This window comes from Nycticebus coucang, chromosome 5 (assembly GCF_027406575.1).
Source record: "Nycticebus coucang isolate mNycCou1 chromosome 5, mNycCou1.pri, whole genome shotgun sequence".
In the NCBI taxonomy this organism is placed as follows: Eukaryota; Metazoa; Chordata; class Mammalia; order Primates; family Lorisidae; genus Nycticebus; species Nycticebus coucang.
In genome coordinates this window covers 122,149,959-122,671,693 of record NC_069784.1, presented here as the reverse complement: position 1 = coordinate 122,671,693, position 521,735 = coordinate 122,149,959, and the positions used below count along the sequence as shown (strand labels likewise).

Here is a 521,735-nt window from a genome sequence, read left to right as displayed (position 1 = left end):
CTTTCCACTCAGCACAGTTTGTGTTCTGTGAGACTACTTCAGCCTTATTACCACTGTAAGTAATATAGATAACAATCAGACAGTAAGGTCATTGTATTTCTATATGCAAATACACCAATTCAAAAATCAGCAGTGTTAATGTTAGAACTGCAAGAGAGACTGGCAAACTTGCGCTTTGTATATAAATACATTGATATCTTCAGATGTCTTTGTTTATTCCTGGATTGGAACTTCCAGAGAACTCTCCTGAATGCAAGTAGAAGACTAAGTAGTGAGAAAATATTATTTAATACCAAATATTATCAGAGTAATCAAATGCACAGGCATAAGCATATACAGAGACTCGGGTAAAAATAACACAACTCTGAGTAGCCAACCCCATAGACAAGTTAGTTCCATCTTAAGCAAGTGCTATCCCTGAAGCCATTGGGAATGGCTGCACAATGCCAAGCCCATTAGAGAAGAAAGATTTGTATCCCCTCTATATTTTACGGACAGAAAATCCCAGGCCAAGAGCAGCAAAATGGGAAAAGTTGTGGGGCCACTTATTAATAGTATCTGGACTAAAGACATCACAGCCGAGAGTGCCAGTTTAAGCCAAATAGATCACTACTCTGTTTAGAGCCTGCTTTCTAAACATTAATTAAGTTACGATTAAAGAAGGGGTTATCAGAATGAAATGAGATAATCATAGAAAGATTGGACAAGTATAAATTGCCTATTAATCCCTAGTCTAATAATCGCTCTCCTTGATTATATTAAGAATGCAGCATGCATAAATGGAATTTCTCTTCTTTCTGGAGCTAAAGCTCTGGCCAGGCTACGATTACGTGTATAATAGGCAAGTGTGTTCCTCTATAAAATAATTCTTAAGAAACCTTAAGATTATATTTATATGTGCCAATACAAAAAGGACAATGGATCCTACAGCTGTTTTTCTTTCTTTAAACCTTTTCCTTATAACCATGGTTATTGTCACTCTAGAATGAATAAAAATAATAGCTGTGATTTACTGACTGCCTACTACATGCCAGGTTCAGGGTGGGGTGCTAACTGCTGTACGGGCAAACTTCAGTTTAATACTGACTATTGTTAGTTGAGCAATCACGGGTCAGTTATTTAACTTCCATTTCCTTTATTTGTGAAAAGGGAAGAAAAATACCTTAAATCTACTCGACACATCCTAAGCACTCAAAAATTGGAAGCTAATGTTATTATTTCACAGGTAAAGAAATTGACATGCAGAGATGAAACCAGACTAGCTTGACACAAAACAGCTGGCAGGTGGCAGAGAAAGACTCGCCAATCCACAGCCTGTCTCCTCTCCAGTACTCCAGGCTGACTGTCCTTACCATGACCTTCCAGACGACTGTGTTGGGCCCAAGTTTAAGGAACTCTAAACCCTACCGCAGTTTAACAACTCTCAAAGACTGAGAAATAGGATTTATATTTTGTTAGAGCCACCCAGAACAGAAACACTCTCTGATCTACACTTCCTATTTGGGGAAGAGCTATCTGGCTTCAGGAAGCAGTAGCTTCTGCTCTGTAGGGAAGTGGTTAGAAATACCCACTTCCCCATGTCAGCAGGAACAAAACAGGCAGGGGGCCCTCTACTCAGGAATCTGCCTACATGGGGAAGGGAGCTTTGGCAACTACCTCTCCCTCCACCACTGAAAGTCCTAGATGATTGGAACTGGGTCAGGGTGGGTGGGAGGTGACAGGTGGGAAAGTGAGAGGGGCATTTCTGTTTCTTAAATCCCTAACTCCAGGCAGCTTCAGACACTTGATTCCACAGCCACCTGGAATCATCTAGATGGTGCTGCTCAGCCACCTCTTTACAATTGGGTCAATTATAAAGTTACCTGGAATTTAACCAACCAAATGAGAAAGTGTGAATTCTAAACGTTCTGCATAAGGTTGAACTTCACTCTCATTTCAAGTTCTATTCTTTTCATGTTTCCATGGAAATTAATATTCTTCTCCTTTGTTCCCACAGAGCTTTACTTGTTCATTTTTTAAAATTCCTATAATTTCTGCCTTTTTTTTTCATTCCCTATGCCCTGGCCCTTGGTTAAATTAAATTAGTAACTGGTCGGGCAGGATTCAAACCTCTGCAATCTAGCACTAGATCCATGCTCTTTCTAACCCCCATTATTCTGCCTGTGACACACTCGAGGATCACAACCCAGCCCAAAGTCCAAAGCACACAGGGAGTGGAGCCAGAATGTGAACTTGAGCAGTTTGGCTGCAAAGTGCAGGATGCTGAGCTCTCTGCTGTGGTAACAGAGAGTTCACACACATTTACTATACAGCATTGAAAAGAGTATGTAACAAAACTTAGATTCTGTTTTGTCCCCTAATATTTAGTCTTGACACTTGTTATGGGGATTTAGATCCTGCAGATATAAAACCAGCTGGCCCATCTCATTATTCTGGGTAAACTTTAACATACAATTTTAATGATCTTTGAAAAAAAATTCTGAATAGAGAATCATTACAAATAGAAGATAAGGAGCAGGGTGGTGACTCAGGCCTGTAATCCTAGCACTCTAGGAGGCTGAGGCAGGTGGATTGCTTGAGCTTCTGAGTTTCAGACCAGCCTGCACAGTAGTGAGACCCCCATCTCTATTAAAAATAGAAAAACTAACCGGGCATGGTGGTACATTCCTATAGTCTCAGCTACAAGGGAGAATGAGGCAAGAGGATGGCTCCTTGCTGTGAGCTATGCTGCCACAGCACTCCACCCAGGGAGCCAGAGTGGGACTGTGTCTCAAATATAAAGAAATTTTAAAGTATTTTAAAGAAAGATAAGAAAATAAGATATGAGTTGAAAAACAACTTCCATTTTGACAAGCTATTTAAAGAAGCAATAGCTTTCTTGTCTGCCACAAAACAAACAGTATGAAAACTAACCTGTCTTTGGACACTATTGTAATTATCCAGGCATCAGGTGGGGTGACACTGTTCCAGGTGCCCTCTCTGAACAGAATCCCACCCACCCCACACCCACACCCACCCCTTAGCCACCAGAGGAAGCTGCCTCACCCCACCCTATGTTACACCCTTGCCATGAGAGCTACCTGTGTGACATGGAGGGTGATATAATAGGGGCAACTCTAAAAGGTGATTCCCTGTCCAGAACTTCCCTTACAATCAGTGAAGTCCTCTGGTATAATGAGACATTATAGTTTGACTTCTCCTTCTGCACCATCCTGTTTCCCTGTCTGGGAGGGCCAGAGTCCGGTTCCCAGAACTAGTTTAGAAGAGTTAGTACTCGGGATGATCAAAAGCAGACTATAAAATGGGATTTGGGAAGACTTTCACCTCCAAACAAGATGAAGTAACATGGACTGGATTGACCTTCTTGAATGAAATAACTAATAAACTGAATGAAATAAGTGAAGATAATGAGGAGTGGATAATGAAAAGCAGTCATTCCAGAGAGGTGGAAAACAAGAAAAGGGAGCCTTTGAATTGTTCCACCTTACTGCTAGTCTTGGCACAGCCAGGGGGGAAGCCAGGAAGATCCTGATGGTGTCTCTGGGAGATATTTGCAGGGACAGAGCTGAGGTCCAGGGAGGCTGGGCAGCTAGAGATCCAAGCACAGTGCCGGGGAGGAGAAGCGATCCCATGTAGAACCTGGGCAGGATGGCGCTGCACAGACATCTCTGAGCAGGCCCTCAGCATCCATCCACGTGCTGACCTCCCCGTAGGCACATTATCTGAGGCCAGGGAAAGAACCACCTGCGATGATTAGAAGGTGCAACCTTCCAAAGAAGGGCTGGGAATGAGCCTGATTAAAAAATACTCATAATTCACAGAATATGGGTAGAATATTCAGATGAGTTTTGCCCCAGGGAGTTTTGAACAATTGACTCTAAACTAAATGCTCCATTGGTCCCAACTAATAGACCTTAAAAGCAGGACCTAAATTTCTCAAACTGGTCCAAATAACATAACAGCATCACAGAAACAAATGTTAAGAATATCTGTAGGAATACACAAATATCCAACACCTAACAAGGTGAACTTCACAGCTACTGGCATCCAATAAAAATTACCAGGTATAAAAAGAAGGAAAATATATTCCATTAAAAGGAGGAAAGTAAATCAATGAACTAAAAATTACTCAGAAAAAAAAATGTGGATGGTAGAATTTATACACAGGACATTAAGGCATTTATTATAACTGAACTCCATATGTTTAAGAAGCTAGAAGAAAGACTGAATACATTAAATTCATCTTAGGAACCTCTAAAAATGCAAAGTACAATCTCCGTATTGAAAAATACACTTTATGGGCTTAATGGGAGTATAGATATTGCAGAAGAATGATTAGTCAATTTGAAGACACGACAGTAGAAAGTATCCAAAGTGAAACACAGGGGAAAAAAGACTGTTGGATAAGTGAGTAAAGCATGAGGATACTGTAGAACAACTTCAAATTGTCTCTATAAAGTAGTTGGAATCACTGTGTGGGCAGGTAAGGAGTGGAGCACTGAATACAGAAAAAATCATATTAAAAATAATGGTTGAAAAATTTCCAAATTTCATAGACCCCAGAAACTCAACAAGCCCAAGCCCAACAAACATGATAAGTTATACCCAGGGACATCATAATCAAATTGACTAAAAAACAGTTAAAGAGAACATCTCAAATTGGGTCAACTTTGGAGCCAACTGATATTGCAGCGTAACTGTTAAACTTGGACCTGTGGTAAATTAGGACAGGACATTAGTGTAAGACAATACATCAACAGGTACAATATCTTAGGCCTATGAGAGACTCCAGGAAATAGTAATTATAAGGACTAAGAAACTGGATGGCTGTTGTCATCTTAATAATATAAAATATGGGCTCAGTGCCCATAACACAGTGGTTATGACACCAGCCACATACACTGAGGCTGGCAGGTTGGAATCCAGCCCAGCCAGCTAAGCGACAATGAAAACTGCAACAGAAAAATAGCTGGGCATTGGGACAGGTGCCTGTAGTCCCAGCTACTTGGGAGGTTGAGGCAAGAGAATTGCTTAAGCCCAAGAGTTTGAGGTTGCTGTGAGCTGTGACGCCAGAGCACTCTACCGAGAGGGACAAACACTGTCACAAAAAAAAAAAAAAAAAATATATATATATATATAATATGTTTACAATAACCATTTTACTGTCCTTCTTTATTAACTCTAACCTTCTGTGTCATTTCTGGATAATTTTTCATTTTTTATTTATTTTTCCTCCTAATTGGATATGTTTTCTTCATTTGCTACATTTCTCTTAGCTCCAGTACATTGTGAATTTTACCTTGTCTGTTACTGGCAACATCCATTATGAATACTAAATTACTTTTGACTTTAATTTAATAGTGTTTATCTGGAGGTTTAGTTTATCTGGAGATTTAATTTTATGCATTGTGTATTTCTAAAAAGATGGCTAAGATTTTGTTTCTTTTCTTGAAGAACTCATAGTCTTGTGGGTGACGAACACCAAGAAACTAGAATCGGTATTTACAAAACAGTGCAGGGAATTCTACCTGTCAGTCAAGACCGATCCCAACTGAGGACACCCATATGGTCAGATAGCACGTTAAGACTGGGCAGAAGGCTCGAGCTGAGGTAGAGATCTATGGGCACAAGCACAAGACAGATGCAGGGTAGGAGTGTGGAAGTGACGAGTCAGATCTGTATCATGGAGCAGCTCGGGGTGACTTACTGCAGGAAGTTCTGTACAGTGAGAGTTCCGGATGGTGAGAGGGGCCTATCAAGAGGGAAAATGCAGGTGGGGGAACACTAGGATCAAATGCCCCATTTTCTCACTTGTGCAAAGAAGTGTCACCAAATGAAATTAAAAGATTCTGTATGGGCAGTGTAGTGTGAGTTTATTTGCATGTAGACTTGAGATTCAACCTAGCTCCATCACATACTAGATGTAGGATGCCAGGCAAGCTCCTTAGGCTCTCTGAACATCATTTTACACATCTAAAAAATGGCTATAAGCTTCATGCCTTGTCTGATGATTGTGAGGATTGATTGAGATGCACATGTTAAACAGAAACAAAGGGACACAAAACTTGGCCCAGCCATTCTCCTGTAGGCATTATAACTCAGTCTACACGAAGGCGCTAAAATAACATGGCAAAACTGAAACTGCAAAGGAGAGACAAATAGAAATTTGTTTTGTGATGATCTGTAAGTATTTCAAAGAATTCTTAAAACTTCAAGGAAGATTAAAAAATTAATTTGAAAAAAAAAAAAAAAAATTAATTTGAAGTATAATTTTAGAACATGAAAATTTTAAAAACAAAGTGTCATGATTATAATAAGATATACTCTTCTCTCCAAAAATGCTTCACTTTGCATACTTTGTAAAGAATTTGAAGCCATTCCCTTTTTTTTACTTAATTGCTGGTAATTCTTTACATTTATGAAGCTTATTTAGTTTTATTCACATGTATATCTTGTTATCTTGCATATACTATTTATACAAAATATTTAACATTTAAAAATATATTCCAGTTTTTAAAAATACAAAGTTAATCAGGAGTGTAGAGGCAGAGAAAAGTTTAAAATATTGTTTTATTATAATAGGTTTAACTTTGGAAATATAGAAGTATGAAGACAAGTAAAAATCTCTAATTTTAGAAATAATCACTGATAACATTTTTATGTATAAAGGCTTCTCATAAGTTATTTTATAAAATCAAGATTATATTATTTGACTTTCTGCATTAAGCTCTGCTGCTAATATATTTTTTTAAGAGACAGGGTCTCACTATGTTCCCCAGACTGGTCTTGAACTTCTGACCTCAAATGATCCTGCCAGCCTTCCAGGAAGGTGGGACTACAGGCGCACATTATGACGTCCAGCTTTATATTGCTAACATTTACCTAGGTCATTAAATGATTGTCTAAATCATGAATTTTAATAGGTATGTAGTATCCCATCGCAAGAGTGTACTAACCTTCGCCCTCTTGTTGAGTTTTGAGGTTATTTACTATATTTAGCTAACATGAATGGCAGGCTGGTGAAATACAACACAGGCCATATTAACCACAACGGGAAACTGGAGGCCTGGACTCTGGTCCCAGTTGTAAGTAGTTTTGTATAAGGCATTTCACTTCTCCAGCTTCCAGTTTTCCTCACTTAGAAAATTGTCTGGTGAGGTCAGTGAAGTTCCCGATCTTTGTTAGCACTAACATATAGGCACCAGCACTTCCAGGATTAGAGAACTCTTTGGCTGGGAAGTCTTGAGTAGGGCACTGCAGCAGGGAACTCTGAACAACTAGAAAGAACCATAAGGACTCAAGTATGCTTGGTTGTCTGTTTGCAGAATTACAACAGCAAGAAGTGAGCAGTGGCAGAGGGCTGGGAAAAGAAATGGAAAGACATCAAAGTACCTCTGATTCTGCCAGCCCTCTCCCCTCTGAGAGCTAAGAAGGATTGACAGCCAATCTGGTCATCCCTCTGGACTCCAGGCATGTGTTGATCATTCAGAGGATGAGGCTTAGGAGTGTGACTGGGCATTTTACACTGTTTGCATTTGTGCATATTTTCTCATATGGATTGAGATGCATATGTTAAACAAAAACAAAGGACACAAAACTTAGCACAGCCATTCTCCAAGACAAACCATTGGTTATTCATAACCAAGTTTGTTTTCCTTTTTTAATTGTTGGGGATTCCTTGAGGGTACAAAGATCCAGGTTACATTAATTGCATAACCATGTTTTAAATGAAAACACAGTTTTAAAATGCACATTAATTTAAAGGCACTGATACAAAGTAACACTTTCTTTATCAAGAAGACAATCTAAAAAGAAAATAGGGCTAAAGTTAAAGGCTGGAAGAGGAAGAAAAACATGAGATAAGGAAAGTTCCCTCTAGTAAACAAATGTATCCATTCTTTCAATTACCTGGTATTTACTGACTATCTGCCATGTCCAAAGTGTGGTTCCAGAGAATAGAGAGTTGTAGGAAATTTACAAAACAGACAAAGCCCTAGCCCTTGTGAACTTGCATTCTAGTAGAGGAAGACAGATAATAGTATATAAAATATATAACATGTTTCCACCGTATTTCAGATGGTGAAAACTACGACCAAGAAAAAAGAAGTAGGGTAAAGGAAATAAAAAAAGAAGGGGAAACTGTGGAGTAAATTGCTATTTTACCTCACAGGCCCAGAAATGGCCACTCTGATAATGTGATATTTGAAGAAAGAACTAAGTGTTTAGGAAAGCAGGTCACCTGGATCTCTGGGTATAAGAGCCTTCTAGGCAAGGCCAGTAGCAAGGGGAACTTTTGAGGTAAGAGGGTATATGGTGTTTTCTGTACCTGCACAAGTAAAACAAACGGAGCGAGGAGAAAAGTAGTATAAGATGAATTTGAGGGGTGGCAGGGTGGCAGACCCTGTGGGCCCCTGTCAGGAACATGGCATTTATTCTGAGTCAGATGAAAGCAAGCAGAGGGCTCGGGTGAAAAAGTGACATGATCTGACTTAGACTTTAAAATGATCTTTTTGGATGCTTTGTAAAAAATAGAAATAGGTGGGTGTTCAAGGTGAGGGGGGCAGAAGCTAGAGAATTCAAGTTTAAATGCTACTGTAGTAATTCAGAGAACAATAATGTTGGCTACTTGTCCACACTCAGGTAAAAGTATAGGAGAGTGAGAACTGTTCTGACTCTCAGTTTATTGTGAAGCCATAGCTAATTGGATTTGCTAATAGATTTGTGTAGGATGTCCCAGTTTGTACCTGCTGACTGGGCATCCCATTTAGTTTTCAGTCTCAGATGGTGTATGATATCAAAGAGGAATCACAGTGACAGCAACGATTTTGGTCTGAAAACCAAAGAGAGAGAATGGACTTGTCATCCCCTGAAATGAGAAAGAATTTGAGAGCATTGGCTTTGTGAAGAGCTTAGATTTGAACACACTAGTGTTGCAATGCCTGTTAAAAACTTAAGCAGAGATCTCATGGAGGTATTTGGATATAAGAGTCTGGAGGTCAGGGAATTAGATAGATCTGGGCTGAGGATAAAATCTGGAGATCATCATCATAAATTGAATTCCTTAAATAACTTCACTCATCCCATAAAAATATATTTTTAATTTTGTAAGATATTTTAAAAACTCAAGGAAGTCATAAAATGATTAATAAGAATTTATGCTCATTTCTTTGTGCAACTCACTCTGATTGTTATTTTTATATCAATCCATGTTGTGTAGATGAAATTCCACATTAGAGCAATGTCTTTTATTGCTTTCAATAATTACTCTAGCTTATTAAAATCATTGCTCTACTATTCTCCCTCTACCCAGAGCAACTGTCAAGTTAGATGAAACTTGTGCTAGAAAGGAGGATGGGTTCACAAGCAAATATTGGAGTTTAATTTATAATGTCATTTAACCTTGGACCTCATTATAGAGAAAGAGAAAAGAAAACAGAAGTTCAAAAGGTGAAGTGACTTGCCCAAAGTTACACAATGAATGTATTTAACAATTACTTAATAAAACAAATGCATGTATTTTTCTAGTACTGTGTTCCGGGTGATGTTCTAAAGGTTCAAGATAAAGCAGATAACAATAGACCTTGACATGCAATTTGCAATACCCCTAAAAGGGGCACCTAGAAAACAAATATGCAAAAGAAAATATGACTTATAATTGGTAAGTCACAAAGAAGAATCAATCAAGATAAAGTTAGGGTGGTAAGTGATTTATTGCATAAATTGGGACCTTTTCTTGAGTAAAAGGACTGAAAACTAAATGGGATTCCAGGTCAGCAGGCATAGACTGGGACATTCTAGACAAACTTTGAGGTGTGGTCACCCAGGTAAGTTGGATGGGAGGAAGCATGCTTTGAGGGGATGCATTGGGTATATTTCATATAAAATGATCAGAAATAAGATGATATAGTGACTCCTGAGGACAGATCTGAAGACAGTGAAGGAAGGAGACATGTATGTTTGGATTAGACCCTTACCGACAAAGGAAACAACGGTGACCACTTTGGAAGGAGGCATTTGGAGAAATAGCAGGAATGTCAGTGTAGTTGCCAAAGAGGGAGCAAGGGGTAGGAGATGAGGAAGGATCACTTGGGATCCTTTAGGCTATTAAAACGATTTTGGTGTTTATTATAAGTAATAGAAGAAACCATTTCTTGGTTATGAAACAAGGAGTAACATTATCTAATTTTTGTTTGAATAAAAATCTGGTTGCATGTTGATAATAGATTAAGGTGAGGATGCAGAAATAAAAGCCAAACCACTTACAATACCAGCAGAAGAAAACAAAACAGGAAAACCTTAGTAATAAATCTAACAATATAGGTACAAGGCTTTTACCCAACAACTTTATTTCTAATTCTATTTAATAAAATTAAAGTAGACCTAAAAATAAATAGAATATGTCATATCCATAGATTAAAGGACTCAATATTGTAAAAATGGTTTTCCCCAAATTCTATAGACTTAATGCATTTATTTATATTTACTTAATGCAATTCTAATTGAAATTCAAGTAGGTAATTTTTTTTGGTAGAAATTGACAATCTGATATTAATATTCATATAGAAATGCAAATCACGTGGAGTTTTTAAAGAACATTTAAAATGAAACAAATTTGAAATATTTGTATAATTTGAAGAATTACTTTAAAGCTATAATAATTCCAGGTGAAACAGAAAGTAAATCAATTCATCAACATAGAAAATCCAGAAATATATATACACAATAAAATAATATATACAATAAGACATGATAAAATCATTTTTATAAAGGAACCAATGAAATTTAAGTGTTATTATTATAGTGTTCTTCCATATATAACACCAGAAGAACTGGGCATCAGCATGAAAAAATGTAAATTAACCAGTACCTCACTTCATATTTGCATATTTTGAATCAGACAAAAGCTTGATAACTAGGATCTATAGAGAACTCAAATTAATCCACATGAAAAAAGCCAACAATCCCATATATCGATGGGCAAGAGACAAGAATAGAACCTTCTCTAAAGACGGCAGACGAATGGCTAACAAACATATGAAAAAATGTTCATCATCCCTGTATGTTAGAGAAATGCAAATCAAAACCACCCTGAGATATCATCTAACCCCAGCGAGAATGGCCCACATCACAAAATCTCAAAACTGCAGATGCTGGCGTGGATGTGGAGAGAAGGGAACACTTTTACACTGCTGGTGGGACTGCAAACTAGTACAACCTTTCTGGAAGGAAGTATGGAGAAACCTCAAAGCACTCAAGCTAGACCTCCCATTTGATCCTGCAATCCCAGTACTGGGCATCTACCCAGAAGGAAAGAAATCCTTTTATCATAAGGACACTTGTACTAGACTATTTATTGCAGCTCAATTTACAATCGCCAAAATGTGGAAACAGCCTAAATGCCCACCAACCCAGGAATGGGTTAACAAGCTGTGGTATATGTATACCATGGAATACTATTCAGCTATTAAAAGAAATGGAGACTTTACATCCTTCGTATTAACCTGGATGGAAGTGGAAGACATTATTCTTAGTAAAGCATCACAAGAATGGAGAAGCGTGAATCCTATGTACTCAATTTTGATCTGAGGACAATTAATGACAATTAAGGTTATGGGAGGGAGGAAAAGCAGAGAGAGGGAAGGAGGGAGTGGGGCGGGGCCTTGGTGCATGCCACACCTTCTGGGGGCAAGACATGATTGCAAGAGGGACTTTACCTACCAAATGCAATCAGTGTAACCTGGCTTATTGTACCCTCAATGAATCCCCAACAATAAAAAAAAAAAAAAAAATTATCAAAAAAAGAAAAGAAATTCTCAGAAAGAACTCAGTTTGTTACAAGATATGTCAATAATTATCTTTAGTTTAAAATAAGTTATTCATAAACTCAAAAATATAATCATTATCAGATACAATTCTTTTATATTCAGTGCAGATTAAGCAGTCCCTTATCAAAAATGAACAGTTTGATGAGAATATTTCATATTGTATATGAAACCAGCACATTGTACCCCTTGATTGCACTAATGTACACAGCTATGATTTAACAATAAAAAAATTAAAAAATTAAAAAAATAAAGTAAAATACTTGGGACCAAAAAAAAAAAAAATTAACTCAAAATGGATTGTAGATCTAAACATAAAAATTCAGTCTAAAAGGCTCCCAGAAGAAACCACACATAGGAGAATATTTTTGCAAAGTTGGGATATTCAAATATTTCTCAGAACACAAAAATCACTAACATAATACAACATTTGATCAGCTAAATGGCACTAAAATTAAAAGCTGCTTTTCAAAAATAGTCATTAAAAATGACAGGGCAAATCTCAATGATTAGATCATTGCAATATATTTACATGACAAAGGATTTATATTTAGCATATGTAAGGAGTTTCTAAAATTCAGTAATAAAAAACAACAACCTATTGAAACTTGGCACAAAAATTTGGACATTCACAAAATAAAATATAGGAATGGCTTATAAGCAAATCTGTTAGCACAGTAGAAGTGAAAACCCAGTGAGATACACAAGTACTACAATGCTAAAATTAAACTAGCAATAATATGCTGAATTATCCACATCAACCTAGATAAAGAGAGAACTGCATTTCCCAGAATTTCTCTATTTTAGATTTGGACGAAAGAGGGACTTGTATAAGATTTAAAGCATGTAAGGTAAATAGTGGTCATTATAGATGCTTGCCTGTGGCCCCATAAAGGTGGTAACTACACAGTGTAACAACTTCCCGTAGACGTCTTCCTGAACATCCTTGTGTTAGCCTGTGGTGGCTAGATATGCTTGGTCTCTCTGATTTCCCTGAAGGCCCTGACTTGTCTACCTGCACCAGTAGTTCAGGTAAACTTATTGGTAACTCTGATCCTCCAATATCCCTCCCATTTATTCCATCTACTCCCACTTTTATGTAAGATCTAATTCCTACAATAAACTGCTTATTTCAACAACCATGAGTAAGCTCTGCTTCCCTGACTAAGCCTTGATTATGATTACTGGCACCTATATCAACATCTGAATCTGATTAGATATCTAGATCTTCGACTTCGAGTTTGATGGCATAATTGATAAGAAACTTTCTGGGGTTCTGTAATGAAGGTAATTATATTTTTCATGTGAAAATAATAAAACAATTTGTAATCATAGAGAAGATGTCAAAAAGGCCTCAGATTCTTCCTATATCTGTAGCAATCCTGCTTCCTAGTGTGTTTTTTCACCTCCTCCCATTAAAAGTGAAATCTGTTTCTCCACCTCCTAAATATACTCTTACCTATGTGACTTTCTTGGGTTACTGGGACGTTAGCAAACATGACCTGAGAGATTTGAAAACGGAAAGGGTCTTGGTGCTCAACTTCTCTTGCTGATTGTGTAACCTAGTTACCTTATGGAGGAGTCTTGCTGGCTTCTAAAACACACAAGGCGGAGTCATGCCCATCATCTTGGTTAACAAAGAGGTAACCATCGAATATACGAGAGAGGCTATCCTTGGCCATCCAGCTCCAATGAACTGGTTCAGGTCACTGTTATTTTATAGTAAAGATTTATTACACAACAAAAACTACCAAATAGAAATATCAAATGTTAGCGATGATGCCTGGAAACTGCAACTTTCAATCATCAATAATGGGAAACAACTCTGGAAAACTGGCAATTTCTTATAAAGTTAAGCACACACCTACCTTAAGATCCAGAAATTTCAGTCTCAGGTGTTTACCTAAGATGAATGATAACTATGGTCACACATAATGCTGCATGAGAAAGTTCAAAACAGCTTTATTCATGATAGCAAAACTTGGAGATGACCCAAATGTCCATAAATAGGAGAATAAAGAATAAGTTATAAGAACAAACTCTAGCTTCAATGAATGAAGCAAGATAATGCTCGCTCTGTGCATTAGTCAGTTCTCCAGAGAAATAGAATCAATAGGCTATACACATATAGAAGAGGAGTTCTATTATGAGAATTTGCTCTTGGGGTTATGGAGACCTAGAAAGCCCATGATATGCCATCTGCAAGCTCAAAAACCAGGAAAGCTGGTGATGAAATGTAGTCTGAGTACAAAGGCATGAAAACCAGGGAACCAGTACTGTAACTCTTAGTCTGAAGCTGAAGGACTAAGAACTGGTTGAGAACATACTGAGGACACAGCAGGAAGACGGCTGTCAACAAGTCAGGAAGAAGGCCCTCGCCAGAACCCGACAAGGTCCAAACCTTGGTCTTGGACTTCCCAGCCTCCATAACCATGAGAAATAAACATCTGTTGTGTAAGTCCCCCAGTCTATATATGGTGTTGTCTTGAGCTGACTAGTATACTCACCAAAATTCTTGTCAATTCTGGGAAAAATATTTTCTGTCTTTGTTGTCTTCAATGTTTATCTAATGACATAACAGTTTTATGACAAATGATTTCATGGTCATACTCAGATTGTAAGAAATCCATATTTTGTGCTTTCTTTCTTGGTGGTTATTTACTTATTTCCGTAGGGCAAAGCTTTAAAAGTACAACTTTATCAACCATATTTGTTCCTTCATGATAGGCTTTTTTTCCCCATTTACTTACATGAAATTAAAGTCAGAACTCCCAGAATTTCTTTCAGATGACAAAGCAAGATCTCTCTACCTCTAGGTCATGTTTCTCTTTCCAATTATTGGCTACATCCTACACAGACAGTTCTATGTGAACCTGAATGACCTCTTTCATTATTTATTCTCAATTTCTAGCTCTGTATGGTAAAATTATAACTGTGTGGGAAGCAATTTCTGTTAAGAATCTGTTAAAGTCATACAAGTAATTTGCCCATAGCAACAGAAAGAAGCCACATGTAATAGTTGCAGTTTAATACTAAACTCTGCAAATTGCTCAAAAATAGCTCTTTTTTTGGTAATGATGATTAATTAAGCCTGAGAGCAGGTATATTCCTATATGAGCAGACTTTATGGTTCACATACTGTGAAAATCCGTTTCATTTCCTGCTTGAAGAAGATGCCTTCAGAATATTTTTAAAAGTGGATGTAGATTGTTGCCCTTAAATTAACGTTTATTCCTAATATTTTTCTAAATTCCCCTTTCACATTGTTGCTTAAGAAATATTTGATTACACATGATGGGCCTGGAAATGGACCAATGAACAATATTTTTTAGGATGACAAAATCATTTCTTCATTTTCATCTGCGTTTCAGTGACCCTGGCTCTTTATCAATAGTGGTGTTTTCTCTGGAAATGATCAAATGGTGTTGTGATAAATATCATGTGAGAAATATGTGCACTTTCAGGCCTGTTAGCTTGGTTACTTCTTTACCAGTTTCCTGCAAACTAATTACATCCTCTGTAAGTAATCACGGATTATTAATATGATTACATTAGTGAATAATTAAGAATTTTTTTAGTCTTAATGCAGTTTCCCGTTTCACATGTAGTATCTTCTATTCTAAATTGATTAAACATCTCTTGTATGTTTAGAACTGGAAGTTTTAAAATCTCTTTTAGGGCAGCGCCTGTGGCTCAGTTGGTAAGGCGCCAGTCCCATATACCGAGGGTGGCCGGTTCAAACCCGGCCCCAGCCAAACTGCAACCAAAAAATAGCCAGGCGTTGTAGCGGATGCCTGTAGTCCCAGCTACTCAGGAGGCTGAGGCAAGAGAATCGCTTAAGCCCAGGAGTTGGAGGTTGCTGTGAGCTGTGTGAGGCCACGGCACTCTACCGAGGGCCTGTCTCTACAAAAAAAAAACTCTTTTACATCACACGGTTTATCTTTGACTACAGAGAAGTGATTAAAATGACTCACTATATTTCTGCTTCTGGACAGTAAATATACTTGACTCAGCACATAATGAGTTTTTAAACATGAAAGTAAAGACCATTAACAAAATGCTAAACCTCTCACAGTGTCCAACATATTTGTTTTATTGTCATTGATAATTTCATGTCACTTTTCTTAAAAGTTATCAATTCTCTAAATATATCTTTGGCCTTTTCACTGTGTTGATTTCTGTGTGAGACCCAGAAATCTCCCTGCTAGCAAGTAAAACAGAACCCTTACTCAACTACTGTACTGTCAAACTCATTGTTCTTGTTCAAATGCCTGAAATACAAGACTTAAGAATACTACTTAATATTATCAACTATTTTTAAAAGTTTTTCACAGCAGGAAAAAGAAACCTGTTTTACAGTAATGTTTTCTAAATGAATTTTGACTATAATTTTTAACTTCAGAAAAATATAAAAATTCTCTTCTTTAACTACTCAGAATAGTTGGAAGTCCATAGCAATGCTTTGGGATTATCCTTTTAATCTGAGTTTCCATAGACTCAAAACTAGACAATTGTCTTGTTAAAACCTTCTAGTTGAGTTTTTTGCTTTGAATTGTAGGGAATAAATGTGTTTTGAATATTTTATTTTTCTCATAATTTAGCTTCTTTACTATGTCTAGTTTGAGGATTATCAAAGATGTTGCTTTATACAATTTTGGAGTTTTTGTCACTTTGATCCCTAAAGGAATAAAATTAGTGTTCTCATTTTGATTTATGCAAGATGTGAAAATTTCCCCAAAGGGATATTTTTTTGAAGGACCCTTGTTCTAAATGGAATTAAACAACTAAAATTTAAATGCAGCTCTTAAAGGATAATTGATTAATGTTATGAATACTAATTCACTAAAAAATTCTACAAGTATTAGGAGTCTAAGTTTGAGAAATGCCTTGTACTAACAGCAGCGCGATATTCTTCAGTTCAGATAAATCATCAGACAAAATCGGCTTTCTTTGGCATCAGGTTTATCTAACTCTAAGAAAGACTACAGACAGACCACAACACAGACTTCTTACAAAGGCGTTGCAAGGGCCTTATAATTCTCAGGTACGTTTTGGTTTTCACTACCTCAGTCACTCTGTACTCACCAGCTGGTAAGAGAGGAGGCTGAGTGAGTGAGCACCACCACTTGTCTCGGAAAGCCCTTCCGTCTGGATTCCCACCTGGTCCAGCAGCCCCTCTGATGTCCTTTACTAGAGCCCATTCGTTAAGGTGGCTGCTTTGCAACGCTGTGAAGACTGTTGACAAATAGGTGTAGCTGCTAAGTTTAGAGCACCATCCCCAGTCTGGTTCTGATTTATCTTACATACAGTGTGGGCGCACTCCTAAATAATTTCCTGAGTTTGTGTTTCAAGCAGAATTTGACCACGGGTCAAATTATCTTTTTAAAATTTTTATATATTTGTACTTTTTATTTTTTTTTGAGATAGATTCTCACTCTGTGGACCTGGGTAAAGTGCTGTGGTGTCATCATAGCTGACAACAACGTTAAACTCTTAGGCTCAAGCGGTCCTCCTGCCTCAGACTCCTGTGTACCTGGGACGACAGGTGCCAGCCACAACACCCAGATAGTTTTTCTAATTTTAGTAGAGATGAGGTCTCAGTCTTGCTCAGGCTGATGTGGAACTCTTGAGCTCAAGCAATCCATCTGCTTCAGCCTCCCAGGGGGCTAAAATTAACAGGTGTGAGTTACCGCACCCGGCACAAGGGTCAAATTTGAAGGTAAAAAGAAATAAAATTTGTCTAATGGAGTCATCCAAGACCCTCTCTACCCACTCAAGGTGCTTATATTAGAGAAGAAATTTTAGCCAACTCCCACGAGGTCCTTAGCTGCAATTATTTACTCTGTTTACAGCCCCCATGTTGTAAATAAAATACCCAATATGTCGTGTGATTAACTCTGCTGTAATGTTTGTTTTAGGAGTCACTATAATATGTGGTGGCTCATTTCTAAAGCAGAATTAGTGTCTTAGTCCACTAAGAAAACAGAACAGAATAAAGTCAAGTTCATGATTAATCTTGGTTTGAAAAGAACAAGGCGGCTTTAAAATGCATTTATAAATATATCATTTAGTAGAGGTTGTAAGACAGACTCTTTCATTACATGTAGTTCCAAAAATGTCAGTCCTAGATATAGCCATTTGGAAGCTTGTCCAACTCGTTAATGAAAGAGAAAGTATTAGTTTTCCCTTCTTTATCTAATTATTTAATATACTGCATGCTGTTAAAGGAAAAGAAAAACTTTAGTCATATTCTCTCATTGCAAGTCCACAATTTGGGTGTTGATATTTCAGTAGCAATTCATGCCAATGCATGGTCACAGCTGTGAGTGAGAATTACCACGTCAGACCATGTCTGGCACCCACAAGTCAGGGTAGCCATAAATAACTGTGCATTGAAGGAGCTGGCTCCAGGAGCGGACTTCCTGCATTTGTGATCCATCATCTAGTTTGTTTCATCCTAGAGCTATCTTAAAATATACATGGAGTGGATTCTTCTTTGAAGACCTTCATTAAGTTGTGAAATGCCTTAAAAGTGTGCAAGAGACTGAAGTATTTATTTCATGTTTCCTTTATATATTATATTTATAGTTCACTAAAAATGTGTGGTGAGAAAGCATTGAAATAAATATTTTTAATATATAAATAGATGAAAAATATCACAACCAAATATTTTACAAGTAGCATTGATTTAGCAATAAATCTTCCTCTTATACTGAGATGTGTCTTTAAACACATCTTATACTGAGATGTGTTTGAACAGGAGCTGATTTCCAATTAGCAGTGACCATCACTTGAGAACATGGTAAACAGGCTTAGCACTGTATGTACCTGAGGACATATAAGTATCCTGTCTGCAAGTTTCTCTTTTAACCATAATCCTGTTATGCACAGTGATCAGCTACTGCACCTGTTATACATCATTAGCAACATGAAATTTATCATGAAATCACCATCTTATTAATTAGGATTCTATAGAAATAGGCTTAGGGAGTACCAAGGAAACACTAGTGTTTTTAAAGGTGTTATGCTATAAAAATTAGTTTCTTCTCCACCTATTAAAATTATTCTGAGTCACCAGCATGAGAATAGGACATTATTTTACAGCACGAATGTTTTATAAGAGGATTTGGGGGGAAGATTATCTAAAAGCTTGTAATCAATAAAATAGAGAAACCATAGAATTTGATCTTTAACCACAAATGACAAATGAAACAGTATGTTGAAATGAAATTGAAGTCAGATTCAACCAACATAACTGTATTACTTCATTTAAAGCAATCGTTGCATTTCTTTAAAAGTTGTGTAGGCTTAAATCACAATTTAACAGCACGACTGATGCTATATACTAAAGAAAGACTCAAAAGCAAAGTTTTTATGAAGGGAGAGAAACGGCAGCTTTAAATTTAGTGGGGCTAAAAAAGTCAGCAAGATAATCATACGATTAAAAGATAACATTAGATATTATCTTCGAGTGAATATAATCATAATTTTTATTTAAGTTGTTATGTGTAAACACTTAAATCTCTAGGACAGGTTTGGTAGTAGGAAGTAGATGGAAAGAAAATGGATTTGGTCTGGGAAATGCTGATGGACTTCTGGAACAGTACCAGGTTGTGTTCAAGTGTTTTAATAGGAAAAAGTAGATTGAATTACTAATATGTGAATAGTACCAGCAGTATTTTATCTGTAACTCTAGCCTTTATCACCCATGTTCCTACCTCCTCCTCCTTCCATGTATGTATACACACTATAGTCTGATGAATTATAAGAATCATACCTTTATATGTTCATCTTTCAAAACAAAATTCTATATAAAAGAAACTGGGTCAGAAGCTGTGAGGGAAGCCCAGGTGGGATGATTACTTGACACTAGGAGTTGGAGACCAGCCTGAGCAATACAGTGAGACCCTGTCCCTAAAAACAGAAAAATTAACTGAGTGTGGTGGCAGGCGCCTGTAGAATTGCTTGAGCCCAGGGTTTCCAGTTGCAGTGAGCTATGGTGATGCCACTGTACTCTTAACCAGGGAAGCTGAGCAAGACCCTGTCTCAATACAGATATAAATAAATAAATAAGAAATAGGTAGTTCATATAATTTTATAAGCACATAAAACCTGTTCTTTAAATCATATAGTTATCTATTCTTAGTGGGGGTAGAGTATTAGATTATTATGATTTGTTATTAGCACACAATGGAATATTATACTCATTTAAAATTCACTTTAAAGAACATTCATTAACTTGGTGAAAGCTCACGCTAAAATTTAAATGGAAAAATATTACAATGCTGTAAATGTTACATGACTGTTTCATTAGAAATTATTAATTTTAGTTTGTTAAATCTATATATAGTCATAGATATATAGATATTAATCTTGCTATTACTTTATGAAGAACACACACTAAAGGTAATAGTTATTAACTATGACTAATGATCATTAATGAGGATTATTTTAATTTTTTCTTACTATTTTTCTGTATTTATTTTCTTTTTTATATTGAGGAATAATAGATTTACATAGTTTCGGGGTATACATGAATTTCCAATTTAATACGTTCATAGAATTTGTAAAGATCAAATTAGTGTACTTAAGAAATCCATCCCCTTAATTTGTTTTCTTTATGCTAGAGTCATTTGAATTTTTTCTCTTTTAGATATTTTGAAATGTACAATAGATTATTGTAAACTATAGTCACCCTACCTATCTATCTACCACTAGGTCTTACCTCTTCTATAAAACCATACATTTGCACCTACTAATTAACTTCTATTCCTGCCCTTCCTGGCCTGGCCCTTTTCAAACACTGACTAGAGTGACAAAAACAAAAATTTCACCACACTCTTGTGTAGATCGACATTTTTACTCTTACCTGGGTAATTCCAGCTACTGATCTTAAAAAACTTAATTAAATACATAGACATATGAATGGTATGAAAAGAACAAAATCATTGGTGATATTATTAAATATAGTAAAAATACAAGTCAAACTATTCTATAGAGTATTGTATTCTCAGTGAGAATTTGCCTTTTCGTTTCAATATAGTGTAACACAGTGAACAGTACCAAAGAAATTGTTTTTAACACCCATAAGGCATTGCCATAAAACATAAACTTTATCTAAAAAGGTAAAGTCAGTCTTGACTAACATCGCTAACACCAGCCCTCTTCTGAAGCAGTTACAATCAGGGATTTGGTATTGATCTTCCTAGATGGCTCACAAAGCCTTTACCTGCTTAATATGTGCTTTCACATGGATGTTACTATCCTGCTGCAAAGTGTTCCTAGTATGGAAATACAATTATCCACTTTATTTTTCCCTACAGAGGAGCATTTAGATTGTTTCCTTTTTAGTGGTGGTTGTGGCATCAAGTATATACAAGCAGTCTGGGGAGAACAGACATCTTTCTTGTTCATACAAGCAAACATTTAGGGTTGACAGTAAGCGCAAATACAAATTAAAAATAAGAAGCTCAATTCCCCTGGTGAAAATAAGGGAACAGATTCTCCAAGATGCCTTTTTCCTTTTTCTGAGATTCTCTACAGTAGAGAAGCTTCTAAGTTCTTTCTCTGTCTCTTCGAAATGTGTGCAAATCTTTGTAAGTTAAAATAGCCTTTCAACAGCTTTCTCAAAGACCCGGGAGCCATCTCTTTGAAGAGAAAACATCAAGGAAGCCAGCAGGCCTGTCTCGGTTTCTGTTGGAGGGTAGTAACCTACCTTAGTCACATACCTTGCACCAATGCACATCAAGATGTAAAGATGTAAGAAAATGGTTTTTCAGGTGAAGTCAATCAGCTAATACATATGGTCATCCCAAGGACCAGGGAAGTTAAGGTGAACTAAGTGTAAGAAATGGTCCTATCATTTGATTGTGGATGAGTTATTATCTTGAGAACATATATGTAAGGTATTGAATCTACTTGGCTGCATTAAAGACTATGATTTTTTTCTGTCTTTGCAGTCTTTTACAGGATTCTCTGTAGTGTGTATCATATTCGGGCTTAATACTTATTAGGTAATAAAACCGTTTCCTTTCCCTTCTCTTTATGGAAACGTGTTCTGGGTTGGGACGAGCTTTTGTTTTTAATTATACTTCCTCAACAATAACAGTTCCACTTTTTGGCAAGACTAGCTAGTATTTATTAAAATAAATTTAGTCTAATAGCAGATTATGAATACCCATTTTCCAGGATGTTCACCAACCTCAGGGATGTGATCAATCCTATATGTTTTTTTGTGTGAATCATGATAACACCTTGCTTATTGTTTTTAATGATTCCTATTTACTAAGACTTGCCTCTTCTTTATAACACTGGTTTTACATCCTTTTCCTATTTTCACTCAGAGTAAGGTATTTTTTATCCTGCTTATTGACTCTTAACCTAATTAAAAGCCTTTAAATATTTTGTCTGTGGCTTATTATAATTTTGCTTCTGTAATCTTGCTATACAAGGTATGTGGATGCAATCAAATGTATCTATTTCTCTTTAACTTTCATCACCTGAGAATTTAAAAGCATTTTTAAAATCCCAACATCAATTTTTTCAATCTATGCTAATTTCTTGTATTTTTTTTATCTTGTTTTTACATTTAATTTCCATATTGTATCATTTTGGAAGCAGTGCAATGTAATTATGACTTTATATTCCAAATAGCTAGCCAATTCTAGCAGTACTTAAGAGATTAGTCTAGCCTATCAGAACCCTTAAACCTACTTTCTTCAGTGGACAGAAGCGAATTTATACTGCTTTTCCATTCAGACTTTTTAATGATAATTTATAAATGGAAATGGAAGTGCTATATTTTAAGTGTTCATGTTTTGAGAAATACCATAGATTTCAAACTAAATAATACTTTAACTATTATCACTTACTTTAGGAAGTTTTCAAAAAGAACACCAGCTTTTTATAAAACCAGATTTCTAAGCCCCATCCCTAGATTTTTCATTGTCTGATGCTAGAAATTTACACTGAGCAACTTAGATGGTTAAAACACGTATTTCAGGAAACCAAATGATACCTGGAAAAGTCACAGCTTATAGTAACAATCACTTTTTTAAACATTGGGTTGCTGATACACACACACACAACCTCTATTGGAACATAAATTTCATGATAACTACAACTCAAGAAAAAATGCGACACTCATCTTTAAATTGATGAAGCAGTCTAGTTTTTGCCAGTGTCTCTCAGCTAGTGTTTGTGTATGTGTCTTTGTGTAATTGATTTTTCAAAGTGAATAAAAAAGGCCTAGTATTTTCTTCTTTAGCCATTTATGTAGGTTACCCTAAATTCAAATTTTATTTTCAAGTTACAAAAAAATGGCGGCAAGACTTTTGGAGTAATGCAAAACAGTTACTCAGTTTTGCTTCTAAATCGTAGGAAATAATAAATGACATAAACTATCCCACGTTGACAAAGAATCCTGAATGTTTCCAAAAAAAACATTTTTTAAGGTACTATTGTAAAGATGGCCAAAGAAGCTACACTATTCCTGATTTTGAATCCATTGTTAAAAGCAATTAAAATATGATGAGTTTCTTGTAAAAGTCAATATAAAAAAATTCTAAGTAGACTTTAGATTCTTGTTAACTGCTTAGGATAAGTTGTATTATTTCTAATAATTGGGGTTTGGTACCATTTCATACTTATATTATTGAACTCTAAGATTTAAAAAAGATTAAAAAGTTATACTTTGTACCTAGAGTAGAAATAGTGATACAGCATGACATATATATCTTAGAAAGTAAGATTTAATTCAACATTTTTTTAAATGAAAAGGGGTTATATTAAGTCATAATTATTAGTTAAATCAGGGTTTTCTGTTCTGTCACCTCAGAAAATCTGGTTCTATATAGAATACCTATCTAAAAAGATCGAGGAGTATTTTTTACTTAAATATCTGACATATATTTGTGATTTCTAGGGAAGACTTAGGTTTAATTAGAAGAGAGCTATGTTTTATGGCCCATGGCAACTATTATTTGTAGAACACAGCAAAGCAAATGCACTTCTATGCTAGCTTTTTTTTTTTCTATTTTCAATAAATGCTTGGATGTTTCCCAGCCAAGTTCACTTAAGTTATAAGACAAATTTGGCCAATATCTCGTTTTGCATTAGCTTTGGAATGTAATGCAAAAATCTCAACATTTCTTTGGAAGAAATTATGTTGGGCCTTTCTTAAGCCAATAAATTGACAGAGTACGATGAAGTCCCTTAAAAACAGTAGGCAATAAATATTCAAGTGCAGTTTCCAAAGCAATCTATGTAACCTAAAACATTTGTACCCCCTTAATATTTTGAAATGAAAAAAAAAAAGTTTAAAAAAATAGAAGGCAACAGTGAACAGTTTTTGATGGCAGAAAAATATACCCCATATTAATTCAATACTAATTCAAAAATTAGTGAATTCATACTAATTCAAAAATAAAACTTCAAAACATCTGTTCTGTTTCTTAATTGGGTTAAATGGTAATACAGATACACAAATAATTGTGACTCTGCTTTAAGTTTCTCAAATATTATATACTTTAAATGTCCAAAACCCTCTAAGACCATACACGACCTAGTGTTTTGCACAATTCATACGGTAGAAACTCGGTTGTAATTGCATGTGAGTTGACATCCATTCTCTCCTTCACCATTACTATTGGAGACTGAAAAGACTAGCTCCAGTTAGAAAGAATTAGACCAGTGATATCAATTAGACCCTCAGTTACAAACAAAAACACCCAGGAAGAAGAAGAGAGGAAGAACTAGGGAGAAGGCGGAAAACACGCTGCTAATCTATTCTGTTTCCAGGGCGTAACAACCAGATCCAGAAGGAGACGTCCGTAGTACAGGTGTGGCGTGGTTACGTTTTGAGTAATTTAATGTTTAAGACATGTCACATCAGCTACAACTGGTCAAGTTACATTTAAGGATAACAGTTTTATATGAAGTACACAAGTTTTTAATAGAAAATTGCTGGAGAAACTTCAAGGGGTTGTGGCTGACAGGGTGTAAAAACCTCTCTCAAAGGGGAGGATGGAACACAAAGGCAAAATATGGACTTTGACTGACCGAGAGACTGTAGGTAAGGTTTTATTACCACCTAGCCTTTACACTGAAAGCTACAACTTGGAAGGAAGTCTTACAAAATCCTGAGGAACTGTCACTTAAAAAGATGTTTAAAAAGGATGTAAACATTATCCTCAATATATGGCAACAACAACAAAAGCCTATCGGTCATCTGTTAAGCTGTGGTGCTACTCGCAGGGACGCAGTCTCAGATGTTCCATTTTCAAACTCATGTAGGCACTGCACGGTGGAGCTGCATTTTGAAGGGCTGCCTGTGGGAAGACCCACAGCCGGCCTCTCTGCAACTCATTCTCAGGAACTCGCTGGGAACCCAGGCAGGCGCAGAGACGCAGGAGACAGCTCAGCAACACTGGGATTTGCTCTCTGCTTTCAAGGTCTCTTGATCTAGTTTAATTTTGCCCTCATCGTTTTCTTCACTAGGAAAGCTTTGGTGGTTTGCAAGAATATTCTCCACTAGAAACCGGGCGGCTTCATCTATGTTAATGTTGTCCTGTAATGCGGAAATAAAGAATGGGATTAATTCTTAAAATAAAGCAGCAGGAGTATTAACGGGATCTAGGAAACTTTGTCAGAGAGGGCATCATAAATACACCAGCTACTATCTTCTTCTCGAATACTAAAGTGTTTGACCACTAAGAGCTCCTGAGTGTGATGTTCACTAAGGAGCCCCTCCAGAATCATTAGCTGTCACAGCATTTGCGTAACTGAATTATGAGTTGTCATTAAATACACAATAGGTGACAAATGGCAAAAACTGCTTATTTTTTAAAATATTTAACTTTTCACTTTTTAATAATTTGAGGTTTACAAAAACATTGCAAAAATAGTAAAATTTCTGGGGCAGTGCCTATGGCTCAAAGGAGTAGGGCTCCAGCCCCATAGGCCAGAGGTAGTGGGTTCAAACCCAGCCCCGGCCAAAAACTGCAAAAAAAAAAAAAAAAGTAAAATTTCCTGTTTACCATGTACCTATATTTCTCAAATATTAACATCTTAGATAAAAAAATCAGGAAATTATGTGATAGTATTGCTTCAGTATTAATCTCTCAACCTTATTCAAATTTCATCATTTACCTCAATGCCCTACTTCTGATCCTAGATCATAAGCTGCATTTTGTCGTCACGTCTCCCTGGTCTTACAGTTCCGCAGTTTCCTTGCCTTTCATGACTTTGACACACGCAGCAATGGCCAGTGAACATCCTTCAGTCTAGGTCCATTTGGACTTGTCATTACATCAAGTGATGCATTTTTGGCAATAACCAAACACTAGTGACATGTCCCTCTGCTTGTATCAGAAAGCACCCTGTTGCAAGCTGGGTCTGGTTTTCCACCAAAGAGTTACTATTTTTCCCTTTGTACTTAACAACAGTAAGTGCAAATATGTAAATATCTTGTTTCTCACCATACGTTTCCTCACTAATGTTAGCATTGATTAATCCTTCCCTAAAACAATCATTACTGTGGTGTTTAACAGTCAATTCTTGTTGCCAGTCATTCCTTCTACTTTTATTAGTTGGAATTCTACACTTAGGGAGAAATTCATTTCCCTCTCATTTATTTATTCATATTCACATGTCCTCATTTTAGTCTATGAGTTAAACCCATTAGAATAATTATTGACTTTGTAGCCCAAATTGTCTTCGATCTTTGGAGCTCCTGGAGTAGGCTCCTGTGTCGTGACACGTCTGTCATTGTGTGAGTGCTCCCTTAGATTCTGGCACCACAAAATGTCTCAGCACATCTTTATTCTCCTTGTCCCATCGGCCCTGGAATCAGTCATTTCTCCAGGAATTCACGTCCTTTTAAATGGAGAACAATATTTAAAAACCAAATTCTGAGGACTAGCTAAATTCATTGGCTCTGGGGTCTCGCTGCCGGAAGACAGAGCTAGTGAGCATGTGCCTGTATGTTCACGTCTGTAGCTACTGCTTCACGTGTTACACATGCACATACGCATATCTGAGTGTATATGACACACGTCAATACATACAAGTTATTCACATAAAAATCTTAATATTAATTAAGTTCATGCTGATATCTCCAACCCTATCCAATCTCAGGAGGTTCATTGTAGCCTTCTTCCTCCCTTATTAGGATTACTTTTATGAGAACATGAGCCACTTGGAGGAGCCGTGCTATGTAGAAAGGCATCTTTCACAGCGTCCACACAAGCTTTTTCTTACTTCCACTCCCAAGATAAGTATTAAATTTAATTCAAGTATTGACCTTCTGCAAGTTCCAAGTATCATTCGGTCCTCACCGACCCCATTATATCAAATACTTGTAAAATTCTCCACTGAACTTAGGATAAATTAAGAACAACAGTTCCCATATGTTAGTGCAAGTAGTCACAACGTTTCATATTAGAAATCCGTTACTTGCCAGAAAGGTACAATGATAAAATTCATGAATTTAAAATTATTTTGCCTATGTCTGTCCTTCAGAAATTCAGACCACTAGAATTTAAGAAAAAATGAAATTTTAAGTTAGCTGAATATTATTCTCTTGGAACATGCTTTCTTTAGTTATTACTAAGGAAATTCTGCAGAAGCTACTTCTGTTCTGTTTGTGGGGAAGCACAGAACATTCCTCTTAACCAGTGTTTTCCTTCTCATTCCATCTCTGTGCATAACTTTGTCTATACATATAACAAAACTGATGACTTATACAGTCTCAAGCTACAAGTCACAGGACATGATCATTTATGAAGGTTACATCTAGATTCGGAGGGGGAAGTTTTGGATTTATTACTTAAAAGATTAATTCAAATAAAACCTGCAGGGGCATTTCATCTGTAATACATAGTACACAAAATTCCCTCCACCAAAATGCATGTTTGCATTAACGTTTTCATTTACTGCTCCCCCCTCACACTACCCCCTAAACCCAACAAAGCTAGGAAGTAAAGCAAATTCCCCAACAGGCATTCGGAGCAGAGAGAGGGGAGTGTCTGTCCAGAGCAAGGCCTTCTCTAAAAGAAGCCCTCCCTCCTGGGATTCCCTCCTTTGTGTTAGGTTAAGAGCTTGCACAGCACCTCTGGACTTTGTCTATCTTCTACCACTACTTTTTATTTATGAACAAAATTTTAAGATGCTGTTTTATTTAAATTAACAGCCCCAAGCCTAAGGAACATATGCTTCTACCTCCAGTAGACATTTTTCCCAATGACTCCGTCACTGCACAATATATTTGGGCTGCATTTTGTGCAGTCTCTCATTGCTTTGCTTTCATCATTTCAACCATCACTGGTGTAAAATAATCTTTTACTTTACTAGAAGGCAATCTTCCAGTAAAGCTAAAATTGATCTGGTAGTAAATCTCCAGAATGTCCTAGGCGACTTACCAATGATACAATGATGCACACACATATATACATACAAATGCATGTGTACATATATATATATGTGTGTGTGTATATATATAAGAAATCCAACAAGCACATATTAAAAGCTGGAACTGTGTTAAGATTATACCACATTTATGGCCCAGTATTTGTAATCACAGAATTTCTAAACATTTCATCCTCTTACATAAGGATGATTTTTTCGACCCTCCTGTGTGAAGTTCCAACACATATAATTCCTTCAATATTTTGTACTTATAATTTTCACCTTTGCATTCCTGTATATCTAGACTAAGATTTTTGAACGCCACCTTGGTGGGGATTTTTTCCTTCAAAAAATATTTATCTAGCTTCCCATAATGGATGAAAGAAAAGAAATCCCACTCTACTATTCATGAAACAACATACCACAAATGTTGGTATTTCCCTCTTGTTCAAATTCTTCCATACAGCGTTAATTTAAAACTCCTCAAACATCATCTGCATAAATCTTTTCTCTGACCTTTTCAATGCTTTCATTGGTCCTACATGTGACACACCTCTTCACCAGGGGCATCTGTCTGAATTTCATTAAGCCTTTGGCAAAAATAAAAAATGCTTGTGCTTGACAATACCCCCTTCTACTCCAGTTGTGTGAGAAGCACCTCGGTTAAAAACCCAAACTCTCAGAAAATGCCATTTGCTATTTGTTCTAAATAATCACTCATTTTTACTGTAATGTGAATTCTGCCTTTTATTCCCTTCCCCATTAGCAATTTTGAAAAGTCTTACTGCAGACTGAAAGAAGCTAAAATATATCTCTGCAAGGCTTTGCATTTGCAAGGCTTCCAAACACTACTCACATAAATCCATCTAAATACTTCATAGTTACAGCTCAGATTTATGAACTCAATAGCAGAGCAGATAAGCAAAGCAGATCTCACCTTTGCAGAGGTTTCAAACCATCCAGCAAAGCCATGTTCATTGCAGAATTGGTCCATCTGGGAAGGACTCTGGCCACCATCCCTTTTTTGGTCGCATTTGTTAGCTAAGAGGACAGCAGGAATAGGGCTTCCATTTGGGAGATGAACTTTACTATCCAGATCATTCTTCCATTTTAAGACTGCCTCAAATGTGGAACCTCTTGATATATCAAAGACTACAAAAGCACCAACAGCTTCCTTGTAGTATACTCGGGTCATGTTGCCAAACCGCTCTTGCCCTAGATGTAAATATAAGAGATTAAAAACTCATAATTCAGGCACAATCTATATTTAGGTATAACCCCTTTGATCCTAAGAATAATACTATGAACAAATATCTTCCATTCCATAGCAGCATAAACTGATGGGATTAAGGATATCCATAGAGAACCATGACCCACAAACCAGAAGTGGCTGATAATCTGGTCTGCGTGCACAATTAACTAGCTTTATGTTCTGTGCACGCACATGCACCATACACATGGATATGGTAGTATTTCAAGCTATAAGTTCTGTTATTTGCTCCACTTCTGCCTTTGACTTAACAGAAGAGAGGCTCTAAAGGAAAAACAAGTAAACGTAGGAGTCAAGGAAGAAGAGACAGGAATAGAAGAGCTAAAGCTTGCAGGAAGAAGATAAGCACAGAGGAACATGCTAGTCAAAATGATTAGGACTGAACGAGAGATAAAGCGGCTCACGTTCTCAACTCATCTCTCTTCACATCTCCTACCTTTACCCACTGTTGACTCAACATGCAAGTTTGCTCCCTTCTAAGAAGCAGGCAGTGAAAATCTACCCCGTCAGAACAAGTGGTTGTGTTATCATAAGAAGAATCAATTGCAGAGTTCCTTAAATATCATTGTACTTTTAAATAATTTAACTTATGTTAAACACTTTGGGGAAAATCTACTGCTTCGTGTATTATATAGGACACTTTGCAAAGCATTTTCTTCCTGTCTGCTGTCATAGTAATCTTTGATATAAGAAGGGCCTTTATCTCCATCTGACAGATGACAAAAAGAACAGCTAAAGAGATACTTGGCATGATTATAGCGGCAGTGACTGAAGAAGATAGGACTAGCCTCCTGGCTCTTCTGACTCCCACACACTTATGGGAATATGATGCCAGCCATTCTGAACTATCTCTCAGTTGCTTGGCTTCTAATGCTTAGACTTGTGGGTTGTCAAATTACTGACTAGAGTGTGAAAGAAAAATGACTGACAGGGATTCTACTACAAAACTCTTAGAAGTGATCAAGGAATACAGCAGTGTCTTAGGTTACAAAATCAACATTCATAAATCGGTAGCCTTTATACATACCAACAATAGTCAAGCTGAAAAAACAGTTAAGGACTCTATTCCATTCACAGTAGTGCCAAAGAAGATGAAATATTTGGGAGTTTATCTAAGAAAGGATGTGAAAGATCTCTATAAAGAGAACTATGAAACTCTAAGAAAAGAAATAGCTGAAAATGTTAACAAATGGAAAAATATACCAAGCTCATGGCTGGGAAGAATCAACATTGTTAAAATGTCCATATCACCCAAAGCAATATACAATTTAAATGCAATCCCTATTAAAGCTCCACTGTCATACTTTAAAGATCTTGAAAAAATAATACTTCATTTTATATGGAATCAGAAAAAACCTTGAATAGCCAAGACATTACTCAGAAATAAAAACAAAGCAGGAGGAATCACGCTACCAGACCTCAGACTATACTATAAATCGATAGTGATCAAAACAGCATGGCACTGGCACAAAAACAGAGAAGTAGATGTATGGAACAGAACAGAGAACCAAGAGATGAACCCAGCTACTTACCATTATTTCATCTTTGACAAGCCAATTAAAAACATTCATTGGGGAAAAGATTCCCTATTTAACAAATGGTGCTGGGTGAACTGGCTGGCGGTCTGTAAAGACTGAAACTGGACCCACACCTTTCACCATTAACTAAGATAGACTCTCACTGGATTAAAGATTTAAACTTAAGACATGAAACTATAAAAATACTAGAAGAGAGTGCAGGGAAAACTCTTGAAGAAATCGGTCTGGGCAAGTATTTCATTTTATGAGGAGGACCCCCGGGGCAATTGAAGCAGCTTCAAAAATATACTACTGGGACCTGATCAAACTAAAAAGCTTCTGCACAGACAAGAACACAGTAAGTAAAGCAAGCAGACAGCCTTCAGAATGGGAGAAGATGTTTGCAGGTTATGTCTCCAACAAAGGTTTAATAACCAGAATCCACAGAGAACTCAAACGTATAAGCAAGAAAAGAACAAGTGATCCCATCGCAGGCTGGGCAAGGGACTTGAAGAGAAACTTCTCTGAAGAAGACAGGTGCACAGCCTACAGATATATGAAAAAATGCTCATCATCCTTAATCATCAGAGAAATGTAAATCAAAACTACTTTGAGATATCATCTAACTCCAGTAAGATTAGCCCATATCACAAAATCCCAAGACCAGAGATGTTGGCGTGGATGTGGAGAAGAGGGAACACTTCTACACTGCTGGTGGGAATGCAAATTAATACATTCCTTCTGGAAAGATGTTTGGAGAACACTTAGAGATCTAAAAATAGATCTGCCATTCAATCCTATAATTCCTCTACTAGGTATATACCCAGAAGATCAAAAATCACATTATAACAAAGATATTTGTACCAGAATGTTTATTGCAGCCCAATTCATAATTGCTAAGTCATGGAAAAAGCCCAAGTGCCCATCGATCCACGAATGGATTAATAAATTGTGGTATATGTACACCATGGAATATTATGCAGCCTTAAAGAAAGATGGAGACTTTACCTCTTTCATGTTTACATGGATGGAGCTGGAATATATTCTTCTTAGTAAAGTATCTCAAGAATGGAAGAAAAAGTACCCAATGTACTCAGCCCTACTATGAAACTAATTTATGGCTTTCATATGAAAGCTATAACCCAGTTATAACCTAAGAATATGGGGAAGAGGTAGAGAGAAGGGAGGGAGGGGGGGAGCATGGACGGAGGGAGGGTAATTGGTGGGATTACACCTGCGGTGCATCTTACAAGGGTCCATGTGAAACTTCATAAATGTAGAATATAAATATCTTAACACAGTAACTAAGAAAATGCCAGGAAGGCTAATATTAACCAGTGTGATGAAAATATGTCAAATGGTCTATAAAACCAATGTATGGTGCCCCATGATCGCATTAATGTACACAGCTATGATTTAATAAAGACTGGCAATCAATGCCATGCAGAGTTTTAACAGAGATACGACAGCCTACAAAACCTAAACCATTTGCTGCCAGACCTTTTAGAAAAAAATGTTACTGATTTCTACTATCTAGGAAGCTAGGAATACTCTATATCTTGAATTGGAAGTGGCATGTAAAAATTCATGAAGATATTTATTAAGGTCCGTGCATGTAAGTTATACTTCAAGTTCAAAAAAACTACAGAATGCCAGAGAAGCTCTGCATACATGTTGGCTAGGTTTATTAAGTTCTCGGAAATGTTATTGCATGATGAAAGCATGACTGTGCTTTTTAAAGATGGCACCAATTAAACATGGCAAAACCTTAAACTATTAGCTAATTATATGCTGTACTTTGGTGAAAATGGTTTTGCAAAGGAAAACAAACTTGATGAAAATTCGGCTACACTAGGGAATGAAAATACTAAGTACCCAAGGTTCAAGCAAGCCCAGGCAAGAGGCTTCTTCTACTGAAATATGCCACCTGGCCAACAGCTCTTTAGGGACCCCCCCCCCCCGGCTCTACACTGACATTCTAGCTTGCTGTGTTATAACTTTAATGGTATACTGATTTTCAATATATTCTGCAATCCTTGAATCCAGACAGCAAATTAGAATCAAATGTAAATGATCCAGCATCAAAAGGTCAAGACCTCACATTTAGGAAAATAGCTTATATTCTAAAAGTATAGTTAAATATGCTTCCTATTTTAATGAGTTTATGGTCTCTTTTTAAAAAATTCTGAACTACGGCTTGGATCCCATAGCACAGTTGTTATGAAGCCAGCCACATACACTGAGGCTGGTGGGTTCAAACCCTGCCTGGGCCTGCTAAACAAAAATGACAACTGCAACAAAAAAAATAGCTGGGCATTGTGGCAGGTGCCTGTAGTCCCAGCTACTTGGGAGGCTGAGGCAAGAGAATCTCTTAAGCTCAAGAGTTGGTGGCTGCTTTAAGCCATGATGCCACAGCACTCTACTGAGGGTGACATAGTGAGATGCCGTCTCAATAAAAAAATTCTGAACTAATCCATTAGTGTTTCAGAGATATTCTCCAATAGGCAAAGCAAGTAAAAAACACAAACTTCTAAAGCACATGAAGTTTAATCATGGAGTAGAAAAAGATTATGTTCTTGCTGAGGCAAGAGAATCTCTTAAGCTCAATCCATTAGTGTTACAGAGATATTCTCCAATAGGCAAAGCAAGTAAAAAACACAAACTTCTAAAGCACATGAAGTTTATGGAGTAGAAAAAAATTATGTTTCAAATAATATTTTTAAAACCTAGTATGTTATAACCTAGATTTAACTGTATTTCCAAAGGTTTACAATGCATAGATACACCAAGCTCTTCTGGTTGTTAAACTTAACTTTCTATTGCTACCCTAGTAAGAGATGTCCCATATCTTTGCCATGGTTTCACCCTGGGTCATTTTAACCGCTCCTTTACTGTTCTCTAACACAACGAACTCCAGAGGAAAACATAATACAGTAAAATGTCTGTCAGTTGACGACGCAAGGGACTGTAACAAACTGGTCAACATAGGAACTTCCATTGAGTACCTGCGGTGTAAGTCCAGTCTATAAAAATTAGGTGAACTTAAGAAGGTGGTTAATATAGGGAAGTGGTCGACTATGTAGGTTCTGCCATGTCTATGATGATCCTATTCTTCTGTACTTCTAAATGCACAGAGGGTTACACTTTTCTGCCCCTCTACGGAATAGCCATGGGACTAGTCTTGGCCAATAAAATGTGAACAGAAATGTTGCTCCTAAGCAGAATCACTTACCTGCTGGTGTCCTTGTCCTGACACAGCAAAGCTGAACCCTGACTTTGAGATGATGTTTCATGAGATGGTGGACTCTGTTAGCCCAGATCTTCAGGAGACTCCAACAAGAAACCACCCTCACACCCATTGCCACCACCCCAACTCCTGCACCCCTTTATGAAATCTAGCAAAAGTAAGAAGTAATGATTTTAAGCCACTAAGAGTTTTATTGTTGTTTGGCACCCCAACATAACCTAGACTTCCTGACTGGTACAACTCCCAAATGCTTTCTTAGCTCTTATTTACTTTTCTTATTTCCTTTCAGATCTCATTTCTTCTAAAAAGTTTATTAGGCTCCTTCTATGTAATGTACAGGCATTGTGCTAGACACTGTTGAAAATAATGAAACAATGAGTATGATTTCCTCTCACAGGAGCTCACAGTCTAGTTGAAGAAATGGGCAACGTGACACCACCCAGTACCAGGTGTAATCAGAGACACCCTGAGCATATCGCGGGACCGAACAAGGAGACACCGCTCACTGAGGTACAGAAGCATAAGCAAACCTTGTTAGTCTTCTTTAAGGTATACTGTCAAGAGATACCGTTCCAATGCTTATTTGTGGTGAAACTCTAGTATCTTCCTACGTTATCTTTATTCCTTCATGCCCTCACTTTTAACTTTCACGCTGGGATGCAGCACCATAATAGCACGTGTGCAGGGAGGCTGTGCTCACCATCATCATCGACATGGCTTCATGTCTAACTTCTAAGATGCCAACTTCCCAACTGTGTTCTGAGTCATCCCCTTTAGAACGCTGCATTCTATTGCTTTCCCTTTCATAACATCATAGGAGTCTGCTCTTCATAGTTTTTAAAAAGGGGTAAGCATCAAACACATGGGAAAGACTTTGACATTCCAATTTTCATTGGATTGAAATTCTATAGAATATTTTATCTTTTTAGACAAAATATACAAACAAGACTTTGTGATGTTGCCAAACATTTTAAGTTCAGTCCATAAGGTCTTTATCATTCTTGGATTCTACTTTCCACAAAAACATAAATAAAATGCAGGCAATTCTTGCCATACTGAATGTTCTGGGTTGTGTCTCATGACAGAAGAGGACTGAGTAGAGGAAGAAAAGTCTGTAATTATTAAATACAAAATCAAGTTGCATAAGTTTTGCTTCATTGGGAAGGGGGTGTGTAGAGTTAAAGTTGGTAGCAGTATGAAAATTCATCAGGAATTGGGAGATCTTCCTCTTAATAGGTGTGTAGAGCTAGTTCAGACAAGTTCAGGGAAAACTCTGGGCAATGCTGTCTTCTTTGACCACTGCTGTAATTAGTCATTACCTACTATATCTGAGAGGCACCCTAAATACTCTAGTCCAAATTCTTATTTTATAGATGAGAAAATAAAATCCCAGGGAGATGAAATTACTTAAACTTCCTAGGTTGACTTCCTAATGGGTTGTCAAATCTGTTAGCCAGATATTAGTATTTGCTAGAGTTTAAATTTCCTTATGTGTCTCTGCATTTCCAAATAAATCCCTGAAAGTACCGACAGCCTAAGAATGACTTTCCCTAAGGATAGCGCAGTCGTCCTACAAATGTCATACCCCATTCTTGATGCCATCTTGTGCTTTGTAATAGCAGCCAAGGTAAGATCTACTGAGTGAATCGTCATCATGATACAAGGAACGGGCTTCGTCATCCGTATTAATATTGCCATATTGCCAGAATATCCCAAATGACTATAAAAAAGTTTCCTTTCTCTAGAATAGGGAATCTTTATTATAACTTGATATTCCAGCAATTAGAAGGGAGAAAAAGAAAACAGTGCTAGTCATACAGACTACACACAATCTTGTATACACCCAAATGAATGGCCCTTAAAGTACGTACTCATGTTGGCAAACGATTAAAATGCTTATCTTAGTATTTCTGAGTACCCAACACTAATCATGTTGAAAAGGAGTTGAAACAACAAAATTAGCATGTTTCCAAGAATATGTATTCACATTAAGGAAAAACCACAAATTAGTTTGCCCTCTATCTTTATATCTGATGCAGATTTCAAAAGGAAAATAATTTCCCTTCAGATTTGAAAAAGGAAGTATTAAATTTCGAACTGTTATCAGAAACACAAGCCAAGGATACTTTCGCTTATGACTTTATCACTGGTTTTGTTCTGTTTTTTAAGGTTTGAATCCATATTGTATATTTATGCTCCAATTTGATAAGTAGTCTAAATGTGTCTTTTAAAGTTAGTTGAAATTCAAACCAGAAATTTCACAACTGAGACCAAATCAAAACAATAGGAAAAAAAATGGTGGTTAGTTTTCCACGTATAAATGCTTATCTTTTTCCCACCTGCTGAAAATCACCAAGCTACATATTCTTAGTTCAAGGTATTTTGATGATTTAGTTTCTACTCAGTATGTGTAAAGTCTTTAAAGAAAACTCCTTAAATCTCATTGTGCAATTCAGAGAGAAAATGCTTCTGGCAAGCTAAGTTAGTCCTTGGTCCTAAGATGATAATTATCCACTAAAATTTTTATAACTTGATACAGATAATAATGCGATACCATGATGAATCCTAGGTTTTACACCTAAGAGACTACAGTATGTAAGCACATAGGCTTTGCTATTTTTAGGATATCAAGACAATGAGTCATCTACTTTATCAAGCCATTCTAAACTTGCCCAAGCATTTTGCTGTAACATACCATAATTATAGGCACAGTTAGAAGTAAAGCAATTTCTTACCTTAAAGAACCACCATAACACTAACCAATAAAGCAGTTTAACTAAAAACAGACTGCACTACTCCTCCCACTAGCTTGTATGATTTTATAAAAAAACAAGTGGCTGTATTAACTCAGATAAAGCTATATGGCATCAAAGCAGTACCATATGAGTTTGAATTTGACATACACCGAATTTCAGTTTCATACTGCATGATTAGAAGATAAAAGGAGTCACTTGACTTTACACAGTTCTCGTTTGTTTAGTTTTCCTTTCTGTCATATGTGAGATGGGAGTGAGACAGTATAACACAGTAGTTAAATCTCTGGAGTCAGAAACACGCCAAGTCAGGCTTTAACTCTGCAGAGCATAAGCACAAACAACTTAGGCAAATCCATTCACCTTTCTGAAACTCAGTTTACTCATCTTTAAATTAGGACTAATTCCTGCTTCTCATGATTATTAAGTACAAATGAGAATGAAAGTAAAGAGGATGAAGGTGGCTAGAAAACAGCCTTTAACAAATGCTAAGTGTTATTACAGGAAGGTCAATAACCAAACGTTTCCAACTTTAGGATTCTATGCTTTTATCTGGAGATGTGCTTCAACTTAGAGAAGTATTGTAGGTAAAGATACGCAAAATTGCTATTTAAATCACATACAAAGCATCATTTTTGTTCATTTGCCACCTTTTGTGACTGAGATTAAATAACAGTTTGTCAACAGAAATAACAAAACTGAAGGAAGAAAAATGCCTAAAAGAAAGGAAAATAAACTGCTGTTGAGATAGCAACAGTATTACCAAGCAGTCTTCAAAATTACCCTTTCCCATGCATGTGCCAATTTGGATTGGACTTAACTCTTCTCACTAATTTGAAACAGCTGGGCTTTTGCTTTTGTGACATTGTGGTTAATGCCTAAGATCTGTCTTATACAACTATTATATTCACATCCTCTGTGGTGACTGTAAAAGGAGCAGCTAACTTAAATCGATTTAAGTTAGGAAGTCAAATCCAAGTGTCTTATAGATCTGTGTCCAGAGTCGAAAGTCTTAAAAGTGTGAGATACTGAGCTTTTTCCCTTTCTACTAATTTATTCACCAAGAGAAAAAAAAAAAACCCTGTCTCTGTCTTGTAAATTACTTTTGTATTCATATACCATGCTGAAGAAGAGGCTCCGGACACGTGGAGCCTCTGATGCTGTGGAAGGTGTGGGAGAGTGGGGCGAGCGAGTGGGAGGTGTGTCTAAGTGCAGAAAGCTCTCGGAGCATAGAAGCTGAGCAGGTGGACAGGGTGCTACCAAGCTGAGGACTGAAGATGAATTTCAACTTTAGTGTAAGTCAGAATCTCCACCCACGGTGTGTGTATTTCCAACCCCTTCCTCTAGTAATTCTGATTTGGTGCAGCTATGGACGATTGCTAGTGGCCAATGCCACCAATATTTCTTTACAGAATTTTATTGGGGGAGTCACTATGCCCAGATTAAGACAAAAGCGCCAGCATGTGCCTCTGCCCTTGAAGCTGGACATATCCATTTGATTGAACCACAAAGACCAATAATACAGCCTAGGGATAGCTGGGTGGTGAATTGTCAGCCTCAGTCCATGAAGACTTTGGGGTGCAGCTCGCCAGCCTTGGACTTCACAAGTGCAGACAATGCCAAATCTACTGGTTCTATTGATGCTGAAGAATTAGCCTTTTAAGCACCTCAAGTGATTGGGATGGAGGTGGTGCTAAAAAAAAACTTGACATATTTAGCTTAATATCAAAAAGCAATAAAACCACTACAGAAGATGCTTAAGGAAAATACCTGGATAAAAGTGAGGGAAGGAGAAGGAAAGAAGAGAGCAGGAGCTTGTTGGATACAAAGACTGTTAGATCCTTAAACAAAATCCTACCATCCATTCATCTTCATGGGGTTCTAACTCTCTCCAAAGAACAGTGAAGGACTACAAGTTTCTAGCCTACTTAATCACAAAAAGTACAAAAACCTTTTGAAAACATAATTGAACAGAATTCTAAAGCAACGTTCCTTCATCTTTGTCTCAACCTCCAGAAGTCTCCGCACATTTCTATGTACGCTTTTCACCATCCAAGAGAACATCTCAATGACTTAAACTTGTCCACTTAGCCCACTCTCTATTACTTACATGTTGATTAAGTGTGAAATCCTATTTTAAGGATACACTATTTCTGAGCTATAAATCTGAAACCTTCAAATTTTTCTAACTTGGAAGAGCACATTCTCTCATCTCTCAAACTCTTTTAGTGAGTGCCTAGGAATATGTATAAAGTCTGCCTTTCATTTTTTGTATTTTGTGGTTCTTTGATATCCTATGGCCTTGCCGGCTTGGGAAGGAACTGCCTCTCCCAGGGCTAGCTATTTCTAGAGATAGTCGAGAACCTGCCTCAGTGAGCACCTCTGACATGCAAGCCCACCAATCCTGAGTCCATATCCTGCTGTCTGCCTCTTGGCTTAGGCTCCTGCAGTCTGGGATACTATCCTCCCTGCCCCAAATCACCACCAGGGTCATTAGTGGACAACTAGAGACCACGCCTACTGCCTAAAGCCCTCTGAAGTAATTCCAGCTAGCCAATCCTAACCTTGCTCAGCCTGCCTACCCATTCCTTCTTGTGTAAACAATAAAGTCTCTAATCCATAAAGCCCTTGCTCCTGTCTCCTGACCAGCCCTGGGGCTTTTCCCTTCAGTATGGTGGGGTGTGGTGTGTCCCTACTCTCGGGAACTTGGAGTAACAAAACTCTCTTTTCAATGACAATCATCTCCTGATCTGCTGGCCTCAGCTTACGGGAATAAAAACACAATCCTGGGTATGTTTTCCAATGGTGTGAGAATCAATGAAACTTCCATATTAAAAGCTTAAGAAATTTGGAAGGTCAAGATAACAATATACATGACTCATTTAGGGATAACCCAAACATTTGGAAAGTTAAAAAAGAATTGTGCTGTTCTGATACCAGCAAATAAAAAACTAGCTATGTTATTAAAAGCTTTCTGTTTTCCTATGTGAGACATGAAACCTGCCTCCATGCAGTGCCATTGGTTACCTGTGTTTTCTTGGTCAAGTTACTACCCCTGTCTCTGCCCTTAGATTATAGGATCTCTAAAAGCCTGTAATTCATTCTCAATCCAAAAGGTAGAGTGGTCCAGCAACTGGCTGGGAACAAAGGCAGGTTTCAGAACTTCTTATCTGTCGGTGCTGGACTATCTCTACCACTAACCTGAGCATCTTTCAGCTTGTGTGGGCTAATTCAACAACTAAGGATGGTAACACCAGGGAAAAGCGACAGACATATCATTATCAGAGGAATTTCCATATACAGTAATAAAAATTTGCTGTTGCACTGACCAAATGCCCAGGAGCAATTGTGAATGCACCGTCCAGACTGTGGCACCCAAGGGAGACTGTGAAAGATTTAAAGATGTAAAATGGTACAGTTAGCTTTGTTTGTGATTCAGCATGGCGACTGAGCTTGAATAAGGCTGGGGATGGCCAGAGAAAAGTCTTCTGCATGAGTTTGTGATCAGCCACCAATAAAACAGTAGGAAACTTACTGCAGTATTCTGTGTTTAAGACAGAGACCACAAATAACTATGCAGATTAATTCCTCAAAGCACCGCTTCTTCATATTTAGAATAAACTTAAGTATTACTAACGTCTGACTAATAGATACTTCCCCCCCACCCAGTGGTAAGATAGGATTTTTATTAAAAGTTAGAAATGAATACAGAAAAAATAAAAAAAAAACAACACAGCTTCTGGAAGGGGGAAATAACTCAATACTTTTAATGTCAGCTAAGTATCAGAGGTAATATTCCAGATTCTTGCTCATAAAAGACTATAGAAGAGTTAAGAAAAAAGACAAGACGAGATTACCAGTTTAATAATTGGCAAAATACAAGATAGAACAAGGAATTTGGGTTACACATTCTTCTTTAGGATGGGAAACAAAACAATGAAAAATGGATTTAGTTATAGCCTAAACAACTGATAATATATTCCAAGCATGCATTTGAAGCTTGGGTAAATATTATTTTCATAAGCTTCAGAATAGACTGTTTCCAGTTTGTCCTTTAGAATAAAAGGGTGTTATTCAGATTTTTATAAAGAAATTTTGATCCTAAAAGGCAAATCAATCACTTCAGTGAATACATGAAGACTAATGTGTATTAGAATGAAATGGACAGACTTTCAAAAGATTTAACCTAGACCAGTCATTGACCTTGCCTGGAAAATTCTGTAGTTGCTAATAAGCAATAAGCTTATGATAAATACTAAGCACTAAAGGAAAATCAGAAGCATCTCTTGCCATATCTTAATTTAGATGCTAATTTATTAGGCTTTTCAAAATCTTATCAAAGACTTTAGTAGTTTAGTCTATTTCAGTGTTTTAGATGAGCAGCAATCTCAAAGCAGGTATGAATTAAGAGACAGTAATTCTCTTATACAAAATTGCATTAAACTTTATGTGTATTTTAAATCTGCTAAATCTGCTTAGTTACATTTACAGAAAACATTGAATAACTCTAGCCCATCACACTTGACAACATCTTCTAGGATAGAGAATATTGACGTAATTTTACTGCCTTGCTCACCACTGAAGCAAAACAAATAAATAAATAAAATCTAAGTAGTAATAATATCACCACATCTTAAGTTAGTCATAGGAAATGGCCAGCTCCACCAACTGTTTTGAAATCAAGGATTATTTCTATTCTTTGAGGATTAAATGTAATCCAACTTTGTTACTACATAAGGTAAGCATGTCTAGCCATGGGAGAATTTTTGGAAGCGGCTTTCAGTTTGTTTTTATTACATCATTACTACTTAATTCAAATGGTATGAGCCAGGATTTGCGAGTAGCTCAAATATTCGAACCACACAGAATGATGTACCTCCCCAAACCTTAGGCTAAAACTAAGCTATTTTTGTCTCTCAATTTCTTTGTATTAAGATTTCATCTCTGAAAAACTTTCCTTGTAAGGTAAGCCTCAAAATTTCTAATTACCTCAGTTAAGTTTACCTCTAGCTTTGTTAATTGCTGGCATGTACTTGCTGAATGGTGTAATAGCAATTGCTACACTACCTGACACCCAGAAATCCCTTTTGGAGATGTTAAAATTCTGCTTTCCTTCCTAGCAAAGCTCAAACTTTGGATTTTGTCAAAAGTGCAAGGATCTCAGCCCAGGATCTCAGCGAGACAGAGGTCTATCAGTCTGATAAAGATCGGCAATGTCCCCTTCCTGCCTACTGAGGCCTGTTAAAAGAAAGATGTCAAGAGATGACACCCAGGAAGAAAAGCCCAGCTTTTTTTCCCCTCACGTCTCCAAATATAAGCATTTTAATTTGAAGGTTAAAACACAATTGTGCCATAAAAATCTAGTTAGTCATACTCATTCACCTGCAGTGGCACCCATCTGTAATTTTATAGCTAAAATACTATTACTATTTTACATAAAGAATAAGGCAAAGTCAACCACCCTTGTAAGCAGGGCCTTCAAATCGCCTTTGTAGAAATCCTGAGCTACAATGAAGATTCCCGAGGGTTCACTGTCACATGGTAAGGCAACCTTTAGAATCCATGGCTTTGTCAAGTTGTAATACTGTTCCTTAGTGTGCAACAGCAGGAAGTGTTTCGTAAAAAGCCTCTGGCTTCAAAAGATGACTTTCAAACGAACTTTTGGGTTTTAGTAACCAAAAAAAAAAGTTGAGCCCAAAGCTGATTATCGGCTTTCTCTGAGGCACTGATATACATAAATTTATTCTCATATCTGTGATAGAGAAATTTGCTGTCAAATCAGTGAGTTATAGGTCACAATTTTTCAACATTTTCTCATATAACAAGCTATAAATGAAAAGGAATACTTAGCAGATAGATGTGTGTCCCCCACACCTCCCACCTTCTGCCTCTAGCCAGGTATATATGGGTTTCAGTGTAGGGTCAGTAGGATGAAAAATGTTACCCCAAGTGCCTTCCAACCCTGAACAAGTTCCCCCTGGATACTCTACTGCAGATGCAGCTTCTGAATACCTACAGTGATCAAGCAGGGTAACTTTGGGACTCTTTGCATAAGGAAACTTTACAAAAGTTAACATCTTTTTAAATGCGCACATCCTGCCCATCAGAGAGTTCAAAGGCTCATAAACTAGAGCAAGAAGCGTGCTCCCTTAGAAGGACCGATTCTCTGCTCCAAACGACAAGTGAAAGCAGATGCCAGAGGAACAATGGATTTGGGGTGGGTTGAGGGGCGGGGGCAAGGATAGAGCCAGGTGTTGGTTTAGGGAGGGAGGAAGCAGAGTGGAAAGTTTACAGAAAAGCTTTCCTAAATCTTCGCCTGGTGACCCGAGGACAAGTTATCGATGGAATGGAGTTTACCGCCCAAAGGCGGGTCTCGCAGCCAAAGGCAGGTGATAAAAATGAACTGGAAAGAAACCTGGCTTTTGGTCTTGGTTGAGTCTCTAACCAGGAGCGCAAGTTTAGGGAAGTCATCCAGACACTCTGGCCTTGTGTAAGGGCTCAGTGAGAGCAGCCATCCCAAGTCCTCCCCGTGTGTTACAAACTTGTCAGTTCTCAGAGTTCAGACTCCTGGAAAAGGCCCCAGGGCTTCCTCCCCTCCCGTCAGGAGAGAGCGAGCGTCCGTCCACATCTTGCCGTTTGGTTTGGCCTCTGTCCCCCCAAACCCACACGGGCAGGCAGTTCAGGCAGAGGAGGGAAGGAAGAAAGGGGACAGAGTGGGCCCATGGCCCAGGCGGCCGCGCTTACCCGCGATGTCCCACAGCTGCAGGCGCACCAGCGTCCTGCTGTCCCAGTTGAGGACCTTGAGGGCGAAGTCCACCCCGATGGTGGCCCGGTAGTGCTGCGAGAAGAGCTGGTGGACGTAGCGCTTAATGATGCTGGTCTTGCCCACCCCGAGCTCCCCGATGACCAGCACCTTGAAGAGGTGCTCGCGAGTCTCGGGGGCTGCGGGCGCGGCCGCCCCCCGGACCGGGTCCCCGCCTCCCCCGCCGGCCATGGGCGCCGCGGCTCTGGGGCGCGCTCGGCCTCCGCGCCGGCCCCTGCCCCGCCGCGCCCCCCGGCGGCCGCCCAAACTCTCCCGAGGCGGCCCGCGCGCCGCCGCCCGACGGGTCACAGGACCCGGAACCCGCCGGCGCTCGCTGCCTGCGCGGGGGGCGGGGAGAGCAGGGCGGGGCGGGGCCGGCCGGGAGGACCGCGCGAGGCCGCTCCGCCAGCCGCCGCCGCCGCGGGGCCGCCCGCCCGCCCGCCCTCCTCTCCCGGGCGTCCTGTGCAGGCCGGCCGGCGGCGCGGAGGGAGGCCCGGCCGCCCCCTGGAGGACTCCAGAGGCTCCTCTGTGGCTTGAAGGCGGCCCCGGCCCGGCCCGGGGTCGGGCGTGGCGTGCGGGGTGAAACCTGCTGGCCTGGGAACCAGCCTCCGCCGCTCGGCCCCGAGGGAGATGGACACCTGGTGGCCTCTCCTTTGATCTCCAGAAGCCCACGTCAGATGTGGAAGGGAGAGGCAGGATGACTCTGAACTTAACAATGCGCAGAGAAAGCTAGATCTGTTTTCAACTGTTTGAGGAACCTCCATACTGTTTTCCATAGTGACTGTTCCAATTTACAGTCCCGCTAATGGTGTGCGGGCGTCCCTTCCCCCAAACTCCTGCCGAGATTTCTCATCGCTTGTCCTTTTGAAAATACCATCCTAACAGGTGTTATCTCATAGTTTCATTCACATTTCCCTGATGATCAGTAATACTAAGCACCTTTCCTTGTTGGCCATTCCTATGTCCTCTTTAGGAAAACGTCCGTTCAGATCCTTAGCCCACTTCTCAATCGGGCATTTTGGAGTTTTGTTTGTTTTATTTGTTGATATGTGTGAACTATTTATATACAGGGAGTCCCTAAAGTCGCCATACACAGGGAAAAATGGGATATTGTAGTTAAACATATATTTACAAAACATGATAAAATTTTACGAAATATTTGCAAAATATTCTCCACGCGTTAGCCACTTAAGGAATATTTTCTAAAAATGTTCTGTCAAAATTTGTAATTAATATTTTGTACATAAAGGTACATTTAGCTACAATTTCCCATTTTCCCTGTGTATGGTGACTTTGGGACACCCTGTATTTTGGATCTCAATCCCTTATCAGATATATGGTTCACAAATATTTTTTCCCCAATCTGTAGGTTGCTTTTTCATTTTGTTGATCGTTTCCTTTGTTGTGCAGGAACTTTTTAGTTTGATGAAATTCCGTTTGTTTTTGACCCATTGCCTGGGCTTTTGGTGTGGCAATCAAAAAAATCATTGCTAAGACCAGTATCAAGATATGACCCAACTATCCCTATTCAGTGTATATACACAAAGGCAGTGAATTCAGGAGCTCATAGAAGTATCTGCATTCTCAAGTTAATTGCATAATTATTCACAAAAGCTAAAATACGGAAACAACCTAAGTATCTGTAGAAGAATGGGTAAAGAAATTGTCTCTCACACATGTATATTATTCAGCCCTAAAATAGAGATCCTGCCATTTAGAATATGGATGAACTTGGAGGACACTATTTTGAATGAAACAAGCCAAAATACGGAAAGACAAATACTGAATGTCTTACTTCTATGTGGGATTTCAAAAAGAATTAAAAAACAAAAAGCCAAATACATAGAAACGGCGGTTGCTGAAAGATGCAGCCTGTTGCCTTAATATTTAGAAGCACCTGGAGCTGTTAGCCTCTGGTAGCTTCCTTAAATAAACTACTGTAGCTGCTTGCTTTGCCACCCTCACTCGAATTGACAATCATTGAAAAGTGTTTTTTGGAGGTGGAGGCGTTTTAAAATTTAGAAGTCAAGGTGGGAGTAAAACCTTTCCTAGAATAGCTATTGAATTATCATGGTGGTGTCTCTAAGGAAGTATGCTCGAACAGCATGTGCTTTTTATGTTCACCCAATTAGTGAGCCCTTCCAAACCCAGCGTGGGGAAAGAGGAAGTCCTCCAATGCTTGCTGTAAGTGCAGTATTTTGTTCTATAGGTGCATAATACTATAGATTTTTATTGGTCCCTTCTCCAGTCGTCCTGGATTTCCATTGACTTGTGGAATTGTGGTGCTAAAAATCATACACTGGTTAGTAATTTAAAATTAGAAATGGTCACTGAAAGAGGCAGAATAAAGGGCTGGATTAATGGTTCTCACACTAAAAGCAGGATAATGGTTTAAATTAATGGTTACAAACTTGAGTGTTAAGGTTTGTTAAAATAGCTTGCAAAGCCAGAACCAGAGGGGCTCTGATTCAGATAAGGGGAGAAGCAAATAATTTTTATTTCTAACAAGTTCCTAGATAATGCTGATGCTGTGAGTCTATGATAGGAGCACAGTAGCTTGGGTCAGAACTCACTTCCTGAACTTAAAAGTTTACATGCATACAATGTGCCACATTTTCTTATCCATTCAGCCTCCAAAGACGTGTAGGTTGTCTTTGGCTTTTGTGAATTGTGCTATCATCAAAACTGGGTGCTGATACATCTTTGAGATTCTGATTTCAATCACTCTGGATAAAAACGCCAAAGTAGAATCAATGGATCATACAGCTCTCCCTTCCTTCCTTCCTTCCTTCCTTCCTTCCTTTTTTCTTTCTTTTTCTCTGCCTCTCTCTCTCTCCCCCTCCCTCCCTTCTTTCCTCCCTCTCTCTCTCTTCCTTTCCCTCTTACTCTGTTGCCCTGGGTAGAGTGCTGTGCCATCATAGTTCACAGCAACTTCCAATTCTTGGGCTCAAGCGATCCTCTTGCCTCAGTTTTTCTATTTTTAGTGGAAATGGAGGTCTCGCTTTTGCGCAGGCTGGTCTCAAACTCATGAGCTCAACCCACCTGCCTTGGCCGAGGGCTAGTATTACAGGCATGAGCCACCGTGCAGGGCCAGTAGCTCTATTTTTAATCTTTTGAGGAAGCTCTATACTATTTTCTATGTGGCTGCACCATTTTGCGTTCCAACAGTGTATGAGAGTTTCAGTTTCTCTAAATCTTCACCTGTGGGGAAACTGAGCCTGATCTTTACCTTAGGCTCGCTTTCTGCTTGAGAGACCTAGAGAATCATGAGAACGGCATGTGAGTTGTGTACATGTAGGGGATCCTGGCCTCCAGGAGAGAATGTAGGTGTGAGGCGTGGCACTACCAGGCCTAATGTTTATGGTAAAGATTCTCTAGATTCCAAAGGTCTCTTCATGCTAGAGGCAGAGGTCTTGCTCAGAGGTCTGAGATTTTGCAAAGCCAAACTGGAGACATTCTGTCTGATACTTTCCATGTTCTCCCTTTTTAGTGCTGAATAAGTAACATTTAACTACTTCTGATAAGTAACTTTTAACTACTTTTTCCTTCTTCATGATAATAAATATGACCTGAAGTTAGCTTAGCAGGGCTCCTCCCAGAGTTCTTCAGTGCCCCAACACAGACTTTGTGTCAAGCCTCTTCATTCCTTGAACTAAGACTCCCCTATCTGGTGACCCCAAACCCTTTCATTCACCAGGACTTGTTGTCTTTTTTCAAATTAGTAGCTATCCCCATACAATGGAATATTGTTCTGCCTTAAAAAATAAGGAAATCCCACAATATGCAACAACATGGATAAACCTTGAAGACATTGTGCTAAAAGAAATAAGCTGGTTACAGAGGAAAAATACTACATGATTCCATTTACATAAAGCATCTAAAATAGTCAAACTCATAAAATCACAAAGTGGAATGGTGGTTTCCAGGGTTTGGAGTGAGGGAGAAATGGGAAATGGGTGGGTGTAAGTTTTAAGCTCTACAGGATGAAAGAGTTCTAGGGATCTGCACAGCCTATAGTTAACAATACCATATTGCACACTGAAAAATGCATTAAGAAGGTAGATTTTATGTTGTGTTCTTACAACAATTAACTAATTTTTCACTTCAAATAAGTTATGTAAAATCCTATAAAAGTTCTAATTCAGTATATTGGGAGTGGGTCTTGAAATGCAGAATTTCTAGCAAGATCCTTGGTGCTGCCGATGCTTTTGGGGGACCACACTTTAGTTAGGAAAGATTCAGGTTAGAATTCATTTCTACGTCTGCAGTGTATCTGACTCATCCAGGGAGCTAACTATCTAATTAGGCCAGAACTTATGTTTTGAGAAATAAGCTGGTTACAGAGGAAAAATACTAAATACAAAAAAATACTTTTTTGTTTGTTTTAGATTTTTGTTTTTGTGTCTTAGATTAGTTGTTGCTACAATAATACTGTCTAAAAAGGCTCTCTTGAGCTTAGTATCATAGAATAACAAGCATTTATTTCTTTGCTCACCAGTCTGCGCTTGGCTGGAGCTCTGAACGTCTTGGCTGGGGTCAACTGGACTTGGCTAATCAAGGACATTTTCTCTGTGTATTTCTCATCTTTCTTGGACCAGTGGCTTCTTGAATGGCAGATGTCCAATAAAGCAAACAAACTCATATACCTCTTAAGACTTGGATTTGGAACCAACACTCTGCCCTTTCTCCCCACAGGTATGAAGTAGGAAAATATCCTCCACCTAGTGGTGAAAAGCAATAAATATTTTCTGAATAATTTATTGCATTTATATTACATTTCTGTTTTCTCCTCCTCCTTTTCTTCTTCTTCTTCTTTTGTTTTTTCCCTAAATGATTTCCCACTGATTTTTCTTTTTTGCCCATTCATATTGTTTATTTCTAAGAACCTTTCTCTGTTCTTTGTGCTTTTTTCTTACAGCTTATTTTAATTTAAACAAGGAAATATTTTCTCATCTCCAACTAAGCCAAATTTTTCTCTTTCTCTTCTCTTTTTCAAGTTTTTAATTCTGATCTTCAGATTTTCCTTTTTCCTGTATGTTTATCCTCCTTATAACTCTGCCTTATACATAGAAGTTTACCCTCATGTGTTTTGGCTATAAACCATTTATCAGGTATATAGTTTGCTAATATTTTATTCCATTCCGTAGGCTACATTTTGACTTTGTTCATTGTTTCCCATGATGTGCAGAAGCTTTTTAGCTTTATGTACTTCCACTTGTCTATTTTGGTTTTGTCACCTGTGCTTTTGGTGTCAAATCTAAGAAATCATTGCCAAGACAGAGGTCAAGAAATTTCTCCTGTACTTTTTTTCAAGGAGTTACATAGTTTCAGGTATTACCCACCTATAGTTAATGATCTTGTTTTGTACACTTAAAACAAATTGTAAAAGAGTGGCACTCGTGTTAAATGTTCCTACAAAAAGAAAAATAAAACAAAATTATACATACGCAAAATAACACAAGGAAATTATCAGATGTGATGGATATATTTAGTACATTGATGGTGGTAATGGCATCACGGGTGAGGGGGTGTACGTATATACCCAAACTCATCAAAATGTATACATTAAATATGTGCAATTTTTATGTATCAGTTATAATTCAATAAACCTAAAAAAAAAAGAAAGAAAAGAAAAGAAAACTCATCAGCGGCTCCACGCAAAACTTAGTCTGAACTAAACTTTGTAAGATGATACTTATTGTTCCTCAGCAACCCCACTGCCACTCATACTGTCTCAATCAATCATGACTGAAATTTGTTCTGTTTTCCTAAGATGTCATCCTTATGTCTTTCCTCTTGGCATTTGCGTGGAAGTCTGCCTTCCTGCTTCTTTCCTTCATCAGTCTCCTAATAACCTGTGCTCTTACTTCAAATATCACCTTTTTCCACTCCCCCAAGCTTCAGCTGGAAGCCCATCTTTTCCTCTCCAACAGCATCTGCCTTCTGCTGGCCATGTGGGCAGCACTGTGTTATGTACATTTAACCCTCTATGCCCCGATACATTGTGAAGACCAGGCAGGGACGCAGTGTTTTTCACTGTAGCATAAACACTCAGTATCTTTGTGTTAGGCATTTATTACATATTTGCTTAGTGAATTTAGAATGACCATTAGACTCTCTTCCAAAACTTGGCTTTAGCTGCTGACCAACTTTGTGATCTTTGAGTAGAAAAAGAGGCCAGGATTTAGAGGAAGTGGTCTGAGGCCAATCTCTGGCTCTGCTACTTCTCATGTGATCTCAGGTCACAACCTCTTCGATCTCCATTTTCTCAGCTTCCACTGAAGTTAAAATACATGCCCTTCTCTCTGCACAAAGTGCTGTCTTGAAAATATTCACAAACATGTGGTATATTTTACAAATACACAAAATAGGCTAAAAATAAATCTTACTTTAAGAAGCTATTGAGTACCTAGTACTGTGCTTCCTCCCAAGTTCATTGATGGGTACGTGTGTTTTCTCAATACCTCCTGTTTAAATTATCAACCTCTCGGTCTTCTCAACTGCCTATAGTAATGTAATATGACTAAGAAAAAAGCAGAAAAGTGCCCCGATTAGTAACATTATTTTAAGTAATTAAATATCTATTCAATGTTTTACATGTATCCGGCAATTAAATTTTGTAATGTTTCTCCATAGGTCATGTCTTCTTCTTTAACCATCCTAATTTTGATTCCATGTTTATTTTATATTATCTGCAACTTGCAACAGTTAATGTAGAATGGCTTGGCAAAATATAACTGAAATTCTAGCCAGTTTGGGCAATTCTGTAGATTGCCTCTGTGTCCTCAGTGTGTAGGATAACCCAACATTGACAAAAATACAAAGCCAAACACAGCTCATCCTCTCTCTCACTCTACGAGATTGCATCTGGAATTGCGTGCTCCTGTGGAGGCCCCATGATTTGTGGAGAAGGCAGGAGGCATTTTTTTAAACCATTTCTTCCCAGAACTAGTTGACAAAATATTCCAGAAAATGTACAAAAATCAATTTCACAGTTTATTCTTCCCTTGAATTGAATATACTCTCTGGATCCACCAAAGCCCATTTTTGAATCAATGTATCTGCTTTTAAAAAAAAAAAAAATCTGCAATATGATTTTCATGTCTCAACTAGTCATTAGAATGTTTATTAAATTACCTGGAAAGTTTTAAAGGAAATAGAAAATGCGAGAGAAAATAATTTTCTCACTGAATAATTCAAGAACATAATTTGAGAAGATGTGGCTATTTAGACATCTTAGATTATCATGTCTTCATGGTTTTATGGACGCTTTTATGTAGAACCTTATGACTTCAAAGGCACATTTCAACACAGAGTATAGTCATTTTCTTGAACTTTTAATTTTATGTTTCAAATGTAGTTTCAACTGTTAGTTTGTACAATGTGTAGCCCCTTTAAGAACAGAAGCTGCAGCTGGGTGTGGCTCAGGCCTCTAATCCCAGCATTTTGGGAGACCAACCTGGGAGGATTACTTGAGACTAAGAGTTCAAGATCAGCCTGAGCAACACAGGAAGACCCAGTCTGCTCATGAGGCAAAAGGATACTCTGTAAGTCTCAGTAAGCTATGAGGACACCACTGCACTCGAGTCCAGACAAAAGAGTGAAACCCTATCTTCCTGGTTTTAAAAGAAAAAAAATAATGGCAGCTGCTTGTCTAGTTAATGTATTACATGCATGTATAACAATACAAGGAAATTAGGTGCAGGAACTAGTTCATAGTCGCTGTAAATGATATTAGTTCACCTTATTTGAACACTTGCTCTGTGGCAGATATTATTTTAAGCCCTATGCATGTATTAACACATTTTACTGAACAGCTCAGTAATATGGGCACTGTATTATCCATAATTTATGGATAGAGGAATGATTGCCCACAGATGGGAGGTGGTGAGTCTCAGATACAAACCCAGACATCTGGCCCAGAGTCCCTGCTCGTCACCATTCTGCCCTCAGTAGTCAGTAGCTTAAAAAGGGTAAATAGATGAATTTTTCTTTATTATCCACGTATGACTATTTGTGAATTGGAACTGTCTGGCCTCAAGAGGGCAAGCTTTGCAAAGTCAACCTTGCTCAACAGTGACAACCAATGTCCTAGAACACATAATTAATCTACCTGGGAGTTTCCTGGTAACAAAAGACCAGGCTGTGTCCCCAGTACAATGTGCTGTGGCCAGCATAGCATTTGGGGTCAGTGAGATCACGGGAATCTCAGGATTTGCTGCACATGACTTAAATGTGTGTGAGTGTTTGGCGTATTATATATCACAAAATGCCTTAGTCAAAATTTCTGAATTCTGGCCCTCTGAAAACAAAACCACGAGGCCAGACCCAACATACTGGTCATAATTTGACAGAGATTCTCTTAAAAGCAAAAACTTAGCCAATAATTTCTTTCTCCTTTCTCCTACTAGTTAGGCATTAAGATATTTTTTAAGTATTTGTTCTATCCTAGGAATCGTTCAACAAGCATAAAGTGCTTGGTATGATCAAAATTATTCTTCTTTTTAGATAGTGCAGTAATCAGGTGGGTCTTGAAGCAACCCTCACATTTCAGTGGCTTAACCTAGAAAAGGTTTTTGGGTCGTGTAAAGTTCAGTGGATTTGAGCCTGTCTCCAGGCAGCTGCCTACCACACGATGCTCTGGAATCCAGATGGTGCTTTATCTGGTGTCACCATCTCCACTGCTGATCCTGTTGTCACTGAGCCAGGCAAAAAGAGGACAGCACAGGTTCACTAGCCACTGAACATGTTAGCCCAGAAGTAACACATGTCACTTCTGTTCACAGGCATTGGTTAGAACTAGTCACAAAGACCCGTCTACAGGTTCAGGGGATGGGGAAGTGCAGGTTCATCAAGGGCCTGGAGGAAGAGGAAACCAGAGAACCCACCATGTGTAGACTGCTGTTTCCAAAGGGCTAAACAGGAAGGAAGAAAACACGTTTACATCATGAAAGGTAGGGAGTTATTTCAATAGTCTAAGCAAATTAATATGATGGCCCCTATTTACGTATAAAAAAGCTAAAAGTTAGACAGTTGTGTAGTGGCAAACATAATGAGGAAAGTGTTTTACCTGTCACGTATTTTTAAGTTAGAATGAAGGTTTCTCAACCTCAGCACTATTGACATTGAGCTGGGTAGTTCTTTCTTGCTCACTGCTTTTCTGAGCATTGCACCATATATAGCAGTATTGCTGGCCCCTTCCAACTACATGCCAGTAGCCCCCCAGGTGTGACCAGCAAACACGCCTCCATTGTCACCAAATATCTCCTGGGGGGAGGGAATCACCCTAGGTTTAGAACCACTAGTTGGAACTATCCCCACATCATTTTCAGCAGCAAACCTAGAGTTAACACAGTAACATGCGTGCATGTACACTTTATAAAAAATAAGGCAGTTTACACAGCTTCCTCTAATGAAAATCATTTGAAGAGGAAGATATTATTGTAGTCAATGTATAAGGACACTTCTGAAAAAGATTAAATGCTTCATTCATTTCACAAGACAACTAAATGGCAGGAAGACAACTCAGTCTTTATCCTCTCACTCGAGATTCATACATTTACTCACCAAGTGCGTACTGAATCCTTCTATGAGACAAGTGCTTCTACCCTGTTTCCCCGAAAATAAGACATCTTCTGAAAATAAGACCTACTTACAGGAAAGATAAGACGTCCCCTAAAAATAAGACCTAGCGCATCTTTGGGAGTACACCTTAAAATATGACACTGTCTTATTTTCGGGGAAACAGGGTAGTTATAGAGCCTACAAAGACAGAAGATCCAGTTTCTGCTCTTAGGAGATTCAGTCTGTTGGATAAAAGACACAAACTAATTGGAGATAATTAAGAGAAGTGCTCTTATAAAAGGTTTTACAGTGCTTCAGAGCGAGGGACTTCACCCACAGGACTTCCAGCAAAGTGACCCCACAACACAGAGGAAGGAATGATAGGAAACAGTGGAGCAGAGTAATGAATTTTATTTCTGAGTCACCATAGAAGAAATGAACTGAAATAGAGGGGACTACCGGGAAGATGAAGAGGGAAGAGAAAAATGATTTTCTGAACAGTGAGAAGGAAGAATTGGGAAAAAGGTAGGTAAGCCCTAACCATGCACTCAGGTGCTTCCAAAGAGTTGGGGACACAAAAACACCCCTCACTTAATGGGCATTCTATAACCTTCTATAATGTTGATTCCAACGAATCTCATCAAACTGAATGGAAAAGTCCTGCTACAGAAGATAAGATCATTCAATATATATTTTTAAAAAGCTCAACTGGATGTATCTAAAGCATAAAAATCATGAATGATTAAGAATAGGATTGAAGAAGGTCATCTTTCATATAAATGATAAGCAGTGTAATTTCCTAAAATGTACTCTCCCCAGAAGCTCAACGTGCAGTTCCTTTGTTCAATTTTTTTTTTGCAGTTTTTGGCCGGGGCTGGGTTTGAACCCACCATCTCTGGTATATGGGGCTGGCGCCCTACTCCTTTAAGCCACAGGTGCCACCCCCCTTGTTCAATTTTTTAACTGTGATCACTTGCGACTCACTTGTTTTGCCTTTTGATTAGACTAAATCTTTATATTTAAATACTTCCATTACCTTTCAGTTTTCTAAATAGTAGAGATTCTTTAGCTTAAGCATGATTCTGTCTCCATGTATAATTTAATAACTTGGCTAATTAAATGACTGCAAGCTATATATAAAGAGCAAAGAGGACACTTAAACTCCCTCTTGTGATATAGGAGATTGTTTGGGGCAAAACATGTTTTAACTTCCTTTGGATATTGGAGAAGGTGCAAAGAACATTCTCTCAAACACAAGCATCCTGGCCCTCGGTGCTTTTTACTGTCTGGTACCCATCTGCTCACTTCTCTCTTAGCCTTCACTCATGCTGTTCCCTCCATCACCACCCTTCGCAACCAGCAGATAGAGACTCTTCCCTTTTCCTTTTCCTTTCCCTGTCCCGTCTCATTACTCCAGGCTCACTCTGCCCTCTAGGCACATCTCCCCCTCACCCAGTCTGAAATCCTCCTCCCCTGCTGTTACCTGATCAGACCCTAAGGCACTGCCCCCATCCAACCTTTCCTTATCTGAGGCATCAGAATGAACCCCCGGGGTCTGTTCATCCCTGTGGGCTGGTATCTCATTCCCTGTGTTGACGGGGGCAAGTATTCCTCACTCTGACTCCAGTTCTCCACTTACCCCCAGTAAACTAAGATACACTGTGGGAGGGGCGACATCTGCTGACTCAATCTGACTAATCTTGCAAGAGTAAAATTTTAGAAACTCAACATACAGCAAATCTATGGGTAGGAGAAATAGTGTAAACGGAGGTGGAGAATCTGGGGAAAGAGGTGAGGGGACAACGTTTCCATTTCTTCGTGACTTGGGTAGGGAGGAGGGAGAGGTGTGTACTCAGAAGGGACAGCTTCCTTTGGGTGGCATCTCCCAGAGATTCCCTCTTGGGTGCCCAGGATGTCCAGAGGAGAGGGACTTCCCTGCATTCAGAGGAGAGGAGCCTTGGGCTGAGGGAAAGAAGGGGCTAGACAGGTAACTGATGTGAGGGTTAGGAAGCCGCTGAACAGGGGATATTGGGAGCAGTGAAAGTAGCCTGCACAGGGGGGTCAAGGAGCACTGAGAACTTTGGCCCAAGCAGGCCTTAATGTCTGCAAGGTTCATCATAATGTCTGGTTAGGAGCACAGTGCAGGGTGTAAGGCTCAGCTCTGCCTCGCCTGACTGTGCTGTGCTAGGTAATTAACTTCACACTGAGCCTCTTTACATCTATGCCTTTGAGCAATTGCACAATGCTTGGCACTGATGAGCCTTCAATAGATGGCGATCTCTTCCTGTCTCTTGCAATAGCAGGAAGCAGATGGCTGTGACGTCACACTAGGGCAACTTGCATAGTGGACAAATGCACAGACTTTGAGTTGGATAAACCTAGAGCGAATCTGGTTTGACTTGGACGTTGCCTAAATCCAGGTAACTTTTATGATCTGCAGTTTTCTCACCTTCAAAAGAGGTTTGATAAAATATATCTCAGAAGAGTTTCATAAAGATTACAGTATTGAATTAATAGCTCTTATCTTAAGTCCTGGCTTAAGTCCAGTGAATTCTAGCCAAGGTTATTGGCAATTATGTAGGCTTTTTGTCCTTGACTGAACTTTCTCAGGCTGAATGTCAAGGACACAGTTTAGTTCCATAAAACTATATTACATTCTTATAGGTAAGGCCCTTGCCTAGACACTGAGATGTTTTAAAGCACAATAAGATAGAATGTCTGTCTTCAAACTGTTCAGTCTGATGAGATGAGCAGTTATGTACATATTCATAGTAAAGTGGTCCAGTTGCAAAGGAAGGTGGGATTAATGCTCATTGGACAATCCACAAGTTCCCAAAAAGAATGAGTGTCATTTCAAAAGGAGAGAATTTGGAGGAAGGTCCTTTGACAGGTGGAATGCTTGTGCAGAAACGCTGCATGCAAAAATGTTTAGTGTTTTTGGAGAATAATTAATTTGGTATGTGTGGGTATGTAGATGTGTGTGGTGTTTCGGGGGTTGGAGTTTCTGTCAACGGTAACATACTGGATTATTATTTTTGTTTTCTCCTTCTTTAGTTATAAGAACTATTTTTCATTTAATTTGACATTTCATACAACCCCTTGTCGTGCCTTTGAACAAGGTAAGCTTCAGTTGAATGAATTAAATTGAAGATGCTTTCTCATTAGATTTTAATTTCCCAAATAGCCTAAGGTCTGTTGCCTTCTTTGCATGATAAGTTTATATGATAGCACCATCCCACATATTATGCTTAGGCGGCCTGCTGCCAAAATTTCAGAAGTTATAATGGCGTACGTTTTAACATTTTCATTGCAATTTATTTGGCTTTAGATAATTTATCCTCTATACTAGATTCAGTAAAACTATGCAACAGCTTAGCAAACTCCCAAGTTTTTGATTGTGGCTGATAAGTATGAGGTTTCTCTCTGTTAAGGAATAGTATTAAAAGAAGTTTCTTCTGCCTTTTTGAGTATAAGGATCAGGAAATGGAGTCTGGAGGAGAGACCATTGCACCAGCAAAGGAGGCAGCTGCTCCAGAGATGCACAAGGGCTAAAAGCGGCGGGAGGGGAAGACGGGCAGCCAGTGTCCCCACCAGATGAGCACGGCAGCTGATTCTGTTCTGACTTGTGTCAGGAGGAGGGCCAGATGATGCTGTTTGCTCTACGTGTTGCACAAGAAGCACTTTGCAATTAGGGGTATTGCTGGAGGGACTCAATCCTCAAATGTACTTGAAGTTCATTTTGTTTAAGTGGTAAGTAAGTCAAATAGAATGATGAGATTCAAAGGATTATTGTTTCAATATTTACTTTGTAATATTCATGAACTATTGTATCATCAGCTGATGCTGGCTTTTTATCTAGCTTTCTCAGACCATTCGGATTTTTCCTTGTTACCAGACCAGTCCCTTGCCCACACTCCCTTTTTGTTACCACTTTTTTTTTCTCCTATTGACAGAAAAAACAAAGATCTTAAAATAATTTTCTCTATCAGTTCTCCCACTTATTCTTCTCTGTTTCTCTGTTGTGAAGGGAACAACAACCTTCCCATGGTCAAGTCCAGATCTCACCTGCCACCACACTTGCACAGAGGGAGGAAGCCTCCTGAATGACAGATCCCTTCTCTTCCTCCTGGGCCAGCCCTCTCGGGCTCTCCTCCTCCTGCTTTGGTTGCTCTTTCTTTTTTGAAGCTCCATCATCCTGGCTGCCATGATATGTTCATATTCCTCAGGGTGCCACATAATCTTCTTTATCTACATTACTCCTTAGGTGGAATCAGCCCGTTTCACATATTAGTCTTAGACTCCCAAATGTTCACCCCAACCCTAATCTGCAGAGCTGTAGATTCTTCGGCGTCAGACCTGTAGAGACTAAACTCTAGACTTTCATGTCCACCCACCTCTTGACCTGGGCCAAAACCAGATGCTCCATCCCCACCTCTGAACTTGTTCCTCCTCGATTTGCACCATCTCAACCAGAGTCATCTCTACTATTATGTTGTGCAGGCCAAAAATCTTAGAGCCATCACTCACTTCTTCTTTCTTTCCCCAGCCATTACCTTCACTCGATGCTGTAAAAATATTTATTAAGAACCCACTATGTGTCTGGAACTGTCCTGGCAGCTGAAGATACAGAAGAGAATACAGCAGATCAAAGCCCTGCTCTCAAGTTCTGGTAACTTTAAACAAATCCACAACACACCACCACTGCCACCCCCTAGACAAATCTGCCTTCATCTCCCTGAATTATTGCTCTCTCCTTCCACCCTCATCTCTCATATTCTCTTCTCTCCCCACTAGCCAGAGTGATCACTTTAAAGCATAAATCAGAGCATATCTATACTAACTCATAACCCTCCAGAGGCTCCTCATCTTAGAGCACATCCAAAATCCTTACCAGAGCCCACAAGGCTTTCTACGACCTCTATCCTGCTGTTGCTGTGATATTCCTTCTATCACCTTCCCTTCTCTGACTCTGCTCAGTCACACTGGCCTTCTTTCTGGTCCCTCAACCCTCTAAGCAGTTCTCAACATGTGACCTTGGCCTTTGCTGCTGGGCATGTTCCCATGGACATTGACTGCCAGTCTTCCCTTCGTGAGAAGACCTTCCCTGACCCTGAACAGAAAATAGTTTTCCTTCCATCATTACCTTCTATTCCCCTTATTAGGTATCTGTATGCACAGTCTGGATGTCCCTCTGCGTAGAACCTGTGTCTTTGAGAGCAAGGACTTTGTTCTGCTCACTGCTGTCTCTCCATGTCCCGACAAAAATTACAGATTCAACAAATATTAATTATGTTATTGTCATTCTTGGAATTTATGGATTGGTAATGTATATGTGTGTTGATATGAAGTCCCTTCTGATAAAAGAGTTGACATTGTGTGTCAGCTAAGTCTAGATAAGGGTGTCATTTATGGCTCAGAAGCAATTCCACCTCACTGTGACCTCCTTAAATTTCTGTTCTATTCACGTTAGTTTTGAATTCTCAAGTCTAACAATTAAGTATCCCGCCTCTTTGTTATGACTAGTTTACGATATCTGCTAACCTATTAAATAGAAGGTCTGCTGTAAATTTGCAGTAACAAAGCCCCTTGGAGGCGGTGCAGGAAATTAGCACCCAGTGGCTGATGTCTATGCCAGATTCATCACCTTGTTTTAGGTATATGGATAAACCACGACAGTGGGTGAGCTGTCTGCAAGGGAACTAAATGAATGTGTTTGATCCTTAGGTAGTGAGCTATGTAGGACACCAGTTCAAACTATCATGTTGGAAAATCATGGCTTTTTTATTTCATATGTAAATAGTCTCAGAAAAAAATAAAATCTTAGATGCAATAAAAGTAATAATGTAAAGAAAAGACAGAGTATCCATGCAATGAAAGCTATGGTTACTCAGCTTATCCCCAACCCAAGCTGCAGCCATGAGAGACGTTTTTGTTCATTCTGTGGCTTCTTTCATATCCCCAAACTTTCCCATGTACGTTCACCTGCTCGGTCTGTCCTCACCCCAGAGCCTGTACCCGGCAAGTTCTGTCTATAAGATCCAGTGCAAATACACACATCACCAGCTTGGTAGACTCTTCTGTGAATTCTTTAATAGCTCTGGTTACTTTTCCTCCCTGGCTACCACATTCATTTGTAGATGTGTCTACTACAGAGTCTTACTGCATTAATCTGCAGGCAGCTTTTGACCTCACCTCTGTTGCCTTCTTAAGGATAAGAGATCCTTTCATTATTATTGTACCATCCATGTCTTAAGTGAAGTGTCCTCTCATAACTTTGTCTATTTGAAAATATATTTTTTATTGAAATTAATAAAACAGCCTTAAGTATTATGTCATCCATGAAGTGTATGTTAAACTTCCAAAGATCCTAGGCTCTCATATAATGCAAATTTGTTCATATGAAACTAGGCACACCAGAGTAACCTCTTTTCCTATCGCAAATACACAGACTAGTATAACATAACAGTTTTCAAAATGTCAGTGCTCCTTAAGCACATTGCTTACAAAAGAATAAATAATATAACGTGTTTTCATTCCTTTTTCTGCTGAAGATCTCAACACCATTTTGGCATCAGTTTAATCATCCACGCATCATTCTCCATTAAGTAGAAAGGAAATGACTGTTCCCATTCTGGGTTCCATCTTATGTTGAATTTATAGATGAGAGACTAAAGCACAGACCTGAAGGGTGACTTGTTAAGTTATTGTCACACTATAGCATAGAATGTGTTCCTTAGATCAGCCCCTGCGGGCATTTTTGATCTCTCACCCTCTCTGATTCTCCTCTTTCAAATCTCAGCTGCAAATGTTTTTTTGCATCTCCCATACCACTGCTCAGAACATTACTCATTATTTGTCTTAGGCGTCAGATTATTTTTAGTAGCTCAATCAGCAGTTTAGGGATACAGCTAGAGCACACGCTATAAATCACACAATAACCCTAAGCACGCGAGGCTCCCTACCTCTGACAATGTAGCCAAGAGGCAGGTGAGAATGAGGCAATCAAATCTCACCACCATGCATGACATATGTCCCAGGAGAGCTTCTGTATCTTCTGTTTTAATGGATCCTGAATGTGGCTTCTTATAAGAGTATTCTGGAATACAAGTAAAGTAACTCAGAGACAGAAAATCAAATTTTATAAGTTCTCACTTTTAAGACAAGCTAAACAGTGGATACACATGGACATACTGAGTGGAATAACAGGCAATGGCGATTCCAAGAGGCAGAAGGCTGGGGGTAGGGATGAAAAGTCACCTGTTGGGCCCATTGTGCACTATACCAACGCTCCGACTTCACCACTACATAATATATTAAGAAAATGGCACTTGTATCCCCTAAATCTGTTAAAATCTAAATGAAGTGGACGAGGTAGAAGGAGACTGAAGAGTGTTCTGATCTAGGTGCTTTGTCTCTTTGTTTCTACAGGGGGTTGGCTACTCCTCGCGAGCCATCTCTCCAGAATAGAAAAGTCTTTGGTACAGAGGGTTTTCTCACGCAACTCTCTCCCCGATACATGTGGAGGCGGCAGGAACGGTGGATTTGCCTTCTGCACAGCAGCTTGTCAGAGGGAGTGTCACAGAGCCAGTGAAATATTCTTGTTCTTGCTGCTCTTTCTTTTTAAATAGAAGCATTTCCTTTGGCAACCTATTATAACCTACTCGAGGGATTTCCCCTGAATCTTCTATTTAAGAAAATGGATACCAGGTGGAGCAGAGGCGATGCGAGGGTGATGGGGAAGGCCGAGGGGATGATGCTGACTTTCTTAGGGACCATGAACTCGTGATCTACCCCTAGAGCATGGAGAGCCCCAGCATTCTGACACCTAGTGGCTACTGTGGTGTCTGCTGGGAAGAAGGCAATTGCATGGACGGTGAAATCTCAGTGTCACTCCCGGAGTTTTTATATGGCTTGATACCAGCATGACAGTGTATAAACACACACTCTCCCCCTTGCTCTGTAAAAATACACACACACACCCCCCACATATGTACATGTACTCTCTAAAACAGGGATTTCTGTGCAGAATCTCCTACCTTTGATGGTGAGTCTTTTGGTGAAGGGCAAGATGCAAGCTTTCTTGAGTACTTTTCTTTTCCCTGTTGAAGACACACTTCTGATAGTTGAGTCTTGCTGAGAGGAAGGCCCTTTATGCCCATCATTTCATTATGCCCAAAATTTCTGCAGCAACCATTCCAGTCAATATAGAGTAAGGTTTATCTTTTTCTCACCCCATTCATATTGCTTGGGCCACAGAAATAACAGAGTGTCATTCAACCCCATGTCAGATTTGAAAGTAGAATCACTACAATATCATAGAAACTAGGGAGGGTTTTAAATAAAAGGCAATAAAGTGTTGAACTGCTCATTCCATAGCATATATTTATGGCCATAAAACAAAGTTTAATAAAAATTTTATTTTCTAGTGTTTTCTAATCATTAAAAGTGATCAAAACTCTAGCTTTTCAGTTTTATAGGTGAGCTGAAGGAAAGTATATAATGTTTAAAATACATTGACAATTACTGCCCCTTATTAATGACCTAATTAAGGTGTAGCTAGCATCTTGATGAGCCCCTTACCATTTTTAGCATGATTTTTTCCACTAATTAATAGATTGAATCATTGATTTCTCCTCCTCCTTTCTTTTTTTCTCTATAGATCTCTTGGTACACAAACAATAAGATGACATTATCATTCCTCTTGCTAATTATTTCAATAGAAAATGGAAAAATGTGTTTCATTAAGAAAGAATATTGATAACTTTCTTGCCACATGTTAAATATTGAGGCAAAATAATGTCCAGACAAGTCACTATGCCTGTGGAACTGGTGAAAGATAAGATTGGGGAATGATTCTTTCCAAATATAACACAAAAATTAGCATAGTATTTCATAATAAACATTATCTCAAATTATGGGCATATTTGCATAGGTATGCACAGGCACACATGTTCCAAAGATATAGGTAATTCTAAGTCTTCTTTTCATTGGGATTTAAGATGTACATTTTTATAGAAAGTAATTATTATTATTAATTTTTTTGAGACAGCATCTCACTATGTCACCCTCGGTAGAATGCCATGGCCTCACAGCTCACAGCAACCTCAAACTCTTGGTGGGCTTAAGCGATTCTCTTGCCTCAGCCTCCCAAGTATCTGGGACTACAAGCACCTGACACAACGCCTGGCTATTTTTTTTTTTTTTGTCATTGTCATCAGTGTTTAGCAGGCCCAGGCTGGGTTCAAACCCTCCAGCTGCAGTGTATGTGATTGGTACCCTAACCACTTAGCTACCGACGCCAAGCCAGAATGCAATTATTATTTTGTCCATTAATTTTATTTTTACCTGTACCGTCTAGTAATGCCTATGTCCTTTTAGCTATCTCTAGCATTGTTTTCATATCAGTATTTGCCACTTTAATTAAGTGTGAAGAAATTCCTCCTGTATAAGCATTTATCAAGTGCCTCATCCATGCCAGCTACACTGCTTCTCAAATGAAAAATGATTTAAGAAACTGGGAATGCCCAGCCTATAAGAGACCAGACTGATGCACATGTGGCTCTATAACATTGTGCACATATTTGAAAAATTGGCTGTGGATAAGATTCATTTTACACAGTGTAGCTCCAGAGGTAATAATATCCGCTTTTATTCAGCAGAAAATTACTGAGAGCCTTCTGTGTGCCACTGCCATGGATCCTGGAGACATCACAGTGCATAAGACATTTCTCTACTCTCCAGAAGTGAACTGTCTATTGAAACTCAAATAGGTCAAAGTCTCAGGAAGACAGTTTCAGTTCAACACAAAGACAGACTCCCTAACAGTTAGAGCTGTCCAGAAATATCACAAGGTGTCTTGCGAGCTTTCATCACCAAGTTTGAGTATGTTACTCCAGTCTGGGTCTAATAGAGACAGAGTCCAGAGCAAATGCTAAGTAGCGGTTTAATACTAGACTTGGGTAAATGAAAAAAGTATCATCAGACTGCTGGCCTCAGGCCATGGGCAGTAGTAGAGGAGTGATTCTCTGGGAGCAACATAAGGGGAAACTAGAAGCTAAATCGAAGCAATGAAGCTAGAAGTGAGCCAGAGGAAGCTTCTGGTCAGTTCAGGAAGAGCATGGTGAAAGTCATGGGCAAACATGGCTACCTTTGATGCCTATGGGAGCTGTCTTTTTAGTATGAGCTAAAAGAACCTGCAAAGTCTCTGCTTGGCAGAAGACTGAGCAAATGTTAAAGTTTACAGTATGGCCATATTTAGCAAATAAAGATACAGGGCAGCCAGTTAAATTTGAATTTCAGATAAACAACAAATACTCTTTTTTCCTGTAGGTGTGTCCCAAATACTGCATCGGGCATATGTATACTATCATTTTTTTTTCATTGTTTAACTGAAATTCATAATTAATTGGACAAATTCTATTTTATGTGGTAACTCTAACCAAAGAAGGATGAGCCAAGATGCTACAATTTGGATTCATTCATAGGACCAAGTCAAAGTTATTCAACAGTGAAAGTAATATGTGCTAGATACTGAACTCGACATTGGGAATATAAGTGTGAACAAGGCAGCCATGGCCTTTCTGCTCTGTGATGTTACTGTCTAGTGTTTTGGAGAAAAAGCCCTTTCTGTAACTACTGTGATAGAGAAATCACAGTGTTATGGGATACCTAGTAACTAACACATTCCAGAGGAACCAAGAAATCCGCTAAGATGTGACTTTAGCTCTTTTCAAAAAAAGCATTATTGAGGAAAAATGGTACACAAAAAATACATGTATTTAATGTGTACAATGTGATGAGTTTGGACATATGCAAACACCTGTGATCTCATCATCACACACCAGTTAATGCCTCCCAAAGTTCCCACATGGCCCTTTGTTTTTGTTTTTGATTCTGGTGTTTTTGATTCTTTGTTTTTGAACACTTGACATGAGATCTTCCCTCTTAACAAATTTTAAAGTGCACCATTTCTTAACTGTAGGCACTATGCTGAACACCGGATCTCTAGAATTTGTTTATCTAGCATCACTAAAACTTTATACTCACTTTATACTCGCCAATTTTTAATATCTGAAGCATTTTTAGGAATTAAGACCAGGGTAAGCATTACCGGCAGACGAAACAGCAAATGAGTGAGATTGAATATGGACAATTCAAAAGATGCAAATAGCTCACTGAAGTTTTAGTTTAATTTGCAATTTGGGGAACTAAAGATGTTTCTGGAGCAGACACTAAGTTATGAAGGGTCTTGCAAGCAGGACACGTAGCTGCTTTCCTAAGGGAAACAGGAATCTCTGGATGGCTTAGCAGGCCAGGTGTAAAGCTGCTCATGTGATTTAATTTGCCTCAAAGAGATGTAAGTAGAACTAGATAAATTCTGGAAATATTTAGGAAGTTGGATGAAGAGGATGAGTTATTTTTTGAATGTGTGTGGTAAGAGACAATACAGAATCAAAGATAGTCCCGAGGCTTCCAGCCTGTGTATCCAGGAAGTTGATGATGATAATACCAGATGCCAGGGAACAGTGAGGCAAATATTCTCATTCTGAGTAAAAATCAATTGGATTTTGAAGACTCTAACAAGAGAAGAAGTCTTACATGCAACTGGAATTACTGGCCTACAGCTTAGAGTTATGCCCTGGAGATACGGACTCAGGAACTATCAACTCATAGAGGAAGGGAACGGCAAGAGAACTTGGAAAAATGAGACAGACAGATCCTGGGAGACGTTGAAATTATAGTGGAGACAAGACATGTGAGTTTAGAGAGTTAATCTGTTTTGTGGCAATAGACACATCTTCATCTACCTGAGACCTCAGATGTGCCATTCCTAAATGGAAGGATACAATATAATACAGGATGTCCCAAAAGTCACCCCTAAAGATAGCATACACAGGGAAAATGGGAAATTGTAGCTAAATGTCCCTTTATTTACAAAATAATTATTACAACATTTTAGAAAGAGGTGGCCAATACATAGAGAATGAATATTAAATATTTTGGACGACTTCTGGCCTACTCTGTAGGATCCTTGCGAAGATTCCATGAAGTAACACAGTACCTGACAGGCAGTAAGTACTCAATAAATTTATCATCATCTGGGCATGGCCATTGTACCTTCCCACATACTGTGTATGCAAAGTTCAATTTATTTTGCACAGCTGTCATTCTTCACATTTCATATTTTGATTGAACCTTTTTGAAACAATGCCAAACCATCCCAGTGCCTAACACAGTGCTCTGTATATAATAGGCACAAGGAACATTCAAGAATGAATAAACTTACTATGACCAAATTATATCATTAATTATTAAGATTATTTTAAATAAAAAGATGCAAACTGATTTTTTAAAAATTTACATGCAATTCGAGGAGCTTGCAGACTCTCCAAAGCTCATGCATGACTCCATCTCTGCAGCGTTATCTCAAAGAAGGGGACATCCAGATTGTCTACACATTGGTGTCTCTTGGAGTTTGGAGCTTTAAGCTTGAATCTATTCCAGCTTTGCAGGCTGTAGCTAAGACTTCGGGTTCTTACATTTAAGACAGATGTAGGTCCTTGTGTAGTCCATGGACATATATATTGAATCAGAACAGGCAAGGTGTGGAAAGGTTCTGCCCTTTATTTTCCCACTGCCCTACTTGGTAACTAGGCAAAGGACATACATTTGATCTTTCAGCACCATTTGGGATATATCCTCAGCCTCTTTGGTGGCCAATGGCAGTCAACTATTCAACCATGAGTATCTATCAGCTTTTCTTCTTCCATTTTTTTCTCTCGTCCCAGGTTTCTTTTTCTCCTTCCCTCCCTTTTCCCCCCAGAACCCTTTGTTTATTTCTTTTAACTAAACACAATATGAAAGAGAAATCTAATTTTGATTTTCTCTTATCATTAACCAATACATTTTATAATCCTTACCTGAAATTTTAAGTCATTACACCTTTATATCTTTCACTTTGATCACCCAAAGTGATCCCCAAAAGAATATTCCAACGTTCAGGCAGACTTGAGTTAACTTTAATTTTTCTCCAATGGTTAAAGTCATTTTAATATTAGAAAATACTCATTTAAAAAAAAATCCTCATTTTAGTTTCACACCTGCCTTTTCCCCTAAATTCTTCCAAAATCTTCCATTGAATTCTCTTTAAAAACAATTCACTCTGAAAGTTCTAACTTGTGCTGTATGTTCTGGGGTTTGTTTTTAATTTTAAAATTTTTATATTTGAAAGTACTTTTGGTTTTGCCACTCCAAATTAAAATGAGTTTTCTGGGGATGATTTATTTTAATGATAACCAGAGTTCTTATTTTTTCTTTTTTAAGGTAAAATCCCTCAGCATTCTCTGATTTTATGAGTCTGTTTTGGAAGTTGATGACTGCTGTCTCATAGCTCTTTCCAGATTGTATTTTTCATCTATCAATAAAACCAATAACTTTCTGGCATATGGTAAGGGATGACCTTGAGGTTTTTTTAATAGAAGAAGTGCAATCTCTATTTATAAAATTATATTAACACGTCTGCATATTTTTAAGCCTGTTGACTTTGCTTCTGTCATCAGAAGCCATGATCAGGGAATAATAAAGACTGTCATTTTACACTGTGTGTACACAAATCTCTAGTAGTGTGCATCAAGCCATCTGCTCTGCCAGGAGATTTTTCATTTTCTATGTATATCTTAACTGTGAAAAGGGGGTAAAAGGTAATGTCATGCTGCCCACTTCCTGTGCTATGATTTTCATTATCTTGAATTATGAAGAGATTACTGCTCATGAACTAGGTGCAAAATTCCGGCATTAGATTGGCCTTTTCACTTCTGCCATTCAAACCATCTTTTTCAAAAGATCTTTGATCTTTTTCAAATGTTAGATAATCTCTTCTGATTGAAAGTGAGTACCCAGCTTTATTGTCTAGTTTCCCTTTGTCCATCACATTTTTCTTCCTCTCCTCTCCTAATCCTGATTATTAATCAGCACTAAATAGTGGTGCAAAATTGCAATCACTAACCTTTGTACAGAAAGATCATATTCATTCTTCATAACATCAACATTCTTTGATGGTAAAAGGTAAAATTTTACTTTTCTCAAATTCTTGGAGTAGTTCTGTTTACAACTGAATCACTTTCTGAAGTTCCTTCTTACTTTTCTAACATTGCAGAGAGAAAGAGCTATGTCAGGAACTGTACAGCACCCTATAGTGCTAACCTGCTAACCCACTTCACTCGCGTGTGCTGAAACTGGGGTCCAAAGGTGATTCGTAGGATTGCCTTCTCAGTATTAGGGCATAATCCAAAAGATGTATCCTTCTGTTACCAGCCTTTGAAGACAATCACACATCTACTATTCAGATAACGGAACAAGAAGTTATATTATTTCAAATACTGAATATCAGAAAACTTGATTTATATAGGAACCCATGTATTCCATACAAAGTAGTTTTTTAAAGCATGAAACAAAGTTTATTGAGGAAGGTAAAGATAGGGGTAGAAACCAAGAGCAAGACATAGGTTTATAAAGCAAGATACGTTTCCTGAAGACAGTGATGAGCCCCCACAGTCATGGCAAAGAAAAGCTCTGTATGAAGCGGATTTATCAATGTTGGTGTCTTTCAGAATTCATGGACAAGGAGATTCTAGAAGTTTCCAAACTCTGGGATCCTCCAACACTTATAATAAAGATGAGAGGACAACATTTGGGATGTGATGCCAGGGGTCACTAGAGACTGGGGAGCCTGGGAGCCCACCAGTTTCTCTTTCTCCCCCACTTCCTGCATCTGTCAAAGAACCTTCTCTGGGGTGGACAATAGCATAATTAACGCAGTTGTGTGACTAGTCTGAATATTTAACTTGCCTAGGATCATTCAAATCATTCTGTAATCTGCAGGAATCATCAAGAATGTCCTTTGGAAAGCACTGGACTTTCCCTGTTAATCCACTGACCACTCGCACCACTGTGCAACTGCGTAAAGGAAAACCCAATAAACACAATGAAGGCCAAGGAGTGTGGGATTTTTGAGTTAAGGTTTTTCTGTTGATGCTCTTTCGACTTTAGATGATCTAGAAATTTCTTGACATATAAACTAATGACCTGCTTGTAGATATGCACTTCCTGGAAAATGTGGCACTGCCCTTTATTAAAAAGTTTTTGGGAGATATTCCTACCGTTTTTTTTTGAACCTGTTTTGATTAAATCATAGGCTGAAGAGGATAAATAGAATCTTTTCTGTCTTCTCACTACTCCATTTATAATGATAATGAACAGAAGGAAACTTATATGCTAGATGCTTTATAGACATTTCCTTTAGTCCTTACACCAACCACATCTAGTAGCCCTTATAAGGACATAATACACTTAGGGCCATTCGCTAAAACCCCACAAGCTAGCAAAGGTCCCCTATATTTCCCACCTTTGAAACTCTTATTCCATGTCTTGTCTCTTTATCTCTCACCACTTCTAACTTTACTTGTCTTTGGTCAATAGCCACCAGTTTCATAGGTCTTAAAGGACCCTGCCCCTGGGGTGGGACTCTGGCAAGATTCCTTAGGGACAAAGACCAATACAAGTTTCTGAGCGGTCACAGCCTGAGAATACATGAAACAATAGAATAGCACTGCATCTTGTCATTGATTTATGTGAGTACACGATGTAGCTAAATGTGGCTTTTTTGACACACATCCATTCTCCTCATTTGAGAGATAAGGACAGAGTTAGCAAACATACAACAGAGTGCCAGGCGTAAACTAGTGCCCAGATTGCTTTACATATCAGAAACAATGATCAGGAGGCTCATTTTTTTCTTTTCTCTATAGGGATTCAAGATTTCTGAAACTATAAACTATGATAGACCCATGGGCAACCAAACCCTGGTCTCCCCCTTGTAAATTCCAGCTTTCACAATACAAATACCCAAATCTTTACCTTCTTCCTAGATGGAGATGAATTCCCATGCATTTTATTTCGTGCTTTCTTCTACCTATGAATTATGATTAAAAACTCTATGTTAACCATGAACCTATTTCTTCCTATCACATGAAGGAGACTACAAAAGCCTTTTCTTTCTCACAATTCATTGTTTTAAGAACTATTGTCATGAGTACCAAGAGGAAAAATACACTGGGAAGAATCTTTTAATGTTTTCCAAAACACATTGTAAAAAGAAATATTTTATTGTTAAAAATTATGTCTGAAAGTTAGAATTCTAAAACTTAAAATTATAATACTTTTGAAGATAAATAATATTCATGCTATTGAAAAGTTTTATAAATGTGTGCCATTTCATTGCACATACTTATTTTATTTTATTTTTTTGAGACAGAGCCTCAAGCTGTCATTCTGAGTAGAGTGCTGTGACATCACAGCTCACAGCAACCTCCAACTCCTGGGCTCAAGCTATTCTTCTGCCTCCACCTCCCAAGTAGCTGGGCCTACAGGAACCCACCACAATGCCTGGCTATTTTTTGGTTGCAGCCATCATTGTTGCTTGGCGGGCCCAGGCTGGATTCCAACCCACCAGCTCAGGTGTATGTGGCTGGCGCCTTAGCCGCTTCAGCCATAGGCGCTGAGCCCACATACTTATTTTGTAATAAATCTTTAGATGGTTTATTGAAACAAAGTCATATTTTATAAAGGACAACATTCATATTTTATTATCAAAGGGGTAGATAAAGTAGTACTCTAGGATTCTCCTAAAATATTTTAGAATTATACTCTTCAGACTCATTGCCTTAAAGCTATTGCTGATGACAGAAATAATTTACACCTTCATTCAGAATTAACCTAACCAGATGAATTGTACTTATTTCTTACAGAGAATAAGTAGGCTGATCATAGAAAATACAGATTTGCAGAGAGAGGACAGCAGGAGAGACGAGGAGAATGCTGATAGGGCTTAAAAGTTCAGCAAGAGCAGCAATACAAGTGTCCAAGAAAATCTAAAGACTTCCTAGAAATATTTGGGAATTTTTAAGGAGGGTGTGGGAGTCTTCACAGAAATTGGAATGGAGTAGGAAGCAATTTTATTGAGAATTAAAGGAAAAGATTACCCCATAATGATGATGAAGGATGTGAGGAGATTCTAAACACTCAAGGTTTAAACAAGTTTAACACTGGCATTAGAAAATAATAAATTCCTTTTTCTGTGATGCCAATTTCTTTCCCTCAATAAATATCATCTTTTAAGGATGACGTCTGAAACACAGCAGTTCTTGAGAGGAGCATATCCTATTCAGGCTCACACTATAAGGTGAGGCTTTGCTAGTCTGCACATTCAGGACATCTGAACCTCCAAGGAAAGTAGATAACAACATTGAAGGGGTCATTTACTCTGAGATTTATGATGACAAAGACAAGGAAGTCATTTGAGAATAAACATATCCAAGTGTGACAACTAAATGAAGGTCCCTAAATACTGCATTTATTTTAAAAGACATACATATATACATTTGGATATATACATATGGAAATTGTATTTGGATATATATTTGAATGTATAGTAACATTTATATAGATATCTTGTATATGTGTGTAGTATGTGTGTATTGATTGAAAAAGAATGTAAGATCTGTAAAAAGAAGCCCTTCAGTATCAATTTGGAGCTTCTGCTGTGGTGAAAGTAAATAAGCCTCCCGGTTTCTTTTTAGTTCTTTTTCTTTCATCATTTATATGTTTAGGAGAGTCCCCACTCTTCAAAATTATTTCACTTCAGTAAATAAGTTAGTGATATTTCTTTGTGGTTTTAATTTGAATTTCCATGATCACTAATTAAGTTGAATACTTTTTATTTATATATTTATTTATTTTTATTTATTTATTTATTTTCAGTTTTGGCTGGGGCTGTGCTTGAACCCACCACCCCCAGTATATGGGACTGGCGCCCTACTCCTTAAGCCACAGGCACTGCCCAAATACTTTTTTTTAATGTTTATTGGCCAAATGGACAACCTCCTTTGTGCAATGCCTGCTCAAACCTTTTGCCATCTTTTTTTTTTTTTTTTTTGCAGTTTTTGGCCGGGGCTGGGTTTGAACCCACCACCTCCAGGATATGGGGCTGGCGCCCCACCCCTTTGAGCCACAGGCGCCGCCCTTTTGCCATCTTTTTCAAATTGAACTGTTTGGTTTTTATAATTGCTTATAGATGCCAGACACAAGTTCTTCCTTAGTTATACGTACAGCATTACCTTAAAAGTCCTTTGATGCTATTAATCAGCATTAATTTTGTTAGTGTTTACATGTTATATTTTATTGCCCTTTTATTTTTAAGCTTCATATGTCCTTACATTTATATTGTGCATTTTATCCATTCTAAAAAGTTTTTTTTGCTTTTTTTCCAGCGTCAGTGATAACTACTTATTTCCTCATTCTATTATAATTAGAATATAAAGGAGTTTTGTTTAAAATAATAAAAAAGTGCTTTCTGATTAATGTTGGTTCTCAAACTGTCACTCACACCCTTACAGCAGTAAGTTTTTATTAATTTGGGGCACCATAAAAAATATTTCCTCTAAAATATACATATTCTAGGTAAGTAAGCAAGTGCTTATTTAAATAGCAGTGAAGATGTCAATGTTTATAATTATTGAATCCCATTTCAATAAATAGCATCTTTTAATCAATTTAAATGAAGCAAAACCAAATACCTAAAATAAATATCCATAAATGATTCAAAACTTCCAAAAAATAATCCATGAAGCAAGATTTTTTAGTGTGTGATTTCCCAAACTGTTGACTGGATACATAGTCTTGTTGCAAGTAGTCAGAATATGCTAACTAACCTACATATCATAATTTACAAACTATATACATGACCAACACACTCTTGGTTCCTATTATGATATATATGCTATACATTTATACTCAATTATTATCACTATGTATTTTCTCAGTCAACCAATACAATACTTATGAGTATTATACTATTATCATGGAGGGATCTGTAATATTTTTAATCTCTGAGCAGGTTCTTATCATTGAAAGATTCAGGAGATTGTTGATATTTTAAAGATGTTCTTTTACCTCCCTGGACCCAAGCTTGTTCAACTGTGAATAAACATTTTAATATCTGCCATGTAGAAGTTTAGTGAAACGTTCAGGGATTCAAAAAATGTCAATGTTCTTGTCTGCCTTTCTCATATGTATCAAAAGCATAGTTTTATTTTGGAAGAGAAATTATCAAGTTAAAAATCAAGTTTATTGTATATTTCAAGGGTACATGTCAAATCTACTAAGTATAGAAAATAAATGTCTTAACACAATAATTAAGTAAATGAGATAAAACCCTATATTAACTAATTTGATCTAAGCATTCCAAATTGTATATAAAATCAGCATGTTGTACCCCATAAATACATTAATGTATACGTGATCTATATATATATGACTTAATAAAAAAATGAAAGAAAACAAGTTTATTGATTCTCAATTTGCTCACAATTCTTATTTCTTTTCTTTTTTTTTTTTTGTAGAGACAGAGTCTCACTGTACCACCCTCTGGTAGAGTGCCGTGGCCTCACACAGCTCACAGCAACCTCTAACTCCTGGGCTTACGCGATTCTCTTGCCTCAGCCTCCCGAGCAGCTGGGACTACAGGCGCCCGCCACAATGCCCGGCTATTTTTTGTTGCAGTTTGGCAGGGGCTGGGTTTGAACCCGCCACCCTCGGCATATGGGGCCGGCGCCCTACTCACTGAGCCACAGGCGCCGCCACAATTCTTATTTCTTTTAAAAAATTAGTGTAGGTAGAATTCATTTAAAAAATCAGTCTTCTTAGCAGAAATTGCTGTTGGATAGAAGGATCAGAATGACAGAATCATAGTTGAGTAGCATAACTGACAGTTGTAATGCTAAGTCTAAACATTAAAAGAGGACATTGAAATAAGTTAATTTATGCTACTAAAAAACATTATCAGCCAAAATTAAGCGTCTCAGTGTTTGACACATATTAGTCTCTAATTTCTTGAATCCTTCCTTACAACAAACTTTTCTACTGGAAGTGTATCCTAGCCTGATTTCCATTTTACAGATGAGTGAAACTTAGATAGGAGGGTGCTAAGAAATTTGCCCATGGTTACAGAGCAAGTATGTGGTGAAGCTGGTTTTAACTACATGTGCACTTGCTAAGGAAATCTTGGCCAAATCTTATATGAAAGACTATCTTTTAATTGACTTAGATGTATTGTAGACAGTTACATGATCTGGGTTGTAAGGGCAGGAGATGAGAGCTCTCCCTTCCCCTCTCTCACCCCAAGAAAGCATGCCTGCTCCTTCCCTGTCCACTGCGAGCTTTGGGATTTTCCTCTTCATCTCCTTCATAATGAGTAGCTTCCTATAATTTCTTCCCAGCCCTACTGTTCTGTGAAATGTCCCCATTTCCAGAGACACCAACTGCAGGGGAGGCTAAACATTTCTGCCTTTTCTGATAAAAATCAAACAACCTTAGAAATCTCTCTTATGAAATAATTATTTTAGGACAGCAGAGGGACATTCTCTAGATGTGTAAAGAGAAATGAAACTCCTCAGGTGCACTTCCCAGCATCATTCTCTGAAGTAAGAAATGGTATCTATGACAGAGCTCTGGAATTCGGAGCTAATGGCATTGCTAATTCCCTTGGAGAATGACAGTGGCACAGCCTGGTCTGTGAAAAACAAGTTTACAGCATTAAGACTGATATAGCCTAGAACTTTGCTGTTTTCCTCAAGGCCTATTTAGCTGATGTGTCATGAAGGGGAATACGCAGGAGAGTATTTGATTCATATGATCCTTAATGAACTATCTTGAGAGCACATACCTCTCTTGAGAAAATTTCTGCTACGTGGAGCTAAATTTTACTACTCTTGTGAACATTGATTAAACATGCCTACTCAGTAACCATGTGTATACAACATTTTCCTGAATAAATTGATGACTGGGCATAAACATATATTTACACAGGCAGAGAATTTCAGAAGCGATTAGACTCTGAAGCCATGGCTGCTAATGAAGAGAAGCCTTTGAGATGGGCTCATCCAGAGAGTTGTCTTTATTGATTAATAATTGCTCATCTATCAATTTTACTTTGCATTGGTGTTACTTAACATTAAAAACCCCTATCCAGTCTGTGGGGGCAGTCAATACCTTTTGTTACTGTTTGGAAAATGGTACAGCGGCACCATCTAACTACATTTGGAATAACTGTTACTGATGTATATATGGCTCACTTTAACTTTTTATATTGCAATATAATTAAGAAAAATTTCTCATTATATATGTTTTTCCCCTTATTTTTTCCCTTTATTTTTCAACATAAAAGGGAGAGAGGGGGCCAGAAAGGACAGAGAAAGCTGGAGCGAGTGGTAGGGATTTATAGGTCCCATCTGTTATTTCCTCCTTTTGATATCTGTAATTCAATGCAGAAGGATGATGCAGTTCACATCCCTTTTGCTAAATGTGCATTATACTTTCAGAGAATTTTAGATTTTTTTCAGGACTCTGCAACTCTGACATGAATTTTAATGTGCAAAGGTCATGATGTAGAGAAAGATGAGGTTCAAGAAGAGACTAGAGGATATGAATTATATTACTAAAATATAAAAGCTAATGGCAAGGGGAACATATGACTGTTGCTATCAGCTGTGGAAATGAAATATGAATGAGTCAGCAAGAGGCTAGGATTCTAGTTATGTGGGAGGAAGAAAAATGGGGGGTTTGAAGGCATGAGATAAGTAAGCCCTTGATATTGACTATTCCATCCTGCCAGAGGCTGGGCTGGTGGGCTGATCTAGCTTGTAATGAGACCCAGTCACTTTCTTCACAAAAAGAATGTGCGGGTTCTTCTCCTGGCAGTACAGTGTTCATACTTAGAAATCGCTACCCAAACCAAATCAGTTTATTCTTATTTTTCTCCAAACAGAACCACAACTCTTTCAGTTTTTTATTCAACAAATGGTAAGAGAAACAGGAGGAATTCGCTATTTTCCTTCGGGAGTTTATTCAGTAGAAAAGATATCAAGCAACCCAGCTACGGAGAAGAGGGTATATAATCTGTTACTATTACCCTGAGTGAGAAAAAAATACCATGATGCCAAAAACATGCCTGGCATTTATCTAGTCCTCTGCTGTGCATAGGAGAGGTATTGTCTGTAAATTTCTTTAGGTCTCAATTTTTCAGAGCCTGTTGGGTTTGTGGTCCTGCTTTAATACTTCTACAACGCTGGAAGGTTGCCTATTGCTTCTTGAAATTCAAGAGAAACAGTATATTTATATTTCTTAGAAATAGGATGCTTTAGATTCATCTCTAAAGTGCATGGATAATAAAGAGTACATTGGGGGAATGTAAAGAGGAGTTTGAATGGTATGCATGGTACAGTCAAGGAAAAATAATGCTGTGTCAGTTTTCACCCCAGAAAGATCAATAGGTGATTAAGGTTTATTCTTAGCTCCTTATAAAACACATAATTCATTTAGTTACTCTAGTGCTTAACACTCTAATGTTGGCACCAGAGAATAAAATTCCCTCTTTAAGCTTAAAATTAAGGAACTAGAAGCATATCTCAATTCTCATTAAAATAAAACCTGAATAGAATTGCTGGTGGCTCTAGTTAAAAGAGCAGACTCTTGGGCCTGGCCTCCTAAATAACCAATGACAGAAGCTATATATAAAGGAGGAGGTGACAAAATCTAACACTACATTGGTCTCATGAATCTGTTCATTTGTTCACTCAGCAAATGTTTATTAAGCACTTTCTAAAATCTAGATATTTTTAGGCATGGGATTTAATGATTAAATCAATGGTTCCTGCTCCGTAGAACCTCAGAGAGCCTTGATAAGGGAGATCAAATTAGTGCTGTAAGTGACAAAATGAAAATGCCCACCAGACCAAGCTGGACTAGAGCAGTAGAGGAGAAAAGAAAAAATGTCACCTTCATGGAGGAAGATGCCTGGTGTCCTATAAAAACATTGAATTTTCAGAAAATCAAAGGCAGAGAGGCAGAGACCATCACCATGAATCAGAAGAAACATGGGAATTGAGAAGAGGGAACACATTTATTTTCTTCCTCTGTTGGAAACAGAGGATGTTACTTTCAGAGACTGCTCCCTGCCTCCCTCCCCAAACACACACACACACACACACACTTCCTCTATGTAATTTTGACAGAGCTACAGTTCAAGTGAGCCTGTTACAGCAAAGGGTCCAACTTCTGATTACCTATCCCCCTCATGATGAGTTTCAGTGGACTAGGACTCAGTCACAGCAAGGAATGTGATAAAAACCAAGTAACAATCAAAAGATTAAACCACAGCAGAATGATCAACAAAGGCAAGACTTTCTTCTTTTACGAAGATATTCAATAATACATGATAAGCAGATGGAGTGAGATAAGGGAACAAATTCAGGCAATTCTGTTAACATTTTTTTCCTTCTTTCCCTCTTCCCCCCCCTCACTTATTTCCTTGCTTCTTCTTTTGACATTGGACAGGACCACTAATGGAGGCTGGTTCAAGGAGGTGGTCAGAGTTGGGAAATGAGAGAAGCCTGATTAACTGGGACATTTGCTCCATAAGAGAGTTGAGCAAATAAGCAAATTATGTTAAAGATGGTGAGATTGGGCTTCTCACTGATGAAGAAGTGAATACGAGTATAGAACAAAGGAAAATGTGAGTGAACATAAACCCTGTAGTGGAAAATGCAATAAGAGACTTAACAGAAGATGTAAATAAAAGCACCAATCAAGCAGTGAGATTCCAGTGTCAATGATCACACTTACAACCCAGACCTCAATTTCCAGATACCACTCTCCACTACAAAAATCCAAGAGAGAAATGGCTTATCCAGGGCCGAGTATAAACCCAAAGGGCTCCTACTATCCAAATCTGGAAAATTGGGAGCATCAAAATAATCATACAATTGTATCTGTATAAATACATACATGGATATAAGAGAAACTATTTTTACAGCTGAACATATAAAAATAAATAGGGAAAAGTTGATAGAACTTTCAAATCACCATCTACTACTCATTATACCAATAATTAATTTAATTTTGCTAAATCTTAGTAGATGAAAGGAATGGGAATTTTGAACACCCCAAATTTTCTCCACACAATCTACTTATTAATTCCAAAGTAATGTTACAGAATAGAATCCTGGAAGATTCAATAATGGAGCAAATTGGCACCTGATAAAATGTAATGAGAAGAACAACCTCACTTCTATGATATTCTTGATAAAATATGCATAATATGGGACCCTTTATAGAGAGAAACCCACATGGAGAAAGATGACAAAAAGAATGTCCTGCAATTTCAGAAGTGTCAAGGTCATGAAAGTCAAGTAGAAATTGCTCCAGACTGGAAGAAACCAGAGAGATACAACAACGTTTAATCCTGGCCTGGAAACACTTTTTGTAAAGGACATGATTAGGACAATGTCAAAACTTGAAAGGGATCTCTGGGTAGAGTTATTGGTATCCTTTGATAGTAATCTTGCCATTTTTCATGTCTAAAATTATTTCAAATTTTCAAAAGGAATCCATTTGGAAAAACAAGGCATTTCTCCCCCAGTTTGCTGTTATCTCTAGTTACTTCCTTATATACCAAAAGAGACAGCTGCGTAGCATAGTAACATGAATCTTGCTCTGCGTGCTTAGTTGTACGCCATTCCAAATCATCACAGAAATTGACTGATAGCATGTTTCTCTTTTGATTCTTCTGTAACCTTCCTTAGGATTCTTCAAGGATACAACAATGAAAAGTTAGAGTATTTTAGTTATTTATGGTTATGCAGCACAGTCAAAAACTCTCTATTGAATGTCCCTTTCTGCTTTTGCCCCAGAAAGAATAGTTTTCACATATAGGAAGCATTTAGGGCTCTTCATCCAAGGTTCTCATTTCTCCCAGTTCTCTGGTGGGGTTGCCCATCAAGACAAATTGGCTAATAATAATTGGCAGCATTAGCCTCTGCAGCAGCCGTGTCCAGCAGCCTTTTTCTATGACATCTACAGGACTCTCCTCTTTCTGGTTTTCAGATCCAAACTCAAAACAAAATAAAAAATTTCTAACGTTTTGAAGGGTGAACTTACTGGGGCTCAGTAGCACATACATGGTGACTAAAATTTCCCTAGTAAAGTTTAAATAAAATATATGTAACAGACATTACTTCAGTAGGCAAAAGTATAAATCTAAATGAAAAGACGTATTGCTAAGTCTTATTTTTCAAATACTTGTAACCAAGATACTATGGATTGAATGTGTCCCCAAATCTCATGTGTTGGAAACTTAATCTCCCAATTAATGTGTTGATAGTATTTGAAGGTGGGGTCTTTGGGAGGTAATTAAAATTAGTTAAGGTCTTCAGGATGAGACCCCCATGATCAGACTAGTAGTTTTTTAAGAAGAGGAACGAAGGCCTGAGCTATCGTGCTTTTGCCCTCTTACCACGTGACACCTTCTGCCATGTTATGACATAGCACGAAGGTCCTCACCAGATGTCAGAACCACGCTATTGGGCTTCACAGCCTCTGGAACATGAGCTAAATAAATTTCCTATTTTTATAAATTCATCTTCTGTTAGAGCAACAGAAAATGGACTAAGATACATGATAAAATCTGTGCAGACTGGTTTGTTAAGAATTAAAGAACGTCTATAAAGAACTGTTTAGATTTGAGATATAATGGCCAGTAGAGTAATAACCACATAAAGACCTAAAAACAAATAAACAAGGCCTGTAATATTCTTCAAGGTAAAAGAAAACTAAAAGTATGTTAGAAAGCAATGCAAAAGAAAACAAATAGATCAAAATCTTATCCTGAATCGAACCTCAGTTTCAATTCTCTTGATAGGTATGGCTCAAATAGAATTCTTACACAGCATTGATATTACCAGGTAAGGTGAGGGGAGAACTTTAATATATTCCGCCTTTTCTGCCCCTGTGTTCCTCAAACATTTTTCTTTTTCTTAAAAGAACGAAGCAAAATAAAAATGTAAAAACTACCTGTGTCTTCTTTCTTAGAAAAGCCAGTTCAGATATATTATTTACAGAATGGGTGCACTCAATACCTTTTGAAAAATTGGCCATAACTATGTTTTGGTGTTAAGGGGTAATCTTTGCCTGATTCATTTAGATGACTTTTCTCAGTGTTGAGAAGCATAGCCAGAGGAGATTGTACTTTTACCTTAATTAAAAAATAGCTGTGAACTGAAGAATCCATTTAGCCATGCAGAACTAAGCAGAAAGACTACAATGTGTTTCTCTCCAGCTGAATAACAAGTTGAAAATGAGCACAAAACATTTCTGGGCCTGAGGAAACCAAGGATCATCTTATGGAGTATTGTATTAGGATTATGTTTCACAGATATTATTTATGATGTCAAGTGCCTCACTCTCACAAGACCCAGAAAATTCACACATTCACTTGAATACTTTGTAGTCTGTGTGCCTCAGCAAACAATCTCAAGTTTTGCCTAATGCAGATCCTTTTCTTAAAAGTTGAGGTCACTTGAAACTAAGAAGAGTTAGCGAATTTTGAGTTATGAATTCTGGATCTTACACTAGCCCATGTGACTGTAAACAAAGCACACAAAAGTTTTTGAAATCCTATTATGATCATCTGTATATAGGATGCAAGGATAAAGTGAAGTTATAACAATTAAGGTAATTCTGTAGTTTCATGGAGACAGAGGTAGATTGTCTCTCTGTCTCTCTCTCTCCCCCCGCCCCCACTGAGGTTATGTCTTGCATGTTGGCCTGGTACCCTAGATAACAAGCCATTCTTCTGATAACAGAATCCAAATGCAGATGGACTGCTTAGAGAGAGAGAGGCAGCTTCTTCCCACCCATTGTTTTTAAGGCTCTGTAAGATCGCCTGTGATGTATACTGAAAGGGGGTTGCCCCAGAGGAAGAGCAAATGACTTGTTAGATATGTCTCAGCTATTCACCTTCCAAATACTAAGAGCTTATCAGTAAGTAAAATTTCTAAGACAATGGAAGAGAACAAATCACCTATAATTCTAGCACTCTGTGAGGTCAGGTGGGTGGATGGCCTGAGCTCAGCAGTTCAAGACCAGCCTGAGCAAGAGTGAAATGAATCTCTAAAAATGGCTTGCAAGACCCTGTAGTCCCAGGTACTCGGGAGGCTGAGACAAGTGGATTACTTGAGCTCAAGGTTTGAGGTTGCTGTGAGCTATGACACCATAGCACTCTACTGATGCAAACGAAGTAAGACTCTCTCAAAAAACAAAAAACCCACAAACAGAAAACCATGTACATACCATCTTTATCAGCATTTCATAACGCAAAGACAATTTTAATACTATGGAATTTTCAAAAACCAAAATGAAAACAAAAAGAAAAGCAAAAACTAACAACAGCAACAACCTTAAAACCAAAGGTTTGGAATAGAAATTTTTTCTTTGAAGGAAATAAAATTAACACTATGGTAAATTTATTGTACTGCCTATATTTTATTTATTTTGCTACATACTAATAGAAACCTTGTGAAATTGAATGTGTCTGTGGTAGACATTTAGAGCTCATTATTCTAGGAGACCTTTCAATTAAAAGCTTGTTCACTGATGGAAATTCATGTCAGTAGAGTCTCAATTTAGAATTTTTTATCTTTTTTTCTTTGCCCACTAAAGTCAGCAAAGGGCATGGATGGACATTTTTCAAAAGAAGATATACACATGATCAAAAAAATCATTTTGGGGGGAAAAATAATTTTGGGGGAAAAATGTTTAACATCACTAATCATCAGAGAAATGCAAATTAAAACCAAAATGAGATAATCTTACACCAGTCAGAATGACTATTAAAAAGTCCAAAAATAAAACAGATGCTGGTGAGGATCCAGAGAAAAGGAAATGCTTACATACTGTTGGTGGGGATGTAAACTAGTACAATTTCTATGGAAAATGGTGTGGAAATACGTCATGAGTCTCTTCACTTGGGGTTGTTGAAGCATTATACACAATAGCAAAGATATGGAATCAATGTAAATGTCCATGAATGGGCCATTGCATAAAGAAGATGTGGTACGCACGCACGCACACACACACACACACAGAGGAATACTATCTGCCCTTTAAAAAGAATTATATCATGTCTTTTGTAGCAATATGGATGGAACTGGAGGTCATGATTTTGAGTGAAACAACTCAGAAACAGAAAGTCAAACACCACATGTTCTCACAATTGGTAGCTAAATAATGTCTACAATGGATGTAACATGTGGAATAATAGATATTAGACTGAGAAGGTAGAAGGGTGGCAGGGAAAAGAGTGATGAGAAATTATCAATCATTCAGATGATCTATACACTAAAAGCTCAAACTTCACCATTATGCAATATATTCATGCAATAAAATATCATTTGTATCCCTCAAATTTGCACAGTAAAATGGCTTTTTATCTAGCCCATATAAAGAATTTCTTATCTTATTATCTGATCTTCGTGTGTGCCATTCGTCATCAATACTGACATGCTTGTCTATATACTCAAATTAAACTTTTCTCTTATAGCCGGGTGTTGTGGCAGGCGCCTGTAGTCCCAGCTACTCGGGAGGCTGAGGCAAGAGAATCGCTTAAGCCCAGAGTTGGAGGTTGCTGTGAGCTGTGTGATGCCACGGCACTCCACCAAGGGCCATAAAGTGAAACTCTGTCTCTACAAAAAAAAAACAAAAAACAAAACTTTTCTCTTAAATTGCCAAAAAAAAAAATTGTGGTACTCAATGTATACTGACAACAAAAAATGAATACAAGTCACATGCAAACACCTCTTGTAATTGCAAAATTCAAATATGATTATTATAATTATATAATAGTATATATATTTCATATATATATATAAAGAATGGTACATGATAAAATTTAGGCATTGGGATAATACTTGATGGTAATTAATAAAAGTAGCTTTGCTGCCCTCTTTTTCTTTTTAAGCCATGTAAATATTCAATAATACACAACTTTCTACTAGGGAACACTCTGAAATTATTCAAGCTGAACACTTTTTAAAGAGAAATCCTACTTTCTAATGTAGGACAAATCTAACCAATCATGTGTCCAGTTTCACATCATTGTAATTTAATGTCATGACTAGGATGTGATTGTTTTTATTTTTTCTCCAACTTCAATGTGCCTCAAAGGTTTATCTGCATTGACGCTTATCTAGACAGAGGATTTATTAACATAAAAACTACTTTGGAATGATTGAATCAAATTTAAAACTTAACCACTAATTGGAAAGAAAACATGGATTGTCAAATTCAAAGTATTTCCAAAATAAAATCAACTTAAAAATCAACACAATAATATCAATTTAAATCCCAGTTGGATATTTTATTTAAAAATGTAATAAACTATACTAGCTCATAAAATTAATAGACATTATGATGAGATAGTTTTATGTCAGGGAGCTAGTAAAGAATCCCCTAGCAAAAGCATGTTTTCTCATTGCTACAAATAATATTTTGAAAAGCATTATGGGAAAAAAAAAAAAGAAAAGCATTATGGAATTAAACAAGAATTTTTATGATGAAAAATACTGCTAAGGCAAAATGAATTCTATACAGAGCCAAATTCATTTCCCTACACACTGCCCTCATCACATTTGATTTTAGTGGCAAACTCAGAAACTGAACTCTGGAACAATACATTCACTACAATAAAAGAATATGATGGAATCTGTTGTTTGATAGTGTATCTACATTTCAAATAGCTATATTGACTGCTGCTTCTAATCTGTCATAAACGTATCTTTAACCTCATTTGTTTCCCTGGGCTTCAGTTTCTCTTTTCAATTTCCTGTTTACCCTACCATCATCTTAAAATCAGTATGACTAATGTTGTACTTTTTATCTTCCATCCAGATTGGCTTATTCGCCCAATGTGCTTTCTAAAGAATCTATCAGCCATTCAATTAACTCCAATGTGGTATCTTGCCATTTAAGAACTTCCACCTTATGAACAACCTACTGTTACTTCATTAGAGAGATTGTGTTCCATTCACTGTTGCTATTATTTTGTTTTGTTCTTTATTGCTATCACCTTTAAGAATCTATAGACTTTTTTCCTACAGAAAGATCCCCATATATCTATAAATTCAATATTCTTTACACCATTTTAGGAAGTTCAAGCATATCTAATACCCCACAAATAAACCTCTAGGAGCCATATTTTCCTGGTTAAGCATCTCTTTGTTTTTCCTATTAATGTAGGCCATTTGGTGTTTGCTGCTTATTTATTGTATTTTCCTGACCTTGAGCTCTGATTTTACTGACCTCTTCGTCAGCAAGCCCCCTCCCCCACATACACACATTCTTCAAAGTCGATCTCAAGTTCCACATCTCTATATATACTTGTTGAGATTTTGACTATCCAGCATTCATTCTTCTTATGCCAATAATATAATCCTTATTTTGGTTGAAATATTCCTTTTTCAGGTAGTCCACACCACACCCATTTCAGGAGCAATACCTGGTTGACTTAAATCAACAAGGAATTAAAATGTTCTTTTGGCCACAGAGATTGGTTGAAGAACAGGTATATGACTGAGCTGCTAGCAGATATTTGCTGGCAGTTTCTCAGAAAGTAGCTTTATTTCTCTTTAGGTTTTTTTGAGATATTCTCCTCCTAAATAAATAAATAACACAATCTTTCTGCAGCTGTTACTGTCATCTTATAACTAACTGCAAGTAAAGCAAATTAGGCTTACGCAGCTAACGGGAGCACTTAGGAGAAACTAGGTCTTGAATGGTATTGTTGAACCACTAAACAATAAATGACCTACCCCTTTTAGGATTTTATATTTATGTTAGTCAAAAAAAATTTACCATTATTAGAGCTAATTTGAATCAGATTTTCTGTGGCTTGCAACCTGACTATTCTTAAAGTATATACCTCTCAAATAGTCCTTTTTATTATTTTTTTTTTTTGCAGTTTTTGATGGGGTCTGGGTTTGAACCTGCCACCTCTGGCATATGGGGCCAGCACCCTACTCCTTTGAGCCACAGGCACCACCCTCAAATAGTCTTTTTTTTTTTCTTTTTAGTGCACCATGCAATTCGTTGGTTCAATTACCATGTCACTTATTCTAACCTATGTCATAATGGTATATGTGTCTTGTGTCCTATCAGATCAGAATTTTAGAGCTTACAGAACAGTATATAAAGCATATTTTAAATATCCATGTGATCTTGAACAGGATCTTGTTTATCCATTTTTTTTTTTTGTATATGAAATTTTAACTTCAACACTAGGCTGCAGATACAGTATCTGTTCCCATCTTGTAGATCCAGATGCCAAGCCCATCCCAGTGTACCCTAGGGGTAGACCCACTCACCTACTTACTCAGAAACAAAAACAGCCAGCCTGAGGACTATAGCTAGGAGCCTGCTTAAGAACCCCATCAGTTGGCCTGGCAAGGATCTCTGGATGGGCTGATTAGTGAAGGGTTTTCCCTGATGAGGTCAACTTGTAAAGAGTGTAAGGGTTGTCTGCCTCCTCAAATATAAAGGTGGAGACACTGACACAAGACCTCAAGAATTACGATAATCTGAGAAACTTGTCACCACCAAAGGTGGAGACGGAAACACTGACGCAGTGTCAGCACCAGTAACTGATCTTAAAGAAATGGAGATCTGTGAACTGCCTAACAAAGAATTCTAAATATACCTTAAAGAAATTAAGTAACAAACAAGAGAATACAGGTAGATATATAAACAAAAAGCAGAAAAACGATGCATGAAAGAAATTGGAAGTTCAACAACAAGAGAACCAAACAAAAATTCCAGAGCTCAAAAAAAAAAAAATATTGAACTTAAAAATTTCATATAAAGCTTAACCAACAGATACAACCAAATGGAAGAAAAAAAATTACTCAGTCATAGAAACAAAAAGGAAAATAAAAAAGAGTGATGAAACCCTATGGGACTTACAGGACATCACTGAGAAAACCAATATATGCCTTATGGTAGTCTCTAAATGAACAGAGAAAGAGAAAATAGCAGAAAGCTTATTTAAAGACATAATGACAGAAAAACATCCCAAATCTGGAGAGAGATGAACATCCTAGACATATGAAGCTCAAAGAACTTCAAATAGATTAAATATAAAGGAATCTTCACTGAGACACAGTATAATCAAATTCTCAAAAGTCTAGACAAAGAGAGTATTTTGAAAGCGGCAAGATAAAAGCAACACATCACATACAAAGGGACTCCCATAGACTGTAAGTAGATTTCTCAGTAGAAACTTTGTAGTCCAAGAAAGAGTGGTATAATATATAGTGTTACAGAAAGAACTGTAGTCCCAAAATTCATATACTGAATTCCTAGTCCCTAATATGACTACATTTGGCGATAGGACCTTTAGGGAGTAATTAAGGTTAAGTAAGATTATAAGGGTGGAGTCCTGATCATCTATAACTTATATTCTTCTTACAAAGAGGAAGATGTTTCACCTGTACCCATTCTAAGATGCACCGTAGGTGTGGCCCCACCCATTACCCTCCCTCCACCCTAACCTACGCCCTCCCTTCCCCTTACTAAAGGCAGAATACAAATGTCTACATACAATAACTAAGAAAATGCATGAAGGCTATGTTGAACAGTTTGATGAGAATATTTCAGATTGTATATGAAACCAACACATTGTACCCCTTGATTGCACTAATGTACACAGCTATGATTTAACAATAAAAAAAAAAGAAAAAAACAAAGAGGAAGATGTACCAGAGATCTCCCTCTCTTTCTCCATGCACACACAAACACAGGAAAAATCTGTCCACATGAGAACATAATTAGAAGGTGGCCATTTACAACCCAGGAAACCATACTTTATGTCACCTTGATCTTGGTGATCTATCTTGATCCTCTACTTGATCTATCTAAACTTAAAAATCATAAGAAAATAAATATCTGTTGTTTAAGCCATCTAGTCTGTGGTACTTAGTCTTTAGAAGACTAAGATAGATAGATAGATAGATAGATGATAGATAGATAGATGATAGATAGATAGATAGATAGATAGATAGAAAGAAAGAATATGGTGATAGATAGATAGGATAGAGGCAGGCATCATGTTCTACTCAGACTTTGCTTTTAAAGTTCAAAGAAAGGCTATCATGATGCACAACTCCACAGGACATTATTCACATAAAACACAATGTAAATTATGGACCCTGGAGCTATGTGATGCTGCAATACTGGGTCATGGGAGGAGTTACTGAGAAATAAAAGTTTGAATTGAGACTAGAAGTTCAAATATTCATGAAAGATAAGAGAAGAAAGCTATTCTATGTAGGAGGTATAGAAGACACACTTTGTGAAAAGTTATAAGCAAATGAAAACAAAATAAAACACAAACCTTGGGGTAACATAAAATTTTCTCTTATCCTCATCTTTGTACTGGGTTGGTTTCCAGTATTGTCATTTTTTACTCTATTATCTACCATTTTATCATGTTACTTTTTATTCCCACTAGCACTTTATACTCACTGTTGGAATATTGCCTAGCTGATCAATCACTCCTATCCATCCCCACTTCTGATACATATTTAAAGAATGTAATAGGTTTAGTTGGATATTTTTTAAAGTACACACTCCAACAATTAGGGTAATTATTCCTGACTTTTAAGTAGACTAACCAAAGTGAAAATAAGTTTACAAGATCTGTTGTGCCCAGATCACGAAGTCCCCAAAGACCACCAGGGAGCTGATTCCAATGCAAAAGCAAAAGAGCCTTTATTGTTACAAGCTCGAGCCTGGGCTCCCGGGAGCTCTGCTGCAACGGATCCAAGCCAGGAGCCCCAAGCTCTGAAGCAGGAGATTTTTATAATGCAGCACAGCAAATGGGGTGTATACAACTTGAACAAAAGAACTGCTTCTGGATTGGCTGTCACTGGGCCTGCCATATGGCCTGATCCAGAGGGTGGTTCCTGATTGGGGGCCGGTGACTCATGATTTCAGGGAAATGCCTGCTTTTACAGGAAAGTGAAACTTTTGAAACAAAATGGTGGAGAAAACGAAACTTAACTTCCAAAATGGCTCAGTCTGGTTCTCACAGATCTTAACTGTCAAGTTGGGTTTAAGCAGAAGAGGGTTTAAATATCTGATTTTTAAAAATAATTAAATTTAGTGGTAGATTATTTTGATTTAGCTAGATGAACACAATTATATATTCTTTTGATTTCTCTTTGAAGAAATATTCCCCTACTGTATTTAAGCTATTGTCTCTCTCTCAGTGTAAAACCTACACTTCCATTCTCTACATTCTGTATTGTTTTTCTGGGGGCAAGGACTTCACAAACCTTATTTTGCTTTTATAGCTGGGTCCAGGTTACGTTCCAATAATAGGGAGTACTAGAAGAGCAATGGAAGGCTACAGGAGAAAGGACAGACACTCCTCTTCCTCTTTGCTTCCCACCTGGCTGCTTATGGTTCCTGTGAGCACTGCCTACCTATCCTCAATTCTTCACTCTGTACAAGAAGTCCCTTCCTGGAGCATCAGGTGAAAGCAATTCAAAGTTTTACCCATTTTCCCCATGCCAGCATTACAGTGCCTACTGAGAGACACCAACACCAGTCAGCTAGACCTGCCCCACAGAGGCTGTACTAGCCCCATAGGCTTTCTCCCCTAAGTTTCCAAATTTTAATAATTCCACCCTCTGTCTCTTGTGTCCTGAGCATTATGGGTGGTAGCTGCTTTCTCCATTTGCTCTTTGCTACCTCAGAGTTCTTGACTACCCTTTCAGTTATCAAGTTAATAACTTTTTACCTACTTCACATTTATTTACATTAAATTCTCACTATTCAAATAATTAGTGTATGAATCATAACTGAACCAAAGAAATAGAACATCTATGCCTCTATGTTCATATATAGATATTCACATATACATGTGTATATATACGTGTGTGTATAAAATTTTGCTTAAATGACACAGGAGTTGGCCATATGTCCCTGAAGTCCACAGGATAGCCATCAGGATTTGGAGACTGGGATGTTCAGGAAGAGGTTGAAGTTTCTGTCCACAGATAGGATTTCTTCTTCATCAGGGAAGTCTTAGCTCTGTTCTTAAATTCTTTCATTTTATTAAATTAGGCCCAGATTATTCAGGATAATCTCCTATATGTAAAATCATATCTATATCTATAAAATACCTTCACAGTAACACATAGATTAACATTTGATAAGTCAGGGCAGTGTCTCTTTACTGGACTCTGACTTTTACAGACCTTCTCCTTTATGTAGGTTGCTGGATTTTTCTTTCTTTTTTCTTTCTTTTTTTGTAGAAGAAATGATAGACAAGAAGAAAGGATGGGGGAATTATTTTTACTAATTCTTCTAGGAGATTACAAATCAGACCACTTTAAAATGAAGGCTTCAGCTCTTTGTCTTTAATTATTCTAAAGGTTATATATTACATATATATTCATATATATATGAAGTGTGCTTCTATTTATGCCACTGGATTTTTATATATGATATTATTATCTATAAATAATGAAAAATACAACAAAGTTTTATTGAATGGCAATAATATATTTTTGTTAAAACAGGGCATAAAATAACAAATTCTTGATTGATAGGCATTCATGAACTTGAATCACATTTACCTTCATCTATTTGAATGTTTGCATCAAATGCCTTCATATAACAATTATTGTAAAATTTATCCTATTCTCATGTTGTTTCTATCTTAGGAAGAACTCTTGGTGAATTCTCTGACCTTAAGTTACCTTGACTGTTTGTCTTCCGAGTTAACTGTGAAGTTCAAGTGGGGTAGTGTATAGAAAGATGCTTGTGCACACTGTGAGGCATTCCTTTTGCTTACCATTAACTAGAATTTCAAAAAGAGAAGCACATAGAAGTTCTGTCTTTCTCATCTCTAATATTTTAGTTCATTTTTCTCTTTCCATTTTGAAAAGCTTTTTGGATTTATTTGTTGAACTTACTATTCCAATAAAAATCATTTTGGAAATTGCTTCTTTGGAAGCCAGTTATAGAAAGATTTATGATTTTGATTTTCTAGATTCATTGTTCAGAATCATAGACATGAACTGGAGAGATTGTTTAGCCTCTATAAGTACTTAGTGTTTCTAAGCAGCTTTTATAGAGCTGGAAAGCCAAGGTTAGACCTATGAGACTGAAGGGAAATCTAACCTTCACTTCATCCCATCCATACTTTACTAATTCTCTCAAAGAAATGCTCTTGGATCCTGACTTTTTTCCATCTGGTCCTCATGCTGATTGACTGCATGGGCTATAGCCTTGAGAATAATTTTGTGCCTGCTGAGAATAGAGTGTCAAAGAATGTGAACGTGAGTCTTTTAATATTTCTTTCTAAATAAATGATTCCTTTCTATTCTAGGGATTGTTTCTGAAATGTTTCAAAAGCTGACAACCCCCCCCCCCACTACCAAAGGTATCCAGGAAGGGCTTCGTAACTTATTCCTTCCTGCAGCAGTCACTATTAGTGTTTTGCATGGTATGAGCCTTGTTCAGAACATTGGCCTTGGGTTTCTGAAGTTATGTCTCATTTCCTGGGCTTGGGAGGGTTTTTTCCCTCCACGGAGGGTTGTCCATTTGGCAGTGGCTGACTAGAATAGAATCAGGACCAGCACCCCACCTGGAGGTGGGGGAAAACTCTGCAGTGTAATCCCTACTCCATAGCTCCCTTGGGAACCAGGCTGAGTCTGGGACTTTGCTGGAAATCTCACCCTGGCTTCGCTCTCTCTCGTTTCCTGTTCTGTTTCCTCAGTTCATACCAGTTTTCTTTGGTAACATGTCCTTAATACATTACTTGCACATAAAGCTTTGACCCAGGATTTGATTCTAGGGAACTCAATTTAAGGCACCTTCTATACCTAAATTTTATTCTAATTTGTTTAAGTCCTTTAGAGGCAATCAAGGATTAAATCAAATCTAAATGCTGTGAGGGAAGATGATAAGGAGAGGAAACCCAGATTTAATTACTGGCTCTGGCAGTGTCAGTTTAGCAAGTGGGTCATTCATCACTTATTTTAGTGAAGAACACAGAAATTCAACTCAACCAGACTTAAAAAATAAAATAAAACAAAATAATATAAATGGATATTGCTTGTTTATAGAACCTCAAATCTAGGAGTAGCTCTGACTTCAGGCATAACTGATATGGAATATAAAGGAATTTGTTTAATTCCTTTGGTCTTCTCCCTGTATTGTGGCAAGATGTCAACACGAGCTCCAGTTTTCTCCTCACCTGTTCTCCTCCAAGTATCAGTCCTGGAATGCACTCTGATTGGCCCAGTTTAGGTTATATGCCTGCCTTTGAACCAGTGAAATTTTCTGACTGGCCAAGTGGGACAGATTTTCTTCCTTGGAGCCAAGGCAGAAGAAGTCAGCCTCAATTTAGCTAGATTGACAGAGAGTGGGAAAGAAGGGATGGGTTCCTTGAAGCAAAATTGAGGTATAAAAAGAAAGGTGAATGGATACTGAGCTGGAAAAAATTTACTAGTTCATACAGTGAGCTTGAATGAGATAATTAACATTTATGACCTGCTCTATCCTTACTACCAATTGGAGATACAGCATCTATCACATAAGGTTGTTGTGATGATTAAATGACATAGAGCTCTCAGCACATTGCCTGACATATAATAGTGGTTCAATAAATGATAGTTATTAGTATACCATTGGTGCAGTTATGTGTGGGCATCTCAAGGTCCCTTCTGTCTAAAGCATTTTATTATTCTATTTTAGGTTTTAATGAAATCTGATGTGAGGGAATAAACTAAGACAGAAGCCATATCCTCAGGACATGTGCCTGGAATGGCAAAGCCTTCTAGGAGCTAGTCAAAAAATGCTAAAACTTATCACAGAAGGACATTCTAACGTGTAACTCTATTATGAATATAGATGTGATTATTTTGCCATAAAAATCAAGAATCTTATTCTTTGTTCGGATGGGGATTTCTGGGAAGGGGAAATGTTTAGAGAGCTATAAAATATTAAGTGTTTATATTTCTTTTCTACTTCACACACTGCCTATTAATTTGCTAAGTAAGTGGTAGGAAAAATGCAAGATGTATAGAATTTTTTCCCTGATTTTTCTGTGGGTGGGTATAACAAGAAGCATCATCATCTGTGGCCCTGAGTAGAAAAAATTAAATTTCCTTTTCTTTGCTTGATGGTGAGGCTGTTTTATTATCCACACAGCCATGTGTCAGCTGAGAGCAAAACAAATTTTCTCACAATGATTATTTCTGGTTGAATGTCAAGGTGTCATTTAATCAATTTTCCTGATTTAATGTAAATATATTCAAACTAGAAAGTGCAAATTGCCTTTACAGTTAAACTGTTGGCCTTCTTTCTTGAAAATATTCTTAATACTGACAATCAAAATAATTTGCAATGGTTCTTATTGCCTTGGAAGAAAGCAGCAGAGAAGCGAAAGGTAAGTGAGAATATTAGCTTTATCTTTATCATTTTGGCTTCAAAGCTGTGGAAGTTCATTCTGAAAGTCATTTTGTATCTACTGTATTTTGATAATACAAACCCTTACTTTTAATTTAGTGTTGTATCCTTTTCAACTTGAGAAAAATATATTTTCTCCTCTGAAAATATTTGCCATTAGTGTCACTGGGTAATACTGTTTCATTTACTTTGAAAGAAAAAAAAAGATCATATTCTCAGATATATCATATATCAGATATATCCATATGGTTATATGTTTATTGACACATGGAATAATTATTTTTTATTTTAAAATACTAAGGAAGTGCAAATATTTTTGTTACATGGATAGCTTTTGTAATGCTTGAATCAGGGCTATGAGTGTGCCTATCACCCGAATAGTGTTCATTGTATCTGTTAAGCCGATTTTTGCTCTTCCCTCCCAGTTCTTCTCTGCTTGACTTCCAATGACTTTTCTTTCCCTCTGTGCCCACCTGTGCCCATCGGTTAGTTCCAACATACTAATAACTACTCTCTTGATAGAGAGTACATGCAGTGTTTGTTTTTTTATTCTTAAGATATTTCATTTAGAGTCATGGTCTCCAATTCCATCCCAATTGCTCCCAAAGACATTAATTCATCCCTTCTTATGGCTAAGTAGTACTCCATGGTATACATATCTCAGATTTTATTAATCCATGAATTGATGGGTGCTTGGATTGTTCATAAAATACTTCTGAAAGCATAACAGGCCCTGATAAAGTTGATTAGCTTCAGGGAGCACTGTAACTCTGAACTCAGGTTTTACTGTGCACCTTTCATTACTGTTAAAATATCTCTACATGAAAGTAGAGACAGGAGTAGTATAGTAATCCACCATAAACTCATCATCCATATTCAATACTTACCAGAATTTCCCGCACTTGCTTCCTCTTTGGTTTCTTTTAACAGTTTTACTTTTTAAGTATTTTAATGCACCTTCTAAACAATATATCATTTTATCAAACAGTACTTCAGTGTACATCTCTGAAACTATATGAATATTTGTACAACCACAACATCATTATCACCCTAGCACAACTACAATAGACTGAATGTGTAATCCCTTCTCCCAAACTTTATACGCTGAAGTGTTTATCTCAATGTGATGATATTTGGAGGTAAGACCTTTGCAAGGTGATTAGGTCACAGAGGTCATGAGTGAACTTAGTGCGCTTGTAAGAGGAGGCCGGGCAGCTACCTGGCTGTGCTTCCACTAAGCAAGGATACCAGGATGTCTGTAAACCAGGAAGTGAACCCTCACCAGACACTGGATTTGCCAGAACCTTAATCTTGGATTTCTCAGCCTCCAAAACTGTTTTGAAATAAATACTTGTTTAAGCCACCCAGTCTATGATACATTGCTAAAGCAACCCAAACTGACTCAGACAACAATTGAAAATAACTTTTGATATCATGATATATCTTGTCCATTTAAAATTTCTTAAATTATCCAAAAATAGTCTTTTAAAAGATTTATATATTTCCTTTCATTGTAATGTTATTACATTAAGTGATTCTTATCATGAAGGCATTTTAATCTAGAACAATATCCTTCACCTTTTCATTTTTTTGCCCTTACCCTATTGAAGAAACTAAGTCAGTTTCCTGTAGAATATTTCACAATGTGGATTTATGTGTTTGCTTCCTCATTATTTTTTTTCATTTATCTTTCTATCCCCACATAATTCCTGAAAACTGACTAAGTTTTGATCAGACTTAAGCATACTAGTTTGTTTATGCAAAAACTAAATGGCATTGTAAGAATGTATTTCAGCAAAAGATTTTATCGATTTATTAAAGGTCCATCCCTGATCCAGGTTCTGTCGGAGGCATGCTCAGATGCCTAGCATTTGCAAAATGCCACATAATATTTCCTTCTCTTGCAGGAAGCTGCTTGTGAATGAGCACCAGGAAGAAGTTTGGTACGACCAGCTAAAGAGCTGGCCTTTGACATAGGGGGAATTTAAAGTTGTGAAAGTCCCTTGTTCAATAAGTATCAAACTTGGGTAGTTGGACTCTAGAAGTCAAATACCTAGAAAACAACAGAAATAACAAGGCTTAACATTTATTCACTCATTTGTAGCATGGCTGCTCTTTTGCTTTGCAAGTCTTAATATTTTTAATTGATGACAATTTTCTAAACAAATTGGTGGAAAAGCACACTATAAAAATTTTTATTTACTTGTATGTTTACTTCTTTAGCAACAACCTTGAACACCATTTGGTGTCAAGCACAACTTGCTCTGGACATTGGAAGAGAGACAAACGATCAAAACTCTACAATCAAAAACATTCGATTAAAAATATTTGGCATTTAACATGTGCATATACAATATACAAAGCCTGAAGAAGGCTTTGTTATGACACAGAGTTGTATTGCATAGATCATCTGTCCTCCTGATGTCTTATTTTAGGAATTGGGACAAATATATCCATGTCATTCTGAAACAAACTGTGGTAGACCAGGACAGAAGAGATGCTACTGATGTAAAGGGGTGACCAAGATTGTTTCTAACTACAGGCTCTGAGCCTTTCATTTCATTAAATCCTCATTTGGCAGCAATACAGGCTAAAAGTAACTGGGTTGAGATGTGCTTTGTTCATATGTCTTAAAAAGATGGATTTGGGAAGTGTTAAAATGGTATCTATCATGAAGTCCAGAGTCGTGAGCATGTTGTCTGCTCAAGAACGGTTTGTTTTAGAGTGGGTGCTATCATTGACTGGCTAAATACACTCAACAGATAAGCGATACATTCCTATTTGCTGTATGTTTGTTTTGTTTTTCTATTACATGCAGATTTTCCTACTTCTAATCCCCTCATATTCTTGAACAAGGTTCACTGACAGCTTGCTGATGAGGGGTCCTGTGGGAAGCAGGTCCATGTCAGGTCGAAGATGTTACTGAAAACCCATCATCAGGCAATCATTGCTCTGGTCCTGCACAGCCAGCTACCCAGGGACTAGTCATTAGTGAATAAAGAACGTGCAGGCTACCAAAGAAAGACAGATTCAAGTCCCAGATTTCTACTTTTTGTCTAATTTAGTACATCTGGGCTTCCGAAGCGAGTCTTCTTTTGCTATCCTGACATAATTAGGCAAAGCCAGAGACAAGCACAGCTCACAGTATCCCCATTTTATTCTCCTTATTGGGCACTATTTCACACTGAATTTGAGCAATTGCCCTGTGGACCCCTGACGTGGAGCATCATGTGATAGAAACAGTCTTAAATAAACCAAGAGGGAAGTGTTTAAGACATGGCTCAGCTATATTTACTAGCTATACAGCCATGACAAGTTGCTCAACTTTTCTGACAGTCACTTTGAGTACAAAACTAGGGTTGGAATATTTTAAGGGGCTATTGTTAGCATCACATGTGATCACACATGAAAGGAAAAGATCTCTGAAAGCTACACCAATAAGGAATCACAGTCCATCTTCTTGGTAATATGTTTGGATAACCTTGTTTTATTTTTCCTAAATAGAGGTTTTACTGTTTGATTCTGTGTCAAAAAACATTAACCTACTAAGAGTTAAAATAAAATAGACATAGCCCCTTCTCTTTAGCTGATTATAGTGTAAGGTATAAATCCAGATGATGTGTCATGAAGCTGTATGCTGAGTAGTCACCATGAGGAGGATTCATCTAAGAAGGGAGGAGGGTAAGTGAGTTCAGGACACCAGTTTGTCTTAACCCCTTTCAAATAAGGGAGCGATCAATTATCAAGTTAGAGTTCAAGATCTGAATTAAGCAACTTTGAGGGAAGAATAAGTGTATGAATTGGGTGGAAAGGAAAAGTAGAATTTGGCTACTGTAGAAGAGGATAAAGAGAAGAGCAGAGGGTAAGTGTTTGAAGGGGAGGGGAGAGAGAAAGAGTGTGGAGGAGAAAAGGAGGAGGGATGCAGAGAGCGGAGAGAGAAAGAAAGGCTGGCCCAGGACTTAGGAAGATATTGGTAACCTCTTGATCTGAACCACGTTCTCAATCTTAGCTGCACTTTGGAATCACCCACAAAACTCTAAAAGTACTGACATGTGGGTCTCACTCCAAGACATTCGGATTCAATGGGTCTGGGGTGGATTTCTCATTTGCAGCCAAGGGATAGAGCTGACGACCCAGAGCAAAGTCTTTGTAACTTTAATGTTAACTTGAAAAAATCCAGGTCTGGGGGGAGATCGATATTCTATACCCGAACAAGATCCCAGATTCTAAGAGTCTCCTGAAGAGCTGATCAGAGACCTTCTAGAAGGGGATATAAGGTAATTGATAAAGTGACAAAATAACGATGATGACGTTGACTGTGGCTAACAACTAACCAGTCCCAAATATGTTCCAGGGACTATGCTGAGGGCTTCCAAGGTTAACTTATTAAAATCTTGTGAACAACCACTTAAGGCTTGGTATTCTTATTAACCCTTTCACAAAAAAGAAAACCAAGGCTTTAAAAATTGGGCATCTTACCTAAGTTTAGGAATCTGATATATGTATTTGAATTCTGGAAGCTTGATACTAAGCCTACACTAAGATTCTATTATCCTGGTTCTGAATGACTCTGTTACCTTAATTTTAAATGTGTCTCAGGAGATACAATTTGAAAGGAAAAAGCACCTCTGGAAGCATCTATAATACTGACACAGATATAAATAAAATTAAACCCAGGCCTGGCTCTGGCTTAGGTCTATGGAAATGGCATGAAAATTGTTGCAGGAAAAACATCAGCTCTTTGTTCCAGATAAGGCCAGTCACAGACTTTGTCAAGGTTCAGAGCTATGGGTTCAGCCTTGCCTGCTCATTAAATCACTTGGGAAAATTTTTAAAGTTCTGATGTCTGGGTCACACCCCAAACCAGATAAGTCAGACTCCTGGGAATTGGATGCAGATATTATATTAGCATTTTTACAGCTTGCCAGTAATTCCAAATCTCAGCTAATGTTGTCAGTCCCTGGGTTTGGAGTGGGGAGTCCATGGAGGAAACTGATGCCACTGAGGGTGAGTCCAAACGTCACATTTCCTGGACAGCCTACACTAGTAGCCAGAGGCATTTTCCTCTTTCTCTGAGCTGCTCTGTTTTCTATCTCTGCCTCACTCTCTAGAACACTGAAAATATTCCACCTTTAAAATAGATAGTTATGCCTCTAGTTTTTTGTAGTCAACTCTTTTTGTAGCCTCTAGTTTTGGAGGTTATAGGGCAGTATAATATAAAGCAGTGTGTGTGCGTGTGTTTTTCTTTTGAGACTGAGTCTCACTTTGTTATCCAGGCTAGAGTGCTGTGGCATCGGCCTGGCTCACCATGAGCTAAGTCTCTGAGTAGCTGGGACTACAGACATGGACCACAACACCTGGCTATTTTTTTCTATTTTTTAGTAGAGACGGGGTCTTGCTCTTACTCAGGCTGGTCTCGAACTGCTGACCTCAAGCAATCCTCCTGCCTTGGCCTCCCAGGGTGGTAGAATTAGCAGTGTGAGCACCACACCAGCCCACAAAGCAGTATTAATAAAGGATTTTCTCCAACCAGTGTTCCTGGGAAAAGTTCACGGCAGCAAATGTTTCCATGTTCTCATCAGTTGAGGTAACATTGGGCACACGTTCCTCTCTTAGTTCCAGAGAGTTTTGCATTTAAAAGCGCCGAGATGCTCCATAATAAGGAAACGTTTTTAACTTTGTCTCACTGATGGTTTCCAAAAATTATTGGAACAAAAAACATCCTTTTAATTCTGTGTTTTATACATAAAAGTTTTGGAGGAAATTCTAGTGTGGAAAAGAGAATGGTTTTATGACATGAGCTCTGGCTACAAACCTTAAAGAAAAAGTAGTAAACTTCCTAGGGTTGTTGTGAAGGAGCAAATTAAATGAGATTGCAAATATGACAAGTAATATAAATTAAAGGCATCATTTATGTAATGGGTCTATTGTAGTTCCTGATGCTAGCGGGTTTCTTTCTGCTTCATCTTTGTGGCGTCAACAGTACCGAGTACAGATCTTACATTAAACACCCACAGCCACATACACACGTACCCGCCCCAACAGTTATGATGCTAGCTTTGTTTCTTCTTTCTAGACAGAAAGAAAATTCTATAATTCATATGTGGATGGCAGGAGCACTAAATGTTTCTTAAATTGACCATCTTCTCTGCATTTCTTCCATTACTAATGATTAGAGAATTAGAAAAATATACCATAGACAATTTTGCTTTGAAATTCAGCATTTGCTGTTCATTAATTGATTGGCATTTACTGGGCAATTAACATATGCAAAGCCCTCTGGGAGATACAAAAATTGATAAGACACTATCTAATAATGGATTCACTATAGCATCTCATTGAACAGTTCTCTCCTGTCTGGACACCAGAGAGGCTGACAGTGAAGCAGACGTGGCCAGGAGCTGTCCTGTCCTCTGAGCAGAAGGAAGGGCCTATTTTGCACTGGGATGGGTCACTCCCACCTTTGCACTCCTGGGCATTTCACATACATGTCTACTTTTTGAAACAGCTTTGGACTCATAGAACACAGCACAATGCCTGACCCTCAATGGGTATTTTATAACTGGCTACTTAATAAAGCAAATATGAGATTCTTCAAAATAAGACAAGAACCCCAGAGATTCTGAGGGACTAAAGATTAAGAGAAAATGGATCCACGTCTCCATGGAGAGGGACATATACATAATGAACCCAGTGCGCTTGCTGCTGCTGAGAACACGCAGAGTTCATCTCAGACATGAACTCTCACCTTCCTACCCTGCCTCATTTGGTATTAAGCATATATCAGAGGACACTGCTTCTGGTTCAAATATGGAAAATAATGAAGGGGAGGGGAAGGGAGCTCTGCATTTCCTTAGGAGTTGCTGTTATTTAATGTTTAATGTGGATTTTCCATGGTGGCTTCTATGGGAGCTACTGGGCTGTGGAAGCTATCTGCTTGTTATACAAAATGTGAGCCAGGATTAAAAACAGGAGCATAAATTCCTAAAAAAAGAAAAAAAAAAAACCAGACTTTTCTACCACTTTTAAGGATATTATTTTTTGGTCCAATGTCTCTATTTCTATTATTGGGACAATTATCCTCAAACCTGGCTGCACAGTAGAAACTCCTTGAAAATTTTCCAAAAGATATGACTATGTGGGGTATGTAGCTCAATTCCCAGGGATTATATTAGTGAATTAACTGGGCTCAGGTATCAGGTTGATTTTTAAGGTCTGTGGGTGCTTCTAAAGTGCAGCCCAGGTAAAGAATCATGGTCTTGAAGCAATGTTTTTCAATCCTTTTTTATCTCACAGGCACACTTGAACCTATGATTAAACTTCTACGTTAAATTATGTTGATCAAAAAAAAAAAGTGAAACTAAGAATGTACATAATGGGCTTTGAACTTCTTTCAAAAATAATTTAATTCATGATTGTTAAAATTTTTCATGAAACATTGGTTGAAAATCACAGCCTTAAGAGTAAGTCATCTAAATATTTTGCATTCATTATTGTTAACTGATTTATCAAAACACTGGCATCTTAAAAAACCTCTATGATAAACTTGTTGACTGTTTCCAACAATGAGAGTTTCTCCTACAAGAAGAAAGGTAGTTACAAACCTAATTAGATTGTGAAGCTCCTGTCCTAGGCCCTAACTCCCACCAATGAACTAGTAAGTATGTTAAATATTGTGGATATTTGCACTATATAGGTCTCAGAAAAGAAAAGAATCCCAGTTCTGCCTTTGGCCAGATGATATACAGTGGTGACAAAACAAAGTAGCTATTAATCTTTTTATGTAAAATCTTTGAAAGAAACAACTGTCTGAGCAGTTATATGGTCAAATTGGGCAGTGGTATAGGCAGGAAATATCATTTTTATTTTTAAATATGAAAGACAGTGGTATTTGCTGAGAAATTAAAATTACCACTATAACAGGTTTTATTTTCACTATTTATTATTTATTTTTATTTTTTGAGGCATAGACTTACTCTGTTGCCTTGGGTAGAGTGCTGTGGCATCATAGCTCACAGCAACCTCAAACTCTTGGACTCAACAGATCCTCTCACTTCAGGCTGCCAACCTAGATAGAGTGCCATGATGTCATTGCTCACAATAAGCTCAAATTCTTGGACTCAAGGAATTATCTTGCCTCATCCCCATTATATCTGGGACTACAGGTACCTGCCACAACACCTGGCTAATTTTTTTTCTATTTTTGGTAGAGATAGGGTCTTCATTTTGCTCAGGCTGGTCTAGAACTTTTGAACTCAGGCAATCCACCTGCCTTGGATTCCCAGAGTGCTAAGATTATTTATAAGCTATTTATAGGCATGAGCCACTACTCCTCCCCTGTTAGTTTTTCTATTTTTAGTAGGACCGAGTTTCCTGAGCTCAGAGGATCCTCCCGCCTCTGCTTCCCAAAGTGCTAGGATTACAGGTATGAGCCACTGAGCCAGGTCTATTTTCACTATTTTAAGCACTCCTATGATTTGGGATTTCCAAATCATAGATTTTCTCTTCTTTCCTTTAATGTTGGCAATGGGGGAAAAGATTGTTTGTAATATTCAGCTGTGGTTCAAGGCTCTTTCTAGACCATAACTTAAGAATAATCAACTTGAATATACTATTTTTAAGATTTTAAATATACATAGATGGTGTTTCTTAAGCTTTGGAAATCATTTGGAGATAGAATTAAAACCTGTCACATATTTATGTTAGTTTTAAAGAAGAGAAATATAGATAACATTTGTTTTTATGTGAAAGTGCTTCATATATTATGTATAATACTCTAGGGTGTCATTACTTTAACACGCATAAGAGCTAGAGATAAACAAAATTTGTCATTGAGTTTTACCTGCATATGCCAATAGAAGTGGTCAACAGAAAGATGGTTGGTCACTGGGAAAGCTAAATCTGTCATGAGTGACTCTTTTCCCTTTAACTTAGCCTTTCTCTTTAAGGCAAATTTAGAATGGTCAACTAGGAAACTGGGTAATAGTTACAGTCTAGGGTTTCAGACATCAGATCTAGAGATTCAAAAATCAAGGAGAAGCAAATAGAATCAATAGCCTTTTTGAAGGTAAGACAGGCTAAAAGCTGTACAAAATTAGACCATGGTTGATGGCCCTAAGAGCTCAGGCACATCCTGCTCCTGATCTCTTCCGGGAATGTCCCAGGTACTGTTGGCCCACTCTGCTTCAGACTGGTGCTCTGCTCAGCTGACCATAAGCAGGGGCTCTGGCCCTCTTGGTCTATAGGGCTTCTCCTTCCCACTGGCCTATGAGGACATCCTTGTCCCTGTTCACGGCTTATTCTAAATTATATATGTGAGGGTGGGGAGTCCAGTAGGAGGCAGCAAGGTAAGTGGATGGGCTGGGAGACTTGCTGGTTCCCTAGAGATCTGTTCTTACTGTTAAGCCACAGTCCCCTCCACCACTGAGAGCACCATGTTCTGATGGGTTTAATCACTGCGCCTGCCCCACCCAGCCCTTCTCCACAGATTCTATTCACATTTCTCAAGACCTGTTTTTTTCTCTTTCACGCCATCGGTTGCTTCTCCCCATCCCCTGGGTTCCACCTGGTTAGACCCACCTGTGTCTTTCAGGCACGGTGCTATACATTTGAGCTTCAGTTAGAAACCGGGAATGAATTATTTTCCAAAGGGTCCCTTGAATTCTGTGGGGTGGGGAACTTTGCCTAACTCCACAGACAGGTGATTCCTCAGATCGGATCAAGTGGAAACTCCTGTGATAGGTCATAATGCTAAAAAAAAAAAAAAAAAAAAGCAAGCAGACTTATCAGTGGAAGATGATTCTAACTCTATTGAAACAAAACTTATGTGACAGCCACTAAAGTAAAAAATAAAAATATCTGGTATTTGGATAATGTGGCTATAGATTTTTTTTTTAATTCTCAAATTTCTATGATGGATTTTATTACCTTTTTATCAGGAAACTGACATAGTTTAAGAAACCATGGCAAAGAAATAATTCGGAGGCTAACACTTATTTAAAGCAAAATTTCGCTTTAATTGTCTGTTTACTGTTTCTTCAGTCATCTCTCTGAGTGATCCCGGAACTGTCTGCTCTCACTGGAAGCACTGGACTATGCTTTCGCTTTGCCTTCTACAACTCTTTGTTTCCGCGCTTCTGTCTGTACCGGTATCCCTGTGTATGCACGTATCCCCCCTCCCCCTCTCCCCCCCCTCCCTCCCTGCCCTTTTTCCTCTTTCTCTCTATGATCATAGCTGTAGCAGATACCCTGGGCTCTCTTACCACATCTCCTTGGCACTCACTTTCCTCTTATAGGCCACATTAAAGTGTTCGAGGCCAGAATCTGCACCTTCTCTCCTGAGGGCTTTCTCTAGAAACAGAAGCCTGCACCTGGGACGCCCTGGGAGTGGCCAGGAGAGGACAGGCACCTCCCTCACCAGCAGGCTTCAGTCACAGTTGACGGGAATTGGGTGATCAGGGCCCTAAATCCCTCACCCCATGAGGAGTGGGGATAATGTGAGGCAAGTTCTCCTGGGATTTCTGGAGTTTCTGCTTCCCGCGGTGGTAACCTACCTGCACGGTAATGTCCCCTTTCTGGTGGCATACTGTTCGCTGCCTCTCGTTTGGCTCCAGGAATTGCTTCTCCAATACACGACGTCCACGCAAATCTCCCTCTCTGGGTCTCTTTCTGGAGAAACCCGACTGAAGAAAATATTCACATTCATATCCACTTCCTACAGTTCATATAAAAATGGCTGAAGGGTGATAGTCGGCTCTGAGCTAAGTGTGAAGTAAGTGTGGTAGGACAGCTGACAAAGTGAACAGAACCTTGGGCAGCAATTCTAGAATCGTGGTTAAAGAGAGTCCACGTGTCTGGATGGCACTGTGTCTAGCTCTAGGTGCAACATTTTATAAAGGATATGCAAAAATTGAAATATGACCCTGGCTTGAGGAGTTTAAGTACATCATGGCAAAGATAACAATTAAAGGAAGTTGAGAGCTACTGACTTGCAGAACGAACCATGGAGGAGTGACATGATCACTGTATTCAAGTTGCTGAAGGGAAGTCATGTGCACGGTGGACTAAATTTGCTCAGTGTTTTTCCAGAAGGCAGACTCTTGTGAAAAGTTAGAGAAAGGCAAATTTCAGCTCTGGAAAATGAAAAGCTTTCTAACAAATAGAGCTTTCCCTTATCAAATGGAAGAGCCTAGTTCCTGGAAATATTTAAGCACAGGGGAAAATTCACCTACATCAGACTATCCCTTAAAATGAACCCAGGTCACACACATAATCCTCTGTGGTTCTCTTAAAAACCTCATTGCGGCTTTTGGAATTTCACCAGGCTGCCTCCCTGTCGCCTTCCTTGCTGGTTTTTCCTTCTGGTCTCCCTGGGTCTTGTGATACCTTCATTCTGGATTCGTGCCTGCGTGCTGGGCTCTGGCCGGCCTCAGGGATTAACGATGTGGCTTTGAGCTTGTTCTCCTGGAATCCGGGCCTCCTCCCCTGGCAAGGCAACTGCTGGCAATGGCCCTGTGCCCAAGCCCCACCCCAGTGAGGGCTGAGTTCTCACCTTCTAGGAAGAGCAACAAGACACAGGGCAGTGGAGGTCTAAATGGGATGAGAGCTTATTTGAAATGATTTCTAAGTTTGCCTCCAATTCCAAAGGTTCTATCGTCCTTTTCCTTCTCAGTTTTTATTATCCTCACTCTTAAACTTTGTTTCTCATATTTATTGACTTATTAGTCTTCCTTTCCAAGCTACCCAGAGAAAATCAAGCCAGTTTTCTGCTTACAGTATTACTAATTCTTCTCTTTAAGTAAACTCTTGTTTGCCTCATGCTGTCCCAATCCCTGGTAACTGGGCTCGAATTTCACACCCATGAAGACATAGATTTCTGTCTGAAGGAACCTCACTTTCTGCTTCCCCCTGGGGTATTTACGTCATCCTCACTTAAAGTGCCCCCTGCCTCTGCTGTTGATGTCTTACCATAGTTCTGCTGCAGGGGGCGCTGTCTCCCACACCCAGCACAGCCTTGCCAGACCTCTGGCTGGGCTCAATGGACAGTGAGTACCGCCTCTCTCCCTGCAGGAAAGGGAGACCTGCCGCCCAATGGGTTCTTTCAGATGCTACGAGGAGAGCTTGTTTTTCATGATTAAAGCATGTGTTGCTCCAGCTGACAGAGTTAGGGTTAGTAGGTGGAAGTAGGATGCTCTGGCCCCAGTAATGATCTTGGAATAAATCTTTAGGGAATTGAGTTGGGAAAACTACAGGGAGTTATAACATTCATTTACTGTTATTACATTCTCAGTAAAGCTTTACTGAGTATCTGGTTTGCCCTGAGGGCTCAGAAGTCAGGAAGAAAAATTGATCCTCAGCAAAAAGGAACGAAATCCTACACATTCCCCTGGGCTCTGGAGAGGAACATGAATCCACAGGCTCTATACTGGCTGAAAATTAAAAGTGGAGCCCAGCTTGGCCGGTTCCTAGCTGAGAGACTTTGGGAAAGTTATTTCAGTTCTCTAAAGTTTCTATGTGCAGACTAAATGACAAAGAATGCTAAGAACCTTGCGCAGTGGCTGGACCAGAGGAGGTTCACAAACACATTACTCCGGTCTCTTTCATTCCATCCCAGGGCATTCTCCGTAGAAATCATGGGGCAGCTATTCATGCATCGTTTGTAGCTTCTGAACTTCTCATCCCAGAAGAGTCCAAAGCTTCTGGACTCTTCCCAAGTGGAGGTCCTTGTGACCTATCTGATAATTGGATATGTCTATAGACAAACCATCTTAAACATTTTCCTTTTTCTTCTTTATTACTTTTCTTCATTTATCTTTTTCTTCCTGTTTTTGTCTCTCATTCTCCCTACTAGGACTACTCCTCCCGAGACACCAGCTCTCATTTCATGATTTCTAATTCTATTTGCTGGGACCTGAAGAATCCCCTGGTGTTCCAGCCTCTTTTTCTGGTTAGTTCTGCAGTATCAGCCTTCCTGTGTGGGGCTTGTTCCTACCATCAAATGCAGGGATGGGCTTCACACCACCATATTCTCTTTTTGAATGATACTTGGGAAATGTCTTAGTTTGTATGAATCTCATGGCAGAGAAAGTGAATAACAGAGACCCTCTTATTTTAGAGACCAGTGACATCTCCATTGAAATGTAGAGGAACAGAACTTGGGGTGAGCAGAAGGACATCAACAAGGTAAGAAACTAGATCTCCCTACAGAGTGAATCAAGGACAGAAAAGCCTTGTGGGAGCTTGTCAAAGCTCATATACGCTACCAAACACATGAGTGACAATATCTGCTGGGGGCATTAGAAATTTTAAGTTTGGATTTTTATGTAAAGCTTCCATGCCTTAAGTTACCACATTCTTCATGATCAACTTATATTCTACTTTGTCACCAACCTGATCTGTAGATTTGGGGTGGTGGTCTCCAACTTTTACCTAGAAGATGTGTTCTGTGCACATTCAAACCATTGGGATAATTTCTAATACTGGTCTATTATTGTAACTCATACATAGCAAAGAGAAGGAACATAAACATTTAATAAATATAAAATATTTATTATACAGCATTATCAAGATTATTGGACAAAAGGCAGTAATGAGCAAAGGGAAACACTTTTACAAGAAGCTGAACAACTTGTATAAGCACATACATGAAGGTGAAGAGTTTTTGCCCTTTTGGTATAGGGTATGTGTGTGTGTGCATCTTCAATTTTGAGCAACTATGATAGAAGAACTAATATTCTTATTATTTAGAGAAACTTGTAATCATAATAGTAGGCATTCAGAGTAATAATGTGATCCATGTTGGATGTGTTCACTGAACGTCTTAGACCAAAGCCTCAGAACAGAATGACACCTTGCATTTAAATGGAAGTTGTTTTCCTCATCTATTCTAAGTTTAAAAAAATCTGAATGCACAAGTCCTGTCATATTAAAGACTTGTGTTAGTGGCATTAAGATAAAAAATGTTTCACTAATAACAGTTAGGATGCTTTCCCTTGCAAGTTTTCCAATTAGTAGCAATCTACCTATTAACATTGGGACCATTCATTTTCCTCATTCTGCTTCATTACAATGAAAACATGGAACAAAAGTCCACATTTGAGTCATGAAGTCTTTTCACTAAAGGTGTTTTAGGATAATTTTTTTAAAGGAAAGGCAGTTCATTCTTGATATGGAACTAACTAAACTTGGCAGTTAAATATGGTGAAACATAAGAAACTCAAGCCTCCAACATTGGAGTTGATGTTAAGTTCTGAACAAATGATGTAGTGGATATTTAAAGATTCTAAGATGATTTTTGGCTGAGAAATCAGCAGCTTCAACATGGAGGAAGCATATTAAAATGTGACTGAACATAAGGCATAAACAAAGATATTTAAGGGGGTAGGATTCATTCCACAAATACAAAAATAAATCAAAACAGCAAGAAAAATCCTTTTATTGCATGTAAAAAGGGAGGGTAAAGATGGAATAAGTGAATTCTGTGTCCATGGCTATTACACAACAGCAAATAGTAAAAATATAAAGAAAAGTTATGATAGCCAAAGTAAAAGTACATGAAAATAAAAATAAGGTGAAATGTGAGTGATAAATAAATATATGAAAAATTATGAATGACTTAAATGTTACTATATGCTAAGAACACACAGAGCTTAAATAGATGTGGGAATTCTTTAAAAAAAAAAAATCTAAACCTAGAATAATAACTGGCTTTTAAACCTTATGTTTTAACAATGTTGTCTTCAAGCTTACAAAATATACCTTTTACTGTCAGGCTCAGGTTTTGTGAACTTTTAACATAATAAGTTTTCAAACCATATCTAAGCTGCCTCTGAAAAACATTGGACCACAGTATTCAAACCTTCCAAGAGCTTCTGTGGATATTGGTGTCAATGATATATGAAATATTGGAACATAAAAAATATCTATCTCCAAAAGACATTCTTCTAGTTGCATTTAGATTGACATTATGTTACACAGATTTTATAATCACACATATACAAGGACAAAGGAACACATCCACTCACTAGTTAGAGGGACTTCAGTGACAATAGGAAGTAATTATTTGTCATTTAACTAGTAATAGTTGCTAGGAATACACCATTAGGTTCAAAGATGGATTTGTTTCCATAGTACACAGGAGAAACAATGGCACCACATTGTACATAGACTGTGTCTTAGAAGTTCAACTGCTAAGTATCGTTTGCTACAGTAAATGGAAGGTAACAATTCTGCCACATGGTTTTGTTCGCTTTTAACTGAAGGGCAATGGAGAGCCCATTTGGCACAAACACGAGTTAATCCACAAACGGTTTTCGCCACTCTGAAGACAATCTCTTGTTCTGGCTATTTTCCAAAATTACCAATAAGAGTACGGAATATGGGAAGCCCATCGTGCTGATTTTGCTCAAAGTCACAAGCTTACATGTCGTTTTGTTTCTCCCGTAGCGCTCTCCATGAAGCACTTTTTGGTGACATCCATCTGGGCTGTCCCTTTTTGCTGTTCTTCCTGTTTTCAAGGAGTTCACGCACCTTTCTCCCAGTGGCCTGGCAAGGCTGACACTGCGTGGGGTGCCAGGTCCTTAGACTAGTGAGGACTAGGAGTCTGTCGCCCAGCAGGGAGAAGGGCTTCTGAGCAGTGAGCTGCGTCCCCTCCCCTGTCCACTGGGCGCTCCCATGGCCTGTGCCCATCCCTGCCCAACCCCTTCTGTCTGGCTCTCTCGGGCCACTGCGAATGCCACCAAGTGAACTCATGATTCAACTGGCACACCTACCCGGGTTGTCTGTTCTCAAGTGTGGCCAAATGCGTGTGGGCATTGATAGCTGTGCACAATTGTGCAGAAGAGGAGATTGTTTTTGTTGATTTCATTTATTATTTGTATTTGTTTGTTTTATTTTTTGCTATAAAAGTTACATACATATGGGCTTGTGCTTTGTCAGAATTCCCTTTCTTCCCAGAGAAGGTTTCTGAGTAACTCAAGAATCAGAATCCAGGCCTGCATCCCTTTTGCTGGGGGTCTTTCCCTGTCGCCTCACTTAGGCGGCGGCGGCAGCGTCCTCCCGGCTCCCGACCTGGCCCTCCTCGCCCGCTTCTCCGCCCAGCCTCTCGCACACCCCCGGAGGTTTGGGTGCTCCCTGGCTCCTCTCCTTCCCCAAGGGGACCCCTCCCCCCTACAGGGTGGAAGAGCTTTGCTTGTAGTCCCGCAGAATGACCGAGGCGTAGGACACGTCGGGAGGGGTGCAGAGCACCGACTCGGACACGGGGGAGCTGGGCACCGAGCTGCCCGAGGCCACCGAGTCTCGGAAGGGCGACGGCGGCGTCAGGGCGGGCGAATCCTCCGGCGTCAGTTTGCCGGCCGCCTGCGCGTCCTCCTCGTCCTCGTCCAGCTCGTCCTCCTCGGTGTTCCCCTCCCGCTCGTGCTCGGACACGTACTGCTGCAGGAGCTTAAACCGCTCGCTGTCGTCCTCGTCCTCGGCGGGCGGGGACACCAGCTCCTCCCCGAAGGTGCTCAGCTGCAGCGGCAGCATCTGCAGGCGCTGGGACGGCGGCGGGTACAGGGGCCGCAGCGTGTTCCCGGGCCCCCCGGGGCCTGCCAGCACGGCGTGGAAATCCGGGATCGCGGTGGCAAAGTTGCTGACCGCTCCGTGCAGCTGCTCCATCAGGGACTTCTGCGGCTGCGGGGGCTGCTGCTGCGGCTGCTGCGGGAGGGGAGGGGGCAGGCCCTGGGGGAGCACCGGCTCGGCCAGGAACAGGGGCGTCTCCTCCGCCGGCAGGTGCGGCGGCAGGGGCGGGGTGGTCGCCGCGGGGGGCACGCGCCGGTGCACCACCGTGGAAGGGCTGCCGGGAGGGCTGAAGCGCACCGGCTGGGCGTCCTCCTCCTCCACGTTGTAAAGGGCCTTGGTGCTGGTATCTGAAAAGGTCAGGCTCTTGCCCGAGCCTTGGTAACTTTTAGTGAGGGGCTTGATGACGGCCGTTTGGTTGCAGGCCGTCTCATTAGCCTTCACGTGCACAGACAGGCGGTGCCACATGTGCTGTCCCTTGGGCACCTGTCTTCCACCTGGTTCAGACCATGACACAGACTTGCCATTAGAACTATGAATAAAATAGAGATGGGTTTATTTGCAGATAGACTGTGCACACAGGAAGAGTACATATAAAGCACGTGCACACCCAGCTCAGGGTCATTTAACTGCCTCCCCAGCCCCTTTTCTGAGCCACATCCCCAACCTCCTCTGATTATAACCCAAACACCGAAGGCTGCTGACTCCGGGGCTGCAGCCAGTGAGTCCACCCTGAGCCAGGGAAGGAGATACCGATGCCGGGAAAAGTTGCTGGGGAGAAAAGCCAGTCTGTTGCAGATACAGGTATTTTCCTTTAGGTCTAAGATTTCATAAAGTTTGTGTTTCTCTCTCTCTCTCTCTCGTACACACACACCCTCCAAAAGCTTCGCAAACTCATGGAGGGAAATTTGTTTTAAAAGAAATCTTAGTTACACACGGACAACACAACAAAATGACTATAGTCCCTGCGATAAATTAAGACCTAAATATAAAGCTACTGTCATCGTCCTTAAGATTATAAGATAGATCTCCATTGCCCATTCTGACATGCAAGTATTTTGCGTTGCCAGGGTGACATGATGGTACACATTGTTCCTGTATGGAAGAGAAAAAAAAAAAAAGCAGATGACAGAAAAACCCGGCTGCCGGACCCATGGTCGATTTCCATGCTTCATAACTTCTGATTTTCTTTTATTTCAAAACATTATTTCTGACACATTCACTGGAGCACAATTCCTATAAAGGCCCTGGTTTGAAGCAGAGAGTTCGGGATTTTCACCCTAGGAACACTAAAGTAGGTGTGTGTGAAAAGAGGCAGAACAGCGGGGAAACACAACAAATACAAATGCCTATACAAATACAAATACAAATGCCACCCTGCTTTTGTCCTCCACCAGAGTTAGGTACAAGTCAGAGGTAAGATTCAGACAAAGCAAAAGTTACAGGGCTCTCTAGCCCTTTCCCCACTGAGCTTCGGTGAAGAAAAATCCGAGGGCACCAGTCACCTTCTTATCCTTATCACTGTTTATCTTCATGGGCCCCTCAGAAAATTAATGAAACAGAATTTTTTCCCTGAAGAATAAAAACATCAGATGTACAGTGAAATACACCCCAAATTCTGTTGTTTATACTACAGTAACTCTAGTCTTACTTATAAACTCGGCTTATTTTCTGTACAACTTTTAGCAGATGGTAGCACCTCACCCCAGGATTCTATTAATAACAATAGTGTTAATCCTTAAATTGGGAAATAATCTTTTCTTTTTTTTTTTTTTCAGGAGTTTGCTTTTTCTCTGTCTCTATTAAAGCAACAGAGAAAATAGCCCGATAATAACTCATTTGGGACATTAAAAGGAATAGGTAAAAGAACATGTTTTTCTTAGTATGGAATGGACAATTCCATATTCTAGTCTTTTGTTTGGAAAAATATGTAGGAGATGACCAATAGTTAACATTGTGGCTTATTTAATCATTTTAGAACTGTAAGAAGGCATACTTCAAAAATTGTATGTGAGAGTCACATTTATGATGAAGGTAATGCGTGACATGTCATATCTATAATCCTGGAAAGTGAAGCAAGCCAAATTAGTACAGGTTGATGTAGGAAATTCTGATATTGATTACTGATAATTCTGGATATAAAGGCTGTAAAGTAGATTTAACAGCTAAAATGCTGACCTCATTCTGAGAGGAAGGTAGTTCTTCCACATATCTGAGAACCTATGCTGCATTTTTAACAAAGAAAAAAAATCTCATCTGTAAATTATTATATCAGATTTAACATTTCTCTCAAATATATGCTTAACACATTATCTGGGGATGTATAAGTGCTTATAAATGAATTTTTTCGTTTTGCAGTTTTTGGCTGGGGCCGGGTTTGAACCCACTACCTCCAGTATATGAGGCTGGTGCCCTATTTGCTGAGCCACAGGCGCCACCCTATAAATGAATTTTTGACTTACTGACTTCCACTTTATCTTATTAGAATAGCTGACTCTCTTCTGAGTTGAACAAGCTAGGGAATAGGACAGTGGCGTCCTTGGCAAGAACAGGCAGTCAAATAGTCAGCCACAGACAAAATCAGAACCCACAATTCTTCTTCTGAGTCTGACACTCTTTAAGTAAGCTCAGCCCTCATTTATATATTTCTTAATTGTCTTCACCTACTGTTATATGAATTTTAACAATTAAGTCTAACAATTAAGCTCATGAACTCATTCTAGAAAAAAGTGCTACGTACCTCATCACTGAATTATCACTATGGTCACCTTCAAAGTACTCCCCTTGGCCATCTGGTGACTAGGCCCTGGGGTTTTCACTCTCCTAGCTTTCCAAGGAGAACCTTGAAGGTAACTGCAGTGATATTCAGCAATAACGTATGTGGCACTTTTTCCAGGATGAGTCACAAACTTCATCATCTAACCTTGTATACACATTACTTTTTATGTATTCAATATGCTTCTCCCAGAAAATATAGAATCTAGTTACCTCTTACCTTCCCTAAACATGCCTTACACACTGTCCAACCTCATGATTTCATAACTGTCAATTGCAATGACAAAAATATTGTTCTTCACCGAATGTCTGTCAATGTTCACTAAGAAAATCATTAAACTAAAATGCTGTGTTTCATTTACTTCTGAGTGTATGTGTATAAGTGTGTTTTAAAACACAGCAGGTCCCTTGAGAGCTAGTCTATACCTAATTCAACAAGAAAGGTTTGATGTCCAATGCAACATTGCTCCAGCCTCAATACATACTAGCAGAGAGTCACCTGCATTCTGGGAAACACTAAGGTTGACTCCATTTCACCCACTTGCTCACATGGGCTGTTCTCCTTATTGTCAGGGGTTCATGTGCACCTCTTTTAAGGTCATATATGTCCATATGTTAATAGAATTATTAATCAGCTTGCAGACAAATATAATCACAATTTAGTTCTGTTTTAACTGAATCCAATTTTTATTGTTAAGATGGAGAATTTCACTGTGGCTATCAAAGTGAGCAATTTTCCTTCCCCTCAGAGTCCTGCTTCAGATTTCCCATAAAGCACTGTTTAATTAGGAAACAGATCTAATGCCCCAGCATGTTTATCAGATTAGAAAAATTAGACTAATCTTTTTTTTAAGGACAAAATAAATTTCTTCTTAAAACCATGATAGTAGAAGATACGTATGATCCTTCCGAAATTACAACACAAATGATAAATTTAGTAGTTCAGGATTAGCCATTTCCCACCTGTGGTCCATATACAACTTGAATGGTTCATGATCCCACATGTGCATAAAGCATTGGTTTTTTTTTTTTTTTTTTTTTTTTTGCAGTTTCTAGCCGGGGCTGGGTTTGAGCCAGCCACCTCCAGCATATGGGGCGGCCCTCTACCCCTTTGAACCACAGGCGCCGCCCATATAACACATTGTTTTTAGATTGAATAAATATGTCTTTCAAGATCATGAAGTCCTGTTTATAAATTTATATAGATGCTATTATGATAAAGTGTGCTGTTAAACTGTAACTAAATTCTGAGAAATTTTGTTGTCTTCTGTATTCAAATGGCTACTAATAAAAGTACATTTACTATCATAAATTTAAGTGAAAGTTTAATAACTGTTTTGGTGAGAAAACGGAGTATCCTATTTAGAAGCATTGGGAACTTATTGCCGTGATATTAAACAGAGAAAAATATATAAAATATGGGGCATCCAAAAGGAATAAATGCATTATAAAAGTACAACATTGCCATGCAATAGATGGTTATTTAATTCTAGATAATTTTAATAGCTTCTGCTTCAGCCACCAGCTTCTTTCTTCTGTTGTTTAATTTTATATGGTTTTCTAATCTGAGGAAAAGCAACCTGGCTTAGAAAATACCACAAAGCACCCCACTTCTTGCTCTAACTTCAAAAAACAGACCTTAGGCCTGAAACACTAACATATTTGAAGGTCTAATGCAGTAGCATTTGGAGTAAATACCTCAGGTAACTAAATACATTTACTGAAATTAAAGTTATCACCTTTAGGCCTACAGGGTAATGAGTTATTAGAGTGTCCAGAGCCAGGCAGGCCTGAGGCTGTGGCTCTGGCTACCACAGGTTCAGTATCTTGCCTTGGGTTTTCTCTCGTTAGATAAAAGTATCACAATCCCCCAAACAGAAAATCCAATATTTACAGCGCTGTAGAGAATAGTCGAGAGGAGGTGGTATAAACAGATTAGTTCATCTCTGGCATCCAGGGACCCTGTCTGCTTTATTTGCCTTAGTAAGTACTGGTTACTAAAGAGAGAGGAGTATACTGCTCTCTGCTCCAGAGAGGCTTAAAATGGGAACAACAGTGGGTGGGAGTTCGAGATCGGGAGCGAAGCATCCTGCACAAGCTGCCTGAAGGGGAAGCTCACACCACACCTGTCTCCCTTCTGTCCAATCCAAGTCTTTGCCACGAGGCTTAATAGCTTCTCAGCAGATAGAAGCCTAGTATCCAGAGAGCCCACAGACAAGGCAAGACCTTCCCATGGGAAAGAAAGCCTCACTCCTTGGAACGTGAGGAGGGGAGTACTTATTTTCTCTGCAAATGAAACGGAAACAGGGAAACTCCACTGAGTGCCTGCTCGCCAAGAAAAGGTAACAGCAGCCACAGGCTTTGGGGGCAGTCTGCTGTAGCCCCTGCAGCTGCAGCTGGGACAGAGGCCTCTCAAGGAAGGGAGGTGCTGCCCCCACTGGAAACGCAGCCGCCCCAGTAGTCTCACCTCTGAGTACCAGAATGCAGTTCCAGAAGCTGTTCTTGCAGGGTCCCAGACACAGCATCATTCGAATCAGGCTTCTGTTTTCCCCGGCAACCCCAAATTTGTCATCGATACAAAGGACTCCCACTGACACCAGTTCCATTGCTTCAAAGCTTTCCAGAAAAAATCTGCATATTAAGTACATATTCTCAAACCTGGGGGCCTGAATGAACACAATTAAAATTTCTCACCTTTTGACTCACCCCTGGTTGTGAGGTAGAAAATCTCTGCATGCGTTTTTGTAGAGAAATGCTTTCTAGTTGTATAGGAAGTTCGTTGTTGATATTACAACTTAAATAGCATTGTGAAATTTATCCTTTCCCTTTTCATCCTAACTTCATTATGAGCCAGTCAGAGGACCACGGACTTGCTGAAATGTACACTCTTAATGAAGTCTAGACACACAGATCTTCTTTTAGGATCTTTAGATCAGTTATATCCTACATTCTCAAGTTATCCAGAGATAAAATTACTGCATCAGATCCAGTGAAGTGCAGAAGGCCCCCTACACTTTGTCCGCATGGGCTCCACTTGCCTGAGAAGATTGCCAAACCTGTTTCAAGCTAAAGACCAGAGTGCATTCTTACAGTTACTAAAGTTTTTCAAAGTAAATTTTAAATAGTCTTTGGGTCAACCTAGCTGACCAAAGAAATTTTCATGCCAAAATTTATCTAAGACATTGGGTTGGTGCTAAGGCATTGCTCTAGCAGAGATGTACACAATAGAACCTCCATGAGTTGACCACCCAAGGATCTGTGACAAACGGATGGACACATGGAGGTGGTCAATGTAGGGAGGTGGTCAACCACGGAGGTTCTGTGGTTTGCTTCGTCAGGGAGTGTAGATGAGCCCAGATTGCATTCCTTTTGAAGGAAATTCAGGTCAAGGGTTATCATTTCTTCTGCGCTCCATGCTACCGGACCTATAATTTTAATAGCAAGTCATTTGATGCTCTTCTGCTCTACCCAAAGGCCTTATAATTTGCCCTGGAAATATAGGGCAGTTGCAGTGCTCAGTTGGGATTATTCCTTTGGGGTGGAACAGATCTAGACAGCCCATAATGCTCCAGTAGGCAGCTTCATTTCTACCACTAATCCCCTGGCCTTGCCTGCTCACAAAAACAGTGGGAGCTGAAGGTCACAGAAAGAACATTTCTTTTCTTTTCTTTTCTTTTTTTTTTAATTTTGCAGGAACAACCAAGGTTAAAAATATCCAGTCTTAGTTTAGTCTATGGTGCACAGATTTAAAGCTACTTATCTCGCCCTGATCTTTTATGGTCTCAAGAAGAAAAGCATGAATAGACCTATTGGGAAAGTTCTGAGCAGCCAACCTGTTACCTTTGCTGACTGTTACTTTATTTTTTATCACTCACCAGGGATTTGCCCCATTCAGCCTCTACTTTTGCTTTTAGGCACTCACCTTTCAGTCACAAAATGTCAGTTGACTGTCCTCTTTCTCTGGCCCTGATGTCGTAACAGGACACACGCACCTACCCATTCCCATCAATCCCTTTTGACAGGCAGCCAGCAGCTGTCACAACTAGGATCTCCCTGCTGTGTCCTTGGTCAGACTCTACCCCATGGTGCAAGAAACACTCTGTGCCTTCTGACTTGGGAGAATGACGGAGATGCATCCAGCCACTATGGACTGGCTCTATCTAGATGTGCAGGGCTCCCGATCACCACCAGAAACACACCGGCAGGGCCACCTTATCTTTCCTATGAGGATTGGTATGATTTGGTGGCGACCACAGTCTCGCTATTCGGGCTTTTATAGGGAATAGCAGAGACGCAGACCACAGACTTCCCAATGCACTGCCCTGAGTGAAGGGAAGAGACACTATGGCCCCGTTCACCAGCCTCCATGGCCAGGTTCTGTAGCAAACATTTCAACAAATCAATTGGGCTCTTCTCATCTGAAGAGTCACTCGAGCCACAGACAGCTCATAGTGGGCTCCCTCCTGCTGCAGGAATGTGTACCTTTGACTCTCCCAGGACTTTGAAGGGCTGTAAAGGAACAGCTGAAAATGACCACAGACTCCGTGCACAACAAACTGAACAAGGTCTATGTTCTTTTGTTCACTTAAAGAGACACTGTCAAGGTCTAAAGGTCAGAAATGGGACCACACATGCACTGTTTTTATCAGATGAGGAAATCTGATAAAAATCACTCTGAGTGACGGGAAAATGACTGCTTTATTTATTTTGTAAAACCCAATTTTTTTTTGTGGGACTCACAAAACCTTTGTTTTGTGCTCCCTGGGGCATGAGAGGCACCCAGCAGAGGCTCAGGTTGGCACCCACCCCTCAAACTGACATTAGAGAATTCCCTCAGAATTTAAGCTATAGGCTTTTACCTGAATGCAGAAAGGATCATTTGCACAACAGCAAAAAGGCAAGAAAAGAAAAGAAAAGAAAAGAAAGAGCTCTGTCAAGGAGAAGTTGACAAATTTCTCAAGGGGGAAAATTCACTTTTGAGCCTGTGAGTGGGAGTCACAAACAAAAGTGAATCTTCAGAATCGGAAAAAAAAATGCTGCATCAGAACATAAAGAAGCGGAAAAAAAAAAAAAACCCGGAATAAATAACTTGACAGTGTCCTTTTAAGAACGATGGATAAATTAAGGCAATCGTGCAAACCATGGCACGTAAATGAGTTCCTCATTCTTGAGGGCATGCACCACATCTGGCTCCATGTCAGAAAGTGGGAAACCCAGGAGAGAGAAAGCAAGGGGCAAACCACTCTATCCTCCATGCAGCTTCTCTTACACATTCACTGCAGTGTGGGGGTTTTCAAAGCTGCACATGTGCCGACGGACATTGGCTGGTGGGCGAGAATTCTGGCTGCCTCTTCCTGAAGATTGAAAAGAAAAAGACACCCAGTGAGCAAGTGGTTAGACACGTGTGCAGAGATGGCAATTGCACCACTCAGGCGGCACCTGGTCCTGAGCCATGCTCCATGTTGTCTCTGGAATGGCCCCTGCACAGCCTGGCTGCGTCTGACTGCGGCTCGTCCCTGAAAGCCATGTTAGTGAAGCGCATTATCTCTTTTACCTCCCGGGACCGTCTCTTTCCAGTGGCAGATGCTTTTTCTGCTCTATGTGCGTCTGCCCCAGATGAGCTCTCCCCCTCCACTGTGGACATACCCCCGTATTCCTGCTGACAGTGGCCTTCCCCTCCACACGCACTGACACAGGCTGAATCTTCCCCCACCATCCCTCCAAAGGAAGTTCATAGATTAACATCTGACAGCGGGACTTTTAATTGCACTGTAATTTTCCTCCATACTAGGTCATCCTAAAAACCTGCTGTCACTTCTTATGAAGTGACATTTATCTCTTGGCATTTGCAAGATGGAACTTGTCTGCTGGTGGAGAGAGAAGGAGAAGCAAGCGACCTGCCTGCTGAGATGGGAGAAATCTCGTCCCGTTCCCTGGTGGATGTCTCCTTACACAGCAGACATCAGAGCTCTGCCCACTGGGGCATTTCAGCGAGGGAAGAGAAGTGTATAGACTTGACAAGGCTGACGGGGCAGCCATGGGTATTGGCCTTGACATCTGTTGTTGGAGTGAGGGTAAGTGGTGTGTCCATGCCACAAGTAGCACTTCGGAAAGTGGTGACATAAAGCTATCTTGTTGTCATGACATATCAGAGGGCTGCCTGTCAGAGAAAACAATTTCAGGGACAAGGTGCTGAGGGTAAACTCTCAGCACACACTGTGGGTGGTGTGGATGAAGGTGGCTGAGTGGCGAGAAACTTCTCAGTGCTGCTGGTCCCTGCAGGGATCCCCAAACCTCACCCATATTCTCCGTGCCTCAGAGATCTTGGTGACAACCATCCAATGTTAACTGGAAGGGGTCACACAAGGTCTCACATAGTCAGAGACCTGTTCCCCATCTCCTATCTCTTTTTCCCATCAAAGATCTTTGGGGGGAAATAGTAGTAATTTTATTAGTACTGCAATTATCCATTTGAGAACATTGACAAAGTTTGCTATTAACAAATATGTCCCTGACATTCAGTATGCTCACCTGAAATCATAAAGATTATCAAAACAGAAGAGTGAAAATACAGAGAAGGAGGGAGAGATGTTGCAGGAGGAGAGCACACCCCTTCTCATCCCAAGTCTCTCAGCCTCAGGCCTGACAAGCACAGGGAAGGACAGATGTGAATTTGAAATTCTACACAAGAATGCAGCAGAATAGCATTCACTACCTGAAAGCAAGGGATTTAACCTGAATTTATCAGGAGGAAAAGATTTTCCATAGCATAGCTGAATGTAACAAAAAGAAAAGTTGATCAAATATGCATAATTCCATTATGTTTGAACCATTCAATAAACCATTAAAAAGTGCATGATCTACTCAGAAAAATTGAAAATCCTCATCTATAGTTGGAAACACCTTGGTGTAATTTTATTGCTACTGTAAGCATCTATTTTTTAAGAAAATTGACAAAGTTTTCTATTAACTTAATGAAGTAATACGTCCCCGACCTTCAAGATGCTTACCTGAAATTACAAAGATTATCAAACAATGAGAACACTTAGCAAAGAGATGACCAGGAATAAAAATATGATTACTATATAAGTGAAGTTAGGAAGAAAGAACACTTAATCTGAAATAATATTAACGCAACTTCATTGCTCATGAAAGAAGACAGAAAATACACTCAAAGCGTTTGGCTTTGCCTTACCAACTTCCGGCACCCTTTTGAATCCTCTGATTAATTCTACGTTAGGGCAATGTCTGCATGTGGCCTGGCCAAATGGTGATAGGACAGGTGCCCCGGCGGGGCCACTTACCAGCCTGTGACCAGTACAGATACACACAGTCCTCCCTTTGAAGAGCTAGATGTTTACTGTTCTGTGATCCTTCTGTAATTTGTAATAATTTTATCTTTTACTTCGTGTTTTGTTAAGTGATGTCGATGAGAAAATGGAACATGTGCTGGGGACTCGGGGCCTCTGTCCACTCATGGCGTGGCCCCAAGTCCCGCAGCTTCCCTGCCTTCCCTGGCCAGACTCTTGGCTTTCTGCTCTCCTGCCTCCTGGATCCCGGCCCTCCCAGCCTCCCTCTACCTGCCTCTACCCTCCCCACTGACAGGAGCCTGGGAACAAGTGCCAACAAGATCAGGGTCGGGCACACGTGCCTGGAGCACTTGCGGGCGGTGGCCAGCAGTGGCCTGCAGTGGTCATCTCCTCTCTGGACCGGCAGAGCCACTGCACATCTGGCAGGCAGCACATGGGGATGAGCCTCCAGACCCAGATCCCCTAGGTGTCCCTCACTGTTGTCAGGGTATCCCTGGGAGTCACCTACCATCGGCTGGTGCAGAAGCATGCAGCAAAGAGCAGTGACTGGTTCAATTTCCCTGTAATACTGCCCAGCGCCTGGCCGGAGCTGGACCTGGCAGCTTTGGGGCTGTGTGTGGAGTCACAGAATAGGGGCGGGGGCTGCAGCAGGATCCAGATGGGAGGGCATGTGCCTCACATGGCGGAACAGGGCTCTAAATGGCAAATACAAAACACCAAATCAAGAGATTGGACCGCAGAAGGAAGAACAGGCCTTTGTACTGCAGTACCTTTAATACTTCCCCCTGCTTTTTGATCCAGAGGCTCCATGTTTTCACTGGGCCCTGCAAGTAACGTGCAGGTCCTACCTGCCGGGATGCATAATGATAAAGCAAGGTTGTGGTAGTAGAGGTGGGTTTGTCTCAACAGCTCGGAAACGTAATGTGCTGACCTCAGCACAGGTGCACAGACTGTGGCAAGCCCGGGAACTAGGACACTTTTTTTGGAACTACTGCCTTTGAGCGGACAGTTCTGGTGGTTCCTTTGGGAGTTTCCATCATATTGACAGCCGAGCTTCATGTAGCACCTTTAAGTAATCCCAAAGCCACCCCGATTAACTATTGATTGAGATAGATGAAAAAAAAAAAAATAGAACATTTCTTTCAAGTTCCCATTTCATCAGCCTCTGACTTTCCCTTTACACTGAAGTGAAACATAGATGATCCCTGTACAAGGACCTTGATTTTAGGGAAGGAGTAGTTTATTAAAGGTTACAGACCCAGCCTTGGAAAATCTGATGCCAGAGTGGCCCTTTTATCAACTGCATAAAAACGGAGAGAAAGAGCTTGACTTCAGGGTATTTTTAGCAATTGTAAAACCACATATTCAACCAAGCACAGATTCAGGAAGCCGGAGTAAACGCTTGCAGGGAAAAGGCAGCATATGGAGGCTTGTCAAATATATAAGTCCCAAATCTGTGCTTGAATCTTTTGGCAGAAACTGGATTTAAAGAAACCCCAGAAGTTTAGTTAGGAAGATTCCTTTTCTTTTCTTTCTTTTTTTTTTTTTTTTCTTCAAGTGCAAAGGTCTTTCCTTCTCTCTCCTGCTCTCTCTCCCTACCTTTCCTTCTTTTTATGAAGTCACTACTTGTCCTACACTGATGGATTATGCATAGCTTTCCCCACTTATTTTCATTACCCCAATTATATGTGTGTGTGTGTGTGTGTGTGTGTGTGTGTGTAATAGCCTACCTCTCTTTGAGGGTACTTAGTTCCATTTGACTTTGTTTTAATGTGTTATTTACATCAGGTCACCCACTCATCAGTTTCTATGTCAGGGCTTATACTTGAAATGAACTTGAGAAATTCATTCTCAAATTTTTCTCAGCACAGATCAGCCATGAGATCTCTGGAGAAGAATTCAGGAGATCTGGCACTTTGTAATTATAATATTACCTTTTTCAGACTCCAGTTTTTTCACCCATAAAGAAAGATTGTTGAAAAAGTGTGTGTGAAAATGCTTCCCAAGAGCAAAATGCTAGTCCAGCTTAAGCTATTACTATTAACACTCTTCTGCTGAAGGATGTGGAAACAAGGGCACAGACAAAACACCCAGGTGCTTTAAACCTTAGCATGTATTCAGATTAGACTAATTCCTAAGATCTCAAACTTCTCTTCCTGTTACTCAGACTACAGCCATTTTCCTTACTCAAGAATTTCGATAACTTCTAGTAGAAAATAAGCTGTATTTTGTTTTCTCTCTTTTCCCTGTATTTTTTCTTTTCTGAGCAACATTAATGACATTGAATGGATGTGTCAGGAGCAGGTAAGGGCTAGGTACACAATCCAGTTAGCTATCTATGACTGAAGTTGTATGTTTATGGTTGGCTTGGAGGTGAATCTACTTTTAGCAGAGATAAAATGGTCTATACTATTCCAGATGGTCAATCTTAAAAATATATAAAGCTCACCATGGAAATAATAATGTGACAGCTGTCCAAAGTAATCAAAGAATGACAGCAACTACTTGGGACCATTTTAGCAGAGTACAGTCTATTTTTTGTTATTTTTCTAGATAAATAAGATAATTTATGCCTCCAATTGCTTTCCAAAGCCAAGTATATTTTTTCACTTATTTGAATTTTAATATTTGTTTCCCAGCATTTGTTCATCGGAGTGGAGAATGGAGCTCTGTGTGTGTAGGCCCTCTTGAAATGGTAATTTCTTCCACTCTTCCTTTTGACAAATGCATATACATGAAACCTGTTTATATAAATGCACAATGCAGTCTTTCCACATAGGTTTAAAATACTGCTCCATCCTAAAATTCTTAATTATTACTATCTGTAAGCTCATAAGAGACATTCTATAGAGAATGATTTTATAAAATTCAATTTAATTACCAGCACAGACTTGCCCAATATTAATATTAACATTTAATAAACTAACATTTATTAAAATCCCCTTTCTTTTGAAAACAAGAAGGATGCATTTGAAACCCTCTGTATATTATTCCAAATACTAATCCAGGCATATTTTAATACTTCTATAACAGGTATATTCATGTGTGTTAACAAATGATATGTGATAGTGTTCAGCATACTATTAGATTTTATATGCCTGAAATTAAAATATATTTCTCTTAAGTGTATTATCAAAAAAAAAATACACTTCACCTCAGCAATTTCCATTTTTGCACAGGATTATGTTGATAGGTATAGTTCTAATTAATCTACCTGTAGATGAACTAAATTGAATGAATGCCACCCTATAAAAAAATCCATTCTCTTACTGATGACCATTTAGGTTATTTCCTACATTTTGCTACTTTTAGTAGAGTTGCAATAAACATTCTTAACTATGTCTCCTTGCACACATATGGGAGAGTTTTTCTATGGTTTGTGCCTAGAAATGGGTGGATTGCTGTGCCTGCACATTTGTCTTTCTTATGTGTTACCAAATTTTTCTGCAAACTGTTAACACAATTTGCAAAAGTGTATAAGGGTCTGCATTAGTCTTTCCAACTCTTTTAATTTTTAAACATTTTTAAAATACATTTTTATTACGAAAATTTTCAAAAATATCAGGTTTTGTCAGCTCCACGCACACATTATAAAACTCATCATCAGTCTTTCCATCACACAGTTTTAGTCATCATTAATGACCAGAATGTAGGTCAATTATTTTACTACAAAGACTACAAAATGGTGACACCGTTTTCTCTCAGCCCTTCTGCATTTGTTAACTAGATTTTTTTTCCCCCCTAAGGAAGAACTTCCCTTCATCAGCTATTTATTTCCTCTGAGGTAGAGTTCAAACAGAAAGGGCAAGGCAATCAGATGATTTTTCTCTTATTTACGGATATTCAGAATAATGAGTTGTTTTTCTAACCTCCTCCAACAGTGATCAGGGTATCAGGTGTGGGTTAGTTTCTGTTTCCCTTCGTCTTCCAATGATAGTGTTCTATCCTCTTGGCAAGCCTAATAGTAGTTTTTATCAGAAGAGACACTGTGTGTATATAAAATAAGATTATGCAGAGGTCCTGCATGGTGTTATCTCAACCAGAGTAGCTTTGCCATTGCTTCTGCCAGGAAGAAGGTACTGACTAACTTAATCCAATCAGAGCCTGAGCTGATCCAAGTTGACAGACATCAGTCTACCGTAGAGAGTACACGTCCCTTCCTGGCTTCACAGAAAGCGTGGCTGGGCACTCATAACTACACTTTATTTGGTGGGTCTGTATCATTCTACTTTTCAAAGATTTGCATTTTTGGCCTATGCTGCATACAACTTCAGAATTCAGCCAATGTCTTGAAAGGAGACCCTGAGCACAGGTTTGATCGTATCTGAGTCTCCGGTTTTGTCACCCGGCCTCATGGAGTGACTGAAAGTGTCTCGCAGTTCACTCCTCAGAGAGGTCTACGTCCTCAGCGCTGGAAACCCCATGAACACCTATCTGGTTTGTGTGTCGGAGGTTTAACCTTATCTTTTACCCCAATCCACTCAGCTGCAGACAGCAGCAAGAAGCTCAGCCTGTGTGGAAGCCTCTCTTGCTTTTCATTTTATCACCATGGTCCTGGTGCCCACAGACCTGGTGGCCTGTCTTCTGTGTCCCCTCTGTGGACTCCCTGCCTGGACCACGGCTGGCACTCAGCCTCCAGCCAGTGAGCTGAACTGGAGAAAGCCCTGGCAGTCATCATCTCACTGTTCAGGTCTCCTCTCAGAAATTTTGGCCTCCTTCATCCTCAACAACTCCCTGATTCTGTAAACAGATCGTGTTTGTCTTTTCTATTATTTTTCTAATTGCTCTTGTTCGGAGCCTTTCTGCCAGAATCTCTTCCATTCTACCAGAAGCAAAAGTCTCATTGGAGTTCTTAAGTTCTTAATTTTTGCCAGACCGATGTTGTAAAATGATGTCTTTGTTTTTCTTATTTCTATTCCTTTGATCACGGTTAAGCTCCTTGAACCTGAAGTGCCCTTACTCTTCATAGAATTTTGCACATAGTTTCTCCACAAATTCTAACAGATCTGTCAACCACATCTCAATGTATGTGTCATCTCTGTACCTCTCAGGTGATTTTTCTTACTTCTTATCATTTGTTACTAGTGTTAATTCTTATCTCCCATGCTAGATAAGACACAGTCTCTGGAAGGCAGGATCTATGACAGACTTGCCATTATGAGCCAGCCACCTTATCCCTTTTTTATATGCCCCAATTTTTGCACTTAGTTAATGAAATCATATAATTTCTCATACAAACCAATTACTTCTAAAAGTAAAGGCAGTCCTCTTAATAATTCATCATGAAAAAATGCATAAACTGAGATTATCCTGGGCATTCTAAAACATATACTCTATTATTGAAAATGTTGAATGGATTATTGAAAAAAATTAAAAAATATATGAAATATATTAAATAAATTATATTTATTATAATATAATTAAATATATTAAATAAATTAAAAAATATATTTAAATATATTTTTCATAATCCAGAGCTTCTCTGTCACATTGGCAACTTCATTGCTAATTCCTAAATTAATTTTAATCTTCAATATTGAGTATCATAAAATCTTCAGTGAAATTCAAATAAAAAAATAGTAAAAATAACGTGTATGCATATGTGTGTTTGTGTTAAAATGAGAATATATTTCTATATACAGGGTGGCCATAAAGTTCATGTACAATTTAAAATAGTGTTCAACTTTATGGCCACTCTACATAAAATGTTGGTAATGGCGTTAATTTGTGTATTGATATAATTACAGGGTTTAACTTTTGCTTCACTGTGTTTTCCTAATTTTTCCAAATTGCATACATTATTTATTACTCTTTAATATAAGAAATAAGCAATTACTGTTATTACAAAAAGACATCTATCATGAACTATTAATTCAAAACTGAGATTCCCTCTCCTCTTAGATTTACTCCAATAACTAGGATATTATATAGGAACTGTGCACATATTTTCTTTTGCTTAAGAAAATAAAAAAGCAGAAATTCTAAAATATATATTAAAGTACTAAATATGAACAGCTGCTAAGGAAACATATAGAATTGAAATGATAAAATGTGTTAATCAATACAAACATTTTTATGTTAACCAATACTAAAATCTTTCTGATTTCAGAATTTTGCCATAGACTACTGTTAGCCTTTATGCTGAAAATAAATTATTTCACTGTATATGCATTTTAAGTGTTCTTGTATATTGGCATTTTTTACTAATGAGAAAGTAAGAGCTCAGAATTAGGGAGGAAATAAAAAATGGCAACTAGAGTTACACAAAAGGGAAAAATACCCTGCTGTGTTTCCAGATAGAATTTAGATGGCAAACTGCCAATGTGGGAGTCTTTTTATTATTTTACTCTGATTTATCACAGAGGAGGAAAGAGAGAAAAAGATGATGAAAGCAACTCACTAAAGTAAAAACATTCTCCTTGGGCTGTTTTGTAAAAAAAAGAAAGTATTACTTAGGCAATAGGCTTAAAATTGTGGGTTTAATAATAACTAAAAAGGAGTCCAATGACTTAAACCTAGCATTTTGAGAGCATTCTGAAATTATTGGCTATTTCACTAGTGTCAGTATTAGATAAATGTTTCCACTAAGGTTTACTTTATGCTATAATTCTTCCTTAAACAGATGCATTAAAACATTCCTGTCACCACTCAAAACTGTAAAAAAATTAAATAAGCAATTACCATACAATTTCTTTCATAGTATTTAGATGTATAGTCACCATGGCCCTAAAAAGCACCATAGTCACATCACAGCCCATGGGAAAGGTGAAGGGGTGAGATTAAAATTGGTATTAGGAAGACTTCTACTTTCAGCTAAGATGTAATACTTTGGGGGAAGTCAGCTCTCCCACCGAAAACAACTGGAAAAGACTAACAAAATATTTTAAAAACCACTGGAAGACGTTAGAAAGCTGTCATGGCAACCAAAATCCCCAGGGTCAATAAGTCAGAAGGAAGAAGGCTTCAGAGAAGTGAGCAGATAAACTTCAGGCTGTTTTCCCCCTCAGGACATTTGATGATTCTTTTTTTTTTTTTTTTTTTTGTAGAGACAGAGTCTCACTTTACCACCCTTGGTAGAGTGCCATGATGTCACAGGACTCACAGCAACCTTCAGCTCTTGGGCTTTCACGATTCTCTAGCCTCAGCCTCCCGAGCAGCTGGGACTACAGGCGCCTGCCACAATGCCTGGCTATTTTTTGGTTGCAGTTCAGCCAGGGCTGGTTTTGAACCCACCACCCTCCATATATGGGGCCGGCACCCTACTCACTGAGCCACAGGCGTACAGGACCATGGACTGAGAATCCAAGCAAAGGGTCTCAAAGCTAAGAGGCAAAGAAGCAAGAAAAACTTGCTTGATAAGTTCACAGGACTAAAAACACACAAAATTGAACTGAAGTTTTCTAAGGCAGCTGAAACTTGAGGAGCCAAGATCCTGGAGAGAGGGAGGTAAAGAAAAGTGAGGCAGATACTTGGTGGTTTCCTTCTAGAAAAATTATCAAACTTTAGGCCACATAAAACAATTTAGGCCACATACGATACAAAACTAAGAAGAAAGCTGCTGAAAATCAGAGTAAAGTTTTTGGGAGTACCATAGCTATAGACAGTATCAACATAGGAGTCAATGGCTTTCAAAGAATGAAGGGTCTGAGTGACAACTGAGACCCAGCATCCCATTTAGGTCCTCTGGATAGCTACACCCTTGGAACAGGATGCATCAGGGAAAGCAGAATAAATTGTGTATAACCACAATTCACACTGAAATCAGCTCAATCCATAATTGTTTTATAACTTAAAGGTAAAACCTGGGAATATGGAAGTAAATATTCATTGTGCTAAATAATAATAGCAATGTAAGACAGGATATAAAATATGTATAGAATTAAAGTGATTCACAAAAAAACATAAGAATTGTGACAAGATAAATGCAATTAAATGTTTTCATGACCCTTGCCTTCTTTGGAGAGTGATAAAAACTATTAATATGTTTCAAATTGTAAAAGGTTAGGAAACGTCATCTTTAGGATAATCACAAACAGAATAATAAGAGATTGTAGAATTGACAAATTAATAAAAGGAAAATTGAATGTTAAAATACTAGATTAATCAAAACAAGGGAAGAAAGGAGAGAAAACTGAATTTAAATCCAGTGAGATAAGTAGAAAGTAGTTAAATGGTAGATATAAATATAATATGCCAGCATTTATAGCAAATATAAATGAACTAAATATTTTAATTAAAAGGCAAACCTCATCAGACTGACTAAAAAACAATCAAACCACATGTGATATATTAGAGATATTCCTGAAAATCAAAGGGTGAAGAATGCTATGTAATGCAGATACTATCCAACAATAAAGGCTATTAACCATATTAATATTATACACAGAGACTCTATTGCTAGAATTCTATAGAGTGGAGACAAAGTGTATCAGAAATTTATGGTCGATTAATATTTGATAATATGTTTCCCTATGTTAGAGTAAATAGAAAAAAATGGTCATTCCAGATGATACAGAAAAAAGATTTTCAAAAAAACTCAATGCCTATTTATAATCAATTTCTCAGCAAATCTTCAACTTAATAAAGAGCATCTATGTAAAACCTGGAGATAATATCTTACATAGTGATGACATTTTGAATAATGGCAATGTCGGCCTAAACCAAGAATGGCCATAAACATTAAAAAAGGAACAACAATGAAGGACTTACACTATCTTATTTTAAGACCAAAGATTCAATAATTAAGGCAGTGTGATACTTGCATAATGACAGAGGAATACACCAATACAACAGAATAGAGGATCCATATCAAGACTACTCATGTGTGTACCATTGAACTTTTTAAAAAATCACCAGTCTTTCAATGAGGGAAGCAAGACTTTTCAAAAATTCAGCAGAATGAACTGGATATTGTTTTAGAAAAGGCTTATATAAACTGAATGTACCTCTGCAAAATTCATATATTGAAATTTTAACTTCCAATGTGATGGTCTTAGAAGATGGGGCCTTTGATAAGTAATTAGGTCATGAAGGTAAAGACTTCATGAATAAGATTAGTGCTTTTATAAGAAGATCCCAAGAGCTTTCTAGTTTCTCTTTCTTCTATGTGAAGCTATAGTGACAGTCGTCTATATTCTGACAGAGGACCCTCACAAGAACACACCTATGCCGGCACCAGCTCTTAGACTTCCAATCTCTAGAGCATAAGAAATAAATTTCTGTGGCTAAGAAGCCATCCAACCTATGGTACTTTGTTCCAGAAAACTTAACTGGCTAGGAAACATTCTTTATACCATGCATAAAAATTACTCAAGATACATTACAGCACTAATTATAAAAGTCAAAAAAATAAAACTCCTAGAAGAAAATACAGGCACTTTCTCCTGTGGGCAAGGATTTTCTACACTGAACACAAAAAGCACCAACCAAAAACTAATCAATTGAATTTCATCAAAATTAAAAACTTCCACTTATCAAAAGATGACAATAAGAAAATAAAAAGTCAAGTCAAATATTGAGAAAAAATATTTGTACTATATCTGGCAAAGAACTTGAATCAATAAAGGTTATAGAGTCAATAGTAAAAGGCAAATGATCTCCCCCAAATGGGTGAGAACTTCAGAAAAGAGGGGATATAAATAGCCAATAAGCACATGAAAAGACTCTCACGATCTTTAGTCATCAAGAAAATGCAAATGAAAGCTATAATTAAATACCTCTGTAAGCTCATTAGAATGGCTAAAATGTAAAAGACTATCAACGCCAAATGGATCTTATACATTCTGGGTAGAAGTGTAAAATGGCAAAACTGCTGGGAACTCTGGAAGTTTCTTGTAAGTTGAACATACACCAGTCTTATCATCCAGCAATTCCATTCCTAGGACAAATTGAGAATATATGCTCATAAAAACTTGTGTATGTATGTAGATTGTAGCTTTATTTGTCATAGAGTTAGAAACCAGCCCTACACCCATCACCAGGAGAATAAGCGTCGTACATTTAGGCAATGGAACACTACTCAGCAATTAAAGGAAAGAAACTACTGATACGTGCAAAGACAGGGATGAATCTGTGCTGTGTGAAAGAACTGAGTCGCAGGAGAATATCTACCACTACCTACCACAAGATTTCCTCTTTATGATGTTCAAGAATAGGCAAGATTAATCTGTGGGGACAGAAATCAGAATAATGATTATCTCTAGAAGGAACATGGGATAAGTTAAAAAGGACATGAAGAAACTCTTGGGTGATAGCAATGCTTCGTATCTGGATGGTACATTTGTTGTATGGGTGTACTATGCATTTATACACAATTTATCAAGCTATCATTAACATCTATGGATATAACTGTATGTAATTAAACTTCAACAAAAATTATATGAAATGAGAGAATAAAAAGGATTAGAAAGAAAAGTATAAACATTAAAAGGAACATGTAAATAAGATTCAGTATGAAGATGCAGTCAGTCCCTGAGTTACAGTCATCTGACGTATGTACAACTCACACTTATGAAAGGAGGCTATGCACCTGGGGACTGCCTATAGTAAGAATCCTTGAGGGGCCACGCTTGTAGCTCAAGAGGCTAAGGCGCCAGCCACATATACCAGAGCTGGCGGGTTCGAATCCAGCCCAGGCCTGCCAAACAACAATGACAACTACAACCAAAAAACAGCCGGGTGTTGTGGTGGGCGTCTATAGTCCCAGCTACTCAGGAGGCTGAGGCAAGAGAATTGCTTAAGCCCAGGAGTTGGAGGTTGCTGTGACCTGTGATGCCATGGCACTCTATCCGGGGGGGGCGGGGGGGAGGGAAAGAGTCCTTGAGGAAGAAAACTAAAGCAGGGAAACAAATACTGAAGACTATAATTCAACAAAATTTTCCTAAAATTTATAAGTTTGTAACTACACACTGAAAGAGAATACAATATCCCTGAGAGTAGTGACCCAATATAACGAATACAAGAGAATGTTCTAATAAAAATTGCTGAACTTTCTGAAAAAAGAAAAAGAAATATTTTAGACATCTAGAAAAAAAAACACTGACTTTTATCAGGGAAAAAAGATTATCATAAGAATTTTGAGCAGCAAACCTTTATACTAAATGTAACTGGAACAACATGTTGAAGATACTTAAGAAAAACAAAATGCCCATCTGAATTATATCCAGGAAAACTGATTTTTGATATGAAAGTCATAGACAAAATGTTTTCAACAAGCAAAAAATAAGTGAATATTATTCTCATGAGCTTTTTCCTGGGAAATCTACCCCACAACAAGCTTACAAGATTCAGACCACTAAAATAACTAGGACGTCATCCTCAGAAGGACTGGCGATGTTAAATATAGCTGTAAGTGTAGAACTGAGATTACCTGAGCATAACCAAAAAGATACACAATGTAATGGCTATATGCCCAGATAACATAGATTTATCAATCAATTTCAGTAATGAGTCTATTGCTATAGTGATAGTAGTTATTCTAGGACACTACCAGTGGCTACTATAGAGTAATACAAATATATACTTATGAGATACTATGTTGCTCATCCCTTGTTTTCTTGGTAACCAGAACAAATTAAATATACATAATACATGAGCTGTCTGCAAATTTCTGGTCAGAATGGCTGAGAACAGATGTAACAGGTAGACCTGAAACACTAATTTTGAGCTGATTCTTAAAATCTACTTCATATATAACTCAATAGCTTAGAACAATAAGATGTCACATGAATATAGTTGATAAGCAGAGTGTGATAAGCTGAATGTGGGTATTGTCATCCCCACTGTAGAGATAAGGAAACTGGATTCTGTCAAAACGTAAATGTAAAAAACATGGTATGCTGCAGAGAGGCAGTAGAGAGCATGACAGGTTGACAGTGACAAGGGGTCTTCCAAGGGTCGGCCAGAATCGGATTCTCAGTCTTGCTGACACCCTCACCACTCAGCTCTCAGTCAGTCCTAAGGGCTGGGCTTATCATCCCCAGAAGAACAGTATATCAGCTGGGGGAAAACTGACATTAAACAAGTTCATGAAATAAGACTGGCACATGCCAGAATTCATTTCAACTTCATTTGCAATAGAAATAACATGCAGTGTTGAAATTAGCACAATGTATGTAAAGAGACCTATCAGGGAAAACCATATTGTCATTTGTTCATACACAGTCAGGAGGAGGAGTTGGGGGGTTTCAGGTTTCAGTAATTAAACCTTTGATGGGATTAAGCTAAAATAATTTGTTTCATCATTTTAGACCTGGGGATTGTCTTGTCATTTGGACTCAAATTTTCAATGAGCCCATCAGTCTCTATCCCCTTACCCACCTCCACCTTACAGAGGTCTTTGGCTATTTCTAATGCTAATTTGTAAGGCTGCATTTTTCTGGTTTCATGTCTTACCCATCTCCACCTCCTACAGGTCCAATATTTAATCTAATTAATAGTTCAACTGTTATAGGTCTTGGAGACCATCAATCTTGAGGTAAAGGCTTTCTCTGTTCACACTGTGCAGATCTTGAAATTGAATTTTGTGAGAAAAATTACTTTTACTTTCGTTTTTACCTTTTAGGTACAGTAGAATTTCTGCAAGTTGACCACTCACAGGACTGTAATGAACTGGTCAACATACAGAGGTGGCCAACATAAGGAACTAGGCCTTCTGTCCTGATATGTACATGTGGTGCATGTCTGAGCTATGAAAATTAGGTCAACTTAAAGAGGTGGTCAATGTAGGGAGGTGGCCATCTATGGAGGCTCTATTGTATTTCTTTGTCTTCACTTTCTTCATTCCTAACTGTCAAAGCCCTAGTTCAGGCCAATGTAATCTCTTCCCTGGACTCTGTAAACAGCCTCTTTCCAGGGCCTGGAGTCTCGCGTCTTGCTCCCTGCATTCTCTACACAGGGGGTAGAGCTGTAGTTCTGAAGCATATGTCCCACTGACCACACAGCACACCGCTTTGCATCATAAATGGCTTCCTGTTGTCTACAGTGTAAGGCCCAGTTCTAAAAGGCCTCCAACCAGGCCCTAGTAGCTCTAACCAGTCTGGCGCTGCGGGCTTTTCTTCTTGATTTCTCTGGGCCAGGAATCCTAGGATTGCTTCGTTTCTTTCACCCATCAGGGTTTTTCCCTGCTCAGAGCCCTTACTTTCTGACCCTGCTCTACACCAACCCTCTTCTTTTCCTAGAAAACTCTCCATCTTCAGAAGTCTCAGCTAAGCAACATTTCCTGGAAACATGTCTAGGATCCTTGGGTTGGATAAAGGGCTTTTAATAGCACTTGGACAACACCTTTACTTCCCCTTGGAAGCACTCAATACTCGTTCCATGTCTGGCCTCCTGGTGAGATTTCAGTTTCCACAAAGGCGGAGGTCAGGTCTGTTTTGTCCAGCACAGTTTTCTGAGCCTGGCACACAAGAGGTGCATGAAAATCATTTATCTATGAGGCAGTTAACAGTCTTCTCTTCTGCATCCTCAAAGGTGTGTCTTGGACCTTGAAACCAAGTCTCTAATACTAACCATCACAGCAATGGGAACCATTGTCCATTGCTTTTCGTAGACTGTCCCTGACGCCAAGGTCTCTATGAAAAGCCCTTCTATTTTCCTCTCCCTCCTCTGCCATAAAACTTTGCCCACACATTGTCCCTGCCGGGATTTTTTTGCAGTTTTTGGCTGGGGCTGGGTCTGAACCCGCCACCTCCGGTATATGGGGCTGGTGCCTTACCCCTCTGAGCCACAGGCACCACCCTCCCTGCCAGGTTTTTTTGCTGGAGTTTCTTCACTCCACTCCACTAAGTTCTGTGAGGTCACAGAATTCAGTAGCACACTGTGCTATTTTCTTTATAATAAATTGTGCACCTTTTGCAAGATAGTAGTATATTGTTTTAAATGCATAATAAATTGTGCACAGTTTGCAAAATAGTAGTATATTGTTTTAAATGAAGGATGGAATTATAAAAACTTTACTGAAATATCTGTTGTTGGCAATAAGACACTGAGAACCAATAGCTATGGCTGCAAAGCTGGCTGCTGGCATCCCTGCTCCCCCCTCACCCTAGCCTTGGCTCCATTATCATCACTATTTTATTTTACTTTGATCACAGAAGTCTATAAATTCTTTTGGCTAATACTTTACCAACTTGCCACCTCATACTCATCTAAGGCAGATAATATAGGCAGTGCAATGTTTGATCAACTAGAAAATTGTATTAAATCCTATAGCATTTACAAGGAGCATAAACAAATATACATTTTTATAACCAGAAAAGCAGTAGAAGGGAAGAATTTTTTAACTGTTATTGATTCTTTTTAAATAGTTGTTTTCAGTACATTTAGCAGCATTGCCTAGATACTTGGCCTAATTCTGTTAACAGCTTATTCTTCATCATATCTTGAAGATAATCTGCATAGAGGGTATTATTAAGTTGCTTCAGTTAATAGGTTTCCCTTAACCCTCTGAAATAAAGTCACATTTATCAACACATTTCAGCGTTAACTTGATTAAGTATTTGCTGATTTTATGTTTTATGCTATTAACTAATGTTCATGTACCATGAACAAAATGTTATCGTTGTCCTATAACTCATGATGTATTTTAATTAATTCCGAAGATGATGTCTTAGTGATCTATTTTTCTTAGAAAACAAAGCAAAGCAAAGATATAAAGACAAAACTCTCTTTTCTTTCTTTATCTTGAGGCAACAAAGAAGCATTTTATAGCCAGAATTCTATAGAAAAGTAGCAAGGATGAGGTCTAGTTTTCAAATTTGGTTGACTCTGTACTTCAAAGCTTCATAATAGATGCTGGGTAAAAGCTGAGGGTTGCTCTTTCCCTCTCCATGGACAATATTTCCCTCTGTGTGATGCAGAACCGTGTGGGGAGGGAGAGGGCAGCGAATGGATCTCTTTGGGTAGCTGGGCCCATAACAACACGTGAACTCAGCAGCATTGGGACGGTTATCTTTAGACCAACCATGAGTGCTCAGGAAAGGGAGAAAGAGGATCCCCGAAAGAAGGAGAAGAAGAAAAAGGAAAAGGAGGAGGAAGAAGAGCAGGAAGAAAAGGGAGAAGAGGAAGGAGGAGGAGGAGGAAGAAAAAGGAAGAGAGGAGGAAGAGGAGGAGACGGAGGAGGAGGCATGACATGAACAACGCTGAGAGGCAAGGTAGAGTCCTGGAGTTTCCACTCAGGAGACCAGTCTTCTATATAATATGAGGTACCTGATTTTGCTCCTGTAATAACCGACCCAGCAAAAGACCTCTAAAGGCCCCTAACTGTCTCAGCCTGAGTCCCAGTCCCCGCACACCCCCGCCCTGGGCAAAATCCAGGAACAGGTTTCAGAACAGAATAAGGAAGTTCCCCGAGTTCCCCAAAACTCCTAGCCACAGGTAAAACAATGGTGAAAGCTTACTCAAGCTGAGTATTCCAAGCTGTCCCCGTGCCAACTGCCATGATGTAACCCCCTGAGCCAACCACCGCACTGCAACCCCACCCTGAGCTGAGCGTCTTGTTCTGCTTCTGTGCTCGCTAGCTCGCTTGCCACGTGGCACAAAAATGGTACAAAAATCAGCCTGCTCCTCACTTCGGGGCTGCCTTCCCTTTAGGGCAGCGGTCCCCTGCGCAGGTGTAATAAATCACCATCTGATTTATACCTGAAGTGGGGTCCAAGTTTTTCTTACAGGTTGCAATGGGTACAACACTCCTTATTCTCTGCGAAATACCAAACCCCTTTGACTTAGGCTAGATTAGGGTGGCATCTATAATTTGCAGCTGCTAAGTTCTAATTCACGAGCCTATACGTTCTACTCTCGTGATCTGAAGCTTCCAAACCATTGGTGCTTTTCTATTCCTTGTTTTCCCTCTGCACAGTGTCAGCGTGTTTGGTTTGGGATCAGCTTTACAAACACGTTCACGTGGCCTGCTTCCCTCTTATGTAGATAACACTTTACACTGGGCACTAAGGCTAACAGATGGAATGCAAATGACCTCATCTTTCTTTGGCTGGGGCCAAGCCCAGACAGGTTGCCAACCCAGGTCAAGCAGTGTGCCTTTCCTCACACACACGTCACACTGAGTAACACTCGCACGTCCCCACTTTCAGCAGACATGAGGCCCCTCCTTTCTATATAGCATGAATGTAATGATCTCATAATGGTAATGTGTATGCCTAGTGTCCAGCACTCTGTTTACTTGAATGTGTAATGAAGACTTTTATGTTGGTATATAAACTTCCATACATCTGCCTATATTTACATAACTTTAATGTCACTAACTAACAATTACTGAGATTTTACTCTGCAGTAGGCATTGTGCTATGCTCTTAATATAAATTTTCTCATTTCATCCTACTCTATGAGATAAGAACTAATATTGTTCCGTTTTTATAACTGAAATCCACGGAAGTTAAGAAATTTGCTGGAAAGAAAACAGATGATTCAGCACACATCTGCTGTTGCTGGGCACAGTGGCTCATACCTGTAATCCCTGCATTCTGGGAGGCCAAGGCCGGAGGATCCCCTTGAGCAAGAGTGAGACCTCATCTCTACTAAAAACAGAAAAATAAGATGGGCATTGTGGAGTGTGCCTGTAGTTCCAGTTACTTCGGCAGCTAAGGCAAGAGGATTGCTTGAGCCCAAGAGTTTGGGGTTGCTGTGAGCTAGGCAAATACCACAGCACTCTAGCCCAGGCAACAGAGACTCTGTCTCCATAAAAAATAAATTAGACATATGCTGTGGACTGAATATTTTTGTCCTCCCAAAATTCATATATTCAAGTCATAGCCCAGGATGATAGTATCAAGAGGTAGGGTTTGGGGAGGTATTTAGGTCATGTGAGTGGAGCCTTCATGAATGGTATCATATGTAATAAAACTTGAGGAGAGAGCTGGCTTCCTCTGTCTCTGCCCTCTATTATGGGAGGATTCAATGAGACAATGGCTATCTTCAAATCCGGAAGAGCCCTTGCAAGGACTGCACCATGCTGGCACCCTAATGTCAGACTCCCCAGCCTCAATAGCTGTGAGAAATAAAGTTCTGATGTTTAAGCCACCCAGTCTATGATATTTTTTCTAGCAGCTCGAAATGACTAAAACAACATCTGACTCTGAAGTTACTCATTCACATAATCACAACATTACACTGTTTCCTATCATTTCATGTACCCAGTATCATTTTCACAGTGTATTATACCAATAAACCAAGAACTCCTGGGGGGCAGGCCCTGTGCCTTATTTGTTTTATTTAATGCATGCCTGGATGAATACGTTATTGAGGTAACAGACATAGGTATACATTAGAGTGATAGGAGAAAAATAATTTTATCCAGAAAATAATGATTTTAGTCCCATTTCTTCCTTCTATAAAAATGGCTTCAAGATTTTCAAGCCTCAGTATTTTTTTATTTGCTCAATAGAGTTAGAAATGTCCCTACCCTGCACCATTATGGATAATCACACGAGTATACTTCTGAATTCAGTCTAGAAACTACACATTATTAACATCTGAGAATAAAATATTAAGTTGGAGAACCTGAGTGGGTGACAATCAGCTCATACAAGTTTTAGTTTTAAATAAATATAAATAATCTATATTTAAAAGGAGCTATCTTCTCTTTGAAGCTGTAGCATAAATGGTGCCTGTGCTCTCAGCTTAGAACTTGAAGACATAAAATGTAAGTATTAAAAGTTGTCATTTATGTGTTATTTTCAGAATGCATGTGTGATCTACATGTGATCAAGAAGAAAATGGTGACTGCACATTTGCTGCCGCAGGCTGGGGACAGTTGTGTCCATGCCCTGCCCGGAGGCAGTTCACCCCTCCCCACAGTTGAGTGGGTGGCCTCTCTAGATGGCCTCCCAGAAAGGCCCTCCTCTACATGCCACTTACCTTCTAAGCTATGTTCATTCTAAATTAGGCCTCTGATGCCTTTAAGGGATGACAATGAAGTGTTGCATCCTTCAAGCAGTGAAGACATTTCAGCCTATTTTTGGGTGGGGCACAAGACTTAACCCCCAACAAAATATCCTCACTTTGGCCTCCCACACAGCACTGATTGGCCTTCAGGGAAAGATCCAAGGGTTTCTAACCTTTTCCAGTGACAGAGGAACAAACGCACCTGCGGCATTTCCAGCCAAGTCTGGCTCCATATACACCAGTAGGCTCCTCTACAAATGGCCGCTCCTCACAGGCAGAGGATCCTGCAGGCCACCAGCAATTCCACCTTAAAAGCACACCTTAAAGGCACTCCAGGAGTTCCTTATCTGTTCCTTTTCCAATCTTACAATCGATGTTTGGAAGTCTAGAGGTCTGTTAAAATCTGTGGTATGGGTTTTTATTTTCAAGTTTTAATTAAAATCTGTGTAACTTCTCATCCTGATTGTTTTCATCCTGTTTTAATTTAGAGTGTAACACACACAGCTGAGTAAGAACCAGTGTCACCCACACACAACACGTTCATCAGAGGTGGCTCTTGGTCACAGCACTTGTCAACGGATGTCAGGTGGCTCTATGGTGACAGCACAGCTCTGGGTCCGGCCTGTCAGGGTAAACCATGCAATCTCTTGCTTAGGTTTTCCATTTTTCTTTCTCTGATTGACTCTTTCACAGATATTATCAGTAAGCTCAAAGCCTCTTCCTCAGCCTCCTTAAATATTGTCTAATGTCTTACTTCCTTTAATGCCCACTTCTCAGCTTACGGCACTCTAACTTCTATCCAGATCATATTTCTGAAACTTCTCAAGGCTAACTACAGAGCAGTGATTTTCAACCAGGGTGTCCTGGAACACTGATGTGGCATGAAAGGATCTTAAGTGCGCCATGAAAATTATTGAAGATCATTAATTTAAGTTATTTTTGAATGAGGTTCAAAGTGCCATAAGTATATTATTTTCTTCAGTCTTTTTTTGGATCAACGTAATTTAAGCAAGTGTGCCATGAGATAAAAAATGTTGAAAAACACTGTTTTAGAGACTTAATGTCAATTGGTGGTGATTCCAAGGATCTGATCACAAGTCCTATGTTACTAAAACAGTCTGTTATTGACTGAATGTATGTGCCCCCTTCAAATTCACATGTTGAAGCCCTAACCCTAGATGTGATGGTGTTTGGAGATAGAGCCTTTGGGCTATTAGCTAGTTAAGTTTAAATGAGATCATAAGGATGAGCCTCCTAGGATGGGATTAATGCCATTATAAACGCTCATTCTCTCTCTGTCTGTTCACATAAAGAAGAGGCTGTGTGAGCACATGGGCAGAAGTAGCTGATTGCAACTCATGGCCCACAGCTTTCATCAAAACCCTGATCTCACACTCTCAGTGTCCAGAACTGTAAGAAGACAGGTTTCTATTACGTGAGCCACTCCGCCTGTGGTACATTGTCATGCTGGCCTGAGCAGACTGATACAGTTCTCTCCTTGGTTTCCATAATACTGCACCCTCTTGTTTTGCACATTCTTTTTGATCACATTCTGTTTTTCGCCTCCAGATTTTCCTTCTTTATCACACCTCTGAAGTGTGAGTGAGTGTTCCCTAGTGTTCTTCCCCCCTTCTCTTCTTTTTTCATGTCATAGCCACTCTCGTGGCCACATTAAATAATCTGACAATTGATCTTCAGTTCTGGAGCTCTAGCCTAGACCTCTCTCTCCAGCTCTAGACTTAAATTTCTAAGTCTAATATGTTTATATTATCCTAGACCAGAACATTTTCCCATTTAAGTACATTAAATAACAGCTAGGATACTTCATCTGGATATACCTGATATTAAAATTAGAGAAAATATATTATTATAAAGGGAAATTACAAACAGATTTCACTTCTAAATGAGGATGCAATATCTTAAACAACATATTAACAAGTTGAATTAAAAATTATTGTTCAAATAATGTACTTTGGTCAAAATTAAATCCAAGATGAAGTAGAATGATTTTGAAGTACTTCTTCTTTTTCTGTTGTCTATAAGATTTGGCATGATCTGTTTTTTGAAATTATCTTCTATTTTTATTTATAAATATTAGTTATTTTTATAGACTTTGGAAAAAAAAAAAAAGAAGTTAACTGATGACTCCATACTGAATCTCAGAGTCAAAGCATTCTATGATAGACATACTTTTACCTGACAATGTGAATGTTACTTTTTTTGCATTATTATCATTGTTATTGCCCAATATTTCATTGCAGCAATCATCTCATTTCTTTTCTGAATGTATTTATCTTCACTCTTTCTTTACAAGATTTTTGTTTCTATTCCTTATCTTAAACATTGTTATTGTTATTAAATCAGTGCCTGTGGCTCAGTGAGTAGGGCGCAGGCCCCATATACCAAGGGTGGTGGGTTGAACCTGGCCCCAGCCAAACTGCAACAAGAACAAAAAATAGCCGGGCATTGTAGCAAGTGCCTGTAGTCCTAGCTAATTGGGAGGCTGAGGCAAGAGAATTGCCTAAGCCCAAGAGCTGGAGGTTGCTGTGAGCTGTGATGCCACAGCACTCTACCGATGGTGACAAAGTGAAACTCTGTCTCTAAAAAAAGAAATGTTAAGTCTCTTTAATTTTGTGATGGCAAAAAGTGGAAGCCAGATAAACATATGTACATGTATAGAGAAAATTTAAAAAAATACAATAAAATAACAGCTAGGAAAATTAGAAGTGTCAAAGTCAACTTCAGTTGATCTTCCAAGAGGGGATTATGCCTAAATGAACTTCTGACTATAAATAAGTCAAGTAACCGAAATACCCAATTTATTGATTAATCTCCTCATAAATTACATTTCATAAAATGTAATGTGAGTGCTCAAACTCTGGTTGGCACATCTGTGGCTATGCATAAAATTAAAGGTTGAGGCAAAAATTGCAAAAACAGATATGCAACATCATTCCTCCCATGTACTGAGTATCTCAGAAGCAGCCTGTCATGAGAATGTCATTGGACTTGCAACTCAGAACAATATTCAGAGAGAGAGATCAGTTGGAGGCTCTTCAGAACAGCATCTGTTCTGTGTTTATAGAAACATATGCAGAATGCTCAGCACTCTCAATGCATCACAATCATAGGAACGACACATCCTGAATAGTCATAGATTCATCGGTTGGTGTGTTCTCCAAAGTTTTCAGCCCCTCGTTTCAGTGGACAAAACTGTGCTAGATATTTGCTGCTATAGAAAATATTAGATTGTTTGTACTTTTTGTAACTTAGGAGACAAACTAGGAAACCATTAAGTGACAAAAAAGTAAATAGATAGGCTTTGAGATTTTTGTTATACTTTGAAATTGCAGTCTCATAGAGAATTACAGTAGAAACAATAGAAAAATAAATGAGAAAAGTGAGTAAACAAGGGACTGTTTTCCATAAAAACCTCAGTCTTCTATGGGCCATCTTACATTTGCGTGGTACATGTTGGAGAAACTACAAAGTGTGCTAGGAAGCTGCATTTTATAATTATTAATTAGAAATATATTTCTCATCATGCTAATCTGATAATGCTTGAGAAATGGCATACAATAGTTAAATAATTTACTGGTAAAACCAGCCCTTCTTGCATAACAAATACAGTTAATTTAGAACCAGCTAACTTTTCTCTTAAAAAAAAAAGATTCCAAATAAAATTAATTTCTAAATTCATAACGGTGAAGGGAATTTTCTCAGTCTGTAAGAAAAGCAGTTCCAGGCATGGGAAGGTGATCTCTTGCAGCAATGGCTGTCCTCTAGAGAAGTGTCTGGTGTCATTACCACAGCATCAGACAGCCCCACCCCTCCAGGCAGCAAGCACTGAATACCATTCAGTGGTCATAGTTCTCTTAAACAGGGACCCACATCTGTCTGGTCATAAAAGCACTGAGGAAACTTGCAAAGATGCAAATTCACGGGCACAAGATACTTGATCATATAAATTTCTTTTCATGAACTGGTTAGAAGAAGAGCTTTTAGAAATGACCCATCACTGAAAATCATACGAAAGTTTCTGAAGAACCATAATTAAAGCGGAAAAGTTAGAAACATAGAGCTGATGGTGGTGGATGGCATAACGGAACGGCCTAAAAGCCATATGTGATACAATCAAAGTAATCTCTCAGCTCCTACAGACATTCCAGTTTAAAGAGTGTCTTCTTCCTTTTCATTTTGTTTCCTCTTAATCCTTCCCTTGTAATGAAAATTGCTACGATGCCATTTTACATCTGGATTTTGTCTAATTGTCTATTCCCCCCCCCCATTTCATGGCACTGCTGTTTCATTCTCATGTGTGCTGATAACTCCTTGCCAGAATGTTCCTACTGAGGGGTTGTTGGCTAGAATTAAAAAAAATACGGCAAAACAATCACTGAGCAATTTTTATGATCAAAATCTTACGAAAAACTTAAAATTGATACATCAGGAAGTAGGCATAAGTTATTGGATTCATGTTAACATCGAAAAAATTTAAGGATGACTATACTTGAAATAATAACAACTACGGATTTCAAAAATATGTTTCCATAGATTTCCTCATTGGATCCTCAAAGTACATTCTGTAAAAGATGCACATGTTGCTGCTTGGCAAATAAAGATACAAAACACAGAAGCTTAAGGCATGTAGATTTTTTAGCATGTGTTAAGATGAGAAATTTCAGCCAGGGGAGACCTTGGCAAAGAATGGCGAAGTGGAATTACATTTCAAAGTGACACAGGTTCACAGTGGTTAGCTTCCTCATCTACAAAACGGGGGAAATGACATGCAACCCCTTGTTGATGGGCTTAGGTGGCTAGAATAATTACGAAATGATGTGTATGTTATACTTATTTCTATTAAAAGTCTTCATTTCTGTGAAGATTGTTTGAAAGATCAAAACTGATGATGCTAAGAACACATTCTTAATTTTTGAATAATCCAATGACCCTTAGAAGCTCTAAGCATCTATGACATTTTAAAAATTAACAGTGTTACATGAAATTTGTTCTCATGGCTCTCCAAAAGAGATGACCCACGCAAATTTTAACATATGCTTCTCAAAACAAAATCAGGAAAACCATGGAAAAGGTTTTATTACACAAACTGCCTGGAAGAACTATCCAAATAGAAATCTCCTGGACTTCGATGTTCACACCAGCTCTCAAGTTGGGGGCTCATCACCCCCATTTGGTCCCTTATTATTACTATTTTCTTGGGGTACTTGGTGACTAAGAAACCATTCTGCTCATGACCTTGTAGTAGAGATGGCCCAATTCACACATAGTATTTCAGAATATCTTTAGGATAATATACATTAAAGTTCAAAAAATGAGAGCTATGATAAGACAGTTGCTCAAGGGGCCTTTTTCAGGACATACTGGGGATGTAGTTGTAATCGAATTTTGAAATGGCAATTTCCCCAAGTGTTAAGTTTCCTTCCCTTCCACCCAGATGCATAATAATGTGTTTCCAGAATGATAAAAATAAATCAGAATTTATTCTCACCATGGGTCTAAGCTCTGACCTAGACTCCAGAGCTATGTTGATGCTCTGTAGAGGGAGGACCGACGTGAAAGGGAAAAGTTACTGGTAGAACTGAAGTTTGGGGCAAAAAAACAAGAACATGCTCAGCTGTTTGTTGTTCCAATCACCTTGAAAACCAAGAGGACCTTCAGATCTACATTCCTACTGAAACAGAATGTGAGATTGGAAAAGGGAAAAATATTAAGAAAGGAAGGAAAAAAACATTGGGAAAATGGAAGAAAATATTTCAGACCAATAGAAGAAAATAGGCAGGGAGAGAAAGAAAAAGAACGGGGATGTGGGGATGTGAGAGAGAGAGAGAGAGAGAGAGATAGGAAATAGAAGGGAGACAAACCCAGGTCCGATAACTCACTTGGTGTTCCCTGCCCCTGGCTTCTTTCTTCGGAAAATGTTGAGGAAAGTGTTGGAGCGGCAGGGCAGCTTGCCATCGCCCACGTGCATGCGGACTACGTCAGAGGTGGTGAAGGCACTGCGGACATTCCTCTCGGGCTTGGCAATAATGATGTACATCTTGGGAGTGAACATGCACCCCAGGGCCACTGTTACACTCAGGCTCACTGCAAAGCAGGTTGTGATGATCTTGTAGTTGCTCCCAAAGTAAATGGGCACAAAAGCTAGCCAGATGATGCAGGTGGTGTACATGGTGAAGGCGATGTATTTGGCCTCGTTGAAGTTGGCGGGCACGTTGCGGGTCTTGAAGGCATAGTAGGTGCAGCTCATGATGAGGAGCCCGTTGTAGCCCAAAGGAGCCACCACGCCCAGGTTGCTGGTATTGCAGATAAGATAGACTTCCTTGATACTTGGGTAGGACAGGATGGGCATGGGCGGCTCCATGATGATCAGGGTTATCACCAGAGTCAGCTGCACGCTGATTAGAATCGAGGCGATGATCACCTGGGCCCAGGCACTCATGAACCGGGGCTTCCGGGTGCAGATCTTCTTCTTGCTGCCAGCCAGGATGCGCGCGATGCGGTTGGTTTTGGTCACTAATGCCGAGTAGCACATGGCAGAGGAGAGGCCGACGAGGAGGCGCTGGAGGTAGCAGGACGTGGTGGTAGGTTTGGCAATGAGCGTGAAGGGGCACACGTAACCCAGGAAGATGCCAGCCAGGATGATGTAGCAGAGCTCCCGGCTGGAGGATTTGACCACCGGTGTATCCCGGTACAGTATGAAGATGAGGGTGACGAACAAGGTAACGAGGATGCCCAGGCAAGAAAAGGCGATGGCGATGATGGACTCTATGTTGCTCCACTCGAGGTAGCGGACAGGGATGGGCTCACAGCCTGCCAGGGGAAAAAGGTGTTCAAGGTGAATCCAAGGTTCCTGCTGACTGGTAGACAGTGCTTACTAGCCACCAGAGACACAGCTGTGTCTGTAGCATTCACGGTTTATGTCATTCTACGTTTCTGAAAGACACTTCACTGTTTCACAAATAAAGACACAACATTGGAAATACTGTCTCCAAATCTAATCTAATCACAAACCTACAGTGACCTTCCTGAACGTATTAACATGATTTTTTCTTCCAGCATCATCATTTTTTTTTTTTTTAATTGTTATAAGTAGATGCCACTCTGTGGTTGGAACTCAGTTTTACATTTTTGGAAAAAAAGAAACCAAACAAAACTGCATTTCCAGTGAATGGTGATAATGTAATAGAATAAGTTAGTAACAAAAAAGCTGGCAATATTTTTATTTTTACATAGTCATTGTCCATAGGCAAGTACAGCTCAGAGACAGTATATTTTGGCCAGTAAAGTATTTCAAACATAAAGTTAATTTGGATTATTTAGGGAATCTGCATTTTTCTATTTATCACATAACTCTGTATTACTCACATTAAATATCATCTCTTTTCTTTAGTCACGAATGATCTGTTTCCGGAAGCCCTTTGAGTCAGTAGCCTGTACAGATATACCAGGAAAAATGAAATCTCCCTTCACCCATCTCTTAAAAGGAGAGACCAATGTTGTGTTTCTAACTGACCAGCTTACCTTTTCCCTCTATATGAAAAATACAATCTGTATTGCATCTCAAAGTGAGAGAAAAATTAATAAGGCCCTGAAAACAGTCCCTCCTTGGTTCGGGCCAGTATTTTCCAAATTGTGAGAATAAAATCATTTTCGTAAATTTAGGAAAGCACTATTGAGTTCTGTAAACATGGAAACAAAGAATCCCCAGAACCTGTCTTAAACATGTTTGGTCAAACAACAACAACTTGCCTCAATAAACATGTTTTTGCATGCCACCCAGACGATCTCAATCCTTGCTTTTGATAATCACCCAGGCAGGGACACAATCACTCCAGTGAATGATGCCATCCAATCAACAATAGTCTCACATGAGTAATTGCATTTCTACAGATGATGTCAACCCGCTTATGCTCTGAAAATTATTCAATCCCTAAGCTCCACACTTTCCAAAAGCCCCAGGCAAGATGAGCAGTCTTATCTACTCAGAGTAGTTTATCTGGCTAGCATAGCTCTCCCCTACGAAGTGATAAAAATACAAGCAATAAATTCAGCTTTTGCATTTCTTTGTAAAATTTTATGTATTTAGTTCACCATCTTTCATATTTGTAAAGCTTTCACCAAGACCATTTTGAAGACCCTTATCTGGCAACATTCTAGGAGATATTCTGAGCAACAGACTCACTCATGGGCCTCTCATCCCCAAATTCTTTCTTTCCCATAAGCTACCATGTACACAACATTCCACCATGGGTAATTTTACTAAGATCTCAGTGCTGAATTTATTTGGTTATGCTGAGATTTGTACTCACGTAGGTATATAGTCATTAAACTTGGGTCTTTTTGTAAGGAAATTACACTTATATCTTTATATTAAGTAATTCCATCTTTGCTTTTAATGTGTGCCATTTGGTAATTAAACATAAGCTTCTTATAATGTCAACAAACATTTTTCTTTGGAGATGCACACATTTAGTGAATAATTTTTTCCATATCTGCTTATTCCCCTGCTGTTTTATTTGCTTTTGCTCTTGTTTACCTATATACACAAAGTATTTTTTCAATGTTTTTGTTTTGTTTTCAATTACATTCTCTGTTGAATGTCTGAAGGACTGGTCTGTAAAGATCAAGTGGAGGCACAGGCCTGGGACATGTCCCATCCAAACCAGCTCTGGGTGTTAATGTTTGGAGAGTCATTAAGTTGCCGACCAATTTATAAAAAGTGATTGATTGCTCCTAGCTTCAAGTTCCTTAAAAAATCTTTATGACAATACTCCCTGTGTTGGCAGTGTGAGACAGTCACTATTTAGTGATTGTGTAATGCTTTTTTTCTATACTCTATTTGCTTGGGGAATCTAAAATATTATTCACAAACACCAACTCTTAACTGACATCTGGGCCCTCTCTTCTTGTGTATCAGGAATTTGTCTATGTCTCAATCTCTTTCTGGAAGAATCTCTGCTTCCCATATAAGGTCACACTTTAATCCTACATTTTCTTGTTTCCCTAATAAAGGGCAGGTAGATGATAACATAGATGATAGATAGATAATTTAGAATAACAATGGCCATATAAAGACATTTGATATGACAAAATCAATAAATTAAAATGTTTAAAAGGAGCGCTAGACAAATAAAGAGAGAAAATACCAAATAGTCACAGCTCCGTTAATTGGCATGCTGAAAAAAGTTAAAATTCTGAGATACTTTTTGTCAAGGTCTTTGTAACCTTCTGAAATCTACCCTCTTTGCATTTCTTTCTTTTCCTATGCAACTTTACCTGGTTTCCTAAAGGAGCTTCTCTATCCTCAGAGGGTTTTTTTAGAAATGAATGTTATATTTTAAAATTTCTAGAACCTAAGTCATATCTATAGAAGTTGAATTAAAACCCTGGTCTAGAGCCAAATTAAGAACTGTATAATGGATGGTTTTTCTAAACTTCAAGGATTCAGGGGAAAATATTTAGGATTTTTACAAGATACTTATTATTCATACAACAAATATGTCCTAATTAATTGTTAGCCTCTCGTGAAGAAAAGTGTTGAAGAGCAGCAGAGTAGAAAAGTGAAGATTTAAATAACTCAGTGTTGCGAAATTGACAAAACAAAAATAGAAAATGCATTACATAAGGCACTTTCAGAAGCTTTCCTTTTAATAAATATTAAAGTCAGCAACTGACTAAGAAGGACCATATCTTCTCTTCTGTATAAGGTCTTAGACACCTAAATAAGTGGAATCAAATAGAAAAGAAGTTAAAGTGTCAAATTTCAAATTTATAAAACATCTGGTATGTGGTTGGACATTTTCAGATAGATTCAGAAAATAAGCTAGAAATCAATATAATTGTGGATCTTTAGGTAAACCAAATAAAATAGTCTCTATTCTCTATGACTTAGGAATCTCTTCAAAGGTAACTTGTAGACACCATAAGCAGAAGTGTCACTTAGAAAAATTGGCTCAAACTTGGACAGTTACCCAAGATCTTTCCAAGGACTTAACTCCATGGCAGACATTGGCACTCAAGAATTGGTTATACTTTCTCTGAAATCCCAAGGAAAGCAATAACTCTCTCTTATTAATATGGTTGCCTTTATGTCTGCCAATAATTTCATTATTAGTGGAAAACAAAAAACCTGGATTGAATAAGACCACTTAAATAATAAAGACACTCCTATGTCCCAGCCTAGAGCTGAGATATTATTGGAAGAATACTTCTTTATTCTCTTCTTTATTACAAAAACTCTACAAATTGTATTGTCCCTACACATGATCAAATTATAGCTGCTCCAGACATGAAATTACCCACATTATGTATAATTTAAAAGATTATTGAAGCTTTTGTCCCAGAATCGCTAAGGGCAAAAGACCCTACAAATATAAGAAGATGGATTCTAACACAGCATATCAATGTTCCTCAGTAGTTGGAATAGATCATCCTAAGTACCTAGATTTTCATGAATCTTTCTTTTTATGTAGGTATTAAAAGGTTACACCATGTTTTAACTGTACTAACTTAACAACATGTCATCATTGAAGAACCATTGTGCCTGCGGTGGGCAGCTTCTAAGATGGTCTACAGTGATCCCCACTGGCATTTATACCCTTGTGTAACCCTCTCCCCTTGAGTATAAACAGGGTCTACAGAATATACCAAAGTTAATGGGATGTCACTATGAAGATTAGGTTACATAAGGTAATGATTTCCATCTGACTAGCAAACTCCCTATTGCTGGTTCTGATGAAGCAACCTACTATGTTGTTGAGGTCAACATAGCAAAGAATTAAGGGCAGTCTCCATCTAAACACCTGTAAAATACTGGGGTCCTCAGTCCTACAAGCTTCAAGGTTTATATTTTGCTAATTCCTGACACACAGAAAATATGAAATAATAAACGTATGTTTTTCAAGCTACTAAATTCTAGAATAATTTTAAAGAATGAATTGGACAGCCAATTACACCATTAAATTCAAAGGTAATTCAATAGCCAATGCTTGGACTTCATGCCTAAGGGCAATTGCAAAATAAGCTAAATTAGCAAAAACACCTTTAGGTCTTTACATCTAATGTTAACATATGCAGTAAATCCCCATTATTAACAGAAACTGTCCAACATCATCTACTAGCTAATTAACTAATTATATATTATTGCTACTTCTTCCCTTGTTACTATCCACTGATATAGTACTCATTGTATAGCAACTTTGTAAACCTTAATCAAGGAAGGAAAATCTCAGAATTGTGTTCATGTAATTCAAAAAATGTCCCTGCTCAAAATAGAATGTTGAAGACTCTAGTACTAAATTTTGACTTAATAGTGTCTTACTATGGGTTTTCTATTATAATAAAAATGAAACGGGAAACTAAGTTTGATATGCAATAAAAAGTCAGTATTACAAAATCTGGCACTTCAAACTAATTTTTCTTTTGTACCCTTTTCTACGGCATATCAAGTTGTTGGAGTAAAGGAAAAGATATAAACTCATAACTAGTATGCTTCCAGAATGATTCACTTATGTAATATGCTATAAAAACATTTTTAAAGTATTTATGTACTCTTTGAAGATAAGCAATTTTAATAATTTGACGTTACATAAAATAACTGCTACCATAAAGGTTGAGACTCAGAGTGAAAGGGGCTCTGTAGAAAGAGTAGATACTATAAAAATAGTTTAGAAACATAAATATCCTGGAGATGACTGAGCTGAGCAGACTATTCAGCCTAAAAGTCTTACCAAGGGTCTCTTAAAAAATAATAATTTATTAATTATCAAAAATCTTTGGAGAAGTTCAAGGATTCAAAACCAGGCCAGGGGAAACAATATTTTAGAATAATCATGTTGTAAGATCCACGAAGACAATGCTGGGAAAACCAGAATGGCAATCTGGTAGCACTAGATAAAATATCTAATGGACAACATATAAAATCCTCATGAAAAATGAAACTAAATAATCCAGGAAGGAAGAATTGACGACAAAATTGAATACTAATGGGAAAACATGTCCAGGATAGCAGAAAATGTTTCATTTGTAATCAATCTGGAAAAATTGTAAAGGTAGGGAATTGACTGATAAAATTGCAAAAGAATCCCTTGAGCATCTCCAAATGGATGGTCTCCCTCTATGATTTATGAATATGTACTAGTTTAAATAGTGCGTTTATTTTCTGAATTGGTTGAAAGACTTCTTATTGAAAAGCCACAACGGTTAAACTATGATTAAATTTTTATTTCTTAGTTGGAACATTCCAATTTAAGAATCCAGTGATATGATGACATTTTCCCTGGAACATTTATTCACGAATTTAAACTTTGCAAGGATGTCTTCTTCATGATTCCCAATCCCCTGGAAAAATGAAAGGGGGCTTAATATTACTGGATTATATCCACTGGTTATTTTAAACTGAAGTTCTGCAGAAAGCCTCCAGAAACAGAATGGTCATGGAAGTTGAATGCTAGCCTGATGACCTTGGGGCATGCTGATGACCATACAATGGTTTTCTGTGCAAGATCATCAGAAGATTCTTGCGAGGAGGTCAAACTCTCCCTCTTTGCTGACGACATGATCTTATACTTAGAGAACCCCAAAGACTCAACCACAAGACTCCTAGAATTCATCAAAAAATACAGTAATGTTTCAGGATATAAAATCAATGTCCACAAGTCAGTAGCCTTTGTGTACACCAATAACAGTCAAGATGAGAAGCTAATTAAGGACACAATTCCCTTCACCATAGTTTCAAAGAAAATGAAATACCTAGGAATATACCTAACGAAGGAGGTGAAGGACCTCTATAAAGAAAACTATGAAATCCTCAGAAAGGAAATAGCAGAGGATATTAACAAATGGAAGAACATACCATGCTCATGGATGGGAAGAATCAACATTGTTAAAATGTCTATACTTCCCAAAGCAATTTACCCATTCAATGCCATTCCTATCAAAATACCAACATCGTACTTTCAAGATTTGGAAAAAATGATTCTGCGTTTTGTATGGAACCGGAAAAAACCCCATATAGCTAAGGCAGTTCTCTGTAACAAAAATAAAGCTGGGGGCATCAGCATACCAGATTTTAGTCTGTACTACAAAGCCATAGTGCTCAAGACAGCATGGTACTGGCACAAAAACAGAGACATAGACACTTGGAATCGAATTGAAAACCAAGAAACGAAACTAACATTTTACAACCACCTAATCTTTGATAAACCAAACAAGAACATACCTTGGGGGAAAGACTCCCTATTCAATAAATGGTGTTGGGAGAACTGGATGTCTACATGTAAAAGACTGAAACTGGACCCACACCTTTCCCCACTCACAAAAATTGATTCAAGATGGATAAAGGACTTAAATTTAAGGCATGAAACAATAAAAATCCTCAAAGAAAGCATAGGAAAAACACTGGAAGATATTGGCCTGGGGAAAGACTTCATGAAGAAGACTGCCATGGCAATTGCAACAACAACAAAAATAAACAAATGGGACTTCATTAAACTGAAAAGCTTCTGTACAGCTAAGGAGACAATAACCAAAGCAAAGAGACAACCTACACAATGGGAAAGGATATTTGCATATTTTCAATCAGACAAAAGCTTGATAACTAGGATCTATAGAGAACTCAAATTAATCCACATGAAAAAAGCCAACAATCCCTTATATCAATGGGCAAGAGACATGAATAGAACTTTCTCTAAAGACGACAGACGAATGGCTAACAAACACATGAAAACATGTTCATCATCTCTATATATTAGAGAAATGCAAATCAAAACAACCCTGAGATATCATCTAACCCCAGTGAGAATGGCCCACATCACAAAATCTCAAAACTGCAGATGCTGGCGTGGATGTGGAGAGAAGGGAACACTTTTACACTGCTGGTGGGACTGCAAACTAGTACAACCTTTCTGGAAGGAAGTATGGAGAAACCTCAAAGCACTCAAGCTAGACCTCCCATTTGATCCTGCAATCCCATTACTAGGCATCTACCCAGAAGGAAAGAAATCCTTTTATCATAAGGACACTTGTACTAGACTGTTTATTGCAGCTCAATTTACAATCGCCAAAATGTGGAAACAGCCTAAATGCCTGCCAACCCAGGAATGGATTAACAAGTTGTGGTATATGTATACCATGGAATACTATTCAGCCATTAAAAAAATGGAGACTTTACATCCTTCGTATTAACCTGGATGGACGTGGAAGACATTATTCTTAGTAAAGCATCACAAGAATGGAGAAGCATGAATCCTATGTCAATTTTGAATCCAATATCAATTTTGATATGAGGACAATTAATGACAATTATGGTTATGGGGGGGGAAACAGAAAGAGGGAAGGAGGGAAGTGGGTGGGGCCTTGGTGTGTGTTACACTTTATGGGGGCAAGGCATGATTGCAAGAGGAACTTTACGTAACAATTGCAATCAGTGTAACCTGGCTTATTGTACCCTCAATGAATCCCCAACAGTAAAAAAAAAAAAAAAGAAAGAAAGAGAAGATTCTTGGGTATATCATACACTCCTATGTATACAGTTGCTTATATATATTTTTTCTTTACTGATTCAAAATTATACAAATTTGAGTTTGTCTTTACTGTTTTCTTTGCTAGTAATAGGAATTTGCCTGAGCCTATCTTAATAATTCAGTTATATCAAACTATTATTAGTAGAGATAATTTAATAAATAATACATAAAGGTATATTTCACTAACTTTTCTGATGATACTCTTTTCAGAGTATCCAGAGAAGTCCCTGCAAAGAGAAGACTCTTTGCAGAAGTCCCAATCCAGAGACTTCATGAGTTCAGATATTTGAGAAGAGTCAGAAGACTTGTAGAAGAAATTGATGTCATCATTTTATTTGAAGACAAAAGGTAAAATGCAAAGAGAAAGAGCAGATCAGGACCAAGCAATATCCAAAGGCAGGCTTTCTAGGTCCTGCTTTACACATGGACATCCTTCATCTATGAACTGAACTACCAAGAGCTGTACAATGAATATTGGCTTTGAATCAACTAAGACAGAAGTTCGCAGTGGAATCTTTAATCACCTTCATGTCATGTAGCCAAGTCAGGCTGTTTAATCAGTTATCAATGAAATCAGTAAGCAGGATTTAGTTGACACTAATGGAGTTTCAATACTAAGCTGCATATCATAAATCCAAGTTCCCATAACACAGCCAAAAGTCAAAGACAGACACTAACACGTCTTCATCAGTAATCATAAAGTTGTATAAGTCCACTTACAAAATTACGGTATCATATACAAACGAAGAAAAATGTTCTTCTGCTAACAGGGAATGTAAGTGTTCTTATGTTGTAACAGTGGAAGTTTGTCCTGACGATACCCTGAAACATACCTGCAACCCCACTATGATTCTATATTTCCTGAGAAGATTATAGGTTTTTTTTCCCATGTGTAGAAATGATGCACTTCAATATCAATTCAGAACTACACAAAACAGAACCCCCTAGTGATTGAAACTGATAACTTACATTTTTAATATGCTTCTTAAAAGTTGGAGGTTTTTTCTTCTTCCTCTTTCTCTCTCCTTCCTTCCTTTCTTCCTTCCTTCCTTCCCTCCCTCCCTTCCATCTTCTGTCTTTTCTTTTTTTGACATCCTAAATTTGAGAAGCATTAGCTTTGCCATGTTGAGGGAATTAGCTCTAACATCCATATTACCCACGTATGTAATATAATGTGATTTTTTTTGGCAGGGGGTGGTGCTACTTTGAAGTTTAAAAAGCAGATTTATCACCCAGTGGTGAGTAGTGTCTATCTGACCCCCAGAACTCAAAAGGAGGAGACTTCGTGGGAAGCGTGCATACTATGTCAGAAGCTCTGAGAATGTGGGACTTGGCAAGTGTCTGTGGTTAGAGTTATCTCAGAAAACTCAGAACTATCAGATGAGTCCATTTCCTTTAATCAAACTGTAAATTACTAAGCAAAATAAAAAAATATTGCTAATAACTATGATCTGAAGGCTAGAGGATCTTCCCATTTTTGAACAACATATGGGGATGCTTGTAAGATCCAAATATATTACAGGAGGTTAAATTTTTTAATATTAGAATTCTTTCCAATTAGGTCAAGTCAAATGTAATGTAAATCAAGAGATAAAGACAGACAAAAATTATTTTATCCAGTGTGTCTTGGGGCAATTTATGACATTTACAATATTACTATATGATCATGTAAGACTTCCTTAATTAGACAAAAGCAGAAAATGCAATGTTATTATATTAATATCAATAATAATTCTATTGCAATTCAACAAAATTCTACAAAGTAAAATTGTATTTATATTTCAATGACCTCCTCCTTTTTGAAGACTTTTCCTAGGGAAAAATAATTGCTACTTCCTCTGTGTTTGTCTGATATTTTATGCATGGTGGGACTCATAACTGATTATTTTCATGTCTGCTTTTATATGAAGTTCTTAGTTAGAATAAAGACCTTGCTCCATTCACCTGTATATTTCCAGTTTCTCAAAAAATGTCTGGCATAAAACAGGTGGTAGTGTGTACTAAAGAATTAAATAAATAGTTAGTATGAGAAAGCAAAGCAACTGCTGGGATAGAGGAAAAAATGGTTAAAGTTAGTTAATTTCTATGAGTGTTTCCTGTTTTTTTTTTTTTTAGGAAAAAAATTAATGTAGTCTGTCTCCTGGGGCATCCTCTTACGCTACTTGACTTTTTGAAAGAAATAGGTAGCTTTGAACTATTTATGATTAGTCCATGAATTGTAAACTACTGTCAAGCTGTATAGCATGGCAGAAAAGATCCCTGTTTTTGCATCATAGGAAATAAAGTGTGAAATTTAAATGCTGAATTAAAATGTGCAATTTCACAAGAAGAAAATATGAGAAACTTATTAACACCTTCAAAAAACACTTCCTCTAAGAAATATACCAATTTTTCTTCACAGCCAAAAACCAACATATTTTAATGGAAATTAAAAAATTACTTGAAAGTCAGTTTTTATTCATGATAATAGAATCTTTAGAGTATATATGAAAGTAAGTGCCTTTTAAAAGTTTTTTAAAGATCTTAACACATTACAAGTAAAAAAGCATATTTTACTTCAACAAAAAAGCACTATTTTACAAAAGATGCATTTCTCATTTTAACTAAAATTTAGCTTTAAAACACCCACCCATAAAGCCAAAAAACTTATTAAAGGCAATGCCCTTGCTCTTCTGAGTATTTTTACTGATTCTCGGTATTCTATGCCTGTGGGTTTTCTCTTTTCACCACCGCAGCTACCATGGTAACACCAACAACACATGTACTGTGCCCCTGCTCTGTGCTTAACTGTGGCACCAGCTAAGTGGCAAATGTGATCTCATTTTCCATTCATGCATGACGTTAGAAGGAATGCAGGAACAATAGTTGTCATTAAAACATAAGCATAAATCATGTTTATAGGAGAAACATATATTCTGAAAGACCTTAAAGATAAGATCTACATTTGATAGGGGTAGCTGCTTACTTGTCATTCTTAGCTAAAGCCAGATTCTTTTTGCATTTTAATGTTTTCAAATAGGATAGAAGTTCTTTTTCAGGTATGAGATAAGCTTTAACTGAAGTGAAAATACAGTAGGAAAAGTTTGAAAAAGCCCAAAGGAATGTACACAAGAGAAAAAACTTTTGAACCTCAAAGCCAGGATTTCTGACATCTAAGATTAACCTGATAAAGAGGTCACTTTTGTCTGAGAGCCTCTACCTAGTCTGCTGTGATCTGAGTCAAACAGATGAGAGGGATGACTATGAAGTCAACTCAGGTCTACAACACAGCAGTGAACTAAAGGCACCTGCTTGTGCAAGAAAAAGATGCCAGGCAGGAAACACACACTGAGAAGGAGGATAAAGACCAAAGAGAGACAAAATGGGTGGGCTGGGAGGCTTGAGTCCAAAGGAGGCTGGGACAGCTTTTCCAAGCCAGTCCATTGCCTACAACCACGGGATAAGAGTCAGGGTGAGAGACCATTAGACCAGGACAAACGATCCTAGATTCTCATTGAGGTTTTTTTTATTAACCAACTGTATTGACCTCGATGAACTTGAAAGAGTTCCTTCTTCCTAATTCTCTCAATTTACCAAACATGTATTATGTTCGAAGCATCAGGTTAGCGCCAGAGAGCAGTGTTTCTCAGTAGGTGGGACTCAGTAATTGTGTCAGCCTCTGCTTGGTCCCACTCCAGAACCAGCAGAAGAGACTCTGTGTAGTGGGTAGTTCCAGGGTAAGTTTTAGGCACATGAAAGCTTGAAAGCCGGTTTTTAGCTGGAGAATATAAAGATGAGTAAGATACAGTCTGTACCTTCAAAATTTTCTGATCTACTTTTCTTTAAAAAGGGCCTTTGTACTAGGTGATTTCTAAAAGCTTTCTGATGCTACTCATTTGACTTTAATTTTTTTTAACAGAATTAACATTTTGGAAGGTACTGTCACTTAGTAAGAATAATTTTAGTTATGTGACCTAGTTCTACTTACCCAGCCATTTTTGATGTGCTTTGAATAAACTGCATGGTTTCTTAGTCTCATATTCTTACTTGGAAGAAAGTAAAAAAAAAAAAAACGTCCAACCATTAGGAATATGATAATAATCTCTGGTGATTTCCAACAGCAGTCAGGGAGGGATGGAATCAGGAGTGAGTGAACTAGACTCTGCTTCTGACAACTAGTTACCTGACCTTGGGCACACAGTTTCACTTCTTTGACCTTTTTCTAAGAGGAGGGGCGAGATTATAGCTGTGCCAAAGTCTCTTTGTATTCAGATGACAAAGCCTCTATGGCTACGTGACTTCTAAAATTTATGAAAATTATTTGGCAAACATCTCTCATTTGTGAGCTCATACCAGGGTCTATGAAAAGTAAAGTTGACATATATTAACATTGATCTTAGGGAACATATAAACTCTTATCACCAATCCCACTGGGTCTCATTGGTTTTGCTATTCAGTTATCTCTTGCATTCATTTATTCCTCTTCATTCCTACCAGAGCTGCCCTAGTCTACTCCCTTTCAACTTGACCACTGTGACAGTTTACTAGTTTCTGTTTCTTGTTTAGACTGTCTATACCCCATACCACCACTAGGGGCATCATTCAGAAACACAGATATGACGTCATTCACGGCTTTAAAACCCCTCAGTGGTTCTCCTGGGCTTAAACGTGAAGTTCAAACATGTATGAGAAGGCCATGTAGAAGGACTCAGCCATCCACCGCCAGCATCCTTAATCAGTCTTATTTCTGACCACTTCTATACGGGGACATATGTCTTATCGACCAACCCTACATACTTGTGCCATGTTTTTTTCCCAATTATAAACCTTCATGTTTCCCACATCCTACTTTCTGTAGGGAATTCCTGCATCTCCTCATCTGCCTAACAAACTTTGTAGTGCTTTATAAATACTCCTATTACATTAATAATTGTATTTTTCCATGTTTATTCCCTCATAGATTTTGAGAGAAATAAAAACTGGAGCTGTGCTTTGTTTACCTTTGTACCTTGAGGGCCTACGAGAGTGCCTCACACATAGCAGAAGTTCAAGAAATGTTGGAAAGTATAAATTCAAGTAGCTAGAAATACCTTCAAGAATAACTTTTAAAAATAAAAACATGAAACTCTGTAGGAGAATATACCAATCATCAATTCACTTTTATTTAGATTTAAATGAATTTTCTTTGCAACATAGATACAAAAAACTCATAAGTGGTCTGTGAATACTCATTGACATGAGCATTAAAAAGTGTGTACTGTAAATTAACATTGAAAACACATGACTATAATAATAATTGTTCTCCTTTAAACGATGGGCACATTGGAAAGGCAATAGTCAGGTATATGGTTTACAAGCGAGACAGCTCTTACCAGTTAGCTCTGCATTGGGCCACCACCCCAGGTCACAGGCTTTGCAAGTGAACTCATCTTGCACATATTCATTCTCTTTGCAGCCTGTGCAAATCCAGCAGCAGCTCACTTCTCCTTTCCTTATGACCTATAACATAGGGACATATCATATGTCTTAAAGATGACTTCTCCAGAAAAGCTTCTATTTCAGATGAGGACTTGTTTTCATACTATGATTAAAGGAAAGAAAACAAACAAAAAAAAAAATAAAGAGGATCTCTGAAAAACATCCTATATGCTGAGCAACTTTCACAATATAGGCACGGCGCAGTGACTCACACCTATAATCCTCCCACTGTGGGTGGATCACTTGAGCTCAGGAGTTCAAGACCAGCCAGAGCAAGAGCAAGACCCTAGCTGGGCATTGTGGTGGGCACCTGTAGTCCCAGCTGCTTGGGAAGCTAAGCAAGAGGATCTCTTGAGCTCAAGAGTTTGAGGTTGCTGTGAGCTGTGATGCTACAGCACTTTACCCAGGGCAACAGAGTAAGACTCTGCCTCATAAAAAAAATGCAGATTGGAATATATTTGATTATCTTAGAGTACCGAAGTGAATGTCAATTTATTTCATGCTAGATTTAGAAACTTTTTAATAATTTATTTATGGATGGGATTAATTGTATTATTTCTGCATTGTTAAAAAGTGAAAGTTTAATTTTGTCCTTATTTACATATTAGTATTTGTTCTCCCAAAAGGTAAAAAATTTATTTTTCTTTTCTGATAAACAAGTAATGTTTAACTACAAAAACTCTATGTAATAAAACCGTAATAATTCATAAAAACAGAAGAATTATGAAACTTTTATTGTAATTATAAAAGACCAAATTATAGACAGTTTCATTCATGAGCAACAATATGTACATTAAAAACAAAGGGATAGCTAAGAAAGTATAACCAAGTATTGTCCTGATTTGCTCTAGTGAATTCAAAAACTCACATCAATTGTTGTAAGAAAAATTGCTAGTCCCCAAATCTCTGTGAGTTACTTATTACTTTAGCAATTTAACCTTTCCTCACTTTCAATTTGTTTGGTAAACACTTTCATACTTACACCGTATTGAAGCAAGTTTCTTGTAAACGGCACACAATTAGGTCTTGCTTTTATCTCTAGTCTGGCAATTTCTGCCTTTTTATTGTTTGATACACTTACATTTATTATAATAATTGCTATGGTTGGATAGAAATCAATCATTTGTTCATTTTTTTCTGTCTGTCCATCTGTTCTTTGTTTACTTTTTCCTGTTTCTCTGCCTTCTTTCTTAGCATTCCATTTTATCCTCAATAGTGGCTTACTAGCTAAACATCTTTGTTTTGTTTTAGTGGTAGCTCTGAGATTGACAATGTACACTGACTTATCACAGTCTATATTCAAATAATATTATATTCCTTTATGTATAATGTAAGAACCCAGGCAGTATCCTTCCATTTCCCCACTTGGATTATCGTTGTAATACCTTTTACTTACACATATTTTATTTCTTCTACCCAGACAATGAATTGTTTTATTTTATTTTTTTTGCTTTAAATGGTCAATTATCTTTTTAAAATAATAAAAACATAGTTATGTTTCATATTTACCAATTTCACCACTTCTGATTCTTTTAATTCCTTTCTATAAATCCACATTTCTGTGTGTTATAATTTCCTTCTCCCTGAAGAACGTCAACATTACAGCACTACTGGCTGGAGAATGTGACTTCTCTCAGCTGTTATTTGTTTAAGAAAGGCTTCATTAAGATAAAAAAGAGAAAATTTTTATTTTTCTTTAATTTTCCCAAAAATAATAATTTCACGTGGTTTGAAAGTTTAAGCTGGCATTAGTTTTTTTCTTTCAGTGCTTTATATCAATTTTATTTTCCTAGGGAATAGAACTCTAGGTTGAAACTTTTTTTTTTTTCTTTCAGAACTTTAAGGATGTTATTCCTTTCTTGGCTCACATACAGTTTCAGATGAGAAGTCTACTATAATTATTTTCTTTCTCATATGTAAAGAACTTTTTATTTTGGATAATATCAATACTTTTTAACAACAGTTTTGACAACTTAACTATGATGTCTTCTTCGTGCTTATTTTTTTGCTTGGGACTTTTTGATATTTATGGATTTGGGTTTACATTTTCATTACATTTTAAAATTTAATGGCCATTATTCCTTCAGTTTTTGGGGGGGTTTGTTGTTGTTGTTTGTTTGTTTTCTTATTTGCTTCTCTCTCCCATACTTTTACTCTATAAAGTATGAAAATTTTGGTCATTTCTTTTAGTTTAATTTTTTTCCTCTCTGTGTTTTGCAATATTTTTGAGTTCACTTTTTTAATTTCTATAATGTCTAATTATCATCAAATCTATTAAAATATTCCTTTTTAGATATTTTATTTTTATTTCTTCTTTGTTTTTTTCTTCTTTCTAGCCATTATATTTATATTTATTATTGAATCTTTTAGTATGTATTTATAACAGATGTTTTAATGTCCTTGACTGTTAATTCCATCATCAATGTAATTTCAGGATCTATTTCTATTGCTTGGTTTTCCTCCTGCTAACGTGTCATATTTTCCCACTTTGTCAGTTGTCTACAAATTTTTGATCATGTTGTACATTGAGGCATATAATGTCGAATTTATTGCTTGCTTGCTTTCTGGAGTGTTACACTTCACACTGGAAGGCAGTTATATTAGTTATGACACAGTTTGCTCCTTTTTTAATCTTTCAGAGCAAGTCCAGAAGAGTCTCTGGTGTAGGGATAGCTTAGCCTCATTATCAAAGTGCTACCCTTTAAGAGTCTTTAGTTAATTCCTCATGTATTCAACACGATATAAACCTATACTCTGGATGGTGGAAACTGGAAGAAATGTCTGGCTCTGTGTCAGCTCTGAGAATCCAACTCCCTAGCAATTTTTCTTTACCTGGACTCTTAGAATTCCACTCAGATCACGTGAAGATTTGTCTTCAATAAAATACACAAGGGTATTCTTATGCTAATTTCTAGGACTTTTTTGGTACATAGATCCATCTTCTTTCTCCTTTACTCTGCACTGCAAATTCTAGGTGCACTGGCCTTCCCAAACTCTGATTCTGTCTGCTTAAATTAGCAAGATGGGCAAATTCTATTTGCCTTCTCTCTTACTGTGTAACTGTCAGGAAATGGCCTCTAGGCAGAAATCCTGAGTAATTTTAGGGTTCACCTTGTTTACTTCTTTTCACTTCTATGAGATTAAGGTCATGTACTGTTTTTCAGTGCCTGAACAAGGTTGTTCTATGTATTTTATCAAGACTTCTTGTCATTTATAGCAGAAGGCTAAGTTTGGACTCTGTTAATCCCTTGTGTCTAGGAGCATAATTCCCTCTCTAACACTTTAAAAATGATCAAATACTCCTACATGTAAAGTCATAAATGAAACTGTACATATTTCCAACTTTTAAATAATAGAAACTGCAGCCTTCCTGAAAATAAAATGCTCTTTGGGCAGATTAGGCTGAAATTTATACTACTATTTTACAATGACATAAAAAGATCAAATAATAGAACATTTTCACAAATATAAGAGTTTTTTTTCCTTCTTTTACTCTCAAATATCTTTTTAAAGTAGAACCACGTTAAGTCTTTATTTATTTATTTATTTTTTTAATTCACACTTCTCCTCAGAATAGGCATGGGAGATTTAAATTCCAAATGATATATTTTTATGTGACATGACAAAAATTGAATATAAATAAAAGCCTCTTTCTTGTTTTAATTAGGACAAATAGTACACTGAGAGCCATACAAAATACTGCATGTCACCTCAATCAGCTTTATCTTTTTCTATCCCTATAAAATTAGTATTACCACTTAGACAAATTCAAAGGATGATAACAGTAAGCAAATTTACTTATGGCAGATAGTGGTGAAAATAGATTCTGTGAGCAGCTGACACATACAAAGTATTTAACATGAGCTTCTGACTGAGTAAACAAGTGAATGAGTGAGTAATTAATTCATACCTTTCACAGAGACTGAAAATGAAGATACTTAAATGCAGTTTGTTTTTTGTTTAATCACTCCTTTAAGTTTCTACTACATGTGAGCTCATTTGCCATATAAGGCTTGTAATATGGGATTTCTCTTTTCTACCTTCACAGCCACCCCTCTAAACTCTGACTTTTTAACTTTACACCTTAATTATCATCCCTGTCTATTAATCAGATAATAACATGCTGGCATTTTTTTTCTCTTCCAGAGCAACATTCACATTCACACAGCTGCCAAGGTCATCTGAAAGACCTATGTGTGCCCCAAGGGACAGCACCATGCCACACTTACAATGTTTAGAACAGAATGATCAGGGCACAGAAATATACCAAGAGCACACAGAAGACAGTCATGAGTGTCAAATTAAATCTTTTAAAAAATATATATAATTAGGCCTCTCGAAGAACTTTAGCATCTCCCTATTCTAATACCTTTAAAAGACGTACCTGTGAGTTCCTCTGTCAGGCATTCACTTAGCCCCTAGTCCTTATTTCTGCACCTAACTTTGTCTGTTATTAATTTCTTACATAAATCTTCCAAATGGGACAGGGAAGCCTCTGAGCTAGAATGCATACTATCTTCCATTTAAAATATCACATTTCCTCCATCAGTCCATCTTTAACACTACTTTCAAGATAAGACACAAAAGTCACATGTTCTAGCAAGTGTTTCTGGGAGTAGTGCGCCCTTGAAAACATTATTAGTTGTAACTCTGTAATAATTAAAACATAGTAGGTATTTTATTACTGTAAGTCAAATTTTTGTCCTCTAATTGTTTCACATATGTGTGGTAGGTATGTTTCATTCCAACACAGGGTCCTTTTTTAATTCTTAGGTTATTGTCTCCTATTTATGTTCTAATTTCCCCCAAGATCACAAATGTTGTTTCATATTATTTTTATATTGGTCATAGTAAAACCGACATTTCTTTTGTATGAAATATACATTTAATAAAGACTAAACTATTGTTTATTTTTTGCCACACTAAAACATTTTTTATAGGCTGGGAGTGTGGCTCACACCCATAATCCTAGCACCCTGGGAGGCTGAGGCAGGTAGATCACTTGAGCTCAGGAGTTCAAGACAAGTCAGAGCAAGAGGAGACCCCATCTCTACTAAAACAGGAAAAAAAGAGAACTAGCCATATGTTGTGTAGGGCACCTGCAGTCCTAGCTACTCAGGAGGCTGAAGCAAGAGGATCACTTGAGCCCAAGAATTTGAGGTTGCTATGAGCTATGATGCCACAGCACTCTACCCAGCGTGACAGAGTGAGACACTCTGAGCCATGGAAAAAGTTTTGAAATTTCACTGAAACTTGCCTTGAAGGACTAAGGGTTTTTAAGATGAGGGACATGTTTTGAATCTTTGTACACCCTGTGTGTTCAGTGCTGTTTGCTCATGACACCAGGTGACCTGCTCTACTCACGATGCTGTGATTCATGTATATAAACACTGTGTGAGTTTCAAGCATTTATACCATAGGAAACCAAGAAGTCCCTTGGTTTCTGAAGTAACTTGAAAAGAAGTTTTCTAATTAAGGTTTTATTTAGAGAATGGATAAAAGAAAGCAAAATTAGTAAGAGAACACAGTGGTAGAAAAGTAACTGAATAAAAAGAAACAGAAATTTTTAAGCTAAAAATAATAAAGAAACTGGTTGTGCCTTAATTAGAATCAGCTGTAAGAGAGAAGAGCCACCTTCAAGTCACCCTGTCCCCGGCACCTCACATCCTGCCTGGCAGCTTGCCAGCAAAGGTCTTCAATTTCTGGTCTGTTTTTCCCCAGCTAGGGTAGGAGTTCCTGCAAAGAAAGGGCCACGTTTATGTTTCCTTTGCACTCACAGTGCTGGCACAGTTCTTGGCACATAGTTACTCCATAATGTATGTGGGAGAAAGGAAGGAAGGAAGGAATATGGAATATTAGATGAACCGAAGACATGGAAATAAAGAATTCAACTGGAAAAGAGGAAATCGAAGAAAGCCATATGGAATTAAATAAAAATATCAATGTAGGAAAATCCCTATTTCATGATCTGTTATAGAGAAAATACAATGAAAAGAGAATAAGAAAATAAAGTGATCACAAAATTGCATCTACATGGAGCCCCACTGTGTACGAGGATAGGATACACTATTATAGGTTAGTGCTACGTAGGATAGCACTAACCTTCACAAGGAATCCAGGGATAGGGTTAATTACATACATTTTTTTGTTGTTGTTAGGGATTCATTGAGGGTACAATAAGCCAGGTTACACTGATTGCAATTGTTAGGTAAAGTCCCTCTTGCAATCATGTCTTGTCCCCATAAAGTGTGACACACACCAAGGCCCCACTCCCCTCCCTCTGTCCCTCTTTCTGCTTTCCCCCCCTCATAACCTTAATTGTCATTAATTGTCCTCATGAAAAAAAACCAGATGTAAGGAGCTCCATGCCTTGTGCAAGCCTCAGTCAGGTTATTTCTAGTATATCCAAGAGGTAGGCTCTTCCTAGTGTAACAGTGGCTACCACCAGGGTAGTAAGGTTATTCTAAGAACTAGACTTCTATCTCAGAGACTGGCATATATGTATCTTCAATAAATCAATCTTCATTTTTGTGATCCACAGTGCTAGAAGTGGTGCTATGCATGGGGATAAATTAATGAAAAGGCCTGATTACTGAAGTTAAAGAGCTTAAAATCTAATATAAGGTGTTAAGTATACTGCTAAAAAAGGAAACAAAATTCCTATGCACTGCAGCGATGATTCACGCCCCCTTTCATCCAGCCATTCACCGATCTAGTCCTTCACAATATGCATTTGAACACCTACAACGTGCCAGGCACTATGCTAGATCAGAAATACTCAAGAAACAAAACAAAAAAGGAGCATTATAGGTAAAGTCTTTGGAGAAAACTGAAACAAGAAAGGGGAGCAGGGGTCAGGGCAGGGCCTCAGGTGAGGCAAGGGAAGCACATAGGGTCCAAGTTTAAAGTCGTTCTCCCCTCATCAGTCATTAGTCCTTGTCTAAACTTGATGGCCTTGACGGGGGCTGCCTTCTCAGCGTCTGCGCCCTCTGTACCTCACTTGCCTCACTCTGGTCCCAGTCCTGGTAGAAGGCACCTAGAATAGAGGGTTGCAATTTTGCATATGGTAGCCAGGCAAGGTTTCACTAAGATGTCACTATTTGAGTAAAACTTGAGAGAAGAAAGGGGCAGAAGCTCTGACTATATTAATATAAGGTAGAAGAGGCTTTAGGTAGAGGGAAGAGCCAGAACAGCTGGATAGGAGGCCCAACATCCCCTGCACGTCCCTGCTTCCACCTTCCACCTTCCCCCTCCACTCTTATGTATGTACATTATACCCCATAAACACTGATTTTAAATAGTAGAATAGACTCCGTTTCTGACACTGCCACCTAAGGAAGGTCAGCCCTTCTGTACCCCTGCTCCACCCAATCTCCTATGATTCATAGCAGTCTCCACTGGGCCCTGTCCCTGAAAGTGGTAGACAGGCTAGGTCAGAAAAAAAGGTGATTACCAAAAAGTCCAAGACCCAGGAAATCAGCACAGATATGGTCAACATGGGAGAGGTCAAGGTGTTAAGTATGACTCAGAGTGGTTGTGGATAAGTTAATAATACTTCAGTAGAATTTGTTGCTATGATTAGTTCTTGTGAAGTTTCCTCCTCATTCAGAGATACCATAGTAATTTCATTTATTTTTTCACATGCATAGTAAGATACCAAACACAATATTTTGTCTTAATTTTTTTTTCAAAATTTTAGCTAATATTTTTAGTAGCAGGGGCAGAGCACATTATCACTATGTAATTAGAGGCTTCTCAGATACTGGATTTTTTGATATGCCTGAGAATAATTTATATTCAGAACCTGCCATCCTGCAGCAGAACTAAGGAAATGTTACTTCATGCAGGAACCAAGCGCTGTTTCATTGGTTGCCAAAATGGTAACATTAACTGTAAACAATTTAAATGGATTTAAAGGGTTAGTTGGTTTTGATTTACATAAAGAGAAAGCTGAGGTGGCTGGGATAGTCGTGGTCGATAATGTTGCTATTAACATTTTTAACTGGTTTTATGATTATGTGAGAATTGTCTTTATTCTTAGAAGATATAAGCTGAGCTATTAAGGTATGAAGTTTCATAATATTCATACTTTACTTTCAACTGGTTCATAAAAAGGGTATGGAGGAGAGAGAAGAAGGAAAAGAATGAAGAAGAGAAAGAGCAGAAACAGTGAGAAAAAGGGAGGGAAGGAGAGGAGAGAAGAGAGGAAACATGTAAAAGACTTAGAATTTTTGAATGGGTTTTGGTGATTATTGTACTATTCTTTAACACTTTCTTCTATGTTTGAAAATGAGACTAAAGAAGGGAAGTCTTTGTTAACTAGGTCAAAATTATGAGAAAATAAGGAGGTAGTTGAACAAGAATAAAAAATTTCATTACATATATGAATGATATGTTCAAAGATAATCCACAGTTAATAGACACGTGGCAGAAAAAAAAAACAAAAAAACAATCTCCTAAAGCCACAGGCAGGTAGGGATGGATATGTCAAATTGTAGGGCCAAGGTCCTGATGTGCCAGAGCAAACCAAGAAGTAATCAGAAAATGATGACTGTTTCCATAGCAGGAGAATTTGTTCAAGATTGATTTCCTCTAAAATAATTCTCTTGCCATCAAACTCACAACAGAATTCCTCCTCATACTGTCAGAGAGGGAAGCAAACATACCCATGAAATTTTGAAGCACATGCACTGAAGGAGATTGAAACTATTTCTAAATTCTATGGCCTAGCCTAAAATAAAAACAGCTAGGACATAAAGGAACACAGCCACAGAGTGACACGCTTTGAACTCTTGACATGGTGCAATTGCATATGGAAGAGTTGAGGACACAGCGGTGAGTCCAGCATGATCCGCAGTGTGATTTGGAAGAAAATCATCAGAGGAGCTACTCAGACTCATGAGAGGAGGAAGGGTAGGAGGGGAAGCATGGGAGTCTCATCCCAGCACCGTTTTCCCTGTGCTTTGAGAGTCTCTCCTTTCCTTAGCCCTCCGACCACTGGCTCTACTGCATCTGGTGGTAGGTCTTAGCAGGAAATGTTTTATAGTATATCTTTGGTTATTTCATGCAATGTTTCCATCACTGCCAAATAAATGGAATGATAATGCTTTTCCAAATTTTTCTAGTTGATTTCACAGAATACAAGATTCACATTTTATCATGTTATTGAAGTTGTTTTTCTCCCTAAGAACATTAAATTGTGATACTGACAAGTGTGTTATAACCTGGAGCAGAAACATTATAATGTGCCCACCTTCTCTTTTCAACTTTGCCACTGGCTAGCATGAACTCAAGATACATCCACTTCCTAGGGCTATTTTTATATAAAGCAACAGCAAGAATTGGTAGCAAACAGGAGAAGTATATTATATACACCAGATTTATATGTACACACATATACATACATGCACATACATACATATATTCTATAGCATCAATTTTATCCTTATCACATCCATTTTCTCATTATCACATTAGGAAAGGTAGGGTGGTACTGATTGTTCTACAATTTTGGTCAAGATTGAGTGTCCAACCTTCCATACAGACAGCATCTGTTATAGAATAATTTTGAAATCGAGCTAAGTACACAAATGTAAACATACAGAGGACTTTAGGGAACATGAAAATGCCCCCAAAAGAGCACAATCATGTTAAAAGTAAAGGAACTCAGGAAAGGATTATTCAGCAGCTCACCTTACAAGCATGATCTTAGATTTGTTCTGGATCTAAAGACCACAAATGTTCTGGAATCTAAAAACTTAACCCTAATCTCTGCAGAGCCTTGAAGGTCTAAAACAATTTGGCTACTTTTTAATCAATGATTTATGTTGAAAAGTGATAGGGTCAAGGTGAAAATGACTATTAGCAGTTGCAATTTTTTTTTTTAAAAAAAAGGATCGTAGTAGAAATCATAAGTACTCTCCAATGGCAACTTCTCTCAAGTAGTTTCCACCAACGGGAAAAGCCAGTAGCATTTTGTATTGATATCCATAGCACAAATCCACTTGAAGTTCCAATTATAGGAGAATATAAATGGCTCCTTATTGCACTCTCTTAGCTTCTTTTCATCTCTGAGGATATCTTAGATCATAATGAGAATGATCATGTGCCCTTAACTTTGATAATCTGCAAGTCTGTTCTTCGGCCTCTTTGCTCAACCATGGGAAAATCAGAGTGACACAAGAGGTGAAAGTTGAGAAAAAGGCTCTCTACAGGCTTAGATTAAGCATCTTTGGGGCCCACACTCCTAATGCCTTTTGAAAATAAACTTTCAGTTCTCTGATAGAAAATTCCAACAACAATAACAACAAATGAAATCAGTCTACGTTCGCAGGAAGTTGTATCACCTGACCACTTTAGGCACCAACTGGGGAAGCCACAGTCCATGTCCTGTTACACAGTGAGTCTGCAGTGTATAAGTGTAATAGGGCTTGGTTGTGCCTGTAGAACACACCATTTGTTTGTGTATGACAATCAAACATGTGTAAATAAGGAAATGTCAATGATACATGCCATATTCATGTAATTCCTCCAGAATTCTGTTTGATGGGCTGGGGGAGGATGGGAGGAAGTCAGAAGCATCTTCTCTCTCCTACCCCATCCTCCCAATCTCAAGCCATCATATTGGAGAAAAGAATCCAAAGACTAACTTAAATGAGAAAGAAACAGAAGAAGTGATAAGGGAGAGGAGAGAGAAGGAAAAAGAAATGGCAGAAAGCCAGTGAAAGCAAGCTGTAGGACTCTTGCCCTGGTTTCTCTAATAGACTCCCAGAACCTCTTTGTAAATATTGTTTCTTTCATTCTAGATTCTATTCCCCCAGAGTGTTTAACATCGATCACTATTTATGACTGTATTGTGAACTACTGAAAAAAATAAATAAATCTTAGACATTGAAATTTGCATTTGTAGGAAATGCGCCAGTTCATGAAATGAAAGATAGTTGAACAACATGTGTCCGTGGGACGATAACAGCTTTGGGTTGGCTCCAAGCCCAGCATTAGCACTTTCTAGCTGAGAGAGCTCCGGGGCAAGGGATTTAATCCCTCCGGGTCTCAGATCCCTCGTTTTTAAAATGGGGGATGATAATACCTACTTTAAAAGGGCTGTTTCAAGGAGTGATTGCAATGCTGTCTGTGAAGCTTCTGCAGTCCTCGCACGAGGGCACGGTTAACAAATGTCAGTCCCTGGTCTCTGTTCCCTCCTCCTCTTCCTTCCTTCCTTTCCCTTCTGTCACCTCCCACCCCTTCTCACTCCTTCCCTGTCCTTCACCATAACAAAGACAACGCCAGCAGGTTCTGAGTGTGAAACCAACGCGCACATCAGGCTCTTGTTTGCTTGTACAACATTGTCCGCTTTTCCTGAGATGTCTCAGACCCTCTTGGGCCCTGGGCTACCAGCTCCTGCAGAGTTCTGGACACTGCTGTGACCACCACCCTGAGGTGATGTGTTATGGAGACCCTGCTTCAGTGATTAGGTGCCTGGACACCCAGGATGTGTCAGCTCCATTTTGCAGCATCTCTCGTCTACTGATTTCTGGTCAAGTCTGGCAAAATAGAGCAAACTAATAAGAAACAAAAGAGAAGAAAAAGAGAGAAGCCCTCCCCACTTCAGGGGTCTCTCAGCCAGCAGCCTGGGACCCCTCTGGCCCTGAAGTGGAAACTGATTGTTGATTTTGCTCATCGTTCTGTTGCCTCGGTGCCCCTTTCCCCTTGTATAACCAGTTTCTTCTATTAACTTTCTCCTATGGAACCACCTGACATGGGCTCTTGTTCTCCTGACTAGACCCTAGTGTAACATGTAACAATAAAAAATACTACCTTATTTATCACTGTTTGTGGTAAGACTGAAGTCATTCTCTGTCTCTGTAGGATATTTTAAGCCATATTCATATCTCTAAAAATCAACAAGAAAATCAGATTTTTAATTACTCCAAAGGAAACTATCACAAGAAACTTTTATGGGCTAACAGAAAAGACATTAAAAAATATTATTTTAGCAATGTAAATGGCATTTGATATTTTAAAAAAAGGTGTATCTCTCAGTTAATACAAGTTCATGTGCTATGATCCCTGGGAAGCTGCCTCCCTCTGTCTCCCTTCTTTGCAGTGGCCACTGAGATCTGGCTCTATGCATCCTGGGCCTGGTAGGTGGCAAATTAGTGATCTCAGAATGTGCACACTATTATTGCTATTATTTGGGAAATGGGATTCAAATTTCATTTGTTTCTATACCTCCCAAGGTGCTGAGGGAAACAAACAAACATCCCCCCCTCACCGCACTCCTGCAGGTGCTGTTGAGAACGGGTCGATTTTCCTCCTGCAGGGTACACAACATTTCTAAAATTGACCCCCAAGAGCTTTGCATTTATACTGAGTGCTCCACGGCGGCTCTGCCTTGGATAAGCCTGCATGGACATAGCCTGACCATGATGCTAGAAATAACTGCAGTGTCTAGGTAGAGAGATACACACAGACAACCTTGCCTCTGAACTGGAGAGAACAAAGCCTCTCTTCTGGAATGTGCAAGTGAGAATGCACCTGGGATATGAGCACCATTCTCAGCCAGCAGTCAAGGAATATGAGGGTTTGCAAAAGGGAGCTGGAGCACAGGGAATCCTTAGAATATTTTCTTTTTTTTTTTTTTAAACTTTATTCAAATTAATATGAGGGTACAATATTTAAGTTACATTGTTCTTACTTTCAGGAATAATTTCTTTATTTCTGCTAGGCTTTTTTTTTTTTTTTCCTCAGACCCTGCAAAACCAAACTTTGCAGGTCCACAAACTATTTCCCAGTGCTTCTCTACACGGCCCATTCCATGCATATCCACACGCTGGAAAGACACCTCAGCCAGCCAAGCATGTGCCTTCCTCTGGGTGGCAGAAGGGCAGGAGCCCGGCAGGGGCTTCCGTGCTCTCCCCACAGTGCGATTCACTCTACAGACGTCCTGCATTTCCCCACCAGCCAGAAAAGATGCTGCCACCAGAATGCACTGGCCTGGCATCTCATGACGGCAGGCAAGGGGAAGTTTGGGGCGTCTGGCTTTCAGAGGACACAGTCCGTAACACCAGTCGGCCTCATGTGGAAGTATTCCACAGGGACAGGAATCGGAAATGGATTCTGAGCAAGAAGCTGAGCTGTCAGAGAGCCCATATATACTGGCATGGCTGTGTTCTCACACCACTGAAATGCAGTGCACTCACTGGGAGAAGGCAGAGTCTCTGTGTCTCCCGAATGCCCCACACTACCCCAGCCATGTAGGACATCTGGGCCAAATCTCTCTGCAATCCAACAACGTGGGGAGCTGCCATGGCCACGGCAGGCAGCCTGCAGCACCCTGTCAGGGCACTAGAATGGAGTCCATTCTGATTGGCTGGTTGTCCGAATAGATACCAAATTTTTTTAATATTCGGTAGAGAAGGCATATGATGTTTAAAACTAGGGCAATTCGTCTCTGAAGTTTGTTTCTCCTCACCAAGAGGTTGGAGTTACAGAAGAGTTTGAGTCCGCAAAGACAGATCTTCTGAGCTATAAAAGATGCTGCAGCTTCCAAAGCTCCCAGCTTCTTTACTCAGTAGAGATCAGGGTTTCCCCAGCCTCCATACCCAAACTTAGGTACTCTGCCACTACATTCCTGTGTACCTCTCAGGGCCTCTCCCCTGCATGGGTGGCTCTGTGGCCCCTGTGCAGAGAACGTCACAGCAGCAACAGCACAGTGGGGGCCAGGGCCTCACACACCACCTCCTCCATTTCCAGCTGTGCTGCGTGACATTTACGTGACAGCCTGTCTGTTCCCCAAGATGAATCATGGAAAATTAGAGATGGGAAAGACCTATTAGGTCATCTAATCTGCACCCCTGCCAGCTCACAATCACTCCTCAGCACTCCATTTCCGAGTGTATCATCCCGTTTGGTTTTAAATAGTGTGGGACGCAGCGAGTGTTGCTTCCGTGACTTTTCCGCTGAGAATTCTCTCCAGGACACCCAGCAGAGGCCTTAATATGTGATGCCTTTTACTCCAGTTTTATATATACAGTAATGTCATGGTTTCCCTTGTACCCCTCTTCACCACTCCCCTTAATATTATGCTACTGAAAATAATTAGAAAAATAAAGACTCTCTGGGGTAGAAAAAAAATACCAATTTCAGGAGAATCAAAGGACTTGGTGGCGAAAAGGAAAAGGATAATCAGAGCGTCTCTGTTACCTCATTTCAACGTCTGGTATTTTGGTTACATGCTTACTTAGCATTGCTTGGCTTTTGGTTTCTTTAACAATAGCTAGAACTATGACTAAGCAGTATTATCAGTTTGGATTTCCACATTCACTTCTGTTTCAACTGTTAATGTGATTATTCATCCCCTTACTGCCTTAAGATCCCAGCCCATCACTGCTATCCAAATATTCTAATAGTTTGCTGCCTCTATTTCCTAATCTGTCTTTTAAATTTTAGTTAAACATACAAGCAAAAACTCTAAGCCCGGTCCATCCTTTTTGGATAATCTTGTTTTAAACAATGTCTGTATTTTTTCCTTACTAATGCCCAGGTGGTAGACCTCCTCATGGACACCACCCAAGAATGCCCTGGGGGCTTACCTTAATCTGTCCCTTCAAGCAAGGCTCACTGCACACAGACCGAACCATCCCGCTCCGGTTCATCTGGATCTTGTAATCATCGATGTTCAGCACTCCTTCATGCCACGTGCCCACGTGTACGTAATCATAGCGGTTGGTGTCTGTGTACTGCAGATTCATGATGTCATACCTACGAAGAAAATACCGCGTCTTACAAGAATGCAGACAACAAAGAAAACAGGTAAAAAGGCAATAACAGACAGAAGGGAGCTAAAAGTTAGGATCGTCCCACATCCCAACACTAGCGACTGCCAACATTTTAGTTTATTTCTACATTTCCTATGACTTTCCAGAATGTCTATTCCATTCTTCATCTTGGTGTATCACCCATAGAGGCTAAAGAATACATCATTTTTATACTTTTCTGTTTGTTTATGCCATTTTTTTTTACACTGGATTAAAATGAATAAGTTTTATCAAGTCTGGAGCCTTTCTAAAGTGCAAATAGAGCAAGAAATCTGAGGAAGGCATCCTCAATTAGTAAGGATGCCAGAGACTTCACATCTTGTACATTGACATTTAAACTAATCTCTTCCCTGATTAGGGCAAGTATTTTTAAAACCAAATAATTGGTGTTTGTTATTTCAGTAATTTCGAATGTTGGAATTTGACACAATGGCAAAATCTTCATTAAGAATGCTTCACTATGTATTTACAGTATATCAAAGATCATGTTGTACAGCATATATCTGCACATACATGTACATATATGTACATATACATACATATCATGGATGAGATTGGTACCCATATAAAAGCACCCCAAGAAAGCTCTCTTGTGCCTTCTACCACATGAAGCCATGATTACAAGGAATATCTATGAGCTAGAAAACAGCCGTCAGCAGACCCGCTGGCATTTTGGTCTTGGACTTTCCACCCTTCAGGATCATGAACAAAAACTTCTGATGTTTCTAAACCAAACAGTTTGTGATATTTTAACAACCCAAATGGACTAAGCCAATATGTAAGGCAACATCATGATATCATTCATGTTGGTATTACTATGAATGCCTTAAAATACTCTGATTATTTCATTACAATAAGAGAAATGGAGAATATCTATGTGTTGGCATAGCCATTTATATCTCAGTTGGAAACTTTTGGGTATTCCTACATCTTCTTTCCATGTTACTATTCACTTCAAGTAAACTATAACTAACTGAAAGTTTCCCAAAACCATAAGTCCAGCTCCCTCTCACTGGCTCTGCAAAGTGAGATTCTTTTGGGGAACACCTACGCAGAGTCCTTGCCCCCTGGGCTAGAATGTGAGTCATGGCTTCTTGCTCTTTGTGCTTGACCCAAGGACATAGATGGCAGTGAACCAACACACATTCCTCTTCTTCAGCTCTCTTCCTTCCCCTCTCCTCCCAATACCCCTCCCTGTCCATCCCCTCTGCTCTCCTAATCCCTTGCCTCTTTAAATCTGACTCATATGCACAGTTCTTCTCAGCACAGCCTTCCAGAAACCTACATCAATCGAAGCTGGTGTCTGAAACCGATTGGCTGTATCTAGCCTCATTCTTTATAGACAATGATCATCCACTGATTGGCTTTTCTGCCTGTTGTTTATGTGCAAGTGCATCCTGTCACTCACAGAGTAGCTGGTGGGTTCTTCACATCTAGATTCTACCAGTTTCTACAAACAGCTACTGCCTAAAGCAAAAACGGACTCTGAGAGAGCAAAGGAAATTCTCCCCTGCCAGATGAGCTGAATTCACCTAGAGAGAGAAGAGAGCAGGGCACACCTGGAGCAATTGTTCATCTCTTTGCTGTTCTGACTTTCAGCTAATAGAGAGTTATTATCTCTTTTATTGTTGAGATACGCCAGAAAGTCTTCAGAGCAGCTCTGAGGGATAGTCAAGTGGGCACTGGCGGTGGGTGGATGGCTCACACTCGTCTTGTTGATCAATGACGCTAAACTGCACCTTCAATATCTTTCCATTTAAATTCAATACAGCTATAGAACCTGCTGTGAATGTTTGGTGTCAGTAAATTTCCCTTTTTATTCCCATTAATTTTTGCGTTTTACTCCATATCACATCACGACAGAGGCTTTCAATGAAGCCTTTTCTGCAATGCTTGTCTTCGAATACCTTTTTCCTTTAAATCAGTTTCCTAAGGCTATAATTTCAGCTATGTTATTTGCTCTTTCATAAGGGAAATCAGTTCACACTTCATTTTTCTAGCATTTAGAAACAGAAAAATTCACAATATTTTGCTATGAAGACACATTTTTTTAAAGTCCAAAAAGGTGGAGAAAAGAATACTAAAGGATACCCTAGGAAAAATACTAACTTACTAAAAGGAGGCCTCCCCTTCACTGTGTGTGCTCCTGAACACTGCCCTTTTCTCTTGACCCCAGGGTCCCTTCCAGGAAACTTGGCCCTGATTTGGCATTATCTTCACACTACAAATTACATCTTTACATCCTCTCATTGCAGTTTATGTTGCGTGATGATCAACTGAAATAATTAGAAGAGGGACCAAAGGCATGAATGATGATATGATAGGAAGTAGAAGCAAAAAGCGATGGTTCAAACCGGAACTGAACATAGATTAGGTTGCCCGATTTCAAGCAGGAGACAATGGTCCTCAGAAAAGACCCAGTGAAAGCTCATGATCTGAAGGTTTAATTAAAAGTGGAAAAGACACAAGCTAAAGGTATGCAAGAGGAAGACAGTTGAATTTGTAAAGTGTTAAAAATGGTTGTGATCCTGTGTGAGGCACGTTGTGTATGTTACCTTTTGGAAGCATGAAGAAAGGTTCAAATTCCAAATCTGACCCTATACTGAGCCTAATTTCCAGCAGAACACAGGATTACAACAGTGGGTTTAGAGGAATGGGAGCCAAGATCACAAATTTCAGACCCACTCCTTGCTCCTGGGGCTGTTTCCTCGAAGGTGTTCATGTGCTCAGGTCCTGGATCATTTATCCATTCTGCTCACATTCCAATCAAAATGTGCTCCCACCTACTGGCAACTTAGAAAGAATTGGATGAATTCATCACCTTAATTGTTGACAATGACATAGCATTTCTTTTCCTAAGGCTACTAGATTTTAACAGGGAGAACTCATTTAGCTCTCAAAAGATACTCCTTCAATGGAGAACTTCAAGTTTACATAAGCAGAAGAGACACATGGAGGATTATAGATGCTCAAGTAGTCCCTTGGACTACTACTGAAACAACATTAGAAAAGTTGCCAGCCACCGTGTGTCATCTCAGGATCAGCTGTTAAGAAAAGTGTGAGTCTCAGAGTCAGACCACACTGTCTCCGCTGCTGCTGTCTATGTGACATTAGGTTAGTTTCCTAATTTCTCTGACACTCAGTTTGTTATCTATAAAAGAGAGATAATGGCATCCATACAGTGTGAGGATTAAATGATTTGAAGTCCCATTTTAACACAGCATATGCTTTCCTAAAAACTCTAACTCTGAAAAAGTATGGACTGAAATATAACAGGGCCTGTGGGACTGTGGGCAGACTGTGCATCAGCCGCGCAGGGGGGCCTTTTTCTTTCCTGTTGCAGATCTTCATTCCTCTCCTCCTGTTCTGATTATCTCTTTCCAAGGAAAATGTATATGCATGAACACAACTGCTCTAGACTCTGACACCATCTCCACGTGCCAATTACGTGTTAGCTAACCAGTGTTACCAAAACACTGCAGAGCAGACTACATATAAATATCAAATGACTGGGGGAAGATTTTATATGTATATATGTATATAAATTAAATATATACACACACACATATGGGTTTAATTTTCCTTTGCTTCTTTTTGGTTAATTCTTTGAAAGCCACAGGTACTCAATCCTAAAAAGAAAGTCCTTCCTTTTCTAAGAGACTGGTTGGCAAAAACAAGTTAGCCCAAGAAATAGGGGCCCATGTGTGGGCTTGATTATCTTCACATAGTAAGTTCTTCAAGGCAGTGTAATACTAGAGTAGCATTGCGGCCAATCAGAAAGATGCTGGCTGGTGCGGGAGCGCTGGGTTGTTCCTGTGGCCAGGGGTCATCTCTTTAGTGTCCTGGACACGCAGGAGGTCCCAGGCCTTCTGACAGAAGAGCTGGGTGGTTGCTGGGTAGTCAGGTGCCCTGCGTGTTTACCAAGGAATACATATATATTTTTTTAAGTGGTATGGTCTTGGTAATTTCCACCTGGTATTATGTGTTTTTAGCTATGTAGTTGTTTCTGTCCTGACACGCAGAAAGCATGGAACCAAATGAAACCATCGGCTCCTCCCTCTGGCTAGTGGAGGCTCGCGTCGTTATTCGGATTCAGTACCGGAAAGGTGACTTTACCTTCCTGGAGCGTCCCCCTTCTCGTCAAACCACACCTCCTCCCCGGACACGCCGACGAAGGAGGACTTGATGAGGAAGTCGAGCAGCTTGCTGCCGTCGATGGGCTTCATGGCATCGCACAGGCCCACGTGGCCCGGGCAGAGCGCCAGGTGCATGTTCTGCAGCCCGTGAGCCATGGCATAGATGGCGTTGATGACGAACCCCATCTTGCTGTCCTGCACGTAGTTTTCTTCCAAGCTTTCGTTGCCTGTAACAATAGGGACAGATCACTGAGGAGGTCACAGGAATAAGGACCAGGCCTGCAGTTTAATTCTCAAAGGCTTTTCAGGGTTCTCAAAGCAAAGTGCATTGACATTGGCAAAAACCAACGCGAAGCTTTGGACGTGTGGGGAGCTTCAGGGGATTCTCACTGCAAAGGGTTTATCCGGTTTCGCTTTCTCTATCCAATAATGGTTTTATGAGGTATAAAACAAACCCCATCGAGGTGAAATAATGAAATAAAGAACTTTCAAATATTATAAGGAAATCCTGAAGGAGCAATGGAAATAACTCATCCCCTCTTGTTTCTCAGGAACTTATATTAAAATTTTTCCTGTATTGCCGTGCTGGAAAGGCATTTCTTTTGTATCTTGTATCATATCCACGGTTCATAGTAACTCAGTCTGCACATGACCCAGGATATTGTCTTTTGATGATTCTGCTCTATTCATCATCTCTATAACCACAAAACCCCAGGGATAGAAAAAGAACTGGGTAATATAAATCTCTTCTTATATATGGTTAGCAGGGTAGAAATACTTAAATTAGATTTGCTAATTATTAGAAACACAGTAAAAAAGGTTTTTGATGGAAGAGTCATACTACACATTAATTTTAGACTTTTGCTATTAATTTCCAAAACTCTGTGATCATTTCTACTTATGTTACGGGTGATCATAAATTTCCCACCTGCTGGTCTATAAGAACAGTTGTGCATTAGATATAAGCTCCATATTGGAGCTAAATTTTAGTTCTTATATATGGATGGGAAATTTGGGGACCATTTGGATTTGCTGAAATAAAGGTAACATGTTTGGAAAACAAAACCTATTTGTAGCACATCATGGCCACAATTAACAGACTTTATATTTTAGTTGTAGAAATTTGTGTCTTTCTGCAGTGGGATTTTTCTCCCTCCATTGACTAAGAGGGAGAGTCTATGTGATTAAAGTACTAAAAATTGGGAACGCTGGCACACTCAGCTGCTATGGTGCTGAGAACAAAGTGAGGCTTGACGCACTCCCACCAGCTGCCCTCTTCCCTGCAGGCTAAATAGGGCACTGGACACCATGGTTCCTGCACCAAAGACTACCAGAGAGTATTTAGGAAGTTAGAGAATTTGGATCTTTAGAGGAAACGGTAAAGAGTTTTGGCTTTGATAGTGAACTTGGGATGAAAAAGGACATTTTTAAAGAGTCCTATTTAAAGGCTGATCTATTTAGATATAGTTGAAAATGCAAAAAAGAAGCATGTGTGTCTGCCCTAAGAGTGAGATACAAAATACCCTGGCCAGGTTGAAGGGGAAAAGGATTAGATTTTAACCCTTCTTCCTGATTCACTTGATCATTGTTAACAGTGTCATTTTCTAAAGTAACATATTCCTGATTGAAAGGAAATTTTCCTGGAGGAAATGAGGAGTAAAAGAGGCAGGAAGGGCATTTTAAATTAAAACCACAAAGAATAAGTATAGAAAGTTATATAAGACAGAAAGCAAAGATCCACCTTCTAAAAATCACAAAGTCATTGAAACAGGGGAATTTAAGTCTGTCACCAAGAACCCCTGGCCCTTAATGCTAGTTTACTTCCCCTCCCTCTCCAAACTTGTTAGGATAATGAAAGCAGTCAATTTGTGCATTCTGGCTGATAAATTTTAAACAAGCCCCTGTAGGTTTGCCCAAGCCCCCAAATGCTAAAACCGCATATTAAAGCTACTAGAATCAGACCAATTACCAGGAGTTTAAAAAAAGAAAAAATTGAGTAGTACAATAACTTTCTGTGCAGTAGCCACTTCAATAGTCGTGGTCAATACTAAACACCATCTCCTTGAAGTCACAGCTATTATAGTCAACACCAGGACCAAAGTGTAGGAAAATATCATAACAAACACACAGTGTTCTGCACCATACGGAAAATTCTCTTCTAGGGACAAGCCTTATGGCCCCCGAGGCTGCAGTTCTTGTGATAATTGCTATTTAAGATGCATTTGACATAGAAGATAAAACATGATGTTAGTGTTCCCAGTACAGATTTCTTAAGCCAATGGTTGTTTTCACATTTCTGTGAGATTAATGCTTTCTTTTTTGTTCTTATTAGGGTGATTATACAACTTATTGTCCAAACTCGGTCACTTCTTAGAGCAAAAGTGAGTATCAGTGGTCACTACTCCCGGAGCAAAGGGATCAATAAGGCGAACCAGGCGAAATGTGACAGATCTCTTCACATGTGACAGATGTCACATGTCCTCCAACAGTATTTATGTCCTGGTGTTCTTGTGGGTAAGATTAACACATACATATGTCTACACACGTGTAAATATATGTACACACTTGCCTATACACATGTTTATACAAACTATCGGGGAGCACGTTCTTATTAATTTTCTATTTATCTAATTTTAATGGGAAATATCTACAATAACACCACCACTTCAGGGGTGTATGTTATATACAATATCCGACAGATGAGCTCCAACGTTTACCGTAATCCTGCCACTCAGATGTTAATCTCACCATTTTACATGTTTTGCAGGTGAGGAAAGAGTATGGTATAACTTGAATCCAACGTCTCCTTGGTCCTAGTTCTTTAAATTACACTCAGTGGCAACAAGGGGGCAGATATAGAAATCAATAGATAAAAGAGACACTTTTCTGGTGACAGAAGGTAAGGCACCTTGCTGTGCCCTGGCATCAGGGTCATGCCCAGTTTGGGACTTCTCCCTGAGATCCTTCCAGGTGCGCACAGCTTCTCTCCAACTAGAAGCACTGGCCCCCAGTCAACAGCAAACTGGGAAAAAACAGCTCAACCAGTCAGTATGTATCTTATAAAGAGCCAGGAGGCTAGGTACATGTTTCCAGGGGATATTTGCAGTGGGGTGGTTCACACCCTTTACAAAATAAACACAGCCAGCCTTCATGTCTGCGTCAGTCTGGGTGACCACAATGCACCCCCTTATCCTGGCAGCCCTGCATAGGAAGGGACTTCCTTCCACCAGTAAGAACTCTCTTCAGCTGCTACCCCAGGCTCAGCCCTGCTGGCTCCAGTCTAACAAGCTAGCATTAGAGGACATGTGACAGAAAGTTCCAAATTTGTGTGGACTTTACAGTAGCAGTCCTGAAACTTTTTGGCACCAGGGACTGGTTTCATGGAAGACAATTTTTCCACGGCCCAGGGGAGGGGAGTGGTTTTGATATGAATCTGCCAGCAAATGCTTTATAATGGTCTCTGTGCGGTCAAACCTCTCTGCTGACGATAGTCCATATTTGCAGCTATCACTCCCCAGTGCTAGCATCACCACCTCAGTCCACCTCAGACTGTCGGGCATTAGGCTCTCCTGAGGCACACACAACTTAGATCCCTTGCATGTGAAATTTATAACAGGGCTATCACTTCCATGGGAATCTAATGCCACTGCCAATCTGACAAAAGTGGCGCTCAGGCAATGATGTGGGCCCTGTGGAGCAGCTGTAAATACAGATGAAGCTTCTCTGGCTGGCCTGCTTCTCACCTTGTGCTGTGTGGCCTCGTTCCTAATAGGCCATGGGCCAGCGGTCTGCAGCTGGGGCCTGGGGGGTGGCAGCTCACAGGACCATTTTCTCTACCATAGTAACTGTTCCAGATAATGTTCTGAGGATCTATCATCTAACAAAGAAAACCTGTTACAGCTTCCCTGTCCTCCAGAGATCCTGTATTTTCATGACCAGTAAATAGAGAATTGTAAACTAATAACATCGTCACTTGGTGGGAAGGTGAAAACACATTGGCTCTATGGAATTTAGTGCTTCCTCATAATAGTAATATCAGAGTTATTAGTAAGAAGGGCATTTTATGACTCATTTTCTATGGTATATTAACCATCTGAGACCAGAAAGGTATCATTAAACCATTACCTTCTCCAATGTGCTAAATAGAGCCAAAGAATTTTAGTTGGCTGTGTTTATTTCAACTTCAAAAGAACATTTACCTCACTACTTTACAGTGGATTGTGAAAATAGCTACCTTGGTTCTATATAGCAATCTTGTTCCAATCACAAAACCACAACAGGGGCTATTAATTGCTGTGTGAGTGCAGGAGCACACTGTGCCTACTCAGAAATCCACGGTAGCTGGGAAAAGGAGCAGCAATTCCATCTGTGGCCTTCTAGGATGCCACACTATTCTGCAGAGTGTAGAATAATACGTCAACAATGTATTTGCAACCAGCCATGGATCTTAAACAAGGGTCTTGACTCCCCTGCATCTCAGTTTCCTAATAGGTCAGATTACGTTCCTAAGAATCTCTTTCCCTTCTCAAGTCCCACACTTTGCTCATTTGCACGTTTCTTGGTACTTGACCAAGCCACTCACATGGATTATCTTGTTCAATCCTCACACAACCATAGGACATGGGTTCTGTTGTCAATCATTTGCCAAAGAGAAGACTGAGGTGTAGAGAAGTTGAGTCATGGGTGGGGAGGGTACCCTCCTTTCTTTCACCTCATCCCTCTCTGTGGAGACTCACAGAGAGGGACACCTCAGGCAGCCTCTGGGAAGAGAAGTGATCACCACATTGGCAGACTGAGAAAAATAAAGTGGGCATACTCATAGCTCTGTCTTTCCCTTTGTTTGCCGTCAGGCACTTGTCTCAAGGATTCTGCTTGGTTTTGTGGCCTGTGGTAAATGTGGGCTGTGGCTGCCCAGCTGTACAGGTCTGTGGCTGCCCAGCTGTACAGGACTGTCTAGTTCTGAGGTCAAATATTCAAAAGTCCATTGTGGCACAAATCTAATCCACATCTCAAATTCAATTTATTTTCTTGTCACTTTTTCCAAATTTTTTTCACTGAAGTATAACTCACACATGGTAATAGATCCTCACTGTACCAATCAATAAATGTTTACATATATACACACCGTGTAACTGCTACCTGGTTCAGATAGAGCCTTGGAGCATTTCCAGGACAAGGTGTTCATTTATTTAAGGCTTTCTTCATTCATCTCAGCAATGATTCGCAGCTTCAGTGTGTAGATTCTTTGTGTTTTGACTTCTCCAGTAGCACTATAATTGGCATATTTTTATTACTTTAAAAATTTTTGTTACTAGTACATAGAAATATCATTGATAATTGTATGCTACCTTTGTATGCTAAAAGCTTAATACATTTATTTATTAATTCTATTCTTTTATAAATTCTTTTGAATGTTCTTTTTTTTGTGTGTGTGTGGTTTTTGGCCGGGGCTAGGTTTGAACCCGCCACCTCCAGCATATGGGACCGGCACCCTACTCCTTGAGCCACAGGCGCCGCCCATCTTTTGAATGTTCTATGTAAGCTCACATGTGTGCTTCTGAGTCTATTTGGATCCAAATTGGAAAGGGAATACATTTTCTGGCCTACTAAAATCCCAGAATCCCAGAAGTCCTGTGTTCAAGGTCACAAAGCTAGCAAGGTCATATGCAGGAGCCCCTACCAAGCAGCACGATGTATGCACATAACAGACATACCCAACAGGTGAAGCCATCCCATTACAAACAATAGGACATTTATTAATGTAAATGATTACCTTGATATTTATTTGTTTGGAGTTTTTAGTAATATTGTTCCAGTTTGACTGTCCAGAGTTGAAAACTATAGAAACTAGATTGAAAGAACAATTACTCCTCCAGAGTACTTTTGTTGATGCCTATTCTTTCTATTTTGTCCATGCAACCTCCCCTACCCCCTAACCATGCATGCAGAGCTAGTGGTATTGCTTTTTCAAGTGTAAACCCTTGGCATTAACTTCAAATTAAAAACAACAAATACAACCAGCATTCTTCCACCTCCTCATAAAACAAGGAGGCCTCCTGGGAAACGTTGGGAAACGTGACTCTCCCTGGAGAAACTAGTCTTTGGATCTCTTGGCACTTGGAGTTCTTTACTGCTTCTTTTTACTCGACAACATTATATATTCAATACACAATTTGATAAAAATCTCAATTCAGGTCAAAATAGAAAAGCTGGTAATTATTTTACATTGTTAACATATCAAGCAAGGAAGATGAAATTCGTATTCCTTTACATTTCCTGAGTATTAGATTCATTGAAGGAAGATTAATCAGGTCATTTTTTTTTAAATGACCTCAAAGGACTAAAGTGCCCTCAATTTCACTTGGAGACCTGGGCTGCTAAAACCTCTTGATGCTCTTCCAGGGAGATTTCGTGGTACAATTCAAAGCCTCTGAGCCTTGCTCATGCTGGAGTCTAAGACTTATAAATGTTCTGTTTCCTCTGACACTATATTTTACTCTTTCCCTAAGGATTCTCTTTGTTCACCTCACAGATAAATATGTCCTCTCCACTATTCTCTATCTGGTTTATTAAAATGTAAATTAACACTATGTAAGACAGATGCAAGAAAGGATCATTTAATCAGGACAAGTTATTAGCACTGTTATTATTATTTGAATTTCTATTGCTTGCTTACTCCGCCTGGTCTTATCACTGTGAACAACACAGACAGACACTTCAGCACAACCTATTGCTAAGAAGAAAATTTCATGAACAGCAGACTCCCTGCTTCTTTTTACTCGATACCATTATATATTCAATACACAATTTGGTAAAATCTCAATTCAGGTCAAAATAGAAAGGGCTATGATTATTTTATATTGTTACCATATCAAGCAAGGAAATGAAATTCATATTCCTTTAAATTTCCTGAGTATTAGATTTATTAAAGGAAGATAATGTATAGCAAGGCTTCAGTTCCCTAAAAATATAATTGTATTTGGCTAATTCATATTCCAAAACATTACGATGTATGCAGAAACAAATCAGGATAATTACTGGTAAGTTTAAGTTTAACTGTTGAGGATCAGTCAGTTGAACTGTGGGGCTCTTAGTTTCTCTAAGGAGAGAAAACAAGGACAGCTTGCTGTGTGCCTTTGCTGTTATTGTTGATCTGGCACGAAGCAGTATTATGAAGTTATAAACCACTCCCCTGGAGTAACTAATCTTTGCAGGTCTGCAGGAAGCATCTGGTACGTGATCATGGAAATAGAGTATGCTACAGAGAGCTGAGTGTGCTAGGCAGTGTGGGAAGTTAGGCTGTTGCTAAAATTCATCAGGCACCAACTCCCTACTCAACAACCTGCTGGGTCAGAATTCTTGCCAAGCTTCTTGGCCTCTTCTATATTCTAAGGAGGCAACGTAAGAGAGATTCATGGTTTAATGCTATTATGGTCCTCCTTGAATTCCTATCAATAGTTTGTCCTTTTTGAGTATCTCTGTTTTCTTTCTGTAGTGATGTAGGCTGAGCTAATAATACAGAGAGAACTTTGCAGAAATATAAGAGCTGTTTCTGAAAATTCCACTTATCTCTGATCTATTATATTGGGATGTAACATATCATCTTCTGGTAACCAATATAGTGCCTTTCTTTTTTGCAAAAACAAAACTATAAATGTTATATGGCATTAGCAGTTGAAGTAGCTTCACATATGTTTACCAATATTGAACAAATAAAAATGAATGGCAGATAGTAGAAGCCCAGGTTATGGAGTGGGAGGTTTCAGATGAGCAAAAATGGAAAACTAAAATATGGCACTTGGAAAAGGTTGGAAACATAAGTATGGATTTAAGTTTAGCTTATTATATAAACTGCTAAGTTTACATAGAAATCAGTACAGATACATGTTTACACATGCATCAATGTACATATATTTCCTACTCCCTTCCGCTGAGGCAAAAATACCCCATTAGCAACAAACACACCCAGGTGCTCTGATATTGGTTTGTAATATCATTCTTTATTAAAAAGGATCAGGACTCTTTGGAGAAATAACCAATTGTAAGGCAAGGGCAGGAAATACACAAGATGAGCTTAGCGCACTTTGCAGAACCAGAAAGAGAAGAAATGCTCGAAAAACAAAACAATGGAGATATAGCAAAGGGGCACTAGGCTCAGGGCCCATAGCTCAGGGGTTAGGGTGCCGGCCACATGCACCAGCACTGGTGGGTTCGAACCCAGCCCGGGCCTGCTGAACAACAATAACAACAACAAGAAAAAACAGTCGAGCTTTGTGGCCAGTGCCTATAGTCCCTGCTACTTGGGAGGCTGAGACAAGAGAACCTCGTAAGCCCAAGAGTTTGAGGTTGCTATGAGCTGTGATGCCAAAGCACTCTACTGACTCTACTGAGGGTGACATAGTGAGACTCTGTCTCAAAAAAAAAAAAAAAAAACCAGAAAAACAAAGGAACACTAGAGCCAAGTGAAAGAATTCCAATGACCAAAGATGGAACAACTTGAGCAACAAAGTAAGCAAACAGTATATAGGGGCTCAGCAACCGTAGCTCAGTGAGTAGGGCACCGGCCACATACACTGAAGCTGGTGGGAGCCGCAGCTCAAGCCTGTAATCCCAGCACTTGGGAGGCTGAAGGGGATGGATTGCCTGAGCTCACAGATTCAAGACCAGCCTGAGCCAGAGCAAGACATCATCTCTAAAAAAATAGCCAGGTGTAGTGTTGTGGCGGGCGCCTGTAGTCCCAGCTACTTGGGAGGCTGAGGCAAGAGAATTGCTTAAGCCCAAGAGTTTGAGGTTGATGTGAGCTATGATGCCACGGCACTCTAGCCAGTACCCAGGGCAACAGTTTGAGACTCTGTCTCCAAAAAAAAGTAAATAGGGCAGTGTTGAATTATAATCCAAAGCATAAAATAAATATTCATAAATAAAGGATTAAAAAGAAAATAAGGGAGAAGAGACAAATTTCTTGTTAAAAAATTCCACATAATTTAGCTAGATATTTTACTCCGAACAAGGAGGAACATAACTCCTCATCCTTTAAGTGTGCGGCACACTGAGTGACTTGCTTTCAAAGGGTGCAAAGTGTAAGTTTACAGTAGGTCTGGTAAACACGACCTTAGCTAAATGACTGATGTTAACACTGACGAGTGGTAAATTGATAATGTGTACTTGATAATGGTAACTTCCCCTCTGTGTTTTCCTGCTCCATAATCTCAGATGAACTGAGAAATACATTAACTAAATTCAAATTTAGAGACAATCTGCAAAATACCTGAACAATACACCTAAGAACTGTCAATCTTATTAAAAAAAAAAAAGGAGGCCGAGCATGGTGGCTTGCACCTGTAATCCTTGCACTTGGGAAGCTGAGGCAGGTAGATTGCCTGAGCTCACAGGTTTGAGGCCAACCTGAGCCAGAGCGAAACTTCATCTCGAAAAATAGCTGGGCGTTGTGGCAGGCACCTGTAGTCCCAGCTACTTGGGAGGCTAAGACAAGAGAATCGTTTAAGACCAACAGTTTGAGGTTGCTGTGAGCTGTGACACTACAACACTCTACCAAGGGTGACAAACAAAAACTCTGTCTCAAAAAGAAAAAAAGGAAAATTTAAGGACTCTCACAGCCCAGAGAAGCCTAAGGAGAGGTGACAAATAAATGTTATAAGGCATACTGGATAGAATCCTGGAGCATGAAAAGAAAAAAGGAATGATGAAATCCAAACCAAAAAAAAATGGAGTTTAGTTAAGAATAATGTATCAACACTGGTTCGTTAATTATGGCAAATATTACACAGAGATATAAAATTCTAACAATAGAAAAAAACTGGGTGCGGGATAAATGACAGCTTTCTGTGCTATCTTTGCAGCTTTTTAAAATAAGTATTATAAAATGCAAACTTTGGTTTTTCAAAACGTCTAGGTATTTTTGGCATCACACCTGGCCCAGCCCTGGGCAGTAAGAGCATGCTGGAATGCTTGCTGTGTGACAGGAGCTAGATTAGGTGATTTCTGTGCTCTTACCCGCCCCACAGGGGCTTATGAAAGAGGTGGTATCACTGTCCCTGGCTTGCTGATGAGAAATTCAGACGAGGGGGTCAAATAACTTGTCCGAGGCCACACGGCTGGATGGTGGTGGTCACTAGACTGACATTCAGTCTGCCTGAGTCCTGAGCTCTCACTCATGAAGGGCTATGACCCTCTGTCTCTTACTTAGTTACTTCCCAGAAGCAGCATAACACCCAGCATGCTCATGGAAAAATGTGGAATTTGCTATCATATTAACAAAAGGTTGCATGAGGAAAATGTAATTTGCCCCTGATTGTAGGTCACACATCATGTATAAAGAGACCTTTTACAGCATTTTATCACATGGTGGTATTACCATGATTTATTTCACACGAATGACGTTGATATAGAGGAAGAATTTTTGGCATTTTTTTTCACATGGACACTCTTGTCATCTGCATAGAGAAAGTTAAAACGAGCAGACAAAGATCATTTGGGATTAAACTTGCCACTTGAAATCAGTGTTCTAGATTCTGTGACCCTCAAAGTGACCTAGCCACAAGAAACTATTAACAGTTTCCCTAAGGTTTTATCTGAGTTCCCAGACTGTTCCACAGCTGTTCTTTCTGAACACAGGTGTTGCCCCATGCACTAAAAAAGCTTCAAGTGCACATTCTGTTCTAGGTGTAAATACCCACAGAAGGTTGACTTTAGAAGCTAATTTAAAAAGTGGCCCTTGAGGCAGACACACAGTCCAGGTGTTGATATGAGTTTGGAGGCCAAATGTTAAGAAGAAACTTTAAAGAAATTGTAAGGTACCACGTGAATGTTCTAAGGAGCGTTCACTTTCAATGCCTGTAGTTAACTTAAGGCAGACTGCATTTGGGGCATTAGGGCTTTTCAAACTGACCTTGCTCAAGTTTATCAAAGCACACTCATCAAAACTGCTTGAGGAACATATGGAATTGAGACCTCCGAGTCAATATTTCTGTTGACTGTGGGACATTTTTTGTGCTTTCTGGAAACTCTTCTTTCTAGATTGCCATGTGTTATAGACCTTTTGGGGAGTCTGTGTGTGTCATGGGATTCAGTCCTACTGAAATACTAATTGGTCAACGTGTCAAGATAGTCCCTGATGGCTTCTAGTTATTCTGAGATAAGGACATGTGGGGTAAACACAAATGTGGTCAAAATGCTTTTTGTCTACACTAATTCTCATTTCATTTTTGTGTCAACAGTGAATTTTTTCTTATCTTGCAAGAAAAACATCTTCAACTAGGGCTTGGGATTTAGGTGAAGTAGGAGTGCTCTTTCCTTTATCAATAAATCTATTTAATTCTCAACACCACATAAATAAAGATCTGATTGTAGAGAAAAGGAAGAGAACAGAGATCTTGAGACATTGCTAACCTCTAAGGTTCAAGACCAAGAAAGAGGAAATGATGGACCACAGTTAGTCATAACCCAGGAATGAACAATTTGACACCTGCAACTCATCAGAAAGGAAGGCGAAGTTTAGGCTGACATAGTAGATTTACACCAAAGCCTGTATTACTTGAGGGCAAACGTGGTTCTAGACACAAAATCCAGTGATAGTACAGCAGATGCCCCCTGCTTGGTGTGTGTGTATCTACGTGTATCTGAGCGTGTGTGTACACACACACACACGCACACATGCTTGCGCGTGTCTCCTGTTAAACTCCTGCGTGTGTGTGCATTCAAAGCACCACACCATTTTGGAGCTTGCTCTCTTTGTCAGCATCCTCCTACTAACTTTGACAAAAAGAGGAAACTTTCTTCTCATTAACACAGAGCTGTCACCTTCCTGTGAGTTCTGTTAGAAAAATAGCTTCGGTCTCCTTGCTGATTTCCTGTATAGCTGGGAACAAAAAGGCAGCAGAAGAGATGAGTCCTTTGCCTGAACTAGGGATAAGAAATCCATTGTTGAGACCGTTTGCAGAGAAATGAGCACCTGCATCAAGGCGTGTGTGTGTTTGCTCTGTGTATGTTCAGAAAATATGGGAGAAAGCAAAGCCAGGGAAAAGATTGATCAGCACGACACTGCCACACCGATCAAATATGACAGCTTCATCTAGCGGCAGCATCAACAGGAAAGCCATTAACAGCACCTTCTGTGAGAACGCACCTGGCATTGATCTTCCAGCAGCGCCCCCTGGAGCTCACAGACGCTCACGGTAAAGACAGAAATGATTTCCTTTTCCCTCAACAACTGCTGGATCATTATCACCAGGCAACTGCCAATGTGAACTAGAACAGCACGCCAAAGTCCGTGGTGCATTTTTTGCAAGTTGTATTAGTCAAGGAGGAAAAGCTGCCTGTTTTGTGTGCTGAGGGAAGATTCTGTGCTTTAACTGGAAGATTCTGTTGTCTCCAGCTTCTTACAGTGGAATGCTATGGTGATATGAGTTCGATATAAAGAGAAAGAATAGCAGAGGGCTATTTTATTGCCAGAAATTTACAACACTTAACCTATTTCTTTCTTTTTTTTTTTTTTTTGTAGAGACAGAATCTCACTTTATGGCCCTGGGTAGAGTGTCATGGCCTCACACAGCTCACAGCAACCTCCAACTCCCAGGCTTAAGTGATTCTCTTGCCTCAGCCTCCCGAGCAGCTGGGACTACAGGCGCCCGCCACAACGCCCGGCTATTTTTTGGTTTGCAGTTCAGCCGGGGCGGGTTTGAACCCGCCACCCTCGGTATCTGGGGCCGGCGCCTTACCGACTGAGCCACAGGCGCCGCCCACTTAACCTATTTCTACCGCCAGTTGCAAAACCTTCATCATATTGTCAGGGAAGAGTCCAGCTGAAATGTAAGCGTGTCTTGCTTGCTTTCACGTCATGATAAGAGTTATTTAGACAATTGTCTTCAACATTATCTCAATTGTTCTCCTAGAGAATGACTAACAGCTCAACAATGGGATGGGCGATCTAACTGGAGGTTTGATTATTATTGATGGTAACTATAATACATTTAAGAACATTCAGAAAAAATCTGATCAGATGACTATATGCTGTCACTTGAGAACTTTGAATAAAAATTACAATATAAGATGATGTATCTATTTCATACATTAATTAAATCAGAAGCTCTTAATGAATGCAGAAATAAAACAAGCTGCATGTAATCAGGGGAAAAGTGAAAGGGGGAAAGCCCAGGTGATTACTTTAATCTAAACACTAAGTGAGAATGTTTTTCAAATCCTTTAAAGGTAGAATGAAAATATGTTCCATTTTAAGTTTGTGAACTCAATTTTGTTGGAAGGGGATTGTATGAGGCTCATGTCCATTTAGTGCTTTGATGGGATAAAGATGTCAGTACCTGGAACAATAGGAACTTTTAATTCTCTTTAGAATAAAATTAAATGAGAATGCCAGTTCATTCATTGAAGTTACTCAACAGAATAAGAATTTAATACTGCAGTGAGTACATTCTCATTTTGAAAATTGCTTACCCAGCCGTCCATGGAGCATGCTCCATATGTCTAACGCTGTGCTTTTTGCATATAATAAAGTCAAATTTTGTGGGTTCAGTTATACGGACAAGGACTTAAGAAAGGCACCAGTCACTGTGGAATCCCAGGGAAGCTTCATGGAGGTTGGACGTACGGCTGCTGCTAAGCAAGAGTAAGACACAGAGAACAGAAAGGGGAACCAGGAGGAAGCCTTCAGGGAGCAGTGAGACTGATGGAAATGCGAAAGAGAGAGGAGATCCCAGGGGTCGGGGGGCAGGAGGGATTCAGCCTTTAATAAATCAGTTAGTAAAGATAATTAAAAATAACTGCTGTTATTTATTAAACTCTAAGTAGTCATTCAGAGGGCCTTAGACAGAAAGCAGTAAGTCAAAGGAAACCCCTATCATCTTCCAACACAGAAAGCTCCTTCTACTTGCTGGCACCAGCCTTCCCTGGGAGGGCTTATTCCCCAGGTGGTGTCCAGTCTACAGTGATTATTCTAAACGTGAGCACATGCACAAGTCTTACCCTGAGCCCTAAACACCCGTGAGTTCCTGAGAAGGACGTGTGGGATGTGGAGGCAACCAAAGCAAAGGTAACAGACATTCTCCTACTAGTTGAGCTGGGGCCCCAAACCGATCACCAGATTCAAACAGGATGAGATAGCCATATAGAAGCCTCATTAGACTCAAGCTTCTTAGACTCAATTTTAGCCCTGCTCCTTCTTTTCCAAATTCACCCAATCCCAAACTTAGGAACCTTTGAGCTTGGATTCTGTCCCCACTGAAAAGATCAGCTTATGGCACCACTGACATAGCCCTTGATGAAAATATGCCAGGATTTATTAAATATTTGTCCTGTTAGAGGTTATGATTTGGAGGATTTTTTAATACACAATTGTTTATAGCATTGCATACCTGATCATTTCCTTGGTATTAATACATTGCAATATAGTTGTTCAAAATATTTTTATAGATTCTTGATGCATATTAAGAAACAGCCCTCCAGAAAAACAGAACAATTTATTCCCATTGGTTACATATCTGAGTGCCCATTTTACCACATCCTGGCCAACCCTAGATAATCTTAGTTTGTAAAACATATGCCAGTTGGACAAACAGAAAATAAATTTGGTGACTAGGAGGAGAAAATCCTTTTTTCTTTCTCAGGAATTGTGTATTTCTGTTTATTGCCTCATTCATTTTAAATTAATAATGATAATATTTATTATAGCACTTTACTTAAAATGTATAACTACTTAGTTATATAACTGTTTTCGCTTTTGTGAACTTGTTGTAAGTGAACACAAAATGTAAGTCTGGTTCACCAAGCACATCACCACACTGTATCTTTAGAACAGGAGTTTCCTGGCCAGGAGGAAGGGGAGGGCAATGCTTTTGGAATTTCTGCCCCAGCACGCAGACCCCACATTCTGCGAGAAAGCCAAGTTGTGTGCAGATGGAAATCCCAGAGAGCAGGGAGCTGGCTTGATAGCTCTGTCCTTTCATCTTCATATTTAGTTCTGCTTCTTTGTTTACTTTGCCCAATGAAGATTTTAGCAACATCTCTCCTAAGGGAAGTAATTTTATTGAATCTTTCCATTTCATTATTACTTGGCCAAATGTGTAAGAAAATATGATAGCCTTTTATTACTTTACAATTGAAAAGTGGTAGAAGAAACAGGCACAGGGAAGAAAAAGCATCCCTGACTTTATATGGGATGTCTCTAGGATGAACTTGGGACATGAGAGAGAGCAGGAAAGGCCGTGCCTCTGGTTGCAGATTCTGCTGGTTGCAGATTCTGCTGCAGAAATCTAGTACAGAGGCAGAACTTTGTATCTAATAAGTATTGCCTGGGCTGTTCCAGAGGGAGTCATTTCCAGGGAATTTGATGAAAATGGTGCTTCTGGAATTATGCAATGTGGAGGTTCTTCGTGGAACTGGGGACAGGGACAGAAAAATAAGTTTAGCAGGAAAGGTGGAGCCCAGCTCAGGACCTTGGAAATAGGAATTAATGCGTCACATAGACACCTGCAACCTAATGGTGCCCAGGGTGGCTGTGGCCCTCAGTGGGCATGTTCCACAGCAGGACTTCACTCCCTGGGAAAAGGAATATTCAGAATAATTTTATAAGTAGTTGTGGTGCTAAAGAAGCTGCCATGGAAGGGACTCAGACACAAGAAATATACAGAGCCAGGCATTAGAACCGGTTTCACCATGGGGACTATATCTCAGGTTTAAATAAAAGAGTTACCAATACTGGGAAAAGGGGACAGCCGAGTAGTCAAGGGTAGGAGGAGCAAACCTGAGTCTTGCTGAGCGAAGAGACGCAACAGATGCTGCTGGGTGACCCACCCAGATCAGCCAACAAGCCAGAATGCTCACATCCTGCCTGGTGAAGTGCTGCTGATCGCAACCCACTGTTGCTTTCTTCTATGCAGAATTACTTTCAGGCAAACTGGAGAGATTTCATCAGGAAGGCTCCATCTCCCACCCTTGGCCCCATGCAAGAACTCATCCAATGACTAACACTGGAGCTCAAAAGGCTGGACTCCTGGCCAACTCTGATCAGTCTGTGCTCCAGAGCATGCCCCTGGGATCAGACTACAGCTTCTCTCAAGCGGAGACATTGCTTATCTCATCCCCCAGCCCTAGCCTGCTTCCCCACCTTGCCTTCTCTTGATAGCACATCTCAACAAATTCTTGACAAATCTCTGCCTCTGGCCCTGTTGCTTGGGAACTCAACTTAAGATAGGATGGATGGTCTGGAATCTACTACACCATAATTCTTAGGCTCAAGATGCCACATTCTTCCCAGTTCTCACACTCCACATCAGAACTGGTCATGAGGCACTTCTTTCGATCATTACCAGCACTGTATTCTTTTAACGCATCTAGTAAGATGCAGATTCCTGGATTCCATCCTTGACCCACAAAAAAGAATCACACTATTTTGGGGGCCCAGAGCACCTGGAAGAAGCTCATGTGCTTTAAAAATCAAGAATGAGTTTCTAGGACCTGGAGATGGAAATCAAGTGGGTGGGCAAAGGAAGAGAAGAGGGACCCAGGATCTGGAGTTGGTGGTGGCAGGGGAATTTAGATTGAACACCTAGCTAATACTAGGAGATAAGGAGATGCAGACAGGAGGCCTCTCGGTAGTGAAAGGAACTTTCTGGGGGGAGTCAGAGCCCCAAATATCTCCTAGAGCATTATGTGGCCTTTGTCACTTCACTGAGACTTACGTCCCTTACTTATAAAATGGGCACAGCAAAGCCTTCCGCTTAACTCATTTGCATGTTATGGAGACAGACTGAAACAAGCAGGTGCTTTAAACCTGCTGGAGGAAAGCACATGACATGAATACAAATTATACCGCCACCCCATATCTTCCTGGCGGAGTTTCAAAACCAAGACCCATTTTTGAAGCCTTGCAGTGTTCATGAAGCTATAGTGCAGTTCAAGAGGCTGCAGGTTTGGTTTGTAAGATGTCAATCAAAGAAAGAGGTTTCTTATTCAATATCTGACTCATTTCCAACTGAAAACAGATAACATTTATAGGACTTCTACAATTGGAGAGTCAGATTTGCTTTAAAACTGAGACTGAATAATAGATCTTTTTTGTCTTATTAAATTTTTGGCTGAACTTCAAAAGGAAAAAAGAACTTTCAAATGAAGATTTTTTTCCTACAGAAATTCACACAAGGACGAAGTCTGGTCATATATCACCAGGACTGTGCAATAGTCTGGGGCTGAGAGAAAATAAGGTTGTGAAGGCAAAGGCCTCAAGCTTATGGTGATTTATTAGTGGGAAACAGGCATCATGACACACAAACAGCGTGTGAAGATAAGGCAATGATCCGTCAGGGGCTTCCACCCTGGGGATCCCCTCCATCCCAGCACACATGCTCTCCCTACCCCTGGGCAGACGTAAGCTGCTGGGAGGACTCTATGAAGAAAGGACAGTGGATTTACATTTTGGTTTCCACTTAATCATATTGAACAGTAAGTCAGTAACAAGCACAGCCTGTAGGAACAACTGCTGACTGACAGGCACCAAAGAAATAGGGATCTTAGTATGATAGCTGTCAAGAACAGAACTCAGGCGGCAGCTGGCATGAACGCAGGGCACATGGGTCAGCAGAGCCCTGGGAGATTCTAAGCAAGACTCAGTTGAGCCATGCTCGCAGTCTGCTAAGACTTCTGGCCTACAGGACTGTTCGATGGTAAGTGGGTGTCATTCTGAACTGCTAACTTTGTGATAACTCATTAAGGCTACACTAGAAAACCAATGCATCCCTCGTTGGCTGACATGCAGGGTGCATTAGCCGCAGCCAACTACAGAAAGTAGATAAAAAGATGCTCCGTGGAGAAAACAATTGGCTTTAGTGGTTCATGAAATCTTCTATCACAGTAAATGCTGTTCTGGTCAAGAGTACTTTCCTCTGAATAATTCAGAAAGAAAGAATGCTCATGTCCTTGAAATGACAACTGGACTGTGTATTACATCCATTCTAGTCCCATGATTCTTTCAGATTTCCAAACTATCACATATTCTGGAGGCCAATTTTTTTTTTCAACAGCCAGCTAACCTTAGGACCATTCTTCAAGGACAATTTTTGGCCAGAGTATATTGTTTACTACCACTTTGCACAGACTCAAAGTCATCTTCAAAAATAAACATGTTTGAAGTTAAAAAGGCCTTTTCTAAAGGTAAGAAGACAAGCCAGGCATCTAGTTGTACTCCCAGCCTTCTTTCAAACCCCTTTCTACAGCCGTTGCATCTGGCCCCCGAACGAGTAAGCAGCACACTAGAGAAGGAAATGTGTTTTATTTGTCTCCTGAGCATGGGCTCTTTAAAGGACTTTTTCTGGTAACAATTAATTATACCCCTTTCCTATGACAGGCTGTCTGAATGAATTTATTATCAGAATTCTAAACCACACACACACACCTCATATGCACAGTCTAAGTCTCTATTCTTTGGTTTGGACAATACCTTTCCTCATGATTTCTTATTTACTGTCCATTTTTTTCTCTATCTAGAAAAAGATTAAGTATAAAAATACAATATTGTCTTATTCTACAAATATGTATTTTTCCTCCCTTAATGCATTCTCTCCAGGCTGGTACAAACCCGTGGAGAGACAACTGTGGCGGACACAGGAGTACCTCCCACCACAGAATGGCTGGGTTATTTCAGTGACTTGAAGTCCATTCCTGTGCCTCCTCAAATGCTCTGCAGGCAGCAGCCCAGATCAGCCGCTTCTCTGAGAACCTTTCCTTCCCCAGGTGATTCAGGGCTAAAGGGCCCTCTGCACTCTCTCCCTGTCTGCATAACTCTGAACTTTGCCATTAGCACATTTTGCACAGACGAGTTTCCCTTTTCTGGTGGTCTCTTCATTTCAAGATTTGTCTTGCTATTATTTCAGCCTATCTTGCTAAATGTCATGTTCATAAATTGAGTTACATGAGCACCTTAACTAGACTGTCACTTCTGTGGTTACAGACATTATTTTATCAGTTATTTGCACTCCAGAGCATATCTGTACACACTCACACAGTATCTGGCATATAATAGTACAGAATAAAAACTGGATAGATTTACTTACATTTAACACCAAATAATTGATTAGATCCTGCCCTTGTTACTGAATATACATATGAATCCCTGTTTGTTCTGATTAAAACATTCAGGAATTTTAAATAAAGCAGCATCATAAATAGAGATAACGCCAGGCTTCTAATGCAGTGTTTAGACTTGCAAAAAGTACAAGAAGGTAAGAGAAGGGACACAGAGATAAGGGGGAGATTAAAAAGATTGTTTTTAATCCAAGATAAAATTAAAAATTTAGATTACAATATTAGATCAACAGTATCACCACAACATGTAGGAATTTTTTATGTACCAGAAAAAGGTCTGTAATGTCGAAAAAGCAAATGACAACAAATGAGATGGGAATGTGGAAAAAAGCCCCATAGACTTCTGTTGGTTTTTTAATATTGTTTTCCCAACAAAAATTCTTTAGAAAATATTTCAATTCTCTTTGGAATCTTTCCTCTCTGTCACCTGGGTTATTTTCCAAGCTAAATCAAATAATTTCCTCTAAGACAAGTAATAAAATCCATCCAAAAGGAAAAATGAAAACCAGTGCACCATGAATCTTCACTATTCTCCCCTCCCAGCCAGCAGATTAAAGGAAGCTCCAGGGATCTTGAGGTTGTTTCATTATAACCCCATGGCCATCCTTTTGGCCATCCAGAAAATTTGCTGCTGCTCAATTTGGTCAACTGGGTTCTTAATTTATATAGTTTTACAACAATCCTGCCTCGTACAGGCATGTTGTGCCAGTCAGTAAGAACTCTTGGGAAATCTGAGAAACAAAGATGGTCCCTGACTCACGATGTAAGTTTGCTTTTCTTGACTTTATGATGCTGCAGAAACAGTATACATTCTGTCGGAACTGTATATCCAGTCCTCCTGCAGTCATCCACGTTTTCACATTCAGTACAGCATTCATTGACATGAGATATTCAACACTTTATTATAAAATAGTGTTTGTGTTAGATGATGTTGCCCAAATGTAGGCTGATGTAAGTGCTATGAGGACATTTAAGCTCTGATGTCTGGTAGGTTAGGCACATTCAATGCGTTTTTGACTTAGGATACTTTGAATTTACCATGGGTTTATTGGAACGCAACCTCATCACAAGGTAAGGAGCATCTGTAATTTGTGGGAAGTCATCATGTAGGGTAATGTTTAGAAGTTTAATCAGATTTACTTTGGGTACCTCACTCTGTATCTTCAAGTCTTTGATCACTCCCTCTGTTGCCTTTCTGAGGTTCTCTCTCCATAGCACCTTGCCTTGCTCATAAAGGATGGATTTCCCAGAAGCCTAACTCCTCATGAGTCCAATCTTCCACAACACACACACGTTTGTTCTCCAGAGCCCTGTCCTCCACTCTGAGATTTGTAGCAGCTAGTAATGTAGAAGCTAGTAATGTGCCCCATCCAATACCCTGCTTGTGTTATAACAGGTAACAGGAGTTTGAGGCAGTGACAGCTTTGAGGTAGAGAACTTGTAAGGGAGGTTCCATCCCATTTCTCATCCATGAGTCCAACTCTGTGTATCACAAACTCACCTTGCCATTGTGCTTGGCAAGGAAGGGCTATAAAAATGTATCCTAAATTCACAATCTTTAAAGAAACTATGGTCTAAGAGAGAAGTTTGACAATAGTTATAAGAAATACAGAAGCTTCTCAAGGAGAGTTCAAAGATGTGCAGGTAACAGATGGCAGCAGATGGTCCAAGGAGAGGTTCAGTGGGGTTAGGAGTGCTCACAATGGTGAGGAAAGCCATTGACAGAGCATTTACCAACAGATGGACAGGTCAGCTGCCCCATGCCACTGGCTGAGCCTGCCCTACTGGGGATGAAGGATAACAGGCTCAAGTTACTGTCCTCCCCACAGTTATAGAGTTCTTTCATCTCAGGTAACAATCAAATAAAGATTGAGACAGAATTCCTAATTGCTTGACTCGAACAAAAAGTCTCCTGAGATAAGGATCCTGGGAGCCTATGAATACACTGGACAAATGGAAAGATGAATTCAAGAAAATAGAAAGAAATATCAACAGAACCTTATGACAAATGTCATAAAGGAAAAAAATACATCACGCTAATTGTCATATATATGTCATGTTTAGATAAGAAAAATGGTTTTAAAGATATGTGAATTATATATGTGTACATTTATATATAAAGAGATAGAGAATGTCATTAGGCAATATTATTGTCTAAATATTTGGAGAGGACCATCATGTAATTTATTTTACTTTAGTTTAATGTTTATCCTTTGACATTTGTATGTTCTCCCCATGTTTCATATGAGGCAACCGAGGCCCAGAGATGTTAAATTTTTTTTGCAAAGCCACACACATCTAGGAGTAAATCCAGAAATCAAATAAGGGTCTATTAATCCTAGTGTACAGATATAGGCCATTGAGGAGAGGTGTGTGTGTGGATGTGCGATATTTTAAGAGAGATTAAGGACAGTGTGTAACACTTTCATTTTAATTGCAGCAATTTATTTGTTGGAAATCTTTCCACAGAGGAATTCTAAATCTCAAGAACAATATAAATGATTGCAATAACGGAAAATTCGATCTGATTTCTGGCGTATTAGAATTGTTTAGAGACGGTTGCTTCAAACTTTTGGCAACCAGACAGATGTGGTCAAAGAAAACAGGTTTCATTTTAATGAGCAGCTGTCCCTGACCAAAATGAATAAATAAGCTTTGATATAGGAAAAGACAGAGCAGGCGTCCATCCTACTATCTGTTGGGGCCTCGAATTCTTGCTTGTGCAGTCTAGCAAGAATGCCCACCTGCTCTCAATTTCCCCATTGAAATTTCTCTCCAAAAGAAAAAAATTAATAAAAAATTAAAAAAAAAAGAAATTTCTCTCCAAGTGCCTATGTTTAGGAGTCTTTTGCTTATCTTTCATCAAAGGAGAAACTAGGGGAAGGGTGAGGTGAGGTGGGATCACGTGAGCCTACTGGGAAAGAGACCGGGCATCTACGGAGTTATTGGTCTTTCTGGGGGACATGGGCAGAGCCCTGTGGGAACAGCCATTTACAGGAAGCTCTAGCCCCTTGAGGAGCTTTGCACAGCTGCACCACTCCACAGCCATTCCTGTTCACCCCCATACACACACCTGAAATGCATTTAGTCACCCATGACCTTGGCTGACAAAGATCCTATATATAGGGTAGTGTTTTTCAAACTTTTTTCTATTTTTTATCTCACAGCTCACTTGCACACTTGAACCTATAATTAAACTTCTGAGGTACACTTAAATTATGTTTGTCAAAAAAAAAGAATATTCTTTTAATTTTTTTTTTTAGACAGAGTCTAACTTTGGCACCCTTGGTAGAGAGTGCCGTGGCATCACAGATCACAGAAACCTCAAACTCCTGGGCTCAACCGGTTCTCTTGCCTCAGCCTCCCGAGTAGCTGGGACTATAGATGTCTGCCACAACACCCGACTATTTTTTGAGAGGAGGTCTCCCTCTTGCTCAGGCTGGTTTCTAACCCATGAGCTCAGGAAATCCGCTCACCTCAGCTTCCCAGAGTGCTGGGATTGCAGGCATGAACCACCGCACCTGGCCTGAACTTCTTTTGAAAATAATTTTATTAATGATCTTTAAAAATGTTTGCTGCATACCTAAGGTCCTCTCATGCCACACCAGTGCACTGTGGCACACCAACTGAAGATCACTGCTAGAGGGAACAGCCTTAGCAAGCCATTTCTTTTTTTTTCATAAAGATGATGTTAAGGGAAATATTTAGCACACTATGAAGTGGTGTCTTATTGAAGGCTCCAGGAGGAAGCTCTCTCAGACTCAGTATCAGGAAGTATCATTTCTACAAGGTATTGTAAAAAACTGATGTATTTGTTTCTTTTGGAAACCGTGGCTCAGGGTCGTATTTGTTGCCTACCTCTAGCCATACAACATTATTTCATCACACATATATATTTTGTCTCTCAACACAACCTGGGCTGTGCCTGCTTCTCCTTTACCATCGTACAAAATTTCCATATTTTAGAAAGTCAAGTTAGGCCAGGTGCGTTGGCTCTCCCCTGTAATCCCAGCACTCTGGAAGGCCAATGAGGATGGATTGCTTGAGCTCTAAAGATCAAGACCAACCTAATCAAAGCAAGACCCCCATCTCTACTAAAATTAGAAAAACTGAAGCAAGAGGATCACTTGAGCCCAAGAGTTTGAAGTTGCTGTTAACTATGACACCACGGCACTCTATCTAGGGCCATCTAGGACTCTGTCTCAAAAAAAAAAAAAAGAAAGAAAAATAAATCAAGTAATAAGTATCAAATTCAAGAGCCTAAGGAGACATGATGACTAATGTAATGTGGTATCCATTGGATGGAACTCTGGAACAGACAAAAAAAGGCACTGGATAAAATTTAAGAAAATATGAATAACAGGTGAATTAGTTAATAAAAATGTATCCATATTGGTTCACTAATTGTGACAAATTAAACATGTGAATGTAACATGTTAGCAATAGGGGAAACTTGCAGGGGCATATAGGGACTCTATCTTCACAAATTTTCCATAAATCTGTAGAACTATTCTCAAATTAAGAGTTTATTTAAAGAAAATCAAGGCAAATATTAGATACTCTGTGTTATACCACTGATAACATCCTGGTGTTGTTTCCTATTCATTCAACAACAACAAAAAGTTGTTGGGATTTTTGTAGATTACCTTAAGTACATTTTGGAAAACAGTTCAGTATTATGCATGAAACACATACAAACAAACGTATATAATCTTTTGGTTAAACAAGTAGTCATTGGTACCGCTTTTCATAATGTCATAGTTAATGTGAATTATGCCAAAAGCATGGGAGACTACATCGCACAACCTGCATTGCATTTCTTGACTCACTTTTTACTTGTTATTTTTATTGTAATTTATTCATAGGACTTTTAATGGTGAAATATACATGTAGCCTCAAATACACACTTTAAATTCTGTTTTTTACTTTTCAATTAATTCAATTCTAATAGTTCTGTGACCACTTCTCTAACTTATTCACATACCTTTAGAGTCCAACACTTATGTTCTCATAACTAATTATGTTCTTATTTGAAAACTGAACCAGTCACTAAGGCATGGTTTTAAGGACTTAAAGGGGAGGACTGGTTTTCTATATGATGTACAAGGTATGACAATTAAGTTCACAAACTCGTCCCTGAAAAAGTGCTACATATTTCATTGCTGAATATACTATGTAGTATTCACAGTATTTCCCTTGGGAAGCTATGCACCAGTGACAGACCCTAATCCACCCTTCGAAAGCAATTTTGTTTTTTTTGTTTTGTTTTATTGTTGGGGATTCATTGAGGGTACAATAAGCCAGGTTACACTGATTGCAATTGTTAGGTAAAGTCCCTCTTGCAATCATGTCTTCCCCCATAAAGTGTGACACACACCAAGGCCCCACCCTCCTCCCTCCATCCCTCTTTCTGCTTTCCCCCCCATAACCTTAATTGTAATTAATTGTCCTCATATCAAAATTGAGTATATAGGATTCATGCTTCTCCATTCTTGTGATGCTTTACTAAGAATAATGTCTTCCACTTCCATCCAGGTTAATACGAAGGATGTAAAGTCTCCATTTTTTTTTTAATGGCTGAATAGTATTCCATGGTGTACATATACCACAGCTTGTTAATCCATTCCTGGGTTGGTGGGCATTTAGGCTGTTTCCATATTTTGGCGATTGTAAATTGAGCTGCAATAAACAGTCTAGTACAAGTGTCCTTATGATAAAAGGATTTTTTTCCTTCTGGGTAGATGCCCAGTAATGGGATTGCAGAATCAAATGGGAGGTCTAGCTTGAGTGCTTTGAGGTTTCTCCATACTTCCTTCCAGAAAGGTTGCACTAGTTTGCAGTCCCACCAGCAGTGTAAAAGTGTTCCCTTCACTCCACATCCACACCAGCATCTGAAGTTTTGAGATTTTGTGATGTGGGCCATTCTCACTGGGGGTAGATGATATCTCAGGGTTGTTTTGATTTGTATTTCTCTAATATATAGAGATGATGAACATTTTTTCATGTGTTTGTTAGCCATTCGTCTGTCATCTTTAGAGAAAGTTCTATTCATGTCTCTTGCCCATTGATATATGGGATTGTTGGCTTTTTTCATGTGGATTAATTTGAGTTCTCTATAGATTGTAGTTATCAAGCTTTTGTCTGATTGAAAATATGCAAATATCCTTTCCCATTGTGTAGGTTGTCTCTTTGCTTTGGTTATTGTCTCCTTAGCTGTACAGAAGCTTTTCAGTTTAATGAAGTCCCATTTGTTTATTTTTGTTGTTGTTGCAATTGCCATGGCAGTCTTCTTCATGAAGTCTTTCCCCAGGCCAATATCTTCCAGTGTTTTTCCTATGCTTTCTTGGAGGATTTTTATTGTTTCATGCCTTAAATTTAAGTCCTTTATCCATCTTGAATCAATGTTTGTGAGTGGGGAAAGGTGTGGGTCCAGTTTCAGTCTTTTACATGTAGATATCCAGTTCTCCCAACACCATTTATTGAATAGGGAGTCTTTCCCCCAAGGTATGTTTTTGTTTGGTTTATCGAAGATTAGGTGGTTGTAAGATGTCAGTTTCATTTCTTGGTTTTCAATTCAATTCCAAGTGTCTATGTCTCTGTTTTTGTGACAGTACCATGCTGTCTTGACCACTATGGCTTTGTAGTACAGACTAAAATCTGGTATGCTGATGCCCCCAGCTTTATTTTTATTACTAAGAACTGCCTTAGCTATACAGGCTTTTTTCCGGTTCCATACAAAATGCAGAATCATTTTTTCCAAATCTTGAAAGTACGATGTTGGTATTTTGATAGGAATGGCATTGAATAGGTAAATTGCTTTGGGAAGTATAGACATTTTAACAATGTTGATTCTTCCAATCCATGAGCATGGTATATTCTTCCATTTGTTAATATCCTCTGCTATTTCCTTTCTGAGGACTTCATAGTTTTCTTTATAGAGGTCCTTCACCTCCTTTGTTAGGTATATTCCTAGGTATTTCATTTTCTTTGAAACTACGGTGAAGGGAGTTGTGTCCTTAATTAGCTTCTCATCTTGACTGTTATTGGTGTATACAAAGGCTTCTGACTTGTGGACATTGATTTTATATCCTGAAACATTACTGTAATTTTTGATGACTTCTAGGAGTCTTGTGGTTGAGTCTTTGGGGTTCTCTAAGTATAAGATCATGTCATCAGCAAAGAGGGAGAGTTTGACCTCCTCTTCTCCCATTTGGATTCCCTTTATTTCCTTGTCTTGCCTAATTGTATTGGCTAGAACTTCCAGCACTACGTTGAATAGTAAAGGTGACAGAGGACAACCTTGTCTGGTTCCAGTTCTAAGAGGAAAAGCTTTCAGTTTTACTCCATTCAGTAAAATATTGGCTGTGGGTTTGTCATAGATAGCTTTAATCAGTTTTAGAAATGTGCCACCTATGCCTATACTCTTTAGTGTTCTAATTAGAAAAGGATGCTGGATTTTATCAAATGCTTTTTCTGCATCTATTGAGAGGATCATGTGATCTTTATTTTCGCCTCTGTTAATATGGTGGATAACGTTTATGGACTTGCATATGTTAAACCAGCCTTGCATCCCTGGGATGAAGCCTACTTGATCATGATGAATGACTTTTTTGATGATAAGCTGCAATCTATTGGCTAGGATTTTGTTGAGAATTTTTGCGTCTATGTTCATGAGTGAGATTGGTCTGAAATTCTCCTTTTTGTTTGGATCTTTTCCTGGTTTTGATATCAGGTTGATGTTTGCTTCATAGAATGTGTTGGGGAAGATTCCTTCTTCCTCAATTTTTTGGAATAATTTCTGCAGTACAGGAACAAGCTCTTCCTTGAAGGTTTGATAGAATTCAGGAGTGAAGCCATCTGGACCAGGGCATTTTTTGGTTGGAAGATTTTTTATTGTTTCTTTGATCTCAGTGTTTGAAATTTGTCTGTTCAGGAGCTCTATTTCTTCCTGGCTGAGTCTAGGGAAAGGGTCTGATTCCAGATATTTATCCATTTCCTTCACATTGTCAAATTTCTGGGCATAGAGTTTCTGGTAGTATTCAGAGATGATCTCTTGTATCTCTGTGGGATCAGTTGTTATTTCCCTTTATCATTTCTGATTGAGGTTACTAGAGATTTTACTTTTCTATTCCTCGTTAGTCTGGCCAATGGTTTATCTATTTTATTTATTTTTTCAAAAAACCAACTCCTTGTTTCATTAATTTTCTGAATGATTCTTTTGTTTTCAATTTCATTGATCTCTGATTTGATTTTGGATATTTCTTTTCTTCTACTGAGTTTAGGCTTAGATTGTTCTTCTTTTTCCAATTCCATAAGATCTCTTGTGAGATTGTTGATGTGCTCTCTTTCTGTTTTTCGAATGTAGGCGTCTAAAGCGATGAATTTTCCTCTCAAAACTGCTTTTGCAGTATCCCACAGGTTTTGATAGCTTGTGTCTTCATTGTTGTTATGCTCAAGGAAGTTAATGATTTCCCTGTTTTATTTCTTCCTGCACCCATCTGTTATTCAACAGAAGATTGTTTAATTTCCATGCCTTTGGGTGGGGTCGAGCATTTTTGTTAGAGTTGAGTTCCACCTTTAGTGCCTTATGGTCTGAGAAGATACAAGGTAAAATTTCAATTCTTTTGATTCTGTTGATATTTGTTTTGTGTCCCAGGATATGATCAATTTTGGAGAATGTTCCATGGGGTGATGAGAAGAATGTATATTCTTTATCTTTGGGGTGTAGTGTTCTATATGCGTCTATCAAGCATAGTTGTTCTAGGGTCTCATTTAAATCTCTTATATCTTTGTTTAATTTCTGTTTAGAGGATCTGTCCAGCTCTGTAAGAGGTGTGTTAAAGTCCCCTGTAATTATGGTATTATCAGATATCATATTGCTCAGACTGAGTAAGGTCTGCTTCAAGAATCTGGGAGCATTTAAATTGGGTGCATAAATATTTAGAATTGAAATGTCTTCTTGTTGTATTTTTCCCTTGACCAATATAAAGTGACCATCTTTGTCTTTTTTGACTTTAGCTGCTTTATATCCACATGTATCTGAAAATAAGATTGCAACTCCTCTTTTCTTCTGAATTCCATTTGCCTGAAAAATTGTCTTCCAACCCTTGACTCGGAGCTTGAATTTGTCTTTTGAAGCCAGGTGTGTTTCTTGCAGACAGCAAATGGATGGCTTGTGTTTTTTAATCCAGTCAGCCAATCTATGTGTCTTCAGTGGGGAATTCAAGCCATTAACATTTATTGAGATAATTGATAAGTGTGGTAGTATTCTATTCATCTTATTTTGTGAGAGTCCATTGCTTATTTTATCTTTTGCATCAATGTGGAGGTTAGGTTCTGTCCTTTAATTTCTGAGTTCTTACTTTGCTGCTGATCCGTTGTGGTGGTCAGTGTGCAGAACAGGTTGAAGTATTTCCTGTAGAGCTGGTCTTCTTGTGGCGAATTTCCTCAATGTTTGTATATCCGTAAATGATTTGATTTCTCCGTCAATTTTGAATCTTAGCTTAGCAGGGTACAGAATTCTGGGCTGAAAATTGTTCTGATTAAGTAGATTAAAGGTAGATGACCATTGTCTTCTTGCTTGGAAAGTTTCATTAGAGAAGTCTGCGGTCACTCTGATGGATTTGCCCCTGTAGGTCAACTGCCACTTACTCCTGGCAGCTTGCAGAATCTTTTCTTTTGTCTTGACTTTGGACAGGTTCATCACAATGTGTCTTGGAGAAGCTCGGTTAGGGTTGAGGGGACCTGGGGTCCGATATCCCTCTGAAAACAGTATTTCAGAATCTTTGGTGATATTTGGGAAATTTTCTTTTATAATATTCTCTAGTATGGCTTCCATTCCTCTGGGGCATTCTTCTTTCCCTTCTGGGATTCCTATAACTCGTATGTTGGAACGCTTTATAAAGTCCCATAATTCTGACAGTGAACGTTCTGCTTTCTCTCTCTTCTTTTCTGCCTCTTTTACTATCTGAGTTATCTCAAGAACTTTGTCTTCTACCTCTGAAATTCTTTCTTCTGCATGGTCTAAACTGTTGCTGATACTTTCCATTGCATCTTTAAGTTCCCTAATTGACTGTTTCAGTTCCTTCAGCTCTGCTATATCCTTTTTATATTCTTCATATCGTTCATCTCTTATTTGATTCTGTTTTTGGATTTCCTTTTGGTTATTTTCCACTTTATTAGCAGTTTCCTTCATTGTTTCCTTCATTTCTTTCATTGTTTTCAACATGTGTATTCTAAATTCCCTTTCTGTCATTCCCAACATTTCTTTATAGGTGGAATCCTCTGCAGTGGCTACCTCACAGTCCTTTGGCGGGGTTGTTCTGGACTGGTTCTTCATGTTGCCTGGAGTTTTCTGCTGATTCTTCCTCATGAGTGATTTCTTTTGTCTGTTTCCTTGCCCTAATTTTCCTTTCACTTCCTCTTGCTCTTTAAGTTCTCGTGCCTGTGGACTAAGGGTTACAGGACCAGAAGGGTGAGATGCAAAAAAGGGATGAAAGAAAGGAGGACCGAGTGATAGGAAAAAAAAAGAAAAATAGAGAAAGGAGAGGGGTTGGGTAAAAGGAATATTGACAAAAAGAAGAGAGGCACAGAAAGAGGGAGACAGAGCAATATAGGTGTACAGTAGGGTACTTTGACACCACCTTAAAAAAACCCCACCTTCTGTGGGTGCCCAGTTGGGTGGTTCCCTTGAGGTCAGCAGCTCTTTGCTAACCTGATCAGACACAGTACCCCACCTCCACCAAGTAGAGAGGAAAGACAAAAATTCTATAAATCAAACCAAAACAAGCAAACAGAAAACTTTACGGGATAAAATTTGGTGAAAAACCAAATAATAGTGGTAGAAACACTAGCAAAAATGAAGTTCTAGTTATTGAGAAAGGCAGCAATGGGAAATTATAATTAAACTAGAAAAATTGAGAAAGAAAAAGGATCTGTGTGGAAAAGGTTGAAATTAAAAAACAAAACAACATCAACAACATCAAAACAAACAAACAAACAAAAAAAAACCAACCAAACCAAAAAAAAGAAAAAGAAAAAAAAACACAACCAAAAACAAAGCAGTATGTATATGTTATTGAATATTGTCTGGGCAACACATGGTCTTCTGGGGTATGAGATGTTAATCACAGTTCTGATACGACTGGAGGCTGCTGATTTCTTGAACCCCAGCAGGTAGACACCCTAAATCTCTCTTCAGCCCACTTAAAAGGCACTTTGAACTTGTAAACTTGCTGAGCAGAAGCTTTCCCAGGAAAGTGCTTGTCGCTGGAATCACTGCTGAAGTGGCTGTCCACTTAGCCAGTGTGCCAAAACCGGTCTCACTCTGCCCCTGAGGGTTAGGGCTGCAAGGCGGCTCAGACCCCACCCTTAGGCTACTTGGTCGCTGGGTTACCAGCTCCTACCCGATTCTAGCTCTGCGACCCTGAGGGCGGAGTTTGCCAGGGCAGATCGCTCACAATGGCTCCCTGTGACCCATAGCCAAACACTATTAGCTCCATCTGGCTCAGCAGCTCAGACTGGGGCCCTAGACAATGGCCAAAGTTCTCCGCACTCCCGCTTAGGCTCTCCCCAAGGCAGTTCAACTGAGTGCCAAGTCCAAAGACACCAAAACAGTTCACAGGTAAGGCCTTTCTGGCTTGCAGTCTCGCTGCTACTGAACTGACAGTTGCGGGTGGGTTTAGACAGATTGAACACACGCAACCACTTGCCGTTTTTCCACTGTTTTAGTCCTCCTCTTGGGGTCCAGAAGTCTCTCGCTGACTCCCTGTATCCTCAGAGGGGTGATGATAGTCAGATCCCACCAGCCAGAGATGCCTGGAGTCCTATCTTCCCAGACTCACGGTGCCCAGATGCAAGGAAGCTGTTACTCGGCTGCCATCTTGCTCCTCCTCCTCAAAAGCAATTTTGGAACTGTCTTTCTAGAATGGCCATGACAGCTGTCGTCATATTATCCTTGATGTCCTGAATGTCATCAAAATGCCATCCTTACAATATTTCCTTTATCTTTGGGTAAAGAAAAAGGTCATTGGGGGGCAAGATCAGGTAAGTAGGGAAGGTGTTCCAGTATAGTTTTTTTTACTAGTTAAAAACTCCCTCACAGATAGTGCTGTGTAAGCCGGTGCATTGCCGTGATTCAAGAACCACAACTTTCACATGCCAAGATTTTCAGTTAAGATTTTCCTATATATATTTACTTGATCTGCTGTGCTTCTCATAGTCACCTGATGATTTTAATGAACAATTCGACAAATTTTCATAATGTTTTCATCGGTTCTGCTCATTACTGACCATCTTAATCTCTCTTCATCTGTGATGCTTTCTCTTCCCTCAGAAAAATGTTTAGTCCATTTGTACACTGTCATTTTCTTCACAGCATTATCCCTATAAACTTGGAATAATGTGTCCCTGATTTAACTTCCACCACTCTTTCCAAGTTCAACAAGAAATTTAATATCTGTTCATTTCTCAAATTCAAGCTCCAATAGTCTTGTGATGGCACATGGAACTAACAACAGCAATGAACATGACTCAGCAAGACACTGCCACATGTTGACGCATACACTGCTGTGAGACCGCTGATACACTAAGGTCATGAAAAGTGACCTAGTTATTTGTACAGTGTTGCTAATGGAAGTGCACAGTGGCAAGTTCACAAACTTAATTATCACACCTCAGAAGAGTTGTAAAGAGAATATGTATACATTTTATGATAAGAACTTTATAATAAACCAATTTTAATTTCAAAAAAGTCAAGCTAACAAAGGACGTAAGCAAAAAAAGGTAAAATGAAATGATAAATGCTGAGGAAATATTCAGCCTCATTAATATTAAAAAAGATAATATATGAATGTCACTAATTTTAACAGATTACTTTAAGAATTTTGAAAAGTATCATGCCTAATAATAATGTTCCAAGGACCACTGGACAGTCTTGTGAAGGATGTTGCAACAGAGAATGTTGCTACAAGGCAGTGTTTCTTTAACCTATGAACATAGAGACCTGGAAAATTATCACTATGAAAACATGGTAGAGACAGATTGAGACCATTTATTCCTATGATATGATATAATAAGACCCTTACAAAGGAGGAAAATGTGAGTCTGAGATGTTCAACTTTTTTTTTTTTTTTTTTACTATGTTCTAAGAATTTGGGTATGCTTGTTATTTCAAAAAAACTGTCTCTGTTGTAGAAGAAGTGATATTGGGCTCTCGTGTCCCATGTGAGAAAGGAAATCCTATAACTACTCATTGGTATCAACTATCTTAGACCCATCAGGTAAGACCCCCTCAGTAGAGAGACTATCACTATATTAGACTATGCAATCCATAGACAAAATCCATGCTTTTGTCTCTCTTAGGATGAGACAGAAAGCTCCAGTTCTGCTCAAACCCATTAAACAAAGAAGATTTCATTAGTTGAAACATAAAAACTCAGTATAGTAATAACTGATTAATGCTTAATCTTACCTTGATTAGAAAATAAAGAGAATTTGTTGACAAGCCCTTCTTGCGAGTATCTGTCTTGGAACTCTGAATCTTTCATTCACTGCCTTAATAAAAAGTACCTACAATCAATTTAATGGGGCCCTGGTAAAGAAAAAGAAAACTTCCCCTCATCTCTAGCAGAACTTTCCAAGGCATTTTGACCCAGTAATTTTTGCTAGTTAAAGTTTTAATTATGTTACAAATTCTAAAGACTCTAATCATATATTGTACATACATAAATCTCTTAGGAATGAAAAGCTATTGTATTGACCCTGCTTTAACAGCTTAATAGATTGAATTATTGTTCTCAAATATTACATACTCTCCCCTGAGGGGGGTCATATTTCCTCTCTCCACGGATACCTGGCTTGAAATTTGAATGGTAGTGACACACACAACTTTGAGCAGAAGCTTCAAACTTCTGGTTTGCCATCTGGTTCCTTTGCCATGACTATCAAAGTTCCAGATAGAAGCTCTTCCACCAATTGGCTCCCAAAGAAGAGAAGACACAGAGGGGAGTTTCAACTAACATATAATGGACATGTAGCACAAGCGAGAAATAATTATTTATTGTTATAAGACATTAAACTAGGGGTTATTTGGTAGCACAGTACATCCCAGCTTATCTTAATACAGAAATTGTACCTAAATTTAGGGAGATACTACAAAAACAAAATTAACAAGGCAACATAAACTATAAAATCTATAGAGACAAGTAGCAGATGGCAAAAAACTGTGATCAAGGTCTAAAAGGACACAAATCTATTACTACGCAGTGGCAAACATTCAGTCATATTGTCATTTGCAATAACTTGGAAGACAGATACTTTATCAAATGAGCTTTCATGTTTCAGCAAGGAGGTAGGATAAATAATTTTGCAGAGATGAATGTGAAGCTGATTCTTATTTTCAACCATTAAAGATCATGTTGAGAAGGTCTTTGCACTACAAAAGACCATTGAAAATTCAGATTCGTGACAAGAATCTAATAAAAGCTTATATTCCTTTGTTAAAAGCTCTGAAAGAATTAATTTTGCACCCATAAATGTTTCAGGTGAAGAAAATGGCTAAAAAACAGACTACGACTGTGGCTTTCCAATACGCTTCCGTCAGGCTCAATGTCCCCAATATTAAGTCTTGAAGGGGAGACTTACCTAATAAGAATTGCAGGCCTGGATATTGGTACATGCTGTGCCTAATTATTCAGTTGAAGGAAACTACATTTTTAAGAAGGTATTTGTTAGAAAAACAAAAGAGCAGCTGAAACTAAAAGGGACTGTGATGACTAGAGATTTAAACAGTCCTTGGGACCCCAACACTTTAGGGCCAGGAGACAGAGCAGGAGAACCGACTGAACTCACAGTAATAGTTCCCAAAGTTGTATCAGAAGAGGCCTAGAAAGATGGTGGGGGAGAAAGGGACTTTGCTGAGATTGGATACAAGAGGCACATGTCTTCAACTGCCTAGATGTTTTACCCTTTCACAGAAACACACTAAAAATGATTTTTAAATTTGTTCCCAAGGAGGTATCCACATATCTTGTTCTCTCCCATCTGCTAACACAGGCAGGGCTGCAGCCCAAGACAGACCTAATGATGTGTTTGGTAGAAAGGACTTAGAGAAGCTGAGGCCTTGCTCTGTGTGGACATCTAATGTGGCAGACAAAACAATGGTCTCACAAAGATGCCTACATCCCAATCAATCTTTGAACTTGTGGATAAATTAGTTTTCATTGCAAAAGAGACGTTGCAAATGTGATGTCTTCCCTTAAGATGTGGAGGTTATCTTAAGTTATCTGAGCAGGCCCAATTTAACCACCAGTCCTTACAAGGGAAGAAATATGTTGGCCATGACCAGGGAAAGGCGTGGCTGTGGAAGAAGAGTCAGGTAAACACAATGTTTCTGGCTTTGAATATGGAGGAAGGGGGCCATGACGCAAGGAACGTGAATGGCCTCTAATAAGTATAAATGGAAAGGGAACAGGTTCACTTCCAGGACTATATACAGGAAGAGAGTTCTGCTAACTCTTCCCCTGCATCCCAGGGACACCTCTGTTGGGCTTCTAGCCTACAGAACCACTGAATAATAAATTTGTATTATTAATAATAATAGTAATAGTAATAATAAATTAGCCACTGCATTTGTGGTAATTTGTTGTGGCAAAAATGGAAAATAATATGTCTAGTAATTACCCAGTTGGGACATTTTGAAAGACAGTGCATGGCCATGATTTACTGGTTTTGTAATGCCAATACTTCAAATACAAAACAAGCCTCCCAAGGAATAAATAAAACAGGCAAGAGGAGATTGATTCACTGTCAGGAATTACTAAACTCCCATTAGCTACCCTCACATGCCACAATCAGGGCCAAGACTTTAGCAAGCTGTCAATTTGGACAGTGATAGATGGTTCTGAACTCTGAAAATTTGAATGGCTCATATATTTTAGTATGAATTTCCTCCTATCCTTCAAATGAATGTTTGGCCCTACTTCAAAGATTGATTCAATTCATATGGTGTGGGACCCAGACGGAAATAGGGAAGTCTCTTTGTAAAAGCTTTGATGATGGTTTTAATAAACTAGGCTTGAGAACAACTGTCCTGAAGGGCTAGATTCTTATTTACATCATTCAAGGGCTTTGGCTATTAATTTATCCAAATAGATTAGATAACGGACCCAAGTTAGATCCAGATCTATTTGAAGTCCGTCTCTACGGATTTAATCCACTGGCAATTTATTTTTTTTTTTGAAACAGCATTCTACTATGTCTCCCTCAGTAGAGTGTCATGGCATCACAGCTCACAGCAACCTCCAACTCTTGGGCTTGAGCGATTGTCTTGCCTCAGCCTCTCAAGTAACTGGGACTACAGGAGCCCGCCACAACACCTGGCTATTTTTTGGTTGGAGTTGTCATTGTTGTTTAGCAGGCTTGGGCCAGGCTCAAACCCACCAGCCCCAGTATATGTGGCTGGTGCCCTACCCACTGAGCTACAGGGACCGAGCCTCCTCTGGCATTTCTAATACATCTTATATACTTATCCCCACATGGCTCCTGCAGGTGTCCACCAAACTTCTATGAGGATTTGTGCTGTAACCATGTTGTTTGCCAGCCAGGGACACTACAAAAAAATGATTAAATAGTAAATAGAGTGGTCACATAGGATTATGATATGGCATTAACATAGGACTCAAGTGATTATTAGCACATTCAACACTACGTAGCTCATTGGTGTGAGAGGTTTGACCAATAGTTAGGAGATAAGAACTATACTATAACTGGTAGGATCAGGGTAATTATGCAAGGTGACCCTCAGTCATTAGGACACAAGTGTGTATTATAACTTGGAATATAAGACTGGTTTTCAGTAAAAGCAGCGACTAGAGAATTTACCATCAGGAACATATTCAGGGAATTGTTGCGAAGATATGATAACCTCAATTCCACAGTATCTAATAAGGAATCATGTTTAATAGTTATTATGTCCCATGACTTGCCTCATAATATGGACATAAAATACCCCCTTAACCGTAACCGTCACTTCAAATAGATGAGGTAATGGGATGATGGAACATAGTCCTCAGGAAGCAATTCGGTTGTGGTCTCACTGGTTATTTAACTTCAATAAGCTATTCATCTTTTTGGCATCTGATACCATTTTTCCCATTCATATATCTCCATAATGAACAAGATAAAGGGAAAATAAAAAATGTTAAACCTACCCTTACTACATAATCTAGACATTCCACTCTTACAACTTGACTCAAGAAGAAATGAAGGTAGCCCTATACAAAGGCTTGTACATGGATGTTCATAGCAGCTTCATTTGTAATAACGCAAAACTTGAGGCAACCCAAATGCCCTTCACCAACTGTATGGTTAAATTATGATATGTACAAATAATGGAATACTACTCAGCAATTAAAATAAATTAACTGTTGATAAATGCAATATAATAATGACTTTCATGTATACTTCCATTTATATTAAAGTCTAGAAATTAAGACAATTATAGTAGCAGAAAATAAGTAAGTGGCTGCCTGGGAATGGGGGTTGAATGGACTGGAAGAGGGATTTTCAATGAAGCACAAAGAAATTGAGTGATATGCCCATTATCTTAATTGTGGTCATTGTTTCTTGGGCATATGTATGTGTGAAAATCTATCAAATTGTGCATTTTAAATATGTGTAGATGATTATATAATTATACTGATTGTACCTTCCAAAACTATAAAAATAGGAGAAAAAGAGTAAATGGGCCAGATGCCAAGTATGCCTAGTTGTACCCATCAAGAAAGAACTGTTATTTTTTGTGATGGTGGAAATATGACTTTATTTTATGAGAATTTCCCCAGAAGCAAATATATGAAAGACATGGAATGCAAAACTATTCTCCTGATGAGGAGTACACAGGACATGGAGTAATCCCACAATCAAAATATACACTAGCCACTTGTACAGGGGGATGCCTTTATAAAGAACAGTCATAGATTGTAATCATTGAAAACCTCCCACTCTAAAACTTGTTCAAAAGGCAGGCTAGACTGGATCACATGAGGGAGCATTCAAATTTAGAAACATGCAAAATATTTAACAAGGAGAATATTGATCTAATTAAAGAATGTATTAATGATTTGAACCTAATTCTAATAACTGGAGTATATGAACCTCAGGCTAATCTCTAGGTAACTGATTTTCTGAGATGGCTAAATAGTTCACTAGTATATGCTGCAATATACACCTGTAAATTAAACATTTCTATTAAAAGATACAATAGCAATCATTCACTGTGATGATGAGAGTCAAGAGCCTCAAGGATTTTCATTTTTATACCTGAAGTCTATGTCTTCTTGTTACTAAAAATCATTCAAGATGTGCATAAAGTAAAAGAATGGAAAATTCATGCCTTGCATCAATCTTTATTTTGGATGATAGAACATACACATGATTCTCTAAGTCCATCCACTATTAAAAATGGTATGGGATAAAGAACTATACTGAACTTAGCTAAGCTAACCTGGTATTTGTGGGAACCAGTCCACTTTATCTTTGGCAGCAGATCTGTGGGCATCACCAAGAAAGCTGGCTGCCTTGGCTCATACCAAAGAATGAGTCAACTTCAGCTGCTAAAGTTGGTCAGAATACTCAACAAATTGATGCTCAAAGCACTAACTTGTGAGTTAGGTTCAAATAGCCATGGATAAAACTGAACTTGCATATATGGGGTTAGAAAACAGCTTAGAACAGCACTGTTTAACAGAATGTTCTGCAATAGTAGAAATTTTCTGCATTTGTGCTATTCAATATGGTAACCACTAATCACGTAGTCGTTGACACATTAACTGTGGCTAATAAGACTGAGAAATTGGATATTTCATTTTGTTTCATTTTCATTAATTTAAATTTAGATCCAAATAGACACATGTAGCTAGTGGCTAGCACATTCGACAGCACTTATCAAAAGTGATAATAAGAGATGGCCAGAACAACATTTTGCTTATAACATGACATCTACAGACCCCTATCTATATGTGATAATAAGGTTTGTCTTAGAGACGATAGTATCCAGAGGAGACACAAGGTTGGTTCACTTTTATTCTTCCAACTAAAAGATGCAAACACATCAAAGACATTGGAAACCTACTTCCATAAAGCAACTTATACCAGCACTGTATGAGGTTTTCAATATGATTGTTTTGAGGGTGTCCCTTTGGTACAGTTATAACTATGTTTCAGCACTTCTTGTTTGCACACACAAATTCCTAAGTAGAATAATTTTACTGCCTTGGACTGGAGGTTTTAAAAGCCTCTTCATTAAAGGAGCTATAAAAATGTTTGGCTTTGTTCCATGGGATTCAAGGTGCAATATTATCCCATTCTTCTTAAGATGAGTCAAGACTGAGCATCATAATATTGGACTGAGGAATTATGTTCCTTTATTTAATTAAACCAACTCCAAGTGAGGGTCATTGTTTATAAGTCTATACAGACCCTTTATCAGTTATCCATTACCACAGCAAAGTTGAATAGAAAAACAACTCTGGCTTAGTGGCTTAAAAAAAAACACAAAAATTTATTTAGCTCGTGAATCTAAGAGTCAATTGGGAAATTCTGCTTCTGTGGGATGGGCATGACTCATCTGAGCTAAGCTCAGTCATGCTTCAACAGTCAGGTAATTGGCCAGGGAAGGGCCAATCTAGGACACTCTCAACTGAGAGGTGATAGTGTTGGTGTTCCATGTTATTTCTCATCTTCTAGCAGGTTAACTCAGGCTTGTTTATAGGGATAAGGTAGGGTTCCTAAAAAAAAAATGAATGGGAGTAGGTCAAATTTCTTGGGGCCTAAACTCAGAGCTAATTGGTTAAAAGATCATTCTATATTCCAGAAATGGAGAAAAAATTCTTCTTGCTGAGAGGAGATACAAAATCATGTATCAAAGAGCATGGATATAGGAAAGGGTGGAGAAATGTGACATCTTCCACAAACCCTAATTAGTGGTACCAGTTTCCGGGTTGAAGATAAATGATATTCTTCAAGAGTGTGTGTTGGTATTTGAGTCAAATTTTCTAAGACAAAGAGAGGTTATTGGGCTAAAGTAAACTGGAATCTATTTTATTTTGTAGACAGTTCTAATCTGGATGAAACTATAATGGACTGATCTTATCTGACCTTATATAATGAGTTAATTCAAAGTGGAAAGTTCATGCAAGTTGAAACCTGCTAATAAGACAAATATATTATGACAGTCAGTATGAGTCCAAAAATTGTGAATTTCAGTCTTTAAGCTACTGGAGTAAAACTCCCTTGGATTGACAATCTTTCAATTTTATTTTAACAAACAGTGTTATCTTACTAACCCTGAGCTGTTAATGAGCACTACAGATATCAGCCAAATGTTTTACATCTTGGACAATAGCCAAGTATAAATATATACTAGTTTTAAAAAGCATTGTGTCCATCTGTTCTCAATTGGTACAATGAATAAGAAAGGGGAAAATCGAAATTATGGCTATAATTCAATAAGTTATGAAAAAGACTGATAAGGACATAATGAACTCAGTAAACTCATACAGTTAATAAACTGCTAGCCACAGCAAACAAACATTAATATTTCCATATTGCAAAACAATGCAATACATGTTAAGGAACCCCAGAGCAGTTAAATTCTTAACCAATAATTATATATTTAAGAATCCACTATAAAGGAATAATCTAAAAATAGTAACAACAAATATGAAAACTGTACCACATTCAGAGTTTTTCTTATAAGAAGGTAAATTGGAAGCAGGCTAAATGTCCAACAACATAAGAATGGCTAAGTCCTTGCAGTATTTTACTGCAATAGAATATTATGGAGCTATTAAAAGATGGTTATAAAGGCCATGCAGCAACATCAAAAACACGTAAAACATACTCCTAGGTGAAATAAGATACAGAATTTATGCACACTATTATTATAACTATGCAAAATGAAACAGAAAAAATGCATAGAGTTTCATGATTGTTAGTAGGAGGTGACCTTCAGAACACTTTCTTTTCAAAAGTCTTAAAAATGTTCATATCTTTTGATTGAACTTTTAGAAATGTAATTTACCTTCTGGAAAAACAACTTAAGAAAATTATCCAACATGAAAAAAATAAAGAAAATTTACAAAGAATTCTTGTTACGTCACTACAGCATTTGGTAAAATTTGTGAAGAACCAAAAATAGCCTAAATGTGTAGGAAGAATGAAATAGTTAAATAAATTGTAGCTTAGCTGTATGCAGAATGGTAGGAAGCCACTAGGAATGAAAAAACTTAATGACAATGAGAAATGTATTAGTTTCTGGGAAAAAATCAGAATTTATTTTTAAAGGCAATATATAAAATAGTATTAACTATATAATTTAAAATTATGTAGAGAAAGATGAAAATACACCAAAAATTTGAGTAACTGACCGAAGTTAAATCCTGAATGCTCTTCAACTTTCTCATGTTTTTCTATATTTCCAAGTGCATACAATAAGCTTAGTAAGCATGCTTTACTTTCATGACCTAAAACAATACAAAATCCTACATAGGAAAAAAAGCAAGAGACAGTATCTCTATTGATGCTGTGTGAAAGTGATTGATTAAGGGTCATGTGCTTATTTTGTCTTTGTCTAATTTCTACATCCTGAAATGTAGCTATGTTAAATTTGTAATTTCGAAAACTGTAATTGTTATGAGATGAGATATGTCATACCTTGTGCTTTGGTAAGAAAGACGTGACACTAGTAAATAACATTTTACCCTTTAAATACTTGCAGTTAGCAAAGTAGTTCACTTATATTATTTAATGGCTTAGTTGTTCACTTATGTTATTTCATTCAATTTACGAAGAGTTCTGAGTGAGGTGGACATTGTTACCGTGTTACCGTGGCAGAACCTGGGACTCAGAGGTTAAGTGAAACTGTCCAAGTCATGTGGCAGATCTGAACCAATATTGGACCCAGTGATTGTGTTTCCATATGTTATATTCTATTGGATTCACAGGATATTGCTAATGATTCCATCAAGAATCACAAAGCCATTGCAAACATGATACAATTTTTTTTAAGCAGCTAAGACATTTACTGGAAGAGAGCAATTTTGATTTGCTTTGCACCTCTCTTTCCTGAAGCGATTAATTTTGCAGAAGTTAGGCTTTGATGTTTTAGTTAGTTCTTTTCCAATAAGACTCCAATCCTACGATATACTCAACTAATTAAGCAGCAGCACAGACTTTAAATGAAGCACTTTTTAATTAGCCCCAGTGATTCCCAAACTATTCAGCCTGGGTTCAGGACCTTTACTATTCAAACTGGCAATTTAGTACAAATAAACTCTTTTATTTAAACAGTGACATCTGAGACTAAGCTCAATAAGGGTTTCTATGGAAACTAACAGCAACATCTAAACTTTCCAAACCACCAGAAGTGACCCAATTAAGAGAGATAAAAATGAGAGACAGAAAAAGTAGCTATCAACAGTTTATAAAGGTTAATTCCACTTCCTCACACTAATTTTCATAAATGTGCCTGCATACTTATTAGAAGACTATGAAATTCATTTGATAATCAAGTATCGCAAATGGATAAGAATAATCCATGAAGTGAACGTATGTTGTTTTTCAATAACATTGAAGGCAACTTCACAGAAATACAATGATAAAAACTGAGGAGCAAAGTAAATTTACATGATTATAAACACATAGAGATAATATAAACACTACTAAAGATGAAATTATAGTATTGCTGTAGCAGGAAAAACAATCAATAAATTTTATGAATTTGTCCCAAATAGAAAAGTTAAATAAGTCTTCTGCCTTCCTTAGTACTAAGAAAAAAGAAAAATATTTGCTGAACATAATTCCAGAATAAAATGCAAAGAGAAACATGTTTATTAAAGATTGTAATCAAATAAGAAACTCTTAAAAATAGTTTTGATATTCAAGCACAATGTAAGAACAATTTATGAATTTGCAAATTTGTATTTCCTGCTGTGAATGGTAAATAAGTTCAAGCTTTAACCTTGACATTTGTTTGTACTGGGACAACTGAAAACTCAAATATTAGTGTCCATGGTTGCAGAGTTTTGTTTTGAGAACTTAAGTCACCAAATATTTTCCTACAAGTACTTACCTAAAGCATGTGTAATAAGTAGTATCCTGAATTTTACTAATAGCGCACAATGACAAAGTAACATCTCTAGCTGGACTACTAATAGACATCTCAAATCAACCTCCTGGTCCTTCCCTAATCTGCTTTTCCTGGAGTCTTTCCCTGCCTCAGTCATTGGTGACACCATCTTTCCAGTTGCTCAGACCATAGTCATGCTTGACAATTTTATCAGCAAGTCCCCTCAGCTTTTATTCAGAATGTCCTAGGCAGTGAACAACGTCTTTCCACCTTGCTTGTTATGGCCACAGCCCAATCACAGTGAGTTCCTCACTGCTCCCCCTCCTTGGGCTCTTCTGCCTTCTGTCAATACTTAAATACTGCAACAAGAGTGATTCTGTTCAGAAAAACTAAGATGGCATCTCTGCTATGCTCCTCTGTCCACATGGCTTCCCATCTCATTCTGAACAAACCCTAGGTTTTCACAGTGGACACTCAGGTGTAGGACAACCTGTTCTCTGGATGCCTCTCTGACCTTGTCTCCTTCCTCTACCAACTCCTTGCTTTCTGGCCTCCTTGCTTTCTCCCTCTAAGCCATGTATATTTGTGCCTCTTTCCATGTTGAGAAAAGCTCTCTGCTTGGAAATCTCTTCTTCAATGCTCCCATAGTTCACTCTCATCACCACCTTCAATCTTTAATTGTCTTCTGGTTGAGCCTTCCCTGGACATCATTTTTAAAATTGCCAATCCTCCATCATATCATCCCCTACCCCCATTCCTTATTTTACTTTCTCCATTTCTCTGCACTAAAATGTAAACTCATTAAGAACAAAGCTTTTTTCATGCTTTTATTTCCTCTCCTGGAAGGAAACATTATTATACATAGTAGGTGCTTTTTTTTGTAGGTGCTTAATAAATAATTATTAAATGTAAGAAGTCTATTTCATTTTTAAAATAGTAATCCTTAGCTTTTCTCAAAAAACACTTCCTATACTAAAAGAATATGTGTATTAATTGATCAATTAGCTAACAAGAATTGACTGAGCCCCCAGAAATCAATGTTGTATGGGGTTCTATGAGGGACGCATGAATGCTTTGTCTTCAAAGACATTACAATTTAGGAGAGAAACAACACTTTTTAGGAAACACTAGAGAACAATAAGGGATAATATATTACTGAATGCTAAATCTAAAGGTTAGTTAAGCAACGTAGTATTTAGAAAATGTGGATTCTAATTCCATTTGAACCTGGGAAACTGTTGCCTGTGTTCACTCACACCATCTCTATTTTGGAAATAAGGAGACTGCCTTGGATGATCCATTGGTCAGCAGAATTTCCTATATGACAGAGGTGGGTAAATATTTAGCACTTGTCTCCCCTTTCTTCTGTATCCCCAGCTTGATTATATTTCTCCATCACCCTAGAAGCTGCACTGAGGAAGCTCTAAAAAGCTCATTAAAAATAGATTCTCACCAGATGATTTCCCAGTGAAGTACACCAAACCTTACCCAGTCAGATGTATATTATTGCATTTAAATAGATTGCTGTCCTAAAGTGTTAAACATCAAAATGTGAATATTATTGAAAACGGAGATATGTTCTGTAATGATCCATATGCTTTCTCTCTTGTAAAACTCCTGACTCATTGCCCTCCATTATTATTTACCTGTTTTGATCTAGCCAGAGAGACCATAGTCTCCTCTAGGTCGAGTACGCTTCTCTGTCCCTTTTGATGCTTCTACAGCGTTTTACACATGCGTGCACTATGGGTGAATGGATTTAAGACCTTTCTAAACAATATATGCTCAGCCTCAATACAGGAAATATGTGTCACACTACTCTTCTACAATGCAAATGAGGTCCTGGGTAGAGACCATCACCATTGTCACTAGTAGCAACTAGTCCATTACATTGCGTTATCAATTCAACATTAGCAACTGGCTTTGCATGAGACTGTGACAGGCAAAATGATCTATCATTGCAGTAGAGACAATATTGTAAAAGGACATGTAACAGCAAGTCCTTATGTAGTAATAATAATAACACTCATATAAGTTGCATAATTAAGAATTCTGGGTTATGAAAGTTACTTGGGGAAAGGGAGGGAAGGACATGCTGTGGTGTTCAACAGGCCTCTAGAAGACTTAAAACAATGTGCTGCCCTTTCCTAACATGGCATCAGTAAGAAGCGCGTGGAGTTTGTCCATTGGGGAGCTATAACTCTGGTTTATAGATGAGAATGCAGTTTCTTGGCACTACACCCACAAACAAACATAATGGTGCTGTGGTCTAGAAGAAGAAGGCCTTATCTTCTCCTAATATGTGTATCAAAGCAAGCAACAAAGAAAAAAATAGAAGAGAGAGGAAGATCTAACCAGTGCTGATTACTTAACGCCTGTGGTTAAGGCTAAGATCTCCTAAGCATGTCTGCAACAAAATCTCTTCTCTCTGGCATGAACACTCGACACCTGACTTCTCAATATACTTTTCCTTGTCACTTGCTCCACCAGAGACCGAAGCAGTCTTTTCAAATTTCCATAAATCCTTAGAGTATTCCAGACTTCTAGCTCACGCTGGCTATTTCACAGGCTAAGATAGATCTCTGTCCCTGGCATGGCACCTTCTCTCATTCAACAAGCTTCAACGCCCTGGAAGAGATGACCAAACCTCTGAGTTGTTATTTTGTGAACATGAGTTACCTGTGCAGATTCTTTTAAAGTTGGGGTTTTCCAGAACATGTCCTGGTAGGCGGCACTGGAACCGATGTTGCCAGAACTCGGGGAACCATGGATTCCTTGTATTAGTGTCCAGCCTCAGTTTCAGGAAATAATCATCAAATGATCTGACCTCTGGAGACTGCAGCTTTATCGTGATTCCCCCGTTGGCTTCCACCTCATAACCTTCAATGACTTCATCTCTGTCTGCCCATCCATCACTGAAAAATGCAGGGATCAGGGGAGGGAGAGAGAAAGACAAACATCTCACAAATAGAGCTCAGAGGTATGTATGAATGAAGCAATCCAGCAAAGGCCAAAGTCAATTTCTAGCCAGCATTAATACCCATGAATGATTTTTTTTTTTTTTTGGTAGAGAGTAGAAAGTTGTGAAAGTATAGCATCCCATTTGTTTGATTTTCACAGCTGTGAAAGTGGTGATAAAGATGATGACAGTAACAATTACAACTGAGGTTCACCTGAGTATTTATTAGTCATCAGATTCTATATTGTTCACATTTACTGAGAGGGAAGATGTCCAGCAATTAGCTGAAATCCTGGTGGGTCCAGGTAATCTGTCCCCCAAGTCCAGTAGTCTCTTTACTACTAAACCACAAAATCTGTCCAAACCAGAAGGAAATAAAACCCAGGCACCTCAAAGCTCACAATAAGAGATCTGAAAGGCTTCAACTTGCCAGTAAGACCATTAGATGTAACTGCATTATTACAGTATAGAAACTTGATTTAGCTCTGACTCATACCAACCCAGGAGTTTTTGCTCCTGGGACATTATTTAAACCTACTTCCCATAGAACTGACCAGATGCTTTTTTTTTTTTTCTAATGCCATTTCAAAATAATAGCATTAAAGAAAAAAAATTTCACTGCTACGTGTAAAAATAGTCCTATGTTTTACTAAATGAGAGTTGACTGACATTTTATTGAGTGGGACAGAATTTTTAAAATTTTATCCTGTTCTAGAACATTCATGATCACAAGGAATGATGTGGATCCAATTTAATTCAGGTGTACCTACGAGGTCTAAGAGGGTGTCAAAAACAAAATGCATCAGAGTGAGTTAAACAGATAGGGAAGACTTTTTAAAAGATTATCACAATGGATGAGAGACATTGAACTCAACTCTGCTGAAACAAAAGATGGAGGGTTTTTAAGAGCTGGGGTAGGCAAGTGGGAAAGTACTGGAAGTCCACTGGGTGGAGATCGGTCAATTGATTAGGGTTCCCTCCGTGTTTGCCTATTGTCATTTATCTGAGTTCCCTTACTACCCTCCCTCAGAGACTGGGCTATAAGAATTGGACAGCCATTTTGATACTTACAACTCAAACGTGTAGCTCCCAGGTCGGTTTTAGAGAAAGAAAACCCAGGGGTGGGAGATTTACATCTCAAAGGGGCAGAGAAAGAATTTACAAATTTAGGCTTCCTAAAGTAAATGTTCCTGAACTCAGGAAAAAAGAAACAATAAAGCCTAGTTTAGTCACGCTAAGGGGAATGGTAAAACAATCTTGATCAGAGGGTGGATTTACTCTCTTCACACAGCGTGGTAGGTACCCTGCAGTTTGTGGAACATAACTATGTGGTCTCTGCCAAAGGAAGTGTTTTATTGCTTGCTTCTTGCAGAGCAGGGTACTGGGCCAAACACATGTGACTGACACTAGCTCATCCTTTGTTACCGCAGATCAATTGTGATAAATGTGTTTTGCACTTAGATGAGCTAATGGGTGCAGGTCCTCTCTAGCACCTTCCCAGGGAACCTCTCATAAGCTGTGTTTTAAAGGTTAAGGGTTGTAAAAGGTATAGCTGACTTAACCAGTCCACAATTAAAGGAACTTTGAAGCAAAGTATAATTTAACCACTAGACAGAGAAGGTCTATAGGCCTATAAATCTTCTAGGATAGAGGTAATACAAAATTGTGTGAGTCCCTTCCTCCCTCCCTCCCTCCCTCCCTCCCTTGCTTCCCTCTTTCTTTCCTTTTTTCTTTCTTTTCTTTCTTTCTTCTTTCCCTTCCTTCTTCCTTCTCTCCCTCCCTCTCTTCCTTCCTTCTTTTTCTTTCCTTTCCTCCTTTTATCCTTCCTTCCTTTCTTCCTTATACACTTACCTAACAGCCACAGTTTGCCAGATGTTCTGGTATGAATTCGCCTGAGAATAAGACATAAAACAACCTATGCCCTCCATGGTCTTACAGACTTGTGGCAGAAGCAGACACTAAGAAGACTTACAAACTCAGTGAAGCTAAAGAAAAACAATAGAGAGGTAAGGCTTGGGAATTAATTTAGTCTTGTGTGGAGATGTGTGAGTAGTGGACCCAAGAATTAGGAATAGTTTCCTTAAGAAAGTGATATCACAGGTGAAACTTAAAGGAGGAATCAGCTTTAGTTAGGTGAAAAGAAAGAGAGGGACTAGTACAGAAGGTTTCTGGTAGGTTAATGTATTAGAAAGTCCACGGCACATTTAAGGAATTTAGAAAGAATTAGTACAGCTGGAGGATAAAGCAGGAAGGCATGGGATGGGACTGGGCCCCTAAATCCCAGGCTAGAAATGGTTAGCATGAGGACTGTGGCAAGTCCATAATATGCTGTAACCCACTATTCAATAAGGCCATTCAGCTCTTATCCCTCCTGGTAAATGACCTGAGTACTGTGAGTCCCGCTTATCATCATTGAATATGATGGCCAAATCAATTTTTTATAAAAACTGATTCATTCATCTTGCCATCTGCTCATTCTATCTGGAAAGGCTCCAAACTAGTTCAATTATTTACATTTCAATTCATTTATATTGTATCTTAAAATCATCTATAGCAATTTGAAGATTTGAGCTATAGTTCATGTCATGCTAAAAAGAAAAGTACAAATAATACCAGTTAGGTTTTCAAGAAATTCTGCATGTGAGTAAATATTTTAAATTCAAGATGGTTTACAACTTGAAGAAAAGAATTCCTTTTTGACAGAAAGGTGAAGGCTTAAAGGTCTTTCTCCTGAAGGAAGAGATGTAAGATTTATTTTGTTTATCGTTTGTACAAAAAACTCACAGCTTTAAAATGTGATTAAGTGAGCTTTTGATGATGTTTATTTGCATTTTTTAAATCCTGCTTATATCCTTTACCTTTGTAAATACCTTATGTCAATCCTAGAAGCAGAGAAAAGTGTGACTTCCTGCTGTTGAGGCCACCAACACAGAAAGGCACATCCTAGGAATAAGTCTGTGAATATAGACCCATGGTAAGCCCTGTGGTTTAGTGGTCTGGAGCCCTAAATCCCCTTCACACTGATCAAAGCCCTTCACTGCAGATGATGTCTACAGGAGTCAGAGTTGGTATTGAATCCAAGAGGTCATAAAATCAAGGAAAAGCAGAGTACAGTAGTGAAAATATTCAAGCACGATCACTTGGTGAATATCTTTTAAAGAGTTAGTCGCCAAAGTATTTTTTTTTTTTTTTGGGCTGGGGCTGGGTTTGAACCAGCCACCTCAGTATATGGGGTTGGCACCCTACTCCTTTGAGCCACAGGTGCCACCAGTCACTAAACTTTTATATGGAATCTTATAGCTATCACAGGTAAGGGGTGAGGGGACACTTAGCAACAATAGCAAAAAGTTGCTAGAAAACACCTATAACACAACTGTTGTTTATACTTGTACATTATTCCATCTAAGTATCACTAATCGAATGAATTTACAGAGAATGTTAAAAGATTTTTGCTTTTTGTAGCTGGGCGTTGTGGTGGACACCTGTAGTCCCAGCAACTTGGGAGGCTGAGGCAAGAGAATCACTTAAGCCCAAGCGTTTGGGGGTGCTATGAGCTCTGATGCCATGCACTCTAACCAAGGGTGACATAATGAGACTCTGTCTCAAAAGAAAAAAGAAAAGAAGATATTTGCTGTTTGTTTGTATTGGATTTTGTGTAAGGATACTGTTTTGGTGAATTGTCCGTGGAGCTGGCACCTCTCCTAATTCAGGATCTTTCTTATTTGGTGGTGGTAGTACATGTATAGTCAGTGCTTGACCTGAGCTGACCTGCAGGCACTGGTCACCCCTCGAGTGTCGGGAGTGCACTGTGCTGTGCTGGATGGTGACCCAGCCTCAGATGGTGCTGACTCTCCATGAGGCTCATTCACTGCCTCCAGCAGCTTCTGCTGCTCCATCTGCTTCCCAAGGATCAGTTCCCTTTCCTAGGTTGGGTCTGGAAATAAAATTGTATATTGTGGAACATGTAATGGAAAGCTGTACATCTTAAGTTGTTCTCACTAACATAAAAGAACTCTTATTTCCTATCGCTCCTCAATGTTTTTATGCAGCAATTCATCATGAGGCTGTTCTCTTCTAACCAAATCATTGTTTTATTCCCAGTAAAATTTCACATTCCATACCTGGATAATCATAGAGCTTTTTTCTCCCTAATAAATTCGGATATGAATAACAGGAAATACTATTTATACTTCCTCCAATTATAATTTGAGAGGAGCTGCACCCATGTAAACTTTGCATTTTATCAGTTAAATAATTTAATTAGCAATAGATAGTACAAACAGAAATACAATAGTATTAATTTTTTTAAATGGGCAAAACCTTTTTAAAAAACTATTTTCATTCAATTAAAATAATGACAATCTAGGTACTAAAGCAATTTTATTTGTGTTGTGAGTTTGAATAATTGTGTGTACCAATAATAAAACTATTAATCTTTAAAAATATTTCAGAGATTACCATATATTGAGGAAAAGATAAAAAGTATAATAAAACAGTGTCTTCAAAACATGTGTAAACAAGCATAAAATTAGATTATTTACGATGTTAACCATATTTATAATGGTTGAAGAACTGTATCATAATGCGAGTTAAATCAGGTGACATCAATGGGGAAAAATTCATAAAGCCAATGTGATTTTTTCAGTAATAATTTACCTTTTGATTATAATTAGAACAACAAATTTTATTTACTGAGCAGCAAATGACATGAATTATACATTTTTTGGAGCTTACTGCCTGGATATTTCCAAGCCACATCAAAGAAAGTAGAGGTGGAGAAACTGAGACACAACCAAGTAGATTTGCTAAGTTGGAGTGAAGGAGCTGGAAGTCCAGCAAAGCCAGGGTGACCAAAGTTCACAGATCAAAGTACCACAGAGGGGAGAGCTACAGAGAGTGTGAACACTCTGCAGTGTATTTCCCTCAAGGATGTAGCTGACTATTACTCAGCCATGTATGTGATGAAATTACCTAAGGCTGAGGAGATAACCAACCAATAGAATTTGAAGAAACAGTGCCTAAAGGACATATATTTTGGGAATAGTAATTGTTTCCAACAGGCAGAGTAGAAAAATTCATATTTTAGGGGGAAGTAGTTAAAGTTTTATGAAGAATTATGTCTCGATAGTGTTAAAAAATTATCTCTAGAATAAATTCTATTTTGTCCTGGCTAACAAAGTTTAATGGCAAGATAGAAAAGGATCAAAGTGACTTAACTTCTTCCCTGAAATAGCTCAAGAATACTTTTACAAATACAAAATATTCAAAAATATTTTGCCCAATAAGGCAAAATACACAATGTCTGGCATCCAGTAAAAAATTACCAGGCATAATAAATCCATCTGTGGGTTAGAGGTAAAAGAAATATTAACATAACAATTGTAACAAATTATCACACTGTGATAATTAGAACTCATTTAACAGACTCCACCTCATTACTAAAATTTCCATTATCATCTATGCTTTATTGACCTCTGGTTCTAAAACAGTCCTGAAGGTAAGAGGAAGCCTCTGTTTAGGGTTGGTAGATGAGAGGCAAGAGATATGCACATTTCTACAAACAGGAGGGGAAAAAAGAAATGTTTTGTGATAAAGACAGTGGATAGAGTCAAGTGAAATGAAGGAAGAGGAGCACATTTTAGATTCGGGGGCCAGGAAAAATATTGAGTGATCAGAGAAGCAACTTTGAAGAGAAAACACTAAGCTAAGATCTGAGCGATGTGGATGCACAAGCCAAATGAGGATCAGAAGGAAAAGGATTTCGGGCACCTGATACAAAGCCCCCAAGATAGGACCAAGTAGCTATGGCGGACCCAGATCTCTAGACTAAAAACATTTACATTCATCTGAACAGAATGTATCTGGGTAGCTACTATTCTGTTTTTTCTACTGTCTACTGTATAATTGATGTTTTCTAAGACATCTTAAATTTTTGAAGTGTTTTCCCTGTTTTCTTTAAGTCCTTGTTAGCAAATGAAGATGACATTTTCTGTTAGAAAGTGGTCTTATTTTGATAACTTAGATTAAAAAATCCCCTCTGAGAGCAAAACTAGAGAAATCAATGAGGCCATGAGGGCTTAGAGCAAGCCACAGCTTTCTTCCTACACCTCAGTTAGCAGACCCTATTTCTCTGTCATTATGAGCTCAGAAACACCTTACTGTTTAAATATCTCACCACAATATGCCAAGTACCTTCTGGAAAAAAAATCTTAAAATTAAGTTCTGAGCAAATTAAATATAGTCTCCAAACCAGCTTGTATTATGGCAAGCTATCAACTACAGGATTCCGCTAGGACTAAGTCCAAATAGGTCCATTTTTGAAGCTTAAATTTTGCAAGGTTTGAGCAGAATTTGAAGTCCTAGACTTTGTCTTCACTAGGGTGAAGTAAACTCATCCAATAGGCTCAACTTTATTGCTAAAATTTCCGTTACCATATAATTTTTATTGACCACTGGTTCTGAAGAAGTCCTGGGGTTGACAGAAGGGCTCTGTTTAGAGATAGCAGACTGGAAGCAAGAGAGATGCACATTTTTATGATGAAAGAAAAAAGAAGTGTTTTGTGATAAGGACAGTAGATAATCTGACTCGCAGTTGATTTAACATAGGTGAAAAGGGCACACAAGTATGCATGGAGGCAGGGGGAGAAGGCTTCATAAACAACAATGAGCAAGTTTGTAAAATGCAAACAGAGAATAATTGAATGACTAAGTTGTGAGGATGTGCGATTATTCTTGGCAATTGTGCATGTCTGGGCTATTTCTTGGTTTGCATGGTCATTGCAATGGCTAAAATGAAACTCCCAGCTGAGAAGCCGCAGGCAACAGTAACTTCAGAACTATAAATAATATATCTTTATGTTCTCGGTAATTTCTCAGCAGAAAGAAAGGAAGAAAACAACACAGAAAGAAAGGAAAGAAAGACTGTGACATGAATACATGAGCTCCATGATGGTTGGAAAGTCAGCCATACACTTGGAGAAGGTAAAATTTCCATTACTACTTCCTTACGTAGTAAGATTGTAACCAAGCTCTCAGGATCACTTTCAGCTCGTTTTAAAAACTCATTTATTTTTCTTACCTGAACAAAAGGTCAAAGCACAGCAATTTGTGGCTCTTCAAAAAGAATCCAATGGTTTAGTAACTTTACTAATAAATTCCCTTAACAAACTCAATGCAATTTATCCTCATCTCTACTATTTAAACCCCACTATTTGAAGAAAAAATGCTCTTAATAGTTTGGGGTCAACTAAACTATTAAGGGGTCAGCTATATGACTTACTAATTCATCTCAAGTATTCAAATTATTCATTTTTTTTACATTCAAAGTAGAATATTTTTTTAAAAATTACTAAAATTTCTCACAATGTGTCAACTAAGTTGATGCTGACATAATATATTGATTCTCCTTAACACAGAAATAGAAATAAAGAATGAAATATAATCAAGAAACAAAAATTATCTCTCAGGTGCTAGAAATGGTGATAAAAATCAAAGCCCAATGATAAGCAGCGGGAATGCACATAACAGCAGGCTGCAAGAAATTGGTCTCGGTATAGGAGGCCCTAGAAAATTGGCAATAGGTCCTGTCATCAAAATTGGAAGATGGTTTTATGAACTGTGGGAGTTGGAGGGTTAAAAATGAGAATCTAACATAAAGTCTGGAGTTTTGAAGTCCTGAAAAATCCAATTGAATAGGTCGGAAAGTGTTATCCACGAGTCTGACGAGGCTTGAAGTCAGCCCAGGGACTGAGGTAGAAAAATAATAAGGAAAGTCACAGTGTACCTGTGTAATGGTTGAATTTACATAGCTCATATGGTGCAACAGCCATAAGCACAGAATGTATCATAAAAACTCAGCTATGATTATTGACAACCCTTAGAATGAAGTGTCACTGGAAATCAATATTTAAAGAAGATGCTTTAAAAAGAAAAAAGAAAAACTAGGGGGCAGTGCCTGTGGCTCAGTCGGTAAGGCGCCGGCCCCATATACCGAGGGTGGCGGGTTCAAACCCGGCCCCGGCTGAACTGCAACCAAAAAATAGCTGGGCATTGTGGCGGGTGCCTGTAGTCCCAGCTACTTGGGAGGCTGAGGCAAGAGAATCGCTTAAGCCCAGGAGTTGGAGGTTGCTGTGAGCTGTGTGATACCACGGCACTCTACCTAGGGCCATAAAGTGAGACTCTGTCTTTACAAAAAAAAAAAAAAAACTAGGGAATTCTGAATCCTCATCATACTGGGTGTGGGGTGGATGAGGAAAGGAGAGATGTTAGTCAAAGGATACAAATACTGATTATTCAAGAAGAATTAAGTTCTGGTAATCTATTGCATAGCATAGTGACTATAGGTAACAATAATATATTGTATATATCAAAATTGCTAAAAGAATAGGTTTTAAATCAGTTGTTCTCAACCTGTGGGTCACAGCCCACAGGAACTGTATGAAAAGCTCACAGCATTAGGAAGGTTGAGAAGCACTGTTTTAAATGTTCTCATCAGAAAGAAATGATAAGTATGTGAGATGATAGATATGTTAAATATTCTGATTTAATTATTCCAGACTGTATACATGTACCATAACATCACATTATGCCCTACAAATATACCATTATTATTTATAATTAAAAATAAAATGGGGTGGTGGTGGAGCAAAGTGGTAGATGACAGACATCTCCTTACCAGCCACTCACAGTAAGACAGAGAAGAATGGACTCCATCCCCCCTGCTGGGGGAGCCTACCCAGAAACATCACTCCAGGGGCATAATGAAGTAGTAGGAGACTCTAGGAGACAACAAGGAGTTCTGGAGCTGAGGAAGACTAGTACAGAAGGCAAGTGCTTGGGTATGGTTACAGGCTGGCTGGCCTCTAACCAGCCTCCTATGGAGGACTAGGGATAGGAAAGGGCTGTCCTACAGCTTTTTGATTTTGGACTGAATTGCTTGCTGGAGCTGCCTTGGAAGTGCACTTAAATGAGCAAGTAATCTCAAACAGAGGCCAGCAGCCAGGAGTGAATTCCAAGTGGGGTGGATGTCCCATTGGTTTGGCTACTATCAGGGTGCTGCCACTGTGGGAAGGCCAAATGGGAAGAACAATCCACAGGGTCCTGTCCTAGTGCACGGCAGGCTCTGATATGCCTGCTGAACTTTGGCAACCATCCTTGGGGTGAACTGAATGGCCCCCACACCCTCAGGAAGGCCACCTTGTTGTCAGGGGCCACTGCTTGAAGAGCCTCCTAAGAAATCCAGTGAGAGCTTCAGAACCCCGATCCTGTGAGGACTGAATGCTAACAAAGTGAGTAGGGCCTGATGAAAGCATATGCATCAGGAAGACAGGACCAAGTCTCCTCTGCAATTAGAGTGTAGCTTCTGGCCCCCATCTTATACAGCAAAATCAGCATGTGTGTTCTCTGTCTCCTACAAGACAGTGCCACTTGGTGTCCAGGTACCATATTGTAACACACACACACACACACACACACACACGTATTTTTTTTTTTTTGCTCATTTTCTCAATTTTTTTCTTAGTTTTTTTTTTTTTTTTCTGTTTTGCTGCCACTGTTGTTTTTGTTTTGTCTTGTTTGGTAGTGTTTCTATTTTTTCATTTTTACTTTCTTCAATAGCAGAGGCTCCTACTTTTTTTATGGTTTATTCAGCCCCTTTTATTCTTTTTATCTTTTTTACTTCTCACCTTTTTTTTCTCTATTGGTAGAGATTCTTCTACTTTTATCGCCTTTCTCACACAAATTTCTCAAACAACAACTGAGACATCCCTTTTTCTTCATCTTATGTAATTGTGTTTTTAATTTTATTTACCTATTTTTACTATTTTTTAATTTCTCTGAGGGCTGGGGAAGGGGTCATGGCATTGGTCTGCCTCATAGGGGTCACGACATTGGTTTTCCCAAGTAGGCCATAAACGCATGATCTAGGATATCATTCTAGCTTTGCCCTTTGGAAAGATGGTATTGTCAGGTCCCCACTGTGACATGCTGCTGATTTTTTTATATTTGACAGAGGCAAGGTCTTGCTTTTACCCAGGCTTGTAAGGAGCTCCTGACCTTGAGGGACCCACCCAGCCTGGCCCCTCAAAGTCCCAGAGTTATGGGTGTGGGTCAAAGCACCCTGCCGAGGAACACCATTTCTCACGTTGTCTCTTTCTGTTCTTCTTCTATACTTTTTTCAATTGTTTCCTTTCACTCCCCCCTTTTTTGTATATTTTCCTTTCCTTTCTCCCTTCTCACTCTTTACCCTTCTCTTCCTTTTGTCCTTATGCCAAAAGACTACTTCAACGCCAAAGCTCAGAGACAAGGTGATTTAAAATGAAGGAGGTAGTGAGAGAAAAATGCAGGGGGAGGAAGTGAATAAGAAGAAAATACACATGAGGAGGAACCAACAGAAAAATTCAGGCAACATGAAAAACCAGAACAAAGCAACGCCTCCAAGGGATCATGAGGTAGCTACCACAGAGGATTCCATGTATAAAGAATTAATGGAAATAACAGGAAGGGATTTTAAAATATGGATGGCAAAAACAATGAAGGGAATAGACAAGAAAGTGGAAAAATAATCAAAAGGAAATCCAAAAATAGAACCAGGAAAGTGATGAAAGATATGAAGACTATAGAAAGAATATGGTGGAGTTTAAGGAACTGAAGGACTCAACCAGGAAACTTAAGGATGCTGTAGAAAGTATTGATAACATATTAGGCCATATCAGAGCTAGAAGACAAACCTCTTGAGCTAACCCAAGCAGTTAAAGAGGCAGAAAGGAAGAGAGAGAAAGCAGAACATTCACTTAGAGAATTATGGGACTTCACAAAGCATTCAAGCATATGAATTATAGGTATCAATAATGGGGAGGAAGAGCATCCCAAAGGAATGGAAAGCCTACTGGAAGATATCATAAATGAAAATTTCCCAAGTATCACTAAAGATTCTGAAACACTTTTTTCAGAGGGATTTCTAACCTTGTGTCATCTCAACACAGAGCATCTCCAAGACACATTGTAATGAAGTGTCCAAAGTCAAGATGAAAAATCTAGGGGGAAAAAAGTTGAAAAAAAATTTTTTAAAAACATATATATCAATAGAAGCAAAAACAAATACCATATGATCCTCTCAATAGATGCAGAAAAAGCATTTGACAAAATTCAGCATCCTTTTCTAACAAGAACACTTAAGAAAATAGGCACAGGTGACACATTTCTTAAGCTGATTGAAGCCATCTATGACAAACAGACAGCTAACATTATACTGAATGGAGTTAAAATGAAAGTTAACTGAATGGAGTTAAAATGAAAGCTTTTCCACTTAGAACTGGAACCAGACAGGGATGCCCACTATCACCACTATTATTCAACATTGTGCTGGAAGTTCTAGCCAATGCAATCAGGCAAGAGAAGGATATAAAGGGCATCCAAATGGGACAGAGGAGGTCAAGCTCTTGCTCTTTGCTGATGATATAGTCTTATACTTAGAAAACCCTAAAAATTCAACCAAAAAAATTCCTGGAAGTTATCAGGAAATACAGCAATGTCTCAGGGTATAAAATAAGAGCCCACAAAGTAGTAGCCTTTGTAAACACCAATAACAGCCAAGTTGAGAAGCAAATCAAAGACCCAATTCCCTTCACAGTAGCTTCAAAGAAAATGAAATACTTATGAATGAATATACCTAACAAAAGAGGTGAAAGACCTTTACAAAGACGATTATGAAACCCTAAGATAAGAAATTGCGGAAGACATTAACAAATAGAAGAACATGCTTTTGGCTGGGAAGAATCAACATTGTTTAAATGTCTATTCTAACCAAAGCAATCTACAGATTCAATGCAATCCCCAGCATCATATTTTGAAGAATTGGAAAAAATCATTTTTTGTTTTGTATGACAAGAGAAAAAAAACTCAATATAGCCAAGGCAATGTTCAGCAATAAAAACAAAGCTGGAGACATCTCTCTACCAGACTTTAGGTTATATGATAAGTCCACAGTGATCAAAACAACATGGTATTGGCACAAAAATAGAGACATAGATATATTGAACTGGATAGAAAGCCAAAGGCGTTAGAGGACCTGGAGTAAACTTCATCTTCTCTCACTTGCTCTGTGGTCAGTGACATACTCTTTGGGTGTAGGACACAAGTACAAGAGGGACTCTACCTAATGGGTGCAAATGTTGTAACCTATCTCTTTGTACCCTCACATTAACCTGAAATTTAAAAAGTAAAAAAATAAAATGAACTATGCCTACTGAGATAAGTTCACAGTAATATATTTACCCACACGTGTACCAGAGTACTAGACTAACATCAGATCAAAAAATGAGTTAAACCTTGCTTGAAAAGGACGATTACTCTAAACCTTTAAAACCTACCACCATAATAAGAGAAATTCCAAACATATAGTCATATGGAATGTCTAAAAGAAAAGGGATCAAAATTCCTACTCTCAAAAAAATGGCGGAAAAGATGAAGTATTTTTTACAAAAATTGACTCCTAAACAATAGAAGTCAGGAAAGTAGTGGGGAGAGAATCGAAATGGTAAGATAAATAAGCACAAAATAAGGTGATGGTACTAATGCCAAATACACCAGTAATTATAATTAAATGCACCAGGTTAAAAGAGGCAATGATTTTTTCTTAGCTTAAAAAGAAAAACTTACAGCCATATCTTGTTTGTAAGAGACCCATCTTCACGAACATACGTAAAGAATAAAAGTAAAAAGCTAATAAGAGATTAACCAAACAAATACTACCCCCAAGAAAAGTGAAGGATGTTATACAAAAGTCAGATACAATTTATTTTTCAGGAATAAATTTGTATCAGGAATAAAGAGAGATAATGGATCTGAAAGATATGATATTTTGCAATTTATACGTCAAATAACTTAACAAGACATAAAGCAAATTGATAAAAATTTATCTTGCCTGTGTCACTCTCTCTTTGCTGTCTAACATACTTCTCTCAATTATGAATAGAGCAACCTCACTAAACTTGGCAGGGATTTAGAAAATTTTAGCACCTTAATGTTCTCGATCTATTGAACACACATAGGATCTCATGTGCTATAGAAAAAAAGACCATATTTCCCTGGCATACATGGAAGTTTAACAAATTAACCAAGTTAATAAGGCAGGTCTCAGCACATTTCAAAAATTAATGTATAGCCCACATCTCTGAGCATTGCAAATTAAATTAGAATTTTAAAAATAACTAATCAATCTCCAACTGCTTAGAAACTAAGAACTTGAAACCTCTAAGAAAATTGAAGTTAAAGAAAAGTCAGAAATTAAATTTGAAACATACTAATTGAATGTAAAGAAAAATACTAGTAATTCAAATTTGTAGGAAGTAGCTTAAGGGGTTCTTAGAAGGAAATTTGTTGTCAGAAATTCTTATATTAGAAAAGCAGAAAATAAATGAGCTGACTAACTTTAGAAGGTAGAAAAGTCACAGAATAAGCTTTAAATAAAGCAAGAACTAATGAAATTGGAGAAAAGATTTAATAAAGATGATTAACCAAGCTAAAAATTTGTTCTTCGAAACTTCAATAAAATATATAATCCTCTAAGGTTGTTGGCATGGATGAAAAAGAGAGAAAACACAAATAAACAAAATTTGTCATAAAATTAAAAATATATTGAAAAAAGATATAAGCAAAATTAGAAATAAAATTATAAAATACTGTGAAAAACCTGATGGCAAAAGAATTTAACCCTAGCAGATAATGGGCAATTTCCTAAAAAGCTTAATTAACAAACCTGACTAAAGAAGAAATATAAGATATGAATAATCATAAGTTTAATTAACAATGAAATCAGCAGTTTAAAATGTACCCACTAAAAAAATACTATATCCACCAGATGGTTTTACAAGGGTTCAAGAAACAAATAATCACTATCTTATACAAACTCATCCAGAATTGTAAAAAGGGAATAATCTCCAAGTCTTTTGAAAGTACTGTAACATAAGGCCAAAATGAAAAAAAGTTCCTGAAAACATATGCCAATGTCATTCATGATGTAGATGCAAAAATAATATGATAAATTAAAGAAGATATTAAAAATAATATATCACAATCACATTGGATTAGTTAAGTAATGTGAGACATTTTTTCTTGCATGTATAATTGGTTGGTTTTACTAGAAATGGAGTAAAAGTCAGAGTTTTCATAAAGTCACCAGCTCAGACTGTTTCCACTTTACCTGCATCAAGCATCCCCCTCCCTCCTTCTTTTGAAATTATTCTTTTATTTTTAAAAACTAAGGTGAAATTTATATAACATAAACCCACCATTTTAAAGTGACTAATTCAGTACCATTAGAACATCCAAAATGTGTATTCACCACCTCTCCCTATTTCCAAAACATTTTCATCTTCCCAAAATAAAATCCCATGCCCACTGAGCAGTTAATCCCTACTTCTCCCTCCCATAGTCCCTGGAAATCACCAATCTGCCTTCTGTCTCTGTCTCTGGAATTTATTCCAGATAGTTCATCTGTAAATGCAATCATGCACTCTGAATTTTTGCATCCAGTTTCTTTCATTTAGCATAATGTTTTAGAGGTTTGTCTATTTTGTGGCATATATCAGTACTTCCTTCCTTTTTACTTCTGAATATTAATACATTGTATTTGTATGCTATTTTATTTAGTCATCTGTTCATGAACTCATGGGTTGTTGCCAACTTTTGGCTATCATGAATAGTGTGTCGAGGGCTGGCAATTAAGTTCACAAATTCATCCTAGAAAAAGTGCTGCATACCTCATTGCTGAATATCATTACAGTCACCCTCAAAGTACTCCCTTTGAGAAGATACACACTGACCCCAGCACCTGGCTCACCCTTCAAAGCAATTCTGGAACTCTTTTTCTGGATTGGCCATCAGAGCTGTCATCGTATTACCCCCAATTGTCATCAACATATCTTTTTTCCAATATTCCCTTTATCTTTGGGTAAAGAAAGTCATTAGGGGCCAGATCAGGTGAGTAGGGAGGGTGTTCCAATACAGTTATTTGTTTACTGGTTTAAAACTCCCTCATAGACAGTGCTGTGTGAGCTGGTGCATTGCTGTGATGCAAGACCCATGAGTGGTTGACAGAAAATTTAGGTCATTTTCATCTAACTTTGCCACCCAGCCTTTTCAGCATTTCCAAATAGTAAACCTGGTTAACTGTCCACTTGGTACAAATTCATAATGAATAATCCCTCTGATATCAATAAAAGTTAGTGACATTGTTTCTACTTTTGATTTGGACTGACAAAAATTTAGTTGTGGAGAATTGGCTGACTTCCATTGAGCATTTTGACACTTGGTTTCAGAGTCGTATTGGTACACACGTTTCATTACCAGTGATAACAATGGCCCAAAACATTGTCTTTCCTTTCTAAAAGGTCTTGGCAAACTTGGCTGCCCTTTCCTTTTGTTTATTGGTAAGCTCCTGGGGGACTATGTTTGCACATACCTTTCTTATGTCAAGATTTTCAGTTAAGATTTTCCTGTTTCTCTATCTGTGTTTACTTGGTTTGCTATGCTTCTCACAGTTATGATGATTTTGATACACAATTTTATAAATTTTTACAATGCTTTCATCACTGCTGCTCATTACTGGCTGTCCTGACCTCTCTTCATTAGTGACACTTTCTCTCCTCTCAGAAAATGTTTAATCCATCTGTACACTGCCATTTTTTTCATGGCATTATCACCATAAACTTACACTGACGTGTCCCAGATTTCACTTTCACTCTTGCCATGTTTAACCAGAAATGTAGTGTTTATTCATTGCTCTCATTCAAGCTTTGACATTCTCTTGATGGCACACAAAAATATGCAAGAACAGTAAAAAATGCCACTCAGCAAGACATTGCCACACATTGACAATGTGTAGATGATTATAACACAATGAAAAAAAATTGTATGTCTAAACATATTGAAACAGAGAAAAGGTACAGTAAAAATACAATATAAGAGATAAAAAATGATACACCTGTGCAGTACATTTACCATGAATTGAGCTTGCAGGGTTAAAAGTTGATCTGGGTGAGTCAGAGGTGAATGATGAGTATGAAGTCCTAGGACATTACGATACTCTACCGTAGACTTTATAAACTGTATATTTAGGCTACACTAAAGTTATGAAATATTATCTTTCTTCAATGATAAATTTACCTTAGCTTTCACTTACTATAACTTTTTTACTTTATACGGTTTTTAATTTTTAAAAAACTATTTCACTGTTTAGTAGCAATACTTAGTGAAAACACACATTGGACAGCTATACAAAAATATTTTCTTTCCCATATCCTTATCCTATGAGCGTTTTTTCTATTTAATTTTTTCTAAGTGTTAAAAAGTTTTGGCTAAAAACCAAGACACAAACATATACATTACCACAGTGCTACACAGGGTCAAGATCACCAATATCGTGCCTTCCACCTCCTGTCACCAATATCACAACTTCTACCTCATGGAAAGTCTTCAGGGGCAATAATATGCCGTCATCTCCTATAACATGCCTTATTCTGGAATATTTCCTGAAGAAATATTTCAATGTTTTACAGTTAACTATTTTTGCATAAGAAGGAGAACACTCTAAAATAACAATAGAAAGTAGAGTAAACACATAAAGCAGTAACAGTTGTTTATTATCAAGTATTAGGTACTGTACATAATTGTATGTTGTGCTCTTACAAGACTGGCAGCACAATGTGTTTATTTACACAGGCATTACCACAAACATGTGGCTAATGCATTGTGCTATGACATTATGACAGCTACAATGTCACTAAATGACAGGAATTTTTCAGCTCCGTTATAATCTTATGGGATCACAAGTAGTAGTTGTCCATCATTGACCAAAACATCATTATGAAGCACGTGAAGTCAAAAGAAACCAAGATGCACTTTTAATGCTATGCCTGGAAACCGTCTCAACTAAATATTCAAGTTCATAATCCACAAGTTTTACATTCTACATAACTGCAGGACACAATGCTCTCTGCCACGGCATAATAAAGATCCCCTCCCCTCCACTTTCCAATAGCATGCTCCTCATTTCCGCTTAAGCCCTCACCAACAGTGCCTTTACCATTCTTATTTCTACCAACCATCTTCTCTTCATGATGATAACATGCATTTTCTCTGCCACGCTTCTTACATCTTTCTGAGTCCTCACTAACAGAGTCATTAGCACTCATATTTCCACTGACAGTCGGTTACAGACATTCTAGGCTTTTTCTCTCATGCTCCTTAAAATTCTTCCAGCCTCTGCTCAGCCCCTATATTTCAGAACATGAAATCTTTTAGGATGCCATGCTTCTGCCTCCTGCAGAGAGTGAGAAGAGGTTACTACTGAGGTGGGTCTCAGAGCAAGAGTAAGAAATATCCAGATAGACAAATTGGGAGAGGGGGCAACATCATCAAGGGACTGGTACGTTAGGCCAGGGACCCCACTCTTCATGCTGGAGGCAGCGGGGCAGTGAGTATTTTGAAGAAAAAAGCAACAAGTCTCTTTCAGACATAGGTCTGGTAGCTGCCCAGAAAATAAAGAGTCAAAAAATTGAGGCCTACACAAATGACATAAATAGTCATAAGCTGAACTAGTTTAAAAATACAATTTTATATCTATTGCCTTTAGACCCTCTGAAATGTGGTAAAATAAATTCATGCTTAAATGGCTAACTGAAGTAAGTAAAAGGAAAGTAGAAAGTCTCCGACCGGGTATGGGAGGTGGAAAGTCGTAAGCCAACAGGGTTGCCCTGGGCTGGTTTCATACACTTCAAGCCAAAATTATGTCAGCTTCTCTAAACCTTTATTATTACATAAAACTCTTCTTTTCATTAAAAAGGAACCTCTTTCTTGGCCAATGGCTTCATAATAAAAAATTGAAACAATAATTTAGGTTATTTTAAGAAAAATTTATCTAAAAACCCCTAAAGCTGTATTTGTTTTTTTTTAGTCTAAGGATTGGACAGCCTGTACACACTATTCAAATATAAAGAATAACTGTTCATCTTGCCATCTCATTTAAAGTTTAAACACTGCTAAAACATTTGATTATCATTTTATTTTTCCCTAGTATGTGCCTGCCATTTAACATTATTTTCATTTGAGATTGTTTACTGTTTCACAAAAATCTGTAAAAGAGGCCATCAGTTTTTAGACTTTTTTTCACAAGCAGCACATTCTGCCAAGACTTTATGGCACTGTGGTTCTTTTGTAACTAGCTGAGGTCATCAGTGTCAGTAATGTCAGATTTTTAAAAGCCAATTTTCAAGCCTTTTGCAGCAAAAACTTGTTAACAACTGTGCTTTCCAATTGTTCAGTTCCTTCCTATGTCTAAACACGGAGTCTTTCAGCTGCCGCATATATAATTTAACTGAAAGTGTACATCTCTGCTGCCATGTAGGCAAAATGTAAAGAATTCATTCTTGCAAAGATTTCTGTGATTCATTTAGGAACTTGAAGTTACTGTATGAAACAAGACTGCTTTGATGTAGTTTGTAGATAAAATCCTGACCTTTTAGCAATCGACTGAATGTCTAAAAAATAAGCAAGTTGGGATGCTATTTTAAAGATGCATGCTATTTAGGGGTGGCGCCTGTGGCTCAGTGAGTAGGGCACTGGCTCCATATACCAAGGGTGCCAGGTTTGAAACTGGCCCCAGCCAAACTGCAACAAAAAATAGCTGGAAGTTGTGGTGGGCGCCTGTGGTCCCAGCTACTTGGGAGGCTGAGACAAGAGAATCGCCTAAGCCCAAGAGGGAGTTTGCTGTGAGCTGTGACACTACAGCACTCTACTGAGGGCGACAAAGTAAGACTCTGTCTCAAAAAAAAAAAAAAAAAAAAAAAGGACACATGCTATTTAAATGTAAAACCCTTTAAAGTAAAAATGCCATTTGGTAAATGAAAAAGTAGATCCTGATTTAGCTCTTTTCCATTTTGTACCTTTATGTGTATTGTCTTTTCTTAGAATGGACAACTTTTAGTTATTTGGGAAATTTAAAATGATTGGTTTTATATATGTAGGTGTCAATAATGACTTTTATACATAACTAGAATTTATACAGTTTTCTTTAAATTTAATGTTTTTAAAAGAGGTATTGATGAACTTGAAATGGATTCAGTTGTGATAGCAATGATAAATACGGATTTACGTTTATATCTATAACTATTTATTACTATATAAGAAAGTATCATTTAGTTCGAATGTCCTAGAGGTATATAATAGGACCAACAGTTAGATGAAAGCTAAATTTCAACTCACCACAAAAAATAACTTCCTACAGGCTAAAACTTACAAAATACAGTTTTCATTCAGCACATTTTTAAAACTATGAAACATGCATATCTTATTTTGCAGGTGTTATGCTATGAGATATTGAACAAAATAGACCTATCTCCTATTCTCAAATTTTAACAAAGGGGCAATCATGAAATAAATAAATAATAGCAACAACCTTATAAAAACGGCTTTATATACCTACCACCTATGCAGTATATTTAAGTCTTTCATCCACCTTGAACTAATTTTTGTGATTGGTGAGAGATATGAATCCTGTTTTATTCTTCTGCATGTGGTTATCCACTTACCCAGCACTATTTACTGAATAGGAGTTCTTTTGTCTAGTGTATATTATTGTCTGTTTTGTCAAAGATTAGTTAGCTGTATGTGGATGGTTTTATATCTGAGTTTTCCGGTCTGTTACATTTGTCTATATCTCTATTTTGGTGCCAGTACCATGCTGATTTCAAATACTGCCGTTTTGGCAATTAAAGGTTTGCTAACCAAACCATGCTGTTTTGGTTACTATAGCCTTGTAGTATAGTTTGAAATCTGGTAATGTTGTGATGCCTCCAGATTTGTTCCTTTCACTTAAGACTGCTTGGGCTATTCATTGATTCATGTAACCAAAAAAATCTGTACCCCTGTAAGACTTAAAAAAAAAAAATTCTCTGACTTCTGTGAGAAGGACAGTATTAGGAGCAAAACAAGAGGAAATTAGTCAGAAGCTACTGAATCAGTCTGGACTTGTGATGTCCGGGACACCATCTGTGGCAGTAGACGCCTAAGGAAGTGGAGACTTCCAAGAGATACATCATGTCTTGATAATAGACTAGATGTGAAGGATGAAGGGGAAGGGCAAGAAGGATTCTTTATCTCTGACTGAGCAACACAAACACTAACAGAGACAGAAAAAATTGAGAAAGGAAAGTCAAGAGTTTGGCCTGGGATGTGTTAAGTTTCAGACAGCCAAAGAAGTGAGGTGTGGCTATAACCCAGAAATGGGGCATACGTTTCTCCATCAGAGGAAATTCTAGAATCCAGTAGTTGTGTATCTAGATGGCGTGAAAGATCTCTTCCATCTTTAACCTTCTATACCTTCTATGAGTCTATGAAAGGAGGCAAAGAGAGTGATTTGAAAGGGATGTTGCAAATTATTAAACTTGTTCTCATTGGGTAAGGTGCTTGGAACTCTGACTTGTACCTTTTATATCTGACTTGATTCAAGGATTTACCCATGATTAAGGTAAAAAAGATTGATTGCAGATAAAGTTTCCAATTTTTATATATCCTAAAATTCAAATAAGTTAATGTTAAAATCTTCTCTCCGCTATCATCGCAGAACCCAGGACAAACAGCACTCACTTATGCACAGGTGCTTCTACCTGTACCTGGATAAAAACAACTGTGTATGTGGTCTAGAGAAATCATGACTTTGGATATTTTTTTCTTTCTTTTTTAAAAAATAACTTCAAGAGGACCATTGCCCAGATTTGTTAGCAACTGGCGTCTTCACATTATCACTATAATTTATCTTATTATTTTTAAACCAACATTTCCTAACCAGGCACAAAGAAGGGTTTGGATATATGACTATCAGTCTTTCTCATGCATCCCCCTCCATCCACTTTAGAAGCCCTGCGGCCCCCAGATTCTTGTCACCTGTGTGCTGATCCATGGACAGAACCCCAAGCTGGCAGGCCACAAGACTGTGCAAATGGACAGACTCAGAACAACCAAAATTAGCAAACCTTTAATTGCCAAAACGGCAGTATTTGAAATCAACTGTAAACTATTTGAAACTTTAGAAGGAAATAGTACTGAGAAGCCAGATGTTTCTCTAAAATCTATCATAAGTGAGTTATATATGAGTCATAGGCCAGAAATACTTCCAAGCTGCCTTATGGATCCTGGAACCATGGTGCCTGGGTGGAATCTCAGCTACACCTCTGCCTTTGGGCTAATGACTTACATGATCTGTACTTCACGTTCCTGATCTATAAAATGGGGATAATTCACCATATATTTCAGAGTTTTTAATAAATGATGAGTTCCTGGAACTATGCCTGTTCTAGCAAGTGCTCAATAAGTATGAGATTTTATCACTTATTCCCAGTTTTCCTGCAAGGATGCATGAGTTAACACAGGAGATAAATACCATAGACCAACACAAAGCTCTTTTGTAATAGGCTGAATTGGCTTTAAATTGCAAGGTTAATGTGACTAGTGAGGGCAGACCTTGTTGGGGTTGTGTGTGTGTGTGTGTGTGTGTGTGTGTGTGTGTGTGTGTAAGAATACCCATAAATACCAGCTTCTTGTGCCCTGCTAGCCCACAGGACCACTTGATGTTTTTCTAAACAATTTCTGCATATCTAGCAGCATAAAACCAAGGGACACAAATGCATTTGACTTTCTTAACTCAGTACTTCAACAGGGTTTGGAGGCTCATGTGTGGCTGATTTTTATATTTCTTAATTATAAGAAATTAGTCATTCACCCAAGTATCCCAAGCCTCTAAAACCATCCTTACATGCACATGTTTCTCAGTAAATGTTTTCTTCAATCGATAAAAAAAAATTGCAATCATTTACATTCAGTCACACATCAGCAGATGATACGGGTTCGGTTGATTTAAGCTGGGATGCCAGGCTCTGCTGGGATGCTCTGGACTTGCTCTGTTTTGGGCTCAGAGCTGGTCCTTCTGTATTCATCCTGGACATGGTCAGAGGCAAAGAGAACAGCTACAAGTGCTGCTTGTGATGACTCAAGGCCAACTGTGAAAACATGCTTCATATCTGTCCTTGTGTGGGGCTTTCTAGTGCTTTCCTGGCCTAAGTATTTAACTTAGTTGAGACCTAAGTCAAGGAACAGGAATGCTGCACCATTCTGCAGGGGGTGGGGTTAAGTGAATATTTTTTGTTAATTATCTAATATATTAGACCAGATTATGATACTGGTGAAATCATATTGTAAATACATAATAGTGTTATAAATCACTACTTTGTGTGTGTATACACACTTAAATTTTAAATGATTCACTTTAAGACTTAATGTTTTGCATCTATTTTATTACATTGTTAAATCCATCTAGTTCAAGTTTGCTGACTGTCAAAATTAAATGTTTTTCATAACAAAGGAGAATGTGATTTTTTTTACATATTATGAACTCTGACCTGGAATAGTACTTAACTTGATAAATTCTTTTAAATTAATAAACATGAAATATTGAGAGTAATTTTTTGTACTAATTGCCCAAGGAGTGAGTGGAAAAAGAGACATTCAGACTCTAATTTCTTTCTTCCTTCACTTTTCCTTTTCCATTCAACAAATATTGTTTGAGTGGCTGCTATGAGCTAGGCACATTCCAGGCCATGGAGATAGAGAAGTGACCAGGGCACGGTCACGTGTGACTGTCATCCTAGGTCCTCAGGTGTCTGAGGTAGGAGGGTTGAGCCCAGGAGTTTAAGACGAGCCTGGGCGACATGGAGAGATATCATTTGAAAAAAGAAAAAAGAAGTGATCAAAACAAGTTGTCCCTGACTTTTGGGGAGGCATCTAATAAACAATAACAAAAATAAATCCATTAGTTATGGATAATGGTAAGGGGTTTAAAAGCTTAAAATATTAGAGAAATTAAATTTTGGGGGTAAAACAATTTTGGATAAAGTGGACAGGGAAGGCCTTAAAGAACATAATATTTCAGCTGAGACTTAAAAAATGAAAAATAAAAATACAAGGAAAGAACATTCTAGTCAGGAGAAGCAGTGTGTGCAAAGACTTAAGGATGGGAAGGAACACGGCCTATTTAAGGTATAGAAAGACACTAGTGTTGACCATATTCCCAACTCCAATCCTGAAAGGCCCATTCAAATTTTTTGAATTAGATTTCTTGCCTGTGATTCCCTTGCACTCAGTGTTTATAAAACTGGCTTCCCTGTCAATCTTCTGCAATGGCACTTCAGCTTTATGGCAGACAGAGCATCTCAATGGCCTCCTCACTCCCAGCACAGAATACAGAGCTCCACTCAACACAAGGCTGATAAATGCACATGTGTGTGAATAACACAAGCTGTCGGTAGTTAAGAGTCAGTGATGAGGTAGGCCGGGTGGGATCAATTCACTGAGAGAACAGATGAATGGGTGCAAGGAACAGTAAGAGAAGTGCAGAAAAGATCACATTTTAAAAAGAGGAAAGCCATATTTCCTTTGTCACATGAAGTGATTTCAACCATTCCCCCTCTTTTAGAAATATATAAATCATAAAAAACAGGAAAGTTTTCAAGATCTACTGCATATGATGTACCACAAGGAACATAAAAAATGAATATAGCTTCCTGAAATCATAATAGTCATAATATAAAACTATATTACTAAAGCACTTCATTTTTCAAATTGCTTTTGCACTTATTATCACATTTGTCCTTTGTCGACCAGAGTAAAAGGCGAGTTTTAATGACTGTAATTTCTTCAGGAGTCTGAGTTAGCTCATCTAGGAAAGAGACATTTCAGGTGTCTTTACAATTTAAGATAGAATTTAGAGTTGAAAAGGACATTAGAGAACATTAAGGATTAGGACACTGACACCAAATGCTAAGTAATTTGCCAAATAGCATACAACTACCCAGCAGCAGGGCTGTGGCAAGGATTCTGGTCCCTGAGTCCCAGATTACTTTACTTCCTGTTACAGTAGTCATAAAGGAGGCTGAGAATCTGGTTAATAATGAAATTAGCAATCGCAAAGCATAGGCTCAGAAGAAATCACATGCAAAAAAGATGTGAACAAAGCAGTGCTGATGAGAAAACATCTCTTCCAAAGGTTTGTGTTGTATTTTTTAATTCTGAGCATTATTTAGAAATGTGAGGCAATAAATCATTTATAATCAAACATTTGTAGTGTACAGTTATCTCCCAAAGGCAAGAAAAGATAGGTAAGGTTGGTATTAAAACTAAGTAATTTACATAATTCATTATGTAAAAAATGTTTGTGTGCTCAGGTAAGAAAAACTGTATAATCCATCCTTGGGCCTAAGATTTTCTGCATATATGAAAGGACGCCACTGTTAACCCGGAGGTTGGCCAGCAAACCTGGAGAATGCCGTGATGGAACATTTCTTCAACCTGACAACAAACAAGTGCATAAAAAAAGTTCTTGAGATTATGTTAGCAAACTAGAAACATTCAGATTCCAAACCAGTGATAGTTATCATAATAACAATTACAAAAGAGTAATAGTCCTCCTGTGCTAAGTCCCCCTGTAAACAACATAAAACTGGACACATATCTGCAGGTACTATCTTCAAACACAGGGCTGTGAGCACTGATATGAGGAAACTGCTCAAAATGATCTTTGCATTCACCTCAGCTTTCTGCCAGAAATCTTGATACAAATCACAGCACTGGACAACAGAGTCTAAACAGAGAGCTCAAGGTCTGATGGGTTGAAAAAATAGAACTCCTAGTTTAGAAGGCATTGGTAGAATTTTTTCAAAGTAGGTTAACATAAATGAGGGAGCTACATAGAGAAGGGACTTTGCAAATCTGTAAAGGAATCCACTTGGGTCTCTGGATAAAAATCAAACTGAAGGCAAGAGTTCATAGGCTGGAAGAAAACAGCTTTGAGGGGGACTTGACAATATTAAAATAAGAGAAAATAGACTTCAGAACTGAATGTTCTCAAAGATGAAACAAGATAAGATCTAATGTTAAAGCCATCAATCTAGCACATAGAAGAATCTCAGTAACAGTTTCAAAACATATAAAGCAAAAACTGACAGAACTAATGGGAGAACGTACAAATTCACTAATATACTTAGATATTGTAACACTCCTCCCATAGAGTCTGGCATTGAGTGGGTCTTCAAATCATAAATATGATTTGAAAGTATAGAATGATATTTCTACTTTACAAATGGGTATAACACTAATGAACCAATGAGAGAAAAAGTGATCATTTTAATTTTGAATCTAAATTCTCTGCAATCACTAAAAGTTAAAAATTTGGTAACTGATATAAAAATATCTCAGATGATATGGGTAGTATGCTTTTGTAAATCCTTATTTTTTTATTTAACAACAAAAAAAACACATTGATTTTAGAAATATTTTAGGAAAGCTTTCTGAAATGTTATTGCTAATTAAAAGATAGAATGTTTTGAACCCTACCTTTTCGGGACCCCCCAAATTACCCTCAGACTCAATGATTCATTAGAACAGTGGTTCTCAACCTTCCTAATGCTGCGGCTCTTTAATACAGTTCCTGTGGGTCGCGACCCACAGGTTGAGAACCACTGCATTAGAAGAACTCATAAGACTTGAAACAGTGTTTTACTCATGGCTACAGTTTATTTCAGCCAAAGGACATAGATGAAAAACATTAAAGGGAAAAAGAGCAAAGGGAGAGGTGGAGGTGAAGCCAGAGGAATGCTTCCAGGTGCGCTCTCCCAGTACAGAGGCACAGATACACTTCATTCTCCTAGCAGTGAGGGGTAAAAATATAGGCAAAGTGCTGCAAAGCAGGGAAGCTCCCCAAGTCTGCATCCAGTGTTTTCACTGGGGTTAACCATGTGCCATTAAGCTCCTGTGTGACTGACATAAGCTACTCAGCCTCACCAAAAACAAAAACAGGGTTCACAGTAGTTCACATGGCTAGTATAAACTATCTCACCTAACTGGTGCTGGTAGCCCAGGGCCTCAGGTAGGCGAAAAGGCTCTTTTCAGGCAGAATATTCCAAGAATTCAAAAAATTTAACTCATGTCCCCAGAGTAAGGGACATCCCTGAGGACAAGCCTTTCTGCAGAATGGGTAGGGTTTGAGCAACTATTGCATAAACTCTTTCCTGCACACAGACTCCTATTACAGAATTTACTATGCAAACAATCTCATACCAAACTTGCTGGAACACTTGACTAGAGTATTGTGACAAAATGTACAAATATAAATATATTTCATTGTTAAACTAGTTTACTCTTCAGTCAATTTTTAAAATATATTAGGAATTCAATTAATCTTTTGAAATCATTTTTATTTTTAGAGATAGGGTCTCACTCTTGCCCAGGCTGGTGTACAGTGGGGTGATCATCGCTCAGCCTCAAATTCCTGGGCTGAACCAATCCTCCCATGTTGGCATCTCGAAATGCTCAGACTACAGGTGTGAGCCACAATGTCTGTCCTCCCTAACCGATCTTTGTAACTAGCAATTCACTTTCTTCCAGATGCTCAAAGAGCCTGAATTTATAATTGTTGTGATGTCCAGAGTTGAGAGACTGCTACATTTCATCTTTTTCTGTTATTTTTTTCCTTGTCTCTATATATCATAATTTTAAATTATTGGCATTATGAATCTTAGAAAAAACACGCCTGCCTTGAAATCATAAACATAAAATGTATGTATAAGGAATCATTATGTTGTATAATGATTGGAAGGATAGAAGTCCTTTTCTTAAAGTAGAACTACTAATAGAAGTTATTTGCAAATTGCATTTGCTTTAGAGGAAGAGGGAGCACAAATTGTTACATATATCAAAGATAGAATGAAATTTTTAGATTGTTCAATGTAATAATGCCAAACTTTTTCTTTTAATGACCCAAGACTCTCACAGAGATAAAGAGATATTTCAAAGTCACGCGGAGAAAAGGATTAGAAGGCAGCTGTTTTGACACTTGTCCTAAGGTTCTTTTCACTGTACTAGTGACACAGAGTAAAACCATAAATGATGTACTTAAGAGAAATTTGAAGGTTGTTCTAGGATGATAACATCACTGTGTTATTTAAATAATAATAGTAATAATAATAATAAACTTTGCAACGCTTACCTATCAGTTTCTGCATGAGGTCTAAAATATTTTTAGTAGCTTGATCTAGCATGAATAATTTTACCTCCCGTGTTCTCTCTCACTCCCTCCTCCTTCATACAAATAATATTTCCAATAGACTTCAAGAAATCCATGGTTGATTAGAGGCAAGGTCTAACAGTGTATGTAAAACCACAATAAGGAAACAATTTCTAGTAAGACATGCAGAAAGTGGATGATTTCGGTGTTCTCTGAGCTGTCACTAAAGTAAAACATCAGTAATCTTAGGTACTGAGCACAGCATACTAAGAAGAGGAAACAGAATGAGAAAAAAATCTTCACAGCAAAAAGAAATTATTTTAATGAAAAAGGAGAATTTCTGGGCATAATTGTCTCAGCTTCAGAAACTGCTTGGATTCCAATGAGAGATAGAGTTAGAGATAGAGTTAGAGATAAGGAAGATAGAAAGCAGAGGAAGGAGGAGGGGAAAGGAGAGAAAGAAGTGGGGGGAAGGAGGAGGAAATGAAGAAGGAAGAGAAAAGGAAGAGGGTGGAGGAGGGGAAAGGGGTGATAGAGATTGTGGAGCACACGACTTGAGTTGGAGTCTATATCCTGTCATCCTGCTCTCCCCCTTCTGAGTCCCTGTGCATGCAAACCATCCCCATATATCCCTGGCACCTTCCAGCTGTCTTTCACTCACTAAAATGCCCTTCCCTGTTCCCTTCTCCAATCCAAATTCACCCACTTTAGATCTAACTTACACCCACCCTGCCCCTTGCAATGTGGTTACATTTCACACTTTTGACTTTCTGTAGTATTTACACGTTGTTCTCTACTAGTTTAGTTTTTTAAAATAAGCACCCATTGAGTTTAGCCCTTAACCGTTCCACTGTTCACTACAGTCCTTGAATACACTTTTATTTTTTGTGAAGTGTCTTATGTCTGAACATCAATTTCTTGGCATACACATTGAGATGGTGGTCCTAATGCACTTCTGTGTCACGGTAACTATTAAAGCAGAGGGTCTTCTCAGGAGCTAAGCGAAGCTGTCCTAGCTTCTTCATTCATAAAGCAGACATGCTGTTACTATTTTAAGCCAATATCATTGAAGTGAGATAAATATCAATCACTAGCATATATTCAATATTCTGAAGCATGCAAGTAAGCTTGTAAGCTTCATATTAGCAATATCACTCCTTTGTGTATTTAAAAAGTTGAAACCACATTCCTCTTTTGCAAAAACATTTTTTAAAATAATGTAAGAATAGAAGTTACGTCATAAAGTTGACAAGAGTTTGTCCTTCCCAGAGAAGATTTTGGAGCCCAAAAAGTTATGGATAAAATGAAGTTAAACATTACTTCCATAATGTAATCTATTTTTTAGGTTTATAGAAGTGATATTCTTTGCATTATTTTTAAAAAATAACCTGTATAGGCTAATTTTATTGAAAATGATTCACATGTCTGCACAATAGGGATTGCAGGTATACAAATATTTTTTAAAATTAATGTTAATAAAATTAAAACTATTCAAATAGGATGACATAGAATATAAAAAAATTGCTAGATTATTAGCCACTGTTTTTTCCATAAGTTTTCACTTATTCAGAAGATATCTTGGTGATTTTCCTATGTTTAGTCCCTCTTTGTTTGAGTGGCTAAAAACAAAACACAACAAAACACTCATATTTATATCTGAAGCAAATCAAAAGCCGCATTGTTATTGTGGTTATATAAAGTAAGAGAGACTTTAAATTTGCTCTAACAGAAAAATGATTGCAGAGAGACAGACTCTCTAATACGTGTTTTATTCCTATGCATCTGCATAATCATATGTTATTGAAGAACATTTTAACAAAAGATAAAGAGTTGAATTCCATTACCAGGAACACATACAAAAAAAAAATACTGTGAATGTTCCAATATTCAGATTGAAATGAAGGCAGACTTGTCCATAGTATCCTCATAATTGCCTTTTCATTTAACTACTTGTAATAACCCTCCAACAATTATCCATCTGAAAAAATAAAAAAGAACAAGTCCTAAAACACTGAATCCAATCCTTTATACCATTTAGCAGGCTCCTTGAAAAAGGACATTTTGTATTTGCCCACTGATTCATAAACGCAGCCCTTTCAGAGTCTCTGTGATGGGAAACCAACAGAAGAGTCATGTGACTACCAGTAGCCATCTCTAAGAAGGGTGCATCATAAGTGCCAAGCTCCACTGGGCGTTTGTAAGGGGAATGACAACCGTGTGGGTGTTTCTGATCTTTGGCAACACGGATTTTGAAACATTCAGTTGAGATTTTAGGAGACGCAGGGAATGGTATTAACAATAAAGTTATTTCAGATGTAATCACAGATTATTTAGCAGCGTTCTGCTTTGCGTCTGAAGAACGCCTCCTTCCGCTGACTTCTTTTCTCACATGAATAAATTCTGGGGGTTGTTTCTTCTCCTCCCGCACATCCTTCCTCCAGGGTGGGCCCCACCTATTTCTCAGGCCTCCTTCACCTCATCAGCCAATGGGGCTTTGGCTTAGAGTCCTATCCCAAAGACTCCTACTTCTGCTATTGACAGAACCATCCAAACAGGCTTTCCAAATGCCATAGCTAATTCAAATACCAGAGGACCAAGGAAAGGAGGTCCTGAAATTGTGATGAAGAGGTACCTTTAGCACAAAATTATTTTTATGGTCGGCCAATTCACAGCATTCTTCCTGAATTCCTGGCGGTCTAGGCCAGTCTTGCTCTAACCCACTTTGTGTTTTCTTCTCAAGGACCCAACAGTCTCATTTTGTTACCAGGATAGTCATGCTCTTGCTGAAATGCCCCAGCAGCTCCCTGTTGCTTGTTGGAGAGGTTTGCTCTTCCTTTGTGAGACACTGCTTAGACACCATTCGTGGTCACAGCCGTGCCTCTCACTTCCCGCTCTGCTTCACTGGAAGCACTAGGATAGGATTACCCTCTAAAAACAATTTCTCTAAGTCTTTGCCTTTACTGTTTACACCAGTGATTTTCAACTGGTATGCCGTGAGTCCATCTTTGGTGTGCTGGGAAAATTTTAAAAGATCATTAATTAAATTGTTTTTGAAAGACGTTCAAAGCACAATATGAGTATATTCCTTTTTTACTTTTTTTTTTTTTTTTTTTGGTGATCAACATAATGTAAGTATGCCGCGGAAGTGTAACTATAGGTTCAAGTGTGCCGTGAGATTAAAAAAAGGTTGTTTACACTAAAAACATTTGTTTACACTAATAGAAATCTCCATAACCCTTTCACCCTGGCTTCCTAAGTGCTATTTAACAATCAAGACAAATGAAATATCCTCTGTGAAGCCTCTGTTAATCCTCTTCTGCCTCTTCCCTTTGCTAAAACATTTTCCTGGTGCTCATAATACACTGTATCAGTCATAGATATGTGTGTGTGAGGAACTCGCTGCAATTATTCAGCAAATGCTATTCATCCCTGCTATCATTTTAGGCAGTGCCAAAGACGATCTGCCTTTCAAAACATCTCAGTCTGGTCTAAATGCCAATCAGAACAAGGATAACTTTTATGTTTGTGTCTCACAAAAATGTGACCAATACACGTTTGCTGAATTGAAAACCATATGATAACAATAAATCCCAACTAAAGTATTAGGAGATTATGATAGTAATTTCATTAAGGACAATTTGTATTTTTTTAAATAATGAGATAGAAAGAATCCACAAGCCTCCTTGAGTGATGGGTTTTTGGAGAAATAGGCTTTCTAAAATCTTCTCAAATTACAGAAAATAGCCAAATGCCTACTCTCTATGTATCCGTATCCATAAGGGACGTATTCATATGTGTCCGGGGGAAGAGAGAGCTAACTTTGCTGAACGTTTGGACAGAGCCTTGGAAGGCCGCATATGCTGATGGAATGTAGGAAGGTGGAGAATCACTGGACAGAGCTGAAAAAGCGCCGCCATTGTTCTCAGAGCTGTGGCCAAGCAGGAATATGCACCCTGAAAAAAACTGCAAATTATTAGTGAAATAAAAGACGACCAGAATTTAGAGACAATAAATGATGTTTTTTTCTATCCATTGGAAACTCATTCTTCTAATGGATAATTTGCTTCATAAATCATAAGGCAGCAATATCTGTGAATTATGAGATTCCATTGAAAATGGCCGTTTAGTGGACTCTCCTCACACACCTAGAAGATTAAGTGGGTCACTTAGAAAGCTGCTCTTCATCCTTTCCTACAAACAAGGCCAGCATGTTTTAAGATGACAAATAGCCTGCATTAAGAAAAATGTAGTTCTGTGCTTACAGAACTTAATGGCAGGCAAATCTTAAAAGACTTAGAAATTGGGTTTGGATGAGGTAAACATCCACGCGGCCACCTGCCTCTCGGAAGCCTCTCTGTACTGTCTGTCCTCCCCGCTCCAGGATTTCCTCTGTAGCTCCTTTGTCTTCTGCCCACTGGCCTCCTCCTCAGTCCTTCCTCACCAACGTTCCAAAAAGGCTCTTTCCTGAGCCACAGTCAATCCCTCCTGCCTCATTACCCCCAGTCTGGTTCCAGGCCCTCAGCCAGGGAGCCCTGGCAGCCTCTCAACTGGTTATCACTAGAGCTTATTTAAAAAATCTTCAGCGAGTACCATAGTGAAAACTCTGCAATTAGAATTCCTAAGTATGTTCTTTACCAAAATGGTGTTCATGAAAATGAGTTTCTTGGTTCAATTTCTCTGTGGTTTAGGGAAGTTAAATTTTTCAGGGACCAAAATTATGACCAACTATCTAAGGTGTCATAGCAGACAAAGTGGAGAAAGGAATTTGGAGGAATTTGAACCTTGATGGAGAGCCATCAGTAACTCCTTCCATGGGTCCATGGGGCAACATATTTTTTTGGTGATAGGTGTTTTTTGTGCATTCTTTTTTTATTTCCCTATGAAAATGAATTGGGGAAAAAGCTCATTGGGAAGACACATTTCTTTCCAATGTTGTCTTTAAAATATTGACATCATCTAGGAAATCCTTTTGTCTGAGATAAAGTTTTTTTTTTGTGTGTGTGGTTTTTTGGCCAGGGCTGGGTTTGAACCCGCCACCTCCGGCATATGGGACCGGCGCCCTACTCCTTGAGCCACAGGCACCGCCCTGTCTGAGATAAAGTTTTAATGTAGCATTTAAAGACATTAAACCAGACAAACCAGCTGAGTCCTTCACTGCTTCATTTTCAATTTTGTCTTTTTGAAAAATTAAGAAAAAAATGTCAAATACTGAACCTTTTGTTAGACAAATAATTTCAATAAGTGCCTTGTAAGCATTCTCTCTCTCTCTCTCTCTCTCTCTCTTTTCCTGAAAATGTGTACTGTCAGGAAAAAATTCAATCTATCAAAATCAAATTTTTCCAGCTAGCAAGCACTGTGATGGACCAAAATATAAAATTTTAATTTATTATATGCAAAGAATACATAAATTTAGTCCTCTTCAATATCATCTTGTATCTGAATTTCAGGCAATTTTCTTTCTCCCCATGTCTTGGTCCTTATTTAAATGAGCTGGTTTTCTAAAATACAAATGAAATTACATTTCATTTAATCCAGTTTAGCAAGTATTTATTAACCACAAGCTTCAACCATTTCCTGTGGGTTTGCTCACTATCCTGGTTATTGTCTTCTAAAACTCAACAGCCAACTTAGATCCAGATTTTCTCAGTGTTTGAATGTATATATGACCACCACTGTCTCTGTAATTTTTTTTTTTATTTCTATACTAACTCACAGGACTGTTGCAAAGATTAAATGAGATATGAAGCGTGAATCCACTATATATAAATATATATAGTGTGAAGCACTATAAAAGTGCTTTTATAGTGCGTGAAGCACTATAAAAGTGCTTGTACATGTAAATTACAGACATAAAAAATTATACATTAGAAATTATAGTTTTATGCAATGGTAACAAGGAATCTGGCTTGGTGCTTCCCTTTAGAATCTGAGCAAACGACATTTATCATATGGGTCAAGTGACAGAATCATGATGCCATCATTTACGTACCATCACAGACACTCGTTTTGCTTGGCTTGTTTCAAAAGGAATTGAGGTGGGTGGAAAATAAGCCTCTTTCCTTAAGTAATCTGCATTTGCTTTTATTCTGTACTTATTTATCTTGACTACCTCTTATAAGTCCAGGGGGGAAAAAATAGAACTCTAATGAAGAGAATCTCTTCACTGCGTGTTCTTGGTGTCTTTGCCAAAACTCAGATGACCATAAATATCTGAGTTGATTTCTGGACTCTCTCTTCTGTTCCTTTGGTCTGTGTGTCTGTTTTTATTTTTTGGGGACAACACCTTTGTCATATATTTTGAAGTCTGGTAGTGTGAAGCCTCCATGTTTGTACTTTTTGATTGAAATTGCTTTGGCTACACAAGGCCTTTTGTAACCCATACATTTTTTTCTATTTCTATGAAAAATGTCATTAATATTTGATGAAGATTGTATTAATCTGTTGATCTCTTTCGGTAGTATGACATTTTAACAATATTCATTCTACCAATCCATGAACATGGGCTGTCTTTCCATCGGTCATCAGCAGGGTTACATTGTAATCAGATTCTTTTGGGAGGCAAGGATGGGAAGGGAGAGTGTGCTGGGAGACTTGTTACAAAATTCCTAAGTTTGATACAAAATACTAGGAAGAACAGTCTGGAGGATAATTTGTTCTTCACTAGGTAAGTGGGAGTGTTTGGGAAAGAAGTGAATGATTAGAGAGCTAGAAAAGAGGAGGTTCCGGCAGAATCTGGTGATTAATTAGATGTTAGTGGTAAACAGGAATGAAAATTAACAGCCAGTGAATTCTTGTTGGATAACTGATGCCAGTGGCCAGAATATCAAGAAGCTAATCAAGATAAGAGGATCATGGGAGTTCAAGGGTAGAAAAAAATTAACAGACAAAGAAAATTTGAAAGCCTTTGGGAACTAAATCTGTATGAACACCTAAGTCATGTTTAATATTAAACACGCACACACACCTTCTACTCTGGGTCACAAAGTGATTTATGCAATCTTTACTGGATAGCTTGATGCACAATCTAAATTGTAATTCATAATCAAATATTATATGCAAATTTTTAACATTTATTTTAAAGACATGTTTCTCACTTCTTTTTTTTTTTGTAGAGACAGAGTATCACTTTATGGCCCTCCGTAGAGTGCCGTGGCATCACACAGCTCACAGCAACCTCCAACTCTTGGGCTCAAGCGATTCTCTAGCCTCAGCCTCCCGAGTAGCTGGGACTACAGGCACCCACCACAACGCCCGGCTATTTTTTGGTTGCAGTTCAGCCGGGGCCGGGTTTGAACCCGCCACCCTCGGTATACGGGGCCGGCGCCCCACCAACTGAGCCACAGGCGCCACCCTGTTTCTCACTTCTTACTGGATTGTCATTGTTTATTAACAAATATATGGTACTTTTAAAGTCAACTATTTAATATGCAGTATTTTTAAAATCTCATACTTAAGTCTTAGTTTCACTGAAAATTTTAAATTGATCTGAATAAAAAGTGCACTTAAAAACTACCCACTTAAATTTATGATAGGTCTCTTGTTAAAGTTCTATAATCTGAGCAATACAGTATATAACTATCACAATCTATAGCTAAACTGGATTATCTAATGACTTACTTAATAATATTGAAAATACCTATTTGATTTGTTTTATAGGACAATAAAGCAAAATTTCCAACCTTTACAGTCCTCAGAATGAATATATTTTCTCTTTCATAATAGCTTCAAATATCAGGAGTATAACAAATACTCAGTTGCAGCATTACACTTTCTAAGAATGAATTTTATTTAGCAAAAATTGAATTTCTTGATTTACTAGAATTAAATGACTACCTAGGAATGGGAATAGCATTAATATACAGTTTTCATCAAGATGTTAATGTATTTAACATTACTCAACTGTCCAGTGCATACACATTGTACAAAGAAAAGCATTCTGAAGTAATGAAATTGTTCTATATTCTCACAGTATAAGAACTTCATGCATTCTATAAAACTGATTTATATTGGCATTATAGCAAAAGGGTAAGAACCTTGGTATTAGCCTACTTCTTTTTTTCACATGAGAAAATTAAAGATACAAATATAAATGAAAGACCTGATTTTCTATAAATATGTATTTAGGTTTGTAGAGTAAGTTAAACTAATCATTCTGTTATAATTTTTTTCTAAAACATCGTAGAGATTTTAGTCATTGAAATGCAGAATAATCAGGCTTCAAAAGGTTACAGTACTAGCATTCAGATAGACATAGAAAATACTATGTTAGAGCATTAAACAAATTTATGCTTATATGCAAGGTAAGTATCTAATTTGAACTGCTTCTAAAAAGCTATTTACCAACACATTGTTTACAGAATAATTCTTCCCCACTATTTTGTAGATTATTACTATATACTTAGAATTTTATATATAACAGCATAAAGAAGAAAATATAAATCACCTAATATCCCAAGATTTAGAGAATGATAGCATTATGTTTAGTTAATTCTTTCCAATGTTTTAAAAAATATATACATTTTAACTTACAAAACTCAAATAAGACTAATAATTTCATATCCAATGTGTTAGTGATAATTATATAATAAAAAATCCCTACATTGTAAAAAGTTATTTTTAAATATTTTATGGCAATAACAAGAATTATATTTTACTAGCTAATAGCTACAGATTTCTAACTTTTACAGGTAACACTAATGTGAACATCTTTTTTCATACCTTTTGGTAGGTATCCTGATACTTTCTAAAGGCAGAGTCAAGAAGGGGAAGTAGTGATTCAAAGCAAATAAATATTTTAAATGTCCATAACACATATGCCAATTTGCTTTCCAATGTTATACTCATTCATATTCAGTAGTTTCTGAAAGTTTTCACCTATTCACAGTTGCCAGCATAAGAAATATCATGGAGTTGTTTATTTAAATCTTTGATAATTTAATAAGTTGCATTAGATTATTTATTTGATTTGCCTTTGTTTATTATTAAAATATGTATATATACGTATATGCACATATTTAAAATGTTGGCTTAAACATTTACTCAACCAATATTTATTAATAGAATTAATTTTGTTTTATAATTATCTGCTCGCATCATTTGCACACGTCAAGATTTCATATTTTTACACTAACAAGGTTTGGATATATATATGTATATGTGTGTTTATACATGTGTATACTTGTATGTATATACATAGACCTACAAGTGCATACAGAGAATTATTTATAATTAATAGGAATATATAGGAATTCTTATATAAATAATAGGAATATATAGGTTTGGAATATATTCCTATTTTGTTGTATTTTTAAAAATTTTATTCATGATGATTTCTGTTATAAAAATGTGTTTAAAGAATCAATGTTCTAAATATTTTCTTTTTTGATTCATGCTATTACCCTAAAATATTTATGTATTATATATAATTCTCTAATATTATATTTTTATTGTGCTGTTAATATACATATATAAAGTAAATTATAAGTAAATACAGATACACATATATACTTTATTTAAGATGCATTTGGTCTATGCCATAGATAAAAATCTAATGACTCTCAAAAATTATTCAGATAGAGAATATCTTTATATAATTTTTCATCAGGTTTTCAAGATAACTTTTTTCTACATAAGATCTTAAATAAAAATGTTTTTCTCTTGCTTCCACATGAAAACAACACCTTGACTGGGCATAGAGAACAACAAATGATCATCCACAAAATTCTTAGCCATTTGTACATTTTCTCCCATCATAAAAACCTGAAGATAGTCCAAGTTTATACTTTAGTTTCTAGTGGTTTTTGTTTGTTTTTGTTTTGCTTTTTCACCAAAATTTTTAAAGTTTTGTAATCCAGATGTATGGCAAGGATTTACTTAAGTCCCTCTTTTCTAAACCATTTCATCCAAAATATAACATGCCCTTTCAAGGGGAGTTTCCTTTGTAACATTTTAAAAATTATGCTTTTAATCATTACTTCTTGCCTAATTGCCCTGTCCTCTCTTGTGAAAAAACTGTAATTTGTAGCTTGTATCTCATTTCTATTTTTTCAAATATGTAGTCTTCTTTCTCATTACTTTTAGCTATGTGTTTTTCCCTCTGCATTTTGGGAGACCAGCTCTAGCCCAGCCCCTAAAATGAGATTAAATTACAGCATGTATGTCAGTAGTTTTCAACACTGACCTTTTGCTCAAAACATATATGAAACTAAGTCATCATCATCATCATTGTTGCCATCACCACTATCACCACCATCATCATCACCAACACCATCATCACCACCATCACCACCATCATCACCAACACCTTCACCATCATCACCACCATCACCACCACCATCATCATCACCACCATCATCATCAGCACCATCACCACTATCATCACCACTATCACCACCATCATCACCCACACCCTCACCATCATCACCATCATCATCACCAACACCCTCACCATCATCACCATCATCATCATCACCAACACCCTCGCTATCATCACCAACACCTTCACCATCATCACCACCATCACCACCACTATCATCATCATCATCACAATCATCATCACCACCACTATCATCACCACTATCACCACCATCATCACCAACACCCTCACCATCATCACCACCATTACCAACACCATCACCATCATCATCACCATCACAATCATCATCACCACCACTATCATCACCATCACCACCACCATCTTCATCGCCAACACTCTCACCATCATCACCACCATCATCATCACAATCATCACCACCATCATCATCAATGACAGCTAGGCTTAGGGTTACTTTCCTTCAGGCTGCTAGGGTTTTTTCTATTCCAGGTGAAACACTGTCTGTCATTTACCAATTAGCTCTCAATTCAGCCCAAAATGTTACATTAATGAAAATTCATCCAAGATTAGCAACATGTTTACAGTCAGATTTAGTCTGGGAAATTATTTTTTTTCTTCATGTTAAAGGACATTTTATAGGAAATTGAGAACAGTGACATCTAGTCAATTCAAACTGGCACACTTAACAGTTCCCTTCACTCTGTGTTCAGGGTCAGAAGCTCCACAAAGCAATTCTCAGACTAGGTTTCAAGACCTTCATCATTTTCAGCCACTCTCCTCCTCCTCCACTCATTGTCAATGTCAGCCCCTGTTGCATCCCACTATTAAACATGCTACAGTTGGATTGTCTCCTTAGCACTTTATTCTGGCTTCTTCCCTGGATGTTGACTTTCAAACCTCCTATGGTTCCACAGTCTATAGTTTACCAGCTAATTCTTCTGGACTCTCTCACCCCAACTAGACTCCCAGTACTGCTGGCTTGGTTAGACACCTTGGGATTACTCTTGTCCACTTGAGGCATTCAGACAACACCAGATGTGACTAGCCAGGTTAAGCCAAAGTCCCCTTTAAAATATTTTAATTGCTAGATTTTACTCAATGTCTTCAGCCTGGCTGTTTCCAAGCACAGTGTTTAGACGTTGGAAATGTAGCAGAGAGCAAAGAAGAAAATATTCCTGTTCAAACAGAACTAACAGTCAAGTAGACAAGTGAATTGAAACTCCTACAACCCAATAGCCAAAAGCAAGAAGCCTAATTGAAACAAGCTTGGACATTTTTTCCAGAGAAAACACAAAAATAGCCAATAGATGTATGAAAAGATGCTCACTAATCATCAGAGAAATGCAAATCAAAACCAGAATGAGATAGCACCTATACCTGTTAGGATGGCTATTATAAAATAAAAATAATAGGATGGTGCCTGTGGCTCAAAGGAGTAGGGCGCCAGCCCCATATGCTGGAGGTGGTGGGCTCAAGCCCAGCCCCAGCCAAAAATTGTAAAATAATAATAATAAAAATGAAAGGTGTCAGTGAAGACATAGAGAAATTAGAATCCTTGTACACTGTTGATGGTAATGTGAATTGGTATAGCCATTGTGGGAAAAAGTATGAAAAAATTAAAAATACTGTGAACATTCAAGTACAGACTAAATTCAAGTAAGGGGGAAGGGGATAAGTGGTAAATTCCCACCCAAAAGGTACATTGTGCAGGCATAGGCACACTTCCTGGGTGAAGGGCACAACTGTAACCTGCGCTTTAACCTTTCAAAGCAAACTTTGCAACCAATCGTATGTACCCCCATATTAATCTGAAATTTAAAAAATATTAAAAATACAAGTACAATATGATCCAGCAATCTCTGTTGTGTGTATATATACATAAGAAAATTTTATATATGTAAGAAAATTGAAATCAGTATCTTAAAGAGATAGCTGTACTACCATGTTCATTGCAGCATTAATAACAATAGCCAAGATAGGGAAACAACCCAAATGTCCATCCGTGAAGGAAAGAAGAAAGGAAATATGGCCATTCATACAAGGGAGTACTATTCAGCTTGAAATTCATTGAGGGTACGAAGAACCAGATTACATTGATTGCATTTGTTAGGTAAAGTCCCTCTTATACTTGTGTCCTGCTCCCATTCAGGACACTGTCCTCACCCATACTCAGCTTTTAAAAAGGAGGAAATACTGTCACATGTGATAGCATGGATGAACGTGGAGGACAGCGCGCTAAGCGAAACAAGGCAGCACGGCACGACACTGCTGCATGACTCAACTCCTATGAGATACGCAAAATAGTCAAACTCCAAAAAGCAGAATGTGGGAAGGTAGGAGGAGGAAATGGGGAGCTGCTGTTCAATGGGCATAAAGTTTCAGTTATGCAAGATTACAAAGGTCCAGAGATCTGCTGTACAATATTGTGCCTGTAGGTGACAACACTAGACCACATGCTCAAAATTTTGTAAGGAGAGTAGACCTTATAGTAAGTGTTCTTATCACAATTATAAAACAAAAACAGTGTGATAAGCACTGCCGGTGGGAAAATGCGATGGTAACTGAGATAAGGCACCTGTCCTACATTTGAGTTTTATGGAAAGTGATGGTCAACTCTAGAACTTAATAGATTTTTAATAAGAGTAAACCAAAAAAAGAGGTGGGCAGAAGCGTTTTCTAGAAGCATTAACCTTCAATCTTGAATCTGCCTGCCACACGTGTGGGCCAAGCATCTTTGCTCAGCAGATAAAAGCTAATGGGCTCTTGGATAGAAAAGTCTTTAGCCTTGTAGGTGGGACCAGGCAAATAAAACCTAAGTATTCTAGAGAATTATAGATGTGGGTTTCTTTCTATCACAGTATTAGCATCCCTACTAATTTATTAGTTAGCAAATATACCTGTTATTTCAATGAACTAGACCAGATGCAGAGTCACGATGCCCAGTAGGGTAGCCATGACACCTTCCCTCATGGATTTTACTACTGTCCTGTAGGTAGTGTGACTTCTCAGCCATTTTGTTCCAGGGATCTCTCTGATGCTCCCAGAGGTCTCAGATGTACTTCACAAGTGAAGTAAATTTTTGTAGAACAGTATAACACAGGGGACACCTGAACAAACACTCAGGCAGGTAAATCAGGAATAAAATAAAATACGTTCAGGAAGAAAAGTGCAGGATGTAGCAGAAACTCAGAAACAAAAAGGAAGAAGGGGAACTGAGATAAGAGGCAAAACAGAAAGAATGAACACATTTATAGTTGAGAAGGGCGAGGGGCCCTGGAGAGCCCTCTCAGGTGCAGCAAGCTGCCTACGTTGCAATTTTGCGTAGTTTGTTAAAATTAAGTCTAGCTCAGTGCCTTGTGTAGATAGGCAACTGACAAATATTTTATTGGATGAATTAAAGAAAATTAGCAGCCCAGGGCATTTTAGGGTGCTTATAATTCATCTGCAAAGACAATTTTGCTTATATCTCACTGCTGCTGATAAAAATCAGGTTAAGTCTTCAAGCCAGCATTTCAATTTCAAAAGCTCCCTTTTGCCTTTAATTCCAGTATACATTTTAAGATGTTAAATCAACTGTTTTCCTTTGAAAACCTGAAGAAAATTGCTTATACAACTGTAACCACTGAGAGTTTAGTTAAGAAATGGCTTATTACTGCTACCAAAACCACAGGTATCTTCTTGGGGGAAGACCTGTTCTAACAAAAGAACAAATGGTGGAAAATGTGTTCCATGGGTAACCTGGAGGTATGTATGTGTCAGCCTGACTAGGACATGGGGTGCCCAGATTAAACATTATTTCTGTGTCTGTCTCTGAGAGTGTTTCCAGATAACATTAGCAATTCAGTCAGCAGACGTAGTAAGTGCACTGCCCTCCCCAGGGTGGAGGGGCATTGTGCAATCCATAGAGGGACTGGCTGGAAGAACACAAAAAGATAGAGAAGGGAGAGATTTGCTCTTTTTACTGGAATGCTTGAGCTGAACACAAATCTTCTCCTACCCTCAAGCAGTTCCCAGAACTACACCACTGGCTTTCCTGGGCTCAGGTAGCAGATTGTGGGACTTCTCAGCCTCCATTGTATACATCACACATAATATACATAATGTATGGTTATATACATACATGTTATAGGTTATTCTATCAGTTCTGTTCTATAAAGAACCCAGAATAATACACTACATTATTGTTAATTTATTAATTTCAATTTAAATCATAAAATACTTAGTGAGCACTTATTAACTACAGGGCCTCTTGCTTAGTATTCAATAGCTACTACAGCATTTAAAAAAGGAGAAGCTATGTTTCCTGTCCTTAAGCAGGTTATGATCTTATGTAAGAAAAAAAAAAAGTTAGTCCCTTTGTAAGTTTTAAAACAAGGATGCCTCTATATACAGGCGTGTGTTTGTATATGAGTGTGTCTATATACACACTGGTATATATGCCAGAAGAAAAATGAAAAACACATGAGAAAGAAAGCCTTTACTACACAGACAACAGCACAGAAAATCTTAAAATAGAATCAGAATTAAAAAAACCATTCTCTGGCTGGAAAAAAAAATAGCATAAGCCAAATGACAGAGGCAAAAAAACTCGTGTGCTGTTCAGGAAAAAGTCAAGCTCGTCTAGAGCACTGAGTAACACAAAGGCAGCACTGGGAATTAGCCCATGCTGTGGAGGCCATGACCGCCTCCAGGAAATCCACACACAGTTCTGTAAATAATGGGGAGCAATTACATTTGTTGTAAAAGAAATGACATCATGAGAGCTTTTGTTTAGGAAGATTATTCACGTAGGCAGCCATGTGTAGGATGGATTATAGCAGGGAAAGCCTGAAGTTTAGTACCCAGCGGAGTAAGAAAAAAGAAAGCAGTAAGTGCTGGGGCTTGAGGGGGCCCAATGGGTCACCGCTCTCTTTTCTCTGCTCAAATGCTTTGTCCATTGAAATTGATAAGAGAGATGACAGATGAATACAAAAAATGTTGAACACCATGGCTTAAGGGTACACAACAGACTTTCTAATGTGGAGCCCTGGCCTTAGATATATCACACATAAACAGCTCACAAACTTTAGGGCATAAAGGAGAGTGGAGAGGGAAAAAAGGTAAGAGTGTGTTAAACTACATATGAGGACACTTGCCCCAAACTTAAGAGAGGAGGAGAGAGAGAAGGGCCAGACAGAGGCCTCTGATGCTTTATAATGGTGGAACTCTCTCTTTGCGAAGTGGGGAAAACATATCCCTATCTGCAAAGAAGGGCTTCTAGTTCCATGGGGGCAGGGGATAGCTGACGTTGACAACCAACCAAGGACTCAGTAAGCACTTTACCAGCATTTTCTCATTCAATATGCAGAAAGTCCTAGGATACATGTGCTATTGTTGTTTCCATGGTATAGTGTTGAAAAGGTACATCGAGTAGGCAAGATAGCGTAGCTTATAGTTGCAGAGCTGAGACTGTGTAGCTCCAAAGGCCATGTACCTCCTTGCTGTACCAAAGAAGGTGTCAGGAAAGGGCTTTAGAAAATGCCCACTGGTTAGGATACAGCTTGAGGACAAGAATCCAGGGAAGGAGTCAGAAAAAAACCAGAATAAGTACTCCATCAGGGAAATCAGCCCAAACAAATACCCCTCGGGGAATTGTCCAGACCACTCAGAGACTGGTTTCAGTAGACTTCTGGAATTGAAATTTTGCTAAGAGACACAGAATACAATGAAGTAGAAGCCACAAATATGTATTTTCAAGAAATTCAGCATTTCTTAGGGTATCTGAGAACTTCTGTAAAAAGAAATGATGTGACTGGTGGAAAAGGACAATTTAAAGAAGCAAATGAGAAAGGGTAAAATTGATGAACTTGGGTCCCAGGAAATGCAGATAGGAATGAGAAGCAGACACAGAAGAAAGTATATACTTTCAAATCTGAGAGCTGCTGCAGGAGAGGAGACACAAAGTTATCTGAGTAGAGAGAAATAGAGAAGGCTCAGCAAGAAAGGCCTCAAATGCAAGTTAGAGAAATCACCCCAGGACTGGACAAGAATAGATCAAGCTGAAGGCTTAGAGAGGAAGATTGCCATCATTCTCCTTGGAAATGGGATCAGGAATCAATGAAAATAAAATAAAACAATTCAATTTGATTCCCTAATTACATTAGATGAAAGGCCTTTTGGTCAAATGTATTGAATCTAGTAATGCTTTGATGATAGACTGCTCACAAAAAAATAAAGAATAGAGGCTATTAATTTATACATAGCATTAATTCAAGCCCCTGAACCACTGAGCCAATTACTTCAACATTTTAGGCCAAAATATATTTTTGAATCAAAAAAAAAAAAAAAGCCATTCACTCCTTCCATACAAGCAAAATTAAGAAAAGGTGTGCTTAGCCTTCTAAGTTAATTTCAGTAAGCAACAACAGGTGCTGTGTACACAGAACAGGAAGTTACTCTAGGATATTTCAAAAAGAGAACTGTAGTTTGGCTGAGGCTTAAATCATGTATTATTCCTCATTTCACTACTTTTTCTTCCATATTGTTTTTCTTTATACTTCATGCCTCTTAAAACTCATATTGTTACAACTCTATTCTTTGGAAAATAGGATCGATGCTATGTCATTAAACCAACATATTGAAGTCTGTACGTCCACCACTTGGTCTCATCTGTAACTTTATTTGATTCAGAAGTGGGAGGCAGAATGGAGAGAGAAGATGCTATGAGAGAACTTGACATTTACAATTTGATAATATTTCCTGCAATATGCTAACACTATATGCACTGTAACAAATATTTTCAGCCTGTAAGTTGCAACCCATTTATGAGTCAGGAAATCAGTTTAGTGGGGCATGATCGGACTGTTAAAAGAGAAATTGAAAAAAAATAGAATAAAACACAAGGCAGAAAAATACAGCTTATTCTTGTGGTAAGGATAAGCTTGGTTTAGAGAAACTTTTGTCTTGGTTATGTATACGTATGTGCACATACATACATGCCCTCGTGACACCAAAGCCACCAGCTGGATACTCTCTCCTGGGACTTTTGAGTCTCAAGCAGGTGACACAGGGATGGCAAACAGGAATAGCTGACACACACCGTTTCCAGAGGCGACTTCCAGACCAGGTTGTTTAGAGCTGTGAGATCATTCCTGTGATTCTGGCTGCTATAGTCTCTGCCCATTCTCCAGCTTCATGTCAGTATTTTAAGTCCTGATTTCCTTGCAATAAATCCTATTTGGTTTATTGGCCAGAAGTGTTTATACTCAGAATCAGAGGACACTCAACCTAGGGATATATGCTGTCATATTTAAATTGCATACCTATTCTGTGATGCTAGGTATTTTTTTTTTTTAATTTTGCTAATAAGAAAAGTAAGAGTCATAGTTGTCTGGTAATTTTGCCAAAAGTTATCTGACAGGTATGGGATTCAGACCAAGTTTCTGTGACTAGAAGTTTATGTTCTTTCTACTGAACAATATGCACTGAGCTGACAACAGCCAGCCGTATATTTCCCATACAGAACAGCCTTATATGGAGGATGTCAGCAAGTGGTTCTCTTTTTTTGAGTGAATTAAATCAGTGGTTTTCTACTAACCTCAAGAGAAATTTCAGGAGTCTTGATATTTTACAGAAGGTTTTAAGATTATGCCTGTTGAGAGAAAATATAGCTTAGGGCATTTTGCTGATATTTCCATTGATTTTTTTTTTTTTTTTTTTTGTAGAGACGGAGTCTCACTGTACCGCCCTCGGGTAGAGTGCCGTGGCGTCACACGGCTCACAGCAAATTTCCATTGATTTTAAGAAAGAAAAATCTATCATCCTATTAATTGCATCCCCTTACCAATAAACCAGAGTTTTAGACCTCTTGAAATATAAAAAATGGATGTGAACAGCTTAGAAGTTACCCCATGAAATATACCAGCATCAACAAACATGAAATAGATTGAATAATTCAGCTGAGCAACCCCATTTTTCATCAATAGTTTACCTCTTTCATTCCTCTAAACATCCTCTGCATAGACACACACGCACACGCACAATCATTTATTCCTGTTAATTATTTTTGTTACCCTCGCTCTCTCCATCCTGGAGTGCAGTCCCTCGCCCTCTTTAACTTTGACTATTGCTGATGCTTTTTATGTATATCCTCAAATCGATCCTCATCTTCTCAAATCCATGCTTCATGTTGCTGCCATGGGGATCTTTACAAAACCAGCCCAGAGCATGCTTCTCCATCATTCTTTCTTAACACTCCTAATTAAGGGGTCTCCTTAATTTAAATGATAAATTCTAATATCCTTATTTTTACATAAAACAATTCATCAACATTTTAATACTTGAAGATTTCTAAACACATCATATGGTTTTTGTATCTGTAACTTTGCACACATTGCAACTATGCAGAATTTCCTCTTTGACTTTACCTGAATAAATCTTATTTATTCTTTTTTTTTTTTTGCAGTTTTTGGCCGGGGCTGGGTTTGAATCCACCACCTCCCGTATATGGGGCCGGTGCCCTACTCCTTTGAGCCACAGGTGCCACCCCAATCTTATTTATTATTAAAAACTTAGTTTTTAATGTTTCTCTTTCCAAGAAGACTTCCCAAATATTCTCTAATTCCATTAGTTATTCACATCCTTCTTTTTTATATCTATTTCTTGTACATATAGTCTATTGCTTATTCATTTATTCAACAAATATTGTACTTCTTAACTATATTCAAGATACTTCTCTCTCTAGCTTCTGGATATATACCAGTGAATAAAATAGACAAAAATATGTACTTTCATAATTTAAAAATAATCAATAAGGAAAATAAGTCAAATCTGTAAAATGTAAGACAGAGATATCTTTTTACATGGAAAAAGGGAATTTGAAAAGATCATATCAGGAAAGGAGTTACTGTTCTCTGAGGGCGGCAGGGAATGCTGTGCGGAGATGCATTTGAGAGGCAGCATAAGGGAGGAAGTTCTGAGTCCTGGGAATGTCTGAAGAAGGACACTTCAGGTTGACAGTCAAAGGTGCCTGGGTAGGAATGTACTGGGCAAAACCAAGAAAATGTGACTGAGTCAGTGTTAAAAGAAGCCATCAGAGGGGACCAGATCACAGAAGATTTGGGCAGTGAGCTTTGACTAAGATAGGAAGCCACTGGAGAGATGGAAGATGAAAAGGGGATGTGATGGGTGTTGACTTAGGAGGATCAGACTGTACAAATTCTGCCCTCATCCATGAGCCAGACTCACATGCTGAGACCAGGTTAGATGAAGGGTCTTTGCTTACTGGTGAAGCTAATGAACAACTAACACAGAGCCTCTGCTGCTTTTAGCCTAAGATACTTTCAGCTAAGACCCGCCAGATCCTTCCAGCTGTCTGTCCCTCACCTCTGATGCTGAAAATTTAGTCCACAAATAATTCCCGGGGGAATAGTGAATGGTCTACTTTATCCAGGGCTGCCCATTGGTGAATGTGAAGCCGACATCTGGAAACAGGTTTGAAAACACAGCTACAAGCATAAAAGGACCTAGGGGTTAGAGAAGGACGAGGAAAGATGCCTGAGGAACTACCTGGGAGGTTATTTTACTGATGGAGCTTTAGGGGTTATGCCAATTAAATTCCAGTGAGAGAAAGAGACGTTATAGTAATGGAGTTGGTATTTACAATGCCTGATTGTAAGAGTCAAAGAAGGGCGTTTTAGAAGACATTTTTACAGTTTTAATGTAGGCAATTCTCTGTCCGTGACCATTAGAATGGTCTTATCTGGAAAGAGATAGATGGACATTAAGTTTCCATTTGGACGTATCATAATATCCTTCCAAGGACTCTGTGGAAACCTGAAAATCAGGGAAACTAAAACTAGTACTTCACTAATCCAAAGATTGCATCCGGAACTGGAAAGTGAAATGTTAGAAACCTTGAAGTTCTTCAAGACATTTGTCTTGCTAAAATAGTTCCATCTGTCCCCTTAGAACTGACAGAAGCACAGGAAATCATGGTACACTTTTTCTCACCTTTATATAATGTCATAGTTTCCATTTATTCAAACATTTCCAGTAATATGTTTCTTAACTCTATCAACTACATAATTATCATGCTGCTACACCTGCACAGAAAAATGTGGGGTGCATAATAGTCTGGGCCCAGGAGCCAGACTCAGTAAAATGCTTACAATAGTGCCTGGAACAAAATAAGAGCTCAACCACTGTGTTAAATATACAGAAAACATATAGAAACCTTCTGGGTGAAACCAAAATATCTGTGCAATTTAGCCAATGTGCATATAACCCTCATCAATATCTAGATGCAAGTTAAGTAAATACACTGAATCCTTTTTACATCTGCCTGTCTCTGCAATATTCATTGCCAACCTAATTCACCTATCTTGGCAATATTTATGCAACTTTTCCTCTATCTTTGCCATTCTTCTTATTCATGAGGTCTCGGATCTTATCACCAAAGGGCCTTTATAGAGTGGAAGCAGCCACACTAGAATGGGATGCTTCGACAGCAGTGATTTTCAGCTGGTGTGCCGTGAGAGGATCTTAAGTGTGCTGTGGCAATTTTTAAAGGTCATCAATTAAATTATTTTTGTAAGAAGTCCAAAGCACAGTAAACATAGTCTTCTTTTTGCCCTTTTTTTTGTTTCGATCAACATAATTTAGGTATGCTCTGGAAGTTTAACTATAGGTTCAAGTTTGCCATGTGATAAAAAAAAAAAAAGGCTGAAAAACACTGCTCTATAGGAACAGAAGAAGAAAAGGAAGGAAGGAAGAGAGGAAGGAAGAGAGGAAATCTTTATTAGGCAACCAGGTCTTGCCTGAGGACCTTACATTTCTCCAGAAAACTGAGGATCTGCTACCTTCACAATTTCTAAGTCTCAGCATTCAAGGAAAGATTCCAAGGGAAACATCTTACACTGGTTCTTTAACTGTACAACTTTAGTGAGACCAAAATGAATCTTTAAAAAATAGGCTGATACTGGATACACTACCTGGGTGAAGGGCAAACTTACAACTTTGACCCAACCTATACAAAAAGCATGTGTACCCCATAATATTCTGAGATAAAAAATTTAAAAACTAAATAATAGATTGATTTTATAGTACAGTATTTTACACATACTATTTATATAATATACAGTATTATAGTATGTTTTTATATACAATATACTGTTTCATAGTATAACATATCATTATATTATATATCATATAATATATTATGTATATGTATATTTCTTAAGCTGCTTTAACATTGATTGCTCTAAATTAGCAGGCTACTGATTTTTAAGCTTCCTCCCCTACTCATGCTCCATTCAACTTTATCAATGGGTTGCAGGCGGGCAGGTAACCCCAGGACACTTGCCAGATATGAGTAGGCCCACGGGTGGGCATGTGTAACACGTACCTTCCCTTTAGAGAGAATTTAGAACTAAGACTGAGAAAGAGATCTTTTCTCAGCAGGAGGTTGATCTTGTCTCATGTAACTGGGTGCCCACTGAGAGCCTTATGTTGCAATTGTGGGGGGGGTTGTGTTTTTGTTTGTTTGTTTTTGCAGTTTTGGGCTGGGGCTGGATTTGAATCCGCCACCTCCGGCATATGGGGCCAGCGCCCTACCCCTTTGAGCCACAGGCACCGCCTGCAATTTGTGGTTTGAAGGAAAAGACAAAGCTGGTCCACGGAGAGAGAGGACAGCATTTTGCAGAGGGGCAGAAGAGGGAGAACATCAGAATGACACTTCCATCTCTGGTCACAGTTACATTTCTGATTCTTGGATGGGACCTTCCCATTATTGTAAACTCACCATTTTCAAATATTCAAATTCACCAGTTCAAATATGTTTCTGTAGCTTGGAACTAAAACAGTCCCTATTGATATATGCAGTTTCATGAAAATAACAACACGCATCAAAAACTTATTATTGCCAATATACCAGGTTCATGTATTGGGCATGTATTGGGTATAAAAATCAAATAATACTCATGCAGTTCTTGCATTTTAGATGACAAATCATCCTGGAAGTAACAGACGTGAAGCAGATGAAACATGGTAAACTTCCCACTCCCAGTGAGAAGCCCTTGGCCCTCCTGTGGATTCTGTTCTAGGTAGAACTATTAATAAACAACACTTAACTCTCAGCCCTCAGCTATTGCATCCTTGATCTCCTCTTTGCTGAGAGTAAGCATCCCCAGCCTGACAACCACAGATCATTAGCTCTACCTCCCCAAGCTGTTACTGAGAGCTGTCTTCTGCACCTGCTCGGCAGCTCCCCACCGAGCTCTGCCCCTCCTCATCTAGGAATCTCACCTGCTTTCCAAACAAAAGAATCTGTCACTGAAGCTTTTTCTTTCACCTAAAGCAAACTGCTCTGATCAAACCCCTGTGCCCCCTGAGTAGTAGGTACAGACCCATACATTGTTGAAGGCAAACTGGTCCCTAACCCTTCTTTGTCTTCCTCCCAGGGACTGAGAACATTTCTCCTGGAATGTTATAGGATAAGAATCCAACCACAAAGAGACTGTCCTACTCATTTGTTTTTATTATTTTTCTTGCCTTTAATATTGTAGAATCTAGACTTTATAAACATAATTTAGACTTGTTTAGAATTAAAAGTAGACCATCAGAAGCTACACGGTTTTTTGTTTTTTTTTTTGTAGAGACAGAGTCTCACTTTATGGCCCTCGGTAGAGTGCCGTGGCTTCACACGGCTCACAGCAACCTCCAGCTCTTGGGCTTACGCGATTCTCCTGCCTCAGCCTCCCGAGCAGCTGGGACTACAGGCGCCCACCACAACGCCCGGCTATTTTTTGGTTGCAGTTTGGCCGGGGCCAGGTTCAAACCCGCCGCCCTCGGCATATGGGGCCGGCGCCTTACCGACTGAGCCACAGGCACTGCCCAGAAGCTACATGTTTTTAACAGCAGGAACCTTGGCAGATTGTGACAAGTTAAGCTATTGAAACAGGACTTGCCACTATCCTTGTTATACTGGTGAGATAAATATTCACAAGTCACATCCTTTGAAGGGCACTAACACCCTAAATATTAGATATTCAAAGATGAAAGTTCCTTCTTGTAAGATTTATAGCTGTTTGTTTGTCGCTATTAGGAAAAGCATTTTGTTCATTATAATTTTTACAAAATATTTGCCAAATATTCTCTGTGACTCAGGGATGTCCAGCTTTTTTTTTTTCTGTTGCACATTGAAAGAATAAGAGTTGCCTTGAGCCACACATTAAATAACAAACATTAATGGAAGCTAATTAGCAAAGAAAAGGTCCAAGCGTATTTTTTGTACTATCGACACCATAGATAAACAAAAAAGTCCTTATGAAATCAGCATGTGGCCCGTGATATGCAAGTTGGACACAGCTGCTGGCCACCTCTTAGTAAAATTTTGTAATGACTATTTTGTAAATAAAGGTACATTTAGCTACAATTTCTCATTTTTCCCTATGTATGATGACTTTAGAGATGACTTTGGGACACCCTTTATTTTACCCTGAACCATAATGACTAATTCCCATTTGAGTATTAATCTTGAAATTATGAAGTGCAGGCATTCCAAGAAAATGAATATATTTATTATATGTTTGTGACAGGAAAACTGAAGTTTTGAATATTTAACCATTCTCTATGATCTTATTATAATTATCTCAACCTGTATAAAATCCAATCATATGCACTTGACATTTGAAAGTACCTATTTTAACCCTTCTACCATTTTTGATAACAGTATAAATAAATAGTAATTATGATGAGTATGTTTTAAGCAGATAGAATATCAATTTTTTCATCAGGATATTTACGTGTAAAAACCTTGAATTTTGGAAGTAGAGCAAGATGGTGGCCAAGTAACAGCTTCCTTGCAACTGGGCACAGTGAGTCTGGGGAAAGAAGACTCCAGGCATCTTTAGCTGGTGGGATCTGCCCAGAAACAACCCTTTGGGGACACAGGGAGTCAGTGTGAGACTTCTGGACCCCATGAGGAGGATAAAAGCAGTGGAAAACTAGCAAGTGCTAGTGTGTGTTCCTTCACTCTAATCCTGATGGCAGCTGTAAGAATAGCAGCAGAGAGATTACAAACTGGAAAGGCCTTACCTGTGAGCTGTTTTGGGTTGTTCTTTTTTTTGGATGTGGCACTCAGTTTAACTACCTTGGGAGAACTTGGGCAAGAGTGCAGAGTACTTTAAGTGTTGTCTGGGGCCCCAGACTGAGCCTCTGAGCCAGACAGAGCTAATAGTGTTCGGCTGTAGGCCGCAGGGAGCTGTTGTGAGAGAACTGCCCTGGCAAGCTCCGCCCTCAGGGTCGCAGAGAAAGGATTGGGCGGAGGTAAGTAATCTAGTGACTGAGCAGCCTAAAGGCCGAGACTGAGATACCTTACACCCTTAGCCATCAGGGGCACAGAGTGAGACTGGTTTTGGCACACTGGGTAAGTGGATAGCCACTTCAGGAGTTATCCCAGCAACAAGTCCTTTTCTGGGAAAGCTTCTCCTTAGCCAAGATTAGCAGTTTAAAGTGACTTTTAAGCAGGCTGAGGAGAGATTTAGGTTCTCCACCCCGCAGGGTTTGAGAAATCAGCAGAGGCCTCCAGTCTCCATCTCTTATAGCTGTACCGGCATTGTAATTAACATCTCATACCCCATAAGATCACCTGTTGCCCAGACAATATTCAGCAAGATATATATAATGCTTTGTTTTTGTTTTTGCTTTTGGTTTGGGTTTTTTGTTTGTTTTTTTAATTTTAACATTTTCCCTATAGATTTTTCTTTTCTTTTTTTTCTCTTTCTTTTCTTTCTTCATTTTTCTAGTTTAAATATAATTTTCCATTGTTGCCTTTTTCAACAATTAGAACTTCATTTTTGCTAGTGTTTCTACCCTACTATTTGGTTTTTCCCCCAATTTTATCCCATAAAGTTTTCGGTTTGCTTATTTTGGTTTGATTTATAGCATTTTTGTCTTTCCTCTCTACTTGGTGGAGATGGAGTACTGTGTCCAAACAGGCTAGCAAAGAGTTGCTGACCTCAAGGAAACCACCCACCCTGGCACCCCCAGAGGTTGAGGTTTTTTTAAGATTGGGTCAAAGTACCCTAATGTACACCTATATTGCTCCTGACTCCCTCTTTCTGTGCCTCTCTTCTTTTTGTCAATATTCTCTTTTACCCACCCTCTCTCCTTTCTCTTTTCTTTTCTTTCTTTCTTTTTTCTGTTCTTGCTCTTCAATCCTCTCATCCTTCTGGTCCTTGTACCAAAAGGACTCATCAAAACCCTAGTCCAGAGACACAGCAACTTAAAGAGCAAGAGGAAGTGAAAGGAAAATTAGGACAAGGAAACAGATAAAAGAAATCACTCCTGAGGAAGTATCAGCAGAAAAATCCTGGCAACATGAAAAACCAGTCCAGAGCAACCCCTCTAAGGGACCGTGAGGTAGCTACTGCAGAGGATTCCACCTATAAAGAAATGTTAGAAATGACAGAAAGGGAATTTAGAATACAGATGATGAAAACAATGAAGGAAATGATGGAAACAATGAAGGAAACTGCTAATAAAGTGGAAAATAACCAAAAGGAAATTCAAAAACAGAATCAAATAAGAGATGAATGATATGATGAATATAGAAAGGATATAGCAGAGCTGAAGGAACTGAAGCAGTCAATTAGGGAACTTAAGGATGCAATAGAAACTATCAACAACAGATTAGACCATGCAGAAGAAAGAATCTCAGAGGTAGAAGACAAAGCTCTTGAGACAACTCAGATAGTTAAAGAGGCAGAAAAGAAGAGAGAGAAAGCAGAATGTTCACTGATAGAATTATGGGACTCTATGAAGCATTCAAACATATGAGTTACAGGTATCCCAGAAGGGGAAGAAGAATGACTTGGGGGAATGGAAGCCATACTAGAGAATATTATAAATGAAAATTTCCCAAATATCATCAAAGATTCTGACACACTTCTTTCAGAGGGATATCAGACCCCAGGTCACCTCAACTCTAACCGAGCTTCTCCAAGACACATTGTGATGAACCTGTCCAAAGTCAAGACAAAAGAAAAGATTCTGCAAGCTGCCAGAAGTAAGCCCCAGTTGACCTACAGGGGCAAATCCATCAGGGTGACTGCAGACTTCTCTAATGAAACTTTCCAAGCAAGAAAACAATGGTTATCTACCTTTAATCTACTTAAACAGAACAATCTCCAGCCCAGAATTCTATATCCTGCTAAGCTAAGCTTTAAAATTGATGGAGAAATCAAATCATTTACTGATATACAAACATTGAGGAAAAGATCAGCTCTACAGGAAATACTTCAAACTGTTCTACACACTGACCATCACAATGGATAAACAGCAAAGTAAGAACTCAGCAATTAAAGGACAGAACCTAACTTCCACACTGATGCAAAAGATAAAACTAAGCAATGGACTCTCACAAAATAAGACGAATAGAACACTACCACACTTATCAATTATCTCAATAAATGTTAATGGCTTGAATTCCCCAGTGAAGAGGCACAGATTGGATGACTGCATTAAAAAGCACAAGCCATCCATTTGCTGTCTGCAGGAAACATACCTAGCTTTAAAAGACAAATTAAAATTCCAAGTTAAGGGTTGGAAGACAATTTTTCAGGCAAATGGAATTCAGAAGAAAAGAAGACTTACAATCTTATTTTCAGATACATGTGGATTTAAAGCAACTAAAGTCAAAAAAGACAAAGATTGTCACTTTATATTGGTCAAGGGAAAAATACAACAAGAATACTTTTCAATTCTAAGTATTTATGTACCCAACTTAAATGCTCCCAGATTCTTGAAACAGACCTTACTCAGTCTGAGCAACAAGATATCTTACAACATCATAATAACAGGGAACTTTAATACTCCTCTTACAGAGCTGAACAGACCCTCTAAACAGAAATAAACAAAGATATAAGGGACTTAAATGAGACCCCAGAACAACTGTGCTTGATAGACATATATAGAACACTCCATCCCAATGATAAAGAATGTACATCCTTCTCATCGCCCCATGGAACATTCTCCAAAATTGATCATATCCTAGGACACTAAACAAACCTCACCAGAATCAAAAGAATTGCAATTTTACCTTGTGTCTTCTCAGACCACAAAGCACTGAAGGAGGAACTCAACTCCAACAAAAATGTTCAACCCCACACAAAGGCATGGAAATTAAACAGCCTTCCTTTGAATGACAGTTGGGTGCAGGAAGACATGAAACAGGAAATCATGGGCGGTGCCTGTGGCTCAAAGGAGTAGGGCCCCGGCCCCATATGCCGGAGGTGGTGGGTTCAAGCCCAGCCCCGGCCAAAAACTGCAAACAAACAAAAAATAGGAAATCGTTAAGTTCCTTGAGCATAACAACAATGAAGACACAAGCTATGAAAACCTATGGGATACTGCAAAAGCAGTTCTGAGAGGGAAATGTATCACTTTAGATGCCTATATTCATAAAACAGAAAGACAGCACATCAACAAACTCACACGCCATTTTATGGAATTGGAAAAAGAAGAACAATCTAAGCCTAAACCCAGCAGAAGAAAAGAAATATCCAAAATTAAATCAGAGATCAATGAAATTGAAAACAAAAGAATCATTCATAAAATTAATGAAATGAGGAATTGGTTTTTTGAAAAAATAAATAAAATAGATAAACCATTGGCCAGACTAACTAGAAATAGAAAAGTAAAATCTCTAGTAACCTCAATCAGAAATGATGAAGGGGAAATAACAACTGATGCCACAGAGATACAAGAGATCGTCTCTGAATACTACCAAAACTCTATGCACAGAAATTTGACAACGTGAAGGCAATGGATCAATATTTGGAATCACACCCTCTCCCTAGACTTAGCCAGGAAGAAATAGAGCTCCTGAACAGACCAAATACAAGCACTAAGATTAAAGAAACAATAAAAAAGCTTCTAACAAAAATATGCCCTGTTCTGGATGGCTTCACATCAGCATTCTATCAAACTTTCAAGGAAGAGCTTATTCCCGTACTGCAGAAATTATTCCAAAAAAATTGAGGAGGAAGGTATCTTTCCCAACACATTCTATGAAGCAAACATCCACCTGATACCCAAACCAGAAAGAGACCCAACTAAAAAGGAGAACTTCAGACCCATTTCTCTAATGAATATAGATGCAAAAATTCTCAACAAAATCCTAGCCAATAGATTACAGCTTATCATCAAAAAAGTCATACATCATGATCAAGTAGGCTTCATCCCAGGGATGCAAGGCTGGTTTAACCTACACAAGTCCATAAACATTATCCACCATATTAACAGAAGCAAAAACAAAGACTATGTGATCTTCTCAATAGATGCAGAATAAGCATTCGATAAAATCCAGCATCCTTTTTTAATCAGAACACTGATAAGTATAGGCACAGGTGGCACATTTCTGAAACTTATTAAAGCTGTCTACAACAAACCCACAGCTAATATTTTACTGAATGGAGTAAAACTGAAAGATTTTTCTCTGAGAACTGGAACCAGACAAGGTTGTCCTCTGTCACCATTACTATTCAACGTAGTGTTGGAAGTTCTAGCCAATACAATTAGGCAAGACAAGGAAATAAAGGGCATACAAATGGGAGCAAAGGAGGTCAAACTCTCCCTCTTTTCTGACAAAATGATCTTCAACTTAGAGAACCCCAAAGACTCAACCACAAGAAGTCATCAAAAAATACAGTAATGTCTCAGGATATAAAATCAATGTCCACAAGTCAGTAGCCTTTTTATACACCAATAACAGTCAAGATGAGAGGCTAATTAAGGACACCACTCCCTTCACCATAGCTTCAAAGAAAATGAAATACCTAGGAATATACCTAACAAATGAGGTGAAGGACCTCTATAAAGAAAATTATGAAATCCTAAGAAAGGAAATAGCAGAGGATATTAATAAATGGAAGAACATACCATGGTCATGGCTGGGAGGAATCAACATTGTTAAAATGTCTATACTTCCCAAAACAATCTACTTATTCAATGCCATCCCTATTAAGATACCAACATTATTCTTTCAAGATGTGGAAAAAATGATCCTGCATTTTGTATGGAACCAGAAAAAAACCAGAAAGCCAAGGCAGCTCTTAGTAATAAAAACAAAGCTGGGGGCATCACCATACCAGATTTTAGGCTGTACTACAAAGCCTAAAGACAGCATGGTACTGGCACAAAAATAGAGACATAGACATTTGGAATCAAATAGAAAACCGTGAAATGAAACTAACATCTTACAGCCACCTAATCTTCGATAAACCAATGAAGAACATACCTTGGGGGAAAGACTCCTTATTCAATAAATGGTGCTGGGAGAACTGGATATCCACATGTAAAAGACTGAAACTGGACCCACACTTTTCTCCACTCACAGGAATTGATTCCAGATGGATAAAGGACTTAAATTTAAGGCATGAAATAATACAAATCCTCAAAGAAAGCATATGAAAAACACTGGAAAATATTGGCCTGGGGAAAGACTTTATGAAGAAGACTGCCGTGGCAATTGCAAAAACAACAAAAATAAACAAATGGGACTTCATTAAACTGAAAAGCTTCTGTACAGCTAAGGAGACAACAACCAAAGCAAATAGATAACCTACACAATGGGAAAGGATATTTGCGTATTTTGAATCAGACAAAAGCTTGATAACTAGGATCTATAGAGAACTCAAATTAATCCACGTGAAAAAAGCCAACAATCCCATAGATCAATGGGCAAGAGACCTGAATAGAACCTTAACTAAAGAAGACAAACCAATGGCTAACAAACGTGAAAAAAATGCTTAATATCCCTAATTATTAGAGAAATGCAAATCAAAACCACCCTGAGATACCATCTAACCCCAGCGAGAATGGCCCACATCACAAAATCTCAAAACTGCAGATGCTGGCGTGGATGTGGGGAGAAAGGAACACTTTTACACTACTAGTGGGACTGCAAACTAATACAACATTTTTGGAAGGAAATATGGAGAAACCTCAAAGAACTCAAGCTAGACCTCCCATTTGATCCTGCAATCCCATTACTGGGCATCTACACAGGAGGAAAAAAATCCTTTTACCACAGGACCCTTGCACTAGACTGTTTATTGCAGCTTAATTTACAATCGCCATAATGTGGAAACAGCCTAAATGCCCACCAACTCAGGAAAAGATTAACAAGCTGTGGCATATGTACACTATGGAATACTATTCAGCCATTAAAAAAAAATGGAGACTTTACAGCCTTTGTATTAACCTGGTTGGAAGTGGAAGACATTATTCTTAGTAAAGCATCACAAGAATGGAGAAGCATGAATCCTATGTACCCAATTTTGGTATGAGGACAATTAATGACAATTAGTGACATAGTGGGGGTGTGGGAAAGGGAGAGCAGAGACAGAAAGAAAGAGGGAGGGGTGGAGAAAGGAAGAGAAGAGAGATGAAAAGGGGGAGGCCTTGGTGTGTGCCACACCTTTTGGGGGCAAAACAGGATTGTAAGAGGGACTTTACCAAAAAATGCAATCAGTGTAACCTGGTTTCTTGTACCCTTGATGAATCCCCAACAATAAAAAAAAAAAAAACCTTGAATTTTAGAAAACATAAGTTTTATATCTTGTTTTGCTTGCTATAATCTACTGAGCCAGAGATTGGTTTTATTTGAACAGTTCAGAAAGAAAAGATGTACAAATGCTTTTTGGTGGTGCCACACTTCCTATTTTTTCCTACTGTTTTATCCCCGCCTCTTGCACATTTTTATTACCATTCTTGTCCCTAAACACAAAGGAACTTGTGATCTTTATTTTAGGGTACTTCTGACATAATTAAGAACCCTCTAAGGGACAAATTAAATTTATGTTTTTCAATAGTTTGTTTGCCTGTACCCATTAGGAATTGTTACAGCATGCACCGGGCACCAGGGACTGTAATTAACCTTGAGAACAAAAGAATAATTTATCACTTTAACAAACAAAACCTGCTCTTATTGTTAATAATTCATAATAAAGGCAGCGTCTATCAATTGGGGTGGGGAGTCAGTTTGAGAGTAGAAGAGGTGAATCAGGCACAGTCATCAAATTTGCAACAGCTAACTGCTCTCCTCTGAGTTGCCAGCAACGCTGAGAAATACCCAAAGGTTTGCCGACAGCCATAGCAGAGAATTCATGGCTGCGTTTCCAGTTTTGTTCCTATTCCCCCAAACTAAATGAGAGCTCACTAATCAGAAGCATTAAGGGCTGCTAGGAAATAAAAAATTTGCCCTCATGGGCTATACCCAACCTAACAAGGAGCTTGGTCCAAAACTCTGATTACACTGGCTAATTAGAATGTAGGAAAATGTATCTGTAACAAGCTATCAGTGTCGTTCTACCAAAGGGGGGAAAAACCCTGCATAGCTAATAATATAAAGTACTTGGAATAGAAAGAAATACAACTGTGGCCAACGAATCTAGGAACTCGGGTTCTTTTTCTTACAACAACATCCCTCAGAAATCCGAAGTTCTCCAGGCTTAGCTGGGTCTGCCGAACGCATAGGCATTTCTTAAATAAACTTTTATTAGCAAGGAGACATAAAACACTGTCTATATCTCATTCTGTCAGCTCAAAGGAAACCCAGTTCTCTGTCGTTGTAGGTGCTCTAACTATACCTGGCTCGAAAAAACAATTACTCCAGGTAGACACAAGAACTTTCCAGAGATAGGATTCTATTACCTCTAGAATTGCCATTAGGGAAACAGAAACCATCCTAAACCAGTGGCTAGACACAGTCCCATTTAGTAATTGAGTCCGAGAGCTTCCTGTGGCTATACACACCATCGACATCACTTCACATGATATACTCTGTTTAGAGTATCTCTAAAATACATGAGCTGATGCATATATTGTGAACACAACTCATTTCACTGATGAAAGGACATTTCTCACATTCACCGTGCTAATGTAGACAACTGTTTCACTAATACAAATCCATTGCTGGCTTTCAATATGCTTTTTTTTTTTTTTTTTTTTTGCAGTTTTTGGTCGGGCCGGGTTTGAACCCTCCACCTCCCGTATATAGGGTCGGTGGCCTTCTCATTTGAGCCACAGGCACCGCCCTCAATATGCCTTTTAACAAAGTCTCCTGCATTAATGAAGATCTAGATTGCTGAAAAGTTTGTTGCTGCTGCCTCTGGATTAGCTGATGGAAGGTCAGGTGACCTTCCAGCTAACAGGCATGACTGGTTAGAATGCTTGAAGTACATAGATTACAGCTTACCCAAAATAGCACACAAATAATATCATAAATATTCTCTGTAGATGAAGAATGCTAATGTGGTCCCACGAGTTTTCCCTTCACCGTGTGAAGCACTTCCTCTACCTCAGATGGCGTCACTACAAGGCCTCTGCTGTCCAGCTTGCTGTAACAATCTTTTTGAAACGGTGGCAGTGGAGGCAGAAAAATATTCTAAGGCTTCAGACATGGAGGCATTAGTGCTTGCAAGACAGAAGCATGTATCTCTGTGTTATCCCTATTACCTCTTCCATAATGAATAGGGAAAAATAATGATTCAGAAGGGTTTGGGCAGAGCACAGGAATTTCATGCAGCTGGATTTATGGCAGCTGATTAAAAAAAATTACAAGGTCAAAAAAATGAAATGGCCTTCTATAAATGATACATGTGGCGATTGCTGTCTAATGTCCACCAGAACTTTTTCATACTCCTCATTTCTGGTTCTCAAGGGTTGTTGTATCTGGTCCTCCTTCATCAAGCCTATATTTACTTCTTAAATAAAGCAGCAAACTGTTCTGGAAAAATCTTAAGCTTAAGGCAGACAGAGCTGAGTACGGAGCAGGGCTCTACTGCTGGTTAGGTGAGTGATACAAGTCCTTGTGTTTCAAGGATTAGAACTCGCATAAGTAAGGACTTTGTCAATGTTGCAGACACGCAGTAGACACACAGTGAATCATAGGCAGCGTAATCACAACCCAGAAGAAGTGACGTCATCAGGCACCTGTCTCCCATTCCAGACTCTGAGCCTTTGTGCAAGCTGTTCCTTGGAACACTGCTCCTTTTCACCTCCAGCTCACGTTCATCCTTGCTTCCCTGCGATATTACTATCGTAAGGTAGTTAATTAGACACAAGCAGGGTGGGTGATGGATGTGGTAAGGCTATTGTGGCTATTTTGAGTCAGCTAATTGTTATGGGAATGGGGCTAATCGAGACTTTGCAGGTGCAAGACCTGGCAGGTGCATTGTTTTGGGGGCCTGATGACTGTCCCCCAAATGGGGTTTTCAGACATGGACAGATTGTGGGAACAGACACGCTATGGAAACAGAGCTGATCAGGACCCTGGGAATTTCCAAGAAGCCCCTGACTCCCCTAAAAGTTTGTGTAAAATCTAAACATTGTGCCTTTTTCAGGGTCAGCAGGCTCTAGGACAAGGTCTGGCTCACTTTACAAGTTGTTGAAGAGATCATTTCCTTTCTTGCTAAAATTTCATATGCTCTTGTTCATTTCAGTTATTTCAGCGACTACCTTGAGCCATCACTGTGCCATCCTAGCACTGTGAGATACTTCACAACTACCTTTTTAGTAGCCTCAGGTTTCACTGGTTATGGGTCCCAAAATCTCAGTTACTAAACAACCAGGACCCTTCACCACTGGACAGAGAGGAAAGAGTAGCAGAGTATTTGCTGTCTGTGGAGACTCAGCAGGTATTATACAAAACTACTGAACAAAATCTCTCTCCTTCCAGGTGGTTATAGGGATGAAGATGCTGAGTAAGATAATGTCGAATAATTTAGCATAAAAAATGCAAAACCAAATTAGGATAAATTATTCCAAACAAGGCTGCAAGCCAGGGAGGAATTGGATAGTGTTCAGGAGTGAACCAAGTTGTGGATATTTAAATGGCTGGAGAACCCTGGAACCAAAGAGAAGGTATTACCAGGGAGGAGAGGAGCCCAGAGGGACTCCTTGGCAGGATTCCAAGGCATTGTAAGTGCTGAAAGAGAGTGTGCAGACCATAGTTTATTTTTAAAATATGTAAATATATGTTATATTCACATATGAGTATATAGCTAAATAAAATAAATACAAGAGCAAATTAGAAATGAATACCCAAATCTGTACCTAACCCAATAACATTCTATTTTAAGAAATGTTTCATTTCTAATTTTTTTCCACAAGTCCCTGAACTCCTCAAAGGCAGAGGCCAACTTATTCACCTGTGCGTCTCCAGGTGATTCTCAAGAAAGTTTCAGTGAAAGAAACAAAACATGAGATATTTTATATGTGTCCCATTTGTTGAGGAAAATTAGTACCCATAGAATGCCTCCCACTTCAACTCTGCATTTAAGCAGATAGCATCTTCTCTGTAAGAATGATCCTCGTTTCCCTCAAAATATCTCGATCTCATAATGAGAAGCAGGTGTTTTCTCACTTCTTCATGGATAAATTAGAAAACAAAGAAGTGAAGAGACAGCTTGGGATAAACAGCCAGGGCTGAGGCAGGAGTAGATGTTGGTTATGCTGTGTCCCCACTAGAAGTCCTTGCAGAGTGGGTTCCCTCCTGAATATCCCCAGCCCTGGGGCCCTGTGCTCAGTGAAAGTTGTGCCTCTTCTGTGTCAGACCCACATTCAGCAGTCAAGCTCAGGTTTCAGGTTCTGGGATGAAGTATTTCTGGGTGAAGTTAGCAGGTATACATGTGAATTCCTGTACTACAAAGGAAGTCAGTAATTTTTAGGTAATTTGCATCCGATTGAATTAGCCTGAAAGCAACACAAGCTTTAAAAACATTGTGTATAAAAAGTGCCCAGCATAAAGCAGAAGTCAAGTAATCACCTAGGTATCGTCTGCTTTCCCTTCCAGCGCCTTCTCCAACCTTCACCAGCCTGTTCTGTGTCCCCTGAGATTGACCTTTACAGTGGTTTCAGCCGTGCTTTTTCATCCTCGGACTTAGCTAAGTGTGATCAACTGCAGACAAGGAGAACGCTGGAGCAGGGGGATATTCCCCTCTGGCTTCCTTCCTGCCAGACTATATTGAGTCGATAGCTCCATTCCTTGAATTCGGATGCAGCTTCTGCTGGGTGAACCTATTTCTTGCAGCCACAGATAGTACCAGGTTCAAGTAACCACTGTGACCCCTTGATGTGGCACTTCCCTTACCCTTGCCACACCTATGAAAAATCCCTTCATTTAGCTCTTTAGTTTACCTTTTTCAGTGCCTTGTGTATGTCCTGTGAGTATCCTGAGAGGTATATTCATGCTTCCTCCTTTCTGGTCAAGACATCAGAGCTAGAGGTATCTCTGCCGTTTCCCACAGTACTGAAGAGTCTGGAAGTCAGTGAACCAAGATTCTCTTTGCAATATGTTGGCAACTCAGAGAAAATGGTGAAGGTAGGGAGTCCTTGCCAGCAAAGTTCTAGGCACCCTACACATGTCATCTCAATCTTCCCAGCAGTCTTACAGTAGTATTTTTTACATTTACAGAAAATATGAAACAGATAGCTAAGTCAGATGTCATTTGGTTGGCAGGTGACTCAAGAGCTCTGCACCACACCAAACTCATAGTTCTCGCTCCTCTGAGATCATTTTTCTCACCATGAAATGAGACTGTTGGCCATCAGTAGTATCCTAGCTTGTAGTTCAGGCGTCCTCAAACTTTGTAAACAGGGGGCCAATTCACTGCCCCTCAGACCGTTGGAGGGCCGGACTATAGTTTAAAAAAAAAAAATAAACTATGAACAAATTCCTATGCACACTGCACATATCCTATTTTAAAGTAAAAAAACAAAACGGGAACAAATACAATTACACCACAAAACACAGTTTGAGGACCCCTGTGTAGTCGAATCACCTGGGGAACTTAGTAAAGACTACCCCAGTTCAAGCCTCCCCTCAGACCAGTTTCTAAGCTCCTGGTGCTGATTCAGGTAAGAATTAGGGCTGAGAACCATTGGACTAAGCCTCATAAAATTTCTTCTAATTCTAAAATATTATACATTTTTAATATTCTAGTATCTTTTTTTAAAATTGATACAGTATCTTACTTTGTCACCCTCAGTAGAGTGCCATGGCATCATAGCCCAGAGCAACCTCAAACTCTTGGGCTCAAGCAATTTCTCTTGCCTCAGCCTCCTGGTAGCTGGGGGTATAGGCACCCACCACAACACCTGCCTATTTTTGTTTAGCACACCCAGTCCGGGTTTGAACCCACCAGCCCCGGTGCATGTGTCTGGTAACCTCACAACTGAGCCACGGGCACCCAGCCAGTATTCTAGTACTTTCTAACTTAATGCTTCAGTTTAGGTAGAGTGTTGGTAGATTGTTTAATCTAACTGTTTTCTTCTTTCTTCCTTGTAAGTTCTAAGAAGAAAGTATTTTTATAGAAAGTGTATAGCACAGAAACTTGCATAAAATCATCCCTCTCATGCATTCATTGGAAGCTTGCGGAGTGTTGGCTGCATAAAACGTCCTTTTCTGTATGATGAGTAGAACACAGCATTTGCCTTCAAGGAACTCACAGTCTAATGGTGAAATAGATCCCATGCCAGATAATTTACTGTAAAGTACTAAGTGCAGTGACAGAGACAGACAGTGGACGGGTCTGTTCCAGATCCTTCTATAGAACAGGATGCCATGACCCACACCCTAAAATCCTAGTGGAAATATCTCAAAGACTTCACAGATATATATTTTAGAGAAGGAGTGGGTCAATTTTATCCACATTATAAACAATTCAGCCCATCTGAGCTGTGAATGTAGGTTGCTTGGCAACAGCTTTTACAGTTGTGTTATTTGCTCTGAAATGAGGACCTGGTACTCTTCTCTTTAAAACAAAAGAATTTTAATAACAGCATTAATAGTGGGTATTTATAAATCTTTTGTGGAAGAACTGCACAAAATTTTAGTTCCTGCATTCTCCGAAGTCAAAGTCAAGAGACATCGGATAGGTATGAAATTGAGGGAGAATCTCATGATCAAATATCATCATTAGGAAAAACAGATTAACTGGTTTTATGACTCCATTGTGAATTTATGGAGCATTGTTTATGCTTGACCTTTATTTACAAGGTGTTTTGTAAAAAAAGGGGAGACATAAGGGTGCGTATTAGGGAAGACGCAGCACAAAATGTGTTAAATGCATATTCCTTGCACTAAGATGCTTCTGAAAATTGTTAAATCTGTCCACCGTCCTTCAACTTAAAGAAAAAGTGTATGTCATCTCCCAACCACAGCTGCAGTGCTATAGAAAAGGCAGTGGGCAATCATAGGGGGAAGAAACGTTGCATCTCCCAATAGGGATAATTAAGGATATAAAATTCACACAAATCCACCTTTAACTTACAGAGAAATTCTTCTACCACAATATGTCAGCAACTCTAGTAGAAAACATGTACAGAAAAGGGTAGATGCCTTTTTTCTTCATTTCTAATACGTTTTTAAATCTGAAAACAAAATACCAGTCATACCACACATCCACATCATTCTGTAAAACCCAGCTCTGAAGAGGGAGGCAGCTCCTTTACTCCCCACTAGTATAAAATGTGACAGCTAATGTATTTCACAGCATTGAAACCTTTGGAGAGAGGTAAGTTAATTAAATATAAAAACACATAACAAACACAAACGCAAACAAATGTCCACTTGAAAATATTGCTGTCATATTACAATTCTTAGAAAGATAATCCCAATTTCAAGGTCCTGTCTCTTTTATTTATCAGTCTTAAATGTTAGCATACTCAGAAAGCCAAATGATAAAAAACCATCTTGGATATCTGAACGATGCTTCCTGTGTTGTGTTTGTCATTTTGCTTATTACTGAGCAAGCGGCTGGGATCTAACTTGTCATGGCATGTTCCAGCAAAAACAACATAGAACACATGCAGAATGATGGTGTCAGTCAGCCCATAGGCTCGTGGTGCCCATTAGTTAGTAGCTATGATGTGTAACCAGTGCCCATGGCAATAATTCATACCTGGAGGTGAAAAGTGTCAGATTAAAAACAATTTTTCTAACTGCTCTTCAAACATATGTGTTCAGAGCCTAGCATAGCTGTCAACATCAATCTTTAGTACATGGTCTGTGCTTATTTCCTTTTAAAACAGTGGAACTGCATCAAGCCTGACACCCTATCACACGTCACTCTAATTAGACAGCACAGCTTCACATGCCTCCGAAGATATAGAAATTGCCACTGCCCGGTGTTACTTTAGTTGTTCACCAATAACACCAATCAAATCGCCATTACTCTACACACAAAGAAATGTCTGTATCATTGATTCCTAGTGAGCACAGAAGTGGAGGAGGGAGAATTGTGCCTTTGTCAGAATACAGCTTCTCTAGAAGGAGCAGTATGGCATGAAGAAATGATGTTTAATAATTTACTATAATTTATATTTTGAAAAAAACTAAAACGTATCAGTCCTAAACACACCAAAACAAAAGATGACTTAAGGACTTTTTTAGATCCATGACTTTCAGTGAGGTATATTAGAGATTCCTAAGGAATAAGAATTATACTTAACAGAAAATAAGCAGATTCACAGCCATAGTTGGAAATTGCAACCCTCCTTTTTTAGTAATTGGTGGAACAAGTAAAAAGAAAATTAGATAGGATACAGGAGACTGAGCCCCACTATGAATCAACCTGATATAGTAGACATTTTTATTCTATCCAACTGTCATTGACTACACAATTACTTCAAGTCCACAGGGAAAATTCTAGACCAGAAGTATACTATAGTCTGGACTATAAACAAATCAAACAAATTTAAAAGAAGCACGATTATCCAAATTATATTCCTAGATTATAAGTGAAATAAACATTTTTAAAATGTCTATTCTACCCAAAGCAATCCACTGATTCAATGCAATCTCAATTAAAATACCATTGGCATAATTTGAAGATCTTGAAAAAATAGTTCTATGTTTCATAGGTAACAAAGTGGTTGGGGGTGGGAGCCAAATACCCAACACAATTCTACAAAATAAGAACAAATCTGGAGGCATCGCTTTACCAGACTTTAGGTTATACTCTAAGTCTATAATGATCAAAATAGCAAGTTATTGGCAAACAAATAGAGACATAGATCTATGGAAAGAACAGACAGTGTGGAGACGAAGCCGGCATCATATTGTCATCTGAACTTTAACAAAGCAAACAAAAATATACACTGAGAAAACAAATCCCTATTCAATAAATGGTACTAGGAGAACTGGTTAATCTTATTTAAAAAACTGAAAATAGACCCATCCACTACATACAAAAATTAACTCAAGATGGATAAAAGATTCAAATCTAAGACATAAATTTATAAAAACCCTAGAAGAAAATGTGGGAAAACTCTTAATCTTATCAGCCTAAAAAAAAGAATTTATCAAGAAGACCCCACTGACAATTACAGCAACAACTAAAATAAATAATTGGGACCTGATCAAGTTAAATAGTTTCTGCATAGCTAAGGACACAACCATCAAAGCAGAGAGATAACCTTCAGAGTGGGAGAAGATTTTTGCATTCTGCAAATGGGACAAAGGTCTAATAAACAGAATCTACAAAGAACTCAAGAAAGTCAACAAGGAAAGAGCATACAACCCTATTAAAAACTGGCCAAGAGATAGAAACAGAAACTTTTCCCCTTAGGACAGAAAAAAGGCCAAAAAACACATAAAAAATGTTCATCAAAAATGTTCTTAAGCATCAGAGATATGAAAATCAAAACCACTTTGAGATATCACCTAACCCCAGTGAGAATGGTTCACATCACAAGGTCCCAAAGCAAAACGTGTTCGCAGAGGGGTGGAGAGAAAGGATCACTCATACACCACTGGTGGGACTATAAACTAGTGCAATCTTTATGGAAAAAGTGTGGGGATGCCGCCAAGAATTGAAAGTAAACCCACAGTTCATACCGTTACTAGGTATCTATCCAAAAGGAAAAACAGGACATTTTACTATAAGGACATTTGCACTCAAATGTTTATAGCAGCACAGTTCACAAAGATGTGGAAACTACCCAAGTGCTCTTCAACACATGAATGGTGTATGTATACGTGGAATACACGACTAAGACTGCGTTTCTCATTGAACAACCTGCACAGATTTAGAGAACAATTCTCCTAAGCAAAGTACCACAGGAATGGAAAACAAACATTACATGTGCTGAGCACTCATTTGAAACTAGCAGATTAACAACCACATGCTCATGTAAGAGAAAAACTCTATTTAAATTCAAGAAGGGGGAGGGGCAGAGGGTTCGAGTAACTTCTCCCCCAATGGGTACATTGTACAAGTATATGCCACATTTCCTGGGTTAAGGACACGACAACTTAGACTTTGACCTTACAAAAGCAAACTAGGTAACCTTTCATGTCTACCGTCACAGTAACCTGAAATTAAAAAAAAAGATATCTGAGAAAATCAGATGTAGTTCTAAATTAAACAGCACCCTTTCAAATAATGCATGAGTCAAGCAGGAAATCAAAAGAGAAATGGGAAAATATTTTGGCTTGAGCAAAAAGGAAAACATGATGTACCAAAATTAATAGTAGCCAGAGAACACTGTGGTAGTAAATATTCACCAGCCAGCTCTCAAAGGGGAAAAAAGTGTCGATTTGCAGTATTTGCCAATTTTCAATATGCAAATATTTTCATCATGGTTGACATCACCAAAAGTGAAGTTGGGAAGAGATACCACAATTAGCTTTTCTAAGCCAGTATAAGCTCTAGTATACCACTGGGTGCAGCTAAAGCAATGTTTAGAAGGCTATTTGTGGGCGACACCTGTGACTCAGTCGGTAAGGTGCCGGCCCCATATACCGAGGGTGGCAGGTTCAAACCCGGCCCCAGCTGAACTGCAAGAAAAAAATAGCTGGGTGTTGTGGCGGGCACCTGTAGTCCCAGCTACTTGGGAGGCTGAGGCAAGAGAATCGCTTAAGCCCAGGAGTTGGAGGTTGCTGTGAGCTATATGATGCCATGGCACTCTACCGAGGGCCATAAAGTGAAACTCTGTCTCTACAAAAAGAGAAGGCTATTTGTGTTAAATGCTTGTATTAGAAAACATTGCAAAGCAATGGTCTCAGATTGCAACTTGAGAAAATCAACCCAAGACAATCAGAAGGAGGAAAATCATTTAGATAAATTAAACCTTAAGCTGTTTCTTGGATGACACAGTACAATTAGTAAACATATGACCATGCTGATCAAGAAGAGAGAATACACAAAATGCCACCATCGAGAATAAAAGAGAGGCCCAGCACAGTGGCTCATGGCACTCTGGGAGGCTGAAGGGGGTGGATCTCCTGAGCTCAGGAGTTCGGGACCAAGTCTAAACTAAAACGAGACCATGTCTCTAAAAATAGCCGGGTGTTGTGCTGGGCACCTGTAGTCCCAGCTACCCAGCTATTTGGGAGGCTGAGGCAAGAGGATGACTTGAACCCAAGAGTTTGAGGTTGCTGTGAGCTATACTGTCTCAGCACTCTACTGAGAGCGACAAAATGAGACTCTGTCTCAAAAAAAATAAATTAAGTAAAGAATAAAAGAGGAAGCATAACTGTCAACCCTATAAACATAAAAGGTTAATAAAGGGATGCCATGAACTTGTAAACTGGACAACCTAAATGAAGTAGACAAACTCCCCCAAATAACACTGTTCTTGGATGAATTGTGCCCCCCTCACCAAATTCATATGTTTAAGTCCTAAATCCCAGTACCTCCAAATGTAACAAGATTTAAAGACACAGCTTTAAAGAGGGAATTGAGGTAAACTGAGGTTATATGGGTTAGCCTTAATCCAATATAACCATAGTTCTTATATAAAGAGGGGATTAGGACCTAACACAGGCAGATGACAACAGTGTGAGGATAGAGGGAGAAGGTAGCCATCTACAAGCCAAGAAGAGAGGCCTCGAAAGGCACAACCTTGCCAGCACCTTACACTCATTCTTTTGGCCTCTAGAAATGGGGGGTAATAAATTTCTGCTGTTTAATGCACAGGCCTGAGGTGCTTTGATGTGGCGGCTCTAGCAAACTGCCAGACACATACTGCCCAAGTTCAATAAACAAACAAAATCATCTAATCACTATCGAAGAAATTAAATTTATAGTCAATAAATTCCAATAAAGAACACTCCAGGACCAGATGGCTTTACCAGTGGATTTTACCATCCGTTTAAATTAAAAAAATAATACCAATTCTACACTAACCCTCCCAGAACACCAAGGAGGAGGCAGCTTCCTAACTCACTTTTTGAGGCCAAGATTACCCTGATAGCAAAAAAATAAAAAATAAGAAATAAATAGAAAAAGGCATTACAAGAAAACAAATTTTTGGAGCACATTTCCTCATGAATGAAGATGCAAAACTTCAAAAAAAAAAATAAGCAAATAAAGTCCAATAATTATACAAAGGACAATATGTCATGGCCAAAGTGGGTTATAATTTGAAAATGCAAGGCTAATTCAACACTCAAATGCTGATTAATGTAACTTGCCACATCAAAAGACAAAAGAAACATAATTATTTCCATGAGAACTCTCACAAAAGTAGCAATAGAAGGTAACTTTCTCAACCTAATAAACTATATGACATAACCACAATTAATATTATATTATTAAAAATTGTATCTGTCATCTTGTTTATTTCTAGCATTTTCATTTGATTTTTGAAAGTTTTCATCTACTTGTTGAAATTATTTATCTGTTCCCCTGAGATCAGGAAAAAGATAAGTTTGTCCACTGTCACCATTCTTAGTCAACATTGTCTTGGAAATCCAAAGACAGTTGACTTGGGATTGCTTCTGGAAAGACCTGTGAAAGTAGTGCTCCTAAATCAATTCTTTGTTAAGACTTTATTTTTCAAAGCAGTTTTAGGTTCACAGTAAAATGTCATGGAACAGACTTCCTCCGCACCCCCGTTGTCAACATCCCCCACCAGAGTAGAACATTTGTTACAAATGATGCACTTACATTGAAACATCGTTGCCACCCAGCATCCTTAGCTTATATTAGGGTTCACTCTTGGTGTTGCACATGTTACAGATGTAGACAAATGTGGAATGACATATATTCACTCTTTGTAGTATACAGAATAGTCCCGCTGCCCTGAGAATCCTCTGCGTGTTCCCTATTCATCCATTTCTCCCCACCAACCCACTGGCGTCCACTGATCTTTTTTTACCGTCTCAATAGTTCCACCTTCTCCAGGAGGTCATATAGTGTAAATCATACAGTATACAGCCTTTCCGATTGCCTTCGTCCACTTCGTGATATACATTTAAGGTCACTCACGTTTTTCACAGCTTGGTAGTTCATTTCTTTCTAGTGCTGAATCATACTTCTTTGTCTGGGTGTGCCTCAGTTTGTTTATCTAGTTCACCTACAAGGTGTATCTGTGTTGCTGCCAAGTTTTAGCAATGACGACTAAAGCTGCTATAAACATCCATGTGCAAGTTTCTATGTGGACATGAGTTTGGCTAAAAACCAAGGAATGTGATTGCTGGACTGTAATGGTAAGAATGTGTTTAGTTTTGTGAAAAATCGCCAAACTGTCTTTCAAAGTGGCTGTGCCGTTTTGCATTTCCCACCAGCAGTAAATGCCAGTTCTGTTGCTGCCCATCCTTGCCAACGTGTAGTATGATCAGTGCTCTGGACTCTGGCCATTCTAATAGGTTTGCAGGAGGATTTCTATTGTTTTCACTTGCATCTCCCTGATGAAATGCACACAGGCTCCGAAACATCTATTCATATGCTTATTTGCCATCTGCATTTCTTCTTTGGTGAGGTGTCTATTAAGGGCTTTGGCCCATATTTTAATTTGGTTATTTTCTTATTGCTAAGTTTTAAAAGTTGTTTGTATATTTTGGATGAGAGTCTCTATTAAATATGCCTTTTGTGAATATTTTCTCCCTGCTGTGGCTTGTCTTCTAGTTCTCTCAAAACTTTCTTCTTTCTGTTTCCTTCTTTCCCTTCCTCCCTCCCTTCCTTTCTTTCTTTCACTTGCCAGAAGCTTAGTAGGAAACAATTTATCCAAACTGTTGAAAATAATGTGCCAATCGCTTTTCAGTGTTGTAATTCAAGTCACATTAGATACAATGAATGAGTACCATAGAACATCACTTTAACCATTGTCATAACTTTCCCAAATGATCCAGTTGAGCTTGAGTTTCCAATGTCTTATCATTAGACTGAAAGGATGCAAAATTATAGTTAATAGTCTGGGCTTAAAGCAAGTTGGCCTGGGGTTCAAATCCTACTTCCTACATTTATGTGAACATCGGAATAGTGCCAACTGTATAGGATTGTTAGGAGTATTAAGTGGATTTATTCATTAAATGCTATGTAAGTCTTACTATAATAAGCATTCAATAAACTACAGCTTTTATTAGAAATGTACAGTATTTTGGGTAGACATATGACATTCTCCTTACTCTTATTATTTTTTTTAGAATGTAATGCAGAAAATATTTCCAGGATAAAAGACAGATTCATAGAATTATGGAACTAGAAGAAATCTTAGATATTTTTTATCCCATTTTTTAAACATTTAGGAATCCTTTATTGAAAAGATAATCCTGAAGAGAATTTAGTGGATAAAACTGACTATAACTCAGGTGACTTTACCAAAGGGTGGGGAGGAAATTAAGCCCCAGAGCAGATCCGGTTCCCGCCGCTCTACTCTTATTGCTCTTAGTAGCCAGTAGGTGGCGCCTTTTACTCCCCAGGGCTCCAAGAAGCACTAAAGTTGCTGATACAGTGTGGAAATCACCAGTCACCACCCAGAGAAATTAACTGGGGCAGCACCATTCAGAATGTCAGAAGTTTATTCACAACATAAATACCTCTCCAGGAACTTTTTACATGAACCAGAACATTAAATTAATATTTCCTTAACATGCAGCTTTTAAGCTTATGTCCAAGTTTACACAGAATGGTTACATACCATTCTGAATCAGTCTGAGTTCTTGGTGGCAAGCAACAGAATCTGTCCTGCTAAATGCAGAAAAATACTTTATTAAAAGTTATTTTGTGGCTCAGATATTAACAAAAGACAGGCTTAGGAAGTAGGCTAAAGGGAGGCCAGAGAGCAAACAGCCATTCACCAGAACAATCCATTTTAGACTCTCTGCCACTACCAGACCCTGAATCTCTGTGTTACTTCCTTTTGGTTTAAAGTCCTGGACAAAGACACCAAATATTTGACAGTTGATCCAGTGCCCATGCCCAATTATTGGCAGCAGAAATAAATTCGCTCCCTAGAAGTTCTATATTGGAAAGCAGAGCCCTGTCTCCCCATAAAACTCAAATGATGCAAAATGGCACTATCAATGGCCCCCTGTAAAAAGAGTTACACTCCTTTTGTAAGTTAATTTACAATTTTAAAAACTCTTTCAGTATAAGACTGAAGACTGCCTATCAAAGATTTTGTCCATGTTAATTAGAATAATAATAAATTCTGCAAACCTGAAATAATCTCTAAATTTCTCATTCTTGAAACTGTTAACTGCATAATTATACATTAGTTTTATTGGAACACAACTTTAAAAACATTAAATATAAATAAAATTTTAGAATCGACTTCCTTCTACTCTTCTTCAAGGGCTAAGATGGATAAGTGTACGATAGGAAGATGAGAACGTATTCTCTACACCCTCACTCCCATGTTAAAATCTCCTTTTCCAACTCCCAATAATGAGGTTGGCAGACAGAAATGATAAACAAAGATATTTGTGGGAGTTGAAGAGGAGGCTAAGTTGGATCACAATGAATCAAGAGTAGGAGTGTGAGGTTGGCAGAAAGTTAATAAAGCTTAGTTTATAAATGATGTAATTAAATAAAAAATCAATTGGAGAAGCTACTGGAATTAATAATTCATATGCCTGGATAGACTGTCTATCAAATATCAAAAGAATCTCAAGAGAGTCTTTGACAAGGTATGGACGGCAGTAAATTGACTGTAATGCAATTTACCTATGTTGTCAGTCAAAGGAGAGCTATATCCTTCAGAGTTATGACTATCATTGCACTGTTCAAGTTTAAGAACCAAACCTAGTGTTTGGACTCCTATGATTTGAAAGTCCTTTGCAAAACTCAGACTGAGATGTAATGTCATTGTGATAGTATTGAGAATGATCAGGTCAGGGGCCTCCACTCTCACAAAATGATTAATGTTGTTCTCTCAGAAGTGTGTTTGTTATCACCAGAGATGGTCATTGTAAAAGTAAGCCCAGTGCCTAACACTTCTCTCTTTTGCAGACATTCATTTGCCCCTCCAATTTTCCTCCATGGATAACAGCACAAGGACCCCCACCAGATGCTGGCACCATGCTCTGGGACTTTCCAGCCTCCAGAACCATAAAAAATAAATTTCTGTTCTTTATAAATTACCTAGTGTATGGTGTTCTTGGTTATAGCAAGAAAGAACTAAGATACCGATCAAATACCAAACCAGTTCAGCAATAGTGTGATCTGTAAAGGGGATGTAAGACAGACCTGGCATCAGCTTTGGGTTTTAGTCAACAGTTGGTAAATGCTTTGCAGATGTTGATGAGGCCTTAAAATTGTGTGTAGTTTACCATAGAAGAGATAAATGTCAGAGAAAACCTTTAGAATAAGTGTTTAAATCTTGGTCTCACTTGACAACAAGAAAATAAAAAAAATCTCTAATTAAGAAGTGCAGCTATTATCTGATGTTCCCATAAGAATGTCCTCTAAACTGAATGAATTGTTTTACCAGAATATATTTTCAATACCTTCAAAATAAATGACAGTGCACAACTTCCTTACATGATTTCAGTTCAGATGCAATGAATGTTCAGTTGTGCTTCCTTCTGCAGAAGAAGTCTTCCTCTCAAAATAAAAGAGTTTCTCATCCTGTAATAGAGGCTGTCTGCATTTTCATTTCTTTTTGCAAGAAGCCGTAGTTGCAATTTATTTAATCAGCATTTCTGTTTGTTTCATGCGTTTTTGTCACTAATACTAGCCCAAATGAGGCACTGAGTGAGTGTTAGCATACTAAGTTTTCATGAATCAGGCTATATTCAGTTGATGGGACACACACACAAAAAAAAACTCCTGTGTGTGTGTATAATTGTTATATATAAAATTGATGCCCTTCCACTAAAGATAGGTAGATAAACATATAGATATGTTTTTAGTGGAAATAGATATTAATTCAATAAATTTTTGGAACTGTATTAACTGGTATTGTTTTTGCTATTGCTATTTATTTTTCTTCAAGGCTTTTGTTTCGATAATTTTGTTTTTATTCAACCTACAATATAGCTTTTTGAATCAAGAGCAGAGTTGGTCTATTCATATCAGCAACATTGAATAATCCCACTGTCAAGGTATCTTTCCTATTTACATGCAAAAAGTGCTGCTTAACCCAAATTAGTGGAACATTTAATGCTTACCAATGCTAATTACACCACAGACCACAAAATCCTTCTTGATATAAAACAAAAAACCCACTTAGGGCTTATCATTCATGCTATGCAGAGAGGCTGAGTTTTTTACCAAAACAAATCCGACTTCAAAACAAAATAATTTTATCTAGAAATGCACATTTTTTCCCCCACTGAGTTAAAGGGAAGCCCACTTCTTTTCAAAAGGTTGATGACTAAAAACATGTATATGCATTCAGTTCTCATTGCCAGATGACAAAAAGATGAAAAAATTTCCTTTGAATATTTTTTCTGCACATATATATATATTTCTTTCTTTTTTTTTTAAGGTAGAGTTTTGCTCTGTTGCCTTGGCTAGAGAGCAGTGCCATCATCATATCTTCCAGGAGCCTCAAACTCCTGAGCTCAAGCAATCCTCCTGCCTGAGCCTCCTGAGTAGCTGAAACTGCAGGTCCCCATCCCAATGAATGTATAATTTTTCTACTTTTTTGCGAAGATTAGTTCTCTTGTTGTTTAAGCTGGTCTTGAATTCCTGGCCTCAAGTGCTGTTTCCTGCCTCAGCCCCCGAAACCCTGAGATTACAGGTATAAACCACCTCCCAGGCCTCTCTTTCTGCATATTTTTTAACAAGCCAATACAAATTTGCAGAAGAAAGCATCTTTAAAAATTGAATAAAATAACTATTTTTGTTTACCTAGAACATAACTAGCTAACAAATTTAGTATTCTTTGGGGAGCTTTTTTTGTTTCAAAGTATTACTGGGGTGCAAATATTTTTGGTTACATGGATTACTTTAATAATGCTTGAGTCATGCTTGTAAGTGTACCCATTACCCAATCGTATCCATAGGTAGGTTTTCATCCATACCCTCTATCTCCCCCACCCCACTTGAATTCCACTGAGGTTTTTCTTCCCTCTGTGTACAGGTGTTGTTATCAATTAGCTCCAATTTAATAGTGAATACATGTGGAGTTTGTTTTTCCATTTTTTAGATACTTCACTTAGGATCATAGCCTCCAGTTCTATCCAAATTGTTGCAAAAGGCATTGTGACTGATTAGTATTCCATGGTATTCATATATCACATTTTATTAATCTACTCAAGAATTGATGGGCACTGGGTTGATTCTATGTTTTGCAATAAACATTAGAGTGCAGGTGTCTTTTTGATAAAATTACTTCCTTTCATTTTCATTTAAATGGGTAAATATCCAGCAGTGGGATTATTGGACCAAATGGTAGGTCTACTTTTAGTTCTTTGAGGTATCTCCATATTGTTTGCCATGGAGGCCATGCGAAATTGCACTCAAATTCAAAGTAAATATGCATATATAATTAATTATACTTAATGTTAGCATTAACGTTGGGCTTTAGTCCTATAACAAATAATATCAAATAGCTGGAAACATCTCCAGGAATCATTTTTGGGGTGATTATTAGTGACTATCTTTCTGATAGAAAATATCCACCAAGCAAAAAAGTTGCAATAAATGTGAATGAGATAGAGATGTGAAATAAAATTGAGGCTATTCTACATGGTTCTTCAGAGAGCTCTTACTAGTTTTGAGTCCCAGTAGCCTATAGTGAAAACCAGATTCACCCATTATTGACTTCACCCATTATTGACTTCCCTCTTATTCTACCCCACTCTCCTGTCTCCTTTATTTCAGCATTTTGAGTTATCTGCCCTATCCATTACAAGCAACCAAATCTTTTGCTTAGACTCCACTTTTCAGATAATCCATCCTAAGAGATTTCCCTAAGGAAAACAAAAATAAATAATCACAGAGTTCATTTAAGTGACTAATGAAATCATTTATATTTTTCCACATACATTTATATATATTCAAAGATGGAAAAAATATTAAAAAGGATTTCATATTTATGACTAATAGAACGAGGCTGCTCATTTAATATTCTATTAACATAGAAATAAAATCAATAAAAGAAGAAGATAATAATACACCTTTTTTCTTTTAAAACTTTTTGGAGGATGATTTGTGCATAGCCTCAAGGTGTGGTTCTTTAAATGCCATGTTTCCTATTTACTTAGGGTTAACTTCATCTCTTGATTGTGCAGTCTTGGGGGAAAAGAGCAACTGTGATAATAGACACTGCGGCAGAGCCTGGGAAGTGAATTAAAAAGAATCAACCAGGACCTGTGTCTAGAGATCAGCAGTAAAGTCAGCATGGGATCACAGTCAGCCATACAGCAGGTCTTTCCATTACAGCATTTTTAACCACAACTGTAGAAGAAAAAAAACCATAAGCAGTAATTGGTCAAACCAACCACCTACAGATCAATTGTCAAGCAAATAAACAATCAGAGCACAAATATAGTAGCTACTTTAATGAAGACAGCCCAAATGTTCTTGTAGGTAATAATGAGCATCCAATTATAATCCCAATAGCTGGTTTGCTAATAATACACAGATAATGTTCTGAACAGGCATTGTGTCATCCCAGATGCTTTCATTTGTAAGCAACAGAAATCTCTAAATCTTCCCTAAAGAACAAAGGGGATTTGTTGTTCAGATAACTGAAAAGTCCAAAGAATGAAAAGGCAGACTTTGAACTAGATTTATTACAGTGACTCAAAAATGGCATGAAAATCCTAGTTTCTTTCCATCCGCTTTCTATTTCTTATAGTATCCTCTTTCTGGGATTTCAATATTTCTGCAAAAAAATCCCAAAGCTATACTTTTCCTCAGTTCATGACTCTCTAGAATGGCAGGAAGTGCTTTTCCCAAAAGTTCACTAATGAATTTTTCCTTTTTCCTCATTGGTCCAAATCCTTTAGCCAATCATAAACTTAGGAAATAAACTTCACTGATTGTCTTAAACAAATCAGAACTTCCCTTGGAGCTCAGGAGTGATTCCTACCCAAGTCATCTCTAAAAGATCTGTAGAAGGCACTGACCGTGAAGGCATTTGAAGAAAACAAAAGTCCATTCTAGGTTAAGATATAACAAATTTCAAGACAACCATCTGGCTAAGTTGTCCCAGTCAAAGAGAGCAAATTTATCTGGTATTCAGATTTGTCACTATTCATTCATACTAACATGTTATATAGTTTAACACATGTTATATAGTTTAACATGTCTTTTATTCCTTTCTTTTGGTAAGTATAGTTAACTTTAATTACATGTGACTTCTAATATTTTGATGAACACTCAAATATTCTAATAATACCATCATTTATGAATATACTAAGTGCTTACATACAAAAATTTTACTATTACATAGAACTTTATTTTTTATTATTAAATTTAGGTGTTAACTTATTATGAGGATATATTTTATTTTCCAATGAGGAGAATATCAATGACTACTATACCTGAATGTTAAAATGGAAAACTATTTTGTGTCTGATTGAGGTCCCAAGAAAACAGATTCCAAATACATATTCCAAGAGACCAAAATGAAGTCTAGCCTATGTAGGACTTTAAAAATTGTTGTTTAACAACTGTTTTGTTTTTTTTTTTATCCCTTTCCCCTGTCTCATATCTGAAGTTTTATACGATTGAAGCTGAATTTGCCAGAGAAGGCTGAATACCAAAGGAGCACTTTCCTGGAGATTTCTATACTGGTACTTTCTCCATCCTCCTGGCGTTACTCTTAAACTAATAAAAGCATTTCACAGAAACTACATGATTACTTGAGATATGATCCTGGATCTTGTTAGACATTATGTCTGAGACATCTAAGAGGTTGAAAGCTGGAGCTATCTGTGAAGGAGCTCAAACCAGAGGAGGTCCTCCCATGCATGATGACTGAAAGGCTCCATGATTTCCATGGACCAGATACGAGCCATGCAAAGACAAACCAAGGCAGCAGGCAGAGACCTTCTTAAGTCTTCCCGGAAGTGAAATATAGAGAGCTAAAGAGAATTTAGTAGAGAGAAACTGGAAGGATGTCCAGATACCCAGGGATGGTGAGGAAAATACGCCGTGATTTAGAGGAGATGCACCTCCCCTAATGAAATTGGGGTGGGGCTACTCCATGGAACCCCTGAAGTGCCTAGAGAGTAAAAGTCAACTTTGAGTTCTGTCACCTTCACCAAGATCAGACAAAGGAGATCTATATTTTCTATTGTTCTCTTGAGTTTTCTCCCTGCTTCTCCCATCCCAAACAGTAGTTTTTGTTAAGGAGATATTATCATCTAAGGAAAAAGCTGCCCTAAGCCTTCCCCAAGGCAGACTGCATATTCCTACCTTAAACCATCTCTGGCTAAGGAAAGGCAGAAGTTTTAAGCTTTATCAAAATGCAGAGTTGCTTATGATTACACTGGCCAGGATGTACACATAGTACCAAATAGGGATTCTTTTGAAATGAGAAGTTAATGTACAACTGTTCATTATCTAAATTAGAAAATGTACTCTAAATGTCAGTTAAGGGTGGAAGAAAATTATTACCCTTTAGGGAAATTCTAAAGGGAAAATCAGAAAAATAAAGTTGCTTTATGATGACAGCCTCAGAGTTTTCCTCTTTGAACAGAATGGCTACAAGTCCCTTCTGCTGTTACACTAAAAAGTGTAGAACTTATTTAGCAAATTGGACTTACCTTTTAAAGACATCATCATTTGTCACAAAAATGTACTTTCAGAAGTAATTTTCTACTTTTAAAAAAAGGGGAAAATTTCCTCATTTCAGTCAACCCTTTCCACATCTGCTCTGATATTTCTTTATTGTCCAACCATCTTTAATGGATTTTTATAAAAACTCCTTATAGTAAAACAATTGAGAATATGGTAAGTGTAACTAATAATTAGATGATTCAATATTTACTTGTATTAACATTTTATAATAGAGTGGTTGAATTTTAGCCTTTGTTGGCTGATGACATCAATATCTAGGCCAATGAGGTTTCTATGGTAACACAGCTGGATTTCTGGACAGACAAAATTATTCATAGGTAATGAAGATATTAGGATGTTTTTCTACACTTAAAAAGGTCTGCCACATAGTGTTAGGAATCTACATTATGTGCCTAGGCCCTAGGGAACGATTCTAATACTACATTAAAATGATAAACTATGATCTTCATCATATTTAAAATTCTGAAGCTCACTTCCCTGTGATTGAGCATATGGGTTACAGTGGAATCTCAAAATTACATGTGATATACAAAGATTGCAGATGTAAGCCTAGAATTGCAGTAGATTACATTATGATTTCTTTTAATGCAATTCATAAAACTTGTGGCAGAAAGAGGGCATTTCACTGATGCTAAAGAAGTTGGTGTCAAGACAATGGAATTGGTTTGCTTTTGCAAGTGTAAGAATCATTATTTTGCAAGTATATTCTAATGATATTCCAGACAAAATGATGGCATTTTTAAAGGCTTCTATATAGATGATTTTTTTATTGGTCCTTTGGTTATCAAATAGTCCCCTTATATTGGCATGAAATCCATTGTTTATTATCCTTCAAACACATGGCTTGAGGCTAACAATATGACTTTAGAGCCTGCAGATGAAGTCGTTAAGTTGCTTACCTGTCATTGGTCAAAGATCTACCTTATCTCATCTTAATGCCAAAGATGATATGTAGGAAACATCATGACTTCTTCCTTGAGTGCCTCTCCCCAAGGAGCAGAGGACTCACTATTGTTAAAATGTTCATACTGCCTAAAGTGATTTACCGATTCAATGTAATCCCTGTCAAAATGCCAATTTCATTTTTCAGAGATCCAGAAAAAATAATTCTATACTTGTTTGAAACCAGAAAATAGCCCAAATATCAACAGCAAAAGGATGCATCTAGAAGCATCACTCTTCCAGACCTTAAGCTATACTACAAGACTATAGTAAACAAAACAGCATGGTACTGGTACAAAAATAGAGACATAGAACCAATGGCAACAGAACACAGAACTCAGGTATAAAGCCATCCATAAGTTGCCATCTTATATTTGACAAAGGAGTTAGCAGTATACACTGGGAAAAGAATTTCTATTCAATAAATTATGCTGGGAAAATTGGATAGCCACATGTGGAAGACTGAAACAGGATCCATATCTCTCACCACTAATAAAAATTAATTCAAGATGGATAACAGACTTAAATATAAGGCATTAAAGCAGAAAAATTCTAGAAGAAGATATTGGAAGAACTCTTCTAGATATCAGCCTAGGCAAAGAATTTACGAAGAAGCCCCCAATGGCAATCAAAGCAGCAAATAAATAAGTAAATAAATAAAAATAAGAAGTTAACTGATGACTCCATACTGAATCTCAGAGTCAAAGCATTCTATAATAGACATACACTTATTTGACAACGTGAATGTTACTTTCTTTGAATCATTATTATTATTATTATTGCTTAATATGATGATGTAGCAATTGTCTGATTCCTTTTCTGATTGTATTTGTGTTCGTTCGTTCTTTACGAGGTTTTTGTTTCTAGCCCTTATCTTAAACATTGTTATTGCTATTAAATTTTAAGCCTTTTTTAATTTTGTGAAGGCAAAAAAATGGAAACCTAATAAATACAGGTATATGTAAAAATTAAAAAAAAATCCTGATTAAATTAAAAGCTTCTTCACAGTCAAGAAAACAATCAACAGAGCTAATAGATAACCTGCAGAACATCCCATAAAGGGCTAATAAGCAGAATCTACGAAGTGAAGCAAATCAGCCAAAAAAAATCAAACAATCCTATTACAAATTAGGCAAAAGAGATGAACAGAAGCTTTCAAAAGAAGATAGATCAATGGGCAACAAACATATGAGAAAAATTCTCAAATCACTAATTACCAGAGAAATGCAAAATATAACCACAATGAGCTATCACCTGAACTCAGGGAGAACAGTTTTTATGCAACAGATGCTGGCGGGGATGCAGGAGAGGAAAGAACCCTTACATGCTGTTAGTTGGACTGCAGACCAGCACAACCTTTATGAAAATTAGTATAGAAAATCCTCGAAGAAATCCTAGACCTACCATTTGATCCATCAATTCCAGGACTATTTACTCAGAGTAAAAAAGTCATTTTATCAAAAAGACACTTTCGCTCAAACATTTCATTTATTGCAGCACAATTCACAATCACAAAGATGTGGAATCGATCTGAGTGCCCATCAATTCATAAGCAGACTAATAAAATGTGGTTTATGTATCCTAGACAGTACTCAGCCATAAAAAATGAATTAATTAACACCTTTTTGCAAAAATCTGTATGGAACTGGAGACTATTCTCCTAGGTAAACACACGAATGAAAAATAAACACCACATTTATTCACTATTAAATTAGAATTGACTGATCAGCACTCAGGTGCACAGATGGGAGTAAAACTCAATAAAAGTCAAGTAGGTGGTGGGAGGAAGAGGAGGTAGAAGAAATCATGCCTGACGGGTACAATGTACACTAACGGGGGGATGGGCGCACTCATAACTTACTCAAGCATTTCAAAAGCAATTCATGCAACCAAAACATTTGTACCCCTATAATTTACCCCTGAAATTTAAAGAAAAGAAAATCTCTACCCTAACATTAATTTGTATTCACATTCTCTTTAGGTAATTTTTATTAATTTGTTTTTACCAAGATTATATAAAACATACACTGTATTTACCTAAGATACATGTGCACACAGATAAAATTGAAACACATACTTTAGAAAACAATGCTTAATCTTTACTACCCGTGACATGCTAATATTTTCTAAAATCAATTCTTAATCATCACTACATGTTATGTATATATTTATGTGTTATGTACTGATATTTACTATTCCATTCTCTCTAATTTTTTTTTTTTCCAAGGCAGGATCAATCTCACCCAGACTGGAGTACAGTGGTGTGATCATAGCCGTCTGTAGCCTCGAACTCCGGGGCTCAAGTGATCCTCCTGCCTTGGCCTTCTGAATAGCTAGGACTATAGGCACATGCCACTGTACCTACCTAAGTTTTTGTATTTTCTTATAGAGACAGGATCTTGCTCGGCCTCAGGCTGATCTCTTATTTATTTTTTTAATGGCTAGTCATGACCCATTAATTAATTCCATGGCCAACTAAATGGGATGTGTCTTACAGTTTGAAACCCACCACTCTGTGCCATCACACAGCATGAGCATTCTAACCCCCGTTTCACTCATCCTTCACTTTTCAGAACTGCTTTCTTGCTTACATGGAACATGGGCATAAATTGTACCAGAGACTCCAACATCTTGTTCCTACCCCCTGGTGGCTTTATCAAAGCCTCTTCTCAACAGGCTTACAATGGCTTTCTCACACCAGCTGCTAAGAAGATAACATATTCTCTTTATCCTCACACATTTAAAATATTCCCAGGGGCAGAAACTTAGTTAATAAAATGCTTTCAACTTAAAAAAAATATTACTTCAAATCCTTCCTCCCAGATCCTGATTTGAATGCTATTTCTTAAGGCAGATGTATTTGATCATATCATTTCAAACTCTAAATGAGTGCAAAGAAAATCTAAAGCTTTTAAAAATAACCAGGGCTTGAGCAATCAAGGGATTTAGAGAAAAAAAGAAATCACAAAATCATTTCTAAAACATAACATAATTTGGCTCTGTGAAGATGGAGAAATCAAGCAAACTCTGGGTAGGTAACTTCTACCTTTCCACTAAAGAAATAAAAGAACAGATTTAAAGATGATGCAGCCATGATATTGCCTTCTAATATTATTTCTAGAAAGATATATTACAAACCATATTTGTAATATGAAGCATGCTTTCTTTTCTCAGTTTCACTTACATTTAAATATTAAATTTACCTCGTGGGCCTTCAGAAATTGACATGCAATGGCACAAAAAAAATCAGGATGCTACATCCAACATTGTGGATATATTCAGAGCAGACAACATTTCACAGCAGGTATATTTTACTACCCATATAATTAAAGTAGGATCTAGATCCTTTCAGGTTCATCCTTCTGATTTTTTCATATGTTTTATTCAACAAGAAACTAATTTATTTATGTTTGTTCCTTTGATACTAACCAACTTTGTCAGAATCTTACAAGCACATCACTGATTTATATATCATTTATGATTTTGCAATGTTTCCTTAATAAAGACTCAATACTCATGAATCATTGTCATGACACCTGTTTCAGAAAACATCTATATTTCCAAGATTTCAAAAGTGATATTTTGTTTTTGTAAATGACTTTCTGCTTCAAAAATATTTTCACACAAACAAAAAAGAGTTCACATCTAGAATTACCTAGGAAATTCATGCAAGGTATTGCAAAGGTTATGAAAGAAGTGTATGAACTAAACCTTATTCTTAAAATCTCACAATCTCACTAAAACTAAACCCCAATTGCTAGGACCATAGAATGATGCTAAGTTTTCTATGATCCTTGAGTCTATTCTTCTCACCACCACAGTGAGAAATAGTTTAGTTTTGAGGGGGAAGAGATCAGGTTCTCAAGCGATCCCCCTCCACACATTAGCTGAGAGACCTTGACAAATTATTAACCTCTTGAAGCCTGATAATTTTCCCATCCCTAAAATGGAGATGGTAATGGTAGCTGCCTAACAAGGCTATTATGATGATTTTTAAAATACATTGAAAAGAAATTAGATGCAGAACAAAATACTTGGAAAAATGTATGTGATAAAAGAATTTTTCTACTATTGAAATACCACATATCTACCTTACAAAATATAGTCTTCTTCCAAAATTAAGCCTTAAAGTCACCTTCTCTGGGAAACCTTCACTTTTCAAATATTCCTCAAAATATATTTTACTTGCATCTGTTAGCACTTTTATTTTGTGTTGTAATTAAGAATGTGTCTATCACATTACACAGAATATGAGCTCCGTGTGCACAAGAGCAGAGCCTGTGTCTTAGTAAATGTTGCCTTTTTAGTCCCTGGCCCAGTGCCTGGCACACAGTAGGAACTTCTATTCCTTTCCTAATTGGAAAAAGGAATGATTCTATTGTTGGCATAATTGTCACTCTTTATGAGAGCGCAATAATATGAAAGGCCTTTCATGACAGGTCATGTCAATATCTAGCTTCTCTGATGAATATCTTAAAATGTTATTGATTCGGTGCTTTATTGTACCTGTGCTAATGTTTATAAATCATGACTTTATCTGTCAGCAGAACAATGTGATCAGTTGAGAAGGAAGCAAATACAGTTAATGTATCAACCACCACTACTGTTCTCTAGGTGATCAATTTGGCAGTGAACAGGCTACCATTTAACAGCCGCACTGCAGAGATTTTCAGGAAGAACATTCAGAAAGGCCAACTTATTCTAGTAGGCCTTCTGTGTGTCACACTGAAAGAAAGATTTTGATTTCTTTGCTTCTTCTTATCGTATTCTCCTGGCCTATGGGGCTCATTTGTACTCTTTAAATATAAGAATCCATATCACTAGGTAATTTCTCATGTTTGTCTTCTCAACTAAAGTCAAACACACACACACACAGCTCCTTTAGCCTCATTTATGTGTTTATTTTTGTAATCAGTACCTAGCACAGAATCCGACATATAGAAATAAATCCTCAAGAAATAACTGATATTCAGAACACTTAGAATTCACCTGCATCAAATCTTCTATAGCTCTACCATGCTATGGGATCTGGGAAGACATCTTAGAAAATAAAACTAAGTGGGCTGCTTGACTGGGCACCTCATTTCTCAGACAACAGGTGGCCTCTGGTGGGTGGTGCTTAATTGGAAAAGGTTTCCCAAAAGATTCTGCTGCCAATGAAATGTTCTTAACAATTTATTGAGGGATAACTTGACCCAAGTCTGTGACGAAACTCGTGACAGTACACAGTGAACTCTGCTGTGAATGTTTTACAATTTAAAGAAACACGTCTCTTCTGTGCTAAATGGTGCACCTTCAAGCCACCATCTCCATTAGTTCCAGTTTCCGTTATGCTATTACATGGCCTAGCCAGCTTTAATAGTCAGTTGAAGAACATCTTCCCACTAGAGGCCAGGGAAGACAGAACTTCAGGTCAAGCTGTTGACATGGCAACAACAATAAGTACTCCCCATTTGAAAGACGACACTGTAGACCTGCTGATTTAAAGTGGCATTTTAGCAACTGCAGTTTATGATAGATAGTATTCTCAAAGCAGCAGCCTGGAAGGTTTTTCTGCCACTAAATTATCTACTCCAAGATAATTGAGTTTATGGAAAATCAATTTAAAATTGATTCCATTAGTTGAGTTTATGGAAAATCAATTTAAAATTAAAAAAAAAGCATTACAATTCTTCATGATGGTCGGTATATTTCTGATTTTCAATCTCTAGTGTTGGTAACATTAACCTAAAAAGAAGGAGAAAATTAAGGGACAGTGGTATTAGTACATTTTTCACATGGAAAAATTTAATATGTACTAGAGTCAAATTTATAGAACAACTTTTCCATTATACACAGCATCATTAGGAAAAGGAAACTTTTGATTTTGTTGTAAATTTTTTCATAAGAAAACATGCATTTCAAGAATATCAATAATTTTACTTAAAATTATTTTTAAAGAAAGTCACTGCTTATAGCAAGACTATTCTAATGAGACCTCAGAAAAGGAGCAAAAATTAAGATAATCCTACAAGATCATTCACAAAATACAAAATACAAATTGCCCATTTGCTACAGCAGGCAATTAAAAAACCACATTTTCTCTGCTTCCTGCCCACCCCATCATTCCAGACCGAGCTGTCCCTTCAGGTATCACTGGAGACACAGGCCACCAAATACGAATGACTAAAATCAGAACTGTCAACTTCGGGTTAAAAAGTAGATAAAAACTCCCAGGACCAAAGGCAAACTCAATGCTCATTACTTTCCAAGAACTCTGGGGATGCCTGAATTTTGAAAAATGCTTCAGCAAGTTAAACCAAATGGCTTTTTATTTCTCTCCTGTATAAATCACATAGCAAGTGGCCCTGAGAGAAATGGAGGAAGTCAATGGAGCTGAAAGCAGAGGGATGATTGGTTTGAGGAGGTTGTAATTACTTCGTATAGAGAAGGGGTTTTTTCTTTCCTGATAGAGTCCCATCAGAAGGGTGGTGTGCGGAACTGGCACTCTATTTCACCCCACACGCCTAAGTTACTGTGAGATTATAAAGGCTCCTTCCCATTCCTGCCACACCCCCCATTCCTCAGCACACAAGCCTGCCCGTGTGCCACAGGGGTGAGCAGCGGGATTCTTCAGGCCATGCAAGCAACCCCTGCACTTTGGGGACTGCTGTGAAATGCATCACCCTTATTTTGGAGAACTATCATTTATTTAGAATAAAGAATTGGTGGGTCCTTTTTCAAATGCTCTTCCCAGCTTTGGGTAGGAGGTGGACCCAGGACGTTTGCTTACAGGGTGTTAACTTCCACAGCAGTGTCGTGTCAGGCTCCTGGGTCTTATTCTCACCATTTCCTTCATCTTCCAACCACCCACATCAAACCCTCCTCCCTGTCCCCACCACACCCACCCATAATCCAGCCACTTTCCAGCATTACAGAAACAAAGGAGCAGCGCCTTTTCTGCCAACTCTGGTCCCAGCACTGAATCATCCTGTGCTACCACTGAGCGGCACGGTAAAGAAAGCAGCATAGGATGTGGAATTACTGTTATTATCTTCATTATAACCTTAAAGCATCTTACACTGTGTCTGCTCCATGCTGGGTTCAGCACTTATCATTTATTTTCTCCTTTAATACTACAGTAACATTATGGACTAGAGTCGTTATTATGCCTGTGTCATCGATGCAGAGTTCAGGAACATAGACTGAGGAGCTGTGATACTTTGGATAAATTGTCAAGCTTCGGTGACTTGGAACTTTCTTCCTTTTTTCCCCCTAAGGCCATGCTTCTCACTGCCTTCCTTTGGATTTCTCCTGTCTTCCCCAAACATTCTAAGTCAATCTGCTTAGTCACTGAAAAATTCTGAAAGTATAAGAGCCAGGAGAATTTCTATGATATTGCAGCTGAAAAGGTAATAGCTTACAATTCTACCCCAATCCTGCCTCCCAAAATAACAGTATCTCCAGAAAATCCAGCCTGTCTTTTCTTTGCATATGATTGCAGTGTGCACAGTAGAAATTTCCTACTCAAGAGTCCTTTGTATATAAAATCTAAGTGTAATAACCACTATGTTCCTTAGGAGCATCAAGACCCTTAAAGATGGAAGATTGATTTCAACCTCTATCTTCCTTAAACTCCTGCCCACCATCTCCTAAAATTCTAAAAGTATCTTGAAAGTAAAGCATCTAGCTATCAGCAACATCAAAGTTAAGTGAATCACTGAATCCAAAATACAATAATAATACCAAATTGATTTATAATGTAAATGAACAAAATCCTAATTGACTAATACTCACATGTCAATGATAATTCCTCAAGCATTTTTAACATCTCCTTTCATGAATGAAATACACTCTTCCATCCCAAACCATCATTTTGTTTTGTGCAGCTTGATTCCAGCCCATTTTCCATGAATCTTTAATATACGTGTATGCATGCATGTATATTTATATATGTGGTAGATTATACATAGATACAGTAGAACCTCTGTATGTTGACCACCAAAGGGACTGTAACAAACTGGTCAACATATATAAGTGGTCAACATAAAGAACTAGGCCTATTGTGCTGACACATACATGTGGTACATGTCCGGTCTATGAAAATATGTCAACTTACGGAGGCAGTCAATGTAAGGAGGTGGTCAACTATGGAGGTTCCTCTGTATATATTCAGTACATATATGCACACACACAAATACACACATGCACACACATATACACACTGTTTTGAAATCCTAGGTCATAGAATAAAAGGGATCTCAGATGTCTGGAACCATTAACAACCAACTTTGTGTATGACAGTCTGTTTCTTCTTGGCTGTATGAAACCACATTTAAAGTACAAGGAAGTGGACACAGTCAGAATGGAAAAAGTTGGCAAATTTTACCAACCTTCACCTACTTAATCAAAAATGTCCCAGATCTTTAAAGCACTGTGGGACTAAGTTAATTGCACTCTCTAGGACAAATCATCCCAGGTGGATGGTTTTCTATTCTTGCTTCTCTAACTCTTAACCTAAGATTTGGAGCATTTGCTCAATTTTCTAAAAATAAAAATATCTGTTACCTGCAACATGGCCAGGCAAGAACATAGGATTTGGATCTAAAAGAATTTAGATTTGAGTTCTGGTTATGCCCATTTCCAGCTTCATACTCTTGTGTAAACAAAATGATTTGAGTCTCTAGTCCTTGTCTAGAATATGAATAATAACTAATTTATGTATTTGTTGTCAGGAATAGAGTAATGGATGTGAAACTATTTTGAAATCTATAAAGAAACTACAAAGTCATGTACAAATGTTAGTATGATATCATAAAGATTTTTACCCATAGGTGATATTTATCATTTTATGGGTTTTCAAAATTTTATTGATTTAGTCAGGTCAACTTGGTATTTTTTAACAATAAACTATACTGTTAATAATCACTGGTATTTATAAGGATTTAAGAGGAAAAACGACTTAAACGGAGAGTTGGAGACTACTCAAAATAGCAACACAAAACGAATGACTATGATTGACAAAATACTTCTAGTAATTTATCTTTCTTGTAGGGAGAAATGTGTGTATGTGGGGGGGGTATATTTCTCATATATATGAAATAAAATGATAAAAGTCCTAACAACTCCAAATGCATAACAACAGTAACATCAACAAATAGTCAATCATTCCCCTGACATAAGTAGAGTGAAGAAAGACCGGCAGGGACCAGAAATAAGATCAGCGTTTATTTAGATGATATTTTTATTAACCAGGTAAAGGAGGGGCAGGAAACATGTTTAGAGGATGTTAGCCTTGTTAACACTTTCCCTGTGTGAATAACCAATGCTACCTGTTTATGAGTGATATAAAATTGTGAAATAAAAGATAATTTAAGAAATCTAACATTTTATGTTTTTTCATTGCATTGTAACAAATCTTTTATTTACAACACACATGTAAAAAGTATATGATATTTTTCAGTAGAATTCTACCTACTCGCTTTACATAAAAATTGAAAAATATTTAAGAATTGTCAGTTTGAAGGCATGTTGTGCTATTACCTTTCTTAGGTTAGAAACAGGAGCATCAGGTCACCTGAAGGGGCAGTTAACTATGTGACATGCCAGTGTTACCTAAGTCACCATAGCCCATAAGACATATGTCTACCTTACTTCATACTCAGCTGCCTCTACGTCTACACAGGTGGGCGAAGTCTGATGATAGTAAAACAGGACAAACTTTAAGAAAAAAGGTGACGTTCATAGAAGGATGGCAGGCAGCCTGAGCACTGTGTATGAAATAGAGAAAGAGGTCGTTTGGGACAGGGGCAACTAAGATTAGAATAAAAGTGGCTAAATATGAATGCTTATTATAGTCAAAGACTATGCGTTATCTTTGACTTTTTGCAACAACTCTCCAGGGAAAAATATTATAAGCTCCATTTTACAGATAAGGAAATAGGCTCAGGCAAACAACTTAATCTGCAATGAATAAACAAACAGTTACTAAGTGTTTAGGCTAGGATTCAAACATCTGAACTCAAATGACTTTTTTCTCTCTCCCACCAAAACAAGTTTCCGTGCTATATTTTGAGCTATCTGTTATAAATCGATGGGGCTTGGGTGGTTTGGGGCCAGATTAGGAGTGTCTATAGCTTGTCCTGTCTGTTACTCCTTCTCTCTGCAGGAAAATAGAAACTGAAACACTACTTAACTACTAACTCTGCAGATACTGAAATAGAGCATTGATAAAAGATTCTGTGAAGGAACTAAAAACTTCCAAGACTGTGTCTTAGGACCAATAGGATCAAATGTATTTTAGAGATGGGACCGGTGGAGGGCGAGAGATACTAAGGAGTGTGCTTATTAACCAAGCTTCCAGAGTCCCCAACACCACTTAACATCCAGCTGCACAAAACTGGAAGAGAGCAATCACTGTGCATAACTTTGCAGTTTTTAAGGACCACCTACCCTGCTGACTAACAGTACCAAGATCTCAGGCCTGGCATAGCAACTCCTCCCCCTGTAGTTAGAGTTTTTATGAAGAAATTAAGGATGTAGCCGTGGGACTGGTGTGCAGAATAAAACCGCCCTTCCCTATGAGGCATGCACTGTAGGCCTCATCTTCCCCTGCACGGTTTGGGACTGCCTCCTGTTTCTCTGTGGTTACCCCCAGGGCTCTAGAGAGATGGTCCTGATTTTCTTTCCTAGGAGGTAGCGCCCCCTCTTGTCTTCCTCTGCTATAGCCTATGTCAGCCTGCTCCTTCCTCTGCACGTCTTCCACCTGGGCTTCAGAGGCCCCACATCCTACAGAGACCAGGGGACGTGATTCTGCTGCCTACAAATGGTCAGCTCCCAACCCCCCTGGGAAAGCCTACTCATGCCTGAACATTTTTGGGTGGCAAAAGGGAGAACAAGGCAAATGGCCAATTATTAATGACCACAAAGGAAAGTTGGTTCCCAATTTAGTTACAATCGAACGGTCATATCATGCTCAGAAAACCTATGTGCCCCAGAACAGGATTGAAAGTACAAAAAGGGCTGAATCTAACTTAAAAAGAGAAAAAAATTGATTTTTAATCCATCATTTCTAAGGATAGTTATTGGGGTATTTGTCTTTCTGTACTTATTTCAGGGAGCAGAATATACTGTGTTTGTGTGTGTTATTTTATTTTGTTTTGTTTTGTTTTTTGCAGTTTTTGGCAGGGGCCAGGTTTGAACCCACCACCTCCAGTATATGGGGCCGGCACCCTACTCCTTGAGACACAGATGCCGCCATATACTGTGTTTTTATGATAACAATTCAGGTGCAAACTGACTTAACTGAACAGTAAATTTCCAAAAACTTTCCACAAAATTTATCAGCCTTCTGCAACATCCACCCTGCTGTTGCTGTTGCTCTAACCTTTTGATTTGTTGTCAGATCAGCTAGCCATTAAGAGTTTTCTTCCTAAATAGTCACTCTCCTGAAATATACAAGCTGGGTTGCAAAAATTCTGAGAAAGAAATGAAGGAAAAGAAAAACAAAAGGCAGAACACCATGAAGTTTTTCATAAAATGAATGTTACCACTTAAATTCTGTACACTATGAAAAAATTTTACAGAGTAGTCTAAAAAAGAAGAAGAAGAGATTAGCTTGTAGAAAAAGGAGCCATAACTCAATGTTCTTCTTTGTTGTTTCCTAACAAAATCTTTGAATATCATCAATATGATGTACCTTAAAAACATTGTAAGTTGAACCTCAAAGCATCCGAAGCCAATTTTCACATTATTTAAAACTTCACTAAGAAGAAATAGATTATGGCCAAGTGCAGTGTCTCACGCCTGTAGTCCTAGCTCTCTGGCAGGCCAAGGCAGGTGCATTGCCTGAGCTCAGGAGCTCAAGACCAGTCTGAGCAAAAGGGAGATTCCACCTCTACTAAAAATAGAAAAACTAGTCAGGCATTGTGGCAGGCGCCTGTAATGTCAGCTACTCAGGAGGTTGAGGCAAAGGGATCACTTGAGACCAAGAGTTTGAGATTGCTGTGAGCTATGATGTCATAGCCTCTGCTCAGGGTGTCAGAGTAAGACTCTGTCTCAAAAAAAAAAGAAAGAAAGAAAGAAAGAAAACAAAAATATTAAATATGGAAAATAATGGAGTCACTTTATTTTTCATATATTCATCATTAAAAAAATATTACATGATACTGTGTGAAGGGGCCATCTCTCTGCTAACGGCTGGAATGCCAAAACACTATCCAGTCCCTGACCCCCTAGGAGGTGGGAACATGGCTTATTGCTTTACAAGGGTAGGCTATAGCATGGCTGAAAACAGGGCCACTGCTTTTCACCTGGGCTCTGTTTCCTTTTTCCTATTCCAGGAAAGCTGACCAGCTGTGTTTGGGATGCTGCCCCCTCCCTTTTCCAAAGCATGTGTAATCGATGCTTCTAAATTGTTTTAGAATTGGACACCCTCTTCTAACCTTTTATTCTGCACAATCTTATTTAGCAAAGTCTTATAATAAACATTTAAATTAAATCTGAATTATTCCTGAATTGTCACAAAAATTAATAAAATGTATTTGAAAGTTTAAGTTCTCAACTAGGGTACCACACACCTCAATATCAGACCCACATGTAAATGTGACGGCCTGAACTTCACCACCCACACCCATCTCACGGGACCCTAGGAAGCTACCCCAAGATGCAGACGGGAGGCTGAGTGCTCTGCAAAGGAGTTTAAGCACAGTTACATGGAGTTTTTTCTAATTATCTTAATATACATATTAATTAGATAATAAAGATAAAAGAGGCTCAGTGCCCGTAGCACGGTGCTTATGGTGCCAACCACATACATCAAGGCTGGCAGGTTCAAACCCGGCCCGGGCCAGCAAAACAACAACGACAACTACAACAAAAAATAGCCAGGCGTTGTGGCATGCGCCTATATTCCCAGCTACTTGGGAGGCTGAGGCAAGAAAATTGCTTAAGCCCAAGAGTTGGAGGTTGCTGTGAGCTGTGACGGCACGGCCCTCTACCAAAGGCAACAAAGTGAGATTCTGTCTAAAAAAAAAAAGGAAAGAAAGAAAAAGAAAATTAAAGGAAAATATGTCAAATTTTCTGTGCTTAAAGAATTTCTTTGCCCAGAAGCTCAGGAAATTGGAATAAATTGGTAAATGTCTTTATCAATAAAAAACCTCTATTCTAGAACACTCCTGCCCATATTTTAATTTTAAACAAAAGCAATATATCTGCCTTTTTTTCATTACTCATATCACCAAGCAGCTCCAAAATAAAGGGCTTGTGAAATTCCTGTTAATCCACCTTATAAATTAACACATTCATAACACAAGAGAGAAAATATGCTGTTATCAGTTTGACAGTATCTGGTTATCACTTCTTTGAAAGCTGTAGGTGAATGCAATTAACACTCAATAAGAACATTATACTAAAAAATAACACAATCTACATGTGTTGAAAAGCAAGGGAATTCATTCTGACAATAAGTTTGGTAAGGTAAGGGAACAAAATACTTCCTTTTACTCTGAAAGTGTTTTGCTGTCCACCCACCCAGAGGATAAGTTAATTAACAAGGGGTGACAGTAATTAATGTTCCAACATCCAAAAGTTTGAGAATTTAGATAAGAGATTACATTTTACATACTCTTTTCTAGTTTTCTCTTCCCTGTGAAATCAAATTAAGGACACAGATTCAAGTTTCAGAGTTTCAAAAATGTTTAAGAACCTTGTTAAATAAAGATTAAGTAAGACTCCTCTATACATACTGTCTTTTAGCCACAGAGCATGGTGATGTTATCAGGAAGGAAGTTTAGGTGCCATCAAGCCCACTGGGTCACAAGCCTGGCTATCATGGAGAAAGCCGGCTGTTCCCAGAAGAAATGAGCACCCCCTTTCCAGCACCATGCTGTCTCTGTCAAGTTATCAAGTCAGGGAGTTGGGGCATCCCGTGCAGACTGGGTATGCCATTTGTCTGTGTTCTGGTTGGTAGTGTCCAAGAGAAAGGACAGTTTCTCTTGCTCCACTTACATGTGTTTTTCTCTGTCTGCAAGCTAGGGGCAGAGGACGCTGATGTCCTGGTAGATGAAGGAGTAACCATATGAAAGGAATTGAAATCCCCGTAGAAAAGAAAGCCAGAAACAGGTACCAGAAACCCAGGCATCAGACCGTTAAACGATGCGTAAATAAACGTCTCTGTATTAAACCACTGAACTTCAGGAATTTATTTTTACAACACCTAAGGTTACCCTAAGGAACAAAATGATATAAAACAAAATCACTGAGGTAAAGCCCTCAACTATAATTTTTTTTTAATTTGAGGCATGTGTAAGTACCTCATAATTTTTTTCATTTCAGATTAATATAAGGATATAGACAATTAGATCACATTATTTGTGTTTGTTAAATAAAGTCCAAGTTGTAGTTATGCCCCCCCGCCCCCATGAGGTTGCCATATACCCTTACATTGTGCCAGTTAGGTGAGAACACACCAATCCTCCTCCCTCCCTGCTTTGTCCCTCCCCACTTCAGTTTAATTGTGTCTTTCTCTTGTGTGGGAGTTGGAGAAACATTCTCCTGAATAAAGTATCACAAGAATGGACAAGCAAGTATCTAATGTACTCAATATGAACATGAAACTGGTAGATGAACAAATACATCCCCAATTGCAATTTTTGTTTGTTTTGCAGTTTTGCTCAGGGCCAGGCTTGAACCCACCACTCCCAGTATATGGGGCCAGCACCCTACTTCTTTGAGCCACAGGCGCCGCCCTCAACTGCAATTTTTTTAAAGTTCTCTCATTGATTTTCTTGCAGCCAACCCAGCATCTCTCCAAGGTCCTGAATCTGGAAATCTCAACCTAGAAATAAAAGAGGAAATTGGAGCCCACAGAGGAAGGGCACTTGTCCAGAATCGCAGCTTCTAGCTTCGAGCTTAGAATCACTTGTCTAGTTAATCAGTGGGAGAACTAAGGAGATCATGCAGGCTCCCTGATGATTTCACCCTAAGGAAAATTAAGAAGACTAGACTTCAGAGCAGAATCAGCAGGGTATATATTTTGAAGACAGCTCAGGTTAACACAATAAGATCATATTATTAATAATCATTAGAAACACTGTGCGTTAAGAATTAACACTGTGTGTTAAGATGATGTTTAATTCAATTTAACACAACTTGCACTGTGCTCCTGAGTGCTATAGCAGTGTTAGGTAATTTCACTTCTCTTATCTCATGTGATCTTCAGAGCAGCTGTGGGAAGTAGGTGTCGTGAGGGCCACTTTTGCTGATGAGACAACTGAAACCCCAAGAAGTGAAAGAACTTGATAAAGATCTCACTGCTAATGAAGGTGAAGGTCTGTGTAGCTTCAAACCCCACAGATGCCACACTAACCAGCTATAAATGCATTTATGAGCATACTGTGTATATTTAAAATGCGCATACATTAGAAGGCATGGAACAGCCACGTAATCCATTTGGTGTGTACAGAGCTTGTAGTGCAGGTTATACACGTGTTGATAACATGTGCCTAGAGGGTGCCTATCTGTGCACAAGTTCTTTGGGGGATACCCTGGAGTCCTGTTTAACTGAGTCATCCAAGTCATGTCACATCAGCCATTCAGAGTCCTGCACTGACAATGACCTGCTAGGTGCAGTTCAGCATCAAAGACTCTTTGACAACACAGGGATGCCCATGCGGCAGCATTGCACAGTGGACGAGAGCACAGATTCTGGAGCCAGACTAAAGATTTAAGTCCTAGACAGCCACTTACTAGTTGTATGATTTAGGGCAAATCATGTAACCTCTCTATGCCTCAGAATCTTCATTTGTAAAGTGGAGAGAATAGAGTGCCTATCTCAATGTACTATGACAAGTTAATACTTACAGATGCTCATGCAGACTGATTGTGCCTCCCCCAAATTCATAAGTTGAAGCCATAATCCCCAATGTGATGGTATTTGGAGGAGGGGGCTTTAGGATGTAATTAGGTCAGGAAGGTGGACCCTCACAGACGGCACTTATACTTTTATAAGAATAAACATGAGAGAAGATCTCTGTCTCTAGCATGAGGATAAAGCAAGATGGCCACCTGCAATCCAGGAGAAGGGCCCCCCGCCAGGCACCAAATTCACTGGCACCACGATCTTGGACTTCCCGGACTCCAGAACTGCGCAAATTAGATGTCTGTTGTTTAAACCACCCCATTTAAGGCATTCTGTTTTAGTGGCCTGACCTGATTAAGAAGGAAGCCTTGAAAACTTACTGGCACATGGTAATATGCTACATAGATATTTGTTGTAAAATATAGTAAAAACAAAGCATTCTCTTGATTAAAAAAAAATGAAAACTAGGGATATTAAAAAAGGTTTCATTCTTAGATGGTATATATCAGTAGCCCAAGTTTTAATGCAAATAGAAAGCCCAGAGTCTTTAAAAGTATATTCCACAGACTATCTCCTAAGATATGCTGCAAAGAAAGTCCACGATCAGGTCAGTATGAAAATGCAGGGCCCCTTGGCAGTTATGAAAAGCACCACTCAGATCTGTTGTGGAGCATACATCCACCATCCTATTTGCACTGAGCCAAAACTTCCTGTGAGGGCCTCACACCCAGTCAGTGAGCACAGCAAAAGAACCAATGCAAAAGATGGGATCGTTCTAATGGACAACGTTGACTTGAATCTCCACATTGATCTGAGCAAAACTTTTGTAGACCTGCACTTCAACCTGAGACTCTTTCCCCCCTCAGATTTCCCCCCTAAGTCCCCTCCTTTACAGAGTTCAGTTTGCACTGGGGTCAGAAGAGTCTCCCCATCTTCTCCTGTTCCCTTCCCTTTTTCCTTCATAGGCTTCTATCACTCCCTACAAAATTCTCCTACATGTCTAACACCATCTGACATGTACCTCTTGGAGGACTTGAACTATCACATGTGGAACCAGGAGTGACCTGAGAAAACAGATGGAAAGATTGGGTTTAGGGACCAGCTTTCTCACTGCCAGGAAGGGCCATGTGGAGTCCCTGAAAGGAAGGAATAGCCCAATGGGTAAACACTTTATTAAAGGAGACCTAGGAAAGATGTTTAGGGAAATATTCCCAGTGAAGCCACACAGGTATTTAATAGAGATGATGGGAACCATATCTAGAAGAACCAGGTGTTACAGCAGATTGAGACTCTGCAGAAGGATAATGAGAACCTGGAAGCCATGACAAGCAGTTTACGACTGAGGGATGAGAGCCGGAGAGCCTTGTTGGCAGCTTGCCAGGAAACTAGTAGTCCCTGTTGTGGAAGGCACAGGCAGACAAGTGGCGGACTGCAGACCTAGCTGCTGGAGCCGCAGAGCTGCAGAAATGTTTCAGGCTCAGCCAAGGCAATTCTTCACTGAGGTCAAGCCTCCAATGGGAAAACCAGGGACCCCAAAACATTGATGAAGACATTTGGATGGATGCCCCTGAGGATGTGGGCTCTATAGATCCCCTGAAACTGCAAAATCTGCTGAGGTGGCCCACTCTTCTTTAGAGAGAGCTAGCACTTTTCTCATGCTTAAAAATGCAGCCAAGACCTTCCCCTACAATGTGGTAGCACCCCTCAGGGGCAGCCCCAGTCCTCCTCTGCTGGCATTCAGGCAGGCAACAAGCTGAGTCCCAGAATAACTCAGCTAAGGACATACTGTGTCTGGTAAATGAGGAAAGAGGCCATACTAAAAGAGAGGCAAGTATTAGCTAGCATGTACTGCTAGGAATTATCCAGGGGTGAAATTTTTAGGTGGCTCAATTGAGATGGTCACAATTTAAGACTGGAAAGCAAGCATTCATTGATCTGCACATGTGGGATAATACCCTGGAAGGATGGCAGGGGACAGGGGGAACTCGCTTTAGGGTAATCCTTAGAAGCCTGGAGGAAGCAGTGGCCAAGTTTGAACAGAATGGATATATCTGAGTTGCAAATGGTAGAGGAAGGAAGAAAGAGGCTGAGCAAAGTGAGCATGCTGTAAGGGATAGATTATGTGCGGTCAGATAACACACCAGGGAACTGTGTTGTATGGGAAGCCCAAGGGACACAGCAACCACTATCCAAAATATACTAGTAAGAGGGAAACTAGCATCACAAAATTGCTCAATGGTGACTCTCTTCTGCTGACTGGGTCTAGAACAGAAGTCTCAGAGATGCGTTTCTTAATATCCATGAGGATGACAGTGGCCACAAGAGAGGCTTTACTTCCAGGAGCCAGCAGGTGGAAACTGCCATAACAACCAAGGTGATGGGAGGATCAGCCAAGAAGTTTAATTCAAAGGGAGTTGTAGAAGCAGTTATTAGAGTGTGGTGTTCCTAGGACAAAATAGACTGAGTATTAACAAGGCTGCTTCTTAATATCTACAACCAAAAAGGTAAATGGCAGATCAGGACACTGAAGAAACTGCCTCAACAAAGAGTCACCATCCCTTGCTCAGGTCACAGACTTGAGCCTAATTTCACAATCAACTGCTTGGGTCCCTAAGAGGAAGGACTCCGCATTTCTCTGGTCTTTCCTCAAAGAATCATCTACCATATATTTATATAACTGTACATGGGGGACAGGGAATGCCCATGTATCTCAAACACGATTAGGTCTGAATTGGCATTTATACCCAGAAACCCTGAACACTATTATAGCATCTCTGTTTAACAAGGGGCTTATGATAGGCAAGTAATAAATGAAGTCTCAGCCCAAGTCCAGTTTAGCATGGGCCAAGGTCCATAGCCCCACCCACTGGTGATTCCTCCAGTCCCTGAGTGTGTAACTGGAATTGATATACTTGGTAGTTGGAGTCACCACTACATTTGATCATTTTTCTTGGGGAAAACAAAGTAGAAACCAGCAAAACTGCCTGCCACCTCTGGCCAAAAAAGAAAATAAAAATACATATTATATTCTGGACTTGGAAGATGCTTAGAGATTATTGCCACTATTAAATTCCTAAAGGGAGGCAGGGCTGGTGTTGCCATCACATCTCTGTTTAACAACTTAACCTAATTCACAGAAATGGAACCTGGAGAATGACCAGTGTCTCTCAAAGGCTCAAGGGAGGAGCAGCCTTCATCTCAGCTGCCTTGCTTGATGTGGCATTACTAAAGCAGACTAGTGAGACTTTATTTCTGAAATATCTTTACTGAAGCATAATTGGATAGATAAAGAGTTGTACATGTTTACCGTGTGCAGTATGATGAGTTCAGAGATGTGCAAACATCTGTGATCCCATCACCCAAACAAGGTAACAGGCACCAGCAACACCTCCTGAAGTTTCCTTGTATCCCTTTGTTCTGTTTTCTTTCTTTCTTTTTTTGGGGGGTGGGGTGGGGGGTGGTAAGAACATTTAACATGAAATATATTCTCTTAACAGCTGTGGAGTGCATAATGCCATCTAGCTAACTACCGGCACAATGTTGTCCAGCAGATCTCTGGAATGTACCCATCAAGTCTAACTGAAACTACATAGCCATTGAACAAATCTCCACTGTCATATTCTCTGCTTCTACAAGTATGCTATTACAGATATTTCCTTAAAAGTGTTTTGGCAAATGTGCTCCTTTTTATTACAAATAGAAAAGAGGATTACAAACAGTTGCCACTCCCAGGGGATGAACACGACTATTCCTTTACAGTTGTGCCTCAGAGCTATGCTACTTCTCTCACCCTGTGTTATAAGGAAGTCTGGAGATCTAGGCTGTAGGCATCCCACAGAACATGGCTTTGATCTGTTTCACCAGTGATTTGATTCAGATGAGTAAACAGAATAAGCAAGAGGTGGATTTCATGCTGGATGCCTTGTAAGCCACAAGAGGCAGGATGATTCCGGGGCTTTCCACTTCAGAGCTGTTTTCAGGAATCTAATCTCGGCTGGCATCTGCTTCTCCGAGGAACACAACTGAACTAGTAAATACCATAATCCCTTTTGAAACATCACATTTCTCTTTGGCATTTTAAAGACTCTCAGAAGTATGTGCGGTAAAAGAAGATTGTTTAAATTCGTTTAATCCCAAGTTTCTGGGATATATTTTACCTGAGACTCTCTTTCCAGTGAGCCCCATGAAACACCCTGTTAGCATGGCTCTCTCAATTGCCTATTGTATGTTGGTGAAAACAGACTTTGTCTCCCCAGTTTGAGTCCCCAAGCCTCTCTTATTTTTCCATCATTCTCCTCTCTAAGGTTTATGCCCTCTACAAAGTATTTCTTAACTGTGCTCTCCAGGTGGACATTTTCTCCTGAGCCCCAGTGGCCACAGCAGCCTGCCTAGTCATTTACATGTTCCATGATTAGACAAATTCTTCTGCGTGTAGATGCCATCTCCCCTAGTTTGATCTTCTCAAGGGTACAGACCGGTTCTTTTACTATTTGTGTGTTCTGGCATATCTTTCACAGGGTAAAGTGCCCAACACAGGGCTTTTTTCAATGTAATAGATCCTTATCAAATAATTGATTGTTTGATAAATTATAGCAAAATAATATTTCTGCCTTCACAATTATTATATATAAACAGGATCACCAGTTCTCAAGGATTCATATCCATCATATTCATCTGGAGGGCTTTCCCCACCCACCACAGTTTATGGCCGGGGCTGGGTTTGAACCCGCCACCTCCAGTACATTGGGCTGGCACCGTTCTCCTTGAGCCACAGGTGCCAACCCATCCAGAGGGCTTCTTAAAAGCATAGATGGTTAGTTCCCAATCTCAAAGATTCTGAATCAGTAGGTTTAGCTAACAAGTTGCCAGATAACATAACTGTTTAAAGGAATCACACTTTGGCAGCCACTTAACTAGATACATAAAAACAGTCTCCTTGGCCATCCTTGTGTTAATGACCATGATTCCTCAAAGAATCCCTATATTACACAATTTTCAGGTGACATTTAAGACTGGAAACTTGTAGTTGCCCATCACTGAAAAAATCACGCTTCTCATGAGACTGCTCATCTCTTCTCTAGCTTATTCCCTTCATCATAGCGATATAACTGATTATCCAAACTAGAATTCCTTTGTCCAGGACATGCTAAACTGGACAAAATGTCAAGCCCATGAGAAGAAACCTGTATTTCCGAGACAAATCAGGATATTGGTCCCTATTTGCAGCTGTTCCGCTCTTAGTTCCTCTTGCCCTTGAATCTATTCCTTTTTTGCAGTCAACTGCCATTCTATGACTTTCCTACTCTGAAAAACAAATGTAGAAGTCTCCACTTTTTCATTTACAATTGCCCACCTCTCCTTCTATCTGTGTCTATGAATTAATTTCCTCTGTCTCCTTTCTTAACTTCTTAGGGAATAAACTAAATGACAAAGCATAGAAATCAGGTAAGAATCAAAACATCAGCCTTATGCTAGTGAATTTTTATTAGAGAATTTAGTTTGACCTGGGGCAAATGTAGGCTTTCCTACTTCATCTGGAATGGGCACCTCCCTACACAGTGTCAAGGCCTGCCCTTGTGAACTTCTCATTGGAAGGAAGGAGAATGGACTTGGCCTACACAAGAGTTCAGTGGAAGTAAGGTAAAAAACAGCTCAATCAGGTATACTTGGTAATCCTCTCACTCTCACCTTTCTGTAGAGTCTCTCCTGGACAACAGGTCTGAGGAGGTTGAGGGATACATGAAAAGGCTCTTCCTATTGTTTGTGAAGTTCTCATTTTAATAGACTAAGGCAAAAGTAGAAAAGAGGAGTAATAGAATTGGCTGCATTTACAGCTTTCTCTTTTTTACTCAGTTCTGCTTATATTAATAATGCATTACGGAGACCAGTTTTGACACACAGGGTAAGTGGATAACCACTTCAGCAGTGATTCCAGCGACAAGCACTTCCCTGAGAAAGCTTCTGCTCATCCAGAGGCACGAGAACTTAAAGAGCAAGAGGAAGTGAAAGGAAAATTAGGGCAAGGAAACAGATAAACCCTTCACCCATGAGGAAGAATCAGCAGAAAACTCCAGGCAACATGAAGAACCAGTCCAGAACAACCCCGCCAAGGGACCATGAGGTAGCTACTGCAGAGGATTCCACCTATACACAAATGTTAGGAATGACAGAAAGGGAATTTAGAATACACATGTTGAAAACAATGAAAGAAATGATGGAAACAATGAAGGAAACTGCTAAGAAAGTGGAAAATAACCAAAAGGAAATCCAAAAACAGAATCAAATCAGAGATGAACGATATGAAGAATATAAAAAGGATATAGCAGAGCTGAAGAAAATGAAACAGTCAATCAGGGAACTTAAGGACGCAATGGAAAGTATCAGCAACAAGTTAGACCATGCAGAAGAAAGAATTTCAGAGGTAGAAGACAAAGTTTTTGAGATAACTCAGATAGTAAAAGAGGCAGAAAAGAAGAGAGAGAAAGCAGAACGTTCACTGTCAGAATTATGGGACTTTATGAAGCATTCCAACATACGAGTTATAGGAATTCCAGAAGAGGAAGAAGAATGCCCCAGAGGAATGGAAGCCATATTAGAGAATATTATAAAAGAAAATTTCCCAAATATCACCAAAGATTCTGACACACTGCTTTCAGAGGGCTATCGGACCCCAGGTCGCCTCAACTCTAACCGAGCTTCTCCAAGACACATTGTGATGAACCTGTCCAAAGTCAAGACAAAAGAAAAGATTCTGCAAGCTGCCAGGAGTAAGCGCCAGTTGACCTACAGGGGCAAATCCATCAGAGTGACCGCAGACTTCTCTAATGAAACTTTCCAAGCAAGAAGACAATGGTCATCTACCTTTAATCTACTTAAACAGAATAATTTCCAGCCCAGAATTCTGTACCCTGCTAAGCTAAGCTTCAAAATTGACAGAGAAATCAAATCATTTATGGATATACAAACATTGAGGAAATTCGCCACAACAAGACCAGCTCTGCAGGAAATACTTCAACCTGTTCTGCACACTGACCACCACAATAGATCAACAGCAAAGTAAGAACTCAGAAATTAAAGGACAGAACCAAACCTCCACACTGATGTAAAAGATAAAACTAAGCAATGGACTCTCACAAAATAAGACAAATAGAATACTACCACACTTATCAATTATCTCAATAAATGTTAATGGCTTGAATTCCCCACTGAAGAGACATAGATTGGTTGACTGGATTAAAAAACACAAGCCATCCATTTGCTGTCTGCAAGAAACACACCTGGCTTCAAAAGACAAATTAAAGCTCCTAGTCAAGGGTTGGAAGACAATTTTTCAGGCAAATGGCATTCAGAAGAAAAGAGGAGTTGCAATCTTATTTTCAGATACATGTGGATTTAAAGCAACTAAAGTCAAAAAAGACAAAGATGGTCACTTTATATTGGTCAAGGGAAAAATACAACAAGAAGACATTTCAATTCTAAATATCTATGCACCCAATTTAAATGCTCCCAGATTCTTGAAACAGACCTTACTCAGTCTGAGCAATATGATATCTGATAATACCATAATAACAGAGGACCTTAACACTCCTCTTACAGAGCTAGACAGATCCTCTAAACAGAAATTAAACAAGGATATAAGAGATTTAAATGAGACCCTAGAACAACTGTGCTTGATAGACACATATAGAACACTTCATCCTAAAGATAAAGAATATACATTCTTCTCATCACCCCATGGAACATTCTCCAAAATTGATCATATCCTGGGACACAAAACAAATATCAACAGAATCAAAAGAATTGAAATTTTACCTTGTATCTTCTCAGACCATAAGGCACTAAAGGTGGAACTCAACTCTAACAAAAATGCTCAACCCCACCCAAAGGCATGGAAACTAAACAATCCTCTGTTGAATAACAGATGGGTGAAGGAAGAAATAAAACAGGAAATAATTAACTTCCTTGAGCATAACAACAATGAAGACACAAGCTACCAAAACCTGTGGGATACTGCAACAGCAGTTTTGAGAGGAAAATTCATCGCTTTAGATGCCTACATTCGAAAAACAGAAAGAGAGCACATCAACAATCTCACAAGAGATCTTATGGAATTGGAAAAAGAAGAACAATCTAAGCCTAAACTCAGTAGAAGAAAAGAAATCTCCAAAATCAAATCAGAGATCAATGAAATTGAAAACAAAAGAATCATTCAGAAAATTAATGAAACAAGGAGTTGGTTTTTTGAAAAAATAAATAAAATAGATAAACCATTGGCCAGACTAACGAGGAATAGAAAAGTAAAATCTCTAGTAACCTCAATCAGAAATGATAAAGGGAAATAACAACTGATCCCACAGAGATACAAGAGATCATCTCTGAATACTACCAGAAACTCTATGCCCAGAAATTTGACAATGTGAAAGAAATGGATCAATATTTGGAATCACACTCTCTCCCTAGACTCAGCCAGGAAGAAATAGAGCTCCTGAACAGACCAATTTCAAGCACTGAGATCAAAGAAACAATAAAAAATCTTCCAACCAAAAAATGCCCTGGTCCAGATGGCTTCACTCCAGAATTCTATCAAACCTTCAAGGAAGAGCTTATTCCTGTACTGCAGAAATTATTCCAAAAAATTGAGGAAGAAGGAATCTTCTCCAACACATTCTATGAAGCAAACATCAGCCTGATACCAAAACCAGGAAAAGACTCAAACAAAAAGGAGAATTTCAGACCAATCTCACTCATGAACATAGACTCAAAAATTCTCAACAAAATTCTAGCCAATAGATTACAGCTTATCATCAAAAAAGTCATTCATCATGATCAAGTAGGCTTCATCCCAGGGATGCAAAGCTGGTTTAACATACACAAGTCCATAAACGTTATCCACCATATTAACAGAGGCAAAAGTAAAGATCACATGATCCTCTCAATAGATGCAGAAAAAGCATTTGATAAAATCCAGCATCCTTTTCTAATTAGAACACTGAAGAGTATAGGCATAGGTGACACATTTCTAAAACTGATTGAAGCTATCTATGACAAACCCACAGCCAATATTTTACTGAATGGAGTAAAACTGAAAGCTTTTCCTCTTAGAACTGGAACCAGACAAGGTTGTCCTCTGTCACCTTTACTATTCAACATAGTGCTGGAAGTTCTAGCCAATACAATTAGGCAAGACAAGGAAATAAAGGGAATCCAAATGGGAGCAGAGGAGGTCAAACTCTCCCTCTTTGCTGACGACATGATCTTATACTTAGAGAACCCCAAAGACTCAACCACAAGACTCCTAGAAGTCATCAAAAAATACAGTAATGTTCCAGGATATAAAATCAATGTCCACAAGTCAGTAGCCTTTGTGTACACCAATAACAGTCAAGATGAGAAGCTAATTAAGGACACAACTCCCTTCACCATAGTTTCAAAGAAAATGAAATACCTAGGAATATACCTAACGAAGGAGGTGAAGGACCTCTATAAAGAAAACTATGAAATCCTCAGAAAGGAAATAGCAGAGGATATTAACAAATGGAAGAACATACCATGCTCATGGACGGGAAGAATCAACATTGTTAAAATGTCTATACTTCCCAAAGTAATCTACCTATTCAATGCCATTCCTATCAAAATACCAACATCGTACTTTCAAGATTTGGAAAAAATGATTCTGAGTTTTGTATGGAACCGGAAAAAACCCCGTATAGCTAAGGCAGTTCTCTGTAACAAAAATAAAGCTGGGGGCATCAGCATACCAGATTTTAATCTGTACTACAAAGCCATAGTGCTCAAGACAGCATGGTACTGGCACAAAAACAGAGACATAGACACATGGAATCGAATTGAAAACCAAGAAATGAAACTAACATCTTACAACCACCTAATCTTTGATAAACCAAACAAGAACATACCTTGGGGGAAAGACTCCCGATTCAATAAATGGTGTTGGGAGAACTGGATGTCTACATGTAAAAGACTGAAACTGGACTCACACCTTTCCCCACTCACAAAAATTGATTCAAGATGGATAAAGGACTTAAACTTAAGGCATGAAACAATAAAAATCCTCAAAGAAAGCATAGGAAAAACACTGGAAGATATTGGCCTGGGGAAAGACTTCATGAAGAAGACTGCCATGGCAATTGCAACAACAACAAAAATAAACAAATGGGACTTCATTAAACTGAAAAGCTTCTGTACAGCTAAGGAGACAATAACCAAAGCAAAGAGACAACCTACACAATGGGAAAGGATATTTGCATATTTTCAATCAGACAAAAGCTTGATAACTAGGATCTATAGAGAACTCAAATTAATCCACATGAAAAAAGCCAACAATCCCTTATATCAATGGGCAAGAGACATGAATAGAACTTTCTCTAAAGACGACAGACGAATGGCTAAAAATGAAAAAATGTTCATCATCTCTATATATTAGAGAAATGCAAATCAAAACAACCCTGAGATATCATCTAACCTCAGTGAGAATGGCCCACATCACAAAATCTCAAAACTGCAGATGCTGGCATGGATGTGGAGAGAAGGGAACACTTTTACACTGCTGGTGGGACTGCAAACTAGTACAACCTTTCTGGAAGGAAGTATGGAGAAACCTCAAAGCACTCAAGCTAGACCTCCCATTTGATCCTGCAATCCCATTACTGGGCATCTACCCAGAAGGAAAGAAATCCTTTTATCATAAGGACATTTGTACTAGACTGTTTATTGCAGCTCAATTTACAATCGCCAAAATGTGGAAACGGCCTAAATGCCCACCAACCCAGGAATGGATTAACAAGCTGTGGTATATGTATACCATGGAATACTATTCAGCCATTAAAAAAAAATGGAGACTTTACATCCTTCGTATTAACCTGGATGGACGTGGAAGACATTATTCTTAGTAAAGCATCACAAGAATGGAGAAGCATGAATCTTATGTACTCAATTTTGATATGAGGACAATTAATGACAATTAGGGTTATGGGGGGGGAACAGAAAGAGGGAAGGAGGGACGTGGGTGGGGCCTTGGTGTGTGTCACACTTTATGGGGGCAAGACATGATTGCAAGAGGGACTTTACCTAACAATTGCAATCAGTGTAACCTGGCTTATTGTACCCTCAATGAATCCCCAACAATAAAAAAAAATAATAATAATAATGCATTACATTCACATTCAAGTCATTTAGAAAACATGGATTGATAACATGTACAATGTGTTACTGGTTTGGAAGTAGAGGGCATATGAACATTTATAGTAATGGTTAATGATTATTGACCAAGTACAATCTTCCAGACATTCTCTTAAGTGCTTTACATACAGGAACTCATTTATTCCACACAACAATGGAGTAACAACCAACCAAAGTCACAAAGAGATTAGATAACATCCCCCAAACTGAGCTTCTAAGTGAGAGTCAGAACTTGAACCAAGACCACCAGGTTCAAGATCTTTATTCTTATTTCCTGTGTTATGTTGGTTTATGCTAACATGCCTGCCCTCAAACAATTTACAACCTATTAGGATGGTGGAGCCAGAAACCAAGAGTGACATATGGGGAAATATCTATTTAATGCCATGTAGGTTCAGTGTAAGTGTGTGCAGTTTCCTGCAGAGGAAAACATTTGGCTCAGTGGTCCATAAATTCAGAATTGATTCTGCAGCTGTGTGCCAAATGGAGACTGATGGATGTTGGTCAACGTCCAACAACAGGGAGTTAAGCAGTGGCATAGCTGAAGAGTAAAATGGTTGTAGCAAAAGAGAGAACCTCTTATTTTGAAAGATTAAAAGTGGAAAGTTTCAAAACATGTTTCTGATATTGGTTCGATTGGAGACTTGGACAACAAAGCTGAGAAAGTTAAGGCAATAAGAGATTAAAGCCTTAGTTGGATTCTAAACCATTGATGTGATAGCTCAAGATAAATTAAAGAGGAAACTGGATGGAATGCAGATTTTGGAGTCATAAAGAGAGGTTGCCATGTGTTAGGAACGCTGAGAAATAACAACAAAGATGTCCTTAGTGGATAATGGAGACTCCAGAAATGAAACAGGTAGTTCAGTGGAAAGAGCATTAAAGTGGAAAGAGAAAATAAAATAGGCAAATGTATAAAAGGAGAAGCCCAAATTGCCAACATTAAAATGAAAATATTTTGAAACTATTAATAAGGAGAAATATGAAAATTAAAGCATTGAGAAACCACAGCATGCCCATTAGAATGACCAAAAAAAATCAAAAAGGGGGCTAAAACCACAGAAGTTATAAAGATGTTGAACTCCTATGTGCTGCTGTTGGGAAGGTGAACTGACTTAGCTACTCAAAAAGTAATCTGTCAGTATTTCCTGAAAATCGAGAATGTGAATGACCTTCACATGGGAACCAGTAATTACAGTCTTAGGTAACCATCCCAGAGAAATACTTGCTCAGGTCTAAAAGGGGACAAAATTTTCATTATAGTGGGGACTTAGAAACTACTCAGATCCTCATCATTCAAGAAATGGAGTTTAAAATATGTTAGATGCATAAGGGCAACAACCTAGGCATACAACCTAGAATAAATTTTACAAACTTGATGGTAAAAGAAAAAAAAACAGAAATATATATATATTGACTAACAACAACCACATATTTTAAAACTTCACATACATACAAAATATACACCTCAGGCATTCAGCTCTACTCGGCCAAAATGGAGCTTTGATATTTTTCATGCATCATCAGTCTCCACCAGGAGTTAGGACAGCTCCCCATTTGGTGACTTCCGGACAGCCCTGACACCTTTGATCACTCCCTTCTGCTGCACTTTCTTCACGTGGCCCCAGGAACCCACACTCTCCTGGGTGTCACTCTCTCTCACTAGCTGTGATGTCTCAATCTGTTTACTTGCTTGTGGCTATTTTCTTCCAGTTCTGGATGTCACAGTGCCCCATGGTTCATTCCTCAGACATCATCCCTTCTCTGAGTTCCCTCACATCTCTGGTGATCTCATCCAAACTTGTGACTTTAAATGGCATAGACACGTGTATCCTAATGACTCCCAAATTTTCACCTGTATCCCAGAACTTGCCTCTGAATTTAGACATGTAGGCCCAACTACCTACTTAACATCTCTACATCCTTATTAGTAGACATCTAAAGCTTAATATACCTAAAATCAAACTCTGTTCAACCCACAAATCTACCCTTCCTATAGACTTCTCTATCTCAGAATATGAAAAATCTACTCTTTTAATTGTTTGATCCAACAAATACCTCCTACTTTACATACAGCCTGTTAACAAAATCTGTTGTTTCTACCCAAGACTTTGTCCATAATCAGGTCACTTTTCCCAAGTACTATTCTCTCCACACTGGTCTTGTTCCTCATTACCTCACATAGACAATGGCAAAGGCCTCTACTTCAACCTGTGCCCATCTAGAGTCCATATTATGCCCAGGGGTCAGGACAGTCTGCTTCAAATATCAGTCAAATCATATGTATAATCAAAAAGTTTCACAAAAATTATTGATTTTTGGACAGTATTTTTTAGATACACAATTTGCTGTAATATTTTCTATTCTGTTACCTTTTAATGCAGATCATTAAGATAATTTCATAACCAATTATTGGCTTACAATACAGTTTGAAAGTACTAGTCTAGGTAAGGATAGTGAAAGTTTTAACACTCGACATGTAAACTGGATGATAAGAATGAAGGGAACAGAAGGATGAGAGATACAATTAATGATGATCATTATTTTAATGACTGACTTACATATATTGGGTATTTTATATGCCTATAGTAAATACTTTAAAACATTGCCCCTTTTAATCCTTAGGCAAATATACATATGGGAACCAGAGGATTTGCCTAGGGCCAAATAACTAATAAATTGCAGAGCCAGAATTCTAACCCAGCACTGTAAATTTTAATGCCCAGCCTCTGTAAACAAAATAATATTTTTCTTCCACATATGTCCCATGATTGTTCTGTAAATTGGTTATGCTAATTTAAAAACCCAGATAATGGCCCCATTTTTCCTATTTCAATTTACTGTCATGTAATCATTACGGTTTATACTTGCTTTAAAATGTTACTATACACATTTGCATTAAAAGGAGTATGGTAAAATGGATTTTCCCCTTGCAGTAAGGTGAATGCTAGCATTTATAGATTGAGAGCACAATATATCTTGCTTCTGCTGGAAGTTATGCAATCATAAAGTGTGAAAAGGCTGGTAAGTATTCCGAATGATTAGTTACTCAGTCTGATTTTAGTATAATCAAAAGATTGCAATAGATCAATATGTTTATTCCAATTTTTCCAAATTCCTTTGTGATAAATAGTCCTTTCCCCAACTTCTTTATGTACTGTGTGCTCCCTTTGAAGCACAAAGAGAAACCATTTTATATTCAACACAAAAGCTTGTCAAGATTAATCTATCATGGACCAAAGACTGACTGACAAGGAAGAACAAACGGTGGAAGATTGCTTTTAGGGTCAGCATGAGAGGAAGGGAAGGGAAATGGATCAAATCAAAGAGGCACAGAGGAAAGAAGAAAATACCTGGAAAAGAAGAGAAATGAGCAAAAGTGAATGAGGGGCGACTAAACCAAAAGATTAATTAAAGATACAAGAGAGAGACGGTAGAGAGGATTCAACATTTTCTCCCTAATTTAGGTAAAATCCTCAAGATCTGCCCCATGTGGAGGAGCCTAAAGGGACAGTGATGTGACCCTGAAACTCAGGGGATTGTTAGATACACATCAAATCCACTTGGAATACTCTAGAAAGGTAGTTGAGAGAAAAAGGCTCTGGATTAAATTGGAAATAAAAGTAATAACAGGATTGAATAGAGAGGAATCAACATAAAGAAAATCATCGTGTACAGCACAGGCTTCAGCGTCTGTGCCAGACACTGTGCTGAATGTGTGTGGGGGAAACACAAATATGAACTGGTCCCTGCCCTCCAGGAACCCACAACCCTGTCGCGATCACCCTACTCAGGGGCCATCATAGCACGTTGTGGTGATATCATGACACGAATGTGCAAGATGGAAGGAGATGCTAGAGTGGACAGGGGCAAAGTGGTAGGTAACTGAACCCAGACTATGGAAGAGGCTGGGGAGAGACTGAGTCAGTGAAGCTTCCAGGCCTTTCCACACTGCAGAGCTAACGCCTGCAGAGGGACAGAGGTGAGAGAGAGCATGGCAGGTGCACGGAGGGGAGCCAGGTACGTAATGATGATGGAGAGGAGGTCTGCAGTCAGATCTTAAAGCACTGTGACTGCAATACTAAGGAGTTTGAACTCCACCCAGGGACTAAATGAAGCCTTAAGTACTCAGGTCAGGTGGATGACATGTTTTGATGTAGCAATATGAAGAACAAATGGGGATAGAGACAAGATTAGGGGGATAAAACTGCAATGCTAATGTCAAGAAAGCTGGTCAGGAGGCTGAGGCAATGATCCAAATACGAACTCTTGCAGACCTGGACTAAGGGAGTCACTCTAGGGATGGGGAGAGGAGACTAAAGCCCTCTTCAATAGCCAAAAACTCCCAAAGAGGTAAAAACAATAAAATGTGGTGGCCAAATATGAGATAGACCTGAGCGCGCGCGCACATGTGTGTGTGTGTGTGTGTGTGTGTGTGTGTGTGTGTGTGTGTGTGCAGCCTCCGAGTGTGTGGCTCAGGGGATAGGGCTGCAGTTCAGGGCATGTTCCCAAAGATCCCAAGATGGTGAAGTCAGAAGAGGAGCAAGTGAGGGAGCAGAGGAGGAAAGTGGTGAGTTCAGCCTCTGGTGTGAGAAGTGTGCATTGTTCGTGGGACATCTCAGGGAACGTGTCAGGGAGTGGCCAGGGGTGTGGATTCAGTCAGGAGAGGTTAGGGATGGATGGTGGGCAAAGCTGCAAGAGTGAACGAGACACCCACAGAGAGAACGGGTGGAATCAGAAATGAAACGCTGTATGAAAGGAACCCTGTCAAAAAGAAGCATTTAAAGAAGGAGCAAAATGAAAGGGAGGGACAAAAAAGGAACTGCCAGAGCAAGATGGAACAGGAAACAGGGAACAGCAAGAGGAGAATAGAATCGCAGAAGCAGCGTGGGACAAAGAGGCCGTTTCACAGTGACAAATTCACTAGTGATCATTCCGAATTCAACAAGTATAGGAAAGTGTTCTCTGGATCATTATTATTATCAGGGCAGTTTCAGGCATAAAGGGACAAACTCTGACTGCAGTGGACTGAAGTGGGAAGTGGCGGCAACAATAGGAAAGCTAAAATGTGCAAAACTGGGGATTTGAAGACAAAGGGAAGTTTTTGGTTTTGTTTCTTTTGTTGTTACTGTTCTTTTGCTTAGTTTTATCTTTAAGATTTATATCTGAGGGCGGCGCCTGTGGCTCAACGGGTAGGGCGCCGGTCCCATATGCCGGAGGTGGCGGGTTCAAGCCCAGCCCCGGCCAAAAAAAAAAAAAAAGATTTACATCTGAGCAGTTTTATGTGCTATACGCAAATAACTAGTAGCTAACAACCAGAAAAGAAATGAGGTTCAACATTACTGAAGGCAACAGCTTCTAGAATACAAATGGGTAGACTCCTTTGAACGTTCTGGAGAACGGCAAGAAGAATGAGTGTATGTTACTGACAATGAGTGAGGGAGGAAGGAGAAGTGAAATTCATTGTGAGACTCTTTGGAGAGTGTCCATGGTGCATAGACCTGATCACCACAAAGAAATTACCGCTGCAAATGTCTCTTGTTGATTGCAAGTGTGTGGTCTTCGCTTTGCCTACTGAGAACTGACAGAGCGTGCAGATGGCATGCATTTCCACACCAGCAGGAAGATGCCTGCGACTTTGTCTAGCTCCTGTTCCACACCTAACACCTAGAACAGTGCCTGCCCCATTGTGCTCAAAGAACATCTGTAGAGTGAAAGAGCCAAGGCTGGTAGCAGCAGCAGAGACCCACAATCGCCCAGGCTGGCCTCTTTCTCAGTAAGTTCTGCCTTCCTTCCATCAGAAAGAGTCGGTTTATTGTATGAACTCATTTGTTACCAACTATTTCTATCTGAAAAATAGTTGTGGGAGGTGAAAGCATTTTTCCATGTGTAAAGGAAGATGCACAGAAGAGGGAAAAATTTCTTCAGAAGCAGGTATCAGAAGAGAGATGACCTTGTCCTACCATACCAGCCAGGCATGTCCCACTGGCAGAGAAAGGGGTGTTAATTACCAGAGACATAAAATAGCAGTTTCCAAATATCAAACTCAAAACGTAATGACTAACCAGACAAATGGTTTGATAGATAGACACACACACATAATTGACTTAGGGGTTAGATGAAAGGTAAAAATAATATTAGAACTACTAAAGTTTATAGCAATATAATAAGAACCCACCCATTCTCTACACCCTTCCCAGAAAAGTAGATGAGCTTAAATTCTTATTCCAAATATCCTGCCACTTCTCTAATACTTTTTCAGACAAAAAGTCCATCGTGACCTTGGAATCTGAGTCAGAAGGGTCATTTCACGCATTTGAACATCCAGAGCAAATCGTAACTTCAACGTGCTCTTATGCTTAAAGGCATTTCACATTGATCATTCTGTTCTCATTCTATCCTCCACATCTCTTAACCTCTATTTCCTATTTCTCATTTCTTTAACCTCTGTGCTACATTCTGGATGATTTCCTCAGATTTATCTCCCTATAAATCTCTCTAGCTATATAATGTTCTATATAAGCATTTCATGAATTTTATGAGTTTTCTTTGACTAGTTTCTTTATTGACAGAGGTTTAATTTTGTTCTTTTTCAGATCTGCAAGCTATTTTGTCATTGTCTTTTCTTTTCTGACTCTATTTCTCTTTTGCCTTTTTAATTATTCTAACAGTGCAGTGAATATTACATGGCTTCTTTGTGGTTGTGCCGTTATCTCCAGTTTCAAGAGAGCTCCTTCCCCTGTTCTGTGTTGGCTGACTCCCTCAAGGTGTGATATTTTCTTGTGTGCTTTCTGTTTTTTCTCATGAACTCATTTTTAGAGGGATTTTTTTTTTCTGTAAAAGTCCCATCTACCCTACTAGTTTGGTTGTTACATAATTGTTTCATCTTTGTCTTTTTAACTCTCCCAGGGTGCATACTAGTTCAGAATGGTTTGAGATTAATACCTTGGTTTAAGGAGACTAGGAAAACATTTGTAAAATAACTTCAGACTCCTGTCTATTTGTAGCTCTGGTTTGGGATTTCCATTTCTCCCTGGAATATTTTATTGTCCACCCTAGATTATGGTGGAGTCCAATTCTTTGTTCCTTCGTTGGGCAGATGAGCAAATTTTCCCCACCTCCATTTTCACTCCATTCCTTGTAAAGGTCCAGCTTTAGCATGGTTATTAATTCCCATTCCTTTAATGAAATCCAAGGTCACAGATCCTGTTTCTCAGTGAATACTCACTCCAGTCATTAGCCCCGAAGCTCTATACTCAGACTTAATCTGACATTCTTGCCTTCCCATCTTTGAGCTGCCAAAGCAAAACACTCTAACAATTCTAGTTTTAAATTTTCTCTCGATGCTGCCATCCAGAGATTTCTTCTCCTTTATATAATTTGCATTAATTAAAATATATCCAGAAATTCTATGTGTTATTAGTAGGAGAAATATTTACAGTACCTTAGGGGAAAATAAATGTCTAGGGAAGTTTTCCACAACAGATAGAACCTTCATGGAAAGAGCCATATGGCATTTCTGCAGAGAATGCATTCAAATTGCGGAGCTATAGTCAATGACACCTGGGTTCAAATCCTGTGATTCTCCTGCTTACTGTAATGCTGCAATCAGATTTTATATCTTCACTTTGGTTCAGGGTTTTCTTATATTAATAAAATGAATAGAATAGAAATGATTTTGAAATATATAAAGACCTCTGGCAGGTCAAGTATAATGATGACATAAAAGCATCTTTCATTTCACTTGAGAGATGAGAACAGCCAAGAGGCAGTGTGGGTATTCCAGGTCAGCAGGCCAAGATGTTCACAGAAAGTGGTGAGGTGCAAGAAGATCTCAAGAGGCAAGACAGTCTGGAAACTCAGCTCTCTCGTTGCACTAAAGCTCGTGCTTGGGAATTGGAATAGGAATTTCTACAGGAATATGGACAGATGGGAAAAGCAGCAGGATATCATAGTGGCTTAACCCAGAGCTGGGAGAGGCTCAAAAAGCTAGTGGGAATCCCACAAAAAGGCAGAAAACAGGCCAGGTCACCAAGGAAAACAGGCAGATAGTCTAAGGCTCCTATGTAAGGTTTAAGAGACAGAAAGAGTTAATGGAAGAGTTTCTCTGATAAAATGAAACAAAAATAGCAATAAGAAAATGATACTTGGTGTGGGGGGAAATCAACAGTTAAGAAGCAGGAGGCGCCTGTGGCTCCGTGAGTGGGGCGCCGGTGAGGGTAGCGGGTTCAAACCTGGCCTCGGCCAAACTGCAATCAAAAAATAGCCAGGCGTTGTGGTGGGTGCCTTTAGTCCCAGCTGCTCGGAAGGCTGAGGCAGGAGAATCACATAAGCCCAAGAGCTGGAGGTTGCTGTGAGCCATGTGACGTCTACCAAGGGCGGTAAAGTGAGACTCTGTCTCTACAAAAAAAATAAATAAATAAATAAAATTAAAAGAAGAAAAGAAGCAGGAGGTTTAGAATTGTCATTTTATTGAACTTCAAATGTTTCCCATGACACTCATTTGTATTGTAACCTCAACACTCACAGCATCACGAGGCATGTGGGTGTAGCTTCTGTCTCCACTATTATATTACAGGCTCTTTAAGGGTAGAGACGGTTCCTGCATTCTCAGCTTTTGACACAGTGGCCTACCATAGCCTGCATTTTTAACTACTGAATTTTAAATTGATAAATGTGAAAATTGCTAAGATAAGAGAAAGGGGGAAAGCCAAGAAAAGGAGGAATGTGCGATTGTTAACATGGAGATTTATACAAAGCAACAGGGTATCTTTTCTGAGGTTGTCCAGTATCTCGGATCAACAGGAAATGTTACGGAGCCACGTGCTCCCCGCCCTGCAGGTTTTTTTTTTTTTTCTTTTTACACAGGGTCTTGCTCTGTCACCCAAGCTAGAGTACAGTGACAATCAGAGCTCCCTGCAGCCTTGAGCTCCTGGCCCAAAGAGATCCTCTTGCTTCAGCCTTTCAAGTAGGTGGGACTACAGGTGTGTACCACCACTGTCTGCCAAGTTTTTAAATGTTTTGCAACTAGATGGGCCTCACTGCCTTGCCCGGTCTGGTCTCAAATTCCCAGTCTCACCTGATTCTCCCGCCTTGACTTCCCAGAGCACTGCAACCACAGGCATGAGCTACCGCACCCCTTTTGAGTGCACAGAGAGAAGAGAGGAGGCCTTTGGAAAGTGAAAGAAAGTAGAGGAACGAGTGCTCTTCTTCGAAGCAACTCACACTAGTCAGCACTAGATTCCAAAGAAAAGCAAAGTAAAATGATCATGTGGGCAGTAATGACACGTCCCTGGCTCATAGAACAATTAGACTGGATTTGGGAAGAGCAAATTTTTAAGAATTACAGAACAAATTATTTTTGTAATAGAATGACAGATTGTGTAATGAAAGTAATTAATGTAATTTAAATATTAATGAGGCTTCAGATTCCTTGTCATAGTTTTCTATCAGTTCGATAATTTGCTTAATGATACTCCTGACTGCAAAGAATATATATATGTTTATAATTATTGATAAGATAATAAAATAGAAATAAAGATCTAAATATGTTAATATTTCTATGTTACATGTTAATATGTTATATTCTATATATTCCATATAGTATATCTTTCTATAAAAATAAATAAATACATTTTTAGGCATCCCAAATATATATGTGTTTGTATTCTTTAGAAATCTAGTTTCTTAAGGGAAACAAGGGCAAGAACAAAATCTAACAGAGCTTTTTGGGAGCAGTCCACTTGTGGACTCACAGCATCCATTTTCCTTGTTCTTTTGTTTCCTTATTCTTTTGGAGTGGTAGGAAGGCTACCCAGGGAGATGCCACCAAACTCCCTTACAGATGGGTGTGAGCATGTAGAGACTAAATGCACACCAGCAAATTATGAGGAGAAATGATAAATGCCACTTCCAGGTCTTAAAAAAAAAGCTACAATCTTTGACTCTCTCTTTGCTGACCAAGAAACAGCATATCCTGGGGCAGTTGCCATGAAGTGAGAGAAAGAAGTCACATTTTTCTGTATGATACAGACAGCTCTCCAGCCTGAGTCTCTGGAGGACCGTAGGCAGTGCAATCACTTGGTCAGCTTGGGACCACTCACCTCTAGACCATTAAGAAGGAGACTCAAGCTTCTATCTTCTTCAAGCCATGAGATTTGGGGAGCACCCTTTTACATATCAGCTTAGCCTGCACCTTAAGTAATCAAGTGATTAAATTAAACAGATGTGCTGCAACTATTCATTTCTGCAAAGTTTTCCTATGAAGCGCCATGCTAATCTGTAATTTAGGCTTCATGTCCTTGATATGATTGATGATATCATAGAATAGCTAATAATGCTCTAAGGTAGTTTAGAACTTCAGGATATATGAAGAATACATAAGTCTGTGGTGCTGCCCAATAATCTGCATATTTACAAAGCCACTTGGATGATTCTGTTTCAGGTGGTCTGTAAGATACAGTTTGAAGAATCATAGAATAAATATGACAAGACTTAAGTTGTGCTTGATGGGAGTTGGTCCTAAAACTACCAGTGCTTTATACCTAAAACCAGTATATTGCGAACTAGTATGAAGAGAAAGTAATAATGAGGGAGTTAAAGGTTATAATGAACTCATTTAAGACAATCAAGACTAGTTTTTTCATATTAGGAAAAATTACAGGCATAATCAGGGGTTTCAAGCCATGAGGACAATGGTTTTCAACAGGTTAACTTCCCACTGAAATTACCTATGGAGTTTTTTTAAAAGTGCAGAAGTTTGTCCTCACTTTGATCTGTTAGAGTATTTGGAAGTCAAATCCAGTTTTTTATGAAGTATCAAAAGTGATTCCACTTCACACTGTTAAGTAACAAGCAAGAATATAAAATCTCTACAGAAATTTTGAACTATGTATTTTTGTTACTTGGAAAAGAGGCAGCAAGTGGTACCATCCTTTAAAAGAGTTTGTGGTTTTAGAGAGTAAGAAACTAGAACTGATAGTCTAATTTTGAGACTTATTTACGGTTTTGCCAGGAGATAAAATCGAAACCAAAGTTTCAAGGTCAATAAACTAACAGATATTTATTAAGCATTTACTATAAGCTTGGTCTGGTGAGGAATTTAGAAAATGTATTCATTGGTTCCTAAGATCATCTCATTACTTGATAATTACACATTTTGTACAAACAGAATATATAATTTATCAGAGTAGGGGGAGATGTAAAGAGTAGAGCAATATGTATTCATGGGTCTTCTCAGATTTTGAGCATGAATACAAATTCCCAGCGCAGGAAGAATATTTCAGTTCAGAAATAAGGATGCCTGTGGCTCACTGAGGAAGTGATAAATAGAATTGCTATTCTCTTGGAAGAGAAAAGCAGTGGTTGGAAAGACTGTGAAGGATCGTAAAGGCTGGTGTAAAAGATCCAGATTTTATCCTATAAAAAACAGGGGATCAAAGTAGTTTGTGTCTTAAATTAATATAGACAAAGAAGCGCTTTCAGAGAAGGATACAACAGCGGGGTGCGGATGGATTTGAAAGAGGCTGTCAGAAAGAAAGGGGACCAGAGAAAAGGCTATTTCAGTCCCCTCAGTGATATGGTGACCACAGGGGTTTTTGAGATTCCTGTTAATTCTCTGACCTATGGTAGCTGTAAGAGAAAAGTGAATTCTTTTTTTGAAACACTTTAAATGACTGTGATAATCGTGTGCAGAGATAAACATAACAGACTTCACTTTGACAAAGAAAGCACTCTGCAAAAAAATTGCTCCAGCCAAGTATTCAGTTTCGAGAGCTTTTCAACAGTAAAATAAGAACATAAAAAACAATAAACAACCATTCTACTAGACCCCATACAATGCTGCATTTGCCTGGTTGTCCCTACTAACTTTAGAAAACAATTTCCAAAAAAAAATTTCCTATTCATTTGACATTTTTATTTTTCTGAAGCAAAAAAGCTAATCATATAGACCTTTTGTGCTCAGTTGTTGCAGATATTTTTCTTCTCATGTCTTAGCAAATATAAATCAAATTTCAATGGAATTAACCCAATAATTTAAAAGTACGTTTTTATGGTTGTTGTTTATAAAATATATCTCTTCTCCCCTTGTACAGGGTGCATTATTGGATATCATGCATCTTTTCTAAAAGTATGTTGGGACCTGAGTGCGGGGGCTTACTCCTGTAATCTTTACCACTCTGGGAGGCCAAATCAGGTGGATTGCTTGTGCTCAGGGCTTTGAGAGCAGCCTGAGCAAAGAGTGAGACCCCATCTCTACCAAAAATAAAAAAACCAACCGGTGTTGTTGCAGGCGACTGCAACATATTTGGAAGGCTGAGGCAAGAAGGTTGCTTGAGCCCAAGAGTTTGAGGTTGCTGTGAGCCAGGAAGGCGCTAGGTCACCCTACCCACGGAGACAGAGTGAGACTTTGTCTCAAAATAAAATAAAAATTAAAAGAGTATGTTAGGTTGTTTTGTTAATTTGTTTATTTGCCCTGAGCAAATTTTTAATGACATATTCAAAATTATTCCCTAATTCATACTTCACACGTCAGTAAGGAGATTAACAAAAAAATAGAAGCAAATTCTAGTTGATCAAAGACTTCGTGGTGTGGTATGAGTTATGAATACCCTCATTTAGAAAATTAAACACCTTCTATCCCTATTGGTACATACGTACTCTTGAAACGGTCTTGATATTTTATAATAGATTCATTTTTTTCTTTATTCTGAAATTCAGCAGATCTTATATAAGTATTTTATTTTAGTTGATGAGCAAATTCTATTTCTATAGACTTTTGAATAATTAAATCAAATTCTGATATTATCTGTACAAAAACTAACCCATGCAGAGCTTCAGAATGGACTTTAAACACATCAACCAATCTTTTATAGACATTAAAGGAAACAGGGTAGTCATTCATACTGATAGCCAATATTCCTGGGTCTCCTCCTGAATCTAGACACACAATAATATTCCATTTCTTCTTCCCTTTAAGTTAGATGTGGTCATATGACTTGCTTTGACCAATAAAAGAGGAATTTAATTGATACCTACCCTGTTTCCCCAAAAATAAGACAGTGTCTTATATTAAGGTGTGCTCCCAAAGATGTGCTAGGTCTTATTTTCAGGGGACGTTTTATCTTTCCTGTGAGTAGGTCTTATTTTTGGGAAAACAGGGTATTATTTCTGGGCAGAAACCATTAAGGTTCTCTTCCATCTGCCATGACACCCAATAACACACCAAACAGTGAGGCTCTGTTTATACCCTTACACATGAGAGGACATTTGTATGTATGTGAGAACAATGTAGATGATCACCCCTATTACCCAATGTATTAACATAGAAAGTTCAAACAGTAAATAAACCTTTGTGGGCTTAAGTCACTAAAATGTGGATGTTGATTATCAGAAAGTGATCTATCACATTTCGATTAACATAGACATTTGCACAGAGGAGGCATCTATAACAACAACAAGGCTACAATCCGTGGCGCGGGCTTAGCAATTAGACAGTACATAGGGAAGAAACTGATATTGGTTCAGCAGTGGGAAGACATCTGATAAAACTGTCACCATCAATAAGTTGGTAGACAGATCTTATATCTAATAAGCTACAAACTCTTTAGAAAAGTAGTTGAAGAAACAATATCTCTGGTATGTGTAGGTAGCAATTAGATGCATTTTTCAAAGCATTATAATAAAGAGATTTGGTCAGAAAAAAAAAAAAGTACTGGCTCACAATCAAGAATGAAAAAAGAAATAAAAATTTTCCCTGATTTCAAAAATACAGAGAAGAGGCAACTGCTTCCTAAACCAAACAGAAAAAAATAAAATTCATAGTGTTTGAACAACAAAGGCCAAGTAATGATAGAAAACTAAATTTTATAGGAAATGGTCAAATAAAAAGTATGGCTATAGCACTGATATTATAAATTTCTTAACGGATTAAGGCATCTCAGAGTGAGATCTAACTGTAGGTATACCTCCCAGAAAATGAACTTAAATGCTATTACTCTCATTTAATCTTAAGTGGCTCAAAGTATTAGCAAAAGACAAGATTTAGAGATATGTGGATGAGAAAGTTAAAGAAAATAGCTGTCTTAAGAAACAGTTTTTACAAAGTACTGTGGGTGGGATTGCTAGTATGAAGTGCTAAGTAGAATCAAATAGGAAAGACACCCACAAAGTTTTAGAGAGTTTTACTGTCATTGAAAACCATTAATCTGGACTAAAAGAGAATGCCAATAATCTGGGCGTAAATCAAGCCTTGAGCTGTCAACCATGTATATTCAGAAAGTGGACACAAAAAGCTGATCAGGCCTGAAATAAGGCACATTCTCCAGCACCTATTGTTCAGAAGATGCCTACAAGGGATAACAGAGTTCAGAAGATGCCTACAAGGGATAACAGAAAAGAAAGACTCTTCCAGAGAACCTCAGAGAACAATGGATAAGTGAGCTATTCCCACCAAGGCTGATGCAAGGAATATTCCCTGACCTCAAGGGAGGTAGCTTTTGCAATTTTAGCTTTATGAAATAGTGGAATTGCTCCAGGCCATACTAGCCCCAAGTCTTTCATTATTCCCTTTCCAAATTGAAATGTTTGCTGAAATCATCCTACTCTTCTTCAGCCAGTGTATATCGAACTGTGAGAGGAAGTTAACTTGTAATTTTAATTCATACGTCTCCAGATCACAAGAGGCCGTGTTCAGATCTGATATGGGGGCTACTGCCTTGATCATCTAGATGCTGTGGTCTGCAAGATTTATGCTGTCACTGGATGAGACTTCCAGTTCTCTCCTTTGGAAAGAAGTTAATGTATTGTGCACATGGAAATTAAAATAAACCAACTATTTGTTGACCAACTATTACAAGTTTGCCATTAATATTTTATTGTAGAATGAACATTTCTGACTCTCCTTCTTTGAGACACGTGACAGTATTACAATTCCCTTCCATACGACACTGCTTATCCAATGAAATGTGAGTGGAGGATATGTGGTCTCTTCCAGGTGAAAGTTTCTAGGGCACGTCCTCTAATTGACACAATCTTTTTCTGTTTCCATATGAACTAGCATTCTCACAGATCATGAAGCCTTCATTAGGCTGTAACCCTTCAGAAGGACAGCATGAAGCAGAGCCTCACTAGACTGAGCTGATATAAGATCAGAAATAAATACATCTGTATTGTTTTAACTTGATAAGGTGTTAGGGTTGTTATTGCAGCACAGCATAGCTGATCAGACTAATACACCACAGTGTGATAATTCAGTGCTTTGCTTACCACAGATGCAATTAAGATTTGGTTAATGTGGAACTAAATTTATGCTTACATTTTACTGCTAAGTAACAAAAATCTAAGTCAAGGGATACCCAAGTTAATGAATTCTCACAGCATTTGATGAAGCCCATTTGGATAATCCACATATAGGTAATTAAAAACAGAAAAGCTGTATCAACACACACCATTAGAGGATTTCTCAATATTGTAAACATTAGAACAATAGGTTGTCTTAGAAAGCAGTGAGTTTACAATCCAGCAACAACAGAACAAACATGTTTGAGGAGTTTAGAGAGAGATTTCTGTTTTGGGAGGGAAGTTCAGTGAAATAACCTTTTCATTCTCTTCTGAGTCAAAGATTCTGTGATTGTAATTATCTCCTCTACTGTCTTTTTAAACTGATTTTAAAATGATTTAGGTGGGGGCAAGTGCCCAGACTGAACCCAAGATTTATGATCATCTTGTTAAACTTTTTTTATCACCTGACAAATGCTATTACATGTCCGAGGTGACCCATTTTCATATTGAATTCCTGGCTAAATCCAGCAGCGGTCCAGGTCCTACATTTTACAGTGCTTCAGGGTTCTCAGTGGGGAGGAGACCTATTTAATTGCCCACTCCAAGTGTGACTTACAGAGGAAGTGGCCTGATTATTGCCACACTTCCTGAGGTATATCTTCCCATTTTCAACTGTGTTCCTATCTTCACAGAAACCACACAAAGAACTGAACAAAATGTGAAGATGTATTTAGGCCATAAGCAAGAGGTAGAAGCCAAAGAAGAAATTGGAACCACCAACATCAGGAGTCAGATTAAGGAGGAAAGGCTGACAAAGGAGAGTAAAGTGTCTGTGTGAGCCGTGGAAAGGCCAGGCAGGCAGCCTCGGCACAAGGTGCTACGTGAGGATCCCAGAGTCACTTAAGAAAGGTTTAAAAATCGATTTTAAGATGATAATACAAGGCATGGAGAAGGAGCCCGGAGGCACCTTGGCAGGCCCTCTTTTTATAGATAGAAACTGAAATTCAGGAACTTATTTAAGAGCTGTATTTCCACCTTGGCACTCACAATGATTATTTTTTTATTAAGTCTTTTGTACATAGATCACAAATACATTTATGCCATTTCAATGTGTTGATTCTTTGTACAAATTGGAGTGCTTACATCATACTAATCAACATAGCCTTCACCTCATTTACCCATGTGTTCTACACATGATAAATCCAACTTGTACTTTTGGGCACTCACAGTTATTACCCTTTTTACTGTGATGGCACCTAATATCCACATCTCCTCTCCATCACTTTATTTGACCCTCAACGCATGAAGTTAAATGTGGCATTTTAGCAAAGTTCTTGCCAATGGGCTATGAGGAGATGTGATGAATATATAGAACTTCCATGTCTTTCTTTTAAAGAAAGGGAGTCTTCACTTGATGCTGTTTCTCTTCTCGGTGACTGGAACATAGACATGTAGTAAGTCATCTTGGACCCTACAGGTGAGAACACCCACAGCGGGGATGATGAGAGAATGGATTTGAAGGAGCTTGAATCTCTGGATGATGTCACAGAGTAAGCTGCCCTGCCAGCCCTGAACTGCCTACCTCCAGATCAAGTCATGTTTCACTTCTATTGCAATAACCAAACTCATAGCAGATTTATATGGCAAAGCAGGCATTATTTGTCATCATTTTATGAGGAAATACTGACACCCAGCTTGTCTAGGATACTTGTTCTTTGGTTATTGCCTCTCTTCAAAGAAAGCTCTAGAGTGGAATGTTTTCTCAATTTAACCCTGAGAATGTATGAAGTATTGAGTCCCATCTCACTCCAGGAAAAAAAGACAAAAAAAAAAAAAAAAAGAAACCTGCTATGCAAATATGTAACACTAAACATAGTACTCCATTTAGCCAACCTAAGTATTTTTTCTGTATCCTACATGGATAATCTCACATTTGTGTAGAGTTTGCAAAGTATTTTATTTAAAGAGCATTGGGAAAGGGCAAATAATTATTGCCATTGCAGTTTTTCTTGTTCTCCTGATAGGGCATACAAATGAATGATTTTTGAAGTATATTTCCAATTCAGATAATGCTGCATGTACAGCTGTCACTAACTTTGGGGGAACTGAGGGATGAAATTAGCTAATTTCTTGCAATCAAGACAAATTCAAAAGAGAAAAACTTTCATCCACCTGTGGTTTGGAAATTCCACTAAAGAGAACTCTAGAAAACAGATTTCAGGGAGAAACAATTTGCTAGAGGAAAAAGCACTCTAGAATCAAGCTTCTTGTCATTTCTGCTTATTAATGAAGTAAATCTGTTTGCAAATCCCGTGTTGCAAAACTTTACTGCTTACTATGAAAGAATTTTTAAGGTACGTTCTATGAAAATGAGATGTGGATGAAAAGGTTACAGTTTACAGTAACGAATAATTTTCATGTTATGTCCCATAGGTTTCCTTTACTTTCAGTAAAATGAGAACTTCTTAGGTAAGTTATAAAAATGTTCAATATGACCTTTCATAACTTTTTATTACTATTAATAAAATAACTACCCCTTCTCAATCACTTCTCCTTTTTAGTGATTTCCTTGCTTCTGTTATAGCCCTGTAATTCTATCATGTGTCCCAAGAATAATTTTTTGTATACTGTTGATAATTATATTCTTTCCTTTCTTCTTTTATTTGTTAAAAATGACTCCTACAGGAAAAAATGATTACAAATGGATTTTGATTGCCAATCATTCTGACCCTGTATTTATCCACCCCTGTTCTCATCTTTTATTGATTCAGTTATTCAGTCCTTTAGCTCCTCTGACCAAGGACTAGGAGACAAGAGAGCTCTGCTTGATAGTCATTTGGGAGAAGGAAGAAATTAACAGCTTGAGCTACAACTTGAATCATCCTGTGAATTTCTAACATACTGTCATAATTTTATTCTCTACTGATATTTTCCTTCTGAAGGCATTGAACAAAATTACATTAAGTGACTAATATACATCAAGTACTATAGATACACTCAAAATACAACAATAATCACAGCAATGTGAACCTACATTCAACACAGTGGAAAGAAAAACTGGAACTCGAAAGAAACTGGAAGTTATTTTGGGCTTTCTTTGTAATCTTGAATATGTTCATATCTTAGGATGATGACATAAGACATATTTTATTTAGTGAACTGAAATCATGAAGATTTTATTATTCAGTGCCTCAGACATTTTATTTCTCACCATTGCTCTTGGAAAAATTTGCAGATTTTTGTTTGGGTTTAGTTTTTTTTTTTTTGTAAGTTGGCAAATTATGTGTGAACATTTCAAGTTTCCTAGCCTCATTCTAAGCTCATTCTGTATTCACCGCAATCTCTTGCTGAAATGTATTTGTTATCTATGTGCATTGACATCTATTTGTGTACCCGAGGTGTGTTATTGCAAATTATCCTTGCTTGATGGGCAGTAAAAAGAGTATCATCTCTTCTTTGGCTTAAATGCTCTTCAGCAGAAGTTCTATTATAATTATATATTTCATAACCCTATGGGTTTTAAGTGTGTTGTCACATGTGGTTATTTGTAGTTAGACTAAGATTTTATCTTCTGATTATCTTAGAGCTAATCAGAAAGGTCTACTTTTAAAACTATTCATTGAAAGTGAATTTTTCTTCGAGAATCAACTACACTTCAGGTCACACATTTAGCAATGCTATTTTATTAGATCATTTTAAACCCAAAGTACAGTGTGTTAAAAGAGCAACTAGGCTGTGGGCTGGAAAGAGTAAACCATGAAAAGCTCATAAAAGTCCATGAAGAAAACCAATTTTAATAAAGTTTAAGTTCGTGACATTTGGATACTACAGTTTATTTTTGGTAAAAAGAAAAGAATCAAAGTTAAAAACCTAAAAGACAGAAGCAGAAGAAAAGATACTAGTTCTTTCTCGAACAGAATGAATATAAATTTTTCACCAATTATCACCCAACACAATATATATTTCCCATTTACCCTTCAAAGTGCTCTAAGATCTAATTTGCTTTGGGTGTAAAGACAAAAAACTACATGTTCTTCTGTCTTTAATGATGGATAATTAAGTATAACTTCATGATATAAAAATTACTGCAGAGTAATTTTCCCTCTTTGTACAGCCAATAAGGTGCATATCAAAGAAATGAATTTCGTGTTTGGACTTTGGGCACATCCTCGAGATATCTCATTTTGTACATGCAAATATTCCAAATTCCAAAGAAATCCAAAACAGAAACATCTCTTGTCCCAAACATTTCAGATAAGGCAAACTTAGTATATATGATATGATGGGAATGGTGCTTCACCTCTGGGACCTTCTTCCCCCAAATCCATAACCTCAGCCTCATTATTAGAAAAACGTCAGACAATCCCCATTTGAGAGACATTCTACAATACCTGACCAGCACTCTTCAAAACTACTGAGGTCATCAAAAACAAGGGAAGTCTGAGAAACTGTCTCAGCCAAGAAGTGGGACATGACTCATGTCAACTAAGGACACGTGACAACCAAATGTGATGTGATGTCCTGAAACAGGAAATGGACATTAGGTAAAAACCAAAAAAAAAATAAAAACTGAATAAAATAAGGACTTTTGTTATAATAACATATCCATATTGATTCATTAATCATAAAAATGTACTCAACTAATAAAAGATGTGACTAATATGAGAAATTGCTGAGTATACTGGCAATTATACTGTATTATCTTAGCAATTGTTCTATAAGTCTGTTCTAAAAATAGTAAAACTATTCTGAAAAGTAAACTTCACCAATACAATACACAAAAAGAGAGAGTTCTGTGGCCCTGTTATAAAAAATGACCTATGTAGACATGTGAGGAGCAGTACACAGATGACTGAGGTTCTGGCCTTTCCCATTTTTCTTGGCTACAACTGTACTCTATGGCAGGAACTAGAAATGGCCAAGCCAAAACTTCAAAAACACATTGAACTAGAACAGCAGTTAGAAAAAAATTGCAGTGAAGACAGAGATGCTATGTAAACAAATGATAACTGAGAAAGAAATGGTATTCATTTTTTTTGCAAACAGCAATCATACATTACCTTTAAAAAGTTGCAAATATGTAAATATCAGATTTTAGTATGATATAAAAGTTCTGAAACTGAATGCTAGGGATTTAGGAACATTAAGCAACAAAAAATACATACATTAAGCTATGTAGAAAATCAAAGAGAGCAATTTTTTTTTTAAATACACACTCACTAATATCCTAGAGGAAGGACATGAAATTTCACTTGTACAAACCATTTTAGGAGCTGTCAAGCAGAAAGAGAATAAAGAGGGTCTAAAATTTTTAGGATTAAAGAAGTAACTCAGGCTATTCTATTCCACTCTATTCTAGCCCGCTGTGAGTTGTCAGAGAAAGTCACTCTGGATTGTTAGTTCAGTTCAGTTCTTGTTACCCTACTGGATTGGGATTAGGAAATAATACATTGGAACCATGGTCTAAAAGGTGGACATACAGGGGTCACTTGCTTTGCGGCTTCCTTTCCTGGTGCTCTGTTAGGAAAATAACTTACAAACTTAAAGCCGAATACTTAAAGCAAGCTCAGATTATGTCCATTTAGTAAAATAAGACTAAAATTTACAGCTAACATGTATTCATCTAATGAAATTTGGGAATTGTATTAAGCATTTAAATTCTATTACTTTCATTCAGATTGCAATATTCCTAATGTGGTAGGTGCTACTTTATAGGAAAATTAACTAACTTACTCAAGGCTTCTTAGCATTGAATAAGAAAGGTGGGGTTAGAATTAGGGTATTTCTGATTATTATTGCTGCCAGCCAAAAACTATTGTAGAGTAGTTATTTCATGCAGTTTATTGGTTATTTAGAGAAATAACATAGTTAAAACATTTAATCACCTCTTCTTCTAAGAACTTACTGAATCAACCAATTACGTTAGTGTGTGATAGATGAACTTCATTGTTGCTTAGAAAGCCTAAAAGAACTGCTACAATATACGGTATTTAATTTATCTGGAAGGAAGACTTACAGATATTTTCTTTTCATATATTTTTAAGCTGTTGATTTAAGAAGAGATAGAGCCAAGGGAACTAAACCAAATTTTAGTATATCAAGATCACTGAATTTTATTACTAATTTCCTTATCCTGAATGACCTGATAAAATACATACTTTAAGCTATGTAGAAAATAGCTTAATGAAGACCCCGGGGAAACATTCAAATTATGGCTGTGTTCCTTCATCCTGAAGTAAAGGAAAGTCTCTTGATCAATCAGTTCTGAAAGAGCTGTCCCAACACATCATGTTAAAGTCATGAAAACAAATAAATCTCCTAACACATGAATCCCTTACAGTTACTAAAGGGTGGTTCTTTTGCTTGATCATTTTCAGTTAGAGAATCCTTGCTGATTCCTAGAGAAATCTGTTTTACCATTGAATAGATAACCACAATAGTCAACATCTATTGAGCATTTATTGTGTGTCCCAGGTACTGAACTGCGTAAGTGATTTACTATTTCATAGTATTGAATACCTATGAAGTCTGAAGCACAGGCGGAGGGGTGCTAGGGATTCATAAAAGAGCTAAACAAAACCTTACCCTTATTATATTTGCATTTATCATTTAATCTTCAAAATAATGGAAGTACTATGTTACTATTCTGAACATTTTGTCTCCCTTTTACAAGTAAGAAAAGAGGGTTAGAGGTTTTCCCACAGTCACAATACTATTATAACTTATAGATTTTGTTACAATATATCTGTGACATATAACCAATATATTTTTTAAAATCTAATGTAATGCATACCATATTATCTACAGGGAAGATATTATACCTTTTCTATTCCACTATGGAGATATAGTATTCACATGTTAATTTTCTTACCATAGGAATGGTGCATGAACACTTGAAAACTCTAGTTTGTGATTTTAAAACAAAAACTTTTCACTGACTCAGAAGAGGATATGTTGAATTAATGAGATATATTCTGCATTTATATTTAAGTGAATTGTATTGTTTTGTTTTTACTCTTTACCATTTTGAAGGACAACCTAGAAAGTCAAACCAACTTCAATAAATTAAAAGACACCTGTTTTTAATATATTGCTCTTCCAGGTCCCCTGGATAATATGAGAAACCCAGCAAGGAAACATCATCTATATAGAGTATGTCCAGACAAATGGCAACAGGCTTTACCTGAAGCTTTTTAAATAGATGACATTTAGAGAAAGCAGAGATTGTGATAAGTATATACTACAAGTTTCAGAAAACTCAAGTAATAATACTAGCAGAGGGTACTTACATCTTCCAATGGTGTCCTTACAAAATTTCCGTTCTATGCCCTGTTTTAACCTCATTAGCATAATAGCTAAAGAACAAGGCCATATGGGAATATAAATTAGTACAGCCACTATGAAGAACAGTATGGAGGTTCCTCAACAAAATAAAAATAGAACTATCATAGGATACATCAATCCCATTGCTGAGTATAAAATCAGAAGAAGAGAAATCAGTATATCAAAGAGGTAAGTGCACACTCCCAGGTTTATTGCAGCACTATTCATAATAGCCAAGATATTCAATCAACCTAAATGACCTTCAGTGGATTAAAGGATAAAGAAACTGTGGTACATGTACACAATGGAACATTATTCAGCCATACAAAAGAAGGAAACCTTGTCATATGCAGTGCCGTGTATGGAACTGGAGGACATTATGTTAAGCAAAGTAAGGCAGCAACAGAAAGACAGAAATTACATGTTCTCACTCATGTGGGGAAGCCAAAAGAACAGTTGAACAGAGATAGTAGAATGATGGTTACCAGAGGCGTGGGGAGGGGAGATAAAGAGGGATGGTTAATGGGTGTAAAAATAGAGTTGTAGAGAGTAAATGATAACATCTGGTATTTGGTAGTACGATAAAATGACTATGGTTAACAACAATGTATTGTACATTTTAAGATAACTGACAGAGTAACCGAGGGGAATTGGGATGTTCTTAATACAAAGCAATAACCAGTGCTTGAGGGAATGGATACCCCAATTACCCTGATTTGATCATTTCACACTGTATGCCGGTATGAAAACATCATATGTATCCCATAAATATGTACAACTATTATAATCCATAATAGAAAAGACTGTAAAATGAATGAAAGCCAAACTCGTTTAATAAAAAAAAATGAATCACAAATGCAAATGCTGCGGGTCTATTTTTATTATCATAATAGGCAGCCCTTAAGATGGCCCCACCTCCTGGTGCTCAACCCCTCTGCAGTTCTCCCTGTCCCCCAGCTTGCTGGACCTATGACTGACTTCTAATGAATAGAGTATAGAGAAAGTCATGGAATATCACTTCCAGAATTAGGTTACAACAAAAAGACCACAACCCCCACTCCCCACCCCCAGGTTCACCCTAGGGAAGCCAGATGTCCCGTGAGCTGCCCCACAGAGAGGCCCATGTGGCAAGAAACCGAGAGCTCCGGCAAAAAGCCAGCGAGAACCTGAGACCTGGCAAGAGCAAAGGGACGCGTCTGGAAGGCAATCTTTTCCAAGTCGTGCTTGAGACAAGAAGATCTTGGACTATTTGCATTTCACAAGTCTTTCTCTACAAAAAGTCAGACAGCTCAGCAAACACCTTCCTCTCTTCACAGAAAACTTGAGGCAGGAAGCTTGGGGATATAAGCATTAACCTCCCCAACAACCTGAAAAAAATTGCTAATTGCTAATTATGCTTAGGAAATTGTAAGCTTAATTAAATGATTTCATGACAATCAGCATAAATTTTTCCAATAGGATATGTAGTGACCAAAATCAGTACATCGATTTAATAATTTTCAATATTCTACTTTGGCAAACATGCAAGCAAATTGCTCTTCTATACCTCTTTACCAAAACAGTTTTTGCAATTCCACCTCCCTAGCACTTAGCTAAGTTTGCGGTCTCCACTGGAACTGACTGGAGTGAATTTAATAACTGCATAATGTGCTTTATTTAGCGAGCAAGGAAAGAAAAATATATTCATATATTTCTTTTGTAGCAAAGAATGCCAAGTTCAGGAGACTTTAAGGTCACATCCCCTAGTTACTGCGTAGTGTTTTCATAAACCCCTAAAGTTACATCTCCATTCTGACAAAAACAATGCCTACGGAAATTTCTAGGGAATATATCTGTGCAGAGAGAAAAATGAGTACTAGGGGAAAAAAGTAAAAATTACTACAATGGAATGTTTGGGGCATGATTTGTTTTCAACTTTCAGTATCATCTGTATAATGCATAGATGAGCAAGCTCAATTCCAAGCAAAGTCAGATAAAAAGCAAGGATCCAAATTCTTCCAAATAAGTTATCACACCTGACATAGATGACAATTAGAATTAAAACTTTGGGTGACAACCTCAGGGGGAAAGATGCTGATTTCTCTTGTGCAATTGTCAACCATTCCACGGAATTTAGATAAAACACTGGAATTATCTCTAGCTGATAAGAGGTTACTTATATTTATGTTCTAGAATTATTAAAGCAATGATTCTTAATTATTTCACTCTTCATCAAAAATAGTTTATCCACAAAATTGATGGGATACGGATAGAGGTCCCAAGGGTCAAGGGCTTTGCAGTAGGAAGTGTCTTTATACTGGAACATTCTCTCTTCTGAACCTTTTTGTCACCCACATCCATCCCTCACTATCTTGGGTCAGAGGAAGAAGTGTTGTCTCTCTTTTCAGATGCAGCCATTGTAAGTTTACTCATGATCCTCTATCCCACATCAACTTACCAATCAGTGTTTCTTTACCCTTCCAACACCTATCTCTCTTTCCGAAGAGTACAAAAGTGTTATACATTTTAAAACATGCTAAACTCAAATAACATTAAATATCATGAAAAACACTAATCCTAGGAGTATAACAAATACTGTTTCAATTGCAAATCATGAATCTACCCTCCATGATTCCTGTGTTACCCTATGGAAGTGCAGCACCCGCACCCGGACCCACATTGAATGTTAGTGTGCTAAGCTCTCACTCATTTCCCTCACATAACATTAAAATTCTTCTTCTCTACCAAGTTCTTCTCTTAACCTACCAACTTCATAAATCTCCCTCACCACTCCACCAGATACTTCCTAAACTTGCCTTTTGCCACAAGCAAGTAATTACCTGTCCTTTCTTTGGCCTTCTACTCAGAATAATCGCCAAAGATGCTCAGTCCTGACCCCTGGAACCAGAGAATACAGTAGGTTTCATGGCGAAAAGGAACTAAAGTGGCAGATAGAATAAAGGCTTCTAATTAGCTGGCCATAAACTAGGGAGATTTCCCTGGGCTATCTATGTGTGCTCAGTGTGAATATAGGAGAGAGAACCAGAGAGATGGCAATGTGAGAAAGACTCAGCACAGCGCTGCTGGCTTTGAAAAATGGGGAAGAGGGTTATGAGCCAAGGAATGTAGGCAGATTGTGGAAACTGGAAAAGACCTGCCAACATCTTGGTTTTAGCCCCACGAAACCCATTTCAGACTTCTGACATACAGAACTTAATATTAAAATTTTGTAGTGTGCCACTGTTTATGGTGATTTGTGATAGCAGAAAACAGAATATTAATACACACTGCTAATAGTCTTCCTCTGCAGTCTTCATCATTGTGCACAGAAGGGTAATCTAGAGACAGACAAATCTTTATTTTAATATCTTTACTTCTAGTTACAAGTAGCCTTGGACAAATCTCTAAACGTCAAGCCATGGTTTCTTCATACATAAAAGGCGCCAGTGCACACCACAGATTCAGAAACAGATTAGTTCAAGTGGTTCCACACTGGGAGAAGCAGCCTTCGATAAAATAGTCTCACCAAGATAAAAACACAAACAACACTAAAAATAAGTCCAAGACAAGGGTAAGTGAACTAGCTGCTAGAGTTTCTACAATATATTGCACAAAATGTAAATATGTGGGACATTCAAAGAAAAAGAAAAGTGGGACTCACCTACATAAAAAAAAAGCAAGCAACAAAACCTGCCTGTGAGATAGACCAGATGTCAGCTATAACAAAAACTCCAAATAATTTATTATAAATATATTCAAAGAACCACGAAACCATGCTTAAAGAAGTAAAAGAGGAAACGAGGGCAATGTATCAAATACAGCACATCAGTGAAGAGATAGAAGTTACAGAAAAGAACCAAAAGGAAATTTTGGACTTGAAGAATGTGAGAAACAAAATGAAAAATGTACCAGAAGTCTCAATGGTAGATTTGAACTGGCCAAAGAAAAAGTGAACCTGAACCTACATCAATGAAAATTATAAAATCCAAAGAACATGGAGAAAAAAGAACAACAAAATATAATTGAGTAATATCACTAAAGTATTGAGAGTAAAAAAATACTATCCACCTATAATTCTACAGCAGAAAATTTTTTTTTAAATTAAGACAAAGCAAAAACATTGGTGGACCAAAAAAAAGTAAAAAAGAATTTATCTCAGCAGACCAACCCACAAATAATATTAAAGGACATTCTGCAGGCAGAAAGAAAGTAATCCAGATGTAGCTGTGGATCTAGCTGGGCATGGCGGCTCACACCTGTAATCCTAGCACTCTGGGAGGCTGAGGCAGGAGGATTGCTTGATGTCAGGAGTTTGAGATCAGCCTGAGGAAGAAGAGCCTTTCTCTAGAAAAAAGTAGGAAGTTAGCTTGGAGTGGCAGCAGGCACCTGTAGTCCTAGCCCCTCAGGAGGCTTGTGCTGAACTATGACGAGCCCACTGCACTCCAGGCTGGGTGAAAAAGTGAGACCCCCATCTCAAAAAATAAAAAAAAAAAGAATGAAGGGAAAGAAAATACGAATCTACACAGTAATAAAGAAGGTCATAAATACTGATTATTTGTATAATTATAGATGACAATTTTTCTCAATCTTGATGTCTTGAATAGTTAACCACTTAAGCAAAAATAATAGCAAAGTATTCTGAATTTAATAATAGATATGAAAGTAAAATATGTGATAACAATAGAATAAAAGGTCAGGAGGAATAAATAAACATACTGTTATAAAGTTCTTATACTGTATGTATGTAGCATAATATTTTTGAGAGGTGTACAATAATAATTGAATTAATGAAATATATTTTCAATCCTAGATCAACTATTCATAAAATAAGTCATAGCTAGTAAGCCAAAAACAGAGATAAAATGGAATACTAAAATATTTAATAAATCAAAAATAAGAAAGGATGATAGAAAATAAAGTATATATAAAAATGTATATATATGTTCGATTACTTTTAACAAAATGATGTTCTTTCAATGTGGGAAATAATAGTCCCTTTAATGAACCCACCACCTCTGGTATATGGGGCCGGTGCCCTACTTCTTTGAGCCACAGATGCCGCCCAATAGTCCCTTTAATGAAATGTTCTAGAACAACTGAATTCTTATAGCAAAAAGGACAAAAAGCATTCATCTTTATCTTATAACATATGCAAAAGTTAAGTCCAAACGAATCACATAGTTAACGTAGGGACAAAAGTTACAAGACTGGAAATATATTTGTGACCTTGGAGTAGAGCTACCATTTTGGGTAGAAAACAAACAGCATAGACCATAAAAGAAAAAAATTGGTAACTTTACTGTCAAAATTAAATGCTTCATCTTCCAAAGATACTATTACCAAAATTAAAATTTCAGACACATACTGAGAGAAAATATTTCCTATAAATATGTATGATAAATGACGTGTGTCCAAAAATTATAAAGAACTTTGACAAATCCATAACAAAATGACACACATATCCTAATAAGAAAATGGACATAGATGTCCCAAGAGATTTTACCAAAAGATACAGAAATGGCAAAAAAAGTACATTAAAGTGTCCAGCATTATTAGTCACTAGGAAAATGCACATTAAAACTACAAAGAGATGACACTATACACCCACTAAAAGAGCTAGAAGTTAAAAGACTAACAATATTATTTTGGCAACGATGTGGTAGAATTAGAAGTCTCATACATTGCTGATAAAACTGCAAAATTGTACAGACATTTTGTAAAATAGGTAGCTTCTTATAAAGTACCTTATAAATATAACATTCACTTAGGACCCGTTCTCTCTCCTTTAGATAGTTCCTAAAGAGAACTGAAAAATGTATGTCCACGCAAAGACCTGGACATGAGTGTTCACAGCAATAGTATTCATAATAGTCAGGAACTGCACCCGATCCGAATGTGCGTCACCAGGTGAATGGGTAAGCAGATGGAGACACGTCCATCCCGCGGGATACTACTCGGCACTGAAGAGGGAGCTAACCCCACACACAACGACAGGGTGAATTCTCAAAAGCATTTTGCCAATGGAAAGAAGTTAGACACGAAAGACATTTTATGACTCCCTCTCTATGAAATGCTAGACAAGGCCAAATTATAAAGACAGAAGGCAGATCAGTGGTTTCCTGTTCCCAGGCCCTGGGAGAGAAGACTGCAAAGGGGCACAAAAGAACATTGTGCAGTGATGTAAACATTCCACGCCAGACTCTTATGGTCCTTATGTCACTATATAGAGCTACCAAAACTCACCAAATTACTCAGTAAAAATCAATGAATTTCAATAAAGCTGATTTGAGAAGTACATATCAATTCTCCAGTCCCTGCCCAGGGAGATCAAACTAGAAACTGAAGTAGAGCCCAAGAAGCTCTGGAGGTTTTTGAAAACTTCCCCAGGTTTTTTTTTTTTTTTTTTTATTGTTGGGTATTCATTGAGGGTACAGTAAGCCAGGTTACACTGATTGCAATTGTTAGGTAAAGTCCCTCTTGCAATCATGTCTTGCTCCATAAAGTGTGACACACACCAAGGCCCCACCCCCTCCCTCGGTCCCTCTTTCTGCTTTTCCTCCCCCCCCATAACCTTAATTGTCATTAATTGTCCTCATATCAAAATTGAGTACATAGGATTCATGCTTTTCCATTCTTGTGATGCTTTACTAAGAATAATGTCTTCCACTTCCATCCAGGTTAATACGAAGGATGTAAAGTCTCCATTTTTTTTAATGGCTGAATAGTATTCCATGGTGTACATATACCACAGTTTGTTAATCCATTCCTGGGTTGGTGGGCATTTAGGCTGTTTCCACATTTTGGTGATTGTAAATTGAGCTGCAATAAACAGTCTAGTACAAGTGTCTTTATGATAAAAGGATTTTTTCCCTTCTGGGTAGATGCCCAGTAATGGGATTGCAGGATCAAATGGGAGGTCTAGCTTGAGTGCTTTGAGGTTTCTCCATACTTCCTTCCAGAAGGATTGTACTAGTTTGCAGTCCCACCAGCACTGTAAAAGTGTTCCCTTCTCTCCACATCCACGCCAGCATCTGCAGTTTTGAGATTTTGTGATGTGGGCCATTCTCACTGGGGTTAGATAGTATCTCAGGGCGGTTTTGATTTGCATTTCTCTAATATATAGATGATGAACATTTTTTCATGTGTTTGTTAGCCATTCGTCTGTCATCTTTAGAGAAGGTTCTATTCATGTCTCTTGCCCATTGATATATGGGATTGTTGGCTTTTTTCATGTGGATTAATTTGAGTTCTCTATAGATCCTAGTTATCAAAAGACTCCCTATTCAATAAATGGTGTTGGGAGAACTGGATGTCTACATGTAAAAGACTGAAACTGGACCCATACCTTTCCCCACTCACAAAAATTGATTCAAAATGGATAAAGGACTTAAATTTAAGGCATGAAACAATAAAAATCCTCAAAGAAAGCATAGGAAAAACACTGGAAGATATTGGCCTGGGGAAAGACTCCATGAAGAAGACTGCCACGGCAATTGCAACAACAACACAAATAAACAAATGGGACTTCATTAAACTGAAGAGCTTCTGTACAGCTAAGGAGACAATAACCAAAGCAAAGAGACAACCTACACCATGGGAAAGGATATTTGCATATTTTCAATCAAACTTCCCCAGGTTTATGACATTAACAGACAGGCAGCTGTGCAGGGGGACTAACTTCAAGAGCAACTCAATCATCAGTCCCCATTTCTGCTAATTAGCAGTAGTAGTAGCACATTGGTCAGTCCTGGCACCCCCAGACTTAGAGATAGCTGATCTTAAACTTGACACATGTTTAAGCACTTCCTACTCTGTATCTTGGTTAGTGCAAAAACTGTACTGTGGCTGTATAATCAGGAGGTGGGTCATCAGGCCGGTATGGCCAGCAGAAAAAAGCCGAAGCACAGGGAATAAACAGAGCTGCAGAGTTTTATCGTTATTACTGCTACTACTGTTATTATTTACTACATATGTTCAGATATAACTGTACTTTAAAACAAAAATTTCAAGCCATAAAAAACAGGTGAAATGATTGGAAGTGAAATTAAACTTTCATGTCGTCTTCCCTTCCATTTATGTCCTGTAATCAATTTAGTCATGACAAATGCCACCAGAGTGCACAGCACAGCCATAGGCATCATAGGGTCACGGCTCTGAAAGCTGGCTCCACTGAGGTTTAGAAAAATAGAAGAGCCAAAGTTCTCCCCCATAAATTTTATGGCTGGCCTGGAGTGAGATCTGGGATTCTGTATTCTAAGTACCCCCACTGGTTCTAATGTGAAACCAAGTGGGGACTGTCATTGTGGCTACAAGAATGTATTAAGATAAATTCCCTCTTGTCTCTGATCAGGCTCAAGACAAAATGGACTGAATCGTACATTTCATCCATTCAAATTGACCAGGGCCTCATAGACAGAGAAGGCACCAGAAATCATTTTTGTTTTTCGTTTTTCTAATACCCTATAGGCAAGTAGAGACCGTGACAGTGGAGGCTTTCACTTTTCAGATGTCCATTATCTGAAATATGGTGTTAGGATAAAGGATGGGTTAATAATTACTAAGTCTAATGCAAATCAGACACGCAAATTATTCAGGAAATCCTGAGTATTTCTGTGTCTCATATCTGTAGTCCATAGATGAATATATTCAAAATATATTTCAATATATTTTCAATATACTCAAAATACCCATTGATAACTTGAAAATCATGTTCATTATCCAGAGTACTCTAAATAAAATGCCCTCTCCTTCCCAAGCACACATTTCTCACAATCTTTTCCTAGCAGTGTAATTTTCCAAGAAGTTCTCATTAATCTGCCTTTACAGCGGGAGTGTTTAAGGAAGGTATAGCCTGTCAGCAGGTTTGTAATCATTTTCTGCCCTTGGGAACTGAGAGGCGGCCAGGTTATGTGTCTGTAAGTCATAACCATTATGCATCAGAAAATGCTCATCAGCCTCCTGGTTATAATCCATTCTGGGAGATGTCGCACTTCATTGAAAGTCCACCTTTACTTTAAAATACATTACCTTTGCAATTTTGCCTAAAGGCTGCAAACTTTAGATTTTTACCCATTTTTTTTCATAATAGAAAGATGAAACCTAAAATACCTCATTTTTATTTTTTTAAGAAACACAGTGTACGGGCAGCACCTGTGGCTCAAGGAGTAGGGCGCTGGTCCCATATGCTGGAGGTGGCGGGTTCAAACCCAGCCCCGGCCAAAAACCACAAAAAAAAAAAAGAAAAAAGAAACACAGTGTATAAAACCTAATGCCATGGTGTATAATCTTCTATTTCAACAGTATAGAGGTTACTTTTCCAAATATGTGTTTAAGTTCTGAAGGAACAAAATGACCCCTTAAATTATAAACCAAAACCTAAGTATTTCATGTGTTTTAAAATGTAACTGCAGCCTTCTTTGCAAATAAATCTATTACTCCACTCCAACCATTTTTTGAATGTGTGCTTAATAGATTTGTTGTACTTTCAAGTGAAATGGCTTGGTGTTGGCATTTTCTTGGATTAAATTTTAGATAAAGGGTGGGGGTGGTGTTTCTCTGCAGTAACAGACAATGTAAAGTTGGTCTAATAAGTGAGAAAGTCACAGAACTAGGGCACATGATAGATAAAACAGAACGCACCAATAAGGGCCCCAGAAATTTGAAATGTAAGGACCATATACTTATAATTCAATTGTCCATAATGTAGTAGGAACAAAAAATGAAAGGCTATTGATTTCCTTTTGGATGTTTATTTTTAACAGTGAAGAAGTTAGAAGATGTGGTCATACTCCAATAAAGGGGGCTAGCAGGTATATCAATAAATATGCAGAGCTAGTATGTCTAATCAGGGACTCCTAGTAAGGGAGAATGTAAACACCCTGAAAGGGCTTCCTAAGATGAGGATACCAGGGAAGAGGGCAAGGATGACCCCAACACTAGGCATGACCTAAGGCTGGGAGGCTGTCACCCACCCTCACCCACAAGAGACCTACAACTGAGACTCTTGTCGTGATTTACCAGGCAAATGGATGTTTGTGATATGACCAAAAAAAAAAAAGAGATAGGTAAATATATTTGTCAATGTTACAAAGTGTAGAGCTGAAAGATGAATGAAGGGTATCAGCTCTTAAAATTTGCTGATTTGAGAATATCAAAGAGAAATCAGGGGCCACACAATGAGGCCATCTGCTCTCTCTCCCACTTTCCAAATGTTCAGCAGAGTCTCTGGGCCAAAATGCCATGTGAGGCATGAGAGGGAAATAAACAAGTCTACAAAACCTGGTACCTTTGGTTGAGGAGGTTACAATTCAATACCTACAATTCAATTCCCATGTGATGATATGATGTGGTAGTAAGTTTGAATCTTGTCTTCCTAATTTATTAAATTTAGGAATTTGAGATCATTCCTTAATTTCTCTTTCAAATCAACTTTTTAGGGTTGTTGGGATTGGAGAGAATACATATTAATTAGCTTACTGCATACCAGACCCTCAATAAATGGTAGCCATTTTGTGGTTATATATATAAATTATTCAAATAAAAGAATATAAGAATTAGAACAGGGATCTAATCCATCCATCCATCCATTAAGCATTAGAAATTTAATAACTATAACTTAAGAATTTATAGAAATATCACTCATTCCACACTGGCTTCTATATAAGTACAGTTCAATAGATAAAGGTAGTAAGCAAAAAGAATGATATTATGGAGTCTCGTGATAAGATAAAAAAAAAAAAAGGGACTTGAAAAGAGGTTAAATGTCTCATTCTTTGAATTGTCATATAAAATAATACTAGGATACATGTCAAAAGGACTCAAAGAAATAAAGAATAATTAGAAATGCAAAATAATTTTCTCATGGGAGATACCTCAGCTGATTTTCCCAAATAAGGTGAATTTAGATAATGAAATAAATCTCTGGAAGAGAGAACAAATTGAAAAGAAACTAATGTTAATACCAATATCTCTTAAACAAAATAATCTTGGCTTGACACGTATTATAACTTACTAATTAAGAGCACTGATTCTGAAGTTGCAGTGCTCAAGTTCAAATCTCAGCTCTGGTGTGGAGGTACTTTTTGACAAGTTACTTTACTTCTTCATATCTGAAAATGGGAATATATTAGTACCTATCTCATCACCTTGATATGGTAATTAAATAATTATAATACTGAGCACCGTATTCAATGAATTCTGCTTTTGACAAGGTGACTGATCAGAAAATACAAATTAATCATTTCACACCTTGAACAACATCAGACAAAATCAGTTTATAAATCTATTCCTGCTGACCACAGATCAGTTGTGTGGTCTTCATGTAAATTCTAGAACTAGAAAAATACTTGAAGATGATCTGGAGCCAACTGTTTTATTTTAGAGAAAAAAATTGTCTCAGAGACAAAAAAGTCACTAAGTAAACAGGATCACAATTTCTTCATGGCAGAGCTACAACCATTAGCCCCATTTTATTCTGTTTTATGTTTTATTTTGTTCCATTGCCACACATTCATTAAATACAGGTATTTTTATCTCTGATTATTTATTTTTTAAAAGTCTATTTTTCTATCATTGTAGTTTATGATTCCATAATAATCAATTCAGTCCAATAACAAGATCTGGGGCTTTGAATATCTTTGAAAGAACTTTGTTATGAAAAAAATAGAAAGCCATTTTACAATATTGAGTATGTAAGGTAAAGGGTGACGTCACCTGACTCATATTTTTTAAAAGATAATTTTGCCTTCTCTGTTAAGACTAGATGGCCAGCAGGGGCAGGGATCAATTAGGAGGTTACTGCAATGGTGAATTGGACCAGAACGGTAGCAGTGGAAATTGTGATAAGCAGTCCAAGTTCAGTTATATCTTGACAGTAGTGCCAACAAAAGCTCCTGTTGCATTGCACACAAAGTGCGAGGGAAAACAAGAGTCACAGAGATGATGCCATGAAAGCTTCATTCAAGAAGTTCTGGATTTTTTTTAGCTAAATAGCTCTTGCTGCAGCCTACACCATAATTTACTTATTTTCATCTGTATGAGAGAAGGCCAGTCACCACCTACACAAGACACTCTTGTGACTCTGGCAGCAGCCAGAATCATACCTGTATTAATGAAAGAAATTGAGCAATAGCTCCCAACCTCACAGGAGTTTTGACAGCATTACCAAGGTAGGTAGAAGTTGCAACTTGAGGTTAAGCTGGAAGATTCTGGGCATACCTGCTGAAATGAGGGAAACAGCCCACCACATGTCCACCACTGGCAGGGAATGCAGCATTTAGGATAGAACTCATCCCACAGGGAGAGACAGAATCAGACATCAGAGGTGAAGGCTACTTCTAAGAATGGCATAGTGTCACTACTTGTCATTGTCCCCAACTCAGCTCCCTGTGGACTCCTATCTGGATGTCATGGAAAGGAGAAATAATGGTGAACAAAAAAATTTTAAAAGACTGTTTTCATCAAAATACTCTGCACTATGGGATTAAAAGTCAACAACGTTTTTATACGCCATTGTGGTACATAGACTAGAAAGGCAGAGAGGCACTCTCGCTCATTTTGGGAGAGTGTGGCACAACTTCAGCATCTCAAGGATTCTATGCCTCAGTGACAACAACCATGGTACAGGGAGCAGTGTCCTAGGAAGCTCAAGTTCATCGTGATGACAGGGTGGGCCAGTAGGATCCAGCAGAGGTGGGGCAGAGGAGGGGCTAAAAGAGGTAGACATCACACGCAGTGGCCCACTTCATGCGCAAGCTCAGCTGAGACTCCCAGAAATAAGTGCCTATATCCAGTTGCACAAATAGGAGGTGAACAAGAGCCAGAGAGGCTTAAGTTGCCATTACCAACCTGCCCAGCTTTTGAGTAATGATGATTGAATAAATGTTTATACTCTGTGGACACAGAAATTGTGGCATTTCTATATACCATGGAATACTATTCAGCCATAAAAGGAATTGAAATAATTTCTTTTGCAGCTACTTGGATGGGACTGGAGGCCATTATTCTAAGTGAAGTATCTTAAGAATGAAAAAAATATCTCACATGCTCTCACTTATATTGGAAGCTAACTAGGAGGAATATATGGTCATAAAGTAGTGCAATGAATATTAGAAACTAAGAAGAAGGCAGACAGGAGGGGATCGCGGGTAAAACCTACATCAGGTACAATGTTCATTGTACATTTAGTTCAGTGTATTTAGTGGCAAATACACTAAGGCCCTGATTTTATCATTACATAATTCATAAATGTAACAAAAAACACTTGTTTTCCCTAAATCTATTGAAATAAAAAGTAAAGAATAAAATCTAAAAAAAAAATACTCCAATTATACATTGCATCATTTTGTGTAATTATATATCATAATTCGGCAGTCTATATACCCCCAAACTCACGTTTGCCACATCTGTCCAAGATCTCCAAAACCCAAGTAGAGAGCTACTGTGAGGATATTAAAGAGAATAAATTCTGCAAAACAGACTGTTTTGTAAATGGTAAACATGAGGATTTTTTTTTAAATAAGCACCCTTATAAAAGCAGTCATTTTATAAAAGCACTTGAAAGAGCTGAATATCTACACCATCTGTCTTGGTACATATATTAAGAACATTACTCCATGTAACACTTCAACAATGCTACTTAACTTTTTTTCACTCTCAAAAGAAATAATACATCTTTTCTAAACACTCCTACATAAAAGACCTGCATTCTTATGAATATTTTGAGTGGCTTCACATTGAAGAAAAAGCCAAATTGACTCCTCGTGCCAGTGAGTCGATTTAACCCACATTCAGTAATTATCTTAATCTTGGATTATACTTTGACCTTGGCTTCATGCCTCCTCATGCCTGGAGAATATCTCTTTGCCTCTTTATTCATTCATTTGTATTTCTATCCTGGCTGCTTCTTAAAAGTCTCTGAAGTGTCTTATACCTCTAATTCCAGATGATAGAAAGATTATTCTTACTATTCCTGCAGTTATTACCACAACATGAGGACAGAAAGGATAGGGCAGTGAAAATATTCACACCACTACTACCCAGCTTCCCAGAGCAGAGCATCGGTGGTTGAGGTCCTCCAAGGTGTGCAGTAGGACTGTAATCTAGCCAGAAGAAGAGAAGGAAGACAGTGAAGAGCAATTTGGAAGAGTGTGACAGAGCTGAAGATCACTGGAGGCTTTTACTCAGGTGAACTCAGTAGGTTCCCTGAAAAAAGAATGAGCAGTTCCTTTAGGCAATATAAGAAAATGGAAAATTAGCTCTTCCCCTAAGCGGCCTGGATCTGTAAAAATGGTTCAATATTCCCTTGACCCAGAAAACCCCACAAAGTCACGCAAGTCAGGAGGTTCGCCTCTTCATGTTCATGTTAAGAACAGATATATGCCACCAGGAGTATGCATATATGAAAAGGCACCAAATATCTAAAAGATGTCACTTTAAAGAAAAAGAGTGTGAAGGGCGGCTCCTATGGCACAGTGAGTAGGGCACCAGTCCCATATACCAAGGGTGGCGGGTTCAAACCCGGCCCTGGACAAATTGCAACTAAAAAATACCCAGGCATTGTGGTGGGCACCTGTAGCCCCAGCTACTCAGGAGGCTGAGACAAGAGAATTTCCTAAGCCCAGGAGTTGGAGGTTGCTGTGAGCTGTGACACCATGGCACTCTACCAAGGGCAACAAGATGAGACTCTGTCTCTAAAAAAAAAAAAAAAAAACGGAGTGTACCATTCCGACATTACATCGGCGGAGTTGGTAGGTGTGCCCAGAACAAAAAGCGGGGCTGGACACAGGACTGGTGGCCCCAAAAGAGTGCTGAATTTTTGCTGCACATGTTTGAAAATGCAGAGAGGAATGCTGAACTTAGGGTGTAGATGTAGATTCTCTGGTCTTTGAGTATATCTCCAGGTGACAAGGCACCTGAGATGTGTTGCTGAACTTACGGAGCTCATGATCATATTAACCCATCCATGAGCTCCCCTGCCATGTCCAGATAGTCCTTACTGAAAAGAAAAAAACTATTCCCAAACCAGAAGAGGAGCTTACACAGAAGAAAATATACCCCAGAAGAAAGTGAAGAAACAACAACTTAGGGCACAGGAATGGATACAACATAAAATAGATGCAAATCACAGCAAAAGAGAAGAAAAAAGGTAGCAAATTAAACAAGATTCCCGTTAGGTCAAAACTCCTATGAGAGACACAGGGATATTAAAAATCTATTGCCATACAAGGACATAAGATCTCGAAAGGGAGCAGAGATTTTGGAACCCACTGCCTACAATTGTAGAAATCAACTGAAAAGCATCAGCATTAGCCATCCCATAAGTGTGACAAGAGACTATACTATCAACTTCCACAGCAGCCTCACATCTTCACTTGTATTTGGCCAAATCCCTACACTTCAGATCTTCATACATATTGTTGATTTTCATGGCTGTCCTCCATTCACTGAAATCCTAGTAAGCATAGAGGTAGGAAGACATACACGTTGGCTTGGGGATGGAGAAAGAGAACGAAAAGAATAATTCTCCAGGACAAGACACTTTCTGACAAACTTCCCATCTTTATCCGAAAAGTCTCACCGTCTTGTTATCCACTGCTCTGCTCCTGCCTGTCAGGAAGATGCCAACATGCCCATCACCAGCGGGCTCCAGAATGAATGTTCAGCTCAGCCCTGCACTTCCACTTGGAGTCAGGAAGTCCAGTTTTGTGAGAGCAAACATATGTGTGCCAAAGTGTGTGTGTGTGTGTGAGAGAGAGAGACAGAGAGAGAAAGAGAGAGACAGACAGACAGAAAAACCAACTTACCTTCCAATGAGGGAGAACTCGCCCACGACGCCCAGGCGCCGCATGGCACTCAGGAGGCCTCTTACGGTCATGCCCTCGCAGAAGCACACCACCACTCTGGCCTTGGGAAGCCTCTCTCGGAGCTTGCGCAAGAGTCGGTCAAAGCTCTTCTCCCCAGCGTTGCTGTAGATTTTGTCAGAATGGGCAATGCAGAGGCCTTCCTGGGCAGCCAACTCTTTGAATGCGTCCATTCCACTCTCCCCATAATTTCCTGTCCAGAAATAATCAGCAGATGTTCAAGGCAACCCCAGTAACAACACCACTTATGATCAGGAATAAGGACATGTTAGTTACAAGGAATAGAGAGATCAGATCTGACAAATAATTTATAAATATTACTGGGACTGAAGGAAGATCTGGCTGGATTCAAGAGAGTCATTGAATGTAAACAATCAACTTCAGAAATAGTGAGAAATTATCTGAGCTAGGTCATTCACAATGAAATGAGTTTTGTGAGATGATGGATTGCTTTCTGCTTTACAACCATGATTCGCAGTGGTTGCCCACAAATTTAACCATGTAGGAGAGATGAGCACATTGGGTGGGTGGGGGGTCACACCAGCACAAAGAGAAGGCCTATTCACTTTCAGGCTTCCATCAGCTGGCTACCAGGTTAAGAGGCACCACTTGTGGTGATATAAAACCCTACAGCCTGTCCATGAAGAATGAGTAAGCAAAAGAAATGAAATACTGGGCCTGGCAGGAGATCAGTAGACCAGAAACAGCTACTGGACTTAGTCAGAATCCACCATCCTCTGATGAAGCGATGGGATTGTGGGAGATTTGTGTTATACATTTTGGTGTCTATCATTCATATGATACACTACACTGTAAAAAAAACTGAAAACTAATGGAAATCAATGAAGTAAAACAAACCCTTCACCATTCCCCATCCTCTTGAGTTCACTGATGACTTCAGCCCCCACCTCAGGAGCCTCTAGCTTCCCATGCCTCTCCTCGGGTTTGAGGATTTTACTACCCATGAGGGTGATACAGCCAATACCCTGTTCCTTGCAGTCTCTCTCTCACCCACTCTCCTCCACTGATATTTCCTGTGACCCACAAACGTCCATTGCCATACTTGACCTCGTGATCATATCTCCAATATCTCCAATATCTCTGAATGTGGATGGCAGACAGCTCAGACCATTTCCTCATCTTATGTTTTAAGCTTAGGTATTCTACCACCCTAATGGCAGCATTTCCTCAACCCTATTAACCTTTCTATTTCTTACATCTTCCCCTTCACTTCCCTTTTTTGCCTAGCTTAGATTTCATAGTGCAGTCTTATAATCAATCCTTTGCAAATGCCTTAAGTTTCTTTTGTTTTGTTGACAAAACCCTACTGCTCATTAAACCCAACCATCCACCTATATTCCATGTCCACACCTGAGCACTTAAAAGTAGCTGAAAAACTTATAACCTTGTTGACTAGTTGTATTTAAAACTCATGAGCACACATACCAAAAGGAATACTAAATAGTAAAAGAAAATCATACCACATATCCCTGAAAATAAATTGTCTAAGTGTCTATCATGATTATTTCATCCTTACCCTTCTCTCTTCAAGTTTCCATAGTACTGGACCCACTCCACCCCTCATCTCGCTGGAGTCCTCATTTCCTTCTTATTTTAATAAGAACACAGAAACAATTAGACAGAAGCTAGTCCAGCTACCCACAATAACATCTACAGACATTTCTTCCTTGGCATTGATATGCTCTGGCATTTTCTAGTCTAGTTACAAATTTGAAGTGTGTCTGCTTCAAGATAGAGCCAGCCCCTGCTCACAGACACTAGATCCCACCACTTTCCTATATGCAAGGACTTTCTCCTTCCAATGTTCCTGCTCTATTGGATAATCAATTTCTCCCTCCAAATGGATTCAATCTAAAGGAAAAACATCCCAGGCCCCATGGTCTCACTTGAGATACTATCTCATTTGCTACACCAGTTCCCAGCAGTGCTAGTTTCTCTGTCAATATATTTTCTTCCTCATCTCACATTTTCTTTTTTTAAATATTTTCTCTCTCTTTTTTTTTTAAGTTGAATTGCAATTGATATGCAAAACATTGCACACATTGAATGTGCACATCTGTACTGGACCATATGCATACCCATTACATTGGAATCTTCTCTTGCAAAAATTTTCTCTTGTCCAGGTCACTAATAATCTTCCTATTGCCATAACCTATGAGCTGTTATGTCTTCATCAACCACCATGCTGCTTTCAACAGTTGGTCATACCCTTAAAACATTTTATTTTCTTGGTGACTGTGACAGCACCTTCTTCCTATTTCCTCACTACTCACTGATCTGTCTTCAGTATATTTGCTGCATTTTCCTTCTCTCCTAAATATTGTCATGCCAGGATTCAGGCCTAGGAACCTTTCTCTTCTTCCCTTATCATCCTACATACTCCCATTTAGTCACCTGCCTTCAAATTTCATCTGAATACCACAGTTGAATCCTAACTATAGATCTCCAGACGGAACTGCCCCTTGGAGCAATCGCCTACCAGTTATATTTGTTTATAGACATTTCAAACAAATCTGAAAACTGAAATACAATTTTTTTCCTTCTCTACCTTGCACTTCTCCTTCCAGACATCTCGTATTAGTAAACAATACCTCTACCTACCAAGTTGTTCCATAACAAAACTTAGAATCTGTTTTGTTTTCCATCTTTTCTTTCACATTCCAGACCCAGACCCTATTTCTAGAACATTCCTATTCCACTCTCTCTCCTCTATTTCAACCTTTGTTACCCTAAACCATGTGTTCAAATAATTCATTGAAGAAAAGAGGAACAGGAGAAGCAGAGAAGAGCAGGAAGGGAGATCTACGCAGAAAGGTCATCTCAGCTTAAAAGGAAGTTGCTAGAGTACAAGACACTGTAGCATCAACCCTACTTCATGCAAGGGAGATCCCCATCAGTCAGTCACTGGGTAAGGTCTACAAGAGCAGAGAGAGGCACAGCCTCTCAGGAACAGGGCCTCCCAGGAATGAGGCACAACCTCTCAAGAATGGGGACTGGTATAAACCTTCTCTCACAGTCGCTGGGAGACTGATGCACTTGGAAGGTAAAGGGACTCTAGACAAGCCACAGACAGCACCCTCTGTGCCAAGTAATTCTCAGTTCTCACCTAGACAATGCCCTCACTTCCTGATTGGTCTCCCTCCTCCCACCGTTGTTCCCCATGATTCATTACACACCTGGCAACAAAAGTTGTCTGTTAAGGTGTAAATCAGATTATGTCACATTTTTACAGAAAGTCCCAATTGCTTCCCAACATGCTTGGAATGAAACTGAAACTCCTTTCCTGGACTTCCAGGCTATGCGTGGCCCGAGTCTTCCAACTTCCTTCACCTTCTCCAACCCATGGCCACCTTTCTCTTCCCCAACTTATCTGTGTCCCTTTGTTAAGTGTTTCCATTATCTGAAAAGATCCTCTGCTACTCTATACTCAGTGATATCTCAAAAAAGATATCACTTCTCTGAAAAGCTTCCCCTGGTCAGCCAGCTTAAAGCAGCCTCGCAGTAATCCTGTGCATGCCCCCCGTTTTCACATCAATACGGTTATGTGTTGCTTCACGACAGGGACACATTCAGAAATGTGTTGCAAGGTGATTTTGTCATTGTACAAACATTATATCGCATACTTGCCCTAGATGCTATGGCCTACTACACACCTAGACCTAAGGTACAGCCCATTGCTCCTAAGCACAGAAAAAGTCCACTTCTTATGATAACCCCATAAAGAAATACACACAAGTTATAAACAAAAGCATTTTAAACTAAATAACAGTGAGTAACAAGCATAAGAAAAAAAATCAGTGAACTTTATTAATTATCAAGAGTGCCCTTAAAACAAGACACTATTCGAATGCCAGGATCTCCAAGATAAAGAATATTCAGTGTGTCAAAATATTAATATAAATATATCCATTCAGTAAAATCAGTTCAAGCTTTTAGTGAACAATTTGGCTATGGTTTTCAAAAATGGTTAAGATAAATATTAGGGAAATACAATAATTATTTAGTCAAAATAATTGCAAAAAATTATAGTGTTCAAAAAGAACTTGAAACTTAAGTTTCAACATCTGTAAAAGTTTCGTGAGCATGATAATGAAACCTAATAAGACATTTTTACACTTGATCTTAGCCAAAAGGCCGAGAAGCGATAAGACATTTTTATAGTTTCAAAAAGAAAGCTTTCTTACTTCTTTTTTAATGAGATTAAATGGTTAAATTAGTTTATTTTCTTCTTAATTCAATGACTTTCAGTGACCTCATTCGTTTCAGTGAAGCCCAAATGTAAGCATTAGCACATCACAAAATTCCTCCCCTCCATGGACTGTGGAAACATGTCACAGCTCAGACGAGAGACACTGACTGATTATAAAGGAGAACACTGCAGCTGGCAAGTGAATGCCTCATTCATCTGCAGAAGAGGGCACCAGGAAGGAAGTCACATGCTTCTTTCTTACAATAAATGCAGGTTCAGGAATCTACAAGGTAAACAGTCATCACCAGCAGACTCACTCAACAAAAATCACTGTCAGTCTGTCAGAAGATTATGTTACAAGCAGAATAACTTTACTGCTAAGGTGCCCACCCTTGAACTTCGATCACAACAATGATTTTGCTTCTTTATCAAAACACCTGCAGATTAAATGAGCAAGAATGTTCTTTGCATTAGAATCAGAAAATCCTTATGTTTTAAATCTCATAAAGGCTCCAGACAGACTCAGTCTAAACACCTGCATTGACAGACAAGGAAATTGAGGTGCAGAAAGGTGAAATGGTTCGTGAATGGGCACAAAGCTTGTTGATATCAGAACTGGAGCAGGTCTACATCTTCTGACTCCTCATTTACTGCCTATTGAGCAAATACCAATTAAACATGTACATTTTCATAATTTAAAATGTCTGAATAGGTCAATTGGTTCCATGAAATGTTTATCCCAATTTTTGAACTTATATGTTCCTGTGTGGACAGCAATTCTTAACTACACAAATTGATAAGGAGAGAAGTAGTACACATTGGACTGTGCTTAGGGTGCATGTTTCTCTCATCATGCTTAAAGACCTCCAAACTCACATACACACTCTCACGACAGTAGCCCTAATGTAGAAAGAACAGCAATAACTTGTACTTTTATAAATCTTATACTTTAAAAATTACATTTCTCAACATTATCTTACTTGATTGTCAAAACAACCCTATTGTACCCATTGTATTGACAATAGTACTAGATACAAAGGGTACAAGCAATGAAAGAAACCCACCCCAATTGAACTTAAAATTACTTCAATGACATGACAAGGACGAGTGCCTAACAGAGGTACTGTGGATTAGGAATTGGGAAACCTGCCTAAAGAAAGTGCCACTTGTTCTGAGACTTAAAATATAAACAGATTTTCCATAAATAGAAAGAAACTAAGGGACATTTACTTTTTGGCTGTCTACCAGGTCATGAGCAAACAATGTCAGACTGAAAATAATACACTCTGTCACAGGCCCCACCCCTGCACCTCCTCCCTGACTCTGTCACGGAGCCATTTCCTTGCCTGTCCTGGTGCTGAAGAATTTATTTAGATACTTCTTTGTATCTAGTATCTGCAGCCTTGAAGAAAGTTGTGAATATATAAGAAAGTGACTTACAGCAAAACGCCTAAAAAATAAGAAGTCCATGTAATTGTAAACATTCAAGGTTGGTAGAGAGCTACCTATTTTTCCTTTGATTAGCAAATATTTCATTGAACTCTTAACCTGAAAAAAATCCCTGCACTCTGCTCTTTAAGAGTTGCCAAGAAATATTGGACACTGGCTCTGCCTTCAATATGATGAATATTTACTATGTCTGACACTGGGCTAAACACCTAAGCATTCCACGAATTCATCACAATGGCTTCATACAGAAGTTATAACTCCTCTTTTACAGCTGAGGATGTGGACGTTCAAAGAGGTTAAGTAACTTGCTCAAGGGGACACAGTGGCAGATCCAGGGTTAAACACGTATTTCAGAAGTTATTGCTCAGAACCGCCAGTTCATGCTGCTTCCACTGTGCATTTAAGAAGTTAAGTGTGAGGGCACAACATAAGCACACAAAATACAGCAACAATACTGGGCCATGTAGGCTGCGTGAGAAGAGAAAAACACCGTAATACAGATTTGGGGATGAGAAAACAATTCATTATTTGGGGATAATTAATTCGAGAACACCTCTTGGGGAAAGTAGGGCTAAAAGTGGGCTTTTACGAATGTGAGAAAGGGGCTGGCATTCAGGGCGAATGAGAGTGAATGTTTTAGAGGCATTGAGTAGAGAAGTCCCACCGGGCGGAAGGTCCGTGATTTACAGGATGACATCGTACAAAGATGTCCAGTGAGGTATCTGGCACACCACTGGAAGACAGCAAAGTGGAAACGTGCTACATGTTGCAACCTCATAACAGATTTGACAACAGATTTTATCACTGTTAGGATGTTGCTTGAAACCTAGAGGGTGAGGAAGAAAGGGAAGACAGCATCTGACCAAGTCCATCAAATACAACATTTAACATGTTGAAAAATCTTTGATGGCAAAAAGATTTACAGAGGATAAATCCAGATATGCTCTAAGCTTCCAGGCAGAACTGATGGAGATATCTATGAGGAAGAACAGGGAGTTTACAGAGAAATTCCCATTATTTGAATGAAAATAAAAGTATTTTAAAATAATAGAAGTGAACTTTATTGTCTTTATAAGGGTAAAATTAAGAAAAGCTCTGAAAATGGGGAAGTGTTAAAAATTGAAACTTTCAGAAGAGAAAAACAATGTCTAGAACTCAGAGTTTTCTAAGGTATGTATGATTTTGAAAAGTCAGATCATGGTAATTTTCCAACCAAGACAACAGAAATCCATCTATAGCATAAATGATGACTTGCAGTGATTCGGTAGCTAAGTTTCACTGACACACGAAATAAAATTGATTCAGATTCCTTAACTACCTGCATGAACTGCCATTATGGCAAAAATGTAGGCACTGAAAAGTAGGTTTTAACATTGATTTTTTTCCTTCTATGTCTAAAATATTGGGAACATATCTAAAAAATTATATGAGCTTCATTTGGTGGTGAAAATCTCATTTCAGCCATCATGGGAAACTTAGTTCAAATCTTGTTATACATCTTCATAAACTTTTTTGGTCAAACAGCTGTATTCAACTTTGCTCATTCCTTCATATTTATTTATCAGCTGTATGAAGGGAAACATCCATAGTGGGAAATTATGTAGCTATTTGTTCATGCTTGTTACAAAAGGGATGTTAATTTTCTTTGCAAGATCTGTTAGTCTTATGCAGTGGACACCCTTCATTTCTCCTTATTTCATGTAGACTTAATCTCCTTTGATGGTGATATCCCTTTGGCATATCTTGAACAAAGGAAATATCCTATTTTTAAAAGAATTCTAGGAAAGTCTTTTTTGCTCCTTCATGTTTGAAGAACAGCTTTGCTAATGAATGGATAAAGAAAATGTGGCATATATACACTGTGAAATATTCACCATAAAAAAAGAATAAAATCCTGTCTTTTGCAACAAGAGTGGATGGAACAACCAGGCACAAAAAGATAAATATTGCACATTCTTACTTGTGTGTGGAAGCTAAAAATTGATGTCGTGAAGATACAGAGGAGAAAGTTGGTTGCTAGAGACTAGGAAGGGCAGTGGTGGGGGGATGGGGAATAGAGAGGAGGTGGTTAATGTGTGCAAAAATACAGTTCGACAAAGGAATAATATCCAATGTTTGGTAACCAAATAGAAAACTATAGTTTAAATTATTGCATATTTCAAAATAACTAGAAGAGTGGAATTGGAATATTCCTAAAAAAGAAACGATAAATGCTCAAGGGGATGAATATCCCAATTACTTTGACTTGATCACTACACATTGCAGGTTTAAATCAAAATATCACATGTACCACATTAATGTGTACAACTGTTTTGTGTCCATAAAAATTAAAAATGAAATTAATTTAAGCAATAAAAAATGAAAGGTAGAGCTCTGCACTTGCTGCCGTTGTAACGTCCGATCCCAGAATGCTACTGCTGCCTATGGGTCAAAGCTTTGAATGCTGCCTCTCCTTTCCCCTGTCCATGTGGAAAGGGAGCAGGGAATCCTGGCACTCATGGGCACCCTGCTGGCAGGGGACAGGCACTCCTGCCACTGCCACACAGCACCACTGCTGTGGCCTGGAAGATCCCATTAAGCACTTTTCTCGTGGGGCCTGGGTGGCACATGCCCATTAGTCTCAACACTCCCTGGTGCTGCCACTGACTGAAAGGTCCCAGGCAGGACAAAAACCAGAGCAGCCACGGCTTTGGATCTGGGCAAACAGCATGTCACAAACCCATGCTGTCCGACTCAGGCTACCTGGGCACCAAGCCCTCTACACATGCCCTGCTCCACCATCTCCTTGACTGGTAAGTTCGTGTGAATGCTGTGTCCGTGAGACCTGTTCCATTCTGCATAGGCAACCTGCGTTATGAGTCTTCTCTGTCCTGGGTCTCAGCTCTACCCTGACAATGAGTTGTGACCTGCTATATTGCTATATACTCAGGGCTCCCTTCCATGCCCTTGGGCCTGGGGATGGGGACGGGGCTACGCCCTTACACATCTGCTAAAACCTGCACTGACCTCACTCCTCTCATGTTCCTGGCACCTCAATCACCCAGGCCTGCACATGTGCTCACTATGCCCAGCCAAATCCTTTGATCCCAGATGCACACCCCATCCTTACCGCCAGCCACGTCTCACATGTGCACCTGGCTGGCCCCCTCATGGAAGTATGGTAAAACCCACAATGGAACAAGAGAGACACAGCAGAGCAGCAGAGTTAAAGTCTCACAGTACATTGGCCCTCTGCTAGCTATTCGAGCTTCTGTAGTAAGACCTAAGCACACCAACCAAGGATGCATCCCTCTCCTCACCAAGTAGCAGAGGAGAACAGGTGTACCACATTGGCTATGGATTTTCAGCTGAGAGAAAAGTCCCCAGATTAGAAGGAACTAGGATAAAAACTATAAAAACTCTGGCAACATGAAAAAATAGGCTGTCTCAGCACACTCAAAGTATTGTAATAGCTATCCAACAATAAACTTAAACCAAAAGGAAATTGTTGAAATGACAGATATGAAAATCATATTTTGGATGGCAAGTAAAATACATGGAAATAAGGATGGCAGAAAACCATCTCAATGAGACAAAAAATTTGAGGACGTGAACAAAAAATTTACTAAACAGATAAAGAACATTATAAAATAGTTAACAAACCTGAAAGAAAGGAAAGAGTCATTTAGGGAATTTCAAAATACAGCAGAAAGCTTTAACAACAGATTAGACTAGTGAAAAAAAGAATTTCTGACCTTGAAGACAAGAATTTTGAATTTACCCAGACAGTAAGAAGAGCAGAAAAAAAGAACAAAGAAGAATGAACAGTCGCTGAGAGAAATAGAGATTATGGGAACAAATTCCTGTAAGAACAAATATAGGTATCCCTGAGGGATAAGGAATACCCATCAATATGGAAAATGCATTTGAGATAATGGAGGAAAATTTCCCCTGGTATCTTAAGAAATTCAGACATTTATACACAAGATGGTCATTAAATACCTAGAAGATTCATAGCAAATAGGACATCACTGAGACGCATAGTTATAAATCTGATCAATAGAGACATATAAGATATTCTTGTGTTTACATAAGACATATCATATATATGTCAGACAATTAAGTTTGTGAACTCATCCCAGAAAAAGTGCTACATACCTCAGCGCTGAATATCACTATGGTCACCATCAAAGTACTCCCCTTGGGAAGCTCTGCACTAATGCCAGCACCTAGTCCGCCCTTCAAAACAATTTTGAAACTCCTTTCCTGGAAAGGTCATCAGAGCTGTCATCATACAAGGTCTGACAATTAAGTTTGTGAACTTTTCCTAGACAAAGTACTTAGAAGGGTGGACTAGACACTGATGTCGGTGCACAGCTTCCCAAGGGGAGTACTTCAAAGGACACCATAGGGATATTCAGCAATGAGATATGCACATTTTTGCTCAGATGAGTTCACGAACTTATTTGTCCGAACTCTTACACCATGAAATACTACTTAAGTGTGAAATAATGTCTTTTGCAGCAACTCAAATGGAACTGGAAACCATCAACCTAAGTAAAGCATCTCAGGGATCAGAAAAGAAACACCATCTGTACTCTCTCATAATTTGAAGCTAAACTATGGGCACATAAGGCCACAAAGAGAGGTAAAGGACATTGGAAACCAAGAGGGCAGGAGAGTGGGAGGGGTGAAGGCTCAAAACTTCCCTGTCAGGTACAATGAACACTATTCTGATGCCCAGCACCCTGAAAGCCCCAAATTAAGTATTATACAAGGTATCCACGTACACCACAAAAACATTTGGACACCCTTAATATTTTGAAATTTAAAAAATAATAAGTAAATAAAAAGTAACACTAGTAAAGAAGAATTCTAGTGAAGAAAATTGATTTATAGCACCTTCTGAAAGCCTACTTCAATATTCAATATCCATCACTATTAGAAAATTCTTTTTTGAGCTAAATTTCTTACAATAAAATATAAATTTATTTCCTCTTCATCCTCAGTAGAGACAGATATCAGCTTTTTTAAATTCTTTTTGAGGGGGAGGGAGAGAGGTCCTTCTGGAAGTCAAAACGCATCTTTCTCTTCCCCCAGCAGAGAAACACCCTCCATTTCTCTTTAGCTTTCCTGGCAACCTTTTAATGTGTTGGGTTCTTCGATTTAATACCTAGAAAATATTATGGCTCTCCTGCCTCCATCCAAACACCTGCTGAGTCTTCCAAGGCAGTCAGCCCTGAGTCTGGTCAGTCAGAGGTGAGTCATCATCTGCCTCAGGGGTCCCAGGTGGTAGCATATAAGGACATTTATACACAAGGTCAGTGAAGGAACTGCCTGAAGTCACGCAGGGCAGTCAAGAGAACAAAAGGGTGTTACTCATACCAGTGATTTTCCAGACACTCTTCTAACTATCCCAGTTTGGGCAAATACAAGTATAGCCCCCCAGGCAGAAGGAAATTTACCACAAACTAGGTATTTTCCTTTACCCTAGGGTTGAGGCCAAGTAACCTTCGTCCTTTTGCCTCACTGTGTCTCATTGTGATTTGTGATGACAAAGATGACCTTCAGAGGCAGCCTCAATCCTATTTTGAACCCTGGATCCTCAATAAAGAGCCAGATAACCTTATTTTCTTCTCCACGGTTTTGGATCCCTTTTGTGTAAAATGGAGGTCATAATATATCACTCAAAATCTTGTTCTGATGATTAAATTATGTACGATAATGATTATAACTTTCCCAGAACACAGAAAAAAATGCAGGGAATATTCTCCATGTCTCTGTAAAGTGTGGAGTCTAAAAGTGGACATAAAGCTTTAGCATTGACCTAAGAGCTGTATCTCCTTCTATGTTCATGTTCCTATTTATAAAACCTGAGCTCGTGATGGTTTTTTCATGTAGTGCTTCACTCTACTCATGGTCGCCTTGTGTCCGGATCGTCCCTAGATATTTTTTCTTGCCACGCCTGCAATGAAGCAAGTTCTTTTCTTTTTTATTTTTGAACTTTTGGTGGTTTACTTTAAAATAATGCATCAAAAGTCTGCACGTGTTTATTTTGAGTCTCTACACTGAGTCTTCTTTGAGTTATAGACACACATGCCTCATTGTACCCATTTAGGGTTGTGTGCAATGACCCAGTTTGTTGATTCTCTAACTTCAGTTTTTTATAAAATTGAAAAAGTAGTTAAAAGAAGGCAAAATCTAAGTGGTATAAAAATACACACACCAAAAAAAGATCATTATTGTTGCAAAAAAATCCAATGTTTTTCATTGTAGCTTCCAATGCAGAAAACAGGTTCACAGAGGCAGCCCTATCCTATCTGCTCATTTTCCTTACCTACATCGTATTGATAATCAAAACTGGAACTATTTCATCAAGCCACAAGTTTAGCACCCTAAAATACACACAAAAAATTTATATACTTTTTAATGCTAATAGAGTTAGCAAGAGTTCATTCTGATAATATGACAAACTGTTCTTATGTTTTTGGTGGAAAATTTGTAACATCAATGCCACAAATAATATTAAAATTATGTTAAATTACATTCATATCCTTTGACTAAGAAAATAATTTTCTTGTCCACCAAGCTTCAGGTACAGAGATCTTCACCACAGCTTACTAATTAGAAATAATAACAAAAGCAAAAAGCAACTCGTGTCCAACAATGAGAGGTTGTTCAAATAATTATTATACATATATATGAAAGAAATACATATGACCATTTTCAAGGATGATGTAAAATTGTATTTGATATCATGGAAGATATTTGTGCAATACTGTTAAGAGTAAAAATGGTTACAAATAGTATGTAAAATATAAATATGCAAATTTAATATACATATAAATATAAATGTAAATTTATACTTTTATATATACTTGGAAAGTTTAACAAATATGCATAAAAATGTTTACAGCGGTTTTTGTTAGAAGATAGAATTATGTGTAATTATCATTTTAATATTCTTAATATCTTTATTTTCTAATTTATAATAATCATGTATTACTTTGTTAAAAAAATAGGTTTGAAATAAAAATGCAGAGGATTGAAAACTGAACACACACCTAGCATAGCTAGTACAAGGTATTTGGGAAAATTTCCCAGAAGGAAACTGAACCTCTCCTAATACCTATGTAATAATTTTTCTTCCTAAAAGAAATAAGAAGAAATATGAAGGTGGTAATGACTGCCCTTAGGCAATGTGACCATAGGCCGTATGCTACTTCCTGTTGTAGGTACACACTTGGGTTGAAAGAGCATGTATAATATCTACAGATTTCCTGTCCGAGATCCTGTGACACGATGTAAGCCACCCAAATTTATTAAAGAAACAGAGTGCCTTTTCACCTCTTTTTCTTTCTTTTTAAATTTAAGAGTCAATGAGATCGAGGCTGGGAGACGTAGATTTCATAATATACTTAGCCTTTCTAAAAAAAGACATAAAAGGCTCAGGACACCCCAGCCATATGCTGTAAACTTTTTACAAAGGCTGGGCTGCGGGCTGCTTGCCTCTTCTCCAACACAAGGAGGAACCTCAGGTTGAGACCAGCATTGTTGCCCACTGAAGACTCCCCCTTCCAGGAACAGGGTAGAAGCGAAATGAATAATGTCTGAATATCTTTTTAGCATTATTTTTAATGGGGAATAATGCTGAATAAAACCTGCTTACCCTGCTGCAATATCTTGGTGTCTTGAACATTTTGTCTTTTCCAGTTAAAAGAAATTGAAGTTTGACTTGGTCTGGGAAGGATAAGTAATACTAACATTCCCTGATACGAAAACAGTGGTATAACATAAAAATAACTGGCCTTTATGGAGACCTGATGTCTTAATCATCTTTTTAATCTTTACTAGAACTTTGTTCCCTCATTTTGTCCTAATTATCTCTATTTACAAAGGAAACTTAGGTCTAGAGAAATAAAGTAACTTGCCCCAAAATTGTCAGAGCTGGGATTTGAATTCAGATGTGTCTGACCCTAAAGCCTATGGTTATTAATTTCTCACCTCTAGCTTGTCGTATGTTTCAGACTCATTTCTAGACATCATCCATTTCCTCATTCTTCTTTACTAAAAAATACTCACTTTTGTTTGGGATGACTGGGTATAGCCAAAATCATCTACCTTCCCAGACTCCCTTGCAACTAGAGCAGCAAAGTGACCCAGTTCCAAACAATGAGATTTAAGCAGAAGTTGCCAATGAAGCTTCTGGAAAATTTTTAAAAAATTCAGATGGCAGATGGCCTGCTTCTTGGGCCTTTTTGTCCCTTCTTCTATTTTTGTACCAGTAAATGAACTGAGCCTGGAGGTGTAGCCACCATGTCATAACAATGCAGGGTCAAATATGGGGACTGTATTATTCAGTTTTCTGTTGCTTATAATAGAAGACCTGAAACTTGATAGGAAAAGGAATTCATTTCTTACAGTTATGGAGACTGAGGGGTCCAAAGACAAGAGTTATCATCTAGTGAGAGACTCTGTGCTAGCGGAAACTCTTTGTGGAGTCCCAGGGTGGCACAGGGTATCACGTGGTGAGCAGGGCTGAGTATGCCGGCTCAGATCTCTCCTCCTCTTTTTATATTGCCAGTAGAGTCACACCTATGGCAACTTTAATAAAATTTATATGATGAAGCCCTAACCTCCAGGGTGGCTGTATTTAAAGGCAGGGCCAATGGGATAATCCAGGTTAAATACGGTTATGAGGATAGGGGCCTGATACAATAAGACTAGAATCCATGTCAGAAGAGACACAGCAGAGAGCTCATGCACTCTGAGCAGGGACCCAGGAAAGGACACATAAGGACACAGTGAGGGGTGACCGTCTGCAAGCCGGGAAGCAAACCCTCACCAGACACCAAATCAGCTGGAACCTTGATCTTGAACTTCCCATCCTCCATAACTGTGAGAAAATAAATTTCTGTGGTTAAGCCACATAGTCTACTAGTATTTTTTTAGAGTAGCCTGAGCAGACAAATACAATACTCTATATGACATTTTGCAATAAAATTTCTAGGATGAGAGCCAGGAGTTTTGACTGCCTCTAACTAGCTGTGACCTTGAGCTGTGTTATCATTTCGTCTTCTGTGTTCATGTTTAAAATATGGGGTTCATACCAGAAGATCTGTAAGGTTCCTTACAGCACAGCATTTGGTGATTCTAGAACAATATGAATCAGCACTCTTTCATAATCCAGAGCTTCATGTCAAAACATTTTTCATATTCTCAGTATTTAAAGTAGGCATCTGCTTAGCAGATTTTTTTCAACAGCTTTTTTCTTTCCCACTCTGATTTCTTTTACAAGTATATTATTGCAGGGGAAGAGAAAGCATTTGTTGTGCAACCATTTAAAATTTATCTTGCCTGCAGATTCATTTTTGCCAATACTCATTTTTAGGTATGCAGCCCCTGAAAAGAGGGAAGAAGACACTATATTGCAAAAAAAAAAAAAAACAGCCGACATGTTAAAAAACAAGGCCACTTACAGAACAAGCTCATTAGGTGAACCTGAACTAATAGAAAGACATACTGCCAGCATCATCAGACTGACATTCAGCAGGCTACAGCTGTTCCCTTACCCCTCCGAGTAGCTACTTTTAGCCACCTTTCCTCGGTGGAATTAATCCAGCCCTATTACTAAGCATTTGTCTCCTACTACTTAACCCCAGTTTGTATATCTTTTATGTTCTCTGTAAAAAATACCATTTAACCAAATCAAAATAGATTTTTTCTAGTTTCAAAAAGAAATTAGAGTGTGAAAGGGACAATGCCTTTAATTCAAAGGACATAAGACTCTCTTACAGCAAATGTAGTGAATGTTAAAGCCTGTGGATTTAGTTGTGTGAAACTTAACCGGGGCTTTGTTCTGGTTCATTCTAACAACAACCGTGCAAGTTCCTGTTCTTCCCCTGGTTCTGGTTTCCTTAATCTGTAAGCTAAAGAGTTGTGCTGGATAATCTCTGAGCTCTGTAGGGCTAGTCCAGGTTTTCCATGTCATGGTAGGAAAGGCTCTTTCCATACCATTGTGAATTACAGGGCCTTGGTGGAATCTGCATTCTACCTGGGTTCAGATCATGCAGAGGAGTTTTCCAATGGCCTTGCCAATGCTCTTGTAGCAATATCATCTGTCTATAGGAAAGGCAGCATTGAAAAATGGAGAAAAGCACACACTCTGGAATCAAAGTGTCCTGGGCTCTGATTCTAGTTCCCTTACTTACTAGCTGTGAGATTTTGGGTCAGTTAACCTCTCTGTGCTTTGGTCCCTCATCTGTAAAATAGAGATAATTGTAACCACCTCTTAGAGTTGTAAGAATTAAAGATTTCAGGACATGCAAGTATTAGCATATAGTAAGCACCACATGCAAGTTTGTTATTATTTATCTTGGTAGCATTTCTTGAGCTCAATGTACTAGGTACCGAACAAAGCCCTCTACGTTCATTACTTTGTCTTTTTGTCATCAGAAACTGACAATATGCCATTTCACAGAAGATAAACTGAGGCTTGGAAATGTTGCTTATGTGCCCATGTGCAGTAAATGAAAGAGACTGATCGAAAGCCCACAGTCTCATTCAAAATGGTGAGTTCAGGCCTGGGGGATGAGTCAAGTCAGTCCAGAAGAACATAGAGAGAAGTTCATGTTTTGCCTATGTGGGATGCTGAGCAAGGCCCAGTCAATGACATGCCAATAACACAACCTGGTAAACGTCACTGGGCGTCTTAGGCTGGGGTGTTCAGGATAAACCTCACATCAGATGCTGTAAGATGTGTTGTCAAAGGCCCCTCTAACTCAGGACGCCTGAATTCTGCCATTAAGAAGACATTACTGTTCTCTTTCTCCTGAAAAGAAAAATGGTCCCAGGAGAGGTAACCCATTAATGTGTTTTGGTTTTGCAGATCTTTCTGATAGCAGTGGGAAGATGGAAACATCATGATGCCAAGGAGGTGAGGGGCTACAGCAGAGGATCAAGAGAAAATTCTGTTTTGTCAATGCCACAACACAACTGGGTCCTGGGTGCTTCCCTGAGCATCTTTGGATCACCAAAAAATACCCTCTAATGAGAAATACGTCTTCATGTCCATTAGTCAAAAATCTTCACAGGACATCTTGGCAAAAGGACTCCTGAGAAGGAATGGGATGTGGGAAGGTCATGGAAGACAGGAATAGTCAATGAGAACATTAGGGTGAAGATATAACATAGAAAGGGAAAGCCCACAAAGAACCTGAGAGGAAGCCATCCTCTGGAATGTCCCTTTATCTAGATGTAGTATCTATTTTTCTATTTCAGTGTATGGAGCAACACAAAATTTAATAAATAGTTCAAAAATTGGTAAGAATGTGCCAGCCTCCAGTTTTCCATTTTGGTATTAAATCACCATTAATTTTCGCCAGTGAAAACCAAGAAAGGAGACATTATGTCTGAGAAGCCCAATATCAGGAATCCATCATTTCAGACAAGGTTGGGCTACGATGCTGCAGTGCAGAGTGAGTCATTTGTAGGACTTGATCCCCTCAGAGATTCCCTCCAAATACAAAAGCCTCTAGGTGAGGAACCATGCAGGTATTGTTGATTTGGCTCTTCCAGTGGCACTTCGCCAAATTCTGTGATTGCCGTGTCTTAGCTCCCAATATTGCTGAGTAATTACAGAGAGATGATAGAGAAAGGTAGAGACTTAAATAAGCCACTCTCTATTCTCCACTTTTCCCACTAACACCAGAAGACACAGCAAGGTAAGTATTGTATACTATGAATCAACATAATCTCTTAGTCTTCCAGACTGGACCTGCCTGGACAAATGAAGTCTTTGGTAACAAACAAATTAATGGAAGAGAGCCCATGCACTAGTGGCTAAATGAAGTCATAGGTTTCTGGCAGAGGGAGTCCTGCAAAGGAACGCTCATAGCTGGGTACAGGGTACTGACATGCAGGCCAGAGGAAGAAGTGTCTGTGCCCAGTTAAGAAGGATAGGAAAGGCTTCTCCAAGGAAGGGACTTCAATACTGGTTTTCAAAGAATGTGGGTCTTTAGAATCTAAGGATTAGAAAATAAGGGCCTCAAAACTATATCCACAAATACATCTGTTTCCTAGACCCATTTTAAAATAAGAGTGATTGTGTGCTGCTGGTGGGAATGCAAACTAATACGGTCCTTTTGGAAAGATGTTTGGAGAATACTTAGAGGTCTAAAAATAGATCTGCCATTCGATCCTGTAATTCCTCTACTAGATATATATCCAGAAGACCAAAAATCGCATTATAACAAAGATATTTGTACCAGAATGTTTATTGCGGCCCAATTCATAATTGCTAAGTAATGGAAAAAAACCCAAGTGCCCATCAACTCATGAACGGATTAATAAATTGTAGTGTTTGTACACCATGGAATATTATGCAGCTGTAAAGAAAGATGGAGACTATACCTCTTTCACATTTACATGGATGGAGCTGGAAAATATTCTTCTTAGCAAGGTATCCAAAGAATGGAAGAAAAAGTACCCAATGTACTCAGCCCTAATATGAAACTAATTTATAACTTTCATACCCAATCTCCGTACAAGAATATGGGGAAGGGGGCAAGGGAGGGGGAGGAAGGAAAGAGGGATGGTGATTGGTGGGTCCACACCTAGGGTGCATCTGGGAAGGGTGCAGGTGAAGTTTACTAAATGTAGAGTATAAGGGTTTGAACACAATAACTAAGAAAATGCCATGAAGGCTATGTTAACCAGTTTGGTGAAAATATTTCAGACTGTATACGGAACCAGCACATTGTACCTCATGATTGCATTATTGTACACAGCTATGATTTAATAAAAGAAAAAAAAAGAGTGATTGTGTGAGGGAAATAACTACAAGAGAGACTCTACCTAACAAAATCAAATATTTTGACCTGGTTGTTTGTACTCTCACATTAACCTGAAATAAATTTACTTTAAAAAATAAATAAATAATAAAATAAAATAAAATTGGAGTAATTATAATTATAAATCTTTTTGGTTAAAACAACTAAAAGGAGAGGGATAAACATGCCTGTGTGTGTCTAACACATGAAAAAGCTTGTCTATAATAGATGTTAATTTAGATATATTTTATAGGCCCATTAATGATGACATTATTTTGTTCCTTACACTTGCTCTCTATAATACCTCACTCCTTAATGGTGTGTTGAATCTGTCCATTACCGTTGCCTTAATCCAAGTCTTCCTTGGCTCTATCTTTGACTACTGCAACATTCTTTAATGTGGTCTCATCACATCCACTGTCATACCTCTCCAATCCTTTCTCAACCTAGAAATCATAGTTCTCTTAAACATAATTAAATCAATTTATTTACTGGCTCAGATCATTTTAGTGGTTTCCTCTAACACTTAGGATAAAATCCCAAAGCTCTTTCCTGTCTCAAAATGGCCCATGTGACCTCCAGCCTCCCTGTCTTGTCAGCTTCTCTTAATTCCAGTTTGTGAGTTCACTTTTGCAGCCACATTGAACTTTTTGTTTTCACACGTGGCAAGTACTTTCCCTGCTTGGAACCTTCCTTCGTTTACTTCCCTCTGCCTTTTCTGGCCTTGCTGCTATTCACCATCCAGGTTCCAGCTTCTCAGCTCTGTCTCTCACTCATGGAGGTCCTCCCTGACCATCCTGTATAAAGTGGTCCCCACCTTGACTTCATGATCACACCCTGTGAAGTTTATTCCCTTCATACCACTAATGGTTAAATATGGGTAAATATATAACCATATTTATTCAGGTGGTTATTTGCTTAGTGCTTGCATATCCCATTGATGCATTTTCTGAAAGTAAGGGTCATGTCTGTTTCACCTTTGTCCAGCACAGTGCCTGGGCAGTGTTTCAAACCAATAATCCTTGGTAGATGAATAAATTCACTCACGAGTAATTGTTGACCAATTCAGGCAGCAAGTATATTGTATGTCTGCCTGATAAACTCTTGTCCCATGGGAGTATGATTATATTGGATTTCAGGAGGCAGGCATCACTGCCCTTTTACACTCTCTGCAGTATGTTCACGTGTACTTTTTGCATTTCATTAAAAGTATACATATTTAAAATGTCGTATAACACTAAAGTTTGGGGAGCCTTAGACTTTATTTTATCATAATCCCCACTTTATAGCTGAGATCCAGAAAAGTAAAGAAACCTACTCAAGGTCACACAGGAAGTCCTTTGGCGACACCACACTAAAACCCAGGCCTCCTAATTTGGGGGATACTACTGTTTGCTGTATTAAAAATTCTAAGTTACCTCTAAAAATTCTACACAAGAAGAGAAATATAGCAGGAGAGGAAACAGTCTTGAATTTATTTTAGGATTATAACATCCTGGGACGGTACAGACAAATTCATCTTCAGCCACAGCTTAATGACATAATCAATGAAATGTGTGCCACCCTCTCAGTGCCTAAGTCGTAACTGATGAAATCAGTACTTAGAGAAGCAGGTAGCGTTTAACTCCTTGAACTCCTATAACATTGTGTGATGTGATGGTATGACAGTTAGTATGGAGCAACTTTCTTCCAGGGAGAAAAAATAGGCCTTAGAAGTAACAAAGTACGCTGGGACCGCCTCTGAGTTACTATCCTTGTGTTGACAGGAAAAGTGACAAGAACTCCCTTCTGTGCTCATCAATAGTGCTAATAGTGCCAATTCCAGTCTAAGAAGAATTGCTTAACAAAGAAAGTTGAAGACACATGATGGCAAATAAATGTTTGTACATGTATGTATCTCCCTCCTGGAAGGATAAGGAACTTCAGAGTGAGGTTAGCGCAACCATTAAGTCACTCTGAGCCACAATGTTATAGCCCAACTTGAGTAAAACCTCTTGCTTCCTAAGATTGGACTTCTCAGAAATTGTCTCCTTTCTTAGTCTTCTCTCAGTAAAAAGATAATAAAAATTTAATACAAAAAAATAAGATTCTCAACTCAGCACCTGTAACTCAGCACCTGTAGTGAGTAGGGCGCTGGCCACGTACACTGAAGGTGGCGAGTTTGCAGCCAGCCCGGGGCTGCTAAACAACGACAACTGCAACCAAAAAATAACTGGGTATCATGGTGGACACCTATAGTCCCAGCTACTTGGGAGGCTGAGGCAAGAGAATCACTTAAGTCCAAGAGTTTGAAGTTGCTGTGAGCTGTGATGCCACGGTACTCTACTGAGGGCAACATAGTGAGACTCTGTCTCAAAAATAAATAAATAAAAAAGATTCTCCCAGGTTTTACCTTCTGGAAACATCAAATAACTTTATTATTAATAAGCTAGTGTAAAGGGTAAGTTCAACGAATGGAAGAAATAGCACTTCATAAAGTTTTCTTTAAATCTTAACATATTATTGAACTTCACCTACCATGATGCTTTTAATAATAACCTTAAAGCTTGAAAAACTAGTTAACTAACTTTTAACTCTTCAACATTCTCTTTCTCTTGAATATTTATCTTCAGAAATCTTCAATTTCATTATTTACTTTCATTTTATTTACTTTTATTTCATGATTTACTTTCAGAAATTTTATTTCATTATTTACTTTCAGGAAATAAAATAATGAATTTTATTTCATTATTTAACTTTATTTCATTATTATCAATGTTGTATCATCATAAATGTATTAACTGATAGAATTCCTCACAAAGTTATTTGACTTTTTCTAGAAAGGAAGGAGGGAGGGGGGGAAAGGAAGGAAAACTAAACCTGTAAGCCTCTGAAAATGACAGTGGAAATAAAAGTAAACCTTTTCTAGCAAGTCTCAAGATTTTGAGCCACAGCAGTGTGACTTGAAACTATCTGGTGGCAGAGCTCTCCATGACTTCCAGTTATACTGTCCATCTTAATAATGTAATGAAGCCTCCAGTTGAGTGTTGATGATGGCATCTCTGTTCCTATAATAGTCTTTCTAACACCAATACCCATGCAATGCCTAGCTTACAAAAACTAGGTCTGTGCTCTAGGTGATATTTTTATTCTGGATAGAAAAACAAAAACAAACAAAAAAAGAATTGGCATCTATGACTGTAGCCTTCAGAGTCTGGACTCAGGCCAAACCCTGACTCTGAGTTGATAACCTGAGTTTTCTGGGGAGTCAGAAAGCCAGGCCCTTTCTTTTGCAGAGGAAGGCATTGTAATATGGACATCCTAATACTGGCCACACAGGACAGTCCCAGGCTAAAGCTTGGGACCTTTAAAAACATGCTGTTGCCATCAAAACATGACCTTCTGTCTCAAATAGACATAGAGCAGCCTGGCTTAATGAAGAACTGAGTCTGAGGTTCAGCTCAAGTTGCACGAGAGGCCACAAATACCTGCCATCCTCCCAAGTTTCTTTGGGCAGCTTCACTCAGTGACTTATAGAAGCTTCCAAAGGACGTTCTGTCTTTGTCCTGACCACGGCCTCTTTATGGAAGGCTCCATGTTGAACACAAATGCTGAGTGGTGTTTTGTAGTATAACTGAAATTGATGTCTCTGCCACAAAAAATACTCACATGCACACATCAGAATCCTTTGTCTTGCTTAAGGAAAGACTACATTTCAAGAGGAGGCCCACATGCCCTGGAGAATAATTCTTTGCTACTTTGAAACCATCACTTTTTCTGAATTCTGCTTTCCCTGCAGTGTAAGTTCTCAGAACATGGCAGTGTTATCATTTGTTCTCCCTGCATTACTCTTTGGTTAAATAGCAATAGATGGGGGAAAAAAATCCAAATAAAAGTGCCCAAATTTCTTTTAACCACCAAAAGAAATTAAAAATAAAACTTTCACCCCAAGTCTGTAATTCTTTAGGGATGTAAAAACTGCTAGAAATTTAAAACTGTGTAAAACTGCATAGCCAATTATAATCCCTAAATCGTACATACATTTTTATGTATATGTTCTTGTTTAATCCTGAATACAATTCTGCTATGAAGGATTAAGAGTACAGACTCTAGAGACATGGGTTCAAATCTGAACTCCAACCCTTACCACCTATATTCTTAGTGAAATAAGACCCTTTACACTGCCTTTTCTTCATCTAGAAAATAGGAATAAAAATAGTACCTACCCCAGAATGTTGTGGAGAAAACGTCAATGAAATAATGTATGTAAATTTCTTGGTACATGTGAAGTGTGCTTGACAAATGTATGCTATCCTGATCCTTGCAACAAATTGCTTCTTCCAAAGATAATCCCAGCAATATATCCCATGTTCTTCCTCCAATGTGATTATAATTCCTCCAGTGAAAGGTGACTCTGTGTTCCCTCACGTTGAATCATGTTGAGCCTATGAGTGTGTCTTGGATAGCTGCTCAGGCTAAGTTACAACTGTCGCACAGCATTTGTCCAGATGCCTGGGATACTTGCTCTTAGGTACCAGTCACCAGGCAATGTGGAAGCCACACAGCCACATGGAGGCTGTATGTAGGCATATCAGCAACGGACTAGGCCCCAGAGGCTGTGAGCACCCACTGCCAGACAGGTGAGGGAGTGAACTGTGTGAGCATGACCCTAACCCCCAGCCTTGGACCCCCTGCAGCTGACTCCAACTATCAATAAAATAGAGACAAGCTGTGCCCACTGAGCCCTGCCCAAATTGCAGATTCATGAGAGAAAAATTAAAGTTATTTTAAGCCATTCAATTTGGAGATGGTTTGTTACATAGCAATAGACAATCAGAAAAATCCTTAATACCATTTGAAACTCAGGGAGATTAAAATCTTACCTAATTAGATGGCTATGAAGAGAGAGCCAGAGAACTCAGACTCTGATTTTCTGATTCCAAATCTTGTGCCCCTTACACAATTTGTAATTTGGAACATTGTCTCATTCAAGAATGCCCTGCCAGACTGAGGACAGGCCTGGCTCACTGTCACCATGGGAGGCCCATCACGTCCCGTCTTGGATCATGTGAGCCCAGATGGCCCTCCCACCCTGCTCACCTGCCCTCCTGTTACTTCCCCTTACACTCTGGAAAGCCTTCCCCTTGCGGTCTGAAATCCTAGATAGAATCTCTTTTGCTTCTGCCTCAGATCTTCCCCTCATTTGGCTAACAGTTTAGCTGCTTTTTTTCCATTTCTGAACTTCGACATATCATGCACTAATAACATGCCACAGATGAGGTCATCACCTGAAGCTTCAGGTAAATTTTCCTTCTCTCCGTCTTGGCTGCAGAACCTTCGGTATAACCCCTAGCTCTCCCCACTCCTGCCCTCACCATTTCTTTCCAAGGAAATAAGTAACTATAAATCCACATTCACTAATATAATGTGAAATATAACTACGCTTCTGAAATAAAAACCAATGTTCACTCTTGATCTAAGGCAAATTTAATACAAAGCTAAGGAATCCTAAGACTCAGGAATATTCACTTATATGGGTTCCTTCCAACATTCTTGGGGGAAGGGCTAGAAATGTATTTATGGAAATATCTTTTTTTACTAACTTTGCCGAGTGTTAATACTACTTTTTGTATTCTTTTTCTTAAAGAAGTCGGTCCAAATCAGATCCGACAACCTTGAGAGTAGCTTAGCTGAAATGGATCACACACTACTTAAGTTCTATTTCTATAGGAATGGTTATTACATTAGCCCGAGGTCTTAAAACACTGGGCAGTAATGAATTTTAAAGTTTCTTCACAGTGAGTTTGAAACTTCTTGAATAATAAAGTTCATGGGAACCTCTCAAATTAATGAATAAAATTTAAAATTTCCATAACTAAACACACAGGGGAATCTTTCTCCCATCCTCTAATGATATCAAATTAAAGTGATACACTGCAATTAACGAGACCATTTAGGTGAACACTTAAGGATTCGAAAATTTGTCAGTTTGAAATGAGATAATTGTTTAGTGCAGAGAATATTTTGATGTTCTGGTTCAGTCATTTTAGAAAATGAGCTTGGCTCCAGTTCAAACTAATAAAATTAATCATCTTTTAAATTTTAAACCATATACACAGCATGTTTAAAAAATATGTCTATATTTGTGTACGAACATGTATATGCCAAAGAAATATAATAACATGTTATAGTGATATCGCTTTGTGATGAGGTTATGGTTGATTTTTCCTTCCTTGATATTTTCCTGTATTTTATAAATGCTGTGCAGAGAATGTGGATTATATTTATAATGGCAAATGAAAATAACTGGTCATTGTCAAGAATATCATTTTTTAAATGGTGGCTCAATAACTGGTGTTTAGTTCAGGTTTCATTCAGCTTGTTCCACTATTTGGTCCACTTTTTTTTTTCTTTTTCTTTTTTTTTTGAGACAGAGTCTCACTAGTTGCCTAAGTAGAGTGCTGTGGTGTCACAGCTCACAGCAACCTCAAACTCTTGGGCTTAACCAGCAGTTCTCATGCTATGGGTTGCAACCCCTTTGTAACAATGAAAATACATCGTGGCATTAGGAAGGTTGAGAACCACTGGCTTAAGCAATTCTCTTGACTCAGCCTCCCCAGTAGCTGAGACTACAGGTGCCTACCACAACACTCAGCCATTTTTCTGTTGTCATTGTTGTTTAGCAGGCCGGTCTGGGTTCAAACCCGCCAGCCCTAGTGTATGTGGCCAGTGCCCTAACCACTGAGCTATAGGCGCTGAGCGGTTGGGTCAACTTTTGATCCCTCTGTTATATGAAACCTCCCTAAGGACCTACATCACTATATAAAGCAGGAATTTTTGAAACTGAAATTCATTTTTCTTTTGTTTCTGGCTCTAACTAGAAATGAATAAAAATATATTACTTCAGAATTTTTTAAAAAGTAGATTAATAACAAAAAAGTGATTAGAAAACAACCTGAACTTTAATAAGCTAAGGCAAATATAGTATTCTGACCAATCGTATTAAATCATGAATTCATTTTCAGGTTATGTTTTAATTTCCATTACTTTTAAACATTTTTCGGAATAGGCTGCTTCCTTCAAGAACCAGGTGATAAAATGAAGGAGTAATTCACCAGTAATTAGAATTCTGAGTAGGTGAATTAGAATAAAGCATATGCAAATATGATAAGCACTCACATAAATAGCAACTCAGAATGGAGAAAAGGGGAAGGAGAGGGATAAAAAACAGCCTAGCTGCTTAAAGAGCTACTAAAGGTGATGAACACAAGATTATTACCTTAGTCTCAGCTATACTTAGAATATAGACATAGAATCTCGATTTACAAATTATACCTTCAGTTTAAGAGTAGAATGATAACAGCCAGAAAGAAAAAATACAACAACAAAGAAAGGATAAGAGAGAAGAAGAAAGGAGAGGGAGAAGGGGGAAAAAAGAAAACAGAGAGGTATAGAGGAATGAGAGGAGGAAGATAAAAACGTCCCTATGATCTAAATACCAGCTGTACCCCCACTAAACGCTTTGAAAATGGCTGGAAATGACCAGAAAGTAAAGAAAATAAAGTCACATACAGTAATTAAGAAACAATGTTCTCATGCCTATTTAATTGCCCCAATTGAAATATCAGTTAAAAATGAAGTGAAGTTAACATTTGGGAGGTGAAGGTGCTAAAGCCAGTTTGGTCTATACCTTTTTTCTTAAGAGAATGTAAGAACAATTTCTAGTCTAATTCCAGGAGCCGTGCTTTGGCAAGTGGGAATTACCAAAGAAATACAAAAAAACAAGACTTGAAACTCAAACTCATTTGGTGAGTCAGCAAGTTACACGAATGGTAAAGTTACAGAATGCTTTGAAGTAACTTAAATTATGTCATTAATATTAGATAATTAACACAATTTTATTCACATCACTGAATTTTGTCGTGTTGCTTAAATAAGGAAGTAGAATATTTTAAAGTCCTTATTTTAAGAAACCCAAAGAATTTCTCTCTACCAGAGCTCTGTAGTCATTATGTCAACCTGAAGAAATGCACTGCATTGAGTTCTTGAACTTATAAATAACCACAGATGAGTTGTTTAGAAGATAAGCAAATATTTAAAGTTGTAAAGATGTTCGATGTTCTCAGTTTAATTTCCATTCATGAAAATCAATCATGTAACTGTTTTGGATTTTTTTCTAGAAATGTTTAGCATAGTGTATTAACTAATTCTCATGCCATAGAATTAGGTATAGTTGATATTTAATCATGAAGTGAACTGTTGCCAATAGATCACGTTATATCTGTAATACAGATGCAAATGTTGTAAACATACACACATGTATTACAGTCATCATTGTCTCCAAAGTGATAAGAAAAATGGTCAATAGAATGATTTAATTGAGTACTTGTTAGATTCAGAGACAATCGCTTCCAAAATAATCACAAATATTTAAGGCCTTCTTTGAAATCTATAATGAAGACATTATCCCATATAGCCCAAATCTTGAACAAACTTAAAACCATAAAACTTAGTATTTTAAGTTATGCTATGAAGTCTCTAGTGCTATATATTTAAATCAATTTATCCTTTTTAAAAATATGATTTTGGAAAGCATTATGTTGTTTAAAATCACTTACTAATTAAAACATCAAAGGCATTTGTTTTTATTTGTAAGATGAGAAAAAAATATTGAATCTGCATGGTTTGTACGAATACAGAAGTGTGTGTGCAAAGCATGTAGCAAAAAAAAGGCATTTAATATTTCTAAAATGGTTATTCAAAACTTAAGCCAAAAGAAAAATGATAAGTTTTATAAAATAAACTATGCTGATTCCTGAGAAGAAAGAAGAATCTTTTCTTGCTAAAAGTAAAAAGGGAGTTTTTCTGCCTCGTGATGGCTATCTGAGCATATGTATTAATCTTTCCTGCTTCCCATGATGCCACTCACATAACAAGAGATTTAAAAATAAGAATGAATCCATGGTAGCATTAGAAACCCGGGAAGGCTGCCAGCCGCAGTCCAGAACAGTGGGGAACGTCTAGAAGATGCGAGGCAGATGGGATTAGATTGATGGTAAAATCTAATGGAGCTAAACCTGTAGCACAGAAAAGGCAAGATGGAGACTACAACAAAGTGAACGTTCCTTTCCAAATCTGCGAAGGACACCAGGATGGAACACAGGCGTGGAGGCCTAGTGGACAGTGGCGAGCCACCCCCTATAAGGTGCAGTGGTGGAGGCTCATGGTGGCAACCACAGCTGCCAATAAAAGGAAGAATGTGCATTAGGAAACTTACAGATGTTACTGGGGTGAAAGCCCAAGAGCATCCCAAGATGCTCCAGACAACTTCCAGTCCCCTGTGAACAAGCAGCCTCTGCACCCAAACTCTCAGAGTAACCTAGAAGGTTTGCCTGGTCACAAACATGCACCCTCTCCTCCCAAAACGCTCCTCTGTAAATAGAATCTAAATTCACTCACTGAAGGAATTGTGTTCACTTTTGCTGGGAAGACCATCTCTAACCATCATTACTTACCAATCTCAGCCCTCAATTAGAAATACAAATACATTTTGGAAGACCCAAAAATGTTAAAACAGGTGTTAGACCAAACCTAGGAACTAATAGCTGGAGAAACAAAGTTAATATAAGAAACCACAGAGAACTTTAAACTAAATATAATTAGAATACTTAGAAATGTGAAAAGACGTTGCATCCACAAAAATGAATTAGGTTCCTACTGAAAGAAGCAATTAGAGATTATTAAACAAAAACTAAGATTACTGAAATGAAAAATTGAACCGGAGACCAGGTAACTCTACACTTGTAATTCTAGCAATCTGGGGGGATGGAGGCTGGCAAATTGCCTGATGTCAGGAGTTCAAGAACAGACTGAGCAAGAGTGAGTCCCTGTCTCAACTGAAAACAGAAAAAAAAAAATAGCCTGGCATGGTGGCATGCACTTATAGTTCCAACTACTCAGGAAGCTGAGGCAGGAGGATCACTTGAGCCCAGGAGTCTGACGTTGCACTGAACTAAGATGAACTCACTGCACTCCAGCCTGGTCAACAGAGTGAGACTGTCTACAAAAGAGAAAGAGACAGAGAGATTCAGATGGAAACCCAAATATCAATCAGAACAACAAAGTCCTAAAGATGCCTTTCATGAAATGGAAGCTCTTGCTGAGAAATTCTCCAGTGTTCAATGTAACATAACAAAAACATGAAATTATAAGAAGAAAGTAGTAAGAAATGACAAATCCAGAATACCTAACATATGCCTAATAAAAAAGAAGTAAAAAATAGAAAATGATAGAGAAAATAGTATAACACAATTTACAGACACATTCAGGTAGCAAGCACTTGATAAATGCAATTTTGCCAGAAATATTGTGGTGGGGTTGGGATAAATTTGGAAAACATAAACTAGATGTTACCTAAGAAAGTTTGGCTCACTGAGTAGGGCGTCAGCCCCATATACCAAGGGTGGCGGGTGCGAGCCCGGGCCCTGCCAAACTGCAACAAAAAAATAGCTGGGCGTTCTGGCGGGCACCTGTAGTCCCAGCTACTTGGGAGGCTGAGGCAAGAGAATCGCTTAAGCCCAAGAGCTGGAGGTTGCTGTGAGCTGTGATGCCACGGCACTCTCCCGAAGCGGGTAAAGTGAGACTTTATCTCTAAAAAAAAAAAAAAAACAAATAAATTTTTTTAGAAAAAACTACAAAGATAAGGAAGAAAGTCCATTATTGTCAAGGAAGGCAAAATATTGCAAAAGAACTGAAATCAGCCTGGCACCAAAATTATATTATCTCCTAAGAGCTAGATGAGGGAAGACCGACATCTACAAGTTGCTAGTGGAAAAAAGATTAATCTAAACAAAAAATATTCAAGTAGAAAAACAAAACAGATATAGAAAGATATATAAAGCTTGCTACTCACGTGCATCTTTTCTGGGAAAAAAACTTTTTTGGGCCATACTTTCGCAAAATGAATAATAAATTCAAGACACAGGAAACCATATGATGTAAATAAAACTGGTAAGCCAATTGAATAAAATGTATAAACAGCTGAAGAAATAATTGTTGATAATTAAATTTTAATAGGATAGTCATAAAATATGTACAATGTAAAATAAAAGACAGGGGCTCAAATTCTTGATTTTTAACAAAATTCAGAAGAGGGAAAAGAGAAGGAAAATAAATGTGCTTGGGCTTTTTTGTGTGTGCATGTGGGAAGGTTTGAAGGTTATGGATACTGATTGAGTTTTGGAACTGATAGGAAAACATAAATGTATTTATATAAATATATTCCTTAGTTGAATTGACAGCGTAAAATACCAAAAATACTTGGGTGTAGAGAATAAGTGAAATATAATCAGTTTGACCAAAAAGAAGTAAAATAAACAAGGAAATAAGAAATCATAAAATAAAATGGAGGAAAGATTGTGTAATATAAAGCAATAATACGAAAACAAATTAGATATTCTAAGTAAAACAAAAACTTTCAAATTGGATTAATAAACATTCAGCTATATGCAAGTTCTAAATAAATAAATACATACAATGTCACAGAAAGGTAAGAAATAAAGATTTAAATGTATCCATTAGGTAAATACCAACAACAATAGAAAAAAAGGAGCAATAACAATATATTAATAAGAAAGCAGATTTATAGCAAAAAGAAGTATAGGGCACAGGGGAACATTTTATAATCCTCATTGGAATATAAGAGGACATCGTAAACATGATTTTTTGATCCAAATTCAATGATATGAAAATATTAATAGACAAGCATCCAACTCAAGAAACTATAAAAAAGAAAGAGAGCGAGAAAGGAACCCAAGGAAAGTCAAAAATAATAAATAATAAACAAAAAATTCAGAAGTTAATCAAGATCCATATGAAAATAAACACAACAAAATATAAAGTGAATATAAGGCTTTTTTTTAAAAAGTAGGAAAAATGGTCTAAATCTCTTTCAAATGGAAAATTAAGAAAATAAAATGCAAATGAGCCACATTGGAAATAAAATTGGAAATGAGGACTAGTGACAGAAATAGTGATAGATATAGCAAAATATTTAAAAATTAGATAAGACCTTATGCCTAAATCAGAAAATCTATATGGACCAAAAAATAATGCCAGCTTCTACATTGACATAACAAGAGTTTAAAATGGGTCATATATCAGTAACCATGAAAGAAATTTAAAATATTAAAAGATTTATCTCCCCTCAGAATTGACTCCACTCAGATGACTCAGATGAGCAAATTTTATCAAACCTGAAAGCTTCAAACAATATTTAAGAATGAAAGTTAATTCTTTATCTGATTCCTGAAAATCATATAAAACTGAAAAAATATAAGACACACACACTGTGTAGTATAGATGTTTATATCTCATGAAAAATAGTTGTAAAGTTCCTAAGGACAAGATAGTTGCAAAGAAAATGTAGAAGGATATGTAAAGAACATTAATTAATTACTAAACAGGATTTATTCTAGAATTACAATGATCATTTAACACTAGAAAAATTATTAAGCTGATTCAAGGTGTTAAATATGAATGTGAGCTTTTGATAAACTTCAAGACTTATTTCTCAGTTTTAAAAATTATGCTTAATCGAAAACAAATAAAATCTATCTTAGCCTGATGAATGTATTTACCAGCTACAAATTATAAACACAATATAGGCTAAAAACTGAAAATGCTTTTATAGATTTTTATATTTCGATAGCTTAATTCCCAAATTTTTAAACTGAAATTCAATTGTTAGTACTGAATTTGAAGCATAAACAGATAATTCAATGAAGAAATACTGAGAATGAATAATGGGAGTGCATAGCATATTATAAAGTTATAACTATATCAACAGAATTGCAAAACTGGATGCCACATATTGAAAACTGAAATATGTGTCAAGCACTGCTCTAGTATGAGAGACTACATAAATATATAAATTATATTCTACACATTCAATGAGTTTATATTTACATATATACCACACACAGTATGTGGTCCGTACTCATATACGGATAGAGTACACATATTGGAGTGTGTATATGTGTATGCATTTAACCTTCCAGACAACCCTATGATAATTATCAGCATTTAAAATGAGGAAACAGAACTGAACAGAAATAACATACTTAAAAGTCATACGGCTAATGCTTTAAAAGTCTCTAAGTTTGAAGGTGGCTAGTCTTGTTCTTTCTCAAATAACAATTGTCTCTATCAGGTTTTTTTACTGGAACATTAATCTCAGTATTTTAAGTGCAGATTTTTTTAGCTCTTTGAATAAAATTTCGTATGCTTAATCCTAAAGTAGGCAATTGTCAAAACTAATGTTTTTAAGAAAAAGTAAAGTGAGGACTAGAATGGAGTGAGGACTGAACAACGAACAGGAACACCAAGCTTCTGATCCAAAGCATCTTATTAGTAATGTATTTTCTTTAAAATGGGAATAGCAATGCAAATTTGCAGCGTTATTGCAAGGATTAAATGAAAATATATGTGGTTAACAGAGTCTATTTTTTGATGAATAAAAAACATAACTAATGTTACAATTTTAATATATTCCTTTCTAATCAGTCTGATAGTTGTAATAGGAAAAACCACAATTTTCTAAGAGTCAGCCTGCTTTTATGTATTACATGTATCATACAATAAAAGTTCTTACCATGTTTATGATGTCAATTAACCACAATATTTAAGGACTCATAATGTTCCCCTGCACGGAGTCATGCTAATTTACATAAGCATTCCATGAGTATTATTCATTAATTTGAGTTGTGTTTTGTTTTGTAATTATATGTAACACCACAATGAATTTGTTCATGCACATAATTTTCTCCATACTTTCAATCATTTCCTCATAAAATGGAATTCCTGGGAAAAGATTATAAACATTTTTAATTTTAGAACATATCCTAGATTGCTTTCTAATTACTATAAAACAATCATACCAGCAATGTACAAGAATACCAGTTTAATAGATTCTAAACAACCATTATTATAAAGAAATCTCAAAAGAATGTTCATATCAGGATAGCTGGTTTTAAGAGACGAGATCTTCTTTTCTAAATTCTTGAGGTAGAAAAATTAAGCATCGGAGTCTGCAAGTTAAATATTATATATACATCCTCTATCTCTGCCTCTTCAGTTGCAACATGCTGTCCAAAAATTATTAAAGAGGACTATATATATATATATAAAATTATTTAAGAGGACTTCATATATATATGTATGTATATATAGATAGACACACACATACATAAATATACCTAAAAATTCATTAAGGGAAGCTGATTTAGGAGGAGTACGTGGCCCAATATGGCATTTGTGAGCAAAAAAATCATACCTAACAAGGTACATCTCAGTCCAGAGAAAGTATTGAGTGCACATGGCCCAAAGCACCTCCCCCAAAATAGCCACAAACTCACCCATTCTCATGAGAAATGGCTACAGGCCAATTTGTCAAAAATCTATTGCAATCCACCTAAGAAAAATGTATCAATATACTTTTATTTTCATGAAACGTTACCCTGAAAAGTATGACTTGTTTCTCTGTCATTCATAAGCTTTGTTGCAAAAACATGGAGAGAAAAATCGTCAATGTTCTAGTCGTCAAAACGTCGCTAGTGTCACACCCTTTGACCTTCAGTAAGATAGCTTGGAAGAACACTGTGCTTCCCCACACAGACTTAAGAGGAAATAAATGGAGTTGTCCTCATTCGCATTCTGCCTTTTGGAGTCTTCCATCTTTAAAATAAAGAGTACTTTCTTCTGGAGGGTCTGTGCAAAGTATTTACTGTAAGACCCTAGTTAGGATCCTATCTTGTGTCATGTCAAATTCAAGGGATTATTAGTTAAATATAGTTTAATTATTGTCACAAGTAGGATATCATGAGACTTTAAGTAGCAGGAAGGCGTCATCAAACAACATGCAAATCTAGTGCTTCAAAATAGTGGTTCATTTACTGCGTGTTTGTTGAGTGTCTGCTCAGTCTACTGTGCATCTGTTAGCACCGCAGGGGAAACACGGTTACATGGCAGATCCATTTCCCCCAGGAAATTTCCATTTTGGTTAAGAGAAAAAAATTAAGTCACACTTAAAACTATTAAAGACTGAGAATAGCAAACGAATAAGAACACTTTTGATTTAATGTCTTTGCTTCTCTCTTGCTATTGGATATTATCTGATGTTTTTGTCAAAAAGAAATATGGAGTTCAAAGACTTAAGAAGATGAAAAGAGAGTATCATGAAATAATGGTTTGTCCTTAACTTGCTAAAGTTTTATTCTGTCTATTGATTGTTTTCAGAGTGAGATAGATGGCTGAAAATCAAACAAATGTTTTTGAATGTATGTTGAGGCTCAAGCTGGCATGCTTAATCATGGAAGGTGACCTTCTGTGAAGAAAATGAGAAGAAACAACAAAAAGGGCCACCAATTCAGAGGAGAGCTGAATTGGCTCAGATTCCAAGTTGCATAAAACCCAGGAGGCATCTCTAATTCCAAACAGCAGATAATTTAAAAATCAGTGCATGTCCCTGAGTGAGTGATCTGAATGTGAACATACAAAGGAAAAATATATAAATTTTCCTACTTCTTCTGCATAGAAACACCAACTGGCTCTTGGGAAGCTGTCATTCAGAAAAGAACCTTTACCAGGGAAACCCTGAGAGAGGGGTCTCTATCTTGATCTCTCCTCTGTCAGCACGAAAAACAGTATGTGCTTGAAAGCACACAAAAATCTAAACGCTTGGCATTTCCAAGGAGAAATACACTTTCAAAGTCTAAGTAACAGTATGTAGCTCCATAAAGAACTCATTAGTTCTACTTACCCGAAAAGAAGATGGTATGGCAAATAAAAAGAAAAAGAACTTTTCTCAAGATACTCTCTTTCCAAAATGCCAAGTGGGTACTTCAACCCTTATACTTAAGTTGCTCTTTTCTTCTTCTTTTTTATAATCATACAAAAGTCAATGTTTTTCCAGAGCGGCAATTAACTATAGATAGAGCTGAGCGGAGAATCACGTGTACTTACACACTGCACTGTGCGCCAGTGTCCTCTGCATTGCCTCCTTATAGAAAGTAGAACAGAACCAAACTCCTCGGCACTGCCTCAAATCCCCGCGCAATTTGATCCCTCCCTTCCTCAGCAACCTCAGCCCTCTGAGCACCACCCCAGTGCATACTCCCTACTCCCCAGAATACTTGCCTTTTTTCTATTCCTGTAATAAGCCAACCTGTCTAAAACTTCGAGTCTTCCTGGATGTTCCTAACCAGGTCTTCGTAAGGCTGGTTCTGTACATCAGCCAGGTCTCAGGCAAGGTGTCATCGACCTGGGAAAAGACCTGTCATGGCCACCCTATCTAATGTGGGTCCTTTCTGTGGTCACTATTTTTATCCTCTGGTTTAATTTTTAAACCATTTAACACAGGCTTACAACTCTTGATTTGTTTTACTTGTTTGTCTCCCTCACGGTTACCACTGTGTACATTCAACAAACATTTTCTGAATGAATTAGTGATTCCCTGCTTTATAGATAAGTTAGCAGAGACCCAAGGACAATTGTCCTGAGAACTTGCTGTCAACTTTTGAACTTATCAAAAATGCTTCCCACTGCAGTATCCTGGAACAGTGTTGAATTTCGCCAACTGTCACCCTTGCAGCCAATCATCTTTGGACTTATGTATGAACAATATCCCAGCTAATCATGTGTAACTTTTGAAACTCCTTCCATCTCCTTTAAAACCCTGTTTTCTCCTTCCTCGCCTTGGAAAACAAATCAATTTCATATCGAGTTTGTGTCTCCTGAATTGCAATTCCTAAGACTTTGAGTAAACACCAGTATCTTGCTGCTTCTTGCCTGGTTTCATTTCAGTTTGGTTGACAATTCCATATCTCTAAACATTTAATTTGTCATAGTCAAATAACCATACACGACAGCATATGAATAAAATACACAATAAATGCTACAAATGACAAGTATTTATAGAAAAGTAGCTCTAGACTGCCTTTGTCAAGGACAAAGGAGGAATTGCCCTGAGCCTTGGGAAGTGAGTCATCTCTTGATTAGCTGAGGGAAGGAACTAGACGAGCACCTGCCATCTCCGGCTTGGCAGGGAGACTGTGCTGATAGAAGATGATGGAAGTGCGCTGAGTTTGGAATTATTTCACCCAAATTTCACTGTAAACGGCCATTTATCAGCTAGGCAACTAAGCAATCACATAACTTATTGACCCTTTATTTTTACGTTTGTAAAATTTTCTCTACCCATTTCACCATGTCAATGTGAATAACAAGAGGAACATTCTATCATATATATTTACCCACACACACACATGTTTATAAGGAAGCACTGTAAGCATTTGGAAAAGGGTAAATCTGTGGAAGCCAAAGACATTTTCAGCATAAGATTGAGAAAGCAAACTAGAGCTTGAGAGTAGAAGACAATCAATGCTCGTCAATATAAGTAAACAACATCATAATCAAGAACTTTTATGATTAAGACCCAATAATTAGGGAATTAAGGAGAAAGACTTAAAAGGAGAGAAAAGAATTCCCACAAAGTGATCACTCAGATAACCCCAAACTATCAGTTTGAAAGTGAGGTCCTCTGATGAAAGGAATGAAAAGGTACCTTCTGGACTCCAGACATTAGAGATATAGATAGATGAGTTTAGAGATAGAGATGGATAGATATACAGATATAGATTTTACCCTGCTCTCCAGAAAAGTATCCATAGATATATTAAGTATCCATAGTTACATTAAAGTGTGCATTTTTCCCAAACCTACCTGTCAAATGGGCAAACATCCATTAATTTGTAAGATAAATGCAATTGAGTGGTGATTTTAAAAAGGAGAAATTAACAGCCTCTGAAAGGGACTTTATGGAGAGCTCAGAATTTGGAGGATGATGTAATTTTATTCCAGACCTGAAGGGGCAACAGCTCCAGTGAAGGCAGTCACTTCAGGCCAGTGAGAGGCAAAGCTGCAGGTGCCTGTGGGAAGCCTCCAGTGCGGCTCAGCCTCGCCAGGCCCTGGGGCTGTTTCAGCACCTCCAAGCACTGTAGGTAAGTGAATATTAAAAGCAGAAAAAAACTATGTAGAAAGACAACAGCAAAATGCTTGCTTAAGTTAGTATACTGCTACATTTTGCCTGGATGTTTCTATGTATTTTATGTACATGCACATTACTTCTTTATTGTATTTCTGCATTTTGTCTCATATAGAACAGTAATAGTGTTTAATATAAATATTCATATAAAAAATAAAAAATGTGCCAAATGCGTTTTAATCTCAGAAGACAGGAAATGGAAGGATTCATAGAAGGCCATCCTCCTGGTAAGAGGCACAGAACATTGTAGGCATAGTGTCACGGGTGAGTTCGCAAATTCAGCTTGCTAGAGTAAAGGCACAGAGAACCGCTGAGGCCAGGAGAGGAGAAAGCAGTTAGCGTTCTACTGACAAATGCTGCCCAGAGGTCAAAGAGCAAATTTGCTTCCCTGGGGAACACAGAATCGATAAAATGATAAGACTAAAACGTATGTGTCTTTGTTTGGCTAGTAGTCCTTGAAAGCCCACTCTGTGCACTGTGCAAAGTGCATTGAAGTGCTTGAAAATTACCAAGCTTCATAATCTGCCTTCGAGGCACCTGCAGTCTGTTAAGTTCTTATGCACAAGGAATGACACCACAAGGTTAACTAGATTTAATTGAGATGAGAGTGATTGAGTTGAGTGATGTCGGCTACAAAGATCTTCCGGCTGCCTGAATACAAAGGTCAACATTCCAGGAGATGTGGCCCTTATGACAGAATGACAGAATCGGTGCTTAAAAAAATATTTCTGAAAACTAAATCAACACATTTTTCCCAGCATCACCTGGTATGTCATATAGAACGGTATTGTTCAGAGAGGGCAACTTTTCTACAAGAAGAATAAGGGCAGACTATGAATAAACTCCTGAAAGGACAAGAGTTATATGGGAAGTGTAGCCCAGCACCACCACCAAAGGGGAGCTACGGATTCATTCCCCACAGAGATGAGAACGGAAGCGCTAGCCATCCACAAAGGTATCTTAAGGTCTGTAAAGAAGCAACACAACGATGCTCGTATTGTGCTGGATATAGTAGACTTTCTCCTTCTGAATTTAAGCTTGCATTATGAGTTGCATTTAAAGAGAACTTCCATTAATCAAGTCACCCTCTAATCACATTTTACAGAAAAGATGAATTCTTCTTAATGTTACCACCGCACGACAGAATACAAATAACACTTAAGCATGTATTAAATCTTTTAGAATTATGACTTGAAAGAAAGCAATTTCCAAATAAAGAATGTTCTGTAATGGTAAAGACTAAATTCTATTATAACAAAGCCTTTGAGCCACTTTAGAATCTTTTGTAGCAAGATTTCATTGATGAGATATTGCTCAAAGGTTCTTTAGTGAAAGTATCACTGGACTTAAAGTTAGAGAGGAGTAGGCTTTAGTTAGGTTTTCCAATAACTATGAGACCTGCTTACTGACAATCTCCTGGCCTCAAAGTCCCAATCTGTTAAATACACAAGTTGAAAGAGTAATATGAGTAATATTGAAGGTCTCTTTGTTATTAACATTCCTTGACTCTAAATGACTTTAAACCCCTTTACTGGGGGTTTAAAATTCTGGATTTTAATGAAATTAACTCTGTTACATTATGCTGTACCAAAGATACCACAAAATAAAAATAGGATGCTCAAACTAAAAAATACTAATATAACAAAGCTTCTAGTGATAAATAAACATAAATGATTAAGGGCGGCACCTGTGGGTCAGTGAACAGGGCATCAGCCCCATATACCAAGGGTGGTGGGTTCAAACCCAGCCCTGGCCAAACTGCAACAAAAAAATAGCCGGGTGTTGTGGCAGGCTCTAGTAGTCTCAGCAACTCGGGAGGCTCAGGCAAAAGAATGGCCTAAGCCCACAAGTTGGAGGTTGCTGTGAGCTGTGACGCCATAGCACTCTACCGAGGACAATAAAGTGAGACTATGTCTTTAAAAAATAAATAAATAAGTAAATAAATAAATAAAGGATTAATAGAAATGTGTTTGAATTGTCTATGCTTTTAGTTTAGTCATCTTTTTTTCAAGTAGTTTCTTTCATAACTCCAAGATTCTAGGAATCATTCATTGTATTTACATTGAATGAAGACTATGAACAAAGCTTTCACAAACCAGTTGTTTTTATTTTTTAATAGTTATTTTCTTGCTACCCTGAGTTTTTAGTCACTTGTTTCAACCTTTTTCTTTGGCTATTTATGTCAAAGAAATACTTCTATATATGTCTCTAGGTGTTATAAATTTTAAGTGAGGGTATCTGCCTTGGGAGTACGAAGTTCACTAGCTTTTTACTTACTCCAAAATGCCATATTTTTAACTTTTTCTCTTTCCCATCAATATACAAAACAGACAATCCACATTTCTATATTTTGTCCTTTTACTAATATTGCTTTAAAGTAGGACAATCAGACTTCCACCACTCACCACTCTACTAATCTTCTGAGCAAAAGCCATGATTCTGAAATTAATCATTCCAACTCCTTTTGGGAATAAAACAGAAATATACAGCCCAAAGTTCTATCCCAAGGGAAATACCCATAAAGACCTCACTCAGTTCAAGAAAGAAAATGTTACCAGAACCCAGAAAATAGAAGATACCCTCATGCCTGCCTCAGACCATTATCTCTCTCTCTCCTTACAAGGACAACCATTTCCCTAATTTATAGGGCCCATTTTTCTAGCTTTCTTTTACAGTTTTATCATCTAAACATTATACTACAGGTGTAATTAAACCTGGTCTTGTACTTTAAATTTTCTCACTCAATATCATGTTGCAAGATTTATGCTTTTTTCCTTCATGAAACTGTAGTCACTTCTTTGACTGTATGGTGTTCCATTTACGAATGTTCCAGCATTTATTAGCCCATCCTGCTAGGGCCTCAGTGTTATTTTGAAGTCCTTACACTACTGAACATCTCTGAAATTCTCTTCTCTCCAGCAATGTTCTCCTGGTTTTCCTTCTACTACTCAGATGGTTTCCAGTGGTTTTCACTAACTGTTCTTCCTCAATACTCCCCATGTAAAAACACTTGCCTTCTCTAGGTATCTTCCTTTATCTCCTCTTTGACACATTAACAGTATGCAACAGCTCTTCTTTAGCTCTAGTCCCAAACTACCTTCCTAGGTCATTTATTCATTACCTTTCACCTTTCTTCACCCTCATCCCAGCCTGACCCCTTCTGTCCCCCCAGACATCCTACATAGCTGCCAAACAAAGCCACCCCCTAACCATGCCATTCCCATTTGGCCTTTGTGTCTTTCTATGAACTGCTCCCCCTGGCCTAGAATTCTCTTTCCTGTCTTTATTCTTACTTTATAATCAAATGCTTCCCCCCTGTGAAATCTGCAGGGACACCCAGCCAATACTAATTGCTCCTTCCTCTGTGTTCCCCAAATGCATTGTACAATCCTCTGAGACAGCACTTATGATGTTGTATTATGAGCATTCCTTTGTGGCTATCTCCCTCACCAGAGAACAAGAACCTTGCCTTTGTCATCACTGTGTCTCTGAGAGTGCTTATGCCAAGATGAATGAATCTGTTTACTCTGTAACCTTTGTGGGTTTTCTGTGCTAGGGAGACCCATTCCTGCTATGCTTCTCTGGCAAAGTTGCTTCCGATTTTTAGATGGTGTGAGTTGCAGAAAGGTGCCCTTCCAACAGATTCTGAGATGGAGATGAGCGTGCAAGGTGTTCACTACAGAATGCTCGTGTAATCAACACCTGTGGGAGGAAATGCAAAGAAACAGAAAGAATGAAGACTGAGCAGAGGAAGATGTCAAGCTGTGATGCAGTCTCAGGGGAAGCCCTCAATGACACTACGGGGAATTCTGAGGACAGAATGTGCCAAGATGGTGTGAGAAAGTTGTGCCTGTGTCCCTTCTCCTGACTCAGAAGGGGAGTATAACCGATTTAGCCTGGGCAATACCTGAAGGGTGCTAACAGCTAACAGTGACCCCACCAGCAGCAAACTAAGTATCATAGTGTCCACACAGTATGAAACACAGATTTAATAAAAAAAAAAAGAAGTTCAAAAAAAAAAATCCATGCACCTAAAGCATTTGTGTCCCCTAAATACTTTGAAATTAAAATATATATATAAATAAACTCACGTATTATTATATTACAATTTTTTGTTTACTTATAATAAACCATATTTCAATATAAAAAAAGAATTTCATAAGCCAACTAAGTTATTTGTAATGCCTGTTAGTTAGGATTTCTAATGGATCGAAATGTATCTATGTCATGGGGCAGAAATTATAATTGTCAATTTCATCACATCTGATATAAAAGTTTCTGTTATAACTTTAAAATCTTGGTTTTGTTCCCTCTGGCCTTGTGCCAGCACTTCAAAAGGACAGCCATATCATGCAAGGGACCCCCAAAGGACATCACAGGGAAGCTGGACAGAGGGATCCCAGCAGTGAGAATTTAATGCGACTCCATTTGAAAAGACTGAAGACATAGAAAACTAAATATTTGATTATTCACCAGTCAACTTTAATGAAGTGTGCAGTTCAACACTCTCAGCCACTTTTCTGTGAACACTGGAAAGAAAAAAATTTAAAAATCTCAACTAAGATCCAAAGCACCTAAATATCAATTTCTTCACAAGATTTTCCTTTCATTATTTTAGACACCTAAAAGTGTACAAGAAAATCAAAAAATGGGTCCTGAAATGACACTCTCCTGGGAAATTTCTAAATATAAACTACCAAACTGAAGGAAGTACTTTTCTGTATAAGGCAAAGCAGATTACCCCCAAAAGGGTAAAATCTGCAGTTTTTAATTCTTTCTAGAATAGTTCATTAAAGCATCAATATATCAAGCATCCAAGAGCTCCAAAAAGGACAACAGCCAGGAGATGGCTAAATACCAGCATGCAAAAACCTCTGCATTGGTGGAAGAGATTTCTGAGGCTGGCCTGATGAAGACTGTTCTAGGACTGCCAGGTTTCTGGAATGAGCAAACAGATGAAGAGTGATGCTTTTAACCAGTATAAGATGTATAGGAGGAGGAACATACTTGGGAAGAAAAGACGATAAGCTCTGTTTTGTAAATATTGAACTGTGATTTCTGGACTCTTTCCAATGAAGATATAAGATAGTGTTAGATTTGTCAGTCTGCTGAAGGCTGGGCTGGAAACATGAGTTTCGGAGATATCAATTTATAGACTCATTTATTCGTTCATTTACTGTTCAATAGTGTGAACTGGACACCATGCAAGGTTCTAGAAGTTCTTCACCTAGAAGGTGAAGCAGTTGGTGTGCTGCATGACAGTTTAAGATGTGACAGAGATGAGATCATACAAGGAGAGACAGGAAGAGTGAGAAGAGGACCAGCATCAGGACCCCGGAGAGCAGCCAGGTTTGGGCAGTGGAAGAGAAACCCAAGAGGAAGAAAAAGAAAAAGAGGTGAAATGGAGAAAAGGAGAACCAGGGGAGAGTGAGAGCTCAGAATTTCAGGAAAAGTATTAGGCTGACCTTAGACTGTTGCATTAAGCAGTCTTCCCTGTAGGACTTACTTGACATGACTTTAAAAGAAGGAAATGCCATTTTGTGTGGGATAATAATACAAGTACCTGGTTTGTGTGAGTAGTGGATATAAAGCACTGCCCCACAAAAGATAATAATTACTATTGATTTTATCACTGATATTATTATAATTTTTCCATGTTATAATTACTATGGATGTGATTAATACTGTTAATAGCATTATCAGCAATGTTGTTCATGTATACTCCAGAAAAGTCAACTTAAGAACCTTGAAAAATGGCCCCTAGGTTTAATTATCAGAAGGTCCCCTGATGGAGTAGATTCAGTGTGACGATAGAAGGAAATAGATCCCAGCAGACTTGAAAATAACTGACTAAGAGGTAAGAAAGCAGAGACAGAAGTACGGACTACCATACCCAAATACTTGACCATGAAAGGAAAAAGAAGAGATAGTAGAACTATTAAAGTATTTGTTAAAGTGGGTAAACATTATGTTTATATAGTAAAGGGACTATCTCAGTGGACCAAATGATCAAGAGCAAGATCATAGCCGGTAGATTTATTATGGTATCAAAAAAATCAAGTGGCTCAAAAAAAGCCCAACAAAGGTATATAAGACCACAACAGGAATATTATAAAACATTGCTGAATTACATTAAAGAAGGTTTAAAAAAAACCAAAATATATACTGAAATTACAAAGTGATATGTGTAGTGGTACCTACAGTAGTTGAGGCAAACACCGTTTGACCCAGCAATTCCACTGGTAGGTGTTATACCTTGAAGAAATGCATACTCCAACTCTCATTGTTCAAATAGCCGCAAACTGAAAACAACATCTCTGTTCTATCAGTAGAATGAATAAATAAACTGTGGCATATTCATTTGATGCACACTGTATGCTATTAAAAATGAATGGACAAACTTAAGTTATATGCAAAAATGTGAATTAATTTCACCAACATAAGGTTAAGAAAAATAAGCCCCCCAAAACTGAGGGCTATCTGGAAAAGTATTCAGTTACACAATAAGAAAAATAGTGTTAACAATGGCTGGGCAACCCTCATATATACAATATGGCTCCTTTCATATAGAGTTCACAAGCCAGGAAAATTATTTTTAAAGACTTGTTTAGAAAGCTTTTTGCTGGCCATCCATCTTCCTTCTATGGAAAAGATTCTATCCATGTCTTTTGCCCAACGATAAATGGGATTGTTTGTTCTTTTTTTTGTTTATTTGCTTGAGTTCTCTGTAGATTCCAGTTATCAGCCCTTTATCAGATTCGTAACATACAAGTGTCTTTTCCCATGCTGAAGGTTGTCTGTTTGATTTAATTGTTTTGGCCTTAGCTGTTCATAAGCTTTGTAGCCTAATTAAGTCTCATTTATTTATTTTTGTTGTTGTGATTGCCAATGGAGTCTTCTTCATAAAATGTTTTCCAGGCAGATATTATCAAGGGTTTTCCCCTGCTTTCTTCTATACATGAAAAATGCTCATTATCCCCAATCTTTAGATAATTCCAAATCAAAACCACTCTGAGATATCAACTAACCCCATTGAGAGGAGCCCATATCACAAAATTCCAAAGCTGCAGATGCTGGCATGGTTGTGGAGAGAAATGAATACTTTTATATTGTTGGTGGAATTGCAAACTAATATACCTTCTTTGGAAAGAAGTATGGAGAATCTTCAAAGAGCTAAAAGTAGACCTTCCATTTGATCCCACAATCCCATTACTAGGTATCTGTCCAGAAGGGGAAAAAAATTATTTTACCATAAGGACATTTGCTCTAGAATATTTATTGGAGATCACTTCACAATCACCAAGGTATGGAATCAACCCAAGTGCCCATCAACCCATGAATGAATTGATAAACTGTGTTATCTGTATACCATGGAATACTACGTAGCCCTGATAAAAGATGGAAACTTTGCATCTTTTCTATTAATCTGGATGAAGCTGAAGAACATTCTCGTTAATGACGTTTCTCAAGAATGGAAAAGCAAGTATCCAATGTACTCAATACCAATATGAAACCAGTAAACGAAAAACTACATGCCTATGTAAGAGAAAAACACAATTAAGTTCAAGTGAGTGGGAGTACAAAAAGAAGTGTGGAGGGGAATTGGTGTGCTTTCACCTAACGGGCACAACGTAGAGGTACATGGCACACTTCCTGGGTGAAAGGCTCAACTGTAGCTTGGACTTTACCAAACAAATGCAATCATTGTAACCTAATCATCTAAACCCTCATATTAATCTGAAATGGTTTTACCAAAAAAAAGCTTTTTGCTTAGGAATGCATACTTAGGTGGAAAACTCATAAAATCTGGCCAAGACAGTATTACTATAAAAGTGAGGATAGTGCAAGCACCAGAGGAAATGGATGAGCTGGCAGTGGCGGAACACAGAGGGAGAGGCTCACTCATGCCCTGCTGGTTTCCTCTCTCTGTCTTCACTAGACATTCCAAATCTTCTATATGTATATAAAATAGCCTATTTCTGGTCTGGTAGTTTTTATGCAGACATTTGCCTTAGAGTTATTTGTAAAACTGTCCATATGAATTTTATGTACTTTTCTGTGTGCAAATTATATTTCTTTTTTTTATTAAGTCATATATACGTAGATCATGAATACATTGATGCTTTTGTGGGATTCAATGTGTTGATTATTTGTACAAATTGGAGTGCTTACATCCTACTAATTAACATAGCTTTCACCTCATTTACTTAATCACAGTGTTAAGACATTTGTGTTCAATACTTGATAGATTTGACTTGTACCCTTGCAATATGCTCCATAGGTGTGGTCCCACCATTAACCCTCCCTCTATTGAACCACTCCTCCCCCTTCCTAAGCCCCTCCCCTTAAGTTATATTTCTTAATGAACAGTGTGGAAAAAATGTATTAGGTGGTAAAATTTACTTTAAGTAATTGTGATAAAATAACATTTACCTAATAACTTGGTAAAATTGACCATAATCTATACGACATGTTTAGCTATACACCTAATGGGCTGGGCACTTAATTTATGCCTGCAATACTAGCCCTTTGGACAGCCAAGGAGTTGGGAGAATTACTTGAGGCCAGGAGTTCAGGACCAGCCCCAGACAAATAGTGAGATCTCTACAAAAAAATAGAAAAATAAGACAGGCATGGCAGGTGTACACCTGGAGACCCAGCTACTGAGAACTCTGAGATAGGAGGATTACTTAAGCCCAGGAGTTTAAGGTTGCAATGAGCTATGATGACACCATTGCACTTTAGTCCCAGCAACAGGCTGAGTCCTATCTCAACAACAACAACAACAAAAACAACAACAAAAGCTGATGTTTCCTTGCAATTCATAAATATTTCATGAAATATTTTTACTAGTTAGGTATATTTGTGGTTACTTGTAATCATGGACTTTCTGTGTAAGCTCTCTATGGGGGAGCAGTAATGCCAATATATTTTTCAGATGGATAAGCAACTTACCAAGACATTTGTTTACCTGCTATTCTATTGAAATAGGTGGTTTAACCCATATATTATGAAGTTCGGTATGCAAATATTTTAAAAATTATCTATTTCATCTCCTTCTCTTGTTCTTTATTATCCAGTTTTATAAATTAGATTAATACTGTGATGCTCAAATCAACTGAATTAACCATTCTGATTGATTGAAGAATTACTGATTAAGTAGCATCATTTCCTCAAGTATTTATGGAGAGTGGTCAGCATGATAAGCATTGTACTAAATCGTGTTTTTCAGCCCATTTTATCTCCCAGCACACTTGAATCTGTAGTTAAACTTCAGCAGCAACACACTTAAATTATGTTGATCAAAAAAAAAAGAGTGAAAAAAGAAAAAGCATATACTTTCTGTGCTTTGAACTTCTTTCAAAAATAATGAAATTAGTAATCTTTAAATTTTTCACAGTATGCCTAAGATCCGCTCACAGCGTTTACTGGTTTCATCCGCTCAAGTTGAAGATCACTGTACCAGTAAGCATAGGAGTAAGGAGTTCTAAAGCAGGAGAATACTGTGTGGCAAGTAAGGAGATCATAAAAACTAAATGAAATAGATTAATATGAAATAAACTAATCCTAAGGGCAAAGCAGATGTAAACACTAAACAGGAGTGTATGTTAATTTGCTGTAGGAATATTTAACTCAGACTATGTAAATCGGAACAGATTGTCATTTGAAGGAAACTGACAGATAATCCAGATTTGGCCCCTATCAGGGCATGAGTCTGAACTAGTTCTTCACTCAAGAGAGAAAACTGCAGTAACACAGGGTAAATGTTCTAGGTATGAAGGATTGTAAAGGAGATTGTCAAAGCTAGAAATTCATTTGGTGGAGGAATGTAAATGGAGAAGATAGTGGATAAACAATTTGGAACCCATCATGGAGAAGAACGTAGAAATGGCTTTAGCTTCCAAAGGGTAACCAGGTTTAAACTGGCTGCAATACAAGACAGAAAAATACAACCCATCACATGGGTTTGCAAGTACATTTCAAAATCATAAGCCTTTATGCAATTCTATCTAAAAAATGTTCCTCACTCATAGTTTTTTTTACTTCATTTTATTCATTTTTTGAACTTTTGTTAATTGTTTGGGATTCATTGAGGGTACAAAAAATTAGTTTGCACTGATTGCATTTTTTTCTTTTTTTTTTTTAGAGACAGAATCTCACTTTATTGTCCTTGGTAGAGTGCCGTAGCATCACAGCTCACAGCAACCTCCAACTCCTGGGCTTAGGCAATTCCCTTGCCTCAGCCTCCCAAGTAGCTGGGACTACAGGCGCCTGCCACAACGCCCAGCACTCATAGTTATTTATTTAAATTCTACCTTGTACTAATAAACACCTGTCCTGTATTTATTCTATTCTCAGGATTAAAATTGTTTTCTATTGAATTGTTTTAAATCACAAAAGTCAAATAATTTAGCCACAACACTAATTTAAAATAAAATAATATTTTCTAGTGCAGATGTAAAGAGTTTACTGAAGTGCTATGTCTGAAAGATGAGTAAAAGAATAAAATCAGGATTTTCTTTGGAAATCACCCAGTAAGCAAACGTCCCCCTAAAAATTAACATATTATCCTACAGATTGTCTACATTTTAGGTCCTAAACAAAGTTGAAGTATGAACAATATGTACAACATCAACTCTTCTGAGAATGTTCCCCACAAACAGAACCACCTTTTAATTTAAATCATTTATTTCTCCAATTTACTACTGCCAGTTACATAACCTAACTGTCATTCTCTGGCATAGTAGAACATGAAATTTTTGTATAAATCAAGCAACAATCTGTGAAAAAAAGTAAATTCACAGAGTGTTTTCAGACCAAATATCATCTGTTTCCTGTACTAAACCCAAATGCATTTCAGCAGATCACATTAAATGCTACTTAACCTTATAACAAGTCATCCCTTTTTTTCAGACTCAAAATGGTCTCACAACTAAAAATTAATCATCAAATTCATTACTCAAGCATGTTCCTATGATGAATTCCAGATTGTTTCCTCTTCCTAAGAATTAACACCCACCAGACATCACTCTTCAATCAGTCAATAGCAGACAAATATTTGTCTGCCTGGTCGTGGGGGAAATACCAGCAGGTAAACAAGCCAGAGGTTGAGAAGAGGAAGATCTTTTTATATTTGTAATCAAGTTCACGTCATTAATGCTGATATTTTAAAAGCAAAAGGCTTCTGTTGGGGTACATGGTATTACTGCATATAAAAATGTGTGGAATAAGTTGCCTCGAGTCCTTTAAGCAGGCCAACAGCCAGGAATGAATGCACCCTCCTTTCCTGGGTAGCTCACAACTGCATCTAAGCCATGTGACCATTTATTTGGTCTGCTTAAGTAGGTTTGATCTGATCAACAGAAAATTTAGTAAGTTAAATGGTGAAAGAATGGTGAGAGTATCACAGTTACATGCGTATGTCTAAACTCATCAAATTGTATACATTAGATAGGCAGTTTTTGCATAACAATTATATCTCAATCAATCTGTTTAAGATGAAAAAAAAGAAATATCTGAGGAAAGTTTCATCGAAGGCAGGCAGAATCTGGATAGCTCTAGGCTTTAGACTGATTTAAAAAGAATGGATTATTTTTAGCCTAATTAGGTTGGAGTAGCCTTAGTTTGGCTGATAATAAATCTGAGTATTGGGATCAGAATATTGTCAGGAAAGAAGAAAAGAGATTGACACCTGAAGTTGTCTGAAATGCAATGGACTGCATCTAGAGGAGAAAAATTCATCATCACTGGACTGTCAAGGAAAGGTTTGGAGACCACTTGGCAAGGATGTTAGGATGCCACATTAAGCTGCTGTACCTAGATCCAGGGTCTTTTGCTCTCATGACTCTCATTGGAGAATTGCATCTCATCATTCATTCAGTACATTTATTGAAGCTACTCCAGGCTAGGCACTGTGCAAGCCCTATCAGACATACAAATATGGTTTACAGAATACATTATACTTCTGAGGAGTAATATAGGAACAGAAGAGCTAGCAGGCAGTAGTAAGTGGGATCACACCTGTGGTGCATATTATAGGGGTATTTGCGAAACTTGGTAAATGTAGAATGTAAATGTTTTGGCACAGTAACTGAGATAACGCCGGAAAGGCTATGTTAACCACTGTGATAAAAATGTGTCAAATGGTTTATGAAGTGAGTGTATGATGCCCCATAATCATATCATTGTATACAGTTATGATTTAATAAAAAAAATTAAAAAAAAAAAAAAAAAAAAGAAGTGACACAGAAGAGGCACAGGTGAAATACGAAGACATTTCCAAAGTGGAGACCTCACTTCTGGCTTCACAGAGCAGGGCTGAAACATTAATGAAGAAATTTATGGAGAAAAGGAAGGCAGAGCAGCACCTGAAGGAAAGAAAGGGGCACAGAGGGAAAATAAACACCGTCTGAAACGCTCCCATTCCAGAAATTCCACATGATTCACTAACCAGCCAAGAATGCCATGAAAATGGGCACAGACATGTTAGCCTGCGCCCCGCCTTCATGTGTTACATGTCCATCTTTTTGACCCTACAAGGATAACCAGGCAAAAGCCAGTGGGGTACATCAGAACCTGAACCAGAACAGGAGCTCACACTGAGTGTGACATCAGCATTGCATTTTTAGTTGTCTTTATTTAGTTGATGCCGGTAAACTCAAGGCACAACATGCAATTTCAATGACAAGACCAAATTTCATAAAGACATCATAGGTTCAGTAAGACTCGTGCTCTGTGGACATTGGCTTCAAACTTCAATTTCAATAATACAAATGTGTTTATGGTAGTGTTGACTTTATGTGCATTTTCATCTCCTTGGTCATTTATTAACATCTGGATTCAGTATTAGCTTTTAATTTTGACTACTCATAAAACTTTTCCTTTGGCTCTTTGGAGGAATTGTTTCATGGCAGCTCATATAGGACTTTGGTCTTTTAAAAATATATATAACCACTGCCCTGGGTTCCCTTGTTAAACTACTGCATGATTCTGAACACATCTGCTGAGGCTTAGGAGTTCAGTCATGAGTCTGCAGTAGATCCTCAATGACAGATCTCAATGAGTATTGATTATTCTCCTCCTTCACTGAAAGTAATTATAGTCTGAAATGAGTCTCCAAGTATTTGTTATGCTTGAGTATGTGCCACTTAGTATAACCTTTTTTTCAGTATTTGACATCATGCCATTAATAATGAAATAACTAATTATGCATACATAGGGTAACCTAAGTATCTTGTTTAAAATCCAGACTTCTTGGTATTACCAAACTTATTAAATGATTAATACCATAAAGAAAATATAGTAATATGTCCTGTAGCAGTCAAGGAATCAATCTTGGATTGATTCCAAGATTTATGGCAGGCAAATGCCAATAAGATATAAACATTACAGAAAAGAAAATTGTAAGGCCTCGGTTCTATTTTAGTATAGTAATGATCAGGAAGGGCTATGCTTCTGACTGGTTATGTTGACTGTTTATTACCTACAGGGAGCAGGTAATCTCCCTCAGGTTGTATCTCTCCTTTCAGAGAGAGGAAAAATAAATCAGTTTGGTGAAATTGGCATGAAACTAATAGGAAGTGCTTTTTTAGTAAGAAGTCTGATTTTATTGGGCAATGCATCTAGTGGAGGATTCACATTGCTTCAAAAGTTAGAAGTAAAGTTGTCCCGTGATTCCTCTTGATTATGCTTCTTCAGACGCAGCAAGCATCATGCTCCCCCCTTCCACGCGGGAAGCCTTCTCAGTTATGCATCAGAGCTCTCATTGCTGCCAGAATGGATACATTCAATCTGGGGAAAGCCAGAAGGCCTGCTGGAGACTTTGATCCAGGCACACAACTAAATAAAGCAAATACTCCATGCCCACATGACTCTGTATGCGTAAATTATCAACCAGATCTAAGAAGGGAAGGAAAGATTGAGCCATGAATCTAATCCCTAAAAATAATACCATACCTAAGCCATGCGAAGATGTTAAGATTATCAAACAATTAACGCAGGCAAAAATGACCAAGGTGTGAGGTAATGAATACTTGGAAAGGTGAAGATGGTTGGTTTTAGAGACTATATATTTGTGTCTTTGCCCCACCAATTGGGGTTATGTTGAATCTCTGACCCCAAATAAGACAATGTCAGGAGGTAGAGCCTTTGGGAGGTAATTGGGTTTAAATGAGGCCCCCATGCTGGAATTAGTGTCCTTATACATAGCAAGAAAAGAAACAGATAATGCTCACTCTCTGGCTTTGGGATGAGACAGGGAGAAGGTAGCTGTCTACAAGACAGGAAATGAGGCCTCTCCAGACACTAGACCTGTGGATGCCTCAATCTTGGACTTCCCAGTCTCTAGAATTGTGAGAAATAAATGTTTATTGGTCAAGCCACTTAGTCTATAGTATTTTTGCTATAGCTCCCCAAATTGATAAAGCCACTTGGGGAATGGAAAAGGGAAGTAGGACTTTGAAATCATTTCAGAGAAAAATTCACAGCCTGAGCATTTGATCAGATAATGAGCAAATGGGGGGTGGCAATAGGAATCTCACGATTCAAAGATGTCACTACGTTAGTATCTCTCCAGCTTGACTTTTCTCAGAGTTTGAAAAGTGCCTCCCATCACATATGATACTAATTAAAATATTTTCATTCCCCCTCTCAGATAATCTGAGTGTTTGTTTCTTAATTCTATTAACATTGCCAGGATAGACTTGTTCGCAATTCTTAACTACAACCTTAGTTTATTCGCTGAGTTCTTTATCTATATTTCAAAGCTATCTTCCACTTTTCTAGCTACTCATTAAACTATTCTTCAAAAATTCAAATGCTATAAAGATAATTTCCCTTGTCAAAACCTTAAGTGAGTATCTTTAGGTTAAACTCCAAAGTTTCAGTATGAAATAAAGTGTACTTCACAACCTCCTCCCAGCATGACTTTCCACCCTCTGTTCCAGCCACTTCCCCACCATTCTCAACACTCTGGACCCTCTGCTGCTCCCTGAACAAATCCTTAAATGCTGTGCTCTTCACCTTATTTATGCTGTTCCTCTACCTAAAATGCCGTTCTAGCTACCAAACTCCAGCACATTTCTATGTGACTGTTAAGTTTACCTTTAGTGCCACACTCCTGTTTCCCAGTCATCCACCCAAATACCAATCAGAGCTAAGGACCACGTTAGCTGTGGAAAGCCTTACACATACGGTGTCATCATGTTGGAGGGCTACTCCCTTGCCCCAACTCCTCATATTTCATAGCAGCAAGGGAGCTCTACTTCCCAGGAGGGCACTCCCTGCCTCCTCACCTATATTTACCTAAAGAAGAAGAAAGTTTTCTGATCCTGACAATGGGAAGAAGGAACTCAGATAAATAGTTCAGCTTCTTGCTCTTTTTCAAAAAACAGAGCTTTAAGACACACATATTTTCTCTTGTCTGTGACCAAGAAGGTTCTTCCCTTCCAAGGCTTGATACTGTGAGTCAGTAAGTCCCATTCACAGGTTCGGGAAAGACACTAGAGAGCTCCAGTGTGGCTGCAGGTCCCGCAGCAGTCTCTCATGCATCATTATCAATAAAAAAGCAGACGTTTTTCCCATCATACTTTTGGATTCGTGTTGTACGCTTTAAGTTTTTTCCCAAATGTAGGATATGAAGAGGCATATCATTAATGGACCTCTCCAGCCCTAACTCGTGGGTTTATGGGTCAGCGTTCCAGGGAGATAAACCCTGGAGCAGAAGGTGGGCAGTGCATGGAAAGACAAAGAAAGAGGCTGGAAACCTTCCATGACTTTGTAACCCTAAACCACCTGGGAGTGAACCTCATTGGTTTTCTATGGCTTTTATTGTCACTGTGTGGTTGGTTTTTAATTGTTGAGGGAGTGTGGGGCTTAACAATCAGAGTCTGTATGGTTTTCTGTAGCTGAACTTGCCCTGACTCACATCAGCGCAGCTATTGCTTTAAGCCAGCTGCTTAAATCCCCAGAACCGGGATTATATTACAGGTAAGAGAGTTTCTTTTGCTCCAGCAAAAGCTAACCTTAAAGTAGGAAGACCATTAGTATAAAGGCTATGAAGCCCTGGCATTCCAGCACTCTGTCTTAGAGGAACAGAATGAGATTCTGTCTCAAAAAGAAAAAGGAAAAACGCTCTGAAAGGCGGACTATGCACTGGCTTCAGTGCATGACTTTCTAAAGCAAGTATTTCAAAGGTCTCCAGTGATACTCAGCAGTAAGTATGTAGTACTTTTTCTAGGATGAGTTTCCGAACTTAACTGTCCAGCCTCCCATATTGCCCATTGTAAGAATGCACGCTATATTATGAACACACCTGGGCACAGTCTTAGTAGCTGGCACAGCTGCTATTTCTCTGTCCTCAGCATGTAATTTTTTCAATTTTGTCAAATAAACTCACCAATTCCATGAAATTTCAGCTGTTACAACATGGTTTTAACAGTATGCAAGAGAAATTATCCAAGAAACTAACGGCCTGATTTCTCAAAGCAGCCAAAGGGATAACATGTCGATCCATGACAATAAAAGAAAATGCCAATACACTCTTAGGGTACCGAGGTCAACAATCGATACATGCCTACAGTCAATTAAGGACCAAGATCCTTTTCTTACCATTTTCTTCTATTTCTTTTTACCCAGAGATCTAAATAAAAAGGCACTGGGACGATATGAAAATAAAACTTTGAAACCTTGTCACCTGTGTTTAAACAAAGGATCTGGCCAGTTTAAAAAGCTAGTAGGTACCCTTCACCTGAAGAGAGGAGCCTTTCAAGGGATCCCAAAACGGCTGAGGCAAGCGATGACCTATCAGAATGGAATCACTTAAGAAGAATGGTCAGTGCCATTTAATTCCTTCCCCGAAAACCAGTTCTTTGCAGTATCAGTGCTGCTCTTTTCAGTCGGAGTCATTTACTTACATGGTGAAGACAGAGGCTGTTTGGCACCTCTGTTCAATTATTCTTCCACTTTCTCCCTTTTATTTCTAATGTGTCTAAACATCCATTATTGTTTTCATTGCTACATAATTGTATCCATCAGACATTTCTGTCGTTAATTTCTCCAGTGCTTTAATGTTTAGAAAATCATATTTCGTCCAGAGATTAAATAAACGTGCACTTATTTTCTTCTAGGTATTTTAGAGTGTTAAAAATTACAAATATCCCTCAGAGATTTAAAGAAACACATGACTAAACAGAGATGCGTTAGATGTTTCTGTATGGGAAAAGAAATCATTTTCAGTTCTTTCCAAAGCATGGTTTTGCATAATGCTAGTCAAAATCCTAAGGATTTGTGGACTCATACCGAAAAAAAGAAAGGATAGATAATGTCAAGAAAAATAGATGAATGATGTGATGATGATAGATAATAGATAGGTAATCACTAGAAGAGAAAAGATGGCCTAGAACAGATGTTAAATAAAGTTCCAGAGGGGCGGTGCCTGTGGCTCCAAGGAGTAGGACGCCAGCCCCATATGCTAGAGGTGGCGGGTTCAAACCCAGCCCTGGCCAAAAACTGCAATAAATAAATAAATAAAATAAAGATCCAGGGAAAGAAAGAAAATTTTTATCTGAGGAATAAAAGCCTTTTTAGATTACAAAGCTCAGAGAGTTACTGAAACATGGCAGAAATCTCTTCTCAGTACCCATTTGAGCTAAGTAATCACCTGCCACATAAACTCTAGATGGAATGTTGCTACCAACAGCTGTAAATTAACTTAATGATGCCACACTCGGGACACCAAAGCTCATACAGTACAGTTCAGCCATGAATAGCCAATCACCAACCAATGTTAATTATTAATTAATAAGAATTATTGATGAGCAACTTTTATAATCTCCCCCCTCCTGATTTGTCCTTCTCTCCTTAAACATTTGAGCCTCTGTTTTGCTCTCTGGAGCACTTGCCAATGTCTCCTGGGCTTCATTCCTCAACCTTGGCCCAGAAAACCTCTTCCTATTAATGTTCCCTCAGTTTCTTTCTTTAGGCTAACATCTTAATAAACGACAAAGGATACATCACAAAGCAACAGGGGAAAGGATGGATTCAATTGGTCAATAAATTTATCTGTCATCTACTATGTACAAGAAGCCAAGGACCAAGGTGCTGGGAAGAAAAGGCAGGCAAGGTCCTTCCCTTGTGGAGTTCTACAGTCTAGCAGGGAAGACAATCCTACAAAGTAAGTCATTACATACTCATTAAAAGAGATGTGCAGGGCACTGCTGGGGTATTTTAAAGGATGGAGTGACCTATATTGGTATGGTGAACTGAAAGATGTTCCTGATGGCTGGAACACAGAGCACAAAGAATAAGTGGCAATGGCTTAGCACCTGTGACTCAAGCGGCTAAGACGCCAGCCACATACACCTGAGCTGGCAGGTTCGAATCCAGACCGGCCCGCCAAACAATGACGGCTGCAACCAAAAAATACCCGGGTGTTGTGGCGGGCACCTGTAGTCCCAGCTACTTGGAAGGCAGAGGCAGGAGAATGGCTTGAGCCCAGGAGTTGGAGGTTGCTGTGAGATGTGATGCCATAGCACTCTACCCAGGGTGACAGCTTGAGGCTCTGTTTCAAAAAAAAAAAAGAATATGTGGCAAGCAATGAATTTGTAGAAGTAGGTCACACAGGGCTCAGGGATATATCGAGGGTTTGAGACTTCACCTCAGAACAATCGGATGCTACCAATGGATTTTAAGCAGGTGAACGACATGATCAGATTTGTCTTTTTAAAGGAGATCAGCAAGGGAAGAAATGTGGGTGCCAGAAGTAGCTAGGAAGCTGTTGGAGCAATTCAGTAAAAAATATTTACAGCCTGAAATGATGAGAATGAGGTTAGAGAAAATGGAAATATTTGAGAAATATTTACAGATGGGTTTGATAGAATTTGGTGGTTGATTGGATGTGAGTGGGTGGAGAAACACAGGAGTCAAAGACAACGACATGGGATTCGCACTTCAAAACAGTTTATCGAAATAAACTCCAGATGGGAATAAAGGTAAATGCTTGAAAATGCTTTTTAAAAAATGCTTAAAAAGATGAAACCACAGAATTCCTTTGTGAAATCAGGGACCTCTGGAATGTGCTCGAGAGGAGATCCACTTCACCACACCTGTTTTCTGGTCCCAAAGTAGCCTGGGAAGGATGCCCAGCCCACCCGGGCCCCGCTAAGCCCTCTCTGTGCCCACATTCATGAAAACCGTTCTTAACTTCCCACTAACATCCTACTGACCTTCAAAATCCAGCTCAAATGCCACCTCCTCCACAAAACCTTTTGTGTCCCCCAGATAATAATTTTTGTTTTGTTGCCACAGCATTTGCTTATACATTTTGTACAGTTTTTATCATATTCTATTGTCCCCATGGCAGCATGTATTTTTATATATATGTGTGTGTGTTATATGTGTGTGTGTATGTACAGGGCAGCCATAAAGTTTGCATTGTAATTTTAAATTGCACATATCTTAAATTGCACATGAACTTTACGGTCACCTGTATTTATACATCTGCCACCTCTGGAGACTCATAAACACCTGAAAGCAAATCCCCCCAGCTCCAACCTAGCCTTGTTCATTGTAGCTCCCACAGACCCAGCACACATTGCTTAATTCACACCATCAATGAATTAAATAATCAATAAAGGGATGAAATTGAATTTGAAACAAGTTCTGCTAGGTAAAAATCAGACATTTTTTTCAACTTAACTAACTTACCAAAAGTCCAAGTTTTCTAAAACTCCTCTTTTTGCAAGATATGAGCTGCTTCTGGCTACTCACTTCACTTTATATTAACTTCAGCTTAAAACAGATTAACACTCTGTTTCAACTCTCGCTGCTATGTGTCCTCAAGCTTCTGTAAGTCTGTTCTTCTTTTTCTCTTTCTGAATATAAAGAGGGGGGCCTCCAGCTATTACTAATTCAGGACTGCAGCCTTACTCTTTCTGAACAAATGATATTCTGCAGATCTTGAACTTGACCCATACCTCCTACATGCTTTTTTCTTTTTTGCCTTCTTTCTCTTTAGTTTTTTTTTTTTACTTTTTATTTTTAAATAGTTTCAGACATTGAAAATACAAATAAATTCTGTGTACTCGTCCCCAGATTCCCAAAGTGTTAACATTTTATTACAGTTGTTTCATCATTCTCCCACTCTCGCCTTCAAACAGCTTTGAGCAAGTTGCTGTCAAGATGCCCCTTTTTCCCAGTTTTATTATTTTATTTAAGTAAAAGGAATTTAACTTTTAGATAATAATATATTTTAGAAAGACACGCATTAACTTTCTAATGAAACTGTATGCATAAGTACAATTGCTATTCAAATTCGCCCACAACTACTGGTATAATTATGATAGTTGTATTTGCAAATGTGGCTGGAAAAGCTCAATGCCTGATGAACAGCCTTTTTCACAATTTTTGCAGTTGTTTCCTATGGGTATTTCTAGAAATGGACTTTTTATATTTTTATTCCAGAATATCATTGGGGTCCACACGTTTTAGTTCCATAGTTTGCTTTTGTACATTTTCAAAGTGCCCTTCCCCCAGAAACTGTGCATTGTGCCCATCAATTGTGATTTACCCATTCCCTCCTCCTCCATCCCACCTGCTGAATTTCCTATGAGTTTTTACTTCCATGTGTTCACATAAATGGTTCATCAATTAGTTCCAATTTGGTATCAAGTATGTGTGGTGTTTGTTTTTCCATTCTTGTGCTGCTTCACTCAGAACAAGGTTATCCAGATCTGTCCAGGTTGTTACAAAATATACTAGACCACCATTTTTTCCATAGTGAGCAGTACTCCATGGTATACACACACCACATTTTATTAGTCCATTCCTGTATGGGTGGGCACTCAGGATGCTCTTTTATCTGTACATATTTTAGCAACTCCACAGGTTTTAAACAACGCTTTGCAGATGGACATTGTTCTTCCTGGGTGTGGGTCATCATTCTCACTACATTGTCCTTCGCTGACAATATTAAGCCTGCTCCAGGTCCTGCTGTCTCTCTCTGAGCCATTCCCCCAAGCCAATCCATTAGGCTGTCCCTTGCTCCACGGAAGATGGTGGGAAATTCACTGGGGATGAGTAAGGCTATGTTTGAGCACATAGTTCCAAGCCACCTTTGAGCATACAGACATTAGTGTGTTGTCCTTACAAGGGACAAGAACTCTATGAAACTGTCTCAGCCCTGTCAGCCCAGACACCATGCAGCCATTTCTACTGCGTTGCTTCTAAGCCACAATCTGGACCGCAAAAAGATAGTCTTTCCTTTTTCCTCTTCCCAGCTACTTCTCCACTGTCCTCCCAACCTTCACTAACTCTTGGGTCCTCTCTACTCTCAGATCCCCCCAAAATACCAGAGAACCATAGATACCACCCAAGAGATTAGGGCAGGGGCCCCTTCCTCAGGACCCCAACATCTAACCCACCTTGTAATTGTCCCTCTCTCCACTGAAGGACCCTTTCTAGTCTCAGGAGTGAAGAACTTAGTTTCTTTGGATCATGTGTCATTCTGTATCTTGTATTTCCCCAGGACCATGGCTTTGGAAAGATAAAAGGTAGGACTTGATTCCTTGGTTTTTGTATGTGTTATACCATTCCTTCTTTGAGGAAAGCAGAAGTTTGGATACCCAGGAGAGAAAAAAAAATAGGAAATTGATTGGTTAATATTTCAAAGTATTACCACACTACCCATACAATAGTATACATAAAATGCTTATGTCAGCAATGTCTAAAATGAAGTGTGAACTTAACAGCTACATTTACCTCAACATCAGCTTCTTCTACTCAGTAACAAAGCAAAATCACCACCTCCAGTGAAAACCAGAAAGCTGCCTCTGACTAATAATTTCTTGACGATACTGCAGTTCTTTGGGCCACCAATACTGCATGTTACCTATTAATTGGTGACAGTCTGCCAGTGCCATGCTCACTTGACGATTGAGCATTGTCACTGTGGCAAACCTCTAATGAAAGATTCTGAAATCCTGTAAGCCCCATTTACACTGCAGAGAATGAAAATGAAGTGCAAAGTGAAATCCGGGCATCTGTTTAAACCTTTAAGGACACATCCAAAGCTTTAAAGAGATTTGACAGCCACACTCCCTACAGGCAATGAAAATGAAAATTCCAGCTGTTCGTTCCTCTACAACTCTTGGCTCTAAAAAATGCCATACGTCATTTCCTTTTTGATGATCCATGAGTTGTCAATGTTCTGTAACCCTGTGGTTGAGAAGACTAAGCTCTGTCATTGATTGCTTAGGAAGAAGCAGACATTTCAATGCCTTGGGGGGAGAACCAGCACTCTGTATCCAGGCACCATACCAAATAGGATCGCAGAGTTTGGACGAACTCCCTTCACTTTCCCCCACAGAATTAAGAAAAAAAGTATCATCTTTTTGAAAATTGAGACAAAATAATAAGGGAAGTGTTTCTTATAAAATTTCAACAATTAAAAAAAATGAATACAAAACCTCTGTTCTCCACCAATCTGCTCCAAGAAGGAAGATAAATTTGGGGTCTTTTCTTCAGAAGAAGCTGCCCACTTTTCCTTTGCCCCCCTCTTCCTCCCACCTAAGTCACGGATGGTTTTCTCATGCCACCCATCCATCACCTCAGAGTTGAATCTCACAAATCGTGTGTCCAAGGCAATGAATGGAGTGTTGTTTTACACTAAGCATCACCTCTGAAATTACATACTGCTCACCTGATTTCCAGCCTGTAGGCTTTGCAACAAGTGCTTCTGTGCAACAGCAATGATAATGTTTATTAGATCACGTACTTAAAATTACAAGAATAAAATATATAATCTTTTATAATTGTTTTCCCAAGTTCCTGCTAAAATTTTTAGTTTTAAGTGCTGTACAATTATTATTAATCTAAAAATCATAATAAGATGATCTTCCCTGTAGTTGATATAGGTGTCCTAAGTTTAGCAATAACATAAATCTTTACATCTGCGTTTTATGCCTGCAGAATGGTGATAAATACATTTCTCTCGCTTTCTTTAATATATCTGTCCCAGCGTTTCAGGAATATCAATCACTCCCACTAGACCCTAGCTGAACTGATACGTATCCAAATGCCAGTCCTAGCTAGCACTTGTGCTGAACAGTCAGAATCTGTTCTTTTCTCTCTTTTTTAAACAATGTCTTTCCACAGCTGCTATCTCCAGTGAGTTATTCATCGTGAGGTCTTTCAGACTGCCATTACAAACAACACATTAGACAAGCAGTTCAGACACGGCCCAGGAAAAGAATTTAGCAACAAAAATTCATTCTTTCATCTTCCATCACACCAGCAGATCTCAACCTGAATTATAATGAAGACTCTTCAAACTCAATTTTACACTAAACCGTGGGAGACATTCCTATCCTGTGTAAAATTTCTGCTGACAATGCTTACCCTTCTCCTAACACCTAGCAACAAAAGAAATCTCTTTCCTAATAATGCTCATTTGCTTGTATTTTGTTGAATGTGTCAACTAAGGTAGGATCTGCTTTGTCAAAGGAATCGTAGGAGAACTCAGTGCCTCCTTGGCCCACAGAACACTTTGGTCAGGCTCTCTGCATCCTCTTCCCGTGCTCAGCTCAGGCGCTGCTCTTTTTCTTCCATCTTCATTAGCTGCCTGCCTGTCTCACCTGGCCGGCACGCCCAGCACTGAGTCAGTTCTGCCTTGCCCTGACTTCTTGGACCAAGTCCTTCTGCTGAAGTGAAATAGAGAATTAGCTCTGTGCCCAAACCAGGGCCTGGCCTAGGGGAGTGTTTAGCAAATACTTGTGGAAACAAACAATAAGCTGGAAAACTTTGGAAGAATCTTTAAAGGTAAGGAATGCTCTTCTGAATTGCCTGGTAATTTAGGCTGAGTAAGATTGTCACGTCCTTCACTATGCAGATATATTAATTTTCAGAATTTTTTCTTTTTGCAGTTTTTGGCCGGGGCTGGGTTTGAACCCACCACCTCCGGCATATGGGGCCGGCGCCCCACTCCTTTGAGCCACAGGCACCTCCCCAACTTTCAGTTTTTTGTAAGCAGGGGATAATAAATAGATTTTCTTGCTTCCAAGATTCAACATAAAACTACTGACATCTGCAACACTCGGCCCAGACAGAGCTTGTTCTTTCACACCATGCTGCTCCTTACTTTGCCCTTGTGTTGAAGAAAATGTCTTTTCCTTAGTGCTGAATTGTAAATGGGAAAGAGAAGACAAGAAGGAGAGATGCAGGGAGAAGAGAAGAGAAGGTCGGCCCCTGGAAGGCCCAGCCATCAACATGCACGCACCGAGATGGAGGTAAATACCCTCCTGCGTCTCCAAGTTTAAAGCCCATTTGGAAGGAACAGATGCACTGTGCATTATCCGCCTGTGTATGCTTTAGCAGTGGTAGTACAAATAATGTGTATTTATGTTTGAGTCACAATGCTCAGGGCTCTTCATGTCTAGTTATTGATAAATTGGGCCACAAATATTTTTGTTTAAATGTATGTCCTTCAATCCATACTGTAGCTTCAATCCCAAAACCCATACCAAATTAACTGAAAATAAGAAAAATAAGATAGTGGTTATTCTTTATTCAAATGCCAAAATATCAATTGACAAGTATGACAGACTCAGGACAGCACTGATACTGCAACCATAACCGAGGATGTTTTTGCAATTTGTGGTAAGCCCAATAAGGTACAGGTGAGGGTTGGCCTGGGGTAGACTGTGAAGGTGCCTTGTGTTGAGCACCCACCACACTTCTTAGAAGACTCAGAGTTCTAGATAATCCTGGAAATGTGCTAGGTTCAGGTTTATCATCAAAATTTTGGAATCTTAACAGTGAATAACCAGTAAGTATCTTTCAGTCATATTTTTAAAAATGAGAGAGTGTATGGAACTGTGTGTGTCACTGGCAGGTACAGACAAAGAAAAGACTCAGAGGTTTGGACCAGTCCCTGAGCCATGGGAGGTCCTGCGCTTCCCACTGGGAACCTCCCCTCACCTGGGAGAGCTGAAGAAGAACAGAATCCCTGCCTAGGAAGAATATCCCCGTTCCAGTATCTTTCTTCCCCTACCTTCATATTCCTATCCTCCTCAGATCTGTCCAAGGTTATTCTGACTGAGAGCAATGACAATTAGAACCTGGCTTCCTGCAGAGAAAAGAAAAAACAGCCTGTTGGACGCAGTTCTCATGAAAGTGTAAGCAGGGCTCATACTGCATGAGGCTCCAGGCAGGGGAGGCGGTGGGGGCTGACATGCCTGGCCCAGAGAGCGCTGGTCCCGAAGGTGTCCTGCCTAATGAGCACAGGTACTGCCTGGGAAGAGGCAGCTCTTCTGTCAGATCTCTCCCCTCAACTCCATGTTATACACGACAGACCATCCAACATCTCCATTCCAGCATTAAAAAGGGATTTCCAGCATTGCACGGCCTAACTGAGCTCCTCATCTTGCCTCTGAACTTGTCTGACCAGAACGCTTCCTCCTGTCACTTAAGGCAACTCTGCTTTTCCAGTTGCTCATGCCAAAATCCTTTGAGTCACCCTTAGGTCATCTTTCTCATACTACATCCAAACTACTTGGCTATCCTGGGGATATATCTTTAAGATAAAACCAGAATTCAGCATCCTTCTACCACTTCCACCGCCACCACCCTGATACAAGCCACCATCTGCTTTCACCTGAAAGATTGCGATCAGCTTCCTTCTGGACAGATTCCCTGCATCTTCCTTTGCCTCTTTCATTTATTCTCAATACAGCTGCCTGAGTGAAGCTTGTAACATATAAATCAAACCCCCATTGTCCCCTATTTTATCCCACATTAAAAAGCTGAACCCTACTAGTGGCCACGGAGGCCCTGGCTGTGCTGTCCCTGGCTGGCTCTCTGAGTATCAGGCCCTCTACCTGACTCCTCACTCACTCTCTACCAGAGGAATGGCCGCTAGTCCACCAGCCACACTCACTCCTACCTTAGGGTCTCTATACAGATCTGTGGGTCCCAAACACAAATATCTGTATGGCTGATTATGCCACTGCTATGGGTTAAATTGTGTCTCCCACAAAGATGTGTTGTCCTAATTCTCAGCACCTGGTACCCGCGAAAATGACCTTATTTGGGAATAGGGGTTTTGTAGATGTAATTAAGCTAAGATAAGGTCATTAGAGTGGACCGTAATCCAGTATGACTGGTGAGAAAAGAAGCAGACACTCAGAGATACACACAAAGGAGAAACGCATGGGAAGAGAGGGAGCAGAACGCAGAGGGAGGCAGCCACAAGCCAAGGAATGCGGGGAATGCCAGGAGTCAGCAGAAACTACATGGAGACGAGTGAGGCTTCTCCTCCACAGGTTCCTGAGGGAGCATAGCCCTGGTGATGCCTTGATTTCAGACTTTAGCCTTCAGCACTATGGGAAAATAAATCTGCATTGTTTTGAACTACTCAGATCATGATACTTTTTTATTGTAGAACTAGAAAACACATACACTCATCTCTACTTCTTAATGGAGATCCTCTTTCTCAATGTAGCTGTCTCCCCCACTTCATTTAAAATATATCACCCCCCCCATCACCATCACCCTGCTCTGTAGTCTAACGGAATATAGTTCCTAAAACAGTATGTAATTTAGTTATCTGTTATTTTTATTCTCTTTTTCCAGTAGGATATCAGCTCTCTAAAGACAGAGAATTTTATTCACGATAAATTCCCAGATCTAGCACAATGCCTGGTGCATAGTAGGTGATCAATTAACATCTGGTAAATAAATTAGAGAATTTTTTTATTTTACATCTGGCACTAAGATTCCTAACAATGAAATGTGTAATGGAGTTGCTTTGCTAATCTAGGTAACAATGTATCTTTTTTGCTAGTGTGTCTGGAGTACATAATTTGCAAAGGGCTAACATCTAGAACACTTTCAGAAAGGCATCAGAGTACTAAGATAAATGAAACCCAATTTAGGATATATGATTACATTGTTTCATAGCACATGAACTCTGGGAAATAGATCTTTATTTGAATGATAAAAGGCAAAATGATGTAGAATAGACATAGAAAGAATAGCAAATTACAGTTTTATGAATTAAAATGCTCTTATTTGGCAGCATAACTGTATTTCCTTAAGCTGCCACAGCTGTTAATTATATGTGATTTGGACAGGTATTTTGGACCTCTGCACTTGTCACAGAACCATGGCCATTGAACTGTTATGTGAAAGTAAATAGACATTGTCTGTGAGATACTTGTGTCAAATTCATTACTATCAACTACTCAATAAAAATTGTTACTTATAAAAAGGTAAGCCCAAGTAATTCCAGACAAAAAAACCAGAAGGGGCCAAAAACTATTTGAATGATATTACTTTGCTACCAACATCTAAAAGCAAACAAGAATGTGCTAATAAATTTGCCAAGAAGAGGCTACTCCAAAGCCACTCACAGGCCAAAGGTGAGAATAACGCTGGGCCCAAGGAAGTGCTCACAGAATATCCCATGATTGACAGATCTACCTCCTAAAAAACTTCCAGTCCCTTGATAGACTTTGATGTCCGCACAGATGAGTGACTCTGAATTTGAGGAATCCCAGTAACCCTGTGAGCTCTCAGGCCTGAGGGGTGTTGGAGGACCACCAGGCAAAAGAGTGTAGTAGCCACACATTGTCAGCTTTATAATTCTTCTGAAATTCTCCTTAGCATAAAGCAGGTAGGTAGACAGAAAACAACCAGGCAAAAAGACCGGGGCGCCCCAGACAATTTGCAAAATAAGGGCTACATAATCTTGCCCCTGCCATTTCAACCTCAGTCTAGGGAGGGGAAGAGAAGTGAGGTGATCTGGCCTCTAAATCTCTTACCCATCAATATTCAGTACAAATGCGCTTTCAAGATGACAACCTCCTGGGCACAGCAGAATTTTTATCTTTTTATTTCAGCATCTCTTTCAAATTTTAAGGAGTAGCTACAGCCAAAATCTAACATTCCTGAAATAGTAAAAACATCTGCACAATCCTTAATCTTAGTGATTTTTAGAAATTTTAAATCATAGATTATATTAACTACCAACTTATTGGGAATGTTCTGTATCAATATTCTACTTCTAAATAGTATCCATATTCCTTCTTTCTCCACATATGGACATCTCAACATACACCTGATGATCTTCTTGGCTCATTACTTTTGTAATCCACTGATGTTTATTTTTCTCTCAAAATTCAGTTTTGTAATTGTATCTTTCCAGGTGCAGATACACCAGGTTTTGTTCAAATGTAGCTATTTTCCCAATGCCTTTCCAGACAATGCTTATCTTGAAGCCATTTAAAATGTATAGTACTTTGAAGATTTTAGTCATTTCCCACCCTCCAACCCTAGTCTTACAGGCAACCATCTACAATGATTCTTTTTTGTTTTTAGGGCAAGCATAAAACAAAGTATACTCAGGAAGAAAAAGATAGGTTTATAGTAAGATGCAGGTTTACAAAGCAGGATACTTTCACCAGAGGCAGCAAAGGACCACATTGCCATAGGAAGCAGGCAAAGAGGCCCATAATGATTCTTGAACTTCCTATCTTGAACTTAACCTATTTGATAGGTTAAGGCCTATAATTTTATAATTTATTGCATTTTCATTGTGCTTTACAATATGTTCATATAGGCTTGTGCCCTTTGATTCAGTTATATAAATAGGTCGTGAATTAGTCCCAAAATACAAAGACAAGCGAAGCTTAGCAACTTGGCCATTCATGTTGTGAACAAGTGATGGCATCTTCTGAGCCTTAACCTCAGTTCTACATTTTACTATGCCATGTCTTACTCAAAAATTTCAAGTCTTTTCATTAGTAAGAAAGTGTATTTTTAGATGTTCTAACCCACATTGAAAATGTTGTGACTTCTTCATTCTTAGTATCAGACATCTGCTTCTAGCCAAGGTCAACAAACTAACATAGAGTTTGGCACACCAATAGTTTACCTTCCTCTTGACAGAGCCGTCATGTCTTCCCATCTCTCCAATCAGAGTGACAAACGTCCTGATGAGCATTCCCTAAGACACATTATTATACTTTTTATACAATATATAATTGCCTTCATGGATAATTAACTAAACTATAAAAATTATTATCTCGAGAAGGATAGAGTAGAAGCTGGGAGAGTCTGAGGAGTGTTATCTTAGAGGGAAAGTTTCTGGACAATGTACACATTCCGGTGGATTGTACACTGAGACTCTTGTACACGTCCTTTTTATACCTTGTCACCAAACAGAACGCGGGTTGACAGTAGGTGCCGTTTCTCATTCATCTTTGCATTGCACTCTCCTGGCACACAACCATACACACTTGGGATAAACACTTCAGGATTGCTCGCTGTGCACATATCGCGTGCCTTCAGATATTTATACAGAGTTTCTGCTTTTTTCATCAATTTCTCCTTTGATCCCTTGACAGCTTATTATTTTTTTGCTTTAGAATTCTTTTATCCACACAATCCCTCTTTTCTTCTATCTGGCATAATTTAATAATCTCCGTATTTCAATATAGATTCCTATATAAGATCCACCTGATAGCTCTACGTGCCATCTGAGCTCCTAATTAGTACCCAATTGTGTTGTACACCTTACATGTAAACAATTTTTTAAAAAGCATTAGCACTCTATTCAGGACAAAAAGACTAGGTTTTATTTACTGTAATAAATAAATGGAAGCTTGCTAAAATCTTGTGAAATTAAGGACAAATACCATCTATTGGTTCTTCTTTTTAAATCAATCTCTTGATGTCTTATGAGTATTTAGCCCAGGGTATCATGGAATAATGCATGAAAGGATGGAGGTCTATCTAAACATCACTGTGTAGATTTTATCTTTTTTTCTTTTTTTAATACCAGGATAATGTCATAGCTGAGGCTCCTGGGTAGGGAAGGCTGGGAAGGGAAGTTAGGATGAGATAAAGACAAAGGAAAAGAAACACATCCTAATGAATACCAGGGCTCAAGATAAACTCTCGACCAGTAGATATATACAAAGAATGTAAATTATCAGCCAGGAGCCATACCACTCCCACAGGTCAATATATTCTATTTAAGTTTTATGTTTATCATAAGGAGGAATGGTTTGGAAAAGCTGAGAAAGACTGGGTTAATATATGTCATTATTTTCTCTTTATGAAATTCTCATGTCATAAATGCTGCATTGTACTGCCAAGATCCTGTCTTTAACACGAGGGATTATTCTCCAGCTACTGGGACAGATCTCAGCTGACAACTTTCTTCTAGAATTGCCTTTCCTAAAAGGTTCTCTCAGCCAAGGTCATGCCAACCTGACCCTGAGCACCCTTCATCTAATGACTGATCAACACAGAGGTGTAAAGGCCTCGGCTGTTAATAAATGCAACTCTGACGGGTACAATCTGCCATTTCAGAGCTCCTGAAAGAGTTGACCAGGATTTTGTTGTGACTATCACAGTCCCCTACCTGATCCTCTTTCCTTCTTTCTCTCTCCCTCATATGTGTGTCTCCTAAGATCATTCCTCATAAATTCTATCAGCTAATTTCCATTCTCAACCTGACATAACTAAAAAGTAACAGATTTTGGTAACGTTTCACATCTTTTAAAGAAATCATGCTATCTCTTCCAAAAAGTCTCACTTTTTGAGCCTGCAATGATTTTAGGAGAAATACAATTAAGGGCAAACATTCCAGAACTGCCTAAGCAAATAAAGACATACAGTAATATCAGGCATGATGTTGGTAAGGCAGTCATAGTTCTGCATAACATGAGAGCCATTTCTAGTTTAGATTCCTATTTAGAATTTCTTCTTCAACCAGCTAGAAATTAAGCCAAGTAAAATCCCTTCTTCCTCCCACTACAGAAAAGAATGTGGAGGCAGTGAGTTACAGCCCAGGACAACGCTCGTGCCAAAGAGAAGAACTAGATGAAAATATATGAGAAGAGGACTCTCCTTTAAAGAGGAGACTGGACTTAAGTGACCTATGAATAATAATGGTATGGACAGAGCCCAAGAATTTCCTTTTAATGTATTCATGACCTTGAAGCAAAGAAGTGGATCAGGGTGATACAAGAACAGCAGGAACAAAGAGAATGACTCTCAAATTTGGAAGAGAAATGCAAATAGACCAAAGGCAGATGATTGTCAAGTCTCACAGGCTAATCATTTCCATAGTTTCTTAGTGAATCAGAAATTTTTTTGCAAGCCCTACGTTAAAGTACTTTAATTGCGATACTTCATTATATTTCAGTTAAGTGTTCATTTTTATTACATAGTATGGGTTCAATCATTTTCAACTAATACTTTTATTATAAGGTCCCAAGCTAATAAATCCTCCCTGAGAATTCTTTCAAGGGACTTTTGAACCAAGTGGATTTCTAAACGGCTAGTAAGATTAGGATTCTGCCACCAAAAATTGACAAAATAGGTTAAGCAGCACTTACTGGAATAGTTATCTAACCAAGTTTATTTAAGCACAGTGAATCTATTTTACCATAGATTCTACTACACTACTTGGTGTAATCGTAATAGTTTATCCTTTATAGATGTCAGATTCCCTAGGGAACTCTCCCTTTCTCATGGCTGCCAGACTAGAAGTCAGCCACCAAAACCACGAGGAACATGCCAAGGGTTCAGTAGGAAATATAAAGACCTTGGATGTCACCAGATAAGACTGAAATGTGAGTCTTAACCACCATGAGTCTCAATTTTTTCCCCTTCATAAATTGTGTGTGAAATTCACACCACAAAACTGTCATAAATATTAAGTGAAATGATGTGTATTAAGTACTCAAATGGTGCCATTCCCTTCCTAATGGATTCTCCTACATTCTTTATCCTTCCAGTTTTATGACAGCTGTCTTGGATATTTTTAAACATCATTAAAAATTGGTCCTGGTGACCACCATTAAGGAATAAACTTACTAGATTTTTAAAAATTAAGATTTAAGGACAATGAGGGGCTTTTCAGAGATTATAAGCTCTCAAATAGTAGTGACCAAGTCCTGTTTCTTTTCTGGCACACAGCAGATAAACACTTTTATTTTGTGCTGGGAGTATTTATTATAGCAGAAAAGTATAGAGGATAAAGATATACTTTAGGATGTTGGTTGAAATTCCAGCTCTTCTATCTTTTACTTGCATGATTTTAGCCAAGTTATTTAAACTCTCCAGTGCTCAATTTCCTTCTCCCTAGTGAGTTGTTATGAAGATACATGAGGTTATAGATTTGAAACACCTTGAATAGCATTTAGCATATAGTAAAGGATGGTGGTAGTGGGGTTGAAAATTATTCCATGTATTGGGTAGTGACTACAAGGAAGACTGGTGGATGTAAGTAGAAACTGGTCTCCAGTGAATCTGAATAATGTGTGTTAAAAATTATAAATGGGTTAAAAGACTTCATATGCCCCTTACTCATAATGTTTTAGAGTTACTCAGTCATAAAAATATTTTAAATATTTAACATGTAAAAGTTACTTTAGAAAATTTAAAAAAAAAACAGCATTAAGGTCATATACCGTAATGTGAGTAATATCATTCAGAAGCTTAACATATGGCAAAGAATATTTAATAAAATGTTCGAAAACAACAACTAAATTCAGATATGCTAAGTATACCAGGAGTTGTGCAGGATCAAGTTTTCTCAAATGTAAGAAATGACGATGGTCACCAAGAAACTTAAAAAAACAATATAATTCTGGAATTCAACTTCAGTAGATCTACCAAAAACAAAAAACAAAAAAAGTCTGGTAATACCTGTATTTCAAAATTTCACATGTGATTTTATGTTTGAAGATAAAAAAATCAGGCTCAGAGGGTGGAGCAAGATGGCAGCCGAGTAACAGCTTCCTTGCATCTGGGCACCGTGAATCTGGGGATATAGGACTCCAGGCATCTCTGGCTGGTGGGATCTGCCTATCATCACCCCTGAGAGGATACAGGGAGTCAGCGAGAGACTTCTGGACCCCAAGAGGAGGACTAAACTGCCTTGGGGAGAGCCTGAGCGGGAGTGCGGAGAACTTTGGCCTTTGTCTAGGGCCCCAGTCTGAGCCGCTGAGCCAGACGGAGCTAATAGAGTTTGGCTCTGGGTCACAGGCAGACATTGTGCTGAGCGATCTGCCCTGGCAAGCTCCGCCCTCAGGGTCGCAGAGCTGGAATTGGGTGGGAGCTGGTAACCCAGCGACCAAGTAGCCTAAGGGCGGGGTCTGACCCGCCTTGCAGCCCTAACCCTCGGGGGCAGAGGGAGACCAGTTTTGACACACAGGGTAAGTGGATAGCCACTTCAGCAGTGATTCCAGCGACAAGCACTTCCCTGAGAAAGCTTCTGCTCAGTAAGTGAACAAGTTCAAAGTGCCTTTTAAGTGGACTGAAGAGAGATTTAGGGTGTCTACCTGCTGGGGTTCGAGAAACTAGCAGCCTCCAGTCGTATCAGAACTGTGATTAACATCTCATACCCCAGAAGACCTCGTGTTGCCCAGACAATATTCAATTCCATATACATACTGCTTTGTTTTTGGTTGCGTGTGTGTTTTTTTTTTGTTTGTTTGTTTGTTTGGTTTTTTTTTGGTTTGGTTGTTTTTTTTGTTTATTTTGACGTTCTAGATTGTTGTTTTGTTTTTTAAGTTCAACCTTTTCCATACAGATCCTTTTTCTTTCTCAATTTTTCTAGTTTAATTATAATTTCCCATTGCTGCCTATTTCAATAATCAGAACTTCATTTTTGTTCGTGTTTCTACCACTATTATTGGTTTTTCCAGCCAATTTTATCCCATAAAGTTTTCTGTTTCCTTGTTTTGGTTTGATTTATAGCATTTTTGTCTTTCCTCTCTACTTGGTGGAGGTGGGGTACTGTGTCTGATCAGGTTAGCGAAGAGCTGCTGACCTCAAGGGAACCACCCCACTTGGCACCCCCAGAAGGTGTTTTTTTTTTTTTTAAGGTTGTATGAAAGTACCCTACTGTACACCTATATTGCTCTGTCTTCCTCTTTCTGTGCCTCTCTTCTTTTTGTCAATATTCCTTTCACTCAACCACTCTCCTTTCTCTATTTTTCTTTTTTTTCATTTTTTTTTTTCTTTTCTTATCACTCGGTCCTCATTTCTTTCATCGCTTTTTTGCTCTTAAACCTTCTCACCCTTCTGGTCCTGTAACCCTTAGTCCACAGGCACAAGAACTTAAAGAGCAAGAGGAATTGAAAGGAAAATTAGGGCAAGTAAATAGATAAAAGAAATCACCCATGAGGAAGAATCAGCAGAAAACTCCAGGCAACATGAAGAACCAGTCCAGAACTACCCCGCCAAGGGACCATGAGGTAGCTACTGCAGAGGATTCCACCTATACAGAAATGTTAGGAATGACAGAAAGGGAATTTAGAATACACATGTTGAAAACAATGAAGGAAATGATGGAAACAATGAAGGAAACTGTTAATAAAGTGGAAAATAACCAAAAGGAAATTCAAAAACAGAATCAAATAAGAGATGAACGATATGAAGAATATAAAAAGGATATAGCAGAGCTGAAGGAAATGAAACAGTCAATCAGGGAACTTAAAGATGCAATGGAAAGTATCAGCAACAGGTTAGACCATGCAGAAGAAAGAATTTCAGAGGTAGAAGACAAAGTTTTTGAGATAACTCAGATAGTAAAAGAGGCAGAAAAGAAGAGAGAGAAAGCAGAACGTTCACTGTCAGAATTATGGGACTTTATGAAGCGTTCCAACATACGAGTTATAGGAATTCCAGAAGGGGAAGAAGAATGCCCCAGAGGAATGGAAGCCATACTAGAGAATATTATAAAAGAAAATTTCCCAAATATCACCAAAGATTCTGACACACTGCTTTCAGAGGGATATCGGACCCCAGGTCGCCTCAACTCTAACCGAGCTTCTCCAAGACACATTGTGATGAACCTGTCCAAAGTCAAGACCAAAGAAAAGATTCTGCAAGCTGCCAGGAGTAAGCGCCAGTTGACCTACAGGGGCAAATCCATCAGAGTGACCGCAGACTTCTCTAATGAAACTTTCCAAGCAAGAAGACAATGGTCATCTACCTTTAATCTACTTAAACAGAACAATTTTCAGCCCAGAATTCTGTACCCTGCTAAGCTAAGCTTCAAAATTGACGGAGAAATCAAATCATTTACGGATATACAAACATTGAGGAAATTCGCCACAACAAGACCAGCTCTACAGGAAATACTTCAGCCTGTTCTGCACACTGACCACCACAATGGATCAGCAGCAAAGTAAGAACTCAGAAATTAAAGGACAGAACCTAACCTCCACACTGATGCAAAAGATAAAACTAAGCAATGGACTCCCACAAAATAAGATGAATAGAATACTACCACACTTGTCAATTATCTCAATAAATGTTAATGGCTTGAATTCCCCACTGAAGAGACATAGATTGGTTGACTGGATTAAAAAACACAAGCCATCCATTTGCTGTCTGCAAGAAACACACCTGGCTTCAAAAGACAAATTAAAGCTCCGAGTCAAGGGTTGGAAGACAATTTTTCAGGCAAATGGAATTCAGAAGAAAAGAGGAGTTGCAATCTTATTTTCAGACACATGTGGATTTAAAGCAACTAAAGTCAAAAAAGACAAAGATGGTCACTTTATATTGGTCAAGGGAAAAATACAACAAGAAGACATTTCAATTCTAAATATTTATGCACCCAATTTAAATGCTCCCAGATTCTTGAAGCAGACCTTACTCAGTCTGAGCAATATGATATCTGATAATACCATCATAACAGGGGACTTTAACACTCCTCTTACAGAGCTGGACAGATCCTCTAAACAGAAATTAAACAAGGATATAAAAGACTTAAATGAGACTCTAGAACAACTGTGCTTGATAGACGCATATAGAACACTCCACCCCAAAGATAAAGAATATACATTCTTCTCATCACCCCATGGAACATTCTCCAAAATTGATCATATCCTGGGACACAAAACAAATATCAACAGAATCAAAAGAACTGAAATTTTACCTTGTATCTTCTCAGACCATAAGGCACTAAAGGTGGAACTCAACTCTAACAAAAATGCTCGACCCCACCCAAAGGCATGGAAATTAAACAATCTTCTGTTGAATAACAGATGGGTGCAGGAAGAAATAAAACAGGAAATCATTAACTTCCTTGAGCATAACAACAATGAAGACACAAGCTACCAAAACCTGTGGGATACTGCAAAAGCAGTTTTGAGAGGAAAATTCATCGCTTTAGATGCCTACATTCGAAAAACAGAAAGAGAGCACATCAACAATCTCACAAGAGATCTTATGGAATTGGAAAAAGAAGAACAATCTAAGCCTAAACTCAGTAGAAGAAAAGAAATCTCCAAAATCAAATCAGAGATCAATGAAATTGAAAACAAAAGAATCATTCAGAAAATTAATGAAACAAGGAGTTGGTTTTTTGAAAAAATAAATAAAATAGATAAACCACTGGCCAGACTAACAAGGAATAGAAAAGTAAAATCTCTAGTAACCTCAATCAGAAATGATAAAGGGGAAATAACAACTGATCCCACAGAGATACAAGAGATCATCTCTGAATACTACCAGAAACTCTATGCCCAGAAATTTGACAATGTGAAAGAAATGGATCAATATTTGGAATCACACCCTCTCCCTAGACTCAGCCAGGAAGAAATAGAGCTCCTGAACAGACCAATTTCAAGCACTGAGATCAAAGAAACAATAAAAAAGCTTCCAACCAAAAAATGCCCTGGTCCAGATGGCTTCACTCCAGAATTCTATCAAACCTTCAAGGAAGAGCTTATTCCTGTACTGCAGAAATTATTCCAAAAAATTGAGGAAGAAGGAATCTTCCCCAACACATTCTATGAAGCAAACATCACCCTGATACCAAAACCAGGAAAAGACCCAAACAAAAAGGAGAATTTCAGACCAATCTCACTCATGAACATAGACGCAAAAATTCTCAACAAAATCCTAGCCAATAGATTACAGCTTATCATCAAAAAAGTCATTCATCATGATCAAGTAGGCTTCATCCCAGGGATGCAAGGCTGGTTTAACATACGCAAGTCTATAAACGTTATCCACCATATTAACAGAGGCAAAAATAAAGATCACATGATCCTCTCAATAGATGCAGAAAAAGCATTTGATAAAATCCAGCATCCTTTTCTAATTAGAACTCTGAAGAGTATAGGCATAGGTGGCACATTTCTAAAACTGATTGAAGCTATCTATGACAAACCCACAGCCAATATTTTACTGAATGGAGTAAAACTGAAAGCTTTTCCTCTTAGAACTGGAACCAGACAAGGTTGTCCTCTGTCACCTTTACTATTCAACATAGTGCTGGAAGTTCTAGCCAATACAATTAGGCAAGACAAGGAAATAAAGGGAATCCAAATGGGAGCAGAGGAGGTCAAACTCTCCCTCTTTGCTGACGACATGATCTTATACTTAGAGAACCCCAAAGACTCAACCACAAGACTCCTAGAAGTCATCAAAAAATACAGTAATGTTTCAGGATATAAAATCAATGTCCACAAGTCAGTAGCCTTTGTGTACACCAATAACAGTCAAGATGAGAAGCTAATTAAGGACACAACTCCCTTCACCATAGTCTCAAAGAAAATCAAATACCTAGGAATATACCTAACGAAGGAGGTGAAGGACCTGTATAAAGAAAACTATGAAATCCTCAGAAAGGAAATAGCAGAGGATATTAACAAATGGAAGAACATACCATGCTCATGGATGGGAAGAATCAACATTGTTAAAATGTCCATACTTCCCAAAGCAATCTACCTATTCAATGCCATTCCTATCAAAATACCAACATCATACTTTCAAGATTTGGAAAAAATGATTCTGCGTTTTGTATGGAACTGGAAAAAACCCCGTATAGCTAAGGCAGTTCTCTGTAATAAAAATAAAGCTGGGGGCATCAGCATACCAGATTTTAGTCTGTACTACAAAGCCATAGTGGTCAAGACAGCATGGTACTGGCACAAAAACAGAGACATAGACACTTGGAATCGAATGGAAAACCAAGAAATGAAACTAACATCTTACAACCACCTAATCTTTGATAAACCAAACAAGAACATACCCTGGGGGAAAGACTCCCTATTCAATAAATGGTGTTGGGAGAACTGGATGTCTACATGTAAAAGACTGAAACTGGACCCACACCTTTCCCCACTCACAAAAATTGATTCAAGATGGATAAAGGACTTAAAATTAAGGCATGAAACAATAAAAACCCTCATGGAGAGCATAGGAAAAACACTGGAAGATATTGGCCTGGGGAAAGACTTCATGAAGAAGACTGCCATGGCAATTGCAACAACAACAAAAATAAACAAATGGGACTTCATTAAACTGAAAAGCTTCTGTACAGCTAAGGAGACAATAACCAAAGCAAAGAGACAACCTACACAATGGGAAAGGATATTTGCATATTTTCAATCAGACAAAAGCTTGATAACCAGGATCTATAGAGAACTCAAATTAATCCACATGAAAAAAGCCAACAATCCCTTATATCAATGGGCAAGAGACATGAATAGAACTTTCTCTAAAGACGACAGACGAATGGCTAACAAACACATGAAAAAATGTTCATCATCTCTATATATTAGAGAAATGCAAATCAAAACAACCCTGAGATATCATCTAACCCCAGTGAGAATGGCCCACATCACAAAATCTCAAAACTGCAGATGCTGGTGTGGATGTGGAGAGAAGGGAACACTTTTACACTGCTGGTGGGACTGCAAACTAGTACAACCTTTCTGGAAGGAAGTATGGAGAATCCTCAAAGCACTCAAGCTAGACCTCCCATTTGATCCTGCAATCCCATTACTGGCATCTCCCAGAAGGAAAGAAATCCTTTTATCATAAGGACACTTGTACTAGACTGTTTATTGCAGCTCAATTTACAGTCGCCAAAATGTGGAAACAGCCTAAATGCCCACCAAGCCAGGAATGGATTAACAAGCTGTGGTATATGTATACCATGGAATACTATTCAGCCATTAAAAAAAATGGAGACTTTACATCCTTCGTATTAACCTGGATGGACGTGGAAGATATTATTCTTAGTAAAGCATCACAAGAATGGAGAAGCATGAATCCTATGTACTCAATTTTGATATGAGGACAATTAATGACAATTATGGTTATGGGGGGGGAAACAGAAAGAGGGAAGGAGGGAGGTGGGTGGGGCCTTGGTGTGTGTCACACTTTATGGGGACAAGACATGATTGCAAGAGGGACTTTACCTAACAATTGCAATCAGTGTAACCTGGCTTATTGTACCCTCAATGAATCCCCAACAATAAAAAAAAAAAAAAATCAGGCTCAGCACCTGTATCACAGTGGTTAAGGCACCAGCCACATGCATCGAGGCTGGTGGGTTCGAGCCCGGCCCAGGCCAGCTAAACAACAATGACAACTGCAACAAAAAAATAGCTGGTATTGTGGTGGGTACCTGTAGCCCCAGCTACTTGTGAGGCTAAAGCAAGAGAATTGCTTAAGCCCAAGAGTTTGAGGTTGCTGTGAGCTGTGATGCCACAGCACTCTACCCAAGGTGACATAGTGAGACTCTGTCTCAAAAAAAAAAAAAAACAGGGGGAGAAATTAAAGATGGCGGCCGAGTAACAGCTTCCCTACAACTGGGAACAGTGAGTCTGGGGAGACAAGACTCCAGGCATCTCTGGCAGTGGGATCTGCCTATAATCATCCCTTTGAGGGTACAGAGAGCCAGCAAGGGACTTCTGGACCCCAAGAGGAGGACAAACACAGTGGAAAACTGGCAAGTGGTTGTGTGTGTTAGATTGACCTAATTATGTCGGCAACTGTAAGTACAAGCAGCAGTGAGACTGCAAACTGGAAAGGCCTTACCTGTGAACTGTTTTGGTGTTCTTGGACTTGGCACTCAGTTGAACTGCCTTGGGGAGAGCTTGAGCAGGAGTGCGGAGAACTTTGGGCATTGTCTGGGGCCCCAGACTGAGCCACTGAGCTGGGTGCAGGAAGCCATTGTGAAAGAACTGCCCCGGGAAGCTCCAACCTCAGGGTCTCAGAGCAAGGATTGGGCGTGTCAAAGTAACCTACTGAATGAGCAGCCTAAAGCTGGGGACTGAGCTGCCTTACAGCTGCCCTACATCCTTAGGGGCAAAGTGAGACGGTTTTGGCACACTGGAGCCTTGGGCTGTTGCCCTGGGTAGAGTGCCATGACGTCACAGCTCATAGCAACCTCAAACTCCTGGGCTTGGCACCACCCAGACCTCAATATAAGCTGTGCAGCAACCCCCGACGGGTGACCCATACCCACCAGGCCTCCACATTCCCTGACCAGGAACTGCAGGAGCCACGCAACACTGCGTCCTCCCTCCCTGTGTCCTCCCATCTTCCACACTAGCCCGTTCATCTAGACAGGGACTCTGGTAGCTGCGTGCCCTTTGGAGCCCTCCCTGCCTCTGTGCAGAGCTCTCCTCCTGGCCAGAGACTGCTGGAACCTTGGGCTCTCTGTGCCAAAGTCAGTGGGCGCCTGGCACTCCCAGAACCGTGCGCACCACCACCAGCCCTGTCACTGGATCCAGGTGTGTCACAAACCGGAGCTGCTTCCACAACCAGAATTCCCTAGCTAGAGCAGGCCCAGAGGAACTACATAGGGTCACTCCCTACAAAGATCCAGCAACAATGGAGTGATCCCACTGGGGTCTAATCTTGGAGAGACACCTCCCCAACTCTGAGGACAGCCAGAGGCAATGGTGAAAAACAATCATGAGGTGAAATCAACAGAAAAACTCTGGCAATATGAATATTCAGAGTAGATCAACTCCCCCAAGGATCAATGGGGCAGAAACAGCACAAGACCCCATGCACAAACAAATAGCTGAGATGTCAGAAATTGAATTCAGGATCTGGATAGCAAATAAGATCGAATTAGAATTCCAAAAGTTATCTCAAGAATTCAACAGATTCAAAGATCAAATTACCAAAGATTTCAACACATTGAGACAAGAAGTTGCGTCCCTCAAAGATCTGAGAAACACAGTAGAATCCCTCAGTAACAGAATGGAGCAAGCAGAAGAAAGGATTTCTGACATTGAAGACAAAGCTTTCAAATGCTCCCAAACCCTCAAAGAAGAAGAGAAATGGAGAGCAAAAACAGACCACTCTCTCAGAGAGCTCTCGGATAATTTGAAGAAAACCAATATTCATCTTATAGGGATCCCCAAAAGTGACGAAGTGGCTTCACAAGGAACAGAGTCTCTTCTCCATGAGATTATGAAGGAGAACTTTCCAGACATGCCAAGAGATTCCGAAGTTTAGATAGCAGACAGTTTCAGAACTCCAGCATGACTCAACCCAAATAAGACATCCCCCAGACACATCATAATCAATTTCACTAAAGTTAATATGAAGGAGAAAATTCTGAAAGCTGCCAGATGAAAGAAAACCATTACCTACAAGGGGAAGAATATCAGAATAACTGCAGATCTCTCTGCTGAAACCTTTCAAGCTAGAAGAGGATGCTCATCAACTTTTAATCTCCTAAAACAAAATAACTTTCAACCCAGGATCCTGTACCAGCTAAACTGAGCTTCATTTATGATGGAGAAATTGAATACTTCAACGACATTCACATGTTCAAGAAATTTGCCATAACTAAACCAGCTGTCTAGGACACTCTTAGACCTGTCCTCCATAAAGACCACTGTAATTCTCCACCACAAAAGTAAACCCACACAAAAAATTTTTGATCAAATTCCAACTTCCACAGTCACAAAAGGATTAAAAATGTCCACCGGTCTCTCAAAAGGCTTACCAATACTCTCAATTAATGTGAATGGTTTAAATTGTCCTCTAAAGAGGCATAGGTTGGCGGACTGGATACAAAAACTCAAGCCAGATATCTGCTGCCTATAAGAATCGCATCTTACATTAAAAGACAGATATAGACTCAAGGTAAAGGGATGGTCATCTATACTCTAGGCAAATGGAAAACAGAAAAAAGCAGGTGTTGCAATCCTCTTCGCAGATGCAATAGGCTTTAAACCAACCAAAATAATTAAGGATAAGAATGGACACTTCATTTTGTTAAAGGTAATACTCAATATGATGAGATCTCAATTATTAATATTTATGCACCCAACCACAATGCACCTCAATTTATAAGAGAAACTCTAACAGACATGAGCAACTCAATTTCCTCCACTTCCATAGTAGTTGGAGATTTTAACGCCCCTTTAGCAGTCCTGGATAGATCCTCCAAAAAGAAGATAAGCAAAGAAATTTTAGATTTAAACTTGATCATTCAACATCTGGACTTAGCAGACATCTACAGAACATTTCATCCCCAAAAAACTGAATACACATTCTTCTCATCAGCCCATGGAACATACTCCAAAATTGACCTCCTCCTAGAACATAAATCTAACCTCAGCAAATTTAAAAAAATAGAAATTATTCCTTGCATCTTCTCAGACCATCATGGAATAAAAGTTGAAATAAATAACAACAGGAACCTGCATACCCATACAAAAACATGGAAGCTAAACAACCTTATGCTGAAGGATACATGGGTTATAGACGAGATTAAGAAGGAAATCACCATATTTTTGGAACAAAACAACAATTAAGACATGAATTACCAGAACCTCTGGGATACTGCAAAGGCCATCCTAAGAGGGAAATTTATAGCACTGCAAGCCTTCCTCAAGAAAACAGAAAGAGAGGAAGTCAATAACTTAATGGAACATCTCAAGCAATTGGAGAAAGAAGAACACTTCAACCCCAAACGCAGCAGAAGAAAAGAAATAACCAAAATCAGAGCAGAGCTAAATGAAATTGAAAACAAAAGAATTATACAACAGATCAATAAATCCAAAAGCTGGTTTTTTGAAAAGATCAATAAAATAGATAAACCTTTGGCCAACCTAACCAGGAAAAAAAGAGTAAAATCTCTGATTTCATCAATCAGAAATGGTAATGATGAAATAACAACAGACCCCTCAGAAATTCAAAAAATGCTTAACGAATACTACAAGAAACTCTACTCTCACAAATATGAAAATCTGAAAGAAATCGACCAATACCTGGAAGCCCGCCATCTACCAAGACTTAGCCAGAACAAAGTGGAAATGTTGAACAGGCCTATATCAAGTTCTGAAATAGCACCAACTATACAAAATCTCCCTAAAAAGAAAAGCCCAGGACCTGATGGCTTTACGTCAGAATTCTACCAAACATTTAAAGAAGAACTAGTACCTATACTACTAAACCTCTTCCAAAATATAGAAAAAGAACGAATATTACCCAGCACATTCTACGAAGCAAACATCACCTTGATCCCCAAACCAGGGAAAGACCCAACAAGAAAAGAAAATTATAGACCAATATCACTAATGAATATAGATGCTAAAATACTCAATAAGATCCTAACAAACAGAATCCAAGAACACATCAAAAAAATTATATACCATGACCAAGTCGGATTTGTCCCAGGGTCTCAAGGCTGGTTCAATATACGTAAATCTATAAATGTAATTCAGCACATAAACAAACTTAAAAATAAAGACCATATGATTCTTTCAATTGATGCAGAAAAAGCTTTTGATAATATCCAGCATCCCTTCATGATCAGAGCACTTAAGAAAATTGGTATAGAAGGGACATTTCTTAAACTAATAGAGGCCATCTACAGCAAACCCACAGCCAATATCGTATTGAATGGAGTTAAATTGAAATCATTTCCACTTAGATCAGGAACCAGGCAAGGTTGCCCATTGTCCCCATTGCCCTTTTACATTGTAATGGAAGTTTTAGCCATTGCAATTAGGGAAGAAAAGGCGATCAAGGATATCCACATAGGATCAGAAGTGATCAAACATTCACTCTTCGCAGATGATATGATCGTATGTCTGGAAAACACTAGGGATTCTACTACAAAGCTTTTAGAAGTGATCAAGGAATATAGCAATGTCTCAGGCTACAAAATCAACACCCATAAATCTGTAGCCTTTATATATACCAACAATAACCAAGCCGAACAAACAGTCAAGGACTCTATTCCTTTCACAGTAGTGCCAAAGAAGATGAAATATTTGGGAGTATACCTAACAAAGGATGTGAAAGATCTCTACAAAGAGAACTATGAAACTTTAAGAAAAGAAATAGCCGAAGATGTTAACAGATGGAAAAACATACCATGCTCATGGCTGGGAAGAATCAACATTGTTAAAATGTCCATACTGCCCAAAGCAATATATAATTTTTTTTTTTTTTTTTTGGCCAGGGCTGGGTTTGAACCCACCACCTCTGGCATATGGGACCGGCGCCCTACTCCTTGAGCCACAGGTGCCACCCCAGCAATATATAATTTTAATGCAATTCCTATTAAAGCTCCATTGTCATACTTTAAAGGTCTTGAAAAAATAATACTTCATTTTATATGGAATCAGAAAAAAACCTCAAATAGCCAAAACATTACTGAGCAATAAAAACAAAGCAGGAGGAATCACGCTACCAGACCTAAGACTGTACTATAAATCCATAGTGATCAAAACAGCCTGGTACTAGCACAACAGTAGATAAATAGATGTCTGGAACACAATAGAGAACCAAGAGATGGATCCAGCTACTTACCGTTATTTGATCTTTGACAAGACAATTAAAAACATTCAGTGGGGAAAAGATTCCCTATTTAACAAATGGTGCTGGGTGAACTGGCTGGCAACCTGTAGAAGATTGAAACTGGACCCACACCTTTCACCTTTAACTAAGATAGACTCTCACTGGATAAAAGATTTAAACTTAAGACATGAAACTATAAAAATACTTGAAGAAAGTGCAGGGAAAACTCTTGAAGGAATCGGCCTGGGTGAATATTTTATGAGAAGGACTTCCCAGGCAATTGAAGCAGTATCAAAAATATACTACTGGGACCTGATCAAACTAAAAAGCTTCTGCACAGCCAAGAACATAGTGAGTAAAGCAAGCAGACAGCCCTCAGAATGGGAGAAAATATTTGCAGGTTATACCTCCGATAAAGGTCTAATAACCAGAATCCACAGAGAACTCAAAATGTATTAACAAGAAAAGAACACGTGACCCCATCTCAGGGTGGGCAAGGGACTTGAAGAGAAACTTCTCTAAAGAAGACCGACGCAAGATCTACAAACACATGAAAAAAAGCTCATCATCCTTAATCATCAGAGAAATGCAAATCAGAACTACTCTGAGATATCACCTAACCCCAGTAAGAGTAGCCCACATAACAAAATCCCAAAACCAGAAATGTTGGCGTGGATGTGGAGGAAGGTGCACACTTCTACACTGCTGGTGGGAATGCCCACTAATCTGTTACTTCTGGAATGATGTTTGGAGAATACTTAGAGACCTAAAAATAGACCTGCCATTTGATCCTATAATTCCTTTACTAGGTTTATACCCAGAAGACCAAAAGTCACAATACAACAAAGACATCTGTACCAGAATGTTTATTGCAGCCCAATTCATAATTGCTAAGTCATGGAAGAAGCCCAAGTGCCCATTGACCCAGGAATGGACTAGCAAATTGTGGTACATGTATACTATGGAATACTATGCAGCCTTAAAGAAAGATGGAGACTTTACCTCTTTCATGTTTACATGGATGGAACTGGAACATATTCTTCTTAGCAAAGTATCTCAGGAATGGAAGAAAAAGTATCCAATGTACTCAGCCCTACTATGAAGCTAAATTATAGCTTTCACATGAAGACTATAACCCAACTATAGCAGAAGACTATGGGGAAAGGGCCAAGGAAGGGGAAGGGAGGGGGGAGGTTTTGGTGGAGGGAGGGTAATGGGTGGGGCCACATCTATGGTGCATCTTAGAATGGGTACAGGTGATTGCACTAACGTACACAGCTATGATTTAACAATTAAAAAAAAGAAAAAAAAACAAAGAAGATAAAAATATCAAAGGCCTAATAGTTCAATGACTGTTAGGAATTTAGGTAGAAGATTCATAAGAAACACATAAGACAAGAAATAGAAAAATGTGCACAGTCAACTGGAAACATAAATTTCATATTAAAAATGTAAAAGAAGATGAGGCCTACATTTTCAAAGTTTAATTTTTAAAAATATGTAACTATCAGCTGATGTTCAAGGATTATTGAATTAAATAAGTAACATTTTATATTTCAAAAGGACATTTATGTTTGGTGATTGACTCTCAAAATCACTGTCTAATTGTTGCCTAGAAGCAGAATGTACAAGGAAGACCTCTTTACAATAACAATGGTTGAAATGTATCTGAAATGAAACAAACACAAATTTAATTTAGCCACTGCCTACCTACCCAGAAGATTTAAGGAATATATTGTATTGAATATGTATTTGAGCAAAAGACAAATAACCAAGCTTCTAATCCATTTTCCATTTTCATAGGTAAAGAGCAAATTTAATTATTTTGCTAATATGATATCACTTAAATCAAAATGGTCTATTGGTTAAATTCATTAATGTCAGAGTCAGGGGTGTAATACCAAAATACACCAGTTCATTTGAAAGTATTAGCTGAAATGGGTTTCGAAAATCAGCTACGTTACTGAATTCTTAGTAAGCATTGATTAGCAAGGATCATACTGTATGTAGTTAAATGTGAAAGACAAAAATAAAATTGCATCCAAACAACAGTTCAGAGAAGTCAAGTATTGTATAAATGTGTCAACATTTTTATTAGAAATTCTGAGGACTGAGTATTATATAATCATTATTAACAGAGCAGGTTCTCAAAAATTTCAGCTTATTCCGGCATGGTGGCTCATGCCTGTAATCCTAGCACTTTGGGAGGCTGAGGTGGGTGGATTACTTAAGCTCAAGACCAGCCTGAGCAAGACCCCATCTCTTAAAACAACAAAAAAAAAAATAGCCAGGTGTTGTTCTGGGTGCCTATAGTCTCAATTACTTGAGAGGCTGAGGCAAGAGAATCACTTGAGCCCAAGCATTTGAGGTTGCTGTGAGCTATGATGACACAGCACCCTACCCAAAGTGACAAAGTGAGACTGCCTCACAAAAAAAAAGATCTGAGCTTATTTCCTAAATGTCTAACATTTACAGAAGTCAGAGATTTAGAGATATGTACTGTTATCTCTCCGTATCTGTCCATTATTGTATAAAATCTCTTTAATGAGTGCTTTAGCCTTCGAAAAGCCTTCCCCGGTAACATGCATCTCACAGCCTTTCTATACAGTTCATTTGATTTCAGAATTCTAGTGGGAGGTTTTCCCCCCTTGATTTACAGGAATCTGTCTTCTTTCACCTTCTATCCATAAGTCTGATTCTTGACCTCCATAACCACATGGAAAAAGACTAACATCTCTTTCAGAGAATAAAGCTTGCAATAAAGAAGATGACTATTTGTTCTTTTTTCCTTTATGATTCTTTTACCATGTCCCCATATGGAGTGGACATCTGTTACTCATACTTGCCCAGCATTCCTTCTGCCTGGACATCTCCCTTCTTGACCTTGGGAATGTCATTCCATGCGGTCAGGGGTACAGCTAGATCTTAATGTGGTTCACACACAGCCTGAACCCACAGAAGCACAAAGCCATTAGCTTTTCCTCCGAAGTCAGCTCCGAAAAATGAATAGAAAATCTGATAAAGAAAATTATAAATATATTTTTAAAAAGTAAACATTAAGAAGGCTCTCTCCTGCATTTAAAGTAGTTGTTTAGAGATCAACAGAGTTCAGAACCAAACGATGCTTTTCCTAGATGGTACAGGCTTAAGAGAGATTCTGTGTAATTTTTTTTCAATATTGGAACAATTTTATAAGAAAATCTGAAAACAGTATAAATCAAGATAGAAATTTCAGAGCTTTAATGATTATCTAGAAACGTTGGCAATCATTTTTAAAAGATAAAACAGAAAGCAAATTTCCATCTAGTACTTAAATATAGATAGATTATTAAGTATGACGTAATATCAAGAAAAATACCTGTGAATACCAGGGTCATCAAACATTCATCATGAAAAGGAAAAGATTTAAAAGAACAATCTGACCCTGTGGGTTCTTTTGCTTGTTTGTTTTTGTATGAAATCAAAAATTAGTGGATCAAGGAAGTAGAACAGATTTTGCATACAGAGAATCAGGAAAATCATCACATTTTAGTAAAATATAATCCAAATGGATTTGTACACAAATGTTGTTATATGCTTGAATATTTTCTGAAAATGAAGAAAGCATAAATAGAGCGTTAGTATAGAACTGAAGGATTTATTATTAAATCTCATATTGATTAATATACTTAGTAATCAGAGTTTAAAATTAGTTTAAAATAGATTAAAATAAAATCATGAAAATAGATTTCAAGAATTAAGAAGAAAAAATGTAACAATTCTATCATTCAGCTTAACACAATGGAAATAATATAGCTATAATTCTCATTTTAATTACATTTTAGGGCCATGCATAAAAGCTCATGCTTGCAATCCCACCTCTATGAGAGGTCAAGATGAGAGGATCCCTTAAGGTTGGGGTTTGAGACCAGTCTGCACAACATAGAGATACCCCATTTCTTAAAAAAAAAAAAATTAGCCGAGCATGGTGACACACACTGATAGTCCTAGCAGCTTAGGATGGTAAGGTGGGAGAATCGTTTGAGCGATGTTCAAGGTTACAGTAACCTGTGATCTCCCAAGCCACTTCACTCCAGTTTGGGAGACAAAGCAACACCCTATCTCTGAAATAAAAAATAATGATAAATATAACTTCAACAAGAGCAAACACATACATATGCACATATACACACATGAACATCAGGCCAGAAATTTTTATAGATTCATGGAGAACACCTGATAATGCTTAACTATTTGAGGATTATCCATTTTAAAAATCACCTATTTCAATTTCACATCCTGGATTTGGTTTTTTCTTTCTGTTTTTTTTGTTTTTTTTTTTTGCTTTTTTGGTTGAGAACCAGCATGCTAATCGGTATGATTTTAGAGAATCCAAGTAGTTAATTTGCATATAAGTTTAGGTAAAATTGTAATTATGCAAATATGAAGCAAAGAAGTTATAATGCGTATGAATCCAAACAATTTATAAATAGTTTCTGGATTGCATTGTATTTCTGTGACATTGCACCTCTTAATTGGCATAGATAATAGGTTGACTGTACTTGAATATGTAATAAATTTAAATAGCATTAACTCCTAATCCATTAATACAGGATTTGTAGTAATTCTGATTTGGTATGTGCGACTCTCCTTGACTTCAGGATGCAATATACAAGGTTAGACAATTAAGTTTTTTAAAAAATGCTACATACCTCATTTCTGAATATCACTATGGTCACCTTCTAGGTATTGCTCTTGGGATGCTATGCACTGATGCTAGGGCCCAATCCACCCATCAAAGCAATTTTGGAACTCTTTTTCTGGAATGACTATCAGAGCTGTTGTATAAAGGTCGCACAATTACGTTCTCAAACTTATCCTAGAAAAAGTGCTACACCTCATTGATGAATATTACTATAGTCACCCCAGGGCCAAGAGTACACTTTGAAGGTGATTGTAGTGATATTCAGCAAGGAGGTAGGTAGCAGTGATACCAAAATACCTTTTCTGCCTTAAAAAGAAAAAAAAAGAAATCCTATAGGGCGGCACCTGTGGCTCAAAGGAGTAGGGCGCCGGCCCCATGTACCAGAGGTGGTGAGTTCAAACCCGGCCCCAGCCAAAAACTGCAACAAAAAATAATAATAATATATACTATGAGATGAAGGAAGAAGCACAATAAAAGGAAATAGGTGATAGAGGATGATTAAAGTAAGTTTTGCAATGTTTTAGCAATATAAGAAGTTAATAAATTTGTTATCACTAATTTTAAAAAGGTTGCGCCTGATGAGTATAAGTGATTTTGAGGTAGGGCTTAAAACTATAATCCCAACAACTTGGAGAGCTGAACTGAAAGGATCACTTGAGCCCAGGAGTTTGAGACCAGTGTGAGAAACATAGTGAGACTCCATCTCTACAAAAAAAAAAAATTAAAACATTAGCCAGGCATAGTGGCACATACCCATGATCCTGGCTACTTGGGAGGCTGAGGCATGAGGATAGCTTGAGCCCATGTGTTTGAGGCTGCAGGGAGCTATGATTGCACCACTGCACTCAAACCTGGGTGACAGAGCAAGATCCTCTTTCTAAAAGAGTAAAATAAAATCGTTTTTGTAACTAAAAGGAAAATAAAATGGTAACAATTGATCTTGAAAGACTAGTAATATATTTATTTTATCTTATAGATATATACAATGTGTCTATATCTCTCTTACAGAGTATTCACTGCATAAAATATTATGCAAATATTAAATTTGGTCTACAAATAACAAGTTAATAATGAAGCAATACTTGGAGCTGTTTCTTTTCCATGTTTACTAAGATTTCCATCATAGTACTTTTGTAGAGATATGCTGGCGCAGTTTACAGTTTTTGGCCGGCGCCAGGTTTGAACCCACTACCTCCGGTATACGGGGCTGACACCCTACTCCTTGAGCCACAGGCACTGCCCAAGCTGGTGCAGTTTATGCACCAACTCCCCATTCAGTGACAAGATCAGTAGCTTGAAATGGGCTGTGGTAGGAGTAATTTACACCATGGAAATCCCCAAATGCTACAAATTGGGGCTATTTCCCCCCATCAAGAAGTGGCTTTTTGAAGACTAGCCCAGTACTGGATATATTTGAGAAAAATTAAAAATAAGTCTCCCAAAATTATCATGAATGCTTAAAATAAAGGGCATGTTAGTACAAGTATACTTCATTTTATTGTGCTTCACTTTACTGCACTTTACAGATCCTGTGTTTTTCACAAAATGAAGGTTTGCATCAAACTCATGTCCAGCAAGTCTCTTTGCATCATTTTTCCCATAGCATGCTCTCACTTTGTGTCTCTGCATCTCATTTTAGAAATTCTCACACTATTTCAAATTTTGTCATTATTATTATATCTGTTATGTTGTATTATCAGTAATCTTTCATGTTAAATATTGCAATTGCTTTGGGGGTGGGTGTCACAGCCACACCCAGATGAGACAGTGAACTTGATCCATAAACATTGTGTGGGTTTAAATTGCTCCACCAACTGACCACTCTCCCGTCTGTCCCTCTCCTCAGGCCTCCTTATTCCCTGAGACATGAAAATATTGAAAACAGACCAATTAATAATCTTTCAGGGGCCTCTAAGTATTCAAGTGAGAGGAAGAACCGTACATCTCACACTTTCAGGAGTGTCCAACCTGAGGCCTGCAGGCTGCATGAAGATTATTTGAGGCCTGTTTTGCTTATCTGTGGTGTTGGAATCATGAAAATTATGCACAGGCCTTTTTTTGTTTTGCTCCTCAACTTTTGTTAATGTTTGTGTATTTAATGTGTCTCCAGAGGCAACTCTTCTTCTTCCAAGGTGCAACAGAAAAAGAAAAAATGTTGGACCCCCCTGCAAGCTTAGGGAGGAAGTCATGTTGAAAGCTGAAAGGCTAAGAGCTAGGCTTCCTGTGCCAGTTAGCCATGTTATAAATGCAAAAGAAAAGTTCTTGAGGGATATTAAAAGTGGTACTGTAGTGAATGATTGATAAGAAAGCAAAAGCAAAGCAGCTTTATTACTGATGTGGAGAAAGTTTTAATGAACTAGGTAAAAGGTTAAACCAGCCACAACATTGTTTTAAGCCAAAGCGTAATCTAGAGCAAGGCCCTAACTCTCTTCAACTCTGCAAAGGCTGAGAGAGGTCAGACAGGTGCAGAAGAAAAGTTGGACGGTCCCAGAGGTTTGAGAGGTTCATGAGGTTTAAGTAAAGGGGCTAATACAGCTGAGGACTTTAAATGGAAGTCAGTGTTTATCATTCTGAAAATCCTCAGTCTTTAATAATCATGCTAAACCTTCTCTGCCTGTGCTCTGAAAATGGAACAACAAAGTCTGGATGGCAGCACTTCCATTCACAGCAAGGTTTACTGAATATTTTAAGCTCACTGTTAAGACCTACTGCTCAGAAAAAAAGATTCTTCTCAAATCATTACTGCATGTTGACAATGCACCTAGTCACTCATGAGCTCTGCCAAAGATGTACAAGGAGATAGTGCTGTTTCCATGTCTGCTAACACACTGTCCATTCTGTCCCCCACAAATTGAGAAATGATTTCAAATTTCAAATTTTATTATTTATGAAATATATTTTGTAAAACCATTGCTTCAACAGATAGTGATTCGTCTGATAAATCTAGGCACAAGAAATTGAAAACTTAGAAATGATTCACCATTTTAGATGCCATCAAGAATATTTGTGATTCATGGGAGAAGGTTAAAATATCAACATTAACAGCAGTTTAGAAGAAGACAATTCCACCTTCATGGATGACTTCACAGGTTGAAGACTTCAGTGGAGGAAGTTAATTGTGGATGTGGTGAAAAACTAGCAAGAGAATTAGAAGTGGAGCCTAAAGATGTGACTGAATTGCTGCAATCTCACGTTAAAATCTTTATCCTATGGATGAAGCAACTATGTGTTTACTTGAGAGGGAATCTACTCCCAGTGAAGATGCTTTGAACATTGTTGGAATGACAATAAATACTCGAGATGATGTAAATTTAGTTGATAAAGTGGCAGCAAGTTTGGAGAGAATTGACTAGAAGATTATTAGCAATTTTTTGGAATAAAGTATTTTTTAATTAAAATATGAACTTTTTAGCATAGTGCTATTTTATACTTAAAAGATTACAGCATAGTGAAAACATACCTTTTATATGAGGGAAATACGTGTGACTTGCTTTATTGTAATATTTATTTTATTGCAGTGGTCTGGAACTGAACCCACAATGTCTCTGAGGTACACCTTTATATCCAGTTATAGAATATCAAGCCACAACTTTAAATCGTGAATATTGATACTAGGTAGCAGCTTAGGAAACTGTTTATTAGGTAGGAATAAACAAAAAGAAGATGATAGCATGTTCTCTACATAATTCTGTATGTGCCATTACGATCACCCAAGTCCTCAATTCTAACACTAAGGAGGAAAAACTGGAAGAACTCCACAGAGAAAGAAAAAACGGAGATTTAAAAAATGGAGAAATATTTTTCAAGCTCCTCCAGGGAATGGACAAAACCATTTTTCTCTGAGATTCTGAGTTGGATTTTATATAGCCAGCATGACAAAGTACTTAAACTGTTGCCTATAAGACACGGTTTAAAATGGGGGGAGAGGTAATGACAGGAGAAAATCAGGAGTCCAATTCCAAATCCTGAAAAATTCCAGAAGCAGGATGCCATATCCAACACGCTGCTTTAGTCAACCTCCATTCCTCATGTTTGAACACAGCCAATGACTGAATAGTGTGCTATCTCGTTGAAATACAGTGCTGTATGCTTTGCAAAGCACTTTCACATCTAATTGCTTTTTTGTGATTCTCTCAACAACCCTATGTAATGTTTTTTTTTTTTTATTTTTTTATTTTTTAGAGACAGAGTCTCACTTCATGGCCCTCGGTAGAGTGCCCTGGCATCACACAGCTCACAGCAACCTCCAGCTCCTGGGCTTAAGCGATTCTCTTGCCTCAGCCTCCTGAGCAGCTGGGACTACAGGCGCCCGACACAACGCCCGGCTATTTTTTTGTCGCAGTTTGGCCGGGGCTGGGTTTGAACCCGCCACCCTCGGCATGTGGGGCCGGCGCCCTGCTCACTGAGCCACAGGTGCCGCCCATGTTTTTTAAAATAAAAATATAGATGATAAAAGGGAAATTCAGAAATGTCTGCAATTTCAAGGTTCCTCAGCTAGTTAGGACAGCAGCTTAAGTGTGATGCCCAAACCATACCACGAGGCTGGGATGGTTCCCAATCTGCCACATAAGATCCTGTGTTGATACATTCATTGTATTTAAAGCGAAGTTCCACATTGAAAAGTGACTGTCAAGGCAATATACTACTCTTATTTCTGGCTCCAAAAAAATTGTGTGACAGAATAAGAGAAAATGTGTGACGGAATTAAAAAAAAAAAAAAATCCTGTCATTACGGGGACTGTGTTATCTTTCTTTCTGGCTTGGGTTCTGGATATTAAAGACACCGGTTACAACAATTCTACTGAATTCATGAACTATGAACCAGTTATGACAAAAAGGATAATATTTACTAGGATGCCACAGGCAAATCTTACCTCACTGGGAGAGACAGACATGCAAATGTGACAAGGACACTGTGTTTTCAAGAACTGCATCTGTTCGCAGCTCTTCTGGTGAGAGCTTATTAATGTTTACTACAGCAGGAGATGGCCAAGTACTGTAACTCTGCTAACAATTTGCTCAGACTCAGGGACAAGTTGACAGTATTTTCTCTGGTCAGTTTCAACAAATGTTCACAAACAACTCTTGGAAAAGGCCAACAGTAGGCAGATTTCAAATATCTGGGGAAATTGCATAGTCCACAGTGAAAAATAAGAATGTTAATGAATGTGAAGATCAGTCACTGTTCCTTACAGAATCATAGATGCTGGGAAAGTTAAAGGGAAACTAAATGATAAATTTTCATTCCTAATTTTAAAAATGAAAAGGCCATGAGTAAGAGAGTGACTTACCCAAGGTCTGACATTTAGTTACTGCTTAGTTAGAAGCCAAGGTATGTGGCTCTAAGGGTTGTGCTCTTCCCACTACATTTAATTCCTTACATCAGTTTAAACATCGCTCATGCCAAACTGGAACACTTAGGCTTTGTTTGGTGTGCACAGTGTTTAAAAAAATTAATTAGTTGCTAAAATTTAAAGACAGTTTAACCTGAAATTTAAAAATAAATAAATATAGGGATAGTTTGTGTGAAGTTTTTGATTTCTATGTTTTCTAACTTTTCTTGGAATAGAAGATCTGGCAACAGCAGGCCCACATTCCCCCATGACTGCAGCTGGCTGGAGATGATGCTGGTTCTTGTTTACTCAGTTTGCTGCCCGGACATCCTTGTAGCCTCATCTCTCTGTTCCGTGCAAGCATTAGGTTTGTGATTCCTGCTGCCCCCATTGTCTAGTATGAAATGGTTCTAGAAAAATAAATGTTATAAATAACTAATCATACAGAAAGATACTATATTCCAAACATGTCGGCTTTCCCATTAAGCCACAAAAATGAAAAATGTAAGTTCTAATCCATTGTTTGAATGCATTCTTTATATGGTTCTGGGTGATACTGAATTCATATGAACAGTAAATATATTAACAAACTAATGAGTCATTTAGAAGGGTTTTCTCATTGCTTAGTCTGTTTGCCTTAAAACCAATTTAGTGATTGACTAAATTCAATTGTTTTGCCTTTTTATTTAATAAGCTTATGTGTATAAATACAGTTCATTAAATTTTACTAAATAAAGCAAATATGCATTTCTGTTAACACTGGCAATCCAGCTTTTATTTCCTCAAGTTGTTTCATTATGTTCTTATTTTTGTTGGCAATCATTTTTATTTCATTTTATTTACAAATGCAAAACGAAAGATTACCCATCTTTACAGCTGCTGAGGGAAATTATTTATTGCTCTAGATGCTGCCTACATGCTGTCAGAAAACAACCACACCTCCCCAACCCTGAGATTCTGTTCCCACAAACACAAACACACACACATGAAAGATGGACTCATTCAATGTGTATTTAAAATTTCAATCCAAGAGTTGGTGTTTGCAAAAGAAAGAATAATTAAGCTAACATCACATGTTAGGAGTTGAGAATCATAATCTTAGAGTAACTTTAATTTTGGATGAAATGATGTTCTCAGAAAAAAAATGTAATTGAAAGTGAAAACAAAAGCATGCTTTCCTAACAATTAAATAAAAATGTGTTCTCAGCCCTTTTGAATGCATTTAAAATATCAAAATCTGTATGTCTTATCTTAACATCCTTGCTAAATAAAGGGGTTAGGCTATAAAACCTCCCTATGTGCCAATTATGTACAGGGGATTATACTAGAACAAAGAAATTCATCTAAGCATCACTCATCCTACTTATTAAATTTCATCCTCCTCAATAAAAAAATTTGGCATAACTCTGAGAGTAGTTATTCATGCGTACATTCATTCAACATTTCTTTAATAGGTGAAATGCACCAGGTGCTGTATTGGTTACCAGTAGTGCAGCACGAACAAGACAGGCCAGTTCCTACCTTTACGGGAAGCTCAGCCTGAGCCTCAGACAAATCTGTTCCTTCCTATTCCTATCTCTTAACTCAGCCAGCACTCAACCCTCCCCACTCTCTCACACCCACCACAATCACTGCCACCTGTTGCTCGTCCTTTACACCCACCCATACATCTTCCCTGCCATAGCAGGTAAGACAGACAGCCATTAGCGACACCAGACATCCCAGACATTCCTCTCTTTCAATCCCTTCTGTTTTCTCCCGGGGGGGGGGGGGTAACATGTAAATATACAGTGTTCTGGCAGTTGAATATTTGTCCTTTTCTTTCTGTAAAACATTTCTGGTAGAACATTAAAAAATAAATATAATAGCCTATATTGTACCCAGCGTACACTGCATCTTCTAATACCTCTTTGGATCTAAAAACTGTCTCTAAAGTCCTTTTTTCCTTTCTATTACCACAAATGTGAGAAGTGAATTTCTATGTCTCCTGATATAAAATATGTCAGGCCCAACATTACGTAGATAGCATACAGAGAACTGTGCATGGGTAGGATATTTCTCTGCTAACAGATACCTGAGGATAAAATATAAGTTACAGAAAGTGAAAATTGAGTACGTTGCTTTGGGAAGAACTTGCCACCTCCATAGGAAAATTAAATCTATTATATGATTTTGATAACTTCTCATATAATTAAATTTATCCTATTACTGTTCAATCTGAAAATATGAGATAGGTAAACTACAATGCTTCCTTCCCATATCTTCCCCCAGTCATCCACAGAATGCAAATAATTAAAGAGTAGTTTGGGTATTTAACAGCAGGTGGATAATTATACAATAGTTTAAGAAAATAACTGATACTTTCATTTAACAGTAAATCAGAACAAATTGAGCACCCCTATGCACCTTACAAGGTACAAGACGTGTTACCAGCAGCCCGACAAATCGTGATTACCTAAAATTCAGGGGAATAGCAAGATTCTATCACTTATTTTCCTCTATTTAAGCAGGATTTAAAGAGTCTATATTAAGAAGCATGTCTTACTCATCTTTTATCCCTTGCACTCAATAACTGTTGAATTTAATTTAAATGTCAGAAGCAAGTCTTTAGTTTATTGAGATTTAGCTCAAAGACTGACACTGTCGCTAAACACAATTAGAGATTTTTTTTGAAAAGTCCTATAAATGGTACTCTCCATATATTATGTGGAACCTCCTTCTCCTTTCAGTTAAAAGTAAGGCAAATTCATGTAATAATAATAGGATGTACACAGTGGCCCCCAAATATGGCTGTGCCAGTAGACTTTGCGGGTGACAAGGTGTGTAAAAGTTCAAGTCCTAGAACACCATTCCCAGCACGGTGATACCCAGTGATACCCCCAGATAGTTCTATAGTTACGTGGGGATCACAGGTGGGCATGAAGGAGCCCTGGGGTAAATACCGGATTCTTAGAACTGCTGTGCCATAAAGTATCACATGACTTTGAATGGGATTCAGTCTGTCAATCCTTTCTTTATTCATCCTCTAAGAAGTCATAGAAAACACACTATTACATTCTATGGGTTTTAACTTCCTCATCTGCAAAATGAAGACTTTGGAATAGACGATCTGAAATCCTCTCAAACTCTAACTCTATCCTATAATCTACACTGTAGTCTTTCCACCTGCATTTGTCATATATCACCTTATATAAAGCAATCTGTGCATTTGTTTTAAAGCTCCCTATTGAAGTCAGCAAATACACATTGAAAACATATTATTATACTGTAAGATCCAAATTCTGGGGATATGTTGGACAAAACCTGACTCTTGCTTGGTGTGCTAAATTCTCAATAAATATTTTTTGAGTAAATGAATTAAAAGAATGGATGGAAAAACAGAATTTCCCTAACCTGTTTAAGTCTCAACATGCTCAACTAGCAAAGCCACGTACAGAAAATTTACCTTTTAAATAATGAATATAAAGAAAGGCTATATCTTTTTTATTTTTATTTATTTATTTATTTATTTATTTATTTTTTAGAGACAGAGTCTCACTTTGTTGCCCTCAGTAGAGTGTCTCACAGCAACCTCCAGCTCTTGGGCTTAGGTGATTCTCTTGCCTCAGCCTCCCGAGTAGCTGGGACTACAGGTGCCCACCACAACATATAGCTAGTTTTTGTTGCTATTGTTGCAGTTTGGCCAAGGCCGGGTTCGAACCCACAACCCTCAGTATATGGGGCCGGTGCCCTACCCACTGAGCCACAGGCACTGCCCAAGAAAGGCTTTATCTTAAGGCTAAAAGTGGATTATTGAAAACTATGTTGAGAAGAACTATGTTACTGAATCTTGGAGAATGGATACCATTATTGAATTGGCAATGTCTGGACACATATTTGTCATTTCTGTTGTAAACATAAAACCTTGGGTTTATTCATTCATAAAATACGTATTGCAAACCTTTTGAATGGAAGGCACGGTTCTAAGCTCTGAAAATAGAGCAGTGTCCTATTAGTAGGTGAGACTAAGTATGTAAAGAATTGCATAAATGAGATAATTTCCAGTATTAGTAAATAGTATAAAGTAAATAAAACAAATCAATAAGATGAAATGTGAGAGAGGAAGGGTAATATTTTAGGTAGAGAAGGACTTTCTACCTAAAAACGCATTTGAACTAAGGCCTAAATAAAAAGCAGCAGCCAGATAAAAAAAGATCTGAAGGAAATGGATTTCAGCCAGGAACAGCCAACACCAAGGCCTGAATTGGGGGCCACCTTTCATGTTCTCAAGGATGGCAAGGAGTCCCATGGCTGAATATAAGAGAGGATGGGGTGGCTGATGCTAGAAGATACAGTGAAGACTTGCCCTTTACATTTATAATACCAAATTCATTCTCTTTCCCCCTTCTCCTCTGCTTCTAGATCTTTTCCTCATAGAAAGGGCTGTGGACAGCTCAGCCTACTTTCCAGCCTCCCTCAGGGATTCAGCAGCTGGGCTAGGCGTGTACAAGCTTTAATTCTCCCCAGGTAATTCTTATGAGCAGCCAGAGGTAAGAACCATTGCTGTAAGAAAAAATAAATCTCAAGATATAAGCCAAAGAAAGACTGGATTTATGGCCCATAAAAGACTAAGAAAGGAATGCAATAAAATAAATACAGTGTTGATGAAATTTTGACTACCGAAATCACCCCCAAATCTCTACTTCCTTCCCTCAGACAAAAAGAAAATAGCTTTTTCTAAGTCTCACAACAACTCTTAAGAACAATACCTACTTCATAATGGTCAAGTTATTTCAACTAATATTTGCTGTATATGTGCAAAGAGTTAAGACAGAAGCTATGAGAATCACAAGAAAGATAAGCTACATCTTACCCTAGAGAAAATTACAACCAGCACCACAAATACCTACTCTCAGCCTCATGATCTTGTTGATAAGACTTCAGCCCTCCTTGACCCCATGCAGCCACTATTTCCTGCCTAGGGCCCTTTCAGGTGGCAGCCTTGTACATAACAGCAGCCATTTCTGTATGTAATCCAGGAAGATTATGTAAGTGTGCCTAGGAAATGATAGTGATGATGATTAAAGATGACCATCAGGGACCTTCAGGAAATGCTACAAATGTGTTCATAGCTAAAATACACTAAAAATTATGAAACAGAAATAACCTTTGACGTCCTCCAACTGGCCTTTGCAGGACTGGCTGTCCCCTGCAGGCACCACTCTGCCATGCCTATCCTAAACACTTATCTGAAAACCCGGGGATCATAACTGATAATAGCTTCAAGTGATGCTTTCCAATCGTATGTACTGCCTTTTAATAGCATCCTGTTAAGCACCCAAAATTTCCCAGATGAAAAGTAGTTAAGAGAGGGGAGCTGTTAAATGCCCCAGGGGCTCCACGGACATCCCTCATATTATTCTTTATGTGGAATCTCCTCTTTTCCCCTCTACCAGTAAATTCTGTGCTGGCGCCAGTGAGTCTTTGCAAAAGATCTCGGATGAGAGCACAGTGGGAAGAAAAGTCACTCCCCATAGAAGCTAACCAAGATAGAATACAGGATATCAGACCACCATGACATTAGCCTGTATGGTGTGCATATGTATTGTATTGAGTTCTTATTCTTACCTTGGTAACTACAAGTAAGTATAATTATAATCTCTGGTTGAGATTATAGGCTATTTGAGGAGTAAGTTTAGAGATATTGAGTGATTTGCTGAACATCACACAGCTCAACATAACAAAGATGGAATAAGAAAGCAGATCTGACTCCAGAAGCTTCCTTCTAAGCCACTAATTCCTCTCCTTCATGCCCATAATTTTTACTGTGTGTCTGGTTGAACTGTAACTACAAATGGAAGAACCAAAATTTAAAAATCTCATAGCTCACTCGGTAAGCCAAAGTCATTGGTAGATCCCTCCCAGGAAGAGATCATCAACCTTGCTTTGTTACAAAGCCAGGAGTCTATGTGCCCACCTCACAGAATCACGGGTTCTCAGGGTTGCAGGCTAATTTGGCCCAACCAAATGTGTCTAACATTTGAATTTCTCCTAAAAGCAACAACAATAGCAACAACGACACACAAAGAAATCCAAAATCTCATGCTCGCTTCAGCAGCACATATACTAAAATTGGAACAATACAGAGAAGATTAGCATGGCCCCTGCACAAGGATGACATGCAAATTCATGAAGCGTTCCATATGTTTGCAAGCTAATATGTTCCTTTAGGAAAGAAGTTTGGAGAACACTTAGGGATCTAAATGTAGACGTGCTGTTCAATCCTGCAATTCCTCTACTAGGAGTATATCCAAAAGACCAAAAATGAGTTTGCAACAAAAATATTTGCACCATATTATTCTTTGCAGCTCAATTTGTAATAGCCAAGTCATGGAAAAAGTCCAATTATCCATCGATCCATGAATAGATTAATAAATTGTGGTATATGTACACCTTGGAATATTATGTAACCTTGAAAAAGATGGAAACTTTACCTCTTTTATGTTTACATTGATGGAGCTGGAACATATTCTTCTTAGTAAAGTATCTCAAGAATGGAAGAAAAAGTATTCAATGTATTCAGTACTATTATGAAACCAATTTATGATCACCCACACTTTCATATGAAAGATAAAACACAACTATAGCCCAGGATGAAGGAGAGAAATACAGTGGGACCACACCTATAGTGCATATTGCAAGGGTACATGATACATGTCAAATCTATTAATAAATGTAAAGTATAAATGTCTTAACACAATAATTAAGTAAATGAGATGAAGGCTATGTTAACCAGTTTATGTAAGCATTCCAAATTGTATACGAAATCAGCACATTGTACCCCATAAATGCATTAATGTATACATGATTTGTGTACTTATGATTTAATAAAAAAATTAAAAAGGGGAAAAAAAAAACAAAAATCTCACAACCTGTGCCCAGAATCACAGTAGGAACCAAGTAAAAGAAGCTGGTTTCTCCATAAACCAGTGCTCTATTGGGTAATCAACTGCTTTTAAGAATGAGTCATTTGAGAGCACTGTCCAATTTTAAAGTGTAGAAAATTCCCCAGCACTAAAACCTGAGAAATTTCCAGGATGAAGATAAAGCTTGTCTTCACCTTTGACTGTAAAAATATGGGTGTGATTTTTTTCTCTTTTTTTTAATTACAGAATTTTTCTGAATATATAAAAAAATGAAGACATGTCTTTTTATCATCGTCAGGAGTTACTATGTTTAAAGGTTTTTCAAGAAGGATCAAATGTGCCTTAAAACAAATCAATGCGTAACCATCTCTTACCCTCTGACAACACCTCCCTCTTCTGCTGATGTTCAGCCAAACAGGAGCAAGCTTAATGGTAGAATTGTTTTTTTAAGAGAGACACCACCCTGATGACCTCATTTGAGCCTAATCACCTCTATTAACCCTATATTCAATTAGGGTCATATTCTCAGGTACCAGGCATTAGGACTCCAGCTTACCTTTTGGGGAAAGTATGTGATGCAACTCACAACAAGAACAGATAGCAAAAACAAGAAGTATATTTGAAACATTTTTGGAAAGTACATGTAAATGCTTTAATATCTTTTTTCCTTGAATCATGCAAAGAATGAAAAAGAAAATAATATATTTTTTAGACTCTTAAGTACCATATTTGTGCCAAAATGTCAGTAAGAATACATTTCTTCATAAAGGTCAGGCACACTCAGTTTTTTAATAGTTCCTTCATAGAGAAACAGGAAGCCAAAGATTTCAATACCATGGCCAGCCCAAATGCCTACTATATAATAATCTTGTAATAGAACCACCATTTGGTTATTCGTTTAACGAATATTAATCAAAAGCCCTATCTGCTTAACACAATGTCAAACCTTACAAAGACATGGGGGAAATAAGGTACATGCTGTATGGAGCATGTCACCTGCTTTCAAAGAGGTGAATTATGTTTCTTGTTTTGCATGCCTTACGAGTCTATGAGGCATCATTTCTGATGAATCCAGAATGTGTGCTCCCCAAGGCAGAATTCCAGGAATCCATACATGGTATCAAAGAGTGACATAAGGTGTGATCTTGCCATGTCACCAAGGGTGGCATCATGGCTAGGTGTTAAGTGGGAAATACGCCTGTCATATGCCATCTTTCACATGAAAAACAATTCACATTTTCACCCAAGTCCCATCTCCAACGCTGTAACCATTTTTCTGGATTAAGGTTTGGCTCCAATAAATAGACACAATAGCCCCCAATTCAATAAGTACCAGCCTGAATTTTTCACTAGATAAATTCCATAGATAAATACACTGCAAAAGGCTGAGAACATAACCTCCCCACATGCAGAAGTGAAGCGAAGTTATCCATGCATGATGCTAGAGGGGATGGCAGATTTGGGTGACAGGTGGCCCGCCTCTCCGCCAAGAAGAAGGCGTTGCTCCTGGCAGTTTTTTTAACTGAGGCATGTGACCTAAGTAGTGGCATTTCACAGCTGAGAAACCAGCTTGTGATATGCCTTTTGCTTCACTGAGAGGCGGGCCACATGTCCACAGAGGCTGCAACTCTAGCTGCAAAACATTGCAATATGTTTGCCTGCATCTTTCCTAAAATCAAATATTTATGTTGCTCTGGAAATGCAAATGGACTTTATGATTAATGACATTTTACCAGGAAAAAAAAGAAAGTGACTTCTTTTGCAAAGGTGTCACTTTCTAGCACAAATGCTACAAAAAGGAAAAAATGTACCAAAAAGTGAGTGGGCAGAAAAAGTTAAAAATAAGTCGCTATTTATCAGTCTTTGGTAGAAATTTGCAAAAGAAGGTCTACTTTATTTTGACTAACATAACAGATGGAAGACAAATTCAAATTCTAACATTCTCACCACTCTGACATCTGAGTGCATGTTTCCAACCACTCTTTCACAAATTCTCCCTAGGTGTCTACTCCAGAGAAACTGAACAGCTCACCATTACCCATACACCTGTTACCACTTTACTCAGCCATTATTCACATGACTTTGTTTATGTGAGATTCCGTTTCCATCTAGCCCTTCATTTGCAAGAGTAGCTATCATCTAAGACTGAGTTCTAATGCCACATAATCCAAGATACCAAGCCAATATCCCCGGTAAGAAGTAATCTGCCTCTCTCTTAAAATTCCACACCCTCTCATGTCAATGTAGCAAGAACTATGTCTCTGTCTCTCCTTGTAGAATATAAGCAATGGCAAGAATTTCAAGACAACCATAAAATCTGGAAACATAGCTATGCTATTTTACTATATTATAATTTATAGAATCTCTATTTATCTAATTTATCTATAATTTATAGAATCTCTTACAGAGATCTTCTTTTGTTAACTGACCTTATTGATATCTGCACACCTGGATTCATTTTTGATACCTGATGGCTGGCACACTGCCAATGGATTACTAGGAACTATATTTGTAGAATAAATTAACTGGTTGGCTGGTTGATATGAAGCTGAGGCTTGCATTTCAATACAAAGACTAATGGTGGAAGAAAATCAGATAGTAGGCAGACCATGTGAGGAGATAAAGGTAAATGATCAGGAGAGGCTCCAGGGACTGACGAGAGCAAAATCTAGGCTTATCATTTAAAAATTCTGAATGATAGTGGTTGATTATAACTTTCTGGGAAATATAAAGGACAGAGGGCAAATATTAATAGTGAAAATGAGAAAATAATAAAATAAGCTGTGGTAGAATACACCGCAACTATCCATATTCACATAAAAGTGTGTAGTTTCCCAGGAGCTTCCATATCAGCTCAGCTGCTCCTCATAGGAAACTTGGAAGAAAGGCATGGAAGACTCCTTACAAATGAGAAGACAGACTTCATGGACTTGTCCAAAGTCATAGGTGCAGCTGACTGAGGAAGATAGATCAAACCCAGGTCCTTCTGCGCATAACACCTCCCACTGCACATGGGCACTGAATAACAGGAGAAGAGAGAGAAACAGATACTAATATTCATACAAAGGAAGAGAATGAAAAAGATTTAATATCTGAGAGTTTTAATTCGCAGGAAAATCGTGATTCTTTTCTCAATTATTAGAAAGGTACCCACAAAACATGCTATATTCTAATTTTATGAGAAAAAGGCAAATAAAAATAATTCATTAAGAATTTAGTAAAAATACAAAATTTTCAAGGTTGTTGTGTTTTGGAAATTGAATGAATAGCTTGTTTCATTTATGTTTATAGTAGTAGGCAGTAAGAATTGATGGGAAGCCCTGCAAGCTCTTGCATCATCAAACTCCTTACTAAGGGAGAAAAGGCATCTGGAACAAAAGCCCAAGCTGAATTTGATTGAACAAATATTTATTGAGTGCCTACAGTGTACAAATCCCTCTCCTCTTAGCTAAAGGTTCTAAGATCTTACCCTCTAGCCAGTTATAATCTACCAGAAGAGATATTTCACTAGGGTAGGATAATTTAGTGAGAGAAAGCATTCATGTAACCAGAAATTTGCTTAACTACAGTGCTACATTCAGCAATTAATCAGGTTAGCTAATGCATATTTTTAAAAATCATTGAGTATAAGAAATGAACATATAAATATCTTTAGTATAATTTTCTAAATTTGCATATTATAAAAGCCATTTTCTGCCTATTTGAGCAGCATAAAATGTTGCCTTTAGACAATGACGGTGAAGGCAATCATTTATAAGTGTGTGAGAAATCATATACAGTACACTATCAAAAGAAGTTCACTACCAGAAAAGATCTCCAGAGCTTCTATCTCATGGTCCAGGAACCAATGGTATCAATACCTCCTGAAAGCCTAGTAGAAATGCAGACTCTCAGGACTATCCAGCCCTACTGAATCAGAATCTGCAATTTAACAAGTTCCCTAGATGATTTTTATGCACACTGAAGTTTAAGAAGACTCCTCTAGTGCATTCCTCTGCACCTAAGAGAGCCTAAAAATAACCTACTGAAAGGGAGAATATAAGAACTTCAAAAATTAATCACTTACTTGATATTTTTTTTCATTTCATAAGAAGTAATTTCTTTTCAAATAAGATTTTACTTTTAAAATGGCAGATCAAGAATATAACATAATAAACTCCCCTTAAGCATGTACCAACATAGAAGAAAAAGATGACATTTGCCTTTTAAGTTTCAAATCTGGCCTTTCTAGTCAAAAGCAAAGGGTAAATCATCCCTCACATGCGTCAATCTATAGTGCCTCCCTCTACTCTTTGTAATTTAATGATCATTTGTCAGTACTATTAAGGGATATATGATGTCTTTTAGTGTCCCATCCTACATCAGGCTCAGTTTCCCAAGTTAAATCATGTTAACCTCAGTGCAAAAAAAAGTGACGGACAAGACAGCATCCTAGGTATTGTACCTACCTAGAACATGCATCACTAGCCACCAGACTACAAGCAATTCTGTCTGGAAGGCACAAGAGGAAAACATCAGGTAAAGTTAGGAAGTGAGCAAAAAGGTAGCTCCCTCTCCATTTGTCACTGAGCAGTCACTTTACAAACAGATTTATTTTTCCCAGATTTTATTTATTTTTATTTTAAGAATGAGAAAAGAGGAAAAGAGGAGAGGAGACTGCCATAAATTCACAAGGCACAGTAGCCCTCCTCATTATCGAACATGGAAGGTAAAACATCCGAGCACATCCTCGTAGCAGGCCCCAGAATGTACCGAGGAAGGAGATAACAGCAATGGACAGAGCATTGATACAGGATGTGGGACTTTTCTAACTAATCTGAAGGAGCATGATTCTATTCTGTTGTGTGACCAACACTCAAGGATTCTTCTGCACACACAAGGTACATAGAAAATTTTTCTTCCATCTTTAGCATGTTAAACTATGAATGTAAAAAACCTTCTCCTTCCACAGAAATTTCCTGGTAAGGATCTTACCTACAGGGGTTCACTTCAATTTACATATATAATGTCTTGCTTCTTCCCCAAATAAAGTTGAGATGTTTCACAATTATAAAAACATACAAAATAATGCTGTTGAAGTGAAGTAGAATTAGCTAACATCCATGAACATAAGCTTGAATGTTTCTGTGATTGAGCATTAAATTTAGTTTTGATCTTCCTGTGGGCAAGAGAAAAACAGAAAATGTAATATTATCGTTACCAGTTAAGATGAAACATGTTAGCCCTTCAAGAGAAAAAATGGTCTTGTAGAATTAAAACCTAAAAAGCATTTGTTTATAATGGATTTTATACAAGGACATTTGAACAACACAAGCAATATCTTCAAAAAATATGAAAATTATTTATATTATTTATATTTCCAATCCTTGTTCTGACCTTTAAAAAATCAAAAAGGAAAATATATGGACATGCAATTTAGAAAAGGCAATTCTTCAAAAAAAAAAGAAAAGGCAATTCTTCAAAAATAAATAAAATTATGTATGTAATACTTAGGAAAACTAGTTTTATGCAGAGAGGATGATAATGATCTCTTAGATGTTACTCTTAAATATCAATTCCTTTATCTGGTCTAATAAGGATAATTCCAGGCTGTGATATCTGGTGAGCACCTGGTAGCCTATGAAATTAGTTAAAGAAAAGATTCTGGTGTTTTGGACATTGGGCCAGCAGGTGGCCAAGTTAATGAACCTCTATGAAAACTGAAATTCCTTGCTTGTATCTGGGGGCTGTATGCTACTGAAGAAATATCAGAACTGTATGAACTAACACTACCAGAAATACATGGTTTCTCAGTTGGGCCCTCCAAAAATCTACTCTGTTGGTATTTGACTGCTTCTTCACCCTTTCTAGTCTTCTCATTGAATAATTGAGAAGACAAAATCTCCAATGTGTTATTTTTAAACCTTCTTTCTTCCTCTTCCCCAAACTTAACTATATCCCCACTTAGAGGAAAAGCTTCTTTTGAAGGCTGGCCCTGCCACAATTTTGTCTTACCTTGTCAACAAACTTGCATCATCAATTATTATCAAAATTTTCTTTTCTCCTCCTTCTCTTTCATCAGCCTTTATAAAAGCTTAAATCTATCCCATCCTGGAGAAATTTTTCACTTAGAACTGCCTCTCTCTCTAGTACCATTGTATCAACCACCTTTCCTTGTAAGTCTCTAGAACAATGCAGTATATTGGCCTCCATTTCCTCCTAGCTCTGCTCTTTCAATAGATTTAGAAATCAAAAGATTATTGGAAAGGCAGGTTCTAGAAGGAAGTAGAGGCTACTTGCTATTATCTGAATGTCCCCCAAAATTTATATGTTGAAACTTAATCCCCATTGTGGTAGTATTAAGATATGGAGCCTTTTGAGAAGTGACTAAGTCACTCTCATCCCTCATAAATGGATTAGGGACTTATAAAAAGACTAAAGGTAACTAGCTCAGGCTCCCTTTGACCTTCTGATCCTTACACCATATGCAGACACAGTGTTTGTTTCCTCTGGAGGATGCAGCAAAAAAGCATCATCTTGGAAGCAGAGAGCAGTCCTTCACCAGACACTAAACCTGCTGGTGCCTTGATCTTGGACTTCTCAGCCTCTAGAACTGTGAGAACATAAATTTCTAGTGTTTAAATTTATCCATTCTCCAGGAATTATGTCACCAAAATGGTGGAATGCAAGCAATCTAGCTTCTCTCTTCTCCACAGAAACAACTACCTAGTGCCAAGATTATCAACACCAATATCCCAGAATTCAAAACCATGAAGATTCTTAGGGACAAAGAAAAGTGAACAATTATGAGCAGAAAACAAAGGGAATAACAAATTGGAGATAAGGTTCAATAGCATTACACTGTAAGAGATGTGTTCATGGGTCCTCTGCATAAACCCCAAACCAGTTTCTCCAAGCAGCAGGGAAACCCCTTTGAGGAAAGTCTGCCAATCCAGCATGGGTAGTGATTTAAATGTTAGAGCTGTGACAAACCTGAACTTAGGGCACCACCTAGTGCCAAAAATGAGGCAGCAATCTAGTGCTAAAGGGGCTCAACAGGCAAACAGGACCTCTAAGTGCACATCACTGGAAAGACCAAACCAACCCAGACAATAAAGACTGAAATAAATAATCCTTTGATGAAAAGACATAGATATATTTATGTCAATAATGACAATAGCAAACAGGGAATCATGATCTCCCCAAATGGAAAAAGCAAGGAGCCAGTGACCAACCCAATAATACATCATATGGAAGCTCTCAGATTAAGAATTCAAAATAGGAGTCCTAAAGAAAGTCAGTGAGTTCCACGATAACACAGAAACTCAGCTCAGAACTTGATCAAAGAAATTGAACAAGAAGATTGAAATAATTTTTAAAAAAGAAAACAGAAACCCTGGAACTGATCAATATGTTGGCTGAACTAAAAAATGCATCTGAAGGTCTCAAAAGCAGAACTGATCATACAAAAGCAAGATCAGTGAACTCAAAGACAGACTATGTGAAAATACACAGAGGAGAAAAAAGTTAAAAATGAAAAGAAAAAAAGAAAGAGAGAAGAGAGGGAGGGAGGAAGGAAAAGAAGAAAGAGAGAAAGAAAGAAAGAAAGAAAGAAAGAAAGAAAGAAAGAAAGAAAGAAAGGAAGGAAGGAAGGAAGGAAGGAAGGAAGGAAGGAAGGAAGGAAGGAAGGAAGGAAGGAAGGAAGGAAGGAAGCCTTTGAGTGCACCTCTAAAGGCATTGGCCTTCAAGAGAGAGTTGAGAAAGAGCAAGAGCTAGAAATAACAACAAAAAACTTTCCAACACTAGAGAAAGACATAAGGATCCAGGTACAAGAAGGGCAGAGAACTCCATAGAGATTTGACCCAAATAAGACTGCTCCAAGGTATAATAGTCAAATTTTCAAAGGTCAAAAACAAAGAGAGGATCCTAAAAGCAGCAAGAGAAAAGAAACAAATAAAATAAAGGAGCTTCAATTCTTCTAACAACAGACTTCTCAGCAGAAACCACACAGGCCAGGAGGGAATGAGATGAAATATTCAAAGCGCTGAAGGGGAAAAAAAAACTGACAACTGAAAATACTGTACCCAGCAATAAATGTAGAATAAAGACTTTCCCAGACAAACAAAACCTGAGGGATTTCCTCACCACCAAGCCAGTTTTGCAAGAAATGCTAAAGGGAGTTCTTCAATCCAAAATCAAAGACACTGTCATGCAATAAGCAAATCTTCTAATGTGAAAAAAGAAAGTCACTGGTAAAAGGAAGCATACAGAAAAATTCAGACACTCTAATACTGTAATTGTGGTGTATAAATTACCCTGTATCAGGTATTTTGTTACAGAAGCAATAATGAACTAAGACACAACTGTTTCTGTAGTCCTCCCTCTCTTTCCTGTCAGCTCTCTTTGTCCTTGCTACCTTCTTGAAACTCTCTCATCCTTGACTTCCATAACATCTGATTTTTTGTGTTTCTTCCTCTTTATCTTACTTTTATAACTATTTCTTCTCCTTCCTTTTTCTGTATCTTTTCTCATTTTCACCTTCTCCAACTTTCTGCCCTCGACCTTCTTCTTTTTTCACTCTATATGCTCCTCCTTGGCAATCTCATCCACTCTCATGTCTTCAACTATAGCTATTTGTTGACAAATAGCAAATATACTTCTATTTGTCTAGATCTGTGGGTCTATGGAATATCTCATCATTGTTGTCCAGTAGATACCATAAACTCAACTACCCTAAAACTCACTTTTCCCAACCTTTGCTTCCTCTTTTAGTCTCTTTTCAGTCCTACAAAATAGAAATCTGGGAGTCATTCTAGACTTCTTTTTCTCCTGGATCCTCATAACAAATTGGCCACTAAATCCTATCTCCAGGCACATAGCTGTCAAATTCATTCCTCCTTTCTTTTCCCATTGACCCTTTAGCAAAGCTCTCATCATCCCTTGACTAAACTGATTAATTAAATTGATTTCTCCATTACCTCCTTGAATTATCAATGACTTCCCAACTTCCAATATCACTTTTTTTATTAATCTCTCTCTCCAAAGCTTTCAGCATCTCCTTTCCAAAATAGAAATCTGATCATGGTTCCTTCTTGCTTAAAACCCTTCACTGGCTTACCATGTTTACAAAGTGGGGTCTAAATTCCTTGGCTTGATAAGCATGCATGTCCTGCCTTGACTTTCCAACCTGATTCTTCTTCACTTCTTTTCTCCAGAATTAGCCGTATATTTAGGGTTCCCTGAAAACCCTTTATTTTCTATGTCAATACTTACATTCACTCTTTTGCTTCCTTCTCTTATTTTCTAATGAAGTGGGCCTCAAATATCACCTCTCACTTCTCTGAGGCTTCCCTCACTCTTTCCCTGGCCCATAAATAGCTAGTTGAACTTCTGTCTGTTACCTCTCTACCTTATACCTACTCAGTTGCACTTAGCAAACTAAGGAGTGATTCCTATATGGTGTTAGGAGGAATTATATTTCCTCTGTCTCTGTTCCTCGATGACTACAGCAGAGGTTAGCCCAGAGAAGGTGGTCACTAAACATATATTTAAATAAGACAAAAATATGGACCTGGACTTCTTCCTTACAAGAGAGTAATATCTATTGATCAAAAAGTGAAATAACAGATAGTATACTTATTTATCCAGGAAAGGTGATATTATTTGTTTATTTTAAGTTGTTTCCACTATTTCAATATCCTTTTCAGGATATCCTATTTCAACCTTTTAAGATCTTTCATAAAATTTTTCTCCCTTTGAACATCAGCAATTTGTTTATTGAATCTTTGAACCTTTTTCTACCGTTTATAAGGAACAAATTATACAAGGTGTTAGAGCACCACAGAGAACAGAGGAAACTGCTTCAGATTATCTTGTCTAACAATAGCTGTGAAATAAGCTGTCCAGCCAAAGGACAAAGGGCCACATGTTGTGTGTGCAGTTGTTATAAAGAGAGAAAATGAGAAGCCAAATATATGCTTTTCAATATTAGCAAATCAACAAGATATATCTTTTCCCTCTTTTTTTCATACCACACCCTAGAAATTTTCCTGTACTTATTTCACATAGGATCATTATTAGGCTAGGGAAATCTTCTGAATTAAGGTTAGAATAACCTGACAACAATAATGATACCTTGCATTTACCTAGATGACTGTAAAAAGCACTGTCATCTCTGGTCTGCACAGTAAACTTGGGGTATTGTTTTTTGTTCATTTTACCATCATGGCTCTCTAAACATAGCTAATTCCATTAATCCTTTCTGTCAATCCTGTCCTAGACTTCTAGAATCCAACCCTAGCCACTTTCTCTAATTTCCTCATTCTTATTCACTCCTCACCCCTCCTAATTACTTGTTATAGAGATGGTGCATGTATCACAGAAATCTCTGACAAAGGGTGATCCCCTACTCTTAACCACAATCCTCACAAAGAAGTAATCCTTTCTTCTTTCATTTTAACAAGGTGTTCCCTTCTGATGTTATTTATTTTTCCACCCTGAAAGAGCTGGAAGGTGAATAACTTATAATCTCTTCACATAGAGCTTCATGTGGAGTAACCATTCTAAGTTTTAAGTTTCTCTGCTAAAGGAGCTTAATTCCAAAATGACAACAGCACATACTTAAAGGTGGAGTTCCTTGAATGCAGAATAGGAATCAGATTCGTTAATAATCCAGACCTTCTAGGGAAATTTGGAGAATAAGTGAGTTGGGAGCTAGTGAAGTTGAAGAAGAGAAGAGGCTTCTATTTTTCAGAGGCTTTCTAGCGCTTAAGTTTTCAAAGAAAAAACACTGTTGAACACAGAGTTGAGATCAACAAACTACGATGATATGTATCCATGGGTTGAAGGCAAAGTTGGAATTACCCAAACAAAGGCAAGAGTGGAGATGAAAAGAAAACTATCACTCAATGAGAATCTAAGTGACAGCTGAAAATTGGGAAGAATTAGCTGAACTACATAACATGAATCTCCTGAGGGGAATGCATGATGGTGGGTCATATGAGTTAAAGAGAAAACAAACAAACTTTAAGTATCTAAAATAAACCTAAATTAGTCCTGGCTTTGCCAGCAATAAATTTTATCATTTTGAGCAAGACATTTTCTTTATTTTTCCAGACCTTTGTTTTTTTATTTGTAACATGGGAAAGTTTCCTAAAATCTATACACTTTTATCTTAGCCATGAATTTCATTTTTCTCTCATGTTACCAGATTTGGAGATCAAAAATTTATACCTGACTAACTGATTTCTTGCACTTGCACAATATTCATCTGTTGAGAAGAATCTGTCTTTTTGGTGGTAGTTCAGCAAAAGCAATGGAAAGGTATTTATGGATACTATCCCCTTGTTTTCTGAAATACTGCTGTTAGATATCATGGTAGTGATTATCATTCACATTTTATAAATGAAACTGAAAACAACATGCAATATTTCCCATAGTCATTTGTGCATTTTTCAAAAAAGTGATTAAATGCACTTTTATAAGCCATTAGCCTATAACTACTTATATATTTTTATGTCTCTTCCAATGATTACCAAATTCTTGACAATTACAGTACTTGTGGTAATAACAATAACAGTTATGATTGTGATTATTGTTATTTGCTAATCAAAAAATTTTGGCTCCCCAAATTCTTGTGCATCAATTGCCAATTAGAGCTTTTACCTGAATTATTTAGAAAATTGCCTTGAATCTTCAATTTGTTGTCTATGAAGTGAGTAAAAATGATGATCCCAAAACTGGTAGATGAGGATGTCTGAGCACCAAGTTTGTGCTTGAGCAAATAAATTCTCTTCATAAAAGCATTAATGTTTTATTTAGTACTAACATGCTATAAGTTTGGAAAAGCAAAGCTTCTTGTGAGACTGAAGACAATTAAAATGGTAATTTCTAATGTAAGTTAAGATTTAAAATATTTGAGACATTCATGGAGAACAATTAAATAGAAAAAAAGAAGTAAATATTTCTACATAAATTTGAAATCCTAATGATGGGGCTTTGTTGGATAAGACAGAGACATTCTTTTGATGAAGCTTGATGTCTCGCCTTGACTCTGGTTTTCAATGATGGCTTCTTTGAAAATTGATAATTTTCTCATATTGAGATGCTTTTTCTAACACAGTTATCAGAACAGCATGTGCCACGAGTTTTTCAGTGACTGTAGGTGCTTACTACACTATTGTATCCTTGACTTTGGTCCTCCAGTCTACAAAGAGAGGAGATACAACTAACGGTCCCATTTAGTCGTATACTAAAAATACGACTTTTGGTTAATCCCTATGATAACATCATGGTTATTAAAATTCGATAAAACAGAGAAAAACATTAGTGCCTGAAGAAGAATGGCAACTGTGAAGTCATAAGGCAAAAACATAAAGTAGACGATACTACCATCAGTTTACCCTATGCAGGCCCCTCATTATAAAATTCACTGTGGAACAAATGTAGTCATAGAATAACTATATGGAACAAGAATCAAAAAGAGTTCCAGTTTCCTCAAAATAATAAAAGCATCTATCTTTTTATCTTTGTATTCCATCTCAATTTTATACACTTAATTATCTGCTCAGTAAATACTGATTAATAATTTAGAAAATGAGTTCAATAAATTTAGCCAATATATGAGAAAAACCCCAAAAGATCAAAACTCATAGATTTGGCTATCTGAAGCCACTTTGGGTAGGAAAAAATGGTTTTATACTTTTCAACAAGCTTCATGATTACTACTATATCCCAGTACAGGCAACAATTTATATTCATGATTACTTGATTTTTTTCATGGAAAGTGTATGTTAAATTGAGCATTCTATTTAAAAGAAGTTAGGGAACTTATACAATAGTGTTTGCAAAAATCACCTTATAAAGTGTTTTAAATATAAAAAGTTGAGGTTTAGGGGCTAACTCTCAAATATAAAGAATACAGGTAGCTCAGCTAGAGAATCAAGGTCATGGGTAAACAGGTATTACTTGGATGCAAAAAATTTTTTTAAATCACAAATAAATAACTATCCTTGGCTATTCTTTTGTCCACTAACCTACTCTTGCTAAAAATGTTATGTCCTCTTGACCTAAGTTTACATTAAATTGAACATGTTAAATGTAAACATGTGCTATTTAAATGTAAAGAATTATGAGTTTGAAACCTACTCATAATAAACCTGTTAATTACACCAAAATTCTCCTAGTCATCCTCAATTGAAAAACCGAAGGTATATTCAGCTCTTCTCTCTTCATTCCTCTTTCCTATATCAAATTCTCCATAAAGAATTCTTTTGCAGCATTTTTTTATACTTCCCAATTATTTTAACAGCTTTGAACCTAGTAACCTTTTGAAGTTGGCTTTCACCTTTCCCATTCAATGCCTCTCCCCTACACATTTCAGTAAAAATTTGCTTTATTTTAATTATCTTTCAATGATGTCAAACTCTCCTTGGACATATCTTTTCTAAAACCAAAAATTTGTGGCACATGTTTGTACATCCCCATTGCTTGTCCTTCATTTCTATTAAGACTCATGTAATCACAGAGTATTAGAACCCACTCCACTCTTTGACATTAGTTCCCACCCCCTATCTTTATTCCAGCTAGGCAGACCTGCTTATTTTTTCCAAATAATGGAGATATTTTCAATACTACCTCTAACTTTTACAAGTTAGGTATTATGTTTTCAAACAAAACACTAAGCAAAAATTCCCTTTCTCTAGCACTTTTCTAAATAATTACACCACTGATATTTTCTTTCATTGTTCTTCAAAATTGTATGGACTTATATTTCTAAATGCCTATACTGCAATTATTGTCTTTATTTATTTTACATGTATTCAAACTATATTCCCTTTAGAGTATAAATGCCTTAGTAACTGATACTAACTCATCAAATTTCTCATGTAAAGATTTTATGCAATAAATTTTCACTTAGAGCTATCTATTATGATGGCTTTTCATTTAAACTATTTACAGTTGTTCATGTAAGGTGTTCTCGGGATTTAATTTTATGTATTAGAACATAAATAAGACAGAATCAAGAGTGAAATTCCATACCCCTTCACCTGCAAACTAAGTAGTGGTTAATTCTGATGGTTACTCGGCCTGAGAACACAAAGCTGGGATGTGAAGGTAAGTTAAGTTATCAAAATCCCAGAATTCACAGGTAAGTTATAAAAGCATATTTAAACTAATAATTTTACATGTAAAATTAAATCAACAACAATGTTAGCTGTTAAGCATTAAAGGAAAGTGATATGGTTTAATTGCAGCATATAATTTTTTTAAAGGCTTTGGGATATTAATTGATCTAAGATCTACTTGAATCAACTATGATAAAACTAAATTCAGAACATATGAGTGAAGGCTCGGTGCCTGTGGCTCAAGCGGCTAAGGCACCAGCCATATACACCTGAGCTGGCGGGTTCGAATCCAGCCCGGGCCCACCAAACAGCAATGACAACTACAACCAAAAAATAGCCAGGCATTGTGGTGGGCGCCTGTAGTCCCAGCTACTTGGGAGGTGGAGGCAAGAGAATCGCTTGAGCCCAGGAGTTTGAGGTTGCTGTGAGCTGTGATGCCATGGCACTCTACCCAGGGCAACAGCTTGAGGCTCTGTCTCAAAAAAAAAAAAAAAAAAAAGAACATATGAGTGAAGACACTAGTAAGATATGGCATAAAAGAGAGAAGATTCATTGGTGAAAAATACCACTTGGAACAGGAGTTGGAATTGTTTAGATGACACCCGGTTGTAGATGGAGAATATGTAGAAATTTCAGAGAATCCTTTTTATGTCATTGTATAACAGAACTGACTAAAAGTCAGGTGAAATTCCACTTTTGAATTTAACTTCTATATTCTACCATTCTCTTTAGGAACCCTAAACACAGTTAGAAAACTTAGAGCATGGGCAAGCATGTAATAGTAGTGGTTTAAGCATCCCTAATTGGTTGCCATGAATAACCTTTCAATACACTCCCAGTGCTATTATATGATACACCAGGGCAATTTATTGAGGTAATTTCCTATGATGTAGGTTACAATCAAGACAAGAAAGGTATAGACGCATAAATAGGAAATACAATTCTTAATAGATATAAAATTATTAAGTGTCATTGTATTAGTTAAAGTGGCAGTTAACTTGTATACTTATGGCTTATATTCCTCTGATGATTTTAGATTTTAAATTAAGTTTTACATTAAACAGAAAAGGTATTCAAAAACAAAAAAATAAGATTTTGAAAAGAACCCAAACAAGGCCAATTTTATATAAAATGTAACAAATGTTAAAAAAGAAAATTTGCATCACAATGAAAATCTAAATGTAAACAAAAAGCCACCCTAAAATGAATATTTGCATAAGGGAAGCAGCATCACTAAATCCCTTAATATGTCAATACTCATATGACTATCAAAGAAAAAAATACTAAGGAGAAAGGCTTAAAACAAATGAAAATGTATCCAATCAAAAAAACTTTTTGAAGGTATGAATTCAAAAAATATTTCTTATTGGACTTGTCCAATGCTTTGAAATCAATCAAGTAGAATTATTAAGTATTGTTTTCTACAAACTTTTGAAATGATAAATTTGGTTTTTGATGGGGAATCTTATAAGAATAAATGAAATGCAGTGTCCTTGGATGAGATACTCTTCCCAGAAGTAGGCTATTTCTGTACCCTATACTAAGCAAATTCAAAGACTCACATTCCAGGTGAGCAGCTTACTCCAAAGCACATTCAAATTTTATCTGTGGATAGGGCTCTAGTACTTGAATATCCCACCTCCTTCTTGACAGATCTATCTGAACATTCTCCTTAGAAACCAATTATGAACAATTTCTGGATAGTCTATCACAGATAACTCTATGTACACTGATCCTCTTCTATGTCAGGGAAATTGGCAGTTGTCATGGCCAGAGGACAACTATGGTACAAATGACGTAATAAAGGATTGAAAAGAAAGTAAAAGAATATAACAACTAAATTCTACCTTGTTGGAAAAAAAAAAGGAAAAAAAAGAAATACCTCCAAGCTATAGAAATAAAAAATAATGTAAAAAAATTTTTTGGAAATTAAAAAAATGTTATTTTGAAGTCATCAAAAATTAACCACAGAAGTGAAAGTATACTAGTTCAGTCACTGTGTGCTTCTGACATTAACTATACTGATCTAACTTCTAATTTAAGAAATGGTGGTAATCAGTTGACTAGGAAATGGCTAATTTGGAAAGGAGAGGCGAAGGTTACTGAAGGTCCTTGAATTTCTGAGCTCCAAATTACCAATGTCTAGACAAATTGGCTCCCTTGCATGTGGTCTTAGCTGCTATTTGACAGGAGACTGTCACCAGTAGGTGACCCCCTAAGTATGAAAGCAGGACAATTACTGAATGATCCAAGAGAGAGCCTGTAGGCCAGTGTACCACAAGTCTCCAAGAAGCAGGAGGGCAAAGCCTCTCAGAAGAAATGAAGTTTTAGTTGGAGCTTACACAAAGAAGCCTGCATCAAATATCTTTGCAAAAAGAAGAAAATAAAAGCAATTTATTCTTCACAGATGTTGTCTGATAAGAAAAGTAACTTTGAGAAAAAACAAGACATTATATGTAAATGTCAAGGTGAATGGTGTAGTCTCATGTTAATAAACACCAAAGTCAGCTTTGATGCTGTTGTATGAACACATTCCAGTCTGGAATTAACTGCTCTAATAATATAGAGATATTATTTCTGCCATACGGTACCAATCGGAAGAAAGAAAGGAAACATAATAATCCAAACCATGGATGAAATTGTAATATGAGTCCTTCCTCAATAATGTTAGCAATCAGAAGTCAATTAATTTTCCAAAATCATAATTCTAGTTCTAAGAAAACACCTCAGTACTAGCTGTTATTTTCAGAAATGTGATGCAATTGAAAAACAGACTAAAGGGGGTTCTTCTACTCCCCTCTTCCCCCCCCCAAAAATTATCTTATAATGAAATATGAAAAATAAAACTACTGCATAAAAGCAAAAAAGCATTACTTCTTTCTGAAGGAAGAATTTTACACTTACAATTATAGAGCTCAATGGGGGAGAATTATTAAATCTTTAAATAAATCACATTTAATCTATAATTGCCATTCTCTTTGGAGAGCTTCATCCAATGCTGATATTCAATACATTTCTCACTTTTGCTTTCAGGATGTTCCACATAAGCAATAGAGGAAACTATATTGAACATTAAAATGTAGGAAATTAACATTAAACATTCAAATGTAAGTAATTAACACCTGAAATTAATTTTGTCTTAAAAAATTAATGAGTTTTGTTCAAAAAGTATTAAGTTCGTGATTAAAAATTAAGATTCAGAAGCCTGAGTCAGTTGTTGGAAGTCACAGTATCACAGCAGAAAGTTCTTTTACAAACACAAAGTCTAAGATTACGAAGTGTAATTCTACATTATTTTTGTTTGTTCTGAAAGCTTTGTTTCCTTTATAAATTAAAGCTTCTGTTTTCATTAACAATAACCATATAGCCAATCTATAAATATGCTTCTTAATTTCTATAACCAAGTTTACACTGCAAGCTGAATATTGTGAAAATATCAAAAGAACACAAAACCAGGTCTATGGCTTTTTAAAAAATAATATGATTTTTAAAGATATGAATGCAGCAATACCATCAAGATTTTCTTCTATATGCCAGCAAATAAATGTGAATTGTCCTAGAGGTTAATCTATAACCAGGAATCTCAGTTTCTTCATAAACCTGCTGAGGGAGTTAAGAGTAGATGAGCTCAAAAATCTCATTTTATCCAAAAATCTATGTAGTCTGTGTGAAGAGGGTAAAGAAAAATCTTTGTATAAGAAATTCTTCGAGAATTCACATCTGTAAGTCTCTGGGGAAAAAAAATCACTTTTATCCTTTAGGTAAATATATTTTATTTTTAAAAACCATTTTAAACCTGGTATCTGCTATCTTTTTATTAGTAATTTATAAATGTTCTAACTTTAGATTCTAATGTGCACATTCTTGGGTTAGAAGAAAAAGATCAGAAACCAAAACTCAAATCCGAGAGGTCATCAGTTACTATTTCACATAAAACAAGATAATATGGGGGGGGGGTAAGGGAATCTGGACAATTTTAGCATATGAAGCAAGAAGAAAATAAATGTCTTAATTATCTACTTTTTCTTTGTAACTAAGGTACTCCAGAATTTTAAAAGTGGGACATTTTTATGCTGAGGGAGATGACTTCATTAATCCTGCATTCATAGGGAAGTTCCGGCCTGTAACAGGGGGCACAAGAGGACAAAGACACACCTTCAGTGTTCAAGACAAGATAAAGCCTCCAAGCCCAATTTTCGGGAAAGTGACTTCTTTTTGCTAATCACTCACAATCGATTAGCTGATTAAGCTTGAAAACTCATAGCTAGTCACTGAAGGGCAATATAACACCTTAGAAAATAAGGGTCCCAAACACAAAACTCAGACTGCAGGGCAAACAAGCATCTCAGTGAAATCTACAGCTGGACCCTGCACGGAGAGTTTAATAGGTTTTCAGCGCCCACTATCCCTAGGAACACCTCGGGATACCGTTTTCCACACTGTAATCATAGAGGAATGAGGGTAAAAGGCGACGCCTGGGTGGGCGTGAGCGGAGTTATTTGTTCCACACGGTGCCAGAAATAAACAGGAAGGACACTATGATCCCAGAGCCACATCATGCAACGCCCTGGCGTGCTCAGTACCGAATTGAATGCCTACCTTCTGTGTGGACTGCAGAAACATACGTCCAATTGTAACGCTTGACTATGTCGAGCATCGCCCTTGCCTGCAAAGTGTCAGAAGGGACAACCCTCAGGAAGTATTTGTACAAAGTTTTGTCACTCAGGTCGATGCTCGTGGCGGAATAAGCGATCTGGGGGATGTCGAAGAGCTGGAGCAGGTTCTGCACTTGAATCGCTACAGAGCTGGAGCCCGGACCGATCACGCCCGCGATGGGCTTCTTAGTCCTGCCTGGGGGGAGGGACTGGCCGTCAGGCAGGCACCGGTTGAGCCCATCCCTTTCGTCCCGAATGGAAATCAGAGAGTCCCTGATGAACTCGATGCTCTGCTCCAGAGCCACCGACGAGTGCCAGCAGGAGTCCCGGATCTCGCTCCCCAGGGTGATGTTGGGCAGGAGCACCGGGTCCGCGTTGATCTTGTCCAACGTGTGGAACATGGCCTCCACCCTCTGGATGCCATACTGCTCCCTGATCTCCCCACACTTCCTCTCGGGCACCTTCTCGGCCGGAGGCTGGTGGTGGACCGAGAAGAGAGCCCCGATGATGACATCTCCGTCCATTCTGGCCACCGAGCGCTGAGAAGACGCTCCAGCCAGCAACACTTTCCTGCCGGGGCTTCTGCAGAGAAGGGGCATCTCCAAAACGATCGCTGGGAAGAAAATCAAAAGGAGCCACACCATGGTGGAGAGGACGAGGTCCACAGCCGGCCAGCCACGTTCGCACGCTGGTCTCCTGCAGGCTGCCGGCGCTCACCACCAGACACTGCCTCTCCCGGCTTGGTCCCCCTGTCAACACTGCTTGTCCAATGCCTTCGCCGCCTCCGCCACCGCCTCCCTCCCCGTTGCCTTCTCCTCTGGGTCCTCGGCGACCGCCTCCACACCCTGGAGGCGTTTTTAGGGGAACACGAATCCCCGTTCTTCACCGGTGCATCAAGGTAAATTGCTCAAGAGTACAATCGGAGTCCCGTTGGCAGCGGTGAGCTGGACACTGCTGATAAAAGACAGACAAAATCAAAGCCCTGTCATCATCAAAGGACCTGGGTTGAAACTCCGGGGTCAGTGTGGTCACTAGTTGCCCCATCCATTTCATTTTGGCACATCCTGGTACCTGCTTCAGGGGCGGCTTGGGAGGCAGCTCTGGTCAACAGGAGGTGGAAGGTGGTGTATCTGTCCCCTGAGTCCTCAGCGGTCCCAGGCAGCGCAGAGTCCCCCGGACCTGCCCGCTCCTCCAGCCTCAAATCTCTCCTGGTGTCCAGATACCTATCGTGCTGACTGACCCGGTGGGCGGTGGGCGATGGGGGATGGAAGGGGAGAAGCTGCTAGGTCATTCAACCCAAGAGAACTTTGTGAATCTGGAAAGATCAACTTTTTCCCAGAAGAAAATTTGGAAACTCATTGTAAAGGTGGAAGCTCCACTTTAAAATGAACACGAACAAGGGATGCCCCTGTTACTTTAACTTTGCGGGGTTCAGGAGACCCTGACATACAATCCAAGCAGTAAATATACATTTGCCAGCTTGGGGAAAATCCATATTAGTTACTAAGGCAACGACTGGTAAAGTCACCGCGTGTAGGAGTTTGGTATCTTTCCCCCCAAGAAGTCAGGCTTACTGCGATGTTCAAGGAGAAGGGGTGCAGATAAGGTAACTTGTTTCCCGCGATGGGGGAGGGTTTTGGAGGCGCTCCTACATTCGCCTAAATCTGGACCTTTTGGCTTTGCACAGTTGCTAGCAAGAAAACGGAGAGGAGCTTCGGTGTTGCTCTCCCGGAGGCAGCCTGCGCCCTGACGCCTTCAGGACCCTGGACAGTGCTGGGTCCGGCCGCCGAGGCATTTTCCCCGAGGGAAAGGGCCTGCAAGGGACGCTTTGAACAGTGAACTGCAATTCCTTGACCCTTTGCTCTGTCAACCCTCCTCCTCCGCGATTTTTACGCGCGCACGCACACACACACACACACACACACACACACCCGCGCGAGCTCACACACACACACACACACACCCCTCCCCTCGCTTTTCCACCATCCCTCCACCCTCATTCTCTTCGCCTCGCACAGCTTCTGCAGGTACATACTCAAATCCAACCGCTTCGGGGACAGAGGCGCCAAATCTCAGCCGCCTGCGGGGCTGAAGTTGGCTCCCTTTTTCAAGGTGAGAGTTGACGGAAAGGGGGCTATGGAAGCGGGGGAGAAGAGCAAAGCAGGTGAAGCAGGCAAAGGGAGAAACACAACCCAGGCTCATCCGTGGGTCCCGACGCTTCCCAGGGATGCAGGACTAAAATATAAGAGGATGCGCCTGGGACCAGGAGGGAAATCTGATAGATTCAGACTTCGGCTGCCGTTGTGGGTGGGTTTCACCGCGAGGAAGTATCCGCTCACCTGAGCCTATCTGGAAGGCATGGATTTGAGACGTACCTGAGTCGAGGTAGGTAGCTCTGTGGTCCCGGGGCCATCGGACCACAGACCAGGGCCGCGCTCCGTATGAGACGCCTCAGCTCCGATCCAGACGGTGTCAGGATGCGATCTGGGCTGTACACTAGTGCCCTCTTTCTTCAGCACTATTTTACCGCAAGGGAAAAAGGAGGGGGAGGGAAGGAAGGGGGAAAAAAAAAAAAACAGGTCACCCAAGGCTTGTCTATTATCTCATGCATAAAAAAATCAGTCGTTTGATAGAAGGGAGAAAAGCTAGAGAGAAGTGGGAAAAATTAATTCCTTTACTACCAGACGGGTCTCAGAGAATCTACCAGATGTGTGAATAGTCAGATCTGGCCTGATGAGGGGGAACCGCCTGAGCTGTTTTGGCGGATATGTTTGTATATATCTCAGTGACTCAAATATTTCCTCTCTCTGGAAGTAAAATTGCTGCAGAGGGAAACAGCGTGTAAGTACATGTGTAGACATCCAGGGGAAGCCTCTACAAGTAGGTGCAAGGGAGAGGGGGAAGAGCTCCTGGGGTGGGAGCAGGAGAAGGAGGGCCTGCACACCACGAATTAAGATAAACCAAGAGAGGACAGACCGTGGCTGCATTTCCAGGTCAAGATGTAACTAAATTAAGAAGGCGAGTCAGGTCACATGAAAATACTGGAGTGACAAACACTTATCCAAAATCCTCCCAGGGTGCGATCACTTTCCCAACAGGTCTATGGTGTTGCTTCTTACTGTGTGAAAAGTGGAAGTTAAATCACATTCCTCTGGGAACATGTTGGCTGAGCAGAATGTGTCCTCGGTTTTTCAGAGAGAAAAGACAAGTGACACTGTGCCTTTCCACTCTTGTTCAAAGCTTTCTATTTATGTCATCTGCAGAGCAGAGCAATCAGCTTATGTGGGTCCCTTATGGGTCAGCTTATAATCGCCTTGTTCATGTCATCAATACACTGTGGAATGGTGCCATGTCAGGCCAGAGGGGACAGACCACATGAGGCAGCTTCAAACACTTTCAGTGTGTTCCATGAAACTCAGGAAAGAAACAGTGCCTCCAGTCAAGAACAAAAAGTCTTTCTTTTTCTGGTAGCAGTCTTTCTTCCTAAGTGTCAGATTTTTTATAGACAACCTAATTATTCCACAAATAATGCACTGAATCTTGTACACATGCTTTAGACTAAAAAACTTCAGTTCAAAAGGTAAATTCCTGTCTTTACATACAGGACTAAATATTTCTCTGCCTCTACTATTAAGAACATGTCTGTTGTAAGGAGAGCAACCCACAGGCATTTTCAGTGCCATATAGTATCTCACTTCCTCTAATAGCCATTTAACTTCCATTTGAGAACATGCAATTCCAGTGTGATAACCCCTAAACATGATTTACCCGGAATATTCTATAGAAATAGTCAATGTGCAAAAATTACTATGCATACATAAACCATTAGTTATGACTTCCAAGATTTAGAGAAAAACAATGCTTCTAAAGTCCACATTTAGATTAAATATGTGTTCCTTCAAGCCGATTGTCTTTAATAGATCACATTGCTGTAGTGAAGGAAAAATTAAATGTTCAAATTTATTGTTCCTCAAATTCATTTTGAAGTCCAAGTAAGAACTACACATTCAGACTGATGAGCTTGTGGATCATAACATAGTAGTTGTATGCACATGCATAAATTATATATTGAATTGTTAAAGAAAAATTAATTTTAAATGTATCAATTTGAAATTTTTAATCAAATTTACTAATAATTATTTAAAGGTGAACTTTAGAAGTCACAAAGATAAAAATAAGAAGACATTGGGCGGCGCCTGTGGCTCAGTGAGTAGGGCGCCAGCCCCATATGCTGAGGGTGGTGGGTTCAAACCCAGCCCTGGCCAAACTGCAACAAAAAAATAGCTGGGCATTGTGGCGGGCGCCTGTAGTCCCAGCTACTCGGGAGGCTGAGGCAGGAGAATCGCGTAAGCCCAAGAGTTAGAGGTTGCTGTGAGCCATGTGACGCCATGGCACTCTACCGAGGGCGGTACAGTGAGACTCTGTCTCTACAAAAAAAAAAAAAAAAAAAATAAGAAGACATTGAAACAGGAGAAAACAAAGTCACACAAATATACTTTCTAGAAATAAAGGCTTCACCATGGGAGGCAGGGTATAATAACATGTGCAGACATTCAAGGGATGATTCCATTAGCAGTCCTAAAAAGAATTACCAAAAGAAGGAGCTACATGCAAACTAACAAATACCGGTCAATACAGTTATCTATAAGAGTTCAAACAATGCTAAAAAAAAAAAAAAAAAAAAAGAGTTCAAACAATGCTAAAGGTGCATAAATTCAGAAGGACATTTAGTATGAATATTTATTCAGTGTTGGTATGAAAATCATTACACTTGGTGATTAGTAGCAGGATAAAAAGTATTATCAGTTTTTTTGTTTTGTTTCGGAAATCTACTTAAAACAAAATCTACTTAAAAACAAAACAGTAGAGATCATGCAAAAGAATATCTGACCTGTTATCTCAGGGGAATGACTTAATATGCTGCTGTAACTTAAAGAACAACAGAATGCTCATCTTCCTTATATGGTAATAAAGTAAATATTACCCTTAAACAAAATTGTGGTCACTCTCCTTATGAATGTGTAAATATTTCTCATTGCTGTCTGTCAAAAAGGAAATTATAGAGGAAAAGAGTCTAGGTTACAAATAAACAAAGGGTGTAAAACTTTTCACATAAAATCAGTTGAAAATTCAAATCTTCAAGTGAGAAAGCTAGGAAATGAGTTAGTCACATATTTCAAATAATAATATAGTTTAGTGAGTACTTTGAAAAGTAAAATTTATAGAGTCATTAGAATCTGGAAATAAAGCTCATTACCAAAGAAGCTGTATTAACTTAAAATTAAAAATGGAATCAAAAAAAGTCTTCGTAGAAAATTAATTTGTGGAGAATTCTATGTAATACATCACTAAGGGAATATAATAGATGTTCAAGATAGATCAATGTCATGGAGAGCAATATCACACTTTTCCATAAACTTCCATGCTCCATTGACAATTGATTTAATCTAGTATGACATTTCTTACATTCTGATGTTTAATTCATTGGTAGCAAGATAATTTAAAACCCAGTTATAATTTTCAGTTTATTTATCCAATTTGGCTATCTTTATTGCTTAAATCAAAAGAGAAATTGCCATTTCTTCATTGGACTTAATGGTCTAAACAAAAGCCCAACAAAAATTAGAAAATAAAACTCCTAGTTTAAGAAACTCAAAAGTTGGGGGCAGCACCTGTGGCTCAAAGGAGTAGGGCGCCCGTCCCATATGCTAGAGGTGGCGGGTTTAAACCCAGCCCCGGCCAAAAATTGAAAAAAAAAAAAAAAAAGAAAGAAACTCAAAAGTTTTTTATAAAACTTGGCTGATTAACATAATAAAGAAAATATTTTTTAAAGATAAGCACTAAACCCAAATTTACTATATATTCAATTATTGTTTTAGACTGATTAATTAGGTTATAACTATACATAGGACTATACCTAGAGATAGAACCAAAAGCATCAGCTTCCATGAGCAAGTAAAAAATATCAATAGCTCTGTGGATTCATAGATGTACTGGGAAACCTACATTTGACCACATACTATTCTGCCACAAATGTCCAAACATTTATTTTTAAAGTAATAAAATACAATTGAGTGTTTGATAGATCAGTAGTATTATTATAGTTAACCAAAACCTATTGTATATTTCAAAATAGCTAAAAGAGAATAATTCAAATATTCCTAGCATAAAGAAAAGACAAATATTTAATGTTATAGTCCAACGACTCTGACCTGATCTTTACACACTGCATGAATATATCAAAATAATACATGTACCCTGAAAATATATTTATCTACTATGTATTGATCAATTTTTAATTTAAAAAGAAATAAAACAAATAAATAAAAATTGATATAAACATAAAATTGAAAAGAGTAAGGCAAACGCAATTATTCTGGAAGCATAATAAGGGCTGCACTTATTGTCTGTTTTATGCCCTGCCGTATTCCCAGTGCCTACAAAAATGCCTGTTTCATAATAGGTGCTCAAATATTTCTCGGATAAATGAAAGGATGTATTCTTTCTGAAAATTAAAATTATTATCTTAAGTTAATGCCTTTCTCTGAGAAGATCAAAGCAGGCAGTTTATAGAGTTTTCCCATTTATTATTCACATAATGTAGAGAGTAATTATTTTGAAACTATTTCTCAAATACAAGTAAGTAACCTAATTAGTATTAGACCTTTTAGAACTACATTTACACTAAAAACTTTATTATATTTGAAGTATTGAAATGTGTTCCAAATGTGATAAAACCATTTTCACTACTGTGCTTAATACGCCTACCTACAGAAAATGTAACTTAGAAATTTTATAAGGGTAGGGCGGCGCCTGTGGCTCAGTGAGTAGGGTGCCGCCCCCATATGCCGAAGGTGGCGGGTTCAAACCCAGCCCCGGCCAAACTGCAACAAAAAAATAACCGGGCGTTGTAGCGGGCACCTGTAGTCCCAGCTGCTCGGGAGGCTGAGGCAGGAGAATCGCGTAAGCCCAAGAGTTAGAGGTTGCTGTGAGCCGTGTGACGCCACGGCACTCTACCCGAGGGCGGTACAGTGAGACTCTGTCTCTACACAAAAAAAAGAAAGAAATTTTATAAGGGTAAAAAGAAGGTAATAAATAATAGAAGCTAACATTTACCTAATGTTGTGGCTATATTATTTAAAAATAACTATTTGAAAATATTCTTAGTACCATCACATGAGATGGATAGGTAAGTTATTGTAGTCCTGTAAATAGATGATAAAATTGAGACACCAACATCTATTCCTTACCTGAATTTAGAAAACAAATTAGGGGCAGTGCCATATAACACTACCTTTATTTAAAATTAGTTAATTGAATGTAATAAAAACAAACTGTACGGACTAGTTAAGTATTACTAATTTTCACTTTTCCTTAAGCTTCTTTTCTCAGAAAACACTTAGGTAATAAAAATAATGAATTTTAATTCCGTTACCTTAGGCCTTTCATCTGTTGAGGGCATAAACATTACAGGTGAGTGCTCTATTTGCTTAAAATAGCCATCTTTTATAACAGTTCTAATAAGGCAGTAACCTACTTGCAAAGTCTCACAGCCAACTTTTGAACATTTAAGCAAAGAAAAGTATCTAAAGTTTTAGATCCAATAAAACCCTTCATTAGAAAAGGCTTTTTCTAACAACATTTTTACCTACAGAACAAATTAAATTATTATTCTTGTTTAAACAGAAAAATATTTTGTTCCTGTCTCACTGTAACACAAAATCTACAATGTGGTTGTTATACTAACAGCACACCACTAAAATATTGTTATACCTGAAGACAGCCTTTATCCTTTCAATTAAAATACATTGCTCAGAACCAACAGTAGATCCAAATTGCCAATAGAATAACATCTAACTTCCGTAATGTAGCAGCTAAAGTCCTGTGATTGAGGAAGGGGTTCACAGAAGTTAACATGGTAACTATTCAAGTCCACCCACCCTAAGGTGGGGAAGGTCCAGTATAGGGAGCAGATCAGAGAAAGAAACTCTGACTCAATAATGCCCTAAAGGCTGTCAAATCTTAAAGGCATATCTTTGCAAGTTTCCTAGGTAATCCTGATTGATCCTTAATTGAGAGTCAATGATAAAATTTCATATCATTCTCCTACTCATTCTTTTTCTAACTAAACAAGCCTTCCATTCTCCTCTCACTCTACAAAAAAATCTATAACCACTTTTATGTCTTTGATGTATATTTTTCCTTTTTAAATATTAATTTTAAATCTAGCTTATCGGGTGGCGCCTGTGGCTCAATAGTAGGGTGCTGGTCCCATATGCCGGAGGTGGTGGGTTCAAACTCACCCCTGGCCAAAAACCACAAATAAATAAATAAATAAATAAATCCAGCTTATCCATGAAAGCTTCTAGTTTTAAAGCAAATCACTAGAAAAGCATTTATTTGGCACTTTTAAATGAGATGTTACAGTAAAGCAATATTACTATTTTTTATTTACATTTTGCATGAGTTCACTTATAATTTATGGTCACTTTCAAAAAGTGATTTGTTCCAACTATGTGGCTATTAATGAAAATATTTTTAAGTAATTATAAAAATTCTTCAATAAATTTCAATGCATTATTTTTAATGTCTTTAATCAGAGCAAAGAATCTTCCCTTTAGTTTTCAGACCTAATTTTCTGAAAATGGACAATTATCCTCAAAATCCTTAAATAATAAAAGAAATCAAGATCCTTGAATCTCCAGAACTTAAAATAGCACCTAGAACTCCATACATATTTGTTAATAAATGACTACATTAGGGTCAAAATGAATTAAAATAGCCATCTTTTCTGAACAAATTACATTTGTTTGGTTCTAAAAGCAATTTTGAAGAGTAGCTTCAAAAATATTTGAACAATTGCAACATCATTGTTTTTCTGAAAGGAATAGCAATTTTTGAATATTAAACTATGTATGTATTTTATGCTGGGCACGGTGGCTCATGCCTATAATCACAGTGCTTTGGGAGGTCAAGGCAGGAGGATTCCTTAAGGCCAGGAGCTAGAGCCCAGGCTGGGTAATATAGCAAGACCCCATCTCTACAAAAACTTTTTTAAAAGTCTGTCTTCTAGGTTATAGTGAGCTATGATCAGGCCCTTGCACTCAAGCTTGGGTGACAGAGCAAGATCCTGTCTCTAAAACCCAAATACATAAAATAACACTATTAGTGTATTTTTTAAATTCATGTTTGGTCATCTGTGCATGGATTTATTTTAATGGTTATTTAAGAAATAGTTATGCAAATTTAAAACTACCTTTACTATTTCATCTAAGTTTTATTTTAAATAACATGCAAAGCTATACACAATTTCTCACAATTAAGTTCACGAACTTGCCACTATGTGCTTACATTGGCAGCACTGTACAAACAACTCAGTAAGTCTTCATAACTTTGGGATATCAGCTGTGTTTGAGTTGAAGTGTGGTGCTGCCTTACCGAATGGCATTTGTTATTGTTGTTATGTATTTTTGTGTGCCATCCTGAAAATGTCAGAGCTTGAATTAGAGCAACAAACAAACATTACATTTCTTGTTAAAGTTGGCAAGAGTGGAAGTAAAATCAAGGAAATGTTAGTTCAAGTTTATGAAAATAATGCCATGAAGAAAGCAGCAGTATACAAATGGATTAAATTTTTTCTTAAGGCAGAGAAAGAATCAAACTGATGAAGAGAGGTCAGGTCAGGTTGGCCAATAACTAGCAGAACTAATGAAAACATTGCAAAAATTCATCAAATTATTCATCAGAATTGTTGGCTGACTGTGAGAAGCATAGCAGACCAAGTAAACATCAATAGAGAAACAGGAAAATCTTAACTGAAAATTTTGGCCAACAACTCATGGCTCTTGCATCACAATAATGCACCAACTCACACAGCACTATCTGTGAGGGAGGTTTCATCCACTAAACTAATAACTGTATTGTAATACCCGCTCTACTTACCTGATCTGGCCCCCATTAACTTTTTTCTTTTCCCAAAGATAATGAAAATATTGAAAGGAAGACATTTTGATAACATTCAGTACATCCAAGATAATACAGCAGCACTGATGGCCATTCCAGAATTCGAGAAAATGAATTCCAAAATTTCTCTGAAGGGTAGACTAGGTACTGGCTTTGGTGCATAGCTTCCCAAGAGGAGTACTTCAAAGGTGACCATAGTGATATTCAATAGCAAAGTATATGGCACATTTTCTAGAATGAGTTCATAAGCTTAATTGTCAGACCTTATATACCTAAAAAGACAAGAAAATTATATCAAAATATTAACAGTTATTAGACACAGAAGGCAGTAAGTATAATTAATCATTCTATTTTTCTCTATCCTTTCCTAGATATTTGTGATAGGTACCCATTAATTAATTTAAATGTTAAAATAAAATTTGAAATAAATATCTTCTATAAACAATGAGATACTCAGGGAATCAAAGTTTATTAGATTACAGATGGTACCTGCTACATTCATCATCTCAGATACTCCTTTACCTCTTTTATGTGATAAGAACTCTACTAAGTACATGAAACACCATGTGAAAAAGATATAGCACTTTCCTTCCAGAAACTTGGAGTCTAATGAGACACATAACTGGTAAACAACTAATGCTGAATAGTGTGGAAACTACCATAATAGGGAAAACACAAAGTGCTATGGGAACATGTAGGAGAGGTACCTGGTCAAAGGTCAGGAAAGAATTTCCAGGAAAATGTGACAGTGAAACCAAAACTGAGAAAAACATTTTGGCCAGAGACACCATCTTTTAATAATTCATCAAAATGACAAACACAAAGGGAAAGAGGAGAGGCACCCAATAAGTGTTCTGTAGGCCTGTTAGAAAACACAGTTTTTCCTTTGGTTACATACATATGAACCTACAACAAAGGTGATATTGTAGATATCAAGGGATTGGGTACTGTTCAAAAAGACATGCCACACAAATATCACCCTGGAAAAATGGGAAGAGTCTTCGATATTACCCAACATACTGTCGGCATTGTTGTAAACAAACAAGTTAAGGGCAAGATTATTGCCAAGAGGATTAATGTTTGTACTGAGCATATTAAGCACTCTAAGAGCCAAGATGGATTTTCCTAAACTGTGCAAAGGAAAATGATCCGAAAAAGAAGGAAGCCAAAGAGAAATGTACCTGGGTTCATCTGAAGCACCGGCCCACTCTACCCAGAGAAGCACATTCTGTGAGAACCAACGAAAAGGAGCTTCAACTATTGGAACTAATTCCCCATGAATTTGTGGCATAGTAAGTGTATAACATAGCACATGGGAGAACCAAAAGAACCAGTTGAATGGTGGAATAGGGTGGGCTGGGACCTATTCTCTATGAATTAATGGTGTAACAGGCATAGCAAGCTTTGTCACATTTAATGGAAAGGCCCCTGAGCTGCTGGAATCTTTTCCCTGTGAATTTATGGCATAATAGGTGTAAAAAATAAGAGGCTACTGTAAAGACAAAAAAAAAGACTGAGAAAAAAATAGAAGTTATGCAGTTGAAGAGGGAAACAAGTAGGCAAAAAGATAGTTCAGGTGAAGAAACTGCAATAGTCCAAAAGTAAAAGAGACTTTGATGTTTTCATGGAAATAGAAATGGTGTGACAAAGACAATTCAGATACTAGCAGAGGATGGAGGTAAGGGCAGGAAATTCCTTTGGTGGAAAAAGACATGATGAAGGACTTTAAGCCATGAAGTTTGGAAAGATGACAGCAAATAGCTAAGAAGATTAAAATTGGCAGAGACTCAGTAAGCAACACCATTTATATTTGAGATTTAGAAACGTGAACTAAGTGGTAGAGAAATATGGACATGAGCAATGTGAAAAAGCAAGGAAAACAATTTTAAAGGTGTTGCTTTTAGGGTAAAATAGAGAAGAGTGCCTTTTTTAAATTTTGAGATTTGAAAAGATATCGTAGAATAAAAATTTCACTAAACATAAATGAAAAAAACGATAAATTAGACAATATCAAAATTTAAAACTTCTATTCTTAAAAAAATGTTCATAAGAAAATAAAAATGGAAGCCACAGATTGGAACAATGTGTGACAGATATAGAGATATAGATGTGTATGATAAAGGGCTTGCATCTACACTGTGTGTAGGTCTCTCACAAATCTATGCTAAAGTGACTAATAGCCCAGTTTTTAAAAATAGTTAAGCAGTTTGAACTGATACATCCTAAAGAGAAGATACACAAATGGTCAGCAGGTGCATGAAAAGGTGTTCAACATGACCAACGATTATAAAGGAAATAATAAACTAAAACTACAATAAGACACTACCTCACCAATGAAAATTGTTAAAATTAGAAAGACTATAAAGACTAAAAACACCAACTTGTGTTTTCACACCAACTTGTGAAGCAAGGTCAGAAATTGCTGAAGGAAGTGTTAAATTTTCCAACTTCAAATAAATGTTTGATAATTTCTTGTAAATTAAAATGTACACATGTCCTGTGATCAAGCAATTTCATTCCTAGATATTTACCCAAAATCAATAAAACCATATGTCCACAAAAAGACTCTTATAAGAATGTTCATGACAAGATGACTCCACTGGCAACTTCAGCCACAACAAAAATAAAAATGGGACCTGATCAAGTTAAGAGGCTTCTACGCAGATAAAGCTTCTACACAGCTAAGAGACTTCGACAAAGCAAATGGACAATATTCAGAATGGGAGAAAATATTCACGTTACAAATTTGACAAAGGGCTAATAACCACAATCAACAAAAAAACTCAAGCAAATCACCAAGCAAAGAGCAAACAACCCCATTAAACACTGGGCAAGAGATATGAACAGAACCTTTTCTCAAGAGCACAGACAAATGGATAACAAACAAATGAAAAAATGTTCATCATCCCTAATCACCAAAAATATATAGACCAAACTTACTTTGAGATATCACCTAATCCCAGTAAGAAGAGCCTACATCTCCGGGTCCCAGAGCTGAAGATGCTGAGATAGGTGCAGAGAGAGGACAATACTTATGCACTGTTGAGGGACTGCAAACTAATATAGCCTTTCTGGAAAGAAGTACAGAGAATTTCAAAGAGCTAAAGTGGACCTTGTATACTAAGTATCTACCCAGAAGAAAAAATTAAAAATTTTTGTTAAGATTTGGGAAATCATGTGTTTAAGATCTATGTATTTTACTGCATATAAATTATATCTCAATAAAATTAATTTAAAAGAGAACCTGCAAGTGAACCAAATGGGAGATGATGATGAACTAAACTAAGGCATTAGCAGTAAGAATGTATTTAAATTTTTTGGTATTTATAGGCACATGTTGTAAATTATATATATCAGATATAGAATATGTAATCATTTATGAAAATAGGTAATGACATTATATTAAATGTATATATCATTTATGACATTTACAAATGCTTCTATATATAAGGGAAAGTAGCACAGTTGACAAAATAGAAGCATAGGACTTGCAATCAGATCAGACCTGTGTTTGGATTCCAACTTCATAACTTACTAATTCTGGGGCCATGAAAAAGTGACAGTGTCTATAATCTTAGTTGCCTTTAACAAGAACATGGGAATAATCATACTTATCTTGGAAGAGTCAGTTTTAGATTTAGATGGAAGTGCTTAGAAGGCTGACCAATAGTTTTAATATAAACAATAGATGTTATTATTATTATATAAGAGCAAATGAGATAAAATTGTTGTTAATAAAAATGATTTTTGGTGCTAGAGGAGGTAGCATCTTCTTAAAATAGGTCTAGTCTTTGCATATGGGTAATTCACTGAAGTTTAAAATTTTTACAATGAGAATTGCTATTCAGGCTTAATAATAAAGTTATTTTCCATACTTGAATAAGATCTGTTCAGTCACTCAAATATGTTGGATTCATACTGTGTACCTTTAGCGCAGTCAAATAAGCCAACACAGTTCACCACAGAGTACTTAAAATCAAGACATGATGCTGTGTAATTACTGTAGGTGGAAACAGTCCATATTGATTCTGGTGTCTGGCTTTAGCAAACCATACTATTCAGTTTAATTAGCCACCTATAAACCCAAATTAGAACTTTGGAAGATTAAAATATAAGAATTCCTTGGAAGACTTTGAATTTGTTTAATTTATATTTTTTGTCAGTAAGCCTCATTTTTTCCTACACTATAAGTCATAATATGCCTGTAGATTTTTCAATTGCTTGAACAATTAGGAAATTTGAAGAGTTTATTTTTAAGCTCAAAGGCTTAGAAACTTATTATCCTAAAGTTATAAAAGCTGATTATAAATTGGTAATTATGCCAATGACAGTTGCTGTTGGTGACAGTGATGACAACAATGGTAGCAGCAAAGACCAAGGAATAAAATCTAAGAAACTCTAAGTAGTTGAAAGACGAAAATCAAAAAAAGGGGAGTAGGCAAAATCAGAAGAGTATAGGAGAAATTGGAAGGATAAGATGCTAAAAAAGCCAGGGGAAAAAGAGTAACTCAGAAAGGAGGAATAGGGAAATTGTGTGGAATGTTGCTGAAACATACCACCCAGGATTAGCACAGAAAAGTAACCCCTAGATGTAGCAATAGGGAGACTTTGGTAGCCCCCATAAAAGCAATTTGGGTCATGTATTGGGATTTGAGGACTGACTAGAGTGGTTTGGACAGAGAATTAGACGTAAAATCACTCAAAATAATTTACAAGTAATTTTTAGAATTAATCAAAGAGTCCAGTAAAGGTGCTACACATAAACTCAATATACTAAAACTGATTACATCCTAGATAATAACAATTAACAGAAAAAAATCTAATTAACTACTTCTTAAAAGAGAAGGAAAATCAAATCCATACATTTACTTTTCTTCCCTTAATAAATTCATTAAAATGACAACAAAGAGATTTTAGGCAGAAATATATAAGGCACAAGGAAAAGGAAATAAGGAAACAGAAAAAAAATCCCCAAAATATGACAAAAGGCAACTGATTTAAAAGATTCAAGGAAAGTGAATCTATGTTGACAATGAGAAAATCCATAAGCAATTTCAGTCATACCAAAGAACCCACATCAAGAAAGGACACAACAATTAAAGCCAACAGATAACCTTCAGGAAAGGAAAAAATATTTGCATGCTACAAACCTGGCAAAGTGCTAATAACCAGAATCTACAGAGAACTCAAAGTAAACAACAAAAAAAGAACAATCACTTCCATTTATCATTGGGCAAGAGGCATGAACAGAACCTTCCCTGAAGAATGGCCAACAAACACATGAAAAAATACTCATCATCCCTAATAATTACAGAAATGCAATTCAAAACCTCCTTGAGGACATAACAAAGCAAACAGAAAAACTTCAGAATGGGAAAAGATATTCACATGTTTGTTACAAATCTGACAAAGAGTTGACAACTAGAATCTATAGAGAATTCAAATTAATCAACAAAAAAGGAACAATCCCATCTATCAATAGGCAAGATAGATGAACAGAACTTTCTCTGAAGAAGACAGACAAATGGCTAATAAACATATGAAAAACATGCTCATTATCCCAAATTATCAGAGAAATGCATACCAAAACTACTCTGAGATATCACCTAACCCCAGTGAAAATGACCCAAATCACAAAGCCCCAAAGCTGCAGATGTTAGCTTGGTGGAAAGAAGGGAACACTTTTACACTGTTGGTGGGACTGCAAACTAATAAAGCCTCTTTGGAAATAAGTATGGAGAATCATCAAAGAACTCAAAATAGATCTTCCATTTGACCCCATAATCCCATTACTAGGCATCTACCTAGAAAAAAAATAATTTTATCATAAGGACATTTTTTACTAGATTGTTTATCTCAGCTCAATTTACAATTGTCAACATGTGGAAACAACCTAAATGCCCATCAATCCTGGAATGGATTAATAAACTGTGGTACATGTATATCATGGAATACTATTCAGGTATAAAAAATATGGAAACTTCACATCTTTTGTATTACCCTGGATGGAATTGAAACATATTCTTCTTAGTAAAGTATCATAAGAATGGAAGAGCAAGTATGCAACTAATATAAAGCCAGTAGATGAACTAATACATGCCCACACAAGAGAAAAACTCAATTCAAGTTCCAGAGAGGGAAGAGAAAGGAGGGTGAAGAAGGAAGAAGGAGAAGGATTGGTGTGTTCCCACCTCATGGGCACAATGTAAGGGTATTTGGTACGCCTCTTGGATGCAGAACACAACTACAACAGGGACTTCACCGAACACAATCATTGTAACCTAATTGATTGTGTTCTCATATTAATCTAATATTAAAAAAAAAATCCTTGAGATACCACCTAATCCCAGTAAGAATAGCCCACATCACAAAGTCCCAAAGCTGCAGATTCTGGCATGGTTGTGGAGAGAAGGGAACGCTGAGACCCACTCCTTTGCCCTCTTCCCCTAATTGACAGAGTTGTCCCTTCCATGAAAGAGATCAGAAGATGCTTTCTGGTTAATCTCATAGATCCAAAAGAAAGGACAAAAATATGTTTATATTACATATAAAGGGGTCTCAAAGGGAGAAGCCAAGCCAAAAGTACCCTTGCAATAAATATCACAGACAGGGCTCAAATGATCACCGAATCTTCTGATCAGCTTTTGAGCAGAAAAGAGAACTAAGAGTGGGAAAAGGTTGCTGAGAATGGATAAAGAATTCTGAGATGTGTTTCAGGACAGTTGGACCATCTCTATTCTTGAGGGTGAAGTTCAATCTATGTAGATCACATTCACAGCAATAGGAATTTGGGAGACAATTGACGACCAAAGAGGCTTGCAGATGTTACACATGATCAGATGCTGCTGAAACGTTCTGATTTGCCTGGGACAGACTCAAGATATGCTCCTTATAGATGATTAATTAAAGATTGTTAATTTTCTTAGCACTCCCTTTCACTATCAAAAATGTTCTGGTATGGAAAGGAAAGGCAAATTTAGGTCACAACATTACTTGGAGAAAGATTAACATATAGGCCTGACTGTTTTTACTGTGGCCCAGATATTACAAAATCAAGCCAGACTTTCTTTAGTTCTTGGTTCATGGGTGTTAATAAATTTCAGTACATATATCTGCAACTATAAAAGTGAACAAATATAACTCATTTTTATAGGGGAGCAATTATTATAAGGACATAAGGCCCCCACTCTCTGACAGATTTTTATTTCTGCTGATTTGATACCAGCCAATCTCAAATATAAGATAGTCACATTTTAAATTTTGATTAGAATTAATTAAGTGATCTCTCTTTTTGAAATCTGCAACTGTTTCCCCTCATTCTTCCCTGACAATTACCATGAATAAGATCAACTGTTCCAGCATTCCAAAGCCAATTCAACTTAGATGAAAATTGCTGTCTTGTTTCAGGCCACAACAAAAATAAATGTAACAGAGATGTTAATGAGATATATGGCCATGATCCCAAGTCCACATTTTATAACCACCAAGAATGTCTTCAACTATCTTTGGACATTATTGTGGGAAAGAGTACATGAAACTGATCAATCAATGAATAGATTAGCCTATCAATTGATGTTTTCATACACAGATAAGAAAATATGAATGCCAGCATAGCTACAAAATAAATTTTAAAAGTTAACATCACAATTAGTTAAGCAAGCAAATAAGTAATTTAAACATTGCCGGAGAGTGAAATTACATGACCTGCAGTACATTTCAACTTCAAAAATGAAGTTATCAGTCCCAGGGATGCATGAGATATTTTAGTACTTACATAGGGAGGCTTGTGATATTTATAGCACACATGCAAATCTAATGAAACCTAGTAATTTGATTCCAAGATTTTATAAATCTGGGGGCTGGAGTTCATAAAGGAATTTTCTACTTCCATGAGGGTCTTTTAATTAATAAAGAGGTCAATCTTCCATAGACTTTAAAGAGTACAACATTATATTTCTAAGATAATTTAAATGCACATTTCTCCAGCCTGACTTATAGCTTGAGATTACTCTTCACCTGTCAGTGTATCCCTACACTGTCTCCACAAATGCTGCTCTCATTTCTGCTTCTCCACATAGGGTCAGAAGAGATCAAACTTTCACTCTTCGCAGATGATATGATCGTATATCTTGAAAACTCTAGGGATTCTACTACAAAACTTTTAGAAGTGATCAAGGAATATAGCAATGTCTCAGGCTGCAAAATCAACACCCATAAATGAGTAGCCTTTATATATACCAACAATAACCAAGCCGAACAAACAGTCAAGGACTCTATTCCTTTCACAGTAGTGCCAAAGAAGATGAAATATTTGGGAGTATACCTAACAAAAGACGTGAAAGATCTCTACAAAGAGAACTATGAAACTCTAAGAAAAGAAATAGCCGAAGATGTTAACAGATGGAAAAACATACCAAGCTCATGGCTGGGAAGAATCAACATTGTTAAAATGTCCATACTGCCCAAAGCAATATATAATTTTAATGCAATTCCTATTAAAGCTCCATTGTCATACTTTAAAGATCTTGAAAAAAATAATACTTCATTTTATATGGAATCAGAAAAAACCTCGAATAGCCAAAACACTACTGAGCAATAAAAACAAAACAGGAGGAATCATGCTACCAGCCCTGAGACTGTACTATAAATTCATAGGGATCAAAACAGCATGGTACTGGCACAAAAGCAGAGAAGTAGATATCTGGAACAGAATAGAGAACCAAGAGATGTATCCAGCTACTTACCGTTATTTGATCTTTGACAAGCCAATTAAAAACATTCACTGGGGAAAAGATTCCCTATTTAACAAATGGTGCTGGGTAAACTGGCTGGCAACCTGTAGAACATTGAAACTGGACCCACACCTTTCACCTTTAACTAAGATAGACTCTCACTGGATAAAAGATTTAAACTTAGGACATGAAACTGTAAAAATACTTGAAGAAAGTGCAGGGAAAACTCTTGAAGGAATTGGCCTGGGTGAATATTTTATGAGGAGGACTCCCCAGGCAATTGAAGCAGTATCAAAAATACACTACTGGGACCAGATCAAACTAAAAAGCTTCTGCACAGCCAAGAACATAGTGAGTAAAGCAAGCAGACAGCCCTCAGAATGGGAGAAAACATTTGCAGGTTATACAGCCAATAAAGGTCTAATAACCAGAATCCACAGAGAACTCAAAATGTATTAACAAGAAAAGAACATGTGACCCCATCTCAGGGTGGGCAAGGGACTTGAAGAGAAACTTCTCTAAAGAAGACATACACGTGACCTACAAACACATGAAAGAAAACTCACCATCCTTAATCATCAGAGAAATACAAATCAAAACTACTCTGAGATATCACCTAACCCCAGTAAGAGTAGCCCACATAACAAAATCCCAAAACCAGAGATGTTGGCATGGATGTGGAGGAAAGGGCACATCTCTACACTGCTGGTGGGAATGCCCACTAATACGTTCCTTCTGGAAGGACGTTTGGAGAACACTTAGAGACCTAAAAATAGACCTGCCATTCGATCCTATAATTCCTTTACTAGGTTTATACCCAGAAGACCAAAAGTCACAATATAACAACGACATCTGTACCAGAATGTTTATTGCAGCCCAATTCATAATTGCTAATTCATGGAAGAAGCCCAAGTGCCCATTGACCCACGAACAGACTAGCAAATTGTGGTACATGTATACCATGGAATACTATGCAGCCTTAAAGAAAGATGAAGACTTTACCTCTTTCATGTTTACATGGATGGAGCTGGAACATATTCTTCTTAGCAAAGTATCTCAGGAATGGAAGAAAAAGTATCCAATGTACTCAGCCCTACTATGAAGCTAAATTATAGCTTTCACATGAAGACTATAACCCAACTAGCAGAAGACTATGGGGAAAGGGCCAAGGAAGGGGAAGGGAGGACGTTTGGAGAACACTTAGAGACCTAAAGTGTTAGGGGAGTGGGGTGGTTTTGGTGGAGGGAGGGTAATGCGTGGGGCCACATCTATGGTGCATCCTACAATGGGTACAGGCGATTGCACTAATGTACACAGCTATGATTTAACAATAAAAAATAAAATCTTTAAAGTGTTTAAAAAAAAAAAGAGGCAAAAGACCTTGGAAAAGAAAATTACAAAGCCCTAGGAAAAGAAATAGCAGAAGATATTAACAAAGGGAAGAATATACCATGGTCATGGCTGGGAAGAATCAACATTGTTAAAGTCTATACTTCCCAAAGCAATCTACAGATTCAATGCAATCCCCATTAAAATACTAACATCATACTTTTGAGATTTGGAAAAAATAATTTTTCATTTTGTATGAAACAAGAAAAAACCCATATCAACAAGGCAATTCTTAGTAATAAAAACAAAGCTGGAGTCATCAGCCTACCAGACATTAGGCTATACTACAAGGCCATAGTAGTAATTATAACAGCATGGTATTGGCACAAAAACAGGGACATAGACATCTGGTACCAAATAGAAAACCATTAAATGAAACTAACATCTTACAGCCACCTAATCTTTGATAAACCAAAGAAGAACATACACTGGGGGAAAGAATCCCCATTCAATAAATGGGGCTGGGAGAACTGGATATCTACATGTAAAAGACTGAAATTGTACCTGCACCTTAATCCACTCACTGAAATTGACTCAAGAGGGATAAAAGATCCACATCTAAGGCATGAAACAATAAAAATCCTCAAAGAAACTGTAGGGAAAACACTTGAAGTTATCAGACAGGGGAGACACTTTATGAAGAAGACTTCAATGGCAATTGCAACAACAAAAATAAATGGGACTTAATTAAATTTAATAGTTTCTGTTCGGCTAAGGCTAAGGAAACAACAACCAAAGCAAATAGACAACCATCAGAATGGGAAAAGATATTTACATATTATAAATCGGATAAAAGCTTGATAACTAGGATCTACAGAGAACTCCAATTAATCAACATAAAAAATGCCAACAATCCCTTATATCACTGGGCAAGAGAGATAAATAGAACCTTCTCTAAAGAAGACAGACGAATGGCTAACAGACAAATGAAAAAAATGCTCATTGTCCCTAATTATCAGAGAAATGCAAATCAAAACCACCTAAGATTTCACCTAAACCCAGTGAGAATGGCCCACTTCACAAAGTCTCAAAGCTGCAGATGTTGGCTTTCATGTGGAGAGAACACTTTTATACTGCTTAGAGGGACTGCAAACTAATTCAACTTTTTTGGAAGGAAGTATGGAGAATCATCAAAGAACTCAAACTAGACCTCCCATTTGATCTGCAATCCCATTACTGGGCATCTACCCAGAAGAAAAAAAAATCATTTTATCATAAGGACATTTGCACTAGACTGTTTATTATAGCTTAAAGTATAATTGCCAGGCTGTGGAAACAACTTTAATGCCCATCAATCCAGGAATGGATTAACAAGCTGCGGTATATGTAAACCATAGAATACAATTCAGCCTCTAAAAAAGATGGAGACTTTGATCTTTTGTATTAACCTGGATGGAGTTAAAACTTCTTCTTCTTAGTAAAGCATCACAAGAATGTAGAAGCAAGAATCCAAAGTACTCAATTCTGATATGAGGATGACTGATGACCTAGTACATGTTGTGGGGTGAGAGAATGAGGGAGCAGAGAGAGGGAAGGAGGGAAGAGAATGGGGGGCCATCGTGTGTGATACACCTCTTGGAGGCAGGACACAATTATAACAGGGACTTTACCTAACAAATGCAATCAGTGAAAACCGGTTCTCTGTATCCTCAATGAATTTCCAACAATAAAAAAAGGGCATTGATCCACACTGTTTACTGCCTTTTCTCATTTCTTCTGAACCGTCCCACTCAAATTTACACCAAGAAAATATCTGCATTGTACATGCCTTACATAGTCAAGAAAAAAGACAATAAATAGTATTCTTGGTTTTAAGGATCAGATCAAATCGTACTTTTGAAACCAATGGTACAGATGCATGCAGATAGTAGAGTCTCAATAAAATGGATTGTTCTTGAAACAGTGAAGGAGAATTCTGAGAACAGCACAGGAAAAAAAAAAGTACCTAAATTTGAAATGCAAAGGACTTTTAAGCTACAGAAATGATTTTTAAGGGCTCCCCAAATTAAGGATTTCTAATACCTCTCCAAATAACATGTGCCTAAACTAAGAAGTTGAGTTCTCAACTCTGACTCCAATCCAGCTTTCATTTGAATGAATCCAGATTTCATTTTTAGCCTTGATGTGGTAACTATACTGGCATTCCTATTTTCTTACCTTTTGGTGAGGATAATTACCTTGCAAGTGATTGGATGGGTCAAAGTTTTAAAAGCACTTTGAATAAGGGCTTATATAAAGGTCTCTCTTCATTGATGCAAATAATACACAAATAACAATTTTTGTTGTTTTAATTATTTTCCTCACATGTGGATACACAAGTAGCTATATCTTCAATCGACTGATGTATTAGCATTTTACCCCAATAGCTATACTGAAAACAGACCATGAAAAAAGTCGATAATTTGGGGCAGTGCCTGTGGCTCAGTGAGTAGGGCACTGGCCCCATATACCAAGGGTGGTGGGTTCAAAACCGGCCCCAGTCAAACTGCCACAAAAAAATAGCTGGGCGTTGTGGAGGGCGCCTATAGTCCCAGCTACTCAGGAGACAAAGGCAAGAGAATTGCCTAAGCCCAAGAGTTGGAGGTTGCTGTGAGCTGTAACGCCAAAGCACTCTACTGAGGGTGACAGAGTGAGACTCTGTCTCTAAAAAAAACAAAAAATATTCATAATTTGAGAAGTATATAAAGACAAAACTAATGTCAGAGCTGATTACAATGTATTAATTATACTCATTACAGTTGAATTTATCTTTTATATAATAAAATACATGTATTTTATATGCATCTGTTTTTGAAATGCCAATATGTGTACCTCAGTGATGAATAACTATTGTTATAAAAACATTTTCTTTAAAAAACTTAGTTCCAAAGCTAGATTCATTATCAAAGCATAAAAGTTCAACTCTCTAATTAATTAAGGTGGAAATAAAACAAAAAACACTAGATAATAACTTGAAGCCATGTAGAGACAAAGAATCTAAAGAGATGTTTCGCAAAGAAGATATACAAATGGTCAAAAGGCAAATGAAAAGATGCTAAAATAAAAAATGTAATCATAAGACACCACTTCACACCCAGTAGGATGCTAATTTAGTAATGGAAAATAACAAGTACTGGTAAGGATGTAAAGAAATTGGGACATTCCCGTAATGCTAGTAGGAACGCAAAATGCTGTAGCCACTATGAAAGATGGTTTGGAATCTTTTCAAAAAGTTCAACGTAATATTACCAAGCAACCCAGCAATTCTACTACGAGGTATACACACAAAAGAATCAAAAACAGGGACTCAAACAAATACACATACCTGAAGGTTCACAGTAGTCCACTCACATAGACAGTTTTTCTCTTTCTTCCTGTCTAACCACCCCCTCTCTCTCACACACACACAAATGTTCATGAATGGGTGAACAAAATGTGATATATACATATCAAGGAATAATATTTAATCATAACAAGGAATGAAATACAGAAATATGCTACAATGTGTATGAACCTCCAAAAAAATATGCTAAGTGAAAAAAAGCCAGAGGAAGCAATTTTTGAGCTTGATTTCAAATGGGGGAAAGGAACACAAATTAAGTAAAAAATCTGCAAGGAGAAAGACCTTCCAGATGATACACATCATATTTGAGGGGAAAAAGGCACTACAGAAGTGGCAAACAAGCTTAGCTTGGAAAAAAAGGAGGACTCATATTTGGCATTCAAGTCAAGTGTTGATGTGACTGGCAAGGGTCACATACTGTTTCCCAGAAAATTTATCTATAAATTACCAGGGTTTTATGTGTTGTTTGTTTGTAACTATTTGTTGAATGAATGAATGGAGTGAGATTTTGCTTTTAGCCTTTCAATGGACTGAACATTCAATTCCTGGACATTCAGCAATATTATTTGAATGCTCTAAAATGGTTGCTAAAATAACACCACTTTTAAAAACATTTAGGATAGATACGTGAGTGCACAGCAACCTTTTATTTTTAATCTTCAGAGTGAAATCGATAATTACAATACAGACCTGGAGTCAAAAATTTTACCAAAGTCCTCACAGTGTGCTCCAGGGTATATAAAACAAAGGGAAAGACTAAGGTACAAAGGAGTTACAATTGGCTGACTATTTTCCCCTGTGCATGTAATTTTGTTGTACTTTGTTTTTGCCAATTACGGATTTCAATATAGACACAGTCTGCTGAAAAAAACAGCTTCTGCATTTATGTTGCTCTTAATGACTGGTTACTAAGTATTTTCGGTTCTTAATTTTGGGTCAGGTCCTTATTGTAATTATTGATTTCACTCTGAAGGTTAAAAAAAAAAGATTGCTGTGAACTCACATATCTGTTCTGCATCCATGTTTTTAAAAATGGTGTTATTTTATAAACCATTTTAAAACATTCAAATAATATTGCCAAATATTTCAAATATCTCAGTTTCTATAGGAAGGCTCAAATTTTGTTCTGGACATAACAGGAATAATTAGGACATAATAGGCAGAAAATCCAGGATTCAGTCCATTAAAAGGCATTCATTCAACAAATATTTATTAAAGGCCTACTTACATATATATTCCAAATTCTTTCGCAGTAATCAATGACTGTCAAACCATATGTTTTTCATTTGGATCAGTTAAGCTTGAAGAACTAGAAATCACAAATAAATTAGAATTTAATTCTAAATAAAAACCAGTTAATGTGTATTCCTTCCCAATTAGATCACACATTATATTAACAAAGACAATTTTTCCCTTCAAGAGGAAACTATGATGAAAATTTCAGCTTGCTTATGATTTCATTATCTCAGACGACCCTGGCATTAAAACACAAAATTAGGTGCCATGAAAAAAATCTTGGCACAATGGCTCACACCTGTAATCCCAGCACTCTGAGCGGCCAAGGCAGGTGGATTGCCTGAGCAAGAGCGAGACCCATGTCTCTAAAAATAGCTGGGTGTTGTGGTGAGTGCCTCTAGTCCAGCTACTCAGGAGGCTGAGGCAAGAGAGTCACTTGAGTTCAAGAGGTGGTTGCAATAAGCTGTGATGCCACGGCACTCTACCAGGGGTGACAAAGTGAGGACTCTATCTAAAAAAAAAATCTTGTGGGTTCCTCACAATCACCCTACAAAAATAATACAATGTTTGTCTTGGGTGATACACTTATTTTTGTAATCTGTGGAGTTAATACAGGAATTAATTTGCAGTCTATAATTATCATTACTCTGTTACATCCAGATTTTTATTTCCTTATACACTCTTTGGAAACTTATCATTGGCTTCTCAACAAGGATGATGTTAAAAGCATTGTTGTTTATAGCACATGGTGTTCTTTTGAGACACTCATTGGACATCTCCTTAGCATTTAAAATGACCTTATTTTTAAGCAACTACTTCACTTATATCTTATGACACCTGGAATCAAATATCAAAATATGCTTCTGCTTCGCATTAGCTGCCAGGATGGTCAAAATTAAGTCTGTGATTGACTCATAGCAAGCATATAAGGAGAATGTATGCTCCATAAGGATAATCCTTTCTCCATGAGTAATCTTTCTGGAGTGTTTGATTAAACATTGATAATCTACATCCTGCACCAGTTCTCACCACAGTTACGTTCCATGATGTCTGGCTGTTACCATTCACCTTCACTTGTTGTTTTGTTTTGTTTGCAGTTTCTGGCTGGGGCTGGTCTTGAACCTGCCACCACCGGCATATGGGGCCAGCGCCCTACTCCTTTGAGCCACAGGTGCCGCCCACCTTCACTTGTTTTAAATAATGTGCTATTGTGTGTAAGTTTTCTATTTTCAATTTTGAGTTCATAACTAACAATGAATTAATTCATAGACACCTATATACTTATATAAACACAAACTACAGCATAGATGTGAAAAACATTTACTTCACATACAAATAACAAAATAAGCACATGTACGAGACTGGCTCATTGGAGAAATCATAGAGTCACAAAGATGAAATAGATTGCGTATTTTTTTCCATAGAACTGAACCAAATCTATTCCATTGAACCTCCTTTTCCTTCTGAGAAACTATTCTCTTACTGTCGTATTCAGATTATAAAAATTTTTAACCACTTTTAGTTACTGGAAGAGTCTAATATCAGTCTTTTTAATTAGCAATGATCATGCGACAGTTAAACCTCATTGGTTATGATACTGCTACTGTACAAAGCATGATTTCAGTTTTTAAAAATCGGTTTTGTTCATTCTAAAATTGTAATTCGATAGCTAATTCTAAGACTTATAACTTCATCCTAACCCAAGAAGTGGCTGTGCGTCTAGGCAGGGATATTTTTTTTTATTGTTAAACCATAGCTGTGTACATTAGTGCAATCAAGGGGTACAATGTGCTGGTTTCATATACAATCTGAAATATTCTCATCAAACTGTTCAATGTAGCCTTCATGGCTTTTTCTTAATTACGGTATGTAGACATTTGTATTCTGCCTTTAGTAAGTTTCGCCTGTACCCATTCTAAGATGGAAAGTAGGTGTGGCCCCACCCATTACCCTCCCTCCATCCTACCCTCCCCCCTCCCTTCCCCTTCCTTGCCCCTTTCCTCATAGTCTTGTGCTATAGTTGGGTTATAGCTTTCACATGAAAGCTATAGTTTAGCTTCATAGTAGGGCTGAGTACATTGGATACTTTTTCTTCCATTCCTGAGATACTTTGCTAAGAAGAATATGTTCCAGCTCCATCCATATAAACATGAAAGAGGTAAAGTCTCCATTTTTCTTTAAGGCTGCATAATATTCCATGGTATACATGTACCACAATTTGCTAGTCCATTCATGGGTGGATGGGCACTTGGGCTTCTTCCATGACTTAGCAATTATGAATTGGGCTGCAATAAACATTCTGGTACAGATGTCTTTGTTATATTGTGACTTTTGGTCTTCTCGTTATAAACCTATCAAAGGAATTATAGGATTGAATGGCAGGTCTATTTTTTGGTCTCTAAGTATTCTCCAAACATCCTTCCAGAAGGAACGTATTAGTGTGCATACCCACCAGCAGTGTAGAAGTGTGCCCTTTTATCCACATCCACACCAACATCTCTGGTTTTGGGATTTTGTTATGTGGGCTACTCTTATTGGGGTTAGGTGATATCTCAAAGTAGTTTTGATTTGCATTTCTCTGATGATTAAAGATGATGAGCTTTCTTTCATGTGTTTGTAGATCATGTGTATGTCTTCTTTAGAGAAGTTTCTCTTCAAGTCCCTTGCCCACCCTGAGATGGGATCACGTGTTCTTTTCTTGCTAATAAACTTGAGTTCTCTGTGGATTCTGGTTATTAAACCTTTATCGGAGGTATAACCTGCAAATATTTTCTCCCATTCTGAGGGCTGTGTGCTTGCTTTACTTATTGTGTTCTTGGCTGTGCAGAAGCTTTTTAGTTTGATCAGGTCCCAGTAGTGTATTTTTGATACTGCTTCAATTGCCTAGGGAGTCCTCCTCATAAAATATTCACCCAGGCCAATTCCTTCGAGAGTTTTCCCTGCACTTTTTCAAGATTTTTATAGTTTCATGTTTAAGTTTAAATCATTTATCCAGTAAGAGTCTATCTTAGTTAATGGTGAAAGGTGTGGGTCCAGTTTCAATGTTCTACAGGTTGCCAGCCAGTTCACCCAGCACCATTTGTTAAATAGGGAATCTTTTCCCTACTAGATGTTTTTAATTGGCTTGTCAAAGAACAAGTAATGGTAAGTAGCTGGGTTCATCTCTTGGTTCTCTATTCTGTTCCAGACATCTACTTTTCTGTCTTTGTGCCAATACCATGCTGTTTTGATCACTATCGATTTATAGTACAGTCTCAGGTCTGGTAGCATGATTCCTCCTGCTGTGTTTTTATTGCTCAGTAATGTTTTGCTATTTGAGGATTTTTCTGGTTCCACATTAAACGAAGTATTATTTTTTCAAGATCTTTAAAATATGGCAATAGAGCTTTAATAGGAATTGCATTAAAATTATATATTGCTTTGGGTAGTATAGACATTTTAACAATGTTGATTCTTCCCAGCCATGAGCATGTTATGTTTTTCCATTTGTTAACATCTTTGGCTATTTCTTTTCTTAAAGTTTCATAGCTCTCTTTGTAGAGATCTTTCACATCCTTTGTTAGGTATACTCCCAAATATTTCATCTTCTTTGGCACTACTGTGAAAGGAATAGAGTCCTTGACTGTTTTCTCAGCTTGGTTATTGTTGGTATATATAAAGGCTACAGATTTATGGGTGTTGATTTTGTAGCCTGAGACATTGCTGTGTTCCTTGATCACTTCTAAAAGTTTTGTAGTAGAATCCCTAGTGTTTCCCAGATATACGATCATATCATCTGCAAAGAGTGAAAGTTTGATCTCTTCTGACCCTATGTGGATACCCTTGATCACCTTTTCTTCACTAATTGCAATGGCTAAAACTTCCATTACAATGTTAAAGAGCAATGGAGGCAATGGGCAACCTTGCCTGGTTCCTGATCTAAGTGGAAATGATTTCAATTTAACTCCATTCAATATGATATTGGCTGTGGGTTTGCTGTAGATGGCCTCTATTAGTTAAGAAATGTCCCTTGTACACCAATTCTCTTAAGTGTTCTGATCATGAAGGAATGCTGGATATTATCAAAAGCTTTTTCTGCATCAATTGAAAGAATCATATGGTCCTTATTGTTTAGTTTGTTTATGTGTTGAATTACATGTATAGATTTATGTGTATTGAACCAGCCTTGAGACCATGGGATAAATCCCACTTGGTCGTGGTGTACAATTTTGTTGATGTGTTGTTGAATTCTGTTTGTTAGGATCTTATTGAGTGTTTTAGCATCAATATTCATTAGTGATATTGGTCTATAATTTTCTTTTCTTGTTGGGTCTTTCCCTGGTTTGGGGATCAAGGTGATGTTTGCTTCATAGAATGTGTTGGGTGATATTCCTTCTTTTTCTATTCCTCTTCCTCTATTTTGGAAGAGGTTTAGTAATATACGTACTAGTTCTTTAAAGGTTTGGAAGAATTCTGACGTTAAGCCATCTGGTCCTGGGCTTTTCTTTTTAGGGAGATTTTGTATAGTTGATCTATTTCAGAACTTGATATAGGCCTGTTCAACAATTCCACTTCATTCTGGCTAAGTCTTGGTAGGTGGCATACTTCCAGGTATTGGTCGATTTCTTTCAGATTTTCATATTTCTGAGAGTAGAGTTTCTTGTAGTATTCATTAAGGATTTTTTGAATTTCTGAGGTGTCTGTTGTTATTTCATCTTTACCATTTCTGATTGATGAAATTACAGATTTTAGTCTTTTTTTCCTGGTTAGGTTGGCCAAAGGTTTATCTATTTTATTGATCTTTTCAAAAAACCAACTTTTGGATTTATTGATCTGTTGTAAAATTCTTTTGTTTTCAATTTCATTTAATTCTGCTCTGATTTTGGTTATTTCTTTTCTTCTGCTGGGTTTTTTTATGGGTATGCAGGTTCCTGTTGTTATTGAGTTCAACTTTTATTCCATGATGGTCTGAGAAGATGCAAGGAATAATTTCTATTTTTTTTTAATTCGCTGAGGTTAGATTTGTGGCCTAGGATGTGGTCGATTTTGGAGTATGTTCCGTGGGCTGATGAGAAGAATGTGTATTCAGTTTTGTTGGGATGAAATGTTCTGTAGATGTCCGTTAAGTCCAGATGTTGAATAGTCGAGTTTAAATCTAAAATTTCTTTGCTTAGCTTGTTTTTGGAGGATCTATCCAGCACTGCTAAAGGAGTGTTAAAATCTCCAGCTACTATGGAAGTGGAGGAAATTGAGTTGCTCATGTCTGTTAGAGTTTCTCTTATAAATTGAGGTGCGTTGTGGTTGGGTGCATAAAGATTAATAATAGAGATCTCATCGTATTGAGTATTACCTTTAGCAAATATGAAGTGTCCATCCTTATCCTTAATTATTTTGGTTGGTTTAAAGCCTATTGTGTCTGCGAAGAGGATTGCAATGTCTGCTTTTTTCTGCTTTCCATTTGCCTGGAATATAGATGACCATCCCTTCACCTTGAGTCTATATTTGTCTTTTAATGTAAGATACGATTCTTGTAGGCAGCAGATATCTGGCTTGAGTTTTTGTATCCAGTCCGCCAACCTGTGCCTCTTTAGAGGACAATTTAAACTATTCACATTAATTGAGAATATTGATAAGCCTTTCGAGGGTCCAGTGGACATTTTTAATCCTTTTGTGACTGTGGAAGTTGGAATTTGATCAAAATTTTCTGGGTGGTTTTACTTTTGTTTTGAAGGATTACACTGGTCTTTATGGAGGATAGGTCTGAGAATATCCTGGAGAGCTGGTTTAGATATGGCAAATTTCTTCAACATGTGAATGTCATTGAAGTATTTAATTTCTCCGTCATAAATGAAACTCAGTTTAGCTGGGTACAGGATCCTGGGTTGAAAGTTATTTTGTTTTAGGAGATTAAAAGTCGATGACCATCCTCTTCTATCTTGAAAGGTTTCAGCAGAGATATCTGCAGTTATTCTAATATTCTTCCCCTTGTAGGTGATGGTTTTCTTTCATCTGGCTGCTTTCAGAATTTTCTCCTTCATATTAACTTTAGTGAAATTGATTATGATGTGTCTGGGGGATGTCTTATTTGGATTGAGTCATACTGGGGTTCTGAAAGTGCTACCTGAATTTCAGAATCTTTTGGCATGTCTGGAAAGTTCTCCTTTATAATCTCATGGAGAAGAGACTCTGTGCCTTGTGAAGCCACTTCATTGCTTTCAGGGATCCCTATAAGACGAATATTGGTTTTCTTTGAATTTTCCCAGAGCTCTCTGAGAGAGTGATCTGTTTTTGCCCTCCATTTCTCTTCCTCTTTGAGAGTTTGGGAGCGTTGGAAAGCTTTGTCTTCAATGTCAGAAATCCTTTCTTCTACTTGCTCCATTCTGTTAGTTAGGGATTCTACTGTGTTTATAAGGTCTTTGAGGGCTGCTACTTCTTGTCTCAATTTGTCAAAATCTTTGGTCATTTGGTCTTTGAATTCATTGAATTCTTGAGATATCTTTTGGGTTACTGCTTGGAATTCTAATTCGATCTTATTTACTATCCAGATTCTTAATTCGATTTCTGATATCTCTGCTATTTTTTTGTGCATGGGAACTTGTGCTGTGTCTGCCCCATTGATCCTTGGGGGAGTTGATCTACTCTGATTATTCATATTGCCAGAGTTTTTTGTTGATTTCACCTCATGATTGTTTTTCACCATTGCCTCTGGCCGTCCTCAGAGTTGGGGAGGTGTCTCTCCAAGATTAGACTCCAGTGGGATCACTCTATTGTTGCTGGATCTTTGTAGGGAGTGACCCTGTGTAGTTCCTCTGCAGCTTCCCCAGCCAGGGAGTTCTGGTTGGGAGGCAGCTCCACAGTGCGACACACCCGGATCCAGCAACAGGCCGGGAGGTGGTGCGCACAGTTCTGGAAGTGCCTGGCACCCAGTAACTTTAGCACAGGGAGCCTAGGGCTCCCATAGTCTCTGACCAGGAGAAGGGCTTTGCGCAGAGGCAGGAAGGACTCCAGAGGGCACTTGGCTACCAGAGTCCCTGGCCAGATGAGTGGGCACATGTGGAGGCAGGGAGGGTACAGGAGGGGGTACACAGGGTTGCATGGCTCCTGTAGTTTCTGGTCAGGGCATGTGGAGGCCCGGCAGGCACGGGCCACGGGTCAAGGGTCACTGTGCAGCTTTTATGGAGATCCGGGTGGTGCCAAGCCCAGGAGTTTGAGGTTGGTATGAGCTGTGACTCCACGGCACTCTACCCAGGGCAACAGCCCGAGGCTCCAGTGTGCCAAAACTAGTCTCATTCTGCCCCTGAGGGTTAAAGCTCTAAGGCAGCTCATTCCATGCCTATAGGCTGCTTAGTCACTAGGTTACTAGCTCCTGCCCAATCCTTGCTCTGCGACCCTGAGGGCGGAGCTTGCCCAGGCAGTTCTCTCACAATGGCTCCCTGCGGCCCACAGCCGAACACTATTAGTTCCGTCCGGCTCAGCAGCTCAGTCCGGGGCCCTAGACAATGCCCAAAGTTCTCCGCACTCCTGCTTAAGCTCTCCCCAAGGCAGTTCAACTGAGTGCCAAGTCCAAAAACACTGAAACAGATTACAGGTAAGGCCTTTCCGGTTTGAGTCTCACTGCTGCCTCTACTTACAGCTGCCAGCAGGATTAGGTCGATTGAACACATGCAACCACTTGCCAGTTTTCCACTGTTTTTGTCCTCCTGTTGGGGTCCAAAAGTTCCTTGCTGACTCCCTGTATCCTCAAAGGGATGATTATAGGCAGATCCCACCAGCCAGAGATGCCCGGAGTCTTATGTCCCCAGACTAACTGTGCCCAGTTGCAGGGAAGCTGTTACTCAGCCGCCATCTTGGTCCACCCAGGGATATCTTTTTTCACACACTCTTTTCTCCTCTTGGTCTCTTCACTGTGCTTATTTCTCCATTATTTGGCATTCCTGAGCTATCTGAGGAATGGAGGGAAATAGATGAGGATCACTGCTTGGGGCTTGAGTCTAAAATACACATCCCAATTTTTCTTTACCAGAGAGTTACTGGAACCTTGCATGATAATGGATAATGTGATTCCTCGATACCCATTCTGCTATCATTTCTTACATGTGTACTCAGGGGAAGTGGGAAGGGGAGAAGAGAGAATCTGGATATTCCTGGTTCCCTGTCTGAAACACTATCAAAATTGCACTCAACTATATCATCATTAGCCTCTAACAACTGCACTAACAACTGTGCCTCACATAAGTATTCAGAATTGTTGGGCATAGGAGTCAACGAAACCATCCCACATAATAAGTGCCTATCCTAAAAGAACAAAGAAAACATAGATGATGTGAAAAGCAGTTTCTATGAGCTTTCTTGGTCACTTGTGTTTATCTACCAAAGGATTCAAGAATTGTTGTAGCAGAAGACTCAAGAGGCAGATCCAAGTAGGTATCATTCAGGAATCTAAATGCCAATCCTCTTCTTGTCACCATCATAATCTTCAAGCCATTATCCTGAGAGATCCTCTTGCCTTGGCCTTGAAGAGAGGGAGAGGAGAGAACAGCCTTTTTTTCACAAACACCAAATTCCCAGAAATCATGCTACCTCCCCCTTGTGACTATGAACTGGCACATTTCAGTGAGCCCTAAAGGACAAAAGCCAGTGCCAGCTGCTGATGAGTCTTATAATATAATAGATAGAATACAGTTTGTTTTTATCTTCACCTTTGAGTCTTAGCCATATTCTGTGACAGGAGGGAAGAATATTACTTTATAGCTTGTCAACACCTCCCTAACAGAATCTCAGTTATTTTCGAGTATCTAGCTAAGATTCCTTGATCTGAGGCAAGACAGACCTTTTGCCATTCCAAGAAAATGACCCATGATTAACACAAACCAGTCACAGAAATCACAGTATCTTATTCACTTTTATTAGGCATTCTCCTTCCCATATTCCTGAAAAATAGAGGTAACCAGGAGATAATAGCTAGGTTCAGTGAGGCCTAAGAGAAAGGCTGTTGGGAAACTTCAGGAAAAAAATTTTTGTTCCAAGTTAAAAGACAGACTTAATAAGAAAAAAGTTTTGTGCCACTGTCCCTTTCTTTTTGCTTGGGATACTGAAATGTGATCATGGTGCCTAGAACTGCTTAGCCATCTTGAAGCCATGAAAGGAAGGTTGATAAGAAATGGAGAGGTGGGTGACGCCCGTTGCTCAGTGGGTAGGGCACTGGCCAGCTAAAACAATGACAACTGCAACAACAAAAACAAACAAACAAAGAAATGGAAAGGGAAACAAAGTGAAGTGATATCCTCCAGCTGCAATAGCAAACCTGAAATCACTTTCTTCCAGACTTCTTGCCTTAATTATATAAGCCAAAATCCACCAGGAATTCTGTTATTTACATGTAAAATCACCCCGAGATAATTAATGCTTTAAAAATTCATAAATTACTAATGGTCATCCTTTTTTTTTTTTAATTTAAAGAATTACATTTACCTCCGGTAATTTCCTCCCACATATAAGGACAGGCAAAATTATACTCTGTCTTGATAACCATCTTGCCACCATTGTCATAGGCTAACTATTGTTTTCTGGAACAATTATTCATTAGCCTCATTATCTTTAATAGCTATTATTTCAAGGGATTTGGGAAAAAAACTATTTTTCCTTTAAAATAACTAAACAATTCATTATTGAATTATATAACATTTATTTCTAGAGTTAGGACTACAGATTCAATGAAAATAAGAGTTCTAAAATTGTTATTAATGGAAAAGTTAGACTAATCCTTGGAGTTAAAGGAAATATACAAGGAGTATCTTATAAGTTAATCTGTCTTTGCAGTGACATAAATGCTCATCTTGGGAAAATTATACATAGTTCTAATTCCTACTTAAAAAAATTTTAATATATAGGTAAAAGCAACAAAGTCTTATAATAGCTTGTAAGAACAGTTTAATGCCATGTACATTTTTTACAAGAAAATTCTATTTAAAAATTAAATTTAGTCTATGATATATGTGAAAACAGTTGATTCATTTATCTTAAAAAACATATAGTATTTTCAGATTTCACAATTTTCCATATTAGATTAATACCTTTTGGGTGGCACCTGTGTCTCAAAGGAGCAGGGCACCGGCCCCATATACTGGAGGCGGCAGGTTCAAACTCGGCCCTGGCCAAAATAATTAAAAAAAATACCTTTCTAAAAAACTACACATCTTCTATATTCAGATTTATTTTAGAGAAAAATAGAGTAGCATATTTCTATACTATAAATTCTAATTCTCTTATTTTTAATCTTCCACTCATAATACATGTTCTAATTATAAAATCAGATTTTATTTCATTTTTTTACATCGGTCAAATGTAAAAGATAACCACAAGTAAAATTTAAGAGCATCATCTCTTTTTGCCCAGGGGAGCTATTCCAGTTGTCTAGTTGCTTTATAGTCTAGTCTAGTTATTGCTAAAAGTAAATGGTTATTTCTGGTTGGAGACTTTATCTTTGTAGGGAGAAATAAAATATTTATTTGTTGATGCAGGTTCAAGCAGCTTTGTTTCCCACAGGTAAATAAGACAGATATTTGCAAAGCTATTAAGCTCAGGCTAAATGTGCTTGTATTTTGAAAACAAAAATCTTTGGGATTTGTTCTTGTTACCACTAAGGAATCATCAGGCTATATATCGTTGATTATATGTGCCTATTCAAAATGAAAGGCCCTAGTCTAGTATATCTATTATAGTATATCTATTCCCATTCATTGTTATTTTTAAATTGCTTGCAAAATGTTTTTTTCCTATTATATGTTCAATGCATAAAGCAAACATATATTAATATTGGCATTATTTAAAAGTAAACCAATTCTTCTCTTTCATATCTGGTGTCTTAACCAACCAAACACATTGTTCACTGACTATAGTGCCCAAAAAGGAATAGATATTGAAATGGTGACTTAGGGCAATGCTTATTTTTTTTTATGCCTTCTTTATCACATCTCTGGAAACATCTTCCTATTTTCTATATCCCCAACTAAGAAATCATTAATCCCACTGGCAACATCTCAAATAAGCAGTTGGGTATATTGGATTTTGTAGGGTCATTGCATGTCGAATGTGTATTATATATTATACATACCCTTTTCCCCAGTCCCTTGGGGCTTTGCTTTCTCTGGTGAATTTCTCACATGTATATGGCTGACATTTGTTTTATTGGGTTACCCTCCCCCAAGCCATTTTATTTACTAAAACATCCTAAAAATGGGGTGAATGTGTTTCAAACCTCTAAACTGTCCTGCAAATACAAGTAAAAATAAGTAAATAATATCATTAATTCATCAAGTAAATAATATCATTAATTCATCAACGATCAATAATCATCAAGTGTGTACTGCGTTTCATGCACTTTTCTAAGCAATTGGGACACATCAATGAACAAACCACATAAGAATCTCTGATTGTTTCTACCAGGGAGAAATAGAAAGTAAATGCCAAACATAATAAACAAGTACATTCTGTTATATGCTACAAGTACCCTTGAGAAAATAAGAACTGAAGGTTAGGATACAGAAGGCAATGTAGAGATTAGAGCACGGGATGCAATGTTAAATGGTTAGACAGGCCTCATTGAGAGGGGGCCCTCTGAACAAAGATTTGAAAGAACTGAGGGGTTCATTTTGAGAATCCATAGTGAAGCGTGTTCCAAGCAGAGGAAACATCTGGTGAAAAGCCCTAAGGTTTGAGGGTGTGACTGAAGACAAGGCAGTCAGAAAGCAAATGGGAAACCCGTTTATGTAGAGCCTGGTGGGCCACTGGGATTTGTTCTATTCAAAATTGGAGCCATTCAAAGTTTTTGAGCAGAGGAGAGACACAATCTAACTTATAATTTAGTAAGAAGATCTGGCTGCTTTGAGAAGAATATTCTCAGAGGTCTATTGTAACAATCCAGACAAAAGATAATTGTGGCTTAATTGGATAGGCTGGTAGCAGTAGAGATAGTGAGAAATGATCAGTCTCTGGATATATATTATGGGTAAAGCCAACAGGATTTTCTGAACATTGGGTGAAATTAATAAAAAACAAAGAATCAAAGGTGACTCCAAAATTTTTGGATTGGCAAGGAATGTTGGAAGGATCTAATTATCATCAACTGTTACTATCAGTAAGCTTAAAAGTTGCCTCAGTACCAGGGTGTAGAACAAATTTTAACCTCTATTCCTTAGCTCATTTCTCATCTTAAACACAAGCAGGTAGAACCAATTCTGAGCATATGTGGAAAAGTGTCTATGTGACATGATTTCTAGGATACCAGGAAAGGTACAATACCCTCCCAAATCCCCCACCTCTTGTTTGTATCTGGAATCTAAATGGTTAGACCTTTTCTAAAGGTTCTGAATACTATTACAATACAAATGACCCTAAAGACAGATGCCCTTTTAGTTGTTACCAGTTAAGAAATACATTTATAGTTTAGCATGTAAAAATGGTCAAAGAAACAGAAAATGGACCTGGAAAGAGACTATTCAATGATATAGTTTAAAAAATATGTAAACTGCTCAGCATCATAAAATTCCTTGGGACAAGATGTGAGACTAGACTCCAGGTTCCCTAATCCTTGATTTAGATAGATTGCTCATGGAACTAAATGAGTAGTCAGGATGGGTCTCTATTTGGGAAGACACTGGTACTGAAGGCAGGAATGATTACAGAGGAGAAATTCTATTTGAGGATAGCCCGTTTTGAGTGTGCCTTTTCATTTTACCAGCACTAGGACTTCTCTCTTTATTTTCAGCTCCTTCCTTTTGTGCATCTTTTCCTTGAGCCTCATCCTATAATCCTTCTCAAGATTCTTTTCTTTTAAAATAAACAACCAATTTAAAAAATCCCCCATTGAGCATCCATTCTTCTTGACTCCCTACTATGTTTTTTACCACCACTCAGAAACACCTCCAAGAAAGAAGACTACAAGAGGTGACCCCTTATCTTCACCTCTTATTCACTCTTCAGCCTACTGTAACCAAGTTCCCCCTTCACCACTACTTAACTCCTTCTTCAAGCAAATTTTTTTTTATTATTAAATCATACCTGTGTACATTAATGCGGTCGTGGGGCACCATACACTGGTTTTATAGACCATTTGACATGTTTTCATCACACTGGTTAACATAGCCTTCCTGACATTTTCTTAGTTATTGTGTTAAGACATTTACATTCTACATTTACTAAGTTTCACATGTACCCTTGTAAGATGCACCTCAGGTGTAATCCCACCAATCACCTTCCCTCTACCCATCCTCCCCCTTCCCTCCCCTCCCTCTCTCTCTTCCCCATATTCTTAGGTTATAACTGGGTTATAGCTTTCATATGAAAGCCATAAATTAGTTTCATAGTATGGCTGAGTACATTGGATACTTTTTCCTCCATTCTTGAGATACTTTACTAAGAAGAATGTTCCAACTCCATCCATGTAAAAATTAAAGAGGTAAAGTCCTCTTTCTTCCTTTTGGAAAGATGTTTGGAGAGCACTTAGAGATCTAAAAATAGATCTGCCATTCAATCCTATAATTCCTCTACTAGGTATATGCCCAGAAGACCAAAAATCACATTATAACAAAGATATTTGTACCAGAATGTTTATTGCAGCCCAATTCATAATTGCTAAGTCATGGAAAAAGCCCAAGTTCCCATCGATCCATGAATGGATCAATAAATTGTGGTATATGTACACCATGGAATATTATGCAGTCTTCAAGCAAAATTGTCAGAGACCTCCTGAAAGACCCATGGGATCTTCTTACTTTCTGCGTATTTGATTCTTCCCAGCATTTAACTGCTGGCTACTCCATCATGATTAAAACTCTCTTGCCACTTGGTTTCTGTGACTTTATGCTTTCTGGGTTTCCCATCCTACCACTCAGCCCACATTGTCTCAGTCTCCTTTTCAGCTCTTTAAATAGTGGTGTTTCTCAGGATTCTATTCTTGGCTCTCATCT

General features: G+C 38.1%; 2 protein-coding genes and 1 non-coding gene across 4 annotated transcripts; 1 reads left to right on the top strand and 2 right to left on the bottom strand.

Annotated features, from left to right (window-relative positions):
- Positions 1 to 24,892: 24,892 nt before the first annotated feature.
- Positions 24,893 to 44,125, bottom strand: RAB32 (RAB32, member RAS oncogene family). Its single transcript, XM_053592271.1, has 3 exons — positions 43,758 to 44,125; positions 29,164 to 29,441; positions 24,893 to 25,389 (listed from the first exon to the last, which is right to left on the bottom strand). The coding sequence occupies exons 1-3, from the start codon at positions 44,005 to 44,007 to the stop codon at positions 25,240 to 25,242; spliced, it is 678 nt and encodes a 225-aa protein (XP_053448246.1). The 5' UTR covers positions 44,008 to 44,125; the 3' UTR covers positions 24,893 to 25,239.
- Positions 44,126 to 107,320: 63,195 nt separating this feature from the next.
- Positions 107,321 to 485,668, bottom strand: GRM1 (glutamate metabotropic receptor 1). 2 transcript variants are annotated; one of them, XM_053592651.1, is made up of 10 exons: positions 485,519 to 485,668; positions 483,092 to 484,098; positions 366,267 to 366,516; positions 220,213 to 220,448; positions 175,276 to 175,522; positions 170,935 to 171,103; positions 156,235 to 156,361; positions 142,241 to 143,171; positions 116,402 to 116,486; positions 108,814 to 108,854 (listed from the first exon to the last, which is right to left on the bottom strand). In XM_053592651.1, the coding sequence occupies exons 2-9, from the start codon at positions 483,789 to 483,791 to the stop codon at positions 116,426 to 116,428; spliced, it is 2,721 nt and encodes a 906-aa protein (XP_053448626.1). In that variant the 5' UTR covers positions 483,792 to 484,098; positions 485,519 to 485,668; the 3' UTR covers positions 108,814 to 108,854; positions 116,402 to 116,425. The 2 variants fall into 2 exon arrangements, with proteins under 2 accessions (XP_053448625.1, XP_053448626.1); XM_053592650.1 differs by lacking the exon at positions 116,402 to 116,486 and having other exon boundaries at positions 107,321 to 108,889.
- Positions 463,564 to 463,670, top strand: LOC128586890 (U6 spliceosomal RNA). Its single transcript, XR_008380348.1, has one exon. It is a non-coding gene; the product is annotated as a U6 spliceosomal RNA (small nuclear RNA).
- Positions 485,669 to 521,735: the final 36,067 nt, after the last annotated feature.

Excerpts from the sequence above, each read along its gene's own strand:
- RAB32 (XM_053592271.1), bottom strand. The coding sequence starts at position 44,007 with ATGGCCGGCGGGGGAGGCGGGGACCCGGTCCGGGGGGCGGCCGCGCCC. Across the intron at positions 29,442-43,757 it reads GCAGCTGTGGGACATCGCGG|GGCAAGAGCGGTTTGGCAAC; the intron begins GTAAGCGCGGCC and ends ATTTACATCTAG. Across the intron at positions 25,390-29,163 it reads GGTTTGAAACCTCTGCAAAG|GACAACATTAACATAGATGA; the intron begins GTGAGATCTGCT and ends TCCGCATTACAG.
- GRM1 (XM_053592650.1), bottom strand. The coding sequence starts at position 483,791 with ATGGTGTGGCTCCTTTTGATTTTCTTCCCAGCGATCGTTTTGGAGATG. Across the intron at positions 175,523-220,212 it reads CTTTAAAAGAATCTGCACAG|GCAACGAAAGCTTGGAAGAA; the intron begins GTAACTCATGTT and ends CTATTGTTACAG. Across the intron at positions 143,172-156,234 it reads GCCCAATGCAGAGCTAACTG|GCTGTGAGCCCATCCCTGTC; the intron begins GTAAGAGCTGTC and ends TTCCCCTGGCAG.